This window comes from Bos taurus, chromosome 11 (assembly GCF_002263795.3).
Source record: "Bos taurus isolate L1 Dominette 01449 registration number 42190680 breed Hereford chromosome 11, ARS-UCD2.0, whole genome shotgun sequence".
NCBI lineage: Eukaryota > Metazoa > Chordata > Mammalia > Artiodactyla > Bovidae > Bos > Bos taurus.
Window position 1 is genome coordinate 73,663,785 of NC_037338.1, and position 576,716 is coordinate 74,240,500.

Sequence of the window (576,716 nt, forward strand, 5' to 3'; positions counted from 1 at the left end):
CTCCCTCTGTCCAGATGGGAGACAGAGAACAAGGGGAGGCCCTCAGCGAACCATGCGGCCTGACAGTCAGCTGTGTGCTCCATTGATAACTGATTTTGCAAAGCTCTTCTTGTTCTTCCATCTAACCAACCCTTACATGCTGGGTTCAAGATATGTGGAAAGTGAAAGTCACTCAGTTGTGTCTGATTCTTTGCAACCTCATGGGCTATACAGTCCATGCAATTCTCTAGGCCAGAATACTGGAGTGGGTAGCCTTTCCCTTCTCCAGGGGATCTTCCCAACCCAGGGGTCTAACTCAGGTCTCTGGCATTGCAGGTGGATTCTTTACCAGTTGAGCCACAAGAGAAGCCCAAGTATACTGGAGTGGGTAGCCTATCTCTTCTTCAGCGGATCTTCCAGACCCAGGAATAGAACTGGGGTCTCCTGCGTTGCAGGCAGATTCTTTACCAAATAAGCTATCAGGGAAGTCTTGCAAGGTATGTGGGGTGTTTATTAAATATCATGGATAAGGAAGCCAGGAGATATGTTAACTGAATCCCTAAGAGTTGAACTGAAAACCAAAGTTAGTGAAATTCAGGAGAATGAAAGTACTTTGGTCAAGATGTGTGCTTACACCATTAAGTCCAGTTCAGTTCAGTTCAGTCGCTCAGTCGTGTCCGACTCTTTGCGACCCCACGAATCACAGCACGCCAGGCCTCCCTGTCCATTACCATCTCCCGGCGTTCACTCAAACTCACTCCATCGAGTCGGTGATGCCATCCAGCCATCTCATCCTCTGTCGTCCCCTTCTCCTCCTGCCCCCAATCCCTCCCAGCATCAGAGTCTTTTCCAACGAGTCAACTCTTTGCATGAGGTGGCCAAAGTACTGGAGTTTCAGCTTTAGCATCATTCCTTCCAAAGAACACCCAGGACTGATTTCCTTTAGGATGGACTGGTTGGATCTCCTTGCAGCCCAAGGGACTCTCAAGAGTCTTCTCCAACACCACAGTTCAAAAACATCAATTCTTTGGCGCTCAGCTTTCTTCACAGTCCAACTCTCACATCCATACATGACCACAGGAAAAACCATAGCCTTGACTAGACGGACCTTTGTTGGCAAAGTAATATCTCTGCTTTTCAAGATGCTATCTAGGTTGGTCATAACTTTTCTTCCAAGGAGTAAGCGTCTTTTAATTTCATGGCTGCAATCACCATCTGCAGTGATTTTGGAGCCCCCAAAAAAGTCAGACACTGTTTCCACTGTTTACCCATCTATTTCCCATGAAGTGATGGGACCAGATGCCATGATCTTCGTTTTCTGAATGTTGAGTATTAAGCCAACTTTTTCACTCTCCTCTTTCACTTTTCATCAAGAGGCTTTTGAGTTCCTCAAGGTTTGAGGTCAAAAAGAGTTTTATTATTGAGGGCAATATATCAGGGCAAGCAATGAAATACTGTCTCAGGGGAGCTTTTTTAAAGTCTTATTTGGTATTAGGCCAGTGCTATAGAACACATGGCAGCAGCCAGTAACAAAAATTTTAAAAATGAAGAATGAGGCTTAATAGAACACAAAATTCTGTTAAGCACCAGTATGACAAATGATTCCGGTTAAGTTACTTTCTGTTGTGGATGATTTTACGATAGAGGCATAATATCTGCGGATGGGCTCAGACCAACTGTTACATGCGAGAATCTGGACCGGCACACCTAACATTTGAAACAAGTTCCAAGTGAAACAGTGCACTGGAAAAAAATATTTTGCACATTTCAGATCAGATGTTTGCACATTTTTAAAATCAAACCTCATTTCTAAGAAAAGACATGTAGCTCATTCAGCCAATGGCAAGTGAAATACAGAATTCAAAGTGCTCACATCACAGTTAGAATCATCATTCGACCCATCCCTGAGTGGGGACATGAGTCATACATCCTGTGTCTGGTACTGACTAGTGGATATTCAAACTTCATCATCAACAACAACAGTATGTATTTACTGACAATCCGCTCTGATAAGGGGGAATGAGCCTGAGAAATTAGTTTTGAATTTCATGAACACATCCTCTTCAGATCTGCTTCAACACAGAATTCTGCTTCAGAACCCAGGAATGAAACAGGAGCTCCCACCTCTACCCAGAAGCTGGAGGAGAGAGAAGTAGGCTAGGATCCAATGCTGGGCTTCTGGAAAGCAGTATAGAAGGCAAAGAAATAAACAGAGTTGGGGAGCCAGGGCTCTTAAAGCCAGGAAATTTAAGACTGGTTGTTTTCCTTCTTTGTGTGCTTGTTCGCTCCTGTGAACCCCTCCTCCTTTGGTTCTTCTCTCTCCCTCCCTGACTCCATCTCCTTCTGGGTTCATTTTATTTTGCCTCATTCTTGCTCATTCTCGGCTTTGTCCAAAATTTTACTGCTGAACGTATGTGAGAGAGCCATCAGATCAAAAACCAGTCACTCTGAAAGCCTAGACCATCCTAAAGACCAAATTGGATTAATTATGCCCAGACATAATTAATGTCTTGAGGGCTTTCCTGGTGGCTCAGAGGTTAAAGCATCTGCCTGCAATGCGGGAGACCTAGGTTCGATCCCTGGGTCAGGAGGATCCCCTGGAGAAGGAAATGGCAACCCACTCCAGTATTCTTGCCTGGAGAATCCCATGAATGGAGGAGCCTGGTGGGCTACAGTCCACGGGGTTGCAAAGAGTTGGACATGACTGAGCCACTTCACTTCATGCCCAGATAAGCTTTTAAAATGCTTTTAAAATAAAGAAAGAAAACCAAATGAACTGAAAAGTTGGGTTCAGTGGCCTTGAAATAATGTCGCTTCTTTGCATGTCTTGGTAGGGTTTTCAAATGGTAGAAAAGACAGTCTTTTCCAGGAGACTTTCATTTGAAAATTTACTTCTCTAAGAGACTCAGTCAAGTATATGCTCACCAAATGCAGGTATAGTGCTGGATACTCCACAGCAGACTCCCAGGTCAGTTCTCTTTGCCCTGAGAGGGCACTTCTGGAGAGAAACGTGTTTCGGATGGAGAATTTGGAAGGGTCTCCTCCCCTCTCAGGCCTCTGACACAGGCAAGTGGCCTAGAGCATAGAGCCAAGGGACAGTGCTTCTAAGACTTGTAAGGATGATGTGTTTCTCTCCCTTTGTAGCCAAAAATAACAAATTGCAGACAAAGTAGTCCCTTTTAGACCATGGTTTCTGAGTCTTGGCATTTTGATATTTGGGCCTGGATGAGATTGTGCTGGGGGCTGTTTTATGCTCTTTGGGATATTTAAGAGCATCCCTGGCCTATACGCATTAGATACCAGGAGCACGCTCCCCCACACCCCCAGATTGTGACAAAAAAAAAAAATGTCTCCAGACATTGCCAAGTATCTGCTGGGCAGCCAAGTCAACCCTGGTTAAAAATCCCTTCTTTAGAGAAGGGAATGGAATAGTCTGTTCCAAAATATAGAAAGAAGATCTTAAATGTTTTAAAATGCTTAGGGAAAGAGGATTGTTTAGGAAAAATAGGATGATAGCTTAATTTTCATACCTTCTGAGCTGCTCCAAGCTGTTATCTCTGCTAAACTATATGCTTCATAAGGGCAGGGACAACAGGTATCTTATTTACTGCCATATCCTAGGACCCAGTATAGTGTCTAGGACATAATAGGTGCTTAATAAACATTTGTGGAATACACCATTTAATAAGCAAATACTACACGTAAAGCACCAAGACACAGTCCTATATTAACCCTAATCCTTACAACAACATTAGTAGAATAGGCATTAAAAGTAAAACTCTTTGATAAAGCAAACTCAGATATCACATAATTGTTGACTCCTAATTCCTGTCCTTCTCCCAGCCTATATTCTCAAATAGGATGAGCTAAAGTTCTTACCAACCAGAGTAGAGAGGGCTGCAACCTTCTCTGGGGAGGTGGGGAGGCAGAGCGTGAGTCCCCACGTCCTCAATATGCTTCCAGCCAGATTTCCCTGAATCCAAAAGACACAATGGATGCCAGGAAGCATGGAGATTCCTGGAAATATTGCTGCGGTCCTGGAAACTTGACCAGTCACAGGATCCACATTTGTCCTATAAATATTTAAACCAGAGTAAACAATGTCCAGGTGGCACCAAACCACAGCTGAGACTCGTACCCAGAACCCGAACCTGAGTCATTTCATTAACTTCTCAAAATGGGCCCTCGCATTTTATAAGACTAATTTCTTTTGCCTACCCATCTTTTACTGTATCATCTCTAAGGTACAAATGAGGAAACTGAGGCTTTACGAGATTGCATGCCTTGTCCAGAAACACAAAGCTCCTAGGTGGTAACCCAAGATTTGAATCATGCAAGGCTGGGCTGACTCCATGTTCTTTCGACACATACTTTTCCAGATCAGAGTTGGTGATGGCCATTCCTGCATTCCGTGTGTTATGATTCCCTGAATGGTCTGGGATGGGAGGCTGTCAGATTCTTTATTGTGTGGATTTGGGAGGGGAAGATGAACAGGACCTGGTTTGGAGCCAACAGCCTCAAAGCTATGCCAAGCTGGAGTGCAGCAGGCATCCCAGGATGAAGAGCAGGCAGGACTGGACTGGCCTGGTAGGAACAGGCAGAGGCAAAAATGCAGCGTCAATTGTGGATCTGAACAAGATGAGGCAGAACCCAGACCAGTTGCCTGCTCATGGCTCCCAAGGCAGACAGGACCACTGAGTGGACCACTGCCTTTTAAAGAGGCTTGAGTTGAATGCCTGGATAAGCCAGGGGTCTGGGCAACTTGTCAAGACTCCCCTACCCCTGGGGGAAGGTGTGGTATTGGGGAGCATGCATGTTAAATTATGTTCATATACACATATTCTCAGGAAAGAAAGCTGGCCGGGTCCTGGACTGAACTGGTGTTCCTTACTCATATTATTTATTATTTTTTAGAACTCCCTCATCCTTTAAAAAGATATTATACTTTGGGCAGCTGTGTGGTCACCAGTCTTGGTGATTGTGTCTACGAGTGGTATCAGAGATTACATACAGACCAGGAGTCCAGCTGGTTACAGAAGCCAAGGACACAACTGTTTCTAGAAGAGATGGTTGAAGTTAAGACGCTTTAATTCAAGGAGGAACCACGAGGCCCAACAACTCCATCTTCCTTAACAGGGAATCCCATCACAGGGACTGGGAGGTGTAAACTGAGCCACAGGAAATAGAACAGAAACACAGTCCAAATGAGCCGGTGGTGATGAAATGAGATCCACAGGGATAGTTTCTTCCCAGACAAGAGAGCAGGTGGCAGACAGAGTAATGACATGGGATGGAGTTCACCTTTCCCCTCCTCGAAGGCAGAGCTGCTGTTTAAGATGGAGGAGGTACATAGGCTGGTGGGAGAGTGCTCTGTACTCATAACCTCACATCAAACTATGTCCCCTTAATTCTGCAGGGAAAATGGTCTATGAATAATCGTACCATAGACCAATACTTATTGCATCCTTTTCCTTCATGATGTTAACTCATGTCATATATTAGATATTATTTCCTATTATTTAATTAATCAAATTCTGTTGATGCAGAGGAACTCAAATTCTGGGTCCTCAACTCTTATTTTTTTAAGGAATGGAAATTTAGTAGTATATATTTAAAAAAATGTATGATGATACGTATTGATGTTTGCTATGTTCTAAGGTTTGTTCAAGACCCTAGGGGCATATGACACGTGAGGTTCTTGCTCCTGTGGCATTGATATTCTGATGGGAGAGTACAGTGGGAAGAAACATACATGTAAACAAATAAAGTGATTCCACATAGGGAAAATCACATCTCTGAAATTGACATGATGCTTTACAATTTCCTGAATTATTACATTTATTGTTCTGTGTAGTATTATGAAGCTCATTGTAAATTATATTCTTTCTATTCTTCCGGGTCCTTGATAAAGTGTGACCCCTAAATGCATGTATTTCTCTTTTCAGCAATGGCCCTTAGCTCTTAAGCTATTATGTTTTCAATAGGCTGGTCTTTGTCATCACTTTTTTCCCAGAAATGCTGAATTCCCAGCAAGGTTAAATTAAACACAAGATCAATGAGTCAGTTGTGTCATTGATTTGCTGCAATTGTTAAAGAGGCTAGAAATCTCAAGTAAGAGCTTTTTCGATAAGTGGGCTTTGGGGTTATGGTGAAGACTTTCACATTTAGCCTAAGGAGACACAGGAGAGTCAGGTTCGATCCCTGGCTCGGGAAGATACCCTGGAGAAGGGCATGGCAACCCACACCAGTATTCTTGCCTGGAGAATCCTGTGGACAGAGGAGCCTGGTGGGCTACAGTCCATATGGTCGCAAAGAGTCAGACACTACTGAAGTTACTTAACACACATGCACAATAGACTGAATAGTGACCCCCCCTGAGATGCCCATATCCTAATCCCTGGCACCTGTGAATGTCACCTGATATGAAAAAAGGGAAAAGGGACTTTGAGGGTTGATTAAGTCAAGGATTTTGAGCTGGAGAAATGATCTTGGATTACCCAGATAGCCCCAACATAATCTTTATAAGAGATCCCTGCGAGGACCCTATATGTAAAGGTCCTTGGAAGAGGGATTGAAGTGGGCTGAAGGTACCCCTGGGCAGGGAATGATGACAGCCTGTAGAAATTGGAAAGGCAATGAATTCTCCCCAGGAGCCTCCAGAAGTAAACAGCCCTGCAAACCTGGATCTTTCACCCTGTAAAAATCACGTCGGACATCTGACTTCAACGACTATGAAAGAATCATTTCGTGTTACATTAAACCATCCAGTTTGGGAAACTTGTGACAGCACCAACAGGAAGCCAATAAATGTGTGTTTTCATGCAGACACTCCCCACCCCCAGTAGACAAATGTACAAATCCTCCTCATTCTTATTCCAGCTCTTCTATCTGATTGCCCAGCAGCCCTTTACTCTGGAAGCCAGAAAGGATGACATCATTGTCTAGAGAAGGAAGGTCATATAAGAGAAGGGGTTTGATCTTTTTCTCCAACCAATAGCCTAATATCCTCTGCCTCCTGCTTTGTTTTAAAGTCTCCTCTCTTTCCCTCTCTCTACTTCCAGTTGAGACGTGCTGCATTGAACTGGACAGGCTAGACTGGTCTGGAAAGACCAGCCTGAACAAGTCTGGATGTCTCTTTCCTAGCAGCCAATTAAGGGCCCTGTAAGGTATTCTGGCCTGGAGAACTCCATGGACTGTATCGTTCATGGGGTCACAAAGAGTCAGACACGACTGAGTGACTTTCACTTTCACTTTTCAAGGGATAAATGAGTGAAGCAATGCACAGGGAATTCAGTCAGTCATCAAGTATTTACTGAGCACCAACTACCAGAGAGCCCAAGATAATTAAACAGATTCCCTGACCTTGAGGAAAAGACAGATGTGTACACCATAAATTACAAAAACAATATATAAAATGCCATAAAAGAAGGATCAAATATGCCATAGGAACCCTGAGCAGGGATTAATTCTGCCTAGCCTATCAGACGGAGAAGGCGATGGCACCCCACTCCAGTACTCTTGCCTGGAGGATCCCACGGATGGAGGAGCCTGGTGGGCTGCATTCCATGGGGTCGCGAAGAGTTGGACATGACTGAGCGGCTTCGCTTTCACTTTTCACTTTCATGCATTGGAGAAGGAAATGGCAACCCACTCCAGTGTTCTTGCCTGGAGAATCCCAGGGACGGGGAAGCCTGGTGGGCTGCCGTCTATGGAGTCACACAGAGTTGGACACGACTGAAGTGACTTAGCAGTAGCAGCAGCAGCCTATCAGAGGTGGCTCCTATAGGAAGTATCATCTGATCAGGGCCTTGAATGATGCATAAGAATTTCACCAAGAAGAAGGAATACATGTTCCAGGCAGAGGGAAACAGTCATGAAAATACATTGTTTAGCAGCCTGCAGTCTGCCTCACCTTCCAGGCGCCTCCATTCTTCATGTGGCTCCTCTAACAAAATAGCACTAAGCTTCACAGCCAAAGGGTGTGGGTAGGAGTAACATGTGGAAACCAGAAATTGGCAACACATGATAAGGGACAAATTCCTTCTAAATATAGAATTCCTGACCTCAAATTAGGGCCCACCCAGCCTTCTTTAATTTCTTCTGTCTATTCTAAATCCACTTTTTAAGTCTTATTGCCTATTAATATACAACCCAATGATAGATGAATTTTTCTACCTCTATACATTGGTGGAAACCACTATATAACTGTGCAGAAATGTATTTTTTAAATTATGAGCACAAGAATTTTGACAGGAAAAAAAGAGGGGATTTGATAAATGTCTGCATTATATGTACCATTTAACCTTTTCTTTGGAGAAGGCAATGGCAACCCACTCCAGTGTTCTTGCCTGGAGAATCCTAGGGATGGGGCAGCCTGGTGGGCTGCCATCTTTGGGGTCGCACAGAGTCGGACACGACTGAAGCAACTTAGCAGCAGTAGCAGCAGCAACCTTTTCTGGCTTTTGTCAGAAAACTTGTCAAAGTTAAAACTTAAAAAGTTAAATACTAACTTATCAAGGTGAGGTTCCCTCCTTCCCTCCCATAGATACTGGGAGAAGGGGCCTGTCTTCAGGTGTTGCTGGAACAAACTATAAATTCCTTTGGCAGCCTGGAGTTTTCTCAGGTAGGCACTTCTAGTGGGGCCTAGGGTCATTCGAAGGATGTGACCTTGAGCTGTTAGAAACCACATTCGTGCTTGTTCAAGTCTTTACAGACCAAGCTTGAGGACCCGAAGAGAAAAGGCTCAGAGGAGCCTGGCTGAGTTTGGTGAAGGAGAGAATTGGTGTCACTGTTCAGGGGCATTGTCTTGCCCTGATGACTTTCTAGGTCCGGGTCCCATTCCTTAGAGAAATCTGCATCTATTTTATTGCTCTTGGGAGCTCCAAGATACCTCCATATTCTCAAAATAAATTTTCCTTCATTTAAGCAAATTGTCTGGAATTCTCTCCTCAAAAGGAAGCAATCCCTCACCAAAATCAATCACATTGCCTGTATCAACACAGTCCACATACTTGTCATTTTTAATGGGTCAATGGGCATGCCTTCATATGTGTCTGATGGCCTGTTTTGCAATGACTCGAGTCATTTCCAGATTTTTATGCTTATCAGTAGACCTACAAGGAAGAGATTGTAAGAGTTACATTTTTCCTCCTTGAAAGTGAAAGTCGCATCTGACTCTTTGTGACCCCCTGGACTATACAGTCCATGGAATTATCCAGGCCTTTGCCTCCTTAAATGAGGTCAAAAGGTGGGCTGACTTGAGAGCTTTTGTTACCCCGCTGCCAGACTCCTCTCAGGACATTTCAGGGCTTTGGTTTTCCCACTGCCCCATCTAAACAGACTTTCATTTTTATTTATTTTTGTTTGTGTAATGATGCCTAGGAATTGTTTCACTGATATATTTGAATGGCTAATGTAGTCAAGTGGGCCTTAGGAAGCATCATTATGAACAAAGCTAGTGGAGGTGATGAAATTCCAGTTGAGCTATTTCAAATCCTACAAGATGATGCTGTGAAAGTGCTGCACTCAATATGCCAGCAAATTTGGAAAATTCAGCAGTCGCCGCAGGACTGGAAAAGGTCAGTTTTCATTCCAATCCCAAAGAAAGGCAAAGCCAAAGAATGTTCAAACTACCACACAATTGCACTCATCTCATACGCTAGCAAAGTAATGCTCAAAACTCCCCAAGCCAGGCTTCAACAATACATGAACCGTGAACTTTCAGGTGTTCAAGCTGGATTTAGAAAAGGCAGAAGAACCAGAGATCAAATTGCCAACATCCAATGGATCATGGAAAAAGTAAGAGAGTTCCAGAAAAACATCTATTTCTGCTTTATTGACTATGCCAAAGCCTTTGACTGTGTGGATCACAATAAACTGTGGGAAATTCTGAAAGAGATAGGAATACCAAACCACCTGACCTGCCTCTTGAGAAATCTGTATGCAGGTCAGGAAGCAACAGTTAGAACTGGACATGGAACAACAGATTGGTTCCAAATAGGAAAAGGAGTACGTCAAGGCTGTATATTGTCACCCTGCTCATTTAACTTATATGCAGAGTACATCATGAGAAACGCTGGACTGGAAGAAGCACAAGCTGGAGTCAAGATTGTTGGGAGAAATATCAATAACCTCAGATATACAGATGACACCACCCTTATGGCAGAAATTGAAGAAGAACTAAAGAGCCTCTTGATGAAAGTGAAAGAGGAGAGTGAAAAAGTTGGCTTAATACTCAACATTCAGAAAACTAAGATCATGGCATCTGGTCCCATCACTCATGGCAATAGATGAGGAAACAGTGGAAACAGTGTCAGACTTTACTTTTTTGGGCTCCAAAATCACTGCAGATGGTGACTGCAGCCATGAAATTAAAAGACGCTTACTCCTTGGAAGAAAAGTTACGACCAACCTAGACAGCATATTAAAAGCAGAGACATTACTTTGCCAACAAATGTCCATCTAGTCAAGGCTCTGGTTTTTCCAGTGGTCATGTATGGATGTGAGAGTTGGAGTGCCAGAGAATTGATGCTTTTGAACTGTGGTGTTGGAGAATACTCTTGAGAGTCCCTTAAACTGCAAGGAGATCCAGCCAGTCCATCCTAAGGGAAATCAGTCCTGAATATTCATTGGAAGGACTGATGTTGAGGCTGAAACTCCAATACTTTGGCCACCTGATATGAAGAGCTGACTCATTTGAAAAGACCCTGATGCTGGGAAAGATTGAAGGCAGGAGGAGGATGAGATGGTTGGATGGCATCACCGACTCAATGGACAGGAGTTTGAGTAAACTCCGGGAGTTGGTAATGGATGGGGAAGCCTCGCGTGCTGCAGTCCATGAAGTCACAAAGAGTTGGATATGACTGAGTGACTGAACTGAACTGAACTGAGGATTAAGTTGCACAATATGTATACATACAGACCGTAGCACAGAGCCTGGCCTAGAGTAAGCTGTTGTTATTATTGACCTGTTACATTTGTGCTTTTTCTCCTGTATTTGTGTCACGGATTTTATCCATGTGTCAGCTCCTTCTCAGTCTGTGTACTGCCCTGGGGCTCCGCCCTTGGGCCTCTTCTCTTTTCTCACTCTGATAGTGATTCCATTTAGTGTCACGTCTTTAATACTCTCTGAACGCTGGCAGCTCACATTCGTCCCTCCAGCCTGGACCTCCCCACCATACTCCCTTCATGTCTCAGTACCCATGCCACATCTCCACTGGGATGTGGCATCTCAAACTCACCCTCTGAAACTGACCTCCTGCTCCCCTTGAAAGCTGTTACTCCTGTCTCAGCGAATGGCAACCCCATCCTCCCAGGTGCTCAGATTAAACATCTTTGAGTCTTCCTTGACTCCTCTTTTTCTCTCACACTCCCCATTCAAGCCTCTAAATCCTCTGGGCACTGCCTTCAAAATATATCCAAAATCTAGCAGTTTCTCCCCGCCTCCATGAACCACCCTGGCCAAGACACCCTTGTCTCTCACCCTTGTCTCTCACCTCTCACCTAAGTGACCTTCCTACTTGTACACTTGGCCATTGTCAGGATTTTAGCTTTGACCTTGCCCTTCCTCCTGATCATGGAAGTCTGCTATTGTCCCGACTTCACAGTGAGTTATAACGATGTGCAGTGGAAGAACAGGATGTTCTAGTAAAGGTGTGAAAACCATTCGCAGAAGTCCTCCAGCAGGGCTCCCCTTACTTTGCCCGCCCCTAAACCAATCACTGGCAAGAGAAGTCGGCTCACCAGACCAACTGAGACTAATCAGAATTACCTCTAAGACCCCTGAGCAGTACTGAAGCTCTGTTTGTTGGGTAAGAAATGGGGGACAGAGTCTGTCACAATGTGGGAGGTCAGAGAGTCAGTAAAAAAGTCCAATTACTTTTCTGATCTACTCAGTATATGAAATATGCATGCCTAGGTTACAGCTTGCTATGGTGCTAACAGGGCCAAAGCTCCATTCCACTGCACACTTCTCATCAGATACTCAAATTACAGATGCTGTGCTTAAAAAGAGGAGCCTCTATAGACCTTATAATCCTAAGACTATATGTGAAATACACAGTCTTTTCATTTCAGTGCGTCACTGTTTCAAGTTTTATCTGCAAGCCGGCAACTTTTTGTTTAGTTAATTACCTCCATTTTACAGATCCATTTTTAAGATCTGTGGCAGGATTAACTCAATGATAGAGCATTTATAGCCTTAGGCTTCTTAGGGCCAAAGGTAGAAAAGGAAAGCATCACAATGAGACTGAACCTCTTACCGTTTCCCTCTGAAAAAATGCTCTCATCACCTTCTGTCAACTCTCTTCCCTCCCACGTCCAACAGGACAGTGGTACTAACGCTTCTCCAGTTCACCAGCATCGCCCTGTGCACCCACAGCGGGTGGCTTCCTCTCTCCAACAGAACCTCCAAATCTCTCCGTAAGCCTCAGGAGCTAGCATTTCCTCCAACTGCCCTCTCTCCCCAGGAGAGGATGGTTTTGTTGTCTCACTGAGTTCACTGTATGAAAACTTGACCTTCAGGCTAGTATTTCTCTGACTGCATTTCTTTGCACCCCTTGTTTCTGCAATTGCACCCTAGGGTGACCAGCCCCTAGTCTTTCCATCCTGCGGTATTTATAGGCTGTTGTTACGGCTCCCCCTCACCTCACAGGCTGTGAAAAGAAGTTGGCACTTTCAAGCTTATTTCTCCCTCGTCCACATACAGGCAGAGGCTGAAAGCTGCCATTCTGTGTGGACTCCCAGTCTCGCTCAAACGGAAGTTGTCCACATAAAAGGTCAGAGTTTGAGCTCTTCACACCTCTTAGCCCAGCGGTCCATCCCGCTTAACTGTCAGTAGAGCATCTCCCAGCCTTCTGCTTAAGCAGCTGCTAAAGGACTGATCATCTCTGCTTGCACCTGCATCAGGCCACTGGACAAGCTGCTTGAACAGGCAGCTCAGGCTCTGGCTACTGAGCCCAGGCTTGGCTTGGAGCTGCCAGCCAACCCAGTCTCTTGTGGACTTGATTGGGGATGGTTTTGACCTTTCACACTCAGCAACTACTCAGCAGTTACATATTGTTCTGTTATTGTACGTTTCAGTCCTGAGTAAGGTTTATCATCTTGTAATCCAGAGAAGAAAAGAGGCAGAAAAAAAGATGGCTTTGAGTTAACTGTAACACTATGCATGCCTGCATGCTAAGTCACTTCAGTCATGTCTGACTCTTTGTGACCCTATGGACTGTAGCCCACCATGGAGAGCCCCATGGACAGAGGAGTGGGTTGCCGTGCCCTCCTCCAGGAGATCTTCCCAACCTAAGGACGAACCTGCATCTCTATGTCTCCTGCACTGGCAGGCAAGTTCTGTATCATTAGTGCCACCTGGGAAGCCAAAAGTGGGTAGAATACAGGCTTATTTCATAGTCATAGCCTCTTGGTCCTGCCCAAGCTCCCGGCCTCATTCTGCCTTTCAAGGGAGTTAACTAGTCTTAGGTCTATGATTCTCAAATTTCACCGTAATAGGAATCACCTTGAGGAGGAGTGTGGAAGTACAGATTCTTAGTCCCCATTCCCAGAATGGTGGGGTCTGGTGTGGGGCCTAGGAATCAGTGTTTTGACAAGTCCAGTGGTTATCCCGATACTGTGGGCAACAGGATGTGAGACACACCACCCTAAGACATAGCTCAGGACTTGTCATGGCAAATGTTTTCTATGTGGAACCTACTCCTGACGCTATAGCTGGGTCCCCCCCAGTGTCGTCTCCATTCTAAGGAGAGGGAGTTCTGCTTGGCTCCTCCACCCTCCCCAGTCCTGGCTAGGCCACTCCAGTCAGGACTCAGAACAGACATGCCGGGAGCTGTTCTGAATGCTGCCTGCGGCAGTGGCTGGGTCTACTTCCAGCTCACATTTTTCAGCCTTTCTGAAAGACAGCAGGGCCACCCCACTCAGTCAACTGACTCCTTCGTGGATCACCTCCAGAGTTAAACGCTTTTCCAGGTCTCCTTGGTGCCCTTGTCTGTGCTCCTGTCTAGGACGTTATGATATCTCTGGGTTTAAGAAGTCTACTCTGCGGTCTCCATGAGCCTCTTCTCAGTCATCAGCTCTTTCACATTTATACTCAGATGAACATGAGGCTTCTGGGTGGTGCTAGTGATAAAGAACTTGCCTGCCTATGCAGGAGATGTAAGAGACGTGAGTTCAATCCCTGGGTCTGGAAGATCCCCTGGAGGAGGGCACGGCAACCCACTCCAGTATTCTTGCCTGGAGAATCCCATGGACAGAGGAGCCTGGTGGGCTACAGCCTATAGAGTTGCACAGAGTCGGACATGACTGAAGCAACTTAGCACTCATGAATATGAGGGAAAATATACAGTTAGTGTTCTCATCAATCTGCAGACCAAATGAATGTGATATAGTTAATGAGGACTTCTAATTATTCTGCTAGCTAGTAATTAAACATGAATAGTAAGCAGTAAACTCTAGTTACAGTAATATTTTGCTGATGACTCAGATATGTATTTGTAAATGAGACACAATCTCTGATAAAGTTTGAACACGTCCTTTACTGTTTGCTCATGTAATAGTCTTGTTTCACCACTAGGAGGCAAAGGTGCTGAGCTTTTGTCTTTTTCTGGGCTGCTTATAGCTAGCTTCCTGAAGGGCTTCTCTGATAGCTTAGTTGGTAAGGAATCTACCTGCAATGCAGGAGACCCAGTTCGGTCCTTGGGTTGGGAAGATCCTGGAGAAGGGAAAGGCTACCCACTCCAGCATTCTGTCCTGGGGTGTTCCATGAACTATAGTCCATGGAGTTGCAGAGTCAGACATGACTGAGCAACTTTCACTTCTTATAACTACCTGAGGAGGTGCCAGAGAGCAGGGATGGGTTCTAGATTCCCTAAGTCTAAATGGTGAGGGGCAGTGAAGGAAGCCACTGAGATGGGAAGAAGGAAACCGATGTTTACTGACAGTCTCCTGTGACGTAAATTCCACATGAAGCGGTTACACATACACATCTCATTAATTATTTTAGCTATGCAATTCACAGATGAGAAAACAGAATCAGGGAGGTAATATGACCTGCTCAAAAAGCAGAGACATCACTTTGCTGACAAAGATCTGTCTAGTCAAAGCTGTGGTTTTTTCCAGTAGTCATGTATGGATGTGATAGACCATAAAGAAGGCTGAGTGCTGAAGAACCGATGCCTCTGAACTGTGGCGCTGGAGAAGACTCTTGACAGCCCACTGCAGTCCACGGGATTGCAAAGAGTTGGGCATGACTTGACGACTGAAGAACAACACAGAGCTAAGACCAGTGGAGCACAGATCTGAACAAAAGGCCGTCTTGACTCCAAAGTACAAATAGTGCCAAAAAGGAAAGTCTAGTGTGCCTCACTAAAACTAAACTTTTTTTTCTTTTTAAACCAATGACCAGCTTGATTTTTATCATGTGGCCAAACCACAGGGGTTTGTGTACTTCATACTTCACACATCTATGCGTGCGCATTCACCTAACCAGGAACAGTATTTCAGAAGCTCAGCATGGCCCCTTTCTTCCCCCAAATTGAAATAGCCAAGCGTTCTGGAGTCAGGCCTTGAATCCTAAAAGACTGATCGACATCCCAGCCTAGGATTCCATAAATGGAGTGAGTGGCTGCCGTGTCATCATGCCATATCCTGCCCTGTCCAGGCAGGAATGTTGGCGCCTGGGTCTCTGTGACCCAAGCTCCCACAGATCTAGTGCCATGCATCTTGATCCGAATTGCATTGATCAATTTTTATTCAATTATGTATATTATTGAATAACTACATTAGGGACAACTCCACTTGTTGGTATATACCCCAAAACACTTAGAACAGAAACTGAGCATATATTTGTACACCAATATTTAATAGCAGCATTATTCATAATAATCAAAAGGTAGAAACAATGCAGTGTCCATTCACTGATGAATAAACAGCATGTGTATACATTTGATGGAATATTACTCAGTTTAAAGAGGAAGGAAATCTTGACACATGCTACCACATGGATGAACCTTAAGGACATCATGCTAAATGAAGTAAGCCAGATACAGAAACAAATATTGTATGGTTTCACTTATCTGAGATACTTAGCGTCATCAATTATGTGGAGACCGAAAGTAGTACAGTGGTTACGGGGGCTGGAGGGAGGGGAAACAGAGTGTTAGTGTTTAATGGGTATAGTTTGAGCTGGGGATGATGGGCAGGTTTCAGAGGGGGCCGGTGGTGACAGTTCCGCAGTAATGTGAGTGTACTAACACCGTGGAACTAAACACGTTAAAATGGCTGAAATGGTAAATTTTAAGTTGAGTTTACTATGATTTTTCAAAAACTAAAATATTTCCTCACTGAAAATCTCAGTTAAAAGTTAGTGATCAAGCCTTCAAAGCAGGCTTGTCTCCCACTGATAGCAGCCAAGGGAAAACATCCGTGGACACGAGAAAGAGCCCTGTTGTCTGGCTTGGCAACTAGGGGACCTCAGAAAAGGCTGTCTCTTTCGAGCACGTCCTTGCAAGCTCCTGAGAGCCCCTCCTGTCCTACCCTTCCATTATACTTGGTCAGCCCCCAGCCTGGATAATCACCGTCATATGCTGCTTCAGTGCCAGGCCGCCAAACTTGCCGGGGGAAAGCTGTGTGCCAGCTGGGTGCGCTTCTGATTCATGCTCTCCGACTCAACAGGGGCTTCTGTGCTGCTTGGAAATCCCATGTTTCCCAGCTCAAATGCAATCAGTAGCTCATTTTTCACTGTGACTTCCAAATTCTTTCTGCTTTCTTTAAGTTCACCATTTTTCAACATCTCCATTGGGCCCTCAGCAAAACATCTCCCTTTCTCCTTGCTAACTTAATTTTGTTCTTCTCCATCTGCCCTCCATATATGTATGGCTTCCCTGGTAGCTCAGTTGGTAAAAAATCCACCTGCAATGCAGGAGACCCAGGTTTGATCCCCGGGTGGGGAAGATCCCCTGGAGAAGGAAATGGCAACCCCCTACACTATTCTTGCCTGGAAAATCCCACGGACAGAGAAGCCTGGCCGGCTACAGTCCATGGGGTCACAAAAAGTTGAACACAACTTAGCAACTAAACCACCTATCTGCTCTCCATCCATCCTTTTTGTTTTGTTTGGAGCTGATGTCCCAGGGCAATGACACCTTCTAGGGACCCTCTCCATTTCCTACTGTGAACCGGCATCAGTGACTTATATGTTGCAGTTCTGAATAAAGTTTACCTGGAGACTTCCCTGTGGTCCAGTGGTTAAGACCTTACCTTCCAATGCAGGGGTGTGGGTTCAATCCCTGGTCAGGAGACTAAGATCCCACATGCCTTGCAGCCAAACAACTAAAACATAAAACAGAAGCAATATTGTAACAAATTAAATAAAGACTTAAAAATGGTCCATATAAAAAAGTCTTTTTAAAAAAATTTGCCTGAAGGAAAGTTTAAGAAAAAAATTTTAACTGCATTGCCTTGTAGGATCAAGCATGAGCTCTTGGGATGGAGCTGACTTTAGTGGTGCCCCAGAACCCTCCTCGCCAGGGGATCAATGCTTATTGTCCTTTTATCCACCATCTTCTCAAATACAAACATACTCAACGTGTACATCCCACAGCACACTTTCCCTTGACCCGATAACCATTCAGGCTGCCTTCCAGTTCTCTTCTCCCTACCACCGAACTTAACTAAAAAGTTATCAGTTTGTCCCCACCTTGTAGCTGTGCTCTCTGCTGCTTATAGTCTGGCTTCTGCTCCATCCTACGCTCTTATTTTGATACCCCCAGCTGCCCACCCCAGCTACCTTGTCCCCTGCACCTGCACATCATCACCCAAGCCCTGGGGTCCCCGTGTCTCCTCTGTTCCCTCTGGCCGGCCAGTTTCTCTGTTGTTTGGTTCTTCTCCTCTGACGCCTACACATTCTCCAAATTTCTGCCTTCCAGACTCTTCTACCTCTCCAGCTGCAGCCTTTTCCACAGATAGCTCTCAAATCTAATCCTGACTGCTCTATCAAGCTCACCCCTAACATCCACCTGCTTAGGGACATGGCCACTTGCATTTAACTCAACACATCCTGGGCTAGACCCTTCGCTTTCCCTTCCTGCTCCAGCCCATTCCTTTTGATCCCTATAGTCAGCATCGCCAGGACTCAGTATCCCAGGGTAAAGCCCTAGAGTTATCCGCAACCTCTTCCTGCCACTCAACACGCGTCAGTCACCCAGTGCCTCCAGTCCTGTAGGGTCCCTCACCCTTGTCTTTTCCTTTCCATTGAGCTGCTGAAACCCCAGCCAGGCTGCTTGCTTCCCACCTTCCCAAATCCGATTCTGTCTCTGATTCTGTCTCTGCTCCTGTCTCTGTGCATTATCCGAAAGCACAGCCAGGCAGACCATTCAAGGTGCAATCTCCCTTCATATCAGATCCCTCACGGTCTGTGCCACGTATCTTTTGTCCAGCTTAAGTGGACTACTCACTGCTACCAAGGGCCCCAGGGCTTCCCCATCTTTGCCTTTTAGCTTCCGCTGATTGCTCAGCCTGAAATGCCTTCTCAAATCATCACCTCTGACAAAATCCATCCTTCAAGACCCAGCACAAGTGATCCTTTTAGCTGGACTTGACCTCTTCCTCTTCCTGACTTTGGTAGCACAGGTTTCCTGACTTTTCAATGTTCTGCCTTATAGCATAATCCTTTCTGTCTGTCTCTCTTCCTTGGGCTCCCATGCTGGGGTACAAGTTCTTTGCAGCAACAACCCTGTCTTAGTCACCTTTATATCCTCTCCAGTGTCTTCTCTAAAGTAGATGCTCAAAAATGCTGATTGATTTGAATGGAGAAGATGACCTTACCTTCAGATGGGGGATGAGGTGATGTCTCTTCTCAGTACCTCTCTCTGATGACCAGCAACAAAAACACCTTGGCCAAGTCATAGGCAATGCACATTCCTCATTTTCAGGTCTCCTGCCAGAACTATCCCAGATACGAGGCAGGGCATGTCAGAGTTTCTCAGAATTGCCTTGGCACTCTCTTCCTGAGTCACCCTCTTTGAGGGAGGGCGGTTACAGGCAGCCTAAATTATCCTCTCCTAGTTTAGGAACTCCTGGTCAGTCCCTGGTCCCTGCTGGGTTTGCTGGATGCTGCCAGGAGATGCTCGTGTCCGTGTCAGGCCTGGACGGCTCAGGGCCACTCTCAGACTGAGTGCAGTGGGCTTTCCACACCTGCTCCCACAGGAACAAGAGTGAAGACCACAGAGAGATAATGGGGTTAAGAAAAACCTTTATTAGAAGGGCAACTTTTAAGAAATAAGAAAAACCTCCATTATCTCATTCTTATACAACTATTTTTGTATTTGCAAGTTTCTTTCTAGCCTTATCCATATGCATAGTCTATTTTTACATATAGTAATATTGTATGTGTATATATATATATTGCCTTTTTCACTAATTATGAAATCATGAACACTTTTCTATAATTCTACAACTTTTCTAATAATTCTTATAATGGCTCCACAATATTGCCCAGGCAATCATTTATTTATTCTTTTCACTAGACTTTTAGGTTATTTCTGATTTTTTTTTTTTATGTTAGAGGTGATACATATAGCTTTTATCTTATGTTTAGTTATTTCCTCAGGATAAATACCTAAGAAAGGGATTACAGTTAAAGGTAAAATATTTTTATGACTCTTAACTCTTACTTCCATATTGCTTTCCAAGAGGGATGCAGCAATTTATAGATAATAGTATTTCAGTGTTATCATAGTCCATTGGATTGCTAATGCCCACTCAGATCAACACAGAGTTGACTGCTTATTATGTGAGAGGCATTTAACGTATTTATTTACGCATTAAAATTTCATCCTAAACACAGCACTGTAAAGCAGTTATACTCCAATAAAAATTAAAAATAAACAAACAACAACCCTCATCTTAGAACCTTAGACTTTCGGAGTTGGGGGACATCTGCTCATTTTACAAATGAAGATATGACTCCCTGAGACATGATCGGCAGTGTTCATGAATGCATAGCTTGGCAATAATAGCATGTTATATATAGTAAACCTGAATCTGGGGACCTAGAGTCTGCCGAAATTTCTACCCTGCCCAGATGGTGCAGTTCGAGTGTTTGTTTATTTCCTGTTAATGCTTGGCTGAGAAGTGACAGTGCGCATTTGTGTTCTGCCCACGACCACCCTGACAGTCTCTCACACAGTATGTGTTTGGGCAATAGCAGCGTGAAAACTCAGAACCTTTAAGACCCCACGGCTAAGCTAAGACCTCCACTGAGTAATGAATCACTTAAAGGTGCTGTTTTCTAAAATGGGCGCCTTTGCTTCCTCTTGGTGTAGTTCCTGCAGACTGTGGCAGGTTAAGCATGATGTGGTCTGTGCTGCCCTGTCCCTTGCCTCCCTCCACAACTTTACTGACTCTCCTGTCATCTACACAGTGCTGGCAGGAGCCTCGCCCAGGCTCTCCATGGGCTTGCCCTCTGACCTTCAATACCAGCTCCTCCCAGAAGGGCTTTTTCACCTTCCTGTGTATCTGTTGCTGCCTAACAACATCATCCCAAAACTTTCTACTGTAACAATTATTTATAATTTCCCGTGACTCTGTGGCGTGGCCTAGTGAGTGGTTCCTCTGCTGATTTGACCTGAAATCCTTCATTAAGCACAGAGTACACAAGCCTGATGGGCCAAGACCCCCAGCAGGTGTTGGCGATCATCTGGGCGTCTGGTTTCTCCTTCACATGCCTCACCTCCTCCAGGGGTCTGGACCAGTTTTCTTTTTACGGCGGTGTTCACGAGCAAGGACTTGGCCAGCCTCTAGTTGTGGCCTATATACCTTTGTCCCAGAGCAAATCACCAGGCCAAGTTCAGAATCCCTTGGAGGTGAAGATGCACATGGTATGTATACAGGACAGTGTCAGGCTCTGGTCATCACTCTAACAACCTACTCTGGTTCTCCTATTACAAATGGGTCAATGTGTGCAAAATACCCTCGCCCCTCCCAGTGCCCTTGAGTCTCATCTATCATGACCTCAGGCCCAAAGTGTCATGATCTGAATCTGGTCCAGGTGTGTGTGAGGCTCCTTAGGTGGGGTTCCTCAGACGGTGCCTCTTAATCCAAGGACTGGTGAAATGAAAAGATAAACCATCCTCTTTTCTCTATACACCTAAGATACGACAGTGTCTTAGGGATGGAGCTGGAACAACCTCAGTAAACACCATGTCCAAATCACTCATCCAGAGTGACTCTGCGATTCCCACAGCCCACAGGCCCGCAGCCCAAGCAGGGTCCACGGCCTCAGTTCTCAGGGCCCCAACTAGCTCGATGATGGCAGGGATTGCTCTATTGACTGTTCTCTTCGGCTCTTAGCTTTGCTCTCTGGGCTCTTGGCTCCACCTTCTGAGATGCATTTCCATGTTGGTAAGAACCGGTCTGTCTGTGACCAAGGAGCTTTCTCAAGTATTGTGCCCTTTAGAAAGTTTGGAACCCAAGGTCTTTTTCATTCTGAATTCTCTACCCTGGAACTTCCTTAAAACTTTGTTGGCTTTTTAGATACAGGAAAATAGTCTACTTGATTAGCCAAAAGCCATTCCCACAATTGTTTTAGAGGTGGTCTTCCCTCCGCCTTGGGCAGTGTGTTGCTGAGTTCTGTGGGACAATGACCTTGAGATTCATAAAAGCCCCCTTTTTTCTGAGTGAAATGGTCTACTAGACATCACCTTAAGTTTTTTGAGATTTTAAGAAAGAGTCACCACCTCAAACTTAATTTATCTTTACTCTGAAACCATGTCTTATTTGAGATTCTTTCGTGCGATAAAGAGACTGGAAGTATGAAACATTTAGGTTTGGAACTCATACATTCTCAAACTTCCTTCTTCTAAATTCTGCTGCAAACTAAACAATTCCTCCTTCCCTTGCTAAAAAAAGGCAATTTATACCTTTAACATCCTGCCTGGAAATTCCCTGAGCCAAATTCGCAAGTTCATTGAGCATGTTTTCTGTGTTTCAAGTTTCTGCAGGTGACAGCTATACATGACTGCTTTCATTACTGTCCTCGTTTCACTGCATTAGGGCACAGGTGGCTATCTTTCCAGCCTCTGCTAAGGTTTCCCTGAAGCCTCCAGCCTGCACCAACAGCCTCCTTGCCACCTTGCCATCCTCCATTTGCCAGGCCATCCAAAGCCAATGCTACAGGTTTTGTATTTCTCTTAAGCACCACCTCATTGCAGCTTCTGCTTACTGTCTTTCCTCGCATAACAAATCACCCCAAATCTTTGAGTCTCAAAACAATATTAATTTATTATTTCTCTCAATTTTGCAGTTCAGCTGAGAAGCTCCTCTGCTCGGGTCGTCAGGGCCCACTCATGTGGCTGCAGTTAAACTATAAGGTCAATTGATCGGTGTGTCCAAGATCACCTCAACTCACCTGCCTGGCAGTAGGTGGTGATGAATGGCTAGGGTGCCTTGGTTTCCTCCACATGACCTCTCATCTTCCATGAGCTAGATTTGCTTTCTTACATGGTGGTTGCAGGGCAGTGTTCCCAGAGAAGTGCCCTAAGGTTCAAGGATTATCAAGCCTTTGCTTGTGTCCTGTGTGTCATTGTCCTACCGGTCAGTGTGAGTCACAAAGCCAAGTTAGAGTCAACGTGGGAGGGGAACACAAGAGAGCGTGAGTATCGTGAAGCACAACTCTTTAGGTCATGCTGTAGGGTAGACCAGTAGTCTGCCGTAGAGTAGGGACCATTGCTGTTACAGTCTGCCAAACCATGCTTCTAGAATGAATGAGTCTTTTTGGGGCTCCTTCAAAACTTTAAACACAGTCTCTTTTAAAAAACAGTTATATCTATATAATTTGCTTGCCATCTATAAGCTTCTTTTAAAAAAATTGTCTATTTATTTGGCTGCACAGGATCTTAGCTGCAGCACATGGGATTTTTTACCTCATTGCAGAGTGCAGGTTCTTAGTTGCAGCAAGTGAGATCTAGTTCCCTGACCAGGGATTGAACCCATGCCCCCTGAATTGAGAGCCTGGAGTCTAAGCCACTGGACTACAAGGAAAGTCCTTCTGTCTATAAGCTTCTTTAAGCTAAAACTGCCACATCTGTTTTCCATCCCACCTTCTATTTCCTGGCCTGGTGCAGTAGGCATCCATGCAATACTAGCTGTTAGGGGAGGAGTCCTAGCTCACAACCCAAGGCTCTGTAATTTGTAGGATTGGCAAGACCTCCCTCCTGACCTTTCTCATCAGATACCTGAAGAAACTGCATGGGTTCTGAATCCCCCCCAGTTTATGACTCTTCCAGCTTTCCATAAATCCATGAAAGGATGCTAACTGGTGGGAATGCGCTTTAATCCAAGTTGGTGCTCAGTCACTCAGTTGTGTCCGATTCTTTGCAATCCATGGACTGTACCTGTCCATGGGATTCTCCCGGCAAAGAACACTGGAGTGGGTTGCCATTTCCTCCTCCATGGGATCTTCCCAACCCAGGGGTCAAACCCATGTCTCCTTCATTGGCAGGCAGATTCTTTACCACTGAGCTATGTGGGAAGCCCTGAATCCACGTTAGTCTCTCTATAAAAAGTCTTTTCTGTCACAATCATATTCAGTACCTGCATCCCAGCCAGGTATGGAGTCTCTGAGGTCCCACCCACTGTCTGCGCAGCATTCAGGGTCATACTTCCCTGATCAGGCATCAAACCCCGTGTCCCTTGCAGTAGAAGCAAGGATTCTTAATCACTGGCCTACCAGGGAAGTCTGGTGGGCAGATATTAACAGAGGCTGTAAAAGATGAAACCAAATAGTTGACGTGCTTTGTGTCCTCAGGTGTGCCCGACTCTTTGCCAGCCAGGCTCCTCTGTCTATGGAGTTTTCCAGGCAAGAATACTGGAGTGGGTAGCCATTTCCTCCTTTAGGGGGAATTGGAGGATATTCCCGACCAAGGGATTGAACCCATGTCTCTTTCGTCTCTTGCATTGGTAGGCAGATTCTTTACCACTATGCCACCTGAGGTAGAACATTACTACTTGATGTGTGGAAGAGAGTATCCAGACTGTGGGGGTAGAAAACCAAAAGGTTGAGGAATAAGTGAGGTGATAAATGTGCCCCCATTTAAAAGCCCCCGGCTGTCCTCAGTGGATTGCCTGGGTACCAGAGATGGCCTCTGTGGACAAGGATTGTTTCTGGAGATTTCGTTACCCAAGTTGAAGTGGTTTTTTGCATTAAAATATATACCTGTGGCAGATTCATTTTGATATTTGGCAAAACTAATGCAATTTTGTAACGTTTAAAAATAAAATAAAATTGTAGTTGGAAAAAAAAAGAGATTGAAAAGCGGGTGCTGCCAATATAAGGGAGGAATAGAGAAGGTGGTGGGATGGGTGCCCCTAGGGGGAGCCCAGTAGCAGGGCTGGGAAGTTGCTAGCAGGGAGACGGCCATTGGGTTTCTCTGTGTTCCACATTGTTTGCTACATTTGTGGGTATCCCCTCTACTTCCCACTGGGTGACTCTTTCTTTTTGTAATTTGGGTTCATTGCTCTTGCATTTTTTCAAAAGATGGAGACATGTCAACGTGAGGAAAAGGAGGAATTTTCTAGGCACACAGTGGTCCCAACCTGTACTGAAAGCACCACCTTTTTTTTTTTTTAATTGAAAGATAATTGATAGTTTCAGGGATATAATATGTGGTGGTAGTTTATTTGCTGAGTCATGTCTGACTCTTGTGACCCCGTGGACTGTAGCCCGCCAGGCTCCTCTGCCCATGAGATTTCTTAGGCAAGAATACTGGAGTGGGTTGCCTTTTCTTTCTCCAGGGAATCTTCCCAACCCAGGGATTGAACCTGCATCTTCTGTTTGACAGGTAGATTCTTTACCACTTAGCCACCTGGGAAGTCCTGAATAATATGTAGGTAGAGACAGGGGAGCCTAGTGGGCTGCCGTCTATGAGGTCACACAGAGTCGGACACGACTGAAGTGACTTAGCAGCAGCAGCAGCAGAGATATATATATATATATATATATTCTTTTTCAGATTCTTTTCTACTACATGTTATTATGAGACATTGAATATAGTTCCTTGGGCTATACAGTAGGTCCTTGTTGTTTATCTATTTTACATATAGTAGTGTAATTCTGTTAATTCCAAATTCCCACTTCATTCCTCTGCTTCCCCTTTGGTAACTGTAAGTTTGTTTTCTATGTTTGTGGGTCTATTTCTGTTTTGTAAATAAGTTCTTTTTATAATTAAAAATAATATTCCACATAGTGATAGCATGTGGTATTTGTCTTGCTCTGTCTGACTTCACTTTAGTGTGATAATATCTAGGTCCATCCATGTTTCTGCAAATGACGTTATTTCATTCTCTTTTATGGCTGAGTAGTATTCCATTGTGTATATACACACCACATCTTCTTTGTCCATTCATCTGTTGATGGACATTTAGTTTGCTTCCATGTCTTGGCTGCTGTGAACTGGAACCACTTTTATTTACTATAACATGAAATGAAGGCACAGAGGTCCCTGAGGAGGCCCCGAGTTGCACTCAACGGTAGTTATGTAGGCCCTAAAAGAATTTGTTATGCGGACAAGAAAAGGCCCTGGGCCTCTCCTAAGCTCTGAAATGGTGAGATGAGAGTCGAACGTAACTAAGCAGAAGAGTTAACCCCAGGCCAAGGACATTAGTAAACGTGAAGAAGCAGAAGAAGAAGGAACAGGTCAGCATTAGCGACAAGGAAGCTATTTCCTGTTTCTGAGAGCTGTGGGCCTCCTGTGTCCTTCGCTCCAGCTCTTGGGAAGGCAGAGATTTGGGGCCTAGCAGAGAAAGTCTCCTTCCTCATGTGAACACAGAAACCCAGGAAACTGTTTTCAGTGTTCCAGGCTGTCTGGTAACTGGAAGGTAAAGCAGCTCGGCCTCCCTGACCCCCAAAACCATGTAGGCAGAGCCTGGACAGTGACCAAGCATGTGTGGGCACCGGAGAGCTGGCCGAATCACCTTTTCTCTTCCACCCTGTCTTGTTGGCCAATGCCCTTTGCACTCTTCCTAAAGCCAGAACCTCTCAAATAATTAACTTTAGCACGTGGAGAAGCTCAGTGGTTCTCCAGTTTGGTCACATATTCTATCACCTGGGGACGCTTTAAACAAACTCACTTCAGCTAGGGTGGGTCCCAGATGTAGGTGTTTTCTCAAAAGCATGCCAAGTGATTTGCAGCCAGGTTGAGAAGAGCTGAAATGACTAATCTGGAGCCAATTTAGAAAGTCAAGTAAACACAGAATTTGTTGATCTTTGGGGTGTCCGAAAAACACCATGTAAATAATTAGCCTTTGGTGAACTGAGGAAATTCTGGATATTGTATCCTCTGGGTTGCTTTCTTGAGATAATTCTTGAGGATCTTGTGGGGGGTGTCATTTAGCCTCTGGCCTCCTGAGCTTTCACAGTATGGCAGAATGGATCACGCCTGTGGTCGTCTGCACACAGAAACCACCACTGTGAACTGTGCAGTCTGATGCAATCTTCATCATGACACAGAAAGACAACTTATTGAAGAACAGTACCACTGTCCAGGATGTAAACTTAGAAAGTTTCATTCATAAAGATATTCCAGGCAATTTGTCACAGACTCCCAAAATCCACAAGATGCTATGGAGAGGAAGGACAGCCTTGTTTCAACACTGCCTCTCTTCCTGGTGATCCCATCCCCAACCAGAGCCTCTAAATCTATCTCCTGTGTCATCTTCATACCATGTGTGGACAAGACTGAAAACCAGTGATTCAGCAACTGGAGGGAAGGGGTTACTTCCTTGCTGCTCAACATGCAAAATAGCAGCTCCTCTATTTGGCTTCCGAGTCTGCCTCTTTCAATCACCACCAGCTATGCTTTACTGCTGATGTTCTAAGATTTGGTGACTGCATGTGTGTTCCAACTAGGCACCCTTTCGGCACATCACATCTAAACTCTCTTCTTCTGAAGGCCAGAGTTTGGTTTTTGCTTGCCAATATGTAAAGGACATGCTTTCTGCTTGTCATTTTAGTTACTCTCTATTGGACATTTTCCAGTTCTGTTATGTCATCTGTAAGTGCCAGAAAAGAATGACACACATTATTTTGTCAATTTACTATAATTGGATACAAGGATAGGACCGTGATATTTTGTTTCTAGTATTATTCAGATCAGATCAGATCAGTCGCTCAGTCGTGTCCGACTCTTTGCGACCCCATGAATCGCAGCACGCCAGGCCTCCCTGTCCATCACCAACTCCCGGAGTTCACCCAGACTCACGTCCATCGAGTCAGTGATGCCATCCAGCCATCTCATCCTCTGTCGTCCCCTTCTCCTCCTGCCCCCCACCCCTCCCAGCATCAGAGTCTTTTCCAATGAGTCAACTCTTCGCATGAGGTGGCCAAAGTACTGGAGTTTCAGCTTTAGCATCATTCCTTCCAAAGAAATCCCAGGGCTGATCTCCTTCAGAATGGACTGGTTGGATCTCCTTGCAGTCCAAGGGACTCTCAAGAGTCTTCTCCAATACCACAGTGCAAAAGCATCAATTCTTCGCGCTCAGCCTTCTTCACAGTCCAACTCTCACATCCATACATGACCACAGGAAAAACCATAGCCTTGACTAGACGGAACTTTGTTGGCAAAGTAATGTCTCTGCTTTTGAGTATGCTATCTAGGTTGGTCATAACTTTCCTTCCAAGGAGTAAGCATCTTTTAATTTCATGGCTGCAATCACCATCTGTAGTGATTTTGGAGCCCAGAAAAATAAAATCTGACACTGTTTCCACTGTTTCCCCATCTATTTCCCATGAAGTGATGGGACCGGATGCTATGATCTTCGTTTTCTGAATGTTGAGCTTTAAGCCAACTTTTTCACTCTCCACTTTCACTTTCACCAAGAGGCTTTTGAGTTCCTCTTCACTTTCTGCCATAAGGGTGGTGTCATCTGCATATCTGAGGTATTGATATTTCTTCCGGCAATCTTGATTCCAGTCTGTGTTTCTTCCAGCATTCTTATACTTGTTTCTTCTAGTATTCTTATCTGCATGTTATTCTTATCTGCATGCAGGTGCGGGTGTGGGATGGAGGCAGGACAGTAGATTCATGACTTCAAGGAATAGTTTCAGGTTCATGAAATTAGTTTTGTTGAGCTGTTATTCCCTTCTTGTTGCCCATGAGTGACACTCAGCTGGCAGGTGTCACCCTCCTATGCAGCTCTATACATCCTTGTTCAGCTCTATTCCTGCCACTGTCAGCTTACTGCCTGGCCCTAACTTGGTGTCACCAACAACCTTGGAGATTCCACTGTGTATCTCTTCCCTGAATCATTTATCATCAGGGAAATTAAGACTTGGGTGTTCAGACTGCAGAATAAAAATGAGATAGGTTCTTGCATTGATTTTTAAAAATATTTTTTCCTGTTTTCAAAAAAGTACATGTTCATTTAAGACATTTTGAAAATGAAAATCACTCCTGGGCTGACCATCCAGAGATCATCTCTGCTAATATCTTGGTTTACTGTCTTCCATTCTTTTACTTAGGGAGCACAATACACAAAGAGATACAAACTACTTCCCTTTATCTTTTAAAAATATGATATTTGACACACACAAAACACAAACACACCAAGAAACAAAACATCATGAGTAATTGGCAATGATGTCATTTACCTAAGCGCTCTTGGCCTATCATTTCCTCCCACAGGATAACTATTTTCTTGAAGTTTGGGATAATTTTACAAATTGTTTGGCTCTACTTGATTTTAAGCTTTATGAAAAATAGTATCATATTTAAAAAAAATTATAGAAGTATTATGGAGGAGGGCAGGGCAACCCAGTCCTGTATTCTTGCCTGGAGAATCCTACAGTCCACGGGGTGGCAAAGAGTCAGACAGGATTGAGCAACGAAGCACTCATCGAAGTATAGTTGATTTACAATGTTGTATTAAAACGGCATCATATTATAATCATAAGTCTCTGCCTTTTTTTTTCACTCAAAAAATACAGTGAGTCATTTTACCAGGTTAATTACGTGGGTATAATTCTTTCATTTTCACTGTTGTTTAATGTTTCCACTGTGAAGATATACACAATTAATTCATTCTTCTCTTACTGTACATTTAGTTTGTTCTTAGTACTTTGCTGCTATAAGCAGTGCTTGAACATGCCTCTCTTTTTTGTTTTTTAAAAAAAGACTTGACTGTGCCAAGTCTTAGTTGTAACATGTGGGCCTTCAGTTTTTGTTACAACATGTGGTATCTAGTTCCCTGACCAGGGATCAAACCCAGCCCCCTGCCTTAGGAGTGGGCCGTCTTAGCTACCGGACCACAAGGGAAGTCCCTTGTACATACCTCTTCAGGCACATGTTAAGAGTGCCTTTTGGGTGAAATTATTGAATATGAGGTATGCAAAATTTCATCATTATGAGGCATTGACAAATGGCTGCACCAATTTACATTCCCAGCATTGGTGCATAAGAATTCCCAACTGATCAACCACTTGTTCAACATTTGGAATTGTCAGAATTTAAAACTTTTGCCTTTCTAGTAGCTGTGCAACATTGAACATTAATTTGCATTTTCCTGAATCCTAATGAAATTGAGGATCTTCTCGTATGTTTACTTGCCACATGTGTTTGCTTCTCTATAAAATGTCTGCTTTATACTTTTGCCCTCTTTTCTATTGGGTTGTTTGTCTCACACATATTTTTAAGCAAAATTTTAGTCATAGTATACATACTATCTTACACTTTTCCAAGTTATGAAATATTCTTTTACATTGTGATTTTAGTGGCTGTGCTATCTTCTATCTCATGGATATCTCATAATTTAATTAATTAAAGCCCTGTTCCTTTCCCCCTCTCTCCAATTCTTATTTTTAGAATTAACTCTGGTAAGATATCTTAATGCATAAATGTAATTACACATCCACTGAAAGTTTTCATAAAATTAGTTGCAAGAATGTGAATTTCTGGCTCAAAGAATGTCAATATTTTATAAGATTTTGACATTTATTTCCAAATCATCTTCTAGAAAAGTCATATAATTTACATTTCTTAAAAAAAGCTTTAACACTGAATATTAAATTTTAAATATTTTGCTAATATAAGTAGTAAATATTAGCAATAAAGATAACCACATTATCAATTATTATTAATTAATATTAATAATTAATATTAGAATATATTTACTATCCATTGTGTTTCTTCTTTTCCTGATATTAATTTTCTCCAGTTTACTGTTTGCATTAGACTAAAACTTATATCTAAGTAGTATGTTCAAAATGCCTTGGTTTACTTCTTGACATACAGTTGGGTTCATTTTTTTCAATTTGCATTTAGTTACAGGTTTTAATTTTTCTCTACTCTTATTGATTTACTTTTATTATTTGAATGTACATAATATTAACATGGGAGAAGGCAATGGCAACCCACTCCAGTACTCTTGCCTGGAAAATCCCATGGATGGAGGAGCCTGGTAAGCTGCAGTCCATGGGGTCGCTAGGAGTCAGACACGACTGAGCGAATTCACTTTCACTTTTCACTTTCCACTTTCATACATTGGAGAAGGAAATGGCAACCCACTCCAGTGTTCTTGCTTGGAGAATCCCAGGGACGGGGGAGCCTGGTGGGCTGCCATCTATGGGGTTGTACAGAGTCGGACACGACTGAAGTGACTTAGCAGCAGCAGCAGCAGCAGCAATATTAACATAGCAATGAGAAGATGGCCATACACTATATTTGCTTTTGATCTTTGTTTTTATAACTTAATAATCTACCCTGGTAATTACTTTGTATCAATTCATAAAGGTACTCTTCATTGCTTCTCAGTAGCCAATTGTGTGTAAGTATCACAGTTTGCTCAACCCGTCTTCTGTGTTTGGGCATTTAGGTAGTTTCCAATATCCTGCAAATACCATTAATGGTGCAATGAAGAAGCTTCCATAGGTAAGAGTACCTATTATTTTGAAGATATCATTTTTAGAATAAATTCCTAGAAGTGGGAGTGCTAGTTTGAAAGGTAAATGTGCAAATGTTCCAGTAGATATTGCCGAATACCCCTCCACAGGGTTTGTACTATTTTTCATGCCCTCTGGTAATATTTGTTTCCCTGTAATTTCACCAACAGAGTGAGGCTGTGTATGTCTATCCAGTGGTCCCCACACCATTATTTAAAAATTCCTTTTCACTGCTGCCATTTAACTGGTTATCATATACTGGATTTTTATATTTTTGTTGGATTGATTTCTGTTCGCCATTCAGTTACAATGGTCTTAATATTCATATGGCAGAACCACGCTATTTGCATTTAGGAGGCTCTGTAGTATGTTTTAGTATTTGCTGGGACTAACCACCTATCATAGCTCCTCATTTTCAGTGTTTTACTAGCTATTCTTGAGTGTTTTTTTCCATACGATCTTTGGTATCAATTTGTCTAGCTGCATAAACACTTGTGTACATTTTTTGCCGAAGCATGTTAAATTCATAAATTAGCATAAGGGGAACTGTCATCTTGATGATATGAGATATTTTAACTGAAACCAAGGGATGTCTTGTTTGAGTATACTTTTGGGTCTTTCAAGATTCCTTTTTATAAAAAAATTTTTATAAAATTAATAAATTATTTTTGAAGAACTCTTTTTTTTCAAATAACTAGATTTATTGAGACGTAATTCACTTTCAATCCATCTATTTAAAGTGTGCAGTTCAGTGGGTTTTAGTATATTCATGGAGTTGTATAACTATCACCACAATCAACTTTAGAGCATTTCCATCATTTCAAAAAGTAAACCCATACCCAATACCAGTCCTTTCCCAGTACCTCAACCCCTCCAGCCTCTGGCAATCACTAATCTCCTGTCTCTATGGGCTTGCCTATTCTGGACATTTCTTGTATTCAGTTCAGTTCAGTAGCTCAGTTGTGTCTGACTCTTTGCAACCCCATTTCATACATACAGCAGCATATAATACGTGGTCTTCTGTAACTGGCTTCTTTCACTGGGCATAATGTTTTCAAGGTTCATCCATGTTATACCACATACTCCATTAATTTTTTTTATTGTTGAATAATATGCCACTGTATGGATGGATTTACTGTATTTTGTTTATCCATGTGTCAGTTGATAGACTTTTGGGGTTGTTTTCACTTTTTGGCTATTGGGAATAAGACCCAATGTATATGTATGGGTCTTTGTGTGGGCATATATATTCAAGTCTCTTGGGTATATACCTAGAAGTAGAATTGCTGGGTTAGATGATAACTTTATGTTTAACATTTTCAGGAACTGCCAAGCTGTTTTCCAGAGCAATTGCACTGTTTACATTTCTACTTACAGTGCATCAAATTTCCAATTTCTCCACACCATCACCAAACTTGTTATTGTCTGTGATTTTGGAAATGGGGTGAAGCAGCATCTCACTGTGTCTTTGGTTTATATTACACTAATAGCTAATCATGTTGAACATATGTTTTGAAGACATCCTTCCCCATTTTTCAATTGGGTTATCTGTCTTATGGTTGTTGTATTGTTCCTACATTCTGGTTATAAGCTCCTTATCATATATATTATTTAGAAATATTTACTCCCATTCTGTAGACTGCCTTTGAACTTTTTTATGGCATCCTTTGACACACAGAAGGTTTTAATTTGGGGTATATATCTGTCTTTTCTTTTGTCATTTGTGTTTGTGGCATTGTATCTAAGAAGGGTTTGCCAAACCCACGATAATAAAGATTTATATTTACGTTATCTTCTGAGTGTTTTATAGTTTTAGTTTTTATATTTAGGTTGTTGAAGTCCTAAGCAGTACCATAGAATGTGATGGTAATTGGAGATAGTCTTTTAAAAGATGATTAAGTTAAAACTAGGTCGTTAGAGTGGACCCTATTTGTATATGACAGATGTCCTTAGAAGAACAGGAGATTAGAATCAGACAGTCACAGCGCAAAGGGAAGGCCATGTGTGGACACAGGGAGAAGATGGCCATCTACACGCCGAGGAGAGAGGCCTCAGAAGAAATCAACCCTGCTGACACCTTGATCTTGGACTTCTAGCCTCCAGAACTCTGAGGAAATAAGTTGCTGTTCTTTAGGTCAGTCTGTGGTACTTTATTATGGTAATTCTTGCAAAGTAATACGAAAACCGCACTTAGTCATTTTACATTATCTTCTTAAAGCACACAGATCTTGTGCTTTTTTGAGAGAGAGAAATAACTTTCTTTCTTTTCCACTAGTATAGGAGTGGCAGCCTGCAACCTAGGGACCATATCTAGTCTGTTGCCCATTTTGGTTAATCCAGTTTATTTGGGACACAGCTGCATCCACTTATTTGCATATTACTTATGGCTGCTTTGGTGCTACAATGGCAGGGTTGAATAGTTAAGCCTGCAACTCAAAATATTTACTATCTGGGGCTTTAGAAAAAAAATTTGCTGACCCCTGCTCTAGTAGCTACTTAGGATGGGCTTATGTGGACAGTTCTTGCATTAAAAAAATTTTTTTTATAGTCTTTGATACTTTAAAAACAGCATGGATGGATGGATATAAAATCCTTAGCTGGTATTGTCTTTCCTTAAGCTTTTAGGAAATAATGAAAATACTGCATCACTATAGCCTTGCTTTGCTGTTAAGAAGTCTGATGCCAAATATTTTGGTTACCAGACTCCCTAACAAACTACCTACCTAAAAGGAAGGCATAAAGAAAGAACCATTTTGATTATAATTTCACAACCTTTGGGGTCAGGAATTCAGGTAGGATTTGACTGGGTGAATATCAGCTGATGACTGGGCTCATACAGAGAATTCATGATGACCTCACTCATCTCAGAAGGATCAGGCAAGATCTCCCTCTCCATGTAGTCTCAGAACCTCTCCTCAGGGAGTTAGATATTTTACACAGTGAGTCAAGTCATCAAGGGCAAGTGTTCCCAAAGGCCTAGGTGGCCTGTTTAAGACTTCTTATCACCTAGGCTTGGAAGTCCCATAACATCACACATTCTGTGGGTCAAGCAATTCACTAGGCCAGCCTGGTTACAGAAAATGTAGTCATCTTTAATGTACTGAAGCCTTATTTTCTTACACTTTTAAATAATTTGCACTTTTTGTATGGAAGCCACGAAGATGATTATTGTTATCTGTTTGTCTATAGTTTTAAGAGAGGAAATGGCAACCCACTCCAGCCTGGAAAATCCCATGGACGGAGGAGCCTGGTAGGCTACAGTCCATGGGGTCACAAAGAGTCGGACACGACTGAGCAACTTCACTTTCACTTCCTGATGGCTCAGTGGTGAAGATTCTGCCTGCCAATGCGGAAAACACAGATTCGACCCCTGATCGGGGAAGATTCCACATGCCATGGAGCAACTGTGTCTGTGCGACACAACTGTTGAGCTTGTGTTGTAGAGACGGCAAGCTGCGACTACGGCGCCATCGTGCCACAACTGCGGAGGCCCGTGCACCCTAGCCTGTGCTCCGCAACGAGAGAAGCCACCGCAAGGAGAAGCCCGTGCACCGGAACTGGAGAGTAGCTCCTGCTCACCGCCAACTAGAGAAAAGCCCTCACAGCAACGGAGGCCCGGTACGGCCCCAAATAAATAGATGAATAAAATGAATAGCTTTAAGAGACTAGCTCTCAGGATTAATCATTCTGTGGTCATTTCCCCAAGTACGTGTGAGCCCTTTCATTTTGTAAGTTAAGTATTTTCTTATTTCCAGAATGTTTCTTATAGTTTTATCGTATGTGGCACTTCAGTTACATATATGTTGGACATTCTTTGATTGTATTCAAAGAATATTCCAAACAGACAGAGAAACAAACACAGAGGTATGGAGATAGGGAAAGTAGAAATGTTTCAGGGCTTCCGATGGGGTGTATGTAGGAAGTGACAAGAGACTGAGTGGAAAATAAAGACAAAGGCTAGATAAATGGAAGGTATTATGTGCCAGCCATGACACCACAAGCAGCAAATTAAAAAAAATTTTTTTTTCTGACATGCAGTATGGAAAATGGATCAGAAGGAACAAGACTGCAGGAGGAGACACGATAAAATACTACTGCATTAGTCTAGGTAAGAGGGGCTAAGAGGGACAGATTCTAGATTTATGCATGAGGAGAGTCAACAGAATTGTTGAGTGTGGTGGTGTATGTGTGTGCTCACTCTTTGCCACCCTTTGCATTGTGGCCTGCCCAGCTCCTCTGTCTGTGGGGTTTTTCAGGCAAGAATACCGAGTGGGTTGCCATTTCCCCCTCCAGGGGATCTTGCTGACCCAAGGATAGAACTGGGGTCTCCTGCATTGGAGGGGAATTCTTTACTGCTGAGCCACTGGGGAAGCTGAGTGTGGTGGTGTTGGAGATAAAGATTCAAGGATGACTCCCAGGTTCTGGGCAACTGAGTGGACAGGAAGGCTAACAGTTTTATTTATTTATTTTTATTTTTTGACCATTCTGTGCAGCAAGTGGGATCTTGCTGTAAGGATCAAACCTGCAACCCTACTCCCTCCATCCCCACCACTGGATCACCAGGGAAGTCCTGACGCTAACAGTTTTTAGAAAAGTAGAGCTTGAGGTGTCTCTAGGACATTCAGGTAGAGATGTCTGGTAGACTTGTATGTGTGTAGAACTCAGGTGAGTGGTCCGAGCTAGTTAACACACTTGGGAGCTGCTGATATATGTGGCAGATGAAGATAGAGTGGACGCAATAGCTCAGGGAGAATGCACTGTACAGGGTGTGATGAAAGCTGAGAACAGGACCTTGGAGACTGAGGAGTAGTCAGAGGGATTAGATGAGTCTTGTTGCAAAGGCCAGGGGGGTGTTAAAAAGAATGGAATGCCCTGTGTTACCAAATGCCACCAGGAGCTCTAGTAATAGAGGACTCAAAAATGGCCTGGGGCGTTGAGGATGAAGTCAGTGCTTACTGACTGAGAGCAGTGCAGTGATGTGGTGGGGACAGAAGCTACACACTATAGGTTGGGGAGTAAGAGGGAGCTGAGTTAGCAGAAATGAGTGTAAACTACTTTTAAGACTTTTGTCAAGGAAAAGACAGGGAAGGAATAGTAACTGGAGTATGATCTAGAGTCACAGAGGTTTCTAACTTTAGGACAAGAAAAATTTCAACATGAATAAATGGTGAAAGCAAAGGACATGTAGGTAAAAGAGGCTGGTAATTTTGAGAGTGAGGGTGATGATTGCATATGTTTGAAAGATTGCAATATGTTTCTGAGGATGTGAGAATTGATGAAATACAGAACTGAGATGGAGAGATGCTAATATGAATATATTTGAAGTGGTTTAATTTCCAGGATGGCTATCCACATACTGAAATTATTTTGGTTTCAATAAGTATAGCAAACACAGCAAGCAACATTTTTACAGATTTATTTTACATCATTTACACATCTTTCCTCCAAAGGACAGAATCAATGTTTTATCCTTTCACTGCCTCCCACACAGTTGATGCTTAGTGAGTAGTAAGTGAATAAACAAAGTGTCTCTTAACCCTGAGTATCTTAACATATTCTGAACATGGTTAAGACCCTGCCTGCAAGTGAAAAAGTCTTCCAAGCATGCAAAACAGTCACAAAATTCATGAGTGATAGGTGATGCCAATTTTTTTTTGAGGAATGTTTACTCTCCTTAACAAAGTTGGTTACCAGCACTTCCTTCACCTTAGGGGTTTAAAAATAGGAAGATGAGAGCAGGAGGAAAAGGATGCTCTAAAGGCAGGCAGGCAGACCACAGCAGAAGGCGGCACAATCTGCTTTACTATAAGGTGCCAAAAAGCAGTGAAAAACCAGACTCAAAGCACAGGGCTGTCTTAGCTTACAGATTTACATCCGCCACCAACATATCAAAAGTCCTTAAAGGACACTGCTGTTTTCAGCCTTAAATTATGTTGACAAGAATGATCCTATGGGGAGGGAGGTAGGAAGGGAGGTTCAAGAGGGAGGGAACATATGTATACCTATGGCTGATTCATGTTAATGTTTGGCAGAAACCAACACAATTCTGTAAAGCAATTATCTTTCAATTAAAAAAGTCCTTAAAAAAAAAAAGCTTTGCTGTTCCCCGTGTGGCATCATCTCCTGTTTCACGTAGTTTGGAAAGGATTCTATCAAAAACGGATATTAAAACAAAAAGCTGATGCAGAGATGGTAAACCTCCGTTGCTCTGTTCCTTTGCGCAAGCTGTTTACCTAAACTTTGATGTCCCCCCCTTTTTTTCCTCCTAGGACTCCTCTCTTTTTCTTCCTTGCAGGCTGAACACAGATGCCACCTCTTCCAGGAACCTCTCCGCATCGTCCAAGCTGAAGTAATCTCTTCCTCCTCTGAGCTCCCACAGCATCTCATAGTGGCTCTGGCTTTGCATGGGTCACCAGACCTGGTTGTTTACACGGCTGCTTTTCCACTAAGTTATGCGCTCCTGGAGACCGGGGACCGTGACCGTGACGGTGTACCCACACAGCACCTGGTTCAGCGTTACGGAGCTAGGCACGGAGTCGGTGCTCAGTAAACAGTTTGCTGAGTTGAATTAATTTGGAAATACCACTCAGGGCAGTGTCTCCTGCCCAGGCGCGGATGATGAATGATTTATGGGGGTGGTTCTTCGCATTTTTTACCTTGTAGTCACGTCGGGCCGAACATCCAGGTGGCGGGGTACATACCTGTGGAGTTGAAACGCACCTCCGCCGCCCGCCGCCGGCTCCCAGGAAAAGCCCGCAGGGGGCAAGTTTCCCCCGCCCTCCCGGAACCGGGCCGCAGGGGGCGGGGTTCGAAGGGAACCCGGCCCGCCGGCCCGCCCCTCCTCGGCGCGGCGGAAGCCCCGCCCCCAGCCGCGCGCTCGCGCAGGCGGCGCGTGCCCGCCCCCAGCCCTGCGCCCTCGCGCCCTCGCGCCCTCGCGCCCTCGCACCGGGGGCGGGCTCGCTGCGCGTGCCAGGAGGGTAAGCGGCGCGAGCCGGGTTCCTGAGACCGTTCGCCGCGGGGGCGGCTCCGGGGCCTGAGCGGGCGCCGCCACCGCCACAGCCGCGGGGGCCGGGCCGGAGGAGGCGGAGGAGGTTGCAGTCGCCGGAGACCTTCTCGACGCCCCCAGATCCGGCCGGGAAGTGAGTACGGCGGGGGTTTGCGGCCGCTGCCCCAGGCTGCGGGAGAGGAGCGCGGTGCCGGAGCCTCGCGCCCGCAAGGAGCTGGAAGGCGCCCGCGCAGCGCCCGCACCCCGGGAGCCTGCGGAGGTTTGCAGGGCCGGGAGCGGCGGAGACGGCGCGCCGGGATCCGGGGCAGCTGCACCGCGCGCGCTGTGAACGGAGACCGCGCCGCGCTCCCGGCCCTGGAGGGGCGAGTGGAGAGGATGGAGCGGACTCCCGGGCCGGCGTTGCCGGCCTCTGAGCCGCGCGGGTCGGGTAGGGGGTTCCGGTGTTCCGATCGCGCTTTGGCCGGCGGACACGGAGCCGGGGTGCGGGCACAGGGTGATGCTGCCCGAGCCCGGCTTGGTGGAAGGAGGCTCTGCATTAGGTGTTGAAGGGGGCGAAGGAGGCAGGTCCTGGCAGAGGGCAGGTGAGGCAGGCAGGCCCTGGCAGAGGGAAGGGAATTTATTTCAGATCATCCCCAAACACTGTTTCCCGAGGCGCCTAACTGTGACCCTGTGCACCGAGGTCACCCTTTTAAGGAAAGTGTCCTGAGAGGAGGAAGGATGCAACTAACGAATGCTTGCTGTTAAATTCCTGTGCCAGGCCTTGGGATTAGGAAGACCTTCCAGCAGCCTCAGCCAACAGTTTGTTGGTTAACTACCTTGGGTAGAGAACCGTAGTCAGCACTGGGGTCACAATTGTGTAAAGCAGAACCATCATTTGCTACTTAGGTGCTGGCAGTTTGGTTGTAAAGGTTTGCGTAAGAAATACAAAGCAGCTTTGAATTTTGTCTCTTTGACTTTGTCTTCTTCCCAGTAGTATTGGGAAATTGGAGCCATAAAATTGCTTGGTTTGAGGATTAAAGCAAGGAGGGTCAAGGAAGCTTGTGGGAGGTATTTGGGAGAGCTTTATAGACACTTCTGTGTAACATTTAAAGAGAGAGAAGGAAAAAAGGAAATTGGAAAGAGGAAGTTCCCTTTCTTCCCAAGCAGCAGGCACTGAATACCTGCATACTGCATGAATGAATGGAGCAAGCAAGGTTTTGCTCTATTTTATGCGGAGCACTGTTGATCAATGTGATGTTAGGGATGCTGATGGACTTCCCTTGTCCCTCAAGTTTCCTCTCTCTGTCCTGCCCTGTAAGAGGTTCTTCGGTTTGGGCTAAGAGTTGTCGTATCTTGTGGCCGTGCTGCCACTTACACAACTTTATTCTGTGTTGACTGCCAGGAGCTTACTCCTGGGGTCATTGCTTCAAACCATCCCATCCTGGCCCTTCTCTCTTCTGTCGCTGGAGGAAGGGGAGAACGTCGGTCCAGAGAGCATGCTTTCATTTTTATCTTGGCTCTTGCATCTTAGATCTGTGGTCAGAGAATGTGACTCTGCTCTTCCATGAGGGCTGGAACTCTGCGTTTTTTCCTACCTTCATTGAATTTCTGGACTCTCAAGCTCCAGGCCGCTGTTTCAGTTGCCTGGGTTGCAGTGCCTGTTGGGTTACTTTGTCTGCCAAACTAAAACTTGACCTTTTATGAGTTCTGGGAGGATTTTTATCATACATCAGTGGAATTACCTTTGAAGGCGGTTGTGTAGTCAGAGTAGTGTTGGCAGGACTTTTGAGTGTCCACTATGAGTGAGAGAGAAAATTTCTACTTAGGAAGTCAGATTTAAAACCAATGGAATTGGTTTAAAGCACTTACTTTATATCTTTAAATCTCTTAGGACCTATGTTTCCTTGTATAAAAATAAACTATTAATTCAAATTTGGCCTTGTGTGGTAAGCCTTGAAGAACTAAGTCAATTTCTCTTTAGTTTAGGACGGTGCACTTAATTAAGAGTGCAACCATCAGGTGTCTACTAGTTCTTCTTTTGGGGTGGCTCAGTGCTGTACTTTAGGATGCCTTGTTCTCCGTTTTCTCAGTAATATTGTGTTTTATTTATTTATATACTTAGTTTACATTTAGAAGTAGAAGTGTTCGTCGCTCAGTCATGTCTGACTCTTTGCGACCCCATGGATTGTAGCCTGCCAGGCTCCTCTGTCCATGGAATTCTCCAGGCAAGATTACTGGAGTGGGTTGCCATTTATTTCTAAATCACCTTTATTGATGTTTGCACAGATGTCCTGTGCAGAGTTGGTGGAGTTTGAAAAATGTATATATACATCTTCCTCAGCTTCTGATGGGGTTATGTCTGATAAACCCACTGTAAGTTGAAAGTACAGTAGGTTAAAAATGCATTTAATACACCCCGTCTGCCAAACATCATAGCTTAAGCTAGCCTATCTTAAACATGCTCAGAACACTTACATTAACCTGCAGTTGGGCAAAATCATCTAAAACACAATGCCTGTGTTATAATAAAGTGTTGAATGTTTCATGTAGTTTACTGAAACTGTACTGAAAGTGAAAAGCAGAGTGGTTTTAAGTGTCTCAGCTGTTTATCCTGCTGATCTTGGGGCTGACCAGGAGCCTGGTGTCACGAGTATCATACTGCATATTGCTAGCCAGGGAAAGGGTCAAAATTCAGATTTGAAGTAGTTTCAATGAATGCCTATTGCTTTTGCAGCATCATGAAGTCAAAAATCATAAGTCAAATGATCATAAGTTGGGGACTGTCTACTTTGTAACCACTATGCCAACAAAGATAAAGAAGTTTACATCACTCCAGAAACTCCCTCATGCTGGTTTGCAATACCCTCATTTCCTCTTACTTTATTTATTTCTAGTTACACAAGCATCAGGGCCGTGGCATTGGTGCAGGAAGTATACTGCTGGGTTTTAGGGGTTGCCATTCACACAGGAATCCCTGTGAGTGGCAGTTCCTGGGGTTTCGTTCTGCAGCCTGGAGCTGTGTCCTGTAGCTGTGCAAATGGCTCATGAATGCACACTTTCTCATAAAAGGCTCAAACAGAACATATAGAAGAAAACCCGCCTTGACCCACTCTTTCTCCACTGAAACTGCAGTTAGCAGTTTGTTGTGATCCTTCCAGACCTTTCCCTATGTATTATCATCTACATATAGGTAATAAAAATAGGCTTCCCCCCACACCCACATTAATGACATGATACTGTACACACTGGTCTGCAACATTCTAACAGAATGCCTGAGATCTTTCCATGGTGGAACACAAAGATCTACCTGATTCTTCTTGATTCCTACACAATCCCGTATGTAGTACCTATTGTACAATAGTTTATTTAATCCTCTGCTCATTAATGGCCATTACAGCTGTTTGCCATTTTACACATTATTGTAGTGAGTGAAAAGTAGAATTGCTGGGTCAGAGGAGTATATGCTTTAAATTAGTTGATGGAGATTTAACCATGTTGCCACGTGAAGCTCTGGTTCATTTATTTTTAAATGCTGAGTAGTCTTCTGTTGTAGACTTAAGTCACTGTTTATGTGTCCTTTGCTCGCTGTGGGACAGTTAGGTTACTTTGGATACTAATTTATAGGTGTATGTGTTCCCAGTCCGTCCTTCCAGTTGGAGGCATGTTAACAATGTCTTCCGTTGTTTACAAGTTTTACATTTTAATGTGTTTATGAAAAAATTTCCATTAAATAAAAAAAAAGTTTGTTTCCCTGTCTAGTTTAAGTAATTTTCTCTGCCCCAGGGTATGAATTAGATATATCTGTATTTTCTTCTAAAATTAAAAAAGAGGTTTTGCTTTCTGTGTGGTGTTCCTATATGGAATAATGGAGTGATATGATTTTTTTTTCAATTTGGATAACCACTTTTTCAACACTTTTTCTCATTTTTATCTTTTTAAATTATTTATTTAGCTGTGCCAGGTGTTAGTTGTGACACGTGCGATCTAGTTCCCTGACCAGGGATTGAACCCAGGCCCCTTGCGTTGGGAGTGCCGAGTCTTAGCCACGGGACCACCAGGGAAGTTCCTCTCATGTTTTTTTTTTATTGTGGTAAAATATGCATAACATAAAATTTACTATTTTAATCATTGTTAATTGTACAGTTCTGTGGCCTTAAGTACATTTTTCATTGTTGTATAACCATCACTCTCCATTTGCAGAATGGATTTCCATTTCCATTTTTATCTTTCTCAACTGAAACTCTGTATCCATTAAGCACTAACTTCCCATCCTTTTCTCCCTCCAGCCCCTGGCAACCACCATTCTGCTTTTTGTCTCTGTGAACTTGACTACTAGAGGTAGAAATCATACAACATTTTTTACTATATTTGTGACAATATTTGTGACAACTGGTGGATAAATATGATACATTATTATTAACTTAAGTTCATTTTTATACTAGAGTTCTCTTTTGTGTTGTGCAGTTCTCTGCAGTTTGACAAATGCAAAATGTTATCACATGACATTTCATGAAATATCATTGTATCACACAGAATAATTTCACTGCCCCCAAATCCCCTGTATTCCACCCATTCATTCCTCCTTCCCTTCTTCTGAGCTCCTGCTAGCCACTGATCATTTTACTGTGCCTATAGTTTTCTCTTTTCCAGAATGTCACATAGTTTGGATCATATAGTATTGTAGCCTTTCAGACTGATCTCTTTCACTTAGCATTATGCTTTTAAGTTTCCTCTGTGTGCCTGATAGTGTCTTTCTTTTTATTGCTGAATAATAATTCATTGTATGAAAAGTACCACAGTTTTGTTTATCCATTCATCTGTTGAGGGACATGTTGGTTACTTCTAGCTTTTGGCAGTTATGAATAAAGCTTCTATAAATATTCATGTGCAGGTTTTTGTGTGGACATGGTTTTCAGCTTTCTTGAGTAAATGCCTAGAAGCAGGATTGCTGGATGGTCTGTTTAGCTTTGTAAGAAACTGCCTGTCTTCCAAAGTGGCTGTCCAGTTTTGCACTCCCAATAATTTAAAAAGCATATATCCTTGCACCCTAAATGTACTTAAAAAAATAAGTCTTTGTCAGACAGTTCTGTAAAATTAAACTTCATCTGGTATGGATTTATGGATTTATATTCTCATTGTTGCTTTTATGGGCTGTCTTTCTTAGCACTATATTTCTATATGTTTTGAAGTTTTTTTTTTTTTTTTTTTTAATTTTTAAACTTTACAATATTGTGTTAGTTTTGCCAAATATCGAAATGAATCTGCCACAGGTATACATGTGTTCCCCATCCTGAACCCTCCTCCTCCTCCCTCCCCATACTATCCCTCTGGGACGTCCCAGTTGTTTTGAAGTTTTGATTTGCAGACTCAAAAAAAAAAAAAAAAAAAAAGGAAGAGAACTGCTGATTTTGTTTCTCTTAGTTCTGTGGTCACCCTTCTCTGGTGATATTTCAAGTGCTTCCATTGATTGACTGGACTCTGGCCAAGAAATCAGATCTGGTAATGGTCAGAGTCCTGCTCTTTGAGGTAATTTGGGCTATTTTAGATCCACTCACAGTGTGTGTAAATGTCTTGGTTCAATTCCTGGTTGCGAGGTTGTGTTTTTATCTTCTCGCCTTTCTGGGTTCTGAAAGGTGAGAAGATAAACTATGGCCATATAAGCCATAGTTCTAGGCAGAGACCGACAGTGATATTTTTTAGCTTCCTTTGAGCTCTAGCCTCATCCTTGACTTTGAACAGTGAATCTGGCTCAAGTGTCCCCTGTTTCTGCAGCTCCTTGGCTCTGTGTCACTGTGGCTTTGCAACAAGTCTACACTTGTTCCAGACTCGAGAGTCCAGCAAACCTGTAGCTTTGGTCCGGCTCACAGTTTTGTGTATCTGTTCTGTTTCTGCTCCAGGTGGAGGCTTATCTTGTTTTTGAGCCTTTTTAGTAGCTGATATTAAAAAATATCTTTTACAGTGTATTTGGAGCAAAGGGGATACAGTCAAGTGTTTATTTACTGTGCTGCTTTGACTGGAAGGCTTAACTGATGAGGCGTCTTACTAAGCTTTATGCCACTTATCTTGTTTCTTGTGTTATTGCAATGCCTAGACCCTCCAGAGCAAAGGTTGAATAGGAAAAGTTGAATGCCCAATGATAACGGGCATTTTAGTCTTTTTCCTGAATGGAAATGCTTCCAGTGTTTCACTATTAGATATGATACTTACTAAACGTTTCTGGTAGATGTCTTTTGTCAATTTAAGGAAGTTTCCTTCTAGGTTTATATTTTTATTGGGTGTTGAGTTTTATTGAGGGCTTTTTTGGCATTTGTTGAAATTATCAGTTTTGTCTTGAGTATGTTAACGTAAGACAGACCTTTCTGAGTTGTAGATAACTGAGAGAAACAGATACATTGTATGATTTACTTGTTAATGTGTTTTTAACATTAAATGAACTTTTCAAGAAAATACATTTTGATCTTGAGTTTTTATGTATTAACAATATTGTTATTGTTTCTAAGTCCAACTCTTTTGCAACCCCATGGACTGTAGGCCACCAGGCTCCTCTGTTCATGGAATTTCCCAGGCAAGAATACTGGCATGGGTTGCCATTTCCTTTTCCAGGGGATCTTCTCAACCTAGGGATCAAGCGTGTATCTCCCGCATTGGCATTCTTTACCACTGAGCCACCTGGGAAGCCTATTAATAATATTATATATAAGCTATATTGTATGTTATATTGTAGCATTTCAGCAATAATTAGGTTTGGACTAAATATTCCTATAACTAAGTCTCACTATAATCAAATAGTGTACAGTAAAAAAAAAAAATTTTTTTGTGTGGGGGTAACTTTTGGGACTTTCTTTTAGCCCCTAACCATTCCAGCTTCTTCCTGGTTTCTTTTTGTAGACTAAGTTTTTTTTTTTTTTATCTCTGCTTGCTCTGTCTCTACTTGCTAGAGAGAGACTTTCTTCTGCAACTAATAACAACTACTGACATACAGGCTACTGTATGTCAAGAGGTTTTCAAGATAATGGCTACACTTTAAACTTTACAACTGTGGAAACATCTGCAATGTTTGAGTGGGGAAAAAGAGCTCAGAGAAGTTACAACTTGTTTAGGGCAGCACAGCTAATTAGTGATAGGGGTCATATTTGAACCAGGTCCGACTTTAAAGCCCATGTTCTTTCTACATGCTGTCTCTAAACCAGACTTGTATGTTCCAGTTTCAACTTGGGCTTTGTTTTTGACTTACCCAAATGATCCCTGAGCTTGGTGATATGACCACTTTGTGTCTCTAATGTGGTTGCCGTGAAAGACTCTTCGTTTAGCCAGATACTTTGTTGCTTTTTTACCAGTGTGATGTTTTACATGTTCTTGAGCAGCAGCTTATAGTGATTAAACCTTTTTAAACTGCGCAAACAAAAATAGGATAAATAGTATCATGGTTAAACATGTGGTCTCCTGAGTAAATTATTTTTGGACCTTGAGTTTATTTTCCTTTAACTTTTTAAATATTGTGAAATATTGGCCCTCAAAGAGGTATAGAGAATAAAAATAGTGAATACCTGTGTACACACCACTTAAGAAAATAGGCTTCTTTTGAAGTTGAACCTCCACTCCTTCCCAGTTGTATTTTCCTCCCCTTCTGAGGGAATCACTGTTCTGTGTTTGATGCTTTTCATTCCTGTACATGTTTTCATACTTTCATTATATATGTAAATAGCCCTAAAATGTATATTACTGTTTTGCAGTAAATATACAGTAAAAAAAAATATGCAGTAAAAAAACTCTCTATATTAACAGTATTAATTATATCTTTTTGTAGCTTTTTTTCTTGCAGTATTTTGAGACCCATCCCTATGGACTATATGTAGCTCTGAAAGTGAAAGTCGCTCAGTCCTGTGCAGCTCTTTGCAACCCCATAGACTGTGTCCATGGAATTCTCCAGGCCAGAATACTGGGTAGCCTTTCCCTTCTCCAGGGGATCTTCCCAACCCAGGAATTGAACCCAGGTCTCCCACATTGCAGACGAATTCTTTACCAGCTGAGCCACAAGGAAAGCCCAAGAATACTGGAGTAGGTAGCCTATCCCTTCTCCAGCAGATCGTCCTGACCCAGGAATCAAACTGGGGTCTCCTGCATTGCAGGTGGATTCTTTACCAGCTGAACCATCAGGGAAGCCCATATGTAGCTCTGGTGGATCCATTTTCTTGGCTGTACAGGATTCTGTTATTGGGCTATATCACAGTTTATTTTTATGTTTTCCTGTGGATTGAGAATTAATGTGCTCTGGTTTTTTTTCTTGCTGTTACAGAAAATGTTGTTTTGAATATTCTTGTCATGTCTGTGTGCACAGCACATGTCTTTTATAGTGTGTACTTGGAGCAACCCGCTGGTATGCGTGCCATGCGCATCTTCAACCTTTGTGGTAATTGCTAGATTCCACTCTGAAGTGGTTTCCCAATTAACATTCACACTAGTGATGTGTGACTTCTGGCCCTTCCCTGCCTTGTCAACCCTTAGTGTCTTAGACTTTATAATTTTGCAAATCTGCTGGATATACCATGCAATCTTATTTTTATATTTTTTATACTAATCTTACATGTTTTCCTGATTACTAGTGAGTGTGAACATTGCTCTGTTTTTTTAATTGGCTCTTAGTTTTCCTCCTCTGTGATTTGCTTGTTTTCGTCATTTACCTGTTCTTCTCTTGTGCTGATTGTCTTTTTCCATATTGGTTTCTAATTTTAAAATACATTTTTGATGCTAATATTTCACATAGATGGCTTCAAATTTCTTTTTCCAGTTTGTGGCTTTTCTTTAAAAAATTAAAAAATGTGTATTTGGCTGTGCTGGGTTTTAGTTTGGGCATGCAGACTCTTAGTTGCAGCATGTGGGACTTAGATCCCTGACTCAGGATCGAACCTGGGCCTCCTGCATTGGGAGCTCAGAGTTTTAGCGATTGGACCACTAGGGATGTCCCTCTTTTAAAACTTAAAAAGTACCGTTTGGTGCATTAAAGTTTTAGATTTATGGTTTTAATTTGTCGTTTATAAATCTTCCCTACAGACCATAGGCCGAAACATTATCCTAGTGTCTTCACATCCAGAAAGGTGGTATAGTCGACCAGTAGTTAGAGGTTCTGGGTTTCTATCTCTGTGTCTTTATTGTGAAGTACAAGTATGGCCTGGGACTAGACATTTTATTTATTTGGATGTGCAAAATATGAGACCTGGGTTAGGTTATTTCTCAGCCCTCACACTCTGATTCTCTGTTGCTTTGCTTGTGTTTTTTGTAGCTGATAATTAATCATTGCTACCAACATCTTTAATGTAATTAAAAATATGAGAACTTAGAAATGAAGTTAACATCCAGGATTTTGGCGTGAAGGCTGCATACTGCATTTGTGATAAAAAAGAAATACAAATAATTTGACTTAGGTTGGAACACATTTAACTGGTCTTCCTTTTTTCACTTAATTCCAAAGTCATTTGAAAAAGTAATTCTTATATATCTTTCTAAAAAACAACAACAAACAAACCCTTTTTAGGGTTTTAAACTATAGCTATAGAAATAACTAACAAGGATACTTTTTTTTGAAGTATGAATATGAATTTGACTGTGTGGATCACAGCAAACTGTGACATATTCTTAAAGAGATGGGAATACTGGACCACCTTCCCTGCCTCCTGAGAAATCTGTATGCAGGTCAAGAAGCAACAGTTAGTACTGGACATGGAACAACAGATTGGTTCCAAATCAGGAAAGTAGTATGTCAAAGCTGTATATTGTCACCCTGCTTTTTAACTTAAATGTAGAGTTCATCATGTGAAATGCTGGGCTGGATGAAGCACAGGCTGGAATCAGGATTGCCAGGAGAAATAGCAGTAACCTCAGACACGCAGATGACACCACCCTTATGGCAGGAAGCAAAGGAGAACTAAAGAGCCTCTTGATGAGGGTGAAAGAGGAGAGTGAAAAAGTTGGCTTAAAACTCAACATTCAAAAAACTAAGATCATGGCATCTGGTCCCATCACTTCATGGCAAATAGATGGGGAAGCAATGGAAACAGTGACAGACTTTATTTTTTAGGGGCTCCAAAATCACTGCAGATGGTGACTGCAGCCATGAAGTTAAAAGACGCTTACTCCTTGGAAGAAAAGCTATGATCGACCTAGTTAGCAAAGAGACATTACTTTGCCAGCAAAGGTCCATCTAGTCAAAGCTATGGTTTTTCCAGTAGTCATGCATGGATGTGAGAGTTGGACTATAAAAAAAGCTGAGCGCTGAAGAATTGATGCTTTTGAAGTGTGGTGTTGGAGAAGACTCTTGAGAGTCCTTTGGATTGCAAGGAAATCCAACCAGTCCATCCTAAAGGAAATCAGTCCTGAATATTCATTCAAGGACTGATGCTGAAGCGAAACTCCAATACTTTCGCCACCTGATGCGAAGAACTGATTCATTTGAAAAGACCCTGATGCTGGGAAAGATCGAGGGCAGGAGGAGAAGGGGATGACAGAGGATGAGATGGTTGGATGGCATCACCGACTTGATGGACTTGAGTTTGAGTAGGCTCTGGGAGTTGGTGATGAACAGGGAGGCCTGGCGTGCTGCAGTCCATGGGGTTGCAATGAGTCGGACACAACTGAGTGATTGAACTGAACTGATGAATGTGAAAACGAAAGCTTTGTATGACATTTCAAGAATGTACCCTTTATTGGTCATACGCTTTCAGTATTTCCTTACTAGGTAAGTAGTATCTTTGCTTAGAACTAAAATTTCCTATTTATGAACTAAGCAGCCTGTGGCAGATTTTAGGAAAAATTGTGAGGTTTGTGTTTAGCAGACTAAAGGTGTCTGTTTCTATTTTTTGTGCCTTACTTTTCTCCAATTTTCTTTTTTTTCCTGGCTATGTCACTCGGCTTTCAGGATCTCAGTTCCCCAACCAGTGATTGAACCCTGGGCCAGGGCAGTAAAAGCCCCGAATTCTAACCACTGGACCACTGGGGAACTCCCTTGTCCCTGTTTTCTTATATTCTATTTTCTGATGGCTTGTGCACACTGCATTTCTACCTCTTTACCTCCTTTCAGTTTTGTTAAAACCTTTTCTGTATTCCACATTTAAAATTTGCAAATGATTATGACAAAGTATGTATTCTCCTTCCAACTCTATATTTTTATATTTTTAAATAAATCAGAACTCTCAGTTAAGAAAAAGGGGTCTTATCAGTAGAATTCTAGCCTAAAGGCATCATTCAAAAGGGTAGTTACATAACATCAATAACAATCATAATGATAGTAATAGCAGCTAACATTTATTAGGCTTTTATTTTGTGCCAGGCATTGTGCTAAATGCTTTGCATTATTTATTTTAACAGTTACTGTAGGGAATTCCTGGTTAAGACCCCATACTTTCACTGGAGGGTACCAGGGTTTGGTCAGGTTGGTTCAAGTGGTAGGGAATCTGCCTGCAATGCAGGAGCCTCAGGAGACACAGATTCAAGCCCTGGTTTGGAAGATCGCCTGAAGGAAGAAATGGCAACCCATTCTAGTATTCTTGCCTGGAAAATTTTATGGACAGAAGAGCCTGGTGGGCTACAGCCCCTGGGATCACAAAGAGTCAAACAGGACTGAGTGACTGAGCACATACACAAAGCTAACTAAGATCCCACAAGCCGCTCGGCAACACCAAAAACAAACAAACAAACAGTTACCGTAGCCCTGAGAAGTTATATTTGCTATTCAGAGCTCTTTGTAGTAATGGAGTGCAGTCATTGAATATTTTTTATTGAAACTTAGAGAACTTTTTCAGATTTGTAAAATCAAACAAACAAAAAACCCCAAACCAAAACAAATCAAAAAACTGAATCTCTAGGGCTTTACAAATGTTTACTTTCCTGGCTTTTTTGGTTTTTTAAATATATATAATCTGAAAAAGAAAAGTATTTGGGGAAGAACAGTTGAGAGTTTTCCTGAAATAAGCAAGGAAGTTAATTCTCTTTTAGGGAAATTTGATTAGTTCCGGTTAAGAACTTATTAGTGACAAGCTCAGCCATCTCTGACTTCTTAGTTGAAGGAGCATCCAGGGCAAAACTGACAGGAGTTTTGCTGGGAGACATTGAACTTGCACACGAAGTTTCCATACCTAGATGCTTTGAAGTAACTGAGAACTGGAAGTTAAAACAATCCATGGAAGTGAAAGATATTTAACACTTAGGTGCAGTATAGAGACTTTCTGGAAACCTTTCTGGAGCCTGCTTTCTTTAGTTTAGTCTTTACTTGGGAGCTTATTAACTTCTGCCTGTGCACTTAGTGTAACACATTGCTTCCCTGGCCCAGACATTTTGTTGCACTGGCCTCCAGACCCTGTTTCACTGAGACCTAAGGCCTGCCCAGCCCCAGGGTTTGGGGACATGTGTTTTTTCCTCAGTCCTGGAGTCCTCATGTTTGCCCTGGAGGGGGCAATGTGACACAGTGGGAAGAGAACTAGAAAATTACTAGCTTTGCAGTGTTAGGCCAAGCTAACTAACCACTTAGGCTGTAAATTTCCTCTTCTGATTCTACCATTCACGTTCCTTATTTACTTCTCAGGCCCAGCACAGTCTCATCTTCTCACTGTTAGTTTTTTAAGAGTAATGTTCCCAAAGTAGGTGGTATGCAAACTGATCTTCTAGGCAGGGTATAACAAGAAAAAAAATGGGCAATCAATTTTACTGATATTTAAACTATAGGTTGACACCTAACTCCGTCTGTGTATCTGATAATATACATCAGGTGCGGAAAGTGAAGTAGCCAGGGGGAGGATCGTGGGGACACTACCACCTAGGGGGGCCGACAGTGTGAACCTCCGTATTTGTTTGCTAAAATCCTGTTTGGATGTGTTACAGTTACCCTCTGTCTGGTTTAGGAGTTTTTCAGAGTGTACAGTATTATCTCCTTTGCATGATATGAACCTTGCTGATTGAATAGACAAAGGGCTTAAAAAGATTCCTGCGAAGAATCTGCAGATTGAAGTTTCAGATTCAACTGAAGATTGAAGTACCAATGCAAGGACACATGAACAGCAGGAAGCAAGCAGAGCTGGTACTTCTATTTATATTATGAGCTTGTTTTCAGTCAGATGTAAAGTACAAAACAAATGATCGAAGCAGATGGAAGAGGAATTGGTGTAAAAAAAAATACAAAAACCCTTAAAATTACTAAAAATACTCTTTGGTATATAGGTTTATATGTACCACTGAGTATATTTGTGCTTTAAGGTATTTGCTTAATGGTAGTATGAGACTAATCTGGTCAGTTGAGATATTTTTTAAAAAAGCATTCGGAATATGAAGACAAACTTACTAAGCTTTTATGAGGCACGACTATAGTCATATGCTAATTAATATCAAAATTTTATTAAGTTGATATATTTTTATAAATTTCTTTTGGAGTTTCTTACGTTAAACGACAGGACTTCCCTGGTGGTCCAGTGATTAAGAATCTACCTGCCACTGCAAGAGTTGTGGGTTCAATCCCTGGTCTGGGAAGATCCTACATGCCACAGAGCAGCTGTGTTGCAACTAGTAAGCCAGTGCTCTAGAGCCCAGGAGCCAAACTACTGAAGCCTGTGCGCCTAGAGCCTGTGCTCTGCAGCAAGAGAAGCCACCTCAAGGAGAAGCCCATGCATTGCAACTAGAGAGTAGCCCCTGCTTGCTGCGACTGGAGAAAGCCCGTGTGCAGCAATCAAGACCCAGTGTGGCCAAAATTAATTAATTACTATTTATAAAAAAGAGTGAGAGGAGCTACCCCATGTCCAAGGTCGGGGCGGCGGCCGAGAGGAGTTACCCCATGTCCAAGGTAATGGTATGGACCTAACAGAAGCAGAAGATATTAAAAAGAGGTGGCTTATGATCCAGCAATCCCACTGCTGGGCATACACACTGAGGAAACCAGAAGGGAAAGAGACACGTGTACCCCAATGTTCATCGCAGCACTGTTTATAATAGCCAGGACATGGAAGCAACCTAGATGTCCATCAGCAGATGAATGGATAAGAAAGCTGTGGTACATATACACAATGGAGTATTACTCAGCCATTAAAAAGAATACATTTGAATCAGTTCTAATGAGGTGGATGAAACTGGAGCCTATTATACAGAGTGAAGTAAGCCAGAAGGAAAAACACCAATACAGTATACTAACGCATATATATGGAATTTAGAAAGATGGTAACAATAACCCTGTGTACAAGACAGCAAAAGAGACACTGATGTATAGAAGTCTTATGGACTCTGTGGGAGAGGGAGAGGGTGGGAAGATTTGGGAGAATGGCACTGAAACATGTAAAATGTCATGTATGAAATGAGATGCCAGTCCAGGTTCAATGCACGATACTAGATGCTTGGGGCTAGTGCACTGGGATGACCCAGAGGGATGGTACGGGGAGGGAGGAGGGAGGAGGGTTCAGGATGGGGAGCACATGTATATCTGTGATGGATTCATTTTGATATTTGGCAAAACTAATACAATTATGTAAAGTTTAAAAATAAAATAAAAAAAAAAGAGGTGGCAAGAATATACAGAAGATCTTCACGACCCAGATAGTCACGATGGTGTGATCACTCACGTAGAGCCAGACAGCCTGGAATGTGAAGTCAAGTTGGTCTTAGGCAGCATTACTACGAACAAAGCTAGTGGAGGTGATGGAATTCCAGTTGAGCTCTTTCAAATCCTAAAAGATAATGCTGTGAAAGTGCTGCACTCAATATGTCAGCAAACTTGGAAAACTCAGCAGTGGCCACAGGACTGGAAAAGGTCAGTTTTCGTTTCAGTCCCAAAGAAAGGCAATGCCAAAGAATGCTCAAACTACCGCACAATTGCATTCATCTCACACGCTAGTAAAGTAATGCTCAAGATTCTCCAAGTTAGGCTTCAGCAATACGTGAACTGTGAACCTTCAGATGTTCAAGCTGGTTTTAGAAAAGGAAGAGGAACCAGAGATCAAATTGCCAACATCCGCTGGATCATGGAAAAAGCAAGAGAGTTCCAGAAAAACATCTACTACTGCTTAATTGACTATGCCAAAGCTTTTGACTGTGTGGATCACAATAAACTGTGGAAAATTCTTCAAGAGATGGGAATACCAGATCACCTGACCTGCCTCTTAAGAAACCTGTACTCAGGTCAGGAAGCAACATTTAGAACTGGACATGGAACAACAGACTGGTTCCAAATCAAGAAAGGAGTACATCAAGGGTATATATTGTCACTGTGCTTATTTAACTTATATGCAGAGTACATCATGAGAAACGCTGGGCTGGATGAAGCACAAGCTGGAATCAGGATTGCTGGGAGAAATATCAATAACCTCAGATATGCAGATGACACCACCCTTATGGCAGAAAGTGAAGAAGAACTAAAGGGCCTCTTGAAAGGGCCTCTTGAAAGAGGAGAGTGAAGAAGTTGGCTTAAAGCTCCACATTCAGAAAACCAAGATCATGGCATCCGGTCCCATCACTTCATGGGAAATAGATGGGGAAACAGTGTCAGACTTTATTTTTTTGGGCTCCAAAATCACTGCAGATGGTGATTGCAGCCATGAAATTAAAAGACACTTACTCCTTGGAAGGAAAGTTATGATCAGCCTAGATAGCATATTCAAAAGCAGAGACATTGCTTTGTCAACAAAGGTCCGTCTAGTCAAGGCTATGGTTTTTCCAGTAGTCATGTATGGATGTGAGAGTTGGGCTATAAAAAAAGCTGAGTGCTGAAGAATTGATGCTTTTGAACTGTGGTGTTGGAGAAGACTCTTGAGAGTCCCTTGGACTGCAAGGAGATCCAACCAGTCTATCCTAAAGGAGATCAGTCCTGGGTGTTCATTGGAAGGACTGATGCTGAAGCTGAAACTCCAATACTTTGGCCACCTGATGCAAAGAGCTGACTCATTTGAAAAGACCCTGGCCCGGTGCTGGGAAAGATTGAAGGCAGAAGGAGAAGGGGACGACAGAGGATGAGATGAGTCGGTTGAGTCCACCGACTCAATGGACATGAGTTTGGGTGAACTCTGGGAGTTGGTGATGGACAGGGAGGCCTGGCATGCTGTGGTTCATGGGGTCACAAAGAGTTGGACGTGTCTGAGTGACTGAGCTGAACTATAAAAAACAGTTGGACATGTCTGAGTGACTGAGCTGAACTATTAAAAAAAAAAAAAATCCATGAATTTTTCTTCTTCCTGTTTTAGTAAAACTGACTGAAATAATACATAGACAAATGAACAATTCTAATTTGGTGACAAGCTGAAAATCCATCCTTTGTTAGCAAATAATGTTTAAATACTCATAGAAGAAATTGCTGAGGATTTGAAGTAATAAATATTATACCAAATTATGTAGTTTGTGAGTACTCCTGTTGGTTTGAATACAAGTTCGGAAGTTATGGTTTTTGGTAGAGTTCATTTTCATAACATATGGAGACCTGCCTTGTTAACCTTCCAAAGCACTAAGGGAAGGAACATATACCCTACTGACTTAAAATTTTATTTTGAAACAGAACTTGTAAAGCATAAAGAAAATACACTGTACCCAAATCAAAGCTAATAGAGTTGATATCCCCCCACAGTCAATGTTATTCTACTTCCATCTCCAGAGCAATTTAGTTTTTTTGAATTTCTGATGCATGTTTTATGTGCACTTGTAAAGAATTTGATTTTGTCATTATTGGATGGATTGTTTCACAAATGTCAATTAGGTCTAGTTGACTGATAGTGAAGTTTAGTCCTGCCGTATTCATCTTGGCTTTCTACTTGTATCCATCATAGAGGAGTGCTGAAATCTCCCAAGTGAAAGTGTGGATAAGTCTGTTTTTCCTTTTCAGTTCTTTCAGTTTTTGCTTAGTGTATTTTGAGGCACTGTGGTTAGATACGTAGACATTTTGGATTATTATGTCTTATTAATGAAGTCTATATGTTATAGGCCCAACAATACAATTTTATAGATGCTGTTTTACCTATATTGCATTAAAAAGCAGTTGCTTTTTAAATCAGACAAGAGAATAAAGGAAAAGAAATAATATAATTGTACTGTCTTTATTTATTTTTTTACATGATATTATACATGTTTCAATGCCATTCTCCCAAATTTCCCCACCCTCTCCCTCTCCCACAGAGTCCATAAGACTGATCTATACATCAGTGTTTCTTTTGCTGTCTCGTACACAGGGTTATTGTTACTATTTTTCTAAATTCCATATATACGCGTTAGTATACTGTATTGGTGTTTTTCTTTCTGGCTTACTTCACTCTGTATATTAGGTTCCAGTTTCATCCACCTCATTAGAACTGATTCAAATGTATTCTTTTTAATGGCTGGGTAATACTCCATTGTGTATATGTACCACAGCTTTCTTATCCATTCATCTGCTGATGGGCATCTAGGTTGCTTCCATGTCCTGGTTATTATAAACAGTGCTGTTTATAATAACAGTTATTATAAACAGAACATTGGGGTACACGTGTCTCTTTCCTTTCTGGTTTCCTCAGTGTGTGTGCCCAGCAGCGGAATTGCTGGATCATAAGGCAGTTCTATTTCCAGTTTTTTAAGGAATCTCCACACTGTTCTCCATAGTGGCTGTACTAGTTTGCATTCCCACCAACAGTGTAAGAGGGTTCCCTTTTCTCCACACCCTCTCCAGCATTTATTGCTTGTAGACTTTTGGATCGCAGCCATTCTGACTGGTGTGAAATGGTACCTCATAGTGGTTTTGATTTGCATTTCTCTGATAATGAGTGATGTTGAGCATCTTTTCATGTGTTTGTTAGCCATCTGTATGTCTTCTTTGGAGAAATGTCTATTTAGTTCTTTGGCCCATTTTTTGATTGGGTCATTTATTTTTCTGGAGTTGAGCTGTAGGAGTTGCTTGTATATTTTTGAGATTAGTTGTTTGTCTGTTGCTTCATTTGCTATTATTTTCTCCCATTCTGAAGGCTGCCTTTTCACCTTGCTAATAGTTTCCTTTGTTGTGCAGAAGCTTTTAAGTTTAATTAGGTCCCATTTGTTTATTTTTGCTTTTATTTCCAATATTCTGGGAGGTGGGTCATAGAGGATCCTGCTGTGATGTATGTCGGAGAGTGTTTTGCCTATGTTCTCCTCTAGGAGTTTTATAGTTTCTGGTCTTACATTGAGATCTTTAATCCATTTTGAGTTTATTTTTGTGTATGGTGTTAGAAAGTGCTCTAGTTTCATTCTTTTATAAGTGGTTGACCAGTTTTCCCAGCACCACTTGTTATGTACTGTCTTTAAAAATAAAACTTTTTTTTTTTTTGGCCACACTTCTTGGCTTGTGGGCTCTTAGTTCCCCCATCAGGGATTAAAGCTATGCCCTTGGCAGCAGAAGCACAGAGTCCTAACCAATGGACTGCCAGGGAAGTCCCTAAACTTTATTTTTAAGAACAGTTTTAGCTTTACTGAAAAATTGAATAATAATAGAGAGTTCCTAATGCATCCTACACCCTGTTTCCTCTGTTATTAGCATCTTACACTAGTGTGGTTCATTTGTTGCAGTTAATGAACCAATGATGGTATGTTATTTATTATTAACTAAAATCCATACTTTATTCAGATTTCCTCAGTGTTTACTTAAAGGCCTTTTTCAGTTCCAGAATCCCATCTGGGATGCCGCATTACATTTAGTTGTCATGTCTGTTTAGACTTCTCTAGGGTTGTCAGTTTCTCAGACTTTGCTGGTCAAGTTTTTGATGAAACAAGACAATTTTGAGGAGTACTGGTCAGGTATTTTGTAGATTTCCCCTCAACTGAGATTTGCCTGATGTTTTTCTCATGATTAGAAGGGGCTTATAGGTTTTGGGTAGGAAGACCATAGAGATAAAATGCCATTTTCATCACATCATGTCAAGCGTATGTATTGTCCACATGGTTTATCACTGTTGACCTTGAACTTAATCACTTGGCTGAGGTAGTGTTTCTCAGGGGTCTCCACTGTCAAATTATTTCCCTCTTCTCCATCACCTCTTTGGAAGGAATCACTGTGTGCAATTCACATTTAAGGAAGGGAGAGTTATGTTCCGCCTTCTTCAGGGCAGAGTCTCTGTGTAGGTTATTTGGAACTTTTCTGCACAGAATATTGTTGATTCTTCATTTATTAATTTATCCACTTGTTTGTGTTAGTATCAACTTAAAGATACTATTAATACTTAATTAAATTTTGTTGCTGAATTTTTCCATTGTTGGCCATTGGGAGCTGTTACAGTTGCCCTCTGTGTCCCTTTGATATACTCCTATCATATGGTTTTTTCCTCCCAGAACTTCTTTCTCTACTATCAGTACAAGACAATCCATGCTCATCTTGTATATTTCCTGCCTCAGGCATTTCTCTGAGGAGCCCTGTTTCCTTTTACTGGAGAACGGTATTATAAACAAAAATTTGGACCCTAAAGGTGCTCCTTGCTTTGTGATACTGTTTCTAGGTCCTCTCAGTTGCCAGAGCGAGGACATGTATGTGCTCAGTGCTCAGTAGCGTCCGACTCTTTGCGGCCCTGTGGACTGTAGCCCACCAGGCTCCTTTGTCCATGGGCATTCTCCAGGCAAGAATACTGGAGTGGGTTGCCATGCCCTGCTTCAGGGGATCTTCCCAACTCGGGAATTGAACCCGAATCTTCTGTGTCTCCTGCATTACAGGCAGGTTCTTTACCTAATGAGCCATCAGGGAAGGAGATATATATGTGTGTACTAATGCATATACATAAACATACCTACAAACACTTTTATTTGTTACTGTATATCTATATATCTCCAGTGTTCTTGCCTGGAGAATCCCAGGGACAGGGGAGCCTGGTGGGCTGAGTTCACCATGCACTCACCGTGATGTCTCCAATTGTGGTTCATTACATTACCACCTGGATCATTCTGGCTTCTCATCTTGCTTATCTGTAACCTCACACGTCACCATCTGCCATCTGTTTACTTAATTGTTCAATTATGCATACATGCATCACAGTATTAGAATTGTTAGCTCATAACCCTGGGAATGGGCTTCCCAGGTGGCGCTAGTGGTAAAGAACCTGCCTGCCAATGCAAGAGACATAAGAGACGTAGGTTTGATCCCTGGGTTGGGAAGGTCCTCCGGAGGAGAGCATGGCAACCCACTCCAGTATTCTTGCTTGGAGAATCCCCATGGACAGAGGAGCCTGGCAGGCTAGGTCCATAGGGTCACAAAGAGTTGAACACAACTGAAGCGAGTGAACACATAGGCATGTGTGCAACCTGTGGGAAACTAGAGGACAGTACTTACGTGTATTTTATATTGCTTTTAGTTTTACAGACTCCATTCACTTCTAGAGTTACTTAGGTCACTGTACTTTTCTCCCTGTTCAGTGAGGTTGGTTCATTTCTTTGTAATACAGTTAGATTGTTTTGTCATATTCTGCATTTCATCCAGGAATCCTCTGACCTCCTAAATGATTAAAAAAAATTTTTTTACATACATTAAATTTCACTCTGTGTTGTAAATTTCTTTTGGTTTTCACCAATGTGTAGCGTCATTGTCCGTTACATGTATACCATTACAGTATCATACAGAAGTTTTATCATCCTAAAAATTTTGCTGTGTTTTGCCTATTCATTCCTCTTCCTTTGTCCCAAATCTTTGGTAACCACTGATCATTTTATCATTTGTATAGTTTTTTTTTTTTTCCCTAGAAGATCTTATAATTGGAACCATATAATATGTAGCCTTTTCATATTGGCTTTTTTTCACTTTGCAATATATATTTAAGCTTCATGTCTTTTCTTGACTTGATAGTTTATTTATTATTGCTGAAAAATATCCCATTTATGAAGGCAGTAGTTGGTTTATCTATTTATTCCCCATTGAAGGGCATCTTGGTTCCTTTCAGTGTTCAGCAGTTGTGAATAAAACTGGTATGAACATTTGGGTACAGGTTTTGTGTGAATACACATTTTCCACTCAGTATTTATAGTATTTATTGGTTAAATACCTAGTGCAGTCGCTGAACTGGCTGGTAAGACTGTGATGAGTTTTGTAAGCGACTGTAAATTGTCTTCCAACCAGGCATTCCGACCAGCCGTGGATGCGAGTTCCTGTTGCTTTACATTCTTGTCAGTTTTTTGGATTTTAGCCATCCGTATAGGTATCTAAGGCTTCCCTGGTGGCTCAGATGGTAAAGAGTCAGCCTGCCATGTGGGAGACCCGGGTTCGAGTCCTAGGTTGGGAAGATTCCCTGGAGAATTCCATGGACAGAAGAGCCTGGTGAGCTACAGTTCATGGGGTTGCAAAGAGTCAGACATGACTGAGCTACTAATACACGCACACACACACACAATAGTGTTTAGTGGTATCTCATTGTTGTTTTACTTTGTAATTTCCTAATGACAGATGATGCTGAACATCTTTTCATATGCTTACCATCTGTATAACTTCTTTGATAAGATATCTGTTCACATCTTTTGATTATTTTTAAGTTGGGTTGTTTTCTTACTGTTGAATTTTAAGAGTTCTTTTCATAATTTGAATACAAGTTCTCCATCAGGTATATGTTTTGAAAATCTTTCACTCTGGCTCTTTTCATTCTGTTAACAGTATCTTTTGCAGAACAATTAATTTTAGTAAGATACAATTTTTCCTTTCATGGATAGTGCTTTTGGTGTTGTATCTAAAAACTGGTTCATTCAGTTTGGCCTTGGGCTTAGGTCATTAAATAACCTTTTCTAGGAATTTAACAGTTTCAACTCCTTTCAGATTGAAGAAACTTTGCTTATATCCTCACAGCTAGGCTCTAGTCTTCTCTCATTTTGTAGACTAAAGCTGTACTATGGTTCTTCTTTTGTTTTAAATTTTGCTTCAAAGATGTTTATTATTGCACTGTTCATAATAGTAGATAGTTGGAAATATTGTCAACAGTCAAGGTACAGATGAATGATTGTGATAAATTCCATTCTCTCATTCAAAATTATGGTTTGAAGAGTATTCATTGATGTGGAAAGGTGCTCAAATATATTGTTCAGGTTTTCCCCCAGCTTTATTGAGGCATAATTGACAACTAAAATTGTATATTTAAAGTGTACAACATAATTTGATAAATGTATACATTGTGCAGTGATTACCACAATGAAGTTAATTAGCTCCTTCTTTCTTGTGTGTGTATGGTGGTGCTTTGAGATATACACTCTTAGCAAATTTCAAACATGCAATAGAGCATTATCAACTGTAGTCACCAGCCTGTGCATTTGACCCCCAACTCATCTTTTAAGTGAAAGTTTGAATCCTTTGTATCTCCCCACTTTCCCAACTCCCCAGCCCCTTGGAACTACCAATCTACTCTGCTTCTATGACAAGTTTGACTCCTTGTGGATTACACATATGAGTGAGATTGTATTTATTTTTCTCTGGCTTATTTCCCTTTGTGTTCTGATTTTTTTAATTGGGTGGAATGAAGTTCCTAAGTTGAGTGATTAGGATCCGCCGAAGAGCAGGCATGTGTGCATAAATGTATCTTGTGGATTTCTCTGCGTATTCACAGGATGAACTACAGGAAGAAGGGGTTGCAGAGTCCTGAGATCATGGCGTCATCGAATTTTATTTGTGCATTCATGTGGACAAAAATTTTGGCAGTTAAAATGGGAAAAAAGGGTGGCTATGAGCATGATTATGAGGAAGGAAATGGCAGTGTTTGAAATCAAGGTTAGTATGTGAAGTGGATGATAAGGAGGTGTTGGTTACTTCTAGATTATGAGGCTCAGAAAAGGCAAAGTGCCAGGAGTCCGAGTGGAAGGAAGAAGAGAGATGTGTTTATATTCACGCAAGTGTTTATCTTTAAAGTCGTATCAGGAAGAGAAGGACACATAATCGGGTTTGGTAGTCAGATTGGGGTTCCCTGGTGGCTCAGCAGTAAAGAATCTGTCTGCTAATGCAGAAGACGTGGGTTCAATCCCTCAGTTAGGAAAATCCGCTGGAGAAGGAAATGGCAACCCACTCCAGTATTCTTGCCTGGGAAATGCCATGGACAGAGGAGCATGACTGGCTGTAGTCCATGGGATTGTGAAAGAGTGGGACATGACTTAGAGACTGAACACAGCAACAAAGTGCTGATCTTTAAAGTTGTATCAGGAGGACAAGGACATATGATCAGGCTTGGTAGGAGGATTAGATCTTTGTCAGGCGTGGACTATTAAGATTGTAATTACAAAGATAGAGATATCAGTATCCATGGAGCTCTGGAATGGAATCACCTCAAGGCTGAGGAAAGTCATTTATAGTCATCTTAATTTTTGTGTACCCCATACATTTGGATTTTATGAAATCTGAACTATAAGATTGATTGAAATGGAAAATCTTTAATATTTTAGTTTGAGTTCCACAAAAAGCTGACTCTTAGACAAGGATTTGAGTGCAATATGAGTTTTTGTTTTGCATCTTATGCTTGCAGATACTTGTAGGGGACCAGGAAGTGAATAGGGAAGGGAAATTAGCAAATAAAGGCTTTGTTATCAAACAAGTTCCTACTGTGGGTAACTGAAGCTTATTCCCACCAGCGAGCTCCAGGAGCTCATATAACATGTCCTCAGGGTTATACCCCTGAAGGGGCTTCCCTGGTGGCTCAATTGGTAAAGAATCCTCGCGCAGTGTGGGAGACCTGGGTTCGATCCCTGGGTTGGGAAGATCCCCTGGAGGAGGGCATGGACCCACACCAATATTCTTGCCTGGAGAATCCCCATGAACAGAGGAACCTGGGGGGCTATAATCCATGGGATCACAAAGAGTTGGACACGACTGAGTGACTTTCACATGCACAAGGGGCAAGGTAGGTAGAGTGTGTGTATACCAACTACATCGAGCATTAAGACTGTTTCTGCTGCTGCTGCTGCTAAGTCGCTTCAGTGATGTCTGACTCTGTGCAACCCCATAGATGGCAGCCAACCAGGCTCTGCCATCCCTGGGATTCTCCAGGCAAGAACACTGGAGTGGGTTGCCATTGCCTTCTCCTGTTTCTAGGAAAGGGTAAATTTATAGTATTTTATAGTATTTCAGGCCTGTTATGCAGAGTAGGAAATAGACTTTAGAGGTCAGAGAAAGCCTGGTTTCTCTATTAAAACAAAAACAAAGAGAAATAAAGAAAAGCAGATCCTATCAGTCAGGATAGAAGGATTCAATAAAGGTCAGGAGATATGGAAAATGAGAGCACTCTATAAACTCTTTCCTTAATACCCTGCCATGCAATTCCCACATCTTCAGCTCATTTACTTTGGGCCATCAAAACCCCCACACCGACTTACATGAGCTAGTCTACAGCGTGTTAGGACTGGTGCCAGGTGTCCTTTATAGAACATTAAATCCTGGGTCACGGGCCAAGTGTTGCCATGTCAGCAGACTTTGTCTTATCTTACACTTGGCTCAGGTTGAACACTTGTCAATTCCAGGTATGTTCTTCCAGTTCTTGTTGGTGCATATCGTCAGGTCCACAGCTGTTTGGATGAATCCTCACTTTTCTGTCCAAAGCAGGGCCAGCCCCTTCCAATTCTGTTGATGTGAATGAGGCTGGACCCTGGTTATTAGCCTGGAAACAGGGAGGAATGTAGGGACAGATTTTGAGGTGGGTCAGCATCTTTTGAGGCATGCATCTGAGATGAGGCCTTTGCGTGGGCTTTAGGCTGAGGAAACAGCCTCTGAAGCAAGAGCAGGAGAGCCACTTCTGCCCCAGAGTGTTCAGGAGAATCTTGGCTGGACTGTGAATTCAATCTTCTATAAGTTGCCTACCTTTATAATTTGAATTTGAGCCTGATTTTTAGCACCGTCTGCTCTCAAGTTGTGGGAGCTGAGGGTTCCTTAGAAAATGCTGCCATGGAGATCATCTGGCTGTCATAGCTTGCTCTGAGTTGGTTCTTGACTGATTTAAGTCTTGCTATTTTCTTTCTTCTGTGCATAAGTCCTTCTTAACAAAAGCTCAACCATTTAATTGTCTTTAAAATTCCTGGTGCTCCTGTCTCTCTCTCAAATGCGAAAGCTATTGCATAAGCCAGTCATCTTCTAAGTGTATCCCTTACTAGTTTCACCTCATCAAGAGTCTTAGTACTATCCATGCAGCAGCACACCAGGGGTTCTCCGCAAGCCACTTACTGCTAGCACTGGGATCCTTGTCATCTGCTTGGCGAGTGATCCACTTACAGACTTCATCTCAGAGGTCTGTTTTACAGGATCAAATCTGTCTTATTTTGGATTAGCCTAGAACAAAATGCTCTGTAAGGACTCAAGTGCAATTTTTTTTTAAAATTATTTTTTAGATCCTAGAAAATACTGGTGAAAGAGTGGAGAAGTGAGACAGAGAAGAGAAAGTAGTTAATAAAGTATTTCATATCAGTTGCCATGGGTGAGCAAAGTTAATTCCAAAGGGGAGCTCAGGAAGTCAGTGGAACACATGGCCTCAGTTATTCCCTCTGATAGGTAAAGAAGCTGGATTATTTATATATTAACTTCCATCAGTGGGAGGACTGCTGTCCAAGGATGTTAATCCCCTGGTACTTCTGGACTGCACTGCAAGTGTCAAAGCCTTCAATGGCCAGAAAAAGCCTCAAATAAAGAAATGCAAATGCTGGCAACCGGAAGCTGATAAGTTATGCATCAGAGTAGTAGAATGGGTAATGGAATAAAGGCAGAATATCTGCAGGTCCATTGCACCTGCTAAGTTAACAAATAAGGTCAGTATTGGGGCTTCTATTGAATAACAAGCTTTTCTTCCATGTTGGCTGGTTTTGAGAGTTTTTCTAAAAATATATTCTTCTGGATACAGGTCTTGTGTCAGACCTGTGATTTGTAGATATTTTTCTCCCAGGGTGTAGCTTTTGTTTTCTTATTGGTTTCTTTCATAGAACAGAAGTATTTAATTTGGTCATGTCCAGTTTATTATTATTATTTTCTTTTGTGCTTTGTGCTTTTAGAGTGATGTATCAAACTTGTATGCAGGTCAGGAAGCAACAGTTAGAACTGGACATGGAACAACAGACTGGTTCCAAATAGGAAAAGGAGTTCGCCAAGGCTGTATATTGTCACCCTGTTTATTTAACTTATATGCAGAGTACATCATGAGAAACGCTGGACTGGAAGAAACACAAACTGGAATCAAGATTGCTGGGAGAAATATCAATAACCTCAGATATGCAGATGACACCACCCTTATGGCAGAAAGTGAAGAGGAACTCAAAAGCCTCTTGATGAAAGTGAAAGTGGAGAGTGAAAAAGTTGGCTTAAAGCTCAACATTCAGAAAACGAAGATCATGGCATCTGGTCCCACCACTTCATGGGAAATAGATGGGGAAACAGTGGAAACAGTGTCAGACTTTATTTTTCTGGGCTCCAAAATCACTACAGATGGTGGCTGCAGCCATGAAATTAAAAGCCGCTTACTCCTTGGAAGGAAAGTTATGACCAACCTAGATAGCATATTCAAAAGCAGAGACATTACTTTGCCAACAAAGGTCCATCTAGTCAAGGCTATGGTTTTTCCTGTGTTCATGTATGGATGTGAGAGTTGGACTGTGAAGAAGGCTGAGCGCCAAAGAATTGATGCTTTTGAACTGTGGTGTTGGAGAAGACTCTTGAGAGTCCCTTGGACTGCAAGGAGATCCAACCAGTCCATTCTGAAGGAGATCAGCCCTGGGATTTCTTCGGAAGGAATGATGCTAAAGCTGAAACTCCAGTACTTTGGCCACCTCATGTGAAGAGTTGACTCATTGGAAAAGACTCTGATGCTGGGAGGGATTGAGGGCAGGAGGAGAAGGGGACGACAGAGGATGAGATGGATGGATGACATGAGTGACTCGATGGACGTGAGTCTGAGTGAACTCCGGGAGTTGGTGATGGACAGGGAGGCCTGGCGTGCTGTGATTCACGGGGTCGCAAAGAGTCGGACACGACTGAGCGACTGATCTGATCTGATCTGATCAGACCATGAAGATTTTCTCTCATGGTTTCTTCTTTTACACTTTTACATTTATGTCTGTCTTCCATTTTGAATTTTTTATTTATGGTGTGAGGTATAGGTCATTTTTTTGACATAAGCATAACCAGTTTTTCTGACACCAAGACTGTCCTTTCTTCATTGAATTTCTTTTGTATCTTAAAAAAAAAATCAAGTGGCCATATTTGTGTGCCTCTGTATCCAGACTCTGTTCTATTACGTTGATCTGTGTACTTGTCCCTTTGTCAATATCACGCTGTCTTGATTACTGTAGTTTTTTAGTAATTCTTAAAATTGAATAGTACGTGCCTCCAACGTTATTCTTCCTTTCCAAAATTTCTTATCTGGTCTGTAGCTTTAGGCTCTCCATATAAAATTTAGAACTGTCTATATTTACAAATAATTATGCTGGGGTTTTGATTAGACCATCTGATTAGATGATACATCTTTCTTCAAATTTTTGACTCCTGTAGTTTTCCAGGGTAGCTGCTTTTATTGATACTGCCACTGCTTGGCTGGAGTGGGAGAAAATGAAGAAAAAGAAGAGAGAGGAAAAAAGTGCTGGGAGAACTTGAGAATGGGAAGTCTCTCCCATTCTCTCTGGATGGGCTTTAGACTTCTTTCTTCTCTTTAAGCTGTAGCTAGAGGATTTTTCCCAGATTCCTCTGTGCTAGGTTCAGGGGTTTGTGCTTGTTGAGTTCAAGCCAGGGGTTCAAGAGGGAAAAAAGGATAAACTCACCAGCTGTTTGGTGGTATTTTGGATTCTGTTGTATTCTTTCCCAGTCCACCTGGTGATATTTACTTTCACCAACCTCAAATAACTCCAGCACACATTCCGTGCAGGTGTATAATTTGATGGGAGAGTAAGGGCTTCCCAGGTGGCTCAGTGGTTTAAAAAAAAATCACCTGCCAATGCTGGAGATACGGGTTTGATCGCTGGGTTGGGAAGATCCTCTGGAGAAGGAAATGGCAACCTGCTCCAGTATTGTTGCCTGGGACATTCCACGGACAGAGGAGCCTGGCAGGCTACAGTCCATTGGATTGCAAAGAGTCGGACATGACTGAGCACAAATGCACAAGGTCAGTTTGTGCTGACTACCTTAGTAATTTCTAAAACTTCCTGGGGGAAGATTATTAGTAAAAGTATACTGACACAGCATTTTGGAGGGCAATTTGGCATTTCTTTGGAAGGACTGATGCTAAAGCTGAAACTCCAATACTTTGGCCACCTCATGCGAAGAGTTGACTCATTGGAAAAGACTCTGATGCTGGGAGGGATTGGGGGCAGGAGGAGAAGGGGACTACAGAGGATGAGATGGCTGGATGGCATCACCTACTTGATGGACAAGAGTTTGGGTGACCTCCGGGAGTTGGTGATGGACAGGGAGGCCTGGCGTGCTGCAATTCATGGGGTCGCAAAGAGTCGGACACGACCGAGCGAACAAACTGACTGACTGATCAAAATTTTAAATGTGTACAGCAATGAAGAATGAATCTTAGAGTAATTAATAAGGCAGTTGCCAAGGATAAACTTCTAATAATGGAAGTGAAACTCAAACTCTTGTGGAATGTGGGATGATTGTTGTCATTTTGACATGGGAACATGCTAACTGAACTGAGCCAGTCATTTGTAGTAATGCAGTATTAATTACTGTTGCTTTAGGTTGGGTTGGCATACTTTTTCTTAAAGGACCAGATAGTAAAGATTTTAGACTTTGCGTGCCAGATGCTTTTTGTGGAAAACACTCAACTCAGCCTTTGTAGTATGAGAGCATCCATGCTAGTCACTTCAATCGTGTCCGACTCTGTGTGATCCCATAGACGGCAGCCCACCAGGCTCCCCCATCCCTGGGATTCTCCAGGCAAGAACACTGGAGTGGGTTGCCATTTCCTTCTCCAGTGCAGGAAAGTGAAAAGTGAAAGTGAAGTCGCTCAGTCGTGTCCGACTCTTAGCGACCCCATGGACTACAGCCTACCAGCCTCCTCCGTCCATGGGATTTTCCAGGCAAGAGTACTGGAGTGCGATGCCATTGCCTTCTCCGGAGAGCATCCATAGACAATAGATAAATGAATAGATGTGGCTGTGTTCCAGTAAAACTTTATTTGCAAAAACAGGTGACAGGTCAGATCTGGTCCAGGGTAGTATAGTTTCTCTAGTTTAATTGTCCCTGCTTTACATGACCTCTTGCTTCCGGTGCTACCGTATTCATACATGTAGATGCGGGCTCTAAAGTGGCATTGGCAGTACAACATGTTTTTATTAATTTTTTCAAGATTAATCTGGAAATAAAGACAAAATTAGAAAATTGTCCTGAAGAATTTAGGGATCTCCAGGAATTCTTAGATTCTACTTTGAGAAAGATTAATTTAAAGAACAAAGTAGAAGAAATTTAATAAGTTATATATTTTATAAAGGATATTATGATTCTGTATTTTAATTTGTGTTTAGCATTTAAACTTTGTAATACACAGTGAGAGACCAAGTTTTTGGATAGGAGGGAGGAGGTTTTTGAATACCCTTTTTCTTTATAATTACAGGTTACTGGTCCCAACTCTTGCTTTTTCTCTAGGACTTAGATTTCATTAGATTTTTTTTTTTGCTGTTTCTGGTTGCTTTTTCTTTGGCTTACTTTGCTTCTGTTTAAAACTGTTTCCTCTTGGGGGCAAATTGTTAGGTAACCATCACTTACTATTTGGTAACATTACAGTGATTTAGGAAAGGGATAGTTTTAATGATCAAAATATTAATTGCAGAATGTTAAGGAATATATTTACATTTTAAATTTTCTTTAGGCTATAACTAAACTTTCAGTAGGCACTTGCTTTAATGGATATGTAATTTGTGTAGTCATCATTTAATTTATGATTCTAACACATTTGAGAATGTTATGTAAATAACTCCATGATCTACAGTAGTTTAATGCGCTTATGGAATTATTTAGCATATGCTATTTGTAGATACTTTTTACTTCATAGAGTAAGGCAGAGTTTAGCTGAAATTGTCACAAATTTTACATCAGTAAGGTCCATGCAGTGGGCTATTGTGTTCTAAGCCTTTTAAGCATAGAGATTTGAAATGTATTTAGAAACAACAGTTGTGAAAGAAGTTTAATGAAAGGGTTGCAATTTTGCTCTATTGCTTCTGCATTCTGTGTCTTTGAGCAAGTTAGTGTTCTTTTCTAGACATCTGTTTTCTAATCTATAAAATGGGATAATAATAATGCCAACACTCAGAATTGTTGGGAGAATTAAATGAGATAATGCATGGAAAGAGTTTTATTTTTAAACAAAGTGACTGGCATAGTGTAAGTCATGTGATTAAAAACTTATGTTTAGGAGTTCTTTGAATTTGTGTATGAATTCCTCTTTCAGTACTTTTTAATATAAAAATAAAAGATTTTATTTATATCTTTTATGTATAAGCTAATTATCTTAATGTTTTTATTATTATAGCCTTTCATTATAATTATTATCTAAATTATTTTTAATAACATGTTTATCTATGTAAAACAGTAGGAATATGGGGAAATTGTCTTGACTAATCCAGGACTCTGTAGAGAAAATAAAGTTAAAAAGAAGACATGGCCCCATATTGTCAGCACAGGAAGCAAGTGTATGAGCTCATTTAAGTATTGACTTTATAATATTTAGAAGCTGTCAAATAAGGGGACAGTAGTTTGTCTTTTTCTGCCTCGGGCTTCCACTTTACTTTTATTGGTATCCTTTTAATGTGTGCATAGACGGCTTGGTTTCCTGTACCTCTCCACAACAGACTGATAAGCACTTGATGGAATTGTCAAATTACACATTTGTTTACACATTTGTTTACTGTATCCTTCTTTGTCTCTAGGATGATTGAGGAAAGTGGGAACAAGCGGAAGACCATGGCAGAGAAGAGGCAGCTGTTCATAGAAATGCGTGAGTCTTCTGGAATCCTTGTTTGTATTAATATGTGGGAATGTCTTTTTTCCCCCTGATCAAATCACAGCTTTAATCAGAAGTTTTATGTTACAAATTTTAGAAGGAGAGGAATGGGAGTTAAAGAATCATGCAGTTGGAGGACACCAAGCCAGAGCATTACTTTAATTGAATTAACTTGAGTTGCTTTCTTAAGCAAGGTCATAAATAATGACAAATATGTTAACTAGAATATCTGTGCATTTAAAGCATGCCAGTCAATTTAGACCTCTTGTAATAACTCCATTGTTACCATGAGCTTGCAGGTGATGATAAATAATATGTTACATAAATTACCTTACTGTAGATAAAGACTCTAATGTAGAGAGAACTAACTGTTAGAACAACACTTAGAGCTGTAGGAAGAAGTAAAAGTAGGAATGTGTACTTTGGTATGTAACTTTACTATATACCCTTTAAAATCTTCTGTTAAAACATTCTTACATATTGTTATTTATTCTTATATATTCCTATATTCTTCAGCAAAGAGGTCACCTTTTCATTGAATTTTATTTACTGAGAATCTGTTATATTCCAGGCACCATTATAGGTGCTAGGGTTGTGTTAGTCGTGTCCCAGTTGTGTCTGACTCTTTGTGACCCCAAGGACCATAGCCCACCAGGCTTCTCTGTCCATGGAATTCTCTAGGCAACATTACTAGAGTGGGTTGCCATTCCTTTCTTCAGGGGATCTTCCCCACCCAGGGATCGAACCAGCATCTCCTGCATTGCAGACAGACTCTTTACCATCTGAGCCATATAGGGGAGAACAAAACACAGTCCCTGACTTCACTCATACTGTTTTCATTTTAAAGGGAAACTGACAAAAATGGAAACCAAATAAATAATAATTCTTGATATTAAGAATTATCTGGCATGCACTCTCATGGGCATGTGAGAGAGCATGATCGGGGAGATATTTAAAGTAGAAATTGGGTATTCTTCAAAGAATTGGGTTGATTGCTTAGTGAACGTTATCACTGACATAAACTTCATATAAATTACCATTCTGTGTAACAAACTCAAGAATATGGATGGTCTGGGAGATGTTTGGTGGGTGTGGCTGCAAGAGTCACCTCTATTTCTCCACAGAAAGAATTGCATTGGTGGTGATGGTATCTGCTATGGGAAGCCCCACTCTTATTTCCAACTTCACCCCAAATCTCCAGCATAATTACCTTCTAAGGATGCAGAAACCACTGTTTGCCACCCTGATGACTTGGCCCTGTCATCCAGGTGTTGAGTTGACTTTAGTATGTCGATTTTGAATCTCATGATCTTTCTCTCTGCTCTTTCATTACTCTTAATGTTAGTTTATAGACTTCTACTGACGTATCTGTCAACACTCACACCAGAGTAGACCGTTCATTACAACTGATGGGCCTACATTGGCGTATTATAACAACCCAAAGCCTATGGTTTACATTCTGGTTCATTCTTGGTGGTGTACATTCTACAGAACTGTATAATTTTTAAAGAAAGGCCTTTTGACTCTTACTTTTGCAATACTTTTACCTCTTTTTCATTATCTACTGACTATACAGATACTATAGTTAAGAGTTGGGAGGATAGCAGACATTCTTGTCTCGTTTTTGACTTGAATGGGAGTGGATGTAATATTTCACTATTAAAATGATATTTGTTATAGGTTTTGTACCTTTTATCAGGTTAAGGAACTACCTTTCTGCTCTAATTTACCAAGTGTTATTACTGTTATTTTCTTTAAATCATGAATGAGTATTGAATTTTATCATTTGTCTCTGCTTCTCTTGAGAGGAATGTATTTCTCCTTTTTAAAAAATTGAGATATAGTGACATATATTTTTCCTTTACTCTGTTAACATACATAATTCTGGAGCCAACAGTCTTTTTCTTAAACAGTCAAAGAGTAAATATTCTAGGATTTGCAGGCGATATGATTTCTTTGTCATAGCTACCTTTATTATTGTGCCACTCAGTGGTATTCTTAAGCCTTTCTGTTTTTGGACAATAGCTTTAAATTTCCTATTTTAAACAGTGATGAAATTAGTTTGTTAATTCTTTGGGTGTTATTTTTTTTTTTTGACAGCACTGCATGTCATGTGGGATTTTAGTTCCCTGATCAGAGATTGAACCTGTGCCCCCTGCTTTGGGAGCATGAAGTCTCTTTACTTAATATTTTATCTTTTAGACTTGAACCCCATGAAAGTAAGAATCACATGTATTTATCATGATAGCCCCATCAACTCAATAAATATTTATTAAAGGAGAAATTATGTAGAAATTTGATAGTTTATACTTTTTATATGATATAAAATTCTAAGAAAAATGGTAAGTGATAGTTTCTCAACTCTGGTACCAAAATAAAAGCTTCCTAGTTGAGTCTACAATATACTTCATGCCAGGCCTTCATATTCAGAGATTCTGATTTTATTTTTCCTTTTCCAGAATTTTGTCACTTTTATTGTTTTTTTCCAAGAAACTTTTGGCTTTATTGGTCCTCTCCCTGAATCTTTGTTTTCTACCTCATTATTTCATGTTATCACATGGTTTATTATTTTCTTCTTTCTACTTTAGGCAGTTCTATATTTTTATAGGTAGAGGTTTATTTTCAGACTTTTTTTTCTTTCTTATGTAAGCACTGAATACTTTTTCTTGACTTTCTATTTTTGTAGGTATGTCTTCTGATATATACTATTATTATTATTATTATATTTCTGTGTTTTCTAATTTCTCTTATGAATTATTTAGAAGTATCCTTTTAAACTAGTAAGTGGATGTTTTTAATTATAAGAATATTTAGCTTGATTTATGGGTCAGGGAATGAGGAACACTCTAGAATCTTTGTGTTTCTTGATATTTTATGTTATTTGTTTTTCTGAATATTCCCTGAATGCTTGAAAATAATATTATCTCAATCAAGCTTGTTATATTTTATTAAAGTCTTTTTTCCTTACTCATTTGACTGCTTGATCTTAATTACTGGAGGTGTTGAAAATCTCTGCATTGATCATGGATTTAAAGTTTTCCCCCTGTAGTACTGTCAGTGTTTTGAAGCTTTTGTTCTTAGATGCATATATATTAAAATGTTCTGTCTACCTAGAAAATTGAATCTTTTATTATTAAATAGGTACATTTTTTCTCGTAATGTTTCTTTGCTTTGAGGTCTGATTTGTTGTATATTAATATAGCTATACCAGCTTTCTTTTGGTTAGCATGCCTAGTACAGAATATTTATTTTTATTCTTTAAATTTTTTTGTTATGAATGCTGTTATGAATACTGATATGTTTCATTTTTTTTCCATTATATTTTGTGCTTCAATTTTGTTGTTTCTCTGTTGTGTTTTGTTTTTTCCCTCTTTCCTTGGCTTTTCTTAGATGAATTGAGCTTCCTTCCTTCCCATTCTACTTTTTTCCTCTACTTAATTGTGGGTTGTATGTTCTTTTTCTGTTCTTTTTGTGGTTACTCCAGAAATTTTAACATCAATTGAAATGAAGTCCAAATCCTATCAATATTTATAACTTTGTTCAAAGTAGTATAAGAATATTAGAATGCTTTAGAGTACCTCCTTTATGAAATAGACGCTACTTTTTGTGTTTTTTGAAGCCCACAAATTAAACTTTATTTTTATTCTGTATAATCCACTTTTGTTTTATGCAGCCTATTTGGTTACCACTTTCCTTGCTTGCCATTATTTAAAAAAAAAAATTAAATCTTGGTGGAATCAGCCATGTGTCTCTACCATTTCCCTTTGTGGGATTTTAAAACTTTTCCCCCTAGTTCACCAACTGTGAGAGTCACCCTTCAGTGATCTTGATTTTATTTGTACCTTCCTGTCTTCTGGGACCTCTGGCTTCATCTTCGGTCCCTAGGGTTTCTAATTGGACTGCCAAGAAAAAAATGAGGAAGTCATTCATGTTCATATTTGTTACTTATTCAGACTATTTTTTTAAAATATTTTTTTTCTTAATCAGAAGTATTTGTAAAAGTTTTTGGACAGCTCTGAAATGTTACTATACATTTATTAGATTTATAATCTCTCCTCTTCTTTCTCCTTCCATGCTTCTTGTCTCCCCAGTTAGATTCCTTTCTCAGCAAAGTACATTTATTTCCTCATGCCTCTCATTGGTCTACTGAGCACCTCCACCACATCTTATGGCTTCCTGGAACATCTTTGGAATGCTTGGCCCTATTTGAAGAGGGCTAAAAGCATCAACATGTTTACACAGGAAGAGGAGTTGACTGCTCCACTACTTTTATTATCTCCCTCCGTCAGCCTTTCTTTGCTAGTGTCTGCAGTTGTATAACCTTTTGACTTGACTTTATATTTTTCGGAAAAGAACAGATCAGAGTCTTTTATACCAGGCATTCCAGAACTTCCTAATTTTCAGTAGTTTATTCATTCAGTAAGTATTTAGTTGTTGTTTAGTTGCTCAGTTGTATCCGACTCTTTGTGACCCCATGGACTGCAGCATGCCAGGCTTCCCTGTCCTTCACCATCTCCTGGAGACTACTCAAACTCGTGTCCATCGAGTTGGTGATGCCATCCAACCATCTCATCCTCTGGTGTCCCCTTCTCCTCCTGCCTTCAATGTTTCCCAGAATCAGGGTCTTTTCCAGTGAGTTGGCGTTTTGCATCGGGTGCCCAGAGTACTGGAGCTTCAGCATCAGTCTTTCCAATGAATGTTAAGGATTGATTTCCTTTAGGATGGACTGGTTTGATCTCCTGACCAGCAGTCACGTGCCTTACTTTGGGGCATATCGTAATGATTAATACAATGGTAACATGGTCTCTGCCTTCTTGGATCTTGTTTTCCTGGAAAAGGGAACCAAGAATGATGGGGCAGTAGGAGCCATGTTGAGGGAAGCCAGTGGTGTCCAGGAAGAAATCTGGGAGGAAGCGATGTCCTGGCTGAGTCAGCCCCATATGTGGTGAAGGAAGGGCTGGGAACATTATCACCTATGGAGGCTCAGAGGTGAGAGGCCCTGGCTTGTTTGGGTAATTACATGTAGTCCAGACTAATTGGAGTAGAGTGTGAGATAAAATTTGAGAGGTGCACGAGGCAGACCTTTAAATTGAGTTAGATAATCCTGTGTTGCTCTAAACTAACATTTTATTTGTTAGGAATGAAGATTCCAGCTTCCTCCTGTGGGGATTTTGATGTAGGCTTCTGATACAGACAAATACAATAAAACCCTTCCATTTGACTCTTTGCTTTCCTTGGGATTTGATTATACTCCAGAACATCCATATCCATTTCTCATTAATAAGTAGAGCCATAATGTGCAAAGAAGGGTTAATCCTTTCTGTTCTTTCCCTGTCTTTCTCCTCTGCCTCTTGGGTATCCAGTGTCGCATTGGTTTCCTGTCTGTCCAGGACTTTCACTGGGCTTTCTAATTGGGGCCAGAATTCTGCCTGGATATTTAGTTAAGACTCTCTGTACCATTTCTTGATGAACTTGAAACATTGTCTGATATCAGTATAATATTAAAATGACATTTTATTGTATTTCTTATAATGAAATATTCTTGAAATGAATAATAATGAAGAGTAATTCTTTCTAAGATTATGACATCTGGTCCCACCACTTCATGGCAAATAGATGGGGAAACAGTGGAAACAGTGACAGATTTTATTTTTTGGGGTTCCAAAATCACTGCAGACAGATGGTGACTGCAGCCATGAAATTAAAAGATGCTTGCTCCTTGGAAGAAAAGCTATGACTAACCTAAACAGCATGTTAAAAATCAGAGACATTACTTTGCTAACAAAGGTCCATCTAGTCAAAGCTATGGTTTTCCAGTAGTTATGTATGGATATGTATATGAAAGTTGGACTATAAAGAAAGCTGAGCACTGAAGAATTGATGCTTTTGAACTGTGGTGTTGGAGAAGACTCTTGAGAGTCCCTTGGACAGCAGGGAGATCCAACCAGTCTATCCTAAAGGAAATCAGTCCTGAATATTCATTGGAAGGACTGATGCTAAAGCTGAAACTCCAATACTTTGGCCATCTGATGCGAAGAACTAACTCATTGGAAAAGACCTGATGCTGGGAAGGATTGAGGGCGGGAGGAGAAGGGGACCACAGAGGACTCAATCACTGGACGGCATCACTGACTCGATGGGACATGAGTTTGAGCAATCTCTGGGAGTTGGTGATGGACAGGGAATCTGGTATGCTGCAGTCCATGGGATCTCAAAGAGTCAGACATGACTGAGTAACTGAACTGAATCCTTTCTAGTTCAGAATTTCCAAAGTGATATTCTCATCATTTAAATTTCTTCACTCGGGTTTTTTCTATTTTGTATTTGCCAAGCTAACGTATTTTCTGATCAGGAATTTAATTCAGGAGACCCTGGTTTGACTCCTGGGTTGGGAAGATCCACTGGAGAAGGGATGGGCTACCCACTCCAGTATTCTTGGGCTTCCCTCGTGGCTCAGCTGGTAAAGAATCTGCCTGCAATGTGGGAGACCTGGGTTCAATCCCTGGGTTGGGAAGATCCCCTGGAGAAGGGAAAGGCTACCCACTCCAGTATTCTGGTCCGGACAAGTCCATGTATAGTCCATGGGGTCGCAAAGAGTTGGACATGACTGAGCAACTTTCACTTTCACTTTACATAGGGGAAGTATTAAAAAAGCGAAGGCTATACTTAGTGGATGTGGATTCTTGTTATATAGATCAGGAAAGATTGGACTGCTCCAGAAGAAGGGAAATACATGGGAGGCTAGAGTACTTGATTTGTTGAATATTAGTATAGTGAGATTTTAGTGAAGTTCTAAGGTTATTGATAGGTTCCCTTGTGCCTATTTCCAGTTGACCCAAATGTGCCCCCTCCTAACAAGTCAGGGACAACCATTGATATGCCTTCTGACATATGGAATAGCTAGCTATCTTTCAAAGAGCATGCAGGTGGTCTCCCCAGCACACATCTCACAGTACGGCCATCCAGATGGTCCCTTCACACCCCTGAGCCTTTGTACAGCTCTGGGACACCCCTCCCCACTTTGTCTTGGCAGACAAACCCACATTCTCCTTGGCACCTAGCCTGGGTACCTATTATATCCTCATAACTACCTTCTATTTATTCTCCATAAGCACCTACCATCAATTTAATGAAATAATAGTTAATGTCTATGAACCCCTTGTAATTGTTGAGTTGTGGCTCAGACAGTAAAGAATCTGCCTGCAATGCGGGAGACCTGGGTTTGATCCCTGGGTTGAGAAGATGCCCTGGAAATGGAAATGGCAACCCACTCCAGTGTTCTTACCTGGGAAATCCCTTTTGAAATTATTTTTGGATTTGGACTGCTGTTAAATTTTAAAGAAATGATAGTCTGGCCAGAAATTCTTAAAATTTCTGAATTCTGTAATAGCCCACTGCTATCTATGAAGTGAAGTGAAAGGGTTAGTTGCTCAGTCATGTCTGACTCTTTGGGATCCTGTGGACTGTAGCCCTCCAGGCTCCTCTGTCCATGGAATTCTCCAGGCAAGAATACTGGAGTGGGTAGCCATTCCCTTCTCCAGGGGATCTTCCCAACCCAGGGATTGAACCCAAGTCTCCTACATAGGACTTCCCTGGTGGCTCAGATGGTAAAGCGTCTGTCTACAATGCGGGAGACCTGGGTTCAATCCCTGGGTCAGGAAGATTCCCTGGAGAAGGAAATGGCAACCCACTCCAGTACTCTTGCCTAGAAAATCCCATGGATGGAGGAGCCTGGTGCAGGCTACCGCCCATGAGGTTGCAAAGAGTCGGACACGACTTCACTTTCACTTTCACTCCTACATTGCAGGCAGATTCTTTACCATCTGATCCCCCAGGGAAGCCCTACTACTATTTGTACATTTTCCCCTATTGCATTTAGAGTGATGTATTTTCTTAAGGATCAGACTGGCAAAGGAAAGCAGAGTGATACTTAACTCTTGACTGGTTCCTGAAACTTTAGCATAGTGATTTCTGGCAAACTGAAGCATTTGGAGTCTTCTGTTTTCTGAAACTATTTAGCTTTGGACTTGCATGGTATCTGCTTTATTTCATCTTTTGTGGTGACTAATCTGATTCTAACTGCACTAGAGAAAGAGTTTGAAGAGAGTGAGTTATACCAGATACACTGACTTTTTTTTTTTTTTTTTACTGTAGTTACTTCTCCACTAGCAAACATGGCCTAATAAATGCCTTGCAAAAGTCTGATCAGTTAGATTAATAATCTTCTGTTTGATCAGCTGGGGATGGAACTTCCCTTTCCTAGCTGTTAACATCCTTTTTCTCAGTGTTTCTCATAAAAACATATGTTTCAGTTCAGTTCAGTCTCTCAGTTGTGTCCTACTCTTTGTGACCCCATGAACCGCAGCACGCCAGGCCTCCCTGTCCATCACCAACTCCCAGAGTCCACCCAAACCCATGTCCATTGAGTTGGTGATGCCATCCAGCCATCTCATCCTCTGTTGTCCTCTTCTCCTCCTGCCCTCAATCTTTCCCAGTATCACGGTCTTTTCAAATGAGTCAGCTCTTCGCATCAGGTGGCCAAAGTATTGGAGTTTCAGTTTCAACATCAGTCCTTCCAATGAACAAACAGGACTGATCTCCTTTAGGATGGACTGGTTGGATCTCCTTGCAGTCTAAGGGACTCTCAAGAGTCTTCTCCAACACCACAGTTCAAAAGCATCAATTCTTCAGTGCTCAGCTTTCAACTCTCACATCCATTCATGTGAGAAAAACACTGGAAAAACCATAGCCTTGACTAGATGGACCTTTGTTGACAAAGTAATGTCTCTGCTTTTTAATATGCTGTCTAGGCTGGTCATAACTTTCCTTTCAAGGAGTAAGCGTCTTTTAATTTCATGGCTGTAATCACCATCTGCAACAATCTTGGAGCCCAGAAAAATAAAGTCAGCCACTGTTTCCACTGTTCCCCCATCTATTTGCCATGAAGTGATGGGACCAGATGCCATGATCTGTTTTCTGAATATTGAGCTTTAAGCCAACTGTTTCATTCTCCTGTATCACTTTCATCAAGAGGCTCTTTAGTTCTTCACTTTCTGCCATAAGGGTGGTGTCATCTGCATATCTGAGGTTATTGATATTTCTCCCAGCAATCCTGATTCCAGCTTGTGCTTCTTCCAGCCCAGCATTTCTCATGATGTACTCTGCATAGAAGTTAAATAAGCAGCGTGACAGTATACAGCCTTAGCTACAGTGATTTAATGATGGTTTATTTCTTAAATGCCCTTGGACATTTGTCAGCATTCTTTCTTAAAATCATTGGTTTGGTTTTGAATAATTAATGTTTAATGGTTCCAACTTAAAATATTTAGACTGAGATAGTAACATAGAAGGGCTTCCCTGGTAGCTCAGCTGGTAACAAATCTGCCTGTAATGCAGGAGACCCTGGTTTGATTCCTGGGTTGGGAAGGTCCCCTGGAGAAGGGATAGTCTACTCACTCCAGGATTCCTGGACTTCCCTGGTGGCTCAGATGGTAAAGAATCTGCCTGCAATGAGGGAGACATGGATTCGATCCCTGGGTCGGGAAGGCATGGCGACCCACCTCAGTATTCTTGCCTGGAGAATCCCCACGGACAGAGGAGCTTGGTGGAGTACAGTGCATAGCGTTGCAAAGAGTCGGACACAATGAGCGGTTAAGCACGGCACAACCACAGTAACATAGAAACTAAATGAGTGAAAGAGAATCAGACTGAATAACTTCAACATAGAAGTGTAAAACTTCAATATTCCCTAAATGGATCCATGACCTCACTGTGGTTCTCATGAAAAACTGGCTTCTTTACAGAAAGGGATTCAGCTGGTCCTAAAATTCATATGGAAATTCAAGGGACCCAGAATAGCCAAAATGATTTCAAAAGAGAAGAGCACATTTTGAAGACTCACACTTCTGAATTTGAGAACTATTGTACAAAAGCCATAATAATCCAGATTGTGTGGTACTGGCATAAGGATAGATATATCATCAATGGGATAGAATTGAAAGTTCAAAATTAAACCCATACACCTGTGGTCGCTTGATTTTTCACAAGGATTCCAAGACCATTTAATGAAGAAAGAATAGTCTTTTGAACCAATAGTGGTGGGACAAGTGGGTATCTATATGTGAAAGAATGAATTTGAACTGCTGCCTCGTGCCACATAATAAATTAACTAAAAATATGTCATGTGCTTAGTCGCTCTGTCGTGTCCGATTCTTTGCAAGGGTCCGCCGGGCTCCTCTGTCCATGGGGATTCTCCAGGCAAGAATAGTGGCGTGAGTCACCATGCCCTCCTCCAGGGGATCTTCCTGACCCAGGAATTGAACTGGGGTCTTGTGCATTGCAGGTGGATTCTTTACCATCTGAGCTACCAGGGAAGTCCAGGATCCTGGAGTGGGTAGCTTATCCCTCCTCCAGGGGACCTTCCTGACCTAGGAATTGAACCGGCATCTCCTGCCCTGCAGCCGGATTCTTTACCAGCTGAGCTACCAACAAAGCCCCGAAAATATGTCATAGACCTCAATATAAGAGCTAAAACTATAAAACGGTTAGAAAAAACTTAGGTATTAATATAAATCTTCATGAACTTAGATTAGGCAACGCCTTCTCAGGTTTGACGCCAAAAGCGCGAGTGAGTAAAGAATGAGTAGATACAGTGGATTAATCAAAGTTAAAAACTTCTGTACTCTAGTGGATATGACTAAGAAAGTGAAATGACTACTCGCAGAATGGGAGGAAAAATTTGCAAATCATATGTTTCATAAGGGACTCATATCTATAACATTTAAAGGACTCTTACAACTCAGTGATGAAAGACAGACAACCCAATTAAGAAATAAGCAGAGTGACTCATAAGGGGAAGAGGTTTCTTTTTGAAATAGTGAAAAATGTCTAAAAACTGTGGTGATGGTTGTACAACTAAATTGAATACTTTAAATGGGTGAATTCTATTTCAAAAAACCTGTTATATTAAAAAAACAGGACTGAATGGTGTATGTATGCTGCTGCTGCGTCGCTTCAGTCGTGTCCAACCCTGTGCGACCCCATAGACGGCAGCCCACCAGGCTCCCCCATCCCTGGGATTCTCCAGGCAAGAACACTCGAGTGGGTTGCCATTTCCTTCTCCAATGCATGAAAGTGGAAAGTGAAAGTGAAGCCGCTCAGTCGTGTCCGACTCTCAATGACCCCATGGACTTCAGCCTACCAGGCTCCTCCGTCCATGGGATTTTCCAGGCAAGAGTACTGGAGTGGGGGTGTATGTATAGAAGGATAGAAATTTTGTGAGAGCCAGGTGATGAAGGAAATAATTTTAATCGTGACATCAAGGTAAAGGTTGATTGAAATGAGATTAAAAGAAATCTTTGCTTCAATTTTTGGTCAATAAGTATATTCACCAAAAACCTGGAAAAATCCTTCTTTTTTTTTCCTATACTGTGGAATGAGCAGAAATGAGAGATGACTGTAAATATTGGTAGAAGAAGAAAATTTATGACAGTTCCCTTTCCCTCTGTTGAGTCAAAAGTTGCTGCCAGATCTTACAAAGGCAGTATGAATGGAAAAAAAAAAAAAAAAAAAAAACCTCACATTGGAGGTCAGAGTTCCTTGAAGTGGGCTTAACGTTCAGGGAGACTTTTACAGCAAATTTTGAAATGCAAACAAAGTTTGATTCATAGCCTCATGTAATTTAGGCTTTGTTCTAGTTACTTTGGCTATATATCACTTATCCCCGAACAGTCATTTATTTTACATCTTTTTTGGGGTCTGAAAACAGAACGTCATCCAGTGCTGATGTCTTGACTTTGCTGCATGAACCTGAGGCCTCTGCTAGAGGCTCAGACTCAAGGCTGGGTCATTTGACTTGCTCACTCACGTGTTTGGCAGTTGCTGCTGACTTTGAGCTGATGGACTCGGTTCCTCTGCCTACCAGCATCTCTGTGTGGTCTCTCCACATCCAGCTACTTTGGGCTTCTTTACAGCAATGATGTCCAGCTTCCAAGCATCCTCAGAGAGTGAGAGCAGGGCCAAGCTGTCCCAGGTTTATCACCCACCTTCAGAAATCAGGCAGTGTTCCTCTGCCACACTCTCTTTGTAGAGGCAGTCACCATGACTTCACATGCAGGTGGAGGGAAATAATCTTTAGCTCTTGCTGGGGAGGGGCAGTGTACTAGAAGCACATAAAACAGTGGTCTGGAAATACTGGCATGGCCCTTTCTCGAAAAACCCAGTCTGCCTCAGACATGGAAGGGGACCTTAGAGATCAGCTGGTCCAGTTCCCTGATTTTTCAGATGGGGCCAGTGAGGCCAAGAAGAAGGGATGTAACACGGCCACGGTCATGGTCCAAGGTTGGTGGTCAGACTGGGGCTGAAATTGAGCTTTCCTGACTCTAGGCTGAGGTCTTTCCTACTCTACCACTGATTTTCACTTTGCAGAATATTTAATTCATTCACTCATATCATGAGTGGTCCTGCCCTAGAGTTTTCCTAGACTAGCAGACAGACTGATGTAGGCAAAACTGCTGACGTCGTGCTTGGCATGGAGTGGGCACACAGAAGTGTTTCTTAACCCTTCTTCTCCACCTTGTGTTTTAGCCAAAGAAGGCCTATTTGACATGTTATGTATAGCCTGTGCCAACACAATAGAATAGTCACTTCCCCAGTGTGTGGAAATTAAATGGTAAATCTAATTGAAGGTTTTTTATTTGCCCTTTTTCAGGTGCTCAGAATTTTGATGTCATACGACTATCAACTTACAGAACAGCTTGCAAATTACGATTTGTACAAAAACGATGCAACCGTAAGTCATTTCTACTCATTTCTATGATAGAGCTCTTGATAGTGTAAAGGTTTATACTGTGTTCTAGTCATATTGTAATGTTAATTAAGTTATTTTTTATCATAAGTGTTTATTAGAATGTAAGCTTCATAATGGAAAGAACTTCTTGATTTATTCTGGGTGTCCCTCAAAATATTTAAGAAACTCAGTACGGTAACCAGCTTTGAGATTACTTAATTCTTTAAATGGGAGAATTGATTTCTCCTTGTCACTGTTTTTAGTGAAAAGTTTTATATAAAATTAATGCAATTTATCAGTTTCTGGAGGGAATGAAAAGCTAATATTTTGATAAAGGTATAATAACAATGAACTTTGTAAATCAGCCTTTTCTATAAACAGTTGCTTCCACAGTTGCTACTTATGAAATAAATATATGTATGTGTATATGTATATACACAGGCATATAAAATCCTTAATTTGTGTTCAGAGAACTAATTTAGAATTATTGTACTTTTCTCATATATGTGTTTGTGTGTGTATTAAGGAAAAACTGTTTTGTGTAATCTAAAGATCATTAGCCTTAGAGTGGGAAAATCTGTTTTAGTCTAGGTTTTGTTTGCCATTTATTATAAGTCACTTTGTATCTAAATACTTCTACACTGCTTTAAGTCCTACTCAGAAATTCTAGCTTAAAATTCTCTTTGAAGAGTTTACCGTGCCATCCTAGATTAAAGTCATGTTTCTTCTCTGGATTTCCCAGAGCATTGTTTTTCAAATTATGGGTTGTGACCTGTTAATGGTTCCTGAAACCGTTTTGGTGGACTGTAGCCAGAATTTAAAGCATGTAATGGAGAGAAAGAAGAAGGGCAAAAAGCTAGAATATAACTTATATAGTAAGGCATTTTGTGGAACATGTTTTTTATATATCTAGAAGTGTGTGTGTATGTGTGTTTTGATTAAAATACATTTTTGTGGGTTGTCAAAAAGTTTGAAAACCACTGTCCTAGGGCAACTACCAGTTTTATAATTCTTCCTATAATTCTTGAAACACATTAGTCTGTGTGTGGGCTGAGCCAGGCTAATGGCATTAGTAATATAAACAAAAGATGCATGGTTTTAGAAGTTCTATGTTGTCACATATGATTCTTCAATCCACCTGAAATTTTTCTGTGGGTGGAGAGTATAAGTAGGAATCAAATTTTTTCCATATGTATGTTCAGTTGACCTTACACTGTTTATTGAAGAGACCATCCGGTTTCTACATTACTAAAAAAATCTTTCTCTCATATTCATTAGGAGAAATGCACCAGAATGTTAATAGCTGTGTCCATATATGAGAGGATCTGCTTTTGGACTCTTGTGTTCTATTGGTCTATTTGTCTATCCTTGTACCAGTCATCATTGTTACAGCTTTATAGCATGTTCTGAATATCAGGTAGAACAAGTCGCCCTACTTTGTTCTATAGAGACATATTGCTTTTTACATTTATTTTCACACAAATTTTAGAATCCGTTAATTTATACTAAAAACATAATTTAATTATAAAATTAAAAATTTAATTTACATATGGTAAAATTCATCCTTTTAATATATAGCACTTGGGATTTTCTTGGGATTGCATTGAATCTGTAGATCAAGTTGGGGAGAATTGCTATATATCCAGTGTTGAGATTTTATTCTATAAACATGGTATATCCCTCCATTTATTTAGATTTTCATTTTCTGCTAGGTATAGGTATTTTGGTAGAGATGCTACACATCCTTTATTGGACTTATTCCTAAATTCTTGATGATGTGTAATTCTGTTATACGTTTTTAAAATTTCATTACCTGTAACTGGTATGTGGAAATGCAGTGACTTTCATATCTTGATTTGTATCTAGCAGTCATTCCAGACTCACATATTAATTTTAGTGATAAATGTATAGAGTTTTTATGATTTTTAATGTATATAATTTTGTCATTTGAATGAGTTACACTTCTTTATTTCCAATGTTTGTACTGATAATTACTGCATATTTATATGGTTTAGGATCTGAAATACAATAGGAAGGATGATAGTGGGCGTTTTTATCTCATTCTCAGTATTAGAGAAACGGCTTTCAACATTTTACTGTTAAGTAATACATTTGCTGCAGTTTTTTGTAGATCTCCTTAATCAGATTAAGGAAGTTCCTAGTAGTATGGTTCTTCATTTCTAAAGATAAGGCTTATTTTAAAAGTTTTCTTTTGATAATGATATCTGACTTAATTTTGTTTTAACCAGAGGACAATGTTTATATGACTTTAATCCTTTAACATTTATTGAGATTAGCTTTATGACTCAGGGTAAGGTCAATATTTTTTTAAGGTCAATTTTTATGCGTATTCCTTTTATTCTTGAAAGTAAAGCATATTTTCTGATCATTGGGGCAGGACTTCATATGGTGTCAATTATGCCTACTTTATTGGTTGTAAACTTTGTCTATGACTGTACTTATCTTTTTATATGTTTATTCTGTCACTTGCTAAGAGGAGTATGTTACTGTCTCCCACAAAGCTTGTGACTGTCTTTTTGAAGTTCTGTTACATTTTGCATTGTGTATTTTTGAAGCAGCAAAGGGGAGGCAAAAAAGAAGTGAGTAGGACTAAGTGCTTATATACTGAGTTGAACAAAGAGTAGCAGTTGTGGAAAAATAAAATATCGAGAGACTAAAGACAAGAGTTGTTTTAGTGAAGTCAGTACAGATTTCTCTGACACTCAATTCACTGCCTCTGGTGATGAGGATGTTTCTTTCCTCCTGAAATAGGGAGGGCATTGTTCACATGGGACTTTTTATTTCTGCTTTGGGGAAGAAAGGGGGAGGTCAGAGTGTCCTTTTTGGCATCTGCTGTTTTTCAAGTGTCTTTAGCTCAAACTAATCCATAGGTCAAAGTGACATATTTTGGGGTGACATATTCTGCCATTCTCACTATTCTTTTTTAAAACTTACTTATTTATGGCAGTGTTGGGTCCTCATTGCTGCGTGGGCTTTCTCTAGTTGCAGAGAGTAGGGGCTACTCCCTCGTTGCAGTGCAAGGGCTTCTCCTTGCGGTGGCTTCTCTTGGTGCGGAGCACGGGCCCTCGGGCACGTGGGCTTCAGTAACTGTAGCATGTGGGTTCAGTAGTTGGGACTCCTGGGCTCTGGAGTGCACACTCAGAAGTTGTGGTGCACTGGTTTAGTTGCTCCACAGCATGTGGGATCCTCCAGGACCAAGGATCCCACCCGTGTCTCCCGCATTGGCACTGAGCCACCAGGGAAGCCCTACCCTTCACTCTTCTATTAAATATAAATAAATGTAAAGTTCTTATAGCTTTCTGATAAATTAAAACTGTGGAGTTGTTGACAACTTCTTTTCTTTGTGTTCTAGTCCATCTTGTTGATATCTGGAACATGATTGAAGCCTTCCGAGACAATGGCCTTAATACACTGGACCATAGCACTGAGATCAGTGTGTCCCGCCTCGAGACCGTCATCTCATCCATCTACTACCAGCTGAACAAGCGCCTTCCTTCCACTCACCAAATCAGTGTGGAGCAGTCCATCAGCCTCCTTCTCAACTTTATGATTGCTGCATATGACAGGCTAGTACCTTCCCTGCTTACTCCATCTTAAGAATATTTCTCTCCTAATCATTCTTCTTTCACACTGCCTTGCCAGGGCTTGTCAACTCAGAGTCACAGTTAATAGGGAAATGAATTAGTATAAGTCCCTTCTAAAGACTGGTTCAGTGCCAGAATGACTTACTGTCCTGTGGCATGTCACATAGTAACCTCTGTAACATTAGGGAGAGTCAGAACACTTGAGACACATTGTTTGGTAAAAGCATAGATACCTTAATATTGATGTTCTGTATCCAGTGAAATATAGCCAAGTTGTACATTTGATTATGAGGCTTTCTATCTGACATCCAGGCTAACTTTTCTTTATGATGAAATAACAATTGCCCTTGGCCTATAGTATCCTGCTTTCTCTTTATTTATGTTTAGGATTCTATTTTAATTTTTTTCCATGTAGAACATTGTGCTCTAAACCTTCAAACAATAGAAGAAAACTAAAGATACTCCAAAGTAAAACAGAAATGAGTTGTTATATTGGTATTTGTGGAGAATGAAGTTTGTATGATAAAGAATAAAAAAGAATCATAAATGATGGAAGCACTGAGGTTATTTTCTCGGAACTAAGGATTTAGTTGCTGATTCCTGCTATACTGTCAGCTATCTGGGTTGGATGGGTTCATTCTCTCTCCTTCATTTTTATCTCTGTAGAAAAGCAAGTTCAGGTATTTGTAGAATGCTGTTAGTTACACTTTATAATATTGAAGTTTCTGTGAATTAATGGTAAAGCCATTCAGATGTCAAGGCCAGGTCACACAGAGGCAGTCACCAAATTCACAACATTTTTAAAGATGTTATCACATTAGATATTCCATCCATTTAATCACAGTTTTTTAAAAAGAAATTTGAATTCTTAAAATATGAGTCCCAGAATTCTAGTGCCATTTTCTTAAAGCAGTTTAGATGAATGAATTCAGTAGCTTAGTTTTACACTGTCCAAGGAATGCTTCCTCTGATGCAAAAACCTTGGTAAAAACTGTTGTTCTGTGGTGAGTAAACAGTACCTTATCATGATACTGACTTGCTGAGGGCGTCAGTTCAGGGCCGTGCAACACAATGTAAGAAACAGTATTTTAAAGTCAGAAATAACGACCATCAGTCAGTCTGTCAGTTCAGTCGCTCAGTTGTGTCTGACTCTTTGTGACCCCATGAACCGCAGCACGCCAGGCCTCCCTGTCCATCACCAAGTCCTGGAGTCCACCCAAACCCGTGTCCATTGAGTCAGTGATGCCATCCAGCCATCTCATCCTCTTTCGTCCCCTTCTCCTCCTGCCCTCGATCTTTTCCAGCATCAGGGTCTTTTCCAATGAGTCAGCTCTTCCCATCAGGTAGCCAAAGTATTGGAATAAAAATCATCTGACAACTTAAAAATGACAAAGCGGAGATTATAAACTTTGATTCTATAATTATATCAGATAAGTTAACTACTATGACTAAAGATTAGAGGAGAAGGGAGAATGAAGATATAGCAGAGGGAGAATGGGAAGACCAAAGGGAAGGGCAGAAGGCACAGAGGCGTCCTAGGACATGGTAGGGGAAAGCTGGACACGCACAGCAAGAGACAAAGGAAAGCAACGGACGGGAATCAGACGAAGACACATCAGTAGAGGGCACGCTGAAGAGAGCCAGGAAAGATGAATGAGTTACGAAGAGTGAGGAGTAATAGTACGACAGTGCTGACTTTGGTAATTCATGTCTGATGCGTGGGCATGGGCGTCAGAGTAAATCATCAAAGCTTGACTAACCTTGAAATCTTTATATGATACGAGCTTACTGAGTTAGCACTCTGGAAATTGAAATTGGCTTTCTTGTACCAAAACAAAAAGAAAAAATCTGGTTGTCAAAATCTTATTTTTGAAAATCAGGACATTTTGTTGTTGTGAGTGAAAGTCAGTCAGTTGTGTCCAACTCTTTGCGACCCCATGGACTATACAGTTCATGGAATTCTCCAGACCAGAATACTGGAGTGGGTAGCCTTCCCCTTCCCCAGGGGATCTTCCCAACCCAGGGATCAAACCCAGGTCTCCTGCCTGGCAGGTGAATTCTTTACCAGCTGAGCCACAAGGGAAGCCCCAAATACTGGAGTGGGTACACTTGTCCAGTGGATCTTCCTGATCCAGGAATCGAACCGGGGTCTCCTGCATTGCAGGCGGATTCTTTACCAACTGAGCTATTGGGGAATCCCCTTTTATTGTTAAATAGTTCAAAAAGGAGTAGTCTCTTTATATAAGGGCCACTGTGTTACTTAGGCTGGAGAGTTCCTTTGATATGTAGAATTCATGTTATTTTAATTGATCTTTTCAGGCTTTTTTGTTGCATAAGTTCTCAGTGTTAAAATTTGCATGTACCAATTACTTAGTTATTAAATTCCCTCACCTCCAAACTCATAGTGAAAGTTTTGGTCAGGTTATTTCTGATTGTTATTATAATAGATTGTGAGACCTTAAAACAACCATATGGAGCAAACAGGATCTCAGACTTTCTCCCTTAAGTGTATACTTTCTTAGGAATTAATTTTTTGAAACTTAGAATTTAAAATACTTCACATTTGACAATTATGAACATTGTAGAATGCAAAGAATAACATTATAAACTTCTGTGTGTAGGACTTTAAGCTGTGAGGAGCTAGCCAGAACATTCTGTGAGCCTCAGTTTTTCCTCCGTCAGGCCCTTGGGACCACAGTTACAGTACTGTAGTTACATGGCCTGGTCCAAAGGTACAGAGGGTGGTGCTTTAACCAACATTGTTTTTCTCTTTGTAACACGGATATCCAAATTCCCAGCATGAGGGACAGGAAGCCTTCTCGACTCTTCTTCAGTTGAGCCGATTTAGAGTTTGTGGTTTATTAACCTTGTTTCTGTTTCCAGCGCCTGTAGTAGTTCCATGTCTTCAGCTGTAAGCAGTAAGAAGCTTACTCACATGGGCTTTTCTGGTAACCGGCGCACAGGCTCACATGGCAGAGGAGCCAGAGGCAGGCCAGCCCTGGATTGTGGTTGCCCCAGGGCCCTGGCTGCATTTCTTTATAGTGGTCTTGGCTTTGCCCACCTCTTCTATCACATTTATCCTTCTGCTTCAGAAAATGCCTGCTAGCAGCTACTAAATGTTTCTGGTCAAGCCTAGGTAGGCAGAGAGAGCCAGTTTTCTTTTAACACCAAGCAGAAGTACTGGAGTCTCCCTCCAGAAATGTGCATTGGGGCCATGTATGTGTGAGTGTTAGGTGTTTAGTTTTGTTCTGTTGTTTTTAGCTGGAACAAAGGATTTATGCCTTTAGGACCAAGGGCAGTTAAATTCTCACCCTTAACCCATGTTGCCTCATCGTGGGGACAGTTGCACTGGGTATAAAGGTACCGACTACAGTGTTCATTACTAAATTCCTTGCAGTGCATTGGAAACTTGTTGTTCCCCTTCTTGTTAAGTAGTCCTGCGCTGCATCCAGTCCTTAACCTGAAACTGAGAGTCATTATAACTCTTCCTTCCTCTGTCAGCCCCAGCGTTCAGTCAGTTACCAAGTTCTTTGATTTCTGCCTCTTGAATAGCCATCAGGTCTATGAACTCCAGTAACGCTGAAGAAGCTGAAATTGAACAGTTTTATGAAGACTTACAAGACCTTTTAGAACTAACAACCAAAAAAGATATCCTTTTCATTATAGCAGACTGGAATGCAAAAGTAGGAAGTCAAGAAACACCTGGAGTAACAGGCAAATTTGGCTTTGGAGTACAGAAAGAAGCAGGCAAAGGCTAATAGAGTTTTGCTAAGAGAACGCACTGGTCATAGCAAACACCCTCTTCCAACAACACAAGAGAAGACTCTACACATGGACATCACCAGATAGTCAACACTGATATCAGATTGATTATATTCTTTGCAGCCAAAGATGGAGAAGCTCTATACAGTCAGCAAAAACAAGACCAGGAGCTGACTGTGGCTCAGATCATGAACCTAAATTGAAGAAAGTGGGGAAAACCACTAGACCATTCAAGTATGACATAATCCCTTATGACTATACAGTGGAAGTGAGAAATAGATTTAAAGGACTAGATCTGGTAGACAGAGTGTTGGATGAACTATGGACGGAGGTTCGTGACATTGTACAGGAAACAGGGATCAGGACCATCCCCAAGAAAAAGAAATGCAAAAAAGCAAAATGGCTGTCTGAGGAGGCCTTACAAATAGCTATGAAAAGAAGACAAGTGAAAAGCAAAGGAGGAAAGGAAAGATATACCCATTTGAATGCAGAGTTACGAAGAATAGCAAGGAGAGATAAGAAAGCCTTCCTCAGCGATCAGTGCAAAGAAACAGAGGAAAACAACAGAATGGGAAAGACTAGAGATCTCTTCAAGAAAATTAGAAATACCAAGGGAACATTTCATGGAAAGATGGGCTCAATACAGGACAGAAATGGTATGGACCTAACAGAAGCAGAAGATATTAAGAAGAGGTGGCAAGAATACCCAGAAGACCTGTACAAAAAAGATCTTCATGACCCAGATAATCACAATGGTGTGATCACTCACACTCACTTAGAGCCACACATCCTGGAATGCAAACTCAAGTGGGCCTTAGGAAGCATCACTACGAACAAAGCTAGTGGAGGTGATGGTATTTCAAATCCTAAGAGATGATGCTGTGAAAATGCTGCACTCAATATGCCAGCAAATTTGGAAAACTCAGCAGTGGCCACAGGACTGGAAAAGGTCAGTTTTCATTCCAATCCCAAAGAACGGCAATGCCAAAGAATGCTCATACTACCGCACAATTGCACTCATTTCACATGTTAGTAGAGTAATGCTCAAAATTCTCTAAGTCAGGCTTCAGCAATACGTGAACCATGAACTTCCAGATGTTCAAGCTGGTTTTAGAAAAGGCAGAGGAACCAGAGATCAAATTGCCAACATTCGCTGGATCATCAAAAAAGCAAGAGACTTCCAGAAAAACATCTATTTCTGCTTAATTGACTATGCCAAAGCCTTTGACTGTGTGGATCATAATGAACTGTGGAAAATTCTGAAAGAGATGGGAATACCAGACCACCTGACCTGCCTCTTGAGAAACCTGTATGCAGGTCAGGAAGCAACAGTTAGAACTGGACATGGAACAACAGACTGGTTCCAAATAGGGAAAGGAGTACATCAAGGGTGTATATTGTCACCGTGCTTATTTAACTTATATGCAGAGTACATCATGAGAAACACTGGGCTGGATGAAGCACAGGCTGGAATCAAGATTGCTGGGAGAAATACCAATAACCTCAGATATGCAGATGACACCACCCTTATGGCAGAAAGTGAAGAAGCACTAAAGAGTCTCTTGATGAGGGTGAAAGAGGAGAGTGAAAAAGTTGGCTTAAAGCTCCACATTCAGAAAACTAAGATCATGGCATCTGGTCCCATCACTTCATGGGAAATAGATGGGGAAACAGTGGAAACAGTGTCAGACTTTATTTTTTGGGTCTCCAAAATCACTGCAGATGGTGATTGCAGCCATGAAATTAAAAGACGCTTACTCCTTGGAGGAAAGTTATTATCAACCTAGACAGCATATTAAAAAGCAGCTATGTTACTTTGTCCACAAAGGTCCATCTAGTCAAGGCTATGGTTTTTCCAGTAGTCATGTATGGATGTGAGTTGAGCTATAAAGAAAGCTGAGCATAGAAGAATTGATGCTTTTGAACTGTGGTGTTGGAGAAGACTCTTGAGAGTCCCTAGGACTACAAGGAGATCCAACCAGTCCATCCTAAAGGAGATAAGTCCTGGGTGTTCATTGGAAGGACTGATGTTGAAGCTGAAACTTCAGTACTTTAGCCACCTGATGTGAAGAGCTGACTCATTTGAAAAGACCGTGATGCTGGGAAAGATTGAGGGAAGGAGGAGAAGGGGACGACAGAGGATGAGATGGCTGGATAGCATCACTGACTCAATGGACATGGGTTTGGGTGAACTCCGGGAGTTGGTGATGGATAAGGAGCCCCGGCGTGCTGTGGTTCGTGGGGTTGCAAAGAATCGGACATGACTGAGCGACTGAACTGAACTGAACTCCCCGTCCCCATTACTACATCCTAGACCTCTGGCATCGTCTTTTGCCTGGACCACTGCTGTAGCTCCTGATTTTTTACCCCCGTATACTCTTTTTGCCCTCATCATTGAAATAACAAACACCCACCAATCCACTGTCTAACCTAAGCACTTAAACATGAACATTGACAATTATTTACGTTTATCTCTTCTAACCCATCCCACTGACCTGTACCTAACTGAGGTGAACCCTGTCCTAATTTGTGTTATCATTTCCTTGTTTCTTAAAAAAACATTGTTTTCACATATATGGACATAAAGTATTATCTAAGTTGAAATATTTTTACAATTATAAAAAGAGTGCCATGCTGATGTACTATTGTATTATTTATTTTTCATCCACTAATACGTTTTAAAGATTCATTCATGTTGCGTTTATCTATAGTTCAGTTATTTTAACTAGCATAAAATGTTCTGCTGTATTTCTACACTACCATGGTGTTTTCTAGATATTTGCTCTAGGAAACAACACTGCTTGGAATATTCTTATACATGTTTCATGGTACATTGTCCAAATGTTTTGCTTGGTTCTAAACTGAGGCATAGTATTGCTGAGCTGTAGGGTATTTGAAAGTTCAGCTTTAAATGGAATTGATATTTATTTATTTTAAATATTTATTTATTCATTTATTTGGGCACACTGGGTCTTAGTTGTAGCATGTAAACTCTTAGTTGTGGCATGTGGGATCTAGTTTCCTGACCAAGGATCAGACCCCGGCCCCCTGCATTGGGAGCTTGGAGTCTCAGCCACTGGACCATCAGGGAACTGATTTTTAGAAAGTATCATATGATTCTTCCAAACTGTACTAGTAAATAGGAGATCCCTTTGATTCACATTTTGTAAGCCTTAGAGTGCTCAGACTTCTTAGTTTGTTAGTTTTGTTGTTTTTCACACTCCTACATTTTCAAGCTTCTATCAGAAATTATTTTATTTCTGCCTGAAGAATACCCTTTGGTATTTCCTTTCTGCAAGTCAGATTGTGACACATTGTCTTAATTTTTGTTTGAAATTTCCATGTTCATACTTGAAGAACATTTTCATCTGGTATACGAGTTTTGGTTGACATTTTTTTCTTTCAACATTTTAAGAATATTGTTCTAATATTTTTGTAGCTTCTGTTATTTCTGATGAGAAATTGACAGTGAATGTAATTTTAGTTGCTTTGATGGTAATCTGTCAATTTCCTTTGCAACTCTTAAGATTTTTTTTTTTCTTTTTCTTTTTTCTTTTGGTCTTCGGCAATATTACCATGATGCCAAATGAATCATTCTTATATTTCTTAAATACAATAAGCAGAGCTTTTTGGTAAGATCTGGGCTTTTAATCCAATATCTAGATTCCCTATGGTTCTTTTTATACTGTTTGCTGTTTCTGGTATTCATTCTTGTTATCTTATTTCCTTTTTGCCTTATTATTTTATATTATGTGAGAAACATATTCCAAAATTTTAAAATTTGTATTATGTATCAGAGATTATATTTTAAAACATTTTGCAGAATACTTTGAGGCCTAGGAGAATGTTTTCCTACAGAGAGGGTTTCTGTTTGCTCTTGCCAGGTGCCTGGAGACCTCAGCAGTCCGGAGGCACCTGAGTTCAGTTTCCAGCCCAGCCTGTGTGAGGCCCTGTGTCACTTCTGCACACTAGCGGTCCAGGTGCAGCCTTTGGCTTTCAACCCAGAGTGAGGGGAGGAGGAGCAGGCAGTTTCATCAGGATTCAGTCTTTCACGTGTCTCTTCCAGCTCCTTAATACTTTCAGAGTTACTACTCTGTGATTCAGCCTTTCTGAGCTCTCCTCTGAGATCAGAAAATTGCTTGCATGGAAAAAGTGGTTTCAGCCATTGCCCTCAGCTCTCTGGTCATCCAGCTCCTTTACATTAGGTGACTCACTTATTAGTCCTCATTTGCATTCAGAAAGATTAAAATTTTTTTTCCCCCATCTTTTCTACTTTTACTCAGAGAAAGAGGTGATCAGAATAAACTGGTCTGTCATTGCCAAATATTTCCTCCGTTTTTATTTATTTTTTTTGGAATATTGTCATATTTACTTCTTCTGTCTCCTATTGTTTCTCATCTATGCTTCAATTCTTTGACTTTCTCTGCCTCCTTTTGGAAGAGTTTTATCAGTCTGCACTTCTCCTCATTAATTTGTTCTTTGTTTAGAGCTGTTTTACTGTTTGTCACACTTATTATGTTATTTTTCAGTTAACTGTATTTTTCAAACCTAGTATGTCTGATTCATTCTTTATATGATTTGTAGTTCTTATTTCATTATCATTAGTTTCAGGTATACAACGTAATGATTCAATATTTGTATATTGTAAAATGATCACCACAATAGGTCTATGCTGTGCTATGCTAAGTCACTTCAGAGAGTTAACATCTATCCCCATACATAGTTACACAAATTTTTTTCTTCTGATGAAAACTTTTAAGATCTCTCTTAGAAGTTTTCAGATATCCAATACAATGTTTTAAACTGTGGTTACCCTGCTGTACGCTACCTCCCCATGACTTACGTATTTTATAACTGAAAGTTTGTATCTTTGACCCCGTGTCCCATTTTGCCCACCCTCCACCCCTTGCTTCTGGCAACCTCCAGCCTATTCTCTGTATCTCTCAACTGGAAATTTCTTTTTTTTTAATCAACAGATTACACATAAAAGTGAGATCATATGATATTTGTCTTTACCCATTTCACTTAGCATACTGCCCTCAACGTCCATCCATATTGCAAATGCAAGATTACCTTTTTTTATGACTAATATTTCATTGTGTATGTATGTATGTGTATATGTATGTCTTTGTATATATATTTATATACATACATATACACCGTATTTTCTTTATTCTGTTCATATACTGATTGACTCCTAGATTGCTTCCATGTCTTGGCTGTTGTAAATAATGGTTCAGTGAACAGATAGGTGCATATATCTTTTTGAGTTAGTGTTTTTATTTTCTTCCAATAAACTCCCAGAAGTAGAATTTCTGGATCATGTGGTAGTTCTATGTCTAAATTTTTGAGGAACTTCCATACTGTTTTCCATAGTGGCTGTACCTGTTCACATTCCCACCAGCAGCATACAAGAGTTTCATTTTCTCTGCATCCTCATCAGCACTTCTTATTTACTATTTTTGACAATAGCCATTCCAACAGATGAGAGATGATATCCCATTATGATTTTTATTTGCATTTCCCTGAAAATATATTTTCATATGTCTCTTTAACATATTTATTAGGTTTATTTAAAAATTCCCAGTCCATTTGCTCTAATACTTATACTTTTGAAACTGATGTAAGTTGTCTTGTTGATTTTTTTTTTTTTTAAGATAGTTGTACCCTTGAATCCAAGGAATCGTCTTGGGTTGGATATTTGCAGTAGATGTGGGCAAATTGTGGACATGTAGGCTGGAGTGTCCACATGCATATATGGTTTTTCAAAGTATGGGGTGTGCTGGAGGTGGCAGGAAAAGGGGACCAGATTCTCCCAATGTGGGAGCATCAAGTGTCTGAATCCCAGATGGTGAATTTGACTTTCCAGGTCATTTTGAAGGTATATTAGTCATTGTACAGAGATATAGCATATTTTAATGAGTAATCTATTGGTTTGATTGATAGTTTTAGTATTTAGATATATGTTTATGGGCCTCTTTTTGTAATCATGCTGCTTTAGGGGGAGGCCTGGTACCAGCTATTGATTGAACCATAATGGTTTCTTTTCTTTTTTTTTTAAAGATTTTTTTAATATGGACCATTTTTGAAGTCTTTATTGAATTTGTTACAATATTGCTTCTATTTTATGTTTTGGGTGTTTTCTTTTTTTTTGATTATGAGGCATGTGGGATCTTAGCTTACTGACCAGTGATCAAACTCACAGTCCCTGCAGTAGAACGCGAAGTCTTAACCACTAGACTGCCAGGGAAGTTCAGAGTCATTGTGATTTCTGATAGATTATTTTCTAGAAGACTTACCTCATTTTGAATTGATGGTCTAAACTTTTATAGTTTAAACCTGATAGGAGATTCTTCTTGGATAATTATTGTATTCTATGTTTTCCTCTGTAAGAAGGAAAAATGTTTTATAATGACTTCCTAAGAAATTCCTTTACACTTTACCTATTGAACCTTATCTTCCCTCCTATTTTTTTAAATCAAGATTTGTTTTGTAAATGAGTCGGTGACCTTCACCAAAACGAGATATAGTGAAATTCCACCTTTAATGGAACAAACCTGTTAAAAAAATCATATATCTAATGAAACTAGGCTTGGATAAAATCTTCAAAGCATATCTACTAAACATATCAGTGAAAGGCCCAGGGTTATTGTTTACCATCTAACATAACTATAGAAAATACTCTTTTAAATTTGAGCAATCTGAAGATTCCTTTAGGCTAAAGACTTTGATACATCTAATTTATGATGAATTTTATAGGAAAAACATTTCTGTGTAGTTTGGAAATATGGCTGAAAATCATTTTAAAATCTTGTTTTAGCAGTTTAATTTGGATACATTAAAAGTCTCCAAAGTTTCCTTTTAATACTGGATGCAAGAAAATGAAGCAATATAAAATTTAAAAAAAGCAAAACCGAACTAGTTCACTTTAAATAAAAACAAATGTATTCCTTAAGTTCTGAATGTGCCTAGCATGTTTATGGAATGGACATTGCTGAAAAAGGATATTATTAGGTTATGGTCTTCCCCATTAGTGATTTTTAAACAAAGGTACAGTTTCCTGGGAGACACAAACATTTCATTTATTTATGTACAGTATTTACTGATACCTCTGCCTGTTCTTTGATGGATTCAGGATGACAGGGAAAAGCCAAGTAAAAATAAAGAATTAGTGCTGGATGGGAAGCTTTTTATGCCCTCGATAGTAGCCTATTTAGCTCCTAGAAAAGCTAAGGTTAGTTAATTCTTCTAATTCTTAGAAGATCTGACCATAGCTTTTTCAGGAAATTTCCAGGGGATGGTGAAGAACGAGCTGGGCTTTTGAATGTTTTATAAAGGTGAAATCCTAAGGGACAACCTGTTGCAAAATGGAGAACAGTCGCTTTGGTGGCAGAGGAGGAGTGGAGCCCGTGTGTCCACACAGCACTCTCTGCCCTGTAGGATATTGCTGTGGATGGTTTGCATTGTGTGATGTGATGGGTAGTGTGACCCCTGAAGCCAGTTCACTGAGCCCTAGTCTAAGTGCTTGGTGACAGAATTGCTTTGAAGTTCATTTGTTTCTCTACCCATCACTTCCTTGCTCTTTAAATTTTAAAGCTTTTGTTGTCTCCCAAGAGAATACAAGTATTTGTGCAAATTTTCAGACAGTACTCTGATTTCAGGATATGCAGACCTGCAAAAGGCTTGACCATTAGCTAAAAAAAAAAATTCAGATAAAAAAATTGTGAGGGGAGAAGTTGTTATTTTGGTCTTTATTTTATTTTTTCCTTTTCATCTTTTTTTTTTTTTTTTTTAAGAAAAGGCAAGAGGAATACTTTTTCCGAGGGTTGCTTTTTCCTTGCCTTTGTTTTACCTCTGAAAGTAAGGAGAGCGGAAATAACAGAGGAACTTCTCCAGTCCATTCAAAACTCACCTCTAAAGTAATCTGATGAAGACACTATTTTCATCATGTAACCTCCCACCTTGGAAACACTCAAAGATTCATCTGGTTTTTCAATGAAGTTTGTACTCCTCAGGTCTGATGCCGTATGTGTATGTGCTCAGCCGTTCAGTCATGTCTGACTCTTTGCGCCCCATGAACTATAGCCCACCAGGTTCCTCTGTCCATGGCACTTTCCAAGCAAGAATACTGGCATGGGTTGCCATTTCTTTCTCCAGGGGATCTTCCTGACCCAGGGATCGAACCCGCATCTCTTGTGTCTCCTGCATTGGCAGGCAGATTCCTTACCACCATGCCACCTGGCAAGCCCTACACTATCAGTCCTTAATTCCGTACTCACACCAACCTCTAATTAAGCTCCTTGAGGCACTATTCAGTTTTCTGATATGGCATTCTCATTTCTTCTCTCTATGCATTTTGGTTGGTCTTCTGCCCACCACCCCCTCCCCACCCCTGGTTTTTCCCACCCTATAGTCTTCCCTGTTATCAGCAATTCCATTTTCATCCCTATGAGGACTTGTCATGCTTGTCTAGATCATTATTTTGAGTTTCAACTGTATAATGCTGTCAACTGCTTTGTAATTATACAAATACGATTAAAAGTCCTTGAGAGCAGAGATTCTACCTTTTATTTCTGCAATGCTGGATTCTTAATAAATATTTGTAGGATTGAAATGAAAATTAACAGGCATTCTGATTGTGATAAATTTGAATAATACTCTGTGTTGATTTTACTTGATTAAGCTCTTTGACATTTGCAAATAGATTCTTGATTTGCTGTTGATTATTGCATAATACATTCACAGTGAAGTTTTGTAAATGAAGATTAATTGGAAAAATATGAGTTTTTGAAAATCCAGGAGAAATGCTATTATTACTCTTAGTTAGCTACATGTGATAATTGGACGGGTAATAGTGTTTCTGAAGTAGAAGTCTATTTTTATGCAAGAATACTAATTTATGGTTGGCAGCATTTACAGTTGTTTGCCAAAGATGTAAAAACAGCTTGTTTTCTTAAGTAAAAAGTGCTCCCCATAGTCCTGTTCTTGAAAGTATTAATTTGAATAACAAACTCTTATTAGATAGTGCAAAGCTATCGACAACCATTCAACTTGGGTTAGTTTAAGTATCCAAAAATTTGAGACTTTACTAAACTGAAATGAGCAAATTCCCATGCAAAAGGCACAGGTGAGGAGTGCAGAGACTTCTCAAGGTACCTGCATGTTAAAACGTAAGTGTTTATTCAGTGACTCACTGTCTGCTTAGCTTGGCGCAGAGCTCATCGCGGTGTTGTCTCAGTGTCGGATAAGAACTCTTTTTAGAAGTCACGTGCATGGTTTATTGTCAGACTGTAAAAATGATTGGTCTGTGGAGCTGAATCATCCAGGGAAGTCTGAGAACGAGAGTCATCATGTTCCTTATTGGTGGGGGCTGTTCCCCAGAGGGATTCTCTGTGGGTGGGGTTAAAATAACACGTTTCCTCTCTCCTGTCATCCTTAACACATATTACCTGTTCCACCTTTCATTTTAGCATCTTTCTATAGGGGTTCATATTCAGTATGAATTGTGTTATACCTTAAGTATTGACCTATTAATCAACTTTCCAGCTAGGCCAGATATTAAATGAGTCACATTTTTTGGGTGATGAAACCAGGTTAAAAATCTTTCCAGATCTTGTCTGAAGAGAACTGATCCTAGTATGAACTTGGACTTGACTTTGGAAGTACTGAAAACGTGGATGTTGGTGAGGTTATATGCTAAGGGCAGGGGACTGTTCAGTTTTAAATGTAACTTGACTGGGGTGTATGGATTAAATTCAGATGTCTGGTGGGAAGGATCAAGAATGAGATTTTTCCAAGAAGAAGGAATCAGTCAGATAGAGGACAGAGTCGTAAGGGATTAGGCTGCTAAGTGAGTGCGACTTCTCTCCACTGCCTCTAATTGCAGAGGAAAAATGCAGAGCTCTAACCAAATATTGCACAAGTAAAAGCGACACCTTCCCTTTGCTGGGTTTGGGGGCAGTTACAGGAAGTTGTTAGGCTTAAAGTAGGCCAAGAGATTTCAATGCCAAGAAAAGCATTCAGAGCAAAGGAGTAAATGCTAAAGTTTGGCCACAAAGCAAATAGTTGAGAGGAGGGAGCTTTTTTTCTTTTTGAGAAAAGTAAAAATAACGTGATTTGAGGAAGAATTGTGAGACTACCCCTGCATTTATTTTATTGGATAAGTATTTCTTCATGCTTTTATGCTTAGATTTTTATATGTCTCTTTATTAAGTATTTATAAAGTATATTTAAATATATCATTTATTAACTTGCTTATAGTAATACTTCCTTTTGAAGAGTGAATAAATCTTTTGGTAGTTCAAACTGTGAACCTAAAGTTGTAAGTGATGGTAAGCATTATAAGTGGGGGAGATTCATAATTTGACCCCACCCCTACCATTCCCAGGATACACAGTTACGTGCTTATAAACAGGTTCTTAAACATAAAGGCTGTGAAAAGAAGATATGCAAAAAGCAAAGGAGAACAGGAAAGATATACCCATTCGAATGCAGAGTTCTAAAGAATACAGCCTGCTTGATCTGAAGCGAGCTGTTGAGACCAGTAATAACCAGAGTGGAAAAGAATACAGGTCAGTTGAGAAGTATAGCTGCTATTCTGTATTTGAATACAAGACTTTCTGAATCCAGGACTATTATTTGCAACAGAGTTGAGTTAAAGAATATTTGAATAAGGGATGCAAATTATTGTGAAAATAAATATTTCTAAAGCATTTTGAAGATTAGGAAAAAGTGCTGTTTAAGTTCTGTTGCAATAATTTTTAGAAGTAAAAATGTCATAGACCCACTAAAACCTGTTTTATGGCATTTACTGATGAGTACTTTCTTCACTAAGAGTTGATTTTGACCCAGGTCTCTTTTCAGTATGCTGGGCTCTGCCACACTCTCCTGTCTGTCTGCATAGATGGCATTATTTTCGTTTTTGTGGCAAGGAATAGATATTATTTTGTCACTTTGAAGGAAGAACATGAGATTTGGAGCCAGAAAAAGTTATACATAAACAATATGATTAATTCTCTTTCGTCTTTCATTATGTCCTTTGATTTATCATTGCCTGTGAAATACAAGCTGAAGTCTTTGTATTGCATCACAAGCTCTGTGTTGGTAGTTCTTAGCTTTCAGTTCAGTTCAATTGTTCAGTCATGTCCAACTCTTTGTGAAACCATGGACTACAGCACACTAGGGCTCCCTGTCCATCAACAACTCCGGGAGCTTGCTCAAGTCATGCCCATCAGGTCAGTGATGCCATCCAACCATCTCATCCTCTGTCATCCCCTTCTCCTCCTGCTTTCAATCATTCCCAGCATCAGGGTCTTTTCAAATGAGGCAGCTCTTCGCATCAGATGGCCAAAGTATTGGAGTTTCAGCTTCAGCATCAGTCCCTCCAATGAACATCCAGGACTGATCTCCTTTAGGATGGACTGGTTGGATCTCCTCACAGTCCAAGGGATTCTCAAGAGTCTTCTCCAACACCATAGTTCAAAACCATCAATTCTTTGGCGCTCAGCTTTCTTTATAGTCCAACTCTCACATCCTTACATGACCACTGGAAAAACCGTAGCTTTGACTAGATGGACCTTTGTTGGGAATGTAATGTCTCTGCTTTTTAATATGCTGTCTAGGTTAGTCATAACTTTCCTTCCAAGGAGCAAGCGTCTTTAAATTTCATGGCTGCAGTCACCATGTGCAGTGATTTTGGAGCCCCCAAAATAAAGTCTCTCACTGTTTCCATTGTTTCCCCATCTATTTGCCATGAAGTGATGGGACCAGATGCCATGATCTTAGTTTTCTGAATGTTAAGTTTTAGTCAAATTTTTCACTCTCCTGTTTCACTTTCATCAAAAGGCTCTTTAGTTCTTTTTCACTTTCTGCCGTAAGTGTGGTGTCATCTGCACATCTGAGGTCATTGATATTTCTCCTGGCAATCTTGATTCCACAGTTCATGCTTCATCCAGTCCAACATTTATCATTGTGTACTGTGCATATAAGTTAAATAAGCACAGTGACAATATACAGCCATGACGTACTCCTTCCTAATTTGGAACCAGTCTGTTGTTCCATGTCCAGTTTTAACTGTTGCTTCCTGACACACAAACATACATTCTCAGGAGGCAGGTCAGGTGGTTGAGTGTTCCCATCTCTTTAAGAATTGTCCACAGTTTGTTGTGATCCACACAGTCAAAGGCTTTGGCATAGTCAATAAAGCAGAAGTAGATGTTTTTCTGGAACTTTCTTGCTTTTTCCATGATCCAGTGGATGTTGGCATTTTCATCTCTGGTCTCTGCCTTTTCTAAATCCAGCTTGAACATCTGGAAGTTCATGGTTCACATACTGTTGAAGCCTGGCTTGGGGAATTTTGAGCGTTACTTTGCTAGTGTATGAGGTGCGTGCAACTGTGTGGTAGTTTGAGCATTCTTTGGCATTGCCTTTCTTTGGGATTGGAATGAAAACTGACCTTTTCCAGTCCTGTGGCCACTGCTGAGTTTTCCAAATTTGCTGGCATATTGAGTTCAACACTTTCACAGCGTCATCTTTTAGGATTTGAAATAGCTCAACTGGAATTCCATCACCTCTACTAGCTTTGTTCGTAGTGATGCTTCCTAAGGCCCACTTGAGTTTGCATTCCAGAATGTCTGGCTGTAGGTAAGTGATCACACCATTGTGATTATCTGGGTCATGAAGCTCTTTTTTGTACAGTTCTTCTGTGTATTCTTGCCACCTCTTCTTAATATCTTCTGCTTCTGTTAGGTCCATACTGGTTGGATGCATATTAAAATAACATGAGAACCTTTTGAAAGTACCAAGAACATGGTGGGTTTTAGGCATCTGAATAGTATCTTTATTCTCATGCCTTATTGGGATTTGTATAGGTTTAGATAAACTGTGGAAAGTTTTGAAAGAGATGGGAATACCAGACCACCTGACCTGCCTCTTGAGAAACTATATGCACGTCAGGAAGCAACAGTTAGAACTGAACATGGAGCAACAGACTGGTTCCAAATAGGAAAAGGAGTACGTCAAGGCTGTATATTGTCACCCTGCTTATTTAACTTATATGCAGAGTACATCATGAGAAATGCTGGGCTGGAAGAAGCACAAGCTGGAATCAAGATTGTTGGGAGAAATATCAATAACCTCAGATATGCAGATGACACCACCCTTATGGCAGAAAGTGAAGAGGAACTCAAAAGCCTCTTGAAGAAAGGGAAAGTGAAAAAGTTGGCTTAAAGCTCAACATTGAGAAAACGAAGATCATGGCAACTGGTCCCATCGCTTCATGGGAAATAGGTGGGGAAACAGTGTCAGACTTTATTTTGGGGGGCTCCAAAATCACTACAGATGGTGATTGCAGCCATGAAATTAAAAGATGCTTACTCCTTGGAAGGAAAGTTATGACCAACCTAGATAGCATATTGAAAAGCAGAAACATTACTTTGCCAACAAAGGTCCATCTAGTCAAGGCTATGGTTTTTCCTGTGGTCATGTATGGATGTGAGAGTTGGACTGTGAAGAAAGCTGAGCACCGAAGAATTGATGCTTTTGAAGTGTGGTGATGGAGAAGACTCTTGAGAGTCCTTTGGACTGCAAGGTGATCCAACCAGTCCATTCTGAAGGAGATCAGCCCTGGGTGTTCTTTTGAAGAAATGATGCTAAAGCTGAAACTCCAGTAGTTTGCCACCTCATACGAAGAGTTGACTTATTGGAAAAGACTCTGATGCTGGGAGGGATTCGGGGCAGGAGGAGAAGGGGACGACAGAGGATGAGATGGCTGGATGGCATCACTAACTCGATGGATGTGAATCTGGGTGAACTCCGGGAGTTGGTGATGGACAGGGAGGCCTGGCATGCTGTGATTTATGGAGTTGCAAAGATTCGGACACGACTGAGCGACTGAACTGAACTGACTGAGAAAGCTAAGGAAATATGAAGAAGTAGCCTGTTGATTTTTAAAAAAATATCTCTATGGTGAATTTGGAATTACATTGAATCACAATAGTATTCTGATCCGTTTATGGAGAATTAACATTTTAAAATAAGCAATGAGTCTTTTGTTTCATGAATGTGGTGTAACTGTTTACATTTTCTTTTATTTCTTTCATCAGTATTTATAGTTTTCAGCATACAAATCTTGAACATGTATTTTTTAAACATTATCTGCATTTTCATATTTTCTTGCTATTTTATTTCCAGTTATCTTTTGCTAATTTATAGAAATTTGAATTTTCTATGTTGGCCTTGTATACTGCAATCTTGCTAAAAGTCCTTTATTATAGTATTTTGGTATGTTCTATACATTTTTTTGGCGGGTTCTTTGGGAGTTTTTACACAGAAGGTCATACTGTCTGGAGAAGATGCAGTTGTATTTTTGAACTTTCAATCTCTGTGCATTTATATTTTTTCTTGCTTTATTTCAGCACCTGGGTTCTCTAATGTGGTATTGCATTCTAACAGTGAAAGCAGTCATCCTTGACTTGTCTTTGATCTGAGGGAAAAAACACTTAATCTTTCATCATTAAGTATGATGTTACTAGCAGTGTTTATTTTTTGAAGATGCCCACTGAGAAAGTGCTTTTTTCCCCCTGGTTTTCTGAGAGTATTTATCAGGAATGGATGTTGAATATTATTATCTGTACCTATTTGGATGATCATAGGGCTTTTCTCTTTACATTGATTGATTTTCAAATGTCAAACTAGTGTTACATCACGGGGATAAGGCCCCCTGGATTGTGATTTTTAATTCATTTTTATTTATTGCTGAATTAAATTTGCTCACATTTTGTTGAAAGTTTTGCATTTGTGGTCACAAGAGATACTGACTTGATATTTTCTTTTGTCATGATGTATTTAAGCGTTTTTGTTATCAGAAGAATGCTGGCCTCATAAAAGAATTGGGATGTGTTCTGTCCTTTTTTACTCTCTGGAAGAGAGTAGAAATACAATTATTTCTTCTTTAAATGTTTAGAATTTGCCAGCTCTCTGAATAAAGAGCTTTATTTTTTTGAAGGCTTAAAAATACAGATTCGATTTCTATAATGGATATGGGTCTATTCAGGCCACTTATTTATTCTTGAGTAAGCTTTAATAGTTTGCGTTTTTCAAGGAGTGGCTTGTATTGTCCAGTTCATCTAAGTTGTTGAATTTATGGACATAAAGTTTTTGTAATATTTCCTTATTATTTCTGTAATAGCTAGAGAGTCTCTACTAATACCCCTTCTTTCATTTTTGATATTGGTAATGTGTGTGTTCTCTCTTTTTCTTAGTCAGTCTGGCTAGAGGTTTATCAGTGTTACTGGTTTATTCAGAGAACCACCTTTTGGTTTCATTGATTTTCTTTATTGGTTTTCAGTTTTCAATTTCACTGATTTTTGCTCTTACTCATTATTTTTTTCCTTTTGCTTGTTTTGGGTTTAATTTGCTGTTCTTTTCCTAGTGTCATTTGTTGGAAGCTTAGTTTATTGGCTTAAGAACCTCCTCTTCTAGAACAAACATGTATTATTTATAAAGTGAAAAGTGCCCACTCTTTCATTGCTTTTCTTTGGCTGCTTGCTTTTGACCCTAGAAGCAACTGTAATTTTTCAGTATCCTTTCAGACAATTTATATGTATACAGGTAGATGAGAATATTGTTTCTACTCTCTCCTTTTTAACACAATTGCTAGATTTTGTTCTAGCAATTATTTTGTTCAAAGCCTTGCTTTGCTTTTTCACTTAGTAATCTATCTTGGATATAATTCTCTATCTTTCATATGTTTTTTCATTCTTTTATAGCCTAATAGCCAGTCTTCTATTAATAGACATTTGAAGATTGGACCAGAACCTTGGGGTTTTTACTATTTTTTACATTTTGTTATGGAAATTCTCATTATGGAAAATTTTATGCATTGCAGATTAAACGTTTTAAATGTTTTTTAGCCTGTATATTTCCTTTTCATCTTTCTCTCTCTTAAACCATTAGTTTTGTCCAATAATGGTAACCCTCACTTTCCCAGGATTCATTTTTTTAAAGTTTTTATTCAGAAATTGAAAACACCTATGGAAAAATAGCCAAAACAAAGTACAGTTTAATGAATTGGTCTAAAGCAAATATCCATATAAACACTACAGAGGCCAAGAAATAGGATGTTGTCAGCACCCTGGAAGAACCCCTTGTTTCTCCTTTCTGTGTTACAATTCCTCTCTCTCCCCAGAGGTAATCAGAATCCTGATTTCTGTGGAAATCTCTTCTGAGATTCATTTTTACTTTCCCTTATGGAATTTCCTGGGTATTCTTACATCATGCAATCTGTGTCTGCAAAAAATGTTTTGAGCACATTTACCTTAAAAATGTCATCAGCTGTGCAGTAAAGCTCGACTTTTCTGTGGGGAAGCGCTTGCTTTCCATCCTTGTTCTGCGGGCCATCAGGCTTGCTTACTCTCGCTTTGAGCTTCTGGAATGTTTTGTTTCAGTCATCTTTCTGAGCCCCTTCACGATGGAGGCTAGGTTCATCAGAGTTCTTAGTTGTAACCAGTAGGAATCATCTCTGGCTAATTCATTAAAAGAATATGGGTGAGCCCTCAGCTTTCTAAGGTTGGGAAAGTAGGCTTGAAGACCACACTGCCACGAACAGAGCTCAAATCATACCACATAAGTGGTCTCAGGAAGCACCTCTGCCACCAAGCTGGGCATGGATATTGCTGCTTGTGCTCCAGACACCACAGATGATGGACTGTGGGTGCCAATATGACAGCCCCTCTCTGCTCTCAGACGCTGCGTGTGACTGCTCCTCCTGTCGCCATCCTCGCTGGGTGGATTCTTGGGTTCTTTCTTCTGCAGGTTGTTTTCTATTTGACGTCTGGAGCAGATGCATCGTATTAGTGGAGCTTGTGTTATGTGCCCCTGTCTTAGTTTCAAAGAAAGATGGGAAAACATGCTTTTGTTTTTTTCTTTCTTTCTTCGTACTTTGGTAGTGGGAAGTATGCATGTTGCATAAGGTAGGGTGTACGTTGATGTAGACTCAGCATTTGGATGGTCAGGAACCAAAAAGAGATGTCTACTCTAGAAGTTCTGTATCAGAAATCTATCACTTTTAAGCCAGTTTATGTTCTTTCTAGCCACTTATGTTGCTTGTATAATGCAATGAATGTTTGACATGGGAATGTTCCTTATTTCCAGATGATAATATTGCCAAGTACAGTGTAAGGCATGGACCACAATCTGTATTCTGATGAACTATATATTTAAAAAACCCGTCTGCCTACAATGTTGGAGACCCAGGTTCGATCCCTGGGTCCAGAATATTCCCTGGAGAAGGAAACGGCAACCCCCTCCAGAATTCTTGCCTGGAAAATCCCATGGATGGAGGAGCCTGGTAGGCTACGGTCCATGGGGTTGCAAAGAGTCAGACACGACTGAGCGACTTCACTTTCATTCTAATTTTAGCTGGTTTTAGAGAATTCCTGTTTTATCTTATTAGATGTAATAGTTAAAATCAGACGGTAACAAGCATTTGTGTCCTGGAAGTATTTTCACTGAGAATTTTCTGGCTTATCACAACCCTTTACCTTTTTTCCAGGTATGATCTTATTGTATACAAAAAGTTTTGGAAAATAGGAGACAGTATATTAGAATTGGTAAATATGATAGGCGGACATATGATTTTCAAAACCAAGATGATACAGTTCTCATTATTGCAAAGGTATTTTACTCTAAGTTACTATGACACTTTGTAAGCACAAGCTTCATAAAATTAACACAAAAATGGGACTTCCCTGGTGGCCCAGTGGCTAAGACTACATCCCCCAGGGCAGGAAGCATAGGTTTTATTCCTGGTTGCAGAACTAAAATCCCACATGTTTTATGGTGTGGCCAAAAAAGAAGAAGAAGATGCTGTTCTTAAGTAAACTTTAAAAAAAATTAATGCAAAAGCCCATTATATTTGTCATTTTATATATATGACCTAAAAATCGAGATAGTGAAGTTTTTATCTTCTCTGAAACCAGGGCGTAATTGAATGGTTGAAGCAGTGGCCGCAGGGGTTGGGGCCTTGCTGATATTGTCCTGGTCGCGCAGGTGGTGTACAGCCTTACTTAGAGTAGATCACTCACGTTCTACATTTCATCTTTCTAGTTCCTGCAGAAGAGTTCATGTCACTCTCCCTTCTCCTTCACTTTTCTCACATTGGTGATAGGAGAAGACGAGACACAAACGTCTCAGATGAGCTTCTTAGAATAAATACGTGGTAACGTAAAGGCTGTTCCAGAAAAACAAATAGAGATAAATGTACTGTATAAAATCTTTATAGCAATATGCATCCTGTTTCCTTAGTACAGAGAAATAAATTGTTGTTATAATATCCTGGTGGGAGGACACATTTTTGAATCACTGTTCAAACCAGGTGGGGCCTCAGGTTTGAATACTCGAACACTTCAGCTGGGATTTAATAGATTAAGGTGGCGGGATATTCATTTCAAGTTCCATCCATTTGGCTTTTGCCTACAAATCCAATAGAAGTTGTTTTACAGGGTGTTTCTGAACTCATTTCTAAATAAACTAGTTTGAACAATTTTCACATAGCATATGTGAAGCCTTAATTCTATAAAGGAAAAACAAGAATACAAGGTTTCTAAATGTGGTAATATTGTAGCATAAGTGCAGGAATCAATTTACTGGTTGCTTGATATTTAGTGATACATTTGATTGCTTTTGTGATTCCAGATAGCAATTATTTCTAATATAATTTATTTTGCAGTGAGGGCCGAGGCAAGTTGACGGTATTTTCAGTTAAAGCTATGTTAGCAACCATGTGTGGTGGAAAAATGCTGGACAAATTGAGATGTAAGTATTTTTATATTATTTGAAAGATTGTATTTTCAAATGAGGACTTTTAAATGAATGTTTTTAGAATTTTGGATGATTATCTATTGAACGTTTTTGTTTTTTCTTACTACCATATCATTTTCTTTGCAGCTACTGGCTCAGAATATTCAAATTATGCCACCTACTGGTCAGATGAAAAAGTTGGTTGAATTGATTTGTTAGGGTTTTTTTTTTTTTTTTTTTTTAGTTTAAAGCAAGAAAACTGAAAAGGTTCAGAATAGTAACGTTCACATTTAAAAAATTCTTTTTGAAGCTGTATGCTTTAAAAATGTTTTCTATGTTATTAAAAATTATGCTTGAATTTAATTATGTTGGTCAGTTTTAGTTAGAAAGTAAATTTCATTACTTTTACTAGGTTTGGTCAAGTTTAGCCCTTAATCACTCCATGCTTTATCAGGTGGTATTCCTTGTGATTAAACTGTTTTTTAGTACCTTAGAGTCAAGTGTAGTTATGTAGAAATTAATAACCTGCTTATTCAGCTATCGTTCCTTTTTTTTCTTATTGTTTTCAATTTTGGCATTGTACTGTTCAGTGGATACTATTAGAAGGTGATAAAATGTAGTGGAAGAAGGTAAAATCCACAATTACTTAATTTTTCTGCTTGTCCCTTTCATTTATTCACTCTTCAGATGGTCCCTGACTGCCTCAGATACGCCAAGCATTGTGCTGGGTGCCTTACATATATTTTCTTACTGAATCTTTAACATGCCTTTGAGCAGCACATGATACTTTCTCTTTCACAGCTGAGTTAACTGAGGGGGTGAAACTGGGATTTCAACTCAGGCTGTAGATTCAGAGCCTGCTGTGAGCTGCTTTGTTGTACTCCAGCCTGCTTGTCCTGTAAGGGGAGACACGTGTGATCCAGGCGCCCTAATACAAGTACCTAGTATTTGTATTTCTTATTTGTATTTCTTACCTGGAGTAAGAAACTGGCAGGTTTCAGGGAGGTGGGATTGAAGCTGTGGGTTTTCACAAAGTGTTGAGATACCTTGTGAATTGGTTTGTTGCAACTGGGTCATCTGTCCTGTAGCATTTCTCATGGACTAGATTTCGTGTGATGTTCCTCTATGGCCAGTGTTTTTTTGCTTTAATTGAAAGATACGGAGGCTTCATCTGATTCAAGTACAAGCTTTTTGGCAAGATCTCTTCATAGGTACATTTGTTTTCTGTGCTTTTTCTTACATGTTACCATGACATTAAAAGTTGGAAAGTTAGGTGGCTCATTAGATCTAGATTTAGATGCCTAAAGAAAGATCTTAGATAATATATTTGGTCAGTGTTATCTGGTTATCTCTTTTCAAAATCAGCTGCAATAAAACAAAGTTTTGGTGGAAAAAATTATAGTTTTATTTAAATACTCTTGAGTTTTTTTCACATGGTATCTCAAGGTATTACCCTTTGGAGCTGAAATTTCTTAGTATTTTCTAAATTCTAGTGTGGTTTTTCTTAGGAAGATAATACAATATGGATGAAATTATGTTTCATTGAAACACAGACAGAAAGAAAGTTGGGCTTTTTTCTGCCTTTTAATGACGATGATACCAGATAAAGAAGTACTGGAGAAGCTGGTTGAAAATATGAAATTGATTAACTGCACATTCTAGGTGACTCTGGATTCTTAGTATCTGTGATTAAATTTGCTATATTTATATGCAGATTTTATGCTAGGTACCAGCAGCTAGGTACTTGCCTGAAAAATCCCATGGACAGAGAGCCTGGCAGGCTACAGTCCAGAAGGTTGCAGAGTTCAACACAGCTGAGCAGCATAGCACAGCGGCACAAGAAGTTCAAAAGCCACATTAAAACGAAACATAAACAAAAACCCGCTGTCACCTGGATCCCTTCCATACTTCACAGAGAATTAGAATTTGCACTTTTTCACTAGTAGTTACAACAGAGGACTGCAATAATTTTAGTTCTCAATCAGTAATTTACATTTGGTAAAATTTTAGCCTATCTCCACTTTTTTGTTTTAATCACCCAGGGTGGAAACTGCTTTGTATAGTCTGTGCCTCCTGTTTTAAACAGAGCTTACTGATCATAATTTAAACACTTCTCATCTCTTAGGGTTGTCATTCTGTGATACATGTAGGGCTGATGGTGAAATCTTGGGTGGTTTGTTCCTTCTCGTGTTTTCAGACTGCTGTGCTTTTTCAGCTCTTGAATTTCTGGCTATCGGTGGTGGCGGTGTCTGTTTGTGTCCTTTATCGCTGGTAAACATGATGGTATTATCAGTGCTCCAGTCTCTACAAGTCTCTCTTTGCTTCTGGTCCACTTTTCATATGCTACCGATGGAGGAAACATAACCAGCCTTCTTTGTATTCTTTTGAAGTGCAAAAGAAGTGATTGCTCATATTGAGAGAAGCACTCACTTTCGTAGTATGATTGTCAGTTTTGACTGTTGTGAGAATCCATTTTTCTTTTGCTTTCTAGTCACAGCTATGTCCTACTTAGTTGAGGTGGCTGAATAATAGTGTAGCAGAAATTAGCTGTAAGACTGTATTGTAACATCAATTGATATTTGACCATTTATTCACTTTTTCTGCCTCCTTATTCCCTGTCTTTGTTCTTAGTTCCTGCAGCCTCCTCCCACTGACTGTACTTTTGTTGTTACCTCTGTTAATGTTCCCATTAAGTTAGATTTTTCTAATTTATGGAATATGCCTTAGCATTTCTACTTTTATTTTGATCTTTCTGCATTTTACCTGTTTTAGGATTTTTTTTTTTCTTGAATTTTCTCCCCTCCCATTTTGGGCTTCCCTGGTGGCTCAGATGGTAAAGAATCTGCCTGCAATGCAGGAGACGCGGGTTGGATCCCTGTGTTGGGAAGATCCCCTGGAGAAGGGAATGGCTACTCACTCCAGTATTCTTGCCTGGAGAATTCCATGGACAGAGAGGAGCCTGGCAGGCTACATTCCACGGGGTCACAGAGAGTTGGTCATGACTGAACGATGAACACTTTTACTTTCCCTCCACTTTACTTGATCTGTTTTTGTTTGCTTGTTTGTTTTATTGTAAAGACAGCATTTAAAATGACTTAACCAATATTTGTGTTTTTAGTTTGAGACATTTCTTAATTAGACTTCTCAGGTCTCTCTTAAGTAAGTTTCTTTTCCCAGGTATCCTTCATTTATAGATAAATGGTTAACTCTTATGGCCATTAGGGACTGTATCCAAGATTCAAAGGCAACTTGACAGGATTCTAAATACCAGTGATTTATAATCAAAGAATACAGACTTTAATTATCAGCATGATGAAGACTCAATAATGTCAGGAATCCTCAGAGAAGCAAAATTTACAGACTGTAAGGCCATTATTGATTAGACCGTACTTATCAATTAATTTAACTGTGTGATTTGCTTTATCTAATTCTGCTGTTTTCTAAGAAACTTAATCTCTTATTCAAACCCCATCTGTCTTGCACTAAAAGATAAGAACAGATGATTCATGCAATTTATTTTTAAGTCTTTGAGAAAACTGGTTGCCATCATTTTGAAGGGCAGTCTGACAGTGTATATCAGAAAAGCTGTAAGAATATTTGTATCCCCTAACTCAGCCTGCTTCCTGTTTATCATGAGGAATTAAAAATCCCAGGTTTTGTATATATTTGTTGCAGCATTTTTCATAATATTCGAAGACTTGAAACAGCTTTAATGACCAAAAGTGAGAGCTCAGTTACACTTTGGGATACTGACAGGATTGAATGTACTGCCTTTTAAATTATGCTTCAGATCAAAATGCATAAGTGTAATACAGTTTTAAACAAAAATTATGTGCATAAAAAAGAAATATCCCAAAATGATAACACCCTGTTAGGCATTTTCTCTGAGTTGTGGCATAAAATGGTTTTTTAATAATAATTTCTATTACTTATTGCTTTTGTGGGTTTTGGATAGACCACATTTTGAGTAGCCGGGGGAAAGATGACCTGAGGTGGTGTTTTTGCTTAGAACTGGCAGTTCTAACATTTCAGTTGATTTGCTTCCTGGGTGTTTCATTAACAAACTATAGGGAGTCAACCTTTGACGTTATAATTAAGCAGTTTCACCTGTTCAAAATTTAGCATCCTGTGCTATAGTCTTTAACCACCTGTCACCGCTTATTTATCATGGCTGGTACTCTTAATCATTCCTTCCCTTCATTAGCAGGAAGTGACTCTTTAATCCGAGTAATTTGTTCACATTCATATTTCTCATGTAACCAAAATGTTTTAAAACTGAAAACAAGAAATGACTGCCTCATCTGCATTTTATGAAAAAGAAGAAGATAAACCAAAAGCAAGGGAGGCCTGGAGAGTTGCCTAGGGTGGTTCCTGACTGAGTCAATACTAGAAGCCCAAGGCATGGCTCTATCCCATCCTCCTGCCTCACTTCGACTTAGTGAATGATGTAGGAATATTCATGAGTTTGAGAATAAAATATGCACTTGGATTTAGTTACATACAGATATTTATAAATATGCAGATGTGTATACATTTTGTGTGTGTGTGTGTGTGTGTGTGTGTGTGTGTGTGGTTTAGGTTGCTCAGTTGGTAGAAAGATGGCAAGAGAAGATGAGAGTCATTTGCCAGCAAAGCTAACATAGAAAAGAAAGTGGCTTTCTTTTCAATAGACTTGAGTCCTTTTGTAAACAGTCCTGTCCCCTTGCAGAAGTGTATGGTTGGTCATGCAGGGCCAAGAAGGGAATGGTTAGATGCAATGAAGAAAGCCAGGGTCATTATCTCCAGGAAAAAAAAAAATCAATACATATGTGAGGATGGTAGAATAGTAGCATTATTTTGCCACTACACAAAGGACAGAGTATTTTTGAAAGTTTGTACCCGTGTGTGTGTAAGGGTTTGATTGTGGGTTCTTCACAAGGGAGAAAGCCTATATTTTTATCTGGAGACAACTAATGGGAAATCAGCATACCTTCTTTCAGAGGTGTATAAATAGAATTACTGGGGAATTAACCAGTGATCTGGGAAGCAGTTTTTTCCTTTAATGCCAGAAGGGTTTAGGGCTTTAATTAGAGGGCTAGCTGAATTCTGGGGATATTTTTTATTACATTTAATTAGCTCTTATTTATTTCTTTGCTAAGATATTTTTATAGGTATATAGTAAATCATATTTGCTGTTATAGATTCATTGTTATATTTCATTTTGTTACAGATATGAGATGCACTTGGATTCATTGTTATATTTATTTATGATAAAAAAAATATAGCAATTATTTTCACTGTTTTTCTTTACAGATATGAGAAGCCTAGCTTAAAAGAAAAGAAAAGGAAAAACTGTTTTAAACCGCTAACTCTAGAAATAATGACTTCTAAGTAATTACTTAACTGTACGTTCAGTTTTCGTCTAGCAGTATCTCTTAAAACCAACCACCCAAAGAACTTGTTTCTGCTTGTTCTCTTACTAGTGTAATATAAACCTACTAAGTTTCTTTTTTCATGGACTAAAAAGTTTTTTTTGTTTCTTTGTTTTTTATTTAACTACTGCTTTGTATATATTATATGACCTAGTAACTAAGTATAACTGAAAATAATACTTTTTTTTTGAGGGGAGAAGTTAGCCATTTCACTATCTAATCAGTACTGCTATGATTGAGTTAGGTATAAATTTGGTGGTATGGATGTATGCAGGTATGTTTTTATGATTCGAAGCTACGTACATATGTGTATGTAGGTACTTTATAGCTGAAGTCTCTGGTCTTCACTATTTCTACCATTAGTGACTACACATTAATAATTGCTAGTGTATCAGTTATGAATACATGGAGTGGCATCAGAAAACTTGACTAGGAGTGGCATTAAAACCATCGGGATTTGTTTTTCTCATGTAAAAATAAGTCCAAAGCCTGGCAATTTCACGGTTGGTACCGTGGCTCAGGGTATCTCATCAGCATTTGGGTTCCTCCTGTTTTCCTGCTCTGCCATATGACTTGCCTTTTAGGATTGTGAAGCTGGAAACTTAAAATAATCCTAATTTTAGAAATTCCTTTATTCTCTAACCCAGTTTGCCATCAACTTCAGTTGCCTCCAATGTGATGTCTTGGAGTTGACTACCCCTCCCCCATCTGCCACTCACTTCCTTACTTTTGCATTGCTTACAAAGTTTACAAAGTTTTCTAGCTGATGTCTCCAATCTCACTCTTCCTCTTTTATTCTGCCAATCATTAACAGTCTGATTTCTTGAAACCTAACTTTTTAAATATTTCTTCCCTACTTTTAAACCAAATCCAAATTGTTTCCTCTTTGAGTTTTCATTCATAATGTGATTACTTTTCTTACTGAATCTTTATTTATCTTTCCTTCTCAATATAAATTATCACAGAACATTCTCTTCAGTGCACTGTTTCCTGTCTGCCATCACTAACAGACACACTATAAACTCCTGCCATGGAGATTTTTATCCTACTCTTTTTTTTTCTCAATTGAAATATGGTTGATTTACAATATTATATTAGTTTCAAGTGTGCAACAGAGTGATTCAGTAATTTTAGAGATTATGCTCCACTTAAAGTCATTATAAAATGTTGGCTATATTTCTTTGTTGTACAATATATCCTTGTAGCTTATTTATTTTATATGTATTAGGTTATACCTTTTCATCCCTTAATCCCCATTCTCCCCTTCCCTCTCCCCATTGACAGCCACTAGTTTATTCTCTGTTTCTGCTTTGTTATATTCATTCATTTGTTTTATTTATCTCTGTTCTTCTCTAGTTGTGTCCCAAAGCCCCTACTCCTCCTGTTTTTACTTCGTTTCAAATCCTGGTTTTCAAGGCCAACTTTCTAAATTTCTTTCTTTACAGCCCCTGCCTATGTATTTTTCTATCTATTCTACACTATATTTTGAAGAAGTGTAGTGTGGACCCACTCCAGTGTTCTTGCCTGGAGAATCCCAGGGATGGGGGAGCCTGGTGGGCTGCCATCTATGGGGTCACACAGAGTCGGACACGACTGAAGTGACTTAGCAGCAGCAGCATAGTGTAGTGGAATGTCTTTGGAATCGGTGTGAGTTTAAATCTTGATCTAGATGTAACTTTTTGACCTTAAGAAGTTTAACTTTTCTAAGCTAGTTTCCTTAGCTATGAAATTTAAACAATTATGTGCATACACATGTGTGCGTGCGCGCACGCACACACACACACACACACACACACACACTGTCTTTTTGTGACAGTAAAATGGGGTAATGTTTAGTAAAGTTTAGTGGTACTTAATATTAGTCCCTTAATATTAGGGATTGCAAAATCCCAGGATAATAGTGTTAAACAAAGTTGAAGTTTATTTTTCTCTTATATTAAGGAAGTCCAGGGGTATGTAGTCCAGGATTGATATGGTAACTTTGTGTTCATCTGACACCCAGGCTTTCTATATCCTTCTTTTCTATCATTCTGATATATGATTTCTACATAAAGTTTGAGATTACCATATCGTCCAGGGCTTCCCTGTTGGCTGAGACAGTAAAGAATCTGCCCGCAATGCAGGAGACCCAGGTTGGATCCCTGGGTTGGGAAGATCCCCTGGAGGGGGGCATGGCAATCCACTCCAGTGTTCTTGCCTGGAGAATTCCATGGACAGAGGAGCCTGGCGGGCTATAGTCCATGGGGTTGCAAAAAATGGACACTACTGAGTGACTGACGCTTTCACTTTCACTTTTCATAGTCTACTTTTCATGGCTGCATTCCAGATAGCAAGAGGAGGAAGGAAAAAGGGATCTATTTCCAGTGCAGTCAACTTTCTTTAACCAGCCTTCCAGGAAATCTCTCACAACCTTTCTGCTTATAGTCTCCAAACACCTAGTCACATGACTGAAACGTATTAAAAGAAGGCTGCAAAGTGTGATCTCTTAGCTGGGTACATTGCTCCACAAATAAAATTAGTGTTCTATTACTGATGAAGGAGGTAAGAATATTGGGTGTCTGCAGGCACAGCTGAAGCAACTTAGCATGCCACACACACAAGCAGACTCAGCCATAGCAAATGGTGAGGTTAAACTAATATCATATGCCTCCTTTTTTTCTGTTCTATTTAAGTTAGCTTAGTGTTTCATTCTTCTTTGCTTCATATGTATCTTATTTTTCCCAGTTACTTTGGAAGTGTCTTAGGGATAAGGACCATGTATCATACTTCCCTGTTGTGTTTCAAAATACACAGCAGAATGCTTGGCACTTGGACCACTCAGTGAGAACTTAGTATGTATTTGTTAATTAATTGATTTTACTTTCCACTAGGACTGTGTTTCTTTTAGCCTCTTGTTGGATTTTCCCCTCCTAATGGGTATTTAATGCTATTCCCTCAACTGCAAACTAGCAGCTATCACGAAAGGAATGTGCCAGAGATTTTCCTTTGATAATTTTCTGTTTTCTGATGCCTTAATAGTTACCCTGTGGTGCTGATGATCTAAATTTTATCTTCCTTTGATTAACATATTTTAAATGTTTCTTTTTTTTTTACCTAGTGGTTTTCGATAAAATCCCCAGATTGAACCTAAAGAGTAATGTAAAAATGTACATTGTATGTATCTATTACATACATATTTCTAATATACCTTTTTATTATGAATATATAGACTATTATTTTTCAAAATACCATGGTTGAAAAGGCCTCAGGACATTTTTTTTCTCCGCATATTTAACTCACTGATTTGTTTGTAAGAAAGCTGAATAATTTGAAAAGAAAGCGTAGGTTATAGTTGTCAAGTTGTTTTGAGCTCCAGGTTCTTTTTCTTTTTCTCCTCAACTATGGGTGAGAAGAGGAGAATTACTAACCAGAGATAGGAAGCTCTCTCTAAGAAGATAAAGAAATAGTAATACTACTGGAAACCTCTTTCTCAGCTGCTTGGGTCAGACATTATGTAAAAACAGAATCTTATAGTATCAAAGGATCTTATGATAGAAAAGATAATGTGAGTTCTTTTTTATTCTACTTTGGAACTTATTAAATGGAATGTTTTAAATGAACATGCTACATAAGAATACATTACATCATTAGTATATGAATACACATGTATAATACAGTTTCTTTCATACCCTTCACCAATATTCAACTATATTCATACACTCAAATATGTATATGTCATATAAGTACATACATAAATGTAAGAGATAAAGATGTGCTGCTACAAATTCTTCTTGGAATAAGGAAGGTGAGGTGTGAATAGGTAAAATAAAAAGTGATATATTATCCAGTTATGTACGCTCAAAAAGAGTAGGTAGATGGATGTATGTGAATGGTTGTGTGATCTTTTGGTAGAGTATTCAATGATTGGGAAAGAGGAGCCTTCTTAGCAAAGTAACCACATAGTGTGAAAGAGATTGAGAGTACATGTTAACTAAAAGTCATAGTAACTTTATGATACTTTTTAATGATGTTTTTGGACGGATATACAAATGACATACAGCTGTTTATAAAAAGTTGGTGTTTCTTTATAGTTTGACTTTATTTGGTTTTATTCTCATAGATGTTTTCTCCCAGATGTCAGATTCCAATGGCTTAATGATATTTAGCAAGTTTGACCAGTTTCTGAAGGAAGTTCTGAAGCTCCCAACAGCTGTCTTTGAAGGGCCATCTTTTGGTTACACAGAGCACTCGGTCCGCACCTGTTTTCCACAGCAGGTAAGGACGGTTTAATAGAATGTAGGTACTTGAAGAGCTCTCATCTGCCCCTCTACCTTTAGTCAAATTTTGCCAGATTGCTTCACTCTACGGATATAGGTCTTGAATATGGGAGGAAAAAGAGCTTTAAATCAGAGATGGGGGTATAAAAAAGAGGGAGGATCAAAAGTTCACCTGAGAACTCTTTTTGGGAGAGGGGAGGGAAGTCTTTTCTGAAAAAAAAATGATAGGATTTGAAATATCTCAAATTACTAAGAGTTTCCAGGAAAATATTTGAGATGAAGTATTTGTATTATTGCTACTAGACATGTATTACTCTCCCTAGTGAGTTATTAACTGTGAAATATAGGAATTTTGATATAAAACTCTATACAATTCAGATCATTGTTTCCTGAGCACCAGAGACAAGCAATGCTGTACAACTCTCAACTGTCAGCTCACAGTCTCTCAAGAGTATAATGCCATTTTCATATAAAAGAAAGATAGATTTGATTTCTTCTTTATTCATGAGTGTCCTTGTGTGGTCTTGCTCCAGAGGTTAGTGTGAGTATATTCCTGAGATCTTAAGTGTGCCTCAAAGAACTCAGAGCAGAGTGGATACTTGCTGTAGCAGCCATTTTTTTTTTTCCAGGTAGAGATGAGATAACAGAGCTTCATGCTACATTTAAAAAGTTCTAGAAAGCAGAGAACTTTTTGAAATCTATGTTAAAGCTTCCCAGATGGTGCTAGTGGTAAAGAACCCTCCTGACAATGCCGAAGACGTATGAGATGCCGGTTCAGTCCCTGGTTATGGTTCGATCCCTGGGTCGGGAAGATCCCCTGGAGAAGGGCATGGCAACTGACTCCAGTATTCTTGCCTGGAGAATTTCATGAACAGAGAAGTCTGGTGGGCTATAGTCCATAGGGTTGCACAGAGTCAGACATGGTTGAAGTGACTTAGCACACATGTTAAAATTAATGGGTAAAAGATACGGAAATAGGATACTGACATAGTTTGAAGGTGTCTCACCACAGAATATTTATTAATTATAAGGGAAACATAGTAACTTGGCAGTAGAGAAACCTGTCAGATACCACTTTAAGCAAGTGATCAAATCCACGTCTTCAGCAGAGGGAGAGGCTGACAATCCTGTTCCCTAGTAGGATGCCCTAAGAAGTAGCCAGTATGATTGCTGTGGTTCTCTTTAGAGAAAAGTACAACCAGAGTCTCATTGAGGAAACATTCAATAATGCCAAATGCAGGATTTCTGCAACATAACTGGCCCACACACTTTAAAAGGGCAATGTCATGAAAGACAAAAAAAGATTGAGGAGCTGTTCCAGATTTTAGGAGTCTAAAGAGACATGAAAACTGAAACACAACCATGATCCGGATTTTTGTTGTTGTAGTTGTTATAAAGGACGTCATTGGGACAATAGAGAAAATCTGAATTGAAGCTTGTAGACTAGATAATAGTATTCTGTCAATAACATTGATTTCCTGATTTTGATACTTGCATGTAATCAAGAGAATGTCCTGATTTTGCAGAAATAAAAAGCTGTTTACTTTTAACTATATCTCTTCTGCAGTGTTAACATTTGAGGAGTCTGAGTTAATGGCAAATGGGAATTTTTAAATAATCTTCTTATAGGCTTTCCATAAATCTGAAATTATTTAGAAGTAAAAGGTTAAAATGGCTTCCCTGATAGCTCCATTGGTAAAGAATCCGCCTGCAATGCAGGATACCCCAGTTCAATTCCTGGGTCGGGAATATCTGCTGGAGAAGGGGAAGGCTACCCACTCCAGTATTCTTGGGCTTCCCTTGTGGCTCAGCTGGTAAAGAATCCACCTGCAATGTGGGAGGCCTGGGTTCAATCCCTGGGTTAGGAAGATCCCCTGGAGAAGGGAAAGGCTACCCACTTCAGTATTCTAGCCTACAGAATTCCATGGATTGTATAGTCCATGGGATCACAAAGAGTCGGACACAACTGAGCAACTTTCACTTTCACTTTCAAAAGATTAAAATATGGGATATTTAGCCAGGCCATAGAATAACATATATCCATACATATATTCACCAAAAATTATATTACAGAACTTCCTGGAAGTTCTGACTTTGTTTTCCTGGATATTGACTAAAGTTTGGCAGGAGTTGACTGGCATATGAATATGTGTGTGTGTGTTTCATAGGTATCCTAACTAAGCAACATTTATTGTCTGTGTTAGCAAGCCTCTCATTACCGTTATAATCTCGTGTGCATTATTACCATTTTCACTTATTTGAAGACCCTTTCCACGCCTAACGTCTCTCAAAATCTCTCGTATAGCCCATGGCATCTGACCATTGCTTTTGGCGGGTGGTGGTTATGATGGGTTGTCATTTCCTGCGCATATGTAATAACTTGATCATAGTTGTTGCTGTCGGAGGCACTTCAGCTGAGTTATGTCCGCCTTTTGGTACTGCATGTGCTGTCATTTCAGATGTCCTCAGGGAGAGTATACTCTGATTCAGTATTAAAAAGTTGTTGTAAACACAGAAGATGGTGGACATAACAGAAATAAATTTTGCATTAGTGACATAAATACTCATCATTGGAAAAACTACATATTTTCTTACAAAGCAACATCAGGTGCTTTACAGAAGATTTTCTTTCTTTCTTTTTTTTTAAAGGAAGATATCCACAAATAGATGAAGCTGTGTTTTTATCATTGAGATACGACCAAAATCATTTCTTGTCAGTTGAAGCAGTGCCACTGAACCTTGCAAAATTGCCAAATCCTTCTGAATAGATGAAAGGAATTTCAAGTCATCAGGAGGCTGGTGGGACCGATTCACATGTCATGAAGGATTATAGTTAATTAAGTCATTGAGTTAGTTTAATTGGCTGAGTGTTTTTCTTTCTTAGTGGCAGGAAAAAAAAAATAATGGTGCATCTTACAAATGATGGTGTCTTAGATTGGATGAAATACAGTGTATAACATGGATTTTGATATGAACAGGTCTCTGGTAATGAGGCCTATATCGCTGGCTGTCATTAGATTGAACAAAATTGCAGAGAGTTGAAACTGAGATTTTGCCCTAGTTGGGCCTGTGGAGGAGAATGTCTTGCTAAATTATTTCTTAGGTAGAAATGACGATGGCTCCAAGATTGTTTTCTTTTTTTAAGGTTAATTTTTAATGGAGTATAGTTGACTTATGTTTTCATTTTTTAAGAGATTTTTGTTAGTTAATAGTGCTTACTGTGAACATTGCTGTAGAAAAGGCCCTGCCCTCTGCTATTACTCATGAGCTGAGAACAGGGTCTGATGGTTCCCTGGCCAGTAGGCAGGGCTGGAGGTTGCTGGGCATGCAGTGTTGGGGGCTCTTGGCTCAGCTTCTCTGCGACACAGTCTACATGTACTCCCTCCTCTGGAGTCTGTGGTTCACTAGTCTTCAGGGTAAGCAGGAAAATTCTTTGCCAAGAAAGCTCTGAGAATCGTGGACTCCTAGTCACTTTACTTCCTGCCCTAATGGCAGCCTAAAAGATGAGGACATACCTGCTCAGATGCTGCTTCTGATTCATTATTCCTTTTAAGCATAAGCAAATCTGAGTTTAAGTCATCATTTTAAAAAACATCCCTGTTGATGTCCCTATTTTGCTTTAAACAAAAACAAACCTTGCAAACTCCTCACTGTCTACTGGATTGTCAGCCACACAGGCGGTGCTATCAGTCCACCCGCAGCCTGTCTTTTCTCCTTCACTCCGGATCTCTCCTACCCCTTTGCCTCAGGATGCCCTTAGATATTGCCCCAGTGCCCTTTACATTCCCACCAGCAATGGGTAAGGCCATCTTTTTATTTGCAGCCTTGCCAACAGCACATATTCTTTCATTTAGGATTTTTTTGCCAGTCTGAGAGATGAGAAATGTTATCTTAGCATAGTTTTGATTTGCATTTCACTTGTTTTGCATAAGCGAAAGTGATGTTCTTCTCTTCTTTATGTTCTTAGCCCTCACTGAAATGCAGCAGCCTCTGACCTTTTCTGTCTCCTCCAACAAAGGCCTCATATTTCATATCACAGCTAAATATCTCCTGGTCTTTGATGCTCTGAATCTTTCAATGTAGGATTAATTGCTTCCTGTTCTGCAATCTCTGGCCAGTTATATGTAGCTCACTAATATCCTGAAGGGATGCACCTTGGTCTTCAAATTTACATCCTCATGACTAACAGTCTAGAAAATCATCAGTGCTTACTAGTTATTTGTTGGATTAATTGAGTAGTGGTTTTAAATCAAATATGGCATGAGAAAGTATCTGGGTTTGAATTCTAATCATAAGCTTAAAGCTCATGGATATACTTACTTGCAACCTAATTGTTTTCATTGATACTTTTATTCCATCATTATCTACAATGAGATAATCTTTACAATGAGGAAAATACAGAATTTCAGATTTTTTAAAGACTTTCCATTTTTTAAAAGCTGTAATAAATAAAAGTCGCTCTGACAAAAAGCACAGCGACTTTACATTGTTGTGTCATTGCAAAGTATCCTAATTTTCAAAGTCCAAAATAAATCTGTGATATGGACAAATTCAGAGTCTTTTAATAATTGAAGGCCAATCCATAACACTGGTCCCATAACCAGTTAATGTGTGCTTGCCCTTGTCAGACAAAATATTTTTATAACTCTACACAAAAGTTTGTATAAAAACATTTTAATCTGAAAGATTTTTAAAATGATATTTTTAAGGCTTTTAGCTAAATGCTGTACATTGTTTAACTGATGACCAAGTAAGTCATAGGACAATGGATAAAAATTATTTACCTATTGCCTATAAGAAAATAAGAGTTTTTAATAAAAATGATGACATTGGAAATTGCAATTATGATGATCTAATGCTACATTATTTTACTTGTTTTCTCATATTATTTTAGTGATACTGGATTTCCCAGTTTTAAGAGATAATTTGTCCCCTCTTTTAATGCAGGAAAGTTGTAGCTCAAAGTAGAGGGAGGGACTTGAGAATGGATGGCATCTAGACTAGTAATTGTCAGTATTGAGGATTAGAATAACAAAGGGCAGGGAGGTAGGTGACAAACTGAAACACCGGATTAAAAGAAAAATATGAAAGTACGTACGAAGATAAAAACAGCCTTAGTGTTTTATTGGGGAAGGCATAAATAAATCATGGTGTTTTTGCTCAGTGGATAAGGTAGCTGTTAAAATGATTAGAAAAGAAGACGTTGTAGCAAAACAATAAAGTATTTAATAAAACAACTTAAAAAACAGATCGTATATTTTTATCTACCCTGTGTACGTAACTCTATAGAAACATGCATTTGGAGGGACATACAGAAAAGTGAGAATTGTAATAGGAATGTGCATTATATGCAGTTTTATTACAGCTTTTATTATAAATATTGTGCTGTAAAAAATAAAGAGAAATGCAAAGCATGCATTCAAGAGCAAAACCAAAATAAAACAAAAAGGTAGAGAAAGAGGCAGTCTCTTTTTCACACAGTTATTTTCTGAGACATGAAATTTTAGAGCTAGGAGTTCTGTCCCATGAGTTCTCAAACTTTCTGGTATCAGGACCATTTTACACCCCAAAAAACATTTGAGAACCCCAGAGAGCTTTTGTCTATGTGGGTTATATCTATCACTATTTCCATGTTAGAAATTAAAATTGATAAATTAAAAATATTAAATCATTTAAAAAGAATAATGGCAGCCTATTATATATTAACACAAATAATATACTTTATGAAAAATATATTCCAAAACAAAAAAATTTAATGAGAAGAATGCCATTGTTTTATATTTTTGGCAAATTTCCTTAATACTTGGCTCAGTTGAAGGCAGCTGGATTCTCATATCTGCTTATCCATTCAATCTGTTGTGATATGTTGTTTTGGAGTAAGTATGGAAAAAATAATCTGGTCTCACACAGCTGTGTAGTTGGAAAAGGGAGGAACATTTTAAAAGCTTTTGCAGATAATTATGGATATGCCATGTTGGAACACTCCACCATACCCTCTTGAGAGAGTGAACTGGAAAAGGCAGATAATATCTTAGTGTTGTTATGGAAGTAGTTTTGGCCTCATGAACTCCCTAGAAATGATTTAGGAACCTCCCAGGGGGATCTCTGGCCATCCTTGGAGAACCACTGCTCTAGCCCTTGAGAGATAAGAAAACTGAAACCAGATTATTAGGTGATTTTCCCCCAAATCACGTAGTTTATGGAAGATAGAGTCCTGGGACATGGTTCTTCTGGCTTCACTCCTCATGCTTTCAGTGGACCTCCAATTATAGTATGATTTAGGACAACTTAGGACAAGAACCGACTCATTGGAAAAGACCCTGATTCTGGGAAGGATTGAGGGTGGAAGAAGGGGACGACAGAGGATGAGATGGTTGGATGGCATCACCAACGCGATGGACATGAGTTTGAGTAGACTCTGGGAGTTGGTGATGGACAGGGAAGCCTGGTGTGCTGCAGTCCATGGGGTCACAAAGAGTTGGACAAGACTGAGTGACTGAACTGAATTGAACTGAGGACAGCTTTTGGAAACTGATCCTGAGTGTATTTATAAGGGAATTCTGAGATATCAGATATATCCATTCCTCTACCTATGGACTTTTAGGTTGCTTTCATGTCCTGCAATGAGCATTGGGGTACATGTAGCCTTTCAGACCATGTTTTCCTCTGGATATATACCCATGAGTGGGATTGCAGGGTCATATGGTAGCTCTATTTTTAGTTTTTTAAGGAACTTTTTCATCTTGAACATTTTTTAAAAACCTGTAAAACTCCATGATAGGTGAGCCAAGACTTTTTAGGGAAAGTAACATTAGGATTATAAGTGGGCTTGTAAAAATGTAATTTTTAACAAATATAAGAAGATACAGATAATATTAATTTAAACATTATCATGAATGATATGTTTAATGTTTGTTAACTACCTCTGACTAGTTTAAAAAAACTCCCTAGCATCTTCTTTCTCAATTTGAAGTGGATGCTTTTAATTTTATTTTGGTTTATTGCAGTTATTTACATATCCACTATATTTTCCATGTCCGAACCTCCATTCAAATGTTGGGTGACTTACTGGTTTTATTTTTTTGTTGTTCACCCATTCCTCCCAATTTCCATTGAAATCTCAGAAACAGGAGTAGCTTGGATGCCTGAGATGGAAAACACTTTGGAAAAATTTAGCCTATTTGAGTAGGCATTTCTCAAACCACACCATCAGTGCACAGCTGTGTATAAAGGGCCTTTGGGTGGTGACTTCCTACTGTTATCACTCTCAGCCCTCTTGCATATATGTGAGACCCTTTCCCTCTCTCCATTCACTGCTGGCCTGTACTCTGTCTTGGATCTGAGACTTTGCTTCAGATTTCTTCAGAAGTAGTCTTTTGAAGGATACCTGAGTTGTTCTGATTCGGTTAAGACTTTTACAAGTCATGTAAATGTGTTTTTCCTTTCTTGTCTCATCTGTAAAATGAAGATAGTAATGCCGATTTATCTTTTTTCATTTCGTATCTTTATTGAAATACAGTTGACTTACAATATTTATTCCAGGTGTGTGTGTGTTAGTCCCTCAGTCCTATCTGCCTCTTTGTGACCCAATGGGCTGTGTAGCCTGCCAGACTCCTCTGTCCATGGAATTCTTTAGGCAAGAATACTGGAGTGGGCTGCCATTCCCTGCTCCAAGCTTCAGGTGTACAGCACACTAATTCCATCCTAGCCTATTTGTCTTATACAGATGTTTTAAGACTCAAATAAAATAATATAAGTAGAAATGCATTTGAATATAGAAATAGTATTTAGGGTAGTGTGTTACAATGTCTGTAGTAATGCAAAATATTATTTATTTTGCTATAAAATTTCCCATGTAATTCATTCCACCTTGGTTGTGAGAATCCTAAGTTAGCCTAACGTTAGAGTTCAGAGAAAAATAATTTTTTTTTTCTCTTCACAGAAAAAGATAATGCTAAATATGTTTTTAGACACAATGATGGCCGATCCTCCTCCCCAGTGCCTTGTCTGGCTACCTCTCATGCATAGGCTTGCCCACGTGGAGAATGGTAAGCAGAACTTTCATCATTCAGTCCCCTGTGCTGTAGGAAGTATGTGAACTGATAATATATGTAATGTCTTAGCTATTGTCACTGAAAATTGTAATTGATATTTGTTGGCACTCCATCATTTGAATTTGTAGTTTCAGCTTTCAAAAAAGAAAATTTATTTCTCAAAAATAAAAAAAGAGGAAAGGGGACATATTACATAGGATACCAATGTAGTAATATCAGGTCAGAAAACTTTGTGTTTCAAACTCTAGGCTTTTCTCCCCAAATTCCAGATGATTGTTTTCCGTTTGATCCCACCCGACTTAGCCGTGACTTCCTTTTTTTCCCCTGTAGTTTATAAAAAGCTTAGCTCCAAAAAATTGAATATATTAAATAGCCACCATTAAAATTATAATTATTTTGGAATAGTTTAAAGGAAAGTAGCTAAGATAGAATTTGCTACTTGGTTTCACCAGTACTCAGTTTTTTTCTTTACTACTGAATTACTCTCAGTATTCTCCCCAAGTGCATGCATGCTAAGTCACTTTAGTCATGTCCAATTCATGTGACCTCACGGACTATGTAGCCTGCCAGGCTCCACTGTCCATGGAATTCTCCAGGCAAGAATACTGGAGTGGGTTTCTTCCCGACCCAGGGATCAAACCTGTGTCTCTTGCATATCCCACTTTGGGAGGCGGGTTCTTTTGGAATTGAAATGGTATTTACCTCTGAGTAACTTCTTAGGTTTTTCTAGTATTGTTACCAGCTTAACTCCTTGATTAGGCTGTTTCAGTTCATTAAAGGAAAGGCCCTGTTTTCTCTGGACCTTCCCTTCTCTCATGGCTCTTGCCTGTCTCTCCTTATTCCACAGAAGAGAAAGAATGAAAGGTGACAGGCACTAAAAGTTAGAGTCCTCTTCTTCATTTTGTAAGAATGAGAGAACATAACCATACTCTCTTATATTCTCTGCCTCCTATTCATATCTTTTATTTTTTTTAATTTCTCAGCCTTTTGCCCAATTATGACTTTAGTTCACAAGTCCTTAGATGCAAGATTATTTTCCTAAAGTTCTGGAATTTCTTGAGTAGACTAAAACAGCTAAATTTTAAACAGGATTTTTGGAAAGAGCTTTGTGCTATTAAATTATAACAATATTGCTTCCTTGGGGGAGCAATACTTTTATAGTCCTAAATGTTTTAGTAGTTTCATATCCAGCTCATTTTCGTAAAATCGTTTTATGCCTAGTCTACCAAGTAGAGGGAATCTCATTTGTCAAGATGTATTATCATTATCCATGTGAACATTTTGTTGTGACTTTCTATGTAGTATTTATTGATTACATTCTTATGTGATTAACACTTTGATTACTCTTTAGAAATATCTTGGTGACAAAAATTTAAATTTCTTAGAGGAAGTTTCAGAGAAGGCAATGGCACCCCACTCCAGTACTCTTGCCTGGAAAATCCCATGGATGGAGGAGCGTGGTGGGCTGCAGTCCATGGGGTCGCTAAGAGTCGGACACGACTGAGCGACTTCACTTTCACTTTTCACTTTCATGCATTGGAGGAGGAAATGGCAACCCACTCCAGGGTTCTTGCCTGGAGAATCCCAGGGACCGGGGAGCCTGGTGGGCTGCCGTCTCTGGGGTCGCACAGAGTCGGACACGACTGAATCGACTTAGCAGCTGCAGAGGAAGTTTATACTTTCAACTTCTCATTCCAGATTTTACTCTTTCTGTTATTCTTTAGTGATCCTGTTGCATTATTTTTTTCACCAAGTGCTCAGGTTTTGTCCTTGTTTGTTTTGAGTCTTGATTCTCTAGTTAACCTACATTTTTGGAAGCAGGACTAGAAGTCCTTATAATTGAGATAAGATTGCCTTTGTATCCATAGAGCCATAAAGAGCTATTCAAATGATGATTTGACTATTACACCCCTCTTTCCTTTGACTTTGACTTCTTGTGTTCAGAATTGAATTGGCAAAGGGAACAATGTTGCTTTCAACATTTAAAAGTATAAATAACAATCTGAAATACACAGTTGTGCATTTATTGCCCACTTTCCACTCAATGAATTGGACTTTCAGGCTCCAGTAACCCTTATAAATCCTAATTGCCAGCTGGCGGTTGTCCACCAGGTAAGATGCTGTGTGAGGTGGAGAAAAGAGTGGCAGGTCACTGAGTTTCCCTTCCTCCAAATCACTGACCCTTCATTGGTTAGATTAGAGTACTTTATTTTATGTCAGTACTTAGAGCTCTTACCTAAAACTAGTACTTTTTTTTTTTTAATTAAAAAAAATTTTTTTTTAAATTGAAGGATGATTGCTTTACAGAATTGTGTTGGTTTCTGCCAAACCTCAACATGAATCAGCCATAGGCATACATATGTCCCCTCCCTCTAGAGCCTCCCTCCCACCTCCCTCCCCATCCCTACCCCTCTAGGTTGTTACAGAGCCCAGGTTTGAGTTCTCAGAGTCATACAGCAAATTCCCATTGGCTATTAAAACTAGTATTTTGATGTGGCTTGCCTTACTTTTTTTTTTTTGTTTACCAGTTCCCATTTGCTCCCCAGTATGTAATACTATTTAATTCAGCAAACATTTCAAGACCATCAGTCCAAGGGACTGTGTGAAATACCACTCGCAGGTAATAGAGACACATAGCGTGTCGTCCTGGCCCTCTCAGATTTTATGTTAGTGAAGGAGACGTGTCCACAGCCAACAATAACATCTCTTTAAAAGATATAGGATTGGAAGAGAAATTTGGAGTGAAGGTGTCTCTCCTTACTTATGCTGCTGCTACTGCTGCTAAGTCGCTTCAGTCGTGTCTGACTCTGTGCGGCCCCATAGACAGCAGCCCACCAGGCCCCGCTGTCCCTGGGATTCTCCAGGCAAGAACACTGGAGTGGGTTGCCATTTCCTCCTCCAATGCATGAAAGTGAAAAGTGAAAGTGAAGTCGCTCAGTCGTGTCCGACTCTTATTGACCCCATGGACTTCAGCCTACCAGGCTCCTCCGTCCATGGGATTTTCCAGGCAAGAGTACTGGAGTGGGGTGCCATTGCCTTCTCCATGTATGCAAACTTTGAGACATGAGTGATGTTTTAAAGACGGAAATTGATTGGTTTCTAAGGTGAATTGTAATCGATTCTCAATGGGACATTTTGGTATTGTCTTTTTATTTCAGTGAATGGCTGGTTCAGTTCAGTTCAGTCACTCAGCCGTGTCCAACTCTTTGCGACCCTATGAACCGCAGCACGCCAGGCCTCCCTGTCCATCACCAACTCCCGGAGTTTACCCAAACTCATGTCCATTGAGTCAGTGATGCTATCTAACCATCTCATCCTCTGTCGTCCCCTACTCCTCCTGCCCTCAATCTTTCCCAACATCAGGGTCTTTTCCAATGAGTCAGCTCTTCGCATCAGGTGGCCAAAGTATTGGAGTTTCAGCTTCAACATCAGTCCTTCCAATGAACACCCAGGACTGATTTCTTTTAGGATGGAATGGCTGGTTAGATGAACTAAATAGAAGACAGTTGCAATTCTTCAGTTCTAGCTGTGTTTTCACCTTGGCTTTTATGTTACATTTGGTCTTCCACTGCACTGACCTTCTTCTCCAAATGACAATGACTTCTCTCTCTCTCTGGCCCTCTCCTCCCGCCCTAAAGTCTTCCACCCTGTGGAGTGCTCCTATTGCCGCTGCGAGAGCATGATGGGTTTCCGGTACCGGTGCCAGCAGTGCCACAACTACCAACTCTGCCAAAACTGCTTTTGGCGAGGCCATGCCAGTGGCCCTCACAGCAACCAACACCAGATGAAGGAGCATTCCTCTTGGGTAACTGCTCTGTGTCTCAGTCTGTATCCCCAGCGCTTATCTGTTTCATCGGTAACAGCACTAAGGGCTTCTTTCCTGATAGATGCCTATCAGATGAGGATGTGGCGTCATCAAATATTAACCCTGACTTTTATGATGGGGTTTGCAGATACGCTGTGCTTCATCACTTGATTTGACAAGCAGAGTTGTTGTTGTTTGTTTGTTTTTTAACATTTGGCAACTTTGTATTCACATTAAATAAAATATCACCAGCATCTTCCCTTGACAAGACATTTGCTTTCACAAAATGGAGCTTTGTTTTTACATCTGTGTTGTACGTATTAAAGATGTTCCAGAGTGTATTTTGTGCTTTTCTTGAGCATTTAGGGTTAATGCTGCAGTGCACATGCTTTTGATGAAATCTTTGTGCACATTCTAAATTATCTCATTAACATAAGTTCCTACAAGAAGCTAGCTGCGTTATGTGGAAGATTTAAATTTCTTTTTTGCAAGCAAATTTTATTCATGCTCATAGGATTTAAATGTTGCAAAGAAAGCTGCATAAGATGAAGTTAGATTTTTGCCTCTTGAAAATTGGGGAAATACTGTATTTTACAGTTGCCACATTGATGTCTACTTTCAAAAGTAGTCTTTTAAATAACAATATTTAGGTGGAGGTCAGTGTTTAACTTTTCTGTGTAGTGTTTATAAATCATGTAACAAGTTTAGCATCAGTCATTTTTTTTCTTCCCTCCTTCCAGTTTATTTCTAGAGTTTTAAAAAATGCCATATTTTTATTTCCTAACAGTTGCTATAGCCTTGTTTTAAAACTTTTTCCTCTAGTTCTTGTTTGTTGATTGGTTGGTTGGTTTGCTAAAAGGTAGAAAAATATTTAGGGTCATAATTGTGGACCTAGGTTCTTTAGCCTGGGCATCGTACTAAACTTTAAGTATTAGAAAGCTTCATTTATTAGGGGCTGGGAGCAGGTCTTTTTTCTTTTAGTTAACCTTCTTAAAAATCAACCAAGAAAAAAGCAAATAAGGGATTAGTTAAAAACCAAGAGCAAACTTTAATCAAGTGTGTACTTCATTTCCTACATCTTTGATAATGTGTTAGAGATAATTTTTTTATTAGATGGCTTTTCAGTTACAATTAAACCATAAAACTTTGTTAAACTGAACCTCCTATCCTGAGTCTTGTTGTATTGTAAATTCCAATTTATTTTTTTGGTTGAGGAGACATTATTTTAAATTTTTTAAAAAGGCAAAGGGGGAAAAAAAAAACCCAATAGTTTATTCTCTTTCATTGGCTAGAAAGAATTTAAAGATTTTAAAATTGTTACTTTTTCTTCAGGTTTAAGTATCCCATGCTGTTAATTGACTTTTTAGTATTTTTTGGCTGTTTCTTGTTTAGAGTCTTACTCTTTACACTGAGATAGCTCTTTGCTATCTCAGAATGATTGGATTCTCTGAGTGTATCTACTGAAAATTCTCCTTCTAGATGTCAGGACTAGGAGGATGAGGATCTTCTTTTTCACCTTGGTTTAAACTTGCTCATTTAGCTAATTTCTAACCCTTGTAGAAATGGGAATTTTACATTTACTTAAACATCAGTGACTGTTTGAATATTGCTTTATGATTTACAAAGCAGTTTTTCATACCCAGTTGATCTATAGCATACCTAAAGTACAGAAATCACATGTGAAGTTTTAAATTTCTGTTTGATCCTCACAACACTCTTGTGAAGTAAGTCTTATACCCATTTTTTTAAAATTTCAGTTTTGTTATTTTTTTTCTAGTTTATTCATTCATTTTTGTGGTGGTGACTTAAGATTTCAAGAAAATCAAGTGTTATCAGCATACATAATTTTGATGCTGGTGTCATAAATGTATCAGTTCTGAATTTTGATGAGTATGTGCGTTACGATGGTAAATGCATCCTGGGAGGATCTTTTGGCAGTGTGTGTGTGTGTGTGTGTGTGACTTGTTTTTAAGATTAGGGCTCTGTGTGCGATGTTCTTGTTCTTTGAGGAAGATATGGGTGAATTTTGAGGCTAATTGGGTAAAGAAGTTTCCACCTAAGAAAAAATATATAATCAGTTTAGTGGTAATTTTTTTGAAGTTTGTCCACTATATTTGTATTAATATTTTGAATGAATGTTTCTCTGTATGTTTATAACAGATGAATTTAGTGTGCATGAATTCCGTTGTAGATTTGATATGTATATTGTTGGTGCTTGGAATTTTTATTTTTCCAAAAGTTCTGTTTAATGTTTTATGTAAGTAACTATGCAGTATACTTCATTATTCTTTTAGTCATCAATCCATTCTTTTACCTTTATTATAGAAAAGAAGCCATATGGTACCATACCTGTGATTCATTCTGTCCGTTTATTATTTATTCAAAAGATATTTTTTGAGCATCTGCTATGTTCCAGGCAGTGTAAAAGGCTTATGAGATCTATCTATGAACAAACCAGACAAAGACTCCTACCCTCAGTTCAGTTCAGTTGCTCAGTCGTGTCCGACTTTTTGTGACCCCCCATAGACTACAGCATGCCAGGCTTTCCTGTCCATCACTGACTCCCAAAGCTTGCTCAAACTCGTCCATTGAGTCGGTGATGCCATCTGTCTCCCCCTTCTCCTCCTGCTTCAATCTTTCCCAGCATCAGGGTCTTTTCAAATGAGTCAGTTCTTTGCATTAGGTGGCCAAAGTATTAGAGTTTCAGCTTCAGCATCAATCCTTCCAATGAATATTCAGGACTGATTTCCTTTAGGATTGACTGGTTTGTTCTTTTTGCTGTCCAAGGGACTCTTAAGAGTCTCCAACACCACAGTTCAAAAGCATCAATTCTTCGGTGCTCAGCTTTCTTTATAGTCCAGCTCTCACATCCATACATGACTACTAGAAAAACCATAGCTTTGACTAGATGAACCTTTGTTGGCAAAGTCATGTCTCTGCTTTTTAATATGCTGTCTAGGTTGGTCATAACTTTTCTTCCAAGGAGCAAGCATCTTTTCATTTCATGGCTGCAATCACCATCTGCAGTGATTTTGGAGCCCCCCAAAATAGTCTGTCACTGTTTCCATTGTTTCCCTATCTATTTGCCATGAAGTGATGGGACCAGATGCCATGATCTTCGTTTTTTGACTGTTGGGTTTGAAGCCAGCTTTTTCACTCTCCCCTCCCTACCCTGATGGAGCTTAAATTTTAAGGGGTGTTAAAGACACCACTAGGGCTTGCCAACATCACTGTTTTCCTGTTCTTGCTGGGCACACATCTAGACTACATTTTTCAGCCCCTCTGTATCTAAAAGGACCATGTAAATAACTCTTACCAGGAGAATGTGATTAGAGTGATACATGTCTTTCCAGAACAAGGCAGTTGATAGCTGGATGCCTTTTCTATTTTCTTTATCAGCTTAATGGAGAGAATTTCTTTAGGATCCAGAGAGGGTGAAACTATAAAATTTCTTAAGGACCCAGAGAGGGTAAAACTATAAAGAGAATTTCTTTAGGACCCAGAGAGGGTGAAAATATAAAATGAAAGGAAACTGGGTCTTTGAACAATGGGTGAGAAGAATCCTGCCAGCCTGTGTGACTCTCGTGGGAGCAAGAAAGAAACCTTGTATTAAGCCACTGAGGTTTTAGTTTTTGCTACAGTGGTTGATACTAGAAGTGGAGTTCTGTTAAAGCAAAACCTTTAAATCTGTTTCACTGACTTAGCAGTCAGGTAGCACTCTGATGAGGACGCTGCCTTTGGGGATGGGAAGGACTTGCAGGTTCCGCAGAGGTGACCAGTTTGGTAAATTTGTCATCCATGGTAACTTGGGAAACCTACCTCATGCCAGGTTAACTCTTGGTCAAACATTGGAAAAGGTCACAGTGTGTGTTGACTTATTGTTAAGGAATTATGTGAAAGAGAGGAGTTAAGGAAAGAATTGGCTAGTTTTCAACCAAAAAAACGAAAGGGAATAGAGAAAGTTCTGAGAGTTGGGGCAGAGAAAGGAAAAGCAGACTGTTTTAGAGAGCAGGAGATAAGAGTTGAGAGAGGCTTCGAGCATCAAAGACCTAGTAAACATTCTCAGTTGAAAAAAAGTAACCCAGTCCTGTGGCCAAGCTCAGATGAAGGGTGAAAGTCCATCAGAACTGCTGCTCTCACCAGAATTATCTTGCTCCCACCTGCATAGCTTCTGATTTACTGGCTCCGGGATACACAGAACCTGGACACAGGCTGCTTTTGAAAGTTTCCCCAAGTGATTCTGTTTTGCAGCCAAAGTCGGAAACCGCTGACCTATTGTTTCATCTGGCCTCCAGGTGGCTGCTGTTAGTTGAAAGCAAGAGTCATGGAGGCAAACACATAAATCAGGATTGAGAATTATGTCTGGAAAAGAACTTTGTGTGTGGTTTCTGGCACATGGAACTGACTAGAAACAAATAGATCAAAGGCCTGCTAAGTTTTTGAGGGAATTATATTGGCAACGGAACCATGAGCCTGACTATTTGAGCTGTAAATGTAAAACTATTTAAGGACCCAGAACTTGCTCTGGAAAGAGGTGGGTTGTGAAGGTTTTACAGCCCCTTAGGAGGGCATGCCAGAGCCTACTTGAACCAAGGAGGATATTGGATGAAGAAGAACCTTCTGCTCTTACCCTGCTATTTATTGTATGTTGGGACTAGGGAAGGCGGGTGCAGATAACACGCTTGTTCAGTTCATAGGATGCAGCCTCAGGAACTGCACCTGGTCTTGATGAAGAAGAGTGTGCAAGAGTCAGAGGTCCTGCACTTGTAGTTAAATGCCCTGACTGAATGGGACTTTAGGTTTGCTTTTGGGTAGTGGGGGAGGTTTGAGTGTGTTCTCTGTGTAGCAGAAGAAAGATTAGAAGTACTTACCAGTATCCATGCTTTCCTTTTCTTCCTGGATCAATTCAGTTTAGTCACTCAGTTGTGTCCGATTCTTTGCAACCCCATGCACTGCAGCACGCCAGGCCTCCCTGTCCATCACCAACTCCTGGAGTCCACCCAAATCCATGTCCATTGAGTTGGTGATGCCATCCAACCATCTCATCCTCTGTCATCCCCTTCTCCTCCTGCCTTCAATCTTTCCCAGCATCAGGGTCTTTTCCAATGAGTCACTTCTTCACATCAGGTGGCCAAAGTATTGGAGTTTCAGCTTCAGCATCAGTCCTTCCAGTGAATATTCAGGACTGATTTCCTTTAGGATTGACTGACTGGGTCTCCTTGCAATCTAAAGGACTCTCCAAAAGTCTTCTCCAACACCACAGTTCAAAAGCATTAATTCTTCTGCGCTCAGCTTTTTTTATAGTCCAACTTTCACATCCATACATGAATAGACTACTGGAAAAACCATAGCTTTGGCTAGATGGACCTTTGTTGGCAAAGTGATGTCTCCTGGATATATAACTAGATTATATAACCCATCCTCCTTGTAGCCAGATGGGCTGTGGGACTAGTTCTTACCAATGGAATTTGTTTGGAAGTGATCTATATTAGGGTCAAGGTTCAGTTCAGTTCAGTTGCTCATTTGTGTCCGACTCTTTGCGACCCCATGAACCCCAGCACGCCAGGCCTCCCTGTCCATCACCAACTCCCGGAATCCACCCAAACCCATGTCTATTGAGTCGGTGATACCACCCAACCATCTCATCCTCTGTCATCCCCTTCTCCTCCCACCTTCAATCTTTCCCAGCATCAGGGTCTTTTCAAACGAGTCAGCTCCTTGCATCAGGTGACCAAAGTATTGGAGTTGCAGCTTCAGCATCAGTCCTTCCAGTGAACACCCAGGACTGATCTTTAAGATGGACTGGTTGGATCTCCTTGCAATCCAAGGGACTCTCAAGAGTCTTCTCCAACACCACAGTTCAAAAGCATCAATTCTTCTGTGCTCAGCTTTCTTTATAGTCCAACTCTCACATCCATACATGACCACAGGGTCAAGGTAGTTAGCAGCAATTGTGTCTTCTCCAGTCTCTCTCTCTTTACCCTTCCCACTCCCTCTGTACATTTGCCCAAATGAAAGGATCTCTGTTAGTTCCCAGAGGCAGAGTCCTTAGATGAAAGGAAGCTGGGTGCCTGGATCAGAATCCGTCTGCCAGTTTACACTCTCACATGAGCAAGAAATCAGAAAAAAGAATGAAGGGTAGGAGTGGGGAGAGTCTTAGAGGCCTTGTTGACAAAATGAGATTTGAGCGGTCTTAGATGTTTGCCTGCAGACACCTGGGAAGAGCAGGAGTTTTCAGTGTCATGGCTGTAGAGCAAGACTGTGCCTGAATTCAGGGAACAACAACAAAAAAAAGAGTAGACAGAATGGACAGAGCAAGGGGAGGGTTGTAGGAGAGGAGGTCAAAGAGGTAGCAAGGGCCTTGGTGGCCATCATAAAGACTTCGACTTTTACTACAAGTGAAAGAAGAAATCTTTAGAGTTTTGAGTAGAAAAATAGCTTGCATTGATTTATATTTTTAAATGATCAGTCTGGATGCCATGTAAAAAGTGCACAGTGAAAGGAAAAGATAGAAGCAGGCCACTTTGGGGAGGTAATTGCAGTAATTAAACAAGACATGATAGGATATTAGCAATAGAGATAAAAAGAATTAGTAGCAGTAAAAAGAATTGAATTAAGATATATTTTATAAATCTGTCTCATGGGTTGAATGTGGCTTGTGAGAGGAAAGGAGTCCAAGGAAATGCTAAGATTTTGTCCTTAACAGTTATAAGGATGGAATTGCCATCAGCTGAGGCAATGGCAGCCCACTCCAGTACTTTTGCCTAGAAAATCCCATGGATGGAGGAGCCTGGTAGGCTGCAGTCCATGGGGTCGCTAAGAGTCGGACACAACTGAGCGACTTCACTTTCACTTTGCACTTTCCTGCATTGGAGAAGGAAATGGCAACCCACTCCAGTATTCTTGCCTGGAGAATCCCAGGGATGGGGGAGCCTGGTGGGCTGCCGTCTATGGGGTCGCACAGAGTTGGACATGAAGAAGTGACTTAGCAGCAGCAGCAGCAGAGATGGGGAAGGTTTGGGCTAAAGATCATTTAACAGTGATAAAAAAAAAACCCAAAAACCTACAACACTACATCTAGAATACTTTAAAAGAATCTTCCTCCAAATCTGAATCATTTAAATATGGCAATAAAAATTCTACTAATATGATGAGTAGTTAATTGAATAAAGTTTTCCTTGTAAAAGTATGATTTAATAGAAAATATGATAGTCTCTGTGACTGAGTTAACCATTTAAATCCTCATTCAGATCATAAGGCTGGGATGATTGACAGGAGCCATCTCTGTGGGCCTCTGAGTGTGGCTTCATGGTGTGGATACTGTGTTTTAAGAGAGAACATCCCTGCAGGAAGCAACTGGAGTACCAGCGTGCCTGGAGCTCTGGGGAAAGCCGCAAGGCCTTGTCTGACCTGGCTGTGAAGTTATATTATAATACTCCACCATATTCTGCTAGTCACAGTTGCTAAGGCTGGAGAGAAGGGACTTCATCTCTGATGATGGTGGGGTGGTGATAAAATTCATCACAGTGGAGCCTGGGTGGCAGGAGAGATCACTGCAGTTATGTTTGGAAAATACAGTCTGCCACCCAGAGGATAAAGCCTTACAGTCTGAACAAGGATTTCCATTCAGCCAAGGAGACTATCAAGTTTTTCTACTAAATTAGTACAGTTTGGCGGCATTAAGTTTATTCATATTGTTGTGCAGCCATCACTGCCATCCATCTCTGGGACTTCTTCATCTTCCCAAACTGAAACTCTAAATCCTTTCCTGATATGCAAGGAGGATGGAGATAAACAAGCCTGCTCCCACTCCTTGCCTTCCCCTGCCCCGCCTTACATTCTGATCTCTGTGCATTCTGGTCTTCACTTTACCAGGAGAAATTTGACCAATTTCCATGTGGTCGTGACCAATTCCCATGTGCTCATCAGTTCACGGTAGGGAGTATGTGTTTGTGTACAAAGTATACTTATACCGCAGTACAGTTTCTTGGTAGAATGTCTTGGTAGAGGTAGTTATGTATGGATATGGAAATTTCACCTTTCTTCCCACCAGATGGCAGACTCCACCTCAGAACAAAGTTATCCTATACTTGAAAACCTATAAATGACAAAGTATTGGATTTAACAACCTCTATTACTATGATTGCTTTTTTTTTTTTGAGTAAATGTTAATGGGCAACTCATATATGTCCAGTGTAGTTGTTTGGGCAGTGATGATATTAAACCATTTACTTGAAGCGGTCAGAGAAGCTTATGTTGTTATAGACTTGAAACAATTAAGACTATTGACTTTTGTCAGAAGCAGATTTCATTTTCATGTGGTCAGTATACCCCGCCTCCCATCTCTAAAATTCTAAAAGATAGTATGTCTTCATGGAGGAGGAGGTATGTTTCTTGGCCATGCCCCTGTTTAGTTCTAAATAGTTACATGTCATAGTTCAACAGCTACTTTGTACATAGTACAAAACTAGGCAGGAAGACTATTTTTTACTTTTTTTTTGATCTTTATTATTTATTTTTTTGGTTGTACCACTTGACGTGTGGGATCCTAGATCCCTGACCAGAGATCAGACCCATGCTCTTTGCAGCGGAAGAGTAGAGCCTTAATCACTGGCCCACAGGGGACATCCCAGGAGGAGTATTTTTTAAAGGCATAAAGCAGTATCCTCACTTATAGCAAGTTATAGAAAGAGGTGAGATACACAGGTGAAGAAAACTGGTACAAAATCTAGTCCCTTCGGCCAATGCCCCCTGCTTCTCAGAGAAACTGCTGAGACTTGCACACTGTGGCTTCACTCCGTGTTGACTGCAAGGAGAGCAAACCAGTCCATCCTAAAGGAAATCAACCCTGAATATTCATCGGAAGGACTGGTACTGAAGCTCCAATCCTTTGGCCACCTGATGCGAAGAGCCGACTCATTGGAAAAGACTCTGATGCTGGGGAAGATTGAGGACAAGAGGAGAAGTGGGTGACAGAGGATGAGATGGTTGGATGGCATCACGGACTCAATGGACATGAGTTTGAGGAAACTCAGGGAGATAGTGATGGACAGGGAGGCCTGGTGCGCTGCAGTCCATGGGGTCGCAAAGAGTTGGACATGACTTAGTGACTGAACAACAACAAAATGTTAAATAGTTGCCATTGAGCTGACAATTGCACTCCTAGGTGAAACTTGAGAATTCTCTTTTGAGAATTGGAGATACTCTGTCCACACAAAAGCTTGTACATGAATGTTCATAGAGACAGCATTCAAAATACCTAAAAAGTGGAAATAGACCCAAATGTCTGCCAACTGATGAACAGATAATCAAAATGTGTTATGGCAACATAGTGGAATATTACTAGGCAACAAAAAGTAATGAAGTGCTGATGCATGCTTTCAAGGGAAGAACCCTTGAAAATATGTAAGTGGAATCAGCCAAACATAAGATGGCACACAGGGTATGATTCCATTTATATGAAATGTCCATGATAGGCAAATGTGTAGAGACAAGGTAGGTTAGTGGAGTGGGGGAAAAGAGTACTGAGTTTCATTTAAGGGTGAAAAAAAGATCTAAAATGAGATATTAGTTTTGGTTAATAACTTTTTAATATAGTTTAAAAACCACTGAATTGTGACTTTAAAAAGGTGAGTTTTATGATATGTGAAGTATGTATCTCAATAAAGCTGTTAAAAATTGGTCAGGGAAAGTTTTTCTTAAGAAGTGACATTTGAGCTGAGATTGGAATGACTAACTTGAGGTTGGTGGTTATGAATTCAAAGTCAGACCAGTTGGTGTAGTTGTGTATTTTACTTCCGCCCCCTCCAGTGTGTGAGAAGCAGAGTAGGTAGAGTTGGTGTTTTAAAAAAAGAGTATGACAAAGGAAGAGAGCTGGTGAGAGAGGTTGGAGAGTATGCAAAGAAGTTACTGTAATAATGGGCAGTGGTGTGCAGGTTGGCTAAAGAGAGAAATGAGACCGTGAGGAAGATGAGGGACGGGGTGAAGGTGGTAGGTTCAATGACGTTTAGGTCCCACTGGTGTTGAAGTTTTGCTGGAGGCAGAACACTGGAAGGAGTGAGCTAGAAAGATAGAAGTTGGCGTGAGAGCAGGGTGCTTGACTCAAGGTTTTAGATAATATATGACAATTGGTAATACAGTGTTCTAGAACAAGACTTGAAACTGGTGGCTGATGCAGAGTGGAGGACAGGTTGTTGTAGGAGAGTTCAGGGAAGACCAGTGTATAGGTTTCTTAAAGTTGCTGTAACAAATTACCACAGACACGGTGGCTTAAAACAGAAATTTATTCTGTCACAATTCTGGACACCACGATCTTTTATTTTATTTTAAAGTTTATTTTATTGAAGTGTAGTGGATTTACAATGCTGTGTTAATTTCCACTGTACATCAAAGTGATTCAGTTTTATATATATATATATATATATACACACACACACACATACACATGTACATTCTTTTTCATGATCTTTTTCACTGTGGTTTATCAGTGAATAATTGACTGATATAGAATATCAGTCAATATAGAATATTGACTATAATTAGAGCTTCCCTGGTGACATAGCATTAAAGAATCTGCCTGCCAATGCAGGAGATGTGTGTTCAATCCTTGGGTTGAGAAGGAAATAACAGAATGGAGATGGAAATGGCCACCCGCTCCAATATTCTTGCCTGGGAAATCCCCTGTCCGTGGTGGGCTACAGTCCATGGGGTCACAAGAGTCAGAAACGACTTAGTGACTAAATGACAACAACAAATTGAATATAGTTCTCTATGCCATACAGTAGGACCTTGTTGTTTATCCCTTCTGTATGTAATAGTTTGCATCTACTAACCCCAAACTCACAGTCCATCCCTCCCTCACCTCCTCCTTGGCAACCATAAGTCTGTTCTCTGTCCATTGACACCACAATTTGAAATCAAGATGTGAGCAGGGCGACACTCCCTGTGGAGGCTCCAGGGAAGAATTCATTTGTGTTAGGGTTCTCCAGAGAAATAGAATCAATCGGGTTTACATTTATATAAGAAGTGATTTATTATAAGGAATTGGCTCATGCAACAATAGAAGCTGACAAGCCCCCAAATCTGTGGGAAGAGGCAGAAAGCCAAGAACCCAGGAGAGCCAAGGATGTAGTTCCAGCTTGGGTCTGAAGATGTGAGAACCAGAACTGATAATGTAGATCTGTGTCTGAAAGGCCTGCAGGCATGAGACCCAGGAAGAACAGATGTTTCCATTCAAGTCCAAAAGCCAGAAAACCAGTGTCCCAGTTCAAAAGAATTCTCTCTTACTTGAAGGAGGGTCAGACATTTTATTCTGTTCAGGTCTTCAACCGATTGGATGAGGCCCACCCACATTAGAGAAATCTGCTTTACTCAGTATACCAATCTGTGTGTTAATCTCATCCAAAAACACCCTTTATAGGAGCACTCAAAATACTGTTTGTTTGCATGTCTTGGCACACTGTAGCATAGATGAGCTGGCACACAGAATTAACCATCATGCCATTCTTTGTCTCTTCCACTTTTGTGGCTGTTGTCATTCCTTGACTTGTAGCTGCCTCACTCCTTGGTCACATGACTGCTTCCTCTTCTCTTTCTTCTCTGTTTGTCTATCTTATAAAGATACATGTAATTGCATTTAGGGCCCACCCAGATAATCCAGGACAAATACTTCCTTCCCAGATCTTTAACTCAGTTACCTATTTTCCGTAGAAGGTAATATTTGCTCTTCTGACATATAGGGTGCTTATTCTCAGGTTCCAGAGTTTAGGATTTGGGCATATCTTTTGAGGGGTTCACCATTCAATCAACCACAGTAGTGTTTGGAAAAGGTCAACTATGTGGATGTTGAAATGAGTAAGAATTATGGCAGTAATATTGAACTCCACTAGAGAGGGATATTTAGGGTTTTGGTGACATGAAATTCATGTCATGATCACATGAAATTCAAAAGTAGGGTTTTAAGGGAAAGGGGAGAAAATCTGAGAATAGCTATCAGGTTCTAGGAGGACATCTCCCCCACACCCCCGCTGGAGATCCAGCTGTTTGAGGGATGTGAGAGAAAAAGCGGCTGCCACTTGAATAGCTGGAGAGGAAGCCAAGCCTTCAGGGAAAGCCAGATTTCCTAGTAGAGCAAGAAGGTGAATGTAAGACTCAGAGGATAGGATCCTCAGACAGAGAAGGGGTTTTGCTGATGGTAGACTTGCAGACAAGTTGAAGGATTTGAGAGTGGAGGGTTAGTAGGAGATGGGGTCTTGTGAGGCTGTGCAGAACCTTACGAAATCAAAGTCCAAGTGGGAAACTCGAGTCTCTTATGAAACAGGTGTAACCTGTGATAAAAGTTGTACTGAAATTAGCCCATCTCCTAGGCAGATCATGGTGCTGCTGATGAGAGTATTGTTGGGAGAGGGTCTTGCCAGGAGCACATAGACCTCTGGGTTCCCATCTTTTTTTTTTTTTCTTATGCAGTTTAAAAGATTTTATTTATTTTTAATTGAGGGATAATTGTTTTACAGTATTGTGTTGGTTTCTGCCAAACATCAATATGATCAGTCATAGGTACATATTGGTCCCCTCCCTTTTGAACCTTCCTTCCCCCCATCTCCCTCCCCATTCTACCTCTGCCAGTTGTTACAGAGCCCCACTTTGAGTTTCCTGAGTCATACAGCAAATTCCCATTGGCTCTCTATTTTACATATGGTTATGCGTGTTGCCGTGTTACTGTCTCCATGCATCCCACCCTGTCCTTCCTCCCCGCCATTCATAAGTCTGTTCTCTGTGTCTGTGTCTCCATTGCTGCCCTGCAAATAATTTCATCAGTACCATCTTTCTAGATTCCGTATATGTGCATTAGTATACAATATTTGGTTTTCTCTTTCTGACTTACTTCACTCTGTATAATAGGCTCAGATTCATCCACCTCATTAGAACTGATTCAAATGCATTCCTTTTATGGCTGAGTAATATTCCACTGTGTATATGTACCACAGCTTCTTTATCCATTCATCTGTTGATGTACATTTAGATTGCTTCCATGTTCTAGCTATTGCAGATAGTGCTGCAGTGAACACTGGGGTGCATGTGTCTTTTTCAATTTTGGTTTCCTCAGGGTATATGCCTAGTAGTGGAATTGCTGGGTCACATGGCCCAGCAAAAGCAGTTCCGAGAGGCAGGTTTATAGCAATTCAATCCTACATCAAGAAACAGGAAAAACACTGAATAGACAACCTAACTTTACATCTCAGACAACTGGGAAAAGAAGAACAAAAAAACCCCAGAGTTCGCAGAAAGAAGGAAATTAAAAAGATCAGAGTGGAAATAAATGAAAAAGAAATGAAAGAAACAATAGTAAAAATGAATAAAACTGAAAGCTGGTTCTTTGAGAAGGTAAACAAAAGTGACAGACCTTTAGCCAGACTTGTCAAGTAAAAAAGAGAAGAATCAAAGCAACAAAATTAGAACTGAAGAAGGAGCGGTTACAACAGACGATGCAGAAATACAAAGGATCAGAAGAGACTGTTATGGGTTTCTGGCTTTATTCCCTTTCATGGTGGTGTGAAGACCTGGGGAAATGTGACCTGAAGTTCTCCTGATGGCAGCTACACTGGCTGCTTCATTGACCATGGGCTTCCTTCTGAAATTATGAATTTCTTGGGCCCTCCAAGAGGTAAAAGGAATAGGCTAGAGGTATCCTGACAGCATGTATCAGCAATTTCAGTGGGTTGAGTGGGATGTTTTACATATTGCTCTTCGTAGCATCTGAACGTTGCCCCAATCTACTCTGATATTTGGATGCACTGTGTATCCTTAAACCCACTTACAGCTGCAGAAGTGCTGAGTTTGAACGCAGAACACGAAATGGACCCACGTGTTTAGAAAGATGGATACTTATTCAAGAAAGTATTGGTGTGTAGTTTATGAAATAATAAGGGTTTTTTTCAACTAGCCTGATTATTTTTAGAACAGAAATGACAGGGAGGTTTTCCATTGCAAAGAAATGTATGACTTAACCGAAACCAAGCAGTTCTTCAAGTGAGCAGTTTCCTCTGGCAGTCATCTCACCCGCCGCCCTTTCTCCAGCGTTAGATCTCTCTTGATTCTTACAAGTGGCTACCAGAGCCGAACTGAAGAATGTGTATCCTGCTTCCATGTGTAGAGAGAATTAGAGGAATCTGTAGGACACAACAGTGTGAATTGTTGCTCTGTTTCTGCATTAACTCAGATCAACTTAGCAGCAGCAGCAGCATCAGTGATGATTGCCAGTGTGTCTAATACATTCTGAGATCTGTAGATACAGATTTATGGTAGAACTGTTTCTCTAAATACACTTAATACATGTGTATTGTATATTTATCACCTTTTATCTCTGCTTAATGACTACAAAATGTCCAATTATGAAACTTGGACTATCTACAATAAACTCATATTTTCATGGGTTGCACCATGAAAAGGAACCCATATTCTGTGCAGCATTCTCTCCTGAGCTGCTTTTCTTTTTTTTTTTAATTGAAGTATCGTTGATTTACAGTATTATATTTGTTTCAGTTGCACAACACAGTGATTCAGTGAGCTGTCTTTTCTTCTCTTGCTGCGACCTCTGAGTGTTTTCACATAGTTCGGGGTTTTAGATGACCCTCCGCACCCACCCTCCAGCACTTACAGATTTTTGCAGTTCTGAATTCCAGCCCAGGCTTCTGGTCCAGGTTAAGACTCCTGTATTCAGTGGTCCTATAGACATTTCTGTCTTGAAGTCTCACTAGCTTTTCTGTCAACACATGATCCTAATAATTTTTTCAGTCAATTTTCTTTTTTAAAAAATTTTACGTATTTATTTTTGGCTGTGCTGGGTTTTCGTTCCTGCCCGGGCTTTTCTCTAGTTGCGGTGAGCAGGGGCTGCTCTCTCGTTGCAATAGCTTCTCTTGTTGCAGAGCATGGGCCCTTGGGTGTGCGGGCTTCAGGAGTTGCTGCGTGTGGGCTCTAGAGCACAGGCTCAGTAGTTGTAGCACACGGGCTTAGTTGCTCTGCAGCATGTGGGATCTTCCCTGACCAGGGATCAAACTCTTGTCTCTTGTATTAGCAGGCAAATTCTCTACCACTGAGCCACGAGGGAAGCCACAATTTTCTTAGACTTCTAAGTAGCTAACTATATTGCCTATGGGAAACAGTAACGTAATCATTTCCCAATAGTTATACCTTTATTTTTTTAACCTTTGTTTTGGCAAGAATTTCTGGATCGGCACTTCCCAAAATTGCCTGAAAAAGAATCAGCTGGGCAACTTGTTTTAAATATACAGAGTACTATGTCTCTGCCCTTGGGAATTTTAACTTAGTAGGTCTGGGTTGAGGCAGAGGAATCTGTTTTATTTTTAAATAAATACCATAGGAATTTTTAAATCTTCAGATAATGTTGGGAAACACCGTTTCAGAGCTAATATTTTAATAGTGGTGATAGTCCTTGGTTCTCGGCTATGGAGCATCTGTATCACGTATGATGTTAATTGACTTCTGGTTCTGTTCCTGCCTTCACCTATGGCATTGTCTGTGACACCCGTTGGAGATATTGTGTGCCCAGGTGTCAGGGGGCTGTCTCAGTCAGGCAAAGAACTTTCTGCCCTGATAATCATTCCATAAGCATTTCTAGTACCTGTTCCGCTTCAGGTTGCAGAAAGTGCTGCCATACGAAGAAGCACACAGTGGGTCTTACTGGTTTTCTGACCTTCATGCCTTCTCTAACCTCCACCCTCCCTTTCCCAGGACTCCGGATGCCTATGAAACTTTTCCTATAGTACACTTGTGTGCTGCCCCTTTTTTGTCTTAGCTGACTAGACCTTTTGTTTGCCCAAACCTGAAGTATTGGTCATAGTTCTCCTTCCTCATCCTACCCAGACATGCAGTCTATTACTGCACGCGAGTCAGAGAGCTGTCGGTTCTGTATATGCTAGAAGCAGCATCTAAATCAGACATGATTTATAGCACACTGGGGTTTTGTCTTTTGTTAATGGAGTAATGTTCTGAAAGCTTCTTTAGTTGTGTCTTTGGACTGGGACTTTCAGCTGTAGCTCACAGATAGCACTGTGACAGTGTTGAACTATTTCCAATTCTTATTCTACCATATTTTCTTACTTTTATATCTTTGAATCTGTTGTTCTAGCTACGTTTGTCTCCTCTCTTCCTCATCCTCCCCAATTTCCCTTGCCGACTTCTGTTCAGCCTCTGAGATTCCGCTCAGCCATTGCCTCTTTTCCTGAACCCCAAGTTGATTTATGTGTCTTTTCTTGCTCTGCTGTGACATACTGAATAGAAGGCACTTATGCGATTGTAATTATCTGTTCACTTGTCTGTAGATTCTATTAGCTTGTAAGTCCTTAGTATGTTGCTAGCCTGCATACCCCAAGCGTTTGTTAAAGAACTTTATAAAGTTGGCATCTCCCACTTGTTCCAGTTTTTAAACTACTTTTGATCATGAGAATGTTCATTTTGTCTTCCTTGACTTGCAGAAGGTGTGAGAGATTGATAATGTCCAATTTTGGCAAGAATGTGGAGGAGAGGACTTGGTAGAAGTATGAACTGATGGAACATGTGAAAGATAAAATTTTAAATGCATATAACCTTTGACCCAGCAATTCTCCATATAGGAATTCTCCCACGAAGACCCTTGCACCAGGTATATCAGGGTTTAGGGATGAAGAGATGACCAAAATATCCAACAGTAGTGAAATGGTGAAATTTATTATGGTGTATATATGTGTACATGTGTGTGTGTGATTATATATATATATAATTATAGCTGTGGAATTCTGTGTAGCAGTCAAAATAACTGAGCTAGATCTGTATGTTCAGATATGGAAAGAGGTCCATAATATATATTCATCTTCATCCTTCCTCAGAAATATCCTCTGCTTTGAATTTAGTGCTTAACACTTCCATTCATATTTTTGTATTTTTATTACACATGTGTGTGACCATTAAAACATATAGCATTATTTCTCATTTTTTATTTTTTATTGAAGGATAATTGCTTTAGAGAATTTTGTTGTTTTCTGTCAAACCTGAACATGAATCCGCTATAGGTATACATATATCCCCTCCCTTTTGAACCTCCCTCCCATCTCCCTCCCCATCCCATCCCTCTAGATTGATACAGAGCCCCTGTTTGAGTTTCCTGAGTCATACAGCAAATTCCCATTGGCTATCTATTTCACATATGGTAATGTAAGTTTCCATGCTACTCTTTCCATACATCTCAGCCTCTCCTCCCCTCTCCCCATGTCCGTAAGTCTATTCTCTATGCCTGTTTCTCCACTGCTGCCCTGTAAATAAATTCTCCAGTACCATTTTTCTAGATTCTGTATATTGACTTTGTCAGAATAGCATCATCCTGTACCTTCTTTTGTTCACCTACATTGTTTATAAAATGATCTCCATACTGATATGGTTATTTTCAATGCCATATAAAATTCAGTTCTCTTAATATTACCACATTTAATTTATTCTCTTATTGCCTGACATTCAACTTGTTTCTACTTTTCCAAACAAAGCTTTAGTAGGTTTTCTGGTACACAGGTCATCTCATGCAGCCCAGAGAGTTTTTCTATGGTATAGTTTTAATAGTGGGATTCCTGAGTCCAGAAGAGTGTTATAACTTATTTATGCGTAACATAGCAATTGTTGGTACTTCAAGGGTACCCCTCCCAGCCCCAGGGTTGATGTGTATGGAACCATAAATACTATATTGGCTGTTGTGGTGCACATAGGAATGTCAGTCTGTTGATGTTGAATGCCAGCAAATCTGTATAATTTTTTTTTCCTGAAAAGGAAACTGTTTGCTACTCAAGCCAAGTTCTCCTTTTCATTACACAACTCCAACCTCAGCTCTTATTGAGCCAGTTGAAATAGCAGTGGTTCCTTTTTTATGGGTCAAGAGGTTATAATTTATCAGCATGTTTCAGGAGCCGTATGTGAACTAATTACTTTTTATTCTACCTAGATATAGTCTCATAAGTGAGAAACAAGGTCAGGAAAGTATTGCTCCTCAGGATAGGAATAGCATTTAGGGTGTTCTTGCTTGGAAATAGTTGATATGGGCAGCTGAGAGGGGCTCAGAGCAAGTGACAGAGTGACTCTGGTAGTATAGCCTGGTGATACAGGTGTCTCAGGCAAATGTAGTGTACATAGGACCTGGGGTTGGACGGGCAGAGGTGCTTGGTGACCTCTTGGAGAATAGGGATCCTGTGTTCATAAGACTAGCTACAGAGCTTTTCCACGAGGTTGGCACCTTCTGTCCCTTCCTTCACTCTCACTGAAAACAAGTCCTGCTTCTCCCTTTCAAGTAAGCATGAGCACAGATAGGATAGATGGTCTCAACAAGGAGCCTTGACTACAAAGATGAGCACTTCATTAAAAATCACCAGAAACAGCTATGCAAAGGAGATCACAGAAGCGTTTATTTTGGACATAGAATTCATAGAACAAGTGGAACTAGATTTTAAAATTGTGTAGTTGAACTCTTGGAGAGATGTGAACAGTTTTTTAAAAATTAACTATTTTTGAATGTATTGGGTCTTTGTTGCTGGAGCAGGTTTTTTCTAGTTGTGGTGAGCAGGGGCTATTCCTCACTGTGGTACTTGGGCTTCTCAGAGTGGTGGCTTCTCTCGTTAAGGAGCGTGGGCTCTACATGTGTAGGCTTTAGTAGCTGTGGCATATGGTCTCTAGCTGCAGGCTGGAGGCTCTCAGGCTCAGTTGCTCTGTGACATGTCGGATCTTCCTAGACCAGGGATTGAACCTGTGTCCCCTGCCTCAACCACTGGGCCACCAGAGAAGTTCCAAGCTATTTTATCTACCAAAAATAACTAAGTTTTGATTCTGGAATTTAAAAGTTTGATTGTCAAAATAAGAAATTCATTAAGTGGGCTGATCATCAGTGCCTGTAATGTAAGAGAAGATTTGTGAGCTGGATACTAGAGCAGAAAATTGTTCTTAAATACATGACGGAAGGACACAGTAATAGGAGAAAAAAAAAAAAAAGACATGGAAGATAGATTGAGGAGTGCCATCTAATAACGGTTCCAGAAGGAGGCTAAAGAGAATGCATAGAAGTTATATGTAAAGAAGTAAGAAACCCAATTTCAAGGTGGTGACCAAACACATTTTCCCACTTACCCTCTGTACCAAGCCCATAGAAATGATAAAAAATTAAGTTTAATAAATTATCTTTGAAGATTGAAAAGAAATGTTCCTGACCTGAAGCCATAAAACATTTTTAAGTGAAGGAGTGTATGTAAAGGAGAAGTTGCAGAAAGGAACTGCTTAACAGTGCCTGTTTGAGGTCATCACTACTACTGAGACCCTGAAGCTCTCTGCTGATTTTGTCAGAAAAGATTCAACATGAGGCCCCCAGCAAGGAGGCCACTATTGGCTAAGATGGCAAGTGAACAGTCCCATGGGAGATGTTTACATGGTCGTGAAAACCCAGAGGGAGCTTAGCACAGTGAAATATAAACAGCAGACCTACACCCTGTGGGTTAGAACAGTCAGAAAGAAACTTTAAAAATAGGTCAGTCTAATTTCCTTTGAGGACCAAGGATAGACTTTCATGCTTAATACAAGAAGTAGAAGTTATGAAACTATAAATAATAACGAAAATGAAGAATACAGTTGTTGAACAAACTCACTAGATGGGCTGCAGAGCAAACTGGATATAGCTAAAGAACAGATTATTGAACTGAAAGATCAGGGCAAGAAATTTTCCTGGAACCCAGCATCAAGAGATAAGTGTCTATAGACAGCATATATGTTTTTGTTTGTTTTTATATCCATTCAGCCAGTCAGTCTTTTAGTAGGAGAGTTTAATCCATTTATATTTAAAGTAATTATTGATATATATGTTCCTGTTGGGATTTTCTTAATTGTTTTTGGTTTGTTTTTATAGGTCTTTTCCTTTTCTTATGTTTCCAGCCTATAGAAGTCATTTTAGCATTTGTTGTAAAGCTCGTTTGGTGATGCTAAATTTTCTTAACTTTTCTTTGTTTGTACAGTTTTTGATGTCTCCATCAATTTTGAGACTCTGCTGGGCAGAGTAATCTTGGCTGTAGATTTTTCCCCTTTCTTTACTTTAAATACATCCTGCCATTCCCTCTGGTCTGCAGAGTTTCTGTTGAAATGTCTGCTGTTAACTGTATGGGGTTTCCCTTGTATGTTACTTGTTTTTCCTTTGCTGCTCTCAGTATTTTTTTCTTTGTGTTTAATTTTTGTCAGTTTGATTAATATGTGTCTCAGTGTGGTTCTCCTTGAGTTTATTCTATATAGGACTCTCTGCATTTCTTGGACTTGATTGACTATTTCCTTTCCCATATTAGGGAAGTTTTCAACTATAATCTCTTCAAAAATTTTCTGATTCTCTTTTGCTTTTTCTGGGACCCCTATAATTCAAATGCTGGTGCATTTAATATTGTCCCAGAGGTCTCTGAGACTATCCTCAATTCTTTTCATTCTTTTTTCTTTATTCTGCTGTTTAGCAATTATTTCCACCATTGTATCTTCCAGTTCACGTATCTGTTCTTCTACCTCAGTTATTCTGCTACTGATTCCTTCTAGAGTATTTTAAATTTCAGTAATTGCATTATTTGGCATTGTTTGTTTATTTGTTATTTCTTCTAGGTCCTTCTTAAATATGTTAAAATGGTTCTTGCATTTTCTTCATTCTATTTTCAAGATTTTGGTCATCTTTATTATCATTACTCTAAATTCTTTTGAAGGTCATTTGCCTATTTCCTCTTCATTTATTTGGTCTTGTGGGTTTTTACCTTGTTCCTTCATGTATACAATATTTCTCTGTCTTTCCATTTTATCTTACTGTGTTTGAGGTCATCCTTCCCCAGGCTGTGGGGTCTTAGTCCCTTTTGTTCTTGGTCTCTGCCCTCTGTTGGTGATGTTAGTCCAGTGGTTTGTGTAGGCTTTGTGTGGGGAGGGACTTGTGCCTGCATTCTGGTGGGAGGAGGTGAGCTTTCCTCCCCGCTGATGGGCAGGATTGTGTGAGGTGGTAGGTATTAGGGTGTCTGTGGGAAATCTGTCATTGATGGTTGGGTTTGTATTCTTGTCTTGCTTGTTGTTTGGGTGAGGCGTCCTGCGCTGGGTGCTGCTGACCATTGGGTGATGTTGGGTCTTGGATGCAGGTAGAGGCCTTCGAGGGAGTTCTCACTAATTACTACTCTAGGATCAGGGGTTCTCTGGCAGTCTAGTGTCCTGGACTCAGTGCTTCCTCAGATTCTCAGGCCTGATCTACAATCAGGGAACCAAGATCCCACAAGCCATTTATCAAGGGGATAAAGAGGATTAAAACTAACAAATAAAAAACAAAAAACTAGGAAAAAAAAAAAGAACCCTACACAAATGGCAAATGCAATAGCAGTTGAATAGTAACAAAAGCAAAGAAATATATACACACACACAAACAAAACCAAAACAGTCCAAAGAAGAGTACAGAGAGTGACCTGGTGAACAAAGGAAATAAAAAATAATGCCAACCAATGAAAAACAACACTAACTGAAACATGAAACAGAAAACAAGACCAAAGCAGAGAGCCAGCTGAGGAATAAAGCAAAGAAAGAAAACACACCAACATGGTGGGGGAAAAAAAGAAAAAAAACAGAAATGCAGAGTTAAATAGAAGTATTTTAAAAGATTTAGATATAGTAAAGAATAACTACGCCAAGAAAAGAACAATAAGAAAAACAATACAAAAAAAGGAAAGGGGAAAAAAAAAACCAAATCCCACAAAATTGCAAAAAGCCAATGTAGAGGTAGACGTATATAGAGAAAATACTAATAAAAAGTGTGATTAAGAAAAAAGTTCTCAAAATCTTAAAGTGCATGCTCCTCAACAAGAGAAGCCATGCCACAACTACATAAAGACCACACGCAGCAACGAAGACTCAACACAACCAAAAATAAAGAAGGAAAGAAAATTTAAAAAGAAAATGTAAAGAATCCAGGGACTTCCCTGACAGTCCAGTGGTAAGACTCTGCACTTCCAATGCAAGGGGCCTGGAAGGACTGATGCTGAAGCTGAAACTCCAATACTTTGACACCTGATGCGAAGAACTGACTCATTTGAAAAGATCCTGATGCTGGGAAAGATTGAAGGCGGGAGGAGATGGGGACAACAGAGGATGAGATCATTGGATGGTATCACTGGCTCAGTGGACATGTGTTTAAGTAAACTCCAGGAGTTGGTGATGGACAAGAAGGTGTGGCGTGCTGCAGTCCATGGGGTCGCAAAGAGTCAGACACGACTGAGCAACTGAACTGAACTGAACTGAACTGAACTGGATTTCATCCCTAGTTGGGGAACTAAAAGTCCACATAGTGCATGAAGTGGGGGGAAAAGAAATCCAAATGATACTAGATTAATCACTGGTTTTAAGAAATAACAGCAGAATGTCTTCAAGTGGCTGAGGAAAATAAATTTGAAATTAAAATTGTATTCTCATCCAAACTGTCCTTCAACAGCATGGATGCTATAATAACGTTTTCAGAATTTAAGGACTTTGAAAGCCCTTTGCTAAAAGAACTATTTAAAGATGCATTGCAGAAAGAAAATAAATGAACAAAGAAGGGAGTAATGGGATTTAAGAGAAAAAAAAAAAGCAGAGAAATCAGAAAAACAATGCTGAATGTAGATAAATATTGGTTGTAAGATATATGATGATTTTTAGTAAGTTGTGACTTAAATCAACAAAAATAGCAACTTGGAATTTGTGGTTAAGGAGAGCAAAGAGGGAATTAGAAGCTAACTATAGCCTTCCATCCCCAGTGAAAAATATGCATGCAGGATGAAAAATAATAACAAAACTGAAATGCAGAATTCAACTTGAAGAAAAGTCAGAGAAATTCTTGGCTATCAAAAATTAAATCCCAAATTGTGATATCCCCAGGATTTATTAGATTGGATAGTGAGGCTAGTGGTTGGGGTTATTAGTGCCTCTGAGGTACAGAAAATCTACCTGGGTCTACTCAAGGTGAGTAGAACTGGTGCTTTTGTAAAGTTTAAAATTTTAGAAGGGCTTCCTCCTTGTGAAAGAGGGGCTCAAATTACTCCTCTGGCCCAGAGAGAGTACAAGTAAGATTCCCCTACAAAAAAACAGTCCCCACTAAAGGTGAGCTCATTTTCAAATATTGCAAACTCTGTTATAAAGCGATCTGCTGTGAAGGAGAATCAGCGAGGACAACATATCGTACCTTAAGTGTGCCAAGGACTTTAGAAAATTGTACATCTTAAAAATTAAGGAAAAAAGTTTACAAATAGTGACATTTGAAAAAGGAATAAGTCTATGACAAAGGAACAAACTGAACTTCTAGAAATAAAAAATAATAAGGTTAGACTCAGTGGAGGGGTTAAATAGCTTAGCAGCAGCAACAGCAAAAATTAGGAAATGGAAAATAAGTCTGAGCAAATTAACCAGGATAGAGAATACTGAACACAGATACTGGAAAATGGAAAATGTGAAAGTCCATTGAAGAATTTGAAGGATAGAGTGAAAGATCAACCTAGAATTCCATACCTAGCAAGTCTGTTTAAGAGCAAAGAAAGAATATATATTTTCAGAAAAGTTCTCAGTGGGTTTGCCACCAATAGACTGTTGCTAAGGGAACTAACAAAAGATGTGCTTTGGGGGAAATATAAATTGAACCAATAAGAAAGAAATGGTACACAGCAGAGTTAGTAAATGTGAGTAAATTTAAATAAGCACTGTGTGTAAAATAATAATGACTAATAATTTTATTGGTCTGAAAATAAGATGCAGCTGAAGTACTAATCAATGCTATGAATATAGTTGAAGCATGGTTAGAATTAAAGGATTTTAAGTTACAAGATGAGAGTACAGATACTGACTAAGGTTGTGTAAAATGTTCATGTTAAATTGCTTAGAGGAGGTCTCTGACTTCTCTGAGGAGGCTTATGTTTCTGCCTGAATCCCCACCAGTGGTGGCTCAGGATGATGTATTCAGAGTAATTTGAAGTGAACGGACAGGAATGGCCTCCAAGACATCAATCCTGAACTTTTTCATTAGGCTGAAGTGCTCCCAAGTGTCAGGGTCTGTAGTCAAGTACCCTGAGATGAAGACTGTGCTGTGCAAGAAATTAGCTTGAGGCTGGTTGAGAATATAGTCATCTGAGCTCAAAAAATTTCAGAATATCTTAGTGCCTGGTCCACAGTTATCTATGTCCTTGCAGCTGCCCTCAGTTGGAGGTGTCCCCACCTCTACTCAGCCAAGTGCCCTCTTCCCGGTCCCCAGCGTAGTACTTGCGTCCCCAGTCTGCTTCTGACTTTTTGCAAGGAAGTCCCACTGCCCCTGGGGACCTCTCTGATCCTTTGTATGTTCTCTAAGTTTACTTGGCTGTGTTGTACTGTGAAAATAGTAAGACAGGCCGATTTATATGAACTATAGTTTCTGTACCTATGATATTGAGACTGTTAATATCTAATTCATAAAACATAGGGAGGGTTAAATGAGCCTCTGAATGTGTGCAAAGCCCCTCTTAGATAACGTGACACTAAATTCTCAGTAAACATTACTTCGTTTCAGACAAAGGAAAAAAAGCAACCACCAGAAGAGTCTGCTCAAAAAGTATATAATTGCCCAAATAAGGAAAACAAAATGAGAAAGATAAAACCTAAAAAGTAATTAAGGACAAAAATAAAAGGAAGAAACTAAAATAATAACAAGCTATAGAAACAAATCCAAATATATTAGTAGTCTGTGAACTAACTAAAATTTTCAGATAAAAGGCAACGATTGTCAAGTGGATATTTTTTAAAAATTTGGCTGTATGCTATTTACAAGAAACAGCAAAAATATAAAAAACATATACACGAAGTTGAAAGTTAAGGATAAAAAAAGCAGAAAATTAACACTGCTGCTGCTGCTAAGTCACTTAAGTCGTGTCCGACTCTGTGCAACCCCATAGATGGCAGCCCACTAGGCTCCTCTGTCCCTGGGATTCTCCAGGCAAGAATACTGGAGTGGGTTGCCATTTCCTTCTCCAAAAAATTAGCACTGCTTATGTTATATATGAAAGTTGTTAAGAGAGTAAATGCTGTACATTCACATTACAAGGAAAAAACATTTTCTTTTATTTTGTATCTATATGAGGTGATAAATGTTCACTAAACTTATTGTGATAATCAATTAATGATGTATGTAAGTCAAATCATTATGCTCTACATCTTAAACTTACACAGTGCTGTATGTCTATATATCTCAGTAAGAAAGAAGAAAAAAAAAAGACACACCAAGCTAAGAACTCACCAAAAAAAATGGCGAAACTTTATTAACCTCAGAAAATAGATTTCAGGGCAAAATAGATCTCATAGATTTCATTTTATGAGAGATTAAAGTGATGTATTTTATGTTATGTATATTTTATTACAGTAAAAAAATCTTCACCAGAGGTAAAATTTACAAAAGATAAAAAGATGAAATCAACAGCTATATATATACAACAGCATGAATATGCAACTACTAAACAACCTTGCTTTCTAAAACGGATTCAAGATAGAATAAAAACTGTAAATATTAGTATAATCATCAAATAATTTGAATTAGTAGCTTAAAATATTTATACAAAGGAAACAACCAGGCCTGAACAACTTTACCTAAGTTTCAACTTTCAAAGAAAAGAATTCAGTGTTACAAAAATTTCCCAAAGTCTAGAAAAAAAATAATGAGCATTCTGATTTCATTTTTAAGGCTAGAATTACCTTGGTACCAAAACGTTATGAGGACAAGAAAGGAAAATTACAGGCTATCCTAATGAACACAAATGAAAGCCTAAACAAAATATGAAACTTATCTCTTTAGTGTATCCAAGAGTCATGACCACTCTTGTTTTATTACAACATTTAAAGATAGGCTTCCCAGGTGGCTCAGTGGCAAAGAATCTGCCTGCCAAGAAAGAGATGGGGGTTCGATCCCTACGTTGGGAAGATCCCCTGGAGCAGGAAATGGCAGGAAATGGCAACTCACTACAGAGGAGACTGGCAGGCTACAGCCCATAGGGTCTCAAAAGATATGACTGAGCGATTAAACAACAACAAGAGATAGATTATTATAATTTAATCATTTCATAGATTGATGGATTAAATCTGTATAATCAATAAATAGTTATTAAGATCCCATATTCATTAATAATTTAAACATTTACACACATTATACCTTAGTAATCTAGGGGTAGGAGAATTCCCTTAACCTAATATAGTATATTTATAAAAACATAGTATCCATTATATTGGAGAAGGCAATGGCACCCCACTCCAGTACTCTTGCCTGGAAAAATCCCATGGATGGAGGAGCGTGGTGGGCTGCAGTCCATGGGGTCGCTAAGAGTCGGACACGACTGATCGACTTCACTTTCAGTCTTCACTTTCATGCATTGGAGAAGGAAATGGCAACCCACTCCAGTGTTCTTGCCTGGAGAATCCCAGGGACGGGGGAGCCTGGTGGGCTGCGGTCTACGGGGTCGCACAGAGTCGGACACGACTGAAGCGACTTAGCAGCAGCAGCAGCATCCATTATATTTACTGATGAAATACCAAGAGTATTTGTTTTAAGATTGAAAACAAAACAAGTAAGCTTACTATCACTTCTATTCAACATTTTCTTGGAGGTCCTAAGCAGCATAGAAAACAAGGAAAACAGATAAAAGACATTTTAATTGAAAGGAAACAAGTTACTGTTATTTAATGGTGACTGTCAATACAGAAGGACTGGAAGAATCTCCAAATAAATCATTAGAATAGAACAGGGACAATAAAAGTGAAAATAGATAAATTAGACTACATCAAAATTAAAAACTCCTGTGTATCAGAGGACACATCAACATAGTGAAAAGGCAAACTGTAGAAAGGGAGGAGATATTTATATATGATATATTTGATAAGGGGCTCATATCCAGATTGTATAAAGAACTCCTGTAACTTAAGAACAAAAAATAAAGCAAACAACCCATTAAAAAATGGGTAAAGGAATTGAATAGATAATTCTCCAAAGATGATTTATAAACGACCAGTATACTTAACACTGTTTAACCGTATATTTAAAAATGGTCAAGACGGTAAATTTTATGTATGTTTTACCAAAATTTTTAAAAATAGAGCTAGATGTGTAAAATATGCAAAATAGATATGCAAAAATCTTTCTGTAACTGGAAATAAATAACAGATACATACATCCTTTGTGAGCAAAAATCTATAACTTTATTTGAAGAAATTTAAAAAGGCTTATGGAAGTTTGCTGGCAATCCAGTGATTAGGACTCTGTGTTCTCATTGCTGAGGGCCCAAGTTCAATCCCTGGTTGGGGAACTAAGATACCACAAGCGGTTCACAGAAAGGAATGTTCAGTATGTGAGGATGTCAGTTCTCCCCAGAAATGTCTATATATTCAATCGGTTTCCATCAGAATCCCAGCAGGGTTTCGTGTGTGTGTGTGTGTGTGTGTGTGTGTGTGTGTGTGTGATAAATGACTGATGGTAAAATTTAAGTGGAAGTGTGAAGGGTCAAGAAAAATGAAGACTCTCCTAATGAGGAAGCAAAGTTTGAGGCGCTGGTACTTCATGAAAAGAGAAGTGGAAGTGTAACTGCTAAATTATCTTGAGACTGGTATAAGTTCAGAAATAGAGTATCTGTCTTGTAGGAGAAGAATGGGTTGTTTATTAAATGATCCTGAGGCAATTGATTATCCATATTGGATTATTTCCTTATACATATAAAAAAATCAGTTCTAAGAAGATTCAAATCTAAAAATGAAAGATAATAACTATAAAATAATGAAGACAATCTGGCAGGATACCTTTATGACCTCAGGGAGGGGCATATTTCATAAAATACAAAAGGCACAAAATATGAAAGAAAGATTAATAAATTGGGGCTGCTGTATATTTTAAGATGACCAATCATCAAGAACAACAGAATGAAAAAGAAACCTTACATGAAAGTTGTTTGTAAGATATACCTTCTGTAAGGTTAAAATACAAAACATATAAAAAAAACTCTTAGAAATCAGTAAGAGAAAGACTCTTAGAAATCATTAAGAGAAAGACTCTTACAAATCAGTAAGTGAAACACTATTGCAGAGACAGGAACAAGCATTTCACAGAAGAACCACAGTGGCTCATAAACATGGGAAAAGATGCTCAGTCTTTCTAGTAAGAAGGAATTGCAAATTAAAACCACAATAACATTTATCACCTACCAGATTGGTGAATGTTAGAATGTCTAACTGTAACAAGGGTTGACATTAATGTAGAGAGAATCTCTTACACAGCTGATGAGAGAGGAAATTAGCGTAACCACTTTATAAAAGCAAGTTGGCAGTGCCAAGTAAAATTGAATGTGTATAACTTATGACCCAATAATTCTTTGGAATAACTCTTAGGAAATTCTTTCACATGGTCACCAGGAGACATGGACAAGAAAGTTTTACAGCAGCATTGTGACGGAGAGGGAAAAAAATGGAAAAACCCAAATGTTCATCAACACTGGAATGGCTATATAGATTATGATGTAATTGAGCAACGTATAATCAAACAGTTAAAAAAAAGAATGAATTACAGATCAATTGTAACATAATTTTGAGTAAAAGAAGTTGCATAAAAATATATATGTAAGCCTATATAGGTTTTTAAGCATGTATTAAATCATGCATTTTTTATAATACATAATTGCTGAAATAGTAAAATCAAGCAAACAGTACAGAATCCAGGATACTGATAACCAAGAAAGGAGCAGGTGTGGTGGGAATGGGCTGTCTTAGATGAGGGCTCACAGCCAGGCTCCCAAGTGATGGTAATGGTCTGTTTTCAGACTGTAAGATAGGGGGTAGATGGGTATTTCACATTTTAGAGCATACACAGCCATTTTATATGGTTTTGATGTATTTTAAAAAAATGTAACCGGTAATATTTTTAAGAGATGATGGGAAATGTTTTGAAATTAGGTAAAGTGGATTAAAGTATTGAAAATGCACGAAGATTGAAAATCATCACCTAAGAGTGTTTGGAGGAGATTTAATTTTCTAGGTTAAGGCCTCCCCCTGTATCAGTGTTAGGGTTCAACTGAGGGAAAAGGTATAAAAAACTGTCAGAACTTCCCGGGCCTGGAGCTTAAATGAAGTGTGGGGGTCACCAGTCCCTACACCTGGATTGCTTTTCTTCCTCCCTCACCCCCTGTACTTCTATAAATATTTAGTGACTGACTGCCAAGTCCTGGACATTGTACTAGGGGCCAAGTAGTCAGAAGAGGTAATGTCTCTGTCTTGGCAATTATAGTAATGGTAGTTTTCAAACTTTTTTTTTTTTTTTTCCAGTTTTCAAAGTTTTGCTCACAGGCTTTGTTAATCTTAGTTTCCTAATCAGACTCCACAGGGAAATCACTTCATGGCCATATTATAATTCACTCTTTAAGATATTCTTAAGGAAGTCGTTTATTTACCTTAATTTACAATTTAATTCAAAGTGTTGGCCTTCCCAGGTAGTGTAGTGGTAGAGAGCCCACCTGCCAATGCAGGAGTCACCTGAGACATGAGTTCGATCCCTGTGTCAGGAAGATCCCCTGGAGTAGGAAATGGCAACCTACTCCAGGATTCTTGCCTGGAGAATACTCATGGACAGAGGAGCCTGGCAGGCTGCAGTCCATGGGGTCGCAAAGAGGCGAACACGACTGAGCGACTGAGAACACACACCCACCATCTCCCGGAGTTTGCTCAAATTCACGTCCATTGAATTGGTGATGCCATCCAACCATATCATCCTCTGTCTCCCCCTTCTCCTCCTGCCCTCAATCTTTGCCAGCATCAGGGTCTTTTCTGATGAGTCGGCTCTTCACATCAGGTGACCAAAGTATCGGAGTTTCAGCTTCAGCATCAGTCTTTCCAATGAATATCCAGGGTTGATTTCCTTTAGGATTGACTGATTTGATCTCCATGCTGTCCAAGGGACTCTTAAAAGTCTTCTCCAGCACCACAGTTTGAAAGCATTTGGTGCTTAGCCTTCTTTATGGTCCAGCTCTCACATCCATACATGACTATTGGAAAAACCATAGCTTTGACTATACAGACCTTTGTTGACAGAGTGATATCTTTGCTTTTTAATATATACATATATATGTTTATTTCCAGTCTTTATCTCCTTCCCATACACATCAAGCATCTCTTGATGTACTCTGTTTGGAATTGGCTTTGCTGTATTGATTTAATCTTCTATCTATATTTTTGAAACTTGAACTGGTATCTAACCTTAAACCTTGACTTGGAGCAGTGTTTTTGAAAGTACAACAAGCACGCTGCTAGAGAATATTAAGTGGTGGGAAGGGAAACATTTTTCATTTTAGCAGTCTTATTTTAATGTTTATTGTAAAATATGCACATGAAACCTGTGGTTTCATGGCTGTTATTACTCAGGATGCAACTAACATAGGCTATGTGATATCCCATCTCACATAGAGTGCATGAATTACTGGCCCAGGGGGTTCTCAGATGTAGCAAAAAAAAATCACAGAATAAATCCATGGATTACAGGCATAGTGTTTAGTTGTAAAGGTGAGTTAAGATATCTCTGGTGTCCTCTGATGGTCCCCTACTCATATCATAACTCTAAAAAAAAATTAAGCTTCTGTGGTTTAGTCAGGAAAAAGCAATCTAGAAAATTCATCTAAGCAAACAATTTCAGATAACATCTTCTCTTGTAGGTCGGGTTCTGGAAATACACAGATAAATAAAATGTAGATCCTATCCTTCAAAAGCACTAGCCTAACAGATAGGCAAGTGCAGTGTAGTATTGGAACAGTGCAACAGTGGACATGTGTACTTGTCAAATGGGTAACTTGGAAGAGTGGGCGCCGACTTAGTGAGCGGTGAGGGAGGTCTTCAGAGAGAAAGGGATACTTGCAAACAAGCAGTCTTGAGAAATGAGCTGAAAATTTACAACGAAGTAGATTGGGAAAGGGAGATCTTAGAAAGACGCGGGCCAAGGTACAGATTAACTGAACAGCTTGTTCATGCTGATGTGGGGTGAAAGGTGAGGACAGAGAGTGGAGCCAGATATGAAAGTGCCTGTGTGGGAATAGGATGGCATGTCTTTATATCTTAGTCTATAAATGACTGTTAGCCTTCGAAAGGTTTCAAGCAGAAGACTGCATGATGTCTAGGGCAGCGTAACAGATGGAGCAGAGAAGGGGGAGTCAGGATACGTATAGCTACTCATTGGGCAGAGAGAGCAGTTGTGGGGAAGTTCAGAATTTCTGCTTTGTTTAACTTCATATAATTTTCAGGAAATTTGATTGCATATAGATATTTTTCCCCAGAATTTAATGTGTTCAAGGAGGCTCAAGGAGTCTGTTATAAACAAGGTATTAAGTAACTTTCCCTATATATTCTTAAAGGTAAATAGATTTTGGCTTATTTTATGTAAATAGATTGTGGCTTATTTTATGTTAAAATACCGGCTCCCAAGGTGACTCAGCAGAAAAGAATCAGGAAGATCCCCTGGAGGAGGGCATGGCAACCCACTCTAGTATTCTTGCCTGGAGAATCGCATGGACAGAGCCTGGCGGGCTACAGTCCATGGGGTTGCAAAGAGTCAGACACGACTGAAGCAACATAGCACACATGTATGCATGTTAAAATACATTCAGGCTGGGAATTCCTTGGTAGTCTATGGATCAGGACTCTTGCACTTTCACTACCAAGGGCAGTTTGATCCTTGTTCAGGAAACTAAGATCCCGCAGGCTGTACAGTGTGGCTAAATAAATAAATAAAAATAATGCAGGCAGGATATTAAATTAAGTGGAGATGTGCTACTGATGAGACACAGCTGCAAACAAATTCTGTTTTCCAGTTAAAGTGGTACATATGGTAACACACTGCAGAGGCAGAAGAATTAAATATTTAAACTTTTTTTGCAACTAGTATCCTGCCAGGAAAATCTCAGACAACAGTATTATTTAAAGGGAATTGAGTGGACAATAAAGTAAGTTTATAAAGAACTTCCTTTAAATATGGGTTTCATATTCTACATACCTTAGTCGTGGCATACTGTTTACTCTTGTTCGTATTTACTATCACACTTAGGCCTGCTCGTCTTCGGATTTGCTGTGTATTGCTCTGCCTTCCCAAGAAATGTATTAGTATGCCAACTTACTTCTGTACCTTCGGCATGTCATGATTTAGAGTCACGGATCTGATGCTGATTGCACTCGCTTGTGTCTGTGTCCACGGCCAGCCCCTTAACACCAAGTGTTCTGTTTCACATTCATTTGGAGGATAGTCTCTTAATATCTCTGGGGATATGGGTTGGTCAGCTAATTTGCTAACATTCAAGGGTTATGAGCTCAGCATTCCCATAACCTTTTAGTATTTTAGTCCAGAAAAATTTCTGACTCTGACCAGGGAATTAACTAGAGCATCTTACCAGAATAATCCAGAAGCAATAAAAGAAGCAGTTCCCACAAAGGGCACATAGACATGTTCAAAAGGAACGTTAACACTAGCGGGGTAGTGTGACTGCATAGTGGGAATGCGGGAGGCAGAAACGAAGGGCCACAAACGGGCTTGGAACAGCTGTAGATTCCTTTCTGCAAGGCTCAGGAGTGTTCACCATAATGCAGATTAGCATGTATTTGAAAAGATATTTTCAACAGCTCTTGTCATTAAGTTAACATTCTTTTTCGTTCTTTTGAAAATTCAATTCCTATTTCCTTATTTTCTGCTTTGACACAGAAATCCCCTGCAAAGAAGCTGAGCCATGCAATTAGTAAATCCTTGGGGTGTGTACCCACCAGAGAACCCCCGCATCCTGTTTTTCCTGAGCAACCAGAGAAACCACTTGACCTTGCAAATATAGTGTAAGTATATACCTGGAGTCAGATGTGCATTATACTGAAATGGATACCTTACTGAATTCTTTTGGGTCAGAACTGGATCAGCTAACATGAATGTTTAACCTTGTGTTTTTTACTTTACTTTTGGGGATCTTAATACTTCAGGCTTTCAGCACCTTAAATCACCATAATATCTACATGGAAACCTAGCTCCTGAGCCCTGAAGCCTAAGTAATACAGGAGTCTCCATCAGAAAATTAACACATTACGTGTAATTATTATACTGGGTTTAACAAGGGTACCTTTGTTATTTGTGTTCTTTTCAGCAGTAAGGATCTTTTCTCTGCAACAATTAATGACCACTGAGATTTTAAAGTTAATTTAGACAACATGAAAATGAAAATCAACCTCATTTGTTCTTTTCCTATTGAGAGAAAATTGGAAAACACAGACTGTACAGGGACCAGTTTCATGGAAGACCATTTTTCCACGGGACGAGGTGGAGGGTGGAGTGGGCATGGTTTTGAAATGATTCATGTGCATTATATTTATTGTGAACTTTATTATTACTGCATTGTGATACATAATGGAATAATTACACAGCTCCCCATCATTCGGAGTCAGTGGGAGCCCTGATCTTACTTTCCTGCACTCAGATCCCTCACACGCACAGTTCACAGAGGGTTTGTGCTCCTATGAGAATCTAATACTGCTGCTGACCTGGCAGGAGGGAGCTCAGGATGTAAGGCAAGTGATGGGGAGAGGCTGTAAATACAGATGAAGCTTTGTTGGCTCACCTGCCACGCAGCCCGGTTCCTCACAGGCCACGGACCAGAACGAGTCCTAATGGATACCTCCATAGCGCTAAATAATGTATTCAGAGCACCATTTCTTGGCTTATCCCTTTTGGACATGTTGAATTCCTTCCGTGGTATAGAGGACCAACCTCATTTATAGCTCTGCACATCAACCCGTCCCAGCTTTTCATTATTCTATCACCATTTAAAAAATTATTTACCTCTGTAATCTTGAATGTAGTTCTTAAACTTCTATTTCTTATAACTTCTTTTGACTTCCCCTATGTAACTTCTGTCCCCTTCTCCCTTCTTTTGCCTCCTAACTTCTGTCATCTCTGCCATTACTTTTAATTGTCAAAGCTGGTAATGGTTCTGTTCTCCTGTGATCATGACTGAGTCTTCTGAGATTTATTAAGGGCTCAGTCTAAAAGTTGAAAACCTAATAACAGCATTTTTAGTTAATTCCATTCGTGACCGAGTGGAGCTGTGTGCTGTCACCCTGGGTACCGTTGTGTTTAGTCCAATGTCAGGGTCCCTGTGCCATTGCTGTCGTTGGAGCTCAGTGGGATCCTCTTTCTTACCACGGATTGCTCAAAAGTGTGCCTGTTGGCTTTATAGCTGGACTGACTTTCTTGTACTGTTTTTGCAGTGGTTTTTCCTTCAGTGTTCCATTGTTTTCTTCTTCCTGGGGAAAATAAATACACTTTTCTCCCACTGTGTTTCATAGTGGATTTTACCTATTGTGTGTAACCCATTGTTTGATTAAATTTCTTAGCCTTTTCTCTTTTAGGTTAGTGTTTTTTATTTGAATTAAAAAAAGAATCTTGCCTGCTCCAACACTGTAGTGATTTTTTTTCTCTGTTTTTAAGTTTTAAAGATGTCCCTTTTATATATATCTTTAATTCATCTGGAACAGATTTTTAGTGTGTAGTGTGATGTAGAATATCCAATTCTCTTTCTCTCTTTGCATTTGAATAACTTGTCTCAAGGCCATTTGTTGGATAATCTATCATTTCCCCACGTAACTACAAGGCCATCATTGTCATAAATGAAGTTTCCAAATACGTACGTCTGATTTCTGGGCTCTTTATTCTGTTCCTTTGGTCGAAATGTCTATCACTATGCCAATATCATGCTATCTTAATTACTGTAAGGGATTAAGTCATCTTCTTTTTTAGGGATGTCTTGTCTATTCTTTGCCCTTTGCTCTTTCATATAAATTTGAGAATCAGCTTATTGAGTCCCTCATAAAATTTTGATCAGAGATTTATTGACTCTAAAGATCAAATTTGGGAGAACAGACATCTTTACAATATTGTCTTCCCATTCCATGAATGCATTATGTCTTCCCACTTATTTGAATATTCTTTTGTGCCATTTAGTAAAGCTGTATAATTTTTCCTCAGAAGGTCTTGTATATGTTTAATTCTCGGGTACTTTGCATTTGTTGTTGCTGTTGCAAATGGTGCCTTTTTTTCCTACAGTTATTTTGAGATATAATTTAGATGCAATAAAATGCTCCCACTTTAAGTGTACAATTCAATGGTTTTTGGCAAATGTGTACAGTCGTGCACATGGTATCTTTTTTGAATTATGTTTCTTAACAGTCTGTTGCTGGTATCTGGCAACGTACATTGCTTTTGTATTTTAATCCACTAGAGAGTCATCTTGCATAACTTGCTTGTAATTCTAGCAATTTGTACTCAGATTCTTTTGGATTTTTCTATAAATAATTATATCACCTGCAAATAATGATTGCTTTTTTTCTTCCCTCTCATTCTTTATACTTTCAAATATAAACATACTTTTTTCTTTTCGTTTTATTGCGCTGGCTAGTTCCTCCAGTGCAATGTTGTATAGAAGTGGTTTGATAGGCATTCTTGCATTATTAGTAATACCAAAGCTAGTGCTTTCAGCATTCACTTTAGTATGTTCTTTGATGTAGGTTTTTTGTAGAGCTGTTTATCAGATAAAAGAGGTTCCCTTTTATTCCTGTTTTGCTAAGAGTGCTTTCTTTTTGTCATGAATGATGTCAAATTTTATCAAAGACTTTCTGCATTAATATGATAGCCTGAGTTTCTTTATTCTATTAATATAGTGAATTACATTAATTTTTTTTTGAATTGCATGAATTTTTTGAAAGAACCCTACGTTCCTGGATTAAACATAAGTTGACCCTCCTTTTAATACTCTGCTAGATTTCACTTACTAATATTTTGTTTAGATTTTTTTTCTATGTTTATGAGTTAAGTTGTCCTGTTATTTCTCTTGATTTTTTTGGTTTTGTTTTTAGGATAAAATTTGGTCAGTTTGTTATCTTAGAAAGTCGAGGAGCATTCTCTTTTTTTATTTTTTTGGAAGAGCTTGTTTAAGATTGGAATTATTTGCTCCTGGTTTTTGGTAAAACTTACCAGTGAAGCTTTCTGGGCTTAAACCCTTCTTTGTGGAAAGATTTTTTAACTGTTAATTCCACTTTAAAAAGCAGTTATAAGACTATTTTCATTTTGTATTCCTTTACAAGTCATTTTGGAACATTTTATAGCTGTAGGGATTTGTCAATTCCATCTAAATTTTTAAAGTTATTGTCACAAAGCTTATAATATTTTATCAGTGATATTTGTGCTAATATCTTTTTCATCCCTACTCTCACATTTTTTTTTTTTCTTGAAAAATCTTGCCATAGGTTTGTCCAATCTGGTAGGCTTCCAGAAGACCACCTTTTGGTTTTTATTATTCTTTTGTTATATGTATTACATTTAATTTTTTCATTTATTTCTTATCTTTATTATTTCTTTTGTTAAAGCTTGTTTGGGTTTATTTTGCTTCTCTTTTCCTAACTTATTTTAAGATATAGTTCGCTTACTCCTGGGCTTCCCTGGTGGCTCAGATGGTAAAGAATCTGCCTGCAGTGCAGGAGACCCAGGTTCCATCCCTCTTTCAGGAAGATCCCCTGGAGACAGGAATGGCTACCCACTCCAGTTTTCTTGCCTGGAGAATTCCAAGGACAGAGAAGCCTGGTAGGCTACAGGTCATAGGGTCGTAATGAGTCGGATACGACTGAGTGACTAACACACTAGCTTACTCATTTCAAGTCCCCCCCCTCCCGCAATGTAAGCATTTAAGACTATACATTTCTCTGAACACTCCCTGAGTAATGTCCAAATTTTGTTATGTAATTTTTTATTATTTAGTTATAAATATTTTCTAAGTTGTTAGGATTTCTTCTTTGAGAAGTATAATGAATGTCTTAATTTCCAAATATATGAGGGTTTTCTAGTTGCCTTTTTGTTATTAATTTCTAATTTAATTTCATTTTGGTCTGAAAAATCTTTATTATTCAGTTCTGTCAAATTGTTGAGACATGCTTATTTAGTATAAGATCAAATTTTTATTATGTTCCAAGTTATATGTATGTATATGTCCCCTCTTTCTCAGATTTCCCTCCCTGCAGGTCACTGCAGAGCTCAAATCATCCCATCCCCTGTGAATAGCAATTCTTGCTGCTTGCTGAAATTTAAATTTTCCATTCATTTAGCAGATTTATTGAGGACCTTCCAGGTACTATGCAAGGTGCAAGCGGTAGTCACACAGTACTTTCCTTATATACAAATCAGTTTGAATGACAGTGAGGAAACCAGTTTTATAACATGCAGTGTTTCTAGCTGGCTTCCTGAGGAAAGAGTTACAAGTATACATAACTCAAAAGATGAGAAAGCTGTGAGGGGTGGGCTGCTATACATTTAGAATTGTGATCAGGAAAAGGAAAAGGTTGCTGTTTTGCATGAAGGCAAGCCACTCCGGTATTCTTGCCTGGAGAATCCCATGGACGGAGGAGCCTGGGGGGGCTACAGTCCACGGGGTCGCAAAGAGTCAGACACAACTGAGCGACTTCACTCGAGGATGAGGGTAGCTCCTGCATTTAAAAGCTTAAAGTCAGTAAAATATTTATTTGGATAAGATCATGATTATTTTAATCATTGTTTTACTGTATTAATTTAGAAGAGTCCTGTTTTGGACGAAGAATAAGATCATTGTCTTGCACTTCAGGAGTCTTTACACATTGTAGGTATTATTTTCAGTTAGATTGTTTATATATGTTTTACTCCTAATCAGTCATCCTGGTTTGAATGAATGCTGCCTTCCAAGGGGGTTGAGAGTTGGGAATAGGATCTAAGGGACTGGATGACCAGTATACTCCAAGTAGATTCACACTTTATAGTTATTGCTTACATAGCATGCTTATTTGCTCATAATTTTTGAAAGAGAGGGGGCATGTTAGAATGCATGTATCTCTATTTCTCCTTCTCAGAGTAGAAAATAAAGTGTCTTACTGAAGTTTTAGTTTAATGGTCAGATTTTTTTCTGTATGTTTTCTGGCTTTCATTTTATATTTAAAATTAATGTTCTCACTTCAAAATTTTAAAAATACCTGTTAATAAATTTCTTATTTCTGTATTTTTTTCCTTCTTTGATGTTGCTGCCATGAGATATTTTGCTAGGAATTTAAGTTTATTTTTTTCAAAACAGAGAGCCATTTGTTCCACCCCTATTATTTTCCTGTTGACTCTGTTGCAATTTTAATTGTGCCTTCCTTTTGACAATTGATACTCACCTTGAAATCTCTGAGAAATAAAATTTGTATAAATCACACATTAGTCCTAATATATACAGTAATTCTCTAACAGGATGTCTTTCCCTTATGGCCTGTCTTCATCTTGTTGGTAGGTTAAGAAAGGGTTTTGTGAAGAGTAACATTTCCAGTGAAGCCTGAAAGATAAATAGAGATTAGGTACATGGAAGGCAAAGGGAGGAGCATTTCCAGCAGAGGGGGGGCAGGAGAACAGCAAGCAAGAGGAAGGCTACAGAGGCAGGCAAAGGCCCCCTGAGACTTGGGACGTTACCCCAGATTGAAGGGTTTTGTTTTTTCATGGACCAGCTGAGAGATGATGCTGGTTTGGATAGTCATGGTGGTAATGGAGATGCAGAAAAGTTTGTAAACATTAAAAAAAAAACAACTTAGGTTTTACCATTAAATGCCGAGAAATAAAATGAAAACTCCAGTGGAAATTTGGAACAGAAATTGAGATTAAGTTTATTTTAATGTTAATTGCATATGTTTCATTGTTGGCATAGGAGAGAGATTCTCAGAAGATCACAAATTTGAGATTCAAGATTGGATATTTATTGAGCACCCACTGTTCTGAGCTCTTTGTTCACCTCTTTCACGTACTTTTCTTCATTTAACCCTCATAGCAGCCTTTGCACTGCATATGGCATTAACCTGTTACATATAAGTAAACAGAATCAAGGAGGTTGTGTGACCTGCCCGAGATCACACAACGGCAAAGTGCTGGAGTTGGGACCAAAGTCTGGGGCTCTCAAACTCCTTGCCTACTCTTCTTTCCTAGTTTTCTAACATGCTGACCCAGTAAGAAATTGTTACTGTAGAAACATGGTAATCCAACCAGTGTTTGAACCCCGTGGTTAGGTTTAGAATCAAGAAAGAACATTGAGTAGCTGTAACTTGGTTGCTTGGAAAATAGGAGGGAGGCAGTGTAATGAAGGAAAACTAGACTAAAACTCAAGAGACATCAATTTACTTTTCTGTAAAGTGGTGATAATACAACTCATCTTAATTATCTCAGGATATTGTTTAAGGATAATGTGTCTGAAAGTGCTTCTAAGAGGTTAGGATGCTGTAAATACTATATTCTAAACTTTCAGAATAAAGTAGGTCCTGTCATAAAAATGTACATTCCACAAAGACTGGAGCAGTCTTCTTTGTTCTTCACTGAGTTCTCAGTGCCTAAAATAGTGCCTGGAACATGGTAGGTGTTTAAAATGCATTGAATTATTGAGTGACACTAAACATCTACACCTTGCCCCTTATGTTTTTCCTTCAGTAAATAGCATAGGTCACATACCTGCAGTTCCCAAGACTTCCACTAGATGTCAGGCTTATTTCCTCAGTGGGGCCATTGTATTTCTTTTCTGGCGAGTTGAGAATATTAAGTAAACAAGATTTTTCAAATAAATCTCAAACAATTTATTTATCATTAGCGCGGTAGCAAGTTTCCTTCTAAGTCTTTGAGAGAAATTAGTTGTTTCTTTTGGTCAGAACATTTTTGTGAAACTTCTAGTCCTTGATGTCTCTGATAAACTTCGTGCTAGCCTAATTCAAGCAGTTGGCTGATGCTTAGCATCTAATTATCTAACCACATAATTCTTATATCTAATTTCTTTAATTAGTAGTTCATCACCATTACATTTGAGTTTGTGGTTATTTGTTTCTGAGAGAAAGCAAAACTTCTGATGTTGGCTTGGTAGGTTTGTTCCTCTAAATTCCAGCAGGGAAGGGCAGGACTGGTGTCCCACTGGATAACCTGTGACTAATCTATTGTCTTAAACCAGCAGTCGGCAGACTACAGCCCACAGGCTAAATCTAGCCTGTCATCTGTTTTTGTATGGCCCATGTTTTTTTAAGAATTAAAAAAAATTTTTTTTGAATGAATAGTTGAAGAGAAATAAAAAGAAGAATATTTTGTGAAAGTTATATGAAATTCAAATTTCAGAGTCCATAAATAAACTTTTATTGGGACACAGCCATGCTAATTAATTTTGTTGTTGTTGTTTAGTTGTTAAATCATGTCCAACTCTTTTCAACCCCATGAACTGTATGTAGCCTGCCAGCCTGCTCTGTCCATACGTTTCCCAAGCAAGAATACTGGAGTGGGTTGCCATTTCCTTCTCCAAGGGATCCTCCTGACCCAGGGGTCGAACCCACGTCTCCTGCGCCTTCTGGATTGGCAGGCGGATTCTTTACCACTGAGCCACCAGGGAAGCCCACTGATTCATTTACGAATTGTCTATGGCTGCTTCCAGCCTACAGTGGCAAAATCGAGTCTCTGTGACTGAAATCGTATGACCCTCAAAGCCTAAAAATACCTTTTATCTGGCTCTGCACAGAAAAAATTGCCAACTGCTACTCTTAAAGAAGTTGATAAAAACTGCAAATTCAGGGCAGTTTGTGCTTCTCGTTTTTCTTTTTTTCTGCAGGCTCATTATATTCTTTGGTTTGATGGTCCAGGTTTTTTTTCCCACCCAAGTGTAAAGGTTAATTTGGTAACGTCTTCTGTTAAAGCATTTGGATAGTTTGTTACCTAGAAACCAGTCTACCTTTTTACTGTTTCTTGCTATCTATATATATAAATATGTAGCATGTTTGAACAGCTAAACCAACCAGTTTTCTCCACACCCTTTATCAAAACAGAATTAACCTAGACAATTAAAAAAACTGCTAGATTTTAATTAAAATAACACTTTAATATGGCTCTTAATTGTCCTATTTTAACCCCTCTTCTGTTTAATACTGACTTAATCTATATATATGAGCATTCAGTTCAGTTCAGTCCAGTCGCTCAGTCATGTCCAACTCTTTGCAACCCCATGAATCACAGCACACCAGGCCTCCCTGTCCATCACCAACTCCCAGAGTTCACTCAGACTCACGTCCATCGAGTCAGTGATGCCATCCAGCCATCTCATCCTCTGTTGTCCCCTTCTCCTCCTGCCCCCAATCCCTCCCAGCATCAGAGTCTTTTCCAATGAGTCAACTCTTCGCATGAGGTGGCCAAAGTACTGGAGTTTCAGCTTTAGCATCATTCCTTCCAAAGAAATCCCAGGGCTAATCTCCTTCAGAATGGACTGGTTGGATCTCCTTCAGAATGGACTGGTTGGATCTCCTTGCAGTCCAAGGGACTCTCAAGAGTCTTCTCCAACACCACAGTTCAAAAGCATCAATTCTTCGGCGCTCAGCCTTCTTCACAGTCCAACTCTCACATCCATACATGACCTTGATTTAATCAAGCCTGTCCCCTCTGTTGTTTTTCTATACATAGTTTATTCTTATATTGAATCTATACTTGTATTCATATACAGGTCATAGCTTATTTTTTTGTTGTCATTTTTTTTTTCTTTGAAGTTTAGACAATTATGCATCAAACATCTGGTGCTTTCAGTGTTTGCAAACTTTTTAGTATAATGTGAAAGTTCTGCCAGTTTTGTTCTTATTCATAATGACTTTAAGTAGATTAGTAGAAATTCACCAGACCAGGGATAATGTAAGACTATCTGTAACCCTATGAAAAAAACAGGTCTAACTTCTTATTTATGTTGTTTAGTTTTAAGCACATATTTCTGACACTTCTTTTACAATGATGGATGAATTTGGAATTGAAATGACTTATGTGACAGGAGTGCTTCTGGCTAACTGTCCTGTGCCGAACCAAATGCTTCAGTCTTTGCAACTTTTTTTATGAGCCAAATTTCGTTTTTTTCAATGAGAGTTATTAACTGCCTTTGCTATATTCCAAAATAAGTTATAGAATTTATGATATTGATAAGTGATCTGGATTGAAATCACTTTCTTCCACAAGTATTTGCTGAATGTGAATTATGAGTGGGGCTCTGTGCTTGGTGCTGGGGAGAGTCTTATTTGGAGAAACTGGCAAGAGGTTGCTTTATAGATTCTTAGGTGAATCTGATGTTCTGGTCACTTGAAAGGAATATCATCAGATCATTCTGGGTATCTTGGTCTCCTGAGGCTGAACCTATTTGGAAGGTTTTAATTTTGAGCTGTTTCCAACATGCAAGTCTTATACTTTGGCTCTTAGATCATAGTTCATCTGGTATTAATTCTATCTTGCATTTTGCTGTAATGATTTGGAAAAAAATCTAGGCATGGTGATGTAATCTGCTCATAAGTGGGCCATCAGACACCTAAAATTTCAGGTCTATCTAATTTGACCTTTTCAGAAAAGAAAAAGCTGGTTTTTATTCTATTTAGATAGCCTAGAATGTGAAGGCTCTTATGGTTCTCAGGTCACAGCTCATCTGACACTAATTCTGTCTTGCATTTTGCTGGGATGAATTTGAAAGCCACGCAGCTGAGGAACACCAGATTCTCAGCCCCTTGAGCTTCGCTCAGTTCTGGTTTTGGCGTTGTCTGTTTGGCTCCATTTCAGGCTAAACGTCCCAGAGTATCCTTCTCTTCTGGGCTTTGGGTCGCTGGCCCTGGAAGTGTCTCTCTCCAGAGAAGAAAGAGGGAGCACAGAGAGCACTGGTACCGAGGGTCACGTGTCATGTAAGATAGTCCCGGAAATAAGATAAAGTGTTTGCCTGAGCCTCAGTGTGTGTGTGTTTTGGGGATGGAAGGTCTTGCATATACTCACAAACCCACACATGTGAGTATATATATGTGTACTTCCTGTGTGTGTGTGATAGACAGGGATGGTCACATGAACAGCAAATGTGGTGATTGATTATGATGCAGTAAGGAGAAATAGCTTTATTTAATACAGCAATACTCAAGGTTTAATCCTACGAGAATAATCACTTATAAGTGGTTGGGACTTTGACCTGCTCAGTGTCACCCATCCCTTGGGATTTTTCTCACTCTGTTTACCACTGTACTGCCATAAAATCCTCTGTTTTTAAACTCTAACATTGCCCAAGCACAATCCATCAGTTTTCTTTTTTTCATTATGGTAAAATATAGGTAACATAAAATTTACCATCTTAACCGCTTTTCAATGCACAGCTCAGTAGTGTTAACTATATTTATATTATTGTGAAGCAGATCTCCAGAACTTTCTCAACTTGCAAATCTGAAACAACATATCCATTAAACATCAACTCCTCTTTTATCAAGAGCCTCTGGATTCTGTGAATTTGAGTACCTTAGATATCTGGATACCTCATAGAATTAGAATCTTATTTGCCTTGGTGTGACTGTCTTATTTCACATAGCATGATGTCCTCATGGTTCATCCATGTTGTAACATGTGTCAGGATTTCCTTCCTTTTTAAGGCTGAATAATGTCCCATTGTGTGTAAATATCAAATTTTGTTTGTTCATTCCTTTGCCAACAGATATTTGGGTTTCTTCTACCTTTTGGCTGTTCTGATTAATGCTGTGAAGATGGGTGTATAAATATGTCTTTGAGACCGTGCTTTCAGTTCTTTGGGTTATATATCCAGAGGTGGGATTGCCAGATGATGTGGTAATTCTGTGTTTAATTTTTGAGGAACCTCTTCATACTATTTTCCACAGTAGTTGTACCATTTTACAATCCCATGAACAAAGTATGAGGGTTCCAATTTCTCCACATCCTTATCCATACTTCTTATTTTTTGGGTAGTTTTTTTTTTTTTTTTTAAAGTTAGCCTATGGATGGAGGAGCCTGGTAGGCTGCAGTCCATGGGGTCGCTAAGAGTCAGACACGACTGAGCGACTTCACTTTAACTTTTCACTTTCATGCATTGGAGAAGGCAATGGCAACCCACTACAGTGTTCTTGCCTGGAGAATCCCAGGGACGGGGGAGCCTGGTGGGTTGCCGTCTATGGGGTTGCACAGAGTTGGACACGACTGAAGCGACTTAGCAGCAGCAGCAGCAGCAGCAGCAGCAGCAGCAATGGGTATGAGGTAATAGAATATTGTGGTTTTGAATTGTTTTTTTTTTTAACAATTTTATTGAGGTATAATTTACATGTCATGAAAGTCACCCACTGTGACAGTTAAATGATTTTCAGTAAATGGATATAGTTTTGCACCCATCACCACCATCCAGTTTTAGAACATTTTCATGATCTGAAAAAGTTTCCTTACACTTGTTTGTAGTCAATCCCAGCTGCCACCTGTAGCCCCAAGGTAGCCACTGATATACTTCCTGTTTATACAGTTTTGCCTTTTCTAGAAATTTTATATGAACAGAATCATATGTGATTTTCTGTCTCTTGTTTCTTTCACTTAACATAATATTTTTGAGGCTTATCAATATTGTAGCAAGTATCAGTGTGTATACATTTTCAGTATAAACTGAAATATTCCATTATATTATGAATGTACCATGTTCATTTATCCTTTCACCTGCTGATGGATGCTTGGCTCATTTACAGTTTTTGACTCTCATGAATAATCCTGCTCTGAACATCTGTGTCTTTGTGTGGACATGTTTTCATATGTCTCTTGGGTAGGTACCTAGGAGTAGAATTGCTGGGTCATACAGGGTAAGCATATGTTTAACATTTTAAGAAACTGCTGAACTGTTTTTGAAAGTGACTGTACCTGTTACAGTCCCACCAGCATATCTGAGAGCTCCAGTGTCTCCACAGTCTTACCAGTGCACTGGGTAGATTGTCAATCTTTTGAATTTATAGCCATCCTAGGCAGTGAGTTGTGGTACCTTATTGTGGTTTTAATTTGCATTTCCCCAATGACTAAAGATGTTGAACACCTTTTCATATACTAATAAACCGTTCATATATTTTCTTTCTATAATTATCTATTTATATCTTTCACCATTTAAAAAGATGATTTAAATAATCTTTTTTTAGGGTAGTTTTAGATTTACAGAAGTGTAGCTAAGATAGGACAAGTTCGCATATACCCTGGGCACAGTTCCTGTTAGCATTTTACAAATGAACCAATATTGATATTATTATTATTAATTGAATTCCATGCTTTATTGGGATTTCATTAGTTTTTTTTTTCCTAATGACCTTTTTCTGTTCCAGGTTTCCATCCAGGGTACCATTACATTTATTCCCCATGCCTCCTTAGGCTCCTCTGGTCTGTGACAGTTTCTCTCACTCATTTAATAACTGGTTGGTTGTTATCTTCTTAGGAGTTTCAGAGTTCCTTGGAGAAGGAAATGGCAACCCACTCCAGTACTCTTGCCAGGAAAATTCCATGGATGGAGGAGCCTGGGAGGCTACAGTCCATGGGATCGCAAAGAGTCGCACACGACTGAGCAACTTTACTGGCACTGCTGCTGCTGCTAAGTCGCTTCAGTTGTGTCCGACTCTGTGCAGCCCCATAGATGGCAGCCCACCAGGCTCCCCCGTCCCTGGGATTCTCCAGGCAAGAATTCACTGTCCCCAGCAAATAAGTGTATCTTGAATTAAAATAAATAAATAAATAACCAGAGTTCCTTATATATACTGGACACAAGTTCTCTGTCAGATATATAATCTGCAGGTAATTTTTTCCAGTCTGTCTTATCTTTTCATTTCCTTAACAATCTTTAGAAAAGCAAACATTTTCATTTTAAGGGAAGCCACTTTATCAATTTTTTTCTTTATGGATTATTCTTCTGTCATATCTAAGAAACCTTTGCCTAACCCAGGAACACAATGATTTTCTCATATGTTTTCATCTAGAAGTTTTGTAGTTTCAGTTCAGTTCAGTTTAGTCACTCAGTCGTGTCCAACTCCTTGCGACCCCATGAATCGCAGCACGCCAGGCCTCCCTGTCCATCACCAACTCCCAGAGTCCACTCAAACTCATGTCCATCGAGTCGGTGATGCCATCTCATCCTCTGTCGTCCCCTTCTCCTCCTGACCCCAATCCCTCCCAGCATCAGGGTCTTTTCCAATGAGTCAACTCTTCGCATGAGGTGCCAAAGTATTGGAGTTTCAGCTTTAGCATCAGTCCTTCCAGTGAACACCCAGGACTGATCTCCTTTAGGATGGACTGGTTGGATCTCCTTGCAGTCCAAGGGACTGTCAAGAGTCTTCTCCAACACCACAGTTCAAAAGCATCAGTTCTTTGGCGCTCAGCTTTCTTCACCGTCCAACTCTCACATCCATACATGACCACTGGAAAAACCATAGTCTTGACCAGACGGACCTTTGTTGGCAAAGTTATGTCTTTGCTTTTTAATATGCTACCTAGGTTGGTCATAACTTTCCTTCCAAGGAGTAAGCATCTTTTAATTTCATGGCTGCAGTCCCCATCTGCAGTGATTTTGGAGCCCCCAAAAATAAAGTCAGCCACTGTTTCCACTGTTTCCCCATCTATTTCCCATGAAGTGATGGGACCAGATGCCATATCTTAGTTTTCTGAATGTTGAGCTTTAAGCCAACAACCCTACATTTCAGTCTTTAATCCATTTTTGTGTTAATTTTGAAATAATTTTTGTGTATGATTTAAGGTAAATCCCGTTTTTGCATGTGAACTTAATTATCATTTAATTAGGTAATTATATGAGTGCTATTTGTGGAAAGGCTGTCCTTTGCATCTTTGTCAAAATCAGTTCATTCTAAATTTAAGGATTTATTTCTAGACCCTCAGTTCTATTTCATTATATCTGTTTTTATGCCAGTACTACTTGATCTTGAATGCTATAACTTAATAGTGAGTTTTGATTTAGGATAGTGTAAATTGTCCTCTTTTTCAAAATTATTTTGGCAATTGTTCAGTTCAGTCGCTCAGTCATGTCCGACTCTTTGCGACCCTGTGAATCACAGCACACCAGGCCTCCCTGTCCATCACCAACTCCCAGAGTTCACTCAGACTCACGTCCATCGAGTCAGTGATGCCATCCAGCCATCTCATCCTCTGTCGTCCCCTTCTCCTCCTGCCCCCAATCCCTCCCAGCATCAGGGTCTTTTCCAGTGAGTCAACTCTTCGCATGAGGTGGCCAAAGTATTGGAGTTTCAGCTTTAGCATCAGTCCTTCCAGTGAACACACAGGACTGATCGCCTTTAGGATGTACTGGTTGGACCTTCTTGAAGTCCAAGGGGCTCTCAAGAGTCTTCTCCAACACTACAGTGCAAAAGCATCAATTCTTCGGCGCTCAGCTTTCTTCACAGTCCAACTCTCACATCGGTACATGACCGCTGGAAAAACCATAGCCTTGACTAGACGGACCTTTGTTGGCAAAATAATGTCTCTGCAATTGTAGATCCTTTTAAATTTCAGGGTACAACTGTCATTTTTAACCAAAAATCCTGCTGAGATTTTGTTAAGGAGTCCATTAAATCTGTAGATCAGTTTTCTTCCTCTGTTTCCCTTCTCCCCATACTTACCCCTCTTCTCCCTGGTCCTTTATTTGTTGGTTGGTAGGTTTTTTGGGGGTTTTTTTTGTTGTCTTCTGTGTTTGCTTTTGAGTGGCTAATCTTGTCTAGAACACACTCACTTTATATGTTTAACAAATCCTTAACGGTGCCCACAACCATAGGTATAGTCCCTTCGGTTCAATTCACTTTTACCTCCTGATTTAATGCTAATGTTAATGAAAAATCCTTTTGAGATTGTTTTTTTAGATATGAGTTTTTTGTGTAAATGTTTAGTGCAAATCACCTATTTCTGAAAGGGTGTTAGGTGTTTGTAAAGGAAATTCAGAACTCTAAGTATCTATGAATTGGTTTCTTATTATACCTGTTCTATAATGTGGGCTTCCCTTGTGGCTCAGCTGGTAAAGAATCCACCTGCAATGCAGGAGACCTGGGTTTGATCCCAGGGTTGGAAAGATCCCCTGGAGAAGGGAAAGGCTACGCACTCCTGTATTGTGGCCTGGAGAATCCCATAGACTATATGTGTATCGTCCATGGGGTCACAAAGAGTTGGACATGACTGAGTGGCTTTCACTTTCACTTTGCATAGTGTAACCCAGTTCTTGTTTGTTTGTCCTTGTCTCTTCAGTGACTCCCATGACACTTAAAAGCCAAAGTCTGTCCAGTGGTCTACAAGGTCCAATAAGCTCTGGCTCCTGGCAGCCTCCTTGACTTCATTTCCAACCACTTTCCCGTTGGGCTCAGTACTTTTTTCTTACTCTGGTTTTGTTGTTGCTTGAAAATGACATGTATGTTCCTGACATACTTTGCAGCTGCTGTTTTGTTTGCTCAGAATGCTTCTCGTCCTGATGTTCACATGTCTCATTCCTTTACTTCATTCAGATCTCTCCTCAAGTGTGAGCTCCTCAGAGAGACTCATCCTGACTGTCTCTACAATAGCACCGCCATCACTCTCTCCCGTTGCCTCGTTCTAGTTTCCTCGTGGCACGGTTATGTGATATTATACGTTTTGGTACGGTTATGTGATATACGTTTTGGTATCTGTTTATAATCTGTACTCCACTAGATGGTAAGCGCTTTGAAAACAAAAGCTTTATTTTGTTTCCTGCCGTATCTCCAGGGTATAGAATGGGCCTGGCAAATAGCAGACCTTAAATAGCTATTTGTGGAATGAACAAATGCATGTGTATATGCTCACAACTTCCTAATAGCAGTGATCTTCATGAAACATTCAGGCTATACAAGAGATTATATCAGTGTGTGAGGATGAGGCAGGTCTTTTTCTTGTGTTTTTACAGAGCTAGAGCTAATAATATCAATATTTTGGGGTTGGAAGCCATGATCCTCCAATTCATTATGATTACTAAGAAATCCTTGAAAAGTAATCATTCTTATTAATACTGGGGAAATCTGCTTTTCTTTGAGATTCATCTCTCCCCTAGCTAAACCTGGAGTACACTTGTAGCATAATTTCTTGCAGATTTTGAGCCTCAGAAGTTTATTTCCCTGAGTTGAATTTCTTAATAGAATGTATATACTGTGATCTGGTTGCAGTTTAGGATAATTTGAATGTTTCTTAGGTCCTTTATAGGTCTTGTCCACTTTTGACTACTGCCTGTGTTTAGCACCTATTAAATTAGCCCTTTACCATTCTCCTTAAACCTCAATTCTGTGTACAGAGTTGATAAATCAATCTTCTTGAATATGCCTTTGTCATATTACTTCCGTATTTTAAAATCTACAAAACTCCACTGCCTATAGATTTAAGGCGGCACTCCTCAAGCTGGAATTTAAGGCCCTGTGTAATCGGGACCCACCTTACTTTTGAATCTTATCTTCTACTGTGGAATTATGCAGGATAAAACCTCCACTTTGGCCAGGCCTCCTTCCCAAGCCACAAGGGAAGTAGGCCTCCTTCCTGCTCTTTAAAACTTTTATCTCTTCCCGTATCTCTGAGCTGGCTGAGGATGTCCTAGCCCAGTAACCCCTTTTCCTGAATGCCCTTCTTGCCCCTTCCAAACTGTCCACACTTTGTATATCCATGGGCCAAACTTGAATTCTGCTCCATTCATGAAACCTTTGAACCACAGAGGCAGCTAACTCATGTGAATCTCTTTCCTTACTTAGATTCTTTTTCTTTTAACATGATATTTTATTGAGGTATAGTTGATTTACAATATTAGTGTCAGGTGTATGACATGGTAACGGTTTAGTCACTGAGTCGTGTCTGCCTCTTTGTGACCCTCTGGACGGTGGCCCACCAGCCTCCTCTGTCCATGGGATTTCCCAGGCAAGAATACTGGAGTGGGTTGCCATTTCCTTCTCCAGGCTTATTTAGGGTCTTTAAGCTCTTGTTTTTGTGTGTGTGTGTAATTTTGTTTTGCTTTTTTGTTTTCTATCTTTTGGGCTATCTTAGTTTCCCAACCAAGTGTTGAACCCGTGCATTGGAAGCACGGAGTCTTAACCACTGGACCTCCAGGAAATTTCCAGCTTTTGTCATTTTATTAGTCATTTGGGCACACAGTAAAGTGCTCTCTCCTATAAGGATTTCTTGAGTATGTATTGAACCTGGATTTCTTGAAGATCATAAACACCTCCTTTACACCATCAACTTCTTAAGGTCTAGGATTGTATACCCTTAGTACCCAGCATACTCCAGTGTTGGGGGGACTAACTCTACTGATATGTTGTGCTTCTGGAGTACAGGGCCCAGTTGTGAATTAAAATTAAATTAGGTTAAATTTGAGAAGTTTCTTGTCTCTCTCTGATTCAGGGTCACATTGTCAGACCTTCCTTGTTTATCTGACATGACTTTGATATGATCTTACTGAAACTTTGGAAGGCAATTAAAGTTTACTCAGATTGTAAAAATCTGTAATTTTTTATTAGCTTTTGGAGAGAGGTTTTTATTTTACCACTTAAAATAATCTTAGAGATCAAGATAAGGTTAAAGTAAGACATGATCTCTTTGGTTAAAAGGACCTTTCTTTTAACCCTCATCAAAATGTCTACAAACAATAAATGCTGGAGAGGGTGTGGAGAAAAGGAACGTGCTTGCACTGTTGGTGGGAATGTAAATTGATACAGCCACTATGGAAGACAGTATGGCGATTCCTTAAAAAACTAGGAATAAAACCACCATATGACCCAGCAATCCCACTCCTAGGCATACACCTTGAGGAAACCAAAATTGAAAGAGAAACATGTATCCCATTGTTCATTGCAGCACTATTTACAATAGCTAGAACATAGAAGCAACCTAGATGTCCATCAACAGATGAATGGATAAAGAAGTTGTGGTACATATACACAATGGAATATTATTGAGCCATAAAAAGGAATGCATTTGAGTTAGTTCTAATGAGGTGGATGAGCCTAGAACCTATTATAGAGAGTGAAGTGAGTCAGAAAGAGAAAGACAAATACCATATTCTATACACATATATACGGAATCTAAAAAAATGGTACTGAAGAATTAATTTACGGGGCAGCAATGGAGAAACAGACATAGAGAATAGACTTATGGACATGGGGAGAGGGGAGGAGAGGGTGAGATGTATGGAAAGAGTAACATGGAAACTTACGTTACCATATGTAAAATAGATAGCCATCGGGAATTTGCTGTATGTCTCAGGGAACTCAAACAGGGCCTCTGTATCAACCTAGAGGGGTGGGATGGGGAGGGAGATGGGAGGGAGTTTCAAAAGGGAGGGGATATATGTATACCTATGGCTGATTCATATTCAAAAGGGGGGGAATATATGTATACCTATGGCTGAGTCACAGAGAAGGCAATGGCAACCCACTCCAGTACTCTTGCCTGGAAAATCCCATGGATGGAGGAGCCTGGTGGGCTGTAGTCCATGGGGTCGCTAAGAGTCGGACACGACTGAGCGACTTCACTTTCACTCTTCACTTTCTTGCCTGGAGAATCCCAGGGACGGGGGAGCCTGGTGGGCTGCTGTCTATGGGGTCGCACAGAGTAGGACACAACTGAAGCGACTTAGCAGCAGCAGCAGCATGGCTGATTCATGTTGAGGTTTGACAGAGAACAGCAAAATTCTGTAAAGGAATTATCCTTCAATAAAAAATAAATAAACTTGAAAAAAAGAATGAGAGAAGTGACCTCATTACAGATGCTACATAATTAAAAAGATATCCATAATATTTCCTTCATCACTATATAAAGAAATTCAACAGCTTAGATGAAATGGAAAAATTTTCTGAGAGACAAAAACTACCAAATTTCATTCAACCTTCATAACCCTGTATCTTTTATAGAATTGATCATTAAGAAACCATCCTTCAAAGAAAACTCCAGGCCTATATCATTTCACTGGTGAATTATACCAAAGTTTTAAGAAGAAACACCAGCTCTACACAAATTCTTAGAAATGAAAAGGAGAGACTACTTCTCAACTCATTGAGATCATCGCTACCTGATTCTATAACTAGACAAAAATATTACAGGAAAAGGAAACCACAGTCTATATGTCATTATTACATATTTAAATCCTGAGCACAATTTTAATGAAGCAAATGCAACCATACATCATGATCAAGTGGAGTTTATCCTAGGACTACCAGCTGATTTAATCTTCAAATAGCAATCAATATAATTCAGATTAATATCATTTAAAATTATATAATCATTTCAGTAATCGAAGAAAAATCACTGGAGAAAATCCATCATTCATTCCTGATAAGAATTTTCTGAAAATGAGGAATAAAAGAAAACATCTTCACCATGAATGACTTCTAGGAAAGACCTACGATAACATTGTCCTTAACGGCAAATGTCTGAATGCTTTGCTCATTTATATAAGAAATAAGACAGATGTGTCTACATTTACCACTTAAACATTGTACTCAATGTTCTTGCTTCCAGGACAGTACAGCAAAATATAAAGCAAGAAAAAGTAAAAAAGAAAAAAAAAAAAGAGACGTTTCTTTTTTCGTCTCACTTATTTTTTCCCTTTTGGATAATTTAATGGGATCATTTTAAGGGTAAAATTGAATCCATTGTCTCCAAACCTGAATTTAAGAAAATATTCTGTTAATTTGTATTGAAGATACTTTGTCATTGGTTTTTCGCTTTTTTAGTAGAATTCTTTTTGGAATGTAAGTGACTTCTTTATTCTCTTTAGCCATTTCTTCCAAGCTGTCACCACCTCATGTTTAATTCTGTATAAGCCCAGCTGTTATTTTTCACTCATTTCCTGTGTCCAGTTTATTACAAGAAAAACATTCTTGTTAAGAGCTTCTCCATAGGTTATTTTGAAATGAATATTTAGTGTCTTCATTTTGAGAAATTGATTGAACTACCATTGATGTTATCTGTCTTTAAATCTAGAACTGATATAACATGTAGGGATACAATTGTTGCTGGCACATTGGATGTGGGGTGTGAGAGGAAGAGAGGAGTCAATTTGGCCTGAATGGTTGGAGGGCTGGACATGGGGATACCTATAGGTGAACAAGTTTGAATAGAATGAGAGCTCCATTTGGACATGTTGAGGTTTCTGTGACACCAAATAGGGATGTCAAATTGGCAGTTTATCTAAATCTTGAGGACATTCATGAGTTTGTTGGTTGTTTTTTTTGTTGTTGTTTTTTAATATCTTTTCCTTCCCTCCCTCCCTCCTTCCCACCCTCCCTTCTTTCCAATAGAGAAGAAAAAACATGTAAGGGTCAAACCCTGTTACTAGTTTCTTACTTCTTTAGATGATTCAGTTAATTGATTTTTTAAAAATTCTTTAAAAAACATCTCCAAGTACATGAGACTTTGGGGAATATATTTTGATGCTTTCTGATATTATTGAGTTTTGGTCAGAGGTAGTATCCTATATGATATTGATCCTCAGGGAGAGTTATTTCATGTAGACATCTGAACAATTTTTCTAAACATCCTCTGTGTGCTTAAAAAAGATTCTCAGGTTAGTACTGAGTGCAGTGCTCCCCCATATTCCCATTAGATCAAGCTTATTAATTATGTGTGTAGAAAAGATTAAATTTAATTTAAAAGTAAAAATGTACTAAGTGGTGATTATAGATGAAATGCCAGCTGGCTTAATATTATGGGAGAAGCTTGTGGTGCATTTTCCATTGAGAACATTAGACAGAGGAGTTATTTATAAACACTTGGGACAGAATGACCATGATGTATTCTGGAGTATTGTGTGATGACTCAGAGAACCTTTAGTGATGATGAAAACACTGATGTCAGAGATGTATTTAAAGAGTTTGGATTAAATTGAGTCATCAAAATGAAGCAAAGTTATATTTGTAATTTATTGTGATCTTAAAATGTTAAGAGTGGCAGTGGAAGAGGGCGAGAAATAGGAAAGTAGGAGAAGTGGCAGTAAGCTTTTGATATTTTTCTCTTTTAAAAACAGGAAAAGCAATCCCATATGTAAGGTGATCTTTTTCCAAGGAGGATCTCCAAAACTAGCTTAACATGCAAACCTTTAAATGGATCAAGTCAGATGTCTTGTTGCTCTGGGTGCCCTGCAGTAAGTTACAAGTGAAAAAGTACTGGTGGGTCCAACATCTTTGAAATGAAAAATACTCTCAACCCCTTATAACACATCATCAAAGTTACTTTCAGCTCCCTGTCTACAACAGCATCCTTTAGCTTCCTGTGACTACATATATTCGTCATTTTCCCGAACATTTGTATGGGAATAGAGGAGAAAGGCTTCCCTGGTGGCTCAGATGGCAAAGCGTCTGTCTGCAATGCAGAAGACCCAGGTTCGATCCCTGGGTTGGGAAGATCCCCTGAAGAAGAAAATGGCAGCCCACTCTGGTACTTTTGCCTGGAAAATCCCATGGATGGAGGAGCCTGGTAGGCTACAGGCCATGGAGTCGCAAAGAGTCGGACATGACTGAGCATGTCCGAAAGTCACTTTGACTTTCAGAGGAGAAACAGTGAGGACCTTGAGTGGAGAAACTGTAAGAGTACCATTATCAACTGTACTTCTCCTTTGGGGATTCCAGCAAACCATGCACACAGAGGTGTGGGATGTGAAGTGGAGCTCATGGTGTTGACAGAGACACCAGTTAGAAAGCTACCTAAGAAACCTTCATGGTCTGTTGTTTAATCCTTACACAGTGTTTAAACCTAGAAACTTTTTCAAAACCAGTAATATCAGATATTAATTAGGGATTTCTGTGTAATTGGAGAGAGTAACGGATAATTTATCCATATCTCTGAACCTTCAAACATAAAGCAAACTAATCTACTTTGAAAAAGGTTTATAGTAAGTTTGAAATCAGGAAATTTGTATCCTGTTTGTTCATCCAAAAGTATGTTCTTTTGGAAGGTTATTTTGGCTATTCTTTCTTGTATTTCCGTATGAACCCTGTGCACACGCATGCACTCAGTTATGTTCGACTCTTTGCGACCCATGGACTGTAGCCCGCCAGGCACCTCTGTTCTTGCCTTTTCTCAGGCGAGAACACTGGAGCGAGTTGCCATTTCCTTCTGCGAGGGATCTTCTTGACCTAGAGATCAAACCTGCATCTCTTGCATCTTCTGCATTGGCAGGCGGGTTCTTTACCAGCTGAGCCACAACTTGTCCATTTCTACAAAAAAGAGAGGTGTGGTTTTGATTTGGGGAAAATTACTATCTTCACAGTGTTAAGTCTTCCAGCCTATGAACTTGGAATGTTTTTCCATCTTCTTTAATTTCTTTCAATGATGTTTTATAGTTTTCAGTGTATAGGTTTTGCATTTCTTTGATTAAATTTATTCCTGAGTATTTTATTCTTTTGCATGCTATTATTAGTGAAATTATTTTCTTGATTTCATTTTCAGATTGTTCACTGCTAGTATATAGAAATAGAATTGACTTTTTATATTGACTTTCCTTAGAGCTGGTTTGTTAGCTCTAATAATTGTTTTAGAGAGAGAGAGCTAGTAAACCATCATATCAGCTAAGTCCCATCATCACTTCATGGCAAATAGATGGGGAAACAGTGGAAACAGTGGCTGACTTTATTTTTTGGGCTCCAAAATCACTGCAGATGGTGATTGCAGCCATGATATTAAAAGATGCTTACACTTTAGAAGGAAGTTATGACCAACCTAGACAGCATATTAAAAAGCAGAGACATTACTTTGTCCACAAAGGTCTTTCTAATCAAGGCTATGGTTTTCCCAGTGGTCATGTATGGATGTGAGAGTAGGACTATAAAGAAAGCTGAGCACAGAAGAATTGATGCTTTTGAACTGTGGTGTTGGAGAAGACTCTTGACAGTCCCTTGGACTGGAAGGAGATCCAACCAGTCCATCCTAAAGGAGATCAGTCCTGTGTGTTCATTGGAAGGACTGATGTTGAAGCTGAAACTCCAATACTTTGGCCACCTGATGTGAAGAGCCGACTCATTTGAAAAGACCCTGATGCTGGGAAAGATTGAGGGCAGGAGGAGAAGGGAAGGACAGAGGATGAGACTGTTGGATGACATCACCGACTCAGTGAACATGAGTTTGGGTAAACTCCAGGAGTTGGTCATGGACAGGGAGGCCTGGCGTGCTGCAGTTCATGGGGTCGCAAAGAGTTGGACACGACTGAGCGACTGAACTGAACTAAACTGAATAGTTTTTGGGGGGGTAAATTCTTTAAGGTTTTCTATATATGAGATCATGTCATCTGCAAATAGAGATAGTTTTACTTCTTTTACAGTTCAGATCTTTTCATTTCTTTTTCTCTAGTTGTTGTGGCACACCTTCACTATTGAATGATAATTTGAGTTTAAAATCTAGCCGAGGAATGTTTTCCCTTCATCCTTTGAAGATATCATTCCTCTATTGTCTTGTAACCAGTTTTGACCTCAATCTGACTCTCCTTCCTTTTTATTGAAACTCTCATATTTCTCTAGTCACTTATACAGTTTTTTTTAAATAACATGGGTAATCTGACGTTCCACTCTAATTTGCCTGGATTAAAAACTTTTTTAAGAAGTTTATTTCTATTTGTTTTACTACGCAGAGAATTCTTACTCTCTAGAGGCTCATGTCTTTCTTTGAGTCTGAAAAATTCTCAGCCATTTTCTGTGTTAGAGATTGTTGCCTCTCCTCCATTCCCTCTGATCTCTCTGGAACTCAAGAGTACAGACTTTAAAACTGGATTTAGCTCTCATGTTTCTTTCTTCTTTTTTTTTTAGTGCATTTGTTTGTGGCTGCACTGGGTCTTCGCTGCTGTGCATGGCTTTCTCTAGTTGCAGTGAGCGGGGTCTACTCCCTAGTTGAGGTCTGTGGCTTCTCTTGTTGCGGGCCATGGACTCTAGGGCACCACGGGCTCAGTAGTTGTAGCACACAGGCTTAGTTGCCTCACAGCACGTGGAATCTTCCCAGACCAGGAATCAAACCCGTGTCCTGTACATTGGCAAGCAGATTCTTTACCACTGCACCACCAGGAAAGTTCAGCTCTCATCTTTCTTGACTTGAAAAAAAAAAAGGTACTGTCAGCCTTTAGCTGTATTCAGGCTTATGTTCAGCCTATCTGTGCATTTTTTTTTAATCTCAGTAATTATGATTTTCATTTTTTAAAATGAGGATATTAAACGTACTCATTTTAAAGACCTTTTTGAGATGCTCTGTTTTGTCTGTTTTTTGGGGGGGTGCAGTGTGGGAGCAGGTTTTGATTGAGTTCTTCCAGCCTCCTCAGAGGTGGCCTGCAGTCCTGTGTGTGGCTGGTGGCAGTTTAGCACAGCCTTGCTCACCACAGTGGCTTCTTGTTTATTTTCTTCCTTGGGTGATGTGTCTTCATTTTTTTTTTTTAGATTTAAGGAAAATTTCCCTTTTTAAAAAAATTTTGATTCTAGCTATGCATGCATCAATTAACTTTTATATCTTTAAATCATTTTTCTTTGGTACAGAAGGGTGAGCTCCCAACATGTGCTCAGTCTACCAATTTGAACCAGAAATCCCTATACTACACCTTCAGCTGCTTTATAATTCACTGTCATAGCACTGTCTCCAAAGGTCTCTGTATGGCCTTTTCAGCAGAGACTTTGATACACATTTAATGAGTGGCGTGTGATTCTTTATTCCCCTGGCAAACTCCCTAATGTATTAGGGCATTTAAAATTACCTTCAGATTCTCTTGGCCCAGAAATTAAATACCAAGGCTGATTTAACAGGCAGAGTTGATCTGATGCATTTAGTACATATGAGAAAGACTCCTGTTTTCCTATACCCAGGTAAATGCCTGAGAACATTATTTACTCATCATTACTCCTCCCACTCAAGAATTTTTACCATCCCAAATGGCCTGTTAGCTATCCTTCTTTGACTTCCTTAGCTGGACATCTTTTCCATTTGAATTCAGTTCAGGTGAGCCTTTCACCAATTTGTACTTCTGGATTTAGCTAACACATTGTTTCAAGTAGATTGGAATGAAAAATAGAATCATAAAATCATAAAAATAAGTTCATTATTGACAAATGTTGGTTGTTCACCCACTATGACTTCCCTCGTGGCTCAGACGGTAAAGCGTCTGCCTACAATGCAGGAGACCTAGGTTCAATCCCTGGATTGGGAAGATCTCCTGGAGGAGGAAATGGCAACCCACTCCACTACTCTTGCCTGGAAAATCCCATGGACGGAGGAGCCTGGTAGGCTACAGTCCATGGGGTCGCAAAGAGTCAGACACGACTGCACAACTTCACTTTCACTTTCTTTTTTTCATCCACTATGTGCCAGTCATATGTGAGGTGCGCAGTGTGAACAAAGAGATGGAATAAACCCTATGAGCCCAGCTCTCAGGAAGTTTACAGCCTCTTGAGTGAGGCCAGACAAAAAATGCTGAAGAGTAATTGCGAATCGCGACAGGGACTCTACAAGAAAAGAACAGGATACTATGAGTGAGTACAAAAGAGGCTTCTCTTTTAAATTTTGTAATCAGAAAAGGGGTTTTCAATTTTTTTAGAACAACATTGAAGGCTTCCCTGGTGGCTCAGCAGTAAAGAATCCACCTGCCAATGCATTAGACCCGGGTTTGACTCCTGATCTGGGAAGATCCCACATGCCACAGAGCCTGTGCTCTAGAGCCCAGGAGCCGCGCCTACTGAGCACATCTGCCGCAGCTACTGAAAGCTTTGCATGCTAGAGCCGGTGCTCCACGGCAAGAGAAGCCACTGCAATGAGAAGCCTTCACACCGCAACTAGAGAGCAGCCCCAGCTTCCCACAGCTAGAGGAAAGCCCTCGCAGGAGTGAAGACCCAACACAGCCCAAAATACATACATAAGTAAATTTCCTAAAATTATTCTTTAAAAAAGGAAAGTCACATGAAGAGAAAATTAAAAGGAAAAAAAAATCAACATTGGGACATTTTGTTTATATGAACTCCCATGGAGAACAGAAGTGGACCCGCTGATGTTGAAATGAGTGAGTGAGTGGAAAGTCACTCAGTCATGTCCGACTTTTTGTGACCCCATGGACTGTATAGTCCATGGAATTCTCTAGGCCAGAATACTGGAGTGGTAGACTTTCCCTTCTCCAGGGGATCTTCCCAACCCAGGGATTGAACCTGGGTCTCCCACATTGCAGGCAGATTCTTTACCAGCTGAACCACAAGGGAACCCAAAGAATCCTGGAGTGGGTAGCCTATCCCTTCTCCAGTGAATCTTCCCGATGCAGGAATTGAACTGGTGTCTCCAGCATTGCAGGAGGATTCTTTACCAACTGAGGTGTCAGGGATGAGGTTGACACCTAATCCCCGTGCTCTCCTCATTGGTTTACTGAAGCACCTCATGGAATCCTTTGATGCCCAGGGAACACATGTGAAAACTACTGTTGTAGAACCAGCCTCCTTCATTTCACAGACTGATTAGCTGAGGCCCAAAGGGCTGCATAGTCCAGAGTCAGAGGGGTCACTTCATCTGCTTAGTACCAGAACTGGATGCTGAACCCGGTTCTCCCACATTTGTGTTCTTTCCACTGTCTGCTGCCTCTTCCCCTTTGTTGTGTTTTTATTATAAAACGAAGGCATTTCCGTCTCTGGTATTCTGTAATCCCTTTTCTCCCTCCAGAAATTAATTTTATCCATTGTTGTTCACACTGCCCTTCACTTTCTGTGCTCTCATGCCCCTTGTTTGTCCTCACAACTCACAGCTTTGAAAGGTGTTTTCCATTGCTGTTTTGTTTTTATTATATTTCTGTGCCAAGCATTTGAACACTTGGATTTATTTTTTTCTTTAGAATTTTATTATTGATATCAAAACGTTGATGTCAACCGGCTCATGGTCTGATTTGTTGGGTTGCCTTTTCTCGCCTCTTCATTCATCTCAAATGATAGAGTTCTTTCCGAGGCACCTAGGTTGTTAGTCTGGCTTTCATTCTGACTTACTCTGTTTTTAGTGTAAATCCTTGAGTATCTTTTACAGTTTTGTCTTACTTTTGTTTTACTGTGGCAGAAAAGTTCAGGCCCTGTGTTTGAATGAAGTAGCATATTTGTCCAGAACACCTAGGAAGTTTAGGGAAGTCATGAAAATGAAGATGGGTTAGGAGACTTAGGCTGTAGTGTCTGGGTAGTGAGTGTAGAGAGGAAGGTATTTGTCCTAACTTGGGAGACTAGTAGAGGCTTGATGATCTGTGGCCGAATGGTATGAGAGCTATGCTTGGGGAAGTAATTTTAACCATGAGAAATCCAATGAGCAACAGCTTAGAAGTTCTCTGGACACTGGTGAACTAATAGGAAAACCTTTACAGTATTTGAGTTACACTAACCAAATGCATGCTGAAAGGTGATAATGCCAGTGGAGATGGAGACCAGGAACAGATAGATTTATGAGCTGTTGAGTAGATGAAGTAGAAAAAGAGGCCGCAGGATGACCGTGAGTGTCAGGGACATGCTCATCACGTGAGCGCCCTGCTGGAGGTGTGCCTGACAGCCCACTGCTCAGCCCTTCTCTTTCAGCTGCCCTCTGATGATACGCCCTTATGAAGTAAAGAGCTCTTTGGATCTCAGGGGTAGGTAGACACCATGGTTCTGCTTTTTTTTTTTCTCTTTCTGCTTATGTTTCCATGAACTCCTCTTCAACAAAACAAAACAAAATTAAGCCTTGCTAGTTCTTCCTACCTCCCAATTGCTACCTACCTAGATGGCTTGGCAGACACACTACTGCCAGCTGCTTTCTTATCAAGCAGTTGGCAATTAGGAGAGGCCTTAAGAAAAGAGGTAAGGGGGTGCTCCTTAATATCCCCATCAGAATGGAATCGTCGACTGCGTTAATTAGGTCACTGGTTTGCAGCAGAACTTGGATGCTGTTGCAGGGGAGTGTATTTCATGTTGAAGCATCTAAGGAGTGGTGCCTGCTCTTGCACTGCATCTGCCTTCCTGTAACAGGCTGCATTCAACTGCTTGATGGACTTGCTGACAGAGTGCAGACGTGTGCTCGCCTTCTAATGAATTGTTCTCTTGTACCTGTTTTTTCCCAAAATGCTCTGTGGGATAAACTACCTTGTAGAGAAGATTCTTCGTCATGTGATTGTTCTGTTTCCTTAGAGACAACAGCAGTGCAATGCATTAGATGCCAGATCCATAGAGAAAGAAGAAGCGTTTGCTACAGAACGTAAAGGTTTGATAGCTTTTCCTTGCCTTTATGTTTTTGCTGCTTGAGCTGCTGGGCTGATGATGATTTTGTTTATTTTAGGCAGGATGCTAAAGCCTCTGGAACTTCCCAACCAGTTATTTTAAAGAAGGGAAACCCATTGTATCTTTTCTCACCTGGTTAATTGCAAAAATATAATTAAGAGTCAGCCTTTCTTCCATAATATGTATGTTTCCATTTTTAAAAACAGGTTTCAGTAATGAGCATATGAATGGGTCAGGAAATGAGATTGCATCATGCATTTCATTGACCTCTCTGTGAACAGTAACTTGTTAAAGTATTTAAGTTGTCTTCTTTTCTCATCTTTCTAGAAATACATGAGTTGACATCTAAAAAGTACAGCCAACTTCCTAAGTTTAGTGAACAAGGAGAATAAAGAAGGAAAGATTCAGAGATTCATTGTGGAAAGGTTTTTAAATAAAATAGTATTTTTCTGAGGCTTCTCTAGTGGCTCAGATGGTAAAGAATCTGCCTGCAATGCAGGAGACCTGGGTTCGATCCCTGGGTTAGGAAGATCCCCTGAAGAAGGGAATGGCAACCCACTCCAGTATTCTTGCCTGGAGAATTCCATATACAGAGGAGCCCAGTGGGCTACAGTCTCGATGATTTAATTATCTCATTTCTAAGACCTTTTGCCTACTTTTTCAGTATAAGCATATTAAGCTAAGCAATAGTTTGCTAATTATTGCTTCATTTTATAATTCTATCCTTTCCCAGAACTAGAACAAGATACTTGGCTTCCTCTGGGTATCTCTGAAGATACCTAGCATGCTGTCTAGTGGTGAAAATTCTGTATAAGAATGTGTTTGTGGTGAACCTTTCCTTCCTGAGAAATACTTCATTCTAAGTCTTATACCACAAATGGCTGTGTTGAGCTGCCAGAAATAGGAATGGAGGCATGTGTGTCTATTGCTAGGTCTTTTTGACATTAATGGATTAGTTGCAGTGTGTTTAGATTAGAAGTTGATTTTGGAAATTTTAAGTCTTTTCTTTTGGTTAATTAATTGTCAATAACCAATAAAGTAAAATGTTCTTCCCTAGAAGTCAGAGAAACCTCACTGTAAATATGTAACATAATATCTATACTATGCTTATAGTATCATATGGTTATTTTCTAATAGTTTTCCCAAAGGTAGTTCCATTGGCTTTTTTAACCTCTTTGCTTTGGCGGATAACCTTGGGACCTAGTGGAGTAAAGGAGACGGTTGGTCTGGTGTATGTATGCTCAGTCCAAGTGTCTGACTTTGTGAACCTTTGGACAGTAGCCCGCCAAGCTCCTCTGTCCATGGGATTTTTTTCAGGCAAGAATACCCAAAGGAAGCCAAGAATCTTGTTCTAGCTCTGCCATTTCCTCTTCCAGGGGATCTTCCCGACCCAGGGATTGAACCCACATCTCCTGTGTTGTAGGTGGATTCTTTACTGCTGAACCATCAGAGAAGCCCAGTTGGTCTGGTACATAGGCATAAATAAAGACCAAAATATCACACCCTTTAAGGAGGTTAAAAATGATCTGCACTTGTCATAAACGTTGTCTCAAGGCAGGATGCTTTTAGAGAGAGTAACAGAGGGGATTTATTCTTCCCTGAGAACTCTAATCTGAAAAATTCATGTGGGCAGTAGAGAGATGCCTGGGTTAGGATGGTGAATCTGTGGATTTGATCTGGTTGGTGGCATTCAGTTCAGTCCAGTCGCTCAGTCGTGTCCAACTCTTTGCGGTGGCATTAGAACCAGGTAAAACTGGGTTCCAGGGCTGGTACTCTCATTTCATAGGTTTGTGACCTTAAGCATGTTAATTATCCTTGTTAACCTTTCTCTTTTTATTTTTAAAATAAGAATCCATCATGAATAGTAGCATGAATTCCAATAGTGTATCTGAGGACCTAGCTCACTGCTAATGCTCGTACTTAGTAAATGTTCATAGTGCATCACCCCTTCCCTCCCAACTCTCTGTGGTGTTCTGAAAGGAAATATATGCAAAATATACAGCAAATCTTGCAACTGTTAACTTCATGGTATTTTTTAAAAATAAGTGTATTCAATAACCTTTTCTGAATTATTAATTTTTTTGCTATTTTTTTGTCCGTGCCACACAGCTTCCAGGATCTTAGTTCCCCAAGCAGGAATTGAATTGCCCATCCTCAGCAGTGAGAGTGCAGAGTCCTAAACACTGGACTGACTGGACTGCCAGGGAATCCCCCTTTGTGGGATTTTTAATATTCTTTTGCTGTCCTGATCTGTGGTGAATTATTTAAAATAATTACATTGAAGTCTTGTTATGAATTATTTTACACATTTTTTTATTGCGAATGATTATCAAATTAGATTTGACCTAAAAATTGTAATATGTTAAACTAAAATATAAATGTCTATTATTGTGAAGACTAGTATGAAGACTTTCCTGGTGGCTCAGAGGGTAAAGCGTCTGCCTGCAATGCAGGAGACCTGGGTTCAATCCGTGGGTCAGGAAGATCCCCTGGAGAAGGAAATGGCAACCACTCCAGTATTCTTGCCTGGAAAATCCCATGGACAAAGAAGCCTGGAAGACTACAGTCCATGGGATCACAAAGAGTTGGACACGACTGAGCGACTTCACTTAGCATGAAGACTAATTGGAATATAAACTTCTTGTGGGCAGGGACAGTGTTCACTTGCTTTTGTTTTTTTCTCAAAGCCCCTAATATTGCTATGGATTTTTGTTTGTGTACTGATGTGACCTTTGTTTATTTAAATGGAGTTTGTAGTAATCAGAAGGGCTTTATGGAGATACTAAAATTTCAGGAGCCATTTCTCTCATTAAAAAAGTGAGAAAGAGGACTTCCTCCGTGGTCCAGAGGCAGAGACAGCACAGTCCGAATGCAGGGAGTCTGGGTTCAAACCCTGCTCAGGGGACGAGATCCCACATGCCGCAACTGAGACCTGGGAACGAGATCCCACATGCCACAGCTGAGACCTGGGAACGAGATCCCACATGCCACAACTGAGACCTGGGAACGAGGTCCCACATGCCACAACTGAGACCTGGCACAGCCAAATCAATTCATTAAATTAAAAAAAAAATTTTTTTTTTAAGTGTGATTTTGGCAAGTCTGTGAAGAAAGACATTCCAGGGTAGGTACCTAGAGAAAATTTGAAAGCGGGGGCTTAGAAGAAGCAAACAGACAACTTGCTTGAAAGATGTAGAGGGAAGTGTAATTTGATGGAGAAAAGAATGAAGTAGTTTACAGTGTGGATTTTGAATTTGTCTTAATGTATGGTGGAATCTGCTGTATAAACTTAAAGATGAGAAGAGTATGATTACAGTGAGTAAGAAAGATAATTTCAAAAACAACACAAGTGTCCAGGGTTGAGGGCAAAATAGCTGGCTACAAAAATTATAATAAGTGATTAAATGTACTGAACTAAAAATGGTTGAGTTCCTATGTAAAGCATTGTTGTGGGAGATACCAAAAAAGTAATCAAGTAAATGAAAACATTTTATTTATAGCACAATAAAATGCAGTAACAGTAATGAACAGACCAAAAAATCTGGTAAAAAGTCCCCACATGCATGGTTGGCAGTTGACTGTCAAGACAAAGGGAATTGCGGGACCTCTACAATTAAAAATATTCTGGGAGGAACAGCAAGATAATGAGCAAATGCTTTTAAAAGGATAGTGCAGGGATAAGTATCTGTCTGGGTGACTTCCTAAAGAAGAGGTACACAGAGGGCCTACAGAAAATGACAAGTACCCAAGGTGTCACTCGTCCTCGCAGGCTTCAGACTTTCTTCATGTACCGCTTCGCGTGTGCACGTTAAGTCACTTCAGTCCTATCCAACTCTTTGCAACCCCATAGACTATAGCCCGCCAGGCTCCACTGTCCTTGGGATTCTCCAAGGACTGGAGTGGGTTGCCATGTCCTCCTCCAGGGGATCTTCCTGACCCAGAGATGAAGCTGCAGTCTCTTACATCTCCTGCATTGGCAGGTGGGTTCTTTACCAGTAATGCCACTTGGGAAACCCACATACCCCTTGACTCACTCACAATTTTTAAGTAGAAATTGTGCTTAAGCAACAGTATTGTGTTTTCACATCCTTGATTAGAGAGTATTATCTGGAAATTGTTTACCCCTGAATCTCAGTCAACTTAGAAAATAAAAGCAAGTAATCACACTCAGTTTTGGTCTGAAGCCAGGTATTAGTTTTTTGGTTTTTTTTTTTAAGTCAGTAGTCTGGCTGATATAATAAGTAATTTCTTCACTAAATGCATTTATTTTGTTAGGCTGAGACAAAGATTCCAAAAGATCTTTGAAATTAAGGTTAGATTTGAAAGTCATTTTAATAAATTAGAGATGTTTTTGAAGGAAACCGTTCATATGAGCTTACCTAGTCTTCCTTGGAACAGCCTGCTGCTGCTGCTGCTAAGTCGCTTCAGTCGTGTCCGACCCTGTGCGACCCCATAGACGGCAGCCCACCAGGCTCCCCTGTCCCTGGGATTCTCAAAGCAAGAACACTGAAACAGCCTAGAGGTGGCTAAAACTGCAACCAAATAGTTTGAGAAGCATTTGTAATGTAGAGTTCTAAGGGGAAAGAATAAATCACCCAAAACCATACCCTAGGACTATTATCATTTTATGTTTCCTATAGAAGCGACTTAACAAGAGCTATGATCTAACATCATGCTATTGGTTTTATTTTATATATATATATTTACTTTTATTTATTTGATTCTTTGACTGCACTGGGTCTTAACAGCAACACGTGGCGTCTTTGATCTTTGTTGCAGCACTTGAGATCTTTTTAGCTGGGTATGCACTCCAGTTGCAGCGTGTAGGATCTAGTTCTCCAACCAGGGATTGAACTCGGGCCCCCTGCACGGAGCGCACAGAGTCTTAACCACTGGACCACAGGAAGTCCCCATGCAGTTGGTTTTAATTTGTAGACCAAACAGTTGTAAGTTTTTCTAAAACTAGAGCAAGGGTAGTAGAGCCACTGCACCGTAATGATTAAGAACACAGACCCAAGAGCCATGCCGCCTTGGTTTAAGACCCTGCTTCTGCCGCCTGATTTGGCTGTGACCTCAGGTGCATTACTTCTCTCTGTGCCTTCCTGTCTCCATCCGTAAAATAAAAGTAATAATAGGATCTGCCTCCTTGGTGGTTGTGAGGTTTCTATGAGCGAATCCACGGGGAATGTTAGAACTGAATCTGGCATGTATGAAGCACTCAGTATTACTATTGTTATGAAAGGCATTCTCCACTGTGTTGATTCCATTACGAAATCACAGATGAAAGCGTGCTATAGCTACAAGCATACCTACCGAATATAACAGCTAAAAATGTCGTTATTCCATTCTCAGAGAAGAGTCTCACCGCAGCTAAATATAACAGAAAGGTTACTTCTTACACATTCTGCACACGACGTCATGCTGACTCATGATCAAATATTTCCTGAAAGCCTAATCTGTGTATCACGGTATGCCAGGTGCTTGTAATACAGTGATAAAAATCCACGTACATTTCCTGCAGTTTAGTAGAGGAGATAATGTAGACGGATCTAAAATGTTTTATTTCCTTTCTTTTTTGGGAATGTGGTGGTAGGAATCTTGGGGGGTTGTGGAAGTTTGGATCAACTCAAACGGTTTAACAGGTCTTTTTTCTACTAACAGTCTCAAAGTTCTGTCTAGGTTTGTAAAAGACTTTCCTTTGCAGTTTGCTTTCTTAGTGATAACAGAAACAGTACAACCTCACTTTAGAAAAGTTGACTTTGGTATAGTAAGTTTTCTTTCTATTTTTTTTAATATATGTATTTAAAATATTAAGCATGTTTTTCTCTGAAAATCAGAAAAAAATTAAACTTGAAAAACTGGAGGAGGACAGGAAAGTATAAATAGGCAAGAAAAATAATGCCCATAATTCTACTTTCCTTAACATTTTGACGTATTTCCTACAAATATTTTGCTTTACACATCATATTACTTAGCTAAGACCAGGTGTATATATGTATAAATAATTTTATCTTATTTTATAGGATTATTGTAAAGATAAAATAATATTTTAAAGTCCTAACCACTGTCTAATAGATGCATATCAAACATTCAATAATTGTTAGCTAGTATAATAGTTATGTTACCCTTCTTTTTACCTCTTACATGTTAAGCTATTTCTCTTTTAACTGGAAGGCTCTTCATAAGGATTATTTTTTAATGCTAGCATAATATACTATGTTTATTGATATACCGTAGTTTACTTTTCCTTTCCCTCATATTTGAATACTTTAGATTTCTTCCAGAATTATTCTGTTATAAATATTTTACTAAATATTTTTAAATGTAAAATTATCTTTACATTTCTGATTAATTCCTTGGAATATATTCCTAGAAAGGGAATTAGGAGTCAAAATGTTTGAACTTTTTAAAAGATCTTTGATGGGCATATTGTCAAATTACTTTATAGAACTTTTGCTTAATTTTGTACTTTTACTTTTGCCTGAAATAGTCAGTTAAGGGCCTTGTTATAAAATCCTCTCTAGCTTTAAGATTACCTTCAATTTTAAAAATATTGTTATTTTTTACAAGGGAAAATGGTCTGTGATGTTAGCAAATTTCTTTGCTTTTCGTAAAGTATTATATTGTTATTGTGTTTCTTCTTTTTAATGGTGTGTTTTCACTTTGACCATTTGTCTGATTGAAGTCTTAATAGTTTTGTCAGTTTGTATGAATCCCTTGTATGTTAAGGCTGTTAATTCTTGCTCTGTCACATTTGTTGAAATAGTTCCCCAAATGACTTTTTCAGTTCAGTTCAGTCACTCAGTCGTGTCCGACTCTTTGCGACCCCATGAATTGCAGCACACCAGGCCTCCCTGTCCATCACCAACTCCCGGAGTCCACTCAGACTCATGTCCATCGAGTCAGTGATGCCATCCAGCCATTTCATCCTCTGTTGTCCCCTTCTCCTCCTGCCCCCAATCCCTTCCAGCATCAGAGTCTTTTCCAATAAGTCAACTCTTCACATGAGGTGGCCAAAGTACTGGAGTTTCAGCTTTAGTGTCATTCCTTCCAAAGAAATCCCAGGGCTGATCTCCTTTAGAATGGACTGGTTGGATCTCCTTGCAGTCCAAGGGACTCTCAAGAGTCTTCTCCAACACCACAGTTCAAAAGCATCAATTCTTCGGCGCTCAGCCTTCTTCACAGTGCAACTCTCACATCGATACATGGCCACAGGAAAAACCATAGCCTTGACTAGATGAACCTTTGTTGGCAAAGTAATGTCTCTGCTTTTGAATATGCTATCTAGGTTGGTCATAACTTTCCTTCCAAGGAGTAAGCGTCTTTTAATTTCATGGCTGCAGTCACCATCTGCAGTGATTTTGGAGCCCCAAAAAATAAAGTCTGACACTGTTTCCACTGTTTCCATGATCTTCGTTTTCTGAATGTTGAGCTTTAAGCCAACTTTTTCACTCTCCACTTTCACTTTCATCAAGAGGCTTTTTAGTTCCTCTTTATTTTCTGCCATAAGGGTGGTGTCATCATCTGCATATCTGAGGTTATTGATATTTCTCCCGGCAATCTTGATTCCAGCTTGTGTTTCTTCCAGCCCAGCATTTCTCATGATGTACTCTGCATATAAGTTAAATAAACAGGGTGACAATATACAGCCTTGATGTACTCCTTTTCCTATTTGGAACCAGTCTAGTCATTAGAATTCATCCGTCTTTTTCTTCCTAATTTTTCCATTGCTTTTAACTTAGAAAATCCTCTCTATCCATAGACCTGTATGTTTGCCTCTGATTTATGTAAACTTTAGTACACTGAAATTTTATTTATGAGGTGAAGTGATCTCAGTATTTCCCCGTAGCATGTTGCAGTTTTTCTTACTTTTATTAAATACTTATTGCATTATATTGTAATTATTTTTTCTGTATTTTTATTCTTTGTAAGACTTAAGTTTTTGTCCTTTTAATTTTTATCCCCACAGTTGGCACAGTACCTACCACTTTGTAGAGACACAACAAATATTTGATAAAGAAAGAAATACACAGTTATGTATAATTTGTCCTGGAAGATTTTAAAGGCACGATGAGCTATTCTTCATCTATTCCTGGCTTTAAAAATCTTACAAGAGATTCTATAGTAATTTTAATTTCAAGCTAGTCAACATTCCACAGTATCCACCAGAATGAACTGGAGTGGTCTGGTCATAGGAGAAGTAACATAAAAAACGGACTTATACAGTAAGTTAAATTTTTACTTTCTAGTAGGAGTTTTGTCTAACCAGTAACCAGAAGCTCTATACTTGTTATCCAAGCCCCCCTATTACTGGATATTTCCCCAAACTTAGCCTATTCCACCTAAAAGAATAAAATGTACCTTTATAATGATCAGAGTACTCAAATGAACAGCTACAGTTTAAATGATGATACTCAAATGTTTTCAAACTTGACATTTTCACATGGGTTCCATTCTCCTATTTCTGACTGCTTGTAAGATATCATTTACCTATACTTAACAATGCCACTTCAGATTCAACAACTTCACCACTGAAATCTATTCATCTTTAGCTTCCTGCTCATTCTCTCTACCCCCACCAGTCCAATACCAAATCCTGTTTCCTACTCTTGTGATCCCTAGTTTGGATACCACTATCCACCCAGTAGTCAAGGTAAAAATCTCAGTTATTCCTTATTCACTGACCACATGCACTTAATCTGTCACCACATCTTATCTATATTACCTCCGCAATGTTTTCTCTCTGTCTCTTCCCCATCTTAACTACCAGTGTCCACCCTTGTAATCACTGATCTGGACAGTTGCCATAACCTCTTCTTTGAGGTCCCAGCTTCCATTCCTTCACCTTTCAAACCTCTTCACATAACTGATTTTTTAATGGGGGTGTGCATTAGAAAGAATGCTCTTGCCCCTGAAGATTCAGATTCACCAAACTGAAGGTACAGCTTGAGTATCTCAGCACAAAAAGCTTCCCTGATGATTCCTGTGTTCACCCAGATTAAAACCAGTATTTTACAAGCTTCTGGAATTACCATTTCAAAACCTTACTATAGCCATGTCATCCTTGGCTTAAAAACTTTTAGTGCCTCCCCCACTGCCTACAGTATAAAGTCCAAACTTCTTAGCTTGTGATAGAACAGATATCATTGAACTCTGACCCTAATCTCCCTGTCAGATGCATCTTTGGCTACTCTCCTCCCAGAGCCTTTGAGTCTAGCCAAATAAATCAGAGACCCAAGTATGCCTTGTACTTTTGGAATTTTGTACCTTTTTCCCTACCATTTCCTCTGCCTTGGTTACCCATCTTTCTATATCTGGAAAACTCTCGCCTCAATGTAACTTTACCTGAAAACTGTTAACCCATTATTCTTCCAGGCAGGAATAACAGCTCTTCATCGGTTGAATTCTCAACACTTGAGAATGCCTGAATTGCTGCTCCCAATAGTTTGCATTTGTGATGATGATGTGTGTGATGACACACACATACATACATATACATATAGTTAGGTCATTAAGATAAAGATAGTCTTACTCATGTTATATGAGTAGGTACCCAGTAGGTATGCCCCTTTCCTTTTGATTAAGAATTAACAAATTATATTGGGAATGCCCTGGTGGTCCAGTGGTTAGGACTGCGTGCTTTTCACTGCCAAGGGCCTAAGTTCAATCCTTAATCAAGGAACTAAGATCCCACAAGCCTTGTCTCATGGCCAAAAATAATAATAATAATAGTACTTAACAAATTCTCAAAAACTATACATTAAGAAAAAAGAATTAAATTCTGAGTCTTCTTGTCATATCCACCTCTTCTGACTAGCAAATTACCTTTTATCTAGATCATTTATCTATTTCTATCTCCTCATCCAAAAAATTGGCCTGTCTTGTTAACAAAGCCGGAACCCCTGAAATCACAGTACTGATAGTTGATGGTCACTTGGATATCACAGAATTTGTTAGTGTCTAAAAATCCGTGCTGATATCTTCACCAAAGGAAGATATAGAGCATCTGGTGGTCTTTGCTTCAAGGTATTCAGTAAGTTTTGAAGGAAAAGATCAACGCAACTGATCTGGTGAGTTGCGTCAATTCTCTTACTTTGTAAGTAAGTTTCTATAACCGGCACCATTAATGTCTAACACCTAAAAGAAGCATTCTTTTCAGTTTTGTCTTGCAAGGACTATGACAATTTTTTTCTTTGAAACTGGGAGTAATTTTTGATTTATTACATCTCGTGAGACCACATCTAAGCTGTTGGCTTTCTCAGTGGGTCTAGTGGTAGATTCTACAGTCAAGACCCCCTTTAAGTTTTCAGATGCCTCTTTGATCTTGGGTTACAAACACATACCTATTTCCCTAGCAAAACATGTTAGGAGTTCAGAAAGGGTATGAAATTTGTGGGCAGTTCTGATTAATTTACAACTTACAATCTAATCCGTACTGTCTGGTTTTGAATATTAGAGAAGCTTTGCTGTGTGTGCTGTAAGATAATAATCGATCATGGTATCTACCAAGAGATAAAGATAATTATTAAAAACTTCTGTGGTATCAGACCAAACAGAATGCTACAAATCATGAATTGTATCATGTGGATCCATGTTTGGGGAATTAAAACAAACTTGGTTTTTTTTCCTATTGTCATTTTTCCTCAAAGAATGTCAGAAAGGAAATTGAATGCAGTAGTATCTTCAATATTGAAATATACTGGGTAACTGCATAAGTTCTGAAAGCAACATGAACATGTCCTTATCTATATTGGGAATGGGTTGCCAATAATAGTGTATTAAAGAGGCAAAGCACATTGTGTTTGCAGGACCAGAATATTTCTGATGCCTTAAGAATGAAAAGCTATCATGCTGGAGTTGTTTCTGTCACAGGAATTGTCTCCTTATCCCCTTTGGACAATGGATTTAAAAGAATCGCAAGAATATAAGTTTAGGGTAAAATGAAGCTAATTTTCGTCTTCACTTCCATTAATAACCAGCCTAAAACAATGGATTATAACTCAACACAGCACTACCATTAATAGGCTTGAAATTTGGGGGCAAAACTGGATATCTGCCTGGAAAGTAGGTAGTGAGATAAATAATGTGGAATCGAACTGCAGCCTCAAAAGGCATATTTCAGTTCTGAATGTCTTACTTTGTCACGCAAAGGAAGAAATGTGTGACAATAAGCATAGTGTTGTGGCTTAAAAATCAAGAGACCTAAATCTGTGCCCTGCAAATTACTTTCCATCTTTGACCCTCTCCAGTAAATGAGAAATCATTAAAAATATTTCCCTATCCAGAAGTGAAGTTGGTTTTTAAAAAAGAAGTGCAGAGGTAGACCCACCCATCTTTCAGTACTTTGGATCTACCTGAAACTTTTCCCTTGAGCCTGTGTTTGAATGTACTATGAAACCTGCAAAAATAATAAAGGCTCTGGTCCTTTAATACTCACTAGGATAGGGGCTTTCCTGGCAGTCTGATGGTTACGACTCCGCACTTCCAATGCAGGGGACGCAGGTTCCATACCTGGTCGAGGAACTGAGATCCCACATACAACATGGTGTGGCCAAAATATACGGGGTTTCCTAGGGTGCTAATGCTAAAGAACCTGCCTGCCAATGTAATGTAGGAGATGTAAGAGACACAGGTTCGATCCCTAAGTCGGGAAGATCCCCTGGAGAAGGAAATGGCAACCCACTCCAGTATTCTTGCCTGGAAAATTCCATAGACAGAGGAGCCTGGTGGGCTACAGTCCATAAGGTCGCAAAGAGTCAAACACGACTGAAGCTTCTTAACATGCATGCATGCATATATGTATTCACTAGGACTTGCTAAATATAACCTGTAAAAAACAATTTCATAATTAACTCAGCTATTAAGAGATAAGAAGGAGCCAGGAGGTCATTCTCAAACACCTAAATATGAGAGAAGGACTTCTCTGCCTCACAGTTCTGCTGTTGATGGACAAATTTCTCTGAAAAATACTTCTTTCAGTTTAGGAGAGGAAGTGAGTGATTTCCCAGGAGGAATATTTAGCAATAGTCATGTGGTTCCAAGTGTAAGACAGAAGCCCTTTGTAACTGAACTTTGTGGGTAAGGAGAGGGGCTGAAGAATGGCTGAAAGGCAGAATCACAGATTCTTTTTGGTAAGTTTGGAATCATTCATTCAAGACTCACAGGAGGAAGAAAGAAACCTTGAGTCCAGAAAACTGACCAATAAAGACAAGTTATCAAAAATGCTTACCTTCAAATTTAAATTTGGATTACAGATATGGCCTCATTGTTAACGCTCTAGTAAAGGATTGATAAAAGAACTTAATATTTAACAATTTAATTGTTTCAGTAAATTGTATACAAACTAAATCTGAGGGAAGACCGTGAACTTGAACCAAATCTCAGGAAAAGCAGGCATGTTGCTGCTGTAACCTTTGTAATTAATACACCACGGATGCCACACACCTAGTGTTCCTGTAAACACCTGGAATGCAGAATTCAGATTCTTGTGTGCTAAAACTGTAAAACAAGAGCCACCAGAGTTACATCCCTGATGGCTCAGATGGTAAAGAATCTGCCTACAGTGGAGAAGACCCAGGGTTTGACCCCTGGGTCAGGAAGATCCCCTGGAGAAGGGAATGGCTACCCACTCTAGTATTCTTGCCTGGGAAATCCCATGGACAGAGAAACCTGGTGGGCTACAGTCCTTGGGGTCTCAAAGAGTCAGACACGACTGAGCAACTAGCACTTTAACTTTCAGCCATGTGGGTACAATTTGCTGTTCCTATTGGGTGGCTCTAGGGTCCTTTGGCTTTGACCTTCTTGCTGAGTTTACTTAGGCTGAAAGTACTGATTTCAGGCCCCATTCCTCATGGATCCCTCTGTGCATATCAGGAGCGATATTAGTAGTTGGTCCTTTGCCCTTATCACTTTTCCATTTGTTTCCCCTCATTTCACTGGTAATTATTAATATAATGTCAATGTCTTTTCTTCCAGTCCTCCTCGCCCTCCGACAAACCTGAATGACACCATGGTGAGCCACATGTCCTCTGGGGCGCCCACGCCCACCAAGAGGTATGTCATGCTTGTGCCTCGGTCCCCGCTGGGAGTTGGCTTCTGACCTCTGCCCTGAGAAGCAGAGCATTCCACAGGGCAGAAAGGACTGGCTTTCCTTCTCTTCCTCTGACTGTCTTTTTATATTATTTTCTATGTTTTACCCTCCTGTTTTGTTCCCTACTAACTTATAAATATAGCAGCTGAAGGAGCCTGCTTTTGAGTGGTGCCTGAGGTGGATACTGTCCCTTTATGACAACCAGTGAACATGGTGTCAAAGCGGATTAGGCTTGTTTGAGATCTCTTTATTTTTTTAACATTAAACAATATTTGATGAGCATGAATTTCAACAGTTTTGCATTAGAGTTCTTGGAAAGTCAAAGATCATTTCTGCTTTCTGATTGGACTGCATAAATTGAGCTGATTCCTTATGTTCTCCTACATCATTCTGTATAGAATTTATAAGCATCTAAGTTGAAAAGCCTGAGTTTCTCTCTTAATTACACAAGGACTTTCCTTAGGGTCCTTCAAGGCACTAGAACAGTATACTCCTTTCTCCTCTTTATTTCATTACTCTTCTGCAAAATTCTCTTAGGCAGGACTTGAAAGAGCTGTATGAAATGGTTGACTTCCCATCTGATTTAAGCTGTTCCCTCACCAGAGCAATGCAGAAAATTTCTCAAGGGCACACCAATAAAGAATTCTTTCTAGGAGTCATCGCTCAAAAAAAAATACAAAAAAACTCAAAGATATTCCCACCTACTCCCCAAGTCCTTCCTGAAGAAGAGCGCTTTGTACTGTAAACCTGAAGAAAACTATGTGTACTGATCGCTTTGGATTAATTTAACCAAAGAAATGTCATCTATGTAATAATACTTTGACTTTATATATATAATACTTAAGATATTAATACTTAAGAGCAATTATGTTTGTTCACATTAGGTAAAACTCCGTGAGCAGTGTTTCCCAGCCTGGAGTGATGAGAAGCATCAGCTGGGTCACTTGCTAAACATACGCATTTCTGGGATCACACATTTTTCAGACCGAGTGGACCCTGAGATCCTGGGAAGCCACATGGTTAGCAAGTATTCCAGGTGATTCTTATCATCAAGCAGTTTGGGAAATAGCCTTAGAAAGAAATGAAGGAGTAAACCGTAGGAATCTGCCACCCTGCAGTAGAGGATTTAGGGACTTAACAAACCAGAGTGACTTGCTAATGCAGTGTTACCCACATGGACACTCAGCACCCTGACCAGATGACAGTGCTTGTCTGCAGCCTTGTTGGGACGCTCCAGCAGGACAGCAGCTACACTGCTTCTTTGGGGCAAAATTGAGTGGTACGAGCAGTCTCAACTCTGCACAGACTTCTGAGCCCTTTGACTTTGTGTTTGAATCCTGGCTCTCACCTGACCTTGCACAAGATTCTTATCTTGGTTGATTTATCTGTAGAATGAGGACAATAATAGTATCTACATTATGGGGTGTGTGTGCGAGGATGTAAGCTACTGTCCTTGGTATTTAGGAAGTGAACTAATGAGAGAACAGGTGGGGAGGAGGGGCTGATTTACAGAGGATGTCCTTTCTCAGAGGAACAGGAGGCTTATGAAAGAATACACGGCAGTAGAAGCTCTCCCACCTGCCTCGATTTTACAGTCACCCTTGCTGGCCTTAGCTTTTTATGGTAAACACTCGTAACATTCAGAGCCAGACCCAGAATCTAAGTATCAACTCAGGAATGTTTCTGCTTCAGAACTCAGAAGACAAGGTAGATTATTGAAAGAAGTCAGCTTGTGGGTTTTATGTTTTGTTAGTCGCTCAGTCGTATCTGGCTCTTTGCAACCCCATGAACTGTACGCCAGGCTCCTCTGTCCGTGGAATTTTCCAGACAAGAATTCTGGAGTGGGTTGCCATTCCCTACTCCAGGGAATCTTCCCCCCCCAGGGATCAAACCCAGGTCTCCTATATTACAGGCAGATCCTTTACGATCTTAGCTAGCAGGAAAGTCCAGGTTTTATGTTTTAGCAACGCCATTTATAAGGACTTCACTTCACCTGAGTTCTCCTCACTTACTAGTTTTGTCATCTGACTCCCTGAGGGCCCTAAGTATGGTGACCAAGGGCACTGTGCATTTAGGGACCCACAGCTGAATGCAGTTGCTAGAGTCTGTTGGAGGGAGTACATTTTTCTGGATGATATTTCATTGCTTGAGCAGGCTGAAAGAAGGGAGTTGGAGTAATAATCATCACAGCTCCTCTCTAGAAGGACTGCTACCCTTAAGCTTGATGTTGCTGCATAAAGCCCCAGCTCAGTAGTCAACGGCCAGCTGCCATTGTCAGTCACAAAATATCTACGATTTCTGAAAGTTGTTTCAGATGATACTGTATAACCTGGGTGAATATTTTAAAGTCAGCAGTTCAGCTAGCATCTCTTTCTGGATAGGCTTCGTCAGTGCTAGCGGTGGTAGTCACAGACTTTCCAGGGGCTGACCAGCAGACCAAGCGAGGCCAAAGCCCTAAGAGACTGGAGCAAAGGCAGAGCTCTGTGACTTAGCATGAAGAGTAGTTGTTAGAGAGGCTGCGTGGGAACAAGATGCCCCTGTCCAGCAATATTGTCCTTAGAACTTTAGGAGATTTCATTTCTATTCAGAATGAAATGATGATATAACATCCAGACATTAATTGCATAACTCATAGATCTGGCTCTTCCTGGCCCCAGTTACTAACCCGTATAAATTTCAGATAGTACCCTATTTACTTCCTCGAGGACTCATCCGTGTTTGTTTTCTCCTCTGAATGTCGTCAGACCTGTGTCTCCAGAGTCTGAGAAAAGCCAGGAGCCTGACACGTCATCCCAGTCATAGATCCTTCCTCTGCCAGGGCAAAGAATCCTCGGGGGGCGTAAGGCTACTCTCCAGAATGAGGTTTTCTTTAGAACTCAGCATAAGACGTAAGTCACTGAGTCAAATAAGAATACACACAGTATCAAAAACACCCCAGGAAAAAATTAAGAGTTCCAATTTCTACCTTTCTGATAGGCCATGCATATAAAAATAGTCACAGCCCCAGTGGTGAAAAAATATTTGATTAGCTCAGGAAAAGATGGTCTCAAATGTAATGGTTACTTTTTACAAAAGAAAACCTTATAAAGGGCTGAGATGCTGACAATCATGTGAGAAACTGTAAATTATGTACCTGAAAGGTTCCCCTCTAGGGATTTGCCCTCCAAATATTCTTCTAATATTCTCATATTGACATGTTTATAGTTGAAAAGAAATTTCGTCTTTGTCTGAGACTGAGTAGTTTCTAGAAATGTGCTTCTGTTAAAGAATCAGAACAGTATACTTAAAAACAAACAAACTTCCAGAACTTTAAAACAGACTTAAATTGCCCCTCTGCTAGTTAATTTCCTCTGAGGCTTGCTTCTACCCGTCTATTTCCCCAAGGTTCAGAATGTGATTACATTATTACGGTCTGCACTATTGTACTATTTTAAGTCATACCTTATATTCAAACCAATATGAAAAATGATGCTGATATTTTTAATGTATTCTAAAGCTTTGCCTTTAATTATTTATACACATAAAAATGTTTACAATTCTGTGGGCACTTCATATAACTTTGACATCAACAAAAACCTCCAGGATGAAACTTTTGACTTTGTGCATTTGTTTGGTACAGTAGTTTTAACTCTTTTAACTTCAAGTATTAAAATCTAAAAAAGCACAAACCCAGTTAAGCCAGATGAAAACATTGTAAAAGTCTTGTGTACAACCTTGTACGGACTTCCCTGGTGGTCCGGGGATTGAGGGTCCATCTTCTAATGCAGGGGATGCAGATTTGACCTCTGATCGGGGAACTAAGATCCCACATGCCGTGGGGCATCTGAGCCTGCATACAGCAAACAGAGTAGCCCTCATACTGCAGCTGGAGAAGCCCCTGGAATGCGCTGCAACAAAGACCAGCACAGCCCAACAAAAAGAAGAAAGGGAAGAGCAGAAGCTGAACTGCCACCGAGACGTCCACCTTTGGCTTCTCCATCTCTTGGCTCCTCTCAGAGGGCAGTCTTCATTCCCTCCTCCTATAGAACAGCCACTGCTCAAGGTGCCAGTGGCTTCCAACTCACATCCTCAGCCTTGTCACTCAAGAGGTTGTGCCTTTCTTCTTTCAGATTAGGAGACTCCAGGAAAGGATTCTTGTTGTCCTGGATGGCATTACTGCCTATCCTCGTGTGTGTGTGTGTGTGAGAGAGAGGGAGCCAAACTCTCAGACCTGTATCAGGAGAATTGAGGGAGGAGCATTTCCCCTAAAGAAGGTTGTACTGTCAAGAGCAGCAGAGATCCTGTAAATAGAAAAATACCAGAGGTTGTTGGCAGAGTGCTGTTTTGCTGCCCAGCACAGAGAGGTGTGCAGAGGTGTGCACATGTGCACGCGCGCACACACACACACACACTTCCCTCCCCACGAGCTTTTCTTCCTGACACAGTGCAGCAATATGACTATGAGTGCACACTCACCTTTCCTGGAGGTCTTATCCACCTCCTGCAGACAGCATGGGGTCCCAGATATCTGGGTAACGTCCATTCATCAGGATCAGCTCTTTTGTGATTCATTAACCTAGTCTACCGTGACCGAATGAGAAGTTTTAAGAACGCTCACATCTTTACAACTCACAGCTACAACTGCAACTCACAAGTCTGTAACAGCAGATATCTGAAAATAGGATAATTGTAATTTAGAGAAGCGGGGGAGGGGGGGAGGGGGGAGGAAAGTCACAGGAAATAGGACATATTAAGCCATATCTGCCCATTTCCTCCTGAAACACCATGAAAATGACAGTCAAGAGATTTTTTTTTTTTTAGTAGAAGCCCACAACAACAGAGAAAAATGGGCGAGGAAACAATAGCAAGAACATTTTGGAAGCAGCAAAGCAGATGGCTGAATGGTAACTGATTTTTCCAGACTGGAGAGAACTAAAACCTAAGCCAACTGAGAAACCCAGAGGAAAGCCCACCCGGGAATGGGAAGGCTCTGTGGGGGGAAATACAGAATGATGGCTCATAGTCTGTGTAAGAAGCACTTACAGCCTCAGAATGTCTACATAACTGGGCACCTGCCCCTGCCCTACCCTGCCAGAGCTGAGATTTATGCCTGTGGTTTCTGGAACAATACAACCCCCATAAAAACCCAACTTGTCCTGATCATCTCACCTTGGTGGGCTGAGGCTACTGGCTTCCAGACAACGTGTCTCTGTCTCTTGGAACATCATATTAAAGACTTCAGGAAAGCCCCACTGTGTCCTGTTACTCCTCTCAAAGTGCTTAGGGCTCCAGCCAGAGGGGCACAAGATCCAAGTCCTAGGATCCCAGAGATTACAGTTTAACCAGTGGCTTTGCTCTGTAGCCATGTAGCAAAGATTGACGTATTCCCTCCCTGGATGGAGAGTTTTGCTACCATTGACACTTCTTGACTCAGCTAGTTCCAATCAGCGTTACACCCCACTCCCAGTATTAGTTTCTATTTTAGTCATAATTCTTGGCTACAAATAATAGAAGGTCAGTTTGAATTGGCTTAGGGAAAACAAGAAGATTTTTTTGTTTTTGTAACCAGGCTGTGGGCAGAGCAGGGGGTAGTGGCTGGGCCCCTGGGCGGACAGAGCAAGGGGAACTCTAACTGCTGTAGGTGTTTCCCCCACCCATCACCTCCTCGCTCCTCTCTACTGCACATCTGCTCCTTCTTCCCTAATGTAACTATCATTCCACGCAGCAGGGAACAAAGCCAGGAGACCCATGTGTTCACATTTCGTAACCTCATTGCTCTAGGTGGATCCAGTTTGAAAACTTTCAGTGGAAGTTACATTGGATCCATCTTGGGTCGTGTTACCCACCCCGGTGTTTTCTGTTCAGTGGCCCCACCTAGAATAACATGGTTGAATGGGTAGGGGTCAATTCACAAACAAGGGTGAGTCTACTTCCCTGGAGAAGGTGGGGCTGTTGAGGAGACATGTCACTATAAACTTCTTTCTCAGGTGGTTTCTGAAAGAAGTACACGTGAAAGCATATTACATCACACCTCCACGTGCATGGATTTCTTTCAGGAGACCTTTGTTCCCTTACCCCCTTAATTTTTCTCAAGGGTTAAATAATTCTTGCTATTCTGTTCAGTTTATGGAGATGATTGCGTGGGACATAACACCCCCTTTGAGTGGTGAACAGGTAAATACAAGAGCCACAGATCCTGAGTAAGTCACCAGTTGCAAGGGACCTTAAATAAGGGCAAGATTTTATCGGAGCCTTTTTACTTTAATCCATACTTCACAAGAAGGAGAAGCAGTTTTTAAAGGCCAGGAGGTGCCACAGTTTAAGTACTACTTCTGAGCTATAGAAACGTGACCAAGTTAAGAGGTGAGTTGTCCTATATGGGTTTTAAAATGGCTTTCTGACTGGGCGGCAAGATAAAGAGCTTATCTTGTTATCTACAGAAGGCAGTGGAGTGACAGAAGCCACAGAACGCTGCCTTTTCAGACTGAAAACAAAAGAGATGTGGGGAAACTGAGAAGAGAGACAAAATGAAATTGGTCAAGGCAGATACTGTGCATGTGTGGACTCGGGCCACTGATTCTCTCTTTCTGTGAAATGAGAAAAATAGAGTTTGGTGGAAAGCAAAAACTAATGAGGTTTTCAGCAGCGCCCTGAAACAGCTACCTTGTATGAATTCTTTGTGACAACCTCTCCAAGGCAACTCAGCAATTATTTTTTCTCCAATTTTTTTTTTTTCCTTGAAAGACAGAAAAGCAGAGTAATTGAAAATTAACACATAATCTTATGGAACTGCAGAGTTGGCACATTTCCAGAGTCTGTCTGATGGCCTGGGCAGCCTGCCAGTTTTCAGTGGCTTCTGGGTTGGGATTAAATTCCATTTCCATTCAAGCATTTAAGGTAAACCCTTCAGCAGTTCTAACTCAGGTTAGTACAGATTAAAAGCTTGAGTATTTCCAACTCCATACTTCCAAACTTTGATATGAATAGTTTCCTCCTCTCGTTGGACTGAGGCTTGAGATCCAGAATGTGAGCAAGAATTGCATCCATGATGGACTGTCAGCAGAGCAGAGGGGAAGAAGGAGCAGGTCTGGGGGAGAAATCGTGAGTTGAGTGTCCCCACATTTCGATTGAGATGCTTGAGGGATCTTGGGCTTGAAGACGGGCTTGCTACATTTTGAATGTGGGGGTGCTGAGGAAGGGAGTGGTTGGTTTTCTTTCTGGTTTGAGCTAGGTACCTTTGGTCAAAACACAGAAGGAAGATTTTGGGAGGAAGTTAGCAAGGTTATGTGAGTTAGAGGAGCCTGGGGGACGTCAGGGAACCACACCATTGCATGAATTCTTGAGATCTGACAAATGGCCAGTAGAACATATACACAGTCAGTCTCTCTCTCTCTCACACACACACACATTTTTACATATGCTTTGGAGGCTGTTGCCTTGGATACCTCATGACTGTCCCTGCTGCTAAGAAGCTGACTAGGTGCAGCACATTGCTTTCTAATAAGATGCTATTAAGATGCTCCATGAGCTTGCACACACGACGGAAACTCCTATAGTGATGCTCAAATTCCTGTGCTGGTCTGGCTTAGACGGACTTGGTTTTTCATCCCCATCAAACTATTAAAATGTTTCAATTTCTTTTAATAAGCAGACACTTAAAACAAATCAGTGCTGTAGTATAAGGTCTTAACCTTTTTCCTGGATCTCATTAGGAAAACTCTAGTCTCCTCCCCACCAATCCAATCTCGTTTTTGCGACCAAAGGGATTTTTCTGAAGTACAGGTCTGAGTATGTTATGCTCCTGGATAAAAATCTTTAGTGGCTCTTCCCTTCTGCAGTGCTGTCCAAAAGCATGGAAATGTTCTGTGCTAACCCGTCTGGTAGCCATTAGTCATGTGTGGGTACTGTACACTTGAAATATGACTGATGCAACACAGTGAATTTTTAATTTTACTTAAATTAATTTGAATTTAAACAGCCACAGGTGGCTAGTGGCAGTGCAGTTCTGCAAGATGCAAGACACATTCTTCATTTCTGAGCTGACCCTCGCCATCCTCTGCAGCCATACCTATTCCATGGTTTCTACTTGGCATTTACTCTCAGAGTTACTTAATCACTCACAGTTCCCCAAGCAGGTCGGCGCATATGCTGCTCTGCCTTGGTGCCTCCCATCCTTTTTCCTGTTATTTCCTTCTCTTTGTCATCTAATTCTGCCTTCTCAACTTAGCTTCACCACCTCCAGGAAGCCTTCCCTAGTACCCTAAAGCTAGATGAAGTGTTCGTCTTCTATGATCTGTAGCATCTTGTACATATCATAGAATTGTTATTAGCCATTTGTTTCATGCTTTTCAAGACCCTTAGCTCCTTGAAGGCAAAAATCCACCAGGCTTGATCCAGAAACTTACTCCTTTTCTCAAATCTTGCTGCTGCTTGCCCCTTGATCAGCATTTCTGCTAGGAAAGGGGTTTTCTTCATCAGTTATTTCAAGCACGTAGCATCGTATAGCAATGCCTGCTTGTTTCACTGAGGGCTGAGAGATAAAGGACAGGGATTATACTGGAATATCCGGTTCTGATGCAGTACACTCCTGCTGGCCCCTCTTAGTTAGCTGTAACTTCCACTCTTTATCAGTGAGAAACCTGGCTCCCGTCAGTCACCATCCGTTTACATATTTGGTCGGTGGCTGATAGTGTGCATAGCAGTTTCAGAATTGCTGATTTATTTTTTAAACAGATGATTGTTAAGTCATATATTATACAACTCATCCATTTAACACATACCATTTAGTGGTTTTTAGTATATTCACAGAGTTGTAAAACCATTACCACGATAGATTTGAGAACATTTTCATCACCTCCCCAAACTGATTTGTTACTAAAAAAAATCTCTGCAGTGTGGAGACTCGACTGTAGAGAACTAGAGTGGAAGAAAAGAAAACAGTCACGAGGCTCTTGGAGTAGACCAAGTGGCCCTGGGGGAGGACTTCCAGACGAGAGTATGGCAGCAGTAGGCATGGCAGGAGTGGCTTGTTTGGGGATCTGTTCTGAAAGTAGAGCCAGCAGGACCTGGTTAAGAGATTAGATGGGCAACAGGAGGAAAAGAGAAATCAAGAAGACTTCTCAGCTTTGGGGCTTGTTGACTGGGTGAATGAGAATGCCGTTTATTAAACCAGCCAGTTGCGGGGAGTGGCAGGTGAACAAGGAACGTGTGGAGAATTGAGCTGTATTTTGAACATGTTGGGCTTGAGATGCCTGTTAGGCAGGCAAGGGCAGATGCTGAACGGGCATCAAAGTTACATGATTCTGGAGCTCTGGGGAGAGGTCAGGGCTGGAGTACGAAGCTGAGAAGATTACAGGTAATGCCTTTTATGGAAGATTGTTCTAAGAACAAACAGAAGATCTGTAAAAGTCTCTGATGGGTCACAGTACTTTGTTGGTAGTAACTGCTATGTTATGGTATTTAATCCTCCCAACACTCTCTAAAGTAAATATTTCATGAGGTAGATTTTGTATTATTGTGATTTTACAAATGAGAAGACTAAGACATAGAGAGGTTAATGTCCAAGCTCACATGGCTAACAAGTGTCAGAGTTTGGATTAAACCCAGGACTGCCTGACTCCTGTGCCCGAGTTCTCGGTTGCTATGCTCTGCTGCCTTTTACTTAGTAAATAATTCTGCTACCAGGGGTGCACACTGGCTCTAGCATGCTTGCTTGTAGTGTCTCTGACCTTGTCCCACCCCTGCTTACCCTTCATCCCAGCCACCCACCCCCTCACCACCCCCACCCACCATCAGATCCCTTCCCCATGCTACCTTGCCCATGGGTGTGTTCTTAACCTGGGCCAAAGGCGCCCTCTCTTGCTAACACTGGAGATTCTGCTGGAGCTATGAGACTGTCACCTAGGATCCCAAGCCTCTGTTGTTTTGGAGAGCCATTCTCGTACTGCAGTGTGCAGCTGGAGCCCTGGAAGCTTGTTTCAAATGCATATTCCCAGGCCTCGTTCCCAGGTAATTTGATTCAGTAGAAGCTTGAGGGTTCTAAAGGAAGAAGTCTGGGGAAATGTGTTTTTAGAAATGCTGCCTTTGACCCTGCAGTCCCATCAGGACCTTCTGTCCCCAACTATGCTCATTATTACCATTGGTTTAGAGCTGGGAGATGCCTTATGAGGGAAAGAACTCTCTTTAGGTACCTGGGGAGAAATGTATTCATCTCATGGTCACTTCTCTTTTTAACTTTGGTTCATTTTAATCACCCTTGTCTTTGCTGGTCTCCCTAATTGGGTAAAAGTCTACTATTACTTCCTCTCATAGGAGAACAGTGTCCTTATCGTCATAACACTCATTACACTTGGAGTTTTCCTTATTTGTGTGATCATCTCTTTTCTACTTGACTATTGCTCTCTTGATGTTAACAGTCAAGGAGAAAAATCCACGTCTGGGTTTTGCTCATGTCCTCCTGTCCTGGCACAGTGCTGACTCTAGTCAGTGCTCCAAACATTGACTCACATGCCCAATCTCCATCAGAAGTGCCATTCAAACTATTGTGTACTCAGGCGTGCAAATCACCTACTTTTATGGATTGAATTAACTTTTGATAGCTTAGAAATAGAACAGTTATTTTCATTATTTTATTTGTTATAGGATTCCAAAATATTCCAAAGGATTGACTTTGTTTTAGAAAAACAGAGTTCTAAAGCAAAATCTGTTTGTAAGTTGGGATTGTATATATGTTGCATATACACATTGCAGCACATTCAATGCATGTATGCATAATCAAAAAAGAAAGGGTTTATCAAAAAGTAAATCTGAAAAACAGGTACATTTTTGAATGTGAGTAGAATGACATAACACCCATTGTTGTTCAGTTGCTAAGTCCTGTCTGACTCTTTGCAGCCCTATTGATTGCAGCACGCCAGGCTCCTCTGTTCTCCACTATCTCCTGGAGTTTGCTCAAATTCATGTCTATTGAGTCGGTGATGCCATCTCACCATCTCAAACTCTGTCGTTCCCTTCTCCTTCTGCCTTCAGTCTTTCCCAGCATCAGGGTCTTTTCCAATGAGTTGGCTCTTCATATCAAGTGGCCTAAGTATTGGAGCTTCAGCTTTAGCATCAGTCCTTCCAATAAATATTCAAGGTTGATTTCCTTTAGGATTGACTGTTTTGATCTCCTTGCAGTCCAAGAGACTCTCAAGAGTCTGCCCCAAACAAAATTGTCCAAAGATTCATGGGCATTTAAGTTCCTCATTTGCCATAAGCAGCTACTGTTAATGCTTTTCGTTTTGGCCTAGATCCCTAATCATCTGGCAAACAACACTAGTTCTGAATAGCAGTCTTCGTATCATCCTAAAATGGAGTTTAATGGACTGTTGCTTCTAGAGTAAACGTCTCCAGTTTCTGTTCTGCCATTTCCTTTGGAACACATCATGGTCAGATTTTCATGCCCGTTACTCTGCCAAAACTACTTTTGTCAAGGAGACCAGAGACTTCCCACATGCTAAATCCAGTGGTGAATTCTCAGGACTTCCGGGCTTGACCTGTCAGTGGCATTTGATGTAGATGATTGCTGCCTTGTACTTGAAACACTTTCTGTGCTTGCCTGTAGATACTATGCTTTCTGGCTTTTCTCCTATTCCTTCTCTGCCTCCTTTGCTGATTTTTCCATACCTCTTTGACCTATAAATGTTAGCATACCAGAGGGACCACTTCTCTTTTCTGTCTGTACTCAACTCACTGTAGGTGATCCCATCCATACTCATGACTTTCGATAAAATCTGCATACTAGTTACTGTAAAACTTCTTTTTCTGACTGAGACTTTTTCCTTGAACTTTCACCTTTTCCCTCACACATCTTCCTCCTAATCAATACCTTCACTTGGGTATTTAATATATATTTCATAACTAGCATGTTTTAAACTCAGTTCTATATCTTCTCCCACCAAATCTGCTTCTCCCATATTCTTCCCCATCTCTGTGAATGGCAGTCCCATTTTCTTAGTTGCTTGGTCAGAATCGTTAATTTTTCTCCCATCTAAACTGTCAGGTTATTAAATCTATCCAAAATCACTGTCAAAGTCTATCTAATATCTTGTTATTTATTATCACTTCTACAGCTACTATTTCCTAGCCACTCTTGTCTCTCATCTGGAATGTCAAGATGCCTTCTAATTGACTGCTTATTCCCCCTGCTCTCTAGCACTTTATCCTTCCTGTAGCAAATGATCCTATTAAAATACAAGTTACACCTCACTTCTGCTCAAAACTTTCCAGTAAATTCTAATTTCAGAGTAAAAACTAAAGCTTTTGTCCTGGTATGCAGGATTATATAACCTGCTTCTTAATCTGTCTGCCATAAAGACCCAGCTTTGTTTTGAATTCTAGTTTGAAGTGAACTGATACTTTACAAAGATATGATAAAAATAAGTTACTACAGAAAGAACCTCCACTCTGGTCATGGTGGACTAACTGGTATCAAATTAGCTCTCTCACTATAAACCACTGGAAAACTGGTCTGAATGTAAAAACAACAGTTTTCAGGAATTAGACAGTAAGTAGCGTAGGACTGATTCCTGAGATGGAAAACAAGTGAGATAGCCCCATGATTGCCCAGACTTTCTGCAGGAATGCATTTGCCAAACACCAGTGCAGGATATAAGCAGAGCAAGGTGGTCTTGCTGAGAATGAGAAAGTAGAGATTGGAGTCAGGGAGCAAAATTTGCTGAGCAAAACACCAGAGAGGAATACATGTGCAGAGAAAGAGCTCCATAAATCTGAAGAGAGATCCCTTGAGTCTTCAGCTAAAAACTAAGCTGTATTTGCATGTAATGAGATTTCACATGATCTGAGAGAGAACAACCCCTGGGGATTTGAAAGTGGAACAACTACCTGAGCTCACACTGTTGAGTTCTAACCAACATATATAGTTTGAGTTCTAACCAACCAGAGTAAAGAGACAAGATTGAATGCTTGAGGCACTCAGTGAAGACCCCAGAAGGACCACATCTTAGGAGTGGGTCAAATTAGCCCTAAATAAAGTTACTCTAGATCTGCACTAATGAAGCTTCAACACAAGCCTCAAAAGGATCAAGCTGTTCACAAGGAAATTGACTGCCATTCTTAAGAGGAAGACAACAAAATCCAGACATTCAGCAACATAATACTGTGCATTTGCACCATTCAGTGGAAAATTAGAAGACATAGGAAGAGGCAGGAAAGTATGACATGTAACCAGGAGACAATTAGTCAACATAACAGAGCCAGAAATAACCCATGTGATGCAGCTAACACACATGGACTTTGAAGCATCCATGATAAGTATCGAAAGTATAAACGAGGAACTTCCGTGGTTGTGCAGTGGTTAAGACTCCGTGCTCCCAGTGCAGGGTGCCAGGGTTCCATCCCTGGTCAAGGAACCAGATCCCACATGCCACAACTGAGAAAAAAAAAAAAGATCCTCCGTGCTGCGTCTAAAGGTCCCACATGCTATAGTGAAGAGTAAAGATCCTGAGTGCCAGAACTAAGACCTGGTGCAGCCAAGTAGTAAATATTTAAAAAATATATTTATAAAAGAAAATATCAACATAATGTGGAGAAAATGTGAGAAATAAAAAAGAACCTAGTATAAATGTGATTGGAATTTTTTGCATGTATAGTCTACTTCCATTAAAACCTTTAAAATAAAAAAATTAGAGCTTACAGGGTTGAAAGCGATTATACTGAAAAATTCAGTGAATGGACTTAACAGTAGGTCAGAAATTACAAAATGAAAGTTCACTGAACTTAAAGACAAAGCAATACAAACTATCTAAAATGAAGCAGAGAGAAAAACATTTGAAAAACAGAGCCTCAGTGACCTTTGGGACAATGTCAAACAGTGTAACAGAAGGGGAGGAAAATAATTATTCATGGAAATAATTTTTTCCAAATTTCTGAATAAATTTTTACATATTTAATGAAAACTACAAACACACAGATACAAGATGATCAACAAACTAAGCAGAATGAACACAGAAAAACATAGCAACACACATCACAATCAAATTGCAAAAAAAGAAAAAAAACGCAGTGATAAAGAGAAGACATTAAAAGCAGCTAGAGAAAAAAAGACATGTTACATATGGGAACAAGGGTAAAATTTTCCAATGAGTTCTCAATGAAAATAATGCAAGTTAGAAAATAGAATGATATCTGAAAGTGGTGAAAGAACTGAGTTTTATTCTAAAATATAGAAATTTCCTAGCTTTATCCACTGAAAAACCTAGAAGTGGTGACAACCCAAGAACAGTGAGCACTCTAGTAACCTGACTGTGGCTTCTGAATGCTCTTTCTCAGTAAAAGGGACCTGAGACCCTTGGAAGAAAGGTTGATTCTAAGTGTGGAGCAGGACATATACAAGATGAGACTGAGGCATCTTACTGTACAAACAGGGAAGCTAATAAGCTCTAGTGAAGCCTGCTTCCTGGGGTTCCCACTGGCCAAAGTTAGGACGATTTGAATACCATTGTAACGGATTGAAGCACATCAGATACACAAAAGTCTGTGAGTTTATAATGATATTAAGACAAACAAAAACCCTCCTAAGGCACTAGCTCATTTTTCTGTTGCTGTTAAATAAGAAATATTAACCATTGGTTTTACCTGTCCTGAATGAGCAGTATTTTACAGTAAGCAAATAGAAGAAATGAATAAACGTGCAAAAGATGATAAAACTAGAAAGTCAACCTTTTGTAACCCCTCATGAAATACTGTATCTAGGCAGGGATCATTTTAAATGCTAAAATTATTAGGTGAAAAGTTGATGGGCATGTTTGTAATAGAGAGATGTAACCAGTAGTATCTGAATCCACTGATTGGTATTTCCATTCCATTCCATTCCATTACGTACCTTCTGTTTGATTTATAAGTACATCATATTATATATGATGGAGTCTAGCCCTGTCTCAATAACAAAACAAAAGCAAAAACTTTAGTCCAGCATCTAGATCTGACCCACAGAGGCTAGAGAAACAAGTTTAATGATGCCTCCAAAATGTAGGATATGCAGCAAGGTAACCTGTTTTCTTCATAAGTAGATGATGGGGAAGAAACAGGGAAAAGGAAGAACTGTTACAGATTAAGAACAGAAACATATAATCAAATCCCAACATAAACAAAAACAAAAAACATATCAACCAAATGCAAAGTGTGGACCATGTTTAAATCTTGACTTTAACTGTAAAAGGATATTTTTTAGGAAATGGACTAAGATATTCAAGAATTTTTGTTAATTTTTTCAGATGTGATAATGGTGTCGAGGTTGTATAAATTTTTTCTCTGATGTACAGACTCAAGTATTTGCAGGCGAAATAATAAATTGGTGTTACTCTAGCCATGCCCTCCTGCACAAAATGTTGGAAAAAGGAAGAATAAATGAAATAAGTTGACGGTGTTGATCTTTGTTGAACTTTAGTGACGGGTCCATGAAGTGTGCGTGCTCAGTCACTTAGTTGAGTCCAACTCTGCAACCCTGTGGACTGTAGCCCGCCAGGCTCCCCCGTCCACGGATTTTCCAGGCAAGAATACTGGAGTGAGTTGCCATGTCAAATGGTAGTCATTAAATAACTTTTTCTACTTTGTGCATATTTTAATACTTCTCTAGTGAAAAGTTAAAAAAAAAGAGAAAATCATGTGCTTAAGGACTTTCCAAATATCTGTAAGAGAAAGCCTCACTCAGATTGTATGCAACATTGTCCATTAAATACAATTCTAACAAGTTTTATATAAGTATCAGTTATGGGAGAAAATAGAATGATGCTAAAGGCAGTATCCTTGTAGAAATAAAAAGGTTTAATTGGTAACATGAAGTAACTGAAAACTCTGACAGGTAGACAGAAGCCACAGGAGAATTAAGGGGCCACTCAGTGATTAAATGGACCCACTCTGCCTCAGTTTTCCTGCCAGAGGGCATTCCCTACAAGATGTATCCATCACAGAGCCCAGAACCTGGGCAAGCCTGGTGGGTAAGGCTCCTCGGTGGCCCCCACACTGGTTTCTCCTTCTCACGGGCTGTAGTAGCAGCCCGCCTACCAAAGCGGTTTTCAAAGGGGTTGCTTTTGTTGAAGGGATTAATGAGATGTATTCCCTATGGTCTAACACCATATTCCGTTATGCCTTGTGGTTTTTCATTGTTTTCCTTATCATGATTTTTTTTGTTCTATTTTTCTTTGACGTTTGCCCATTTTAATCCATGTTCTTTTCTCGCTCTGTTTGTGTTTGTGTCACGCTTGCTGTCTTTGCCTCCGTTGTTCCTAGGTTACAGTATAGCCAGGATATACCCAGTCACTTGGCTGACGAGCATGCGCTGATAGCCTCCTATGTGGCCCGTCTGCAGCACTGTGCACGGTCAGTGGGAGAGCAGCAGCAGGCGGGTGGCCAGGGGCTGATCGGAGGGAGGGAGAGCTCTGTTACCCGGGGCTGCCAGCTGGAAAATACTCTGCATGTGGGGTTTTTCTTGAGAAGCTACCAGCTATGTTTGGCAGGGTTTAAATAATTGCTAAAGCATTAGCTTCTAAAAGAGAAGGAGCCTTGCCAAGCCTGGGCACTTACCTAAACACAGAGTCAGAAATTCTTCCTTAAAGTGAAGTGCCCTTCCTTCCTTCCTTCAGACTACACTTAAAAGGGTGTAAACCTCAGAGATGTGCAGTCCCAAAGCTGTGTATTCACAGAGGTATTTGATACAACCTCTTCCTGTTTATTCTTGCCTAAATAATGGAATCTTTCAATCCATGTTCAAAGTCTAGGGTTGATCAGCACACCTTGTCTAACGTTGGAGGCTTTGACACCATCACCTTGTTACATCTTTATGTGTTGCATCATCATCCATTCCCCCAAAATCTTATCATTGTTGATGATTTAAACCAGTGATTTTCAACAGTGGTATTGAGTCATTGTCACCTGAGAGACTTTTACCAAACCATATATACCTCCTCATATTATAATAATTATAGGTATTATAATTAACTAGAAACTACTGTTGATATGGGAATATGTCTGATCCCTCAGAGGGTTATGGTGGAAAAACATCTGATAACCACTAACTCTAGCAAAGTTAACCCTTTAAAAGAGTTACTAGCAGACAAAATGCCATTGCATTCAGGTAGACCCAAAGTCACCTATCCATTCCATGCCCACCCCTGCCACCATTCTGCAAGGAGAATGGCAGGTAAAGTTTAAATGATCTAAAGCCATCCCTCCCCTTTATATAGCAGCAGAGAAGAGTCTCTGTGCCAAATAGCCTGAGATTCTTACTCTGAGAGAGAAAACTAATTTATAAACTTAAACACATGGGAGAGGCTAGAGACTTAAATTTTGATCATAGCTTTGCCCTTAACATGCCTTGGCTCCACAGGAAGCGCTTATTCCCTGTGATAGCAGAAAAATAAATTAATAGTCAATTTTAAAATATGTATAATTGAAAAGGACTGTTTTAAGTATTATACTTTACAGCACTTTGCGTAGTTTTCCCAGTATGACCAAATGGTGTTTATTACTTTCAAGCATTTACCTGTCTCTAAAGCATTAGATTATAGGGTTCTCCTATCTCCCAGCTATAATTAATAAGCTTATTCTGTGGAGGGGAAGGCCTACAAATTGTGCATTGTATCATAGAGAGATGATTTCTGAGCACTCTGTCCCAGTCCCTTGATCTCTGGGAAGAGACTTGTCTCACCCTGGCAGGACAACTTATTTAGTATCAGTAAGGGCAGTTGTCCAAGTGATTAAAAGTTTCCATGGTGAATACAGCAGCAGAATATTTGACAGACACTGCTGCCTGATATTTCAGCCCAGGAAGATGTATGCTAGGTTTAGCTGAGACCCTCAAGTCTCATGGCTTAGAGATGAGGCTCCCTGAGTGAGAATTGATGGCCAGGAGCCCTGGAAGAACATGAGGATTGGGTGAGTACTGCATCTCTTCTTGATTCATAGTTGAAGGAACTGAGCTTTGTACAGAAATTTCCAGGCTAACTATTGATAATTCTGAATATTGAGATTTAAAATCAGCTGAAGTAGAAGAATAAGGAACCTTTTTAATTTCCTTTGTAGTTTTCATTGACCTTAAAACCTATCATCAACAGAAAGTTCTAGTTTCTGGCTGGAAAGCATGGCCAGTTAAAGCGACCATGTCTTCCACACTCAGGTAGGAATGACAGGTCAAATCAACCCTCCTAGGAGAGGGAATGTGATGGAGAAGGAGGACCTCTTTTGCAAAGAGGAACCTATTGTGTCACAGAGGACAGCCTCTGTAAGTCCCACTTCTTAGGCTGCTGTTCCCTCCATAACAGTATCTACTTGTTTGGGTAAATGTTTATTTTGTTGTTATTTAAAAGATAAACAGAGTCCTCTTGTTTCAGACAAACATAGGCATAAGTACTATAATTCAGCCCTGACCTTGGGGCCCTAACCCTAAAGTATTAAAGGCAACCATTGGTAGCATGTTGTTATTGCAAGATCATCTTTTGAGAAATGATTATATTAATATATGCTAGAGACTGACACTTGCACACCTAAAATTATATAGTGTTGAGAAGTGTCCTTGGCAGAAGACCATGACATTGACAGTGGCAGCACCTTAAAAAAAAAAATTCATCCTAGAGGAAAGACCAAGTGAAGCTTAGAGAGTTAGTCACAGAGATAGAAATACAGGATGGTAAAAAAAAAAAATCTAAGAAAAATATAGTTGACTTTGTATATGAAAAGTCCAGATCTCTATTGATTTACCTCCATCCTTCCCAGATTCTCTGCAGTAATTATAAAAAGGTCTTTAAATTTTTTTCATATTTCATATTTTGTCATACTGTTAAATTGCAATCAGGGGTTTGGAACTCCAGGAACCTGGAGCCAAAGTAGAAACAAGCCATGACAGTCATCTCTCGTCAGATAGTCATCATCATTATTGTTGTCTTAAAGCTTCTGTCAGAACTGAAACAAAGTAGAATTATATAGCCACAGTGCTGGTTAATCTAGAAGTGCCTTATATGGATAAGTAGCAGTTGACATCACACCCTAAATTAAAGATGTCAACCATAATCAGCAGAAGATTCTATATGAGCAGAACATATACACAGAACTAGCCTCCTGCTCAAGAATCCTTTTATCCAAGGTAGTGGAGAAGGCAATGGCAAGCCACTCCAGTATTCTTGCCTAGAAAATCCCATGGATGGCGGAGCCTGGTGGGCTACAGTCCATGGGGTCACCACGAGTCGGTCGCGACTGAGCGACTTCATTTTCACTTTTCACTTTAACGCAATGGAGAAGGAAATGGCAACCCACTCCAGTGTTCTTGCCTGGAGAATCCCAGGGATGGCAGAGCCTGGTGAGCTGCTGTCTATGGGGTCACACAGAGTCGGACACGACTGCAGCGACTTAGCAGCAGCAGCAGCAGCAGTGGCACTAAGGTAGTGGCGGAAAATGAGAGTGAAAGTCTCTCGGTCGTGTCCGACTCTTTGCGACCCTGTGGACTATACAGTCCATGGAATTCTCCAGGCCAGAATACTGGAATAGGTAGCCTTTCCCTTCTCCAGGGGATCTTTCCAACCCAGGGATCGAACCCAGGTTTCCTACATTACAGGCAGATTCTCTACCAGCTGAGCCACAAGGGAAGTCCCAAGAATACAGGCGTGGGTAGCCTACCTTAATGGAGTTTAAAATTTTTAGAATGCTGGAACTCTTGTTAAGAGTAACAGACTAAATTAATTCACTCAAGTTGGGGCTACAGTTATAGAACAAGCATGGTAAAAGAAGAGAAAGAACATTGGAGGGGAATGTTTGATACCATGGAATCTTCCCCCACTTTATCATATTGTGAGCCTGCCCTAGCTTAGGTTCCTCAGTTTTGCTCAGCCAATGTTAAGAGTACTTCCCCAGCCCTCTGTTTTTCGTGATGTTTTAGTTTTCTCTTGGTCTTTTTGAATTCAAGACCTATATCTAAATGTCATGAGGTTTTCTTAAAACAATCGATTGGAAATAGCTCCCTAGGCTTTATAGATGCCCTTTTTTCAGCCTTTGCATTCAAACAGAAGTGTCCCCTCTGAAGCTGTAGGAGCAACAGGGATATACTGCCCAAAAGAGATGTTATACATGGCCTTGTCATTTCTCTAAATCCCTTTGGTCTCAGAAGACCATTAGTATCTATGATTCAGGTCCCCATTTCTTTTGTTACCATTCTTTTTCCATCTGTTCTTTCTGAGAGAGAAGCAAGAGTAGGGGTTGTTTAATAGATACCTGTTGAATTTTTATCTCCTTGGCAGTGTCCTGGACAGTCCTAGCCGACTGGACGAGGAGCACCGGCTTATAGCCCGCTATGCTGCCCGGCTGGCTGCAGAGGCAGGAAACATGGTAAGTAAATAGAGGATTACAGGAGAGTAGCAGAAATTTACATTATTTTAATATATAGATGGAAGGGGAATGGTAACCATGAAACTCTGGAGAGTAGATACCTCAGAGACAGGAGGCGGGAAACAGGTTTAAGGAAGGGATTGCAGTGGTCTTTAATTTTATCTATAATAACCACTTTTAAAAATCAATCAGTAAAAGAAAATCAAAGAACCAAAATTTGGTTCTTTAAAAAGATTGATAAAATTAATAAAGCCCCTAGAAATCCTGATCAAACAGAAAGGGAAAAGGATGTGGAAAAAAGAGAACCTTTATACACTGTTGGTGGGAATGTAAATTGGTGAAGACTGTGAAAAACAGTATGGAGGTTCCTTAAAAACTAAAAATAGAACTACCATGTGATCCAGCAATTCCACTCCTGGGTGTATATCTGGAAAATAACGAAAACACTAATTCAAAAAGATACATGTACCCCAGTGTTCATAGCAGCACTATCTACAATTGGCAAGGCATGAAAGCAAACCGAGTACCCATCAACAGATTATTGAATTAAGATGTGGTTCACACACACAAGCTGGAGTATTACTCAGCCATACAAAAGAATGAAATATTGCCATTTGCAGCAACATGGGCGGACCTAGAGAATATTATGCTTAGTGAAATGTCAGAGAAAAGCAGATTCTAGACAATATCACTTAAATGTGGAATCTAAAAAATAATACAATAAGTATATATGCAAAACAGAATCAGACTTGGGACTTCCCTGGTGATCCAATGGCTAAGACTCCATGCTCCCAGTGCAGAGGGCCTGGGTTCGATTCCCGGTCAGGGAACTAGATCTTCTATGCTGCAGCTAAAGATCCCACATGCCCACCACTGACTTGGTGCAGCCCAATAAATAGATAGTTAAAAAACAAAATGGGGACAGACTCACAGACATAGAAAACAAACTTGTGGTTACCAAAGGGTAGGAGGGACAAGTTTTGGATATGGAATTAGCAAACTACTATACATAAAATAAATAAGCAACAAAGATTTACCATATAACACAAAGAATTATACCTATTATCTTGTAATAACCTTAATGGAATATAACCTGCAAAACCCTGAATCATTATACTATATACTTGAGACTAACACAATATTATAAATCAACAATACTTCAGTTTAAAAAATATATAAAAAGGGAAGAAAGAAAATGCAAATTACCAATATTAGGAGTGAAAGAAAGGACATCACTACAGAGCCTATAAACATTATAAGGATGGCAAGAATATTATGAATATCTTTGATATTATGAATAAACTTGATGACTAGGTGACAAATTTCTTGAAAGATACAAATTTACATAATTGACATAATAAATAGAAAATCTAAATAGTCATGCATCTGTTAAATTGAATTCATAGTTGACTTCAAAAACTCCAAGCCCAAATTCTTAACTGTTGAATACTATCATATGTTTAAGGAAGAAATAATAACAATCTGGCACAAACTTTCAGAAAATAGAAAAAGAAGGAACACTTTCCAAGTCATTTTATCAGGTCACCATAACTTGAATCTAAAACAATACAAGGCCATTACAAGCCAAGTTCTGTCATATGCATAGATGCAAAAATCCTTAAGAAAATATTAGCAAATTGAATCCAGCAATAAATAGAAAGGATAATATTCCATGATCAAGTGAGATTTATCCTAGGAATGCAAATTTATTTAACACATGAAAATCAGCCAGTGTCATTCACCATATTAGTGATTTAAAGAAGAAAATTATAATACTTCAATAGATGCAGAAAAGGCATTTTAACAGTCAGCAAGACTATCTAAAATTCTTAGAGGGGTTACAGGAATCACAAACCATTGGGTCCAATATTGTCCTGGAGTTCTGGAGTGAGATTAGACTGGACAGGCAGGCCAAGATCTTACAGGACAGTACTCCACAGTGTATTGTATACTAATTTATGTTTACTGCTTCCTAGGGAAATAGTTATGAAAGCTGCCAATAGAGAGTTTTGCTTCATTTCTCTCTCAAAATGTAATTTATTCCTTTGGGTTTGTTTAGACTTCAGAATCTTTTCCTTGAGAATCTAATAAGTCATACATCTGACTCTAACATTCCAACTCTAAAGGTTAGGGAAATGGAACAGAATGGGGGGTAAAAGTCTTGGAAAAAGACTAGTTTTATTTGATTAGTCAAACCAGTCAGTCACAAATATTTATTATTTTAGAAATTAAAATTTACAAATAATTTTTTTGAGATGGAGTAGTGTTGTGGTTGGAGTTTTAAAATTAAATATACTTAATACCATTATACAGTCTTACTGACTTTAGTACTTTTTAAATTTTGTAAATAAAAGCTCCAAAGCCATTTGACCCTGAAAAGGAGATCCTAGTACTCCTTTACTGCAAACAAGATAAATCTGTTTACACCTGATAGTTTCTGATGCCAATTCTCTAATTCATGTGAAAATGATCCTTGTTAGAATGGTCTTGAGACTAAATTCTGATATGGCCCCTTTCATCTTCAGTTTATTTTCCTAAGTGTAGTTATCTTATAAATATTGGGTCTCTCAGGGTGGAGTCTTCTTAACTAGATTTCTATTAAACAGACGACTTCTAATCTGCTAATCTCTCACTGATACAAGTGCTTTGCATAAAGTGGGTGTAGTGCTCAAAAGAATTTATTTATAGCCTGCCAGATAGGCTTTGTATTGATTTTTTTTTTTTCAAAACACTTCACAAAGAAAGACCATTAAATCACTTTAGCAGCCGGCATTACACCCTATGAAGTGCTCCAACATCAGACCCTCACATCTCCCCAGGTGGCAGACATGGCCACCGAAACCTCTTCCAAACAGAGACTGATCCCAAACCGAGAATTTGTAGATTGCTTAGATGAACCCAGAGAGCAAATTTGTTTTCCTGAAGCGCCTAAACTCCTTTTTAAAGCAGAAATACAATGTCTGGAAAATCTTAAAATTTCATCACAAACATCACTAGCATTTGATGTAGTCAGATGGTTTTTTGTTTATTTGTAAAGTTTCTTTATGAGAAAATTAAAAACTCACTATGGACAACTTGGAAGAAAAGTGAAAGGAAAAGGAAACCATTATCCATTGTCATGCTATCTAACATTTACACATTTTTGAGACTTTTTTTCCACAGAGCCAAGTCCCAGACTTCACAGCCTCATCATCATGTCAGCTGCTCCACCCATACACTATTCCAGATATATCCTATGGCTTCTTAGAATTAAAGATAATGGTATTTTCATGTGTGTTTGGCACACATGTGATGGCTTTAAACCCCTACAAAATCATCATTGTCAAACCTAGCTACATATTATAATCTTGTGTGCAGCACTTAAAAAATACAGAGATTCTTGGCCTGGCCTCAGATCACTGAATGCAGAATCAATGGGTTTAGCAGGGTCTATTGATTTTCATTTAAAAAGCAAAAAGAAAACTTTCAGTCTTTTGATTTACAGTTACCTTAGGAACCACTGCCCTAAAAAACATTACTGGATTTTTGAGAGAGGGAAATACTAATAATCCATAGCCCTCCATAGTCTAGGCAAGGCTGAGGTGATGGGAGGGCTGCCCTGGGATGCAGTGAAGTCTAACTGATATCAGGCATATCTCTGTAAAACTCATTCTGCCAAGTTCATCCAGACAGGAAACTTCCAGTCTCTTTTTAGGAGGCTCCAGAAGTGCATCCCAGCAGATGACAGTTTGCTGACTATGTTGGCTTTCCTTGGTTTAATGGTTTTTGTTGTTCAGTTGCTCAGTCGTGTTTGACTCTTTGCAACCCCATGGGCTGCAGCATGCCATCCTTCCCTATCCTTCTCTATCTCCAGGAGTTCGCTCAAACTCTTTGAGTTGGTGATGCCATCCAACCATCTCATCCTCTCCCACCCTCTTCTCCTTTTGCCTCCAGTCTTTCCCAGCATCAGGGTCTTTTCCAGTTTGCCCAGTTTTGCTCAGTGAGGTTTTGTTCCTTATCCTGTATTTTTCAACTGTGTCTCCATCTCATTAAAGATGATGGAGCTCTGTAAGATTACCTAAACCTGAGAGAATACTGGAGTGAGTAGCCATTCCCTTCTCCAGAGGATCTTCCTGACCCAGGGATCAAACCCAGGTCTCCCGCATTGCAGGCTGATTCTTTATGGTCTGAGCCACCAGGGAAGTCTAAGAGAATACTAGGGTAACAGGAAGGGATCTTTTCCCATAAATATTCTAATTTTACAGACAAAAGAATAAAGGTATATAGGAAAATAAAGTAGCTCAAAGTTTACATGGCGAGTAAGTAACTGACCCTAGGATTCCTAACATTGCACAAAGTAAATCTTCCAGTTGGTAGCCAAAGTACGGTTTGTTTGTTTGTAATAAACTTCATTACAGAACAGTTTCAGATTTATAGAAAATTTCTGAAGCTAGTTCAAAGAGTTTCCATATAACCCATGTTTCTTTTCCCATATTAGTAACATCTTACTTTAGTACAGCACGTTTGCTGCAACATGTTAGTATATGATTATTAACTAAAGTCCATGCCGCCTGCAGTGCAGGAGACCTGGGTTCTCTCCCTGGGCCGGGAAGATTTCCTGGAGAAGGAAATGGCAACCCACTTAGTATTCTTACCTGGGAAATCCCATGGACAGAGGAGCTTGGCAGGCTCCAGACACTGAGGTCGCAAAAGAATCAAACTTGAGTTAGCAACCAAACAACAACAATGTGCTTTATTCAGATTTTGTTAGTTTTTGCCTAATGTCTTTTTTCTTTTCTGGGGCTCCATCCAAGGTACCACATTTCATTTAGCTGTCATCTCTCCTTAGGCTCCTCTGATCTGACGCTTTCTCTGACTTTTCTTATTGTTTTTTGTTTGTTTTATTGGAACATAGTTGATTTGCCATATTGTATTAGTTTCAGGTATAGAGCAAAGTGATTCAACTATACTTATATGTGATATATAGGATTATTTTCCATTATAGCTTATTACTGACTTTCCTTGTTTTTGATGACCTGGACAATTTTGGGGAAATGCCCTTTAACTGCGACTTGTCTATTTTTCTCATGATTAGACTGGGATTGTGGGTTTTGGGGACGAAGACGTAAGTGCCAGTTTCCTCACTTCACATCTTACTTGTATAGTATCCGCGTCACTTATCTCTGTTGATGTTAACCTTGATCACTTGGCTGAGGAAGCGTTTGTCAGGTTTCTCTGACATAAAGTTCCTCTTTTTTCCCCTTTCCACACTGTCCTCTTTGGAAGGAAGTCACTGTGGACAGGCCACACTTAAGGAACAGGGAGTTAGATTCCACCTCCTTAAGAGCAGAGTATGTACCTATGTTATTTGGAATTAATTCAGTGTTTCCCTGTTCAAAATCCTGCAGTGGCTTCATGCCACATGTGGAATGGGATGGAAACTCCACCCCCTGATGAAAAGGCCCTTTGTGATCTGGCTCTCCCAGTTTATCTCCCACCCTTGCTTCACGGCTAACTCCCCTCCATCGGTACTGACTGAACACACCCATCTGGAGCACTGTGGGCCTTCACCCTTCTCTCTGCCCAGCAAGCCCGAGCCACCAACCCCCACACCTTCAGCTGGCTGGCTTCCTCGGTTCACTGAGTCTTTTAAAACTACCTAATTTAAAAAGTCTTCTATTTTAGTTTATTCTGTTTCATCACCCTGTATTTCTTCATCAAATTTATCGCTACTGATGTCCTACGTATATATATTTCTTACCTTTCTTTCCCAGTGTAATGTAAGCTACATGAGGGTAGAAGCTGTATTCAGGCATCCCCAACCTACGAGCCATGGACCAGTACCTCCTGTCAGATCAGCAGTGGCATTAAAGTGTACAATAAATATAATGCACTTGAATCATCTTGAAACCATCCCCCCCGCCTCCCCATTCCATGGAAAAATTGTCTTCCATGTAATGGTTCCTTCCGCCCGAAAAAGTTGGGGACCACTGCCTTATTCACTAATGCATCCCTAGTTTCTGGAACAGTATCTAACACATAGTAAGTGCTCAGGAAATATTTGTTGAATAAATGAATGAAATATTTAATTTTTCAAAGAAACCATCTGTAGGTCTCTTCTGGCTAAAGTATTCCATGTTTTTTAAAACTAATTTTCCATCATTTTCTCTGGAGGCATTTTAGGAAGGGATACCTGGCTTCGTTTTGTTTTTTTAAGGAATACTGTGGTGTCTAAGATGGTCAATAAATAAAATCCCTACGTTTCTCTATGATTTAATGTACCTTGACTAGGTTTGATATTTGTCTGAATGAAATAAGCCATCATTCAACTCTCTCCACTGGGGACTCTCCCCGTTGTTACATCCAGGTGAAGGAGCTAGGGTGCAAGTTGCTCCAGGTGGAACAACTAAGGGTTTGAATCTTCTTCCACCTCTACTTTTTTGTGTGTGTTTTATAAATTTTTATTTATTTAGTTATTTTTGGCCATTCTGAGTTTTCGTTGCTGTGCATAGGCTCTCTCTAGTTGCAGAGATCAGAGGCTACTCTGCATTGTGGTGCACGGGCTTTGCGTTGCAGTGGCTTCTCTTGTTTTGCAGCACAGGCTCTAGGCACTCAGGCTTCAGTAGTTGTGGCACACAGGCTTAGTTGCCCCATGGCATGTCGGATCTTCCCAGACCAGGGATCGAACCAGTGTCCCCAGCAGTTAAGGCGGACTCTTGACCATTTCACCACCAGGGAAGCCCCCACCCCTACTTCTTTATGTTTGAGTAACAGTGCTTCTTGGTGCCAAAGAATATTGACTGGTTAGGAATCACTATTTTTTTAAGTTAATTTTTGTTGGCATATATATAGTTGCTTTACAGTGTTGTGTTAGTTTCTACTGTACAGCAAAGTGAATCAGCCACACATATACATATCCCCTCCCTTGTGGACTTCATTCCCATTCAGGTCACCACACTGCATTAAGTAGAGCTCCCTGTGCTGTATGGTATGTTCTCATTAGGAATCACTGTTGATAATCATTCTTGATTTGTGCATTAACTTCCTCTCTGACAGATGCTTCAGCATTGCAGTCAGACACTCAAAACTAAAAAGATTCTTTAGAAATGTCCAGTGAAATACTTTGGGGGTTTTGATTGCTTGTCATTATATGAAACCAGTTCCTTTCAGAGTTCATTTCCTCATCCATAATTTTCCTTGGTCCCACTCTGATAAGGAACCATTCATCTTAACTCCAGTCTTCAGGATTTGTAAATCTATTATTCATAACAGGTTTAGTCTCAGGCTTGCCATTTTTCTGAGGTTCAGCTCAGGCTCTCACAAGACTATGCATAGACAATAGAGAGAACTTGCTCAGTTGGCCACTGGTCCACTCTTCCTGTAGGAAGAAAGATCACTTTTTTCCTTTTTAAAAAAGAGAAGTATCTGGTAATTTGATTTTTAAAAAAAGCCTCCTATTCAGATTTGCTATGCTGTTTTACCTGTGTTTATTTAGGAAGTTTCACATGAAAAGAATTACTGATTGCATCTTTAATCCCTAGATAGGAGACAAGGTTTCTGCTTCATCATATATCATGTGTATACATGAAGTGTAACCATACCAGAGCCTTCATTAGAGCTTCCACTGTGGCTAATCAATAAAAGGGAAATGTCACCTAGTCATCCCATTTTCATATTTTGGGTTGATTGACTTCCATATTCTTAAAGGAGGTAATCAGAGTCAAAAATGTCAGTGGATTTGAAAATCAACCGTAATGATTTCTCCAAAGATATTTAGATGGCCAGTAAGCTCATGAAAGTATGCTGAACATATTACTCATTAGGAAAATAAAAATTGAATTCACAGTGTATGTGTGTGCTCAGTAGCTAAGTTGTATCCAACTGTTTGTGACCCTATGGACTGTAGCCTGCCAGGCTCCTCTGTCCATGGAATTTTCCAGGCAAGAATACTGGTGTGGGTTGCCATTTCCTTCTCCAGGGGATATTCCAACCCAGGGATCAAACCTGTGTCTCCTGCATTGGCAGGTGGATTCTTTACCACTGAACCACGTAGGAAGCCCGAATTCACAAGGAGATAGATTTTATACTCTCTAGGATGACTATGGTCAAAAAAAATGGACAGTAACAACTGTTGGCAAGAAAGTAGAAAAATGGATCTCTCATATATTGCTAGTGAGAATATAAATTATTTGTATATCGTTAAAAGTGCAGCCATGTAGGAAACAGCCTTGGCAGTTCCTCAAAAGACAGTTACTATATAACCCTGTAGTTTCACTCTTATATACCCACCAAAATGAAAGCATGTCTCTATACAGAAACTTGTCCACAAATGCTCATAACAGCATTATTCAAAATAGCCCACTGAAATGGAAACAACCCCAAATGCCCATCAGTTGTTGAATGGATGGACAAAATACTAGCTATCCATATGGTGGAATATTATTCAACCATAAAAAGGAATAAAATACTGATACATGCTACAACATGGATGAACCCTGAAATCATTTGCTAAGTGAAAGAAGCTATACTTAAAAGATCACATATTGCATGAATCCATTTGTATGAACTGTCTAGAATAGGCAAACCCATAGATACAGAAAGTAGATTAGCAGTTGTCACGAGATAGTGGAGAGGGATGTGGGAAGTGACTGTGGGTTTCTTTTGGGGGTGGTAAAAATGTCCTGAAAGTAGATGCTGGTGATGGGCTCACAGTCTTATGAATATAGTTTCAAACCACTGAAATGTAGACTTTAAAAGGGTAAGTTTTAAAGCATGTAAATTATATCCTCATTTTTAAAAAACCCACAGTTTAGATACTTCATGTTCACTCGGATGGTTAAAACCAAAAAGACAATGACAGGTATTGGCAAAGATATGACGAAGTTGGAACCCTCCTTCACTGTTGCTGGGATTGTAAAATGGTTCAGCCACTTTGGGAAACAGTTTGACACTTTGTCAATATGTTAAATACAGAGTTACCATGTAACTTAGGAGTTCCACTCTTAGGTATTTAATCAAAGGGGATGAAAACACACATCAACACAAAGATTTGTAAGTGAGAGTTCAGAGCAGCTTCATTTGTAATAACCAAAAGCTGAAAACAGTGGAATACTATTCAGCAGTTAAAAAAAAAAAAAAAAAAAAGGAAGGAACCCTGATTCATAGAGCAACGTGGATGAACCTCAGAAACATACTAAGTGGAAGCCAGAAACCAAAGAGTACATGTTGTATCATTCCATGTATATGTTTATAGAAAAGGCAAAACTGTAGACAGAAAGCAGATCAGTGTTTGCCTGCTGTTGGGGGTTGGAGTCGTAGTTTACTACAAACTGGCATGAGGGAACTTTCCGTGGTGATGAAAAATGTTCTAAGATTGGACTGTGGTGCTTGGTTTGCATACCTTTAAATATACCAAGACTCATTGAATTGTACACTTAAAATGGGTGGATTTTATGGTATGTGGATTATACCTCAAAAATCTGTTTAAAAAAAAAAATCAGTCCATCTGGGGCTCTGGATATATTTGAATCAAAAACCAAAAACCTTTCTTCCTCACTCTAGACCCGTCCTCCCACTGACTTGAGCTTTAACTTTGATGCCAACAAACAACAAAGACAGCTTATTGCAGAACTGGAAAATAAAAACAGGTAAGAATGCAGAGAGAGGTCAAGCCAGTCTATAAGCCCAAGATTATCATGTAAGTATCTGATTCTTGTTTTCCTTGCAGTCTAGATGGGTTTTGACCACAAAGGAAGATTCCACCTCGGTTAAGATAGGCCAGCCCAAGTCTTGCCCTGGACACTAATTTGTGCTTGAACTCTGCATGCAGTTCATTCTGGCCGTCCACAACCCTGCTCACATGCCCTCGGGGAAATTCTTTTCCCCACCCAGTGTTCCCCTCTCACCATTCCTTTCTCCGCTCTACTCCGGGAGCCTCTGCTCTGTCTCGCCATCTCGTCCTGGCCCGTGATGCTGCATGCGACTGTTTGGTCTCTCACAGAAAAGCCATTTACAGGCTTGGAGCCCAAACAACACAACATCACGCACTGAAAAGACAGGAACCAGGATGGGGAGGTTGGACAGAACAGAACAGGCATCATGGAGGAAGGGGCCACCATCAGCTCTCGGGGTAGGGGTTGGGGGTCAGAAGAGGAAGCGAGACGGAGGAAGACTTGAGGGAAATATGCACTAGACCTGCGTTAAGAGGCTACAAGTTTCCCCCAGAGAGGAACTGAGTATTCTAGTTGTCATTTTTCTTCTGTGGAGATTTTTCGAGTTTTTGAGGAGAAGATTTATATGACTTTTTCTACCACAAAGGGTTGTTTCATTGAGGAACTATCAAGTGTGGGTATTTTAAGATGACATCCATTTCACGTCTTGGTTGTTCAGAAGCACTCAGAACAAGATAGAGGCAGCACTAGTGGAATAAAAACTTGTAACAGGAAAGAGAGAGAAAGAGACCGCTGTGAAGCATCACGTAGCCATCTCTTTCACCCACCCTGTCTATCTAGAGAGATCCTGCAGGAGATTCAGCGCCTCCGTCTGGAGCACGAGCAGGCGTCCCAGCCCACCCCGGAGAAAGCCCAGCAGAACCCCACGCTGCTGGCCGAGCTGCGGCTCCTGAGGTAAGTGAGCATCCTGCACCGCCATCCCCGTCATAACCTGCTCTGATAGGAGTTCATGTCTCAGGAAACCAAACTAGTGGGATAGGATCCGTTCATCCTTACATCTAGTCATGTTAAAACGAATAGCTGAAGCATTCCACTCATTCTGTTACTGCTTCAGATGTTTGAGTTCCTTTATTAATCATTCTGCGATCTCCTGCCTTCATTCCAGAACTAGGTAAACACCAGCCTCCAGCTCCACCCCAAGCAGAGCAGTGTTTATACTTCTGTGATTGTTTTAAGAAGCCCAGTGTGCTGCACTCCATCTTCTTATCTTGAAACTAGTCTGACTTTAGAGACCCTTGGCAAGGAATAATGCTCTCCCCGTCCTTCGAGTATGTTCTCTAGCACTTCATAGATCAGGAGTCCGTGGCGGGAAATCCCCTGAGATGTGAAACCAAGTGGGAATCCCTTACACTGTGGCTGTGGTACCTTCCAGTTCAGTTCAGTCACTCAGTTGTGTCCAACTCTTTGCGACCCCATGGACTGCAGCATGCCAGGCTTCCCTGTCCATCACCAATTCCCGGAGCTTGCTCAGAGTCATGTCCATCAAGTCGGTGACACCATCCAACCATCTCATCCTCTGTCGTCCCCTTCTCCTCCTGCCTTCAATCTTTCCCAGCAACAGAGAAAAGGGTACCTTCCACTTCAACATAAACTCTTTCAAGGAGCGAGAGACCAAGGATGTGGGATCAGGATGGGGGTAGAGAGCAGCTTCAGCTCACACTTGGTGCTGTTTTCAGGGGAATGAAGGCATCTTCCAGAAGAGTATGACATGAGCACGATCAAGCAGCGTTGTGTGTGTGTATTAGTCGCTCCATCGTGTCTGGCTGTTTGCGACTCCATGGTCTGTCCATGGAATTCTCTAGGCAAGAGTACTGGAGTGGGTTGCCCTTCTCCTGGGGATCAACATTCATAGGGTCTTATTTCCTATCAGTCCTAGAAAGATGTGTGCACCTTCTTCCGTAAGTGAAGCCATTATGGAAACTAAATGAATGACTTGATTCTCACCAGACCTGTGGATTCCCAAACAGTGGATTCTTTCTTGCATAGGTTGTAACCTTTGGCATCCCACGGTCGATTTCTAATGTGCCATCACCTGGATTTCTACAGAGTTGAAAGTCTTTCCTTAGTTCTTCCTTTGATTTAGATCATTTAGCTTCCCAGCCATGATTTTGTCTCTTAAAGAATAGAGATGATTGTTTTTTTCTAATTATCCTTCTGTTTAGATTTATGTCATTAATAGATAAGTCATCAAGAATTTAAGCTGTGAAGAAGAAAATCTGTAGAGATACAGAGATTCCCATTCTCCAAAAAAGAAATTCAGTTGAGTTTCTGAATTTAGTCGGGCTGAGATCTTGGTGGCTCTGGGTCCGCTGTCGCACATTTGGGAAATCAACACAGTTGGTGTCGTATCAGGAAGGACGGGAAAACAGAAGCTGCTGACTCGGAGCACAGCTCCGATAAGATACAGCTAGCTGCTTTCTTTCTCCACCTCAGCTCAGACACAGGTGACTATCTTGTATCTAGAAAAGCAAAAAACTGTCATACTTTAGTTTCACTGTTGCTGGGACTGGGAGTGCTGAAAGGGCTTCTTTATGCTAGAGAGATCTGAAAAAATCGTAGACCTAGAAGAATAGACAAAGGGCAGAATCCAGCGATGTGACATCAGGCAGTAAGAAGCAGGAATTCAATCTAAGTCCAAGGAAGGTCTAAATTCTGAGAAATCAGAAAGTATTTAATCTCAAAAGCAGCTTCTGTATCACTGAAAAAAAGGGACAGTTTAATAAAGTGTGCTAGAGCGATTGCTCATGCATAAGGACACACATATTGGCTTTCTTTCTCACACTTATATACAAAAAACACCGGCAGATGGATGAAACGTGGAGACAAAAATGTTAAAACTTCTAGAAGAAAACGTAGAAGAGTTTCTTTAGAATTTTGGAATAGAAACTAATTTCTCAGAATTACTAGCCATGAAAGAAGTTGGTAAATTCATCTAGATTAATATTACAAACTTTTGTTTATCACACGACGCATAAAGGTCAAGATTCATTTGTAGGTTCTGACATCCTTCTGGTTTTGATCTATGTATATGAATACAGGAACTGCCAATACCCAGTTAGTATAATAAAACAAGATAGAGAATTTTATCCTTAGGGTTAGTGGTTATGAATCCTGACTGCCAAAATTGTCTTTTCCCCCTTTATTATTTTTAGTGGTATATTTGTTATTATAATAATATATGAGACAAATGAGTAAGATATGAAACATAACGCTAAAATGAACACCCAGAAACCCACACCCTACTTGAGAATTCACATATTGCTAAAGCCATGTCATCTGTGTAAGTGCCCCCATCTTGTCTCACTTCCTTCTGCCTTCCCCACCAGAGCTAACCTCTATCCAGAATTTGCTTTATCATTCCCTTGCTTTTTAAACAGTATTTTCAGATATGTCTGTATGTTCACACAATAGAGTGTCTAGTTTTGCTTTCTGTTTTTTGAGCTTTATTGAAATGAAATTAATATACAGTCTTCTGGGCCATTTTTCCTACTTAATATTGTTCTTTAGGATCCTTCCATGTAGTTGTAAGAATTAATAGCTGTAGTTCATTCATTTTTGCCATTTTTTATTGTAATTATTTGATGCTGCATAGCACAGAGAAAGAATACTGCATCCAGTCTTGGGGGTTCAGGGAAGAAAGACTTTCTAGAAAATTGAATGAGTCAACTCTTTATTGAGTTTATACCTGTACTGGAAATTTAGGGAGTATGAATACAAGAAGACAATGATTCTATCTTAAAAATTTATAATCTTGTTTTGGAAACAAAACATAAAATAATTTCTAATCAACTAAGTAATACTGTACAATGTTAATGATAAGTAGTGTGGATATTAGAAGAAATTTGGAAGCAATTTGTCCCCCAAAGGTGGTGGAATTTGGGCTGAACCATGAAAGGTAGGTATGGTTTGAATGAAGTGTGGGACAAAACATTTAAGATTAGATACAGAGTTGGGCTTCAGCAAGATTCCCCAATAAATATAACACATTTCAGAGAGAGGAAAGAATCTTGAAGCTAAGAATTTGTTTTCAGCCACCCAGTGAATTAATCTTTAGAGTGCCAGTGATGGGAGATAAAATTAGTTGGATAATTGAGACCAGATTCTGAGAGCCTTAAGTGATAGGTCATTGGAAATCCTTCGAGAGCTTCAAATAATGATTTCATTAAGTTCACGATGTTAATTGAGTCCACACTGGATGCATGATATTCTCTTAATCATTCAGTTTATGCAAAGATGAGTAAGGCTCATCCCCTGACCTCAAAGATTTTGCATCATGGTATGAATGACAGCAGTACAAGGTAAAATAAATTAAGTGCCCCAGAGAAGCACCGGTTGCTATAGTGATTAAATAAGCAGGATCCGATATCCACTGAAGTAATCAGGAATAGTTTCCTGAAAAGAGTGACGTTTAGGATGGACACTAAGGAATAAATAGTATTTGGAAGAGAGCAGGGGAGTACTGAGTTGTAAAGTGATGCCATCTGCTTAGGAAAAAGTGAACCATGGCTGGACGTCCAGACACAGAAGAGAAAGGGCAGTAAGGAAGTGAGGATAAAATGTAGGTAGAGTTTGTAGCAGTATTCTCTCTGATAGAAGTATAGTGTGAGCCATCTGTGTACTAAACTTTTTCTAACCATGTTGAAAAACTAAAAGGAAATAGGTGTCATTAAAACTTCTTTTATTTAACCTGCCTAATCTAAAATATTATCTTTTCAACATTTAATCAACATTAAAAATTATTGTGATATTTTACTTTAATTCACACTAAGTTTTTAAATCCAGTGTGTAAGTTACACTTACAGTACATCTCAGTTCAGACTAGTGGCCAATGGCTATGCAGGGCAGTCAGTGATGCTAGAAATTCTACTGTTCAGATTATTACATGAGATGATGAAAGGAGTACAGCTTTCCTTTGAGTAGCATTGTAAAGGCCACAGAATGCTTTCATGTCCATCATCTTACTTGATCTTCAAGATAGTGCTGCTGTAGGGACTTCCTGGTGGTCCAGTGATTAAGACTTCAGCTTCTAATGCAGGGAGTGTGGGTGCAATCCCTGGTTGGGGAGATCAGATCCCGCAAGCCTCACCACCCAAAAATTAAAACATAAAACAGCAGCAATATTGTAACAAATTCAATAAAAACTTTAAAAATGATCCACATCAAAAAAGCTTTTTAAAATTTTACTGTTAGTAATTTATTAGTTCCATTTTAGAGAAGAGAAAACTGAGACTCAGACAGGTTAAGTGACTTGTCTAAGGTTGCATAGTGAGTAAAATGGTGGGCCTCAATCTCTTGATTTATATTCCAGTGCTTTTTCCCAGTCATCATAGATGAAATTAGGATTAATCAAGCTAGGAGACCATTGCATGTGTGAGATGAAGCATACTTGGATAAAGTCCGAGAAGCAGGAATAGAAAGATAGACACGTGATATTCAGGAATCATCTGAATTGGGTGCCTGATGAAATCTAGGAAATGAACGGGAAAGTATCAAAGAGGATCAAGTTTTTCAGCCATAAAAGCTTAGAAGAAAAAGTAGGAGAGATGGGGAAATTGAGAAAGAGAACCATTTAAGAAGGAAAGTCTTAAGTTTGGGTTTGGACAGGTCGACCTAGACTTGATGGCATGAAATCTGTCCTCAGGGAAACCAGGTTCTCTGAGACAGAGTCATCCTCAACTCTGTCACACTTTCTGAGCCTGATGGATGGTTCTGGGAGCACTAACAACTGAATCCCATCTTATCTGAGCAGTTTTCACATATTTTTCTCCACTGTTAATTTAAATTTGAACTAATTTGTATAAAGTATTTGACTTCCTGAAGAATTTTAAAAATGACTTTAATAATATTAACAATACTCTTTTGCTCTACAGCAATGTATACTTTCAAAGGCAGTTTTACATGCTATTCTCATAGCAGTAAAGTGGGCAAAACAGATATATCACCATTTTATATGTCCAGTATCAGAGCTTCATCTCTTCATTTCTCATGAACGTTTCCTTTCTGACAGGCAGAGGAAAGATGAACTGGAGCAGAGGATGTCAGCATTGCAGGAGAGCAGGAGGGAGCTGATGGTCCAGCTGGAAGGGCTGATGAAGCTACTGAAGGTAAGACCAGCGGCTGGGCTCCTCCTCCCACCTCAGTTCTTCTTGTCCATCTTCACCCCCAGCTCAGCTTCTGCCTTCCCTGTGATGTCAGAACAGGATGAGGCTAAAGGGTTAACTATTTAAAGCCCAATTACAAAAAATCAGTAACCAGAACCAGAATGATGTGCTTTTATGAATAAATAAGAATGTTTATAAATAAGATATTAGCTATATATAAATGAGTATTTCTCAATTATATAAAGTTTCTTTTAAGACAAAGCTTCAAATAGTGTACTTGCTTACTTACCAAATATTGTGTGCTATTTTAATAAGCTATTAAAATAGCTTATTAAGAGGCTAATATAGAGGCTGCTGCTACTGGTAAGTCATTTCAGTTATGTCCAACTCTGTGTGACCCCAGAGACCGCAGCCCACCAGGCTCCCCCGTCCCTGGGATTCTCCAGGCAAGAACACTGGCGTGGGTTGCCATTTCCTTCCCCAATGCATGAAAGTGAAAAGTGAAAGGGAAGTCACTCAGTCGTGTCCAACTCTTCGTGACCCCTTGGACTGCAGCCCACCAGGCTCCTCCAACCATGGGATTTTCCAGGCAAGAGTCCTGGAGTGGGGTGCCATTGCCTTCTACATGTTTGCTGCTGCTACTGGTAAGTCATTTCAGTTATGTCCAACTCTATGTGACCCCATGACGGCAGCCCACCAGGCTCCGCCGTCCCAGGGAGTCTCCAGGCAAGAACACTAGAGTGGGTTGCCATTTCCTTCTCCAATGCATGAAAGTGAAAAGTGAAAGTAAAATCGCTCAGTCGTGTCCGACCCTTTAGCGACCCCATGGACTGCAGCCTACCAGGCTCCTCCGTCCATGGGAGTCAAACCAACCTAATCAAACCAACTCTAATTGATAATTTTGCTCTATTAGGAGCAATAAAATAGCAGATAGCTCTAGGTTTGGTATATTGGGGCTTGACAAAATATAGAATAATTTCAGTCCTCACTACTTTTTATTGAAAAAGATATTACAGCACCCATACCCTAGAGCAAAGGCATGCTTGGCATTTAAATGTCCTCACCTGGACAGCTTGCCTGGCACTGAGTGGAAATATTTACCAGCCCTGTAGCAGCAATACCAGGATACATTTGTTTATGCTGTAAATTCCTACTGTGTTTCTGTCTATACTCTGAAACCATTGTATTTCATGGTATGTCACAGTTAGAAGCCAGAATGGAAATCCCAGTGTGTAGTACCTCAGAAGCCAGGCTAACGGGGTGGATTTAATCCTGTGATAAGGTGAAGTCATTAAAGGCTTTGAAAACAATACTTTAGGAAAATGTACACAGCAGGTCAGTAAGAGGAGAAACTAAAGGATAATAGGAGGCTAGTGAAATCATTGGCTTCCCTGGTGGCTCAGACAGTAAAGCATCTGTCTACAATGTGGGAGACCCAGGTTCAATCCCTGGGTTGGGAAGATCCCATCCCCTGGAGAAGGAAATGGCAATCCACTCTAGGACTATTGCCTGGAAAATCCCATGGACAGAGGACCCTGGTAGGCTACAGGCCATGGGGTCACAAAGTGAAATCATTCAGGCCTGGAGTGACAAGGGTCTGGACTTGGAGGGGAAATCCAGGAACAGGTCAGCTGAAAGACTTTTCTTCAACTTCATCATCAGCCTGTCCTTTAATAATAAAGCTCGTGGTATTAGCAGCTTGGGTAAATGGAGTGTTTGTGTTTTGAACTGACTTTTGGCTTGCTTGAGAATCATTTCTTTTAGTCTTGAGCTAAGTTTTTTCTAGCTTTGGTCCTGGGTATTAGGGTATTTGGAGACATGTTTCTACATTAACCCTGTTAGCAGGATTTCTCCTGAGAAATTGTCTAAATGGGTCTTGTTCAAAGAAAACCTTATGCCTACAACCTGGCCCAGATCCATCAAATAGCTGTCAAGTACCCAACTAAGCAACCCAGTCACCCACTCAAGAGAGCAGGGGCGAACTTAAACACATTGGGCCGGTGCAACATCTGGAGCTACACAGGGCTGTGAAAGCTCTACCGTTGTGGGGTTAGTCCACCCAAAGGACAGGAGATTATGGGGGATTTACCTCCCTTTCAGAAAAATGTTCTCAGATATTACCCAGAACATAAATGGGAAGGTATCCCAGGGTGATTTTTGTAAAAGGCAAAAATGTTTATGCAAACTGAAGGGAAGTCAGAATGCATTTCCCCTAAGTATCACAGAAAGCTTTCCCGTCAGCTGATGGGCCTTCGTGTTCCTCAGAGTTCCTGGCCCTGGTCCCGTGTACATTACCCTGACCTTGCTATGTACCCCTAAGCAGAGGGAGCTGATACCTGCAACTCTGTTCCCAAACCCTCCGTTTCTTTGTATTTCCAGCTGTTGTCTTTTAATTACAATTTCAGTAAAATAAGCAGGACCTCACTGCTCTGTTTTGTAGGATCCCCTCCCAGGTTCTTAAATGTCTTATCATTATCCATCTGACGGGCTGTGGTCATTCAAAAAGGGAGAAAGGATTTGAAAACATAAACCAGGAATGTCATCTTTTTTAATCCGTCGATTAAAATTCACAGTTGAAAATCTCAGACCTTGTGTGTCCAGCTTCCTAAAAGGGTTATAGCATAATCTTAATTTGTGTATTATATGCACTCCTAAAAGGTTATGCATAGGAATCATTGACTTCTATTAAAATCTCAAAGATGTTTTCCTACTATGAAAACCACATTTACCAACAAATAGTAAAAGTACCCTTCAGAATTCTAATTTTAGTTTCAAGGGACTGTCTTGCTTTCATTGATGTTCAGTCCGCCCGCATTTAGTGCCCTCATAAAACAGCTGTAGGTAGTTAGTCAGATGGACAGTTGAGCCATATGATCTGGGATACTCATGAATTAAAATATACCACACAGTAAGTTTCTATTTCACATGGAATTCTTTAATTTTATTGTTCCAGGGAAATACTATATCTGTGTCTGTTTATCTGAAAATTGATAATTTGAAGAAGTGTACATGTGAAGTGTCACCATTGTTTGTTAATTCATTCAGCAAAAATCGTAAATTTGGGGGAGGGGGGATAAGGCAGGGTAAAAACCATTTATTTAGCAGAAACGTATTGAGTTCCTAAGAGTCCTGTTCAGCTATGTGGTATATAATGGTGACTAAGACTCAGTCCCTGTCTCCAGGGAGTATCAGGCACCTCCTTATTGTTGTTTTTTTTCCAAATGAGGTAATACAGACTGACACTCAAGTACCCATGTTTCAGAATGTATCTTTTCTTTACGTTTTTTCCCTCGATGAATGAGTCTATATGGAGAACCTCTACCTCAAACTTCCTATTTGATCCAGAAATAGTTGGATGTTGGTGTTTGTTTCTAAATCATGTTCCCAATATTTTTCTGCCCCTTTTTCCATTTTTCCAATATTGCTTTTGAAATACATTTACCAAATGAATTCTGTAGTTTAAAATTTTAACCTCATTTGCAAATGAGATTTGGAATATGAATTTTTAAAATATAGATGGCAATGACTACAATGGCTGTGGCATTCCTCTGGCCACTGAGCCAGATATCCCCCACATGGATGGGTCTCCCATATTTTCAGGTAACTGGAGCAATCCTAGATTTGTACTTTATAATTAAGGCATTGTTACTCCCCTTTAAATCAACTTGGCTACTATGCCTGACTTGTCATCAGTCAATCTTTACGGACCCCAACTAATTGATAACAAGAAGGTTCTAAGACTTTATATCTGACCTGTTTATTATGTTGACAGAGCCTTTATCTGATTAACTTTGGTGAATTTGGATTAAACAGCATCCTAAGTAACACTTAACCAAAGTCTCTGCCAATCCCAATGCACATGGGGGCTCTCTGAGTCCTAGAAACACTGCCCTGTCTACTCAGCCCATCCTAACCTGGCATACATCTACTGCAAATTATCACGATCTTATGTCGTTAGATAAATTTTATAGAGCAGAGTCACAAATGTGCAAACATGAAACTTTGCTTTCTGAACTTCCCTATTTTGTTGAGCCACAGTGATGTTGTCTTCAATACCCAGCCTGGAGAAAGCAGTGAGAATAAAGTATCTTAGAAGCAGTTCTAAGACATTATATACTGGTCTTTTGATCTCAGATGCAATTCCAACTTGTCAGGATTGCTCTGTCCCTCCCCTGCAAATTTCCATTTCAACATTTAATGCCAGCAGTAAACACATTTTGAATTGTTTAATAACTCTTCTGTGGCTGTTTGCCTTGCCGGATGAATGGGAGAAAAGTGTGCTGCCTCACAGGGAAGCCTGACTAGGCAGGAAGGACGTTACCCAACTGTAAAACTCTAACCCCTTCTAACTGGAGCCATGCATACCAGATGCAAAAGCTGGAAGATGCTAACTTCTTCAGGTGAACTCAGCTAACACTCAGGCCCCTCTTTGCCTGGGTGCTTGTGGTTCTAGGTTTGGCCAGGCATCTAGCAGCTGGGGCTTTGATAACGAAGAATATCTTCCGGTGCTGAACTGGAGTTTCCTCAAGAGATTGTTGGTGCTCATATAATTTCCAGTGCATGTCTCTCCCTTGCAGGAATAAAATGACTCTCTCCAGATTCTTACTGTTCCTCTCCCTTTTATAATCCCTTGTCTTTACTGAAATCATTCTCACCATTGCTCCCAGATCTGCAGACTGAGAATCACTTATCTATTCCCAAGACTTCCTACACACATATTTAGTAAAGACAGTCTGCACGGATGGATCCAATTTAAATGGAACTATTGCAACAGCTTTTAGATTTGTGTATTTGAGCAAAGAGCAGAGGTGTCATGACCACAGTTACCCATCATGAGGCACAGAAAAAGGAAGCGAAGAGACCCATTAAAAGACAGAGTAACTTAGAAGCACAAGACTGAAGAGAGAGGAACTCAGAAGTGTTTATCTCCTCCTCGCTGTGCTTCGTTCTTCAGTGTCTACAGCGGCCTTCTGAGAGCTAAGGGTTAGGAAAGGCCTTCTCTGAGTACCATCACTGTAAGGCTCTAAGAGACAGAGACCATACCTTACCTTCATGTTTCTAGTACTTCATGCATAGGGAGGAGTAAACGAACCTGTGTTGGAGTAATGAGACAGCCAGGTCAAGAACTCTCTTTGAAAAGCCTCTTAGCACCTTGAAGCAGTTTCCAGTTTAGAGGGGAGGGGAAGGGGATGCATGTGCATCCTTGAGAAGGACCACAAAGTGACCAAAAGCTCCACACGTGGAAGAGAGGAGACCAAATAAAAGAGTCTGTGGTCAGATGGAATCTCTAGTGTCTGGGAAGTTCTTAAGAGCACTAGTTCTCAAACTAGCAGGATTCAGAATCCGCTGAAGGGCTCATGAAACAGTGCTGCCCTCGCCCCCAAGGATTTTGATTCTATTGGTCTAGGGGGATACGGGGCAAAGCACGCATCTCTGACAAGTTTCCAGGTGATGCCGCTGCTGCTTGGTCTGTATTCTGCACTTTGAGAACCACTGGCATAGAGATGTGTATCTAAACACATGTGAATATTGTGAATGGTGAAACAGAATGATCATTGAGCTTTTGAGTCATGGTTGAGCTGCTTCTTTCAGTTCACCTCAAATAGTGATGTAACCCTGGGCAAGTCAGGTCTTTTTTGTGTATAAAAGGGGAAGTTGGACTAGAGGCTTTATGCGGTTCTTTCCTTCTAACTCTAGAAGTTAGCATTTAAAGAACTGGATGTGGCATAAACTTGCCATTTGCACTGTCCACCTGATGACGCTCTGATGGTGGTCAGGCTCTTGGGTCTCTGAACCCAGGGGTCTGACCTGGTTTGCCCTGTTCTGTCACTTTTTTCCAGATGTTTGTGGTGATGGGCATTAATTTCTCTCCTTTTTTCCCTCTACTGTTTTTTTCATCTTCACCACCTCTAGGAGGAAGAGCAAAAACAGGCAGTAAGTGAACTTCAGAATTCTCCATCTCTTGCTTCCTTTGCATGTTCTTCTTTTTCTCATGTAACTGTTGCATACTTTCTCCTCTCCTCCCTGCATCCAGATCATTTCTGCAGTTGGTCTTGTGTACAGCCCTCATCAGTTCTCTCCCTGGTGTTGTCAAATGGCCTGAAAGCCCTCGTCATGTTTACCTAATAGTGCATGTTCTTATTTGAAACCAGAGCTTGTTGAATTTGTCTTCAGAGTACACATCTATTGTGTTTATTTAAATATGCATGATTAGCCAGGCTATAATTGCACTTATGTTCTCTGCCGCTTCATGATTAGGGTGACTTTAATTGCTTGAAAAAACTTTCAGGATGGTGGGGGTGACCTCGGGGCTGAATACTATGTTGTGAATGACTGTGCATGAAGATGTGCATTGAAGTTCCTTTGATAACTTTAGATGTTCTTTAGTCTTAAATAGTCTTCTCGGTGTTCCAGCTCCAGCAGCCTTCTTAACAAAGTTACCAATGAAAGCTAAGTGGTTGATCATGCTGTAAGTGATTTCCTGTTCAGAACTACTCCAGCGGGATCTCTGGTTTTTCTGAGCTGCTTGGTGTTTAGGGAAGGTTTATGTTTGTTTTTATTTTTCCTGATAGCCACTAACCCACATTGGAATCAACCGAGGGTATATCAACAATGGTAACACCATATGTTTATATAATATAGTCAGGTTTTCAAAGCATACATTTTTTTATACAAGCTAAACCTGATTTTTAATTTAACCTCAAGGCTTTTTTTTTTAAGTGAAATATGTCATTCAGTGTACTCATTTCTTATTCAAAAAGCAAATTTATCCATGTTTTAAATTAAGAATAGGAATATAAAACATTATATTTACTATTATTTCCAGTTAAGAGAGCAATGGAATCATAGGGAAAGGATGTAAGAGGTGAGTAATGAGGGGAGGAGGCAAGAAAAGAGAAAAGGAGACTGTCAAAAAGAGGGAAAGAAGACAAAGATGAAGTCAGAGTAGGCAACAAGCCCATACATCTCAATAGCTTTAAAGTAACAAAATCTTGTTTTTGTCTTTGCTTTATTTGTTTTGTGTTTTCCTCACTTACACATCATGCATTACTTTCATCCTATGGCACCTTTGTATCACTGGGAACATTCACATGGGCAAAGCAGTAAATGATCAGGATGGAAGGTCAAGCCCAGCCCTTAAATGCTTTTCCCAAGAAGTGACACATATCACTTCCACTCTGTTCCATTGGTCAAAGCAAGACATATGACCACACTTAATTTCAGGGAAGTATGATCCTACAATAACAAACAATAGAATGGGAAAGATTAGAGATCTCTTTAAGAAAATTAGAGATACCAAGGGAACAGTTCATGCAAAGATGGGCACAATAAACGACAGAAATGATATGGTGATATGGACCTAATAGAAACTGAAGATATTAAGAAGAGGTGGCAAGAATACATAAAAGAACTACACAAAAAAGATCTTCATGACCCAGATAATCATGATGGTGTGATCACTCACCTATAGCCAGACATCCTGGAATGCGAAGTCAAGGCTTTAGGAAGCATCTATGAACAAAGCTAGTGGAGGTGATGGAATTCCAGTTGAGTAATTTCAAATCCTAAAAGATGATGCTGTGTAAGTGCTGCACTCAATATGCCAGCAAATTTGGAAAACTCAGCAGTGGCCACAGGAATGGAAAAGATCAGTTTTCATTCCAATCCCTAAGAAAGGCAATGCCAAAGAATGCTCCAACTACCGCACAGTTGCACTCATCTCACACACTAGCAAAGTAATGCTCAAAATTCTCCAAGCCAGGCTTCAACAGTACGTGAACTATGAACTTCCAGATGTTCAAGCTGGATTTAGAAAAGGCAGAGGAACCAGAGATCAAATTGCCAACATCCGCTGGATCATCGAAAAAGCAAGAGAGTTCCAGAAAAACATCTACTTCTGCTTTATTGACTATGCCAAAGCCTTTGCTTGTGTGGATCAAAACAAACTGGAAAATCCTTAAAGAGTTTGCAATACCAGACCACCTGACCTGCCTCCTGAGAAATCTGTATGCATGTGAGGAAGCAATAGTTAGAACTGGACATTGAACAACAGACTGGTTTCAAATCAGGAAGGGAGTACATCAAGGCTGTATATTGTCACCCTGCTTATTTAACTTCTATGCAGAGTACATCATGAGAAATGCTGGGCTGGATGAAGCACAAGCTGGAATCAAGATTGCTGGGAGAAATATCAGTAACCTCAGATATGCAGATGACACCACCCTTATGGCAGAAAATGAAGAACTAAAGAGCCTCTTGATGAAAGTGAAAGAAGAGAGTGAAAAAGTTGGCTTAATACTCAACATTCAAATAATGGCATCCAGTCCCATCACTTCATGGCAAATAGATGGGGAAACAATGGAAACAGTGAGAGATGTTTTTTTTCTTGGTCTCCAAAATCAGTGCAGATGGTGACTGCAGCCATGAAATTTAAAGATGCTCCTTGGAAGGAAAGTTATGACCAACCTAGACAGCGTATTAAAAAGCAGAGACATTACATTGCCAACAAAGGTCCATTTAGTCAAAGCAATGGTTTTCCCAGTAGTCATGTATGGATGTGAGAGTTGGACTATAAAGAAAGCTGAGCTCCGAAGAATTGATGCTTTTGAACTGTGGCGTTGGAGAAGACTCTTAGGAGTCCCTTGGACAGCAAGGAGATCCAACCAGTCCATCTTAAAGGAAATCAGTCCTGAATATTCATCAAAAGGACTGATGCTGAAGCTGAAACTCCAATATTTTGGCCACCTGATGGGAAGAGCTGACTCATTGAAAAAGACCCTGATGTTGGAAAAGACTGAAGACAAGAGGAGAAGGGGATGACAGAGGATGAGATGTTTGGATGGCATCACCAACTCAATGGACATGAGTTTGAGTAAACTCTGGGAGTTGGTGATGGACAGGGAGGCCTGGCATACTGCAGTCCATGGCATCTCAAAGAGTCAGACACAACTGAGTAACTGAATTGAACTGAACTGATGATCCTCCAGTTTGTTTAGAAGAATTAGAAAAGCAGGTGCTGGTAATGCCCAGGGATGTGCTTTATAGCTGAAACTGTTTGCTGGGAACTTCTTCCAACCGTCCACCCAGACTAGCATCTCCTGAGCCCACTCTGAATGTGCCAGCAAAGTATGTGATCAAGAACACCCCATAACTTACTGAGAACACCATTCAGAGGAGGACAAACATGGTGGATATTTATTTTAATGGCAGCAGTAAGGGCTTCCAAGAGACACTTCATTTTTAAAAAATTTTATGGATTACTGTGTAGTCCAAGAATCAGAAATGATCACTTCTGGCATATTACTTCTCAGGTCAATTTAAAGCTGACCTTGAGCCGACAGGGGATTAAATAACAACGTGTTCATTCCAGTGACCTTTGATCGTGTGTGAGATCATACTCTCCTTGAGACTGGCAAAATGAGAAGCTAGACCCAGATCTCTGGAGCCTGCCGTGAACAAGCCACTTGGGTACGTGTGTTGGGAGTTCTTGGTCGCTGAGGTCCTGAGCTCACAGTGTAGTCCTCACTGTCCCAGGGGACTGTCCAGAGCATGAATTGGTACAAATTGTTTTTCCCTCATCCTTCTCCACTGTGATGTGAGATAAGACATCCTGCTTTGTGCATACAGGTAGAAATTTCCTCTGTCTGCATCACAGGTTTAAACTGGACCCACCTAAGACTTAGCTACTGCTGCTGCTAAGTCGCTTCAGTCGTGTCCGACTCTGTGCAACCCCATAGACAGCAGCCTACCAGGCTCCTCCGTCCATGGGATTTTCCAGGCAAGGGTACTGGAGTGGGTTGCCATTGCCTTCTCAGTGAGGTACAAATTTGAATGGACTGGCTTTTCCTAGTTCACCAATATTTGTAACATGTACAGCTGGGAAGACCATACAGCTTTAGAACTCAGGCATCTGCTTTAATCTGTATCATTATTGATCAAAGCACCAAAAGGTATTTACCACAGAACTAAGTCGTCAACCTTTCTTCCTCCCGGGTTCAGACTGGTAGAGCTTAATTTCTTCTCTATCAAAATGCATTACCCTGTATGGGTTGTAAAATAATTATAAGATTTTTTAAATGAAGAATTTACTAGACATCCTTCCCCACACTGGCTCTGTAAATCCATTATAGAGAACTCTTTATACTATTTACCTTCTTCCCTTTCAGGGATTATTTTAGTTTTTGGGGAATTTGAGGGAAATGGATGATAACTGACCTTAACTGTGATTTGGGGGCTGTGGTTCTACCTTCAGCCTCCTCCACTTTTCCAGTACTTTTGTGACATTAGTACCTCAGCTGATAATTCTTCTGTCTTTCCTCTCCCCCTTCCTTCCTCCTCCCCCTTCTTTTTTCTCAGATCTTAGGTTTGTAATTAAGGGTAGAACTGCCTGGCTGTTTTAGATAAGACTTCACTGAGTGACTGTTCGACCCATGATATACCCTACAGTTTAACAGACCCAGGAATTAGATTATATCGGTTGAGTCAGGGTTAATCAGGCCGATGATAATCGTCAGACCATAATTAAAGGGCCTTGTCTGCCTTTTTCACTACCGCATCCCCTAGCCACTAGCCCAGCGCCTGTCCCATGGCAGGTACTCAATAAATAGTTGCTGAATGAAAGCTTGTATTAACCAAATGTATAAGATATTGACTTAAAAACTGTGTAAATTTATAGGTTTTTTTGTAAGGGACATAACTGGTTCAAGAACCTAAGCAGTAATTTTGCTCAAGGTACTTCCGTATAATAGGTAGATCTATCCAAGGGACTAAATGATGGTTCAGAAATGTCCTTTATAAAAAGAATCAGAAAAACAATTTTCAGCATTACCAAAAGAATAGGAAGAACAAGCCAATACATTAGTATTTTTATTAACTCTCTTACTATTTCTCTCTAAAGAACAGATAGATTATGTGGAGTAAGAGCATCGTCTCTTTTTTAAGCACAAATAATCTTTAAAATTCAGGATACCTGTAGTTGTTTGTATCCATTGAAAATACTTTGAGCATTGCTTAGTAAGAACCCAGTGCCCATAACCAGAAGTGTGGTACAGAGGGGTACACTAAAGTAGTAGCAGACTGGTGAAAACCCTGCTTTGATAGTGGCCTTGAACTGTGGACTACTCCCTCAAGGTCAAACAGTCTCCCAGTCATACTCTGGAGGGATTTCAGTGTACAGATTTATTCTAGGGACACCTTAAGGGTCCATTTTTCTCAGCATTCCATAAAATTTCACTGCTGCATTGCTAATGCCAGATAAAATGAGCTATCCAAGGCAACAGTTCACTTTACTCATGTAGCGTGTATTCCTTTAAACATTTCTCCAGCTCCTTCTATTAGAAGATCATTACTTTTTATATACAGATCAGCATCAGAGTTAAAGACTGTAGACAGTAATGCATAAGGATAGGGGACAAGGGTGACCTTGATCCCAATTCGAAGAGTAGTGATCAGGAGAGTTATATAGGTGGTAATCTGAAAATTATGTAATTAGAGGATCTTGGGGATTTCACTAAGAGAACATGCCTCTATTTCAGACAGTTGGGATATCAATTGGATCTTGCCCCAGGCCCTTTCTGATTTCCAGAACCAGACAACCACCCCCACATAACTAAACCAGAGAAAGCATGGTGTGGGCTAGCTCTCAGAAGCCCCCTTCTCTGACCATGGCTTCACCAAATACAGCCATGGTTGACCTGTGATTCTGCCAGGACAAACCTCATGAATGTTAACTTTGTAAGTTTAAGAGAAAGTACTTACCAAAAAAAGGCTAAACAGCAACAAATAAAACCCTCCTCATTGTCCATTAAAGAGATTATTGGTGAACCCCTTGATGTGTTCGTGGGTCGGTTTCCCTCTTGGTTCACTTCATCTTTGAACGCAGTTTCACTGAAAAGTCATTCACATGCCTCTTAAAAAATTTGCTGGAATTCCTTGGCCCCACTATATTCTGCAGCAGAAGTCCGAGTCTTCTGCTTCCTGACAGGCAAAGGATTGCCATTTATTTATTTAATCTTCAAGCAATGTCTTATTACATATGTTCATTTGAGCAGTGGGTGAGCTTGGCCTTTTGGAGGATCAAAAGAGAAATCCTACGCAAATACCACCCTCAAATAGTATGAACATTATTTCAGGGTTGGCATGATGCCCTATATTCAGAAACACAAGCCAGGTCAGTGATAACCAGAGCCTTAGGCACCATTGCTGCCCTCCCTTCCAAGTTGGCCAGCTGCACTAATGGATTTTGGTAAACAAAGACCAAGGTGCTGAACTCTGACCATGCCCCAAACCCTTAGCCTGGTTCCCAGTCCCACTCTTTGTACATCTTCCCATAGATGGCCTCATGAAAGTCTTCAAACATGGTCACATTCACCAGTCTTGGCTCCTGTACTTACTTTAGGCACCTGGTAGCTTGTTGGGGTTTTTTGTTTGTTTTCTCCAAAAGAAAATGTCATAGCAATATTGAAAAATAGGTACTTAAATTTCATTTCCCCCAAACTCCTTAAACAGAGAGAGCTTATAGCCTGAAAATATTAGGGTAATAGCTTTGGCTCTTTGCAGCACCCCCAATATTTTTCATCACTGGCATCAATCACAAGCTGAAAGGTTGCCTTACCTACTTGGTTTATTTTCCTCCTATACTATATTTATATCTTTTGTTCTCATGATCAGAATGCATACAATATATGAAAAATATATACCAGAGCCTCTGGAAAAGGTTTCTGCACACCAAGCTGGAGACGTTCGCCCTCCAGTAGCCTAGGACATAATATCTACCCCCCAGAATACTACAGTCTGGGTCTCATCAACAGAAAAGAAGGTAACTTCTAGGTTTTGAGCCCAAGAGCCTGGGAAATTGACTTAGAAAAAATTGAACCGGGAAGATGATGTGAGATACAGGAAAGGGACTTGGATCTGATGGTGTACATACCGAGCTGCAAAAAGTAGGCAGACAGTCAAGCTTTTCGTTTGGTCTATTAGATACTTGGGGTTACGCTGCTGGAAATTTAGTGGAGAAACAGGGCTAGCAACATAAAATTAGAGTTTAACCCATAAACACAGCAAAATCCATTGTAGACAAAAAGAATAAAGAGGAGGTAGGATTGTGGGTTCTCATGAAAAACCAGAAAGTTTCAAGGAGAAAATTAATAAGGCAATTAAGACAAGGATTTGACAATAAGGTAGCAACCTTGTCAAGGAAAATTTCAGTACGGCAGAGTGTAGACAGCTCTGAAAGATGGACTTTTGTCTTCTTGTCCAACCTGCTGAACCCCACCCCCACTGGTGTCACCTCAACAAAGGAAGGAGTTAAATAAGGAGTTTACCTTACAGAGTTGCATGTGAATAGATTGTTACAAAACCTCATGTCTTTTCTGTCTCACCATGTATGTAACCTTTACAAACCTCAATTTTCTCATCTATAGATTTCCAGTCCACAATTCTTTGATCCTTTCATCACTGATACCAATCGGTGTATTTGGAGAAAGGCTATGAACCAAGAAGGGTCTATGGAAATCCTCTTGGGTTCATTTGACTGATGTTTCCTTTTGTGACTTTGAAACCCTCTGACTTTCCATTCATTTCCTGGGCCCTCTAACCAACTCCTTCCCCAGGGTTTATCATACCAACCTTCTCCCTTCCACTTCTCTAGACAAAATAAAGCATCCTAAGAAAACAACATCAACTTCTTCCATGATCCTTCTCTTTTGGCTTAGCTCTGGGATTCTGGGATGCCTCCCGCAGAAAAAAGGTTCCCTACACTCTTATTTCCGTGAGACCTCACTCGGCATCCTCACTTGGCATGCGATTGAATCCATGACCCTCCACTTGGAGAGCATCTGTCAGCGTTTCCATGCATCCTGATGCCATACCAATCTCTAGGGTTTTATAGCTGACTTCAGGCTGGTTCTGATGTTCCAAATTAACAGCAGTGCCAAGGTAGGGAGCTTCCTGGCTTGGCATCCTTAACTGAAATGAATATCTGTTTAATTTCAGCCAAAGAATCATATTATAAAGAGTATGGGAGACTCCTTTGCACTCTTCTCCATTTGCTGCTAATCATAATTTGGCAAGTAGAATTACTCCCATTTGGCGGTGCAGTGTAGATTGCCCAATGCTTAAAAAAAGAGAAGAAAGAAATATAGAAGCATTCTTTATAAAATTATAGACAATGCAGAAAGACAGTTACCTGCAGCTAAAGTGGTACTTTTAATTCAGCCACTATGGAGAACAGTATGGAGGTTCCTTAAAAAGCTAAAAATAGAACTACTGTATGACCCTGCAGTCCCACTCCTGGGCATATATCCAGAGAAAAACATGATCCGAAAGGGTAAATGCACCCCAGTGTTCACTGCAGCACTGTTTACAATAGCCAAGACATGAAGCAAACTAAATGTCCTTTGACAGAGGAATGGGTAAAGAAGATGTGGTATATGTATACAATGGAATATTACTCAGCCATTAAAGTGGTATCTTTAATAAGAACCCATGCCAACTCATTATTGCTCTTCAAAGCTGGCTAACTCTAAATCCTTCCATGCTTTTATTACTATATATTTCATATTAACTTATATATAATATTCAATATTTATCCACTGCTTTCGTATTTCAAATTTCAGCTCCTATATTTAACCAGCTCAGATCTCAGGAAACCAAGCGAGAATCCAGGAGACTCTCAGGCCTATAGCTGCCCCCGGACAGTTCCCAAATGTGCAGAAGAGTCTCAGAGTTTATTCTTGGCCCCTTGAAGTTTCTAACCTGATCTGAAGCTAGTGGTGGCCCCCACTTCCTTCCATAGCAGCTCACCATTTGGGAAGAGAGGCCCTGGGCAGGCCACTCTCTTTAGGACCTCATAATGCTCTCACCCTCAACCACATTTTCATCCTCAGCACTATGGACATTTGGGGCAGATTACTTGTGTGTGTATATATGTGTGTGTGTGTGTGTGTGTGTGTGTGTGTGTGTGTGTGTGTGTGTGTGTGTGTGTGTGTGTAGTAGGTGGGGTGGGGGCGGTGAGGAGTGTTCTGTATATTATAGAATGTCTAGCAGCATCCTTGATCTCCACCTACTAAATCCCAGTGATATGCCCCCACCAGGTTCCTATCAGGTACAGTTATCCCCAGTGAAAAAGCACTGCTTGGGACCTCCCTGGCTGTCCAGTGGTTAGGGCTCTGAGTTTCCACTGCAAGGGGCCCAGATTACATCCCCGGTAGGTGAACTAGGATCCGAGAACCTTTCTGTCTGATACTAGTCTGAGCCTTTGCAGCATTCTTGGCATCCCTTATTCTCAGGTTTAGATATGGGATGGATGGTGAAAGATTTCTAGTCACCTTTCCCCACGAATCACCCCTTTGTCCACATGCCCTGCTTCTGTTAATGTCATTGCCAGCAATCCCCACATGCATGCTCTCTTCCAGTCCCCTGCTTTCCCCACTCAGTTACCAAAGTCTAGTCAAGTTTTTCTCCAAAAGCTTGCTTATGTCCCTCTCCTCCCAGTTCCTGTCACCATTCTTCATTCCAGCCTCCATCATCTGTCACCTGAATCCTTGTCTGCTGCTTCTCAATCCAATCTCCACTTTGCCTCAGAGCCAGACTCCTAAATCCAGCCAGACTCCTAAATCTGACCAGACTGACCACACCAACCCCTCCTCGGAAGCCTTCACAGACTCCCTCTGCCATTGCTTATAGCAGGGGCACCCAGCTTTTTCTTAAAGAGTTAGGTAGTAAACATTTTAGGCTTTGTGAACCAAATCAAAGGCATTATGTAAGGACTTATATAACCATTTAAAATAAAACCACTTAAAAATGTGAAAACCATTCTTAGCTCACAGACTAAAAAAGCAGGTGGCGAGCTGGACTTGGCCATGGGCTGTAGTTTGCCCATCCATGGCCTAGTAAATAAACCTGATGACCATTTATTTAAGGTTCTAGACAATTGTGGCCCACACGTGTCTTTCCCACCGTGTATTTTCTGTGCTCCCTGCATGCTAGTGTCCCCACATGCTCCCTACCCCCCCGCCGCCCCACCCAGCCTCCTCTCTTCGGGGAGCTCCTGTGCCCTTTCCTCACCTGGATTGCCCTTCCTCAGCCACTTCCGCCTATTGAAATTTTACCATCCAAGACGCTCTCAGATGCCACCTTGCCTGTGAAACCTTTCCCTGTTCTGGAAGGTCAGAGTTAAACCCTCTTGCCTCTATGTTCCTTTTCCTTTGTACCTCCGCTATTTCATCCTCCTTTGTAGGCCAGCTGCTTACATGCCAAATTGCCCAGGAGGCTGTGAACCTGTGGAGAGTGGAGACCTTGCCCCTTTATACCACTACTTTGTACCTGTCGAAATGGAATCGTGGCAGGTCGTACCCCATGTGCCAGCATGTGAAGCATCTTATGTACATCCTCACTAACCTGTGAAGATGCACTTAATCTCCACTTTACATGTGAAGAATCTTAGCCCAGAGAGGTTAAGGAAGTTGCCCAAGTTACACAGCTAGTCAGTGGCAGAGCTGGAATCCAAACTAGGTCCACCTGACTGCTAAGCCTGGATTTTAACCACCTTCTCATATAGAACAGGGACTCAACAAAGAGTGGAAGTGCTGGATCAGGTACCCCACCTCATCATACAAGTTTTACTTACTTACCCAGAAGCAGCATTTGAATTTGACTCACTGAACTTTAAAATATCTTTGATAGGTTCTGCCTGACCCATCATTGAATTCATGTCTGCATTAAGGACTCTGCTCTCTTGGAATCCTGTCGTCTTTTGGTTTCTAATACACAATCTCAGTGTTTGGTATTCATTTATAAGGATTTTTCCCTCAGTGAGGTCCCGGATCGTTTTGCTGAGAACTAGCTTTGAAATCCTATGATGAGAACTAATGGGACACCATTTTCAAATAGACCTGGGCAAACTAGGAGAAACAAACAGAAAGAGGGTAATTCTAGTCTTGGAATTTATGAGCTTCCCTATCTAAAAGTTTAAATTTCAACTCGCTTTTGATCTTTGGGTTTATGGTGAGTTTTAAGAGGTTGTTCGTCTTAGACAGTCTCAGGAACTTAATATGCTTTCTTCCTTCCACCCAGAAAGATACCTAGACACCTTGCCTCCACCCTTTTCAGCCTCGGGTAAACTTTGTCTTCTATGTAATTTAGTTCGAATTGAATAGGGGCAGAATCATGAAAACCGAGAACCATAACCTTCTCCCTGTTGCCAGCAGCGTGATCACAGAACCTACCAATCCTGCCATTGCTGTTTCCCATCCAAAGCAGTTAACCCCACAGGGGGTGACAGGTCGTGGGTAAGCCCCGAGTTTCCTGAGTGAAGTGGGAATAGACCGGTGTCTGCCCTCTGCGGAGGGACCTCAGGACAGGTGTTTTGGTGGCCCCATCCTTCCAGCAGACACACACCATAAATGTATACTAAGACACATCATCAAACTCTCTGGCCCTTCTCTCGGGAGTTTAGAAGCCAAGTTCATCCTTAAAAGCTGCACTGCCCTGACACTCAGAGGTAGACACTCTGGGGAGGGAGGAAGGTTTCCAGGTATGTTCTTTACCTGTTTCTAATTCACCCCAGAGGGAACTCTGCTTTGCTTACTGCCACGTGACTGTCTTTCTTCTCTCCTCAAACCTGTTCTCCTGTGTGCTCACCTCCATCGCTGGGCCTGACTCCCCAGAGTCTTAGCTCTTGTCATATTAGGCAATTATTTTCAAATCTTGCAGCAGGACAGACATTGCAGCATCAGATAATCCCTCTCCTTTTACTTCCACATTCGATGAGACAGCTGCATTTTCCCAGCAGAGCCACCATCAGCACCAACTCAAAATAGTCTTGGGTTGTTTTTTTGTTTGTTTGTCTTTAACTTTTTGTTAAAGAAAAAAACATACAAAGTCCATTCTCTACACATCCCATCTCTGTATGTTCACGGTTGCCTCATCTAAATTTCAGGCTTGTATTTCCTTTCTCCCAATGTTGTTTCCTTGGGGTTTTGTTGTTGTTGTTGTTGTTGTTTTTCTGAGTGGGCCTCTGAAAATCGGCAGCAAAGAGGCCAGTTTGTTTATTTTGAATACACTGCAGCAAAATGAAGGTAATTGTCCACACAGGCCATCTGCTACCTGGCAGGTGTCCATGAGTCAGAGAGAGAAAAATGGAGACTCAAGTGTCTCCTTCTGTTACCATGATAACCGCTTAGCTCAGAGTTGTCACTGGGCGTGTGTGTGGAGGGGATGCTGTTAATAGTTGCTCTGGCGAGGGCATGAACTCTCAAGATCAGGCTTTTTGCCATGAGCCTCCCTGGGTTTGATTACTTGGTGATAACGTGTATCAGGAAGATTAAAAAAAAAATTCGTACCTATTCCATCAGGAAAAAGAAGGGAAGGAAATAGTATTTATGGAGCCCCTACTGTGTGCCAGGCACCCTGCCAGAGATGGCCAAGCGTGGCCAGGACAACACATACATCGTTTTCCTGCTGCAAAGAGAGCCTCACCCCTGTGCGGCCCCGCTCTCTGCCACAGCGTGAGTCCCTGTCTCACTCACAGTGTCCTCAAGTCACCTTCTCTGGCATTCTCTGCACCTGTTTTGGCTCCACTATTAGATTTGCACTCAAACAGAAGACTAAGTCAGAATCACCGTGTTCTCCTTTCTCACATTTTTCGGTTGTGGCGGAAATTAATTTCTGTTGCATGGCCTCTGCAGTGGGATGTCTCATCTGATGCATGTTCCATCTGAACTCAGAAACTTGGTGTTGGGATCGCAGTGTGCTTAGGAGTCTCCCTGCAGTGTAGGACAATTAGAACACCCAGGCGGGATTTCCCCGGTGGTCCAAGAGAGACTCTACCTTCCAGTGCAGGGGGTGCGGGCTCATGGGTTCCATCCCTGGTCAGGGAACTAAGATCCCACATGTCACAGGGTGCAGCCAAAATTCTTTTTTAGTAAATAAAACTTCTTAAAAAAAAAAAAAGATGGCGACCCAGGTATCTGTCTGAATCTTGTTACTAATTTATTTGTGACCTCGTGACCTCTCAAGGCATCTCTCTCCTCAGATATAGATAAATGCTGAACTGCAACAGAGCCTATTTTCCTGGGATCATGAACCCTCTGACATGATGTGTGTAACTTCCAAGCTCTTTTCTTGGAACACGATATGTAGCTTTCTCAGGGTCTCAGAGTCTTTGCTGATTGAGAAGAAGCAAAGAGCCAGCAGAGGAGAGAGCCTCTCCGATTGTAACGTTTCTCTAGCTCTGTCTTTCCAACAGAATTGTTCTCAACTACAAGGGACCTCTGTACTCAGAGAACCTGAGTTACAGGGCGTTTCTTGTATTTAGTTCTTGGTTGGGCACGTGACTGGCCTGTGCTGTGTTCAGGCCTTTGTAATAGGTTGTATTTCAACAAGGTCCCACTGTCCTTGCCTCAGGAAACCTTAAAACCGGGGAGCGTGTCATGAAGCCTCCCCAGGCTGACCTCCGCTCTCCCAGCAACTGAAACCAGAGGCATGCAGTGGTTTTGCACCTTCGTTGGACAGCTTATTCCCACCCCTTAAGAGACATCTGAGCAGTCCCTCCACCTTCGCTGATTTCTATGAGAGTGTCAGGTTCCATGTAATCTCTAGGTTCCAACAGTGATGCTCCCCGCAACCCCCAATCATGCCGCTGCTTCTAGATCTGTTTATTCTGTGTGGAGGGAGCACTCGGCAGTCTCCGTGGGGAGGGCCTGCCTCTTGGGACCCCTCTGGGCCTTTGAGACAGGGCGCTGTCACTCACATCAGTGCTCCCGTCTGCAGTGACTTCAGTGTGTCTGTCTGGCACAAACCTGTCTCTGCGGAGGGCAGAGAATGAGCCGTCTCTACCCGGGCTGCAGGTGCCTGTCAGCGAGCTGGAGCGCTGCCATGAGCCCTGTGACTCTGCCTCCAGCTGCAAGTGCTCCAGACACTCCACTCTACTTATGGAGTTAGAAGGACCTTGTTTTGAACTGTCTCCTCGAGACAGCCCCTCCTCTGCCCCCAGCAGCCTGCTCCCTGTCCTCCCCATGGGCTTTGCATGCAGGGGTCTTGAGGGCGGCATCTCTGTTGTGGACTCTGCTCATGAGAAAGGAAAATTAGAAGCAGAACAGCCTCTGTGACCCTGAGGTGGCAGCCACGCAGCCCCAAAGGACGAGCCTTCACTGACAGGGTGGTTGTAGCCAAGGCAAAGCCTTGGTGACTCGGCATTTCTGAGATGAGGTAAACTTGGTGAAGGTCATAGCATCATTGAATTTTACATCTGAAAAATGCTTCACAGGTCACCAGTGAAGCCACTCAGTTTGCAGATTAGAAGACTGAACCCCAGAAACACTGAAATGCATATGCTGTACTATCGATAGAAAAGCCCAGGTCTCCGGGCTTCAAAGCCATTCCCTTCCCACCAAGCCTCAGTGCTTCCTTGGCGTTCACCCGGGGTGAGAGTCAGATTCCATGTTGGTGCCTGTGGCAGCTCCTCCTCTACGAATTGGTGGATTCGCAGCCAAGAATTGTCTCCAGGTCCTGTCGTCATCGACAAAGTAGAGAGGTCGAAACTTTCAGCCTGAGGACAGGCTCATACGCTGAGGGATTTACACACATTCTCAGATCAGGAAAAATTTTTCTTAAACCCTTATCCTCGCCTGTCTTCTCATCCATGGTCCTTGTTCCAGGGTCTTTGGCATTTCATGAGGGCCTGTGGGCCTGGTCGCATCCCCAGATTTTCCCTCCTATTCCCTCTCTGTCAAGTGCTCTTCAGATGTGGCTGATCTAATAATAAATAAAGAAAAAAAATCAGGCTTAGCACCTAAGTTATCTATGGCTGCACATACACTGAAAATTAATGACTTAGAAGAACAAACTTAACTCACAGCTTCTGTGGGTCCAGGGTCCAGGCGCTGTTTAGCTGGGTTCTCACAAGCTGAGGTTCAGGGTTTCTCACAAGGTTGCAAGCACCTCAGGGCTCAGCAGATCACATCATTGTTGCCAGGACCCCTTGTGGGCTGTAGGATTGAGGGTCACAGTTCAACGCCGGCCTGATGGCTGGAAGCCGGCCTCAGCTACTTGCCAGGTGAGCCTCTCCACGGGGCAGTTCACGAGATGGCAGCTGGCTTCCTCAGTGTGAGTGGGGTGAGAGGAAGAGAGAGCACATGTGGACAAGACAGAAGTCATGTCTTTCATCAACCAGTCTCAGAAATGATCTCATTGGCCTGCTTCAGTTAGAGGCAGTCACTACAGCCAGCCCATGTTCAAGAGGAGGGAATTACCTCAGACAGTGACTGCAGGGAGGGAGGGTGTCACTGGAGGCCCCCTCACGGGTCTGCCCACCACAGTCAGTTACCTAGTTAAAGCATTTCACATAAAGCTTTATTGATGGTGATAGATTTAGTCCTCCCTGGAGCTTATTGCCCGCCCTGGCTCCATTCCCGCTTTCCATTACAGAAGGAAAAGGGTCAGAAACTTGATACACCTCCTTGTCGTTTAACAAATATTTATTAAGCCTTTACATGTGGTAAGCACAATGGTAAGGAAGATAAATTTGAGAGGTGAGATTAATGCCGTGCAGGGGTCCGAGGGAGGTGACAGTGAAGCAGTCAGGCGGGAAGCCAGTGGGAGCTAGTCAGACACATGGAGGGGGGCGGTGCTCCTGGAAGAGAGAACAGCAAGTACAGAGGCCTGAAGGCAGGAGAGAGGGCTGTGCTTCCAGTATTTCAATAGATTGTTGTTCTCGAATCCGTGCAGGAGCAGAGTCAGTTGACCTCCCTTGCACCGACATGTACCTCATCCCAAATCAACCCTATTCCTGATCCCCTGCCTCGGGCCTGGCTGAAGTCCATGCATATTGGCTGCCTGTGACTTGTGCCTCTGCTGGGGCCTTGGGGATGTACTGGCCCACAAGGATGCCAAACCAGCATTGTTCTGCTGGACCCAGAATCCACAGAGGGTTCCTGACAGCTCTATCCTAGCTGTCTTTTAATCCAGCATGATCCTAAAGCCAGGAACTGAAGCTTGAGATCCATGAAGAAAATTGTGCCTTCCCAAGGGTCTGAGAAGAACTTTTCTCTTTCCACTGCTCTGAACAAAGACAACATCAGGAGTCTGGTTTCTATCTTCCTCAGAAGGCATGTCCTGGGCAGTGATCCCAGGAAGGGGGACTGATTATTTTCAAGCTGATGGTGGGCAGTAGGATTCATTTCCTGATCCTAGAGTTTTAGCCGCATGTGGCTGTCTACTCCGTCCATTCCTCTTACCTCATTCCCCATCATCATTTTCCTATTAAACTGTTTGCAGAGGTTCCGTTTCATGTTCTTAAAAAGCAACCTATTTGTTCATCTCCAGTCTTAGGGCTCTGACATTCAGTCCTCAGGCAGTGATGCTGGCTCCACTCTCCCCGAGTGAGGTTTATTGAGTCCTTGCCACATGGTTAATGCTGGATTGGCCCTTCATACGGTGAAGTTAATTTGAATTTCACAGGCCACATACTTAGGGGGAAAAATTATTTGAGTGGCTTTAGTTTCCCTCTTGAGTTCTCACTTTTTGAGCTGAGCACTTAGTCTGGGCATTTCAGGCAAACTCTGAAGTCAGTCACTTCAGAGTTTTTTCGTTTTTTTTTTTTTTCTGGCTGAGCTGGGTTATGATGCCCAGGTTTTTCTCTAGTTGTGGTGTGCAGGCTTCTCTTATTGCGGAGCACAGACTCTAGAGCTTGGGCTTAGTATTTGTAGCATGCAGGTTTAGTTGCCCTGTGGCATGTGGAATCTTAGTTCCTCAACCAGGGAACCCACGTTCCCTACATTGGAAGGTAAAGTCCTAACCACTAGACCGCCAAGGAAGTCCCAACTTCAGAGATTCTTAACCCTCTTCCTGCACCCAAATGAGTGCTGCATCCTGGAGACTTATACAGGGTGCTGTAGCATCGGTGGAGGAGTATCCACAGCTCCGAGGCGATATGTTGCTGGGGCCATCATGTCCTTTGCTTGTGTCCCGGCCAGGTTCTCTCAGGCAGCAGCCCCCATTCTGTGGCTAAGGCATCTGAGTTCAGAGAGTCCCCCAGCATTCAGGCTCCACACCTGACCTCACTGATGCTCTGACTCCTCTGTGACTGAGGGACAGCTTTGGGGTCATTGCTTCTCACAGTATCAGCCTACTGACTGCATGGGATCCTTCCTTGAGGCTGCTCAGGCAACCCAGGAAACAACTTTTATTCTGTTTCCTTCCACCCTGGGAAGGCCCAGGAAAGGCCCAGGCATTGCCAGGATCCACCACTTCTGTGATCTCCTGCGTCCTCCACTGTGCCAGCTTAGGACTTTCCTATAAAGCCAGGCCTCTGCATCAGACTTTCCTGCCTTCTCTGCAGATTCTCTCATCTTTTCCTCAGTTTCCTTATCTTGTTTGGATTGAGACTAAAACTGTTAGGTCTGGTGTTCATAAGTACCTTCAAACTAGGTTGAATCTTATGCTCTATTATTTGCCCCCCTGGCTTCCCTGGCGGTTCAGTGGTAAAGAACCCACCTACCAATGCAGGAGATGCAGGTTTGATCCCTGGGTTGGGAAGATCCCCTGGAAGAGGGCATGCAACCCACACCAGTATTCTTGCCTGGAGAATCCCATGGACAGAGGAAACTGGTGGCTACAGCCCATGGGGTTGCAAAGGGTCAGACATGACTTAGTGACTGAGCACACACACATATGCCCTCTCTCCCATAAAAATATCCAAAAAGGCAGAGGCTGATAATAGTTATAGGGTGAAAGGTGATTGTTTCCCAAAATGCAGTGATTAATAAGTGAAAATGTAATCTAGCTAAAATGGGACTCCTATGGTGTTTATAAACTAGTTAGAAAGAAAAGATATATACCCTGAAAGAATAATAATAAATGTTTTATAGCCATAGACAAAAATAGAATATTTCACAAGATAGAACATTTGAATTGTCAATGGAAGATTATTATAAAAGTTAAACGGTGGTAAAGACATCAAAAAAAGATTTTTATAGTGTTCCATTATATGAATAAGCCTCATTTTGTGAAGTCATTTGCTAGTCAGTGGACTTTGGAGTTATTTCCACTTTTGGCCTATTAAACTGTTGCTCATAAACATGTGTGGACAAGCTTTAGATGAGCATATGTCTTTATTTCTCTTGGGTACATACTCAGGAGTGAAATTGCTAGGTCTTATGGTAAGTTTGCCTTTAACATTTTAAGAAACTGCCAAACTGTCTTCCTAAGTGGTTGTACCATTTTACGATTCTGTCAGCAATGCACGAGGGCTTCCATTTCCCCACATCCTTGTTGGTCTTTTTGATTGTAGCTATTTCAGGGGGGTAAGTGGAATCTCTTTGTGATTTCATTTTTCATTTCCCTAATGAGTACTCATATTGAACATTTCTCATGTAATTTTTAGCTCATTTTATATCTTACTCCATGAAATGTATATTCAAGTCTTTGCCTGTTTTGTAATTGGGTTGTCTGTCTTCTTATTCACTTACAAGTATTCTTTATATGTTCTAGACACAAGTTCTTTCTTATAGTTTATTCTGTATTTATTTCAGCTTTAAGTAAGTAAGTTCAGTCACTCAGTCGTGTCCGACTCGTCACGACCCCATGAATCACAGCACGCCAGGCCTCCCTGTCCATCACCAACTCCCGGAGTTCACTCAGACTCATGTCCATTGAGTCAGTGATGCCATCCAGCCATCTCATCCTCTGTCGTCCCCTTCTCCTCCTGCCCCCAATCCCTCCCAGCATCAGAGTCTTTTCCAATGAGTCAACTCTTCGCATGAGGTGGCCATTGATATATAATTGACATATAAAATTATAAGATATTTAAAATAGATACATTGAAGTGACTTCAATGTATACAGGGTGGAAGGATTTCTCCATCTAGTTTATTAACACATTCATCACCTCACGTATTTATCTTTTGTGTGTGTTAGAGCCGTCAAGTTGTTCTCACTTAGCAAATTTCAGCTATACGATAGATAGTATGTTATCAACTGTAGTCACCATGTGACATTAGATCTTCAGACCTTATATTTCAGCCAAAAGTTTACACCCTTTCACCAGCCTCTCCCTATTCCTCCGGCACTCAGCCCCTGGCAGCTAGTTTGCTACTCTCAGTTTCTGAGTGTGGGGTTTTTTTGGTTTTTTTTAGGTTCCGCATAGAGAGGATACCTTGCAGTATTTGTCTTTCTCTGTCTGGTGTTTTTCACTTACCATAAATAACACAGCAGGATTTCCTTCTTTCTCGTGACTAAATAATATTCCATTGAACATACATAATACATCTTTTTTATCCATTCATCTGCTGATGGACGCTTATTGTCTGCATATCCTAGCTATCATGAGTATTGCTGCAGTGAACAAGTGTGCATGGAATTTCAGATATCCCATCAAAATCCTGTTTTCATTTTCTTTGGATATATACCCAGAAGTGGGATTATTGGATCATATGATAGTTCTGTTTTTCATTTTTTTAAATTATGGATATTTTATGTGTTTGTTGTTGCTGCTCTCGGGCTTTCCTTCTAGTTGCTGCTGGTGGGGCCTACTCTTCTTTGCAGCGTATGGACTTCTCACTCTGTTGGCTTATTCCAGGGGCTTCTCTTGTTAGGAAGCACAGGCTGTACAGCACACGGGCTTCCATAATTATGATGCATGGGCTTAGTTGCTTTGCAGCATGTGAGATCTTCCTGTCCCCTGCATTGGCAGATGGATTCTTAACCACTAGACCACCAGGAAAGTCCCCTGTTTTCATCTTTTGAGGAACCTCAATACTATGACTGCACCAGTTTACATTCTCACCACTAGCGCACAAGTGTTCCCTTCTCTGCACACCCTCACCAACACTTGTTATCTCTTGTCTTTTTGATGATGACCATCCTAACAGATATGAGGTAATATCTCATTATAGTTCTGTTTTGTGTTCCCCTGATGATTTGTGATGTTGCGTACCCTTTCATACATACCTGTTGGCCATTTCTGTGTCTCCTTTGGGAAAATGACTGTTCGGTTTCTGTGCACATTTTTAAATCAGATTGTTTTTTCAGGATTGTATGAGTTCTTCCTATATTTCAGATATTTACTCCTTATCACACATAGGACTTGCACATATTTTCTCCTGTTCAGTAGACTGCCTTTTCATTTTGTTGATGGTTCCCATTGCTTTGTGGAAGCTTTTTAGTTTGATTTAGTTTCGCTTGTTATTTTGCTTTTGTTGCTTTTGTTTTTGGTATCAAATCCAAAAAATCATTGTGAAGATCCACAATTCCTTTATCAGAAATAATTTACAAATATTTTCCCAGTCTGTGGCTTAGCTTTTTTATTTTTGTTAGTGTGTCTTTTTGATAGTTTTATTGAGCTATTGTACACTTCATCCTTTTAAATGGTTTTTAATATAGTCACAGAATTGTGCAGCCATGATCCATTTTAGAACATTTCCCCTCCTCCAAAAAGAACCCCAAACCCATTAGCATTCATTCCTCATTCCTCCCAGGCACCCAGTCCCAGACAACCACTAATCTACTTTCCGTCTCTATGGATTTGCTTATGCTAGACACTTCATATAATGGAATCAAACAATATGTAGTCTTTTATAACTGGGTTCTTTCACTTAGCATATTTTCAAGGTTCATGCATGTTGTAGCGTGTATCAGTACTTCATTCCTTTTTATTGCCTAATCATATTCCATTGAAAGAATGTATTACATTTTATTTAAATCATTCATCAGTTGATGGACATTTGGATTTGTTTTCACTTTTTGGCTATTATGTGTAATACTGTTATGAACACTTGTGTACAAATTTTTGTGTATACATAGATTTTCATTTATGGTCAGTATATACATGTAAGAGTGGACTTATCACAGTTTTTAAACTTTTGAGGAACTGCCAGACCATTTTCTAAAGCAGCTGCACCAGTTTTACATTCCTTCCAGCAGCTTATGAGAGTTCTGAGTTTGCCACATCCTAGCCAACACTTGTTATTATCGGTCCTTTTATTATAGCCATCTTAAGAGTAGGATTGTGAAGTTGTGTCTCATTGTGGTTTTGATTTGCATTTCCCTAATGGCTAATAATATTGAGCATATTTTCATATGCTTATTCTGTATTGGTGTATTTTCTTTAGAGAATTGTCTGTTCAGATCCTTTTCATATTTTTAAATTACCTGTCCTTTTTTTTTGTTGTTTTAATTTTTTAAGTTACTTGTCCTTTTATTATTGAGTGTAGGAGTTCTTTACATATTCTTTTTTAAAAATTAGTTGTGTTATTGAAATATAGTTGATTTACAGTGTTGTGTATGTATTCTTAATATAAATCCTTTATGGGATATGATTTGAAAAAATTTTTCCCCATCCTATGAATTCTTTTTTCACTTTCATAAAGGTGTCCTTTGAAAATAGTTTTTAATTTTAATGAAGTCCAGTTTATCAGTTTTTTCTTTTGTAATGTATACTTTTGGTGTCAAGCCTGAAAAGTCATTGTCTAATCTTTTCTTCTAAGAGTTTTACAGTTTTAGTTCTTATATTTGGTATGGTGCCTTTTGAGTTAGTTTTTGTATATAATGTGAAGTAAGGGCCTAATAAGTTCATATTTATGTGTATCATGGAAAGATCTCAAAAAGTATGCTAATTTTTCTGTATCAGTTCAATTTAGTCACTCAGTCATGTCCGACTCTTTGCGACCCCATGAACCGCAGCACGCCAGGTCTCCCTGTCCATCACCAACTGCCGGAGTCTACCCAGACCCATGTCCATTGAGTCGGTGATGCCATCCAGCCATCTCATACTCCGTCGTCCCCTTCTCCTCCTGCCCTCAATCTTTCCCAGCATCAGGGTCTTTTCCAGTGAGTCAGCTCTTTGCATCAGGTGGCCAAAGCGTTGGAGTTTCAACTTTAGCATCAGTCTTTCCAATGAACACCCAGGACTGATCTCCTTCAGAATGGACTGGTTGGATCTCCTTGCAGTCCAAGGGACTCTCAAGAGTCTTCTCCCACACCACAGTTCAAAAGCATCAATTCTTTGGCACTCAGCTTTCTTTATAGTCCAACTCTCACATCCATACATGACTACTGGAAAAACCATAGCCTTGACTAGACGGCTTTGTTGACATTACTTTGTTGACAAAGTAACGTCTCTGCTTTTTAGCAGAAGTTAAACACAACATTGTAAATCAACTGCTGCTGCTGCTGCTGCTAAGTCTCTTCAATCGTGTCCGACTCTGTGCGACCCCATAGACGGCAGCCCACCAGGCCCCGCCGTCCCTGGGATTCTCTAGGCAAGAACACTGGAGTGGGTTGCCATTTCCTTCTCCAATGCATGAAAGTGAAAAGTGAAAGTGAAGTCGCTCAGTTGTGTCCGACTCTTAGCGACCCCATGGACTGCAGCCCACCAGGCTCCTCCGTGCATGGGATTTTCCAGGCAAGAGTACTGGAATGGGGTGCCATTGCCTTCTCCGGTAAATCAACTATGCTTCAATAAAAAAATTTTTAAAGCATACTAGATGATACAAGCAGATTGCCAAATGATATGTGCAGTATGATACCCCTTCATGCAAAATTTAAAGGCATGAAATATCATATATTATTCATAACTGTTAACATATGTACACATAGGTAAAAAGTTTCACGCAAAATCTATGATAATGGCCGCCTCTGAAGGGAAGAAAAGAAGGGACTGAAAAGAATTCGTAGTCAAGGGGTCTTCAGATTTATCTGCAGTGTTAGAATAAATTTCACACAATATTAAATATCAATTTGAATGGTCTGTTACTTTGTACTTTTAAGCTTGCCTTGTATTTTTCAAGTTTCTCAGATTAAAATACACAGGTATGATTCAGAGCAAGAATGATGGAAAACAGACCGCTTCCGCTTGGTCCAGCGCTCACATTGGGTGAAGCTGAGCTGAGGCCCCCTGTCAGCCTGTTCGGGGCGGCCGATTCTACCTGTATGTGGGGTTTCTGAGCCAGCTCCCCAAAGATAATTATCTTCCTTTGAACATATTTGCACACTTTGGCTTATATTTCCCCAGTCTTGCTTCCAAAGAGAACTCTAGTCTTTATGCCACTGTCAGTTGCCCTTCCTCTAAAGAGCCGTAGAGCCCAAATCTCAGCGGACTCCCTTTAACTGGAGTTTTTAAGGTTTTATCCCATGGCTCTAAGCTTTCTCCAGAACTGCACCAGAGCCTTCCCACAGAAGGCTCGGTTTCCCAGTAAACGTGTGTCCCCACAAAATGGTTCACAGAAGACCACACTGTGTGCTTGACGAGGGCAGCATGACAGGCCAGATGACTCAGCTCCTGAGAACTGCCTGCGGCTGGGCTCCTGACCCGCGAACTCATCAGGCACATTCCCCGCAGCCCAGCAGCTGCACAGGTGCAAAGCGCATGTCATTGCCCTGGGAGTAGAAGGCCTTGTTCCAGCATCTCCCGCTGACAAGCTAGCTGTGCAGCCCTGACACAGAGCTCTTACTCTCTTCATCCTTGTCTTTCTTCTCTAAAATGGATACTACTCGAGTCATTATGAGGCTCAAATGAGATGATGCACATGAATGTGTTTGCAAACAGAAATGAAAGATGTTTGCATATTATTTCCCAGCTGTGACCCCAGCCCCTCCCAAATCCTCCACCAGCTACCCCGCTCCATCTGTCCACCTGGAAGGCCCTTCTACCCTCCCTCCCTGAGCACGCCTCCACTTTCCCTGCTTTTAGTTTATTCTTCAGTGTTCTCGCTGCCTCTTCTCCTCCTCCCCCTTGTTCTCTCCCCTTCTCCCTTTTTGTTTCCCCGCTCCTTTTCTTCCTCTCTCCAGTCCTGGAGGCAGCCTGACTCTTTTCTTTCAAATCTGATCATGCAGTGCATTGCACCACTGAACTGAAGTCCTAAGTTGGCTCAGGTTGACTGAGAAAAAGCACTTGCCCCTTCCTCAAAGAGGTAAGGTGCAGGAGATGACAGGCTTTCTCTCTTTGATTCTCCCAGGCTCAGGCCACAGGATCACCGCATACATCACCCACTCACGGAGGCGGACGCCCCATACCCATGCCCGTGCGCTCCACCTCCGCTGGCTCCACCCCCACCCACTGCCCGCAGGACCCGCTGAGTGGAGTCGGCGGGGACATGCAGGAGGCCTTCGCCCAAGGTGAGTTCGGGAGCAGAGGAAAATGAAGCGTTAAAGGGGTTTCGAAAAGTGGATAAGACTCCTGCTGTGGTTCTCCCTGTTTTCTTTTGTCCGCTTAGCTTTCAATGATCAGATTTTCATGTACAGTAAAAACAAGTCTCGTGCTGGCCCCTTCTTATTCGATGGGCTGGTCTGCAGCGGGAGGTCTGCAGGCTTGTATGTGTGCGAGGGCCAGGCCTCCTGGGTTTCTGTGCTCTTTTTGAGGAGGGTTGTGGGAAGTGCCTTGTCCTTTGGGCTTTGCCTCCTCCAGAGGAGTTAGATGGAATCATTCCCAAAGTCGAGTGCTCGGCCTGCAAAGTGTTTAGAGCAAGCAGGAGAAGGAGGCTAGAACTCTGAATCCAACCTTGCTGAAGGCACCTTGTCCGTGGAGTTAATGGCCTGCCGTGTTCTGTAGTGGGCAGAAGATGAGGCTGCTCAGGAAGTCTTGTCTTGTCTCGGGGCAGAGAGGAGAGCAGGGAGGTGGAGCTGAGAGTAAGTTCTGCCCAAGGGTTTGTTCTGCAGTCCACCTCTTTGACTATGGCTGAGAAGCGTGGAGGTGGCAGGGTCCTGCCTTCGCAAAGAGAAGAGGGAGGAGAACCACGGCCTTGGGCACCAGTGCCTGGGAGCAGGCGGAGCTGCTCGGCCCATCTTCCCTTAGGAGTCCAAACTAAGTCCCGGGGCTGGCCGACTGAAGCATCTGCTCAGCTCTGTCTCCCCGACCCCCATCACTACCATCCACCTACCCACCAGGCATCGCCATCTGCTCTGCCTCTCCTCAGGTACGAGGAGAAACCTCCGCAATGACCTGCTGGTGGCTGCCGACTCCATCACCAACACCATGTCGTCCCTGGTGAAGGAGCTCCACTCAGGTGACGCCCAGAGCTCCCACCCAGCCTCCCGCCTCCCCTCCTTGTCCCTGCCTTCCTTGCCACCCACCCCCCGCGTGGTAAAGCGCCTCCCTCATTTCACCACGTGGCCTCCTTGCTTTCCAGGAACTCTCTGGATGCCTTCCCCTGTGAGCCTGTCTCCCACACGTGGTCACACACTTAAAGTTTCTCTTAAGAGCACACCTTGTGGACCAGACACAGTTCTGACTTTAAAGGAATTTGGCTCCGAGGGCCCCTTCCTCACTGTGTCTTCCACCTGTACTTCCTCCACAGCTGCTCTCTCCCTAGGCCTGCTCGGCTGTCTCGCTTGGAGCTTTCCTGGACGACGGGGAACCAAATCAGCCTCAAAAGCTTCTGGACTTCCTCCCACTGCCTTTCTGCTTCTCCTGTTTGATTTGGTTTTGAAACCGTATTCTCTCCTTTTGTCCGTGACGAGGCTCTGGTTTCCCTGGAAGTTCATGACCTGAGTCTGGTGCTTCCTTCACTCCACATGTTCAGTCTTATCTCTGACTTCTTTCTCAGTCTGTCTCGCAGCTATTTCCCATGATTTTCCCGAGACCCTTACCTCATGGCATATTTCCCCCTACATGAAACCCAAGAAGGGGAGAAAAAAAAAATAGGCCATTCCCATATCATCATATCTACAAGAATCCCCATGATTGAATCAGTGTTGAAACTGCCAGATATTTTACTAATTTTTTTTATGGTGGTCAGATTCCCATATTTTATATTAAACAAACTTCCTTCCTAAGTGCTGTGGGTCACTCATACAGGTGGCCCTCTTTTGTTTCCTTTCACCTAATATCGTGCTTTTGGATACCTTGAAATAGCTTAACAAGGTTGTTCAATAAAGATATAAAGCAGTTTTTCCGTGGGCTATTCAGACGCACGTACTTACTCTAACATAATACATTGAAATTATCCATCCATGCACTTAGGGAATGCAAGCCTTGAGTAGTCCTTGAGACCTTTGTAGGCGAAACCATACACTTTTAGAGTTGTCATGAGACAGGCTGAGGTCTGGCCAATGGCTTTGCTCTCAGATCTGCTGTTTTTGTTTAGAAGAGAGTAAGGTTGGTATGTCCAGTACAGTTGATAAGATGTCAGTTCTCCTGTTGAGGGAGCATGATGGTAACACTGTCTGCATTCTGGTACCATTTCTCAATCCCTTTTAGAAGCACTTTCCCCCTCCACACACACACATAAACAGAAGAGGAGACTGCCTTTGAGATGACCTCATGGGTGATCAGAAAGTCCCTTCCCTTATATAGCTCCCCACCAATGCCAGAAATCCCACTTTTGGAGGGAATTTCTTAGGGGATTTCAGGCCATGGAAATTAACCACAGTTGTGCCTCATGGCTGCTTGTTAGGGTTTGTGCAAAATACGTGGTTCATGAGCTCATCACATGAGTTTGAGGGGTAACTGGACATCATTAAACACAAAGCACATAGAGACCACACAGCTTCATGAAAAAGTAAGTGTATGGGAATACCCAGCCATCTCTCCTGGTAGGAAAGGATGGTTTTAATAAAGCTATGTAATGTATTTGGAAGGTACCTCAGAGATCACATTGTCCCCTCCCCTTACTTTAATTTTTTAATGTGGAATCTTAGTTCCCTGAGCAGGGATCAAATCCACACCCCCTGCACTGGAAGCACGGAGTCTTAACCACTGGACTCCAGGGAGGTCCCCCACTCCCCTTACTTTAGAAGTGCAATGAGTGATTATCAATAAAGAGATTTGCCTAAAGTTATTCAGCTGGAAGGGGCCAAGCTGGTCCTAGAGCTTAGGTGTGAACGTTAAGCTGATGGTCTTAAACTGCACTGCCCTCATCCCCATGCAGGACAAGGGGTCAAATCTGCAATCCCACCAAGACCTCTTTCATGGATGCTTCATTCTCCAACGCCCTGAAGTCCATAGTAGACGTGGACTGGGTCCACATCTGGCACAGTATCTCTATCGGACACAGAAGCAAACTCCTTTATGTGCAAGGCTGCCAACTTCTCAATGAGTGCAGGAGCCTTGCCCAACACCAGCACATTTTTACTGTCACTGTTGAGGTTCTCATGAGGACAAGACTAGTTGCTCAGATTATCTTTATGTGTATCATGGACATACTGTTTATATCCATAGCTTACGCTCCTCATCTTTTTTGAAATTTTTGCACGAGTAATGGACTCTTAAAGTTGAAAGGATCTCAGAAGCTGCTTAATCCAGCTTGCTGCCCAGTGTAAAAGTCCTCTGTTTGAATATTTCCAGTGAGCTCATTCATGACCAGTTCTCCTCCTTAAAGAGTTCTTGCTTATCAGAGAGCCAGAATCTGCCTTTCTATAACGAATTTATTCTCATTCCACAACCCCCGCAGAAGCTGCCAGAGGGAGCTCAGTCCTTCCCTCATATTAGCCTTTCCAGTATTTGAAGGCAGACAGCGGGGCTCTCCCACGGCCTCTCCTCTTTAGGCAGCTGTTCATCGTTCCCTCAGCCATTCCTCACGTGACACAGGTTTCCCTTGACCATCCTGCATGTCCACACCAGGGTGTGGCCAAGTGTTTTAAGGCCCCATTTCAAAGTGAGTTCCTGGGACTGAGCACATCTCCAGATCACAAGGGGTCTTCCACCAGTGCCCCCTCCCCCTCCCCAGAACAGTGAGCCGCCACCTCCCCTGTCAGGCCTCTTCGGAAAGCAGCCTCAGATGGCATTAACTTTTTGTCCACATTGCCACTTGGCACTGTTCAGTCATTTTAAGTTTGTTGTCTGCTAAAACCTTTAGTTTTTGTTTTGTTTAAACAGAAGCCAGTGTTCATCTAGTTATTCCCTGCTGTGCATTTTTATGGTGCTTTTCTTGAACCTGAGTGCAAGGTATTCACCATATTCCTAGTAGGTGTCATCCCTTAGAGAAACTAGCAACAGAGCCAGAAGCTGGGTGGGGGTGACGTCAGACTGTACTACTCCTCTGAGCCCAGGGCTTATGGGGACCTGATGCTGCAGCATGTGCCACGCGGGACACAGACCAGGTGACCGCAGCACCCTTGGAGGCCCGCAGCCATGACCCTCTAGCAAGGGTTTCATCCCTAGCCTGCTAAGCGCCTTCCTTCTCCCTCTGCCTATGCTTCTACTGGCTGAAGGGTCACTGGCCTCCTTGGACTTGTTTTCACAGCAGGGGAAGGTGCAGAGGAAGAAGAAGAGAAGATGCAGAATGGGAAGGACAGAGGTAAAGGCAGCTCCACAGGACCCCTAGTCTGATGGGGGCCAGAGCCCTAGCCCCCTCTCCCTTTTGTTCCTTCCTGCCTGCCACCACCCTTCCCCAAAGCTTTCAGACCCCTGCGGATCCTTCTCCCAGCCTTTCCCAACTGGCCACCAGGTTTTTCCCTAGAGGTGTTCTTGTCAGTGGATCAACAAAAAAAGCTTCCTGGTTTCCTGACACTATGAAAGATGGATGGGATGCAGGAAGTGGATACGAGTAAAATGCCAAACATGACCCCTTGCCTCAACTTAGGATAGAGTTAGTAGAGCAAAATTAAGATACGCAAAATAGGAGGTAAAAGGAAGTGGCAGGGAAAGTTAGTCATCAAACTTCAAGTGTAGGATTATTAGTACAGGAAGGTTTCTTAAAAGGCAGAGATTATTGTGGACAGAATAGCCAAATGGTTTTGTGGCTTCTCCGAGTAATTAAAAGCAATAGAGAAAAGGTATCAACCCAGGACAGTAAGGCTTCCTCATTTTATTGTATATAAAACCTTCTTAATAACTTGTTATGTTCAGAGAGCTGTGCTAAATGATGTCCATGTATAATCTCATTCATCCCTCAACAACTCGGTGAGATCTGTAGTATAATGATATCTCCCATTTTACCAGTGGGTAAATAGGCTCAGAGAAATTTAGATCAAACAGCTTGCATGCGTGCCAAGTCGCTTCAGTCGTGTCCAACTCTTTGTGACCCTATGGACTATAACCCGCCAGGCTCCTCTGTCCATAGGACTCTCCAGGCAAGAATACTGGAGTGGGTTGCCATGTCCTCCTCCAGGGGACCTTCCTGACCCAGGGATTGAACCCACATCTCTTACGTCTCCTGCCATCAGCAGGCAGGTTCTTTAAAACTGGCACCACATGTGGGAAGGGTTGGATTTGAACTGAGTTTTCCTAACTCTAGACTTCATGCTCTTCATGTTTCTACATTATCCTAAACAGATAATACAATTCTCTTTGGACATTTGAGAGTCAGCTGTTATTTCTGTGATTGTATTTAATACATCTATTGCTGGCTTCCTTCAAGATGTGAGCTCCCCAGGACAGAGACTTCCATTTGTTTTGCTCAGTTGTATCCCCAGCACCTAGAACAGTGGCCAGCATGTTGTAGGATGTCCGTAGATTCACAAACATAAGGAAATAGGGTGGCATGCAGGAGAGCACTGTGTCAGAGAGAGAGGCAGGTGGCTACCCTGAGGATGCTGAAAGTGGAGCCTGAGAGGGAGCTGGCCCAGCTCGCTCAGGTCCCTGTTGGAGGCTGAGCACTTAATACACTCCTCCTGTCTAATTCCATGGCTCCATGAGGAAAGGATTCCAAAGACAAGGCTAAGGGCGGTTAAACAATGTGTCCAGGTAGTAATCGCCTGAGCCTGGACTCAGTCCAGGTGTCTCTAACGCCAGCACCCATCTTTAGTCTGAACGGACTGGGAGACCAAGTGCAGTGAAAGAAGTCTTAAGGAAGAGTGGAGAGAAGTGGATACAGAAAAGGAGGCTGTGATGAGAACAAGGGAGCACCTTAGAAGGGGAAGGTCCAGAGTGCTTCCCCATAGCGGCTCGTGTGGATGAGAGAGAGGGGTCTTTGGAGTTTGTCAGCAAGGACACTGGAATCACCAAGGATGAGTCGGGGGAAGAAAAACATACTCCAGGTGCTGTTATCATCAAGTGAGTCTGAGCGAGGCCTGGGAGAAAGTGGACAACAGCTATGATGAATTAATGAGAATGATGTATTTGACATAAAGCTGTCAAAAGGTCAGCAGCAGAGGGCAGTGGTATTTGAAACGTCTAGAAATGCTGCAGAGAAAACTGACTTTTGCATGCCGATGAGGGACTAGGAAGGAGGCAGGAGGGCTGTACTGCAAGAGGTGAAGAGAAGAGGAGACACACAGAGATAGATTTACGCTTATGTAAACACACCCTGCAAACACATGCATGCGCACACACACAATCCAGGCAGATCCCGGCTTTCATGTGGAATGTTCTTGGCTGAAGACATAACAGCTGCTTCTTTGGCCTCTCTCCCCTTATACCCTCCCTTCCCCAATAGTTTTTCCCAGGGCCTCTCCTCAGTCTCCCTTGTTCCCCCAAAGCACACAGAAGACTGCCCTGATCCCTTGGGCCTTGCCCTGCCCACAGACTCTAGCCTTAGGCCTGATTTCAGTCTGGACAGAGGCTGTGTCTCACACACGGACTGGGCATGGTTTCCCTTGTCTGGTACCTGCTGGCCTCAGGGACCCTCTGTCTTTGCACCTGTGTAGCCCAGTCAACATCTCTTCTTTCTGTCTCTCTTGCTATGTGTGTCTATGTGAAATCTTGTTGTGAGAATGCCTGAATTTCCATTTCTGTGGGTTTTTTAGGTGTCATCCCCGGGGGCAGAGTGTTAAGAGTTGGGGTGAGAGATGGGTAGGGTTTAAAAAGGATGTTTGGCTGTCAACACTGTATGGGTCCCAGGATAGGCCCCTGTTGCTAACATGTGGCTGTTATGTAGGTGTAGTTGTAAAACCAGGTGTTTTTTATGGATGAAGCTTTTGTTTCTCCACCATGATCTAGGCATGAGATTTTATTAATACTGTAGACCGAGGTGGCAGCAACTACTGTCACCCAGACATTAGAGAGCAATAACTATCAACCAGAAAGAGAGAAAGATTGGCTTCTTCGGGGTCGAAATCATGCTGACATAATATAAACACAACCAGGTCAGCACCCCATGAGGCATAGTCTGCTCAGTGGAAACCATGAGCCAAATGGACACTTCTGAAGAACCCATGACCCAGCCCGACTTCCCAGCCACATTCACCCTGGCCTCTCCCTGCCCACCCTGGCTCCCTGTCCGGGTGCATCCTGGGAGACGATTCTGCTCCACTGAAGGAGTGCCTTCCCCTCACTTTGGGTGGTCAGTCCTTGTAACCAAGACTGTACAGATGAAACATAGGCTAACATAACTTCCCCATGTTACTTCAGAGCCCTCAGCTGCTACTCCACAGCCTCATCTTATGCCCCTGTGTCCTTCAGAATCACCTCTCCTAGCACCTGCCATCATGGTATTGAGAGCTATAAATCCAGTTTGCATGCTTAATGCTGGTACGTGTCTGGGAGACTGACAGCAGTGGTCCTTGGTAAGAATAGATACAGGCTTTTGACAGTCCAGATGATGGTTCAAGATTTCAGGGTGAGCAGAAGTCTGATTTAGAGTCCCCAGCAGATGTGTCTGCAGGAAGGAAATAATGAATGCTCTTTTCAAAGTGTAAGCCATTTTCACCTTGTTCATTTTCAGAACCACGTGGGCTGTGCCCTCTGATGTAACTGCTCCCTAGGTTGAAGGTGGATTCCTTTCCATTTTCATATGATTTATCTTCCTCCTGAGAGGCATGTGTATCCATGGCTGCGTTAGGTCAGTCATAGTTGCTGGTTGTAGGTCATGTGACTTCCCCCTTGTTTTCAAACCTGGTTGGGAAAAGTTGACCTAAGAAGAGACAAAGAACAAGTCCAGGAGCCCATGGGTTGGGGAGGCCCCAGGAGAACCCCCGGTGGCAAGGAGACCCCGACTGTGACTTCCGACTGTCGTTTGTGTCTGTGCTGCACAGGTTAGCGGAGGAGCCGGGCCAGAGAGGAAGCATGGGTGAGTACAGTGCTCCTTGCCCTCCCCCACGGCCCACTCCCTCCTCTCTCTCCTCCATCACAGTTCCCAAGCCAGAGCTGCCCCGGCACACGAGATGCAAGTTGAACTTTCCTTTACAAGCCCCGCTGCACCTCCTCTCTTTGTGCAGCTACACCAGTACACCTGCTCGGCCCCATTTGCAGACACTGGCCCATCCAGCACTGCTCTGAGCCTGGGCTTCAGGCAGGTGTCACCTGTGTTGGGATGCAGGTGGCAAAACTCACTTCCCCGGGCTGCCTCTCTTTCCTCCTTGCTTCTGATTTCCCTGCAGCCTCTGTCATTTTCTCCAGATGTCCAAACCACCGCCAGTGCAGGGTCACACTAATAACTCCGTAAAGTCGTTTCCCATGGTGCCTGGCCAAGCTGCACCTTCTCACTTCCTAAAAAAAAAAAAAAAGGAAAAAAAATTAATAGAAGTTCAGATTTCCTCACAGGCAAATGCCCATTGCCTTGAGAGTTCGCCTTTCACGGTTTTCCATCTTAGGACCTTAACTCTTATCTAGCTCCAGTTCCAAGGTATTGCGGCTTCTAGGTCTGCACTGAGCTAAAAGGAAGGAACAAAAATACTTGGACAACCAATCTGTTCAAGAGAAGAGTTCTTTCAAGGATAGATGCCTTTGGTGCAGCCTTGAGATGCCTCTTTGTTTTTTTAGTCTTTGCTTTCCTCCCCTCCCCCCACCTCATGTGTTTAAAAGTTAGACCATCTTCCTTGGTTACAGATCTTCCAGACAGAAAAGCCAGAGCTGCAGCCCACGGTCCAGAAAAGGACCTTCCCCAGGCCCTCCTGAGTGTTCTTGTCCTGGAGCAGCTTCCAGGCTTTTCCCTGACAGCCCCACTTTTCCCCATCTGCACCAGGCCCTGGGTTCTGTCCTGCTTGCCCTCCTGGACCTGCTTTCTCTGAGTCTCCCCGGCTCAGGGATCGTGCAAGCCGAAGGCGGGCAGTGCCTGAGCTGTGGAAATTCTCTGGCCGCCCTGGAAATCACAGAGCCTCCCAGGCTGGGCAGGCTTGTCCCTGAGCTCACTGCGCATGCGGGCAAGGCCCTTCCTGAAGCAGGCTGTGGCTGCTGCAGCTAAGAGACAGTCAGGAGCTGACTTGCCCTTGGGGAGCCTGCCAGGGCCCCTCTCCCCAGGGCACACAGGAACTGGGGGACGAGGACAGGCTTGTCCACCAGCTGGCCCACCCCTCTTTGCACACAGGAGGAAACTAAGGCCCACTACCCAGGAGCCTGGTGCCAGCCCTGACTCCTCTGCTACTAGTGCTGTCCTCTGACCCTGGGAGGGGTGTGTTGTGAGAAACTCTGGAAGCGGGGAGAGTTTCGGAAAGTTAAGGAAAAGCCTAAATGCTCAGGTGGACTCTTAAGTTCTGCTCACTTTATGTGTGAGGCTGAGGCTTTCTCCCCTTCCATTCAGGGCTTCTCAGCACATCACCAGCCTCTTTGCCCTTCCCTTCAGTCACAATTCTTCACCCCATGAAACCACCACTTTCCAAGCCTTGCACTGCAAACACAGTTCTTTCTTTCCTGTAAACATTTCCTGACCCTGTGACCTAAGCAAGACTCCAAAGACCCAAGATACCCCCAGAAAGAGAACACTCGCTTCCCTAAAAGGAGGGTGTGAGTCCTGTCCCTCTTATAGTGTCCTGAGTTGACAAGGTCAGCAGCCGGACAGCACCATCCCCGTGCATTGTCCGGTCCCGGCAGATGTTAGACGCTTTTGCCTTGAGACCCTGCACCAGTGCCCGGGAATCACCGTGCATCTGTCCTGCACAGGCACAGGGGACGTGGAGCGAGCTGGCACCGACCGACTCGAAGAAGGCGAGGTGTTCTCCCAGAGGCACATTCCTGTCCATCTTTCTGCTGCACACCTGGACCAGGCTTGCAGGCTGCCAGACGTTGCCACCTGCCAGGGAGAGGGGAGCCCAGGCCGGTGGGAAGTGGGAGGGACCGCCGGTGCCGCCTCAGGCGCACCCCCCACACCCTCGCACAGTCCTGCATGAACTAGCATCTTCATCACTCTCCTCCGGGCATGGTCTCATCTCTGCAACGGGAATTTACTGGAGGTTGAAAAGAGAAAAGAAACAGCACGAATCTCGTTGTGTGTGTGTGTGTGTGTGTGTGAGAGAGAGAGAGAGAGCTGATGGAGTTCTTGCTAGAATTTACTGGAGGTTGAAAAGAGAAATAGCACCAATTTCGTGTGTGTGTGTGTGTGTGTGTGTGTGTGTGCGCGCGCGCGCGCGTGTGCTGATGGAGTTCTTACTGGCATCTCGCCAGCACGCGGGCTGCTTCCCGGGATGGGGGCACGAGTTTCCTGCCAACCTTTGACCTTTAAAAACCAACAGGTTTTCTTCCCTCTGTCGTGCAGAGACAGCTTCAGGCTCTGCTCGGTTCTACAGACATTCACACCCTGGCCACAGGGCTAAAAATAGCCTCCTTCCTTTCTCTCTCGCTGCTTACACTTCCGCCCGATTCGACGCCGCTGCGCTGCAGCCCAGGCGGTAAGCAGGAGCAGAGAGCGAGCGAGCTTTGCCCCTGCAACCCCGACGAGTCCTCCTCCTCTTTCTCCACCTCGTCCTCTTTCTCCTCGTTCTCTACCTCCTCCGGCCGCTGCAGGAGAGCAGGCGAGCGGGTGTCGCGGAGCCGGGGCGGCCAGGCGGGACGCGCTGACCGGTGACCGCCAGAGGGAGCGCCGTCCGGGGCGGGGGCCTCGCTCGCGCAGCCTCTCCCCTCTCCCGGTGCCATCCGGCTCCCTCACCCAGGCTAATCAATCCCGATTCCCGGTGATTTTCATTTATTCCCACCCCCCCACCCCCCACCCCCGGGCTCCAGGATGTTATTTTTAGTAGCAGAACTGCTATAAATATTTATAAAGGGCAGTGACTGGAATGAAGCGAGAGGCCTCAGTGCCGACTCTCGCCTCTCCCCACCCCCAACACGCACTCCCGCTGTAGACCCCGGCCCGCTGTCGGAGGAGGGAGGGCTGCACCGAGCCTGTCGTGGGCTCGCCCACGGCCATGATCGGAGTCACCTGGGAGCCTCGTGAGGTAGCAGTCGGGGTGAAGGAGCAGGGGTGGGGCGCTCTGCAGGACTCCCTTCGCACCCCCTTCTCCCTCCGTGGCTCCCACTCCTGAAGGAGGTCGAGGCTCGCGTGGGAACACCTTGCCCAGCAGCTAAGTGTGATAAGACCAGACGTGAGGGGCAGGAGCAGCTGGGAAGACTCCAGATGTGCCAGAGCAGCAGGGAAAACCGGAGCCAGAGCTGGTGTGAAAAAAACGCACTCCTCTGGGAGCCTCGGGAGAAACCCTGGTGCCTGGGGGAGAGCATGCGGCCGCCCGTCCCCACCCCCCAGCAGCTCCCATGCACTACAGAGCCCAGTGTGTGACCTGCAATGAGCTGAGGCCCCAGGGATGCCAAGGCAGCTTCCCTGAAAGAACATCTGTGTCAAGGTGCTCCAATGGGGGTAGGGGACGGGGGTCCCAGCCTGCCTGGAGGACCAGAGAGATGAGAGGAACCAAATGGAATGTCCTGGGGGACAGTCAGTGCCAACCAGTGGTGAGATTAGGTGTGGAAGGTCTAGGTAGGCCGGGCCTCACAGAGAACACCGATGGGTGATTCGGTGCTGCCTCTGCAATCCTGACTTCCCACACCCTGCCCCTGAGGACAGATAAGATCCCACCTCCTGATTCATGTGCATTGCTTGCTTCTTCCAAAGAGTGCAAATACTCAAAGGAACAGATTTGAAGCACTAGTGGCTTCAAATCAGCCAAGGGCTTGGGCCAGCTGAGGTGCAGGTGTGAACAGCAGTGTCTCCTGGGCCCCCGCAGGCCTGACCACCTTCCAGCTGTCTCTCTGCTTGGCCTTTGCCGAAGAGTATAGTCAGAGTCTTCAAACACAGGAAAGGCTCCAAACTTCCAGCCTCCCACTTTACCAGCACCCAGAAGATCCTAAGCAGACAGGAGAGAGCCACAGGGACTACTCACATGTCTGGGTGGTCCATTTTCATATAAATTCTCAACAGTTGATTTCTTTTCCAGCTGGAATATCTACCATTATCTAAGGCCCCTGCTGTGCCTCCTGGCTGCTTGGCATCTGCTTTTGAATACAGACCCCTACCAGAAGCTTGAAGCTGGGTCCCTGTCCTTAACCCTGACCTGTAACAGGATACATCCTGTAGTGGGCATTTCCTTCTTAATTGCTTCATGACCATTTAGGAGCTAGCCTACTTTAACCTGCCTCCCTGGTGGCTCAGATGGTAAAGAATCTGCTTGCAATGCAGGAGACCCAGGTTTGATCCCTGGGTCAGGAAGATCCCCTGGAGAAAGGAAATGGCTACCTACTCCACTATTCTTGCCTGGAGAACCCCAAGGACAGAGGAGCCTGGCGAGCTATAGTCCATGGAGTTGCAAAGAGTCAGACACGACTGAGTGACTAAGTACACATAAAAATGACCTTTTGAGAGAACTGGCATATTCTGTCAGCATTGTGGGCCCCCTGGGCTGGTGCTGATGTGTAGCTAGGAAGACCCCTGGAGAGGTCCCAGAGGCATCCTGGGTCTCAAGGAAGTCAAGATCCCACCAGGTTCAGGTTCATAAATCCCAGCCGTGCTGAGGTTCCATTTATTGTCACAGCCCTCTCCACTGCTGGGTGTGCTTCTTCCACCAGCAGACTCCCCCTCTTCTGCATTGCTTACGCCCTGCTCCTGTAGTCCATGACAGCTTTGGAAAGGTACAGTTGCTATGGTAATGCCCAGAGCCATCTGAATTCCTGCTGCACCTTCTGGAAGACGAGGGTTTGTGAGGAGCTGTGCAGTAGATTCCAAACCTAGCCTTTCCTGAACACCTCTGTCAGGGGTCAGGTGACTGCTGGAGGTGGTGCGGGACATGGGTAGCCCACCTTCCTTGGGCAGACATTCCATCACTGCAAGCTGCATGCAACTGGACAGGTCCTCCACACGTGGATCAGAAAACCAAGTAAGTCTCTTCCTGGGGGATTTTAGGTGTAAGAGACAATGCCGGTGGCTCTCAAACTTAGTATCCCCCATGGGCTTATTAAAATAGGGAGAGCTGGGTCCCACCCCCAGAGTACCTGGGGCAGAGCCAGAGAATCTGCATTTCTAACAAGCTCCTGAGTGATGGTGGTGGTGATGGTGGTGTAGATCCAACCACAATGTGAGGAACACCATTCTAGGAGGAGAAAAGCATATCAGTGCAAGAAACCATGGCCAGTCAGGTGGAAAAGGGACAGCATCAGTTGTCTATTGTAGAGAAAGAGAGACTTCCCTTCTGGGAAGGCTCTGCTGTCCTCCCAGAAGGGAAGTCTGGGACTCTGCTGTCCTCCCACATTTCTTGGCCAGGATACCAGAAGGACTGGTGATCCTAGGCTGTTTCTTTTTGGTTCCCCACCACTCGATAAACAAAGACCTTCCCCTATGAGTGAGGGTGGGGCAGCTGTCATAGGTGAAGCCTTGAACTTGGAGAAGACCAACCTCACAGATGCCTCGTGACTGAGTGAGTCCTACATGGTCTACCATCTCAGTGTCCGGGAGACCAATGACCTGCCTGGCTCAGGAGGGAGGGAGAAGAGGGGAGAAAGGCTGTTGCTGGCACTGAGCCCCCACCATTGGAGTTTTTACAGCAAGATGCCTTCCCCAGAATGTTGTTTGGTCGTCGTGTCCTACTCTTCACAACCCCATGGGCTGAAGCACACCAGGTTTCCCTGTCCTTCGCCATCTCCCAGAGTTTGCTCAAGTTCATGTCCATCGCATCAGTGATGCTCTCCAACCATCTCATCCTCTGTCATCCTCTTCTGCCTTCAGTCTTTCCCAGCATCAGGGTCTTTTCCACTGAGTCAGCTCTTTGCATCAGGTGGCCAAAATATTGGAGCTTTAGCATCAGTCCTTCCAAAGAGTATTCAGGGTTGATTTCCTTTAAGATTGACTGGTTTGATCTCCTTGCTGTCCAGGAACTCTCAAGAGTCTTCTCCAGCACCACAGTTCAAAAGCATCAATTCTTTGGTGCTCTGCCTTTTTTATGGTCCAGCTCTCACAACCGTACGTAACTACCGTAGCCTTGACTGTATGGACCTGTGTTGGAAAAGTGATGTCTTTGTGTTTTAACACACTGTCTAGGTTTGTCATAACTTTCCTGGCAAGGAGCAGTCACCTTCTCATTCCTTTCCCTAGAATGTAAATACTGTATTCTCCACTAAATGATGTTCAGGCCCCAGCTGGGCTGCTTACCTTCAGCCTATGTGAAACTCCTATTCCCATGGCTACTGTTGTAAGAGAGAGAATGATGAGTAGAGAACCTGATTGGGCTTCCCAGGTGACGAATTGGGAAAGAATCTACCTGCCAATGCAGGAGATGCAGGGTTCAATCCCTGGGTCGGGAAGATGCCCTGGTATAGGAAATGGCAACCCGCTCCAGTATTCTTGCATGGGATATCACATGAACAGAGGAGCCTGGTGGGCTACAGCCCATAGGGTTGCAAAGAGTCGGACACAACTGAACAAGATCAGGAGAGAACCTGATTGACATTGCAGACCCTCTTCCCAGTTACAAATAGTACTAATAAGTGCCAAGGATTCTGACATCTTCTCTGCATACTTAGCCTTGCCTGGGAAGCGAGGTCTGTAGGTGGTGGGCTTGGTGACTCTCCCACTGACCGTGTTGGCAAACAGGTGGAGGGTACTCTGGCGTCATCTCCCCCACCATGGCAGGACAGTTTTGGTAGAGCCTGGTGTGAGAAAATGGACATCAAATCAGTTTCCCAATTTTAGAAAGCACTGTTAATTTCCCTGAATGTTCACTGGAAGGACTGATGCTGAAGCTCCAATATTTTTGGAAGCTCCAATATACATTGGATGTAAAGAGCTGACTCATTGGAGAAAACCCTGATGCTGGGAAAGATTGAAGGCAGGAGGAGAAGGGGATGACAAAGGATGAGTTGGTTGGACGGCATCACCAACTCAATGAACATAAGTTTCAGTAAACTACAGGAGATGGTGAAGGATAGGGAAGCCTGGCATGGTGCAGTCCATGGGGTCGCAGAGTCAAACATGACCAAGCAACTAACAACAGTTAGTGTCCCAGCTCTGTGAAGGTTTGGGTGGGTGTGACTGCTTACATTTATAACATGTAGAATCCCTAAGGAAGACCATGAGGAAAACTGGGACTTACTGGGGTGGGGGTGGGCGTCCTTTGAAGAGGCAGAGTCCAGAGAGCCACTCTTGAATGTCTGAGACCACGCTCTAAGCAGAGCCTAGCACTGATAAAGGTAGAGATTAAGAAAGAACATGTAGCCTAGCATGGGACTGTCATTCATTCTAGAAGGTACTTGATGAGCAGTCTGTGCTGGGTACCAGATGCCCTCCTCAGGTCTTCAGGCCTCACTGAATGCAGGACCTTAGAGGTTAAGGTTGAAGCCTGGTCTGAGGTCATAACTAGGGTGAGTAGGGGAGTGAGCTTAGAGGGATTACATTGCCCTCTGAAGCCCGTCAGCTTTGGGATGGTGGGTGCTGCCTGAGGCCACTGCCAGGAGGAAGGGAAATGGTCACCTAGCAGTGTGCATCTCTGGGGAGAGGAAATTGGAAAAAGATTCAGAAGCTAAGGGTCATGACTAATATGTATTTTATAGCACCAGGGGCCCAGGCGTACTACCAAGGAATAAGGAGATCATTCACAAGCAGTTATAACCTGAATCCTCTGCAGCCCCAGCAAGTGTCCTCAGACACACTTCACCCAGCTTTAGTGGAAGTGCACAGAAACCTCAGGACATGGGCACACACTCCTTCACCCTTGCAACCTGACTTGCAGAGTTTAGGTGTCAAGGGCTACTGTTTTCTCTGAAAGTAGAGCCTTAGACTTGGCACCTGACTTGGGCCTGGGAGAGCATCTACCCACCAGGCCTCAAGATCACTTGTGTACCTTGGGCTTTTCATTCAGGTCCCAGCTCAGGGGTAATGCCTTCAGCACCATGCCTGATCCGAAGGCCTTAATCACTTTAGTCTCTTTCCCTCCCCACAGAGTTGGCATCCTTGCCCACCAGGCACTCAGCCCCTCACTGAAGAAGAATTGTCTGTGTCCTGAATCTAAAAACCTCTAGAAATCCTCCCTGGGAATCCCAAGCCGGGCGGTCCAGGCCCCTCCAGGCTCTTCCCTCCTCTACAGAGCCTGACCGCCACTGGGGGGCGATAGGCAGTGTGGCTTTGGTTCACCTCATCAACCCCATGGAAATGGACTTCCCTGGTGACTCAGTGGTAAGGAATCTGCCTGTAATGCAGAAGACGTGAGTTTGATCCCTGAGTCGGAAAGATCCCCTGGAGAAGGAAATGGCAACCCACTCCTGTATTCTTGCTCGGAAAATTCCATGGACACAGGAGCCTGGCGGGCTATGGTCAACAACTTAGTGAATAAACAACAACAATCAACCACCTGAGGAGCTCTGCCCTCCTAGGCATCCCCTTAAGGGGTAGGTCTTCTGGAAGAAACATCTCAGGGCTAGGGAGGCCAGGATGGAAGAGCAGCTCTGGGAAGGGCAGCAGGTGGGCACAGATGCTGCTTGGGAGGGAGTCTGGTGCGGGGTCAGCCAGCCAGCCTAAGGTTCCCCCTGGATCAGGGCCCCTAAACGGGAGTCAGGCTGAGGGTGAGAAGGAGGACTCCAGGCTTGGGATCCTCCAAGGTCCCCCTCTTCCCTGACTGTGGGCGCTGTTTGTCCTGCTCTCCTCGTTGCCTTGGCAACCACCCTGGGGTCATCCTTTGCAGCCAGCCTGTCCTGGGAGCCCAGGGCCAGGCTCTTGCCATCAGAGGAGGGGAAGGGAGAATGGGATGTACAGGCACAGCAGGGTGACCTGGGAGAGGAAAGTGCAAGAGGAAGACAGTCCAAGAGGATGGGGAGAGAGGCAGAGCCTGAGGTGAGGGGGATCAGCCAAGGAGAGGCTGGGAGGAGGTGGGGCGGCGTGATTCACCTGCTCTGAGTCATAGGCAAAGGTCAGCTCATTCCTTTGCCCTGCTGTTGCCACAGCCCACCAGACCCCTCTGTCCTTGGAACTTTCCAGGCAAGAATACTGGAGTGGGTTGCCATTTCTTACTCTAGGGGATCTTCCTGGAGTAAGGGGATCTTCCTGACCCAGGGATTTAACCCACGTCTCTTCTGTCTCCTGCATTGGCAGGGCAGATTCTTTCCTACTGCTCTACCTGGGAAGCCTCACTAGCCCCCACATTTTGCCCTAATTATCCTTACTGGCTTTCCACCCCATCTTGGGCTGGGAAAGGGACTGCCCATGCCTTTCTTGGGACCTCTACCCCTAGGGTGGCCCCTGCCGCAGGGCAGGCCTTGGCCCTGGAAGGCAGAGGCCTTATCTCCCCACCCCTCCCTCCTCCTCACATCCCAGCCCTGACCCCAGCCACTGCAGCCTCAGGAGGGGGCTATGGAATTTCCCTAGGGGTTGTCTGGTTCAAGGAGTCACTTATCTCCCTGCCTTCAGCCATCACTGAAGAGTGGAGGGAAGTTAGACTGGGGTCAGTGGGAGGCCTCTAGAGCCAAACATTACCAACCTGTGGGGTTTAATGCCAGGGTGGAGCTGGGAGAGGCCCTTGTTTAACATTTCTGTTTGCTGACCCTGACCTGCCCATGGCCCATCTCACCTAGCTGCTAACTGGTCTCTTCCTGCCCCCATTTTATGATGGAGATTGGGTCTTTCTTCCCCTGCATATTCTTTCCAGGGAGACAACTCCCTGGACAAGGTCACTGTCTAGATGTATTGTGTACACACAGAGCTACCCTCACAAAGGCCTTTTGGCTCTGCACACACAGGCACAACCTGGAGGAACTCAGAGCCCGCCAGCCCCAGGCCCCATGTCTGGAGAGCACTGTCCAGGTCTGTGAAGCGGTTCAAACTAAGGAAATGGAATGCTTCCTTGAGAAACCAACAAACAGAGCAACTTAAAGGCATCTGGGAGGGAATAAGCGAAGAAAAACACTAGAACAGAAAACAAGACAGTTACACACATGATCAGCTGTACCTATTGTGTTAGATGCATGAATGTCCAGCTTACTGATGCTGCTGGGTGATGAACCAGGTGGGCTTCTTCAAGAGGGCTTTGCTCTAAAAGGAAGGGAAGAATCATACAGTAAGCTCTTGCTGTATGCCAGGTGTGTTCACACATGTGATCTTTAGTGTCCTAACCCAACAAAGCTGCAATGTAAGTTCATCCGTTCAGAGGAGGATGGCTCTGAGAGGCCAAGTAACATCCCAGATCACACAGGTGGGAAGTGACAAGTCCAGCCTTCTGCTTGACTGTGATGTAACTGCACTTCCCATACTATCACACTGCTGACATGGCAGAATTTCAGCAAAATTTCAAGGAAAAGGAAGAATATCCCAAGTGTGGGAGAGGAGAAAGAGGGAGATAGCCCTAGGAAGGGGCATGGTGAGTCAATTGCCTTAAGGAGAGCCTGACTTGCCTGCTTCAAAAGTCACAGTTGAGATATAATTGCCCAGATTTGCTGATATTTAAGACAAAAATTCTTAACCAAGATAGTATCTCTAATTCCTACTGCTACCTCCACCTCTGGGCATAACCCTTCCCCTAGGCTTCTCAGTTCAATCGCTCAGTTGTGTCCGACTCTTTGTGACCCCATGAATCACAGCATGCCAGGCCTCCCTGTCCATCACCAACTCCTGGAGTTCACTCAAACTCATGTCCATTGAGTCGGTGATGCCATCCAGCCATCTCATCCTCTGTCAATGCAAATAGAACCTATACGTGCCATGGACAGCTGGGTTTGTTTTCCCCAAAAAACAGGCTCTGTGAGACGAAATCCGGCACAAAGAGAATGGTAGATGCCTTTCTGGGCACACTGACCTAACTGATGACTTTCCCTAAAAGGTACGGCAGCTCCACTATCCCCTGTCCACAGATGAGACAGCTGGAACAAGAGAGGCATTCTGCCACGGACACGGGACGTGGCAGGGACTAGATCTCAGGCAGGCTGTCTCCAGAGGCACCTCCTAAGCCCCATGTTCTGCCTCTCTGGCTAACAGACACTGATTGAGCCAGAGTTCTGGGCCTAGTGCCGGGCTGCGCACTTTCCACGTGTCATCTCATGCAGGCAGGGAAGGAAGAGGCGGAGTCTTGGCCTCCGGTTCAGCTGGATGGCCTTTCATCAGGCCCACTCTGCAGTTTGCAAGTAATATTTAGGGCTCCTCCATTTCCACCCTGATCTTGCAGGACAGGATTGGAAGGTCCCCGTCCACCTATCAGATTCAGCTCTGACCAGACCTCACACTGAGGGGCTTACTGGGGGCTTCAGCAAGAGCCCTGAGTGGCATAACCCCACCCCATCTATGGAGAGGGACCTCAACAGGAACTTTTTTTTTTTGGCCAAACTGCGTGGCATGGAGGATCTTAGTTCCCTGACCTGGGATCAAATCCACGCCCTCTGCACTGGAAGCACAGAACCTTGACCACTGGACCGCCAGGAAGTCCCACCAACAGGAACTCAATTGTTAGCCCCACAGAGACACTGTGATGTTGCCACTGCTATTCACAGTCAGAGCAAGTCAGAGGGTTGAAGAGCGTGAACAAATTGTCTTGACCCAGGAAACTGACGTCAAGGAAATTGAACGGTTCAGGACCACATAGGGAGGTGATGGAGAAACTCTTGGAGGAAGTGCTGGTCCTTCCAGGCCTTTAAAAAAAAAAAACTTTATGCTTAATTTTTAAAAAAATTCTGGTGAAGAACATTATCATTGTGTAACCTTCATTCCAGAAAGTAATTCAGAGAGATGATGTCAGGAACCATATTCCCAAGGCCAACCCTGTCATGCGGTAACCTGTGAGCCATACCACCCCTGGAGCTTTAAATATATCTCCCAAAAGGTGTCTGTGAGTGCATTTCTCACTACGCAGGCTTCCTTCTGTTAACATGCACCAAGGGAACTTGGTCCCGCTCTTCAGATCATCCTGGATGTTAGGATGGGGCGTTTAAGGATGCCCTCCATGAGAGCATACCAATCATTCCACACTTAACTTTATATCCTGTTCTTAGGTGAATCCTTGAGCATTCACCCTTCCTATCTAAGCCATGTCACAAAGCACCCTCATTAGCAGACAATGAGGTTTCTATCTAATCATCAGACTTTCCCAACCATAAGAGATAGAATCCCATATGGAGGGCAAATGACATTCACCCTCCCAGAGGAAAGTCTGCCTGGAGCCCTGTCTCCCACTGATTGACCTGAACTAACCTGGCAAAATAGAGTGGATTCCAACCCCTCACCCCTCCACCCCGCCCCCAACTTGGGCTTCCGTGGTGGCTCAGTGGTAAAGAATCTGCCTGTAATGCAGGAGATGTGGGTTTGATCCCTGGGTGGGGAAGATCCCCTAGAGAAGGAAATGGCAACCCTCTCCAACATTCTTGCCTGGAAAGTCCCACGGACAGAGGAGCCTGGCATGGACAGAGGAGCCAATGCAAGGGGCAGGGGTCCATGGGGCTGCAAAAGAGTCAGACACGACTTAGCGAATAATCAGCAACCCTCCTCTCTGCTTCTTTTAAGAATCTCCCAAGGTTAGAGGGGTAAATAGGTATATCTTACATTAAAATAGAGTTCCTAGGAATTCCCTGGCTATCCAGGCGTTAGGACTCTGCACTTCCATGGGTTCCATCCCTGGTTGGGGAACTAAGATCCTGCGTGCCACACACACTATGTGGCAAAAAAAAAAAAAAAAGTTCAGTTCCTAATTTGTCATCTACACTTGGTCATATATGTAAAATGTTGTCTCTGCCCTCAAAAGGCTACAGCTGAGGGGACTTCCCTGGCAGTCCAGGGGTTAAGACTCTGCACTTCCAATGCAAGGGTGCAGGTTCTATACCTGGTCGGGGAACTAAGATCTCAAATGCTACGCAAAGTGGGGCCAAAAAAAAAAAAAAGACTGTTTAAAAAAAAAGGTTACATCCGAAGATGGGAGGGTATACATGGGGAAAAGGCAATCATACAGAGTGATGCTGATTAATTACCAGACACCATACAGAAAAGTCTTAAGGGAACCAGAGAAGGAAGAAGAGTTCAACCATAGGTAAATAAAATGATACCCAAATATGAAATAACAGAAATAACATATTGTCTCTCATTACACGAACTCATCCCTTCACTGGCTCACACATGGCCTGGCCAAGGCTGCTTTTAGATAGAGTTCTTTTACGGTGAGTTCTTTTACTGTTTCCTACACTTGTAAGATCTTACATGTGCCTAGTCTGCTCTGTTTGCATCTTTGTTTTAAAAAAAAAACACGTACTAAAAACTACTTTTGAAGCAAAACCTTCCTCCTGGGATACAACTTTTCCTTCGCTGGCCCTTGCTTTTGAAGTGGCGCGTACCCTCCTCTGGGCCAGCGTGCCTCTTTGGAGGTCTCTTTCAGGCTGGAGGCCTGTGGGGTGTCAGCGTGCCTCTCCTGTTTTCAATTAAACCCCTCAAGTCGAAGTGGAGTCAATGGCTTTAGCAAGGTGATTTTCCAAAGGGGTGATCTTATTTTGAACCAACATGTCAAAACAAAACCAACTCAACCTGCGACACACACAAAACAAATACATACACACATAAATACATCTGTTAGCAGATTTACCTGAAAAAATCACAAGGGCAAAGCAAGATGCAGAGGGCCCACAGGGCTTCCAGGGAGGGAGGGGGATCTCTTTCAGTTTCCCCCATGATGTGGGGGTGGGGGTTGGGGAGTGGTGAAGAAAGGGCAGCACGAACCTGTGTCCTGGCCTCAGGGTGCTCAAGACAAGACTCAAACCCGGGATGGTTTCTGCCTCTTCGGGCTGGGGATTGGGATGGGCTAATGAGAAGACATCCACTTCACCTGGTTCCTCATCCTCGCCCACTACAGATGCTGGCCGGCCGGGAAGGGTGTCTGGCGCCAATGGACACGGGCATTAGAGGCTGGGAAGGTGACACTCACTCCTCAACCCCACAGCAGGCTGACACCTCATGGGGTGGGGGTTAGCAGGTGACCCACATGGACCCCAGCACTTGCTCCCGCCCCAGTCTCCTCTGCTAGCTTTGTCCTCTGGGGAAGGAGAGCTCTAAGGAACACAGCACCCCAGGGGCCGAGTCCTTATCATTTGGACTCTGACAACAGAGAGACACTCTGTGGACTGAATTGGAGGGTTTAACAGAGGATGGCTTAAAGTCATTTTCTTTGGCCCCCAAGGTATTTTTAAAACAATTTAGTGGGTTGCAAATGGTGAAACAGCTGAAGATTTCATAGAAAAATCCAGATTTACAGCTTCTCTTCTCTGGAAAAGTTAGAATATCTGGCTGTACTGGACCCACCATTCCCCCATGGCAACAAGCCTGCTCAAAACCGTCTGAAGACTTAGATACCCTCCTCTCTCATGGCCACACCTGTGTGTCCTGGGGCGCTGCTCTGGGCCAGGCACAGTTCTGCTTGCCCGAGGGCGGGTTCCCACATCCTCTGTAGCCCCAGCCAGACAACTCCCTCCCCACCCCTCTGCCCACCCCTCCACCCCGCAGCAATTCCCAAGCAGCAGCCCACAGGGGGCCTTTCTCTAACTCTGAGGATTTATAAGGAAAAACTGCAGTAATGCAAAGAGATGCTTGCATGCATGCATGCGAATTCACTTCAGTTGTGTCTGACTCTTTGCAACCTTGTGGACTGTACCCTGCCAGGCTCCTCTGTCCATGGGATTCTCCAGGCAAGAATATTGGAGTGGGTTGCCATGCCCTCCTCCAGGGGATGTTCCCAACCCAGGGGTTGAACCCACATCTCTTATGTCTCCTGCATTGGCAGATAGGTTCTTTACCACTAGCACTATCTGGAAAGCCCAGTGTGATGTTTATTAACTATCAAACACAAGGCAAAAAAAAAGTGTTAAGGGAATCAGAGAAGGAAGAAGAGTTCAACCATAGGTAAATAAAATCATACCTAAAAATAAAATAACAGAAACAACACACCCTCTCTTATTACATGAACTCAATCCTTAAACTGACTCACACACGGCCTGTCGAAGGCTGCTTTTAGATGGACTTCCAGTGAGTTCTCTTACTGTTTCCTATGCTTGTAAGATCTTAAATATGCCTGGTCCACTCCATTTGCATCTTTGTTTTTAAAAAGCACATACTACAAACTATTTTTGAAGCAAAACCTAAAATCATTTGTACTTTGCTGCTCCTTTCTAGCATGTGACCTCAGGTCACATCTTATTCTCTGAATCTACAAAATGAGAAGATACTATTAACCCGTGTGGTTGCTTATAAGGATTACATTGAAATGGGAGACCATTGGAGGAGTGTTGGCACACAGCAAACAGTCAATAGCAGTTACTCTCCTTCCTTCCTCTGACACTGCAGGTGCTGCCCCTTCAGGTCCTTCAGCCTCAGGGAAAAGTTCTTGAACAACCCCCCACACCCCCACCGCCAACCAGGTCCCTCCTGGACTCACAAGTGAGAGGCTGCAGTGATGGAGATGCAGGAACCAAGTGCTGCCAGGGCCTGAGCCCCACACCTGTGGCTCAGAGTCACCCCAGGGAGTCTCCCTGGGGCTGGTGAGAGCTGTTTAGGCTTGGGGCGCTGATTCATCTCCCCTGCACAGACACGGGAAGGGCCACCTTCAGAGGTCAGAGGAGGGGTCCAGAATGCTGAGCCAAACTTCTACCCCCACTGTAGCCTTCACATCACAGAAAAACAACACTTTCAGGGGTGGAGGGCTAATATGGGAGTGCCAAGGTAGGACCAAGACAGGCTGGGGAGGGCCACCTCACCCCCTCCACCAAGTGCATCCCTCCCCGGGAACTAACTGTCGTTCCATGGGTGATGCAGTGTTTTCAAGCCTTTGAAACACCAAGTTCTTCCCCAGCCCCTTCTCTCAGGGCCAGAGGCTGGTTTGCCCTGGACGACAGAGCGCTCTTGGAAAAACTTACCCTTCGCCGGAGGTGTCAGGCTCTCACCGCTACACTGAGACTGAGGGAGGGTTCTCTGCAGACCAAGAAGAGTCTGCTTCTTTTACTCACTTAACAGATATCTGTTGAGCAACTACTGCCTGCCAGACATATTCCAGGCCCTGGGGATACAGTAAAGAAAGAGACAGGGTGCCTGCCCTCGGGAAGTTCACATTTTAGGGCAGGAGACAGACAGTGAACAATTGTGGGAGGACGGGAGATGGTAAATGCTCAAGGGGAAAAGTGTGGTGAACATTTACAGAGTGAGTCATGGGGGGAGGTCATGCATGAGCTCTTCTGGGTGTAGGTCTCTGCCCCTCCTTTTTAGGTGAACAAAGAGAAAACACACACACTACCCTTGGCAGGAAATTCCCCTGGTAGGTCTAGTTGAGAACAGACTCTCTTGTCTTCACCGCTTATGATTTTCTGGGTTATGTCCCACCATGGCCAGCCCCCTGAACCAGACTCTCCCAGCAGCTAATCCAGCCTCAGACTAACATCTTCCTGCCAACTTCCCCTCCCCCTACTCTTGCCTCTTCAGGCCACCCCTGGGTCCTGGACTCCAGGCCTTTGTTTTACTCCCTGGTGGTTTTTTATCCATTTGTTCTGCCAGTCCTTCTCTGACCATCTTCTCCAGTAACAGAGTTTCCCCATCACATCCAGTCCCAGAAGATGACTTTCTATTTTGCAGCAAGAAAAGAATATTCTGGAAATTACACACTTTCAGTGTTTTCCTCCACCTTGACCAACCACAAGGCCAGATAGCCCATCTTGGCTGCCCCTGGATATCCGCCAAACCACCTCCGAACGCCTTCTCCTCCCCAGCTTCCCCACCTTCACAAGAGAGCCCAGTGGGTCTTCTGAAATGAGACCAATTTAGCTTCAGTCTGTGGAGTGGCTCTGCAGCCGCTACACTCAGTACTACACTTCCTCAAAACTCCTGCTCCTCTCCCAAGCACCAGCCACTTCTCATTTATTGCCACAAAGGAGTTCTTCAATTTGACATGTATGTGTAATCACTGATTGGTGTCTGTGAGCTGCTTGAGCGAGGGCCCAGGTCTGTTTTGTTCACCAGTGACTGCAAAAACCCTGCTCAACATCAGACAGAAAGTGGAAGCTTAACAAACAGTTGTCAGATGTGCAAATAAAATATACCCACAGGTACAATTAAACTGGTAATATACATACAACAGTCAAAGATTAAAGAAACAAAAAAGAAGTGGGTTTTGGCTGAGTGGCAGACCCTAACCTTAGTTCGCCTATAACGATATATTTATTACAAGTGGGTCTGACCAAGAATTTTTCCTCGTGTGTCAACTTATGGGGCAACATATTAAGGGATGAAAAATTGAAACTCAGATAATCGTAAAGAAAAAATAACATTACGCACCCTCAGGTAACTGTAAAACCAAACATATCACACATACACACTTCCTCCTGCCTAGTTCAGGGGCTTTGACTGGGTGCTGTCCCTAAGACCTGCTCGGGACACGAAAAGAAAGCGAGAGCAAGACCAACCAATCAGAAGTCAGCACCTATAGAGCCCCGCCCCTTCACATGGGTGACAGACAGCAGGCTCCGCCCCAGTCCAGCGCCACCTGGAGGTCGAGGGGGATAAATGCGGCGCCTGCCGGGAGGCGGATCTATCTGTCAGGCGAAGTGCGCTGAGCTGGCCAGGGTCTTCGTGGTCTGCAGAGATAAGGCCTCCGCCCAACTCTAGTCAGGCCGCTCACGGGGCAGCTGTGGGGGGTCATTGAGGGCGGAGCCGCTGAGGCGCGGTCGACAGCTGTTAACGTGTTCACTCAAGAGACTTTTCCCACAACTTTCCGCTACTTCCTGTTGTAAATTATCCCTACTTGATCGGAAGAATGGGTGTGATGAGGAAAAGTGGCTCAGAAAAGGGACACAACAGCGGTTGTAAATGCTTCAATAACATCTCTTTTGGGCCCAATCTCCATTAAGTAGAGTGGACCCGGAGAAGGGGTGGTGCCCTCTCGCTGGTACCCAGTCAGTGGGTCAGGGGTGTGGAGGCTGTCCTTCTCCAGCTGGTTGCCTAGATGTCCCCAGAGGAGCCCAGGCTGCAGCGTTACACTCAGACCTCAAGGTCGGACAGCCAGTGTGTCTTCAGCTGCCCGGGCCTGACTAGGTGGCCATCCAGAGAAGGCGATGGCACCCCACTCCAGTACTCTTGCCTGGAAAATCCCATGGATGGAGGAGCCTGGTAGGCTGCAGTCCATGGGGTTACGAAGGGGACACGACTGAGCGACTTCACTTTCACTTTTCACTTTCATGCATTGGAGAAGGAAATGGCAACCCACTCCAGTACTCTTGCCTGGAGAATCCCAGGGACGGGGGAGCCTGATGGGCTGCCGTCTATGGGGTCGCACAGAGTCGGACACAACTGAAGCGACTTAGCAGCAGCAGCAGGTGGCCATCAGCCCTGCTCTCTCCCTCAGGGTCAGGACACAGAACTAAAATAATCGTCATTCACTTCATTTTCCTTGTTCCTAATTTGAAAGGAGGTCTGAGGTCACAGTAGAGTAGCCTGTGTTGGGGTGAACTAGGCCAAACAGTGCTGGCGCCCTTGAGAAATATTCTTTCCCTTTCCCATGTGGCCTAACACCCAATGCCTCTTATTTCCCCTCATTGTTCCAGTTTCCTCCTAATTCCCTTGTCCCCAGAAACATGCAAACCCCAGTGTTGGTCACAAAAACTGGCTCCCGTGACCCAGTTTCTCCCCCACCAACACCAAGCCTTTTTGCCTCTTCTTGCTCTTCTGCCTTGTTCATGGACTCCAGTATCCCCAGGGCTACAGGTCATGTTCGGCTCCCGAGAATTCATTAGTTGTAGAATAAAAGGCTTGATCTCCAGTAAAGAGATTTCAAGACATCTGGGGGCAGGTGGGTTTTCTGAATACTCTGGATGCAAGAACTTGGGATGCTATTGGGGGAGGCTACTGCAAGGGGAGAGAAGGGTAAGACTAACAAGGACAGAGCTGTGAGCTCTAAGTCCCACACTCAGCAGGTGAGGACCCTGTGTCCATTGTTTCGGCCATCCTCATGACTTGGAGAAGCCGTGGCTCCCCTGGGAAGCTCCATGTGGACGCAGAGTGGAGCTGGGAGTCCGGGTCTGGTGCCACTTGGTCACTGAGTTGCCAAGATGCCTCTCAGGGTCTCAGTGGTCTCCTCCTTAAAAGTGGCATAACAATCACCGGCTTGAGTGCCTCTGGAATTGTAATTAGGATCCAATGAGAGCTGGTTCCAAATAGGAAAAGGAGTACGTCAACGCTGTATATTGTCACCCTGTTTATTTAACTTATATGCAGAGTACATCATGAGAAACACTGGACTGGAAGAAACACAAGCTGGAATCAAGATTGCCGGGAGAAATATCAATAACCTCAGATATGCAGATGACACCACCCTTATGGCAGAAAGTGAAGAGGAACTAAAAAGCTTCTTGATGAAAGTGAAAGAGGAGAGTGAAAAAGTTGGCTTAAAGCTCAACATTCAGAAAATGAAGATCATGCATCCAGTCCCATCACTTCATGGCAAATAGATGGGGAAACAGTGGAAACAGTGTCAGACTTTATTTTTCGGGGCTCCAAAATCACTACAGATGGTGACTGCAGCCATGAAATTAAAAGACGCTTATTCCTTGGAAGGAAAGTTATGATCAACCTAGATAGCATATTCAAAAGCAGAGACATTACTTTGCCAACAAAGGTTCTTCTAGTCAAGGCTATGGTTTTTCCTGTGGTCGTGTATGGATGTGAGAGTTGGACTGTGAAGAAGGCTGAGCACCGAAGAATTGATGCTTTTGAACTGTGGTGTTGGAGAAGACTCTTGAGAGTCCCTTGGACTGCAAGGAGATCCAACCAGTCCATTCTGAAGGAGATCAGCCCTGGGATTTCTTTGGAAGGAATGACGCTAAAGCTGAAACTCCAGTACTTTGGCCACCTCATGCAAAGAGTTGACTCATTGGAAAAGACTCTGATGCTGGGAGGGATTGGGGGCAAGAGGAGAAGGGGACGACAGAGGATGAGATGGCTGGATGGCATCACTGACTCGATGGATGTGAGTCTCAGTGAACTCCGGGAGTTGGTGATGGACAGCGTGCTGCGATTCATGGGGTCGCAAAGAGTTGGACGCGACTGAGCGACTGATCTGATCTGATCTGATCTGAGAGCTTGATCTAAAAGCCCATCTGAAACATTATGTCCTATTGAGGGTATTTTCTTCATTCTTCTTTCCCCTTAGGTGACAAGAAACAGAGAACTGGGGAGGCAACTAATAAAAGTATGCTGAGCTGTTTTTTTGGAGTGCAGGGGATCTCCCAGCTCCCCGCTGGATCCTTGTGGGGAGGGGGAGGGGTGGCCATTTCTATTGTCCCTGGCCCTGATCCATGTTGGGCTAGAACAGGAATTCAAGTGGGAAAGAGAGGCAGTTTTGGGGAGTTGAAGGGCTCTGGAGTTGGGTACTGTCCTTCCTCACCGCGAAGATGCTCCACTGCCTCCATGGTGAGGGCCGCTTGGTGGGATACAGATGATGAGCCAGGCTTCTGCTTCCCTTGCTCTGCTATGGGTGGGGCAAGGGATGGGAGGAGGAAACAGACCCACGCAAAGAACCAAGCTTGGACCTTCTGTACCACACTGCAGAAAAGAGGGGTGGGACTCCTTAGTCTCCCCATGTCTCCCTGAAGTGCTGGGAACAGCTGGAATTTGGGCATCACCACCTGTCTTGCTCCATTCTGTCATCTGGCTCTCACACCCTTCTAATACTGTCCTGTTAGAGCCCTCCGGGGGAGGTTCAGGTTTGTCTTTGCTCCTCTAGTAAGCTGCCTCTCAGCTGGCTTCCTGGTACGGTGGTTTAATCGCTAAGTCATGTCCAACTCTTTGCGATCCCATGGATGATAGCCCGCCAGGCTCCTCTGTCCATGGGATTCTCCAGGCAAGAATACTGGAGTGGGTTGCCTTTCCCTTCTCCAGGGGATCTTCCTGACCCAGGGATCGAACCGGGTCTCCTGCATTGCAGGCAGACTCTTTACTGACTGTGCTACTAGGGAAGCCGGCTTCCTGGTATGTAGACCCTTATATAATCCTCTCCTCTGGAGTATGGGCTGGTCCTAATGAAGAAAGAAAGTGAAAGTCCCTCAGTCGCTCAGTCGCTCTTTGCCAACCCATGGACTATACAGTCCATGGAATTCTCCAGGCCAGAATACTGGAGTGGGTAGCCTTTCCCTTCTCCAGGGGATCTTCCCAACCCAGGGATCAAATCCAGGTCTCCCACATTGCAGACGGATTCTTTACCAACTGAGCCATGGGAAGCCATGAATAGAACAGGGCAAAAGCATCTAAGAGTCAGTTATAGAAGTCTGTGATGGGACTTGCCTGGTGGTCCAGTGATTAAGATTCCAAGCTTCCAATGTAGAAGGGACAGGTTCAATCCCTGGTTGAGGAACTAAGATCCTGCATGCTGCACAGTGTGGACAAATAAAAATAATAATCATAAAATAAACATCTGTGTCCTCCATCTTGCCTGCAGACTGTAGCACTCTCCTCTCCACTCTAAGAGCGAAGCCATGGGCCATCTTGTGAGCTGCCCTCTGGGAGGACCACAAAGCAAAGAACTAAGGGCATTCTCTAGCCAACAGCCCATGTTGAACTGAATCTGAGTCCAGCAGCGTGTGAGAAACTGAATCCCATCAGCAACCACAGGAGTAAGCTTGGAAATGGACTCTTCCCTATTAAAACTTGGAATGATTGCAGTCAGACACCGTGACTGCAGCCTGTGAGTGACCCTGAGCCCAAGGACCCCACCAAGCTACCTACAGATTCCTGACACACAGAACTGTGAAATAATATAATGTTGTTTAAGCCACTAAGATTTGGGTTAATTTGTTATGCAGCATAGATAACAAATACACTCCTTTCCCTTCAACCCTGTTGCTTCGTCAGTGCTAAGTCTCTTTGTCCTTGGCCTTCATTCACTCCTCTGGTTCACTCCACCCTACCCCATTTACTCCACCCTCACCCCGCTGCCCCTGCCTCTCCGAGGCTCCTCCCTTTTGTCGTCACTTCTCTTACCCCCTAATTGTGGTCTCCCCCAGCATCTCTGTCTGTGTACTCCCGGAGAGCCCCTTGCTCATGGCTTCAGTAATGAGTAAGCTCTGTGTCTATGGAGATATTCTTCCAGTCATTTCCCCCATTCCTCCCGCTCATCTGCGTTCAGTTCCATTTCTCTTCTGGCCCCTGAATATATGTTTTATCTAGATGTTACTATAACAACTCAAATCAGTTAATATGTCCCTCCTCGTCATGTCTGTTTTCAGTCAGCAATACATGTTCCCTTCAGAAGGTGGCTCAGCGCTCTTCCCTGGATCCCCCGCCACAGCTGAGCACGAATCTCCTCTCTTTCCGTCTGTCTCTCTTCAGTTGAGACTCACTTTCTTTACATGTGACTGCCTGTATTCCCTGGTGCGACTCGGTTACTCCCCTGGCCCCAGTTTTTTAACCTGTAGCTAAAAACTAGAAATACCCCCAGATGTTTTTCAACAGGTGATACATCTCCATGCCATGGACTACTACTCAGCAATAAAAATGAAAGCATTATTGATACATTTAACAACTGGGATGGATCTCCACAGAATTATGTTGAATGAAAAAAAGCCAACCCCCAAAGGTTATATACTGTACAACTCCAATTTATTTAACACTATTTACAGGTGAAAACTATGGAAATGGAGAACAGATGAGTAGCTGCCCAGGTGAGTAATTGGGGCAGAGGGGGAGGCAGGGAAGAAGTGAGCATGATTGTAAGAGAGCAACGTGCGGGGGCGGGGGGGAGAAGCAACGTGGGGAATCATGGGCTGATGGAAATGTTCTGTACCTTGACCACGTCAGTGTCAATAACCTGCTTGTGATATTACACTTAAGTTTTGAGAGATGTTATCATTGGGAAAAACTGATAGAGGGTATAGGGGATTTCTCTGTAGTAGTTCTTGTAATTGCATGTGAATCCAAATTGGCATCAAAAGAAAAAGTTTAATTAAGAAAAAACACCGCCTTGAGTTACATGGAACTCAACTTATAACCTAGAAAGTACATTACCTAGAAAGTACATTCATTCCTAGAAGGTATGAATGAAAAAAAAAAAAAACAACACTGCTTTAAAAAAATAATTTGATCATCTATAATTCTTTATTTTTATTTTTAAATTAAAAAATTAAAAAAATTTTTTGGCCACACCCCATGGCATATGGGATCTTAGTTCCCCATCAGGGATCAAACCCATGCCCCCTGCATTGGAGGTGCAGAGTCTTAACCACTGGGCCACCTAGAAAGTCCCCATAATTCCTTTTTCCTTTTTTAAAATTGAAGTATAGTTGATGTGAGATATTATAAAAGTTACAGGTGTACGATATAATGATTCACAATTTTTAAAGGTTATACTCCATTTGTAGTTATTATAAAATGTTGGCTATGTTCCCTGTGTTGTACAATATATCCTTGCAACTTAAAAAAAAAAAATCACTGCTTTTAACCCGCTAAAATGTTTGTGTTTGAAAAGTAGTAACAGAACCCCAAGTTTCTAATCTTTCGCCTTGCCCTTGAGTCAAGAAAACTAGATGGACTGTGGCACTGCCCACCGTGCTCCCCTGAGACCGTAAGATCAGGTCCAGTATATCTGCTCTTCTCACTGATCTGCCGCTCCTGCCCTCTTCTTCTGGAGGAGCAGTGAAAAGCAGGAAGAACTTAGGGGAGCTCTTTTAGGCAGGGGAACTGAGTCTGAGGTTGGGGCAGAAAGAGAGGGATTAGGGCAAGTCACCACAGGCAGGTCAGATTCTCACCCTTACAGTGCCTTCTTTCCTCTAAGCTCAGGATGCCCTTGTTGACTGAAACCCCACCATCCTTCAGACCCCGCTCAGATCCCATTTGCTCAGGGACTCCTGCACTCCAGCCCCCATCCCTTCTTGTCTGAGCTTCACAATTTAACTCCTGATTAACTGATGAAAGTTAGTCTGGATTGTGTTGTGTGTAAACTCCTCACAGGCAGAGACCATCTGTCTCACCAGGCTCTTCTGCACAATCAGTTCAGGCACTCAGTCGTGTCCGACTCTTTGTGACCCCCATGGACTGCAGCATGCCAGGCTTCCCTGTCCATCACCAACTCCCGAGGCTTACTCAAACTCATGTCCATTGAGTCAGTGATGCCATCAACCATCTCTTCCTCTGTTGTCCCCTTCTCCTCCTGCCTTCAATCTTTCCCAGCATCAGAGTCTTTGCCAATGAGTCAGTTCTCTGATTCTGTACAATGCCAGGCACCAAATACACAGTATAGAAATATTAGTAAGTATTGGCTTGTAACTCAGTCAAAGGGATCACCTCCTCAATTCATGAGGTCATTTTGATAGAAAAGTGGCCAAAAGATAAATTGACGGTTCTCAGTTTATAAATGCAAACACCCTTCAACACATGAAACAAGTTCAACCTCCTCGTGGTCAAAGAAACGTACAGCAAGAGATCACTGCTCACCCAACCAGTGGGCGGAAGTCCAAGAGTCTGATGACATACTCAGTTGGCAATATTCTCTTTCAGATGTATTCCTGGTGAGAAGGGAAAAGGGTACAATTCCTGGGGGTAGTTTTTTTAAACTTTTTATTTTAAAACTATCTCACAGGAACTACAGAAAACTACAGAAAAAATGCAAATGTCGCAAAATTATTTTTTTCTAAACTATTTGTGACAAAGTGTCAACATGGTGCCCAGTCACCCCCCCAAAAAACACCTTACTATAGGATATATTTCTTTTTATCCTATACTAGAAATATATTCTTGTAAATAAGGATGCTGTCTTCCATAACTGCAGTACAAACATCAAAATCAGGAAAGTAACACTGATCCATTACTATCGTCCATTACTATCCTCAGACCCAAGTTACAATTTTCTAATTTTTCCAATAATGCCCTTTGTACCAGAAATATCTAATCCAGAATCACACATTTACTTGTCTCTTTAGTTTCTTTCCTTCTATCTGGAATATTTCCTCAATCTTTCCCTGACTTTCATGGCCTTGACACTCTTGAAAAACACAAGTCAGATATTTTGTAGGATATCCCTTTGCAATGGTGTGATGTTTGTGTCCTTTCAAAGGTCATATATCGAAACCTACCCTGCAAGGTGATGGTATTAGGAGGTGGAGCCTTTGGGAGAAGATTAAGTCATTAGGGCAGAGCTCTTATGACTGGGATTAGTGCTCTTGTAAGAGAGACCCTAAAGAGCTAGCTTGTAGCTACCACCATGGACACAGAGAAAAGATGGCTGTCTATGCAGAAGGAAGCATCACCAGTCATCAAATCTACTGGCATCTTCAACTTGAACTTTCCAGCCCCTACTGTGAGACATAACTTTTCATTGTTTATAAACCACCCAGTCTATAGAACTTTGTTACAGCAGCCCAAATGGACTAGGAGAGGGTTTGTCTGATGTCTCCTTGAGATTAGATTCAGGCGATGCGTCTTTGGCTGGAGTATGTATGACAGAAATGATGCTGTGTCGTTCTCACTGCATCCTGTTAGGTGGTGTATCATTTCAATTTGGTCCACTACTGATGAAGTTAACTTTGATCACTTGATTAAAGGGCTTTTTCATTGTAAAGTTATTCTTTTCCTCTTTGTAATTAGTAAGTGTCTTGCTGGGAAGTACTTTGAGGCTGTGTAAATATCCCATTCCCCACTAAACTTGCAATTTGTTTATTTCTAGCACTGTGGACTCATGGATTCCTATTTTATGCAGTGGATTTATAATCTGTTGGTATCATTATTTTGGTGCTCAAACTTTCCCATATTTTCCCAGTAGAAGCCCTTTCTGTACCTCATCCTTCTTTGAATACTTCTTTAACTTTAAAGTATAGCATGTTCTGGGCTCATCTTGTTCCTTGCTTGACCCAGCTCTGGAAGCTGCCATTTCTCCAAAGAAAGTCCAGTTCTGTCTGGTAAAGAATGGTATTTAGAAACCAAGATCTGGGCATGAAGTATTCTCATCCCTGTTGAGGTTTCATTGCTTGTACGTGCTCTCAGCGGACAGAAGAGGGGAATGTGTGTATGTATATACACAAGATGTAAATATACACACATACATTTTACATCTATATTTATCTCTGGTTCTATCAATATACAGAAGTGAGGCTCAGAGTGAAGTGAGAGGCAGAGGCTAAGGTGTTTTCTGGAGGAAAAGGCTGAATCAGCATCTAGAAATAGGGGAGGGAAGTTGATGACAGTTGCTGTGGGAAATCCAATAAGAAGGTAAAAAGAACTGAATAAAAGCACTGTGTACTGGCACATGTAAAACCATACAGAACGAATTTGTGTCTTTATGATTTTCTTGGTGAATTAGGATAATGACCTCATTTATGGGTTACAAAGCATTTTTTCCCTCTTTGTCATAATGCTCACAACCTCTGTGGTGGCCATGCACTGGAGTCACTCATCAGCTTTGGGATTTTAGGGGGCGAGTTACTAGTCAGTCCATGGAGTTCCTAGGAAATGAGCTGACTGGCAGCCAGTTGAGGTTTAAAGGAAGTGATTCTGCAATCGTCAGACCTAGGGATTGCCCAGGCTCTGAAGGAATCCCTAGGAAGCCAGGACCATGCCAACAGAGTTGGCCTTCCGCAAAGGGGACTTCTTCCCTGCAGGCCCTCAGGTTGAGCCTTTGAAGACAATGAGCCTCCAGACCAGGACTACGCTCCCTTAGGGAGAAGTGAGTCCGGGCTGCCCCGCTGGCAGGGTGGACCCCTGTGTGCTTTTTCCCTTCCCCTCTCTTCCAAAGTCAGTCTTCATTGAGAATAATCTATTTTATCTCCACCATCATAGGCTTGGTGTTTTGAGGGTGGTTAAATTTATAACGTAGCCACTGTTACAGATAACGAGAAGCCACGTGTAGACCATTGAGAGGAATGCACCTTACCTGGATCCTCTTTATCCTCCTTTGGGAAGGAGAGTAAGTGGATTTTTAGTTGTAGATGGTGAGGTTCTTTATTTTAGTAGGAGCATTTAAAACTATCTTTTTATTGAGGTGAAATTCATATACTATTAAATTAACCTTTGGAAAATGTACAGTTCAGGGCATTTAGTACATTCACAACATTCACAACATTCACAACATCACCGCCTCTATTAACGTTTTTTAAAAAATATTTATTTGGCTGTGCTGTGTCTTAGTTGTGGTACGTGAGATCTTTAACCTTCACTGGGGCATGCGGAATCTTTGGTTGTGCCATTTGAACTCTTAGTGGCTACCTGTGGGATCTAGTTCCCTGACCAGGGATTGAACACAAGCTCCCTGCATTGGGAGCACGGAATCTTAGCCATTGCCCACCAGGGAAGTCCTGGCAAGAGCATTTTTGATGCTTGCATGGGGAAAAGTCGGTGTACATGGGTGCTGGGCGGCCACTGCTTGAAGTGCAGTGTGTCTGCCCAGCACCCTTGCTTTGGAGAACAGCTCTGCCCCTTCTCCACCGGGTGCTGCTGGGTCTGTCAGTCTCCAACCTCCTGCACCCACTTAAGGGGGTGGATATGTGATCCACCCCACCCCCAGGTGGTAGGACATGTTCAGAGTGGGCTTTGACCAAAGTCAGAACAACTGAAGTAACCCTCGGGACATCTCTGCTAGGGATGGCGCTGAGAGCGAGGGTGCCACTGAAATACAAAGCAGGACAATTGTGTCTCATATTCGAGGCTCAGGGGTTTGGAGGGTGTTATTTTTTATTAATTTATTTTTTATTGGGAGAGTGTTATTAAAGATATGGAGGAACTTCCCTGGTGGTCCAGTAGTTAAGACTCTGCACTTCCAGTGCAGGGAGCACAGGTTTGATCCCTGGTCAGGGAAGATTCTGTGTGTTGTGGCCAAAAATACATACATAAGTAAATAAATAAAATAAAAGACATGGAACCTCCTGCCCTGGAAGCAGGTGACTGATACTGCCCCTCACCCCAGAGGATCTAGGGTTGACCCAGATACTGGCTGGGCCACAGTGGAGCACACACAAGTGATGGGGCCGTAGGAGCCTGAAGGCTAAATCAATCAGAGCTGGACCCCATGTGATGTATGGTGAGGAGGGCCCAGTAGGGTTAGCCAGCATTGATGCGTCTCTTCTTGGCACAGCCTGGACGGCCTTCCTCATGCCAAAGACATCAGGACCAGGCGCCGGAACCAGCCCTGCAGCCACACGTTTGCTTCTTACTAGACATAAGCAAACCCCCTAACATGGTCACCTTGGGCCTTTTGACACCAGCAACACAGACATCCAAGGTCACACTTATCATGGGCTCCCAATGATTTCATCACAGATAATTCTACTGAATAGAAAGCTGCTTCTTTTCTTTTTTGGCTGAGCCACATGGCTTGCAGGGTCTTAGTACCCCGATCAGAGACTGAACTCGGCAGTGAAAGTGCCGAGTCCTAACCATGGAACCGCCAACGAATTCCCTATTGAAGAGAGACACAACTGCCCACTTGACCCAGAGAGTTTCAGTTTATTAAGAATAACTGTAAGGTTTTAAGGTAACTATCATGATTTCAGAGTCAGATGGACCATGCTTTGAACCCTGGCTCTGCTGCTTCCCAACTGTGTAGCTTTGACTGAGCCTCAGTTTCTTCATCTGTAGAGTGAGGATGACACAAATCACCAAAGAGTGTTGCTTAAGAACTACGAGAAAAGTGCCAACCTGGTGCCTGGCACACAGGAGACACTCAGTAAACTGTCACTGCTATTTGGGGTATCATTATATAAGCCCTAGGGTTTCCCTGGTGGCTCAGATGGTAAAGAATTCGCCTGCAGTGCAGGAGACCCAGGTTCGTTCCCTGGGTCAGGGAGATCCCCTGGAAAAGGGAATGATTACGTACTTGTTTTCTTGCCTGGAGAATTCCACGGACAGAGGAGCCTGGTGGGCTACAGTCCATGGGTTGCAAAGAGTCGGACACGAGTCAACAACTAACACTTTCACACTTTAAGGAACTAGAAGGTATGGCAACTATCTTTCTAAACATGGTCTTCCCTTTAGCCAAGCTTTAGCATGTCTATGGATGTCCACCTTGATGCTGAAAGCAAAGTGGCAAGGAGTCTACAATGTGCATATTCATTCAGCCAAAGCTTGTGCCAAGCTTTGTCACCAAGAGGTGACAGAGGTGGTCTCTGTCTTCAGAGACCACTTAAGATGGAAGGAACATCTTAAGTCTCTGGAACTGTCCAGGTAGAGCCCACAGATAGCAGGACCTCTCACCAGTGGCATGGGGTGACCCCTTGAATGAGGGTGACACTGAAAACTGTGTAGGGAGCGGTCTCTGACCTTGAGGCGAGGGGAGTTGGCAGACTGAAGGACTTGGATGCATTAGAGGACTTCTGGAAGGGAATCTCTTGGATGAAAGGTCAGCTCTATGTCCCAATGAGTTAGGTAACTGTTGCTGTGACCCTTGAAGGGCTGAAGCTAGTTGGGGCAGAGGGAAAAGAAGGACTGGTTTCAGCAGGGAGGGTGATGGATGCCTGGACAAGGGGGCACACTACGTCCTGGGCCAGGGAGCTCAGAGCGTTGTAATAAAGATGAAGCGCTGGGTGGAATGGGAGTACACTGTGGGAGATGACTGGTGTGGGTACAGGCAGAAGAGGCGAGGCGAGTGAGGGGGCCAAGCCTAGTGGTGGCAGTTGGGAGAGTAAGGGTTGGGAGAGTGGGAGTTGTGGTGCTGATGTAAGTAGACAGAGATGCCCCAAGTCAGAAACCTGGAGCCCTGGGAACTCTATGGGAAATGAGACCAACCCTCCTGGCAACGGGGTGAGTAAGCACGAGGGTGGAGTGTAGGTGTGTGCACGGAATCTTAGAGCTGGAAGGGATCTTCAATGTCATTTAGTTCCACCTCCCAGCCAAGGAATCTCTCAGTCTTCCACTGACCAACTGAGGGCACTCAACTCTACTTGGACACCTCAAGGTACGGGGAGCTCACTTCCTTCAAGGGAGGCTCAACCAATAGAGGTGCTCGAGCCTCCAAGACGGCCTGGATAGGCCCGGCGCCCCGACCTTGGCCCTGTTGAATGGACTGGCCTCCACTCGGCGGCGGCACCTGGCGGGGGTGGCGGGTGGCGTGGGGGTTGCGACGCGGATGGGCCGGCGCTGCTGTCCCCAGCCCCAGTGCTGAGGCAGGCAGAGTGCAGTGGGCTCTGGTGGAGGTCGGGAGAACTGCAGGGCGAAGGCCGCCGGGGGCTCCGTGGGCTGCCGGGGGGAGGCACTTGACACCGGCCGCGGGAGAGGAGGGGCCGCTGTCCCTGCGGCCAGTGCTGGATGCGGGGACCCAGCGCAGAGGCAGCGCCAGGTAGCGGGGCGCCCCGCGCAGAGTCGGGGTGGTGGTGGTGAGGGCTACCGCAGGCCCCCGGCGGAGTGGCCGGGAGAGCGGCCGAGGCGGGGTGCCCGGGCCCTGCGCAGGGTCGGGGCGCTGCGGGGTCCGGCTCTCCGAACTGCAGCGTGCGGGGACCCCCAGCGGGGACGTAGGGGCCGGGAAGTCGGGCCGAGGGCGCTAGGACCGGCCGCGCGCCCAGGCCGCTCCCGCCGCGGCGCCCCGGGGCCCCCAAGTCGGCGCTTCCTCGCGGGCCGGCTCCGCAGCGCCGGGGCCCGGGCCAGCGCGGCCGCGGGGGGCGAGCAGCGGGCGGAGGCCTGGGCCCGCGGGCGGCCGGAGGGAGGGAAGGAGGAAGGCGGAGAGAAGGGGTGGGAGGGGGGGACCCGGCGGAGGAGGCGGAGAGAGGGAGCGCGACAGCGAGCGGAGGGAGGGAGCGAGCGAGCGAGGCAGGCAGGCGGGCCGGGAGGGAGGGAGGGAGGGCGCGCGGGCGGCGGCGGCGGCGGCGGCGAGAGCAGAGGACGAGCCGGGACGCGGCGCCGCGGCACTAGGGCGCGCAGCCGGGCCGGCCCGACCCCACCGGCCACACGGTAATGAGCGCCGCTGCTGGCGGCCCGGGAGGCCGGCCCGGAGGCGGGCGGGGAGGAGGGTAGCCGGGCGGGGGGCACGGTGGCGGGCAGTGCCCGGCTCGGGGCACGCTCCCGGACCCCCGCAACTCGGCGCCGGGCGCTCGCGGGGCTAGGGCTGCGGGCGGCGACGGCGGGCCGGGCTGGCCAGGGCGGCGCGGGGGATTGGAGGGTTTGTTTATGTCCCCGCGGGCGCGCCAGGCGCCCCCTCCCGTCCCGCCCGCTCCCGGCGCGGAGCCCCCTCCGCGCCCCCGCCCGGCTCCGGGCTCAAGTTCAAGTCTATACAATGCCGCCGGGGGCCCCCCTCCGCCGCCGGCCTCAGCCTCGGTGCCCGGCTAGGCGCTGCCGCAGGGGCCCCGGCCTGGCCGCCCCCGCCTTCCGGGCCGTGCCTGCCCCCGCCCCGGGGCCCAGCCTGGGGCCTGCGGCCGGGGCGCTGGAGGGCGCGGACCCCGACCCGGAATAATCGGCTCCCGCCGCGGCCCGCAGGGAGCGGGGGAGGGGGGCGGGGGCCGGGCCCCGCGCAGGCTCCGCGGCGGCGGCAGAAAATGGCAGCCTGGCACGACCCGGCCCCCCGCCCCTCCCCCCCGGCTCCCGGCCCTCCTCGGCCCGGCGGGGCGGGGGGACCCGGGAGGCCCCCGGGGGGCGGGCCGAGGGGTGATCGGGGGGCCGGGCCGGGGAGCGCTGCGCAGCGATCTTCCTCCGGCCACCTGTGGCTGGGGGTGCGGGGTGCCAGCGGATCTGGGAGGGGCGGCGGGGTGGGGAGAGTGCCAGTTGGGGGGCACACCTCTCCGCTGAGAGTCGAGCGGCGCGCGCGCGGGGCGGGGGGGCGGACGTCGTGCCTGGCTCCTCCCTGCCCCCGCCGCGGGCCGTGGGAGCCGGGGCGGCGGCGGCGGTGGCGGTGGCGGTGGCGGTGGCGGTGGCGGCGCCGCAGTGTGGGGGCGGGGCGGGGGCGGGCGAAGATCCCGGACCCGGGCCGCGGGGACCGGAAAACGCAGGGGGGTGGTAGCCTCGGGGCCGGGGCCCGGGGCGTTGCGGGCGGGGGCGCCCAGGGTCGCCCCCTGCAGCAGCACCCACCCGCCTGCACACACTCACACGCACGCGGACACACTCACGCACACGCACCCCCGCTGGGCCGGTGCAGACGTGTCCTTGAAAGCTTCGCATCTGCACGGTGAAGGACGAGGCCTCGCCGAAGCTGCGGCTCGGGGTCTTCGGCCCCTACGTCCCAGTGCCCCGGGAGACCCCAAGCTTCGGAGCCGCAGGCGGCTTCGGGCCGTGTCCCGCCCTCACCCCAGCTCCCCTCCCCCAGGCCGCCCTGCCCTCCCTCCCCCTCGGCTCCGAAGGGGCTGGCCGGAGTCCAGGGCCCGCCCCCGGCCTCCCCCAGCCCCCCATCGCTGGGGCCCGCGGCCCTCGGGCTGCCAAACTGCATTTCGCTTTCCTGGAGCCTCCCTTCTTGGGGCACCCACTCCCTTCCCTCTCCCCCCACCCCCCAGCCCCTGTTATTTCCCCCTTTTCTCTCCATCCCTTCCGTCCTTCCTTCTCTATACTGCAAAGCCAGTTGAGTAGGTGTTGGCGCCTTGGGTGGGGAGTGAGGGGCTCGCTGGTTCTCAGGGGCTCTCTTCCCCCTCGGGCTCGCGAAGGGGAGCCCCCTGTGGCTGCACCTTGACCCAAGATGGCGTCCTGCACCCAGCTGGGCAGCTCTGGCCTGCGTCAGGCAGGGAGGAAGGGCCCGGAGCCCCGAAGCTACACAACTCGCCCCCTCCCAAACCAGCAGGGACAGGACGCTGCCGGAGAGGAGCCCGCCGCCCTGTGACCCAGCTTGCCCCTCGCTGCCGTGCCCAGAGACTGCCATCAGCATCCCTGGGGGACTGTTCCGTCTTCATGTTTCAGCCCGGGCTGCCAGCGGCTGAACCAGGCCTCCTGGGCTGGCGGGCTGTGAAGGGATCCTGGGATCAGGTGCTGCTACGCTGTGCCTGCTCCCTCCCGGCAGATGTGACAGCTGCAGCCGAGGGAGCTTTTCTCCTTGGGCGATGCTTGGAGTGCTAGGACTGGCCTGTGGGATTTGAGGAGCCCAGCTGTCAGGCGGACCCTCCTTGGGCCATCCCCTGTGCTGGCAGGGCCCGGTCTCCTGGTTGGTTTCCTGAGCTGCCTGGGTTAGGAGGTTTGGGTTGTTAGGAGTTCTTGTTAGGTTTCTGGGACAAGGTGGTCCCCTTCTGCCTCCAGGTCCCAGTGAGGCCCTGGTTGGGCTGTTTGACAGGCAACTCTGTGAAAAGTGTGAGTCTTGTGTGCATGTGTGTGCATGTGTGCACATGTGCCGCACGCAGGCAGGGGCCCAGGCAAACCTGTGCAGCGGGTCTGGCACCTGCCCGCCTCCCTTCCCCGGGCCCCACTCCTCTGGGCCCTGGCTTCCTTTCCAGCCTCTTGTCCAGGTCCTTGGGCCTGTCTTCAGCTCCTCATCAAATGCACAGTTCCTGGCCCGGATGGACCGAGGCTCTCCTTGTCCTCCTTCCCAGGCTCATGGACCCGCAATAGGAAACCAGCCTTCAAAAAGGTGAATTCCTTCTCGAATTCAAGGAGTGTCAGTTTCACTGTGCAAGGGCTCCTCCCCTCCTCCCCCCACCCCCTAAGCACTGGAGAAGCAGAGGACAACCACAGCCATGTGTCAGGGTGTCTGTGGACAAGATTCTTCTGTAGGGTGGGGGTTGGACTGCAGCTTGAAGGCCCATTCCAGCTTTTAAATTCTATGGCTCTGATTCCAGTGGTGTAGTTTCAGACCCAGGAAGAGGGGTGGGATGGTCTTATTTCTACCACACAGGGATAATCAGGAAGGACTTCTCAGGAGAGGAGATCTGAGTGAGAGTGGGGCCTCCTGAAGGGTGGGCCTTTGAAGGGAGCTGGTGATGTGAAGGGTGGGCCTTCAGGAAACAGGTCGGTCACATCTGACTCCACAAAGGATGTAAAAGTTTAGCCTCTGGTTAAGCCTTCACATGTGTGTGTCCTTTTGTAGGTTTACTTGGGCATTTATGTGTGTGTGCACAATTTCTGAGATTTCCTCCGAGTCCAGTTTGCAGTGAGCGTCTGAGTTCGTTGTAGATCTTCTTCAGGCTGAAACTCCAAACCTTCTCATCCTTTCTTGGTTTCTCTGGGGACCAGCCCCCATCCCAGAGCCCACCCAGAGTCACCTCATTAGAACAAGAGATGCTCCTAGTTTCATGCCAGTGGTCCTCTGAAAAAGCCTGCAAGGAAGACAGGAGAAGCTATAAAATCCTGGCCCGGGATGACCTGGCTGGGAAGAAGCAGGGCCAGAGCTGCCCTCTGGGGAGCTTAGACTGCCTCCTGCTCCAGGTCTCCTGGTCTCCTACACTCCGTGTCAGTGTCGCCTCTTGGTTCATAGTCTCCACGGGACAGGACTCTTGCCCTGGCCACCTCTGGGTCCCCTTGGTCATTTTGTGGGGCTTCCAAGGTGTCTCCTGGATAGTGAGGAAACTTGCTGCACATCTGTGTTTACATCCTCGGCCTCTCCCTAGCTGCACGGTTGGTGGCCGGGCTGTCTTCATCTTGCTTCTGCTCCGCCTTCCCCAAACAGTCACTGCCTACTTAGGCTCCTTAGGCTCAAGCCCCCCTGAAAAACAGATTCTTTTTCAGCATGAGCCAGGACTCCATCAAGGCTCCTGTTTTTTTGGGAGCCAGATAGAAAGGGGACTCTGAGAGCAGTGTTGCCAGCTCTCTAATGGGTGAGTTAAAAATAGACCACCCTCTCCCCATCCTCTGCCTGAAATGTTACCATTAGAATCCAAGCCCTAGAATTTAGGGTTGAAAGACAACTTGAAGCTCTGGGAGCACTTGGGCTGGGTTGGGGGCTATTTGGGTGTGGAGCCAGGCCCGGCCTCTTCCAGGGTTGGCAGCACTATCCAGAGCCTGAGGCCAGAAGGGCCAACTGCCTGCCCATCACATGCTCCCCTCCCTCAGCACTTCCTGCCACCTTCTGCTCTCTTGATCCTGGGGTCCCTGTCTTGGTGCCTGGGTCCCCTTGCCCGGTCCCATGCCCCACTGATAGTTAAGTGTCTCTGGCCTTCCGCTTGGAAAGAGGCAACAGTCAGGACCGAGGAATGGCCTGTAGAAATTTTTTCCATTTCCCTTTTGGTGTTTTGTGGAGAGTAGTGTGCTTGGGGGACGGGGAAGCCTGGTGGGCTACCGTCTATGGGGTTGCACAGAGTTGGACACGACTGAAGCGACTTAGCAGCAGCAGCAGTAGCAGCAGTGTGCTTGGAAGCCGGGCATCTCTGTGGGCCTGTGTGCTTTGCTGCTGCTGAGCAGGGCTTTAATAGTAAACCAAAGCTGCCAGATTCCTTTCCACTCAAATCTTAAAGGCTCATTTTCAGGCATTTCTCTCTTTGATTCTTTTCCCTTAAAAAACAAACAAACAAACAAACAACCTACTAGATCTGAGATCCATGCAGTGTCAGAGATTTGCATGTGTGTCCCTTGGCTAAGTGTGTGGGCAAGACAGGGTGTGGTGCACGTGTGTCTCTGCATATTTCTGTGTACGCGGTGTGCAGCTGCGTGGGGACAGAGACTTGCTTTGACATGAGCCTGTCTGAGGCAGCCCAAGTGAGGGCCCTGGAGTCGGAGGGAGCTGCATTCAGCTTCCAGCTGTGGGATCTGGGACAAGCGCAATTTCTTCGACCCTCCGTTTCCTCACCTGTGACGTGGAAATGAGACCAGGCTCTATGCACATGTTGTTGGAAGGATAAAACGAGTTAATGCCCATCGCCCTTGGCAGAGTGCAGGCGCTCAGCATGAGTATCGTCATCATCAGGTAGTTCGAGTGGCTTGGTGCTGCAGGAAGTGCTCTGGAAGTTTTGACTGCTTTCCCCCCTCTGTGTGCAAAATCTTGGACAGATGAGGAAAGTGCTGATTCTGATTGAAATGTCTTCAGAGGAGGGAGGCTCCGCAGCGCCATTTGGCAATCCTTCCAGAGTTTAGCAGATCACAGTCAACAGGTTGTCTTTGTGTCCACCTACAATCCCTCACGCCAGTTTCAGCTCTTTATTCGGATTCTATACCAAGTGCAGCCTGTTTACTTCCGTATACCAGAGACTCGCTGAGCATATCCTGTGGACCAGACCCTGTGCTGAGCTTTGAGAGGGTACATGGTGAGTTTAGGGTGTGCCCAGGTAATTAATGGCCACAGATCAAGGTCGAGGGAGAGGGAGACACAAAATGCTCGAAGGACAGTGAGGTGACAACCAACTGGAGAGATCAGGGAAGACTTCTTAGAGAAGGTGGCACCTGTGGTGAGCCTGAGAGCACAGAGATGGGGCTTCCTGACCAAGGAGAGGAAGCCAGGCTGCATGGGATAAGGTGGCTGGAGTGTGGCGGAGACTCTGGGGCAGTGAGTGGGGCCTCCGTGTGCTGGAAGCCAGCCTGAGGCCCCATGCAGTTTTGAGAGGAGTGGGCCTCTGTGCCCTGTAGCTCCGGTGTGCCCCTTGGGGACTCACTTTGAATTTCCCTGCTTGTGGTGGCTCTTGGGGGTGGTAGGGGAGAAGAGAGGGAGGGAGAAGAAAGGGAGGGAGGGGAAGGGGCCAGCTGGGCTCATTTGGTGTAGGATCTTGATGATTCCTTTATGTTCTGTAGACTGAAGCTTAAGAGCTCAGACTCAGGGAAACAGAGCAGGGTTTAAATTACAGCAACCCCGGGGTGTCGCGGCAATTAAGGGGAACACCAGCGGGGCTGTGTCTCTGTCAGTGGTGGGAGCGTGATGAGAATGGGCGGCAGGAGGGTCCCTGACCTGGCCTTCCAGAGGCATCCCCTGCCCCAGGCTGAGGCATTGCAGCACCCACATCATTCTTGTCAGGGGCCGAGAGCACAGGGAAGGGGAAGGGGGTGCCGCAGACCCTGACTGCCCTGCCATCTCGCCTCCCTCCTCCACATGCAGCAGAACTGAGCCCCCACCTGGAGGAGAGATGCCCCCAGGTGTGACTGGCAGCCCCAGCAAGGACAGCCAGGGCCCACCAGGCCACATCTCCCTTGCTGATCACATCGCAGCCCTGCTTGTCTGGAGGACAGAGACAGGGGGAGGAGGTGTGGGCGCCCGGGGCTTTCCTAGCCAAATCCCAGCAGGGAATGCAAATTTTTTTTTTCAAATGCAGCTCCGCATTGCCCATTCCCATCCTGCTCTGGTCCCCCCTGATCTCCAGGATTTCCCAGCCTTATTTACATCTATAAGCAGGTTCCTATTTTCTCTTTCCTGAGGTCATGGCCCTGCTCACTGTCATCCTTATTGATCTTCCCTCTCTGTTTCTGTTTCAAATGTCAAGGTCATCTTTAATTCTGAGCCAGTTGTTGGATGCTCCTTCTGGGTGCACAGAGGGCATGGAGGACCATCTCTAACAGCTCGTAATGGGACGGCTGGAACTTGGGTGTCCTGGCCACTAATCAGGTGCTCTTCCTGCTGTGCTGCTAGGTAGATGGCTCCTGGGGTCAGTGCAGAAGGTGTTCTAGACCTAATAGATCAGCTTGATCCTGGTGTGCCTGGTGCTTCTTACTTCAGAAGGTTAAAAGATGCTCAGAAGGGTGTTACGGGGTCAGATCTGTGGTTGACTGAGCTGTGAGTTGGATGTGGGCTCTGTCATGGTGAATGCCCAGGAACACCTGAGCTGGGAGGCTGGGAGCTTGCCTTCCCTCAGAGTTTCCCCAGAGGACCCAGGGAGGGGCAGGCAAGGGTGCTTGGACCCATGCCAGGCAACTGAGATCCTCCAGCAAAGCAGAACCTGTTGGCAAAGGGCTTCTTGAAAGCATGGTCCTGTGTGATTTATTTTGTAGACTCTGAAAGGGTACCTAAGTTAATGGATAAAAGGGAATCTAGTCAGATTCTCCCAAAGCCTTTGAAATGGGATACTCAGTGTGTCTATTGTGACATGTTGGATCTCCATGATACGGTGTAAGGTCACCCCCGCAAGCAGTGTGCAGAGTCTGATCTCATTTTTGTCAAGTTCCTTTAAAACGTATACCACTATGCACATGTATAGGCTAGCGCATGCTTAGAAAAAAGTCATTCTAGAAGGATCACCCAGCAAGCGTGTCAGCATTTTGGTTATACACTTTATACACTTTTGTAACCTTTGTGACAACGTAAAGGCACATGCATTCCTTTCTTAATGACCACAGCAAAAATAAAACCACACTTCTGAAGCTTCTGGATAAGAAGTTGAAAAAAATTTGAGTCACCCTTAGGCCTGAAGGGTGGGCCCTTTTATAATGGATGTGAAACTGGCTTGGAGAGTGACAGCAAAGGGTGGAGCTACTCAGGTACTTGTATTTTCTGGAAAGGTTGCAGGGAGATTTATTGCAGACCCTGAGGTCTCCAAGCGAAGGCCTGGACTGGCTGGGGTTGGGTGAGAGCAGGAAAACAGGTAGCTGGCAGCACCCCAGTTCACGTTGGGGCTGCAGACCAAGTTCACATTAGAGGGTAGGGATGGGAAGCTCTCAGATCTGACCAGGATGACAAGTTAATCATCGAGGATCTTCAGTCTGGTTGCTCTTGTGACCCAAATGGTCCCGGTGTGGACCTCAGGTGACCCAGCCCTGGCGTAGCCTGGGGAGCCACATGCAGGGAGGACAAGATGGCGCTTCAGGAGGCCCTGCCAGGGGCAGAGGGGAGGCCTGGGAAACTCATCTGGCATGTGGGCTCAAGCTGTGTCCGACTCTGATCTGGAGGCCCAGGAGCAGGTGGCAGTGACCCAGGTGACAGGGTGGAGAGGTGAGGAGGGGCGGATACAAATTCCTCTGCTGGTTGCTTGGCAACAGCGCCCACCTCCCCCTTCCACAATCGGATCGCCTAGCCCCGGGCCATGGGTGCCAACTTGGAGCATGCTTTGCCCCCTGAGACTGGAGAAAGGGTATGTGGACTTCTCCAGCCCCGCCCCACCCCATCTCTGGAGTGAGGCTGGAAGATAAATAAAAGGACCATTAGCATCAGCATGGAAGCAAACCGGTCCCTCTGTGGACCGCCCCTTGTCCCAGGTTGCCAGGAGACAGATGTGCAGGGCACAGAAGTGACCAGAGGGTGGGCAGACCTTGATTTGCATCTCACCCTGCTACTCCTATGGTAACTGAGAGACCTAGAGGTCTCTGAGCTGGGTGCTTCATCTGTGAATCAGGGATAAGAGGAGCATCTGCCTCTTACTGGTATTGCTCGAATCTAATGAAATATTGATGATGACATCAACACTGCGCCTGGCGCATAGTAGGTACTCAGGTGGTGTGCATTCCTTTTCTGTTAGTTGGGTCATGACAGGGGTACATCTGGGGACTGGGCGAGATGACCCCTTCGAAGGCCCCCTTGTCTTCCAAGACCCCACACGTGTTGTCTGTCATCTTCATCACCCCTGCGGGGTTGCAGGGCCTCTGTCTCCTCCTCTGTAAAGCCCAGATTTAGCTGGTTGATCTCCAGCCCTGGGCATCTCATCTCTGGGCCTTTAATTTTGATGTACTTTGGTCAGTTTCTTGAGACTCTGTGCCCACCAGGAACCAAGCAGGTTCCTCAAGCCCTGGGCCCTCTCCCTTCCTGCCCTCTGCTCTCTTTGGGTCCAGAGCAGGGACTGGCCTCTGCTCTGGTTGCTGGGCCCGCTGGCAGGGCCAGCTCTGCCCCCTGGCCCACAGGCATGGGAGGGTCTAGACCTCAGCCGGGCCTGGCAGCTGGCGCACAGCACTGCTTCCTAATGGTTTTATTAGCAGCAACAATGTGGTGCTTGTTGCCATCCTTCCCAGGCCTGTGGTTCCCAGCCCAACTAGCGGTGGCCTGAGGGCCTGCCTGGTACTGGCAGCTCAGCTGGGAAGCCCAGTGGGGCAGGGCAGTTGCCTCTGCGTTTTCTTTGGTCAACACCCTCTGTGTAGCCTGGACTCTGAGATGGCATGGTGAGAGACTGGGGCCCCGACTCGACAGGCCTGGCAGCTCTTAAGTTTTCTCTCCAGAGGCTCCTTGTTTCAGATCCACAAATAACGTTTATTTATTAATTTACTAAAGACCTACTATGTGTCAGGCACTGGCTACAAAAATATAAAGAGGACTAAGCCGGTCCTCAGGGTGTCTGCAGTGGAGGCGAGAGTCTGGCAAGGTGACCATTACGTCATAGGTGGGTGGAGAGAGCTCTGCGGCATGTGCCCAGGGCATTCCATGAGCTCAGAGAAGGGACATCTCAGGCAAGTGGGGAGGGAAGATCCGAGAAAGGTTTCTTAAGGAGATGAGGCTGGAGCTCAGTCTTGAAGAGTGGGCAGCAGTTAGCCGAGTGGTTCAGGGCATTTTCTCCCCTGGTGCGGCAAGAGTGAAGGGTGATGGGAACCATGGGATGTGAGGCTGGGAGGGCTGAACAGAGCTGGACAGAAGGCTGGGATGTTACCCATCAATAAGCATTGGGCTTGGAGTACCATGCCCGTGTTTGTGTATCAGAAAGATGGTCCAGGGGCATCAGGGAGGAGAAATTGGGCAGCTGAGGCTGGGGACAGATTGCCCAGGCAGAAGGCTGGTGCAGGAGTCCAGGGGAGCAGCAGCGCAGGCGCAGAGGAGGAGGAGGGCTGTTCTGTGAGGCATTTAGGTGGGAGTGGCTGGATGATGGAGAGGGTGAGGGAGCTGGCTCAGCCAGCCTGGTGGGCGGGGCGGGGGTGCCATCCATTGAGAGGGTGCAGGTGGAGGGAGTCTAGGAGAGATCTAGGAGTGCTTCCCATGGGAGGCGGGGCTGGAGTTGGGACTTGAGGGCGGTGCTTAGGATTTTTACGCTGCTGGAGCCTGGGCTGAGCCAGGAAGGTGAGAGAGGCCTGGGTGTGGGGGGGCCCAGGGAGGTGCAGTGTCCAGCGGATGGATTAGAAAGGCAGGTGCGTTTTTCTCCGTAACTGGTAGCCATCCTTCTAGATTTTTGAGGATGGAAGAGACTTAACCAGGAGTTTGTACCACATGCACTGGGGATCCTGACGTTGGGGCCCTTGATCAGGGACTTTTGCTTCTCAGGAGCTCCCCCAAACGATGAGCCGCAAGGCCTAGACCCTGTTCTTCAACTCCCACTGCAGGACCTGGAGGGAGTTGTCATCACCCCCTGGAGTTGCAAAGTTGACATCCACCCTCCATTCAGAGGCAGGTCTGCCAAGGTAGGAGCGCAGAAGATGGTGTCTGCAGTGCTTCTAGTGTTTGCAGTGTCGGTAAGCAAACAGAAAAGAAACAAAAACTGTTTCTCTAAAATAGGAATACGAGTCTTTTGTGTATCCTAGGAAGAAGCTGTTTCTAAAGAGTGTGTAGAAAACGGCATGAGCCAGGTCAGCATCCCTGAACCTGGGCAGAGGCGAGAGGCGGCATGGCGTTGCGCCAGGGCCACCAGGGTTGGTGCTGGACAGGCAGGGGTTTCACCTCAGCCTTGCCACCTCCTAGCCGCGTGCCCCTCAGGTAGATCACTTAACTTCCCTTAGCCTCAGTTTTGCCGTCTGCAAAGTGGAAACCACCTTCCAGGCTTGTGGTGTTTGTTTCAAAAGCCCTGCTTCTTGCACTCAACTTGCATGCTTTGTTTCATGTATCTTTTAAAAGAATGCTCCTACAGTTGGCCTCACAGGTGCATAAGGATTGCAGTTCAGCCGTGCCTGGCCCCTGTCTGGCGCTCAGGAGGCACAACCCCTCGTCGCCTGTCTCACAGGCTGAGCCTCCTCTTGCTGTTCACCTCCCAAGAGGCCCAACCCCCAGTGGGTTTTGAGTTCCAGGTTCCTGGGAAGTTCCACTTAATCATGTTCCATTGACTCCCTTGTTCTGCAAACCTGGGTCACCCCAGTATATCTGAAGAGCGTCTCTTGAGCTCAGTGGGAATTAGTGGAGGGGAGGTGGAGGTCTGTGCAGAGTGGCTCCTGGCTGTGTGGAGAATAGAAGGCGAGGGTGGGAGAGGCTCTCATCCACTTGGGTCCTGGGTGGACTGTAGGGTGGGACCTTGCCCAGGACCTGGCTTCCTGTGCCTGGAAAAGGGCTGCAGGGCCTTGGGAGATGAGTTCGGGGTGACCTTGGCCTGGACAGTGAGGCCAGCTTCCCAGGAAGCAGGCACACGTGGTGGCCATTGGGCACACGTGGTGGCCTGTAACATGCAGCCACGCCCACGGGGAGAGTTTTGAAGCATCTGTGCCTTGCAGAGGAGGCTCTGGCGGGGGTGGGGGAAGGTGAGTTCTCAGCGGGGGCTCCTGTGGTGGTGATGTTGGCAAGAAGGCCAATCAGGCTGTCTCTGGCTGGGGATGGGGTGGGTGGGGACCACTGTCAATTCGAGGGTGGAAACCAGTGTTTCTCTGGTTAGTACAGACCTGCTCTTGCTTCCTTGTCACAGGGGGAGCGGGGCTTGTGTGGACCGAGGGTGTGGTGGTGTCATCACATGAAACGTACAGCATAATTAATCTAGCATACCCTTAATGGTATGCATAATTGTGCTGCCTGGTAATTAGGTGTAAATGGTAAGCAGTTCACATAAATGTTTTTGTAATTGGTATTAATTTTGCAGAGGCAAACTAAGTTTATGTGGTTTCCGTCTTCTTGCTCTGTTAGTTTTCTAGCACAGGCAATTCCTAGCTCTTGGAGGAATTCTATTGCAAATGTTTGTTTATAGGGCCGTGTTTTGTATTTTCTCTCAGAACAATGTTATGAATGGTTATGAGGTTCCCAAGCTGGTTTCCAAATGCCTCTTTGGCCCGCACTTTAGGTGAAATGTGTGCTGCATGTGTGGGGAGGCCTCGCTGGGAATCCTCCTGCTCCAGGTTCCCGGAGCCTGTGTGTGTGTGTGTGTGTGTGTGTGTGTGTGTGTGTGTGTTGTGTGCGCGCGCTCACGAGCGCGCATACGTGTCTTTCTGCATGTGTCTGTGTGTGAGTGTGTGTCTCAGTGTGTGCCTGTGACGCCTCAGGTGATGGTGGCAGGTTAAGGGTGCTGGTAAAAATGTTATTTATTCTGGTTGCAAAGGCCTTTGCACTGGGGGATTAGGGGAAGCCTTGCAGCATGAGACAGGAGAGAGGACTCTGGGTCAGGCCACAGCAGCTGTGCAGGAGCCATTCTTGGGTGTGGTGTAAAGTAGGAGTCTAGGTTTCCTAAGGACACTTCACTGGCCTTACTCCCTAATTAATAACATTTTTTTTTAATGAATGTTTATTAAGTGCCTACCATGCTCCAGGTATCATGTTGAACATTCGATTCAGATTCTCTCGTATCTTAAAACAGACTTAGGAGGCAGGGACTCTTATTCACCCAACTCTGCAGGTTAGTAAAGTGAGGCCCGTGTCTGCGCGGCAGAGGTTTGAGGTGGGTTCTGGCTGAGCCCTCTTAGGGCTGAGCTGCACCAGGGGTGGCTGTGCCACCCGGAATCCTGGGCTCTTCGTCCTCCCCCTGGCTCCCCACCCCGGCCCCTCTACAATTGGTTTGGTTTGGGTTGGGGCAGAAGGTAGGAGAAAGGAAACAAGGGAGCAGTGGGTGGTTCTGACAGCCGCAGACTCTCTTTCCCCCCTGCCCTGGGTGGGAAGGGGCCGTGCCCCAGCAGAGGCTCCCAGACCCTGAAGGCCCTCTGGGGGACCTCCTGGTTGGGGCCTGGAAGGAGTGTGACAAAGTGCAGGCGGGCAGGCATCCATCACATGGGTGGTGTGGGGAGAGAGTGGTCACAGGCAAGCTGGGGACCAGCCTCCAAGGGCCTGAGTACAGGGAGGCCAGCTCTCCCTACTTCCCATGGTTCACAGACACACTGACCCAGTTGCCTCCCGACCCCAGGTGCCCTGGACATCTGGGGCCTGTGGGGCCCATAAACCCCACAGCAGGCGTATGCCCTGGCCTAGGACAGGTAGAGCAGGGGCCTTCTCGGCACAGTGCCTTGGGGAGCTCTGCCAAGCGACCCCTAGAGTGGGGGTTGTGGGGGGTCACTCTAGGCCCCGCAGCACTGTGCTGGATGTTGCAGCTGCCTAGGAGTGATTTCACACAGTCCTCTCGGCCTCAAGGGTCGCCCAGACCCGGGAGGATGGGAGGGGTGGGTGGCGGAAGCGCAAGGTGCAGGGCAGGACTCTGACCTCTTGTGCTTAGGAAAACACGCACATCCGTCTGCATGTGAGACACTAAATGACCACACAACAAACTGATTAAAGACCCCTGGGTGGATGGTTGAGGAGACGCGATAGTGGGTGGGGGTGCTGAGGGATGGAGGAAAAGGGGCCTGAGGGGGCTCTCTGGGAGGAGCCCGCCCCACCGCTCCCCTTGGAGGAGAGAACTATGTGAGTGTTGACACAAGTGTGTGGGAGCAGCGGATGTGAACCCGGGGCCTGGAATGATGGAGTCCACTAGGCAAGGTGGGGGTCAGGTCAGAGTGATAGGCTGAGGTCAGACTTGGTGAGCCAGCAGTGTGGACCAGACCCGAGTTTAGATTTTACGGTATATGAAAATCACTGGCATCAGAGAGTTTTTTAAAAATAACAGCTTTGTCAGGATATAATTCACAAATCATGTAGTTCACCTGTTTAAAGTGTGCAATTTGATGGTTTTTAGTACATTCACAGAGTTGGGCAACCATCACCACAATCAATTTCAGAACATTTTCATCAGGCATCATAGGTTTTGATTGAGGAAGCCATGTGTGGAGAATCTTTGCTGAGAGGCTGTGGTGGGAAGGAGAGACATCGCAGGTGGCGTTCCAAGATAACTGTCAAGGTCTAGACCTGTGGTTCCTAGGGGCCGGGAGGGCAGGGATGGGAATAGGCGCCTGAGGGTCAGGCACCTGAGGGTCAGGCGCCTGGTGCAGTGCGGGGATGGAAGGAGGAGGCAGGACCTCAGTTCTCCCTGGGGCGGGTTTTGGGTTTTGACAGCTGAGGGTAAGGTGCTGCCACTTCCACACAGAGAGCAGAGCCAGAGGAAACATGAAGCCTCTGGTTCTAGAAGAGTAGGATCTTAGGTAACTGCAAGTCATCTGGGTGGGGGTGTCCAGAGAATAAAGATGGAGTCCTTGCAGTAGGTCTGCGCTCACTGAAGGCCAGGGATCTCAGCAGAGGAGAATTTCAAGCACAGCTGGAGCTGAGTGTGACCTGAGGGGGTGCCCACTGTGCAGTAGTGGGAGCAAGACCCCAGCCAGCTCAGGAGACAGAGTGGAGGGGCCTGAGGGCCAAGAGCATAGAGCCAAGTTGGGAGAGAGAGCCAGAGAATCCCCTTGCTTATGAACTTGCAGAAGCAGAGGTATCCTGTTCACCCAGGGCCCAGCCTGGCAATGACACTCAATAAATGATTGCTGAGTGAGTGCTTGAAGCCGAGAATGACTAGCTGGCAAGGAGGCTGAATTGAGCTCAAAGATGCCAAGGACGGAAAAAAGGCCCTTTGAGGCCGTGGGTGACTATATCTGTCAGGGTCAATTCAGGAGACAGAAACCACATAGTGATTTGAACAGGAAAGTTTTAATATAAAAACTTATTAACCATAACGGGATTGGAATATCAAAAGATTGACCAATAAGAAGTAAAGAGAACTGCAAAGGATACAGAAGTAGCATTTATGAGAACAGCCACTACACCTAAGGTGGCCACAGAGTGCCCAAGGTAGAGGCCTCCAGGGTTGAGAGCCTGACCGTGATGGAAAGGGCATGGCCCTGGCTCCCCAGATGACAGAAAAGTCACTGTGGTGCCATGTTGGCACTATTCGCTAGAAATTTGTGCTGCCTGTACCACCACCCCCACCCCCGCCCACTTCCCCACCCCACCCCCACCCCCCATTCCCAGAACTCAATGGAAATCCATCCTTTTGGGTCCCAAGGAAAGTTGTTCATGAGGAATTATCTTGCTGGAGGTACAGTGCTGCTAAACTACCCCAGAGGAGAACTGAGTGAAGCTGCTGGCTGTTCTTGACTGTGAAACACTGCTACAGCCAAAGTGCTGGAGCAGTGCCTTGGCTGCTGGAGCCGGGCACCGGAGAAGCTGTGATGGGACAGGACTGGGCACTAGGGAAGGCCCGGGGCAATAGTATCTGGCTGCTGGAGAAGTTGTATACAGTGCAGGAGTCCTCCACGAGAGCACTCTGGCTCTGGGAGAGAAAGCACCTCCTCCTCCAGTGTTTCTGCAGTGCCCTCTGCTGTTGGGGTTTGATGTCAGGCCAGCTAGCAGAGGGGACTTATTTAAAGGGCCTTGCTGCATCTTCACAGAGCAGGCAATGAAGGGTGAATCAAGTCGCTGGCACAGTCTGCTGCTTCAGCTGCACAGCTTCCAGTGGCTTCCTTTTTACACCCATGTGACTCCCCTACAACAACAGAATAGTTGTATCTCTACTTATCAAAGCAGCTCTCCTGCTTCCTGTTCTCACCCTGTCTTCCAAACAGGGAGTCCCAGCACTAATTGTCTCAATCACTGTCCGCATGAATAATGCCTCATATTCAATCACAGTCTCCCTGAATATTCTGTTACCTAAAGACTAGACTGTAATTCGCAACTGAATTAACTAAATAAACTAAATTAACTTCCAACAACTTGTTTATAAAATAATGAAAAGATGGCTGGAAAAAAAAGAAAAATAGTTACCATGTACAAACAAACACACGTCTCTATCAAGTAAATAGAAAATATGCAAAACTGCCAGAGTTCTCATTTTTGTATTTGTTCACAAGACCACGTTTGCTATCCAGCTTCCTTCTCCCGTTTCTCATCTTCAAGTTCTCTGCACTCTGCTGGGACTTCAGCAGGGCCAGCTTTTACCTGGTGGAGTGACCCAAAACCCTTGATTCTTGAAGGAATCTGAATCCTTGGTCCTCAGTCTTCCTTGGCCCCCCACCCCCCTGCCCTTTTTTTTGGTTGGTTTTTGGTTCCTACAGTTTTTCATTAACCCTTACTTTTGGTTATGGAAGTTCTAAGAGGTACCTGAGAGAATCCGCTAGTTCCAGAGATTATCTTCCTGGCTTCTATTGTGTCCAGCAACCCAATTTCTCCTTGGTAACTGGGATTAGTCACTCCAGCCCATGAAATAACTCCTTTTTGTCTGTTGATTCAGCAATATAAGGGGCTCCCCCAAAAGTCAATGACTTGTGTTCCAGTGCAATTATTGCAGTATCCTCTTGGGGGGCAACGCTCAGAGCCCCTGGACCCTTTCAGAGATATGGGGGTGAAGTGGGGGCCAGATGCAGGGATCATGGGGAGAGTAAGTGAAGAGCCTCTGGAGCTGGCAGTTGTGAACTCTTCTATAGAGAAGGCTGGAAAAGCGGAAATCACACAGGTGTGGACTGTGGGGCACTTCGGGGTGGGGAGGGGTGGGGACAGAATCAGATCCAGGCTTGTGGCTTTCCAGACAGCAGGCCCCACCAGGGCCTCATGGGAGCTTTCAGCCTGGACCCTGTGGCCTGCCTCCCAGACGTGGGACGCCCATCGACTCCCATGTGGCCCATCGCTGCACACACATCCCCAACCCCCTAAGACAGGACTCCTCCTGAGTCACTGTGTTCGGAAATGCGTGCTCCTGTATGGAACTCTGTATCGGCTCATTTTGGCTCCTAAGAACAACTTCAGCTCCTTACCAGTGTCTATTTTGAGTAAAAACCATTTTCCCCCCCTCTGCTTTTGGGGCTGTGTCATGGTAACCATAAAGTATGAGCAGAGGACTCTGATTCAACTCATCTCTGCCCATGTGGCCACCATAATGGCAGCACTGGGTGTGATTATAAACGCTCATGCTGGTGGTGCCCCAGCCTCGAGGGTGGTGTGACAGCCACAGGTCATCTTGCTGTGACTCCAGAGCTGGCAGATGGGCTTTGAAGTGGGGGACAGCATGGCAGGATTTTTGGCCTGTTGCCAGTGGCTTTTGGTGTTCTATGGGCAGCTGGTGGTTTGGGTGGGAATGACGTTTCTGGAAGTCAGAATGATGGTATGATGACAATCCTCTCCCTCGTGTTGAGAGAGAATAAGCAATCAGAAAGTGGCACTGGGGCCTCCCCCGCCCCCTTATCCAGCCCCAGTCTTGTGACCAAGAGAGGCTGTGGCGGGGAGGGGGAAGACGTGGCAGATAAACATCTCCCTCTGGGAGGCCATGCCGCCTCCCTTTAGCTTTCTGCTGCCCCCAGCCTACCAAGTTTATCACCACCCTGGCGGATGATTGGGTGGTGTGGGGCACACGATACTCTCCTGTCTTCTGTCACCCACAGGACGCGTTTGCACCTCCTCCTGAGCTCAAGTGGGAAATTCAGCCTTGAGCCTGTTATCAGCAGGCTCAAGGGGCATAGACAGCTCAGCTGGGGGCCGTGCTACTCACGTTCATTGCCATGTTTGCAAGGACTCCTGAGTTAGATGAACCTGAATTCAGAATCCTGCCCAGGGACTTTCCCCCTGAAGTACTCTGGACAGGTAATTAACCTCTCCAGGCCTCAGCTTATCCTTCTGTGAAATGGGAATAGTAGTAGAAACAACTTCATAGACTTTATAGGATGGTTCTGAGGATGAGATGGAGGCAGTGCATGTCCCTTAGCACAATGCCCGACACAGTAGGTGCTCAGCAAATAGAGGGATGACTACATGAGCGAATGGCTCCCGCACTGGGCAGGGCACTGAGTGCCACGATTAGAAGGTTGCATTGCCTGTTACCACCCCTCCCCCTGCCCTCACTGCCGACCAACCTCACCAGGAAAGAGAGACGACCTGGAAACTTTGTTTTCTAATGAGTTCCTGCCCAAAGTTAATATGTGGCTCAGTGGTAAAGAATCCACCTGCCAATGCAGGAGACCAGGGTTCGATCCCTGGGTTGGGAAGATCCCCTGGAGAAGGGAAAGGCTACCCACTCCAGTATTCTGACCTGGACTGTATAGCCTGTGGGGTTGCAAAGAGTCAGACACGACTGAGCGACTTTCACTTTCACTAAGTTAAAACATGGCTCAGTGGTAAAGAATCCACCTGCCAAGGCAGGACTCCAGGGTTCAATCCCTGGGTCAGGAAGATCCCCTGGAAGAGGAAATGGCAACCCACTCCAGTATTCTTGCCTGGAAAATCCCTGGACAGAGGAGCCTGGTGGGCTACCTGCAGTCCGTGCATGGGGTTGCAAAAGAGTCAGACCTGACTGAGTTACTAAGCAACAAAAGTTAACAGTGCAGTTAAAAGCTTACAGTGGTCACTTGCTAATTGTAAGAGATCCTGATGGAGTGAAAAACCGGGAGCCCCAGTGGGTGACAAGCCTGGATCTGTATTGATAGCTGGCTCCCCCTACCACCCACGTGCTGTGTGACCTCGGGCAGCTTTGCTAACCTCTCCTACCTCATTCTTCTCATCTAGGAAATGGGGATAAAAATAGTCTGCACTTCAGAGGGTTGGAGTGAGGTATAAAGATGAACAGGATGTTGAAACTGTAAAGCTGTTTCCACAGGGCCTGGCGCGTTGTTAAGAATCCTAATCAGTGTGAGCTCCTGTCTAAGTGAAGTACACTCACAGGCACTCCAGGGATGTCAACAAAGGATAGAGAAAGCTGTGGGTTTGGTTAGTCAGGGACCAATAATTGTTAAAATTTATTGAGTATTTTCTTTGTATCAGGCACTCTAGTTAGCATTTTTTTTTAAGTAATAATTTTAATGTTATTTCGTCCATTCTCTTTCGGTTTTTTTTTTTTTTTGGCCATACCATCCAGCTTGCTGGATCTTAGTTCCCCCACTAGGGAATGGAACCTGGGCCCCCTGTAGTGGCAATACAGAGTCCTAACCACTGGATATCAGGGAATTCCCTGTTAACCATTTTTAATGCATCTCATTTTAAATCTCACAAGAGGCCTGTGAAGTGGCAAGTGTCATTTCCCCCATTTTACAGCTGAGAAAACTGAGGCACAGGTATGCCTCAAGTTGCAAAGTTGTTGCTAGTTAAGCCAGAATTTGAACCCACGCAGTCAGGCCTTCCAGGTAAGACTTAAGGAGGTTGAGATTAGCGTATGAGTCAGCGTATGGCCGTCAGCCACAAGGCACAGACTCACTCACACCAAAGCAGGGAAAGTCTCACATTACTTGGGGGAGGTTCAGAGATGACCAGCCTTCAGGTACAGCTGGATCCAGGGGCCCTCAGACAGTGACTTCAGTTTCCAGCCCTCTATCTCCATCCCTCAGGCAGGCTTTCCCCAACACAGCCAGCAGCCCCTGACTCACATCCTATCATTGTTAGTATCTTTCCACTGCACCAAAACGCTCCTGGGGGGCCTCTGGTTGGCCCCGCCTGGTCACATGCTCACTCTGTGACTAGGGTAGGGGGTGGGGTCAGTGCAAACACCACAAAACCCCCTGGGAAGGGGAGGAAAGAACCAGATAAGTCCACTACAAGAAGAGAAGGCTACCAGCTTGAGGGGTGAAGAAGGAACCTGGTGCCAAGATGGTTAGATATTTGTCCACAATTCAAATACAGGATTCGAGGTGGAGCAGGATGGTCTATCCTTATGGTGATCACGTTAGGATCATTTTTGATGGAGAATTTGGGTTTGTGGGCTGTTATGGTTTTGTTTCTGGAAGAGGATAATTCTGTGCTGGCCCTTGTTGAGGTGAGACTTGGGTGACGGTCTAGTTGGTGCTGGTTGGAGAAGGCGTGGAGGCGAGGCCTTCGGGTGAATGGCCCGGGGGTGCTGATGGCGTTGGGGTTGGTGAAGAGGGTAGGGATGGCACTGGGGACAGTGTGGTGGCGGAGGTGGGAGCTGAACAGCAGGATGGTGTGGGCAGGAGACGGTTGAGTTGTGGGTCTTGGGTCTGAGATGGACTGATGAGCAAGCGGCATCATGGTTAGGAATGTGGGCAGCCATGGCACATGGAGATGCAGTTTGGGAGGAATGTAAGGGAGGTGAACTGTGCCACGCATGGGCAGGACTTGGTGGAAATGATGTGCTGGGAGAATTAAACATTTCGTGAGGGGCGTGGTTGGGGGGGCGAGGAGGGAGGTACCACTTTTAGAGCTGATGATGGAACTCTGTGTGGGTGTGAGGAGCTGATGATGGTTATTCCGTGGGACGTGATGGTTTCATAGAGTAATAGAGGTGGAAGGACTTAGCTGCACTCTTATGGAGGAGGATGGAGGCCAAGCCCACCCGATGGCTGCAGCTGGGATGTAAGTCCTCGTTCCCAAACCCATTCTCTCTTTTCAAAAATTACTCTGTATTTTCTTCACAGTGGTACATGCGTATAATTTAAGAAGTCAGACAGGACTAACATCTCTTCACAAAAATGCACTTGTTCCTCGCCTACTTCCACCTTCTTCTTCTCAGAGGCAACCACTTTTAGCTGTTTCTTCTAGCAATTTTACAGCTCGTGGATCTGAGTAATGTGCGTATTTTTGACTCTTCCGTTGTAGACATTTTCCATTGATTTCCTATGTAGTAAATAAGAACTTAACTCTCTTATATGGCCAGCCATGGCTTTCTACTGTGCCATCCTCCTAAACAGCTCTCATGGTAGGCATACTATTAATAGTACCTTACCAGTGTTCTTTCAAAAATGTCTTATGCTTAAAATAATATATGTATGTGTGTAGCTGGCAGGTAATGGCCCCACAGAAATTCAGGAGATTAGGACGTGGCCGCATCCACATCTGAACCTCGTGTACATGCGTCACCTTGTGTGGCAAAGAGCCTTTGCAGAAGTGATTAAGCGAAGGATCTTGAGTTGGGGAGATTCATCCTGGATCACCTGCACGGGCCCAGTGTCACCATCGGGTCTTTGAACATGAGAGGCAGAGGCAGGCGGGTCAGAGTCGTGCGATGGGAGAAAGACCGGCCATCACTGACTTTGAGGATGGAAAGGGGCCAGGAGCCAAGGAATGTGAGCTGCCTCCCAAAGCTGAAAAAGTCAAGAAAATGGATTCTCCCCAGGGCCTCCAGGAAAGAATACTGCCTGCCAACACCTTGATTTCAGCCCAGTGACAAGAACCATTTTGGACTTTGTTTAAACTTCTGACTTCCAGAACAAATTTGTTTTTTTTTAAGCCATTGACTTTCTGGTAATTTGTAACAGGAGCAATAGGAAATTAATACACCATGTAATATGTATACATCCACATGCATACATGCAAACATGCATTCATTTGTATGTTTTATGTATATATATACACATACACACACACACACACACACGTTAAATCAACTAATACAACTATTCACAGCTGAGCTTTATACTGTACTACCATAGTTTCCTTTTTTCCTCCTGAAGTGACTAATTACCTTGCTTCTTTATGTGCCTTATTTTCTTTATACCTTTAGCCCATACCTGCCGCACCTGCTAATAGCTATCTGTATGGCTTTCCACAAGGGCAGTCACAGCAAGTATTATGTTTCAGTTCCATTTTTTGAGTTATCTGCTCTAGAGCATACGGTACAGCGTAGCTGCTATTCAGTGACTTCTTCCTGTGGTCTTGGCATTCCCTTCACCTTCCTTCTGGTTAGAATTCCTGTCTTCTGGAGCTCATGTCTTCTTGCTCGGTTTACTCCCCTGTTTGGAGCACATTGCCCATGACAGATCTCCATTTTAATCCAAATCCATTCAGCTCCTGAATCCAGATCACAGAGTAAGAGCAGCCAGTCACACCTGTAGTTCTGTCGGGTTAAAAAGACGGCCCGGGGGTTGGGAGCACTGTGGTGACAGCACTCCAAGTTAGGAGGCTTCCGGTGGATATCTAGTGGTCCTTGGTTGTCCTTGCATGATTAATAACAGGGGACTGAAATGCAGATTAGAAGCTGGTTCACTTGCAGATCCACACTGGCTGATGTAAACAAGCCACTTGGAAACCATTTGGGTTCTGGTTGCCGGTATCTGTATTCTTAGACCTTTCTTCTAGCACCGATAAGATTCTGCTGAAAAGAAGGTAGGAATCTGGCTGCTGGTATTCTAGGAACCCAGTGAGCGACTAGCCTGAGGTATTCAACATCAGCATTGAAAATAAGCTTCATCTCCTTGGGTTTGTGATTTTGCATTTATTTGACAGCGCCAGGCCTGAGTTGCAGCACTTGGGAGGTTTGCTCTTTGTTGCTGCATGCAGGACCTTTAGTTGTAGCTTGTGAACTCTTAGCTTCAGCTTGTGGGATCTACTTCCCTGACCAGAGATAGAACCCAGGCCCCCTGCATTGGGAGTCTTAGCCACTGGACCACCAGGGAAGTCGCCGTCTCCTTGGTTTTGATTTATTATTCTTGCTCTCAGCTGTGCTGGACGACTCTGTGCAAAGACCCTCTGTTTGGTGCTCTCCAGAGAGAAAACCTTCAGACTTTATGGTGGAAGTGTATCTAGATTTTAGCTTCTTTCATTTGATCTTTTTCACACATACCTTCTCTTCGCCCCTGGTCCCACAGATGATCCGTTGTGCTGTCATCCCAAGTGTCTTTAAAGGACTCTGTCATAAATCACTTGTCATGTGCTGTCTGAAATTTGCCTGCCACAAGTCTGCTTTCCAGACCCCCACATTCTGTTGGTGGTGTTTCCTCTCTGTTCAGCCCAATCTTGTGAATTTGTGTCTTAAACAGTCTTTCTCCCACATTGGATTTAGAAGGTCACGCATTTGGACAGTTGGGTGTGTATATTCAGAATCCCAATCTTTCTCCATAACAGTTTTGTAACTGGAGCACTGATGACGGTGACCACGTCAGTTGTGATACCAAGATACTTTCCTGTAGGATTCCTCAAAACAATTGTTTAAAAGCTCTTGTAAACATTATTCATGGCCACTGTGGACTTTAGCAGTATAAAGGAGAAAATAAAAGCTGCCTATCATGGTAGTGGGCCTTCCCTGGTGGCTCAGTGATGAAGAATCTGCCTGCCAATGCAGGAGACGCCGGTTCGATCCCTGGATTGGGAGGATCCCCTGGAGAAGGAAATGGCAACCGACTCCAGGATTCTTGCCTGGGAAATCGCATGGACAGAGGAGCCTGTCAGGCCACAGTCCGTGGGGTCCCAAAAGAGTCAGACACCACTCAGTGATTAAGCAACAACAACGAATCTTGGTGGGAGGGTTCTTGGCAAGGGTCTCTGTTTGGTGGTGGTTTGGTGGTGCAGCCTTGGCACGGGTGAGGAGGATGCTTTGGAGCCAGGAGCAGCAGGGCTGTCGTGTCATGGTGGACACATGCTGCTGTGTTGGGACCGTGGGCTCAGGAGCAGGTGTCTCCCCTCAGCAGCGCTGCTTGGGAGAAGAAGGAAGCTTCTAAGGACCGGTGGGTAGCGCTGTGTCCAGGCCTGGACCTTGGCTGCCCCAGTGGGCCCCACAGCTCTGCAGCGCCTGGCCTGCCCGGCCCTGTGCTGGGTGATTTTCAATGATGCTGGCTGACTTGGAGGGACACTTACCGACAAGGCTGTTCCATTGAGTTACACAAAGGAGCCAAAAGGCTGACCCAGGTCAGCTGTGTTTGCTGTGTGGACAGAGTGTGCAGCTCAGGCGGGTGAGCAGGGGAGGGCGAGGGGGACGAGCATTTCCTTTCCGGGGTGTCCGCCCTCGGGGTCAACACCCTGTGATGTTCTGCTTTTCCCCTCCTGCTTCCTTCCTCTTGTCACCAGTGCTTTTTCTTACAGAAACCCCTGGACATTTCTAGCCCTCAGGGCAGCATTGAAACAAATTTCAGGGTTCTCTGTCCCTAATGTACTTGGTGCCCAGCTCTGCATGGAGTTCATGCTAGACCCTCGGGGCTCACGGAGACACCCAGACCCCCCCTCCCTCAGTCTGCTCCCACTCTTTGCCCTCGGGGCCTCTAGCAGCTTGGCAGGGCAGGGCTGGAAGACCTGGTTCTTGAAGATCAGCCCAATGCTTCCATTTTACAGATGAGGAAACTGAGGGCAAGAGGAGCCCGAGTCAGGATTAGAGCCACCTCTGCTGACTCTGGGATCAGTGTTCTCCCAACCAGACTCTGCCTCTCTCGGCTTCCACCTCCTTTTTGAAGCTTTTGATGTGATGGATGATTGGGGGATGTTTGTGCTAACAAACAAGGAGTGGGTTTGAGGGGGACTTGCTGGCTAATGATGGATGGAAGCCCTGTGGAGTCTGATGGGTTCCTGGGGTTGTCTCTGAGGGGTGGTATGAGCTGGGGGGATGGAGCTTTATAGAGATGCCCTGAGAGTTCTGGAGTTGGTGATCTGGGTTCAAGCCTCTGCTCTGACTCTGGAACACAGATAAGCCCTAGCCTTCTGCAACCTTAGATTCTACAGTAGACGGTAGTGATACTCCTATAGACGGTAGTAACCACTCATGGAGATGGTAATAATACTCGTGGCTGCCCAAAGAGGAAGGCCCATTCTGGGCTTCACACAGCATGGGACACACGGACCTGCTCTTGCTTCTGCACCCACTGTGCCACCAGCTAACGGCACACATATTCTTCAGCCCAGGTGTCTGTGGTCCACCTTGGGTCGGTGGGGGGGTGGGGGGCAGGGGGCGGGGGTGGGTGGGAGCACCTTCAGCCCATCCAGGCTCTAACTTACAGAGGCCCCTCCTGTCCTGGCCCTAAGGAGGCCCCTCCTAGCGCCAGCTTCCCCTCCATACCACCTGGCCCCCCAACGCCCATCCCTGGGGAGGGGCTGCACCCGTGGGAGACCCAAGCCTGGGCCTTCTCCGGTTCCTGGTTTTCCAGGGAGCCCTGGCTGGAGGGGGATGGGAGAAGAAGCCCTGGAGGGAGGGGGAGTGGGGGAAGCAGAACCGGGAACTGGAAGGGGAAGGGTGTGGGTGGGCCTCGATCCAGCCTGCCTCCCACTTTCCTCCTCCTGCCAGTCCCCTCCCCGTCCTGGCTGGCTGGCGCACTGGAGGCAGGGGCTTGGCCCAGGAGAACTCAGTGTCTCCTCCGAGTGAAGAGGGGGTGGTGAAGCCACAGCACCACCACCCCCAGCTGAGGCCTGTGGTGGGGGTGGGGCCCAGGCTTTGTTAGTTTGCTGGCTTGAGGCCCACACCTGAAGCAGGGAGACTGAAAAGCCCCTAAAATTCAGCCGTGTGCCTTCGCAGGGCCCCTTGGAGCCCACCAGTTTCTGAGGGCAGATGGGGCCAGTTCACGGGGTGGGGGGCAGAGCAGCCTGGCCTCTTCTCTTGGCGTGGCTGCGGCCACAGCCTCTCCCGCCCACAGGGCGTCCCCACGACAGCTCTGCAGACCTAGGCCTTCAGCCCGGCCGCAGCCCCCGAGTTCAACCTCAGCTTTCTCCGGGCCCAGGCGCCCGTCCCGAAGTGAGGTGACATTCATTTCACTACATCCTGTGACTGCCGCTCACTTCCTCCACGTGGTGGGAGCAGTGTGGGGGTGGGGGTGCGGGGAGGACAGATCAGAGGAAAATGTAGCCGGGCTGGGGACCTCTGGGATTTCCCAGGGGGTGGTTGGGGGTGGGAGGGAGGCTGCGGGAAGCTTTCAAAGGAAAGAACAGACGTGAATGAAGACACGGGAGGAGGCGGGAGGCAGCTGTGAGTCCCACTGTGCCATAGCCGTGCGGAGGCCCTGGGGAGACTGTCGTCCCGTCGCCACCTCAGAGGCAGGTGGCGGGCCCCCCAAGGAAAGCCAGGCAGGGCCCCGCTGCCAACTTGGCTGCCTCGATTTCCCCTGGTCCCTAGGGTGCCGGGTCCAGCCAGCACCTGTGAAGAAGAGTCAGGTTGGAGGGGCAGGCCTCACAGGCTGGGGGGTGGGGGGTGCCCTGAAGCTGAGGGGCTGGCTCCAGGAGGGACTAGGGGTCAGGTGGGAGGGCCTGGGTGGGGGGCGGTGCCTGCCCTGCTGACCCCTCTTCTCTTCTCTTCTTCCACAGGTGGAGTCACTGGAAGCCCAACCCCACCGGCAGCCTGAGGCCGCGGTTCCCCAGGGTTTCCGCTCCACACCTGGATCTATGTCTAAGTTGTAACTCTTGCTTACCAAGACCACGATAATTCCTTCCCCAAAGCCCAGCAGCCCCCCAGCCCCGTGCAGCCCCAGCCTGCCTCCCACCGCCCAGCTGCCCGCGATGCCCGCCAGCGGCCCCGGGGACACCAGCGGCTCCGCTCTGGAGCGGGAGGAGGAGCGCAAGGTGAGCAGCTGGCTGTGTGGGGATGCAGGGAAGTGCTGGGCACTGGACTGCATTGCTCTTCTCCATATGGGGCTGTAGGGAGGAAGGAGTCTCCTTTTTTTGTGATAAGCAAACTGAGGCGTGAAGAGGTTAAATACTGCAGGCCAGGCTCCAGGAGCTGGTCTCTAAGCCCCCACCCCCGCCCCTCCGTTGTGTTTGAGCCAAACTTCAGACCCCAGGTCTGTGCGATTGTTAGGGGTTGGCCTGGCAGGGGCCCCAAACCTGGCTTCCTTTCTGAATCAGCCTCTTAATTATCTGTGTGTCCTTATGTCTAAGTCATTTTACCTGGTTTAGCGGCCTCTGTTTGCCCAAGGGGTTAGTAGCTTTGGGGAGGCCAAAGACAAGTTCAAGGAGCTCTGTAGATGGGAGGCCTGGTGAGGACTCACCCTGCTACACAGACAGCTGGCTTACCGCGGGGCATGGGGTGCGGTGAGCTCAGTGTGGCACCAGCCACGGTGGAGACACTGGTTTCCCGCCCCCACCCCACCTTGGCTCTGAGCAAGTGTCACTTCTGGCCCTAGAGCCAGTGACATGCTTGTTTTTAGGGCCCCAAGATGGGTGACCTGTTCGCCCTTCTGCTGAACTCTAGGATGGGCCCAAGTCAGTTAGAGGAGATCCCTGCAGACTAGTGGGAGTCCCGGCTAGGTCCTGACTGGCTACCTGAGGACCTCACCAAGCCATGTCCACCTGTTGGCAGAGCCACTCAAATCCCCAGGGATGGCAGGCCCCACCTCCACCCTGGCAGGGAAGCTGTGCCAGCCACGGCCTTCCTGGGGCGTCCCAGCTGGCAGGCCCGGGCCGGTCCCCGCAGTGTCCTCTGCCTGCTCTCCTTTTCCTGAGCGGGAGTGAGGGGTGGTGGTGCTAGGTGGTAGCTGGGAGTAGCAGGGTGTGCTCACGGGGCACAGTTGGTCTTTCTGGAACCAGGGGGACACCTGACACCAGGCATGGGGCCCCTGAGCCCTCTGAGGAGCAGCAGCTCTGGGGACCGCAATCAGCCACAGTTCCGAGACCCGCTCCCTGCCTACTCTCCCCACCATGTGTGCTTGGCTCCTTCTGAGGCTTGCTCATTCTTAGAGCCAGTTTCTGTTTTCTGGGTAATTTCCACCCATTTGGTCCTTGAGGACAGCCCTTGAAACAAGTGGGGCAAGGACAGATGGCCCTGGTTTGTAGACGAGGAAGCTGGGCCTAGCTAATCAGTGGTGAGTCCAGATGAGAGCCTGGTCTCCTGCCCCACCTGTGTGGGTCCTGGTATGGACACACACACACATGCATGAAGCCCAGAAACTTGCCTTCCCAGCCCAGAATCCAGTAGAGTGCCTTAGGATGAGGGGCCATGTATGCCTCCAAGCTGGGGACAAAATGCATGCTGCGGCCAACCTGCTGGGGCTCCTAGGGGCTGCAGGTCAGTCCCTTTCTTTCTGATCCCATGGGCTTTCTGGGCTCCTCCTACCCAGGACTCAGACCATAGGAGACCCACACCCTGCTGTCAAAGAGCCAAGGCCACCTGCGGCCACCTGTGCTGTTGACCCACAGCTGTGGCCATGACTAATTCCCTTCCCTCCTTGGGCCTGGCTTTGCTTCTCCATTGACCCTGACCCCCTCCCCTGGCCTGGTGTCCTGGCTGGTGCTGACACTGCTTTGTGTCCACGTACCTGCAGTTGGTGGTCAGCTGCCCCCCACAGATGAAGGAGATGGGGCAGATGGGCCACATTCCTCTCATTACTGGCCAGGGCTTCCCCGGGCAGCAGAGCCCCCAGAGAGAGCAGCAGATGGGCTCGCTATCATGACAGTTCAGGACAGAGAAAAAGCACTGGCCAGAGAGTCCCAAGTCCCAGGCCCCAGGCCTGCGGATGTCATTTCCTGGAGATGTGACTTTCAGGCTCTCTGGGCTTGCATTTGCTCAGCTGTAAAATGGGGATAGTAACTCTTACTGTGCCTGTTTTATAGGGTGGTAGTGGAAGTCAGATGAGGTCACGGGCATGGAGTACCCTGCAAACAGCAAAGTCTGGTCCAATTACGAGGGATTATGATTGCTATTATTATCTACCCATAGTAACTGCTCTGGCTCAAGAGGCAACAAACACACACACAGGCCCAGCGCCTGGTGCTGATAGAAGGAGCTGATAGACAGGGGCTGGGGCATGGCGGGCGCTCCTCCCCGGTGTGCGTGCTGGCTCACCTGGCACATCTCCCTGGCACCTCCGGGCTGGCTCTCATGGCTCCAGGAGCCGCCCTGGGAGGGCGGGCAGAGATGCTGACAGACACTCACGGCAGCCCATGAAAGCCAGGCCTGGGGCAGGGGTGCCGCGTGGCTGCAGAGGGGAAGATGGGTTTGGGCCAGAGCCCAAGGAACCTGGCAGAGTTTCCAGGGGCGCCTGGCACAAAGGAGCTGTTTGGTGAGCCAGAGGGCAGGGGTGTGGCTGCCCACTGGCCCCTTCACCGCCTGGCCCCACGTGCCCTTCCCGCCTCCCCCTCCCTCCCCGGCCACGCCCCCCTATACCTTTCACTCCAATACTTCCTGGAGCTACCAGGCCTTTGTTTATGCTGCTTCCTCTGCCTGGTGTGCCCTTTCCCTAAGCTTCTCTCCTCCTTTCTGATCAAAGCCCTGGCTTCAGTCCGCCTTGAATTACAGAGAGAATCAGTGGTTCTTAAACTGTGGTCTATAAACCAGCAATACCAGCAATACCTGGAAGAGTTAGATATGCAAATATTCAGGCCCCACCCCAGACCTGCTGAATCAGAAACTCTGGGGAGAACCCAGCGATCCTTGTTTTAACCAGCCCTCTAGGGGACTTGAGAAGTACCGGTGTGGATCATATCCAGCCCTGCCGCTGTCCCTGGAGGGCAGGACCCCAATACTGTCATTGGGGTGGATCCTCAAGGCCTGACTAGCTCAGAGCAGATGCTCAGAAAATACCTTATGGATAGGACAGAGAGGAGAATGAGAGTGGATGAGACTCCTTCACTGGAGAGCAATCCCAGAGCCCAGATCAAGCAGTCAGGGTGCAGTGCTGTGGACAGTAGGCTGAGAGAGCAGAGAGGTGTGCGTTATTTGGTGTCCTTCTGGCTCCTGCCCAGTGTCCCTTCTCCCTGCAGCCTCCCTCACCTTATCATCCGTGTGCTGGGCAGGGACGGGGCTGCTTGGGGAGACTGGGAGGAGGCAGGCTTGGAAGGGGTGCTGAGCTCTCGGGCTCTGGCCAGGAAGGGTCAGCTGGGTAAATGTGGCCACAGAGAAGGGAGGAGGAGGTGAACTGTAGGAAGGCCAGGAACCTGGGTCCTGGCTCAGAGGGAATCATGGAGATGGGTTCTAGGTCCTGCGTGGAGGGGAGACGTGGGGCAGAGGAACAGGGCAGGGGACCAAGAGCGTTCCGAGCCTTGGGGCTGGAAGGGCCTCCTCGGATCCCCAAGTGTGAATCAGTGTCTCACGAGGAGTCCAGGCCTCAGGCTGGGCCCCTCATCTTCCTGCTCCCCTTCTCCTCTGGCTTCAGAAACCTAACAGATGCATTGACTGCTGACTGTCTGCCAGGTGTTCTCTTAAGCTCTGCGCTTGCCTTCTTACAACTGCTCCCCAAAATAGGCTCTGTTATTTCCATCACTATCTTATTAAAGACTAAACTGATGCTCAGAGAGGTCAGGTCACTTGTCTAAGGCCACAGAGCTAGCAAGTGGTGGTGCTGGGATTATAACCCAGGCTTCTGAGCCTTTCAGGCTGCGACCCATGGGAAGGGGGAACAGAGTGGGTGTTGCCTCCCTGCTGTGATGTTCCATGGTCCTAGCCACGTTTCTTCTGCTGCAAGTTAAAGAATGTTTATTTAGACTAAAAGTCGGGATGGTCAGAGAACGCTTTTTTCTGCGTAGCCGTGCTCTTGCCCTGGGGTGGATGTTGGGGGCACTCACCCCTAACAGGAACTCACGTGTGCAGGCTAGTATGCATGACTGGGTACATATGCGCGCGTGTGCATGTGCATACACACACACACACACACGCACCCAATACATGCTCTTCTGTGTAAAGACACTGCTGTATACATGTTGCTTCTTTCCCTTCTGCCTTCACTCTTTTCTTTCTCTTCAAACTTAGGTTTTTTTTCCCAGTACCTGGCACATAGTAGGGCTCCCCGAGTCTGTTGGGTGAACTGAATAGTCCTCCCTGGAGGACCTAGCAAAGGGAAGGGGATAGGAGGACACAAGGATGGGTAAGCCATGCCTGCCCTCGGAGGAGGGAGGCTCCTCCTTGGACAGTTCGCCCTCTCCTGCTGGGTAGGAGAAGCGCCAGTGGTGGTGGTGGGGAGATATGTGTTTGTGCTGGGGAGCACAGCAGGTGTGCCTGTGTATGCATGTATGTGTGTGTTTACATACATGTGTATATATACACACATATGGCCAGCTCCATGAAGGGGGCTTCTCCCTCCTCACCTAAGTCTAACCCAGAGGCCTGGCAAGCACTGACTTCCTGAGCTCTGGCTTGTGAGCTTCAGGGGCATCCTTGGGGGGGTTTCTCCTGGCTCCAGGCTCAGCTGTTCTTGCTGGTCCACAGGTCCAGTGCCTACCCCCAGGCATGCCTTCCCTTTAGTGCACTTAAATTGCACATGGTCACTCAGGGCCGGCTCTTTGCTTTATAATTGTCACCATAGGGGTAGCTGAAATAGCCTTCCCTCTTACACATTTAAACAGTTCCAGAAAAGGCAGAAATACCCTTATCTCTTTAGGAACACAGCTAATAATAACGGTCCACAGACAATAAAAAATGTCCATTTTTAGCTCAGTGGAGTTGATTAGATGCTCAAGCATGGAGAGCAGACGAGTGATGTAAATAATGCCCACCCCTCACAACCGCCCCAGAGCTGACCAAGACCTCCATTGTGGGGTTCAGGCTCTCTCAACTTCTCGAAGTTAGCTGCTACAACTTGTCGTGTTTAGCTTTGCAGTCAGTTCAGTCTTGAGCAGGGATCAGCTGGACTCTGGAGACAGGCATGTGTTTGAATGTGGACTCAGCTACATGACTGCTGAGCATCAAAATGAGAGTTTTCCAAGAGATAGTGTGTGTGAGCAGTTAACACAGGGCCGTGGCACAGATTGAGTCTTATCATTTATTTTGGACAGTTAACTAGCTGTCTGTCTATCTACCTTCTTACCTTTCTCCCCATTTGCCTGTCTCTCTGCCTACCGCCCTATCTGCACATTGGTGCCCAAGATCTACTGTAGCCTCAAGGACTGAGGGCCTGGGAGAAGAATGAGGATGGTGCAGTTGAGGGTGTGAGTGGTGTGGGTTTAAGCACCTAAGAGCCCCTGGGCCCTTCTCCTGTCACCCACTGAGCAGAAGCAAAACCGAGGCAAGTTTCAGGATGAACCCAAGTCCTATGGCAGTGGCTCTGCTATCTTTGGAGGCTCCATGAGGGGCCACGGGCTGGGTGGGGAAGCCGAGCTCAGTTCTGTGGAGCGAAAAGGGCCGGCAGGGAGCTGAGCAGGAGAGGGTGTCCCAGGGAGAGTGTAAAGTGGGGTGAAGCCCTTCCTTTCTGGCACCTGGGCTGGGCACAAGGACTGGACCTGGCCTGCAGCTGCCCTTACGGAGAGCCACAGAGCAACGAGGGCTCTCACTTACAATCACCCTACTTAGCACATGCACAGCATGGAAAGGCAGAGTCTAGAGGAGTTACCTGTGCCTGGCAATTTCCTCACTTGATCCTCACGGTAACTGGAAGTGCCCACTGTCATTATCCCCATTTTTACGGGTGAGAAGTTGAGGCTGAGAGAGGCTGAGAAACTTGGTAAGGGTCACATGATGGTTTACCTGATTCTTTCTGTCCACGAAGTGAGGGTGGCTGGTGGGGCAGGGATGAGACGGTGGGCTGCGCAGTCCTGGGTGGGCTGCTGAAGGGGTGAGGGCAGAGGCGCTTGGGGGCTGCCGGGGTGGCAGCTAGCAGAGTGGCCGTGCTCCATCCGGCCTTCGGCACAGTGCAGGCCCTTGTGTGTTTAGGTGGTGTCTCTCCCTCTGAACTGAGTTCCCTATTTGCTTATCTTTCCAGTACACAGTAGGTGTGCAATAAATGTTTCTGAGCTCATCCACGGGCCTGGCCTCATGGAAGCTCCAGGACCACAAGGGTGGGCACGGCTGGGTTGCGGTGGGCTGGGTGCATGTTGGGGGAGTTTCTCTTCTGAAGGGCAGTGAGGCCCCAGCATGGCGCACGGGGTGTGAAGGACCTGGGAGAAGCCATGGTGTGCAAGTGCCCAGGAGCTCTGAGGGTGGGAGGGCCCACAGGACATGGCCGCTGCCTGCCCAGGAACGGGGCCTTTTGGGAGCCGTGGAAGACCTTCGTCAATAATTATTACACGAAGCCCACCGAGCAGTCGGTGAATGCTTGTTGAATATTGTTGGATAGTTGGAACAGAGGACTGCTGAGCTCTGGGAGGTGACTGAGAGCAGGAGAGGAGAGGGCCCAGGAGGGCCGTGTGGAAGTGTGAGCACCAACAGTAGTGTCTGGTGTCTCTGCCTTCCCGCCCAGCCTCCTGCAGCTCGCCCTGAGGCCACCTCTCCATGGTCTGGCCTGGGCCTGCTGGGTGTGTGCGTGTGCATGAGCGTGTGTGGGGTGGCCCAGGGGTTGGGGTGGGGGGTCCTGTGCCTGTAGCTCTGCAGGCTGGGGACTCAGGTGCCTAGAACGGGCTCTGCCTGCCAGAGAAGCCAATTCGTTTCACTGAATTCCACGACCACAGACAGGTCCTGGGAGGCTGGCCAGCCAGCTGGCGAAGGCTGGTACGTACTTCTTGTCCCGGGGGGCCCGGGCAAGTGGCTGGCTAGATCCGGCAAGTTCATCCCCTCAACTCAAACACCAACTTGAGACATCTGCTCAGTGGATGCCGTGTCGGTAGCATCCGGTGTGCGTTCCAAAGGGAGCACATGTGTCTGGCTGGCTATCTCTGGGCGAGGGCCTTGTGGGATGTGCTCTCTCTTAGGGGGAGGGGTCTCTGTCTAGGCATGAGGCCCCTGAGACAACCGTGTGTGGGTGTGTGTATGTGTAAATGCTAGCACATACCTTTACCTTGGCTTGCCTGCCTGCTCATGTCACACATATGTACACGTGCCAGGGGCACACGGCAGAGGAGGGTATCGTGCCATGTTGCTGTGGAAAGATCCAGGGGCTGGGAATGAAAAGATTTAAATTTTGGTTCTTAAGGCCTCCCTTGCTGGCTCTCTGATCTCTGAAAGAACCACTCTGAGCTTCAGATTTCCCGCCTGCGTAATGGAAAAAAAAAAAAAAGAACCAGCTCTACTTTCTGTAAGGCATAAGAATAAAATGAAATAACGTATGTGAAAATGCTTTGTTAATTACCACGTACTGTACAAATGCGAGAGATTATTATCGTCATGGCCCAGCTCCTCAGAATGAGAAGTTGTATGTGGCTTAAAATAATCCATCCAGTGAGCTGTGTTAAAATGTAGGTCAAATCCTAGCCTCAGAAGTTGAGAGAGCCTGATGATAACTGCCTCATCTAACAGGCCTCCAAATGCGAAGGGGCTTTGAAACCTGTAAAGGGTTATATAGATCGAAGTGACAGGATCATGTTTAAGATGAGAAGGTACATTTTAGTCACCCTGTTGCCTGATTTGCAGTTGTAATGATCAAGCAGCACTGGAGCCTCCTGCTTGGTTGTATTGGTGCAGGTTTGTGGATTTGCACACATGTGTCTCTCTCTCTGTGTATGCTGACTTGTTCATTGAGCATCTACTATGTGAGAGTTACTCATCAAGTATTTTGAGTCCCTGCCCTGTGCCAGGTGCAGGGAATGGAGGCACTGGGGACAGAGGCCAAGGTGAATAAGAGAGTTCCTTCCCTGGAGGGGCTCATGGCCTGGCCAGGAGGAGAGCCAGCAGTCCGTTGCAGTGTTGGAGAAGGAAAGGAGAAGGAAGGGAATCTAGGAGGTGAGGTTAGAAAAGTCAGGGTTTTCTGGTCAACCTGAGAGGAAGGTAGTTGTGGCAGAAGCCAGGGTCTATGTCAAAGTCCCAGGGAGGAAGCAGCCCACATTTGCACCTGGTGTGGTGGTTTTGCAATGGCTGGAGCTGCCAGCCGGAATCCTAGGTCCTGCCTTTACCCGGGCTAAGGAGCTTGGGCTGATCCCGCAGAACCCTGGGAGCCCCCTCTGCAAGGGCTTAAGCTCTGTGGAGTGACATAATCAGTTTTGCATTTTGGAAAGATCATGGAGCCCCAGTGTTCCTGAGGATTGCACTGCGGCGGGTACCAGCCAGATGTTGGGGTTTGTCTGAGCAGTGAGTGATGGCTGCATATGCAGGCCGTGAGCTGGGATTTGCATGGGGGCAGGGAGGAGGCACTTCTGGGAATAGTTCTGGTCTGTACGTGCAGAGCAAAGGAAGTTAGCAATTCTTGAGTGCCTTGCACATGTCAGCTTTCCATATATTACCTCAGTTAATTGTTCTACCATTGCTGCAAAGGAGGTATTAGTATTCCCATTTTGTAGGTGCAGAATGGTAGGCTGGAGAGGTTAACTAGCTGGAAGGGCCTAGTGAGGAAAGAGCAGAGCAGAAAGTCCAGCCTGCCCCTCCCCTGCCCACTCCCCACAAAGCCCACCTCCCTAGAATTTCTGCCCATTCCCACTGGAAGGATTGACTAATCCAGTCCCTTCACTTGACAGATGAGGAAACCAACCTGGGCTCAAAGCTTGTTCTGCTCAATTTGTTACTGTTTTCCAGCTGCTCCAAGTCACTGTGGATCAGATTCTTCCCTTTCAGAGTATTAGTGACGCCTCCTAACTCAATGCTACTTGCAGATTTGATAAGCATATTTTACATTCCTTCGCTCAACCCATCAGTAGGGATACTGAATGAAACAGGCCCCCTGACAGATGCGGGAATGAACCACTTGATACGCCTCCTTGAGGGGCACGGCCCCAAGCCATCTGCTCACCCTGCTCAGTGTATTATCCCCTCTCCCTCATGGGTGTGAACGAGGGCAGGCCCAGAGCAGAAGGTATCACCGCCTCCCTCTGCCCTGCTATGTCGCTACATCACGGAAGAATGACATGACCAAAAATAGTACGCTTTTCACAAAGTTGTGTGCGGGTCCAGATGGAAAGGGTATGGGCCAGAGTCACTCAGACCTGGCTGCAACTCCTGCCAAGTCTCATGGCCACTTGGTTTCCTGAGCACACCCCAGGGTACCTGAGGCTTGAGTGTTGGACTGGGCAGCGAAGGCCTACTTGGGCCCCAGGGACGGGCTCAGGACGGGGCCCCGGGGACTCCCTGTTCTCAACATGCCAGGACTGGACAGATGGCCTGGTGTCAGGGTCCTCCACCCCTTCCTCTTGGGGGTGTTGAGTTGAATAAAATTCAACAGGGGAAGATGCGCTGAGTGCCTCTGTGCATTGGGCCGAGAGTGCGTGGCTTAAGGTGAGGAATGACAGCAAGTCTCCAGATGGCAGGGGGTTGACTATCAGGGGCCCCCAGAGGCTTTCTCCATATGCTGATGTGGGGGTGGGCCTGGCGGTCCTTAAAAGTCAGGTGTCTTTGTTTTTAGTCTGTGCAGGCGGCCTGGTGACTGTGGTTCCTGAGTGCTGTTCTGAGCCTCTGACCGGCTTTCACACCTCCGATTAATTCAGAGCAAAAGTTAGAAAATCAGATGAATCCTCCTGTAAGAAATGCAATGTGTTAAAGAAACAGTTCAGAGGCCAGAATTTCTGGGTGGTGGGAGGACCCTTTGGCTGCCCACACCGATCCCGACCCACCTCGGTACCCCACCCTGGCTGCTGCCTGTGCCTTCCAGGCCCGTCAACCCGGACACAAGGAACAGTCAGAGGCTCAGCCAGGTCTGGCCTGTATTCTGTAGGCAAGTCCAGGGGCTTGGTGGGCCCTCTTTTTTCCAGGGAAGATGTCATTCCTCTCATCTGAGGGGCATGTGGAAAACCCACCAAGGGCTGAGTCTGTTCTAGGCTCTGGGAATTGAACAAGGGGATAAACCATTTTATTCATCTGCCTTCTTAAGAACCCAAGAATCAGGCAGAATGGGCACCAGACACCTTTATGCCCCCACATTATGGATGCAGCAACTGAGGTTCAGAGAGAATGGTCCTGAAAGCAGCATACAAACAAGCCAGGCACATATTAATTTAGGTTTGCTCTAAGCGCTGCCTTTCTACGACCACCTGTTCTGGGGATGCTGAGTTACCTGGTCAGTGCAGTCAAGACGGTGCCATTTTAGCCATTGTGGAATCTGACCAAAACCACCATCTCAGATTAAGTTCACTGCATTTGGTTAGATTCAGTTGGAACCTTCACAAACGTTCAGTAGTGCTGGGAATCCTTGCTCTCTGCGTGATCCAGGTGATTGTTTCTTAAACAGGGGTGTCTGTGGGGTCTCGGAAGATCGCTCAGAACCAGCAGGTCTGGCCCACTCCCCCTAGGCACCCCCCAGAGGCCTCTCCTCCACCTGGGTGTGTCCCACCTCAGCCTTTCTGCCCTCACAGTCTCTCTGCCAGTTTTTCCTGAACAGAGCCTTTCAAGGGTCTCTGGTCCCCAAGGTAGCCTTTTCTGTCTGCCCTGGACCCTCCCCTCCTGTCCACAGCCAGCACCGTGCTCCCTGTCCTTGGCTTCTCTTCCAGACTTCTCTCAGCTGGGTTCCTCAAACGGTCTCATTGGCCCCTCTCCGGGCCCTCAGTCCTCACTGCTGTGTCATTCTGCACAGCTTCTCCAAAGGCTGGCCATTCCCATCCCTAACCAGATTGCGCTGCCCTCAACTTCTCTGTGTCTGTCAATTTTTGCCTCTTGAGTTGGCAGCTCCCTTTTTTTTTCCTGGACCCACAGTACACTGGTGTCCACTTTCTGCTCCTCTAAACACTCTCTCCACGTCTTCCAACTCTACCATAGCTTTCCCTTTGGTGCCGAGGCCTGGCGCCTCTGTCATCATCTCTTTGCATTTCTTCCGAGAACTCCCAGAACCTCAACTGTGATGCCCTCAAATCTCCTTCCTGGTTGGTCTGTCCCAGATGGGCCTTGAATGGATAGATGGACAGAGGGGCCAGGGTTGCTCTTTCCACGGGTCTAAGGTCTACGACTGGTCACAGTAGGTTTCCGTCCGCATGTCTCGCCATCACCTGAAAATTAATGTGGCAAACCACAAGCTATTTTGAAATCACAAAAAATGAAAGTTGAGTGGGACATCGAGAGCCACCTCGATGAAATCCCCTGGGAATCTGTGTGCCTCCCCTTCTCTGTGGCCTCAGCACGGTTCTGGGCCAGCGCCCTCCCCTGGGAGGACCACGAGGCCGCCCAAAGCTGCTGGTATCATCACACAGGGGCATGAAGGGCAGCCGGTGGGCCCCCCGCTGGGTCGGGGTCCCTTTCTCTCTCCTGCCCCAACACAGTCTGTGCTCGTGATTAGTCATGCTGGAGCCGCTGAGTCAGAAGCGACTTGTGGGTGGTTTGTGGCCAGGCTGGAGCAGTGAGGCAGGAGGACTTTCTAGGTTTATGCGTCTGCCCCATGAGACAAGCCCTGCAGGGCCTGGCCCTGGCACAGGTGAAGGGTGGTAACAAAACCAAGCTTCTGGTCCAACCTAATCACCGAAAGAGGGGCATCACAATGAACCAAGACACAGTCCCCGAGACACTCGTGTGGGGTGACAGTGCAATGTGGCAGGTTTTTTCAGGGCAGGCGTGTGTAGAGCGGCTGTGACAAGCCTGCTTCCAAGGGTCTAGTGCACTTCCAATAGACGTCGCTCAGTTTCGTGTGTCTCTTCAGGGGATTCTCTTCAATAAAGGTGATTCACTCAATATTGAGCTCATTTCATTTTTGCACTTGTGTTAGATTTTTTTTTTCCATATAAATAAACTCATGTCCAGAAACAACTTTTTTGTCAGAGCCTGTGTGATGAGTCTGTGGTTCAGAAAACGTGTCCACCCGAGGGAGAGCTGTGTTCTGCCGGGGCAGCGGGGCGGCCCACAGGTCCCCCCGAGGATATACTGAAATCGGCCCGCGAGAGTGGCTCAGCTCTGCCAGGCAGGAGGCGGGTGAAGACCATCCCTACCAGGGTGCCAGCGTGACACCGCCCTGGGAGTGTGGCTACCCTGTGAGTGGGATGCTGGGGAGGGCTCTGGGGGTCCAGCCCTGGCTTTACAGGCTGTGTCTGTGCCCACAGGAGGGAGAGGAGCAGGAGGAGGCTCGTGCCAAGGAGGAGCGGCAGGAGCCCAGCACAACTGCCCGGAAGGTGGGGCGGCCTGGCAGGAAGCGCAAGCACCCCCCGGTGAGTGAAGTGGCGTCCACCCCAGCCCTGTGCGCACACACACACACACGTACCCGTACGTGTAGGCTCTAAACGTCCGTGATGTGTGGCCTGCAGGGACCTTGGCACACTAAGACTGCGGGATGGGGTGCACCCCTCCAGCTGTTAAGAGCCCAATTCCATTCCCCATTCTCTGGACCCAAAAACCACTCCCACAACTTTCCTATTTTCTACATTGAACTGGATGCCCCCAGAGGCCAGGGGACTTGCATTATGGATCTTGTGGGACTTGAAGCAGGCCCCTGACTCCCACCTTCTTTCTAGAAGGGCAGCAAGAGGGTAGGACTTGTTTTTCCCTGGCCTGCCAGCATGGGCCCCTCCCTCCCCATCCAGACACCCACCTTGGGCCTCCGTCCCACCTGGAGAACTTGGATGAAGGGGACTAAAGTCTGGAAGTCTGATCAAAGTGAGTAGGGAAGACATGCAGGCTCTTGAGTCCTTTTGTCAGAGAGAAGGAGGGCTGGGCACTGTTTTAAGTCTAGTCGAAGTAGAGAACCCCAGCTTCTGGGTGCCATTGCCTCGGATTCCAGGGCGAGGCTCCTGGGTTGCCCAAGATGAGAAGTGCTCTGTGGGGCAGGGCCCAGGGGCTGCAGGAGCCTGCCTTCCTTATGCCTTAAACTCAGAGGCAGAACAGTAGTTATTTGCCAGCACCAACGACAGCTGGTTCCTTTCTTTTCGTCCCTTCCAGCTGAGAATGGGAAACTTGGAGCAAGAAGGTAAGGAGGAGCCAGGAGCCCCACGTTAATTGTAACTCAGCCCTTCAAGGACATGTTCTCAGAGGAGCAGGATTTTCTTCCGTGGGGCAGAGAGTAGAGTGAACGGTGGCTGCAATGAGGGAGGGAGGGCTACACCTACTGCAGGTGACGGGGTTTTCGGAGTCAGGAGGTTTGGGAACCTGTGGGGCATTGAAGTGCACCGCTGCCAATGCTGCTCGGAGATTTGGAGCGGAAGAGGGCAGAAGTTAAGTCATTTAACTGGTAAGTAATTTGAACACTTTTAATATTCAAGCAAACATGGATATTTTATGGCCTGGAATGAAAAATGCACAGGCAGTTGAAAGATAAAACTGGGGACTTCAAAGGGATTTCCAGCTTGCAGCAGACTCCAGGCTGCACTTCCAGATTCCTGGGTGCCCCTCCACTCCACCCCCCAGATAGACTATCTTGTCGGGGAAAGTGGAGGGGCACAGTGCCGATGGAGTCAGTACCCATCGGTCATTCCGTATCTGAGCCATGCATGTACCTGTGATCTGCAGAGCATGCTCCACCCTTACTTTCCGGCGCTAGGGGTGGGAGCCGCCACCTGTAGCAAATGGAACTGGCAGCCCTCTGACTCATCTTTGTGAGTCCCTGAACCAGAGGGAGGGCACATCACTGAGAGGTGGGGGAGGTCCTTGAACCAGCGGGTACAGGGAAGTCAGGCCCAAGTGTGTGTCCAGAGTTGGATGAAGAAAGGGAAGGGGGGTGCACAGCCCAGTGGATGAAGGGTCAGTGGGTCACACACCTTGGCCTGGAAAAGGGGCCCAGCAGGGAAGGAAAAGCACTGTCTTTAAAATCCAGCAGACCTGGGTTTGAATCTCAGCTCCACCACTGACCACCTGTGTGACCTTGAACAAGTCACCGCCTGAACCTTGGGTTCCTCTTCTGAAAAATAGAGATGATAAGGATGCATTCCCCCTAGACCCCTGGGAAAATTAAATGGGTTAAAATACCAAAGAGCCAATGGTCAGCCAAAGTCGGTCCTGTCCTTACGTGGAACGGAAGCAGCAGTGCTGGATTTATTGCTCGCCAGCTGTGTGACCTTAGCAAGTTACTGAACCTCTCTGAGCTTTTTCTTCCTTGTTGGAAAAAATATGGCTGCCAGCCCTACCTGCCCTGTCCACCTCCACGGATGCTGTGCAAACAGCAAGGTGGGCTCCAAATGCACAGTGTCACAAGCCTGCCCCTCTGGCCCCCACAGGGGCCAGTGGGCCAGGGTCTAGAAGGCCTTTCGTGTGGGAGCCTGGCATCAGCCTCTCAGAACTCCCTGGGAGGTGCACACATCCTGTGCAGGCCAGTGTTGCTGTGGTCCAGTCCTCACTGACATCTGAAGCCACCTGGACTCCCAAGAGAGGCCCTGGGAAGGGGGATGGAGCACGGGGAGGCAATGTTGGTTGGGGAGGCAGGGGATCCAAAGCAGCGTTGTGACAGGGACCCTTGCACATTGCAGGGCACAGAGAACAGCCAGCCGGTCTTTCCTGGCAGCAGCCCCATTGACCCCGAAGGGAGCCTGCATAAGGGAAGTCTGTGGTGCAGCCCAGGGCCAGTCCACGGTCTCCCGGGCCTCTTGCAGAGCCGATGCTTGCCCAGGCCTCCTCCCCTCCCCAGCCAAGGAGCACAGCAGGGTGGGTTTCTGGGGACCTGGTAAAGCTGTGATCCTGGGAACGGGTTGACGAGGGTGCTTTAAGGCAGCTGAGTGTGTGTCATCCAGCTAAGCCTGGGAACTGGGCAGGGAGTGGTGGGCTCGGCTCAAACCCTGGCAGGTGGAACAGAGCAGGCAGTGCTGGGAAGCACGAGAGGAAAACCTGGCTGCAGGCGGGCTCTTGATTTGTGCCAATGTTGCACACCCACTGCTGGACAGGAAGGGATCAGGTATATCCAGTGGTGTCCTCGCCATTCCCCACCCAGGGTCTCTAGGTTTTGCCCCCAAGACCTACCTGTCTCTGGGTACCTTCCACTTTCTCCTGCATCAGCCTCCTGGCTGTGTCCTTTCCAGACCGGGCCCCACCTGCCTGCAGCATCTCTCTAAACACCCCCAGCCCTCTCTTTTTTGGCCACAAACACATTACACCAACTGAGCACCTGCCAAATAAATAAGACTTATTTTAACCTAATGTGTTTGAGAGGAGGCCACATATAATTACAGTAAATACAGCTTGGGGCACGTTGCTGTTCAAGAATCTGCAGGGGGACTTCCCTGGTGGTCCAATGGTTAAGAATCCACCTGCCAATGCAGGGGACATGGATTTGATCCCTGGTCCAGGAAGATTCCACATGCTGTGGAGCAATTAAGCCTGAATGCTGCTACTACTGAAGCCCGTGTACCTAGAGCCCGTGCTCCGCAACAGAAGCCACTGCAGTGAGAAGCCTGAGCACCACAGTGAAGAGCAGCCCCTGTTTGCCACAAATAGAGAAAGCCTGTGTGCAGCAATGAAGACCCAGTGCAGCTAAAACTTAAATATTAAAAAAAAAAAAAAATCTCCAGGGGCTCCATTTCTCATGGGATGAGACCTGGAACAATTCGTTTGGCTCCTCACCACGTGACTTCTCCTGCTTCTGCATGGGTGCTCAGCGTCCATCTCTTGCCAAAGAAACCCCGTCAGCTTGCTGCTCCCTGAGCACCCTGGGCACATTTGTTCTGATGTTCTTGGCAGCCTTACCTGCTCTCTGCCCACCCAGTGTCACAGCCCACCGAAGCCTGTCTTGCAAATGAAGCCCAGGGCAGCCATCGTGAGCCACGCTGGCCCTCCCTTTTAAACCAATTGTTAAATTAAAATGAACACAAAGAACTAAAACAAGATAACAGCCCTGCGATCCCGGACCTGGGTCCACACACCTGACGGAGAAGCACCAGTCTGAGAGCTGTTTGTTCCCTGGTCTGTACAGAAGTTGAGAATCAGTTTAGAAACCTTTATATCAACTTGATACTGTCACCACATCCACAGGCACGATTTTGTGTTTTACAGAAGTATCATTCCCTGATGGATTGGGAATCTAAGATACCTAAACCAAAGCCTGGGTTTTCGCACAGAAAAGCTGGTGGTGAGAGTGTGTCGCTTCCACCAGATCTTCCATTCAGAGGTGTACCACCCCTTCCCGTTGCACTGGGTACCTGCTCACTGAGACTGGCAACCCTGAAGAAAGGCTAAGAGCGGCACAGGGCTCGACTGCCTATGAAGGCCTTCTACCCCCATGGACCTCATTTGATGCTGACAGCAAACCTGTATGGGGAGGTGGGGGCTGCTGTCGTGACTGTCCCCACAGTCAGAGGAAGAGACCGAGATTCAGAGAGGACGACCTAGACTTGGCCTCCAGCGTCCCAGCTGCAAAGCCCGGGGTGCTCATCCTCTCTCACCACTCCAGTCTCACCACCTGGGAGACTGGGTACCCTAAATTCACTTTAAGGTAATATACGAAGGCCGGGCTGTTTGAAAACATGTGTAGACCTGGTCTAAAAAGCATCCAGATGAAACAGAACTGAGCAGGGCGACTGACCCACATACTAGTAAGCCTGTGGCTAAGCGGAAGGGTGGTCTGAGGAGTAAGAGGTGGGCCCGTTTCAACCAGGCGGCGGCGTCGGTCTGTGGCACTGGCCTAGGAGCCAGGATGCTCAGGGCCCCCGCGGCAACAGGAAACAGGAAGCCAGCCACAGGGCTGGGCGGGGCCTCGGAGGGGAGCTGGCACCTGCGTGCAGGGCCTGCTAGCTGGCCAGTTCTCAAGACCCGCGGAGGGGACAGCACCATGCGGGGCTGGTCGCCCCTGGCCGGAGAGCGGAGGCCCGCATGTGGGTGCGAGTGTCGGGCTGGGAGGAAGAGGTATCTTCTTGTTCTCCAGCTCCGAGGACATTGAGAGTAACAAGTTAGGGTGTCTGAAGCTGGTTCCTGCCTGATCGCAGGCCCAGACGGCCCTGCGACCAACTTTGTCCCTCGGGTTGGTTACACATGGGACTCTAGGAGGGACAGTATCTGCCCTTGCCCACCAGACCCTGGTGGGGGACTGGTCCTTTGGGGCTCCCTGCCCTGTTTACTAGGTAGATACACTTATTCATTGAAGATTTATACCCATCAACTTCCTCCAAGGTTATTTTTGCTCAGTGGGAGCACTCTGAGGTCACTTCTTGCTAAGAATAACCCAGAAAGGGAGGGAGGGGGAGGGGAGGAGGGGGCTGGGAGCAGGCGCTGAGCTCAGCCAGACCAGCCCAAAGCCAGTGTTACTCACTCCTCTTTGCAGGCGGAACCTCCAACACAGTGCCCCAGTGAGTGAGCTCACAAGGGCCACACTGCCCCACTTCAGAGTGAAGGATTTGAGGGTGTAAGCTGTGTGAAGCTGGGAGTCTGTCCCATGGCAGCTTAAGCCAGCTGTTGTGTAAGTTGCTCAGTAGTGTCTGACTCTTTGCAACCCCATGGACTGTAGCCCACCACACTCCTCTGTCCATGGGATTCTCCAGGCAAGAATAGTGGAGTGGGTAGCCAGAGGATTTGCTTCTCCAGGGGATCTTCTGACCCAGAGATCGAACCTGGGTCTCCTGCATTACAAGTCAAATCTTAACAGTCTAAGCCAACAGGGAAGCTAGCTGAGAACCTTTTAACTTGGTTATTGAGAGTTTGCAGTATTGGCTCATTTTCCCACCTAATAGATCCCTTTGCTTCTGAAGACAGCGCTTTTTGTGTCCAGGTTCGAAGGGCTCCTTTACTTACCTCTGGAACCTTGACTCAGTGACTTGGCGCCCCTTGTTTTTATGCACAAAACTTTCTGAAAGGGTGTCTCCCATTCCTGGGCCCTAGCCCCTCAGGGGGTGTCCCTGCCTGTGAGCCTGCATCAGGCACACGGCTGCCCACTCCCGTCTCCTCATGCTTTTGAAGGGGTGGGGAAAACAGGGCTGGCAGGCCTCTCAGGAGGGCAGAGACTTTTCTGGGAACTGTGCCCTGCAGACGCCTCTGCTGTTCCCACAGCTGGTCCGTCAGATCAACACTCATGGAGGCATCCGGTACCCAAGAGCCTGGTCCGAGGTCTGCGCCTGAAGTGCCAAAGAGATGTTGTGGGGAGGGGCTGGACTTTCGAAGGGAGGTGATCCCTGGAAGGGGAAAGTAGATTTTCCCACTTGGGACCCTCCTGAGCAGCATGTTCAGAGAGAGGACCCATGTGGCAGGGAGAGGATGGACTGTGAGCAGACTGGCTGGGCTGAGTGGATGGAGGTTTCATTTAAGAACACCTATCTTGGTTGGAGAGGTAGTTTGCAGGCAGCCTGAGGGTTTACATTTTATCCTCTTGAAAATACGTTGTGTTTATCTAGAGAAGTTTTGAGACGGCGTGGGGTGTGAAGTGATGGGAGTCAAGTTTTGGGAAGGTCACTCTGGCATTTGTGAGCATGACAGTTTGAGTGCACAAGAATGCAGGGAGATAGGGTGATGAGGCCAGAAAATATGTCCAGAGTCTACTGGGTTGGGGGCAGCCGTGATGGGACAGAATGGGTAGGGCCTGCACTGCTGGGCTGCAGACGAGGGAGAGAAGGGAAGGTGCTGCTGGCCTCCAGGGATGGCAACAGTGTTATTGCCAGAGACAGAGACTTCTGGAAGGTCTGGCAGGGCCCCTTTCAGAGGCCACTCTAGATAGCTGGTCTTACCGGGGAAGCATCTGAGTGAAATCCCAGAATCTCCATTTTGCTTTCCCGAAAACCCCTGCTTATTTTCATCCCTCCCTTGCCCCTTCCCTGGAGCCACACGTCCCAGGCCACCTCCAGCAAGAGGCATTCATTCCCTCGGGTCCCGAGCCCTGAGGGCTTCCTAGGACCCCGTGGGCTTCTTGGGAGCCTGAGCTACACCTGCCGCACTCCCGCAGTGGCAGGGACCTTCCGTGAACGCTTTGGGGCAGAGTTGTTGACGTCGGTCTTCTTTCATCATCTTCACCTAGAGAATTCTGTGCATTTCAGTTCTGCCACCTCAAGAAAGATGTAACGAAGCTGGAAGATCTCCAGAGAAGGGCAGCTAAAGCGATCCAGGGGAAGGCAGGGCTGCCAAGTGAGGACAGACAAGAGAGATTACGGCCCTCCAGTCTGGAGAGACAAAGGCTGAGTCGGGATGTGATTAAAGCTATGAAGTCACGGCATCGGGTGGGGCAGGATGAGCAAACCCCAGCGGGGGTGGGTGGGGGTGGGCGGGGAGACACCCAAAGAAACTTTAGAAAGGTAGGTGAAGCGGAGAAAAGAAAGCCCCATTTTCCATGGTGAGTTCCCTTCTCACCGAACCTGTCACCCAAGGCCTGACTGTAGAGGCTGAAAAACAGAAGAAACTTCAAAAGAGGTTGACTTAAATACTACGTGGGATCTTCTCCACATAATGGCTTTTTCAAGGCAGCCTCCAACTCACCCTAAAATCCTTTGAGTATGACTTCAAAGAGCCACAGCCAGGCCCTCTTCCAGGTGGACAGGTGTCGCTGGCTGAGAGCAGAACCCCGGGTGGGCCAGCACTCACCAGGTCCATGCTTACTCTCACAGCCGTGTGTCACAGCCAGCAGGGGCCCCGGCTGAGTGACCTCTGAGATGTCCGCACCCTGAAGTTCTCTCCTCCGTCCTGAGTTGCAAGTGTGCGTGCACACACACACGCACACACACTGAAGAGATCTCGGGGGGTGGGTGGGAAGGCAGCTCCCGGCCTCTGGTGAGAGGAACGGTAGGACCTAGAAGTCGCATGCAGCCTGGGGGATCAGACTTGCCAGAGTTGGCCCTCTTTGGCCTCTGGTCCTCCTGTCCCTTGACCCCACCGGTGGCCCTTTTAGCTACTCCACTGGCTAAAAGGAAATTGGAAGGGTCAAGGTCCTGCTTCCAAAGTCTTGGGGCCCAACTCCAATCACCCCAGGAAGGCTGGGCAGGGAGGCATGTAGAGCCTCTCTCGGGAGTGGGCACGGGGGACCTCTCTGGCTCTCTCTGCCTCAAGGCCACTTCCGGCCAATCAGAGCAGACAGTGGCCAGGGGAAGGGGCTGCAGGAAGGCCTGGAACAGAGGAGACTGGGGAGCCTGGGCCCAGTGCCAGCGCTTAGGGGACAGGGCCGCCCTGCTTACGTGGACAGTTCGGCTGTTTCCTGAAATTAGAGTCAAGCTGGGAAAATCCAGGGCTTGGTGGGGACCCGATGGGCCTGCAGCAGCTGAAGGACTGGATGAACAGTGGGTGTGGGTGGAGAGGGGATGCTGGTGTGTGTTTGTTGACATCGTTCTGGGGCATCTGAGCACAGCTCTGTCCTATGGCCGGTGAGCAGATGTCTCTGGGCCATGGGTGCACTCCTTGTGTGTCTGCACATATGATTGTGTGTCTGTGTGTCTTTAATCAAGAAGACGTAACTGGCGGGACGCCAGGGTTCCTGGCTGGCACAGAGCTGACTGCTGCCAAGGGCCTTAAAGGCACAATGGCCATTTGGGGGTGGGGGTAGGAGGGCAGGAAGATGGGAGGGTGAGGTGAGGCCGCCCAACATCTGCTAGCCTCAGGGCCTCCCTCCTCCGGGAGTGAAGGCCTTTTTCAGCAGCGGCTCCTGGCATGGGAAGAGAGGGTGAGTCAGGTGCCCAGAGCCAGGCCAGGACCTGGCTCCGACTTTCAGGGCCTTGCAGTGGGAGAGGCAGGATCCCTGGGTCTCCCCCCTCCACACCTGAGCTCAGGTAAGACTGCATGCCAAGGCTGTGCTGGAGAGCTGGGCCCTGGGCCCTATCTCCCGTGTATTACTTCCATCACCTCTTAACTTGCCAGTGTGTGTGAGTCGTGTGTGTGTGTGTGTGTGTGAGTATTATAACTGTAAAAAGCCTCAAAAATCACTTCCCTATCTGGAGCCTCAGCGCTCTGCCCCACCTTGGGAGACAAGGCCTCACCTTCTGAAACCGGGTGGGCGTTCTGGGGTCTGGTCCAGACTTCCAGCAGAGAGGGAGGGGAGCAGGGCGTGGGGGGCGGGGCTGGGGAATTGGCTTTGGCCTGAACAGGTTCACTGCAGAAGGTTCCTTCTTGCTTCGCCTCTGGCCTTTCGTTGTGGTGGCTGCTGCCAAGGAAACAGCCGGCAGCCTTTCCCTGGCCCTGCTCAGGCACATCAAAGCCTCCTTTTCCTCCTTGCAGCCCTTGGGATTTGAGGTTGGCTTTTCCGGAGACTCAACCCAGGTGGGGAGGCCAGCTTTCGAATGCCTCTCCTGTACCTGGGTCATTCTGGAAGCTTTAGCACTTAGAAGGTGTGTGACTGGAGGGCAAACTGTGGCGCCTTTTTCTTTGGAAAAGTGAGAGCAACATAACCCATCGGGATAACTGTAATAATTACATTTATTAATTGTCTAAGCATCTTTATGCCAAGCCCTCTGCTTAGTACTGGGGAGCTGTCAGTGGAGTGGTTGGAAGGAAGAGAAATAAAAAGATAAATAAGGCAAAGCTCACAGCCTAGGAGGGAGACACACGGTAAACAAATAATTAGGTACCATGTGAGGAGTGCTTTAATGAGATAGGGTGTGAAAGTGCTTTGTAAACAAATGTGGTGTGTGGTGGACTGGGAGATGTGAGTGAATGCTGGAGTGGACTGCAGGGCCAGCCTCCACGGGGGCTCTTGGGGGGCAGAGGTTGGGAAAAGGGTGAGGCTGAGGGCCTTAAAAAGCAAGCGGGGCCTGACACAAATGCCTTCCAGGGGTGTATGTTTGTGTGTGAGAGAGAGACAGACAGACTTAAAATATTCCTTAGAAGACAGAAAGTAGAATAGTGGTTGCCAGGGGCTAGGAGGGGAAATGGGGAGATTTTTGTTTAAAGGGTATAGACTTTTAGTTTGGGATGATGAAAATGTTTTCAAGATGGATGGTGGTAATGGTTGTACGACAGTGTGAATGTACTTAATGTCACTGAATTGTACACTTGAAAATGGGTAAAATGGTAGATTCTCTGTTACATATATTTTACAACTTTTTAAAAAGTTTTGAAAAAAGGGTCCTTAGATGAGGTCCCTGTGTCCGTGCCCCTGTCCTCAGCCCAGGGCTTTTCAATAACAGCACCCGCCCCCTTTGGGGCTGCATAATTTCTGTGTTGGGGGCTGTCGTGTAGGGTATTTAGCAGCACCCCAGGCCCCTACCCACCAGAAGCCACAGTCCGTGCCTCCCCCCAACCCCCGCCACCCCCACGGTGTGGTGACCAAAAATGTCTCAGACATATTGCCACATGTCCCCTGGGGGGCAAAATCCACCCCAGCTGAGAACCACTGCCTTCACTGCTTGGAATAAGCTGCTCACAGGAGAGGTCCAAGGAGCAGATAGGCAGCAGAGAAGCAGGAGGCATTATCTTGGGATGGAGGGGTCTTGCTTGGAAGGAAGGCAAAGGCCAGCAAACTCTGAGGGGGCCTCAGGAGGTGGTAGGCCGGGCTTGAAGACCCAGAGTGAGGCATGTGGCAGGGGGTGGGGGGGCAGGTAGGTGCACAGTGGGTGCTGGAGTCTAGCTTTACTCCACTCTGTTGTGCCCACCCACCCAAAGGAAGAGAAGTGAGGGGGCCCATGGCTCCCATTCCCCTCCTGCCACCACTCCTGACCCCCTCTCCCCGCCTCCGTGGGTGAGAAGCAGAGGAAGGAGAAATTGTCACCTACAGCTGCTGGTGGCGCCTTTGAAAAGGGCCGGGCTGCTACCCCTCCCCCCACAGAAGAAATGAGTGTCTCAGAGTGTGTTGTGTCTCCTCCACTCAAGGCAGTAGTAAAGAGAAAAAGCAAACAAAACCAGACCTTTAACCAATTACGTTTGACATGCAACAAAGTTGAGACTCCCTCTAGACGTGTGGACTGGATGCTCTCACTGTAACCTGGTCTTTGGCATTAAGGAATTCATTGTGAATACTAAAGAGCTGCCAGGTGCCCTACTCCAACGCCCAGTCTAACCCAGTAAAGCGATCCCGTGCCTCCTCTGCGGCTAGTGGCCACAGAGGAGAGGAGGGGGCTGAGAGGAGGTAGAAGCAGAGGAGACGGAATCAGGAGGGCGCAGGCCGGGCTGGGGTGGCCGCTCCAGGCGGCTTCCAGGTCTGTTCTTCTCACCTGAGATGGGACATCCAGCTCCCCACTGTGGACCTCCTTCCTTCCTTCCTCTCAGTGGTTTCTTCTGGGTGGATCTGACCTGCCCAGTTTCCACGCCTCAGAGAGAGGGAGAGTGAGGGCCCACTAGTAGCTGGGGGTGAGGGGGTAGTTCTTCATGGGTTAGATGGATCTCAAGTTGACGGTGGTAGGAGTAAGCAGCTCCCCTAAGCCCAGAACTCCAGCTGACTCAGGCTGGTGGGGAAGGGGGGTGAGGGGGAATGGTGAGATCAGGGCAGATTTCAGCCCACCTGAACCCATCCTCCCGGGGCTGGAGCTGTGCAGAGCTTCCCCTGACGCCTCCTCCACCCACCTCTGGAAGGATGGCGTGTCTCACCCTCTTGCAGACTGGGGGTCCCTCCGGGGCAGGCCTGAGAGGGGTCTCCAGTCAGGGTGGCTCGGGCCCCAGGGCTGGGTCGGGTCTCAGAGCAGGTAGTCCTGGGTCTCTATGCTCTGGAGCTGGCAGTCAACAGGAAGTTGAGTCCCAGGGTGAGAAGAGGCGGTGTGGCCCCCGGGCAGGAAGTAAGTGACAGCGGCATTGTCTGAGCAGTCTGCGGGGCTGGGAGCCTACCCTGACTCGAGGTGTGTGTGGTGAAGCGAGTGGGTAGAGGAAAGGAGGACACGGCTATGGTAAGAGATTGGTGCCGCTGACCCAAACTTCTCAGCCCGGCCAGCGGGACCCCGCAACTCCCTCCTCCTGGGAGCGCCATTTCTGGGGCTCCAGCGGTGGCACAGCAGGACCTGGGGGGCAGAGCCCCCCCGCAGGCTCCCCACTCCAGGCGTGCCCGGCACTCCAGTTGCCTGGGCCACGCGACTGTGTCACACACAGGAGGCTTGAGGACTGAGAGGATTCATCCGAAGAGGGGAGTTCCAGGCCAGAGAGCCCACTGGTTTGAATAGGGAGGTGGAAAAGACCTCCTGAGTCCTGGAGAGAGTGTGTGTGTGAGACATATGGGGCTGCCACCGAGGAGAGGGACAGGGCCTGCTTGCTGTCCGTGTTTGGCCTTCTAGCTCTGCTGGCTTCGGCCTCCAGTGCCCAAGCCTGGTGGAGGACTTCTGCCTTCCCCACCCCACCCCGAGGCCTACCTCTTCCTCCAGCACCGCCCCCCGACCCCACCCCACCCCACCCCCACTGCTGAGGCGCACACACATGTGTAGCCTTCCGTGGTAGGGTTTCTTCCTGGAAGCAGGCCTGCCCAAGCCGGTCCACATGCTCCCCTCCCCCGGAGAAAGCAGCCTGGCCAGGCCTCGAGGTCCCTCTGTATGCCCTCAGGCTGCTCTGTGTAGGGAACCTCCTCCAGGGCAGACTCTGGCTTTTATTTCTGTTGTTTTCTCCAAGGCCCTTGTCCCTCTTTGCTGCCTCTGGGGTTTCCTCGCCATACAGCAGTGGGCTCACTGGTGAGAGTGTGGATCCCTGGGGCAGAAGCCGCCTTGGAAACTGCGGGGCCTGCCAGGGAGGGGCTGGGGAACCCAGCGCTCTGTCAGGCTTTGGAGTACGTTCTTCAGGGGTATAGCTATCTGGAGGGAGTTTGGCAGGATCTCTTTCCTAACACTTGGATGGGCAGACCCTCTTCCCCAGCCAGGCCACTTCTAGGACTCTGGCCTATGGAAATTCACAGGTGCAGAGAGCCGTAAGTGCAAGAGGTTCTCTGCAACAGAAAGCCCGTCAGCCCAAAGCTCACCACTAGGAGACGGTTTGAATAAATTAAGGACCATCCTTTCAATAGAATGTTGAGCAGCCAAGGCAGAGTGAGCCAGATCCATACGCGCTGGTATGGAGAGGTGCCCGCTGTGCTTGCGAAGTGAAAAAGCAAGTTGCAGAACAGGATAAGTCATATGATCCCTTCTTAGGGGGGAAAAAAATTCTGGATCTGGATGTGTGTGTAAATACGTGTGTATAAACACGCAACTTATGTATGACTGTAGATGCACAGGGAAAAAAGTCGAGAAAAGATACTCGCCAAACTGTTAATGATGGTTCACCTGTGGGGAGTGATTCTGGAGGCAGGGAATTGAAATAGGGGCTTTAACCTTTCAATGCTATTCATTTTTGTGTGGTTAGAATTTTTGTATGTGACTGGCTTTTATAAACAGAAAACAGGTGGGGAAACTGAGGCACACTCTTGAGCAGCACCTTCCTGAGGCTTTTGCTGAGCTTGTGCCGCGCCTGCCCTCCACCAATTCTGCAGGGGAGCCGGCAGACAGGGCTGCGGCGGGTGGTCCGGTGCCTGTGGGTGTGGCAGAGCGCCAAGCACAGGGGGACTCGTGTCTCTCCTGCCCTGAGAGGACACCTCTGTCCCTTCTGAGATGTCCTGGCCTACCTGCCCCCGGATGGCCAAGGGCCAGATGCTCGCCAGGCTCTGTCCTCACAAGGTGTGTGACCTCGAGCTAATCACAAAAGTCTCTGGGAGCCTCCCCAGGAGGCCGGGTGCTCTGAGGGGTAACGGGTGAGAGGGAGCTTCGCCCACCGTGCAGTGACACTTAGGAGGGACGGTTATGACAACTCTCAGTGTGTTTCCTGTAGCAAGCTCAGTTCTGAGACTCCTGGGGACAAAGCACGACACTTCCTCTTGGAGGGGAACATGGCACCATGTACTCCAGACTTGCTGCAGGCCACTGTGTGCTCTGGCAGGGGGGACTTGGCTCTCCTGGGGTCTGAGCACCCTCGAGAGGCTGTGGGGCCAAAGCTGAGGGAAGGAACAGTGCTCAGGTTGGGGGAGAGGAGGCCCCCCTTTCACCCTCGCACTCCACATGCCAGGCAGCAGCTCAAGAGGACAGCCAGAGGGGCGTTGACACAGGAGTCAAATCAGCCCGGGGTTACTTGGAATCCTCTGGGGAAGTGTCCTGGTTTGAAGTGGGGATAAAATGAGGAGCATTCCTTTTCAGTGGGGGCCACAGGGAAGACTTGGGGACCTCCCCATCACTTCAGTGAGTGGGGGTGCTGTGAGATGGGGTAAAGAGCTGTAAACATGTTAGTAATGAAGACAACTAGCACTTGTCAGGGCTTCACAGTTTACAAAGCACTTTCTCATACATTTTCCTGTTTTCTTCACTGGAGTCCACAGACCTTTTGACTTCAGAGGGTGAAGCCCTTGAATCTGAGAGAAAAAATTGTGAGTGTGTTTGACTGCATACACATTTATGTGAACACCATTTTCTGGACAGACGTAATTTTCACCAGAATCTCCAATGGGTCAATGAGGGGCTGAAACCACTGGTCTGACGCTCCCTTCATGTTTATCTTTGCAGGTGGAAAGCAGTGACACACCGAAGGACCCCGCCGTGACCTCCAAGTCCCTGTCCATGGCCCAAGACTCAGGCCCCTCAGAGCTGTTACCCAACGGGGACTTGGAGAAGCGGAGTGAGCCCCAGCCAGAGGAGGGGAGCCCCGCTGGAGGGCAGAAGGGCGGGGCCCCAGCAGAGGGAGAGGGTGCCACTGAGACCCCGCCCGAAGCCTCCAGAGCTGTAGAAAATGGCTGCTGCACCCCCAAGGATGGCCGGGGAGCCCCTGCAGAAGAGGGTAAGTCCCGGGCACAAGGGGGGAAGCCTCTGCAGGGCTGGCTGGGATCCCCCTGAGGGTTAGAACTCAGGGCCTGGAAGGTCCCAGGAGGCACCTGCTGGGTGGTGGCTGAAGGTCTACTTGCTAAGGCTGTGTGCCCTGGAGGCTACTGGCTGGATATAGCCCACGCACGTTTTATTTGACCCAGGCAGTATTTTAAACATTAAAAAGAAAATTAATTGCCAATATTTCAAAATCAAGAAATTTCACATAAAAATCTGGAGTTTTGGCTTCTCATGGAAAAAAAAACCAAACTAGATTTGGTACGACAGTGAGTTTGCAGAATGCTAGTGGTTGCTGAACTGGGGTGATGGCTGTCTCCCCACAGGCCGGTTGTTCTCTTTGCTTTCCATCAGCCTTGGCCGCGCCTGCTCACTCTTCTACAAGACGTGCGGCTCTTAGGGATCCACACATTGGAAGCCCCTGGCCTGGGCGCTCGAGGGCAGCAGGTGCCCTTGTGGGTGTTATAATCGCCGTCAGCCTTTCCCAGTGCAGATGTCCTAAGCCCACCACAGTTCAGCAGACGGGACTGAAGTTCAGTGGTGACAGAGTCGGGGAGGGGTAGGGCAGGTGGGGGTGGGGTGTGCACTGCCCAGCTCAGACCTCTTCCTCTAGGGACTTTTTGGCCTAGCCCTGGAGCCCGGGAGCCCTGGAAAGTTGCCCACTTTTTTCTTTCAGGTTAAGCCAGCGATTTCAGGGCCAACAGAACTGTAAACATGTTAGTAATGAGGACAACTAGCATTTGTACAGGGCTTCACAGTTTACCAAGCGCTTTCTCATACATTATCACGTTTGATCCTCCCAGGGCCCTGCCAGGTTGTTTTGCATATGTGCATTTTAATTTCAGAATGCCTTCCTTCCAAGAGTACATGATGGGGAGTGAATCAATCGATTAATTGGCGTGACTTAATTTCGCATGCTTCCAAACCTCATATTCATGCAGGGTAGAGAGCATCTCCAGAAGAGATTTCCCAATTTATTAAAAAAAAAAAAATCTTTCATTCATTTACTATTCAACTAATATTTACGATGCCCCCACCACTTGCAAAGGGCTTTCTGAGGTACTCATTCTGCATCTGTGGTTTTATTTACTCTCTCAGTCTTCTTCAAGAGGTATTATGAGCCTCATCTTAAGGTGGGAAAAAATCAAGGCTTAATGAGATGTAGTGACTTGCTCAGGGACCCCAAGCCTGTTGGCAGATTCGGAATTCATTCGTCTTGGTCTCTAGCTTCAGAGTCTGTGTGCCCTTCCCATGCCCCCTGCTGTTCTGGGGGGTGGGATTGATGTGGCGGCTGGTCCTGAACTCAGCACCTCTGGGGATGTGTCCTGACACGCAGAGGAGTGGCCATGCGGCCTGATTTGAAACAGGAAGAAAGGGAGAAAACGCCATCTCCCTTTACAAAGGCCAGATATACAAGAGCAGAACTGGGAACCCACCGGCCCTGCCCACCAAACAGGCAGCTCCTGGGACCCCACCATAGCTTGCACCCAGCTGAGGCCCAGGGCTGGGGCAGGCCTTCCTGCCTGTTGGGATGGAGCCAGCACTGTGAGGCTGCTCTTAACTCGTGAGAGTTTGCTTTCGGTTTGGGATTTCCCTGTCCTCCGTTCTCAGGAGCAACTCCTCTAGTTGGTCAATAGGGGTTTATTAAACACTTACTTGACGTGTGCCGGGATTTGGGGAAGCTATCATGAACAAAAACCTGGTTCTTGCCCTGGAGGACCTCAACAATCCACTGAAGAGATGGACATTAATGAGAAATGCACACTTACAAGTGTGTGTTTATACACAGAGATAAGTTCTCGAAGAGAAAATAAACATGATTCTCAGGAACTGTAACAGAGGAGCCCCAGACAAGCTGGGCTGTTACACCTAAGCAGAAGGATGAGCTGGGGTTTACCAGGGGAGGGGAAGCGCAGGGAGGGGGTGAGAACAGGTGGGAGGGAGCAGGGTATCCAGGGACGTGACAGAAACCCACACGTGTGTGGAATGGGGGGAGGGAGGGAGAAGGGTGTTTGACAGGGGGACAGCAGATACAGCTAGCGCAGCTTCAAGGCTGCCCTCTCGAGGGGTGACATGATCCGCTTTACGTTTTGAAAAGATCCCTTTGCCATCTGGATCCTGGGATGGAACAGAGGGGCCGGGAAGCAGGATGAGCAATTAGGCGCCGAGGGGAGGATGGCAGATCTGGAGAGCTGTGGATAAGCGCCAGGGACAGGAGGGGGCCGGGCAGAGATGATGTCAGGGTGACTCCTGGGTTTGGGACTTTTGCACATTGAGTGGATCCTTCTCAGACTCTTAGTACAAAGTGCAGTGGGTGAGAACGTCCCGTGTGTCCTTGATCTCCAAAATTTGGCCTTGGAGCACTCCTGTGTGGCCTCAGCTATTGAGGCTGTGGAGATGCTGGCAGGGATCAGAGCTGGGATCCCTGAAGGTCACGGTGAATTGCCTGGATGCGGAGACTGGTGAGCTGGTACCTAGAGGGGTGGGCAGTGGCCTACTGGAGGCTTGGCCACCGGTCCAGCAGTCAGCCCCATAGAATGCATACGCAGCTGCTTGGTTCCAAGAAGGAAGGAGACTGAGGCCCCAGGGAGAGAGTGACTTGGCCATGGTCTTTTCAGGGGCCCCATCTGTCTCTCCCGGAATCCCTCTCATTATTTCCTACACAGGAAACATGGAGGACTTTAAAGCAGTCTTGGCCTGGGCACCCTCCTGTGTGCACGTAGGAGCCCCAAATCCTGATAGTACAGCCAGGAGAAAGGAGGAACAGGGGAGATGATGAGTAATAAGGACAAGAGCCACCTGGACAGGCAGGTGGTGGCCTTGGAACTGCTCCTGCACTCCGAGCATTAAGGCCATCATGGTGATAGTAGTAATGATGGTAATGTAGCTCTCTTTTTTACTGAATATTAACCATGTGTTGAGTGTTCTATGTTCTTGCTACTCAAAATGGTCCATGGACCAGCAGCGTCTCCTGGCATCACCTGGCAGGTTACAAATACAGAGTCTCCAGCCCCACCGTAGACCTACTGAATCAGAATCTACATTTGAAAGAGATCCTCATGATTCTGAGGCATATTAAACTTTGAGAAGCCCTTCTCTTTATGTAATTCATTTAATCCTTGCCAGCATCTAAGGAAGACTTTTATTATCCCCATATTTCAGATGGGGAGACTGAGGGTTCAGACAGGTTAAGTTAGTTACTGAGATTATACAGCTTGGTGAAGGGCCAGATGAGGGTCAGCACAGAGCTTCTCTCTGCTTAGACTGACACACTAGTACTCGGCTAGTAACTACCCTCTGAGGCCAGCCTGACCTCAGTCCTGTCATTGGGATTTTGGTTCATTTTAAAGGGAATTTGGAGGTGACCCCCTGGCAGAGTATAGCCTCAGACCAGCAGGTAAGTGTTAGAAGCACTCTGGCCTCCCCTGCCCCCAGGACCTGAGATGCCCCAGGGTTATGTCCAAGCCTGCCAGGGCCATCCTGGAAGACGCACAGCCACCTGGCCCAGCCTGCGACCCTGGGTCTGGGCCGGGAGCAGATGGACGGCAGAGGGACTGTCCAGAGAGCTGCTGACCACCCCCTGACTCAGGACAAGCGCTGCATTCTGAAGCAGCCCAGTTGGTTGTTTTGCTGGGCCGGGCTGGAAAGTGTGTGTGCGATATCACTCAAGTGGGCATGCGCGGAATCTGTCAGGGAGAACATTCCAGAAAGAAGCCAGTTGGAAACCGCATGAGGAAAAGTAGTTCTGTTTCGGGGAGCTTGGGGGCTGGGGAAGGAGGAAGAGGGGAGCCTCAGGGTGGTGCGATGTAAAAAGGAGACAGCCGGCTTGGGAGTCAGGAGCCCTGAAATCTCAGCTCTGGCAGTAAGTCCCTCGGCTCCCCGGCCCCCCGCCCCCCCCCCCCGCCGCGCCTCAGTTTCCCCCTCGAAGGGCAAGACAAGTACCCCATCATCTCGACAATTCCTTTCAGCCCCGATTCTCGGTAATTCTAGTGAACAGAGGATTCTCCACAAAGCCAAAAGCCACGGAGGGTCCCCCGGAAGAAAGGTCCCAGGCGCCGCGTGATACGAGGGTGGGCGCCCCCTCCTGGCCGGCCCAAAGCCTGGCCGGGTGGAACGCCGGGGGTCTGAGAGAAGTTGGGGGGCGGGGACCCCGGGGAAGGAGGGAGGCCCGGAGAAGGCGGGCGGGAGGGGCAGCCCTGCCCCAGAAGGCACGAGAAACAGTTGAGGGGCGTGGGGGGCGGCTGGCAGTTGTGAGGCTAGAGGGCCTAAAGGAAGCACGAGGAAGCGACAGGGAAAGTCCGGTGAGACGTACCTTAAAAGGCCGGCTGTGTACACAGCGCTGGCGAGTTAACACGCGCCCCCGCTTCCTCCCGGCGCCCTGGGCATCTGGCACCGCGGGGTCCACACCTCCCAGCAATCCCGCAGGTGCAGCCCTGCCTGCCCTGTCCCCAGGCTCCAGGTCATCGAAGCCCAGAGTGGAGCCGCAGGTCTCCCTCGGTGAGTGAGAGAGGGGGAAAGAAACAGCCTCTTCAGGGGCCTGGGGATTCAGAGACCTTCAGTGCTGTGGCTGGTTTCCGCCTCACAGCCAGGAGATGCAAGAAGGGCTGTTTTTTCCGTTTTGGGCTCTTTGTCTCCCCTTCACACCGCCCACAAACCCCCTACCCCCAGCCTCCCAAGTGACCTTGAGCCAGCCGTAGTGACCTTCCTGCTTTGGGGCCAAGCTCAGTAATCTTGGCTTCAGACAAAGGAGTTCTGGGGCCCAGGTGAGAGGAGGCTCACCGCCCCCCCACACACACACCCCAGCCTCCCTGCCTCAGCACCCCCAGTCTCCAGCAGGAAGCTGGAAGGCATAATTAACCCAACCCACAGCCAGGCAGGGCTGCAGACTCTGGAGTGTGCTAGTGAGGAACCTGAGAGGGACAGGACCAGCGTAGGAGCTCCAGGACCTTCTGGAGCTTGGAACCTGGAGAAGGACAGGAGAGGATAAGGCCTCCCTGCCCCAACCTTTAAAGGCTGTACTGCTGGGGCTTCAGCCCCCAGGGGAGCCTTCCCTTCCAGGAACTGGAGTCCGGGCCAACTGAGGAACCGTGGGGAAGAGGAGCAGGGAAATGCTGTCTGAAGCATTAGCAGGGTTATGTACCTATCCTCAACGAGGAAAAAGCTGGGAGAGATTACAGAACGACTGTGGAGAGTGGGAATCCAAGGCTTCTAGAATAAAGACAGAACTCAGGGACCTGAGAATGGGGTACAGAGGCAGATATTCATGGTAGAAGCATGGTGTTGAGAGCTGCAGGAGCACCTTAGAAACCATTTCCAGCATCTTTATTTTCCACATGAGGAAACTGAGTCTCAAAGAGACAAAGTTGCTTCAGTAGTCTTGCTCCAGTCCCCATGCGCCCCCATCCTCCCACCCCCAGAGCATCTTTGCCACACCCCACACCACGCAGTCTGGCCTCCCCTCCAGTAATTGAGCTCTCTTGACTGGGAGTAGCCAAAGGGGCTCTTTCCAGACCCTCCTGTGTGCCTGACTCACTCCATGGGCCAGAAACCACAGCCCTGGCTTTTCTGTTGTTCCTTTGGGTTTGGGCCTCCAACCCTGCCCAGGTCCTTTTTCTGCCCTGGCTGTGCTCTGAGTCCTGGGGCCAGCATGATATAATGCCTGGCACACAGTAGGCCATCAGGTTTGACATAGGCGCGACCAAATGGTTGGAGAAGCCCTATCCCCGAGGCAGGGACCCCAGGCACAAGGTGAGGCCTCTGAGCCACTCCTGTAACTCTGCCGACAGTCCCTTTGTTCTTCCCTCTCCACAGGCAAAGAACAGAAGGAGACCAACATCGAATCCATGAAAATGGAGGCAAGTGTTTTCCTCAACCCCCAGGGGCTCTATGGATCCTGATTCTAGGAGAAGAAAGCCACCGCTCTGACCGACTGTGGCGAGTGTGTGTGAGGGGAGCCCGAGGTGGCCCCTGGCCCCTTCTGTACTTGTCCCTCCGTGAGGAGCAGAGGAAGTGGGTGTGGAGGTTGGAAGGCCCCCAGCGAGGCAGCCAGCTGGTCCCCACTCGAGACCAAGCACCTCCCCTTCTGTTTTATGTCCTGCCCCACATCCCGCCCCCATCCCTCACTCCTTCCACCCAGGCAGGGGCTTGTCCCTCACTCCAGGGCCGGCATCTCTGGCCAGGAGTCAGAGCTCCTGTGTTCTGTATGAGGTGAGTGCCTCCTTGGTTTCCCCTCCAGGAGGAACGACCCTGCAGCAGGGCTGTCCACGCCCACCTTAATGCCGGTCTGTCTGTCGTCTCTCTGTCCTAGGGCTCCCGGGGCCGGCTGCGGGGTGGCCTGGGCTGGGAGTCCAGCCTCCGCCAGCGGCCCATGCCGCGGCTCACCTTCCAGGCGGGGGACCCCTACTACATCAGCAAGCGCAAGCGGGACGAGTGGCTGGCACGCTGGAAAAGGGAGGTGAGGTGCCTTCTCTGGCCTGGGCCCCAGCCTGTCCCACAGAACCGGGAAACTGGAAGTTAGCTTCAGCCACCGTCTGTGGCTGTTGTCAGGCCCTGGCTGAGCCTCAGTTTCCCCTTCCCCTTCAGGTTAACCTCTCACTCTTACAGGGAACTGCTGGCTCCCTAGGCAGTGACTGCGCGTCCTTTGTTATTTCCACAAATGTTACTGGACTCTCAGCGTGTAAGCAGGCAGTGTCTAGGCCTCATGCACGTATAATTCCTACCCTCATGGAGCTGACATTGTGATGGGGGACATGGACAGAAAACAAGTTAGAGCTCTTATTAGAGTTGAAATAGAGAGTAACAAAGGCCTGCTTTAGGTGGGGTGGTGTGGAGAGGCTTCTTGGAGAAGGCGGTATTGAAGTTGAGACCGGAAGGAATAAAAGAGCTGGCTCTGTGAGTTGTGGGGTGGGGGAGAATATTCTAGGCAGAGGAAACAGCACAAGCGAGGCCCTGACTTGTTTGGTTGTGTAAAAGACCGGTCTTCTCAGAGTGAACCAAGCAGGGGAGAGAGTGGGGCCAGACGAGAGGTGGCGAGGGGAGGTAAGCAGAGGCCGATCCTACAGAGCCTTGAGATCTGGGCCGGAAGCTGGTTTAACGCTGAGTATCCTGAGAAGCCCCTGAAGGTTTCTATGCAGAGGAGTGATTTGATGTAGATTAAAGGAGCAGCAAAGGTGAAGGAGAGGGACAGATCTGGGCTTGCTAACCAATGGGAAGGATGTGGAAGGGGGGAGGATGGACACGGCCCACAGGGGTAATGCGTGTGCTGCTGCCTCAGGTGGGAAGACTAGAGGAGGAATGGGTTTGGGGTGGGAGGGAAGCAAGTGTTTAGTCTGAGATACTAAGGTGCCCGGATCCCAGAGCAGAGGGAGGTCCAGGCTGTAGATGCAAAGGTGGGAAGGCATAGAGCCACAAACACTGATGAGCTCACCTAGGAGACTGGAGAGAACCGAGATGCATCCCGGGCTCGGTCCACAGAAACCCTGCAGTTATGGCCACATGAGGTAGGGGCAGTGGCAGCAGCGGTATTGAGAAGGGGCCTGGGAGGAAGAGCCTGGGAGAAAGGAGAGAAACTTTTCCAGAGGCAGGGGCCACCCTGCCCCATGGAGGCTGAATTGAAACAGGCTGTTTGCACCTGCCCACCTGGAGGCAGCCGGTGACTTTTCTAAGAGAGGCTTCCGTGCAGATCAGGAGGGAGGAAGCCAGGCCAGGGCTTCAGCAGTGAGAGGCGATGAGGCGGTGGAGACCAAGGGGCGAAAGCAGTCCCCCTGAGCAACCACTGGGGGACTGCCCTCCTGTGTGTCTGATGAGCAGAGAGAAAGCGTGTTGACCAGGAAGGGAAGGGACGCGCCATGAATTGCCACCACCTGGGGCCTTTCACCTTCACTCTCACTGGTCTTTACCCCAGGCCTACAAAGGAGGGTGTTATCCCTTGTACATTGTGTGAGAGCTTGCTCTAGAGAAAGTTCCAAGCCAGGTGGGAAAGAGAGAGGCTGGTGGCTACTTGATTGTTTCCATTTCCTCTGGGATCCAGGAAGGCAGAAATTTCTCTCCTGGAAGAGCTTGGAAAAGGGACAGGACAGCCTCTGCAAGGTCTCTGAGCTTTAAGTGTGGTCTTTGGGATGGAAATTTCGTTCAGGACTTGGGGCTATTCCTCTGTGGTCGGTGGGAGGGGCTTTGCTTTTTAACTACTTGTTATGTGGGAGTCTGTGCTTTTGCTCTCCTTTAGCCCTGGGGCCAGAAGCTAGATATAATGCCTTTTACACTTGAAGGGCTTCCAGAAATTTGGTGATCCTTAAACTGTACTTAAAGAACATTTATGGAGGCCTGCCCTCAGTTGCAATTAAAAAAAAAAAGGCAGTCTTTTCTTAACTCACAGGGAAAAGTAAGATAATAGATACATTTTCTCAATCTTAAAATTGCCACTAAAATTTATTAAAAAAATTTTTTTTTGGCTGCACCACGTGGCATGTGTGATCTTAGTTCCCGACCAGGGATTGAAACCGTGTCCCCTGTGGTGGAAGCACAGAGTCGTAACCCCTGGACCACCAGGGAAGTCCCCCCAACTAAAACTCAGGGTGAGGGATCCGGCACCTCAGGCAGAGCATCGCCAAGAAACATAGACTAATTCTGCCTGGGGTCACCTTTGCATCAGCAAGAGGTGGCTTTTGGCTTTTAAAGGATGAACTTGAATTTAGGGAAAGGGGAGGAAAGGCGAGGTAGAAAGAGACTTACAGTATGTGCAGAAGTTCAGAGGAACAAGACTGTGTGGTCTTTTCGGGAATGGAGGTCCATGGTGGTGGATGAAGAAGCACAGGATGCAGGCTCAGAGCAGCAGGAGGGTGGCTGGGGAGCTGGGCTTGTGTGAAGGCTGTGGGGCTTCACCTGACCCCACTCTGCCCCTGGTCCACATGCCTCACCTGTAGAGCCTTCTACCCTCAAAATATCCCCCTCGGCTTAATTTCCTTTTCCCATGACCTCCCTGATCACTCCACACTGTGAGGTCTGCTCTTTACCATCTGAGTTTACCTGCCACCTTAAGCTTTAAAAAAAAAAACAACTAAGAAGACTTAGAATATCTCAAAATAAATGAAATTTAAAATAATTGGATGAGAAAAATGGGGCATTTCCAACCCCTCTGCCGAGGCAGAAGTGGGGGTTCCTGCCTGAGCTGGGATGCTCGTGTCTGTCTGTCCCATCTCCTATTCTCTGCACCTCTGTACTCATCCTTGTAAGGATTAAATTCTGCCTTAATCGTGACCAGGCCCTGCAACAGAGCCAGCAACAACTCTCCGTTGTCTCCCTATCATGTCAGAAATCCTCTGGCTGTTTCTCAAGACTTTGACCCTCACTGTGACCTCCACAATGGCTCCACCCCCCGAACCCTGCCACTACCATTCTCTAATAGAACAGTCCCTGTGAGAGACCGGGTCTCCCCTTTCTACTTCCTTCCTGCTTTTGTTTCTGCTATACTTTCCCCTCTTCATTCTTCAGGGTTGAGTCCGAGAGCTGTTGCCTCCTCCAAGAAGATCTCTGGATTCTCTCTAGTCCACACTGCCCTCTTCCCTTCTCTGCACTCCTGTAGTCCTTACCGTTAATATTGTGGGGTTTAGCAGTCAGTTATATTTCATAGAGTATTTTTCACTAACTCTTACATGTCTTCACCAGTTATGCCAAACCTGATAATTGGGCAGGGAGAACAGGCTCTGTGAATAGCTGTTGGTTGGCTAAGCAGTTGGGAGGTGGGTAAATATGAGACAACTTCTTGGGGAGCTCGGGCCCAGGCCATTGGTTTCTGGGGGTGCTGACAAGTGTACCTGGAGAATAGTGTGGGGCTGGGGGACTGAGGGCAGGCTCCCATGGGTAAGGCGGTGCCTGAGTCTTCTCCATCCCACATTCCTGCTGTCCCCACTGGGTCGCCACTGTTCTTGAGCCAAGGAGAACTTACCTTGGCCTGGCAGAACTAGCCCAGGGCGGGGTGTGGGGAGGAGAGACGAGAGGCACCTTCCCCCAGAGGAGGGCAGTTCCAGACTCTTCTTTCTGTTTTCAGAACAGCGTGGCCCTGAAGGAGCACTTTAGGCTTAGGAAGGGCTTTTCACAGGTGTTACCTCATTAACCCTCACGAGTGCGAGGCAGAGGCCTGGCCAAGCGGCTGGAACTGTCATCAAGCCAGAAGGCCTGAGGGCTCCCTGTGTGTGTCAGTGCTGTGGTTTTAGGACGCGGTTATAGCCGGTGATGTTATGACTCTCTTTAATGTCTTCACCCCAACCGATTCTAAATTGCTTCGGGGTCAGGAAACCATGTCCTGCTCTTCTAGAATCTTGCCTCTTTCCTGGCTTCCAACCCAAATGGAGGGACTCCTGCATCCTCAGACTTACTAGATGTTTAATACGTATTAAATACTGATAGCAAGTAATTGGGGGCTTCCCAGGTGGCGCTAGTGGTAAAGAGCCTGCCTGCCAATTCAGGAGATGTAAGAGATTTGGGTTAGATCCCTGGATCAGGAAGATCCCCTGCAGGAGGAAACGGCAGCCCACTCCAGTAGTCTTGCCTGGAGAATTCCATGGACAGAGGAGCCTGGTGGGCTGCAGTCCATGGGGTCAAAGAAGAGTCAGACACAACTAAAGCGACTTAGCGTGCACACAGGCAACAGTAATCTTCTGTCCACATACTCCAGTCTGTCCTCTCCTCCCTTCTCTCTCCTGCACTCAGAGCCCCCTTCTCTCCCCACAGGCAACACAGCCTTCGCTTTCCTGGAAGTGAGTCCAGGTGCCGACTTGTCCACTCACTGGACCTGGGACCTTCTGCATCACTTGACCACCCCATCCCCGCCCCGCTCCCCCGCCACTGCTTCTGCCCCTCAAGCTTAGGCCCCAGCACTGTTTGTAGACTTTGGTTGTACTCTGCTGTCCTGTGTGCGTCTCATCTTCATGGAACCCCACTCACCAGTTTGTTTTCTGCTTTTGCCCAACCCAAGCTTGTTCAGCACAGGCCCTCTGGGCACCTCTGCCCCCAGGGCTTGCCGTTCAGGAGGTACTCTGTAAAAGTTTGCTGAATGAATGAATGACTACTTCTAATCTCAGAGTTGTGTGGGTTAATAAGGTGTATAGAACATGTACAGCACAGGGCTAGAATATAATAGGACATGCATAATTCTTTAAAACTGATTTATATAAGTATTACACAAATACATTCTTTAAAAACAAAAAACAAAAAACAACCATCCCTCCCAGTGACTTTAATTCCCCTACCAGAGGTATCTGGTGCTGTCTTTATCCATCTATGTGTGTGTGTAAATTTATAAGTTTGCTTCACAGTTGCTTTTTTTCGCTTTTCCTTTTTTATATAAATAGAACCACACTATAGTTTCGTTTTACAGCTTGGTTTTTCACTTATGATAAGTCTGGGCAATCAAGCCACGTAATTACTGTTCTCTTCCACCGTATGGATTACCATGATTTTATTTAACCATTCTCTTATTGGTGGACATTTGTGTGGTTTACAGTATTTTACTGCATAAGCACCACAGCAGTGAACATCCTTGGTCATGTCTCTTTGTGCATCTGTTTCTCTCAGATAGATACCTAGAAAGAGAAATGCTGGGTTGAAAGGAATGTGTATTTTGCATTTTATACAGTGTGCCAAATTGTCCTCCAAAAAGGGCAGTGCCAACTTAGGCTCCCGTAAACAGGGTATGAGAAGATTTTCACCTGTGCCAACATCAATATTTTGCTAATCTAATGGGTGGGAAAAACACTATCTTGCTATGATTTTAATTGGCATTTCCCAGATAAGTGAGGTTGGACATCTTTTCATATGTTTATTGGCCATTTGTACTGCTGCTCCTGTGAGCTGAGCAAATGTTGCTTCCTTTTGCTTTATAACCCTGCAGTCTCAACAGACTTGCTTCCTGTCGGCCCTGGGAAGAACAGCCTGAGTGTCCAGCGGGTCATCTCCTGCTGTGCTATATTCCATTTAATAAGCTATCCCCAAGCACCTTCGGTGTTGGGGGGTTGAGGGTATTGTGCCGGGCACTTTGAGAAGAAGGAGATGAATTAAGTGTGATCTCCTGGGCTTTAGTACAGGAGATGTGAGAAATGGCAATGTAAAGTAGACCTTTAAGCACTAAAACCAAACTATTAGCCAAGTATGTGGGTAGCAGTTTTAGGGGATTCCAACTGGCAGACGTTCCTAGCTTATTCACCATATAGTATATAAACTAATGAAAACCCGAACCCTTACAGGATGGCCTCAGAAATAACATTGCCCTTAAAGGAGATGATGCTTTTTAGAGCCGATGTGACACGTGTACTTTACCAAAAGGCTGAACGAACACCTTTTAAAGGCACTGTTGTGACAGCCTATAATCAGTAGTGAGTTCCAGGGCTGGCCCTTAGGACAGGCTGTGAAACTGTCATCACAGAGGACCCGTTGTCTCTTCCGTGGACCAGCTGTTCGCCCACTGGAATGTTCACTCCATCTGGTGGGGCGGGTGTGAGGTGGGCACAGAGAGAAGAGCGCTGAGAACAACCCCCACTTTTTAGTGGTGAGAAAACAGTAACGAGGTACTGGGTTCAGCAGTGCCACAGCCAAACCTGAAATAGGCCAGAGGGGTAGCTTTGTGAGCATCTCCTTCATCTCAGGTGGCTCAGCTGGTAAAGAATCCACCTGCAATGTGGGAGACCTGGGTTTGATCCCTGGGTTCCATGGACTGTACAGTCCACGTAGTCGCAGAGTCAGACGTGACTGAGCGACTTTCACTTTTCACCTCATCTCAGGGACAGTGCTGGGAGCGTTAACTTCTGCCACAATCCTAATGATAAAGTAACTTTGTATTTCAGGTTTCACAAAATAGAGACCACCGCTGTGGCCCGGCCCAGATCAGAAATCTAAACCTAGGTCAGTGGGCTAGGCCGTCCATGTGTGGTGTGTGCTCAGTCATGTCTGACTCTTTGCGACCCATGTACTGTGCCAGGCTCCTCTGTCCATGGGATTCTCCAGGCAAGAACAGTGGAGTGGGTAGCCAGGGGATTTGCTTCTCCAGGGGATCTTTCGACCCAGGGATTGAACCCCCATGTTTTGCCTCTCCTGTATTGGCAGGCAGATTCTTTACCGCTGTGCCACCTGGGAAACCCTAGGTGGTCCATGAGCTAGTCCAGCGGTTAGGAATCCATGCTTCCATAATAGGGGGCTGAGGTTTGATCCCCAGTTGGAGAACTAAGATCCCATATGCCATGCCTCAGCCAAAAAAAATTTTTTTAAATAATAAATGAAGCTAGGTCAGTGCAGGTACAGGAAACTCCTGCTAATCCTTCAGCTCGGTTTAGTGGGTTCACCTTCCCCTAGGAAACAAGACTCGCTACCTTGTAAGGAAATCCCATCCTTGCTGGCCAATCATGCCCTGTTCCTGTTCCTGATGCCTCTTCTGTCAGTGGGTGGAACTTATGCTGGTCCAGCATCCTTGGGAAGGCGCTCTTGCAGCTCTGAGCCACTGTACTCCCCCAGTCTGTGGACTGTTTTCCCTTAAATAAAGGACATCAGACTTGTTACTAAATTGTATTATTTTTGTCATTTCACAGGTATACTATTCACAATTACTATAAGAGTTAATTTTCATCCCTATTTTACCACTAGGAAGCTAAGACTCCAGTAGGTGAGGAGGTAAGAGCCATGTGGACATCCTTGTGGACAGGCCTGTGGGCTAAACCAGACTCCAGATCGCAGGCTGCTTCTGTTTCACAAACAACTCCACTAGAACTGGGTCTTCCTGGTTTTCAGTCTTGGCTTCCCCTGAAACTATAGGACGGGGTTGGAGGGAGCTCACTGGCTCAGCCCTCTGTCCCTGCCGCCTTGCCCCACCTCGGCCGCAGGTCTTCAGGCCGCAGGGTCTTGCCAGGTTTGGGTCCCTTTCACCCTGGGGACCCCTTCCCCACTTCCTTCTCTACTCCTTTGGTCCTGAGCCTTTGCCCTTGAACTGCTGTTTTTCTCATGATTGGTTTTGATGTTGTGAAATCGGATTAAGTAAATGGAATGAGATTCAGGAGGCCTGGTTTCTGAGTATAGCCTCTGCTGCTGCTGCTGCTAAGTCACTTCAGTCTTGTCCGACTCTGTGCGACCCCATAGATGGCAGCCCACCAGGCTCCCCCGTCCCTGGGATTCTCCAGGCAAGAGCACTGGAGTGGGTTGCCATTTCCTTCTCCAATACATGAAAGTGAAAGTGAAGTCGCTCAGTTGTGTCCGACTCTTAGCGACCCCATGGACTGCAGCCTACGAGGCTCCTCCATCCATGGGATTTTCCAGGCAAGAGTACTAGAGTGGGGTGCTATCGCCTTCTCCGGAGTACATCCTCTACTCAGGATCAATTTGAGAAGGTTGTTCTCCTCTCTGTACTTTAGTTTCCTCGTTTGTAGCAGGGCACAAATAGACCAGATGACCCCTGAGATTCGGAAATAGCATAATTTAAGGGGAGGCGGACTGAAGTCATGAGCTGTAGCTCCCTTTGTCTCCTTGTATGGACGTCCTAAATTAAATGTTTGAGTGAATTCTCATACCTCACATACATGCTTCTTTTAGAGGCACATACATAAAGCATCTTAATAAAGATGCTTAGAAAAAACTTTCACAAAATTCATGTTTTGTGCTAGAATCTAGCTTTCCTCTTCATGGTGGACCGCTTTTATTGTGTTTGCTGCCAGGATCAGAAATGGCAGGGCTTGCTACTCACCTGGGCGAGGGAGAGTCTTGAAGCCACCACTAAAAAGGTGATGTTGCAAACACACCCCTAACAGGCACATGTTCCTGGGGCATTTCCTCAGCTCAGAAACTGCACATCCCTGTTCTGGCTTTGGTCACCATGTGCCTAGCTAGGTCTGCCCCTTACTGCTCATTTTCTCTTCTTTAGTCACACGATCACCCTCTATCATTTTGAGAGTTACAGACCTTGACTGAGCAAATACTTTGTGCTCAGGCTTTCAGAAAACTCCATATGCATCTGGGTCTCCGCCACTTTCCCACATTTTCTAGACACTAAAGAGACACGTTTAAAGGAAGGTCAGAATCCCACCCTGGCAGCGGTAGGCAGTTAAGTGCTGCAACCCAGTAAGGGTTGGGATAGAAATAGGAGGAAAGGAGCCATGGGAGCAGCTAACTAGCCCTGCCCAAGGAGGCTGGGAAGGCCTGCGTAGAAGAGACATCTTGCAGGCTTGCTACTGGGATAGGAGTTTTCCTGATGGGGACAGTGGGGGAAGGGCACTGAGTGGGATCTAAAAAAAACCCTCTAGGAGTTTGGGATCTAGAGCACCTCAAGATTTCTTGCATTTTTATTTCAGCTTTCAGAAACAACCTCATAGCCCTCGCTGTGAGGCAAACAGGAGAAGATCCAGTGGTGCTATTCTCTCTTTGCTTTCATGATCAGAGCATTCGTTAAGGAGGTCCCTAGGATGCTCGAGCACGGGGGGTTCAGCTGGACTGTGTGACTCTGTTAAGGAGTAGTCTAGATGTCGTAAATGGACTTGAGTCTGTATTTACTAAATACACGCAGTACCATGCTGGCACTGGAGGAGACAGTGGACACGGTCCCTGTCCCAGGGCACACATGGTCTAGAGGAGGAGGTGGGAGTGCCCACCGTGAGCCACAACATCAGATGGAGCATGGGCCTCGGCCTGTGCTTCTGCCACCAGGAGTCTGGTGAGCATAGAGGAGGGCAAGAGAACTTCTGGGGGAACTCCTGGAAGGTTCCCTGGAGGAGGTGTCCTTTGAGAATTCCAATAAGGATAAATAAGGAAGGCGTTTCAGGAAAAAGAAACACTGAGGGCAAAGACAAAGAGGCATGAAGCTTCTGGGTTGGTCAGGGAACAGCGTGAGAGCTGGTAACTAGGTGTGGGAATTGGCAAGGAAGTGTAAGAAGAGATAAAACTGCAAAGGGAGATGGTCAGATTGTTACAGCCTCCCTGTCATAGTGAGAAACGTGGGCTTCACTGTGCAGGAGGGAGCTGGAATCTTAGAGAACCGGATGTGTATTTTGGGAAGGTAACCCTCCCTGGCTGCAATGCAAAGGGACCCAAGGAAGGTTAGAAGAAGGACCAGTTAGGAGGGCGTTTCATCTGATTTTGACGAAGGGGCCAGGCAGTGGGAGGCAGACTTGATAGAACTGATACAGTTTGCCTCTGGTTGGAGGGAAGGGAGAAACTGGGCTGGTATTTGGGGGCTGGGGTGAGTGGTCATTATATGAGCTAGGAAATCCTGAGCTAGGGAGGAAGAGCAGGTTTGGAGCAAGAAGGTGGTATGGACTTTCCATTTTCTTAAGGATTTATTTTGATGGTCAGAAGCTTTTCATTTGAACAAAATCCAGTTAACCAAATTCTTCTTTTATTGGAGTGTGTGTGTGATCTCTGAGTTCTCTGCCTACCCTAAAGTCATGAAGATAGTCTCTTAGGAGGAGTAAATTTTATTTATTTGTCTGGCTGTGTCAGATCTTAGTTGCGGCATGTGGGATCTTTCGCTGCAGCGTGCAGGCTCAGTAGTTGTGGTGGGCAGGCCTTGTTGCCACGTGCCACAGGGCTCAGACCCACATCCCCTGCATTGGAAGGCGGATTCTTAACTGCTGGACCACCAGAAAGTTCCAGGAGTGGACTTTTAAGTTAGGTTTTGGACAAGCTGCTTTTGAGAAGCCAGCAGAGTGGCTGACAATGGGGAGGGGTTTAGCAGGCACTCAGGAGTCATCCTCTAGGAGGGTAAGTGCAGGCTGGCGAGCAGGGAGAGAGGACCAGGGTAGGGAGGGTCAGCTCACCTACCTGGGGCTTCTGGGAGCAACCAGCTGGCAGGAGTGCCAGAACAACTGAAGGACCACTAAAGACCCTCTTTTCACCTGTCTGTGGAGCCTTTTAAAAGAGTTGCCTTTTAAACAGTACCTAGATTCGCATAAACAGGAGACTGCACTTTTTTATTCCTACTTTTGCTTAATCTGAGTTGAAAGTGAAAAATTAAAAATACACTGCCCATTATTCCTTAACTAAAGAGTCATATAGCGTCTGTGAAGAGTTCTTATTAAGGGACGGCAAGTCAGAAAAACAGTAAAACTTGCTCACAGTGTGCAGTTGGCATGGGAGAGGGGGAGGACCCGGATGGCCAGAGACCTGACGGGTTAGAACTGAGTGACTAACACACATACATTCTGGAGCTATGAGGCGGAGACCCTGGTGTGATTCCTGGGAAATCTGATTCTCTAGTCAGGTGCCATGGTTCTGGGGCTTGTGCAAGTTTGAGAACCACCCAGCTTCAGGTAATCGGAAGTAAACCAAACCCGACACAGAAGTGTAGTGAATAGTGTTACTTGCTCCGCCATGTCCAACTCTTTGCGACCTCATGGACTGTAGCCTGCGAGACTTCTCTGTGCATGGAATTCTCCAGGCAAGAACACTGGAGTAGGTTGCCACGTCCTTCTCCAGGGGATCTTCCCAAGCTGGGATCGAATCCAGGTCTCCTGCATTGCAGGCAGATTCGTTACCACTTGAGTAAACCGGGAAGCCACCTGACACAGAAGAGATTCCTCCAAAGATGCATTTATTGTGTCACCCACCACCTGATAGTGAAAGACAGGGAAACCTGGCATGTTGCAGTCCATAGAGTTGCAAAGAGTCGGGCACGACTTAGCAACCGAACCACCACCCCCGCCCCAGTCACCCTCACGGGGTCTTCCTGCACATTCGCATTACCTGGGAGTCTGTTTTAACCATTGCTCTCTGGGCCACCCACCCTGGATTCAGTACACTTGGACTTTAGTTCTGGGCCCAGGCCCAGATCACTCCGAAAGGTGTCCAGGTGATTGTAAGGGCTTGAAACTCAGGCCGTGAACACTGAGCTGTGGAAGAAGTATGGGCTCTAACGCCGGCACAGCTAGAGAACTGTTTCCCAATAGAGGTGGGGGGAGAAGACCGGAAAGGACTTGGTGCAGGAATTCAAATGTTTCCTTTGGGATGGAGATGGTAGGCGGTCCTAGTGTTTTCAGCAACGGGTTTACCCCAAGGCTTGTCTGCTGGGCTCCTCCTGGGTCTTCTCTTTGGACCCTGAAACTTGAGAGGGTCTGCATGCCTGAATCTGAATGGTGGTCCCTGGGGTCCCTCCCTTTGACCCCTGGAGCCTGGGGTGGGGGAGGGGAGGAGAAAGCAACCCTGGCAGTTCAGGTTTACCTGGTTCCTTTGGACCCACACCCCCCAGGTATAAAATTAACAAGTCTCCCCAGAGTCTAGTTTGTAAAGCAAAGTGACTGTACATGGTCAAGCTAACTTGTCGAAAGGTTCTTTCCAAACCTCTTACACGATATGCCCTCCTGACTTCCTTTGACCTTACCTGTAATACTCAGCAGATATCTGTCCCATCAGACTGATTAAGAAACTAAGATCCAAAGAAGCTAGGCACTTACTGAAAGCTTTGTCATCAGCTGTGATCCTCTGCTCCCATCCTGCCCCTTCTATTCTTTTTCCTGGCAAGGGGCAGGTGAGACCTGGGGACCTGCAGCACCACTGCCTCCACCCTTGCTCCCTGCCCACAGCCTGCACTCGGCTCACAGGCAGGGCCGTGCTCACCCCGCAGCTCCCAGTTAGGGGCTGGAAGTGATGGGGCGGGAGAGTCGGGTTTGTGGAGAGGCCTTTGTCTTAAGGAGCAGACCTGGAGCTGTCGGGAAAGAGGGGGCAGATGGGCGAGGGCAGAAAGGAGGCTGCAGCTGAGGCTTCAGGAGCTGCTGGCAGGTCTGGCAAGTTGAGACTTCCAAGCATGTAGTGACTGGGAAGGGACGGGGGAGCCAGGAAGGAAGGGATGGGAGAACCAGGGAGAGAGGCAGAAGAGATGGAGACGTCAGGGGTCAGCGAGGAGGTGGCTCCCAGATCCTGCATTTTACTCTGGATCAGAATGTTTGTCAGCAGTGGAATGTAGAACAGGCAGGAGGCCCTCGGCGGCTCGCCTCCCTAACGTGTGCATACAGCTGTGCTTGTGCATCTCGCTGGGAAGCTAACGCAATTGCAGATGCCCCCAAAGATCTGCTGTCTGAGAAACCTGGGAGGCTGGGCCCTGTCCTGGCTCACCGTCTCCCATCCTCCCTTGAGTCCTCCTGCCTTGACTGGTTCCGGCCGCCTCAGATTTCCTTCAGCACACAGAGAAAGCATCTCTACCACATAATTTACCATCTAATTGCATGCTGTGTTGAATGAGCGCTGTGGCTTCATGTGCGGTGGGTCCTGGGCACACAATTAGGCTGTGAGGAGTAACAGGAGGGAGGTCAGCTCTTGCACTGGCTCTGCCCTCTCCCTCCCCAACCTCCAACCCCCCTCCCCCACGCCCCCCCCCGCACCCTCCCCCACCCCCCCATCGACCCACCCTGCCCTAGCTGGTGTGGGTGCTGCTGCTGGATCCTAGGGTTTTGGTGTCATTCAGGCAGGCTCAGAGGTTGGCTCCTGGATAAAGCACAGCCTCCTTATAGTTCTAAAAGTAGACTAGACCGGCAGGGGTGAGGGGTTTTGAGGGGGTGGGCTGCCCCTGCCCCATGGCCTTTGCCTAAAGATGAGCCTCTCTTGGGTCCAGGTTTGGGGATGGCACCAAGCCCAACCAGGCCAGCACACTGCAGTTTCCATGGTGACCCTTTTGGTTTCCTTCCTAAGGAGGATAGATTTCCTCTTTCAGTCCAGGTTGTGTGCCTGGGCCGCCACCACTCTGAACACTCTGGGGACCAGGCTGCCCAGCTCCGCTCCCCTCCACTTTCTGCCAGACAGGACAGTTTGTGGAGAGGCTCAGTTTTAAGTCACAGTCCAATATCAGACATCAGCATGTTCTGGTTTGAAGGGGGAGCAAGAGAGACAGGCCCAGGAGAGGGGGCGACTCCCCTCCTTCTACCTCTCCCTCCTCAGTTTTGACCCTTTGGGTGGGCTTGGTCCCCTGCAGGCCTGTTTCCTCATTTGTAACAGCCAGGGCCCTTGGTGATCTCCATACCTGGTTGGAAGCAGAATCACTTAGGGGGAGGGGGTTTTAATAGATTCCTGGGCTCTACCCCAAGCCAGCTCATCGCCATAGGTGGGCCTAGGAATCTGTATTTTTAAAAACCTCCTTGGGTGATCCTGATACAAATGAGTTTGAGATTCTCCTGCCAAGGTGACCTCTGAGGCCCCCAGAGGAAGGAAAGGAAGCTCTGCCTTGTGCTGAGGACTGCCTGGCCTTTCTGGGGTCCCCGGAGCTTCCAAAGAGCCCATCGTAGGTCACTCTTGTCAGGAAGCCGGTGTTTCCTAGTCACGCTGGCTAAGCCAAGACTAGGCCCCCACCTTTTCCCCACAGGAGAAGCCAGGAGAGAGAGGATTGGGGGGTGGGGGGGAGGTTGCCATAACAACCAGCTCCAGGCAGAGGCCTCCCTTCCAGGGCTGGTACTTCACCCCAGCAATGGTGGTTTCCATGGAGATGGGTTACTGAGGGACAGGGGGAACATTTGCCCCACTTAGTATATTAGTCAGGAGCTGCCAGAAGGCAGAACCATCTCTAGGTGGGAGCCTTGGACCCCTGTCAACTTTGAGTCCCCCTCCCCACACCCAGCTGTGGCCTCTGCTCTCTGGGTGCAGGTCTGACGCTTTCTCCCCGCTTGGTTGCTCTCTCTGTGACTGGTCTCCCTAGCAACAAGTCCTGCTAACTCCTTGCTGTTGGCTCTGTGGCTATTTTTAGCTTCCCTGCCAGCAGCCCAGTCCTGGTCATTTGCTTGCAACCTCCATGTGGATGGCAGGGGAGCAGGAAAACAAAGATTCCCGGCCTTTTTCGGGAGCCGTGGACCCAGACCTCTTAAGCACCTATGGGAACTTTGCTGTGGAAAGTATTTGCCCTCATTTGGGAACTTGGTCAGTAGACTCCAGATGAGGCTCTGGAGACAGTGTTGGATTCAGTTCAGCAGACACTGCTTTAATCCTCTACAGTGTGCAAGAGGCTGTGGTCCACACTGCTTCCACGTGAACCTGAGTGAGAGCCAGGCCCTGCCCTCTAGGGATTTTTAATCTTGTGAAGAGGAAAGAGGAGTACACCTTAGTCCAAGCAAAGATCGGCACGTGCTAGGAGAGGATTACACGGTGCTCTGGGAGTATGGGGGAGGAGGCGAGACAAGGGAACCTTCAGGTGGGGAAGGATAAGGCTGAGGGGCCAGAGCAGCACTGTCCAGGAGAATGTTCTGCAGTGACAGAAATGTTCTAAAATCTATGCCCTCGCTACAGTAGCCTCCCTCAGCCACATGGGCTCTTGGACACTTGGGATGTGGTTAGTGCAATGAAGAACTGAATTTTCATTTTAATCTAATTTCAATGAATTTAAATGGCTTTGTGCAGCCACTGGCTCTCTCACTGGCCAATTCAGGTCTAGAGAAACCTTCATGGTGGAGGTAACTGGTGAATTGGGCTGAGAAGGATAGGTAGGCTTTTGACTGGTGGAAGGTGAAGGGGAGGAGCAAGGAACGGCATGAGCAAAGGCACGGAGGCAGGGAAAGGGCATATTTGGGAAACAGCAAGTGGGTGGGCTGAGTGTAGGCTGTGTGAGGTAAGGGCTGCAGATGGTGGGGGCCTTAAGTGCCATGCAAGGAGCGCAGGCTGTAATCAGCAGGTGGTCAGAGGTCTACTGTGTAGCATGGAAGCTTCTGAACTATGGGTGGAACGGCAGGATTGGAAGAGACATCCATCTTGACCTTGTGGTTCTTGTCTAGATAAGTTCTCATTTGTCATGGGGGCAGTGGGAATGTTTGTGTGTCAAGAAATGCACAGTGTCTCCCAATATGTGGCTTTGCAGATGGCTTCCCAGGGATCCTGGCTCCTCCGATTTTGAGTTCAGGGACTCAGGTGCTAAGTCCTGTTCAGTGGACGCCACATAACCTCCCCACCTCCCACTAGCACTGGATTTTATGACAAAGCATGCCTCAGAATGCTGAACTTAAGAGTTAAAATCAGCCAGGCAGTCCCACTTGCGCCCGTGGGAGCTGCTGCTCCTGGGGGGAGGATCACGACTTAGCATCTCATCTCCACTCCCCAAGCTGGAAAGTCAGCTTCACAGTGCTCCCCACACTCATGCTCCCAGAGACACCCGGATGCTCAGTTTACAGATTTATAATAGGACTTGTCCTTCCAACACAGATCCATCCAAGTGGTTGTCCCCATTTTATCTGGCAACTTACCGGTATCAGAGTCACTGGAAAATGTAATTAAAGTTAGAAGTTTGCTTGATGAACACAGGATCAGTGCTGAGTCAGGTGTCCCTAAGAGGTATTTTCATCAGGCCTGTTGGAGCACTGCAATCTGCCTGCCAAACAGGAAATACGCCCTCTCTTTCAGGTTGCCCTCTCTTCCATGCTGGGTACTTCCTCTCCAACGCTTCTTTTAGCCTCTTGACATCCACCAGATCTTCTTTTCATCCAGGGGTTCCTTCTTTCAACATACTTTTAGAACACGTCCAAGAACCTGGCTCATTTTACATGGCTCTGCTATTTTAGGTTGACTATCTTTATCTTGATCAAAAGACCTATCCCAATAACCACCCTGGGCGGGTTACTTTGGAAGGTCGAGAACATATATGACCTGAGGATCCTAGAAGGCTGCCCTGGTTTTTTCCTGACCTTGGGCTAAAGTCACTTCTTAGCCTAGATCTTGGGATCTCTTCTGCTTTGAGGTCTCTGTGCCCACCAAGTACAGGGTAGACAGATCTCAGTCTGAGTGACTCACTGTGTAGGAAAGGGGAACCTTTCCCCTGGGTATAGCTACAGGAGAGGGGTGGTGCTGTAAGTAATAAGAGGACACCTTTGAGTTGAGCTTCCTTTTTGCTTAAGTTGGGAGCTATGTGGAAGAGGTAAGATTTGGGCTTAATTTTACTAAGCCCAATTTTTTATTGAGGTATAGTTGATTTACAATATTATGTTTCAGGGGAACAACATAGTGATTCACAATTTTTAAAGATTATACTCCATTTATAGTTATTATGGGGTTCCCTGGTAGCTCAGCTGGTAAAGAATCCGCCTGCAATGCAGGAGACCCTGGCTCGATTCCTGGGTCGGGAAGATCCCCTGGAGAAGGGATAGGTTACCCACTCTAGTATTCTTGGGCTTCCCTGGTGGCTCAGACAGTAAAGAATCCGCCTGCAATGCAGGAGACCTGATTTAATCACTGGGTTAGGAAGATTCCCCTGGACGAAGGGACTGGCTACTACCCACTCCAGTATTCTTGCCTGGAGAATTCCATGGACAGAGGAACCTGGCAGGCTATAGTCCATGGGGTCGCAGAGTTGCACATGACTGAGTGACATACACACACACACAGTTATTATAAAATATTAATTATATTCCTTGTGCTGTATATTCTTATAGTTTATGTTAAACAATAGTTTGTACCTCTTAATTCCCTACTTTTATCTTGCCCCTCCCCCCCCCCCCATTCGAGCTTAATTTTAGAGAATGAGAATAAGGAAGTTTGGCAGCTGGAGGGAGAAGCCACTTTTTGAGTGGGCCAAGGGAAAGCGAAACTGATGGTCCTGATCCGTTCTGACACTTTTGAGTCCTGGCTGCATACACAGGTGTCATTACTTACTGAAGACCAAGACCCCGGAGTGTAGAGTCTAAATGTTTACCCACATAACAATGGAAAGAGAGATGTCATAGGTGAGATAGTGTTTTTAAAGAGCTGGCCAAGCCAGATCAGAAACTTCATTTTGAGAGGATGCCTGGGGTGAGGTCTAAAGTGGCCTGTTAACAGGGCCTGGATGCCGGGGAGGCATGAGTGAGAGAAGCCAAGCAAGTCCTATTACATTCCTCAAAGTGTGAGAGCAGGCAAGAAGTATAAACTCATGGAAACTGTACCAAGCAGGTACCTTGATTGGGTTGAAAGATAGCTAAGAGCAGACTAGGGCCTTTGTTGTGTGGAAGGGTTCCTCTTTGCTGTAGAGGTTCTGGGTCTTAGGGCTGGGAGGAGGTTTGTACTGCCTGGGTGTTCTGTGGAGAAGGCTCTCTGATGTGGGGTCCTCTTCCCTTTTCAGAGCCTCCTTGTTCTCTGATGGCCCCCAGGAGGGTGCTGAGCCCTGGCAAGGATGGTGGGTTCTCCTCACAGCACATCTTTTGACCTCATTATACCAGCACCTGTTCCAGCTGGTTTGTTCTCACTGTCTGTGGCTGAAAGCCAGGCACCTGGGGGCATTATCTCCTTGAGATGCTGGTATCCCCGGCCTGGGAGGGCAGATGTCATCACTCCTGTTTTGCAAGTGAAAAAAGACTTCTTGGAGTTAAGTGGCTTGTTCAAGGTCACAGGGACAGAACCAGAACTCCAGTCCTGATCTGTCGAGCAGTGCAGCCGGCCACACAGCCATTTCCTGCTGGGGCATTTACCCTTGGTTCCCCTGCTCTGCCTTTTAATTCATCTTGCAAACTGAAACCATGCTAATCTTTTTCCAAAATACCCATTCACCTCATGTCAGAAAACCTGCGGTTATTCTTCACTGCAGTAGGATATATCCATTGACATCTCTTCTCTGCACTTTCGCTTTAGTTGTATTGAGGGGATGGGAGGTGGAGGTGGGCAAGGGTTTTCCTCCCTTTCCAGCCTAACATCTCTTATTTCCTATCTGGCCAGCCTCAATCCAGATCTGATTCATCCTCCAGGTTCAGTCTCTGCTCCACATTGATCTCATTAACCTTATTTATCACTCATACTACTTGTTTTTGGTTGGCTTCCAAGCCATCCTAGCCCATTGGACTTGGTATTGGTGGTATAGTTCTCTTTAGAGATGCTTTTCAATGACCTTTTCCAACTCCTCCAAGTCTAGTTGAATTTGTTAGCTCCTTGAAGGCAGGGCCAACAGTGTCTGCTTCTGGGTTGCTGGGGAGGGGGGGTGGTGGGCAGGGTGTGGAGGGAGAGAGAGAGAGTGTGTGTGTGTACATACATATATATGTATTTATTTTCTTTGTGGGGAGGCACCTCTGCTCAGGAGGAGGGAGCATGAAATGGCTGAAAGTGCACCTGGAGGCTCCAGAGGAGGAATGGAGTCTTGACCTGCAGATGTTAGTGCTGGGAATGGAGGTGCTGCTGTACTTTTACACTCCTCCTCCCCACCCCAACCCCAACCTTGCACCTTGCAAACAGGAAAAATGAGACATCGAAGGCAGACCTAGAATGACCCAGGGGACCCAAGTACTTGGCCAGGAAGTGATTTTCTAAGCCTGAACTCCTCACACCACACTAAGGCACCACTCTATCCACTGGCAGTGTGAAGAGGAGACGCCCCCTCTTCTCGCCCCCCCACCCCAAGTTCTATTCTGGAGCGCTCCCGGTTTTGTGCGGGCGCTTTCTGTCCCTCTGTGTGCTTTGAATTTTCCTACAGCTTCCTGGACCCCTCCGCTCATTTGTAAGCTTTTCCTTTTTTCTTTTTGGTTGCGCTGCGGACTCACTTTTAACAACTTTCTCCTGGCTGTCCCAGACGGTCCGAAAGCTCCTCTCTCCTTTCGTCTGCGCTCCCGGTTCTCGGGGCGCTTGCAGCTTACCTCCGCAGCTGGAGCGCAGCCCCTTCCCTCCCGACCCCCGTCCTTCCCTCCCCGCGCGGTTCGCGGGCTCCGCGCCGGGTTCGGGCCGAGTTCGGGGTGGGGGCAGGGGCAAGGAAGGCCGAGCGGTGGGATGGGGCCGGCGCCGCCTCCAGCCTGGCTTGGGCGGGGCCCCAGGAATGGGCGGAGGCCCAGCCGCGCCCCCAGGCCCCAGCGCCGGCCCGCGCCCCTCGGACCGGAGGAGAGGGGCTGGCCCACTGCCAGCGTCTGAGAGCCGGCCCCCTCCCCCGGCCCGCTCGCAGCCAACCAGGCACTCCAGCGGGGCCCACGTGACCTGGAGTTCTAGACAAAGAAAATGTTCAATCCCTCCCCCCCACCTCCCCCCTCCCCCTCTCTCTGGCCCCCTCCGCCCCCCAGCCCCATCGCCCCCTTCCCCTCCCCCCAGACGGGCAGCTACTTACAGAGCTTGAGGGCCGGGGCTCACACCTGAGCTGGACCACCGAGGGGCTGCACCTGTCCTTATGGGTAGGTTCCTGGACGGAGCCCTGGGGAAACTGGGGGCGGGGAGGCGGCAGGGGCCGGTGGGAGGATCTCTGGGCCTGCAGCCCTCTGGGTTGAGAAGAGTCAAGTCTGTCTCCCCGGCCCGCGGGAGCTGGCTGCCCTGCCTGGCCTGAGTTCTGGAGATGCTGAGTTACTGTCGTCCCACCCACTCTCTGCTCAGGAGCCCCAAGCCCCACTCCTCCCTGCTCTCAGGTGGGATCTGGTGGCTCCGGGGCCAGGAAGAGCAGCCCTGGCCTGAGCCTGGGGCAGTGGTCAGCGAAGGCTGGGGGGCAGACTCCGGCCCGTGGAGTTGGGCTGAAGGCAGCGGTTTTGCTGAACTGGCTGGCAGATGGGTTGTTGGGGTTTCCTGGCTGACCTGTGTTCCTGGATAATGGACCACGCTGTCCTCAGGCCGTGCCAACCTTGTGGACTCCCAAGAGGGATGGTCTCCTCTCCTGTGTGTTCCTTGGAGCCACCGTTAGGCCACCAGAAAGAAGTGGTGTTGGAGTGGGAGGGAGCAGTGCGACCCTGACACGAGGCTGTGGGGTGGCCTTATGCCGGCTTGGGATGGCAGAGGCACCAGGAACAGCCCCGGGTCTGCTGCCCCAGCGGGCGTCCGCCTGAGTCTCTGGACCTCTGACCTTTGGCATGGGAAGCAGCCTGAGTCCAGAGGGAGGTGGAGGCGGGACAGCTGCCCGAAGACATGGGACTGGACAGGAAGGCCTTGCCTCCACCAGAGTGGAGTTGCCAGTGGCTCTCCAGGCTGAACAAACTCCAGGCCAAGTGGCCTCCCGGGCAGCCCGTAGTGGCGCTGCAGTGGTGTCTTCATCCTGCCCAGTCTCTTGGCTACTCTGGCCTGGGACCTTCTGAACTGAGGTGGCGGGGAGGTGTGTAGGAGTTGTTAGCCCCAGAGCCCAAGCCCAGAGTTAATTAACCCTTATTTCTCCTATTGTCTGCCCGAGGAGGAGGGTTGGCACAAACGTGGAAGCCCGGCCCTCTCTCACTGCCCTAGGCAAGTCTATTCTAATGAGCCCCTCCCCCACTCAGCCACCCTCTCGCCCCTTCTTCCCCTTTCCTCTTGCCTCCTGCTGCTAACCCACCCCCCCCCCTTCTTCCTTCCCCCACTCCTGCTGGCCGGGTCCTGTTGGAGGCCCCTTCCTCCTCCTCTGCTTGCCAGACCATGCTGGATGCGTGTTCTCCTGCACCTACTGGGTTGGGGGCGCTTAACAGCCATCAGCAGCATCCTCTGACAAGCTGGGGGAAGTTGTGGGGGAAGAAGAATGTTCAGGAACTTGCTTTGGAGGGGGTGAGAAGAGAGACAAAGGGGCTGAGGGGGAGTCAGGAGGGTGGTGGCAGGCACGACTCCCTTCTAGACAAGGGGATGCGGAGGGGGGTGCCCGGCGAGCCCCCCTCAATGCTGCTGGCTGTAGATCCTCTGCCATCTGCACACCTTGTTCTGGCTGAGGGGGCCGTCACCCCTGGAAACTGGGGCTTTGGGTCATCCAAGGCAGCACCCTGGTGCTGTAGATCAGCATCCGTGCCTGAAGTTCACAGAGGCGTGCGTGGTGGAGGGAAGGGAGCAGAGATGGCGAGGCACACTTGTATCTGAGCACATCTGGTACTGGGATAGTGCTGCTGCAGCTGACAATTCTAGAGAAGCCTTCTCCCCCCAGAACTTGAGTGCACACCTAGACACACCTTCCTGTAGGGGAGGAGGAGGTAGAAATTGATTTAGGTTGGAGTGGGGCTGGGGAGGGAGGGGCAGTAACCCTGCATTCTCCTGGCCCCTGGTCTCCAAGGGCTCATTCTTCCAGCTGTTCCTGCTTTGGGGGCAAAGGATGCTTTATCCTACTGTAGAATTAGAGTTAGAGAAAGAACTAGGACTTCCACCCTCAGGTTTTAGGAATTGCTGCAAGAAGCAGGTTTGGTTTGCGGCTGGGAGGCAAAGACTTGAAGATAGAACAAAATAAAATCAATCTAAGAGACAGTAGACCCTTGAGCTGTTCTTAACCTGGGACCTGGGGATCCATGGACAGGCTTCAGAGAGTCCTTAGAATTCCTGGTACATGCATAAATCATATTTTTAAACCAGTCAGAAAAGGTTAACAGCAATCCTTGAGTTCAAACTCCTTTTTTAGGTGGAGCAACTCAAGGGACTGCTCCAAAGTCAGCTATTAATTAGTAGCAAGGCTAAGACAGGAATGTAAATGCTGTGACTTCCAGCTTGGAGGTCTTGTACTCCAGGTAATCTTGAGGATGGGTTTGTATTCACAGCTCTGAACTCTCGGGGAAAGTGTTATTTTGATGATGGGATTTTTTCCCCCCTTGAATCTGGTTTGCTGAAAATGGGGGCAGAGCCTTGAAGTTTGAGGGCCACGTGTCCTAGATTCGATAGTTGGGCTGAGGTTAGGTGGAATGCCCCTCAGAGCTAACTGTCAGGTATTTCATCCTCTGTAGGGTGATGGGAGGGCTTCCCTGGTGGCTCAGTTTTAAAGAACCCTCCTGCCAATGCAGGAGATGCAAGAGATGTGGGTTTGATCCCTGGGTTGGGAACATCCCCATGGAGAAGGAAATGGCACCCCCACGCCATCATTCTTGCCTGGGAAATCCCATGGAGAGAGGATTCTGGTGGGCTACAGTCCATGAGGTCGCAAAGAGTCAGACACCACTTAGCGACTAAACAACAAGGGCAATGGGAATCCTGGAGCAGGTTTTGAAAAGGAATGGGCCTGCGGGTCACAGCTTGAGAGAGGAGCATGAAGCAGTGAAAGGATCGAGGCTGTTCAGATTGGGCGAATCCCTGGGTTTGTCAGTGGGATGGCAGAGAGGATGCCTGGCTGTACTGTGGACTCCCTAAATAACTGTTGAAAGAATGAATATATTGATGGATCGGAAAGGTGCACATAGAAAGAAGGCGTAGAATCTGGTGACCAAGTATGTTAGATATAATCCAGAGAACTCCAGGATGGCGTGTGAGCAGGAGAGCAGGCAAGCTCTTCTGGGTCTTGTGGTGGTGGTTGAGCAGATGGGAAAAGAACGGAGCACTCTGAACACAAAATAGTGATTTCATTGTTAGGCATCACAGCAAAACTAGAACTGTGTGGAAGCCAAGACCAGGAATAGAAGGGGTCGACTGCCCAGGAAAACTGTGGAGAAAAGGACAAGAGGATCTTTTTCTAGACTGGGGAGTAAGAGAAGAAAGGATGGAGCCAAGGTCTGTGCCTAATCTTAGGTGCATGGTTGGTATCTAAACAGAATACTCTCTGAATATAATTGATGCATATCAGAGGGTGGGCAACTGATGATGCTGACCATTGAGGAAGATTAGTTGAGGGCGGAAGATTTCCTAAGAGGCAGAAGAGAAGGCTGGAATCGAGCCAAGTGATTGAGTTCACCTCTCAACTGCAAATCATTCTGTTTTCCACGGTGAGCCCGTTGAGTTGATGAAGGAACTCCTGTCTCTAGCCCCTGACCTTCTGTCATGATCTCCAGACCATGGAGAGATAGAGAAGTGCCCCTTGAGTATCAGATCAAGGTAACTTCCGTTCCTTATTTCCCCAGGCTGAGAAGAAAGCCAAGGTGATCGCAGTAATGAATGCTGTTGAAGAAAACCAGGGGTCCACCGAGTCTCAGAAGGTGGAGGAGGCCAGTCCTCCCGCTGTGCAGCAGCCCACCGACCCTGCGTCCCCCACAGTGGCCACCACGCCTGAGCCCGTGGGCGCCGATGCCGGGGACAAGAATGCCACCAAAGCAGCTGACGATGAACCGGAGTACGAGGTGAGCCGCTGGCTTCTTCACCCACCTCGTCCGGCTCCTCCTGTCCTGCTCTCTCTACCTGACCCCACGTCTCTTGGTCTCTCCAGTCTTGCTCTGTCCATTCCGATGGAGCGCCCTCCCGGCTGTCGTGACCCTCAGACGTCCAGGGCTGGGGTGCTGTGGGGGGAAGCAGGGTGGCAGGGCCTTGTGACCACCCTGTAATGACTTCTGCTCCTTGGGGCTCCAGGACGGCCGGGGCTTTGGCATTGGGGAGCTGGTGTGGGGGAAACTGCGGGGCTTCTCCTGGTGGCCAGGCCGCATTGTGTCTTGGTGGATGACGGGCCGGAGCCGAGCAGCGGAAGGCACTCGTTGGGTCATGTGGTTCGGAGACGGCAAGTTCTCAGTGGTGAGTCCGGGGTTCAGTGGTGGCCTGGGAGGTGGGGATGGGAAGGGGTCTTGGTCCCAGGGTCTCTGGTTTCAGCTGGGGGCATGGTTGGAGTGGGATCATAGGAGAGGGAGCTGTGTTCATCCCCACTCTGCGAATGTGTGGTTGGAAAAGTCCCCAGAGGTAATTAGGTTGCACTTGGAGAGCTCGGCTGCCTTCCAGGACCCTTAACCCAGCATGCCCTTCCACCTGCATCAGGTCCTCCCCGCATCTGGGGCTGGACTCTTCCTTTGCATTCTGTGATTACTTACTGGTGCATCCGGTCCTCTCGAGGGCAGAGGCGGGTCTTACTGTCCCCCACCCCCACCATGCCAGGCATGTGGTGGGTGCTCGATGAGCTTGGGAAGAGGTGCAAACGAGGCGGGTTGTGCCTCCAGGTGTGTGTGGAGAAGCTGATGCCGCTGAGCTCCTTCTGCAGTGCTTTCCACCAGGCCACCTACAACAAGCAGCCCATGTACCGCAAGGCTATCTACGAGGTCCTGCAGGTGAGTGCTCTTCCAAGGGGCTCAGCGGCGGGCGGGGGCGGGGGCGGGCTCCATCTAGGGGTTAGAGCCCAGGGTTAGGCTTGGGCAGAGGGTCCACTTGCGAGGCCCTTTGGCCTCCTCTCCTCACTCGCCCCCTTTCTGCACCTTCTCCCGCCTCTTGCCTGAGCCCACCTTCGCTACTCTCCTGACAGCCTACCCCACACGTGTTGCCCCCAGGTGGCCAGCAGTCGAGCGGGGAAGCTGTTTCCAATGTGCCATGACAGCGACGAGAGCGACACTGCCAAGGCCGTGGAGGTGCAGAACAAACAAATGATCGAGTGGGCCCTGGGAGGGTTCCAGCCCTCTGGCCCCAAGGGCCTGGAGCCCCCAGAAGGTACATGCAGGTGCACCAGCAACTCTGCGCCTGGGCTGGGGGAGCCATGCTTGGAGGGAGGGGGGCCTACAAGGTCTCTCTCCCATCACAGTGGCTCATGGGAATGCTACCGTCCCCGTCTCCCTGGGGTCAGGGTAGGGACAGGGCTGCTCTGGGACTCCAAATGACCTGTTCCCCATTGGCTTGCGGGCCCCAGAGAGTTGGGAGTAGGAACAAGTTAGGGACCAGGCTGTACCCCCTTGTTGTTGTAGGCAGATGTACAGGGGAGGGAGCTGGGGTTCCTTGTCAGCGGTAACCGTGGTCTCCTCACCTGCTTCCCTGATCCAGAGGAGAAGAACCCCTACAAAGAAGTTTACACAGACATGTGGGTTGAACCCGAGGCAGCTGCCTATGCGCCGCCCCCACCAGCCAAAAAGCCCCGAAAGAGCACAACGGAGAAGCCTAAGGTCAAGGAGATCATTGATGAACGCACAAGAGGTAGTGGGCCTGCCTGTGGAGGGAGTGGCCCCTGGAGGGCGTGGTGGGGTGAGGCCGGCATTCAGAGGGGCGGGCGTGGCCCTTGAGGGCCCCTCTAATGCTGCGCTCTCCTCCCCTCCCAGAGCGGCTGGTGTACGAGGTACGGCAGAAGTGCCGGAACATCGAGGGTGAGTCCTGAGGGGCTGCCGGGTGTTGACTCTGGGAAGTCAGTTATCTGTTGTCCACGGGCCAGGCATGAGGGGCCGTGGGGTGGACATGAGGCCCACAGGGGGTGGCTGGCACAGAGCAGTAAGGTACCAGGGAACGTCCGCTGTCGTGGGCCAGGGGTACTTAGAGATGGCTCTGTCCTGTACCTCCCACCGCCTCCAGCCTGCTCGGCACACACCTGCCTTCCCAGTGCTACAATCTTCCCTGTCAGTGTTAGGGGCTAGTCATTAGGGTTGTTGGTCAGAGAAAGCGGCCTCTCTTGGATTTGCATGCGTGCTCAGTCGCTTTAGTCCTGTCCAACTCTTTGCAACCCCCTGGACTGTAGTCTGCCAAGGTCCTCTGTCCATGGGATTCTCCAGGCAAGAATACTGGAGTGGTTGCTGTGATCTCCTCCAGAGGATCTTCCCGACCCAAGAATTGAAGCCACATCTCCTGCATTGCAGGCGGATTCTTTACATGGGGCTTCCCTGGTGGCTCAGAGGGTAAAGCGTCTGCCTGCAACGCGGGAGACCCGGGTTCGATCCCTGAGTCAGGAAGATCCCCTGGAGAAGAAAATGGCAACCCACTCTAGTACTCTTGCCTGGAAAATCCCATGGACAGAGGAGCCTGGTAGGCTACAGTCCATGGGGTCACAAAGAGTTGGACACGACTGAGTGACTTCATTTACTTAAGTACTTCCGCTTTACACCTAAGCCACCAGGGAAGCCTGGATTTGAGCTTGGCCCTTTTACCTTTTCTCCACCTTCTCTCATCTGATGGTCATTAGTGCCTCCCATGTCTGTCTCCCTTTGCCAAGTGATGGTGTGTCCAGCTCGGGGCCCTCAGGGCTGGGAAGGATGGGATCAGGGTCCCAGGCCCTAAGGACTGGCTGCTCAGGGACATCTCCAGAGTGACCCGGGGTCGGGCCTGTTCTCGCAGGCAGGCGTTTGTCCTCATAGCATGCCTTTCCTGGAAGGCAGCATCGCTGCTCTGGGAGATGAGTAGGCTCCTGGGGTGGGGCCACATGCCTCCCTGTTCCACGGGGCCCCTCCCGGACGCCTTCCTGCCTTCTTTTCTGGAGCCAGGCTTTGGCCCCAGGTGGGAGGGGGCCCCTTCAATGACACTCTGCTTCCGCTCTTCCCCAGACATCTGCATCTCTTGTGGGAGCCTCAACGTCACCTTGGAACACCCTCTCTTCATCGGAGGAATGTGCCAAAACTGCAAGGTAGGGCACGCCCAGCAGAGACGAGGCCCTGGGCTGACCACACCTGGTCTCTGGGCTATAGCACGTGTGGTAGCTGTAAGGGTGACTTTGAGGTTTGCTCTTGATGCAGAGTCCTGATAAAATGGACCCTGGGGGTTCAAGTGTCTGACCTGCTGTTGCTTTTCCTCTGAGAGATCTTGCCCCACCTTCTAAGGCCTGGTTCTCGTCCCCAGATGTGTGCTCACAATGTCACAGTCACTAGTGTGAAGTGGGGGCAGGACAAGTCGTTGAGTTAGGGTTAGGGTGCCTCTCCCCGCTGCGTCCACTGCAGTGGGTGGGGAGACATGGCGTCCCCTTCCCAGCTCTGTGGTCTGGGCGGAACCCTGACTGGATGGGTGGCAGGGTCGTGTCTCCAGGGCTGTGTGGAGGTTCCAAGGCGAGAGCCCAGAGGCTGGGTTCACCGCCTGCCTTTGCACTGGCTGGCCTGGGTGCTGCCCATTGGTCTCTGAGCCTCCACGCTGCTCCCTAGAACTGCTTCCTGGAATGCGCGTACCAGTACGATGACGATGGCTATCAGTCCTACTGCACCATCTGCTGCGGGGGGCGCGAGGTGCTCATGTGTGGGAACAACAATTGCTGCAGGTGAGGCCCTGCCCCGAATGCGGTGCACTCCTTGCCTGGCACCCAGGCTTTCACTGCCTGTCCTGCCCAGGGCTGCAGCCACAGCCACGCTCCATCCTGACCTGGGGGTGAGCGTCCCCTCTGCTCCACTGTGCTTCCTTCCAGGTGCTTTTGCGTGGAATGTGTGGATCTCTTGGTGGGGCCAGGGGCCGCGCAGGCAGCCATCAAAGAAGACCCCTGGAACTGCTACATGTGCGGGCACAAGGGCACCTACGGGCTGCTGCGGCGGCGGGACGACTGGCCGTCTCGGCTCCAGATGTTCTTCGCCAACAACCATGACCAGGAATTCGTGAGTGCTGGGTGCTGGGTGGAGGGCGGCTCTTTTCACCCCCAACCTGCCAGAGCCAGAGGGCAGACTCTGCCAAAGCGAGAGCACTGGATTGAGGTCCTGAGCACTGTGTAGCCACGCCTGCGCTGCCAGCCAGGGGTGTGGGGGTCCGGAGGGCCCAAGTGCTCACAGTTGGCAGAGGCCTGCCCCAGGTGTGGGTCTGCAGTACATTCCTGGATGCTCACCTGGCCTGTTGTGCTGGCTGCTAGGATCCTCCGAAGGTTTACCCACCTGTCCCAGCTGAGAAGAGGAAGCCCATCCGGGTGCTGTCTCTATTCGATGGAATTGCTACAGGTGAGAGTGGTTGGCATCTTGGTCCTAGGACATGGGAGCTGAGCTCAGAGGACTGTGGATATGTCACTCTGGCAAAACAGGGTGACAGTTAATATTACAGCTGTTAAAATGTTAGCCTAAGGAGGAAACTCTTGTGTTCAGTGAGAAGTTGAAAATGAGTGGTAAACCAGCATGTTCAGTGGGCATTCCCTTAAATGGGCAGGGCTAGGGGGCTCTTCAGCAGAAAATGGAGCAGTTGTTGGTCAGAGATTATTGAAGATTTTCACAAAACCTCAAAGGACAGACTTGGCCACCAAAGTAAAAACATAGACAGTCCTGTTGTGCTTTGATTATAAGTCACAGTGAAAAACAAACTGTAAACAAAAGAGTCTAAAGAATATTTAAATTGCCCATAATCATATAATTAGTGTTTTGGTATATGTCATTTTACATTTTTAGATTTTAGATTTTTTTTTGGGCTTGTATGTTTATATAATATGTAGATATTAAAATGCATAGTGTTATAACTTGCCATTTCATTTATAGTGTTATGAGTTGTTTTTCACATAACCAATATAGGACTCTGTTATTTGTAAATGCTACATAGGATTCCTTGGAGTGGAAGTACCATAATTTAATAAACCCCTATTGGGTGGTTTACTTTTTTCCTGATTCTTCTGGGCAGTGCCGTAACAAGCATTCTCATACGTGCGTCTTTATATACTTAACCCATTAACTGTGTAGCCAGTTTTTAATTTCATGTGGTTCTTAACCTGAGTCCTGACATCCACCCCTCTGCCTTGCCCCCAGGCTGAGGCTTTTCAGTCTTTAGGAAAGAACAGTCCTCCTCAGAACTTGTCCTAGGACCAGAGGGAGATGGGAAGGCTGGGCCCAGAGACCTTGGCCAGAGGGTGGGGCTGGTCCCCCGGACGGATGTGTGTCTTCTGTACCTAGCTCAGTGCTGTTTGTGTGAACCTAGAGGAGTTCGTGTACAGCTTTGGTTTCCCAGGCTAGAATCTGGAAGCCTCCTTAAGCAGCGTTACATTGCAAGAGGCTGGGCAGGCTCCTTGTAGGGAGGTCTGCTGGGAGCAGATCTGTTGGGAGCAGTGGGGGATCACAGGGTCTCCTGAAGCTCTCAGGGTCTGTTCTGAATGGTGGTCTGTTCCAGCCAGCATTTGTGGAAGGGTCCTGGTCAGGAAGTGTGAATACTGGTTAGCTCAGGAGGAAGCACATTTAATGAGACCACCCACTCTGCCTTGAAGACCCAAGAGAAGGGCTGGATCAGGCATGCGTGGTGTTCTGAGGTGGAGAGGGTGCCCGAGTGCTGGGGGCTCACAGAGGCGGGAAGGCCATCCTGGGGGCCATGGAATGGGGTGGGCATCAGTGAAACCATTTAAGAGCAGGGGGCGTTTATGTTGAGTGTTGTTGGATGGCTGAATTGCAGCCTGATGTTAAGGGCCAGGGAAGGACACGTGTATAGAAATAGCAAAGGAAAGCCCACTCCAGAGTCAGCTGTTGTTCTCCCCTGGTTCCAGAAAGCCCTGGAATGTCCTGTCTGGAATGTTTTCTGAATAGATCCAATTAGGCATGAGACAGCCTCAACGGTAACAGCCTCAGTGTCTTTGTTACTGATAAGTCCAATTGACCCGGAAGTTTCTGGGCAGCCTTCTGGGCAGGGTGGGGCTTGGGCTTGACTCTGACTCACGTGTCTGGCTTGCCGCAGGGACCCCCTGTGAAGACCAGGGTGCCGGGCAGGTGACCCAGTGACTGCTTTTTGCTGGCTGGTACAGGGCTTCTGGTGCTGAAGGACTTGGGCATTCAGGTGGACCGCTACATCGCCTCCGAGGTGTGTGAGGACTCCATCACGGTGGGCATGGTGCGGCACCAGGGAAAGATCATGTACGTCGGGGACGTCCGCAGCGTTACACAGAAGCATGTACGTCAGCGTCGCAGTCCGCCCCTTTCTCCACGTCACTCAGCTCCTGGGCCCGCCCCTTCACGGCACTCAGCTCCTGGACCCGCCCCTTTACCTCACTCAGCCCCTGGGCTTGCCCCCTTTTCCAGTCACTCAGCTCCTGGGCCGGCGCCCACTGCTCTCATCTTCCTCTCCCCGCTTGAACTCTCCCTCCTTCTCTTCCATCTCCCTCTTTTGTCTCAAGAGGCTGGGCAGGTTCTGCTGGGACTTGGGGGGCCAGGCCTTTAGGGCTTGGGCTCCTCCCTGGCTGGTTTCTGGGCCCCTTTGAGTGAAGCGTTGTGGGTTACAGTAGGTTCCCGTCCTCCGGGTACTGTTAGCCACAGCTTCACCAGCCTGCATTTTGTCGCGGTAGTGGGGTCTGGTGGGGTCCTCTGTGAGTGGCCCCTTGCCTTTCCAGGTAAACATGTAGACCTTGAATCCCAGACCCTGAAGGGCATTGGAAGGGTTCAGAGGGCACAGGGCCCTTTTCATCTGGTACAGCCCGAACTACTGTCCCTGCGTGGCTGTTTTCCTTGCTGGCCTCCTAGATGTCAAGTTCAATCCCTTCACTTTACTATCTGGAAAACTGGGCCCAGAGAGCCTCGGTAACTTGCCCATGGGTGGAAAGAGAGAGATTGTGTATGTGTGTGTAGACAGCATACAAGCATCTGGGTCTCTTCTCTCCCAAGCGAAGTACTTTTTTTTTGCCAACTTCACAGATCATTTCTCTCTTCCTTTCCGCCTCTGTCCCCGGACATCAGGCCCATCACATTACCTTTATCCTCCCAGATCCAGGAATGGGGCCCGTTCGATCTGGTGATTGGGGGCAGTCCCTGCAATGATCTCTCCATCGTCAACCCTGCCCGCAAGGGACTCTACGGTAGGTGCATCGTCGCCCCTCTGCCTCCTGAGCTGGCGCTTCCGCACATCGGTTTCCTCTTTGGATATTTCTGCCCTGGGACGGCTACTCCCAACGACCCTGCCCTCCCCGTGCCCGAGCCACACCACTGTCTCCTGCAGACAGCCCCAGCTGATGGCTTTCTCTTCCGACCTCTCAGAGGGCACTGGCCGGCTCTTCTTTGAGTTCTACCGCCTCCTGCATGATGCGCGGCCCAAGGAGGGAGATGACCGCCCCTTCTTCTGGCTCTTTGAGAATGTGGTGGCCATGGGCGTTAGTGACAAGAGGGACATCTCGCGATTTCTCGAGGTATAGCCAGCACCCTTGGTTTGGCCAGCTCACTAATGGCTTCTACCTTGGACTGCTGCTTTATCCCTATCTCATCTGCATTGTGGAGCTGGGGACTGGGAACTTCTGCTTTGCAAGGGGCCCGTTGGGAAGCTCTGGGCTTCCCAAGTAGGCGAGGAGGAAGCCCACCCCAGTAGAAGCCGTGGTCTCACTCTTAAGAGGTGGTATATCAGCGTGGGCTCAGTGCTTGGAGGACCTGACTGTCATAAACAAGGTGGAGTGCCAGACTCCTTGGCTTGGAGGTCTATGTGGTGTTTCCCTGGGGAAACCTTTTGAGATGCCAGAATCAATTTTCCCAACTAGGATGGTTTGTCCTCACTCCCAGGCACCATGATGGGTGCTTTATGCCACCTGGGAAGAAAACATGGTTTATCTCAGTTTTTACTTAACGTAATGTGGGTCCCAACTTGGCTGAGCCCAGTTTGGGCCTGTGCAGAGGGTTTCTGGGCCAGAGCCCTTCTCTGGCTGAGCGGTCTGTGTGCCCAAGTCTTGGGGTCAGACCCCTCAAGCTGGTGTTGACTGTGTTGGAGCAGGCGTCTGTTTGGCTCACTATCTGGACATGCAGTAAAGACTTCCAAACTTGTTGGAAGGTACTTTCCCAAAGCCTCCAGGTTAGCTGGAGCTGTGTGGTCCAACGAGGTGGACATCTGCCACAAGTGGCGATTAAACTGACTTTAAGATTCCTCAGTCGCACCAGCCTCCTCAAATACCCAACCATCAGCACCTGGTGGGCCAGTGGCTACTACATGGAACAGTGCAGGTAGAACATCTCCATCTTGGCAGTGTGGACCATGTGTGGGTCTAGAATGTTCCCATGGGAGCATGTGGAATGTAGCTGAGTTTGATTCTGGCTTTTCCAGGGAGCTTCAGGCTGTCAGTGTGGCCTCCTGAGAAAGAAGTGAGAGCCTTTGAGGCTTTAAACTAACAAGTTTCCTGGCACACTATAATATTTGTCTCTCTCCTGTTTTATAGTCCAACCCTGTGATGATTGATGCCAAAGAAGTGTCAGCTGCGCACAGGGCCCGCTACTTCTGGGGGAACCTTCCTGGTATGAACAGGTTGGTGAGAGCTCTGTGCCCGGGTGGCCATGGGTGGGTGTCTGCAGGCAGGATGATGGCACGAGGGGTGGCCAGCCTCCCCTGCAGACCAGCTTGCTGCTCTGCCAAGTTCTTCGTATTTCCTTTTCCTTGAGGAAGAAGGGGAGTCAGGGTGTAGAAAATAACTTGGCTAAGAATCGAAAAACTAGTGGTCCCAGATAGGACCCTTAAAAAGCACACTCTTGACACAGAAGACCATATATCGTGCTGCTGAGTTACAGGGTTGGTTCTCCTGTACTGGTGATGAGTCAGCTGGTCCTTAGTTTCCTGAGGTAAAGCCATGGAGGATGTGTTTGGGAATGGGGAAGAGTGGTGCCCGCCGCTGGGCCATACTGGCTCCAGAGACAGCGTCTTGAAACAGCAGCCACCACACAGCTTAGAGCATCCTGCTCCACTTACTGTTCACACACATTGTTGGCATCAAGTCCTTTTTTTGGGAAGATGCTCTTTGTGTAGGTTGCACAGAGATGTTAATGTCCAGGAATGAAGAAAACTTATTTCTTCAGTGTAATAGTCATATTATAAAAAGACCTATGAGAAGAAACCACCAGGTTTCTCCCCCGGTGGCTCAGAAGGTAAAGCATCTACCTCCAACGCAGGAGACCCAGGTTCAGTCTCTGGGTCGGGAAGATCCTCTGGAGAAGGAAATGGCAACCCACTCCAGTACTCTTGCCTGGAAAATCCATGAACGGAGGATCCTGGCAGGCTACAGTCCATGGGGTTGCAAAGAGTCGGACACGACTGAGCCAACTTCACTCACTTTATGAGGAGAAAATAATTCTGGTTGAGAGTCAGCAGTTCAGAAGCAGAGGGAGACTCCCCCAGTCATGATAATATATTACAAAGAGAAGTATTTTCCAGACTGTTTTAAGTTTGGTTTTTTAAAAATGATTTTAATTGGAGGATAATCACACTATTGTGATTTTTGCCATGTATCAGCATGAATCGGCCATAGGCTTACATGTGTCCCCTCCCTCCCGAACTGCCTCCCACCCCTACCCCAAGTGTGGATTTTAAATCTCCATGGTTTCCTTATAAATTAAGATGAACCATTTAACCTGACCTCAGTCATCTACTATGCTTCTCTGCCAATAGCGGGAGGTTTTAGGAACTTCCCAGTCTCAGACCCATTTGGCAAAGCTCCTGTCTTTCTTGAGGGCTTGTGGCTCGGAAGGAGGTGGGTCAGTGGGAGCTGACCTAAAAACTGTCTTGTTGTCCCCCTCACCTTCCCAGGATGTCTGCATGTTGGATAAAGTGGATTGGCTTGTGTAGTCTAGTATTTTTATAGAGTCACTAAGTCGTCGTCTCCTGACAGACCTTGGGCCTGTGGGGTTTTTCTTACCTGCTTCTTCCAAGCCTAAAATTTTAGAACTCTGAGCTTCCAGGAGGAGCGGAGGTACTGCAGGGGACAGAGTACAAGCACAAAGGGACAAAGTACAGAGTGTGTGTGTGTGTGTGTGTCGGTGGGTGTGCATGCACATGTGCACATAAACAGAGCGGAGTTTGGAGGTGCAGTTTGACTGTGGGTCCTGGCTGGTGGACCACTGTGTAAAACCTCTAGTAAGTAATCCTAAATGTCAGAAAAGGCCATCACCTAAAGTGATACTTAGTGATCTGGTCTGCCTTCTGAGACGTGACACGTTGAGTGTCACGGAATTTTAGTCTTCTGGGGACTGTGCAGAATTTAAATTCTTGTTAACTGTACATGCAAGTACAGTTTGATGAGTGTCATCCACTGTACACACCTGTAACCATCACCATAGTCGAAATACAGAACATTCTGTCATACCAAAGCTTGCTTTGTGATGAGTACTTTTCAGATGCAGTCTATTTTTAGGGAACAGGTTTAAAAATAATTGGGTGTTTTCCTTTCTTGGCAGGCAGGCGTTACCTGTTTATTTGTAGTTTGGGACCACTTTTGAGTTTACCTTAAAGGATTTGGTGCTTGATGGCCCTGTGTCCGTGAGTGGCCACAGTGTCTGTGCCTGTGTTTGGGGGAGTTTGATGGGGGTTCTTTACTTTTCCATGTGAATCAGATGGCTGCTGGGTCAGTGCCGAGAGTGCATCCCTGCCATTCTCCTGGTTTCGGTCGTTACCCTCTCTCTCCTGCCTCCTAGGCCATTGGCATCCACTGTGAATGATAAGCTGGAGCTGCAGGAGTGTCTGGAGCACGGCCGAATAGCCAAGGTTAGCCCCAGCATCAAAGCCCTCTGCTAGGGGTAAGGAGAAGGGCAGGATGCGCTGGAGCAGCACCAGGGCTGTGTGCTGCCTGCGGAGGATGCAACTCAGGGGGTTGCAGTTGGTCAGAGGGGGAGGGTCCGGGGAAAAGCCTGAAGGGCAGGGGAAGAGGTTGGAATCCTTGCTGCTTGCAACCGTTCCTTGCTGAGCGTCACCCTGCTGGTCCTGTGGGAGGCAGACGCTAAGGAGTCTTGGCCAAGATTCCTGGGCTTTTGAATTACCAGGCCAGGATCATCATTGCATGAGCCTTCAGAGCAGATTCTCCTATGATGTGGCAGTTCCATTTCTCTGGAGAAATCTCCTGGGACTGCTGGCACCTCAGGGGTGTCTTTGCACCCCTGGGTAATTTGACATCCTTTTGCCTGCAAATCATTACTCCTGGGAAGAAAAACAGTTCTTAGAAGACTTGGGAAGGATGGTGACTCAAGCTGCTGTCTCTCTAGTCCTTGGTCAGCAGGACTGGAGTGAGGACGGCCCGGTGCCCTCTGTGTAGGAGGAAGAGCAGGGCAACCCTGGCCCCTGGATGGAGCAGGCCGTGTAGGCTTTGGACGTGGCAGTTGCTGTCAGCTGCAGATGAGTGCTCATCTCCCGTTTCCTCTCCCATCTTCTAGTTCAGCAAAGTGAGGACCATTACTACTAGGTCGAACTCCATAAAGCAGGGCAAAGACCAGCATTTCCCCGTCTTCATGAATGAGAAAGAGGACATCTTATGGTGCACTGAAATGGAAAGGTACCCACTCTTTGTGCTGGTGGGGGGGTGGGATCCCGGCCTCTGTGCCAGGCTCAGATCCCCTGCAGACATCGTGTGAGCAGTGGGTTTGTTTTCCCAGGCATTTCCCAACATGGCTGATGCCTGGGGAGGACTCTGCATTGTGAGGCTGGGCTAAAGTGGGGGGCATCTAGGAATCTGTCCCTGGAGCCTTGGCTCCCAGCAGTCCTGCTCAACTCCAAGGAGACACTGCAGCTGCAGAAGCTTTCCTGCTTCACACTGCTCATGTTAGGTTCTTTGTAGACCAAGACAGCATGGGAGCAGATGGGCCTTAGAGCCTCAGTGCCCTCATTTGTGCAGACTGGACTCAAGTCCTCATTCTTGGGGTAACTGCGATTTAGCCAAACAGAGACGTTTAACACACAAGCAGAGCAAGCCGGAACTCCTGACATCAGGCATGAGTTGGGAGTCCTTGCAGAGTTTTCTGTCCTCTAGGGGTGGGCGTGGGAAGATACAGGGATGTATATTTATTACAGACTTGAGATGCCCATTGTGGATCTCAGTCTCAGGTTAAGCGTGTCCTGGGTATGTTTTTCACAAACACTGACTTTGTGTCTGGACTTCCTGTGTGGGTCAGTGGTAAAGAATCCACCTGCCAATGCAGGAAACGTGGGTGATGCAGGTTTGATCCCTGAGTTGGGGTGATCCCCTGAAGGAGGAAATGGCCACCCACTCAGCCTGTGAAATCTTGCCTGTGAAAGATTCTTGCCTGTGAAATCCCATAGACAGAGGAGTCTGGTGAGCTATATACAGTCCATGGGGTTTGCAGAGTCAGACACAACTGAGTACACACACAAGTTTGTTTCTGCTGTGTGGTAAATCTCTCAGCAGTCATCATCTTAACCTGCCTTCAGACCCATAGAAAGTAGCCAGGCGCCTGAGACTTGAATTGGTTATCACAGACACAGGATCGCCCCAGGCCGGCGCTGACCCCTGCCCCTCTCTGCCTTTTCTCCCCAGGGTGTTTGGCTTCCCTGTCCACTATACCGACGTCTCCAACATGAGCCGCTTGGCGAGGCAGAGACTGCTGGGCCGGTCGTGGAGCGTGCCGGTCATCCGCCACCTCTTCGCTCCGCTGAAGGAATATTTTGCTTGTGTGTAAGGGACGTGAGGGCAAACCGAGGTAGTGACACAAGGTTAAACAAACAAACAAAAAACACAAAACACAACAAAACACCAACAACGTGAGGATGGAGAGAAGTATCAGCACCCAGAAGAGAAAAAGGAATTTAAAACAAAACAAACAAACCCCACAGAGGCGGAAATTCCGGAGGGCTTTGCCTTGCAAAAAGGGTTGGACATCATCTCCTGATTTTTCAATGTTAATCTTCAGTCCTATTTAAAAACAAAACCAAGCTCCCTCCCCACCCCCACTACCCCTTTTTTTTCTGGTCAAACCTTTTGTTTTCTACTCTTTTCAGAGGGGTTTTCTGTTTGTTTGGGTTTTTGTTTCTTGCTGTGACTGAAACAAGAGGGTTTATTGCAGCAAAAAAAAAAAAAAAGTAACAAAAAATAGTAACCATACCTTGCAGAGGAAAGATGGGAGAGAAGGAAAAAAGGAAATTCTATAGAAATCTATATATTGGGTTTTGTTTTTTTTTTTTACTATATATCTTTTTTTTTGTTGTCTCTAGCCTGATCAGATAGGAGCACAAGCAGGGGACAGAAAACAGACACTCAGGTGGCAGAGTCCCCTTCCAGCCACTGAGCTGTCTTGCCAGCACCATTCCTGGTCATGCAGATCACAACCCAGCTAGCAGCAGAGAGACGAGAACACCACACAAGACCCTTTTATACAGTATTCAGGTGCCTACCACACAGGAAACCTTGAAGAAAATCAGTTTCTAGAAGCCGCTGTTACCTCTTGTTTACAGTTTATATATATATGATAGAAATGAGATATATATATAAAAGGTACTGTTAACTACTGTACAACCCGAATTCATAATGGTGCTTTACAACAGCGAGATGAGTAAAAACATCAGCTTCCACGTTGCCTTATGTGCAAAGGGTTTTAACCAAGGATGGAGAAAGGGAGACAGCTTGGAGGTGAACCGTTTCCGTGGTGGGGTTTTTGATTTCCCCTTGGTGTTTAACAAGGTGTGAAGGAGCATTTGGGAACAGCGTTCTCCCGCTTCTCCCTGCCAAAAAAAGGGGGTGAGATTCGGTGGTCGGGACCGTGGAAAGCTGAGAGTGGGATCCATCCAGGCTCACGCAATAACCTTTTGATTTTTTTCAAAAAGGAGACTCCCTCAGCAAGATGGCAGAATGAGGGGTCTTCATTCCCAATTTCTCACATTAGCCGAATTGAGGGCTTCTTGCGGTGGGATCAGAAAAAAATCCAGGGTGCGGGCAGGTGACAGTTCACACCCCACCTGGAGCAAATAAAAAAACATACAAAACGTACTGGTGCTCTCCTGTCTAAGTCGCTTTTTGTGTGTTCTTTTATGAGGCCCCCGCCATCCACCCTCTGTGCACAAGGCGGCTTCCGGCCCCTGGAATGTGATGTTTTTGGTCATCTCCAAAGGCTGCAGTTTTATACTGGGAGGCTGATGACACCTTTTGTTATAATTATTCTTATGGTTCTGGTTATAATTACGTTTGTTTTCAGATTTTCTTTTAAGAAAACAAAAACCCAACCCCCCCTCCCTTTAGGTTTCAAACCAAGGTGCGGGGAGCAGGGTGCTTTGAAGTTAGTGGTGGCCCTGGTGCCCTGGCTCCCCACCCCTCGGGCCAGGTGGGCCACCAGGCGTGGCGGGCAACAGCTGATCGGCCGGGGGGTGTCCCTGAGGCCGGCCTTCCGGGCGTATCCCTCTTCTCTTCTGCTTCCCTCCTCTCAAGTCACGTGTGTCAGGGCTGGAGGGAGGACCAGGCCCCTCTCTCCTCGCGTGTGTGATCGGAGTGGTGTGTATTTTTTTTCTAGTACTTGGTCTGATGAAAGCTGTGCTCTTACCTCGAGTCGGCAGCACCTGGAGCCCCAAGTGCACGACACTTGGTTCCGCTTCCCACCGAGGCAGGCGGCCTGGCGTTGGCGGTAGGCAGGGATGGCGTGGGTGGCTCCAGGGTGAGGGCCCAACGGGCAGACGCCTGCCTGAATAGATGGGGTGTAGATATGTGGCATATAGAGATATATATTTTATAATGGGAGGGGGGAATGGCACCTCCTGGGACTGGCAGGGCTGGGAGGTGTGCTTTCAAGCACATGGTCCCATGTTCGCATCCCTAGAAAGATAGGGCCTATGGTGATAGGCGCTATATAAATACATAGATAGGGTCATGTATAAGAAATATTATGTCGTGGGGAGTGGGGGAAGGAGGCTCAGAAGGCTGAGTCTCGGGCCCCACTGCAGATAAGCCCCACACCAATCAATCAGTCCCACACGCACACACAGGAACATGTTTCTATACCGATGCATAACAAATGCACGTGCACACACACACACACACACACACACACACACACACAGCCAGGGAGCTCCCAGTGCTCTTCTCCCCAGGATTCAGGACTTTGCGGAGTCGGCCCTGCAGCTCTTTACCTCTGTTGCCCTGTTTGCAGGTAGACTGTCAATCCCAGAAGTTGCTAGGTGCTGAAGACAGGAAAAGGAGGAGGTTTTCTTTTAGCAGGTGCTCTCCTCTAGCAGGTAGCGTTCTATCTCTTTTGCCCCTGGTGATGTCAAAAGATTCTTCTGTTAGCAACCTGTGACACTGACCTGCAACCCTAGGCACCAGTCAAGTCAGCCCTCAGCTCCCCCTACTTATTCTCCCCCGTCCAAAGTGAATCTGACGTCCAGGGCTGTCTTGGCCAGGGGGCTTCCATTGGAAAGAAATGGGACAGCGAACCTCATCATTGGAATAAAGCAAATTAGTAATTGGTTAAAAAAAAAAAATTAACCAAGCTTTGAATCCTTTGCTCATTGCTCAGGAGTAAGCTCACAGCTGGTGGCCATGGTCTCCCACTCCTTTTAGGGGGTGCTTAGTCCCACACCCCAGGCTACTCATTTCCTTGTCAGATTGGTTTTTACAGCTCTGTGCGGTGATGGCAGGTGGTGATGGTGGGCTCCCCCGGGGCTGGAGCAGCTGGTGGCGGGGTGGGGGGTTCCCTCTGCCCCTCCCTCATTGGAGTCTGTACCCAACTGTGGTGCTCACCCTGCTCCCCTCCATCTCCAGCCAGGCTCCATCTTCCCGCCCGGAGCCCACCAGCACGACTCTGGAGGGCGGGGGAGGAGGGCTGCACAGACAGTCCAAGGTGCTCCCTCCCCTGGCGGCCGATACTAAGGTCTTCCCAGCATGTGTCCGGACTGTCTCTTCCTCTGCGGACCTTCGGGCTCTCCTAGGCCATGTGTCTGCTGCTGTGTGCAGGAGTTTGCTTTTCCCAGTGGCCCAAGTTCCATCCAGGGAGCTTGCATGGGGAAGAAACTTGGTAGCCAAGGATGTGGCAAGCCTTGAGGGGTCAGCATAGGCGAGCCAGCTTGCTTGTTGTAGCTGATCGTTGTTCCTCCTGGTCTGGCAACCTGACTTGGCTAGAGGCCCCGTTGCAGGGATGAGCATTAACAATCGCCAGCTTTTTTTCCAGCCACACCCGGGGGCTTGGTGCCACAGTAGAACTTGGCAGGTCCCAAGGGGACCTTGGGAATGTGCCAACTTGGCCAGGCTGGGGTGCTCTTCACAATCTCCTTCCAACCCCTGGGGTGCTTCTGGGGATACGTTCTAAAGGAGAGCTGTGCTTGGACAGACCTAGTCAAGGTTGTGCGTGGATTAAGGTGGGGGATCATTGGTAGACGCAGTGCAGTGGGAGAAACCAGGAAGGCCTTTGGAAAATTCTGGAGCATGTTCTTGGTGGAGTTTTGTTTCTCTTGAGCAGGCTCATTTACAAATTCTTGGAAAGGAGGGTTTCCAGGGACTTAGGGTGGTACCCCCTACTTATTGCAGGTGCCAAGGAGAGTGTGGTGCCAAAGAGATCTGTGGCTCTGGGCTGGGGGAACTGGCTGGGGTCACAGAGCTGGGGATTGCCTGCCCAAGGAGGAAGCTGGTCCTCGGCCATAAGCTGCTGTACTCGGGGGGCCTCGAGCTAGTTGGTGCTGACCCCCTTCCCTGGGGACCAGCCAAAGTGTGTAGGCTGGGCAGCTGGGGGTGAAGGCTGGTGGGGTCTTGGAGTCAGTGTACAGCCACCTGGGTGTGCCACTGTCCGTTTGTCTTTCTAGACCCCAGAACCTTCCTGCTGTTGAACTTTCTAGAAAGACTTCCCAAAAGAGTACAGGGGGCCACTTTGCATTTGAGATGGGCCTGGGAGAGGTTGGCTGGCGAAGGTGCCTGTGTGGGTTTTTGATGAGTTTGTAGGACACGGATGGGGACAGGCCGACCCAGCAGGAAGGAAGGCTAGTGGACATTGAACTAGTCTCCCCCTACTTCCCGAGCAACTGGCAATTCTGGGGAAACCCCGATGGAAATAGCCCAGCATCTCCAGCACAGGATGGTGTACGACAGGAGCAAGGAAAGGATTCTTTCAGCAGAGCCATCCAGGGAGTAGTCTTAGTCTTCATCTCACTGATGACGTAAGTTATATAAAAAGTGGGTCTCGGAGGCGGTTTTGAATTCCTGTTGTCCTGCCTGGTGCAGAGATGCTGTGGCAGTGGTGTCTTTAAGAGGTGTCATTTTCAGGGAACTTGCAGGGTTAGGGCCATGGGACCTGCCTGGCACCGCGATCTGATCTGACGAGAGCTGGTTGTTACTTGTGGTCAGCAGAGCCCACATGCTGGTGAGAACTGGGTTTCTAGCTAGGCCCTGTTTTGATCCTGGGAGATGAGGAATCTGAATTTGTCATCGGGCAGGGTCTAGTCTGGATGCTTCCAGCACTTGTGGTCAGAGATGACACTGGAGTTTTCCTGCTCTCTCTTCCTCCACCTCTGGAGGGATGGTGTGGAGCTGGAATGGCTCCCCCTCCCCGGCTGTCCCCTGCTGGGGCAAGGATTAACCATAAGTGTTTGGAGGATCTAAGAGGAAAGAGGATAGGTTTATATCAAGAATGGACTCCACTGTTCTAGCAGAAGCTCTTGGATCTTTACGTTTTGGTAAAGGAAGGCTGGGGTCTTTAGGATGTGAGGTCAGCCCCTCTTGCACTGTGTGTTCCAGAGACCCGGCTGAGCAGGCCTTTGGTTGGCCACCTCCTGTTTACTGCTGGCCCTCGATAGTGGAGTCCAGGGGAGAGGGACAGACAAGCAGGTCAGAAGCAGTGAGGACAAGGATGGAAGGTCCTTGGCTGGTCGTGACTGGCTAAATTGCCCTGGCGGAAGCCCCCAGACTCCTGTAACCCCCCTAACTGGAAAACTCCCCTGAGGGGCATGGGAGGGTGGCTTTCTCAACCTCCAGTCTCATGGCCTCCAGCCCTGGGCCCGAGAACATGAGCAGGGATCCGAAAGCATCACCTGAGTCCCATTTCACTTCACAGACTGATTTGGTAGCACAGCCCTAGAATCCAACGAACCACAAAAATACCGAAATTCCTTAGAATACGCAGAGGGAGGAGGTGACTCAACAAGGTGCTAAAACATTTTATTAAAAATATATATTGTTAAATTAAGTCTGCTGTCTGGACAATGACTGTTTGTTTTGTTTTCTTGTAGTGGAGTTTAAAAGAGACTATTATTTTACTCTGATATATTATTATTAAAAAGGCATTTTAACTTTGTACTTGAAAACTAAATGAACGATTTCATGTGTTTTAGCTGAGGCATTGAAGTAGCGGGTGCTTACTTATTTGTGGGAAATCATGTATTCATACTGAAGAATAAACTCCGTAGCTGATTTGGTAATAACTTTTACTGTTACAGACGATTTCGCTTTGACCCCGGCGGGAGAACACTTTGACTGCACATTCCACGCAGCTAAATGCAGGACTTACTCCCCGACCCTTCCCTTCCCGGTCCTCTTTCCTTTTTCTTCAGTTCTTCTTCTGACTCTCTGTTGTTGTTGTTGTTGTTTTTCTTCCTGGTTCCAGCATCCTTTCACCACTGTATTTTTTTTTTTTTTTTTTTTTAGGGTTGCTTCTCTATTTATTGACAATAATAATGTACATTTCACAGTCTGGTTCTGGGACATCGGGGAGGGGGTGTGATAAGGCCCCGCGTGGGTCCCCACCGCCACGCCCCCGTGTCCTGTTGTATCTCTGTGTAAGTGATGCTCGTGACATAGCTGTTATGAAATAATTATAAAGAGGTCAGTGCGTACAGCAGATGTAGAAAGTCTGTCAATTCCGCCTTCATCACATTTTTTTTTTTGTGCCCAGAAGAATATAATAAAGCTCCTTTCTAATGTACTTGTGCTGGAGAACACTTGAATAAATGGACTGTTTTTGTGCAAAAAGAAAAACGGAAAAAGCACCGTAATAATGTCCTTTTGTCTTGCGTCTCCTTCCCCCTGACATGACTGTTCTCAGCCTTCCCCAGAGAGGTTTAAGTGCCCCAATCGGGAGGTCCTAGCTTTGGGTTTCGACAGTGCAGTTCCTCCCTTTAAGACATCACCTGCATGAACATTCGATAAGGATTGTAAACCAGATGCAAAAAAGGGTGGTTTGATTGACTGGAAGGTCAAAGATCAGTTAGTGAGGCGCAGTTGCTAGAAAAGCAAATTCTGTCCAAGGCTGAGCGGGGAAGACAATCATCAGAGGGGTCACAGGGCTTTGGTCATGGGCACTGTTCCCCTCTCTTTGGGTTTTTGCCCCCAAACACAGGGGCATCCAGAAGAGAGCAGCGGTGTGGCGGACAGTTTGGACTGGGCAATGGACCCTGCGAGACACAGGCGTTTGGCCTGAAAAAGGGAGAATTGAGGGATGAGTGCAGACAGTGACAGGGCGAGCCCCGGGGGTGGGGTGATGCGGGGTCGGTCTATGTGGCAGGTGGAAGAGGGGCCTGTAGGCAGAGGTTTGAGCTCAGCGTAGGGAGATCCTGTCTCACGCCTGGCCAGCAGTACTAGGGCTGCTGTGAGTGCAGCAAACCTGGTTGATGAAGAGGTGCTGAACAGCCACTGGGGCTCGTGCTGGGCTTCCCCAAGACCCCGAGTCTGGGTTCTTCTGGCTGACCCGTCTCTCCTCAGCACTGTCTTGCTAGAAGACAGTGCCTTGTGGTTGGAAGAGCCTGTCCACACACGACATCCCTTTGTCCTCATGATTCTTTGCCTGACGGCCACTAGTTCCCTATCCTCCCATCTAAGAGACTGATCTGAACACACAGAAGAATCGGGCTTTTCCCATCACATCTCCTCCCTAAGACCCCCATTTCATGCTGCACTTCCATCCTAAGCGCCAAGCAGATCCAGCCAACGGTTTCTTCTCTTAAGGGAGGGCTATTCAAGGTTTCTTTCCTACATTAGATTTTGGGGGAGGTTTAGGACGGCACCACTTTGCTGGTAGCTTTGAAAGAAATTATAAGGGGAAATTTAGAGAAAAAGAAAATAACAGGCTTCCCCCCAACCCCATGGGCACTTTTTATTTTCTTTACAAAATTGTAAATGTGTATTTAACTTCTACTTTTCTCTCATACTTTTCAGTGTTGATGTAGAATTCTTTTTTTAAAAATGGCTGCATGGCATTTTCTTGTTGGATGTTTGTTTATATATATATATATACATATGCATTTTATTTTAGCTATAAATAGAGCTGCAATAAATATCTTTATATGTTGGCTTTTCCCCCCTATATTTTGTATTTTTTTCTTTTAAGATACATTCCCAGAAATGAAATTTACTGGGGCAAAGTAGATGAATGTGGTGGTTGGATCCTGACATGTTTGCCTGAGTGTCCGCCCAATCCTCAGCTCTGAGACTCGGAGTTCAGAAGGAAACAAATGTAGTCTTTTGTTGGACAAACTCCGAAATGTGTTCATCTCAGTGAGAAAGACTCAAGATTCTGTGTGAGAGAGAAGCTGGAGATCTACAGCTACAAGCCAGAGATGGTAGCAATACTATTTGGTCACTAAATTTTGAAAGTGAGCTCATTTGGAGTGCGGGCCTGGAGGAAGCCTGGTAGGGGGTGGAATTCACAGAGAGTCTAGCCCCAAAGCTAAGGAGATGGGAGGTGTTTTTGGTGTCTTCCTGCTCTGAAAGCCAAGGCTGAGCACCCCAGTGTCATCCGCTGAGGGGTCTGGCCAGAGTTTATGGGAGGGAGATGCTGGGGCCATTTCATTACTAGAAACCATCCTGTGAAGTTCCTGGATTTAAATAAGATGTTATTTGATGATAGAGGGGTTGGGAGAGAGAGGGAAAGGTCAGGGCTAGGCAGGAATCAAGTAAATGGGGGTTGACTGCTCGGGGGAGGGCAGGCTGCCCTGGGTGGGGAGAAGGTGCCACATACCACCAGGTCCAGGCTTGTTGGTTGAAGAGATCCTTCCCTGGGTGTAAAAAGGCTAACTTGGGTCTGGAGTGGAATTAGAGGAGGGAGGAGGGAAGATGCTGGCTGGGGGCTGGCTGGCTGGGGGAGCCAAAGCCGTACACAGCAGGGCCAGAGGGGCAGGCGTGGCAGCGGGTGTCATTCCTGGGGGGTGCCGGTTTTGGGGGTGAGGCTGCAGCGGGGGGAAGAAAGTGTATGTTACAGGTGGGGGCACAGGGAAGTCACATCCAAGGAGGATGAGGCTCCCTTTGGACAGTCCCCTGGTATCACCCCAAAGCTCCCTTTCTCTTTAGTTCCAACACACTTTAAAATGGGCTTTCCTGGTAGCTCAGATGTTAAAGAATGTGCCTGCAGTGCAGGGAGACTCTGGTTCCATCCCTAGGTCAGAAAGGTCCTCTGGAGAAGGGAATGGCAACCCACTCTAGTATTCTTGCCCAGAGAATTCCATGGATAGATCATGGGGTCTCAAAGAGTCAGACATGACTGAGCGACTTTCACTTTTCACAGTTTAAAAGGCCATGGCCCACTGACCTCAGTGATACCTTTCCCGCCTCTCAGCTGGGATCCTAGGAGGGGCTGCGGCTAGGCTGGAAGGCTGGAGGCTTGGGGACGACAGGCTCTGAAGGGTAAACAACTCAAACAGCAATTTCCAGAGTTGGGTTCAAATGTCAAAAAGCAGCCCTGTTAAGCTCTCCCTGTTCAACCCCAAAGTCCCAGGTGCACTGAACTGTGTCAGAAGAAAGACCATCATTTAGATTGTGCTTGTCTGGATCCTGTGTGGCCTCGGGCAGGTCAGCCAGCTTTCTTGAGCCTGGGTCCTTCTCACTGGAAACTTGAGTTTTGATTTGTGGTCAAGCATGTGGCCTCTGGTGGTACCCTTGTGTAAAGGCAGGAGACTCGGAGCCTTTGGCCTTGAGGCCCTGATGGGTCACAAACCCTGCAGCCCCCCTCCCCACTGCTTCACTGGAGGAAGGAAAAATACCAGCATAGAGAAATATACCCACCTCTCCCAAGGCGTCCATCCCTTGTCTGACCCTGACTTGGCTTGTGTAACAGCGACATGAGCTTACTCTATCACCGAGGTCCTGCCTGGCCCAGTGTGAGGACTTCCGTTACCTCCCTGTCCTTCCTCCCCTAACCCACCCCTCTCGCCTGTCTTGAGAGGAGGCTGTGCTGATCCCCACTCAGATACTCTGTTTCTCTCCTCCGCTTTACAGCAAAACTTGAAGGCACTCCCAGCCCTCACTGGCTCTGCTTGCTCACTTCCTGTTTCCCTCCTCCCTCCCCCAGCAGGGCCATCACCCCCATCCCATGACCTCTCAAGAGCTGGACCGGGGGACTCCCCTCCTCCCTGGGTTGCTGACATCACACCCTGCATCTTCCTACACCCCTGGGTCCCTTCCTCTTCCTGTCCTCAGTATGTGGGAGGGTCTGGGACTCCCACATCCTCCTCCACCCCAGCTTCCCTTGGAGGCCCAGGTTCATGTATCCAGCTGTGATCGTATATCCAGCTGGCCCCCACACCTGGAGGTTACACAGGCACCTTAAATGTGACCTGAAAATCCGAATTCTTGGTCTCCTCTCAACCGGCTCCTAGTCTTCATGTCTCAGTAACTGGCGCTTGTGTGTGTGTGCTAAGTCACTCAGTTGTATCTGACTCTTTCTGACCCCCATGGACAGTAGCCTGCCAGGCTTCTCTCTCCATGGAATTTTCCAGGCAAGAATACTGGACTGGGTTGCCATTTCCTCCTCCAGGGAATCCTCCTAACACCCAGGGATCAAACCAGAGTCTCCTGCATTGGCAGGCAGGTTCTTTACCACTGAGCCACCAGGGAAGCCCTCCTGTCACCCTACAGAGAGTGAAATATCTGATAGTATGTAGCTACCTGGGAAGCCCCTTCACTGGCATCAGAACCCTGGGGCTCATCCTTGACTCCTCCCGTTCTGTCATTTCCTGTATCTGGTTCACCAGCTCGTTCTAACAGTCCTCACCTCTAAATGTATCCTTCATTCAGCCTTCCTTGCCTACCCTGCTTCTGCTGCTTTGGCCCAAGTCCCCATCATCTGTCCCCTAACTGGTCTCTCTCCCCATCTTTTTGTCTTCCTGTCCCTTCTAGCGCATTCAGTACACAGAATACTTTCATTAAAAATCAAACTCTCAAAAAAGCCCCATCAGTTGTGTGCCTGGTGGCTCAGATGGTAAAGAATCCGCCTGCGATGTGGGAGACCTGGGTTTGGAAGATCCCCTGGAGAAGGAAATGCCAATCCACTCCAGTATTCTTGCCTGGGAAACCCCATGGACAGAGGAGCCTGGCGGGCTACAGTCCATGGGGTCGCAGAGAGTCGACTGAGCGACTAAGCACAGCACAGCATATACAGCAACAAGAATAAACTTCACCTTGGACTCCGAAGTTCCACCAGCCTCAGATGACACCCAGGCAGTGCTGATCTTCTTTCCTATAACCATAGCAAGCTCTTTCCGGTCACAGGGTCTTTGCACAAGCTGCACCCTCTACCTGGAAAGCTTATTCACCCCCCTCCTCTGCCTGTTTCCCCTCATTTGGGTCTCAGGGCAGAGAGACACTCCCTGACCACCTCCTATCTCAAGAAGTCTTGTTTCTACTCCTTCCTATTTTATTCCTTATCTTTGTAGCTATCACTCTGAAATTCTGACTCATCATTTTGGCTTACCTGTTGATTAACCATCTTCCCTGCAAGAGCAAAGCCTTTTCTCTGTTTTGGCAGGATCCCCACAGAAGGCAATGGCACCCCACTCCAGTACTCTTGCCTAGAAAATTCCATGGATGGAGGAGCCTGGTGGGCTGCAGTCCATGGGGTCACTAAGAGTCGGACACGACTGAGCGACTTCACTTTGACTTTTCACTTTCATGCATTGGAGAAGGAAATGGCAACCCACTCCAGTGTTCTTGCCTAGAGAATCCTAGGGATGGGGGAGCCTGGTGGGCTGCCGTCTATGGGGTCGCACAGAGTCAGACACGACTGAAGTGACTTAGCAGTAGCAGCAGCCACAGCCCAGACCAGGTCTGGCACATAATCTCTTTCTAGTTATTATAATCATTGTTATTACTAACACGTAATGAGTGCTTAGTATGTACCAGAAATCATTGTGTTAACATCTTCACAACCTCTGTGCCACGTACTATTATCCCATTTTGCAGATGGGATACATACTTGGTCGTGATCACTGTGTACACAGTGGCAGTGTCTGAATTTCAAAAACTGTCTGCATACTTCTAGGCTGCAGGTGGCAGCCCAAGGCATTACCTGTCCCCACTTAACCTCTCATGTGTGTTGGACTGGTCCCCTAGGGTCTCTGTGGCAACTCCCTGCTCCCTCTTCAAGGGTCTGGGTGTGCAGCCCCTCACCCTTCTCTACTTAGTCCTGGCTCCTTCTGCACCCACCACCCCAGGGGGCTCTCTTTGGAATGAGGGAAATCCAGGAGTTGGAAGCCTGGGCACAGGGGGACCTCGGTGGGAGATTTTCTATTTTATAGCTCCTAGTCTGTGCAGACAGGCTTCCCAGGTGGCACTAGTGGTAAAGAACCCACCAGCCAATGCAGGAGACAAAAGAGATGTGGATTTGATTCCTGGGTTGGGAAGATCCCCTGGGGAAGGGCGTGGCAACCCACTCCAGTGTTCTTGCCTGGAGAATCTCCATGGACAGCGTGGCGGGCTACAGTCCATGGGGTTGCAGAGTCGGACACGACTGAAGTGACTTAGCATGCACGCATTCCCCATATTAATCCTCAAGACTTGGGTTTCTAGGGGGCCTTGATGACTCCTGGGTGTGCAGCCCAAGGGGCCTCGGCTATGGTGGGGCCTCGGCTGTGGTGGGACCTTGGCTATGGTGGGACCTCTCCCTGGATGTGCGTTGGGGAGGGAGCAGGGGCCTAGGGGGTACCGCTCTCACGGTCTACCTGCCTGGGGACCAGGGCAGGAGGTGTGGGCCCTGCTGGCAGGGTGCTCACCCTTTCTGAGTGAGGATGAGGTATCGCTAGGTTCCCAGAGGAGCAGGTCTCCTGATATGGGTCAGCTTTCACCACCTCCCACCCGAATCACGTTGGTAACTAATGCAGCGGGGCATGGGCTGTTGTCCTTGAGGGCTGGGCTTTGAGGCTGCTGTGTCTGGACAGGCCTCTGGTCTCATTCCCTGCTGCTCTGAGGAGGCAGGGACCCCTGAATGCTCCTGGAGAAGGTCCAATCGGGCTCCCCGCAACTAGTTGAGTGAAGCCTATGGAGAGAGGTTCAAGACCATCCCTTATTGGTTCTGGCCCTCCACGTAGTGGACAGTGTCAGCAACCTCTCTGAACTGTGGTTTATTCACCCTCAAAATGGGTTCATGTTCTGCTTTAAATAGGTCCTCCAAGAGTAGCTGTGGGGAGTCCTCGAAAGCCAGGTCAACCTGCCCCATCTCAGGGCTGGCTTCCGCTGGAATGCAGGGCCAGAGACCTGGGGCCTCTCTCCCTCTCTCTCTTTCTTCCTCTCTGGAAATGCTTTTATCCAATTACTTAAGTCATACTTGGCCAATGAATTAAAAACATTAGAAATTTTAAAAAGGCACAAAGGAGAAAATATTATGTGGTAGTTACATGGGTGTATATTTTGTGAAAACTCATTTAACTGTGCTCTTAAATACACTGAAGTTTATTGTATGTAAATTATACCTCAATAAAGTTTTTATTTTTAAGACTTCCACATTATTGACATTTTAGTATGTTTACTTCTAGACTCTTATTGGTATATAGTGTATATTCTATTATATATACATATGTAAATGTTTTTGTCTATGTATAAATCTACGTACACAAACTCTAAACAAGTCTTGAATTCTAAATATATGTGTGAACATATACATATTTGTCTTTTAAATAAAGATGGACCACGATGTGTGTGCCCTTTGTGAAGAGAGGTTTTCCACTGAGGCAGCTGGCACTCTCCACCTTCAGGAGGTCTTACCCACCCTCATGGGACTGGGCTGTGCACACCGGGTCCCTGTCCAGTGCTGTGTGAACTAGCCTCTTGGGGCTGGGAGCCTGAGAGTAGCACTTCCTGGACTGGCTAGGCCTCTCTCATCTGAATTTCTGGAAAGGCCTCTTAGGCCCTGTGAAAAAGGAGAAAAGGAGAAAAGAGGAAAGAGGAGGTATCAAGCCTGTGGATGAACCTAGGGAGGAGGCAACCCTGACGGAGGGACGTGGAATTGAGAATGTTCAGGAACTTAAGGACGGCCTGGGCAGGGAGGGAGGCCCACGCAAGGGGTCAGGAACGGCCAGTGGCCATAGGGTGGGCTCGGTCACGAGAAGGAACACAGTCCTGCCTGACTGAGGGAAGGAGGCTTGGCAGAGCTTGGAATAGGTGTGAAGGGTTGGGAGTGGGGGGAAATGCGTGGATGGATACGGGGTCTATGAGAGAGGCAGGGCCCCAAGAACTGCCACCCAGCTTTCTGTATAGCTGGAGCCCACACTGGGAAGGTCTAATAGGTGTTCCAGTCTCTGGGTCTGGCTGTGTAGGACGTACCGTCTAGTCCAAAGGGCAGAGAATGGACAGATGGAACCATGGGGTGGTGCTACAGGGGCTGTCCTTATTTCCAGCAGGACGATACGGCAAGCTGTCACCATGACAGACACTTTCTGATCAGCTCATCCTCCACCCCTTGAACCCTACCTGATGAATCACGCTGTCTCCATCCTGGCGACATATTACAGAACCATGTGTTTAACAAAAAGGAAACAGACCCTTTCAGTTAGGAAGGATGCAGTGTTGATTCACAGAATTGAACGGATCTCAGGACCTGCCTCCAAGTACTGGTCCTCTCTCTCTCGCTCTTTCCTTATCTCTCAACCTCGCTCCACTTCTGCCTTTTGTTTTGGCTCCCTCTGGCCTCCTTCTATAAACAGGCTGATTCTATATTGGGGGAAGAAGGCCAATGAGAGCACTGTATTTACATGCTCTCAGCTGACGGTCCCAGTGGAGCTCTCCTGATAGCCTTATATCTAGCTCAGGGAAGTATTCTGATTGGCCCTGCTTAATCCTGTACCAACTCACTACTGGGTCCAATCACTTTGTCCAAGGAAGCTAGGTACCCTGTTTGGCCAGATCAGAGTGATATGGGGGAGGGGAGGCAGCCCCTGCTTCCAGAAGGGCATGGAGTTGAAAGGGGCTGGTCAAACCTAAACAGTAGTAACCAGATGCCATCACATATGGTTTCAAGGATGAAGAAGGCAGAGGGCCTATGTTACAGAGCACACCATCTGCTCAGGGAGATGGGACTGCAAGAGAGGTTCATTAAAAATACTCATAGGTGGTTGTCTTCAGACCATGGAGAGACTGCCCAGCTTTTGGAAAAAGTAAAATAGAAATGGGGATAACCCCATCCTGCAACTGATTGGTTCACATTTCCAAGGCCATAGCAGCTTGAGGAATCGAGTCTAAAAATATGGACTTAGTAATGGTAGGAAGGCAGTGCAGCAAAGCAGAAAAGGCATACTGGCCAGAGTTTGAATCCCAGCTCTTTACTAGCTGCGTGACAATCAGCTTGACCTCTTCAACGACTCCACTTCCTCATCTGTAACACAGAATAACTGATGGCCTCCTTCCCCGGGCTGTGGTGAGGATTAAGATATGAAAGTCAGACAGACAGTTCAACAGAGCATGTGTACGCGTACTCAGTCAATGAGTTCTAACATTATGGTATGAGTCTTTGACCTAAGCTGCCACCAGTGAAACTGCCGGTATCCCAGCTCCCTCCCTTTTTTCTTGGGGAGCCTTGCTTCTCAGAAGTTGCTCCAGGGGCTTCCCTGGTGGCTCAGTGGTAAAGACTCTGCCTGCCAGTGCAGGAGACACAGATTTGGTCCCTGATTCAGGAAGATCTCACATGCCACAGAGCAACTAAGCCTGTGTGCCACAACTGTTGAGCCTGTGCTCTGGAGCCCAAGAGCTGCAACTGCTGAAGCCTGTGTGCCCCAGAGCCCTTGCTCCACAACAAGAGAAGCCATTGCAATGAGAAACCCACACACCACAGCTAAAGAGTAGCCCCGTTTCGCCACAACTAGAGAAAAGCCTGAGGAGCAACAAAGACCCAGCACTGTCGGTTCAGTTCAATCGCTTAGTTGTGTCTGACTCTTTGCGACCCATGGACTGCAGCACACCAGGCTCCCCTGTCCATCACCATCTCCCAGAGCTTGCTCAAACTCATGTCCATTGAGTCGGTGATGCCATCCAACCAACTCATCCTCTGTCGTCCCGTCCCCTTCTCCTCCTGCCTTCAATATTTCCCAGCATCAAGGTCTTTTCCAATGAGTCAGTTCTTTGCATCAGGTAGCCAAAGGATTGGAGCTTCAGCATCAGTCCTTCCAATGAATATTCAGGACAAATAAAAATTAAAAAAACAAAACCAAAAACAACCAAGTCGCCCCAGATGCCTTCATTGGGCAGAGGTAAGGCATCCCAGCCCGAGAAGGCAGGTGGGACTCCTTCAGATGGAGAAAGGTGCTCTGAGGACCTGCTTTGGGCTGGTCTGTTCTGCCTTCCCTGTAAGCCTACTGCACGAAGGTTTGGCTTTAAACCCCCTAATCTACTTAACATCAAGAGGGGCTTGGAATCAGCAGGCAAGAGGCAGAGTAAGGTGGGACACCTGGACAGCAGCCCTCTCCAGGACTCCTTCTCTGGGGCCATGTGCACGCTGCCTGTGGCCCTTCCTGCTTCTGTTTCCTTCCCTTGCCCTGCCATGGACCCGCTAAAGGGCCAGTGTCCCAGTCCCCCTAATCTTCCACCTGGGCACCAGCCCTGGCTGACTCCATCTCTCACTCCACACCAGGTTTCTGGGACAGAGTCTGACTGCCCGGCTTGGAATGGAGCTCACTGCTAATCCAATAAGCTGGGAGGGGTGAAGCCTCTTGTGATGTTGAAGCCTTTGCTTTGGGATGGGTTATAGCCCGCTCCCTTAGGGGTCCTGGTGAAAGGCCAGGGAGCCCTCACCCCAGGTCCTCAGCTGCCTACTTGCATCCATGCCACATCCCAAGGCTGCCTTGTGTCCTAGCTTCTTCTCTACACCTAGAGAAGAAGTATTCAGTGACATGAGATTCAAATTTCAGCATTGTGTGAGTTTCCTAGGGCGGCTGTAAGAAAGTGCCACAAACTGGATAGTTTAAAACAATAGAAACGTACTGTCTCACAGCTCTGGAGGTGTAGAAGCCCCAAATCAAGGTGTTGGCAGTGCCAGGTACTCTTTCAAGCCTGCAGGAGGATCCTTCCTGGCCCCTTGAGCTTCTGGTAGCCCCGGGTGTTCCTTAGCTTGTGACAGCATCACTCCATCTTCACATGGCCATCTTTTCTCTGTCTCCAAATGGTCTTCTCTGTGTGTGCCTGTATCCAAATGTCCCTCTTTTTTTTTCTAAAAAAATATTTATTTATTTGGCTGCATTGGGTCTTCATTGTGGCACGCAGCATCTCTGTTGCGGCACATGGACTCTCCAGTTGCGGCGCATGGACTCTCTAGTTGTGTGTGCAGGCTTAATTGCCTGGCAACATGCGGGATCTTAGCTCCCTAACCAGGAATCCAACCCAAGTCCCTTGCATTGCAAGGTGGATTCTTAACCACCGGACCACCAGATTCTTAACCGCTGGACCACCAAAAGTTCCTGTCCCTCTTCTTATAAGGACGTCTAGTCATACCGTAGGATTAAGTGAAGTGAAGTCGCTCAGTCATGTCCGACTCTTTGCGACCCCATGGACTATATAGCCTATCAGGCTCCTCCGTCCATGGGATTTTCCAGGCAAGAGTGCTGGAGTGGATTGCCATTTCCTTCAGGGGATCTTCCCGACCCAGGAATAGAACCCAGGACTCCCACATTGCAGGCAGACACTTTACCGTCTGAGCCACCAGGGAAGCCACCCTAGGATTAGGGCCTACCTTAATAACCTCATCATAATTTGATATCTGCAAAGACCCTATTTCTAAAGAAGGTCATAGTCTCAGGTACTGGGGAGTTAAGACTTCAGCTTATCTTTTTGGGGATACAATTCAACCCATAACAAATGTTCCTAAATAAAATGTAATGGGATCACCACCCTGCTCATTCTGTGGCTAGCTGTGACAGAGACCATGTGCGAATTGTGAAATACTTAACTATCTGGTCCTTTACAGAAAATATTTGCTGACCCCTCCTTAAAGGATTGGGTGGCGGTGGGAGGAGTTCCAGAAGGAGAAGGCTGGGGGTGTGGGGCATCCTGGGCTGAAGGGACAGCAAGGCTAACCACAGTGAAATCCAGGATGTGTCTGAGGTACCATGAGCCTGGAGCTGTCACAGACCAGGCGTTTCAGGAGCTGGAGTTAAAACACAAAGATCTCCGGTTGAAACATCTTCAGAAACGTTCCCAGGTGGAGTGGGTGTGGGAGCCCTTTGGCACAAGCAGCACGGGGCACACCTGGAAGGAGATGCCTGGGAGGAGCCGTGGCGGTCCCGCTGCAGTCGCCCCGGTCAGGCAACTTTCTCAGGTACATCATTGGGGGAGGCCAGTGGGCGCTATATCACAAGCTCCTCTCCCATCAGGCCCCATCTTTTTGCAGCTGCTCCACGAGAGTTTGCTTTTGAGGCTGACGGTCTGATTCTCGATTCTTGAGTCAGGCCCTCTTCAGCTTCAGATGTCCTGGAAGCTCTTGGGCACGTCACCTGCCAGGTGGCGAGATGGCAGGTGGTGAGATGGCAGGTGGCGAGATCTCTCATTGTTTCTGTAGCAGCTGGGCCATGGGAGCTGCCCATCTCCCACGCCCCAACCCGAGGCTCATCTGGCTGGGCTGGTGGACTGACTGCACTCGGGGCCCGGATGATATAACCTGAGTCCGGCAAAAACGACCCCACAGCAGCCCTGTTAGAGAGTGAGTGCTGGGGCACTGCGCCCCGCTTGACTGCTAGTAACTACATTCCTCGACTTGCCCAGGATCACAGGGCTCGGCCGGGCCTGGCTGGGCAGGCACCTCAGCCTCCTGCAGCCCTGGTCCAGGTCTCCCTCCTCTTTTCATTGATAACATAGCAACACTGAAAGAGAAACAGTGAAAGGAAAATCTCTCAGATCCCACCACCTTCACACACTTCTACACATGACTGTGTGCTAAGTCGCTTCAGTCCTGTCCAACTTTTTGCAACTCTATGGACTGTTGCCTGCCAGGCTCCTCTGTCCATGGGATTCTCCAGGCAAGAATACTGGAGTGGGTTCCTATGCCCTCCTCCAGGGGATCTTCCTGACCCAGGGATCAAACTCGAGTCTCTTATGTCTCCTGAATTGGCAGGTGGGTTCTTTACTGCTAGAACCACCTGGGAAGCCCTACACCACGCACATGTTCTTTAAAAAAACATTCTGATGTGTGAAAATTGTAGGAACACACACACACAAGTATAATAAAACTGGGGAAATCTGAATGAGGTCAGTGGATCATATCACTGTCAATATCCCCACTTTGCAAAATGTTACCATTGGGGGAGACTGTAAAAGTGGCAGCTCTCTGTATTATTTCTTACAACTGCATGTGAATCTGTAATTACCCAAATAAAATGTCAGTTAAAAGAAAAGCAATTGTATGAAGCTGAAATCCATGAGTAGGCAGCATTTCATGTTAAACCGTTTTACACTAAGATGATATTGTAAACATTTCTGCAACCCCGGCAATAACCATCTCCTGGCTGCACAGCATTTCGTTGTGAAGGTGTAAAATCCTTTATTTAACCATTCTTCTTACTACATCTTATTTCTTTTTTTTCTTTTTTGACTGTGCCTTGAAGCATGTGAGATCTTAGTCCCCTGACCAGCGATGGAACACGTGCCCCCTGCACCAGAAGTTCGGAGTCCTAACTCCCGGACCACCAGCGTCCTGTTTCTAAATTTTAGGCACTGTCATTAATGCAGTAATGACCATTACTATGCATATAGCACTTCTAATTCTTTTGAACTACTTCATTAGAATAAATTCCCAGGGAGTGGGAGTACTGGGCTTAAAGAAGGCTGGAGCTCTGTGGTTGTATTGTATTTTATTAATGTTTTGATACCTTTATTATTGCCTTTTCCAACCTACAGACTGGCTTTTTCCCAAGCAAGTGGAAATTCTCTGCTGTGCCTTTCAGCATTCAGATTGTAGGAAAGAACCAAGGCCAGCCCCACCTGTTCCTACCCACACAATGTCACCTGGGATTTGAGTGGCAGAATGCAGGGGCAGCAAAGTTCAGCGAGAGGAGCTGTCACCGCCCACGGGGGCCTTGGCAGGCATCCCGGGACCTCGCCGATCCGGGTGGGGTGACACCCAAGACTTCCTCCCCGGCAAGACAAAGCGGCAGAGACTTGGCGGGGCCTGCGACTTCCCCCCAAACAGAGCGGGCACTTGCTCGGTCTTCGGGGCGCTCCTTTCCTTTCTAGAACTCTGGGATTCGGCTAGGGGCACCAGGTGGGGAGGACAACAGGCCCACACTTGGGGCAGCAGGACGAGCCCTGGGCAGCGGCCCTTCTCCAGCTTTCTGCGGGCCTGGGCCCTGCCCCACCCTCTGGGGTGAGCCGCTGCTGCTCGGGGCGCAGGTGTGCACAAGTGTGGGGGCCACTAGCCACACAGCCTGCTGGGAGGCAGGGCCAGCCTTCGCCTGCTGGGGCTGTAGTATTTCATATTATTTTATCTTAATGAATTTGTTTTATTATTCAAAAGTTTGTTTACTTTACACTTTACTTAAAATGTTAATATTTTATTTTATATTATTAAAAATAATTTTATAATTTCACTTTATTTTCATAGTGTTTTATTATTATATTTTTTATTTTTTATTTAATATAAGGTTTTATTAATCTAATTCAATTTGAGGGGGCAGTTAAGATGGCCAGATTAAAAACAGTTGAATTTGAATTTCAGATAAGCAGCAGATATTTTTTTCTTGTTTAGTATACCTTATTTAGTATATGTGTGCTCCAAATATTCTGTCTTGTATTTTTATTTAAATCTGGCAACCCTATGAGTGGCAGAAAGTCTTTCTTTGTAGGGATCGGACTGAGAGCCTCAATACCTGACACAGAGAAACTGAGGCAATTCATGTGAACTGGGGGTGGGCAGGAGGCAGGACTCTGTGTCCCCTAGCTCCTCCCCCGGCTGGCCTGAAGAGCCCCACTGGACTGAACCGACTGCCAGCATCTCTACAGGGGCCAGAGAACAAGATGGCAGGAGTCTGTCCCCCCAGATGTTAGAAGGGGACCAAGTGGCGCTGAAGAGGGAGCACATTGGATTTTCCCAACCATCACCAGCCCACAGCCTCTGAAAGTGTCCCTTGTATCCATCTCCTGTGAGCCTCAATCTCTGAGTGTGGGTCCGGGGTTGTTGGCAACTGTGGAATCCGGGCAAGAGATAGATACTTCAGTTTCTCCATCTGTGAAATGGGGCTATCGTCAGGGTTACACAAAGTGAGTGGTAGGAAAGTGCTTGGTAAACTGCAAAGCACAGATACTCTGCGGTTCGAATATGTTGTACTTTCTCCATCAGTTTTCGGTTAGTCGATAGGTTGTGTCTGACTCTTGGACTGTAGCCCACCAGGCTCCTCTGTCCTTGGGATTTCCCAGGCAAGAATACTGGATTGAGTTGCCATTTCCTTCTCCAGGGAATCTTCCCAACCCAGGAATTGAACCATATACCATCTCTCCTGCATTGGCAGGCAGATTCTTTACCACTGAGCCATCAGGGAAGCCCTGTCAGCTTTACTGTGGTATAACTCACAAACAGCAGCATTCACCAGTTTTAGGTCTTGACCTATGTGCATGCTTATGGTAGAAATTCAAATAGTGAAGGAGGATACAAGGTAAAATGTCCAAGACAGAACCCTCTCTCCCTCATCTGCAACCTCCAGACCTGCTTCTCAGAGGCAACCAGTTTCTTCTATGTACTTCTGGTTTTTTTAAAGCATGTAGCTGCTTTTCAGTGCATGCGCATTTGTAAGGGCATATAGGCATATATGTGTATATGTGCGCAACCTTATACAGCACACGGCGCAGACTTCTGCACCGTGTGTTCTTCACTTGCGAGTGCATGCGGGGGCTCTTTGCCTGCAGCTGTATCCAAAGACAGCTGTCCTGTTGTTCCCAGCGATTTGCTCTTATAAATAATGCTGCAGTGCAATCAATTCCTACAAGTGGAATTGCTGGCTTAATGGAGACATGCGATTCAGAGTTGATAGCTGTTGTCCAGAGCCTCTCAGAATGGCCTCCCATTTCCTTTTCCACAGTCTGCGATTTTGCCTCACCCTCACCAACATCCCCATATTTTTGTCACTCTGATAGGTAAAAATTGGCAACTTATTTTCATTTGCATTTTAAAAATTATGAGTTAGGCTGAGCTTTTCACATATGTTACCCACACGAATCTCCTTTTCTGTTGAGTCACCTTGCCTGTTCTTTCTGCTGGGTTCTTTATCTTTATCTTTTAAGTTCCAAGCATTCTTTGGAGTTAAGGAAATTGGAACATTGTCTTTTGTATTGTAGTAAATATTTCTCCCAATTTTTCAATGGTCTGACTTTCTGTATTTTTGCCAGGAAAGAGTTTTATGCTTTTTAGAATCAAATTAATTAATCATTTCCTTCTCGGTTTATGGAATTAATACCATGCTTTTCTGCTCTGACATTACAATAGAAATATATTCATGCTTTCTTCTTATGCTTTCATGGTTCAATTTTTACATTTAAGTCTTTGACCCACCTGCAATTTATTCGATGTGAAGGAGAAAGGTATGGATCCGCATTTAATTGTTTTCCAAATGGCCAGCCATTTCCCCAGTACTATTTACTGAATAATCCATTCCCCTAATCAGGTAATGCCAGCTGTATCATATTCTAAATTCCTACCTATAGGTGAGTCTACTTCTGGACTCTATTTTGTTCTATTGATCTTTCTACCTATTCTTATATGTGTGCCAAATTGTTTTATTTACCCCAGGTTTATCGTGTATTTTTTTCCTACTTAGGTTTTCTTTTAGAAATTTGCTGGCCATTCTTCACTCATATTTTTTCCCAGATGAATTTTAGTCTTATTTTATCAATATAGTGGGTAGGCAGCCTGAAATATGTATTACACAATGGTTTAATCGCATCGTGGTATGTGATTTAGGGGAAAGGTCATAGGAATTGGGTGAGTGTAATATACTGGCCCTATAATTCAGAACATTATATTATAGGCATGTGGCAAACATACAGATAAGCCTAGGGAAACTTCATATTTTCACAATACTGTCTTTTGTTCAAGACCAAACATGTCTTTCCATTTATTTGAGTCTTCCCTTTTGTGCCTCAGTAAAGCTTTTCATTAGATTCATGTTACCTACTTCTGCTTCCCTGGTGGCTCAGACGGTAAAGAACCTACCTGCATCGCAAAAGCAAAAGACCTGGGTTTGATCCCTGGGTAGAGAAGACCCCTTGGAGAAGGCATGGCAACCCACTCCAGTATTCTCGCCTGGAGAATCCCATGGACAGAGGAGCCAGGTGGGCTACAGTCCATGTGGTCGCAAAGAGCTGGATGCGACTGAGCGGCAACATAAGTGACCGTGGAAGTGATGGTATCAGGATAAAAGGTACAGATTGATTACAGCCGGAATGTAAGTGGGACAAATACAGTAACTGGTTTCTTTTACTTGCTTGTTCACAGCCATTGCCTGGAACAGTACCTGGGTCATGGTGGGCACTCTGCAGATGCTTGATTGAATGAATGAAATGGGCATAAAATTGGCATAAGATTGGAGGTTCCAGCAGCATCAAAGGTATTAAGGTGATGTGATTAATTTTTATTCCCTTATTTTATGTCTTCCCCATTGTCTATAATAGAGTTAGGCAACTCCTGGAATGAAATTTTTTTCCCTACGTTTTTGGTCAGAGAGTTTCTGAGGTGGCATTGCACTAGGTGGCCACCAGAGGGCAGGGCTGCCCTACTGTCGAGGACAGTAACCACCAAACCAAGTTTCTTCTAAAGCCTGGAAGTCACGTGGAAGTTTAGTTACACCCTGGGGACCTTCCTGGTGACAGGAATCAATCCCACTTCTCCCTCACTCAGATCTCAGCTTCCCAGATTGGAGGCAAAAGTTTTTGTGTGAGGAATACATCCTGTCCCATTGGGTCCTGCACCTTCTCTGAACCAGCTTTTAATTTATTGAGTGCCAAGCCCCTTCTGAGTATCTTCTCTGGGATCAGCAGTCAGTGGGACTTGGTTACCCTCACGAAGCTTGTCCCTTCTGATTATAACCTTCAGATTCACACGGGGAAACTCAGGCTTGGAAAGATGCCAAGCTTGGCAAAAAAAAAAAAAAGCTTGATTTAGGAACCCATCTTATTTATTTGTGTGTCTATTCCAAAAGCAAGTTGTACTGGTCTGGAAGTTAGGACTTGTGAGAGGATTCATTCATTCTCCACAAATAGGCATCAGGTTCCTTTTCTGCCCAGGCACTGCTCAAGGCCCCGGGGAAGCAGCAGACCCTACCCTCATGAAGCTCACCGTTTGGTGGTGGTGGTGATGGGGGAACAGACAAGGAAACAGAGTGTGAAAGTGGTGATGAGTCCTGTGAAGAAACACAGGTTGGATAAGCGCACTGAGAGTAATGGGCTGGTGGTGCTGTCAGGGAACTCTCCCATGAGGTTAATTTTGAGCAGAGACCTCGGTAAAGTGAAGGGGCAGAATGAGCAGCCTTCTGGGAGAAAGCAGCCAGGGACAAGATGTGCAAAGGCCCTGAGGCAGGAGTGTGCTCAGGTGGGAGTGTGTGTGCGGGTGGGGAGCACAGGTCCTGGAGAGGCACACGACCCCACAGACCCTGCAGGCCATCGTAGACTTTCCCTTCCTCTCTCAGCAGTTGCATTGAGGATAGTCTGTGGAGGCGCAAGGTGGCGGCAGGGGGATTGGTTATCCGGGTGAATTGATGGTGGCTTTACACCCGGAACCCTCAGTAAACGCTTGTTGGACTAAGCTATTTTGGTCTGATTTGGCTTGAAATCATGACTTCCTGGCTCTCTGCAGGAATAGAAAAAGCATCACAGGAACAAAACCTCTAAAGGAAAAACTGCCCCAATTTTGGTGGTTGGGATAATAAAAAGGGAAAAAAAATTTTTTCCCCACTATTCTCCATCAGGAACCAGAATTCTAATAGGGCAAGGCTCCTGGCTAGAAATGCCCAACCAGACCTTGAATTTGGCAGAGGAGCTGTCTGAGTCCAGGGCAGTGAGGTGACTCACCCAGCATCACCGTGGCCACCTGGGACTCGGGATGAGGACTCTTGCCCCGAACTGTGTATCTCTCACTGCTTCCTTCCTTTTCCCAGGCTCCCAGATGGGCTCTTCTCTGTTCCCACAGTATGAGTCGCCCCTGGCCTGGGATCTTGCCGAGGTCTGGCTACTCGCCAGCTTGGCCAAGTTGCTCCCAGCCTCCCCAACCTTGCCCTGTTCTTCCCAGGACCCCCAGCTGGCTCTGGTCCTCTTTCCACTTGGCTGACTCCCTGGTTCTCTCACTCCTGATTCAGAGCAGAAATAGATTTGATCCATGGCTGATGCTGTCATGCAGTGCTGATGAGAGAGAGTACTTGCAGTGTCTGTCAAAATTATAAGTGCCATGTCCTTAGACCTAGAATCCCCCTGCAGGATTTATCCTGTGGGGACACATGGAGACTCTTGCCCAGGGATTGCCATAGAGGGCCCTGCATTGTGAAATAGCCCTCTCTGAAGTGACCCCTCTTGAAAGTCCCTTGGACTGCAAGGACATCCAACTAGTCCATCCTAAAGGAAATCAGTCCTGAATATTCATTGAAAGGACTGATGTTGAAGCTGAAGCTCCAATACTTTGGCCACCTGATGCAAAGAACTGACTCACTGGAAAAGACCCTGATGCTGGGAAAGATTGAAGACGGGAGGAAAAGGGGACAACAGAGGATGAGATGGTTGGATGGCATCACTGACGCGATGGACATGAGTTTGAGTGAGCTCTGGGAGTTGGCAATGGATAGGGAGGCCTGGCGTGCTGCAGTCCATGGGGTCACAAAAAGTCACACATGACTGAGTGACTGTACTGACTAACTGAAGTGACCCCTGCATCCTGTGGCTCTGCCACCCAAGCCCTGAATGTGGCTGTTGCTCTGGGCACAAGGTCTCCTCCCTCTCTCCCTTTCTGGGTGGGTCTCATTCAACCAACTGCCTTTCTTGTTGTTGCTGGCTCTGCTGGGTCTTTGTTGCTGTGTGTGGGCTTTCTCTAGTTGCGGTGAGTGGGGACTGCTCTTTGTTGAGCTGTGCGGGCTTCTCTTTTTGCAGAACACAGACTCTAGGCACACAGGCTTAGTTGCTCCTTGGCATGTGGGATCTTCTCAGACCAGGGATCCATCCCATGTCCCCTGTGTGGGTGTGCTCAGTTGCTCAATCATGTCCCGCTCTTTGTCACCCAATGGACTGTAGCCCGACAGATTCCTCACCAAGTTCCTCTGTCCATGGGATTTCCCAGGCAAGAACACTGGAGTGGGTTGCCATTTCTTCCTGCAGGGGATCTTCCCAACACAGAGGTCAAACCCATGTCTCCTGCATTGGCAGGCAGATGCTTTACCACTGAGCCACCTGGGAAGCCCCTTCCCTGCATGGGCACTGATGCACTTATGCACTGATAAGAATCAGGGAATTTCCACCCAACTGTCCTTTTATTTTTTATTTTTCAGATGTAACTCACATACCATAACATTTGCCATTCTGAAGTGTGTGTTTCAGTGGTTTTCAGTGTATTCGCCAGGTTGTGTGGCTGTCACCACTGTATCATTCCAGGACGTTTTCGTTACCTGCAAAAGGAGCCCTGCACCCATGAACGGTCAGCCACCCCTGTTACCCTCTCCCCTCAGCCTTGGGCAGCTGCTAATCTGTTTTCTGTCTCCGTGAATATGCCTGTTGTGTACATTTCCTGTAAACGGAATCTTATGACAGAGGGCCTCTGTGTCTGACTCCGTTCACGTAGCGTATCGTTTTTGAGGTTCACCCGTGTTGTAGCGTGTGTACTTCATTCTTTTTTTGTGTCCAAATAAAGTGTCCTTGTATACCATAAATGTAAATCATGTTTTGTTTAACCATTCATGGGTGGATGGGTATTTGGATTCTTCATTTTTTTAGCTATCAACGTTATCATGAATAACATTGCTGTGAACGTTTGTGTACAAGTGTTTGTTTGAATATGTTTTCAGTTCTCCTGGGTCTATACTTAGGGATGGATTGAATGGGTCATTTGATAACTCCCTGTTTCACTTTAAAAAAAAATATTTGGCTGCACAGGGTCTTAGCTGTGGCATGTGGGATCTATTAATAGTTCCCTGACCAGAGCTGGAACCCGGGCCCCCTACCTTGAGAGCATGAATTCTTAGTCACTGGACCACCAAGGAAGTCCCTCTGCTTCACTTCTTGAGGAACTGATGAACTGTTTTCCAACCAGCCACACCGTTTTACATCCCCACCCACAGTGCGTGAGGCTTTCAACCCCCGGCCTCTTAAAGGTCCCCACCGGGATGAGTGACAAGCAACTGTGCAAGCCAGACGCTTGGGAACCATTCTTCAAACCGCCTGCATTCTTGACCCCTTCAGCCAATAAGTTCTCTCAATTCTACCTCAGCAAATAAGCCTCAAGCCTGTCAGTCCCTCCATCTCCAGGCACACACCCTGTCCACCAACATGACTCACTCTCCACCAACATGACTCACTCAAACAGCCTATGTCATCTCCTCTTGGGATCCTCACCTCCAGCTTGCTCCCTCCAATCTATTCTCTAGCAGAGTCACTTCTTTTTTTTTTTTTTAGAGTCACTTCTTTAAAATAAAATTTTGCATATTTCGTCTTTAACTGTAGGATAATTACTTTACAATATTGTGATGTTTTTTGCCATACATCAACATGAAACGGCCACAGGTATACATAAGTCCTTTCCATCTTATATCTGCTGCCACCTCCCTCTGCCTCTTATACACCCCTCACACCTCTGCCTCCCACCACTAAAGTAAATTTTTAAACGTTTAAGTAAGAGAATCCCCTGGCAGTTTAGTGATTAGGACTTTGCACTTTTACTGTCGAGACAGCATTCAACCCCTGGTTGGGGAACTAAGATTCCACAAGCTTCAAGGTGAGGTCAAACATAAAAAAATAAAAATAAATTTTAAAAATAGAAGATTTAAGTAAAATACACCGTGCTTCTGCTCTGTCACATCTGACACTTTTCGACCTTATAGACTGTAGCCCACCAGGCTCTTCTGTCCATGGGAATTTTCCCAGCAAGAATATGGGAGTAGGTTGCCATTTCCTCCTCCAGGGGATCTTCCCGACCCAGGAATCAAACCTATGTCTCCTGCGTCTCCTGCATTGGCAGGCAGATTCTTTACCACCGAGCCACCTGGGAATCCCAAAAGGTATACATACACATGGTAAAAAGAATCAACTATTATCAGATAATACAATGGCCCACAAGGCCCTCTCTGCTCTGACTGCCAGTTACCTGCCTGGCCTTAACTCCTTCTTTTCTCCCTGGCTCACTACAGTTCAGCCTCCCAAGTCTCCTCACTGTCCCTTAAACCCATCAGGAGTGCTCCTACTGCAGGGCCTTTCCACGTGTGGTTCCCTTTGCTTGGTATGGTACACTCTCTCTGCCTCCTTCACCTCTTTATTTAAACGTCACTAAGCGATACCATCTCTGGCCCACCTTCTAAAACTGTAACCCTCCTTCTCTTATTTCATCTTTCTGTCCTGTTTTTTTGTTTGTTTTTTTTTTTACCCCCCATAGCGCTTACCACCCTGTATCCTACATTTTTTGGTGGGGGTGTTCGTGCGCCTGCTAAGTCACTTCAATTGTGTCCTACTCTTTGTGACCTTATGGACTGTACCCCAACCAGGCTCCTCTGTCCATGGGATTCTCTGGGCAGGAATACTGGAGTGTGTTGCCATGCCCTTCTCCAGGGGGTCTTCCCCACCCAGGGACTGAACCCATATCTCTTAGTCTCCTGCATTGGGAGGCGAGTTCTTTACCACTGGTGTCGGGGTGCTGCTCCTTAACTTCTTGTAGGATCTTAGTTCGCTGACCAGGGATGAAACCCATGTCTTTGGCAGGGGAAGTGCAGAGTCCAAACCACTGAAGAACCAGGGAATTCCCCTGTATCCTACTCTGGATTTTTCTTATTTATTATCTCTGTTTCTAGAAGATAAACTCCATTTTTTGGCTGTTTTGTTTACTTCCGTATCCCTAGTGCCTTGAACAAGACCTGTCAGCCAAGTAGCTCAGTAGATACCTGTTGAATGAATAAATGAATGACGGAAACTCAACTGTTCTGCCTCTTATCTCTTTCCCCTCTTCCAGTTCTCTACCTCAGGGGTAACCATTCTCCATTGTTCACCTGTTTCTCTAAATAACGTGCAGCTGCTGCTATTTCTGACTTACCGATTTTAAACATCTATCAACTTCCTCTGACCCTGCTACCTCTTTCCATGATCCCCAAACTGATATTTTACATTTAGTTAAATCATTAGGACTATGGAAATATCGTTCACTGCAAAGACTAATTTGCCCCCTTGTTATGTTTCCTTAGTCCTCTTGCCTGGAAAATCCCATGGACGGATGAGCCTGGTGGGCTGAAGTCCATGGGGTCGCTAAGAGTCAGACACAACTGAGAGACTTCACTTTCACTTTTCACTTTCATGCATTGGAGAAGGAAATGGCAACCCACTCCAGTGTTCTTGCCTGGAGAATCCCAGGGATGGAGGAGCCTGGTGGGTTGCCGTCTATGGGGTCGCACAGAGTCTGACATGACTGAAGTGACTTAGCAGCAGCAGCGGTATGTTTCCTTCCTTAAACAGCTTTTTCTTTTCCTAGAGCTTCTATTTGCCTGTGTCATTCCCTGCGATGTTTATTATTATCACCATTCTAATCCTGATCATTTTTGAGTGTGGCACTGTATTAGAGATTCTAAGTTTTTATTCCCCCCTCCATGATGTTTATCACAATTTGTAATTATGTATTTACTTGATTCCAAATAGGAAAAGGAGTTCGTCAAGGCTGTATATTGTCACCCTGTTTATTTAACTTACATGCAGAGTACATCATGAGAAACGCTGGACTGGAAGAAACACAAGCTGGAATCAAGATTGCCGGGAGAAATATCAATAACCTCAGATATGCAGATGACACCATCCTTATGGCAGAATGTGAAGAGGAACTAAAAAGCCTCTTGATGAAAGTCAAAGAGGAGAGTGAAAAAGTTGACTTAAAGCTCAACATTCAGAAAATGAAGATCATGGCATCCGGTCCCACCACTTCATGGGAAATAGATGGGGAAACAGTGGAAACAGTGTCAGACTTTATTTTTCGGGGCTCCAAAATCACTACAGATGGTGACTGCAGCCATGAAATTAAAAGACGCTTACTCCTTGGAAGGAAAGTTATGACCAAACTAGATAGCATATTAAAAAGCAGAGACATTACTTTGCCAACAAAGGTCCGTCTAGTCAAGGCTATGGTTTTTCCTGTGGTCATGTATGGATGTGAGAGTTGGACTGTGAAGAAGGCTGAGCACTGAAGAATTGATGCTTTTGAACTGTGGTGTTGGAGAAGACTCTTGAGAGTCCCTTGGACTGCAAGGAGATCCAACCAGTCCATTCTGAAGGAGATCAGCCCTGGGATTTCTTTGGAAGGAATGATGCTGAAGCTGAAACTCCAGTACTTTGGCCACCTCATGCGAAGAGTTGACTCATTGGAAAAGACTCTGATGCTGGGAGGGATTGGGAGCAGGAGAAGGGGACGACAGAGGATGAGATGGCTGGATGGCATCACTGACTCGATGGACGTGAGTCTCAGTGAACTCTGGGAGTTGGTGATGGACAGGAAGGCCTGGCGTGCTGCGATTCACAGGGTCGCAAAGAGTCAGACACACCTGAGCGACTGATCTGATCTGATCTGATCTGATTTACTTGATTGTTTACTTTCTTAAATATCTGTCTCTGTTTGGAACATAAGCTTCTAGAACAAAGCCTGTTTTGTTTACTAGGGTATTCCCCGCACCCAGTACTAATAGATCCTCAGTATGTATTTACTGAGTAAACGAACAGCAAAAACTGGCAACATATATGGCCACCAGTGACTGGTTGGTTAGGCAAATTGTAGCATCTATCTCTAATGGATGGTATTCAGTATTTAGAAACAAGGAACTATGAAGGCTGCATATTCTTTCAGATCATCACTGTTTTGGTTCTAATCGCTGCTAAATCTCCTAAATTTTGCAGCTTCAAAGTAACTACTTTATTACCCTCAAGGATTCTGCGTGTCAGGAACCGACCTCTGCATTGCTTTCAAAACGTAACCTAACTGTGTTTTGTCTTATAAGACTGAAATATGGTTATTGCAGAAAAGCCAGAAAATGTAAACAAAAGATCAAATAGAAAAGACTTGATCGTCTCCCTCCTCTAGCAATGAGCGCTGTTAGTGTCTCCAGTGTGTCTGCTCCGGCCTCTCTGTGTTTGTTTTCTCGTAATTCCTCCAGGCTTAAACAAACGTATATACAAATCCATGGTGCTGGGTTGTGATCCGTATTTTCTACTCAGTAACACACTGTGGCTGTCTTTTTGTATCAGTAGAACCAACCCCAGCTTCTTTCCTCTAAAACACTTCAAAACATCATTTTATGTTTGTTCATTTGTTCTTGCTTTTTGGCTGTGCCAAGTCTTAGTTGCAGCATATGGGATCTAGTTCCCTGACGGAGGTTTGAACCCAGGCCCTCTGCATTAAGAGTGTGGAGTCCTAGCCACCGGACCACCAGGGAAGCCCCTGTCCTTTTCTTCATTGAACAAATGCCTGCTGTGTGCCAGACCCAGTTCTATGTGTTCAGTGTATTGTGTTGATGGAGCGGATGTCTGCTCTGTCCTTGTGGGGCTTACAGTCCATCCAACATGTGGAAGCACCGTGGCTTATCAAGCCAGTCCCCAGTTGATGAGTATTTAGGTGGTTTTTATTTTTTCCTCTTACAAACACAAAAGCCCTCCTTTTTATATCTTCATGTACATTTTCATGCCTTTTCTTTTTTAAAATGTAAAAAAATTATTTTATTTTTAATTGAAGGATGATTGCTTGACAATGATGTGTTTGTTTCTGCCATGCAACAGCTTGAATCAGTCTTAAGCATTTTTGTATCCTGCTTCCCATGAGCCTTCCTCCCCACCCCCTCCCCATCCCACTCATCTGACTTGTCGCTGGGCTGGACTCCCTGTGCTATAAAGCCACTTCCCACTAGCTGTCTATTTCACACATGGTGGTGTGTATATGTCGATGCCACTCTCTGAATTTATCCCACTCTTTCCTTCCCTCACTGTGTCCACAAGCCCATTCTCTACATCTGCATCTCTATTCCTGCCCTGCAAAGAGGTTCATTGTACCATTTTTCTAGATTCCATATATCTGCATTAATATATGATATTTGTTTTTCTCTCTCTGACTTTCTTCACTATGTGTAACAGGTTCTATGTTCCTCCACCTCACTACAACTGACTCACATTCATTCCTCTGTATGGCCGAGCAATATTCCATTGTGTATATGTACCACAACTTCTTTACCCATTCATCTGTCGATGGACATCTAGGTTGCTTCCATGTCCTGGCTATTTCCTTAGCATAGAATCCTAGAAGTGAGACCTCTATGGTAAGGGGCAGGCACATTGGCAATATGGACATGCAAAACCAGGTTGATGTTCAGCCAAGTTGCTTCAATTTACTGACTCCCCCACCCATGCCCAGTCATGAATGCAGTTGTTATTCAGTCACTAAGTTGTGTCATGAACGGGAGTCCACTTTTTGCCTCTCCCCTAGCCCCGGGTATCAGCACACGTGGACATTTCCGTGGATCTGAAAAGCGGGAAATAACTGTCGCTGACTTACCTTCCCGTTGTGTCCTGTGTGGACGCTGTGGCTGGGACTCCGGAGGCATCTTGGATATGGTGGCTGCACCTTGATCTGTTTTGTGTTTCTGGTGACCTTCTTCTTCACACCCACTGGTGCTTTGGTCTCTCTGAACATACTGTCAGCCCTCTTAGGGAACAGGCTGTCTTTCTGACCCCCTTCCTGGTCTTTACAGAGAGCCCAGCTGCGTTAAACACACAGCTCCTGCTTTGCTTTAGACTCCCCCAACCCCTCCATCCTCCTTGCTCTGCATTTGTCCCCAGCGGCTCAGAACCTCACTCTCCTGTCACCTGTAGCCTTGAAAGACTGCTGTCAGTTGAAGCCCTCTCTTCAAGGTCATGGATGAGAGTATTTCCAGAGACCAAACAGACTTTGCCCAGACCCCCTGAGCCCCACCGTTGAGGCTGGGCCCTTCTTACTGTCACACCAGGGTCCGGCTTGTGACTACACGCTCCCTCCCAGATGGTGTCACATCTTTACTGAGGCGCCCTTGGGGGAGAAGACACATGACAGAGGCCTCACATGTGATGAGATGGGACTCAGCTGCACCAACACCGACCCTTCAAGGCCCTGTCCTTCACTCCTTAAGACGAGGCCTTGAACTGAAGGATCATTATGGGGTGGGGGGGCTTCAGACGCTGCAGCAGGAGGTGAAAGAGAGAGCATTGCATTCGTTTTGTGTGTCCTTCATTTAAAATTTATTATTGATAAAATTGCTTTCTTACAAAAGGACTATATGCTTCTTTTAGAGAATTTGGAAAATTTAGAGACAAGTGAAAGGAAGAAAACAAAATTTCCCAGTAGTCCCTGAGTAAGCACCGTTAGCCTGGGGTGCATGTCCTCTGGAGCATCTAGTTCTCTTCTGTACACTATCGAAACGGTGAAAATGGAGTCAAAACACCATAGATACTGATTTATCACTTGCTGTTTATTACTTAATAACAGCTTGAATGTCTTGCCACGTCATTACAGGGTTTTCTATTGTGGGAGGGACTTCTGGACCCTCAGGCCTGCAGCAACCTTCTCATCCACTTAGATTGCTGGCCCTGCCCTCTGGCCCCAGGTTCCCCCCGCCCCCCCCCAATCCTCTGGTCCGTACATATGGCCAGTCTCAGGACTGGGGGAGGGTGCATGTTCCTTGCCCTCCCCTCAAAACCTCGAGGTTGAGTCTGTCCTTCCAGGTGGCCAAGCAGACTCCCAAGTCGGGGGAGCAGGGGAGGTGGGTTGCAGAGGAGAGACCCCAGGGTCTCTGAGAACTTCTGAGAGGCACCCCCATCCCAGCCTCCGCCTCCCTTCCTTTACCCCCACCTGCAGCCCTCTGCTCTTCACATCCCATTACCCTGGTCTGGCCATCATTAACGTCTAAAACATTCACAGGGCCATGAGTCACCGGGCTCCCAGGCCTTTGTCATCCATCCACTTGAGTGGAGCGCAGTGGGCTGAAGGCCGCGGACACAATGGCAAATGGCTCCCCGCCTGTGCTGATGCAGCCCCTGAAAGCCTCTCCCCTCCTCGAACTCACCGCCCCTCCAGCTCCATCTGGGAAACCTGCCTCTTTAACTCAGGGCCCAGCACACCACTTCCCCTCTCAGCTCCTGAGCTTTTTAAAAGCAGCAGAAGACAATGTACCCCTTTTGTGCCCCCCCCACCCCCAACGCCCTACTGCTGCTGCCCTCCCTCCACCCCCTCCCCATTTAGACCTGTGGAACGGAGGCAGCAGTCGCCCAACGAGAGGCCACGTCTTTGTCAGGGGGAGGAGGCAGGGCCTGGTGGATGCTCTCTCTCCCTCTGGCTTCAACTGAGAAGCCAGGGCCCTTTGATGACATTTGTTTCCTCTCAGTGATGGTCCCAGGGCCAGGGTCTTCAAGGCCTGGATGGCAAATGGTCCCCAGAAAGACCAAGTCGTGATGAGAGCTTGGAATTTTCAACCCCACTCTTCACCCTTGAGAGAAGGGAGAGGGGCTGGAAATGAAGTTTCCTGCCTACATGAGGAAACCTCCATAAAATCCCAACAGTGCAAGGTTTGGGAAGCTTCTAAGTGGATGAACCATCCACACTGGGAGTGGGCTGCACCCCGACTCCACAGGGACAGAAGCACCTGTGCTTGGGACCCTCCCAGACTTCACCGTGTGTATCCCTTCATCTGGTTGTTCATCTGTGTCCTTTACCATACCCTTTAATCAGCTGGTAAATGTGTTTCCCTGAGTTCCGTGAGTGGCTCTAGCAAATGAATCAAACCTGAAGAGGGAGTCACCAGAATTTTCGTTTTTTAGCCAAACTGGACAGAAGTTGTGGGGAACTTGGGGACCGACTACTTATAATCAGCATCTGAAGTCGGGTGGCAGCAGGCCTGTGGGTGGGACTGAGCCTTTAGCCTGTGGGATCTGACACTATCTCCAGGTGTTGAATTGAGTGAAATTGTAGGATGCTCTGCTGTTGTAGAGAACAACACCAGCCACGTGTGGGGAAAACCCCCCCCCCCACGTATTTGGTGACCGGAAGTGTTAGCAGTGAAGTGTTCAGTGTGAGTAATAAAGGAAACACACAGGAAAGAGCAACAGGAGGGGAAAACTGGGTGGTTTTTCTTGCACAAAGGGGTGAAAGGTCCCATCTTTGTATCTGGAGGATTCCCTCCTCTTTAGCTATGTTGAAAGATAATACATGGCTTTCTCTGTAGTCACTTCTCTGTCTTTCAAAAAATCACCCCTCTTTTAGGAACAGTTTACACTGGGATATAATTCACATCCCATACAATTCATACACTTAACGTGTACAATAAAGTGACATTTATAATATTCAGAGCTGTGCAACCATTACCACAATCAATTTTAGAACATCTTCATCACTTTACAAAGAAATCTCATACCCATTAGTAAACACTCCTTATTTTTCCCAGCATCCCCAACCCCTGGCAACTATGAATCTACTTTCTGTCTCTACGGATTTGCCTCTTCTGGGCATTTCATATAAATGGGATCTCACAGTATGTAGCTTTTACTATCGTGTCTCTTCCAATTAGCATAATGTTTTAAAATATTCATCCATGTTGTAACATCTATTTTTACTTCATTTCTTTCTGTTGCTAAATAATATTCCATTGTGTGGATATACCACATTTTGCTTATTCACCAACTGATGGACTTTTGGGTTGTTTCCACTTTTAGATACTATGAATAACACAGCTATGGATATTCATGTATAAGTTTGGGGGTATATATCTGGGGGTGGATTTGCTGGGACATATGGTAACTCTATATTGTTAAAAGATAAACCAAGGCATGTTAAAAATTTTAAGAGTGTACTTAAGCAAAAATTGATTCAATTAGGCACATCCAAATCTAGCAGCTAAAGAGGACGTCTGAGGAACTGTCCCAAATAAAAGACATTCAGACTTCCTTGGTGGTCCAGTGGTTAAGAATCCAATTGCCACTGCAGGGGACGTGGGTTCGATTCCTGATCGGGGAAGATTCTACTTGCCGTGCAGCAACCAAGCTGTGTAGCAAGAAAGCTGTGTACTGTAACTACTGAGCCTGTGCTCTAGAGCCCATGTTCTGCAACAAGAGAAGCCACCACAAGGAGAAGCCTGCAAATGGCAAAGAAGACTCAACGCAGCCATAAATAAATAAATAAGCAAAATATAAGGCTTTTATGTCAGAAGGGATTGGGAACAAAGAGATTACACTAGCAAAAAGCAGGTTGGTTACTGCAAAGTTACTTCCCTTTAGGGGATGGCCAGGGTCCATCAGGCAAATGACCTAATTAGTGCTGGTCAGGTGATTTCTGAATTCTTGATTGACTGGTTTAAGATCCCATTTCCGGGAAAGCTGAAACTAATTCAGTCTTGGTTTGGTGACATGGAGCTTAGCATAAGCAACTCCATCTTGGGCCTATTGTCTTGTTTTTAACAAATGTTTAACTTTTGGAAGAACTGCAAACTATTTTCCAAAGCAGCTACATTATTTTGGTATGGTATGGACCTAACAGATGCAGAAGATATTAAGAAGAGGTGGCAAGAATATATAGAAGAACTGTACAAAAAAAGATCTTCATGACCCAGATTATGACGATGGTGTGATCATTCACCTAGAGCCAGACATCCTGGAATGTGAAGTCAAGTGGGCTTTAGGAAGCATCACTACGAACAAAGCTAGTAGAGGTGATGGAATTCCAGTTGAGCTATTTCAGATCTTAAAAGATGATGCTGTGAAACTGCTGCACTCAATATGAATACGCCAACAAATTTGGAAAATGCAGCAGTGGCCACAGGACTGGAAAAGGTCACTTTTCATTCCAATCCCAAAGAAAGGCAATGCCAAAGAATGCTCAAACTACCGCACAATTGCACTCATCTCACACGCTAGTAAAATGATGCTCAAAACTCTCCAAGCCAGGCTTCAACAGTACGTGCACTGTGAATTTCCAGATGTTCAAGCTGGATTTAGAAAAGGCAGAGGAATCAGAGATCAAATTGCCAACTTCCGCTGGATCATTGAAAAAGCAAGAGGGTTCCAGAAAAACATCTACTTCTGCTTTATTGACTATGCCAAAGCCTTTGACTGGGTGGATCACCACAAACTGTGGAAAATTCTTAAAGAGATGGGAATGCAGACCACCTGACCTGCCTCTTGAGAAATCTATATGCAGGTCAGGAAGCAACAATTAGAACTGGACATGGAACAACAGACTGGTTCCAAATAGGAAAAGGAGTATGTCAAGGCTGTATACTGTCACCCTGCTTATTTAACTTATATGCAGAGTATATCATGAGAAACGCTGGGCTGGATGAAGTGCAATCTGGAATTCAGATTGCCAGGAGAAATATCAATAACCTCAGATATGCAGATGACACCACCCTTTTGGTAGAAAATGAAGAAGAACTAAAGAGCCTCTTGATGAAAGTGAAAGAGGAGAGTGAAAAAGTTGGCTTAAAGCTCAACATTCAGAAAACTAAGATCATGGCTTCTGGTCCCATCACTTCATGGGAAATAGATGGGGAAACAGTGGAAACAGTGGCTGGCTTTATTTTTTGGGGCTCCAAAATCACTGCAGATGGTGATTGCAGCCATGAAATTAAAAGATACCTACTCCTTGGAAGAAAAGTTATGACAAACCTAGACAGCATATTAAAAAGCAGAGACATTACTTTGCCAACAAAGGTCTGTCTAGTCAAGGCTATGGTTTTCCCAGTAGTCATGTATGGATGTGAGAGTTGGACTATAAAGAAAGCTGAGAGCCTAAGAATTGATGCTTTTAAACTGTGGTGTTGGAGAAGACTCTTGAGAGTCCCTTGGACTGCAAGGAGATCCAACCAGTCCATCCTAGAGGAAAGTATTCCTGAATATTCATTGGAAGGACTGATGCTAAAGCTGAAACTCCAATCGTTTGGCCACCTGATGTGAAGAACTGACTCACTGGAAAAGACCCTGATGCTGGGAAAGATTGAAGGCAGGAGGAGAAGGGGACAACAGAGGATGAGATGCTTGGATGGCATCACTGACTCAATGGACATGAATTTGAGTAAACTTTGGGAGTTGGTGATGGATAGGGATGCCTGGTATGCTGCAGTCCATGGGGTTGCAAAGAGTTGGACATGACTGAGTGACTGAACTGATACTGATACATTATTTTACATTCCAACCAGTCACAAAACTCCCATTTAAGAGTAAATCTACTATAAGATCTTATTTACTATCTTGAAATTTATACATAAAATAACCTTCCCACACCCATCATGAATAGAAAATATTTCAATATAAAGACCCAACTACAGTGTAAAGGAGAAATAAAAGGAACATAATAGATACATTAAAGAAATGTGATCCTGGACTCAAAGACAGGCTTTCTTGGGTGACTTAGAAACTGGCCTTGGAGGTGGCTCCCCCAGAGGGTTTGCTGAAAGCTGAAACCCCAGCCCCATATCTCTGGCATCAAAGACACTGGCCCAAGGGATGTTTTGAAGGAAACTACTTTCGTCTGATGTAAAGGTTTTGGCCAATTTGTTAAAAAAAAAAAAAAAACCGCCTTTCAGACATCCTTGCACGACTCAGATCACATGCTCACACGCGTGTGCAGGCGCAGATGCAGAGTCACGGACTTGTGGCCATGGCAGGGCAGGTCACGATGCACCAGCTCTGTGTGGGCCTGGCGTCACTCCCCCAGGGCAACCAGACATGGGGGCTCTCTGGGGCTCAGGCTGGCTGCTTGAGGATTTGCTGTCCAGGTTGCTTTGAGGAGAGCGTGGAAATGGAAGTCAGGCCCCCAGTAGGCAGGGCTCAGAGATGGCACTGAGCTGAGTGCCTGTTAAAAAGGCCACTTCAGCCCCTTCCATGCAGCCTTTGTTGGCTCGAGAGGAAGGAGGATGGTTCCGGGGGCTCTGAATGCACTAATGGATGTGCATTATCAGCATCCTTCCTGGCCACGCGGCACTCTCCCCACCTCCACCCCTGGCTGGAGAACTCTGCATTCTTCTGGAAAAGTGGCTGTCATTCTGGAGGCCCTAACAAAGGCATTTCCCCACAAAAGGACCATTACGACCACCACTGCATCAGGCGGTGGCTGCTGGTGCCTGGGTTCTGGAGTCTGTTGTGTTCTCAATGTCCACGACATCTTCAGCCAAGACCCCACCTTCAGGAAGTCTGCTCTGATTGCAGAGGAACAACTCCTCCGTTTGAAAAAAAGGAATGAGGGTAGGGAGCAGTTCTTTTTTTTAAAAAAATTAGTTTATTTTTCGCTGTGCTGGATCTTCATTGCTGCACACAGGCTTTCTCAAGTTGCGGTGAGCAGAGGCTACTCTCTAATTGCAGTGCGTGGACTTCTCATCGTGGTGTTTTCTCTTGTGGAACACAGGCTCTAGAAGTTTGGACTCAGTAGTTGTGATCCATAGGCTTACTTGCTCCGCGGAATGTGGAATCTTCCCAGACCAGGGATGGAGCCCGTGTTCCCTGCATTGGCAGGTGGATTCTTATCCAGTGGACCACCAGGGAAGTCCCAGGGAGCTGTTCTAAAGGAACACACACATGGTTCCATGTGGCCATACACTCATGGATAGTGCCGGGAGGAGAGCCTGACGTTTCTAACCCAGGACTGTGAATCCAAACTCACAGGCCCCTCTCCTGGAGGTGTTACAGGGTATAGAGAAGCAATTGCAGGGTGCTCTTTGCCTGGGGCTGGCCACCTGCAGGCTGCTGGACCCCCAAGGTAGCTCTGACCAGGAAAAGAGTGGATAATCAGTCAAGGGACTCCAGGGGCTTCTTTTGGAATTTGGAGAGGAGAGAACAGAGAATTGACTGGCCCCTGCAAGGGGATTCTAGTAGAAATTTAGAGAAAAATAAGGCATAAGGGAGACCCAAGGGACTGATGAACAGAAAGGGCTCAGCTCCTTGGCCCGGGGGGCTCTGCTGTCTCCAATCTAGGCCATGTTCTGTGAGACTAATTATCATCCACTACAGAGTTTGGCTCTAGATCTGAGCTTAAAACCATAGAACATCAGGGACTTCCCTGGTGGTCCAGTGGTTAAGACTCCCTGCTCCCAGTGCAGGAGGCCCTGGATCAATCCCTGGTCATGGAACTAGATCCCACATGCCTCAGCTATGAGTTCTTAGGCCACAACTAAGACCCGGTGCAGTCAAACAAATAAATAAGTGTAAATATTAAAACAAACAAACATAGACCGTCAGGCCTGGAAGGGATTGAGGGGCCCTCTTGTCCATATCCCTAGTCCCGGGCTCTGTTCAGATAAAGAGCCTGAAACCCAGAGGGGAGGCATCGTCCAGCGACAGGGCTGGGGCTGGAACCCGGGTGGGCTGCCCTCCTGCTGCCCCTGCTTGCACCCTTGACTCCACTTTGGGCCTGAAGGGAGCTGCAGACCAGTTCCCTGGAGGGTCAGGGACACCCGTTTCCCAGCGCCTCTGACCCTGCCCCCCTGCCCCCAGCAACCAGGGCATCTAGACAGAGGCCCAGGAGGTTGCAAGGGTGCAGGCATTAGCAGATAAAAGCAGTCTCAAGAGTCTCTTCATGAGGCTCCTTTGGCTGTAATAAAGCAAATTAAAACCCCATTCAAAGGTCAATTGAAATCGCTTCCATTCCCATTCTTTGCACAAATTGATTCCTCTTTGCCCCCTTGGGGTCAGACTGAAAGCTGTTGAAATGGTCCAGCCACAGTGCTGAATGGGGGCGTGCAGTGAGTGAAAGGGCCTCTGAGTGGGAGTGTGTTGCTGGGGATAAAGGGGGCTGGTGGGACCCTCCCCCAGTCCCTGGGCCATCTGGGGCCCGGGAGACCTTCTCCTCCATGGTGCTCCAGACTTCAGGGTCCTTTGTTGGAGACTAGCCCTACCTCTGCTCCCTGACTCCCATCAGGCTCCCCTCGGAAGAATTCATAATTAGTGTTTCTAGTGACAAGAATCTAATGGTATTATAATAATAGTTTTAATTTCTTGCATTTGCTTATGAGTCTATTTACTTATAGCTGTGTCAGGTCTTAGTTGCGGCATGCAGGATATTTAACTGTGGCATGCGGGCTCTCTAGTTGAGGCACACTGGCTCAGCAGTTGTGGCAGGCAGGCTTAGATGCCTTGTGGCAAATGGGATCTTAGTTCCCCAACCAGGAATTGAACTTTCGTCCCCCGCATTGGATGATAGATTCTTAACCACCTGACCACCAGGAAAGTCCCTGCTCATGAGTCTTAAGCACTGTGGGCTGAAGCTTTGGAGGTGCCCATGACTGAGCGACTTCACTTTCACTTTTCACTTTCCTGCATTGGAGAAGGAAATAGCAACCCAGTCCAGTGTTCTTGCTGGAGAATCCCAGGGACGGCGGAGCCTGGTGGGCTGCCATCTATGGGGTCGTACAGAGTCGGACACGACTGAAGCAACTTAGCAGCAGCAGCAGCAGAGAAACTCAAAGAATTTGAATAACTTGCCCAAGGTCACAGAGCTCATGGTTTCTCCCTCCAAACCAAACTGCCCCTTTAGGCTTCTCCAGATCACTGAATGGCCCCACACCTCATCTAGCTGCTCAAGCCAGAAATCTTTGAACCATGTTTAACCCCACCCCCTCCTTTGCTTCATTTCCACATCTGCTCCAAGTACTATTGATTCTGACCGCCCCCCCCCAAAGACGCCATTGGTTGCTTGCTCTCTGATTGGTTCTCGATCCCTAAAAGCTGTCTTTTCAAGAAATTGTACTGGATCCTGTCATTCCGTTGTTTAAAACCCAGAAATGGTTGTCCTCTGTGCTTGGCATAAAATCTAAGTTGTCATCTGACCACCTTCACAGCCTCCAAGGCCTCGCCCCTTGTGTCCCTCATTCCAGGGATTGCTCCCTTTCCCTGCTTCCTCTCCAGCAGTACCAGGAACCCCTTCTCTTCTCTGCCGCAGGGCCTTTGCACAGGCTTCCTTCTGCTACGAAGGCTTTCCCCTCCCCTTCCTTCATAGTCTTTATCATTGTTGTTGTTGTTTAGTTACTAAGTCATGTCCCACTCTTTTGTGACCCCATGGACTGTAGCCTGCCAGGCTTATTTGTCTATGGGTTTCCAGACAAGAATATGTATTTATCACAACTTGAAATTATTTGTGGACTACTTCATTACTGACTTCCCTTTAGAACTGAAGTCTTCTTGGGAACATAAGCCGGATCTCTCCTGGTACACAGAGGGGTCCATAAACATTCCTTAAATGAATGAGGCCCCCAGCTTGACTCTCCAAGCCCCACCTCCCGGGAAACCCCGTGTGAGCGCCCACTGGGGGCCTGGCACTGGGCAGAGGGCATGTTGAACAGCAGCTGCTTCACAGTCATGGTGTCTCAGCCATTCCCCACCTGACCCCACCCTCTTCTGGTCCTCCTGGTCCACTCCCCCAGCGCCATGCCTAAATCCTGCCTGACTTCCTCCTCTCATCCTCTGCCCAGCATCCAGTCAGATCCAAGGCCCGGGCTTGGCCCTTTTCTGACCCTTCCTCCCTGGGGCCCTTCAGCTTGTCTCTTCCTCTCCAGGCTCTCTCCGCAGTGTGTCCTCCCTTCCCTCCTCCACAGCTGGAGGGCAGAGAGCCCCTGCCCAAAGCCTGCTCACCACCACTCCCCACCCCCACCCCCACCCTACTGTGTGCTTCCCATGGGCCCTCCTCTCTGCAGGGCCGGGTTGGGCCGGATCCTGTTTCCTGCCCCCATTCATCACCTCTCCCATCCCTGTTTCCCTCACTGAGGATCCAGCTCTGCTTTGCTGTCTCACTAGGAGGCCCCCCTCCCTGGCACCCATAACACACTTGGTGTCCTCTCTTCTTAGCTCTGAAAGAGGAGTCATGGGGCACCAGAGTCACTCCAAAGCGGTCCGTGTGCCCTGAGCTGCTATAGCCAGGGAGGGTTGAGCTTCTTCCTGCTGTCCCCACCAGACATGTCCATGAAGGGGCAGGTGCGGGGCTATTTCTAATCCAGACACATTGTGAGGAGGGAGACCACCTCTCAGGTTCAGGTTCGCGTAGCCTACAGAAGAGGTCTGGAGAGTGCTTTAGAGGATTGTGAGCTTCTGCAAACTTAGGCTTCAGAGGGACTCCCTTCCTCAGGCACTGCTTCCAGCCTTCTCTCTGCAAATAACTCTTGAGCACCAGTTCTGACCAGGCACACTTGCCAGGAACTTCTCATACACTGGTTTGGGAACTGTCTCCTTGCAGGCCAGAGGCACTAGCTGAGTGGTCCTGAGGCCCACCCCCACCCCCACCCCGTGACCCAGACTATAGCAGGAATGAAGTGCTCCCTCCGGCAGAGACCCCAGATGGGCCCAAGGAGCCCTGAGAAGGCAGAGTGGTTCTGACTCGAGATGGGACTGGCAGCCTCCTTGGCTTGCCCACTGCAACTTGGAGCATAGACTTGGAGTGAAAGTGAAGAAGGGCAGCCAGGATGGAGGTGGGAGTCACTCTGACCCTCCAGGCTTGAGTTGGTGCTTGCCCCAGAGTTTTCGAAATGCAAGCCTTGTCCCAGAGTCTTCTTTTCCCCAGTGAAATGGTCCCTATTGCCTGGCCCCGGGGGCCTGGAGGCTGGGGGGACCAGGCCACCCTCCTCGTGCCCCCTCCCATGACGGGCTCTTGGCACCCGGAGCTTGCTGCCTTCCGTCCAGCCCTTCCTCTCCCCGCGGAGGCTGCCTCCACACCTGTCTCTGTTACGCACTCACACCCTGGTGACATCGCTTTTCCAATTAAACCCTCAGAGGTGAGAAGCTGGGGTGACGAGAGGAGCCCTGGCCCTATGCCCACAGCCAGGTGTAGACGCATCATCCCACCCCAGGAATCCTCACCGCAAGCCCTCTGAACAACACATCTGCTCTCCACCAAAGACTCATGTCGGCTCCGGTCTCCTTCCATCTTTCGCTCCTTCCCTTCTTCCTTCCCTCTTCCCCTCTCTCCCTCCCTCCCGCCTCCTCCCTCCTTCCTCCCACCCAGGCAGTTTCTCTTGTCACCAGCGCTTCCATGATAATAAGGATAAGGGCTAACTAATGCCAGGCCCTGCTCTATCATCTTTACATGTATCACCTCTTTTCAGCCACATGACAGCCACATGGGCGGAAGCAGTCATTTCTCTCATTTTGCAGATAGGACACCTAATATAGAGAAGCTGGGAATTTGCTCTGAGCCACCCACAGCTAGGCAGTGGGTGAACAGAATTAGGACCAGTCGTTCTGGCTTCAGAGCTGTGCTCTTTTTTTTTTTTTTTTTCTTTTTTGGCACCACACACACACACACAAATCTATATTTTTATATTTGTTGGGGGAGTAGAAAAGAAAGTAGCCCCTATACTGGGTCCTATTCAGTGGCAGCTTCTTGTTCCATAGGGTTAAGGAAGACTTTCAGGAAATAAAAGTTGTTTGGAAAAATCCAGGTGGAGTTGCTCTGTATGTTGTGATGGGTAGAAGGGATGAAGTGAAGTGTGAAGGCCCCTCACACCCTCCCATCTTGCCTCAGACTATGTCCTGGAACCCTGGGGGCAGAGAAAGCGCCACTTTCATTCCTGCTTCTTGGGATTGTTGACGGCCACGTGGTGATAGAGAACGACAAGCAGGAAGAGCGACACACCCAGCATTTGGCGAAGATGGCGAGCTGCACATCTGTGATCAAGTTGATCAGCTGGGCTCAGCTCTCCAGAGCTGTGTTCTTAACCTTGACACCACATTGTGCCATCCATGTGACCTCAGATGGGGAGAGTGTCCATGACTTCTCACCTGACACTGATGCCACCTCTTAAGTATTTCATGAAGCTGCCTCTGTTGATTCTTCTGCCCCACTGCTCCCACTGCCGGCTGGACTGGTCCCCAGGCCCTGGAGCAGAGCACTGGACTCTGGATCACCCCCTGCTGGCTCCAGGCTCCCACTCCTCTGATCATCCTCCTCACTGCCACAGAAAGCTGGTCCTGCAGCTCCTTTGACCCAGTCGCTGAATGGTCCCCAGCTCCTTGCCTCTGGCCTCTGTTTCCAGTCTTTTCCCTCTCTCCCTCTACCACCTGTACCAGCATTCTGTGAACATGAGGCTTTTCCTGCCTTGAGGCCTTTGCACATGCTGTTCCTTCTGCCTGGAATGACTTTCCTGTCTTCATCCCGGTGACAGACTGTATCAAGACTCAACCCACCTCAGCATCCCCTTCTTGGGGAAGCCCTTGCTAACTCCCTCTAGCCAGCAGAGCAAGTCACCTCCTGATGCATGCTTGGGAGCTTGAGGCTCTGTGGAAGCAGTCTAGCTCCCCTAAGGCATGCTGAAGAGGTCACATGGCCAGACTGCATGGAGATAGAAATGTCTGAGGATCCCCAGCTCTCCTTGCCCCGAGCTGAGTCTTCCCAGTCAGGAACCAGTTATGTGAGTGAGTGGCTTCAGATGATTTATAGAAGCCAGGCTTTGAGCTGCCCAAGCTGATGCCAAGTAGAGCAGGGATGTGTTGGCCCTGCCAAACCTTGGCCATAGTGCAGATTTGTGAGCAAAATAAATGTTGTTTAAAGCCATCACATTGGACTTCCTTGGAGGTTCAGTCATTAAGACTCTGCACTTCCAATGCAGGGCATGAGGGTTCAAACCCTGGTCAGGGAAGGTCCCACGTGCCATGTGGCCAAAATGTTAAAACCAAATAAATAAATAAAATTGGGCCTTAGCAAAAACAAACAAACAAACAAACAAACAAACAAAAACCATCAAGTTTTGGGGGTAGGTTGTGATCTAGTATTAAATAACCAGAACAATCATTATTAACACTCTGGTATCTTTTAATTTTTTTCTCTATTTCTATGTCTCTGTATTTACAATCATTCCCTCCATTTCCCTGGACAATTGGTTCCAGGACCCACTCAGATACCAAAATCCACAGATGTTCAAGTTCCACAGTTAGCTACCCCTATCTGCTGTCCCACTGCCATGGTCTAACCATGATCATGTAGGACAGTAGTACATATTTACTTAAAAAAATAGGAGTATAAGGGGACCTGTGCAGCAAAGGGTCAACTGTATATTTATGCTTTATCATGTTTCCTCCCCTCAACATACAGTAGTTATTTTTTTGTCTAAACATCTACTTTGTTTTGAATAACTGCAAAGTACTCCATTGCATAGCTTTACTATAATTTTTATAAGTATATGCTACTGTTTTTATAATTACACCCTAGATGTTTAGTGTATTTCATTTCATTGCTATTATGAACGTTGTGTGAATAGTCTTAGACAGCATTTAGGACAACTGTCAGATACTTCCTCATGAAATTCTGGGTTAAAAGGTAAAGTCTTTGGTACAGAATCACTCATCTTCCCATGGCTTTTCTTACAAGTCTCCTGTGTCTATATTCTATTTTGGAAGAGGAAAGCATTCCACTGTTGGGAGGCCAGGTTCTTCCTCTGAAACTCACTCTACTTAAGACTTGGATCACTTGGTTTTTCTGACTCTCATCTGCAGCATCAGTTTTCCCTTCTCTACTATTATTCCCATCGGCATGCAACCATGTTCTAGTAACTCTCTGCCATCTCTACCCTAGGTCCTATATTACCCTCCACCACTGCTCCTATTCACCATTACATTTCTGGAAAGAGTTTTTTTTTAAAGCCAGGATCAAAAGTAGAAGTAGTTAAATTCACAAGATTAATGGGGAGACTTAAAAAACATATATCTATTAGTAACTAATGAATTAAGATGATAAATAATCAGAAAGAATATAGGTATAGAAAGGATATAGAATATTTGAGCCATCATATAATACATATTCTTTTGAAGTTTACACAAAGCATTAATCAAAACGGACCATATGTTCATCCATTAAGCAGCTCCCTGAATTTCAAGGGACTAGAAGCAAAGTATGTTCTTTGACCACAGAGGAATTATGCTAAAATGTAGTTTCAAAACAGATCTAAAAAACCCCCAATGTTTGAAAGTTAAACAGAGCACTTCTCAATAATCTACAGGTCAATTAAGATATTTCAATGAAAACAAAATATTTTAAACTAAATGGTAATAAAAATATGATATATCAAAACTTGTGAGATGCAACTGGAGCTATACTTAGAAATTTATAGCCATGAATACACATGTCAAAAAGAATAGGAAGGTTGAATATCAATTATCTAAGTAAAAACATTTATTTATAATATCCAACTCAAGAGAATAGAAAGAGTAGTTAATTAGAAATTAGAAGGTAAGAAATTATAATAAAGTAGAAATTTTGAAAATAGAAAAAAGTAAATGTAACAGAATATCATCAACATTGAAATTCATTCTTTAAAAATACTAATAAAATTGTAAGCCTTAATAAAATAAATATAAAAGAGAGAAGACATATTAATAAATTACCAGTATTAGAGATAAAAGAGGACCTAGAGATTCCATAGATACTAAGATGATAATAAGAAGATATAATAAAAATTTCAAGCCAACATATTTTAAAAATTTAAGTGAAATGGACAAATACCTAGAAGTACTAAACTTACACAAAGAGAAATAGACAATTGGAATAGTGTTATTTAAATAATTGAATCTGTAGTTTAAAACCATTCAACAAACAAGCAACCTTAAAGACCTAGATGGGACCACTAACAAAACAAATGTTTGGGAAAACATTTAAGGAAGAGATAAACACCATTGTATACAAAGTCTTCTATTAAATTAGAAAAAATGGGAGTCAGTGGAGGGATTTCCAACTTGTTTTAGAAAGACAGCATAATTTTGACACCAAAATCTAACAGGAATCTTACAAGAAAGGAAAATTACAGGTTGATCTCATAAACATAGATGCAAAAATATTAGATAAAATATTAGTAAACTGAACCCAATGCTACATAATGATAGCACATCATAATCAAATTGGGCTCATAGAACAGGAATGCATGGTAGGTACAACACTAAAAATCAACAATGTGATTTACCACCTTATCGGGAAAGAGAGGGGTAAATCATATTATCATCTCAGATAATCAGAAGCACCTGCTCCAGGCTTTCAAAGAGGAGCTAGTGATACAATGAAGCAAGGGCGGTGACATCCTTTCTGGTGACATCAGTCAAAATGGGAATAGCAATGGCACCCCACTCTAGTACTCTTGCCTGGAAAATCCCACGGACGGAGGAGCCTGGTAGGCCGCAGTCCATGGGGTCTCTAAGAGTCGAACATGACTGAGCGACTTCCCTTTCACTTTTCACTTTCATGCATTGAAGAAGGAAATGGCAACCCACTCCAGTGTTCTTGCCTGGAGAATCCCAGGGATGGCGGAGCCTGGTGGGCTGCAATCTATGGGGTCGCACAGAATCGGAAACGACTGAAGCGACTTAGCAGCAGCAGCAGCAGCAGCAACCGGGTGGCTCAGACAGTAAAGCGTCTGTCTACAATGTGAGAGACCTGGGTTTGATCCCTGGGTTGGGAAGATTCCCTGGAGAAGGAAATGGCAACCCACTCCAGTACTCTTGCCTTGAAAATCCCATGGATGGAAGAGCTTGGTGCAGGCTACTATCCATGGGGTCACAAAGAGTCGGGCACGACTGAGCGACTTCACATTACATCACATCACATCAACCTGGACATAGAAGTGACATCTGTATCCAATGCCTGACTTGTGCCCTCTTGTTCCCAGTAGTGGTCTGTTTGTCTTTCTCATTGGATCCGACCAGTGGCCATGATTCCAGCCACCCTTTTTCTCTGCCCATTTTTGGATCCTGGTTGCCCAGCCTTCCCAGTGATTCTAAATGTGATTCAATGGTCTGTCAGTTTACATCCCCTGAAGTTGGTTCTGCTGCATGTAATTAAGAACCCAACTGACAGAGCAGGACAGAAGCTGGGTCAATCTGAACTTTTCCCGGTCTGGCTCTTTTTCTACCATCAGCTGCCTCTTAAAGTTATAAAAATAGTACAGAGAAAAATGAGAATCTCTAATTGAGAGGGCTCATAAGCCTGGCAGTGGCAGGGGTGGGGCAGGAGTGGCTGGAAGAGGAAAGATGGAAAACAGAGTGGAATTTGTTCCAGCTGTGCAAGCTACATACACAGATGAGATGAGTGTGGGCTTCTCTGGAAAACAGACATGATCATGTTTCATGCCTTGGAGGGACAACTGACCAAGGAGACCTTTAGGGAACTGGTGATGATGGATAAGCTAAATCTTAATGCAAGAGTCTAATTTTCCCAGGTGGTTGGAAGGAGAAAGGGTGTTTTAGGAGGGAATACCATAGATAAAGAGGTGATGGCTTGAGAAAATAGTGTTTATGGGAATGGGAATGTTGTGAATGGTCAAAGTGCCAGGATACAAGAGGTAAGAGATGACCCTGGAAAGAGGCCAAGGCCAGGTAATAATACCTTATTTAACTGTTAAGGAGCGTGAATCTCTCTTGTGACCCCAAAGAAAAGGATTCCTAGTATAAAGCCAATGTTGCCAACCAGAAATTCTCAAGGGTGTCCTGGAGTCCAAAAGAGCATCTGGGAATAAAGAAATGTCCTGCAAATGACACATTAAGCAAGAACCTTTCTGAAGTTCAGTTTAGTTCCAGCACTCCTGCTCACCCCCACTGCTTCCCACAATTTGCTTTTGGTTCTTTACTCCAGGTTAAGGTAGAGACTCTTCCATTGCAGGTTTGAGTGCCATTCTTTCCTCCTTGGCTTGACATTGGGGCCCTCCAACCTGTAACAGAGGGATTGTGACGGCTCCTGACATTTTCTCATCACAGTTTCCAAACGTTGGGGAAATCAGAGGCATCACAGACGCACTCCCTGGGTGGTGATATTTACCTCCAAATGCGAAAGAGGCAGATGCCAGCCCAAGCAGGCACACAGGTAACTTTGCCCTCTCGTTAATGATCTCAGCCAGCCCGGCCAGGCCAGCCCCACACCGGGGTGCTAAGCCTCCCGCTCACCCTAACTGGAGACCCAAAACCATCCTTAATTAAGTTCTTTCCTGACGGCTGCCAGGTGTGTCCTTCAGCAAGAGAGTGTTAATTCCAGCCTCCAGGGGACAGAGATCCAGACCCCTTTCCGGGCACGTCTGCTCTCCAGCCCAGCCCCTACCTGGAAACCCCCTCCCGCGCCCCCACGGCTCCCCGCTTCCTATGGACGGGGGAGTTGCCTGTTACGTTGCAGCTGCCGGGAAGTCCACTCAACGTCTAGCGCCCACCCGGGCGGGCCCCGCAAGTATATAAAGACGGCGGAGAGCGAGTGGGACAAGACGGCGCGACGGAAGAGAACGAAGGGAAGAAAAGTGACCGAGAGGCCGCTGAACATCCTCGCCCCGGCGCAGCGGGAGCCGCCCGAGGCAGCTTCCCCGTGACAGGTAAGGGCGCAGCGGCGGGGAACCTCAATCTTATCCCCGGATCCCCTGCTCCGGGGGCCTCGGGATGCTGTCGCCCAGCTCCGATCTCAAAGGCATCTTTTGTCTTGCCGCCGTCCTGAATTCTTTGAAAACTTTCTGTGCTGGGCGCGGCGTGGGAAGCCGCTGGCAGCGGAGCGGCGAGGACCGGCCTCTCTGGACGGCCGGAGAGCCGCAGCGACGCTGAAAGTGGTGCCTTTCAGGAGCTGGCGGCCGCGTCTGTCCCGGGGAGAGGGACTCCTGAGGAGTCCTACCCGTATTCTGGGGAGATTCCAGGAGACCCAGTCTTTTGGGACTTCTGATTTGCCGGGTAGGTGTCACTTCTTAAAAGATACCATATACTCTAGCGTAAATTGATGTTGGAAACGGGGGCAGAAGAGAAGAGGCTAAAAGTGACAACAAACTCCCTGCGTTCCAGACTTCTTTGAATTCAGATTTCTGAAACATCGTTTCCCTGCCCACCTTAGCGCCCCCGACGTGGCTGCGCTTAAGAGAATGACACCGTCTGCTCTACATGAGCTGCTGGTGTTAAAAAGAGGTGGCCCGGATGGGAACTGTCCACGGTCCTGAACCACCCTGCTCTCAATAGGACCGCAGAACGGACCTCCAATCCCGCAGACCTTAGAGCGCAGGGCAGCAGCAGCAGCCGTAGGAGGCGATGGAAGCTCAGACAAGACGCAGGCTCAGGCAAGGTGGGTTCCCAGTGAGGGAGGGAGAGTCTGCAGAGCATTTGGATCCCCCAAATTCTTCGTGTATAAAGGGGAGCTGATGGTTCTCACAGAAGTGCTGGAAGAAGCACTTGTCTTGTGTTAAGATCTATAGATCATGGCTTATTTAATGATGTAATATTCCTTTGACATTGTTTTAGGACTTGATGGGTGTGTATCATGGTGCCAGGACAAAACTCTGCATCTCTGTTCCTCTAATCTTTACAGACTGGCATGGCCAGTGTGCAATTTTAGAGGGGGGTGGGGGACAGAAGGACTGGGAGTGTGGGATTAGCAGAGGCAAACTATTATATATAGGATGGATTAAACAACAAGGTCCTACTGTATTCAATATCATGTGATAAACCATAATGGAAAAGAATATTAAAAATGAAATTAAATAAAACAAAATGTTTTGTTTAGCTCATAGAGAATTCATCAACACATACGAATTCCTAATGAGTGTAATTCTATTATAAAGTTAATGTCAAGATTAGCAAATTACAAGTTTATATTTATTTTTCCAAGCTTTCAATTATTCGACACTCCTTACTTACAAAAAGCACATTTGACATCTACCTATTACTTTATTGCTTTAAAAACATGACAATGTAATATTTGTTTATTGTAGAAAAATACAAAATATACATGAGCAGAAAGAAGATAAGTTGCTTTCAGGAAGCTACCTAATTTTTTAGCAGAAGATTGCAGCTCTGAGAGGTGGGGAGTGAGGATGTTATCGTGTTGTATTATATAGCCCATGGGGCAAGAGAGGAAACACTGTCTGAGACTTTTCAGGAAGGTCTGATATCATGAGGTAGGTTTTTAGAAAATCGAAGTCATCCCAGAATGGCCAATTTTGAGAAGAATTGAAACATAGTTGAGGGGATTGTCAGACCTGTATGACTTTACTTTCTTTTCTGCTGCTGCTGCTAAGTTGCTTCAGTCATGTCTGACTCTGTGCGACCCCATAGATGGCAGCCCACCAGGCTCCCCCGTCCCTGGGATTTTCCAGGCAAGAGTAATGGAGTGGGGCGCCATTGCCTTCTCCTTACTTTCTTCTCTACTAAGATGCTATTTTACACTTGTCCATAGTATATAAGGCTTCCTAGATGGCTGCTGCTGCTGCTGCTAAGTCACTTCAGTCGTGTCCAACTCGGTGCGACCCCATAGACGGCAGCCCACCAGGCTCCCCCATCCCTGGGATTCTCCAGCCAAGAATACTGGAGTGGGTTGCCATTTCCTTCTCCAATGCATGAAAGTGAAAAGCGAAAGTGAAGTCGCTCAGTCGTGTCTGACTCTTAGCGACCCCATGGACTGCAGCCTACCAGGCTCCTCTGTCCATGGGATTTGCCAGGCAAGAGTACTGGAGTGGGTTGCCATTGCCTTGGTTTAAAAAAAAAAAAACAACCCCAATTGCCAATGCAGGAGATGCAGGAGACTTGGGTTGGATCCCTGGATTGGGAAGATTCCCTGGAGGAGGGCATGGCAACCCACTTTAGTTATTCTTGCCTGGAGAATTCTATAGACAGAGGAGCCTGAGGGGCTATAGTCCATGAGTTTGCAAGAGTTGGACACAACTTAGTGACTAAACAATAACAACAACAACAACATAGTAATATAAAACTACCACTTTTCTGCTTCTCTTTTAAACTTGGGCATTTTTTTCTGACCAAAATGTGCTGTGTGGTCTCAGAGATTTAACATAAATTACCTTGTCCATCAAATTCAGGCTTTGTACTTGAACTGGAGCACCAAAAGTCTACAACAGGAGCATCCTGTCCTCGGTCACAACAGGACACCAGGTTGACCAATGTTCTCCTAGTTACCCTGTGATGCAGATAGGCCAGCTCACTGGCTACCAGCACCATCTAATGGCTGCTCTGAAAACACTCGGGCTGTGCTTGGCAACCATTCAGAAGGGAGCCCTTTCAGCTCAGCTTTTGGGAAAAGGAGTGGGGTGGGACAGAGAGAAGGAAGTGGCTTCCTGAAGCAGACAATGAGAGCCAGGGGGAAATTTCACTTCCAAAGCTGTCCCTATTAAAAAAGATTTGGCCCATGCCTTCACAGATAGGAGATTCCTTTGGGCAAATATTTTTAAATCAGGAGAGACAATTAGTCATCTACACCTTAATATAAATTTCTTTTCTTATCTAATTAGATTTCTTCCATAACTGCTGGGTTGAAAAGATCTGCATTTGACTGTGGAGTGCATGGTAACAGAGCTTAGGGGCATTTTGGAGGGGAGACCTTGTGAGGGGTGGCAGGGCAGTATGAAAGCTAGAGGGATGGGGAAAATGTTGGGCACAGCGGGAAAAAGGCAGCATTGATTCTCCCTTTTACTGCATCTGGACCTCTTTAATTAAGCATCTGCCCAGTGGTGTTTTCTGATTTCTCTGAGAAAGTGTCTTTGGCAGGAGTTCATGATGTGATGTAGTTCCCTTCTGCTCTGTGTGATCATGTCCTTCCTTTCCACACCAACAGCATCTTCAAGTCCAGCTATTTCAGGCTACATGTGAGAGACTCAGAGAACAAGACGAGGTCTGACATATACCACACTCAGGAGATGAACTAGTTTTAAATGGGGGTCTACTTTAAAAATAAATCTCCAAAGTCACAGGGGTCTGGGAAATAGTGATTCCCTGAGTGATTTATGTACAGGACATCAAACTGGGTTGGCTGAAGTTTTGGCTCAGTTGGACAGAGGTTTCATTTGCCATTATGCAAACCTACTATTCATAGGAAGTAGAGTTTCTGAGGAATAATAGAATCCTGGTGGACAGGAGTAGACCATCTTGAGCAGGAGTTTCACAGTCCTTTGTCTTTCCCAAGTTACTCCTTGCATCTGGAGTGTTAGAACTTTAGTTTCCTGAAGATGGGGAAATAGAAAAGCTCAGAACTTGGCCATACCCCATTGTGAAAAACCCAAGTCATTGTCTCTCTCTGTCTCAGTTTCCTCATCTCTCAAATAAGGGGTCATACCAAATGATCCCTAAAATATCTTCCAGCCCTAACATCCTTTGGGGTTTAATTTTTAATAGGAGATAAAGGGAAAATTGTGCAGTTTACCCAGGTCCCACTGCCCTCCTCTCTATTACAACTCACACGACCACCCTGCACACCAACCTGCTCCTTGAGCTGCTCTTGTCCTCAAAAAGCCTTGAGCTCCACAAATAAGAGTATTGTTAATGTTGGCTCATGGTCCTTCCTGATGAGTGGCCAACATTGTTCTGCTCCTTGCAGGGGTCCCACTCATCTTGTTTGCCTCTGCAGAGCCTCAGCCTGCCTGGAAGATGCCGAGACTGTGCAGCAGTCGTTCGGGCGCCCTGCTGCTGGCCTTGCTGCTTCAGGCCTCCATGGAAGTGCGTGGTTGGTGCCTGGAGAGCAGCCAGTGTCAGGACCTCACCACGGAAAGTAACCTGCTGGTACGTGGGCTGTGGCCGCCATCTTGATTTGGGTATCAGATGGTACTGGGGTGGGGACAGCACAAAGAAAGGAGCATGCAAAAGGGGAGATTCATTTTCAGAGATATGGCTAACTCAATCAAGCACAGGAATAGACCTCTAGGGTGAAGTAAGAATTGGGCCAAGGAAGGGAGGAAGCAGCTTCAGGGAGATGGGTCTGGTCCATAATGTCTTCTTGATTTTCTTTACTTCCTGCCCTGTCTTCTTGTATAGAGATCCACTCCTTTTAAACTATTTAGAGATAGTGCTATTAAAATAAACAATACTAATCATAGTAATAACCATAATTGCTCCCTTGACTGACCTTACCTATTCTTTCAATCTTTTAGCCTTGAAATTATTCCTTTTTAGATAACTTCATATCACTTTCCATTTCCATTCCATTTTTCTTTCCTTATATCTGCTACCAGTTACAAAGTCAGGAAGATACCACAAACCGGCTCTAGAAGGAAAAACTCAGGTGCTATTTTCCACTAACTGGTGCCAAATACCTCCTGCTTCTCGAGGACTGACCTTCTGCAGCCTTTCCATAGCATCTCAAAGCCCTTTGTGCCAGGCTGGAACTCCCTCTAGGTCATCATAGCTTGCGTGTGTATTTGTTATTATTTATTTGTATTGGGAAGTATAAATGAGGAACAATACCAACTCAAGGCTACAAGAAACACTTCTGGTGGCCATGACTGAGTTCCAGCCTACTGCCTGTACCTGCCTGGTGAGGGTGGAATGCACATCACTGCATTCTGTGTGTTTTGTCAGTAGAGAAGCTGAGTTAACATGGAGAAAGACTTTCTCAAAAACAGAGCAGGTTACATGTAGAATATAAAATAGAAGTAAAGAGCCTAGGAATCCTGTGAGCTCTGTTTCAGAGAGACCCAAGACACTCTTGTTTGGAGACACCCACTGCACAGTCTTGCCTGTTGAGAGCTCACCAGGGAAGAAGCACTGGCTGTGGTCAGAGTCTGTGGGTTCTAGTCCCAGTCCCAGTTCTGTCAATGGGCTGTGGAACCTTACCAACTTCCTTTCTCCTCTCTGAGAAATTGTGTATCATTATGTGTCCAGCGGAGAGAAGTATGAGATAATTTTTGTTTTCCACTGTTACTATTCTGCAGTGTTATAATTCTAAATTCCTGGAGTATGAAGTTCCCAACTCAACAGAGTGGGTGGGATCCTTCTTTTTCCTCTTTTGTTGTCCCGAATAACTGAAAACTCAAGGCTGCAGCCTCAAGGTCGTTTTCCTAAGCAAATGTGTGCCACAGTTGTCTAGTCACAGAAAGAAGACAGGGCTCCATGTACAGGACTCCATGACCTCTGTGATAGAAATAATCCTGACTTCCTATCCTTCCATTCAGTTAGAAAGTCACAGGGAAGTGAATCGCCTCCTCCCTAAGCTCATTGAGGAAAAGACAGGATCAGCTCGCAAGACCTGAAAGAACAAGGGAAAATTCCAGATGGGTGTGGGCAAGTTTGGAGGGAGATGGCTAGCGGAGGGCATGAGGTAAGTTTGCAGACCACTGGGGTACAGCTGACGCATTATTGAAACTACAAGCCCTGGAAGCCAGACTTCTCCCAAATTTCAACCCAATGCCCTTCCCAGACTCAAACTGAACCATATTTATTTACTCACTATTCATTAAGTGCTGACAACTCCCACCCACCTGTCATTTATTGACGAATTCCTATATATCTGGCTTATAAAGTTTAGGGTGGTTACCCTACCCACAAAGTGAAGTTACTCAGTCGTGTCCGACTCTTTGCGACCCCGTGAACCGTCCATGGGATTTTCCAGGCAAGAATACTGGAGTGGGTTGCCATTTCCTTCCCCAGGGGATCTTCCCGACCCAGGGATCGGACCCAGGTCTCCCGCGTTGTAGGCATATGCTTTACCGTCTGAGCCATGTCACTCCAAAGCAGAGATGGGGACTTCCCTGGTGATCCAGTGGTTAAGAATCCGCCTGCCAATTCAGGGAACAGGGCCTCCATCCCTGGTCTGGGAAGATCCCACATGCTGACAAGCGACTAAGCCCATGAGCCACGACTACTGAATAGACTACCCACAAAGCTACAACGCAAGTACACCATCGAGTGGGACGGGGATTTTGTTATAGCTGCCGGGCAGGGGTACCAGGAGCCCAGCGGACAAAAAAGGCGCTGTCCGAGCTGAGTCTTCAGACGTCTGGGTATCCTCAGCGGTGGGAGTGGGCAGATATCCTCCGCAGTTAGCCCAGTGGGCCACCCCGCACGTGCGGAGGGAGTGGAAGGCTCAGGCGGCGCGCTTGAGGGGCGGGTGAACGCCGCGGCCTGGAGTGGGCGGGGCCTGACGCGCTCGCCGCTCTCCCGCAGGCGTGCATCCGGGCCTGCAAGCCCGACCTCTCCGCCGAGACGCCGGTGTTCCCCGGCAACGGCGATGAGCAGCCGCTGACTGAGAACCCCCGGAAGTACGTCATGGGCCATTTCCGCTGGGACCGCTTCGGCCGTCGGAATGGTAGCAGCAGCAGCGGAGTTGGGGGCGCGGCCCAGAAGCGCGAGGAGGAAGTGGCGGTGGGCGAAGGCCCCGGGCCCCGCGGCGATGACGCCGAGACGGGTCCGCGCGAGGACAAGCGTTCTTACTCCATGGAACACTTCCGCTGGGGCAAGCCGGTGGGCAAGAAGCGGCGCCCGGTGAAGGTGTACCCCAACGGCGCCGAGGACGAGTCGGCCCAGGCCTTTCCCCTCGAATTCAAGAGGGAGCTGACCGGGGAGAGGCTCGAGCAGGCGCGCGGCCCCGAGGCCCAGGCTGAGAGTGCGGCCGCCCGGGCTGAGCTGGAGTATGGCCTGGTGGCGGAGGCGGAGGCTGAGGCGGCCGAGAAGAAGGACTCGGGGCCCTATAAGATGGAACACTTCCGCTGGGGCAGCCCGCCCAAGGACAAGCGCTACGGCGGGTTCATGACCTCCGAGAAGAGCCAAACGCCCCTTGTCACGCTGTTCAAAAACGCCATCATCAAGAACGCCCACAAGAAGGGCCAGTGAGGGCGCAGCGGGCAGGGGCCTCTCTCCGCGGAAAGTTGACCCTGAAGGCCTCTCTTCTGCCCTCCTACCGCCTCGCAGCCTGGGTGAGGATTCGCCCAGGCAGTGATGGCGCCAGGTATCCCGACTCTTAAAGCTGTCTGTAGTTAAGAAATAAAACCTTTCAAGTTTCACGAATATTGACTGGGTGAATTAAAAACGCATTTCCATCAAGTAAAGGGCAGTACATATTGGAGGGGCGATAGTGGTTTCCATGTGACTACGTGTTGGTATGTTTAACAGGATATACTGAGAATCAAAGGAAAGGGTACTTCCTCCCCGCCCCTAGCAAATGGGTCTTCTAGAGGTCAAATAAGGTGATGGCTCAGTGTGCTGCATTTCCCACTCTCCATTGAGTGCGAAAAGACTGATCAGCCAGCTGATGATTCCTCCAAAAGACAGGATTCCTCCTATTACCCTGGTTCCCACTGAAGTCCAAGAGCCAGTGGGACACAGATGAGCCCCCACGGGAACTGGGAGGTGTCTGGGCTCCGAGGTAGGACGCTGTGGTTAATGCCTACGTGGATCTAGCAGTCTGTGAGAACTTAGGCAAGTCTCTGAACGTCTCCAAAGTTTAGTTCTCTCATTCCTTCCTGTTATGAGTACTGTGTGAGGGTTAATGAGAAACTGGAGAGGTCATCTTTTCATCACTGAGAGGCTGAATATGAGACCTGAGGGTTGGTATGGTTCAGATTTGACTGCTCTCCCAGGCTACCCTCAGATACTCTCAAACTTACAGGGTCTCACCCACATAGACATATACCCATGGAAACACATCTGTAGAAATACAGTATGCACAGATGCTTCTTCCAGCCTCTGGGGCTCAAGACTGAAGTCTGTCTTGACCTGCTTGTCATGCCCAAGCTCTCTCCTCCCTAGGTTGCCCAGCGTCAGCCTTCTCTTCATGCTCAGTGCTCTCACTCAGGCCTCAACTAGCCTAATAGCTTCCTAACCAACTGGTATCCTGGTCTCCAGTTGCTTTTTCCCCAATCCATTGTACACATTCTTCATATTAATGTATATATACAAAATCTTGCTTTTTCCACAGTAGTTGGCTCAAGATACAATCACCCCACCCCCACTCTTCCATCAATTCCAAACAACTGGGCATGACACATACAAGAGCTCTTCTCTTGTATGAGTTTCACTCTCCTTACCAAACTCCACTTCCCTGGTTTTATCACTTCTTCCATCCTCCTCCATCCTCTGCCTGGAATTCTCCACCATTCCCCTCTATTTTGAATGTTACACTGTTTTCAACATGAATCCAGGCTCAAGTCCACTTCTACTGGGAAAGATGGGGTGTTTTGCAGCCAAGCCTGTTCATTTTCAGGGTTTCTGCAGTCGGCCCCTCTGCACTGGAGAGCGTGCCGTCCAGCTCGGATGGCAAGTTTCTTACTGCACACACATATTGTGCTCTTTTCTTTCAAGGAAACTAAGCTCCATGAGGGCAGAGGCCAGGGGTTGTGTTTCTTATGTCCCCAAGATGTTTTCACAAAGTTGGGGCCACTGGTTTGTAGTCACACGTTCACAGAGTGCATACACAGAGATGAACGTCGCCGTGTCAACTGCATCAATGGATGATACAGATCAAAACCGGCTGGGCAATATTTCTGTATGGCACTTCCATATTTACCTCCATATTTTGATATGGACATTCACAATTAAAACTGGATTGCACCTGGGAAGTCCTGATATAAAGGGAACAAGAAAGCCAGACTCAAGATAAAGTCTCCCTCAATGTGGGTTCTATGAAATGGGGTTGTATCCTAGTCGCTGTAATGAAGCAATGTCCCAGGCCTTCCCATCTGAGGATGCTCCCATGCTGGGAATCCTGGGCCTCCTGTTTACATCTTGGTAGCATGCTTTCACTTACTCCCCTTCTGTTCAAGGCAAGTAAAGTAATGGTAGGTGGGGGTGGCTAAATGTCAGTGGTTAATGCTGGTGGTATTTTCAGATCCTGTTTGCATCTCAAAAAACCATTTACTTTAAAGAAATCAAACACACATCTGTGCAGTGACAACATTAACATTTATTTGAAAAGGTCACTGGGAATTCACAACTAATAGTCCTAAAGAATAATCTTGCTAGGAGTCCTTCTTCCTACATACCGAACGCCCCCCACCCCAATCCTCCTTCCCCTTCCTTCAAATTTGATTCAATGAGTTCAAAATACAGAAAACTTCCACAGGCACTAATTCTGCACTCACATATAAATACATCAGCAATTATATACAAACATTGTCAACTATGAACTACATTATACACACATGCACACGCATGGGCACACACACACTCAACCAGGTCATGAAGGTCTTAAGTGGACACAGACATGTTATAATGTAAGAGTAACGCTGCAGCATTTGTGGATTTACAGCTCTGCACTCCATACGCCAGAATCAACAGCCATGGAGGAAGAGCTCAAAAGGGGACGGTGTTGGGCTGGGGCCCCAAGGTCCCCTGAAGGAGAAAAGACTTGGTCAACCTGGTGGTGATAAAAGACAGAATGGAAAATAGACCTCAGAGCCCTCTCACAGGCCTGTGTCCCCTTCCCCGCTCCCCCAGCTGGCAGGCCACACCACCACCGTTCTTCTGCAGACTTCCGTCCTAGGCCAGATTTGGGATAAAGGGCATTTTAACTAGAAGATTTCTAGGGTCATGAGATGAAGAAGTAACACGCTGCCCTAAGCCTTCTCCCCAGACATAAGGCAGATATCTTGTTTCACCACAAGCTGTCTTCCAGGGTCTGTGCGTCCAGAGAATTGGATGTGGCCTGCCTTGAGGAGCCTCCCTCCCTCTCTACCATCAAACTTAATATTCAGCCTAACAGCTCAGGTCTAGTCTTTTCCCATAAGCCCCAACTGGCCAGCTGCCACTTCATGGTCATGAAAAGGAATTGGGAGAATTAGCCTCACTTCTCAATGAGACACTTTCTACCCAGGGACAATGGAATAGTATCTGGAAGGTTTCCTGACCCAGGGGCCCAAGGTGAAGCCAAGAGGTCTGGCCTTTTAGGCATCAAAGCAACTGCAAGGCTGTCCTGATCCTTAAGCCAGTTGAAACATACCCTTTGGGACTGAGAACACCAGGGCAAAGGGCAGCGCCTCCATGACCCCTGCACTTCAGGCGCTGTAGATGGTCCCAGCCCTGCCATTTCACTGCTCATTCGTCTATACTGATGCTTGAGGTGGAGGGCTGGACAGAGGAGAATGTCTGAGGACTCTTCTATTTCTTCTTCTGATCCACCCAGGCTCCTCCTCTGGGGAGGAGGCGTTCAGAAGTCAAGAAATCACTTATTTCTACTTTTCAGAAAGAGAAAATGGGAACAGGCACAGGCCATGGTGGATCCCTTTGCAAGGAAAACCAGAAGGAGCCTCCAGGGTCACACTGGGGCTCTCCTCCCAGCTGCTTCTGACACACTCATGTGACTCAACCAAGTTCAGTGAACTTCCAAATCCCCAGTATATCCGTGCTACTGGGTTCTGTCAGTATTCGAGCCAATGGGCCCTACTCCTTGCCCATGAAGATGAGTCTTCAGTGGTTTGGGGGGGCAACTGGTTTGGATGGCTTTGTTAACTCAAAATCGTAACACAGAAGGGTAGCAAAGAGGGCTGGTCACTTGACACAGTGTCACTAGATCCCATAGGGTTTGGAAGGCAGGAAGAGTGGCCTGGCCTGAAGGCCTGGCTACCCACCATTCTCTGCTTGGCTTCTCTTCCTGGGCTTGGGAGGGCCAGGAGAAGGTGAAGGAGACTGCTTAATTTATCATTGAATTGTTTGAATTAATGTTCATCTTAAACTTTCTGATTCCGAGGCATCTTTGGCCAGAAGCCAGATTCTACAGCACGTCAGCAGGCAAGACAGTATTTCACTGAGTGTGACTAAATTGAAACTGAGAAGAGGGCTGCTCAAGATGCAGCCAGGTCTCCAAAAGCAGCACATCTCTGCTAGGCAGCGATGGCATAAAGAGAAAGCTGTTTCAGACAGGAAACAGCAGTGGAGTGTATGAAGACGGACATCCTGCACCTTTTCCTTCACTCTGTTCCCAGGGTGGGGATGAGGGAGAGACAGTAGACGGACCTGGAGGTCTCTGGTTCTGGGGCTGGTACTAGAAGGAGGCTCTAAGAATGACTCCCAAGTCCCAGAGCCAGGACCCCCAGGCGGGGCTCAGAGTACAGACGGCATGGGGTGGACCCCACAGTCAGAGAATCATGAAAGAGAAATAGGGCCTCATGTCAAAGCTGAGCAGGGGAAGAGCCAGTGAAGACATGATTGTGTTTCAAGATTTAGATTTTCTCCAACATGTCTTCCAAAGGTTACTTATCTTCAGGTTTGTTTCTAGTTATTTTAATCTTGGTTTCTTAATAAAGAGATATTAAAGTAAAGAGAGATCTCAGTCCATGCTTGTAAAGTTGGGTTGAGCATTAGCCAAAAGCCATATCGCAGAGCCAAAGGCCATGGTGGGAGCAGGGGCCAGCCCCCCTTGGCCCCAGAGTTGTGTAGACCCTCTGGAAGTTGCAGGCTTGCAGCACAGAGGCAGCGATCAAGGCAGAAAACTACAGGAATGAGGGTCAGACAGCCCCCCTATCCAACAAGTTTACTGCACATGCAGTGAGAAAGTACCTAGGTTCAGAGTCTCCTGGTTTGGGCAAATACACCTCTCTGTTCTGATAACCAGGCTCTCACAGTGCACCTGTGCTGGGCCACACACAGGGGTGTGATCCGAGGGGGTCTCGAGAAGACTGCCCTCTCCTTAGCAGAAATGGCCTGCTTCTGACCCCACCCCATGCTGTCTAAAGCTGTCAAAAGGGGTTCCTTTGGGTTAAGAAATCTACTCACTCTCCCTCTTTTCAAAAGCAGTTTCTCCAGGGAGGAATCATTTGACCATTCTCCCCTTCCTATGAGTCATATCAGCTCAAAAGTTATAGGAGGGTAGACTGGAAAAGAAGCAAAGTGCTCCCCTGGGCCAGAGGGTGCTTCCCCAGGAAGAGGCCCAGGGGAGGTTCCGCCAGAGGTGGCTCACATTGGGATCTTCAGGAAGAAAGGCATCAAAGAGAGAGAATCAACTCGGGAGAACATCCCTCTGGACGAAGGAGGGGAGACGCTACAGAGGGGGACAGACTTGCCCACTTCTGCCTGCTGCTCCCCTACAGGAGGCCAGCAGTTGGGGAGCAGGAGCCCCCTCTATCAGCAGCTTCATCCTCTGCTGCCCCCCACCCCCGCCATGGGGTATCTACCCCAGCTCCTGTTATAAGGGCTCAATATTAACCAACGTTAGAAAGAACCAAGGAGAGGTGCAGGGTGAGCCAGGGAGTGGAAGAGACATTAAAGATTTGGAGGCCTTTGGTCCCTCAAATGGGGGAGGAGGAGGGGATGCTCTGGAGGAGATCAGTGCCCTGTTTTCCAGCTCCCACATGCCACTGCTTTGCAGGAGGAGCCGGCCTCGCTTCCTCCTTATCACATCTTCAGCTTCCTGTGTCTCCATCTAGTTTCCTCCTGGAGAAATGGGAACTGTGCTGCTCCCTGCCCAGGACCACTCCCTCACCTCACCCCCCCAAACTCCGCGTGAAAGCCATCAGTCGCTACGTTAAGCACAGCTTCCTAGGACCTCAGCCTCTCTCTGGAGAACCTCCCCTCCGCCCCCTCACTTTTGGCCCCAGGCTGACACAGAGGAGACAAAGGGCACAGGTGGTATGCTTATTGGCCCCAGAGGGGCAGGTGGCCGGATCTCCCTCAGGGAAGACAAGGAGGAAGCAGGGAGGGGAGGGGCCCGTAGGAGATGAGGGGGCCCGGGGCTCCACCTTGCTTCACTCGGGAGGTGCTGCTGTCCAAGGTGCTTATTCTCTGAGATCCCAGTTAGATTTCCATGTCATAGGGATGGGCGTGAAGGCAAGCTCCTCCCTCAGACCCTGCCCCTCGGAGAAGCTGTGTCTTGAATTCAGTATACGCAGAGATCGGGAAACTTCATCTCATAGACAGGGATCGAGTGGTTCTGAGGCTGGCCATAGGCTGCCGTGATGGTTCCTGATGGGCTTGGAGGGGGCCTGGGGCAGAAACACATGGAAGAGAAAGACATGAGGAAGGGGTCCAAGGGTCCCACCTTGTGCCACAGAGCAGCTGATTGATTTCTCTTTGAATAGGGACCAGAGATTTTGTCACTCTGTGGGTTCCAAGGTTTCAAGCTGTTCTAGAATCTTCAGCTTGAAGTCAAGCTTCATTGCTGGTTCTATAGTGACTGTTGCTTTAGAAAGTAAAAGTACTAGCTTGGGACACTAAGACCCCTGGCTCTTTTCCAGGGTTCACTGAGCTGTCTCTTTCTCCCTTCAGTCTCTGTTTCCTTACCTGGGGAGAGCTGGTGGCCGAGCCCTGGAGACAGAGGCTGGGGGCAGGGAGGGCTAAAGACAGGTGTGAAAGGAGGACTTGGGGGGAGGGGTACCTACAACTGGGCCACAGAGGTGGGCACCCCCTGCCCAGGGATGCCACTTACCGGATAGTGATTTCAAAGATCTGATTGAGTTTGCTCTGCAGCAGTGATGCCTAGAAACAAACAGAGAAGAAAGTGAACTGGGGGCTCCCCACACCTTGACTCCCAAGCCTACCGGTCCAGCATGCACTGTAGGTACGGGGCAGCTGCAATCTTAGGAAAGAAACTGCTGTGAGCTTGTTTCCAGCGCTTATCAGTGGACCCTAACAGTGAGTTCAGATCAGACAGAGGGGCCCAGCAAAGGCCTGCCGGGGACAGCACAGGGGCCAGGCAACCCCAGAAAGGACTTCAGCAGCAGTTCTGGAAGGGCCCTTAGCTCCTCCAGGTGAGGCAACAGGGCCTGTTGGGCAGAGTCTGGAGGTTCGGAGCTGGTTCCAGCTCTTTCCTTAACTCCCAAGGAGCAGCTGTGCAAAGCTGGTGTGTTAGGGAAGACACTCTCTCTGGTCCCCTCTGGCTCCAACTAAGCCCATAGACACAAAGAGTGAGACTGCACTCAACTCTGAGCTTACAAAATAGGCACCTCTTGAGATAGGACAAGAACTTAGTATAATATAGACCCAGAAAAATCTGTATTATACTTACTTATATTTGTATATACCATAATGCATATTACTATAACTATTAAAACATATGAGAGGTTTGAATATATGGATATATATTAGAAATACATATATTAGAAAGTTACATGTATTTTTATGGGGAGGAAAATGTACAATAAAGTATGTTATCTGTAGACTTCAGATATTTACACTTATGTTTCATTGTTACTAAGATGGATCCTGGGTCTAACAAATCCTGGTCTATCATTGCCAAGAAATGTTTGCACTCCTCCCTTACCCAGAGACATCAGACTGTCCTTTTACTTGTCTGGTGCCCTCTCATTTAAATTTCTTTTCCATGGCCAGGCTGTTCCTTTCTACCCACCAGTGTCCCCCAGTTGGAAGTGGCCCAGTAGCTAATGCTGGCCTTCTTTCCTGTGCCACAGCCCCTCCTGTCATCACTCCATAATGTGACAGTCCTAATGGCAACCTCACAGAGTTATCATGAGAAGGAGATAAGCTGATCAATGGAAGAAGCTCTGGTGAAGAGTGAGTGCTATTTATGTTCTTCCTCTGATGATGATTATTATTATAATCTGTTCAGTACAGGAGGCGCTGAGGTCAGGATTTCTCCCTTATATGAAAATTGTGACGTCTGAAGGGGTGTATGACTGATAGGCTTTTGGTTCGCGGGGAATCAATGCAGTGTTAGGCTCTAAACCCTAGTGTCTGGTGATCTCCTAGAAACTCAGTCCTGCCCTGGACACACATCCTGTGTCCAGTTGGTCCTGGGATGGGCCCTGTTCCACCTCACTTACCCGGGCCCCGCAGTGCGCTGCGATCTCCTCAAAGGGCGCCTTCTGGAACTTCTCCACCACCTGTCGCCGCCGTTCCCGCTCCTGCTCCTCAACGGCCACGCTGTCCACTGTGGTGGAGAGTCGGGTCAGCATGCGGGTCCTGCCCGCTGTTGCGGCCCCAGATGGCCACCAGCTTTCCCCTCTGCTGACAAGGGGCAGGGTGGCACAGAGGGTGCGGTGCCATCACTTGGCCCCAGGAGGGCTGGACCCTTTCCTGATTCTGCCCGAGTGCTCAGCCCCCTTCCCTAAGAGTCTGAGCACTAGTTAAGTAGACCCTTAATCGGGGTTAAAGCTCCATGTAGCTGCACTTGCTACGGGGACTTTTTCTCTCTCTCTCCTTTTTTTTTTGGTTTGTCCTATTCAGAATTTTATTTTTCAAAATGATGATTCACTTCCCCACTCATGTAAATGTATTGTACATTCCCCCTCCTTTGAGACTTTAAATAAAATGTTTCCATCTTTGTCAAGAGTTAACTGATATATAGCATGGTATAATTTAAAGCACCAGACGTTATGATTTGATACAGATATGTATTGTGAAATTATTACAATAACATTAACTAACATATCTGCCACTGGGACTCTTAAACTAGGCTTCTGGAGCAGGAAGTATTTTAGGGGTAGCATGAAAAGGGACATCAACAATGGAAAAGCCAGTGAAAAACCCCTGTGGCAGAGCAGTCTGAGGCCATTTAGTTTAAGGCTTCTACGTATTCCTCGTGGCCTCAAAAATGAAAAAAGAGAGAGAGAGAAAGGTATGAAATATGTTCATCATGCCCAGCTTAAAAAGACAGAGCAGTGAAACATTCAGAAAGAATACCATGAATGATGAGAAAATAAACATTTGTTATCAGCAGAAAAATTCTCTAATTCAGGATACTTCGCGATCCAATAATTCAGATGAGGTAATAATACTGCATTTTAAAATCCACTGCCATTATTAAATATTAATAGGATTTGGTCTTAATAGCTTTCATTGATCAACTTGCTCTTTTGTATCATACGCCACCAAAAAAATTCTCAAAGTATTTATACTTTGACATTAAAATTCCTTTTTCACCTGTCTGATTGGCCATAACCCTCAACCAGCTACTTTTAATGGCAACCGTCAGTAGAAAAAGGGTTCCTGGCATAGGACACTGACCCCTGTTAAGAGACAGGGACTTTTAATTGCAGCTTCGGTAGCTGTGAAGAGTTTAGAGGAAACTGCCAGCCTCTTCCCTGACATCCGTGTGAACCATGCTTGGGAGGGCAGCAGACAGGTCCAAGCACACCCACACACACCTCAGAACCCAGCCCCACATGCCTCTCCCTGGGGGCCTCCCACTCACCAATGGCCTTCTTCAGTGTCTCGTAGGTGATCTCCTCGGCAGGCACTCGCTGGGGGAGAAGGGACAGAAGTGCACAGAACGCTCAGGAAGGTGGAGGGGGGGAGGAAGGAGGCAGTGAAGGTAGCCCCTTCACTTCTCAGAAGACTGTCCCAACGGGCAGAAACTCCCTTAGGACACCCGCATTCTTACCAGGGTCTCTGGAAGCTCTGTGCCTCTGAGCATGCACAGACCTGCTAACTAAAGGGGAGCAGTGAGCGATGGAGGCTAGTTCCTCAAGAGCCACAAGTCTTACCTGAAAGAACTCACTGTCCCTTCCCTCTCCCCTCCCTCCTCCCAGAGGGTCTGCTTAAGTCCCCTGGGAAGAAAACTGTAATTCAAACAAGTCTTCAGAAAAACGTCACAGAAAATATTCGATACAAGAGAAAGCGGTTAGCAAATATAATCTCATATGAAAATTTCAAAAACTAACATTTTTGTTCCCTTGTGGCTCAGCTGGTAAAGAATCATCTGCAATGCAGGAGACCTGGGTTCAATTCCTGGATTGGGAAGATGCCCTGGAGTAGGGAAAGGCTACCCACGCCAGTATTCTGGCCTGGAGAATTCCATGGACTGTATAGTCCACGGGGTCGCAAAGTCGGACACGACTGAGTGACTTTCACAACGACATATGTGTAGGATTCTCGGCGAGTCACTCAATTGCAACTGCAAAATATGTTATCATAGAGAGCAATCGTTTTACTTTGAAGACTCATTCACTCTGAAGGTTTATTCTTTGTATGTACATTCATCCATCCATTCACCCATCCATCCACTGTCAGTGCTGACCAACATCAGGTGGTGACAGGGAACCATGCGGTAGTGGGAGAGAAAATGAAGACAGATCACAGGGTAAGGGCGGGTAGAGAGAAGCTGATGGAGGAGGTGGACCACAAGCTGGTACTGAAGAAAGGGAGATTCATGACTGTGGAGGTGGAGAGGAAGGGTGATTGCAACATGGGATTCCATACTAGCGAAGACATGGAGATGAGTGAGATAGCATGGGGGAGACTGAATATAGACCAGCCAGACGGGAGGGGAGACGAAACGGCCAGGCACTCCTGACTCCAAATGGCTCTGAATGCCAGGCACTGGGTTGGGAATTTGACCAAACCAGCATCTGTTGATCACCTCCTATGAGCCTGGTATTTAAGGGTTACAGAAAGTCACTGAGGGACTCTGGAGGCATGGGGAAGGGGCATGGTGGGCTGGCTTGTAGACCTGGCTTGTGGCCCACCTCCTCCATCAGCTTCTCTCTACCTGTCCTTACCCAGTGATCAGTCTTCCTTTACTCTCTCACTACCGCATGGTTCCCTACCACCTCACCTGTGAATATCTGATGTTGGTCAGTACTGGCAGCGGATGGATGGGTGGATGGAGAGACAAAGAATAAACCTTCAGAGTGAATGAGTCTTCAGAGTAAAAATGGAAAAGGAAGTGGAAAAGCATGGCAGAGGGTGGGGGCCCCCACACCCCTGCTCTAGCTACTTAGCCATCTCTGGACTGAGCTGACTCTCAAAGAGGGGGAGGAACCCGTGTCAATGACAAGGAGGCCAGCAGGGAGCAGGTGGCTGTGTACCCAGGGGAGCATTTCTCTTCATTCTGCTGATTTACTTTATTTATCCATTTCTAAGGGTCTCTTGACTCTCAGGAAGGAAGAATTATAACTACGGAGGGGACAGCAGCCAACTACACTGTGGTCCTAACATGTGTGAGGCTTCCCGCCCTGCAGAACCGGAAGGGCCTTGGAGGACACCTGGCTCAACCTCATTCCGCTTCTTCAATTAGCCTGAGTCAGAGCTTGCTTCCTTCCAGGGGAAGCTTCCAGACAAGCCTCGAAAAGCCCAGTCCTGGAGGTCTGCCCTGGTAACTGAGGAGTTGAAGGAATGGCTGAGGGCATGGTTGGGGGAGGCTTGATCTTGACCCCATTGATTTGTCTTTGCCCCAAGCCCACTGGGGAGAGGCTGGGTGTCCAAGCTGCCCTCCATGGCTCTGCCAGGCTGTTCATGCTGAAGGACCCTGTGCATCTTCTGGTCCCAATTCCATCCAGATGTGTGTCCTCCTCACTTCTTGCTAAGTTCCCTCATCTCTATTAATTCCCTTAATTGGCAGTGAAGTGTGAGAGCCACTCAGTCGTGTCCAATTCTTTGCCGCCCCATGATTATACAGTCCATGGAATTCTCCAGGCCAGAATACTGGAGTGGGTAACCTTTCCCTTCTCCAGGAGATCTTCCCAACTCAGGGATTGAACCCAGGTCTCCTGCATTGCAGGTGGATTCTTTACCAGCTGAGCCACAGGGGAGCCCTTAATTGACAGAGTCGCCATTAAGAGCATCTGTACTGTGGGGAGGGGATAAATTGGGAGATTGGAACTGACATATACACACCACTATATATGAAATAGAAAATAGTGTAGCATGGGAACTACACTCAATTCTCTGTAAAGGCCTGTATGGGAAAAGAATCTAAAAAAGAGTGGATGTATGCATATGCACAACTGATGAACTTTGCTGTACAGCAGAAACAAATACAACATTGTAAATCAACTACACCCCAACAAAAAAACTATAAGAAAAACAAGTATACTGTGTCCTGCAGCTTCTGCTCCCTTGAGAGGCCTTTCTCCCTCCTCTCTGCCCTGCCCCTGTTTCTTTCTCATTTGAGGGAATAAATTTGGTATTTCCACTATGACTCCTTATTCTTTCTTACTTGTGGGTACATCTGCTTTATTTTATGAGGCAGAAGTAATAATGGCAGAAGAGATGCATGTTAATTTAAACAGAAATTAGATATTCACAGCCCTTAAGAGATGATAGAAGAAAGAGCGATCTTTAAGCTACATCTTTCTCTTCAAAAGCACTTTTCTTGACATATCTGGAAGAGACATTGTGAAAGCTATTTTTGCCTTCATCCTCTCCGTGAGGCCTTCCAATTTCCAACACAGATCAGGTTCACCTCCATCGTGAATGCGGGATGACAACCAGCAAACCTTTCAAGACTGGTTTTTAGAACGTCCTCATGGGAGTGTATGGAGGTTCAATTACTTTTTCCAGATGGATGGAAATGTCTAGGACATATATGATGAGAGTCAGAAAGAAAACAGGGCTTACTTGAGAAATTTACCTTCCCTTAAATACGTAGTGCAGTTAAGGGTGCCTGGATCATGGAGTGTCTGACCACCTGCCAAAGAGGCAGAACCGGTCCCCTCCCCCAGGGATGCTGAGCTTCTCCAGGACAGCAGATCAAGAAGGGGATACTCACCTCCTCCTTCTCTGGGCTGTTCCTCGATTCCACCTCCACCTGCAGGGAAATGGTCTCTCCAATGCTCTTCCTCTTGGATAAGCGATCCTCATCTGGGAAAAGAGAAGCCTGGAAGCTAGAGTCCCCCAGCCCTGGAGAGGGAGCCAGAAGCACGCCTCCAGCACCATCTCCCACCGTGCCGCCCTCCTCCAAACCCTCCTGGCTTGGCCGGGTCCTTGGAGGGCTCAAAGGGATTTATACCCTGGGGGCTACAGCTGGAGTTTATAGAGGGCTGCGAGACTTCTCTGCCCCTCTTACGCTGGTGAGTTTTGCTCTTTAGGGCTAAGATTTTGCAATCATTGATGAGCACAAAGAAGCTGCTTATGACCAGAAAGCATGGGCATCGCCTGCTAACAGCTCCAGCAACTGTCATTTGTGTAGCATTTGCTCCTATGGACATTTGCCTCTTCCCTCTAAGGCAGGTATTGTTAACATTCCTATTTTACAGCCAAGGCAACTGAGACTCAGAGATGCCAAGGGACTCAGTTAAGAATTTTCAGGAGGGAAGTTGCAGAGAACTGGGTCTCTGACTCTGTAGTCCATGGGCGCTCTTTACAGCACAGTGGGGCCGTCTCCCACGCACAAGCCAGGCTATCTCGTGGGCCAGTTATTCTCAAGGACTCTGCACTGAGGGGCAGAGGTGGGGATGATGAGGATCTCACCATGGATTCCCAGTGTGACATCCAAGTCGCCGTGGAAGGTGACAGAAGGGCTCACAGTCCCCTTCCATTCCGGCCCTTACCTGAGCAAGAAAAGCTAGAGGCAGGCTTGGAAGTGCTCGAGCAGAGCTCCTACCTGTCAGCTGAGGGATGTAGGGCACACAGAGCCTGTCGGCATTGTAACCGCTGCCGCCCAGGACTTCACTGATCTTGCTCTGGCGGAAGAGCAGCTCAATCACCACTCCGTCAAGGTTGTGAGTCAGCCTGGGAGACAGAGAGCGGGGAGAGGCACCTGAGAGCCCTGGGCGACCAGGCCGACTTCCGGGGCCCTTCCTTATTATAAATGTAATGCTCAAGGGAGTGCCCTTGGGGCCCAGTGGCTGGGATTCCAGGCTTTCACTGCTGTGGCCTGGGTTCAATCCCTGGTCAGGGAACTGAGATCCTGCAAGCTGTAGCAAGGTAACACTTATTATACAAAATGACAGAGGAGAGAAAGGAAAAAAAAAAACCACCTGCAGTCCCACTTCCCAGAGAGAACCATATCCACATTTTGTGTAGGTTCCCTCAGTCATACACATTTATGCACACATGCAAACATTTCCCTACCCTCCACAGTCCTGTTCCAGGACTTATTTTACTCACCTATTATGCAGTGACTATTTCACATGAACTACTCTTCCAAAACATTGTGGGTGGGCTACCAGTTGTCTAATGGTATGGACAGGCCATAATTTATAAAGCCATCCTCTATTGTGGGATATTTTGCTTTTTCAGAATATCTTTTCCTTGAGTTCCCCTGATATTGAAGTGACACTGGCCCACAGACTACAGTCTGAGAAGGCCGCTTGGATTGGTGGAGCGGCTTCTCCAGGATGTGTTCCCCTGGGCTTGGCCAAAGTACCCAGAGGCTCTATCCCATACTCGATCGTACAGCACGCTGAGATTGCGCAAGGCAGGGATCACGGTCACGTGAAGGGGATTAAATTTGACCCAGGACTTCTGCGTCACAGGCAGGGTCCATTTTCTGCCTGTGAGCCCACAGAAGCCCAAGTCCCTGGCCTCAGATCACCCACTTTCTTCCTCAGATGCCCTGGGTGTTTCCTTGACCATGTCCCCGCTGTGATCCTTACCTGGGCCTCTCCACAAACACGTCCTCCGGAAGCATGTATGGGGCCTCTTTCTTCCTGGTCTCTATCACCTGAGGTTTGGGAGGAATGAAGAAAAGAGCTGAGTTCAGTGGGGAGAGGGAGATGCAAATGGGCCAAGGAAAGAGCTCCCGCCCCAACAGAGCACTTCCTTCCTCCCACGCAGTCCCTGGCAGAGCACCCAGAGCTGAGGGAGAAACTCAGACCAACCAGGACCTCGGGGCAGCTCAGGAAGCCCAGGAGGACTGCTCAAGCTGTCTCCAGTGACACACACGCACTAAATGTCCGCCAAAGGCAGGGGACTTTGCTCCCAGGAGAGTCCAGTGTCTTGCTCCCATGACCTATTCCTGTTTTCTGTTTACACACGAGAGAGGAAGTACAGATCGCACTGTTCCCCAAACCTAGAGGCACCGCAAAGCATCCTGATGGAAAGTGACACAGTGAGTTTCCCTCATCATCCTTTGCAAATTTTTGACAAGAAAAGTGACAGCTATTAAGATGGTGAGAAGTGGGAGGACAGTTGGCATCAAAGTACACGCAGGAGGTGAGGAAGCCATGAGGCGACTGTTTGTACTGAAGAGGACGTCAGCGTTGCTCTTCCAGTCCTCCTGGATCAGCCCACGGCTGGCAAGGTCCTGCTTCGTTCAGGCTGGTCTTTGGCTCAGCAAAGCTGCTGTAGCACCTTCCTCCATGCCCCCCAGCCGGTCAGGTTAGCCGAGACCTAGGCTTTCTTGTTTACTTTTGTTTTGCTGGTGTATTTTAAAGTTAATCCTACATATGATATCATTCTACCTATACACAGTTCAGTATGTTTTTAAATGTCTTTTTGCAATAACTGAGCACATTGGATTGTAGACTGGCTATAAGATAATACCAAGGCATAATCAGTCATTTAATTAATACTTTCATTATGTAAATAGCATAGCAATTGAGCAAGAAGGTGTCCATATTTTTTTAGATATGAATACTGATATATTTAGAGGTGAAATGACGTGATAACCAAGGTCTGTTTAAGCATATTTCAGCAAAGGAAAAGAAAAAGAGACAGATGAAGCAAATGTGGAAAAACCTTCATAAGTGTTTAATCTGTGTGATAGCTGTGTGGATGTACACTGGCTACTCACACTGCTTTTTTGATATTTGAAAACTTTCACAACAAAAACGTTTCTTAAAAGTAGTTTCAGTACCAGATGACCTGAGAGGTGTGTACATGTGTGCTTCTGGGAGTGAGGGGGGCATAGAGGGGCAGGAAGTACAGGGGGCGCAGGTAGCAGGCTGCGAAGAGGTATAGGACACTGACTATGTCTGATCCCACCCTGCTATGTCATGTCCTGCAGCAGGAGATGCTCTGCTGGGAATTTCTCATCATTAGTTCTCATGCCTGGACTAAGCACAGAGCTCATACAATTCAGCAAAAGGTTTTCTGGGGAAACCCCAAGTCAAGGGCTTCCTGAGCTCTTGGGGTCATAAGGACACCAACCTCATGGATGTGCTGGCAGAAGGCAGGCACTGTCGTGAGTTGGCTGATAAGGTTCAGGTAGGCGGCACCCAGTGCGTAGAGGGCACAGCGGTTGTAAATAGGCAGGTTCTCTTCATTGACCTGGGCCACATCCTGGGACAAGACAGGGAACAACCCATATAGGTGCCCACTCTCCACCAACCTCTCCCAACCTCCCTTAGAGATGACCCACCACTCTAGATGAAGTCTCTCCCTGCATTTGTCCCTTAACCTTCTGGGGGACAGAAGTCACTGAAGCAAACGGTCCCTAGAACAATCCATGAGCTGGATGCCCATAAATACTCGAGTGGAGAGGCGATAACCTCAATGCCCGACTTTGCAGTTCCAGCTGTAGCAATCTTGACTGTCCAAACCCTCATGAATCTCCACCTCAAGGATGCTGTTTCCTTCACTACAGACCTCTGATAATTCTTGGAGGACTGGATTGGTTTGCTATCCTGGATTCACACGTTAAATTGACAAAGCTATGAGAATTACTAGGGGCTGGGACACAGAGGAATCTCACATTCTAGAATGAAGACTATCATAGCATCTGGGTTGGTCTTGCAGGATTTAGCACATCAAGCAGGTAGCTAAGAAGTCTCCCTGACAGAATTCCCAGGTTCACCACCATTCAGAATATGATGCCCACTTAGCTCAGGACCCTGCAGACCCTGGCCTTTGAGGTCTTAAGAATCTACTCCCGTTCTTAGCATCCTGGGGAGTGTACTTTTACCTGGGCAGACCTTGGAAGTCTAAACCCTATCTGGTGCCACAATGGCTGCCTGAGAGTCATGACGGGGGCTTGTTGAATCTCTAGGTCCCCAAGCTTGGGTACAGTACGGGGATTATATATTTTTAATAAGTGTTTAAGGCAATTCTGAAAGCACAGCCAGTTTTGGGAACCAGGTGACATTTAGACAAACAAGTTTGTTTGGGGATCACTGCTTCCCTGGTAGCTCAGCTGGTAAAGAATCCACTGGCAATGCAGGAGACCCCAGTTCAATTCCTGGGTTGGGAAGATCCTCTGGAAAAGGGATAGGCTACCCACTCCAGTATTCTTGGGCTTCCCTGGTGACTAAGATGGTAAAGAATCTGCCTACAATGAGGGAGACCTGGGTTTGATCCCTGGGTTGGGAAGATCGCCTGGAGGAGAGCATGGCAACCCACTCCAGTATTCTTGCCTAGAGAATCTCCATGGACAGAGGAGTCTGGCGGGCTACAGTCCATAGCATCACGAGAGTTGGACTGAGCGACTAAGCACAGCACCAGGCTGTCTTGGTAATCCATGAAGTCTCATTCAGACCTTGCAAGAGAACTGAAATACTAGGGGTGAGTGATGTTTTTGAAAGATCCTGTTCCCTGGATCTCCTTTAGTCTGAGGATGGGTCAAAGCCATGAATTCAGCATTCTTTGGTGGTTACCCTGGCAGGACCATGGTTTGTGGTCTTCAGAGGAATGGCCAACTAAGGGCGCAACATACCTGGGCTCCAAAACACAGTAGTTACAACAGCGGCCACTCGGCACTCTCATTAGAGCTTGGCCCAGACAGGTCCCCTCCCCTGAACCTAACCTCTGTGTCCTGCCCACACCAGGCCCCACCTGGACGGCCAGCACCAGGCGGATGAGGTCCACCACCACCTCCTCGTTGGCCAGCTCGATGCTGATGAGTGCCAGCAGGCCGTAGAGCGCCTCGTAGTGCTTATGTATGTTCGTTTCCTCCTTACAGCTCAGGTAGATGTGTCTGTAGAGCTGCTGGGAGTGCTGGAGAAGTGGGTGAGGGTGGGAGCAAGGCCATGGTGGATGGCCACAGGAGAGGCCAGGGGCATGGAAGAGCAGTCTGAAGTGGGTGATGTAGCTCCACCTCCTTCCTCCTGTACCCCTCTCTCTGCCCTCAGGGACAGGATACCTTTAAAGCAGACCCCAGTGGAATGGAGTACAGGCAGGAATATGTGCTTAGGGAAGGTGGGGCCAGTGAAACTAACGACAAAAGCTGCTGCCCAAACACAGGGGAAGACGGTCAAGCGATGGTCCTCCTCTGGCTTGGGATGAGTATCACCTGGGGGCTTGATCCCCTAGAGGGGTCGGCTGGTCATCCTGACTAATCATAGTCAGAGAGCAGGAAGTGGGCTTTTTAGGCATGGCCAGTGGTGACTTGGGGGCTGGAAGGCTGGGGTCCACAGGGCCTGACCCACCCAGGTTTCATTGTGTCTTGAGGTCATGCTTGCTAACCTTCTTCATGAAGATGGTGTCCTGCCGGGAGCACTTGTCCACTTTCAGCTTCAGGACAGAGATGTCACTGAGGGTGCTGCGAGGGGAAGTGAGGGGTCACCTGAGCCCTGGTGTGAGGCCAGCAGGGCTCGCGTGGTATCACTGGGCCCTGCCCCCGTCCTTAGTTGTATCAATGTCTCCCTGTGTCCTCCCACCCTGGTTCTTAGCCTGATCGCCACTTTCTCTCAAGTTCTCAAGCTCCTGTCTCATTTTTTCTTAAATACTGATCCAGATTACCTTCTTCCTCACTTTCTTTCCTCCCTTTCAGCCCCCACTCTACTGATAACCCTGCATCCTCTTCTTCCCTTCCTACCAAAGAGCTCCTGTGAGTACCTGCTCTTTAACTCCCAAATCTCCACTCCCTCCCTTGCTCCCTTAGACATAAGCCCCCTTTCAGTCTCCTTCCCTCGAAAGAACCCTGGGTCCATGTCCATGGTCAACTCCCTGGTGAGGGGTCCCCACTGAAGATCTGCATTGTCCTCCCACCTGAGGGTGAGACCCTAATGGGAGCCTTCTCCCCCATCACATATCAAATTGCGGGGGTGGGGAGACCCTAAGTTCACCTGATGGTAGAGAACTTGTGACGGTTGCCATGACGATCAATGAAACTGATGAGAATCTCTAGAACGAAGAGACGGATCTCTGCGTCCTCCATGAGGGCGGTAGAGAGAAGGCGGTCAAGGAAGTTGCTGGGCAAAGCTGACATCATGTTGTTGCTCTGGAAGCCAGTGGATACCTGCAAGGGAGCCTGGGATCGCATGCCTAGGAACACCGGTCCTCCTGGCAGCAGTGAGGAGATGGAGAAGCAGACAGCAGGAGCTGGGTCCCGAGCATCCATCTTTAAACATCTCCTAGTCCAGCTCCCCCCTGTCCTTCACCGTAGGCAGCTTTGGGGAACCCTTCAACATCTACTGAGGCGACCTGCTCAGATCAGTGTAGCTGAGCAGATGGGGACAGTATCCAGGGACATTAAGCTGCTAAAGCAAGCCAGAGGATGAGCACTGGAGGGGAGCAAGAAGCCAGAGAGTATCTGAACCTAAAGTTCCAACCCATTAAGGCATACACGGTGAACGTTCACCATAAACGCACTTCATCAGGAGCATGGACAGCCACAAAGAAAAGGAGAGATAGTGGAAGAACTTACAGCTGGGCTGACAAATTAGAACCCACAGACATAGTCACAGTCAGAGAACACACATAGAGTTTGTTTACACCTCTTCTAGCTAGGCCATGATGGTGGTCTTTGGATTAAAGCCTGTTGGCATACTGAGATATCTCATCCCTGATGTTGTCAAAAAGCAGCCAAACAGATTTATTGTTAAGTCCATATTGCAAAACAATGCCTTTGATGATTCAGCAGGCCCTTGAGGCTCTGGTAAAGCCTGGTGGCATCAGTGTTCACTGAAGGGGGATGTATTTAAGGTGTGTCCCCAACCATCACCTTGGTAAGATGCTGGGTACAAATTAACGAGGGTAAACTCAGCAAAGAAATGGCAGGAATACATAGACCAAGGAGGTAGCCAGATGTGGGTGTCAGTAGGAAAAGCCTTTATAATAAGGGGTGACATGAAAGGTGTGGGCTGGGAAGGGGGCATGGAAGCGAGGGGATCAGGAGCAAGGGGGCTGTGCCGGCTAGCATGGTTAGCACAGAGACAGGTTGAGGGGTGACATGGAGGTTCTAGGGAGGGAATAGGTATGGAGGGCCTTCCAATTTCAATCTGAGAAGTTTGACATCTGGATGTACATCAGTTGGAAACTGAGATCGACTCTTTAACAAGGAGCAATCCATGAGGAACAACATTTCTAGAAAATTCTTCTTGGTTGAGTTTAAGATAGGTAAGGAGGGAGGGGGAGAAGGCAATGGCAACCCGCTCCAGTACTCTTGCCTGGCAAATGCCATGGATGGAGGAGCCTGGTAGGCTGCAGTCCATGGGGTCACTAGGAGTCGGACACGACTGAGTGACTTCACTTTCATTTTTCACTTTCATGCTTTGGAGAAGGAAATGGCAACCCACTCCAGTGTTCTTGCCTGGAGAATCTCAGGGATGGGGAAGCCTGGTGGGCTGCTGTCTATGGGGTCGCACAGAGTTGGACACGACTGAAGCGACTTAGCAGCAGCAGCAGCAGCAGCAAGGAGGGAGGGAGAAACCAAGAGAGTAATCTAGTTGTGAAATGTCCAGAATTTAGGCCAGGGCTGTTCACAAAAATACCTGAGGCACTTGTTAACAAATACACATTCTAGGACCTCACTCAAACTGATGGTTCAAAGTCTCTAGGGACTCTCTATATTAAACAAGTTGGTCACGGGAATGGCATTTGAGAACAATAAATCTAGGCTCCAGTGATGGCTGCAAAGATGGAAAGAAGACAAATGCAAAAATATTGCTAAGTGGAGGGTGGGGGTGGAGATTCCCTGGCGGTCCAGTGGTTAGTTAGCACTTGGCACTTTCACTTTTGGGTCCCGGGTTCAATCCCTGGTGAGGGAACTAAAATCTTGCAAGCCACATTGCATGGCCAAAAAAATTTTTTTAAATAATTTTAAAATTAAATTACCTAAAATAATTATAGTTATTATTTTTAAAAAACTGATAAAGGGAAAGATGGTGACTGGGAGACTGAGGTGGGCATAAATGCCAAGGGAGAAACAGGTGGAGGGGACCTGGTGAGTTACTTGGAAGGAGAAAGGGCAGGGACCAGTAGATTCCATCTCAATACAGAGATAAGGCTTGAGTGACAAGACCATCAGTAGCTGAGAAGGTACCTTTGTGAAAGTTAGAAACAGGTGTCCTGCCTGCTCTGGATAACCCCGTCTTGTGGGTTCCCAGCCTGCCTAGTGAGTGGTACACAGGTTAGATTCAGTCCCCCACTCACCCCTTTGGCTGGGCATGTTTGTGCAGTGTGCAACCTGCACAACAGAAAGTGGTAGCCTTCTCTTGGTCCCTTGGAAGGAGCTGCCTCCTGCAGAGGCAGAGCAGGAACAGGGACAAGAGAGGCTTACCTGAAGGAGGGATTTCAGCAGCATAATCTGGGTCAGTCGGTTCCTGTTCTCCCTATAGATCAGAGATACAGATGATCACCAGGATGGTGGTACAGATACAGAAAACCCCACACTTGTGTGCCCAGTTCTTTCTTGTGATTAGATTCTCCATGAGGCTAAACTTGTTGGGCTACCCAGGACAGTGACTTCCAGAGGAAGGACGCTGACCAGCTAGTGGTAAAGAACCAGCCTGTCAGCGCAGGAGACATAAAGAGATGCAGGTTCAATCCCTGGGTCGGGAAGATCCCCTGGAGAAGAGCATGGCAACCCACTCCAGTATTCTTGCCTGGAGAATCTCCATGGACAGAGAAGCCTGGTGGGCTACAGTCCATGGGGTCACAAAGAGTAGCACATGACGGAAGCGACTTAGCGCACACACACCCCTCAAGGTGGGCGATTGTTACTGATGGGACAGTCAGTGGAGTTACTTAGGATCCAAAGGCCCACGAGAGGCTGTGGAGGGATCTGAGAGCAGAATGAGAGAATATATGTAAGGGCAGAACTAGGAAAGTTGAGGTGGAGAAGGGAGAGAGCCCAGAAACGTGGGAAGGGGAGTCGGTGGAATCCAAGAAGGGAGAAGAAGGCAGGGTAGACTCACCCAGTCCTCCCCGTCTCCATGGGGTGGTGCAGGGAAGGCAGCGGAACCTTGCTCATGATGAAGAGGATCACCTCGGAGCGCTGGTAAGTAGGCAATGTGCTGGCAAAGGAGCCTGCGGGGAAATGACAGAGGAGAGGGTTGGCTCTGGTAAGGCCGGCAGCCTCGGGGGGTCCCTGCTCAGCCTTTCAGCCTAACAGACAACTGTGAGGAGTGCCAGCTGACTCTTCCAGGCTCCTATCCCTTGACCTGTTATTCCCGTGGCTGTGGTGAAGGTGTGGGACCTAGAGGGGACGCTCCAGTGGCACTGGAACAGGGAGACTCTGAGCCCTTACAATCACGTGTGGACTTCAGAGTATCCATGTGCATACCCATAGCTTTCTCCCTGTCCTCTTTCCTTCCTTTTGTCTTTCTTTCTGTCACCTCCCCTCCAATACTTTGGCCACCTCATGCGAAGAGCTGACTCATTTGAAAAGACCCTGATGCTGGGGAAGATTGAGAGCAGGAGGAGAAGGGGACAACAGAAGATGAGATGGTTGGATGGTATCACCGACTCAATGGACACGAGTCTGGGTGAACTCCAGGAGTTGGTGATGGACAGCGAGGCCTGGTGTGCTGTGGTTCATGGGGTCACAAAGAGTCGGACACGACTGAGGAACTGAACTGAACTGAACTGAACCCCTCCAATCGCTCAAACGTGGAAGGATCAGGCAGGCCTAATGGGGACTGGAGTGCAAGAAGAGTTCGCCTCTCTTAGCCTCTGATCTGAACTCCAGACTGAGAAACCCAGGGACATTGTTCTGTGATCTAACTCAGGCCTGGCCCCAGGGACGCTGTGAGCTGCGTGCACTGTGGGCTAACTCCACTTCTTCCAGTGTCCGCGCATTAACACGAAGTGTGAGCATGCGTGCTTAGTCGCTCAGCTGTGTCCGACTCTTTTCGACCCCGTGGACGGCAGCCCTCCAGGCTCCTCTGTCCATGGAGATTCTCCAGGCAAGAATACTGGAATGGGCTGCCATGACCTTCTCCAGGGGAATCTTCCCCAACCCAGGGATCGAACCCAGGTCTCCTGCACTGTAGGCGGATTCTTTACCAGCTGAGCTACCAGGGAAGCCGTAACGCGACGTTGAGTGGATGACAAACCTACAACGCCAGGGACTAACATCCTTGGGGGAATGGGGACCGCCCATCTGCCCCTCCTTCAGCAGGTCTGGCCCGGGAGCCCTCCCGGGCCCCACCTCTCCCGGGGCCCACCTATGGTCTTGATGACTGCCTCCTGGAACATGCGCTCTTCGTGTTCCTTGATGATCTTGGTGCCGAGGCTGATGGCCCCGTCGTAGCTCCCGGTCAGAACGTAGTCGATACTGAGCCGCAGCTGCCTCAGCAGAGTGTTGAACATCTCCAGCACCGTGGGCCCTGAGCGCAGCAGGTGGGAGACCTGACATCTGGGGCTGGCACTCCTGGCTCATTGTCCCCTGCCCAGGCTTACCGGGCAAGCCCAGGCCCACTTCCAGCCAGGGGCTTCCTCTGCCCCCCCACCTTCCCCGGCTGATTTCTCCTCCTGAGGATAACCGCTCTGACACCTCTCTACCCTTGCCCTTTTCTGGAAGGAGGGACAGCTCACCGCTAAGGGCAGTTCTTCGTCCTTGAGGGGGTTTCCAGTCCCCATTCCGCTCAAGATCCCGCCTTACCCACAGAGCCGGTGGCGGCGATGACGGCAGCTTCTGACAGGACCTCCACGATGCCCGCTCGCACCGTGGCCGCGCTGCGGCTGTTGGCATCCAGGTGGCTCAGGAGCTGCTGGATAACCAGGTGGGAGTGCTGCGGCTGGGGGGGAGGAAGACGTGCTGGTCCCCAAACAGCAACCCCCCACGTGGCCTCTGAGCCCTCCAGGAGGACCCAAAGTTGTGTGGACAAAAAGTGAGGTCCCAAAGCTAGCGGGCACTAGAGGTGGCGCCCAGATACCCTGGCTCCTCTTCCTGAATCTCTCCCCACTTCTTGGTCCAAGAAGGAGCTGAGTCAAATCCCAATGAAGACTTGGATTTCCACGTATTTCCTGGGCCCTTGCACTTCAAGTGGGTCAAAAGTCAGTTTAAAAATACTGTCTTCCTTTTCATTTCCCCCAGGTGCCAGATCTTAAAGTAAGTGCCACAAGCAGTCACATGGTTTAGTCCAGTGCTGCTCAGAGTGTGGCCCATGGTCTGGTGCCAATTCAAGATCTGTCTGATGCCCATTTACATTGAGCTAAGGACAGAAATTGAAAGTAAGTGTTGAGTAAGCAATCTGACAAAGCCATGGCAGCCAGTTACGGTCTGTGGGCTTGTATTTAGCATGAGGTTTTCACTTACTTTTTCTAGGAATTCTTTTTGTGTTTTATAAAGTATAAGTCTGTGACATATTAGAAATAAAATGTTTTAAACCAGTCCTTCTCCACGACTAGGTCAAGCAGCACCAGTTCAGACGACTAGGGGCTGGTTTTCTCCAGGTGTGCACCATCCTGCTCCCAGGGATACCCTTGGCCAAGGGGACAAGATGAACCTGGAGAACCATCATACCTGAATTGAGTACATGATGATTTTAAAGCAACGGATGGCGAACACCTTGGGTTCCCAAAGAGAATGGTTATCCAGATGGCTGTGAGGGAAAAAACGTGGAGAGTAACTATGAAATGCAGGTGATGCAAAGGAGGAGGAGAAGCGTGGTGGGAACATAACCCGTCCTGAGAGACCCAGTCCCTCTCGAAGCTTCCAGGTAAGTAGCAAGGGCTTTCAGGTGCCGGTGAGAGAAGCACGAGAAGCTGAGAACAGGGGCTGTGGCTGTGGACTCAGGAATGAAGCCGAGCGCCTTCCTTTAGCCTTGGGACTCCTCCTGCCAACTCGTCTCCCCAAAACTGTGCTTGGCCACTACGTGGTAGCTTTCGATGCCACAGTGCAGAAGAACGTGGGCACAGAGAAGGGACCAACTTGGCCGCAGCCCCTCAACTGCGACAGGCCCCTCCTCCCGAGTTGGTAAGGAGGTGCTGGACCTGAAACGGTTCAAAGCTGGAGGCCGGGGGGCGAGGAAGGGGAACACTCACATGAGAACAGGCTTGATGGCGTTTTTGATGTTGCCAAAGGCAGCCCGGCCCAGCAGTTCCCGGAGGCACCTCTCAGCTAGCTCTGCCGGGTTCTCTTTCTCCTTCTCTGGTGCTTGGAGAGGGGAGGGGGACCGGCTGCGGAAACACACAGCCCGTGGGTGAAGAAGGATGGAATGCACAGTCTGAGAGTCAGCTTTGTGCAGGCTTTCTGTGCTTCCCTCATGTAAACAGACCCAGGAGGACAAGTAGGAACTTGATGTAGGCTGTGCGAGGTCACAGGGAGGTGGCTAGGCTCTCAGAAGTTAAATGGGGTAAGGAAGCCCAGAGTGGAGGAAGATGGTGGGAAGACGGATAAAGTTCTTTTTCTGGACACCCTAGGGACAGGCCTGATGGGTCTCTGTGGGAAGGAAGGTGCTTTGAGCACCATGGACCTGGGGAGGTGCAGACCACACGTATCTCCACGCCCCCAAGGCTTTGGAAGGGACAAGAGATGAGATAAGAAGAGAGGGATGCAAGCAGAGTTGGACAAAGCAAAAGCAAAGGGGAGAGAGGAGCGTGGGCAAAAAGCAGGAGGGAAAAAAACAAAGGCTCAGGAGGGAAAAACAGGTGCTGGCTTGGGTGTGACTCGTGGTACCCGAGTCACAGGGAGTGGGCTCAGATCTGGACAGGAGTCCCAGGATTCCTCATCCTGAGACCACCAAGGAGCTTGTCAGAGATAATGCTATTCCAGGAACCACCACCAGAGGGCATACTAAATTTCCCAACCAGCTCTATTTACGCAGTATCAATGGAAAGAAAGTGGGGAACTCAGATCATCTTCACTTGGTGTCATGCACAGCGGAGGTGGACAGCACCAGGAACCTTTCTCTCTATCCCATTTCACAGAGGGGAAGAGCAAGTGGCATGAGCAGGATGAATTCATGTCTGGGGGTTCCCAGATTAAAATCTAATATCTGGAGTTCATGTCAAGTGGCTGCTGGCTGGTGGGCATTTTTTAAGGACCTGAAACACCATTAGGAAGTGAGGGAGAAGAAGGGCCCTCCTCAGCAAATTGAATCATGTTGTTCAGTTGCTAAGCCCAGTCTGACTCTTTGCAACCCCATCAACTGCAGCACACTAGGCTCCTCTGTCCTTCACTGTCTCCCGGACTTTGCTCAAACTCACGTCCATTGAGTCAGTGATGCTATCTAACCATCTCATCCTCGGCCACCTGCTTCTTCTCTTGCCCTAACTCCCACCATCGGGTTCTTTTGGCATTTAAAAACCTCCTTGTTCTGCTGCTTCTTGAAAGACTGAGGAAACCCGACTCTTGGTTCTTTGTGTTCAGCACACACTCACCCCAGGGAGCCCAGCACCATCCCTGCTTTTCCTTCAGGAACGCAGACTTTAAGGGGTACAGAGGGCTGGCAGAAGGCCAGAGCCAACGTTCCCAAGGAACCAGCTTTGGATGCGCTGCGGAACAGGCCACAAACGCCAAGATCCCTGGCCTTGGAGCTGGGTTTTACCAACCGGCCCCAGGTGTATGGTTGCCGAGCACCCTGAGAGGGCTGCAGAGTGGCCATGCAAGCCGCTCCCTCGCCTGCTCACCTCTCTGCCTCCTCCACGTGTTGCAGGTTGAAAAGCAGCGACGGCACGATCTTGTCCATGTGCTGTGGGTCCCAGATATTGGCCTGCAGCTCGTCATTCACCGTCTTCCTCACCACCCCTTGTAGACCTTTGATGCCCGACATTCGGATTCTGTAAAGAAAAGGGAGACAGGAGCCATGACATCTGCAAACCTTGGTAAGTCCAGCTTCTGTGACAAGGAGGGGAGCACAGCGAGGGGTTTACAGATGCCCATAAAGGCAGAGGGGAGCCCACCTTCTACTCTTTGTGTGACTGGGCCTCCTGGCTGGCTGCCTGAAAGCCATGTCTTCCAGCTTGTCTTGGAGATTCCTAGACTGCCCTTGCCCTGTACCACCCAGGTTTCATGTCTAGGGTGCCAGTTTTCTCCAGGCTTCTTAGTACCCAGCTGGGTTTTCTCCACCTTGAGACTGAGATATAAGAGCCCAAAGGGCTGCCAAGAACTGACAAGGCAGAAAATAGGGCTGAGGGCAACTTACAGGGGGAAGGGATCTGGAGGAGGAGGCACAGACCTGTCAGGCTCTCGGGCACAAGGGGGTCTTGGCTGGGACTAAGCTGGCTGAGAAATCAGAGGACACATGAGTAACAGCATACAGGGGACCCCTTTTGCACAGATCCAGTCTCCGATGAAAGTGAAAGTCACTCAGTCAAGTCCCACTCTTTGTGACCCCATGGAATTCTCCAGGCCAGAATACTGAAGTGAGTAGCCTTTCCCTTCTTCAGGGGATCTTCCCAACCTAGGGATCGAACCCAGGTCTCCATTGTAGGCGAATTCCTTACGAGCTGAGCCACAAGGGAAGCAATGGAGTAGCCATCATAGTCAATAAAAGAGTCCGAAATTCAGTACTTGGATGCAATCTCAAAAACAACAGAATGATCTCTGTTCGTTTCCAAGGCAAACCACTCAATATCACAGTAATCCAAGTTTATGCCCCGACCAGTAATGCTGAAGAAACTGAAGTTGAACAGTTCTATGAAGACCTACAAGACTAGAACTAACACCAAAAAAAGATATCCTTTTCATTATAGGGGACTGGAATGCAAAAGTTATAAAAAGATATCCTTTTCATTATAGGGGACTGGCATGCAAAAGTTATAAAAAGATATCCTTTTCATTATAGGGGACTGGAATGCAAAAAACTGAAAGAGATGGGAATACCAGACCACCTGATCTGCCTCTTGAGAAATTTGTATGCAGGTCAGGAAGCAACAGTTAGAACTGGACATGGAACAACAGACTGGTTCCAAATAGGAAAAGGAGTACATCAAGGCTGTATATTGTCACCCTGTTTATTTAACTTATATGCAGAGTACATCATGAGAAATGCTGGACTGGAAGAAACACAAGCTGGAATCAAGATTGCCGGGAGAAATATCAATCACCTCAGATATGCAGATGACACCACCCTTATGGCAGAAATTGAAGAGGAACTAAAAAGCCTCTTGATGAAAGTGAAAGTGGAGAGTGAAAAAGTTGGCTTAAAGCTCAACATTCAGAAAACGAAGATCATGGCATCCAGTCCCATCACTTCATGGGAAATAGATGGGGAAACAGTGGAAACAGTGTCAGACTTTATTTTTTGGGGCTCCAAAGTCACTGCAGGTGGTGATTGCAGCCATGAAATTAAAACACACTCCTTGGAAGGAAAGTTATGACCAACCTAGATAGCATATTAAAAAGCAGAGACATTACTTTGTTAGATGAACAAAAGTTCGTCTAGTCAAGGCTATGGTTTTTCCTGTGGTCATGTATGGATGTGAGAGTTGGACTGTGAAGAAGGCTGAGCCCACAGAAGAATTGATGCTTTTAAACTGTGGTGTTGGAGAAGATTCTTGAGAGTCCCTTGGACTGCAAGGAGATCCAACCAGTCCATTCTGAAGGAGATCAGCCCTGGGATTTCTTTGGAAGGAATGATGCTGAAGCTGAAACTCCAGTACTTTGGCCACCTCATGCGAAGAGTTGACTCATTGGAAAAGACTCTGATGCTGGGAGCGATTGGGGGCAAGAGGAGAAGGGGACGACAGAGGATGAGATGGCTGGATGGCATCACCGACTCCATGGACATGAGTTTGAGTGAACTCTGGGAGTTGGTGATGGACAGGGAGGCCTGGTGTGCTGTGATTCATGGGGTCACAAAGAGTCAAACACAACTGAGCAACTGAACTGAACTGAACTGGAATGCAAAAGTAGGAAATCAAGAGATACCTGGAGTCACAGGCAAATTTGGCCTTGGAGTACAAAATGAAGCAGGGCAATATTAAGAGGTGGTAATAATACACAGAAGAACTATACAAAAAAGATCTTCATGACCCAGATAACCACAATGGTGTGATCACTCACCTAGAGCCAGACATACTGGAATGTGAAGTCAAGTGGGCCTTAGGAAACATCACTATAAACAAAGCTAGTGGAGGTGATGGAATTCCAGTTCAGCTATTTCAAATCCTAAAAGATGATGCTGTGAAAGTGCTGCACTCAACATACCAGCAAATTTAGAAAACTCAGCAGTGGTCACAGGACCGAAAAAGGTCAGTTTTCATTCCAATGCCAAAGAAGGGCAATGCTAAAAAATGTTCAAACTACCACACAATTGCACTCATCTCACACACTAGCAAAGTAATGCTCAAATTCCCCAAGCCAGGATTCAACAGTACGTGAACTGTGAAATTCCAGATGTTCAAGCTGGATTTAGAAAAGGCAGAGGAACCAGAGATCAAATTGCCAACATCTGCTGGATCATGGAAAAAGTAAGAGAGTTCCAGAAAAACATCTATTTCTGCTTTATTGACTGTGCCAAAGCCTTTGACTGTTTGGATCACAACAAACTGTGGAAAATTCTTCAAGAGATGGGAATACCAGACCACCTTACCTGCCTCCTGAGAAATCTGTGTGCAGGTCAAGAAGCAACAGTTAGAACCAGATATGGAACAATGGACTGGTTCCAAATTGAGAAAGGAGTACATCAAGGCTGTATATTGTCACCCTTCTTATTTAACTTATATTCAGAGTACATCATGTGAAATGCTGGGCTGCATGAAGCACAAGCTGGATCAAGACTGCTGGGAGACATATCAATAACCTCAGACATGCAGATGACACCACCCTTATGGCAAAAAGTGAAAAAGAACTAAAGAGCCTCTTGATGAAAGTGAAAGAGGAGAGTGAAAAAGTTGGCTTAAAACCCAACGTTCAGAAGAGTAAGATCATGGCATCCAGTCCCATCACTTCATGGCAAATAGATGGGGAAAGAGTGGAAACAGTGAAGGACTATTTTTTTTTGGCTCCAAATTCACTGCAGATGGTGACTGAAGCCATGAAATTAAAAGATGCTTGCTTCTTGGGAGAAAAGCTATGACCAACCTAGGCAACATATTAAAAAGCAGAGATATTACTTTGCTGACAAAGGTCCATCTAGTCAAAGCTATGGTTTTCCCAGTAGTCATGTATGGATGTGAAGAGTTGGACTATAAAGAAAGCCGAGAGCCAAAGAATTGATGCTTTTGAACTGTGGCGTTGGAGAAAACTCTTGAGAGTCCCTTGGACTGCAAGGAGATCAAACTGGTCAATCCTAAAGGATATCAGTCCTGAATATTCACTGGAAGGACTGATGCTAAAGCTGAAACTCCAATACTTTGGTCACCTGATTCGAAGAACTGACTCACTGGAAAAGACCCTGATGCTGGGAAAGATTGAAGGCAGGAGGAGAAGGGGATGACAGAGGATAGATGGTTGGATGGCATCACTGACTCAATGGACATGAGTTTGAGCAAGCTCCGGGAGGTGGTGATGAACAGGGAAGCCTGGTGTGCTGCAGTCCATGGGATCGCTAAGAGTTGGACATGACTGAGCAACTGAACTGCACTGAACTGAGTATCCACTGTGCTGACCCAGGTGACAGGACGGCTCTGCAAGGGGGGCCCTTTTTCCTGGCTGTTTATTTCATCCTGAGGTTCCTTTTTTTAACCAAACCTTTTTCTGATTATAACATGCTGCTGCTGCTGCTGCTAAGTCACTTCAGTCATGTCCGACTCTGTGCGACCCCATAGACGGCAGCCAACCAGGCTCTCCCATCCCTGGGATTCTCCAGGCAAGAACACTGGAGTGGGTTGCCATTTCCTTCTCCAAAGCATGAAAGTGAAAAGTGAAAGTCAAGTTGCTCAGTCGTGTCTGACTCTTTGCGACCCCATGGACTGCAGCCTACCAGGCTCCTCCGTCCATGGGATTTTCCAGGCAAGAGTACTGGAGTGGGGTGCCATGGACTTCTCCAGATTATAACATAATACATGCTAATTATAGAAAAGTGCAAAGATGATTTATCCCCCGCCATCACCACTTAAAGATAATTATCACTGGCATTTTGGTGTCCTGCTTTTCTTCTGTGTATAATATGTAATAGAATAAAGAACCTGCTGCATATCTAATTTGTATTGGCTTTTTTCACCCATAGCATTCTATTACAAGCATTTTCCTATATCATAAACTCACAAACATGTTGAATGGTTACTTGATACACTGTTATAAGAACTTTCTAAACTAGTCTCCTATTGGTCATTGGTTGTTTGTAAATTTGCTTCTGTAATAATGCTACAGTGGACATCCTTGTATAAAGTACTTTGTTGTTGTTGAATTGCACAGTTGGAGTTGCTAAGCCAAGTCTGACTTTACTACATTCCAAATCATCGCTGTGAATGGAATTACTGAGTCGAAAGATAAGAAATAAAAGGCTCCCAGTTTTGCCAGATTCCTCCCCCACCCCCATCGCACAAGCTGCAGGAGATGGCTGTCCTCACCGTTTCTGCCTCAGCACTGGGGATTTCATTTTAAACAACTGCTCTAACTTTGTAGCTCAGAAAAATCCTCACATCTTGTAGCCATTTCAACTCCTGTTCCCCTTATTGGACTTGAGCCGTTTTTCTAAACATTTACTTGCCATTTGTAACTTCAACTTCGGTTTTAAGTGCTGTTGCCAAGGTTCAATCCCTGGGTCGGGAAGATGCCCTGGAGAAGGGAATGGCTACCCACTCCAGTATTCTTGCCTGGAGAATCCCACGGACAGAGGAGCCTGGCGGGCTATAGTCCATGGGGTTGCAAAGAGTCGGACACAACTGAGAGGCTGAGCACATGCGCACCAGGGTGCTATGCTGAGCTTTTTAACCCAGAGAACATAAATGGGTAGTGGGATTTGCCTAATGCACCAAGATGCCTTGGCCCAGGACCAGTTAGGCTGCTGGCAATGGACACAGATTCCCTGGGCAAACACTCAGCTACTCTCATCCTGACCCCCAGTCAGCACTCTGAGCTGAGGCTTTCAGGAGAAAAAATTAACTGGAATACAGTTCTGTTAAACTATTGTTGGCTTCAGGTTAAAGGTTCTCCCTCGTGCAGTACAGAAATAAATCCCAGACATGCTGGACTCCTGTCCCACCCAAGAGAGTCTGGCTGGCAGGGAAACCAGGCCTGGGGGGTGGAAAATTTTCTACTCAGGGTTTCGTTCTTCATGACTATGAATTAATTTTTATTCACTCTTTCAATTTCCCCAGAATCCCTTCCACACATGAACACATTTCATTCCATGGCACCCGGTGCTGACTGACTGGGCCTGAAGGAGAAGCAGCTTCTTAACTTCTCTTTGTAATGGGCTCAGTGGAGGTCTGCCAAGGGGATTACACACACACACATACACACACCCCCCACACCCCTATTTACAAGACCCAAGGATAGTTCTTAGAAGGGAGCTCTGCGCTCTGCAAAGGCTGCAAAGGACCAGGAGTGAGCTCCTGGAGAAGGGATGCAGGGAGGTTATGGATGGGAGACAAGAGGAAGGGAGAATCACTTCTCACCCCTCAGCCTCCCTTCCATGGGTGGCAGGGTGCCAGGCTGTGGGTGCTGAGGGCACTACCCAGCTGTCAGGAGCAAACCTCAGCGCCCTTCTCCCAGTGTTCCTTTGCTGTCCACGCCATCAGGACATGGTGTGACTGCGCCTTCTCCCCTCCTCCTGTGGATTGTGTATATGTGCACGGTTGTACGTGTGTGGGTGTGTGATTGTGTGTGGGCTTCCCTGGTGGCTCACACAGTAAAGAATCTGCCTGCCATGCAGGAGACCCAGGTTCAATCCCTGGGTCAGGAAGATCCCCTAGAGATGGGCATGGAAACCCACCTCAGTATTCTTGCCTGGAGAATTCCATGGACAGAGGAGCCTGGAGGGCTACAGTCCATGGGGTCGCAAAGAGTCCAACATGACTGCGTGACTAACACAAAATGACTCGTGGGTTTGTGTTGTGTGTGTGGATGTCATTGTATGTATGTGTGTGGTTGTATATGCAATTGTGTATAGTGTGATGGTGTGCATGTATGTGATTGTGTGTGTGTGTGTGTGTGTGTGTAGAGCGGCATGAGAAGTGTCCCCTCCCCTCCCTTTCCCAAAGCAGGGCTCTGCCTGTGTGATCAGCATCCCTTACAGTCACACCTGGTTACCGCTCTGCCTCTTCCTCACCTGCTTCTGTCTCTTCACAGCCATCTGGAGTGAGCTGGCTGCTGTGGGAACAGGGGGACTCCTTCCTCCCCTGACCCCCACCGGCCTCACAGAGGCACTGCAGCAGCACAGCCCCAGGGACTCCCTGGCTGGTTCCAGAGAGGGGAGACTGGGCAGCCGGGATATTGCCAGCCAGTCACACGGGTCCTGCCCCAGAGCAGTCCTGAGGCTCAGAAGCTTTGGGAACTGGCAGCCTGGGGGATGGAGGGGTTTGCGTCCTGATGTTCCTCCATCCCAGAACATCAGCCATGGTTTGCAAGCTGTCATTAAGGGCACACGGGGCTCCCTGACCCTGCCATCACACATCATCTGGCACTCCGGGTCCCTTGGGGTGCTGACATGATGCAGGAAGGAGCCAGCAGCTGAGTTCCGGAAAAAAGCCATGGAGAACTGGTCTCCTGTGGGCGTGTTGGCCACCCAGCCTCAGCCTCCCAGCCCCTGCCTCCTCCGACTCCTGAAGCTTTGTCAGATGAATGGCTCAGCCCTTTTCCTTCCTCCCTCTTCCTTTTCCTTGGTTTCATATCACCTCCCAGACGTGATACGTACTCTTCATAGGCAGGGGTTTACTTTTCATCCTTTGCACCTCTCAGTTCCAAGGACGATGCTTGGCACAAAGCACCAATGTACTGCTTCATCGGCCTGATGCTGTGTCGTGATTTGTCTATCTGTGTCAGCCTATATTTGTGTGAATTTCTCTGTGATGTTATTTAAGGGATTTAATTTCTATGTCAACGAGTCTATTTCTGTGAGTTAAGTATTTTTGTGTGAGTGTGTGTGCGTGTGTGTGTGTAAAAGTGTGCTCTGTCATTTAAGATGTTCATCTGAGAAGCACTTACTCCTTCATTCACTTACTCAACAAGTATTTCTTGAGTGCCTTCTGCTCTCCGGGCACTTGGCATGCTTCAGTGAATGAAACTGATTCCTGACCTCACAGAGCTGACATTCTAGTGGGGAGAGATAGACAATGAATGAGAGACATATGCAAATGATGAAACATGTTTGAAGGGAAAATAAAAACAGAGCAGGATGAGGGAGAAAGGGATGGGGTACGTGGGAATTTTCAGGGGAAGGCGTTGTTGACAAGGGGATATTTGAGCAAAGCCTGGAAGAGGTGAAGGAGTGAGCTGTACAGATCCACACAAGAAGCATTTCAGGCAGAAGAACAGACAGTGCAAAGGCCCTGTGGCAGGAATGTCCCTGGTGTGTTTCCAAGGCAGCAGGGAAGCCTGTGTGGCTGAAGGGGAATGTGCAGTAGGAGAGGGGATGAGATGAAGTCAGGAGGGCAGCAGGGATCGGCCAATGTGAGGACTTTGGCTTTTTATTTTTGGGTGTATATTTGTGGGCTTCCCTAGTGGCTCAGACAGTAAAGAATCCGCCTGCATTGCAGGAGACCCAGATTCAATCCCTGGGTCAGGAAGATCCCCTGAAAAAAGGAATGGCAACCCATTTCAGTATTCTTGCTTGGAGAATCCAATGGACAGAGGAACCTGGCAGGTTACAATCCATAGGGTTGCAAAGAGTCAGACACTACTGAGTGACTAACACTAACACACTATTTTGATGGAGAGTGGTAAGTGGGAATATTTCTGGGGTGTGTAAGTGCATGCACTTCTGAACAAAAGAGAGCATGGGTGTTTGTGTGTGTGTGTGTGTGTGTGAGTGGCTGGCTCTCAGATTGGGCTCAGAGGACCATGACCTTACACCTCACTCTGTATTCTGTCCCTTGAGGCTATTCCTTTAGAAAGCAGGTACTGGGAGCACAACTCTGCCCATGCACTCGCCTAAGTCCCACTGGGAACCTTTTCCCTGCCAACAACACCAGAGCTGTGGTAAATGCAGTAAAATTAGACACGCAGTCCGGGCTGGGAGCTCTGGGGACCCACTGATGCTCCTGCCTCATACTCACTTAGTCTTGATCTCCAAGTCCTCGTGGCTAGAGTGGCACATCTCACTGAAGCGAGACACGAAGAAATCGTAGCTCCGATGGTAGGACGGGGTGTCCTCCTCAATGTTGGCGAACTTCACAAACTGTGTGTGGGAGGGGAGAGGGAGAAATGACAGGAAGGTGACCAGCCATGCTCCCCACCTTTGGGCTCTGGCACTTGGTGTCCCCAAACCCTTTGCCATAGGAAAGCCACAGGATAACACATCTCGGGAAACACACACACCCCTGGATCCAGCTCTAGTCTGCTTCCCAGAGCACACTGTGAGATTTGAGAACCAGATTCTGGAGATCTGAGTGCCAAATTCTGCTCCCCTTTCTTGTCTACATGAGACAGGAATCCCTGGCCCTTCCCTGCTAGGTGAGCAGGGAATGGAAGAGAAAAGGGGAGCTCCGTCACTTAAACTCCTGTTCCCATTAACGTCCAGAGCTGCCCGAAACACACAGGCTGAGAGGCTTTGTGGAGCAAAGCTGCAACTGAGCAAAAGCCAATCCTAAAGCTTATAGAGCACCACTCTAGAAGACATTCTGGGAAACCAGGGCAAATCTGAACTTTGATTAGAAACCGTAACTACATTTTATTATGAAAATTTTGAGTGCGTGTTGAAGGTGTGCCATTTCAGTTCATTAAATCTTGCTCAGCATTCTCAGCTGCTAGATCCCTTCTGCCATCGCCGTGCTGTGAATTTGCAGTTCTAAATAGGGACTTGATTTCTACTGAGCCCCGGAGAGAAGCGAGAGTCACAGACTGAGTGGAGTTAAATTACCCAAAATGAAATATAATTCTTACAGCTTATTTTGCTAAGTACCACAAACAACTCTAAACAGATTTGATTTAGACTATATTCTCCATTATTCTGCCTTGTACTATTATTCAATTTTTACAAACCTTTGTTGGTTCAAAAAGGACATACTGTTATTACTAAAATTATCTAGTTAGTACATTCTCACAATATTCAGTATCGTCAACCTGTTTTCCCCATTTAAATACTTAAAAGTTGTTAATAACTTTTTTGGGGATGAAAATTAGCAACACACAAGCATTCTTAATTATTATGGTGTTTTGTTCTTGCAATAATAAATACGCATTTATTTTCTGCTGACTCAAATATCTCAACATGCAAAGCAAATAAGGAAATCTTTCCTTCAAAGATACATCTAAAATGTATATATGTATTTGGAAGTGATTATTCTGCTATTAGCAATAAATCCAAATGACATTGCTTGATTTATTGATGTGGTAATGCAGAAGAAGTGTAGTGGTAATCCATGTGATCACAAGATCATCGATTCAACATAAGTTTGGGAGTTCCAGAAACAACGATAAAGCTGCTGTTTGGCTAAGTGATCTTCCTAAACCCTGCAGGCTAGAACACAAAGTCAGGCTGATACAGAGTGAGGGAAAGTCGCTCAGTTATGTCTGACTTTTTGTGACTGTATGGTCCACGGCATTCTCCAGGCCAGAATACTGGAGTGGGTAGCCAATTCCTTCTCCAGGGGATCTTCCCAACCCAGGGATGCAACCCAGGTCTCCGACATTGTGGGCAGATTCTTTACCAGCTGAGCTACCAGGGAAGCACAAGAATACTGGAGTGGGTAGCCTATCCCTTCTCTAGTGGATCTTCCTGACCCAGGAATTGAACCGGGTCCTGGTGGCTCAGAGGGTAAACTGTCTGCCTGTAATGCGGGAGACCTGGGTTCAGTCCCTGGGTTGAGAAGATCCCCTAGAGAAGGAAATGGCAACCCACTCCAGTATTCTTGCCTGGAGAATCCTATGGACGGAGGAGTCTGGTAGGCTACAGTCCATGGAGTCGCAAAGAGTCGGACACGACTGAGCCACTTTACTTTCTTTCTTTCTCCTGCATTGCAGGCAGATTCTTTGCCAGCTGAGCTACCAGAGTTGATACAGAGGTTGGAGCTAAATACGAGTGCATCGCTGCTCTTAACCACCATGGAGATGGTCCCAGGCTTCACTCCCCAAATCAGAAGCCTGGCTTGGTCCATCAAGTGAGAGGAGGCATGCAGCTATGTGGTTCTAATTACAGATCTGCCTCTAACTGGTAGGAGGACCTCTGAGTGAGACATTTGTCTCCTCTTATGTCTTGGTCTTTCCATGTGAGGAATAAGCAGTCCAGTCTTCATTTATTATGGTTCTTTCTTTTACTGATCCTCCATCTACTTCAAATATGATAAGGCAGTTTAAGATAAGACTGTGTATGCAAGAGTGTGTGCCTTTGAAAATAATTAAGACTGAAGAAGAAAAGAGGCCAGTAATAAAGAAGGAGAAATTGTTAAAGGAAGACTAGGTCCCTGAGACTTCCCTGGTGGTCCAGTGGTTAAGAATTCGGCTTCCAGTGCAGGGGACACTGGTTTGCTCCCTGGTTGGGGAACTAAGATCCCACATGCCCTGGAGCAACTAGCCCACCTGCAAGCAACCACTGAGCCTGTGCACTTCAGAGCCCGAGCTCCGCAACAGGAAAACCCTGAGCAGCGCAATGAAGACCCAGCACAGCCAAAATTTAAAAAAATAATAATAACTTAAAAAAAAAAGACCTGGTCCTAAATATATATTGATTGTGTAGATCCAAATATATATCAGGAGAATGAATAACCAGACTTCATGGTCACTGGTGTGGGAGTCGGTGCGCTAATAGCAATGATGTTTAGAACATACATGTATCAGGTACTACCCTAAGCATTTTATATGCATCAGCTATTTCATTTCGTAAAATGACTCTAATTTAGAGAGAGATTATTATTCTCACTTTGAAGACAAAGAGACCGAGACCCACAAATGTTACATAACTGCCCAGGGTCCTGCAGGAAAAACCCGGGTATCAACACAGAGGCCTCACTGCAGGTCTCTCCAGCAGAGCTCTGCCCAGAAAACCTCCAGCTTTGCTCTTGATCCTGGCTTCCTCTAGTGCCTCAGACCAAATGACCCAGGAGTGTTGCTTTGGGGATGGGGGCAGCTGTCAGGGGGAACGGGCAGAGAATGAAGACACCGCTGGAGAGGACCTTGTGTAAACCAAGTCACTTCAGTCGTGTCCAACTCTGCGACCCCATGGGCTGTAGTACACCAGGCTCCTCTGTCCACAGGGATTCTCCAGGCAAGAATACTGGAGCGGGTTGTCACTACCTTCTCCAGGGGATCCTCCCAACCCAGGTATCAGGCTCCCATTTCTTGTGTCTCCTGCGTTGGCAGCCAGGTTCTTCACCACTAGCACCACCTGGGAAGCCCAGGTGGGGGACCTTTGTTGTTCAGTTGCTCAGTCGTGTCTGACTCTCTGCGACCCTGTGGACTGCAGCACGCCAGGCTTCCCTGTCCTTCACTATGTCCTGGAGTTTGCTCAAACTCATGTCCACTGAGTCGGTGATGCCATCCAACATTCTCATCTGCTGTCGTCCCCTTCTCCTCATGCTCTCAATCTTTCCCAGCATCAGGGTCTTTTCTAATGAGTCGGTTCTTTGCATCAGGTGGCCAAAGTATTGGAGCCTCAGCTTCAGCATCAGTCCTCTCAATGAATATTCAGGGTTGATTTCCTTTAGGATAGACTGGTTGGATCTCCTTACAGTCCAAGGGACTCTCAAGAATCTTCTCCAGCATCACAGTTCAAAAGCATCAATTCTTTGGTGCTCAGCTTTCTTTATGGTCCAACTCTCACATCCGTACATGACTACTGGGAAAACTTTGACTATATGGACCTTTGTTGACAAAGTGATGTCTCTGCTCTTTAATACACTGTCTAGGTTTGTCATAGCTTTTCTTCCAAGGAGCAAGTGTCTCTGCCTCTGAGGCCCAGAACTTCCCAGGAGGCTATAGCCTCCCAGCTCAGGCTGATTATTCCATTGCCTCAGTCTCTAAGATTCTTGCTCTGTTACAAGATCTGGGGACGAGACTGTACTTGATGCCATCCACAGGGTGTGAGCCCCATTTATTATATTTTGAGTGGCATGAGGGCTAATAAAACAGCCACTTTTTGGTACCAGGATCTCTGAGCATCCTTGGGAACCTTTGGTTTGGTAGCCTGATAGGAGGAGCTTCCCTTACCTGAGTCTGAAAGTTGGACAACAGAGATAACGTGGTCAGGGAATGCTGGCCTGAGTATCCCCATGGGTACTGCTCCAAGAGAGCCCACCTTAAGCTGCTCCTGAGTCCTCCAGGGCTGATGAGAGGAGGCCAAAATGGAAACTTTGGTAATCGTGGTTCACCGGGCCCCTGTACTTGTGTGACCCACTAATGTTTTTAAATGCCTGAAACAGCCGAAACTTCCTGTCTACTTCACGCTGATCACCGCTAGTTCATACCTTAAGAATGGCTTACATTAAAATGCTACTTATCTAATGCATAAGATTGTGAAATAATAATGTAGGGTTTTTTGTTTTATTTTTTAAAGACATTGTCATGATGAGGAAGGTCTCCATAGCAACAAACTGGAGACTGTGAAGATGTGACACTTTAAAGGCCATGGGCACTGCTAGAGCCACCCTTTCATGATCAAAGTTTCAGCTCTTCATACACAACAAAGGGTGCTATGCTTGCAGGAGTTGCTCACCCACCCTCTGGCACAGGCAGGAAAGAGCCACAGTTGAATGAAAACTGAGAGTTACTAAGGGGTTGGGTCAATAGAGAGAAAGCAAACTCCAAATATTGACATTGCAAAACCAGCCCTCCCTGGGACTGTAAAATGGAAGCTGAGCTAGCTGCTGGTTGGCCTTACTTTGGCGCTAGCCAAGTCTCTCCAAGCACAAGCCAGTCTCCTCTCTTCTGTAGTTGGCTATTCTGAGCCACACAATTTCCTGCTGTCAACAACAGAACCATGGTTTAAAATACTGGGTATAGAGAAACCCCAACTCTTTGGTGGATCTAGGACTGCAGGCCTTTTCCTCTGTTCACCTTCATAAGAAGAAAGTTGTTCTGCTGCACTAAGATGAACCCTAGTTGGAAAAGATCGCATAAACCTCACTTTCCTTTTTTTAAATTAGAGGCTAATTACTTTACAATATTGTGATGGTTTCAGCCATACGTCAATATGAACTGGCCATAGGTATATATATGTCCCATCCCTCTTGAACCCCCTACCAATCTCCCCCTGCATCCCACCCCTCTAGGTTGTCAGAGAGCACCAGCTTTGGGTTCCCTGCGTCATATAGCGAACTCCCACTGGCTATCTATTTTACACATGGTGATGCGTATGTTTCAGTGCTATTTTCTCAAATCATCCCACACTCTTCTCCCACTGTGTCCAAAAGTCTGTTCTTTATGTCTGTGTTTCCTTTGCTGCCCTGTGAGTAGGATCATCAGTACTATCTTTCTAGATTCCATATATATATATATACATATTAATATATAATATTTGTCTTTCTCTTTCTGACTTCCTTCACTCTGTAGAATAGGCTCCAGGTTCATCCCCCTCATTAGAACTGACTCAAATGCATTCCTTTTTATAGCTGAGTAATATTCCACTGTGTATATGTACCACAACTTCCTTATCCGTTCATCTGTCAATGGACATCTAGGTTGCTTCCATGTCCTAGCTATTGCAAATGGTGCTTCATTGAACATTGAGGTAGATGGGTCTTTTTCAATTATGGTTTCCTCAGGGTATATACCCAGTAGAACCACACAGTTTGATTTTAACATCCCCTATCCATTCTCCCATTTGCTTTTGTTTATAGCTAGTCCTGGGAGAAGTTTTCCTTAAAGCCAAAGGAACAGTCCTACTGTGAAATGTTGGTGCCCTGCAAATTGCCTGACTGCCGGCCAAGGTGAGTCCCTCCACCTAGGACACCCTCTCCTGTGTGCATGTGTGCTAAGTCACTGCATTCGTGTCTGACTCTTTGTGACCCTGTGGACTGTCCCACCAGGCTCCTCTGTTCATGGGATTCTTCAGGCAAGAATACTGGAGTGGGTAGCCATTTCCTTCTCCAGGGGATCTTCCCGACCCAGGGATTGAACTCATGTCTCTTACATCTCCTGAATTGGCAGGTAGGTTCTTTACCACTAACACCACTTGGGAAGCCCTAGGACACCCTCCCCTGTCTACCCATAGTACAGCTTTCCTCCTTCAAGATTCTTTGCAAAACTGACGGTGGTTTTAAAAACTCCTGGGAAAGCCCAGTGTTGCTGCCCAAAAAGGTGACCTCTCTGGTCCCAAGTTGCCCCATGTGCTAGCCAGCCTCCAAGGCCTACACTCGGGAAGTACAGACCCAGGGAAGCCCAGGCTGCTTCTGCTCTGAAACCCCCATCATTTGCTTGAGCTGACCCCTGTGACCTGAGCCGTTCCCCCAGCATCACAGTTCTGCCCCCACCTCCCTTCATGGAACCCACTTCTAGCCTGTTGGTTTTTAGCAGTGCTGATTTCTACCCTGGTGTGGGAGACAAGAGAATTTCTAGTCTATAGGTGACAGTTAAAACCACAAGAATTGATTACATTGTCCAGAGGGAGCACACAGAGAAGAGGATATAGCAGTAACCTTGGAGACCACAGACATTTCAGGACGACGTGGAAGAAAAGAATCACTGAAGGAAACTGTATTAGTTTCCTATTGCTGCCGTAATAATTTAGTGCTGTAATAAATACCACAATTTAGTGGCCTAATGCAACACAAATTTATTACTTTACAGTTCTGGAGGTCAGAAGTCTAAAATGGGGGCTTCCCTAGTGGTCCAGTGTTTAAGAATCCACCTTAACCCAGGTTAGATCCCTGCCAGGAAGATCCCACATGCCACAGGGCAACTACGCCAGTGTGCAATGACTACTGAGCCAGTGCGCCTTAGAGCCTGTGCTCTGCAACCAGGGGAGCCGACACAGTGAGAAGCCCGAGCACAGCAACTAGAGAGTAGGCCCCACTTGCCGCAACTAGAGAGAGCCTGCACGCAGCACTGAAGACCCAATACAGCCAAAAATAAAAATAAATTAAAAAAAAAAGTCTCAAATGGGTCTGCAGGGTTTCATTCCTTCTGGACGCTTCCAGGAGAGCATCTGTTTCCTTGACTTTCCTGGCTTCCAGAAGCCACCCACATTCTTTGGCTCATAGTCCCCTTCCACCATCTTCATGGGCAGCAGAGGAGCATCTTCAAATTTCTTTCTCTCTATTCCTGATCTACTGTCTGACTCTGATCCTCCTGCCTCCCTCTTAGAAAGATGGGAGCACATGGAGAATCTCCTTATCACAAGATCCTTAACTTGATCAAACCTGCCAAGTCCCTTCTGTCATCTAAGGTACATTCGTGGGTGTCAGTGATTAGGATGTGGATACAGGTAGGGGACCATTATTCAGCCAACCATAGAAACTAAGAAAGATGGGCCAGGTGGGAAGAGCTGGGGTGACAGGGCCAGGAAGTCAAGGGAGTTTGAAGAAGGTGCAATCAACGGGGAGAAATGCCACCGGAGATAGAAACATCAGCTGGAAGTTGAGTGAAGAATGGGTTGTTTGCATGGTTTCCAGAGATTTCTAAGTGCAAAGACACACACACACACAAACTTTTACAACTGGGAGAGCTGGCTGTAACCACCCTAACTTGGGATGGCACTTCGCATCCATAAAAGTGGGCTCCCGGACACTCCTGCCTCTTTTAGATGCTCAGTGCCCAGCACTCTCCATGAAGCGTTATGCCCCAAAGTATTTAACTGCATCCAATCAAGCATTCAGACCAAATTCTAGTCTGTGGGAAGTATAGGAGACAAGAGAGCAAAAGGAAGAACACCACAAGGAGATAATCAGACAAATCCAGAATGTGGGACGTTCTACAAAGTGATGACCTGGCCAATACCATGAAAAATGAAGAGGGACGGGAGAGGGGTTGGGACAGGTTGAGAGACATAAGAGACACAGAAAACAAAATAAACACGTGATCTATACTGAATCCTGATCTGACAGACAGCAATACAAGACAATGTGGGGACTATAAGGGAAATTTTAATTTGAACCAAAGAATTTTTTAAAATCAGGGAATGATGGCAAGTTTTGTCAGGTGAGCTAAAGGTACTCTGTGGTTATGCAGAATGTGAATTGTTTCAGTTTTCTTTCCCGTGTTTGTTTTGTTTCTTTCATTTTATAATGGAAGAGACTTGAACTTATATTTAGACTAAGGGAAGGAATGAGAAAAAGGGGAAGAGTGGAGACATGGAGAGAAAAATAATGGATGTAGGGAGATTCCTGAGGAGAAGGGAGCCTTTGGGGAAGAAAAAGATGGATACAAGTTGAGGGACCCCCAGCAGATAGTTTTCTCAGTGAACAGAAGAAGGCAAGACCATCTCTGAGACTGAGGAAGCAGATTCAGTGGTGCTTGAGGAGACAACAGAAGGTCTCTAGTGACCACTGAGAAGATGAGAGAAGGCGGTGGTCAAAGAATGGATAAGGAGCTGCCCTGAAAGCCAAGTCAAAATTTAAAGCATGCTTCTGTAGATGCCCCAATCCTCACATCAGGTGGTTTTCTGAGGGCGGTTCTCTGAGTGGGGCATTTGGGTGCAGAAGGCAGAGCATGGCTGCAGCAGGTGGACAGGAGCCTGGTTCCTGCTGGGTCTGGCGGGGAGGCCAAGAAAGGGAGCCTCAGAAGGAGCTGACCCTCGGTAGAGGGAAGGGAAGGCGTCTGAGAGGTGAGGTCTTGAAGCAGGGAGGGTGGTATCTTAGTGGCTCAGATGGTAAAGAATCTGCCTGCGATGCAGGAGACCCGGGTTCAATCCCTGAGTTGGGAAGATACCCTGGAGAAGGGAATGGCAACCCACTCTAGTCTTCTTGCCTGGAGAATTCCATGGACAGAGAAGCCTGGTGGGCTACAGTCCATGGGGTTGCAAAGAGTCGGACATGACTGAGCGACTTTCACATTCACAGAGCCTCCAGGCAAGTCACAGCCCCTCTGCTTTACCGGAAAGAGAGACTCCCCCGCCCCCCACCGCAACCGGCTCCCACATCACCCCGACATGCTTCAAGAGCTTCCCTCCCCTCCCAAGGGACTCGCTTCTGTGCTGCCTCTGAGTGTGCTTGCCTTCAGGCTGGGGTGCAGTGTGAACACAAAGGGCTGTATGCCACAATCTGAGATGAAAGCACAATTTTTAAAAATTTGGGTAAAATTCACAAAACAAAAAGTGAACCCTTTTAAAGTGCAAAATTCAGTAGCACTCAATACATTCACAATGTTTTGCAACTAAAGCAGAACCCCAAAGGAAACCCACATCCTGGTCATCAATCAGTCACTTTCTATTCCTGTCCCCCCACCCACCCCAGCCCCCGGCAAACACTAATCTGCTTTCTGTCTCTATGGAGTCACCTATTCTGGTATCTCATTGAAATGGAAATACAATATGTGACCTTCTGGTTGTGTCCACCCTCTGGCTACTATGAACTGTGCTGCCAGAAACATTGGTAATCAAGTATTTGTTTGAGTGTCTGTTTTCTGTTCTCTTTGGTACATATCTAGGGAGAAATGCTGAGTCAGATGGTAATCCTATATGTTTAACTTTTGGAGGAACCACTAAACTGTTTTCCACAGGGTCTACACTGTTTTACAGCTCGGCCAGCAAGGTACAAGGGTTCCGATTTCTACATATCCTCACCAACACGGCTTTTTATAGGATTTTAAAAATATATAAACAACCTAGTGGGTGTGAAGAAGTATCTCTCTATGATTTCTGACTTGCATTTCTGTCATAATTAGTGATGCTGAGCATCAGTTCATGTGCTTTCTGGACATTTGTATATCTTCTTTGGAGAAATGTCTATTCAAGTCCTTTGCCCAATTTTTAATTGGGTTTTCTTTTTGTTGTTGAGTTGTAAGAGTTTTTCATATATTCTGGTTACTGAGCCCTTATTGTATATGAGAATCACAAACATTTTCTCTCATTCTGTAGTTGTCTTTTGTTCTGTAGTGTCCTTTGATGCACAAAAGTTTTTAATTTTGAAGAAGTCAAATTCATTTATTTTTTCTTTTGTTGCTTTTGTTTTTACTATCATATCTAAGAATCCATTGCAAAATTCAAGACCATAAAGATAGACCCATATATTTCTTCTAAGAGTTCTATAAGTTTAACTCTTATATTTAGGTCTTTGATCTATTTTGAGTTAATTTTTAAAAAAAAATTTTATTTGTTTATTTGGCTGCATTGGGTCTTAGTTGTGACCAGAGGGCATTTGGAATCTTCCCGGACCCAGGACTGAACCTACATCTCCTGCATTGCAAGGCGGACTCCCCACCACTGGGCCACCAGGGAAGTTCTTGAGTTAATTTTTATATATGCTGTGAGGTAGGGATGAAAGTACAAACTTTAAATCCATGATCCTTCATCAGTTCAGTTCAGTTCAGTTCAGTTCAGTCGCTCAGTCGTGTTTGACTCTTTGTGACCCAATGAATCACAGCACGTCAGGCCTCCCTGTCCATCACCAACTCCCGGAGTTCACTCAAACTCATGTTCATCGAGTCGGTGATGCCATCCAGCCATCTCATCCTCTGTCGTCCCCTTCTCCTCCTGCCCCCAATCCCTCCCAGCAACAGAGTCTTTTCCAATGAGTCAACTCTTTGCATGAGGTGGCCAAAGTATTGGAGTTTCAGCTTCAGCATCAGTCCTTCCAATGAACACCCAGGACTGATCTCCTTTAGAATGGACTGGTTGGATCTCCTTGCAGTCCAAGGGACTCTCAAGACCCGTGGCAGATTCATGTTGATGTATGGCAAAACCAATACAATATTGTAAAGTAATTAGCCTCTAATTAAAATAAATAAATTTAAATTAAAAAAAATACAAAAAAAAAAAGAGTCTTCTCCAACACCACAGTTCAAAAGCATCAATTCTTTGGCGCTCAGCTTTCTTCACAGTCCAACTTTCACATCCATACATGACTACTGGAAAAACCATAGCCTTGACTAGATGGACCTTTGTGATCCTTCATAGTATTTTGTTATTTATACGAGGTTCATATATTAGATCGTTTATGTAAATAACCTCGGCATTTTCATATTTAATATTTTCAGTTTATCCTTAGAGTGACCTCAAAAGTCAGGGCACATGATCAGTGCACTGTTCCCAGAACTTACATTTGGACCCACCAGGCAATAAGGCAGGTGCACAGAAGTAAATCTCTAAGCAAATAGTTGAGCTTAGTTGGCTCCATCATCTCCTGTCACCTGTCCCTCAACATCACCTCAAGTTCAGATATTCTCATTAAAGACTTAAAGGTATCAAATAAACTTAAAAAACTATACTGCGTATGATATGCAGGAATAGTATTAGCAAAATCAGATTTTTTTTGGTGACTAATGTCAGCACAGCTTCAACCCTTGGGGTAGTCAAGCACAGGCTGGATAAATATCCATTAAGAAAGAAGGAAGAAACAGAGAAGTCTCAGGCTTGGAAAGCTGGAAAGAGCATCTTTCTGCTAGCAAAGGCTGCCTCTGAAGCTGAACTCTGAACCTCCTGCAATTATCTGACTTACTTATAATCATCTGTCCTTATATAATCTCCACTGTCTGCAGTACACTAATCATTAGTCAACTGCTCTCTTGCTAATGCAGTGATTCACTGTGATGAGGAATCGAGGAATTTGCAGGACCTGGAATTTTCAAGGCTGTTGCTAATAAAATGCCTACCAGGGGCCAGGATGTGCTTCAGGGAACTCTGGGGCTGGCAGCCACCTGCTTCTATATCTCCCCCTGGGGAGATGCCCTGTGGACGCATCGATGACTGGTTTATCTTCCATTTAGATGTTCTTTTCCAGACTATAGTTATCTTAAACAGGGCAAGTGAAACGGTATCTGAAGCTGTTGCCAGGGTAACGTGACAAAAGACTTTACCCTTGCTGCTGTATATGTAATTTGTCAAAGGCAGCTGGTTCACAGAGAGAGGAAAGAGGGGAATAGGTGATTAGTTTTGGTCTTTGAAAGAAGAGTTGAAAGACTATCTTCTGGTTAAATCAATTTTAGAAGAGGAAAGCAGTTGTGACCTGTGCAATAAAAACTCAGAAAAGTCAGGTTGGGAAGGCTAAGACCACAAACCTTAAACTTTCCTTTTTTTTCCTGGTGATATCTGTAAAATAGTTGCATGTTAGGGCTTTCAACACCAAGCTGCTTGAAGGCTTAGAGCTGAAAGTATTCCCTGAAGGGAGAGGAACTGAGAGAGAGAGCAAGAAGTTGAAGAAAGCAACTGGGATATTCAAGGAGGACAGATGCTTAGGAAGTTGGGAGCTCTTTTTGGTTGTTGTTTTAAACTTTTAATTTTGTATCAGGGTATAGCTGATTAACAGTGTTTCAGGTGAACAGCAAAGGGACTCAGCCATACGTATACCTGTATCCATTCTCTCCCAAATTCCCCTCCCATCCAGGCTGCCACATAACATCAAGCAGAGTTCCACATGCCATATAGTAGGTCCTTCTTGGTTACCTATTTTAAACACAGCAGTGTGTACATGCCCATTCCAAACTCTCAAACTATCCCTTCAAAGTTAGGAATTCTTGACACAACTGATAGTTCTTCTCTCCACACGCCAGAAGCAGATAGCAGCCACTTGTTTAGGGATAAGTTATGTTACAAAGCTTGGACTGAGTTCAATCCGCTCATGGTATCAGTGAAAAGCCAGGCTCATGAAAGATAACCTTCTCGAGGTTACCCAGCTAGGAAAGGGCAGAACTAAGCCAGAAGCCCTGCTTCCTGCTTCCCCGTGATCTTTCCACTTATCTGATGCCTCTGTCCTGTGAACATCAATTTATTTTATCTTTGAAAGAAGCACAACCTGGACAGCTTTCAAAGTATGCCCTGTACAGTCAGGGGCCAAGCTTCGAGGGCGCTGGCCACCGCCTGCTCTCAAAGGAATACCCCTCCTTTCTACTTTAATATCTATTGGGGCCCCACCTATAATTATTTAAGGGAAAAATCATTTTTAAAAATCAGAAAACAAATAGGAATGGATCATAACAAAGCTGACCCAGAAGTTCTGCCCCGCTCTCCCCACCATGCCCACTCTCCAGGGCCCCTCGGACCTCCTTACCGAGTTGGTGCCGAGGATCTGCAGATTGGGTTTCTCCGACTCAAGCAGCTTGGCCACCATCTTGAGGAAACTCTCCACGAAGAGGTTGATGCTCTGGCAGTGACAGGCCATGAGCAGTTGGTCCAGCGCCTCCATGGCGATGCACACGTATCTGGGGAAAGCAGCACCACCGCCATTGCTCAGCCTCATGCTGAGTACTCAGTACTCATCACAAAGTACTCAGCCTCGTCACTCAATCACCCGCACCACATGTCTGGGACAACCTCGATGGCAGTGCAGTGACCACCTGGGCAGCATCCAGCTAATAGAGCTCTTCCCAGGTTGCCATGTCTGGACGGCTGTTCCATCAAGCGCCCACTCCAGCCCAGCACTGAGAAGCAGAATGAAGCAGAGCTGCAAGGGAGCCTAGAGATGGATTCATCAAGCCCCTTATTTTACACACAAAGAATATGAGAGACAAGGCATACCATTTCACGAGGAAATTTGAGCAGAAAGAAAAGCAAGCAAGCCCTAATAACCTCCATCCTTTATTTACAATTCTACTTTCAGAAGCAGCAAAAAAGAGGACTGAACCTTCTGCTACCTGCCAGCCCTTTAACCACTTGATAACAACAATCTATTTTACCATGTTCTTCTCTTCTCTGTGCTAAAAATACCCAGTCCTGGGAATTCCCTGGCAGTCCAGGGGTTAGGACTCTGCACTTTCACTTCTCAGGGCCTAGGTTCAATCTCTGGTCAGGGAACTAAGATTCCCACAAGCAGCATGGCATGACCAAAAAAAAAATAATAATAATAATTAAATTACATTGAAAAAGTAAAAATACCCAATCCTTTCCAGGCTAGCCTTTGTAGGACAACCCCTAATTGTTATCTTCTTCAATGCCTCTCTTAAATCCCAAGAAAAATGCCACAAATCAAATTCCTATTGAGAATGAGGGATGCATGCCTAAACTCAAACCCAGCATTTATTCCATGATAGTGACATAACGAGCATACGGTCAGGTAAGGCACGTCAGGAAAGATACATCCCCCACTTACAAAGCATTTGCATTCTAAAGAAAGCAAGGCAGACATACACAGAAAAAGGTTATTTTTAACTTCTAATAAGGGAGCCTCAGCAAAACTAACCTGGTTAAAAATGTTATAGTTTTCATTAAGGACTTAGGTGTCTGGGGCAGAAGGCTAGATGTCTCCCCTGGAAACTATTTTTGCCCTTCTCACTGGTTATTTAGAAGTGTATCTGAACTGCGGCTGCTCACTGGGAACATTTCCCAGCCTCTCCTGCTGCTAGGTGAGGCCACATGACTTAAACATTGCCCTTATAATGAGGGGGAGTGATGCAAGCAGTGTCGAGCATCACTTGCTTGAAAAACAGGCTTGCCCTGTCCTCTGAGTCCTCTCTTCTCTCTTCCTGCTGGTTGTGAAGTGGGAGCAACTGGATGGCAAGAGGTGAAAGCCCCAGATGACCTTGTGGAGCACAGCCCACTGGCCCAGACTGGATTATTGCTTGAGAGAGAGAAAAAAATACTTCTTTACTGCTGGTTGTTTTTCAGTCGCTCTGTCGTGTCCGATTCTTTGCAATCCCATGGACTGCAGCACGCCAGGCATCTCTGTCCTTCACCATCTCCTGGAGCTTGCTCATACTCATGTCCATTGAGTTGATGATGCCTTCCAACCATCTCATCTTCTGTCACCCCCTTCTCCTCCTGCCCTTAATCTTTCCTAGCATCAGGGTCTTTTCTGAGTCAGCTGTTCGCATCAGGTGGCCAAAGTATTGGGGCTTCAGCTTCAGCATCAGTCCTTCCAATGAATATTCAGGGTTGATTTCTTCTACTGCTGGAGCCAGTATATTTAAGTCTCTTTATATCTAAATAACACAAGTATCTGATAATCAGATTTAGGAGTGCTTTAGAAACCTGAGGGCACAAATAAAAGCGAATCCTGAGCAATCCAAAGCAACTCACAGGCAAGAGAAGTAAGGGCTGAACCTGACCCCATCCTGCAGGAGGGGGAGTCACTTGAGACTCCATGGATGAGGAGCGTGGCTCACGTGCCTATTACAGGGCGGTGATCCCTCTACCCACAGAGCCAAACCACATGGAACAGAAAAGTACTTCCTGATATAAACAAAATGCAGGCCAGACAGGGAGAGTGGACAACTCCAAACCTACCGGGGTGCTGAGGAGTCAGGCTGAGGCCTGTAAGTTAAAGCAAGTAGGAAAAGGCCTCTCTTCAAGAAGCTGCCCAGCGTCAAGTTTATAGGCCGTGTGTATAATAGGGAACGAATTAAAAGATTTATTCTGAGGCCCTCCCTGGCAGCCCAGTGGTTAAGACTCCAGAGTTCACTGCAGGGGGCGCAGGCTCAATCCCTGGTGGGAGAACTAAGATCCTACCCATGCCAAAATAAACACATAAGTAAAAGTTGAAAAGAGCTTAAGATACTAGTATCTTAAGTTATTAAAATCTTAAGATCTTGCAGACCCAAGCCTGGCACACGCTGGGTCCACTGTGTAGGTCATGAAGCAGGCTGACTCTTGCAGGGTTGAGGCAGCAGCCTGGGGTGGGGCCCTTCCAAAGAGCTGGCAGGGAAACATGGACACATTCTGGCAGTGAAACACGGCAGCTGGGAAATGGGAGCAGGCAGCAGCATGGAATTCTCTTCTTCTATGAATCATCCCAGAACATGCCAGGTGACACAGTGGTAAAGAATCCGCCTGCCAATGCAGGAGATGCAAGAGGTGCAGGTTCAATTCCTGGGTTGGGAGGATTCCCTGGAGTAGGAAATGGCAACCCACTCCAGTATTCTTGCTTAAAAATTCCAGAAGAGCCTGGCGGGCTATGGTCCATGGGAGTCACAAAGAGTCAGACATAACATGAATCATCCCAGCGTCCTTCAATATGAAGGGTTTCGCCATTATTTTACAGAGTTTAAATGAGTGAAAGGAAGGGATGGGGTGGGGTTTGGCAAGAGAAGAAACTAGAAGGCCTCCCAAACCCCAAAGCTTAGATTGCTGCTTTTCCTTTTCCTGTAAAAAATTCCCAGAAAATCCTGATAAGGAAGACGGTCCTTTGCTAGCCAGGAAAAAGAAAAAAAAAAAATTGTCTAATTACCAGGAGTGGAAATTTTGATGGAAAGTGAAAATTATGGTAGAAGTGAAACTGAAAAGTAAATGAAGTTTAAGGCCCCTTCTTTTTCTTGAAGATTTTTGTTTTCTTTTGACGTGGATCATTTTTGAAGTCTTTATTGAATTTGTTACAATATTGCTTCTGTTTCATGTTTTGGCTTTTTGGCCAAGAGGTATGTGGGATCTTAGCTCCCCGACCAGGGGTTAAACTTGAACTCTTTGCTTTGGAAGACAGAGCCTTAATCACTGGACCACTAGGGAAGTTCTAAAGCCTTGTTATTTGAATATGTACATGCTGTGTGCTAAGTCACTTCAGTTGTGTCTGACTCTGTGTGACCCCATGGATTGTAGCCCACCAGGCTCCTCTGTCCATGGAATTCTCCAGGCAAGAATATTGGAGCAGGTTGCCATTTCTTTCTCCAGGGGTCTTCCCAACCCAGGGATTGAACCAGAGAAGTTCTCCTGGGTCTCCTGCATTGGCAGGCAGGTTCTTCACCACTAGCACCACCTGGGAAGCCCAGGTGGGGGACCTCTGTTGTTCAGTTGCTCAGTCGTGTCTGACTCTCTGCGACCCCGTGGACTGCAGCACGCCAGGCTTCCCTGTCCTTCACTATGTCCTGGAGTTTGCTCAAACTCATGTCCACTGAGTCGGTGATGCCATCCAACATTCTCATCCACTGTCGTCCCCTTCTCCTCATGCTCTCAATCTTTCCCAGCATCAGGGTCTTTTCTAATGAGTCGGTTCTTTGCATCAGGTGGCCAAAGTATTGGAGCCTCAGCTTCAGCATCAGTCCTCTCAATGAATATTCAGGGTTGATTTCCTTTAGGATAGACTGGTTGGATCTCCTTACAGTCCAAGGGACTCTCAAGAGTCTTCTCCAGCATCACAGTTCAAAAGCATCAATTCTTCGGTGCTCAGCTTTCTTTATGGTCCAACTCTCACATTCGTACATGACTACTGGGAAAACTTTGACTATATGGACCTTTGTTGGCAAAGTGATGTCTCTGCTCTTTAATACACTGTCTAGGTTTGTCATAGCTTTTCTTCCAAGGAGCAAGTGTCTCTGCCTCTGAGGCCCAGAACTTCCCAGGAGGCTATAGCCTCCCAGCTCAGGCTGATTATTCCATTGCCTCAGTCTCTAAGATTCTTGCTCTGTTACAAGATCTGGGGACGAGACTGTACTTGATGCCATCCACGGGGTGTGAGCCCCATTTATTATATTTTGAGTGGCATGAGGGCTAATAAAAGCGATTTAGCATGCAGGGATGGAAGGACTGTAATTGAGAACTTAAACTTTTCAAAGTATCTTAGAAGACTAGAAGTTAGTGGGATCTTGGAACCTCCTAGTCTAATGCTCACTGCTTTGGTCCTATCTGACAGTAACCTTCCTGGGTACATCCTATGCTTTAAATCCATATTCTCAAAGGGAGAGAGCACAGTCTTCTCAGGGTGATGTTCACTGAGCAGGACAGTCTTAGCAGAGATCTAATCTGAACTTGGGATCCTGAAAGGGGTCTGAGAAATGGACCTGACTGGGTTGTTGGAGCAGGGTGGGGAAGGTCGAAGGTGGTGAAGACTAATCTACTGCAGGGGCCTAGGGGCGAAGGCAAGAACAGGGCACAGACCACAGCAGCAGGGCATGACCAAGGGTCTTGGATCCACTAGTAGGGCTTCCCAGCAGAAATCAAGGAATCTGGGATGGACTGGAGTTCATGGGCAGTAACCGAGGTCAGGAGTGGCCAGTTAGTAGGTTACAACAACAGGAACTCAGGGTCATGGGCCAACCAAAGCAGAAGGTGAGTTATAACAACTGAGAAAAAGACGCAGGGGGCCTGGTGCTTGGGGAGAGGCAGGAAATTCCTTGAATTGAGTTCTAGAATAGGCAGCTGCTTCTGCTTCTCTGGTGGCTGGGATGGCAAAGAATCTGCCTGCAATGCAGGAGCCCCAGGTTCACTCCCTGGGGGAGGATCCCTGGGAGCAGAAAATGGCAACCCACTCCAGTATTCTTTCCTGGAGAATTCCATGGAAAAGGAGCCTGGTGGGCTACAGTCCATGGGGTTGAAAAGAGTCGGATACAACTGAGCTACTAACACTCTCACACTTGCTGCTTGAACACCTCTTTTCAGCAAGGAGTGGCCTTAGGACTCTCTGGGAAAGGAGGAGCCAGCATGCAAGGTCTGGGAACCAGACTTGGTTGGAAAGGAGTGCAGATCCAGGGTCAGAGATGGGGACCAGCCAGCAGAGAGAGGGGGCAACTTTAGCTGGGCCAGTCGTCAACTGAGAATTACTCAGAGGGTGGCAGCCTTGACAAAGAACCTCTCATTCTCGGCAGTCTGAATGTATGCAGTCAAGTTCTCCCTACCGAACAGAAACTTCCTGGTTTTAGGAGCCCAGAAGCAGGGGTTGACATCAGACAAGGGAGGGAAGGATGAACCTTCCTGTCTGGTAGGAATCTGCAAAATCTCTGTCTGCAGGGTCAGCTCCACTCTCTAACAGGGTTCAGAGTCCCTCTGGGGACTGTGTATCTCTTGGGAGCCCCACTAAGTCAGTACCAGGCCCAGGCTCCTGGGGAAGTAGCCCAACTCTTTTGGCATAGGGGTCTCCATCCTCCAGTCACTGGGGAACCTGATGATTCATTTTTTAAAATAATTTTTAAAAAATTGATTTATTTGGCTGCACCAGGTCTGAGTTGTAGCACACAGGATCTTGGATCCTCACTGTGACATTTGGGATTTTTTTTTAGTTATGGTGCTCAAACTCTTAGTTGCAGCATGTGGGATGTAGTTCCCTGACCAGGGATCAAACCCTGGGCCCCCTGCACTGGGAGCTTGGAGTCTTAGCCACTGGACCACCAGGGAAGTCCCAACCCGACAGATTCTAATGTGGCCTTCTACACATGGTCATTGCTCTGGGGACACTGTCAGTCAATCCCGAGTCTTACCCACAACTGCTGTTACCTCCCTTGCTCTTCAGTTTCTAGGGGTGTTCTAGCAATTGGGCTGAACTGAAAGGAGGAAAATAGGAGGAATTCTTGCTTTTAGTTGCTCTGCATCTCACTGTTCATTGTAGACCCCACCAAGGAGAAATACCTTGAAATTCTTATCTTATTCTCTCTCCGCCCACATTGAGTTATCACCCCTGACGCTAAACACATGCCTGTCGAGGAGGGTGTTTCTACCACTCGGTCCAACACCCAAAGTTCTCATGTATATGAGAACACAAACACCTGGATGATGGTAGGGAGACAGCTCCTCACACCATCTCACCTGTCTGTAGGTGAATATTTTGCTACTCCAAAGCTGCCATCAGTGGTTAGGACAATGGTGATGAGTGTGGAGCTGGGTAAGGAAACTCGGGGAAGAGGCAGAAAGAGACCCAGAGAACAGATCTAACAGATTTCTATTCTCCCAGTGTTTATGATTAAAGCCCCCAGTGAGGCCATCAAGGCTTTAAATACTTAGACGCTGCAATGGCTATTTTTAACAGAATGATGCCAATTTTGAGTGATAGTTCTGAGGGCAGTGGAATGCTTCTAAGTGGCTCTGCTGGCTACAGGACATTTTTTACTGAGAGAACCATCAGTGCAGAGAGGGCAGGCAAAATTAGTATTAAATGTTTAATGTCAGCGCTTGCATATTAGTTTCAGGTTCAATCTAGGATAAAGATATTTTTATTGTACTTGCTTGAGACTGCTTTATAATATGTCAAGGCGATTTATATAATCAGCATGTTCAGTATATTCATGCCCTTTTTATTGAGCATGTTAACCTAATTTTATTATATTAATAGAAAGGGATCATAGAAATGAATTGTTTTCAGTCTTGTTTTTCTATCAGGGATAGCTTGATGTAAGGGTGGCTGGTGGGTCCTGTGGAGGGTGGACCTCTATACACTGTCAGCACAGTGCAGACTTTCACCCTCTGGTTCTCACTCCACCTTCCTCATCAGGAGGAAGGGGCCTTGGAGGGTGGTGGGGGTGACAGGTGTAGCTGGGGGGCAGGACAGAGAGGGTCCAGGGAGGTGATCGCTGCAAAAGCACAGAGGCCAGAGAGTGAGGTGGGGGGGTCATGAGCTAGTCCATCTGGAGTAGGTGTAGAGCAGCTATGGCAGTTGCGGTGGGTTTGGCTGGGGTTAAAGGCAGTTTGGGGCTTCCTTGGTGGCTCAGTGGTAAAAAATATCCACCTGCAATTCAGGAAACATAGGAGATGCAGGTTCGATCCCTGGGTCAGGAAGATCCCCTGGAGGAGGGTGTGGCAATGCACTGTAGTATTCTTGCCTGGAGAATCCCATGGACAGAGGAGCCTGGCGTGCTGTCGTCCATAGGGTCGCAAACAGTCGGACATGACTGAAGTGACTGAGGATGCATGCAAAGGCAATATGGGGGCAGGTAGAGGAAGGCCTTAGAAGTCAGGCTGAGGAGCTTGGATTGGAAGCTAAAGGAGCCAGGAAAGTATAGCTTTGGGTCTGTGTTTTAAAGATCATAGCTAGCAGTATTGATCTGAAGGGCCAGAACAGGAAAGATGGGAAGCAGGGAGACTATTTCCAAGGCCACTGCAGTAACCCGGAGTCTGCACCAGGAAAAAGGTAGGAGCAGAGGAAAGTAGAGGATGGATATAAAAGGCTTCGTGGAGAATAGAACCAATGGGACGCATGAACAACTGCCCTGGATCTGCTTTTCCCTCTGTCCCACCAACAGTGTCACCAGAAACATCTTAGTGTTCCCTTTACATCCACCCCACTCCAGATCATGACATTAGGTAACAGACATGTCTCTCCTGCAGTTGACTTTTTTCATTCAGTTCAGTTCAGTTCAGTCACTCAGTTGTGTCCGACTCTTTGCGACCCCATGAATTGCAGCACGCCAGGCCTCCCTGTCCATCACCAACTCCCGGAGTTCACTCAAACTCATGTCCATGAGGACCCCAAGTATTGCCCTAAAAATATAATATTATATAATTTCTGAAAATCTCTCTCCCCCTCTCATACTACTTACCCATATCGATGACGACCCACGTCACGGATGAGCCTCTCGGAGAGGTAGGCGCCAATGCGATCAAGCTTTTCAGGAGCTGAGAGGGCATAGAAGGTCAGCTTCTCCATGTTGGTCTTCACCAGGCCATCCTGTAAAAGACAGGTCATCCTCACTGTGGCCATGTGATGGCTAGAAGAGTTCAAGTCCAAAGGTATGTGATCATTCAATTTAATCAATGTTTAACAGAGTGCCCATCATGTATGTGACAGGTACCATGTGGATTTTGGGGATACAAAAATGATTAAAACATAGACCCCGCTCTCTAGGAGCTCACAACTTAGCCCAAAGTGTGCTAGCTATAAATAAAAATAGTAAGTGATAGAAATGTACATATATGTGTGCATGTGTATATGATATGGGTTTACATACTTATATGTATATGTTCATGAATGTATATATATGTATGTGAATGCATGTGTATATGAATGGATGACAAGCTTCAATGAAAGCAACCCAGAATTAAAACGTTTTGGATCTCCAAAATCAAGAAGTGAACAGAAAGAAGGCAGCTCTATAGCTTTCAGGGAATTGTCCGGAGGATGCTAGAAATGTGACCACCCCCCCACCCCTGCCCATCAAGAAAAGGCCATCGATTTCCAGAGAGCAAGTCAAGTACATCAAACCTTGACATTTCTGAAACCACATGACCCACATTGCAGTCTGACAGTTGAGTGGCGGCTGGGGAAACCAAGAAACCAGGCATCTTGTGTGCCCACCTGACACCTGACAGATACCAGAGGTAGCACACAGAAGACCATGAGCTCCAGAGCCAAAACCCAGGAAAGGAAATGCTCACACCTGATGTCAGGGAAATAGTACCCTCCAGAGAGTTAGTGGCTCCAGGAACTATCACCCAGAGAGAGACGAGTGAGCAAGATGCTCAGCAGCAGCCGGAAGCACCAAGACAAACTTCCGAGCCCTCTGCAGATCTTGCCTTCAGAGGGGTCCGAAGATCCTCAGCTTTCAGGTTTCCAACTGCCTCTGGTCACTGACAGGGCTGTGGCTGTGGTTTCAGAGTGTCTGAGTGATCTTGGGGGGCTCGCCTCTCCTTGTGGCAGCCCCTAGGGCCCTGGATCGGGTGAGACGGTGAGAGGCACACTGGTGGCAGGAGATGCGACCCACCTCGGGATCCTCAGGGAAGATGTTGTCCACCAGCCTTTTGTACCTGGGGCGCAGGGCACCGCAGCAGCCGCACACACCTGGAACAGCAACGAGAATGCCCTGTGAGCTAAGCCTCCCGGGGCCAGGCTGGGTGGCTTCTGAGAAACCAAATCCAGGCTGGAAACAGAAGGGTCCCTCCCTTAGAGCGCCAGAGCCTGGGTCCTTCCTGCTGTTTCCCCACCCCGCCCCCACTCTAAGACATTGCCTTCCTTGTTAGGTGTCTTTCGCTTGGGGATCAGGCATAAGTGCCAGCAGATCAGAATTTGTTCAGGAAGCCAGGCCATTGAGCACACATGTGTGCGTGCATGTGCACATGCGTGTGCACTCACACACACACACACACACACACACTGTGTGCCAAGACTATATAAAACTGCCTCCTGCAGCCCAAGACTCTTCTCCAGGTCCTGGGAGATCATCCAGCTGGGAAGAGCAGTTACTCCACCTACCCTACCCTCTCGCTTTCTGTCCACTTCTTCTCCACTCTGGTCCTCAATCTCCTTTACCATCCTCTCTCCTGGGGCCATTTCTATTATAGAATGTTATGTGAAACTATGATAAATTAACATTGCCATTAATTATTAACCTTTGAAAATGCATCTTTAATACAGCGAGACCACGGTGTTTGAAAGCCGTGGTCTTTGAGAGCTGGAGGGTTTCCGGGGGCCACCTGGTCGATGGTTCCCAATACCAGCCCTCTCCCACCACAGGAGATTCTCACCAGTCTGGGGCAAAACAAAAACCTAAGATAACGTGGCCTTCCCTGGTGGCTCAGTGGTAAAGATTCCTGCTGTGCAGGAGCCAAAGGAGACTCAGGTTTGATTCCTGGGTTGGGAAGATCCGCTGAAAAAGGAAATGGCAACCCACTCCAGTATTCTTGCTTAGGAAATCCCATAGACAGAGGAGCCTGGTGGACTGCAGTCCACGGGGTCACAAAGAATTGGGCACGACCGAAGTGACTGAGCGAAAGAATAATGTACGTTGTCAGAAAGCTACAGACTGACGTGAGCTCCTTTGTGAGACAGTGTTAAGAAATCAGTGATAATAGAACAAACCTTGGGAAAATAAAAAGTTGATGATTCTAGAGGTCCCACCGTAAAAAGTTTTCAATTAGAACCACTGCTCTTTTCCTCCCTTTCATCCTCAGCAGACACCTCCCTTGGCATATCCCAACTGCACCCTCCCAGAATTGGGAAGGAAGGCAGTGACCCCTGAGGGAGTGGAGGGGACGGCGGGGAAGGGCCTAGGAAAGTCCACCCCCTTCCAAAATAATTGCCTTCTCACTCTACCAATTAACGCTTAATTTTGTTTGTACAAATGCTCTACTTGAAATGCAAAGGTGCCCTGGAATAATCAAGCCTACGGGTCATTCAGAGAAGAATGAATTACTTTAGTGGGAATTACTTTAATCACACAGAGAGCCACAAAGAGCTTTACAGTGGAGAGAAAAGCGGTTGGGGGGCGGAGTTGGGGGACCTGGACTGGGAGGGGATGGGGGTGGGCAGCACCACCAGGAGGAGGAAGGAACGGGGCAATCTGGGCTCCCAGATTGTTAGGGGATGGGCGTGTCCCTGGGGAAACGGGGCACTCCAAAGGCAGGATATCAGATTTCTGATACCAAAGGACCACCAGGGTCCCAGTGTGTCCCCCAGTCCCTCACCCACCCCAGGCACAGGGAGGATGGTAGAACCAGTCCACAGCTGCACACTGGCCTCTGGGTTCCATCTTTCTGTGCTGAACCGGCACTGGCGTCGCCTCATCTCCTCCCTGCCCACCGAGGAGAAGGTGTGAGGGCTCCAGCTGGCTGGCATCCAGGGCTATCCCTTGGGATGGGGCAGCTCCCTGGGGGGACCCTGACCCCGGGGCTCAGGATTGAAACCTGCCCTTGGGCCCTCTGCCCAGTGCGGCCATCAGTGCACTTCTTCTAGGATGCCCCGGAGCACGGGCCCTGCGTGCTAAAACAGCAACATGGATCTGTGTGCATCTTCAAGGGAGTCAGAACTAGAGACAAGGAGAAATTAGAGCCCCCAAGCCCTCCAATGTCAGTCCATTTTCAAACTTTTCTCACTGAGGCCAAGCTCACGGTTGTTAGAAACCCAGACTTGTCTGAGAAAGCACAAGCCTATTTTGGGTACTCAGGGTATAAACCTCCGTGCAGGGGTCCCTCTTCCAGCACAGAGGCCCCCAGAAGCCATAAGGCAGGGGAAATCCATCACATGGAGGCCCGGGCATTTCCCTCCTTGGGGGAGAGATGAGAAGACTGTAGAACAAGAGAGGCGAGCAGGTGCCTGGTCAGCAGAGCTGCTCTGCTTCTGGTGCTTCCGGACCTACAGGCTTCCGCAGTGGCTCAGACGGTAAACAATCCGCCTGTAGTGCAGGAGACCGGAGTTCAATCCCTGGGTCAGGAAGATCTCCTGGAGAAGGAAATGACAACCCAATCCAGTATTCTTGCCTGGAGAATCCCATCGACAGAGGCTACAGTCCATGGGATTGCAGAGTCGGACACGACTGAGCAACTAACTGGACCTACGCCCTAGTTATTTCTTCTTGTACACTCTTTCATTCCAGCCTCTGACTCCTGGAGGGCAGGGGCTAGTTGAGGCCAAGTGGGCAACAGCATAAGTTTCAAATCAAATCCTGGCACTGCCACTTCCTAGATGTGATGTTGCACAAGGAGTGGCATTCTGTGGGTACGGGTGTCCTGGTTTAGCGCTTGGGGCTGCTGTGAGACCGAAGCGAGTTTATGCTGCAAAGCACTCAGGGCAGATCACCACCAGCCGCCCTTCCCTCCGCGTTCCCCAGCCCTGGGCGGCAGAGCCCTTCCCAGACTGCCAGCTGGTCCATGCTGGCTGGTACATCTTAGTGCAGCTTCCCCACCATTCACTTACTCAGTAATGGTGACCAAGGCCAAGGGACAACTGGAGGCCTAAGAAGTGAGAGTCCCAGAACATTGCTTCAGAAGACCTAACCTCACTGGCCTATGGGTCTGCAGTGATAACTTGATCTGAACCTCCAGTCACTGCCCGCCAGCTTCTCAAAGTCAGCATTCCCGAATTTTCCTACCTCAGCATCAGCTCCACAAACCTCAACGCAAATATGACATATTTCCAGCGTACACAACAGACCAGAGTCAAATGCTGTTGAAAGATAAAGCAAGAGGCTCACTGGAGAGAGCCCATGGGACTGGCTGGCTGTTGGAGGGTCACGAGGAGAGCAGCTGTGGTGGGAAACTAACAAGCACTCTTCAGAAAAAGGGTCTGAGGACAAATAAATCTATGAAACCATGCACACCAAATCCCCCATTTTAGATTCGCAGGCAAATAAGCTTACTAAAGCCTCTGAAAAATCATAAGGCAAAGAAATCTATTTAAAATTTCAAATCAACATCTCCCCATTTTTCACTGTTATAAATAGCAACATGATGAATACTTTTAATATTCTTTTTTCAAGGCATATGTATTGCCTCCTATGTGGGAGGGCTTCCCAAGTGGCGCTAGTGGTAAAGAACCCGCTTGCCAATGCAGGAGATGCAAGGGACACGGGTTCGACCCCCTGCGTCAGGAAGATCCCCCAGTAGAGGGCACGGCAACCCACTCCAGTATTCTTGCCTGGGAAATCCCATGGACATAGGAGCCTGGCAGGCTACAGTCCAAGGGTTGCAAAGAGTCAGACACAAGCAACTTCACATGCATGCACTAGATGGAAACAGAAAGCTATACGCTACTGTAAATAGAGTACATTGGAAACAGTGCTTTTTTTTTTTAAGGTCTTATATAGGATTTTATTTTAGAATATAAAAAATAATTAAAATAAGTGGATTAAGTTTGAAACGTAACAAAATGAAAAGAGAAACTCAGAGTTAAAATATGAGCAGATGTTAAGGAAACAGAAAACAAATAGCAAAATAATCACAAAATACAACCTCATTATTTGAAAATACTCATAGGCAAACACCAAAAGATACACATTGTCAGTTATCAAAGAAAAAGAGATACACCAAATAATAAGTTTAGGAACAAAAATGGAACATACAAGGGGAGAAAGATGTTGAAAAAGGAACACCTTACTATCAGATGAAATGCACGCTTTTTTAAAAGTGTAAAATCAGTGAAATTGGCCCAGTAGTATACTTGAATAGACCAAGACCAGAAAAGAAATCCAAATGGTATTACTAATCTGTCTCTACAGAAGGTACCAAGGTGACTGTTGTCAACTCTTCAAAAAACAGGGGTTATTGGTGGCAGTTATGCTCCACAGAGTCACTATTAACAGGAACAGTGCTAATTTTGGAGTTTAAAAGGTTCTGCCATTTGATCTTTGAGACTCAGTTTTCTCATTAATATAATAAGAGAAGATTTTCCCCTAAGGTACAATCCTATGACTGAAGTCCCAGACCATTTGCAATAGAATCTAGAAAGGGAGAAAACACCTTGAGCTCTGCTGGTTGGAGAAGGCTTCTCAGGAGAGGACAGGCGATGAGGGGCGGGAGTCACAGGGCAGTGGCTGCTTTACTTCTTATGTGTCAGTTCAGTTCAGTTCAGTCGCTCAGTCGTGCCTGACTCTTTGTGACCCCATGGACTTCAGCATGCCAGGCTTCCCCCTCCATCACCAACTCCCAGAGCTTGCTCAAACTCATGTCCATTGACTCAGGGATGCTATCCAACCATCTCATCCTCTGTCGTCCCCTTCTCCTCCTGCCTTCAATCTTTCCCAGCATCAGGGTCTTTTCCAATGAGTCAGTTCTTTGCATCAGGTGGCCAAAATATTGGAGCTTCAGCTTCAGCATCAGTCTTTCCAATTAATATTTAGGACTGATTTCCTTCAGGATACTGGTTGGATCTCCTTGCAGTCCAAGGGACTCTCAAGAGTCTTCTCCAACACCATAGTTCAAAAGCATCAATTCTTTGGTGCTCAGCTTTCTTTATGGTCAAACTCTCACATCCATACATGATACTGGAAAAACCATCGCTTTGACTAGATGGACCTTTATTGGCACACTAGATGGACCTATGCGTCAGACACAGTGCTGAAATACTTTACAAGCATCAACTCATTAAGCCTACAACCCCATGGGGTAGGTATTGTTTTTATTCCCATTTTTACAGATGTGGAAGTTGAGGCACCAAAAGGTTAAGTTACCTGCCTAGAGCCTCACAGTTAATAAGTGGCAGGATTTGAAACCCCAAAATCTACCTCTAGAGACACTGATGTTCTTAGGCACTATTTCAGGGAAGGGATGCATTAGCTAGGGAGCTAGACCAGGCTTGTACAGAAAGGCAAGGACCACTTGGGCAGTGCATCTTGAAGGAAACCAGAGGATGTCATCCCAAATATGCCTCTTCGACATAAAAAACTGTCTTGAGCTGAAAGCGATTAAGTGGCAGCAAACGGCAGAAAAAGCTCCCCTCTTTTTGCCTAAAGACAGGAAATAAGTGTTTCTCTTACTTTAGCGACTAAACAACAACGACAAACTGGAGGCAGATTCATAAGAAGTCACCAGAGAAATCTGCAAACAAACCTTGTTAAACTAACCCTATCCTCCCACTTATCTCTTCACCCTTCACTACCCACAGGTCAGTTCTTTACAAATGCATTGTTTCTTTGCCTAAAAGGTATAAAATCTCTTCGCTCCGGTCACTTTTTTGGGTTTTCATTCTCTTGCGAAGGCTTCCATGTACATGTGAAAATTCAATCACATTTGTCTGTGTCTCTCCTGTTAATCTATCTCTCTGTCAGCTTCCTTCTCAGACCCAGCCAGGGACCCTAAGAGGGTCAAAGAAAACTTTTTCCTCCTCTACAGCTGCAAACTGTAAAGAGCAGACTCATCATCTGGGGTTCTTATTAAAATGCAGATTCTGCTTCAGCAGACCAGGGCTGGGGCCTGAGGCTCTGCACTCCCACCAGGCTCCAGGTGATGCTGATGGCCCTGGTCCAGGGACCACACTTTGAGATTGCAAGGCACCAGAGCACAGTGGCTAAGAATTTGGGCTCTGGAGTCAGGCAGGCTCAGGTTGAAACCTCAGCTCTCTTAACTTCTTACTTGTTTCATCTTGAGTAAGTTACTTAACCTAAATCCAAGTTTCCTCATATGAAAAATGAAGATGATGTGGTTCCTTCTTAGAGGCAAGTGAAAGAAAGTGAAAGTGAAGTCACTCAGTTCTGTCCAGCTCTTTGCGACCCCATGGACTGTAGCCTATCAGGCTCCTCCATCCATGGGATTTTCCAGGCAAGAGTACTGGAATGGGTTGCCATTTTCTTCTCCCACCTTCTTAGAGGGCTGGAGATTAAATGATAACATCTTCCTGGCTTCTCTCTTTTTCTTTTTTTCCTCTAAATTTCTAGAAGGAAAAATACAGAAGACCAGACTGGGGCCAGACTGAGCACAGCCTTGAACAACAGGATGAAGCGGTTAGATTTTGCCTAGATGAACCGTGAGCTCTGGGAACTTCATGAATCGCCCCAGGTGAGGGGCAGATACCTGAACTGGGTGATATCAGAGGAATCAGCAAGACGTGAGGGGTTCTGCGGGAAAGAAGAAGAGGAAGGTACGAAACATGACTGCGGGCTTTCTGTTCCAGTGACTGGAGATCACAACCCCCTTAACTGAAATGGAGGAGACGGAGGTGGCTGGGACTAGGCGAGCGGCGTCAACTAGTTCGGATCATCCAGTTAGTCGTGGGGAGCGCTGAGACTCATGGGAGAGACCAGACTGAAGATCTGAGGGTCACTGGCGCTCAGTGAGCACTGGCGCATCAGACAGAACCTGATTGCTCAGGGGAGGAGGAGCAGGATGGAGGAGCAGATCCCCAAGGATGGCTGCCTTGTCCACTTCATCTGTCAGTTCCTTCCTGTTTTCCCCACCCACTACTTTCCTATAAAGCCTTTCACCTTTCTTTTGCTCATTTCTCTGCCTGTTCCCCAAGGTCCTCCAAGCTAAGGCATTTGGGGACTTCAAGCTGCTCACACTGACCCCAGATTACTCCCTTATTAGCCCCCACTCCATCAAAATCCCTGTCTGATTATCTAATTCAAGAGATGCTGGTAGCTGATCAATAGTCTTTCAGAGGGTTTATGCATTTTTCCTCATATGCATTTATGAAGGCTTGAAGCCAAGTAAAATAACGTCTAATAGTTGAACTTTGTAAAATGTAGGTAGTGGAGAGCATTTACATGAGGAAATCAGCATACAAGTGTCTGAAAACTGTTCTGCTATGTTGGGCTCTAAAGTTTGTTTTTTAACCATTTACATACCCAGTTTTAAGAAAAGTAAGAAGCAAAGTTAATAGCATTGTTTTGGCCAGGGGTTGGGGTGGGGGGAGTATGGAAAATGTTGATCACTTTTTGTTTGTTTTTAAGTAATCACAGTAACTTTCAAAAGAGTATGGGGTAGACAACTATGAAGCCATCAGATCAGATCAGTTGCTCAGTCGTGTCCGACTCTTTGCGACCCCACGAATTGCAGCACGCCAGGCCTCCCTGTCCATCACCAACTCCCGGAGTTCACTCAAACTCACGTCCATCGAGTCGGTGATGCCATCCAGCCATCTCATCCTCTGTCGTCCCCTTCTCCTCTTGCCCTCAATCCCTCCCAGCATCAGAGTCTTTTCCAATGAGTCAACTCTTTGCATGAGGTGGCCAAAGTACTGGAGTTTCAGCTTTAGCATCATTCCTTCCAAAGAAATCCCAGGGCTGATCTCCTTCAGAATGGACTGGTTGGATCTCCTTGCAGTCCAAGGTACTCTCAAGAATCTTCTCCAACACCACAGTTCAAAAGCATCAATTCTTCAGTGCTCAGCCTTCTGCACAGTCCAATTCTCACATCCATACATAACCATAGGAAAAACCATGGCCTTGACTAGACGAAACTTTGTTGGCAAAGTAATGTCTCTGCTTTTGAATATGCTATCTAGGTTGGTCATAACTTTCCTTGCTGACCATATCCTAATTCAAGGAAAGAAACACAAGAAAGGATCATTGAGGGAAATAAACCCAAAGCTATTTACAATTTAAATCTGCTCTACTTAGAAAGTAGATGATCAGTCATATAAGAAAAGAGATTTGGAATCTCAGTCAGAAGGCAGAAAACCCTGAGTGGCACCGAAAGCTTCCTGGGTAGGTAATCAAAGCAGCAGATAGAGATCTCCTCTCTGATAAGGCAAAGAGACAGAGGGCTCGGTCAGGAACCCCTGGCCTCTGCATGCCACAGCAGCTCAGGAGGTGACCGGAACCCACAGGCACCCCTCGAAAGCTTCCCACCAGGAGAAAGTCATTTCAAAGTAGCCACAACCAGGCCAAGGGGAAAAAAGCCCAAAGAATAGAAGATATTTTAAAAGAAATTGAAAACAGTTCTTTGTTATGAGAGATTGTGATACATATTTCTTTAGTCCGGCTTCTAATGGTATTTATTCTTCATGTTCATACATAGAAGTATATGGAGTTCAACTCACAGCCAAGTGCCTATTAAAAGAATCTTTTAGGTTCTGAGCCATTTTATTTCTAAGGGAGAAGCACTCTCTACTAGGGCCTTCTCCCCCTTTCTGGGGATCAGGTCTGGCAGATTAAACCATGGAGGCCAAAGGTAAATTTAATAAGGATGCTTTTCTGTCACTAGGACTTATCTTACCTAATATTTTTATACTTACTTTTTAAGAAAGAGAGGGAAACATGATGTGGCCAGTTCCACTAGTAAATATACAGCTGGTTGTACTGAAAAATCAAATCAGTGAGATTAACAGAGTGTCTAATGACACTCAGTGGCTTCATTTCAGTGGCTTCCTCCAACTTTGCAAACTCTAAGAATCTTTAGACCTGCCCCAGTCATCTCCCTATAGTTCATCCTGCCCCACCTCAGGGGCCTCCTTGCACACCATCCTGCTTCAGGGCCCTTGACTTACTATTACCTACCTGGAGGGTTTCTCTGTATTTCCTCCAGGCTCCCACGCTCATTTCCCTCAAGGGTTTGCCCTAGTGTCACCTAACTAGAGAATTTCCCATTCTCCTTTAATTTTCTATCCCTATTTCCCTTCATAGCATTTTTTACCAATCAACATCCTTTGTTTGTGTCCACACTCTGTCCACCCCGCTTCGAAGGTAAGTTCCTGGAGAGCAGGAGACATGCCTATTTGACCCTGTGCATCCCAGAGTCTGAACAGGGAGTAACCTGTGGCGGGGAGGTGGTGGGGAATGGTCACATACGTCTGTTGAATGAAGAAAAGAGTGTGTGATTGGGAGAAAAGCAATCATGGATTTCAAAGTCAGTAAGGGAAAGGAATGGCAATCTACTCCAGTATTCTTGCCTGGGAAATCCAATGGAGGGGGGAGCCCGGTGGGCTATAGTCCAGGGGGTTGCAAAGTCAGACATGACTGAGCGACTAACACTTTCACTCACTTTAAGGGAACGACAGGGCATTTAGCAAAAGATCCCCGGGTGCTCACAAGACCTTGTCCTGGGAGGGCTAGGGGAATGTTTCTATTGAGACCTGTTGGCCTCAACTCCTGAATCCTGCCCAGCTTGTCTTCTGGGGTTAGCACCTGAGGCTCAGAGCCAGGCTCGCTGGGGCCAAACTCCCTCCAGGTGTGTGAGTGGGGGAAGGGAGTCTTTGGGTTCCATTACTCTGCCCCTACCTCCCGCTGGCCCTCTGCCTGCCGGCCCCCAAGCCCCCCAGCCCTGCTTGCTGGCTCCAGTCCAGCCTGCTATCAGAATCTCCTCCTGTCTCCGAGGAGGGGCCCGAGGTGATCCTCTGTGACTCTGGCGCATGGCCAGAGCAAGAAGCCCTGGCCCAGCTCTCTGCCTGACAGCATGCGACGGCAGATCTCACGGTTGCTGGCAGCGTCTGTGGACTCTGACCTCTCACTGGCAGCAGCTGTGTGCTCACACCTCCCGCATGCCATTGCCCTGGCCTCCTTTGCTCTGCTTGCCTGATTCTGTTTTTTTGACTCAACTGACCCCTTGATCAGAGCTTACTCACTACCTAGGGTGACGGGAGGCATGAAACAAGCAAACGCTCTCAAAACACCAAGCACATCATGCTTCTAAACATCCAGGCCACTTTCCCTCCAATTCCCTATTTCTAACCCAGCATTGTCTGCCAGGCCCCCTGAGATATAATATTAGATTCTTTAGATTGATTCATCGCCAATCCAGCCTCTGTCATGCTGATCTTTAATACCTAAAAAATACCACGGTTTACCACCTCTGTGCAAAGCACTAGGCCAAACACTGCACAAACATTTTCGTATGTATAATACTCATAACAAAGCACTAAGGTATGTACTATTATTCTCATTTTATCAAAAAAGAAGCAGGATCAGAGAGGTCAGATGCCCTGCTCAAAGTCACACAGCATGTGCTCTTCTGCAATGTGTGTGTGTGTGTGTGTGCACTCATGTGTATGTGTGCACTCCATCATGCCTGACTCTTTGCAAACCCGTGGACTGTCCCATGGACCCCCACCAGGGTCCTCTGTCCATGGGATTTCCCAAGCAAGAATACTGCAGTGGGTTGCCATTTCCTTCTCCATTTCTGCAACAAGGCTCCCCTAATTTTTTTTTTTTCCCATCACTTTCCCTCAAAATAAATCCTCAACAGTTTCTCAGTTCCACCGTGCGCTCTCCTTTGCCCCAGCTGCCGTGCTAGGTCAGCTCCTTGACACCTGATATCCAGTCCTTGTGAATGCCACTGGGCCCATTTCCTTGCTTCCATTCATTCTCTGGGTAGTTTTGAGGTAAATCTTCACTTGATTTAGTTTGCTGCACAGCCAAGCCGTGAACGTGACTCACCATTCCATTATAGTCAACCCTGCCACTTAGCATTCAACAAGGGATGCCCTGCAAAGGTGGGGGTTGTTCCGCCTTCACGTCCTTCCTCTTGGCACAGCTCTTGTCCAGCAGCCAGAAGTCATGGCAGAGTCCAGCTGTGAGAAGGACGGGGTAGTTTGCGGAGCAGACAGAGGGGGGCCATGCAACCATGGTGAGGCCCACAACTGTGGAGGAGAGGATGTTCAGGTGATAGGGACCAGGCAAAAACTGGAGAGTCAGAGCCCCAAGAGTGTCCTGGGGGCCTAGAAGTCATCACACTGGGTGGGGCTGAGGGGCTGGCAGACCCCAGCTCCTGCTTAGTCCTCCTTAGAAGACCTTCATTAATAACATCCCCAACTCTAGGCTTTATTTCCCCTCTGCCAGCTAACTTCTGAATGCCCCTTGTACCATATTATCTTTCTTTAGAAATTAATTAATTAATTATTTTTGGCTGTGCTGGATCTTCACTTCTCAGCATGGCTTTCTCTAGTTGTGGAAAGTGGGAGCTACTCTTCGTGTGGTGTGCCAGCTTCTCACTGCGGTGGCTTCTCTTGCTGCAGAGCATGGGCTCTAGAGCAGGGCTCTGCAGTTGTGGCACATAGGACTTGTTGCTTCCCAGCATGCAGAATCTTCCCAGACCAGGAATCAAACATGTGTCGCCTGCAATGGCAGGAGGATTGATTCTTAATCACCATGCCACCAGGGAAGTCCAGTTCCATGTTATACTACACAATCTTCTACTTGCTTCCTGCTTGCTCAAGCTGTTTTTCAGTGAATCGTATTTTCTACCCCGAGATAAACTGTAAATTCCTCAGGTCTCATTTCCTCCCAACCTCAGTACAGTATGTGGAGCCCAGCAGGACTTGAGGAAAGCTGGCATGACGCGTGGTGCCTTTGATCAGCGTGAGATCCAGGGAAGTCACCTCCTCTCCTAGACCTTGGTTTCCTTTTTATAAACATCAATGCCATTATCCCCATTCACCAAGAAAAATGCCTTTTTGCTCAAAATAGTTCATATTTATTTTCTTAGCTTCACAATCCCCTTGTAAAGGCAAGGGCTGGACTTGCTCGTCCTTACCAAAGAAAACTGAATTCTTTTTAAACAATTTACAATAAAACTTAACCCACGGCTAATGGCACAGACACTCCTTTGAAATGAATTGGAGGAAACAGAACAAAGTTCAGACAGAAAGGGGTGTTAGATTCAAGTACCTCCCATGAGGACCAGGTCTTGTGTCCAGCTGATGTGAACTGAACTTTAGCACTTTGTACAGTATTCTTGCTGGGTGGGGTGGGGAAGAGGAAAAAGTTTGAAATAGATAGGTTCTGCCATCAAAGAACTTAAGCTCTAGTTTGGGACATAAAACCCACTCACATTTAAAGTCGATGATATTTCACAATGAGACTAAGAAGCCCCAAAACTGAAGAAATCTCTGGGAGTTTGATGAGTCCAGGAAGGCTTCCTGAAAGAGGCAAGATCTGAGGCAGAGAGAGCTGGTAAGTACTGGTGAACCCATGAAAGGAAAAGTCAACAGGTCTTCAAAGGGAAAAACTTTAAGAAAATAATAAAGGTTCTCTTTTCTCTTTTCCCCTTTTCCCTTATTTCAGATTTTCAAATGAATACATGCTCATGCATATAAAAGTGTAAAATAGGAAAAAAAATTAAAGTGAATGCAAACATCACTTATAATTGCACTGTTTGTGATTATTAACATTTTAATGTATTTGTTCTAGTTTCTGTGTTTATGCATATTTTGAAAATATGCACATAAAATTGGGATCATACAGTATAGCATTAAAACCTATGTTCTTATACTGTACCTGTCATCTCACTAAATTTTTTCAGAACCTCATTTTAGAGGTTACTTATTATTCCATCTTTTGACCAGATCCTCATGGCTGTTTCCAATTTTTCATTATTCTGAATGATACAGTGATTTGCCTTCAATAATTAAAGCCAGAAATTGTACAGGGAGAGCCTGATCTGGTTTTATTGGTGATAAGGAACTCAAGCGGCGCCAGGTGGCTGAGAGGCCAGCAGTGCCGTGGAGGGGACATCTCTAGGCACCAGGACCTGGTTGTCTTGCCCAAGGATGATTCAGGATCGAAAGACCAAGAGGAGGTGCTGACGCAAACGTGTTTGGGGAATGAGGCAGAGTCCGAGTTTCCAGACAGATTTTATTGGAAGTGGAATTAAACAGCAGCTGAATTCTCCCTGGGGAGACAGTTTGGACCAGGCTGTGTCTGAATTCACAGACAACCAGTAGCTGTCCATAGCCTGACTTTTTCGAACTCCATCACTTCCAATACGCTCACTGCTTTCTGGCCAATCTTGGCTAATCTGATTGCCATCTTAATTGAGGATGGGCATTTAAAAACAGAGAAATATGTCCAGCTGGGCTTCTATTCTTTACTAAATGTAAGCTTCCCTGGGCTTGGGTATCACACTTCAAGCAAATAATAGATAAAAATAAACAGAATGTTTTTCCATTCCTTGTCTCTTGGAAACACTAACAGCAGGAAAAATGTATCCCAACTATTTTCAGGAACCAAGCAGCCTAATTTATAACCATAGTTTTGGCTCTCACAAGCTGTGCAAATTTAGGCAGGGTTTCAAGCTTTCTGTGCCTCAGGCTACTCATCTGCAAAATGGGAACAATAGAACCTACTTCATAGGTTTGTGGTGAAGCCTAGATAAGGTGCTGGAGAAAGGATAGGCTACCTACTCCAGTGTTCTTGGGCTTCCCTGGTGGCTCAGCTGGTAAAGAATCTGCCTTCAATGCAGGAGACCTAGGTTCTATCCCTGGGTTGGGAAGATCTCCTGGAGAAAGAAATGGCTACCCACTCCAGTATTCTGGCCTGGTGAATTCCATAGACTGTATGGTCCATGGGGTCACAAAGAGTTGGACACTACTGAGCGACTTGCACTCACTCAACTCTCACTAGATAAGGTAACACAAGTGAAGTTATTAGAACTGTTCCTGGCATATAATAAGCATTAAAAAAAATAGTAGCTGTTATCATCATCAATACCAATATGGTAATTATTATTAAAATCTTTTCCCTAACTTAGGAGAGAGAAGGTGTGCTAAGTCGCTTCTGACTCTTTGTGACCCTATGGACTGTAGCCCACCAGGGTCCTCTGTCCATGGGATTCTCCAGGAAATAATACTAGAGCGGGTTGCCATTTCCTCCTCCAGGGGATCTTCCTGACCCAAGGATCGAACCCTGGTCTTCTGTGTCTCCTGCATTGGTAGGTGGGTTCTTTACCACTAGCGCCACCTACTTAGGAGAGAGAAGGCAGGATAGAATAAAATGGAATTTTAGGGCAAGAACGGCCCTTAAAACCTTTTGTTTTCATTTTATACTTGGAGTGCACAAACAGCTATTAAGAAATCTAAATCCAAATCCACATAGACAAACATGACCTCTGGGATGCCCAGGGACAAATCTCTGAGCAGAAGAACAACTGATTGGGGGTTATTCTGACCAACGGCAGCAGCTACTGTGTTTTCAGATGGTCTGTGCCAGGTACCACCCTACTTGTCTCGCTTGCTTCCATTCATTTACTCTTTACAAAAGTCTATGCAGTTGATACAAGTATCCTTGTTCTGTAGATGGTACCAAACCAAGGCTCTTTCAATGTATTGACTTGTAGAAAATAAAGCACCGAGGTCTTAGGCCTCAAATACCATATACTGTTGATAGGTAAAAACAGAAATGAAAATACAATCAACAGAAATGCGGGCCAAACAATCAGGATCACTCTAATTAAGTGTTACACATCCACAGAGTAGGATTGCTAAGAAATGGAATTGGAACATGTCAGAGGAGGCTAATTTTGAACATTATTTATAAGAGAAGGATCCCATTTAATTGTGACAAAAAGAGGGCTTTCCATGAAGCAAGAGGGTAGAAAGAAAACACTGACAGTTCCTGAGTGCTTATTATATTATGCGCCTAACTTAAACACTTTCCAGTTGTTTTTTTTAAATCCCATGAAGTATTATCATTTTTCAGGGGAGAAAAAGCAGAGCTCAGAGAGGTTAATTAATTTGCCCAAGATCACTCAGGGAGCAACGAACAGGGCCAGGAACAGAACAAGGAAGGCCCTTTGATTTCAGAGCAATACAATTTGAAGGGAGAGTGAATATGTTAGGCATGGATATGAAGAAAAAGTACTTGAGCAGAAAATGATAAAATTTATGTATAACTGATGATGGGGGAAATCTTAGCCAGCTCTGTGGACTGTACCCACACCAGTTTCCTCGTATTGATACTGAACTATCCTTGTGCAAGATGCTAACATTGGAGGAGGCTGGGTAGAAGGTATGGGGGCCCTTCCTGTACATTTCTTTGCAATTACTTAGGAATCTATATTTCAAAATAATAAGTTTTTTTAAACTTATTTATGGCTGAGCTGGGTCTTCGTTGGGGTCTTTGTTGCCATGCTCTGGCTTTCTCTAGTTGCAGGGCGTGGGCTTCTCACTGCGGTGGCTTCTCTTGTGGGGAGCATGGGCTCTAGGGTGTGCAGGATTCAGTAGTTGTGGCCCGGGGACTCAGTTGCCCTGCAGCATGTGGGATCTTAGTTCTTGGATCAGGGATTGAACCCGTGCAAGGCAGATTCTTAACCACTGGACCACCAGGGAAGCCCTCAAAATAAGAAGTTTTTTTTTTAGAGGGTGGCATATAGGACTTCCCTGGTAGTGCAGTGGGTAAGAATCCACCTGCCAATGCAGGGCACACCAATTTGATCCCTGGTCGGGGAAGATTCCACATACTGCAAAGCAGCTAAGCCCATTGCCACAAATACTGAGCCTGCCCACCTAGATCCTGTGTGCTACAACAGGAGAAGCCCAGGTACTACAATCAAGAATAGCCCCCGCTTACTGCAACTACAGAAAGTCTGTCAAAAAAAAAAAAAAAGGCTGGCACATAAAAAAGGCAGAGTTCACCTCCTTTGAGTGGAGACAGTAACTAGTAGAGGGACTTGACACAGGACTGATCTGCTCGTGGGGTGGGGAGCACGGTGTCACACCGTGAGACAAGGCAAGAGCCTCTCTCACAAGTCCTTTGGGTGGCCAGCCAGCCTCACACTCAGTTGCCTACAATGGAGGGAGAATTAAGGTTTGCCAACACATATACAGAGCACCTATCACAGGCACCTGTTGTGCCAAAGGCTTCCTGGGGATGTGAAGTGTTCCCAAGACACAAGTCTGGCTTTCGGGGCTCTTACAGTCTAGCTGGAGAGAAAAGGAGCAGTCAGTCAATAAAATCTAAGCCAGCCTGGGTGTACTTTTCTTGACGTTTCTCAAGGAAAGTTTCATGTGTTACAGCAGTGACTCAAAGGTAAAGGCATGCTCCCTAGGCTGGGTTGGTTAAGGAAGACTTCTCAGGGATGGTAGAATTTCAACAGAGTCTTAAAGGAAGTGCAGGGGAGGGGCAGCCCAGGCAAGAGAAAGTGTTAAGTAAAGGATTACATGGGGCTTTTCAGGTGGTTCCAGTGGTAAAGAATCCACCTGCCAATGCAGGAGACATAAGAGACGTGGGTTTGATATCTGGGGCCCCTGGAGGAGGGCATGGTAACCCACTCCAGTATTCTTGCCTGGAGAATCCAGTGGACAGAGGAGCCTGGTGGGCTGCAGTGCACAGGGTCACACAGAGTCAGACACGACTGAAGTGACTTAGCACGGGACTATGAGCTGTGTGACCTCAGACAGGTCATCCAAGCTCTCTGCTGATTTCTTCATCTGTGGGAGATGAGCAAGGCACCTAGCATGAGCTGGTACACAGTGGAAAGTGGAAAGTGAAGTCGCTCGGTCGTGTCCGACTCTTTGCGATGCTATGGACTGTAGCCTACCAGGCTCCTCCGTCCATGGGATTTTTCAGAGTATTGGAATGGGTTGCCATTTCCTTTTCCAGGGGATCTTCCCGACCTAGGGATCGAACCTGGGTCTCCCGCATTACAGGCAGACACTTTATCCGCTAAGCCACCAGGGAAGCCATCCCACAGTAGGCACTCCATAAAGGTGAGCTCTCTGGTCCCTTCATCCTATTTCATAAGCATTTTTCCTGTTGCTAAATTGTCATCAGAACTATCATTGTTAGTGTGGCTTAAATTTCCAGGGAGAAGATCTATAACCATTTACTGAACTGTTTCCATATTATTTGACATTTATCTCATTTATATTTTCATGCTATTAAAAAATAAGGTTGACTATGACTGATTCATGTTGATGTTTGGCAAAAATCAACAGGATTCTGTAAAGCAATTATCTTTCAATTAAAAAATAAATAAACTTAAAATTAAAAAAATAAAAATATAAGGTTGAAATGAGGGTGTGTACCTTACAGATTGTTTCACTTTCTGGATTATGTTCAGAATTTGAGTCAAGAGATATGGATATTTTTAAGACTTGAGACTTTGAACTGCCTCTTCAGGGACAGAAAATGGCCAAGACTAGATCGAGAGGTTTCAAGCAGAAGCCTCTCAAGTCCTTAGTATACAAGAAGCTCTGACTGCCCAGGTAAGGACTCCAGATTTGATCTTCTAGGTAAGGGGGAATTATTTGAAGGTTTGTTGAAAAGGAGGCGTAAGAGGATGAGACTAGTGTACTCTAGGAAGACCAATCAAGAGTAATATGACCACTGGAGTTTGAGTTTAGAGACAGCAGAAGAAGGAAGGCCATCAAGAGAAGAAGCTGGAACCAAGACATAGCGAAATACAGGTGGTGCGGAAAAGAAAGAGAAAGAGCCAGATGATGCCGAATCTGGGACTTCCCTGGTGGTCCAGTGGCTAAGACTCTGTGCTCCCAATGCAGGGGGCCCGGGTTTGATCCTTGGTCAGGAACTAGATCCTTCAAGCCACAACTAAGACCCAGGGCAGCCACATAAATAATTCTTCTTTTAAAGGAGCTGGAATGAAGACATAGGGAAATATGGGTAGTGGCAAAAGAGAAAGGAAGAGCCAGATGGGCCAAACCTGAGTGAGAACAACCCACAGCCGTAACTGACAGCACAAAGGTGGGGGGAGGGGTCCGGAACTTGGAATTAATGATAGAAATGGGGATGTCTCACCCCCAGCGGTGGCTTCCTGCCCACACTGGTCTTGGAAATGGGCTTAGAAACTCTTCCTGCCACTGTGGAATGACAATGTCAGTAATATCACATCACCACAGTGACATGAGAGGTTGGGGACCAACCATAAGAAAGAAGGTAGATTAGGGCCAGAACACCACCCAGTAAAATCAACGCACCGAAAGCCAATTACAAATCTGGAAGGCAAACAACAGAGAGAAGCCTGTAGCACTGCACTCTGTTTTCTGATGTCTATTAATCATAGGCATACACTACCATCATGATGTTTGCAAATGAAGGAACCCAGTGTAACTTAGCCAGCTGGCTGCAACGCATTTGAATAAATAATTTAAGTGCAAACCTTATTGGCATACTTTGGAAGACCAGGTGACAGCATGGAAAAATGCCTAGAGTGGAGTGTTGGATGAGAAAGGTGTATATGCACAAAACTATATCCACAGTATGGGCCAACCTATGAAAATTAAGGGCTTCCCTGATAGCTCAGCTGGTAAAGAATCCACCCACAATGCAGGAGACCTGGGTTCCATCCCTGGGTTGGGAAGATCCCCTGGAGAGGGGAAAGGCTACCCACTCCAGTATTCTGGCCTGGAGAATTCCATGCACTGTATGGTCCATGGGGTCGCAAAGAGTCGGACATGACTGAGAGACTCACTTTCATATACTTCATATACTTTCACATGAAAACTATGATTAAATTAGGACAGGGGATTTGGAGAAAAGAAAAACAGCTTGACCTGCTGGTGTATCAAACCACAGGGAATTTTCTCCTTGATTTTCATTTCCATGAACACTGTATGGATATTTGCAATTCCCTCTTGCCTCAATTTTGCTTGTCTATAAGCCTGGAGAAGGAAACGGCAACCCACTCCAGTATTGCTGCCTGGGAAATCCCATGGACAGAGGAGCCTGGCAGGCTACAGTCCATGGGGTCACAAAGAGTCGGACACGACTGAGTGACTGACAACAACAACAGAGTCTGGTGAGCAGGGTCTGCTTTCTCTGAGCCTCTGCTCCCTTTTCTGGGCTCACTTCACTCCTCTCTCCTTTCCCCAGCTCTTTGTTGCACAGGGAATCACTCCCACTCCTGGCTGTGATGGGACATTTCTAATTTAAAGGATGCTATGGGCTGCTCACCCTTTTCCTCCTCCATTTTTCATTTCAGCTCAGCCATCACTAACCCCTCCAGGGTTGAATTTTAAATCACTACTGGGAGAGGAAAAACTTGCTGTGGAATCTTTAATAACTTTTATTTCAGCACACTTTGAAAAGGGGGGTGGGGTGGGGGGAAGTATGGCATGAGATAAACGGTGGCCGCCACAAGTGTGCGATGGCTTCTCTTCTCACTTTAATGTCACTGACTCCCAGCCATCCCTAGGGCCTGGACCTCCTTTCCCTCATTTAGAAAGTGACTCTGGTACAGATCAGACAATGAGTCTTTGTTTTACCCATTGCTCAACACCCAGTATCAAATGCTAGCAAATACACAGATCTTTAAACCAAGTTATCTTATCAGTATATTTGTGTCCCAAGATGGGTCTAGCGAACACGGTTCAGGAAATCTAACTGAATATGAGGCACTCAACATTCCAGATTGTCCAAGTCTGCACCGAACTCACTTGTAGATGGATGCTGTCTGTGCCTGTCATCTTCAAACTGTTATTAATATCTCAGTATTTTCAGAGCTCATCACAGCCTGTTTGATAAAATCTAGGTTTCAGCTTCTCAGCATGGGGAGTGAAAACAAAGATCAGACTAGAACACAGCTGCCAGCTTCCTACAAAAAAGTAATAATAATAACAAGGGCTCCCCAACACAGTCTCAGATATGGGGGTTGGTAGGTCATATCAACCCTGACCCTGTACGATCAGCCCAGGAGAACCAGCGCTAGGAGGTTCACAGATGGAATATCAGCACTTTTCCTCTCCTTGGCTCAGAAATCCCATTCTTAGTACTGGCACCCGCTCATATGTACAAGGAAGCAGATATGAATGAATTGGTGGCTTTGTTTGGAATAACCTCAATGTACCTCAATAGGGAAATGACTAAATAGACCAAGGAGCATTCATGCAATGGACACTGCGCAGCAGTTGAGATGAATAGAGCAGAGCTGAGAGCGCCACTATGATAGATCTCCCTGATGTCATGTGCAAAACCCTCACTGGCCAAACCCTCACTGGTGCATGTGTAAATATGTGCGTGAAATATGCTGTGGATACACAAAGAAAGACCTGTAAGGTCACACAGAGCAGGGTCATCAGGTTACCTCCAGCGTGGAATGAGGAGATGAGGGAGACACCAGTCACTCGTGGTTATTTAAATCAAACAAAACTTAAAATTCAGTTCCTCAGACACACTAGCCACACTGTATGTGTCCAATAGCCACAGCTGGCTAGTGGCTACCTCATTGGACAGTGTAGATAAAGAACATTTGCATCATCGCACAAAGGTCCTTGAGAAGCTCTGATTTCAAGCTTTACTTTTTATTTGAATTTCCTTCCCCAACAAAAAGATTTTATATTACTCCTCACCTAATTTAAAATAAATATAAAAATAAAATAAATATAATTTTTAATGTTTCTCCCATTTTTTTCTTTGAGATGAAACTCCTCACAAAATCTGATTGGAATCACTTTCTGTTCAAAGATATGGAATCCAAGAGTTCAAAACACACATACACACACACACGGACCGTTTTCTGTACTTGCTCAGCTTGGTTCTCACTGCAGCTGACTAAAGACCTGGCGTCATCTCATTTATTCATGCACACACCAGGCAAACAACACAAATGAACCAAGTCCATTAGACATAGATGGGAAAAAAAAAAAGACAAAACAGGATGCACAAGTCCTCATCCCCTTGGGCATGCTCTCAAGCAGCCATAACAAAAGGACAAGTATCACTTGAGTCAGAGAGCCAGTGTGCTGGGACATCAGAGGATGGAAGTGTCATTTCAGCTTAGGTGCTGCCCAACAGAAATGAGGAACAGATAAGGTGGTGACAAAGAGAAGGGAGGGCCTTCCAGATAGGGGGAACAGCATCTGCAAAAGCTCAGAGGAGCCAGGTCCAAGTCCAGGAGAGCCTTTGAGAGAAGTCAGTCTGTCCAGGGCTGTGTGATGGAAGCTGGGGTGTGAGGCAAGGGTCAGGTGGTGAGATGCCCCTGGATGCAGGGAAGCTGGGGTGTCAGGGAAGGGCCAGGTGGTAAGATTACCGCGGATGCCAGGCCAAGGGGGAGGACTGTCATTACACTAAATAACAACCAGGTCACCTTTTATTGTGCTTTACAATGCATAAGGAATCTACTTCCAGTGTCTAGATGGTTGGGGCATGGCCAGAAGTCACGAAGATTGTGACGGCCCTGGCAGAGGATTAAGACAAGACCCTGAACTAGGTATGTAGGGGAGTCACACAGGGTGAGCCTGCAGTGCAGGCGGGCGGCACATATTCAGTCTCTGGCCTGTGGTGAAGCAGAAATAAGTGGAAAGGGGAATCAGGAGGAAGCAGAGGCTTCTGATGGGGGTCTCACCAGCCCCAGAGCCGAGGGACGACATTTGGGAGCAGGACCAGAGATGGGGTGGGCGGAACGCAGGCTAACCTCAGCCTCTCTCCCTTCCTTTACACAAGAGGGCCACCAAACAGAGCTGACAGCTGAAGCGGGAGTGGAGGGGCTTCCTAGGAGCCACGTTAGAGACAGAAATGGCCGGGCCTCTTGGCTTTGGCACAGCATCCGCCATCACAGAGGGAGGTGGGGAACCCGGAGGGCACCGGGCCACTGCAGTTTGGGGCAGGGAGTGAGTTTCGAAAAGTGAAAAAAGTCCAGAGAGGAAACAAAACAGTGGGAACTGAGAAGGCAAAGGCAAAGGACCCAGCAATCAGGCCTCAACTGGTGATCTTCCAGACAGGTTTTCAGTAGAGTTGACCTCAGAATCTCAAATAAAATGAGCCAAGTGGGGAATGACTTTTCTTTTTAATATTTGTTTGTTTGGTTGTTCTGGGTCTTAGTTGAGGCATGCAGGATCTAATTTCCTGACCGGGGATCGAACCCAGGCTCTGTTGCATTGAGAGCCCGGAGTCTAAGCCATTGGACCACCAAGGAATTCCCTAAATGACTATTAAGGGAAGAGAAGAGGTAATCTCAGCTTCCATGACTGCTGGTTTAGAAGCATCGGGAAATATTACATGAAACATTGATTTAAAAACACCACCACCGACAGTGCTTGGTCTGCCTCTATGTGGTTCGTGGGAACACAGGGCTTTGGAGGCTCAGCCCTTACCAGGTGTGAATAATTGAAGAAGTCCAGGCTGCCTCCAAGATCAGCAGCAGCACAGGCCCCGGGGCTGAGGGTGAACTTCTGAGGTGGCTTTGAGACCTGCTTCCACTGTGGCCTTAGGACCCTGGAGCTATTTTTATAGCTTTGATGATAGAATTACCGCTAACAGAGCATTGTTGGCATTTTATAATTTAATTGGTACTTACTTTATAAACTTCATCAGTATAAGCAGTGTATTGGTTACATATATGGAAGGAAGTACTTTGTGGGCCTTTAAAACTGAGTGAATCCAAATAAATGAGATCAAGGCGGGTGGGGTGGGGTGGAGGTTAATAACGCTTTTGTACATAGCTGTCTGTAAGGTGTTCTGAGCTCACGATAAGAATTTGTTCATCTGAAATTTATCCATCTGGATATCTACAACTCAGCACATTGAGGCATTCATTTTTTTTTTTTTTTTCCTAAGAACACAGAAACTATGGGGTTAAGAAGCCTTCTGATGGATAACTCGTGCCCTCAAAGGGTCTACAGCTCAGGGAGTAGAATCCATTACATGAAAACAATACAGTGTTAGAAATTTCACTGCTAATTTAGTTTAAGTTTGGAGCTAAGAACCATACACCAGGACTTGGGATTTACCATTTATGCTTTCCCCATTCCCATGATATTTATATGTCCAGTTTCCTACTATGGTCACCAGGCAGCCTATAAAAAGTAAGGTTACTCACCTCTATCTTTCCAACTGAACACACCGTATCAAATATAGAAACCGGAGGAAGCTTCATTGTTACGGAGCCAAAATGATTGAGAGCAAGAGTGAATGCCTTAAATATACAGATGAACTAACAGATTTAAGACGCAGACTCTTAAAGGCTAAGATTCCAAGATCAATCATTCAAAGGTCCAAATATATAATCAGAGAGTCTGTCACAGCATGAGCAGTGGTGCTGGAACACAAAACAGGCACTGTGCCTGGAGCTGCTAAAAGATAAAGCCGGACCACGGGGTGACCCTGGCGCCAGAGGGGAGTTTCAGAAGCAACACTTCTGAAATGCAAAACAGAATTAGGAGCAAGCACCAGAATTCTGCAAAAACCAAACCAAACCCAAACAAGTGCCAGGTTGAGCCACACTAAAACTGCCATGTAAGCAGCAGTCCAATCACAGCCAAGACCCATTTTTAATGACGCAGTTTGAGTGCACACGGGCTTACTGGGTATATACCTGCATGAAGAAGAGTGTCCCTCCAGCAGGGCCTGCCCACATTGCAAGAAGCAAAAAGCAGACAGTGTGAAAAAGCAGCTGAGCAGGCTGGGTCCTGAAAGCAGAAACCCAGCTGGCCAGGGACAGCTTCTTAAAAAGTTCTAAATGAGGGGTGGCGATTACATTCTCTAAATCAGACCCTCAGCCTCTGGAGGGGTGGCTCTGTTACTGCTATGTTGTCATTAAAAAGGATCTGTTGATAGTAAAATATGTATTATGACCTCTCCTATTAACATCTACATCAGCTAACATTAAGCTCGCTCTTTGCATCTGTAACTGTTAAGAGGGTTGAATGAATTATTTTATTCAATCCTCCCAACAACACTGAGGTGGGATCTATGTCCCCATTTTACAGATGAGCAAAACAAATCGTAGCATAGTTGAAAAACTTACCCAAAATCACACAACTGTTATCTGAGATAGTGGGATTCAAATCCAGGCCTATCTGACTATAGTGTTTTCACACTTCACCCCAGGGCTATAAAGGAGATACTGAGTTTTATCCACTTTCATGTGCCATTAGAAAAAAAAAATCCAATTTTAGCTAGGGAGATGTAGATCTTTGTGCAAAGACGTCACAAGCCAGCACATTATTAAGAAACAGGTGAATAATAAGGCTATTAAAAGGCTATGCATTTTTAGGAGAATGACATCCCTGGGAGGTCACAGAAGCCTCAAGGAAGAAATGGAAAAATCAGTCCTGCACAAACACCCAGCCCTGCTTAGCCATTGGCCGTGTCTGTGCTGATGCTGAGACAGGGCTGCAGGCCTGGTCAAGCTGGCCTGTGTTCTGTCTTTAAGGTCCAGTGAGATTCAGTGATGCCATTGGCAATGCTCAAAAGGCCTTGCACCAGATGGCTCTTTTTTATAGGCTCTCTGCCCACTGCCCAGCCGGCTCCATCAGCCTCCCAGCTGCCAACGCCAGGCTGGACTTCCTGGGTCAGCTTCTTCTACTCTCTACTCAGTATGTGAGTTTTCCAGCAGTGTGAGCCCTGACTAGCAGCTCTCAATGAGCACTTTCACTGGGGTGCTGGGGACCCTGCTGGGCTTCGGGTAAGAGCTCGGTGCTGGCTGGCACAGATCCCTGGCTGTCTTCTGGCACACCAACTGCCAGCGATGCAAAACAGACCCGCGATTGTTTGCATGTCTGTTTTCTTCCTTCCCCGGCTTTCCTGCTGTCTTATTGCAACATAATTCACATGCAGTAGATGCACAGATCTTCCCAGTTCAGTGCTGAGAGTCTCCACAACTGTTTGTACACTTGTGTAACCACCGCCCAAATAAGAGACAAAACTTTGGGATGTCCCCAGAGAGTTCTCTTTTTCAGCCAACCCCTGCACCCAACCACTATCTAATTTCTAACTTCTATCAGCATTGATTTGTTTTTGCATGTATTCTTGCCTAATCAGAGATCCAACTGCCAACATCCATTGGATCGTAGGAAAGGCAAGAGAACTCCAGAAAAACATCTACTTCTGCTTCATTGACTACCCTAAATCCTTTGACTATGTGGATCACAACAAACTGTGGAAAATTCTTAAAGAGACGGGAATACCAGACCACTTTACCTGCCTCCTGAGAAATCTGTATGCAGGTCAAGAAGAAATAGTTAGAACTGGACATGGAACAATGGACTGGTTCCAAATTGGGAAAGGAGTACATCAAGTCTGTATATTGTCACCTTGCTTATTTAACTTATGTAAAGAGTACATCACACGAAATGCTGGAATGGATGAAGCACAAGCTGGAATGAAGATTGTGGGGAGAAATATCAATAACCTCAGACATACAGATGACACCACACTTACGGCAGAAAGCGAAGAACTGAAGAGCCTCTTGATGAAAGTGAAAGAGGAGAGTGAAAGAGTTGGTTTAAAACTCAACATTCAAAAACTAAGATCATGGCATCTGGTCCCATCACTTCATGGCAAATAGATGGGGAAACAATGAAAATAGTGACAGACTTTATTTTCTTGGGCTCCAAAATCAGTGCAGATGGTGACTGCAGCCATGAAATTAAAAGATGCTTGCTCCTTGGAAGAAAAGCTATGACCAACCTAGGCAGTGTATTAAAAAGCACAGACATCACTTGCTGACAAAGGACTGTCTAGTCACAGCTATGGTTTATCCAGTAGTCATGTATGGATGTGCAAGTTGGACTATAAAGAAATCTGAGTGCCGAAGAATTGATGCTTTGAACTGTGGTTTTGGAGAAGATTCTTGAGAGTCCCTTGGACAGTGAGGAGATCCAACCAGTCCATCCTAAAGGAAATCAGTCCTGAATATTCACTAGAAGGACTGATGCTGAAGCTCCAATCCTTTGGCCACCTGATGCGAAAAACTGACACATTGGAAAAGACCCTGATGCTGGGAAAGATTGAAGGCAGGAGGAGAAAGGGATGACAGAGGATGAGATGGTTGGATGGTATCACTGACTCGATGGATATGAGTGTGAGTAAGCTCTGGGAGATGGTGATGGACAGGGAAGCCTGGCATGCTGCAGTCCATGGGGTTGCAAAGAGTCAGACATGACTGAGTGACTGAATTGAACTTGCCTAATTATATCTAAAACATAATTAGAAGATGTTCGATAACCATCCACAGGCCTTTGATGATGAAAAACACTTTGGATCATATCTATGTTCTGCCATTAAAAGACATGCTTACTATACAACATGTGAAAAATATGAAATAAGGGGGTTTGTATGTGTATGTGTTATTTTATTTAAAAAAAATTTTAATGGAGCATAGTTGACTTACAATTTTGTATTAGCTTCAGGTATACAGGAAAGTGAATCAGTTACACATTTACATATATCCACTCTTTTTTTAGATTCTTTTCCCATATGGACCATTACAAAGTATTGAGCAGAGTTCCCTGTGCTCTACAGTAGGTCCTTATTAGGTATCTATTTTAAATAGTTTGCATATGTCAATCCCAATCTCTCAATTTATTCCTCCCCCCCATTTATTCCCTGGTAGCCTAAGTTTGCTTTCTATATCTGTGACTCTTTTAAAAACTCTTATAAACTCTTTTAAAAACTTTCAAAAAATTAAAAACAGAGCTACCATATGATCCAGTAATTCCATCCCTAGATATATACCAAAAGTTTTTAAAAGAGTTTAAAAATCACCTGGGATCCTATCACCCAGAAATAACCACTATTAGTATTCTAGTGGGTTTCTTTCAGGGCTAGTACACATGCATGGATGACAGGTTCTCTAGCATGGCATTAGCTTTTTTTTGTAAATAAATAAAGCTTGTTGCTGCTGACCTCAGAGCAGGTCATTTGGTGTTGCCTGTGTAAGAGACAGCTCCACCAAATATCAATCTGCAATTTCAAGCACCAACTTTTGTGGTTCATTTGGGGCCAATATCTGAATTCACTGCTTGTTTTCTTTGGTGGGATATGTCTGACACTCTTTTTTCCACTGGCAGTCATATGACCTCTCCTGGTACCTCAGTTTTACTTCTCAAAAGACAGTGGCTAGCTCCTTGAGACATACCTTGAGCTATACCTCCACAATGTGGATAACACATTTGCCATTAAATCAGACCATCTGTGGGCTTCCCAGGTGGCACTGTTGGTAAAGAACTCACCTGCCAATGCAGGAGACAGAGGAGATGCAGGTTCGATCCCTAGGTCGGGAAGATCCCCTAGAGGAGGAAATGGCAACCCACTCCAGTATTCTTGCCTGGAGAATCCCATGGATAGAGCAGCCTGGTGGGCTACAGTCCATAGGGTCACACTGACTCGGATACGACTGAAGCGACATAGCACACACACAGATCATCTGCAACAAAATCTCCAAACTGGACAATCATTTCTCTAGCTACTTTCATAAGAATGCAGCCATAGACATGCCCTTGATATTATATAGATTTTCTTTGAAAGATGGCACTTTAATAACATCCTTAAGTTGGAGGAGTTTTTTCTAAGGATCCCAAGAATATGATGGTGTTAGTTGCTGAGTCTTCTTTTATATACATCCCAAGCAACAAGGTAACCAATGCTAGGTCATCTTCCCAGCATGAATTGTGCTCCAGAACTCTTTTCAGCTTGCAAAACTCTGTACCCATTAAACAACTCTCCACACCCCATCCCCTCAGCCCCTAGTGACCTCTGTCCTACCTCCTGTCCATGAAGCTGACTGCTGTAGGTATCTCACATGAATGAAATCACGCAGAGTGTGTCATTTTGTGACTGGTTTACTTCACTTAGCACAACATCCTTGGGGTTCATCCCTTTCATGGCACGTGTCAGGATTCCCTTCCTTTTCAAGGCTAAATAATATTCCACTGAATGTGCATACTACATTTTGTTTATCCATTCATCTGTCTAGATATATTTAGCTAGTTTCCACTTTTGGCTGTTTCTCCTGATGCTGCTGTGGGCATGGGTGTACTGTATCTTTTTGAGGCCCTGCTTTTGCTTTTTTTGATACATATCTAGGGATGGAATTACTGGATCATATGGTAGCTCTGTTTTTTATTTTTTTCAAAAACTGCCATACCATTTTCCATTGTGGAAATTATTTTCATTTTACATTCCCACTGGCAGTGAACAGGGTTCCAATTTCTGTACACACTCATCAACACTTGTTATTTCCCGCTTTTTAAAAATATATATAATAGCCATCTTAATCAGTGTGGAGTGGCATCTCATTGTGGTTTTGATTTGCATTTCCCTAATAATTAGTGATATGGAGCATCTTTTCATGTATTTGTTGGCCATTTATATATTGTCTTTGAAGAAATGTCTGCTGCTGCTGCTGCTAAGTTGCTTCAGTCGTGTCTGACTCTGTGCGACCCCAGAGATGGCAGCCCACCAGGCTCCTCTGTCCCTGGGATTCTCCAGGCAAGAATACTGGAGTGGGTTGCCATTTCCTTCTCCAATGCATGAAAGTGAAGTCGCTCAGTTGTGTCCGGCTTGTCTATTCAAGTCCTATTCCCATTTTTAACCAAGTTGTTTTTCTGTTGCTGAGTTGTAGGCAGTCTTTATATATTCTGGATAGAATTCCCTTATCAGATACAGGATTTGCAAATATTTTCTGGGTTGCCATTCCATGGGCTTCCTTATCACTCTGTTGATGGTGTCCTTTGGTACATCAAAGTTTTAAATTTTTATGTAGTCCAATTAATAATGGTGTTTTAAATAAGAATACATTTGGACTAGAAGTAAAAAGTGTTGGAAAAAAATCCAGCCTTGGGTTTTTTCTTAGTTATGCTACTCAATGAGCTGGATGACCCTGGACAAGGTATTTAATTTCTCTGAACTTCATTATCCTTATTTGAAGATTGAATGTGTTAGTCGTTCAGTCATGTCCGACTCTTTGTGACCCCATGGACTGTAGCCTGCCAGGCTCCTCTGTCCATGGGATTTTCCAGGCAAGAATACTGGAGTGGATTGCCATTTCCTTCTCTAAGGAATCTTCCCAACCCAGAGACTGAACCTGGTCTCCTGCATTGCAGGCAAACTCTACCGTCTGAGCCACCAGGGAAGCCCTATATGAAGATGGGAGAGGGGAAAAGAATATCTACCACGTAAGGCTTTTGTGAAATGTGAATGCACACAGAGCAAGAATCAGAGTGCCCAGCACTTGGAAGACACACGCCTCTTCTCCACGCCTACCCCAGCATACTTGTCAGCAAGTATCAGTTCATTCAACAGGACCCCAGGACAGGCACTGTTTGAATTAACAAAGGGATCATTATCCTGGTCTTATCAATGAGGAAACGGGTGCATGGCCAGGTTACATAAAGAACCCAAGACCACAGCGCCTACACAGTTACCACTTAGATCTTCTGCTATGGGTGTGCCCCTCACCCCCGGTCCCTGCTGTCTCACTCATAGGACAGACCAGTCGCCTCAACCCCAGTGCAGACATAAGAACTGGGAAACCCTTAAAGACCATCCAGTCCAGCTCTCCCAACTTACAGATGAGAGAATATGAGGGAGGTTGAGAATTTTGCCCAGATTCACACAGCAACATTGCCTGAGTCACCCTGCCGGCCAACCCTCCCTCCCAATGCGGCAACGAATGCCCTTGAGAGAGCAGAAGGGAGGCCTTGTTCCAGGTCCAGCACCACCCACTCCTCCCCGGAACGCTCAGGCCTGTTCTCCTCTGACAGTGTTGTCTGGGGGAGAATAGGACATTCTCAGCAGTGCTGGGGAACAGTATAGCTTTGGGGGTGAAATTTCTCAAGACAGACAGACAACTGGACATGTTTATTTAGCAGCCCCTGGGTCCAGGCCTGCTAGAAGGGCCAGGCCTCTCACGGGGGTTGAGGAAAACAGTGGGATGATGCTGGTATTTTTTCCCCTTCCTACCCTGCTGTATAAGCCTCCCAGCCAAGGTCAGCATACCAATTATTGCAGGTGCCCTTGCGCTCCAGCCCTGAGACGGAAGGAGCACAAGGGAGCAGAGTGCTTTATCTGGGAACGTTCTGGCCAGTGCTTCCAAGCAATGAGAAACAGACATTTCATTGCTTTTGCTTCAAAAGGCCTTTTCATCTTTCATGTTTTGTGAAGGAATAATGCACAGATGATATGAATGGAAATCAAAATAAAGATTTGCCCATAATTATGCCACTAAGTAACCTTGCTTTTTGAAGAAAATGATTGTACCATTTATTCTGAGATCCACAAACCAAGAAAGAAATGTGTAGGAATGACACTCTAACTGCCTTAACCATCTCATCAGTAGGCCAAGTGGCTATTTCTCATGACTAACACCATTAAAATCTGGAGGAAAAGCCAAGTGGTTATATTCTGGCATATTCTTTATTCTATAAAGAATATTTTATTCTATACAAAATTATAATATATGCAGGAAGGCAAAGTGAGATGATAAAATATTATTGTCTCCGACCTTGGGGAGATTCCTCAGCCCACCAGCACTGGTTTCTTAGAAACCTGGATTGCCACATGTGTATGTATAGTTGGATGAATGATACATATAACTATTTTATAGTTTAATGCAAATATCTGAGCTCTTACTATATACCAGAGATTTCCCCTAGGTGCCAGGAAAAACAAAGATTAAGATAGAGGTTGTGTCCTCAAGAGGTTCACAGATCTACTGTGTAAAGAAATAAATGACATTTAGTGTGACAAATACATGATAAAAATAACAGCAAAGTATAAGATACAGTTGGGGACACAAAGAGGGCTTGGCGGAGGCTGCAGAGCTCTGAATTTTTTCAGCATCCATCCTGTATGATTCAGCTCCAGGAGCACCTCCCGCACAAATAGTGAGAGGCTAGGAGTGAGGCTAGGAATGCATCACTTTATTACAAGCAGGGCCTTTCTACAGATCTTCACTCAAGATCTTTATAAATGTGCTTGTACCTTAGAGGTTCTAATTTATAAATGCTATTTCACATACCATTCACCTAAAAACAAAGTTGGGACATGGAGAGAAGTCTTTCTGAATAGTTATGATAAAGCTTGGAGTCCTACCAAGCTACGAATCTCCTGGTTCCAGGTGCTTGAATTTACCTGAGTCGTTCTGTAGGGTAAGGAAAAAGTTGGCATTTGAGCCCAGAAATCTTAATTCTCAGATTTATAGGCAGATTCAGGATGTGCATTAGGGCACTGAGCTTCCAAGTCCTCACCAGGCACCCGTATTCCTAGATGTAAAGGCACAGCTAAACTACATACAAGCTACTGAAATATTCTGTTTGGAATTCTCTTGTGGGAAAATGTACTGTTTGGCATAAGACACTCGTCAACGCCATCAGGTACAAAAGCAGTGTTTTAATCTCGCATGCAGTTCTGTGAACACTTGCTCAGGAGACAGTGGAGAGAATGAACTTCACCCAGCTGCGTGACCTTGGCCAGATGATTGGTCTTCCGAATTTCTGTGTCCCCAGCTTAGCCACCGATGTAACGACGTCCATCACCATACCGGTTGTTCTGAGTGCATATACTGCACAAAATGACTAAACATCGCTACAGTTTTGTAACGCATAAGGATTTAGCATATTCTAAGGACTTAGATGAAGATGTCATTCCTGTCCTCTTTGTGGTCTAAGAGATTTTCTCATCTTTCTGGTACAGAGATGAGAGGGACACAGTCATGGCCCACCAATCTGCAGATGGTCCTCTAGGAGACAAACAAGTGCTCAACAGAATAGGTGTTATGTCCCCTCTCAGGGCTCCCATCTGGCAAGCAGACTTCCCAGAGTCAGGGGCTCAGCTTGCCAATTCTGCAGCAGCTCTCAGGTTTGTATTCTTATTACCCAAAACTTCTGTCTAAGGGTTTTAACAAATACAGTCGAAGTACGACATAAGTATCCTCGTAAGCAGGGATTATCACTGTTTCTGGAGAGGGCATGGCCATGCCCCAGAAGCATCCACAAGAATTACTCAGATGGTGATAATATCCCCCTTCATAGGTATCATGTTTTGTAAAGTAAATACAATACAGCGACATTTTCTCATTTGACCCCTCTCTCAGGTGTTGCTACTGGTAAAGAACCTGCCTGTCAATGCAGGAGACGTAAGAGATGAGGGTTCCACTCCTGGGTCAGGAAGATCCCCTGGAGGAGGGCATGGCAACCCACTCCAGAATTCTTGCCTGGAGAATCCCATGGACAGAGGCACCTGGTGGGCTACAGTCAATGGGGCCGCAAAGGGTTGGACATGGACATGACTGAAGTGACTGAGCATGCAGCATGCACATACAAAGCAAATTAATTATCCCCATTGTTATCAGGGAGGAATATGCTCAGAGGAACTAGGGACCTATGGCTTGCAGGTGGCCACTGGGGACTTGGACCACCATCCCTCTCTCACACACACAGCCAAGTTCCAACCCCGCCTCTCAGAGGCAACAATCGCTGGTTCTAGACTGGATGGACCTGAAGATGTAGGGAAGGAGTTCTAAATTCAAGGTCAAACTATCAGAAAAGCAGAAGCTCCTCCCATGAACGAATGTCTCAATCTCCAGAGTCTTTCTCAGTTCTCCAAGCCCTGACCATGGACCATGTTGTTAAGAACACTGCAAAGCAGGCATATGTGTGACTCAGTGCTGGCTGACAGCCCCACCCTGTCTGCCCATCTCTCTCTCTTTCTTTTTTTTTCGTATCATTAATTTTATTTTTTTAATTGAAGGATAATTGCTTTACAGAATTTTGTTGTTTTCTGTCAAACCTCAATGTGAATAAGACTGCAAGGAGATCCAACCAGTCCATTCTGAAGATCAGCCCTGGGATTTCTTTGGAAGGAATGACGGTAAAGCTGAAACTCCAGTACTTTGGCCACCTCATGCGAAGAGTTGACTCACTGGAAAAGACTGATGCTGGGAGAGACTGGGGGCAGGAGGAGAAGGGGACGACAGAGGATGAGATGGTTGGATGGCATCACTGACTCGATGGACATGAGTCTGAGTGAACTCCGGGAGTTGGTGATGGACAGGGAGGCCTGGCGTGCTGTGATTCATGGGGTCGAAAAGAGTTGGACACGACTGAGCGACTGATCTGATCTGATCTGATCTGATACATGTATCCCCTTCTCTCTCTCTTTCGAGAGGCAGCCCATGCTCCCGTTTTTCATGACGTCCCTGGCACCTGCCTTCTGTCTTCCACTCTCACCAACCTACTCTCCTGACTCCTCTCTTACTTGCCCTTTCCTCATCCAGGTCCCCAGACTCTTCCTGGGGCCCTTTCTCTCTCCAACAAAGTAAACAGTCATAAAGCAGGTGGGCAGGCTGCCAAGAAGCAGAGGCTCCAACCAGAAGCGACAGCTCCCAGCTTCTCTGCTGACTGGCCTGTAACCAACCAGAAGGCATATCCCCTCAGGAGTTCATGTCTGTTATGTGCACTCTCCTCGCTCCCCAGATTAACATGTACCACTCTCTGTGGTACAGGGAGCTCTGCAAAGGAAAGACCCATATTCTCTAAAACATTTGGAATATTCGAGGGACAGCAGTGTAGGAGTTGGGGCGGGGGTGAGCCCACAGTCTGGAGTTGGAATGCCGAGGTTCCAATCCCAGTGCAGTCTCCTAAGTGTGCAGCCACAGGTGGGTCACTAAAACTCTCAGCATCTCAATTTTCTCATTTCTAAAATGAGAATAATAATTCCCAATCCCCAGAATTTGGGGAGGATTACTCTGATGCTCGGAGGGATTGGGGGCAGGAGGAGAAGGGGATGACAGAGGATGAGATGGCTGGATGGCATCACCACCTCGACGGACATGAGTTTGAGTGAACTCCGGGAGTTGGTGATGGACAGGGAGGCCTGGCGTGCTGCAATTCATGGGGTCGCAAAGAGTTGGACACGACTGAGCGACTGAATTGAACTGAACTAAAAATCAATAAGTGCTTTCAAATTCTGATGCTAGAGAAGATTACTGAAAGTCCTTCAGATTGCAAGGAGATCAAACCAGTCAATCCTAAAGGAAATCAACTCTGAATATCTGGAAATCAACCCTGGAAGGACTTATGCTGAAGCTGAAGCTCCAATACTTTGGCCATCTGGTGAGAAGAGCTGACTCATTGGAAAAGACCCTGATTCTGGGAAAGACTGAAGGAAAAGGAGAAGGGTACAGCAGAGGATGAGGTGGTTAGATAACATCACCAACTCAATGGACATGTATTTGAGCAAACTCCGGGAGATAGTGGAGTACAGAGGAGCCTGGCGTGCTGCAGTCCACGGGGTCAGAAAAAGTCGGAAATGACTTATCCACTGAACAACAAAAAAAAATCAGTAAATACTCAAAAAGTGCTTAGACTACTGCTTGGCACATAGTGGTGCCCAATGAATGGAAACAAAGTTATAAAGAGATAAATTTTAGAAAAGACCTCTAGCTCAGGGTTCATTCATTCAACAAGGATGAAAGAGTAGGTTTTTGAGCATCTGCTCTTTACCAGGCAGTGCTCTGTGCCCTAAAGATGCAGTAGAGAACAAGAGAAGTGGACTGTGGGAAACACAGACAAGAGGAATATTAGATTGTGCTCAATGGCTGTGCAGTGAATTAAAATACAGTAAGTCCCCTACATACAAGTGAGTTTGGTTCGAAGAGCAAGTTCATAAGTCCTACAAAGTTAGCCTGGGCACCCAACTAACACAATTGGCTATGTAATACTGTATTGTAATAGGTTTCTAATAATTCTCACATAAATAATACATACATAAAAAACAAACACAAAAAATAAATATTTTAAATCTTAGAGTATAGAACCTTGAAAAGTACAGTAGTATAGTACAACGGCTGGCATCCAGGAGCTGGCTTCAAGTGAACAGGCAAGAAGAGTTACTGACTGGAGGAGGGAGACAAGGTGGGAGATGCTACTAGAGCTGAAGGATCTTCAGCAAAAGGAGATGGAGGGAAAGCTGCAATTTAACTCATGCCATGATGGCACAGGTTCAGGTTCCTTGCTGGAACCAGATACATGTTTGCATCTTTGAAAGTTTGCAACTTGAAGGTTCGTATGTAGGGGACTTACTGTAAGGCAAGCGAATGAGAGGGATAGACAGCTTCCATGGACTCTAGAGGCAAGAATAGCTTCTCCAGGGAGCAAATTCTCAAAAGACACGTGGAGTGACATTCATCCATGGAGGGAGAAAATAATATCCACCGCTTCCAAGGTGGGCAAGAGCCTCGGCAAGTCCTGGCTTATCGGAACTAGGAAGGAAGCCATGAGCAGAGTCTGCGGCTATTTCTGAGGGAGGAGTCAGAACCCACAACTCCAATTTGGACCAGTCTTCATACTCTACAAAGGGCTCCCCTTGTGGCTCAGCAGGTAAAGAATCTGCCTGCAATATGGGAGACCTGGGTTCAACCCTTGGGTTGGGAAGAGCCCCTGGAGAAGGGAAAGGCTACCCACTCCAGTATTCTGGCCTGGAGAATTCCATGGACTGTATAGTCTATGGAGTTGCAAAGACTGAGTGACTTTCTTTTTCTTTCTTTTCTTTCATATTTTACGAACTGGGATACAGCCAATGAGGGGAACTATATTTTCAAAAGAATTTAGGCCAATACTTTTGAAATATCTCCTCTTAAGGAGGAACTCGGGGAGGAATTTATCTTAGCATCTCAAAAAGCTGTATTTGTCCTAGGCAACTGCATTTTAAAAAGTTTTATAGATGCCATGAGTTTTGCAAATGACTTTTCTCTTGTGAGCTACAGGAAGCTCAAAACTGAATTTGCAACAGGGCTAGGTGGTAGGTACTTTTTCCCTGATATGACTTTATTTCTGGCTTTTTCCCCTCTGTTTTACTCTTAGATTTTCTTTGAGTTGATCTCTTTATTTATCGTAGCACAGGTGTGTGTGTGTGTGCGCATGTGTAAAATATATGCTCCAAATCCTCTTTAGTACTAGCTAGATTATAATAAATGTACTGTTTGAGGTAATTTAGCACCTATTTCAAAATAAACTATTTTTTATATCTTCGTATATAACCCACATTTTATGTACCATGGGAATTTTTTAAGTTTCAGTTCACCTTATCCCTACCTGCGTCCACTCCCACCCACCCACTCCCATCACTACTTTTTTTAAGGGGCAAACATCTTCTATTACATATGCACAGTTTTAACTGGTCCAAAACTTTCTCACTCCTGCAGCTGTAGCATCTATCTCCCTCTTTTCTTCATCTTCCCATCATCACCCCCCTCCCCGCCCACATACATTCTGCACAGTGCCCCCTAGTTTTCATTTCTTTAAAGCATCAGTTGAGCAAAATCAGCCATTTGACAGTTTCAAACTCTTCCCTGGCTCCTACTGCTCATAGGGATAAGTGAAAACTCCTTATCCTGACAAAATCTCCTTCTCATCACACACTTTATCACCTAAACTCTGCCCAATCCCAGGTAGCTCCCCTAACTGTCCCTGGATATGTCTTTTCTTTCCCCGGCTCTGTGCACTGACACTGCTGTGTCTGCCTGGCACGCCTGCCCCACCCCCGGGGACCCATCCTCACAGCCCTCAAAACCTCACACAAATGCTTGCTGTCCTCTGAAGCTCTCCTAATGGCTCCACCTCCCAGGGGTCTCTTCCAAATCAAAATATTGCTGGCTGACTATTTGAAGAGTAACTCCATTCCACCTTGCAAAACTGTGTAATTTTACTGAAACTGTCTCTGTATTGTTCAATATTTTGCAGATCTTTACAACTCATTTGCCCACTGGAATTGGCATCTTTTTGATGCTCTGTGTAGTATCATATAAAGTTGATACTCCACAAATACTTGACAGTTCATGTCTCTTTCCCTTCAAAATACAAAGCATAAAGCAAATGACAGACAAAAGGTTAAATCCTCAATAAATAAACTAGTCATACTCATACGATAATTCACTAAAACGCAAAAGGTTAGAAAACATAGGAAGTGTTTAACTTCACTAGTAATAAAGAATACAAGTTAAAATGTTGTCTGCTATCAAATTAACAAAGATAAGGAAAAAATCTCAATCTTTAAAGCTTTTGAGAGTGAAAGGAGATAGGTACTCTCATAACTGCTGGTGTAATCAATACAAATTGAAAACAATTTGACAATATATAAAAGCTTTAAAATTCCTATACACATCGGTGTGTGTGTTCATGCATGCATGCTAAGTCGCTTCAGCCGTGTCTGACTCTTTGCGACCCCATGGACTATAGCCTGCCAGGCTCCTCTGTCCATGGGATTCTCCAGGCAAGGATACTGGAATGGGTTGCCATGCCCTCCTCCAGGGGATCTTCTCAGCCCAGGGATCTAACTCACATCTCCTGCAGTTTTTGCATTGCAGGCAGATTCTTTACTGCTGAACCAGGCGGGAAGCCCCAACTCACTGGAGTGTTAGGGACATATTCCAAAGTCCAGAGAAAGCCCTGGGCACCAGGGACTCCTCCCAGGGTTATAATACTGAATCTTTATGAATAACTTAAATGTACAATAAGAAATTATATGTCCATTAAGTGGACTATTACAGGACATTAAAAATGGCAGCCAATGATTCTGTGTTAACTTGGGGCTGGGGGAATGCTTATATGTAAAGTTAAGTAGAAAAAAATAAAATACAAGATTATAGGAAATGAATAATTCTAGCCACATAAACAAATGCATGAAAGAAAATATATCAAAACAGTAAAAGCAGTTATACTTGCTTATAGTTTATTGTGCATTCCAGGTTTTCTAGAAATATTGGATGACTACCGGAGGAGGGTGCAGAAAAGATGCTTTTCTTTCTTTTTTGGCAGTGTGCCGTGGCTTGCAGGATCTTAGTTTACTGATCAGGGATCAAATCTGTCCCTACCCCCACCCCCACATCCTCCAGTGAAGTGCAGAGTCCAAACCACTGGATTACCAGGGAATTCCCAAAAGATGCTTTTCAAGTAGATTTTTTCCTTTTCTTTATACCAGGAACAGCACCGTTATTGAGCTTTGAGACATAAGTTTTCATTTATTTTATTTTTGCACCTGTTTCAAAACTAAGAAACAGAGAGACAAGAGAAAGCTGAAGAAAGGGAAGGAGAGAGAGAGTGAGGGCAGCTCTCTGACCCTGATTAATCCCTACCATGAAACAAGCATTGTCACTTTGTAGAGCCAGGAGACAGGCTCAGAAAGTCAAGTTCAAGGTTACCTGAGGGGCAGAGGCGCCATCACAACCAGGCTACTATGCCAGGATCAGGCAGAGAAAGAGAAAAGAAAGGGCATGGCAGGTGAGCACAAAATCTCAGGGGTAATTTATAGAACAGTATAAACGGGTGGTTCTAGTGGGTAAGATTGCGGGTGGTTTTTTCCCCTCCTCACTTTTCCAGGTTTTCCATAATGTGATGTGAACTTTTTGTTTTTATTTATGTGCAAGAAGAAAACTGCAACCATTTGAAATCACTGAACTGTGAGCAACAAGAGAGAAAATAGGCTCTACTCATCCTGAATCCATTCCTAAGGGGAATACAGGGGTCGGAGGGAAAGGGGGGAGCAGTCTCACAACCCCGACTTGAACCATATGCTGCATCATGGGGCCACCTCAGGATTCAGGGGACGAGAGTGGAGCATGTGTGCCTGTGTGCATGTTGTGGGAGTCTCCTGTGATGAGGAGCAGCAGGATCCATGGAGCTGTCTGCAAAGGTGAGCCGTTGTGCTGCAGGTGGAGTCAGCCCCTCTTTGCAGGTCTCCCCACCATCCACAAGTCACACACAAGTGCTCTGTAAGGCACATTTACAGGAAACTGTGTGTCATGGCTGTTTTCCCCACAGTCAGCTTTCTGGATCACAAAGCTTGAAGAAAGGCATGTGTTGGGGATGGGGCAGCACCTAAAGGTGAGGAGAGGTTCGTTAGGGCAGATTTAGTTTTAGAGGGATGGGGCCACCCAGACAGGGGTTCTGGGAAAAGCCATCCCAATCGTCTTCATATCCAGCTGCCCTGATTCCGAGGGCAGTATTTCTTAGAGAGCTTGGACTCACCTCGGGGGGTCAGTGGGGGGGCTTCCAGGTAAGACCACTGTGGCTTCATCCCCGGGGAAAGGGTTAGTGAAACTTTTAATTACATAATTCTAACATATAACACACACACAGAAAAAGCTAATGGGAATCCATTTTTTGCAGAGAATTTGCCCACAGTCTTCCCACCCAAGTATAAAGTGCTTTTTATTTACACAGGTCCCTTGTCAATCTATGTTCATAGGTATAAACAAGATTGTGGGGAGTCACCTGTGACCTCTTGGAGAGCCATTTCCAAAAAGTGACTGGGGTTTAGGAATGAGTGATGGTTCAGAGCGGCATGGGTAAGTCTGGTGAAGGGAAGCAGAAGCGGTTCAGTGGCTTGAGTGGTTAGCTAGGTCAAGGTGACTTGTGTGCTAAAGTGGGAGGTGGGGGAGATGCTGCAAACACGCATCTTCAGGAGCCTCAAAGAGGAAGAGAGACGGGCAAAGGCCCAGGAGGACCTGAAGGGCACAGGCTCTTGAGTGATTTGCCTTGTGAGTGCAGAACCTCCTATAATGCACTGTCACATCCAGGTGCCAGCCCTGAGGTTTGCACAGAACTGGGAGATACATGAGTATCTTGTCATTTAATACAGAGATGTGATTCCAAGAGACAAACCCACCTGTCTAAGGTGAAATGGCCATGATCTGACTGTGGGTTGAGATGGGCTGATGCCAGGTCTAGGATCCTTTCTGTCCCAGATGATACCGTGTCCTTTAGCAAAGACAAGGGACCCTTATTCTCCCATAGATGGGAGGAAGAAGATGGGAGAAACTGAGGACCCAGAGAGACTGAGATGTCGAGGACAGAGGGAAGTGAGGAGGAGACAAGAGGGGAGATGAAGATCTCCAGCATCACCATGCAGCTGAAAGGCGGCAATGGGAGTGAGGTTATGCACGTTGATAATGGATCCCGTAACCAGGTGCATGGTCAAGGGACACCTTTACCTAAAGCTATTAGGTGACTGTTGGCTCCACACGGGGGCCTCACTGCCCATCAGTTAATGAAATCCCTGGTGGCATTTTCCTAACGAGCACTTACCTAGGGCATTAGGGGAGGGAAGGGGTACTGGGCTTGGAAGCCCCCATTTTCATTTTGCCCCTTTCTATATAACTGTGTCACCCTGGATAAATCACTAGAAAAATAAGAACCAAATATAAGAAGTCTATTATTCTACACCTTCCCAATCTCCCTATTCACTTCTTATTTCATCATTCGACTGCCTCTGAGGACAGAATGATTGAAAGTATGACGTGGACCTTTTCTTTTCATAAGCATCAAGAAAATACTAAAATCCAGGCCAACAAGCCCTCCCCTTGGAGACTGGGTGCCTCTCACAACTCCTGAGACAAGGCTTTGCCCTAAAACTCAGTAATCATCTCCCTACCAGCGCTGGCAAGACTGCTGCAGGCAACTGCCCAGAGGATTCCTTCATTATAATCTTTCTATGAATGATTCAGGGGTGAGGACCATCGCTGTTTGTGTCTGGAGGAATAAGAACATATTATAAAAGAGACCTGAAAATCCGTGATATATCCAAAAATAGCACCCAGATAAGCCAGCTTCCCAGCTCACCTTTCTGTACCATCCAACTCTTCCTTGACTTGCTTCACGCAACAGGGGTAAATTGGGACCCCCACCGCTCAGGTATCCTGGGATCAGTCATCAAACAGTCTTGGACTGAATGCTGCCAGGCGACCCAGCAGAACTAGCATTCCTAATTCTTACTCACTCTGTTGGGCCTTGTCCTAACTCCTTCCCCACTGCAGGTGCCCCTGCAGTCACATGCTTTTGTCAAGTGATCTGCAGCCTTAGGCTGCTCACTCTGCAGAAAAGAATGGGGAGGGGGGGGAACAGAGAGTAAGAAAATATAGCTCTCTCCTGGGAACCTCACAAGCTTCTAGCTTATAAAACATAACTGCCTTGCTACCATTTCTGCAGAGTCCCCACTGGCCAGCAGCACACGCTCTGAAGTCAATCCCCTCCCACTCTACTCCCCAACCTCGGCCCATTGGGAGAGAAAGGATACTTGCTGATGTTCCCCAAGGTTCAGAAATGCACGTGTGACCAAAGTGGGCAGGAGAGGAGGCTGATCATAAGGTGAAGTATCTCTAAATAACGAGGCTGCTGAGCATCTCTGCACTCCACTCTCAGCTTCCTGTGCCTCCAACAAACTTTGTGACTCAGTGTTTGCACAGTGAGGCAGCCAAGCAGACTCGGTGATGGATTAAATTCAGAATGTGCTTTTCTTCCAACTCACCCCTCAGGTGCCACCTGAGCCCCTACCTGGCTGCGGGGGTGGGAGCTGAGCATAGCTGCAGCTCTTCTGCTGGCCCTAAATAGCTACCAGAGCCTGAGTTCTGACGACTTTGGTCCACGGGTATCCTTTCTCTCTTCTCTGTCTCTGTCTGTCTGTCTCTGACACATACACAGCAGCTGGAGGCTCTATAACGCAGTTGATTTCTAAACTGGTCTGGGTCTCCCGTGCTCCATTCCTCCAGGCTGCAATTTGGACCCCGTGTGCTCTTTTCTTCACCCACACTGCCGCCAAACCCAGAGGAATTCCTGGAAAATTTTAAGGCAGAACAGGGCATCATGAGGGTCTGGCTAACTGTTGCACGTCAGTTGAGGGGATGGCCGTGGAAGGGGGCAAGAGAGATCGGGTGACAGACAGAGGTGGCCAGCCAGAGCTGCTTGGCACCCTCGGCAGCGTTTCTCCCCTTCAGCACTGCCGAGGGCATACCCGGAAGTTCGGGAGCTTGGGTCCCACGGGCGGCAGGGGCGGGCAGAGGCCAGGTCCATCCAGGGGCGGCGAGACCTGTCTCCCAGAACTGGCTCTCTGGCCAGCTCTCTGCACCGCGGGCGCCGCCTCCCACATCCTTGAAGCCGGCACAAGGCAGCCAGTGAGCGTCTCCCCGCAATTCCGTACCGGCTTCCCACATAAAACTCCCCAGTACAACCTGCTTTTGTTAATTCTGCAAATGCTGTCACACGACCACCTCCACCAACACCTCCTGTCTCCTCGGCACCAAGGGAGACTCGCTTTCCCCAAAACCCAGCTGCTTCGGATCCCCGGAGCCCCGCCGCACCCCGACGGACCACCGCCCACTCGCCCCAGAGCCCTCAAACAAGCGGCCCGAAGGACCATAAAGACCCCTGGGTCTCCGGTCCTGAGCATCTTTGTCCTCCCAACGCAGGCGCGCGCACACGGAGCGACAGAAAGAGCCCAGCCGGGCACCGGGTCCGCACACTCTGGCCTCGCTGGGGCCCCGCAGAGGGACAATGGTCCGCGTCCTGCAAGTTTGCCAGCCCGGAGGCAGAGAGCCCTCCTTACCGTACATCTTGGCGGGGCGAGCGCCTCCCCGGAGGCCGCGTCGCTTGCAGCCAGCCCCCGGCGGCGCCGGCCTTTCATTCACAGCCGGGTTGGCGGATGTCGGCGGGCGGCGGAGGCCCGGGCGGGGCGAGAGCCGGACCGGGTTCGGGAGCGAGAGCAGGGGCCCGACGCGCGAGGGCAGGGGACTGGAGCCGCGCGCCCATTCAGCAGCCCGGGCTGAGCGCGGCCGGCCTCCGCTCGGGTTTCTGGGCTGGGCTGCGCCGAGAGGGGCGGGGGCTATGCTAATATTGCCCCTCCCCCCCGGGCTCAGTCACTGCCTGGCTGCCCCGCCCACACCCCACCCCGCCCCGCCCCCTGCAATTCCCACCCTCCTAGAAACCCAGATCCCTAGAAGCACCTTTCCTAGGCTGTCGCCCCCAGGTGCTGGGTGGAGCGTTTTCCAGCGGCAGCGTCCCCTACGGGAAGTGACCCGCCCTGCTCCGGTTGGAATGCTTAGGCCGAAAGCTAAGATCTGTCGTAACGTGCGGGGGCCCCGAGGGTCAGTAGGGGTGCTGGAAACTGCAGATGTAGCCCCTCCCCCAAATTTATCCAGAATGCATTGGCTAAGCCAGGGGGCGCCAGGAAGAGGAATTAGGGGGGAGTATCACCCCCTCCCTTGGCCCCCTTAATAAACCCCCGTTCCCTAATCAAGCCCTTAGCTATTACCCTCCCAGCCACTCTCTGGTCAAGTGCTCACTACCAAATCGCGTCCTTCCTGGGCCAGGAATGCAAGAAATGCACCCCGTCCTACCCCTCAAGCGCTGCAGGAAGTCACTTGCTCTTCCTCTCCCGGATTCACACGGTTAATTCACATGCTCCGTGTCCAGGATACTCTCTACCTGTGCCCCAGGGATCACTCTCTGGACTCAGACACAGAGGGGCAGAAGGCTCATGCCAATAGCCTGAAGACAAATTCTAGCCTAACTCAGGGCTTCCCTAAGGCTTCTCACCCAGCCTCCATTTCACATCTACCGCATGGTTGAAGGGGCTTGTCCTCAAAATTCTGCTAGTAGAAGTTCCCCTGATGCTGGGAAAGATTGAAGGCAGGAGGAGAAGGGGATGATGGAGATGGCCTCACCGACTCAATGGACATGAATTTGAGGAAGCTCAGGCAGTTGGTGAAGGACAGGGAAGTCTGGTGTGCTGCTGTTCATGGGGTCCCAAAGAATCGGACACTACTGAGCGACTGAACAGTAACAACAGAAGTTAAGGAGGAGAGACCCTTAAAGATCCGTTGGATCATTGAAAGAGCAAGAGAGTTCCAGAAAAACATCTACTTCTGCTTTATTGACTATGCCAAAGCCTTTGACTGTGTGGATCACAACAAACCGTGGAAAATTCTTAAAGAGATGGGAATACCAGACCACCTCATCTGCCTCCTGAAAAATCTGTATGCAAGTCAAGAACCAATAGTTAGAACTGGACATGAAACGACAGACTGATTCCAAATCAGGAAAGGAGTATGTCAAGGCTGTATATTGTCACCGGCTTATTTAGCTTATATGCAGAGTACATCATGCAAAATGCCAGCCTGGATGAAGCACAAACTGGAATCAAGATTGCCAGGAGAGATATCAATAACCTCAGATACACAGATGACACCACCCTTATAACAGAGAATGAAGAAGAACTAAAGAGCCTCTTGATGAAAGTGAAAGAGAAGAGTGAAAAAGTTGGCTTAAAACTCAATATTCAGAAAACTAAGATCATGGCATCCAGTCCCATCTCTTCATGGCAAATAGATAGGAAAACAATGGAAACAGTGACAGACTTTCTTTTTTTGGGCTCTAAAATCACTGCGGATGGTGACCACAGCCATGAAATTAAAAGACGCTTACTCCTTGGAAGAAAAGTTTCGATCAACCTAGACAGCATATTAAAAAGCAGAGACATTACTTTGCCAGCAAAGGTCCATCTAGTCAAGGCTATGGTTGTTTCAGTAGTCATGTATGGATGTGAGAGTTGAACTACAAAGAAAGCTGAGCACTGAAGAATTGATGCTTTTGAACTGTGGTGCTGCAAGATTCTTGAGAGTCCCTTGGACTGCAAGGAGATCCAACCAGTTCACCCTAAAGGAAATCAGTCCTGAATATTCATTGGAAGGACTGATGTTGAAGCTGAAAGTCCAATACTTTGGCCACCTGATGTGAAGAACTTACTCATTTGAAAAGCCCCTGATGCTGGGAGATTGAAGGAAGGAGGAGAAGGGGACAACAGAGGATGAAATGGTTGGATGGCATCACTTACTCAATGGACATGAGTTTAAGTAAACTTTGGGAGTTGGTGATGGACAGGGAGGCCTGGTGTACTGCGGCTCACGGAGTTGCAAAGAGTCAGACACGACTGAGTGACTGAACTGAACTGAACTGAGATAGCATGTTGAAAAGCAGAGACATTACTTTGCTGACAAATGTCTGTGTAGTCAAAGCTATGGTTTTTCCAGTAGTCATGTATGGATGTGAGAGTTGGATTCTAAAGAAAGCTGAGCACCAAAGAATTGATGCTTTTGAATTGTGGTGGAGAAGACTCTTGAGAGCCCCTTGGACTGCAAGGAGATCAAACCACTCCATCCTAAAGGAAATCAGTCCTGAGTATTCATTGGAAGGACTGATGCTGAAGCTGAAACTCCAATATTTCGGCCATCTGATGCGAAGAACTGACTCATTGGAAAAGACCCTGATGCTGGGAAAGATTGAAGGCAGGAGGTGAAGGGGATGACAGAGGATGAGATGGTTGGATGGCATCACCGACTTGATGGACATGAGTTTGAGTAGGCTCGCTGGTGATGGACAGGGAAGCCTGGCATGTGCCATCCATGGGGTCGCAAAGAGTTGGACATGACTGAGTGACTGAACTGAACTGACCCTTAAAGATGATAGCATGTCTCTAATTTTAGTGAAGAGGAACCTGAGGCTGTGAGAGGTTAATTGTGTTCTTTTCCTTGGTACACTGAGCTATGTGTCCATAGGCCAGTTATCTCCCTCTCTGAGCCTCAGCTTCCTACAGGGCTGTTAGAAATTTAATATAAAACCTACATAAGTACACACTGGCACTCATGTATACCTTTTCTTTCCTTTTTCACCCAAGGCAGAGACAGAGCCAGGGAGAGAATCCAGGTCACTGGACTCTTGGAACAGTGCTCTCTGTTGTATCCCAAACCCATGCTTCCCATTCCTCTATGGCCTCACCACCCTCTCCCACTCCCTTGATATTTCCAAGTTTTGTACCTGTCCCTTTGTCTCTTTACCTCTCTTAGCAGCACATGCAAGTTTTAGGGGCCCCATGGGAAATTCTGAGAAGGTTCCTGGAGCTCACATTTAACGGAGACCCTCAGGTGGCTCAAAGAAGCTCATCTTCTGTTGTTCAGTTCTAGGATCAGGTCAGGTGACTTTGAGATTTACTGAGAGTCACTTATGCCCTTGAACCAGGGCAGAAGCAAGAGAATGGAGTCTAGCTTGGTCTGAACACACAGAGAGACTCCTGCCCCTGCAATCTGTGCAGCACAAAATATATTCATTAAACACTGGTGTCCGCATCACAGTGGGAAACGCAGTGTCTGCCTTTAGAGTGAAATCTCTAGCAGAGATGACAAGACAAATGCTGATACAATATTACATGACAAGGAAGAACATGGTAAATTGTGCATAAGAAGCACAGATCTCATTTAGACATATAGCACAGACCTTATTTAGACTTTACAATATAGACCCTATTTAGGCCTTCAGGCTAATTCATTCTTTTAATCAAATATTTACTGATAACTCTGTTTTATCTGTTTTATACAGTGGAAAGTGCTTAGGAGAGGGGAGACATGCAAAAATAATAACAAAATGTAATAATTACTATGGTGAAGATCCATAGAGGAAGCAGAGTAGAGCTTCAGGAAGGAAAAAACATTCACGATGGGCTTTGAGGAATGGGTAGGATATTAGATGTGGAGATAATGTAAACATTAATAATTTCAGCCAGAGGGACAACAGTTTGCAAAGGTCAAGATGGTAGAGGGGAGAGAGAATGTGAGACACAGCCTGGAGTTTCATCTGATTGGAACAGAGTTAAGGATGAGGAACAGAAGTAGGAAAGGAGGGGAATTCCCTAGCTGTCTAGTGGTTAGGGCTCTGCACTCTCACTGCTCTCACTGTTCAAGTTCAATCCCTGGTCTGAGAACTAAATACCCACAAGCTGCTAAGTAGGAAGGGAGGCAAGAAAGGTGGTCTGGGGCCTTAAGCACCCAATCCAAAGGTTTCCCTGTTAGATCGAAGGCTGGCAGACTTAGCAATTAAATTTGAATATTGAATAAATAAGGAATAATTTTTAGTGTATGTCTCATGAAATATGGGAGACATGTTATATTAAAAAAATTTTTTATCTGAAATTTAGATTCAACCTATAATTTATCTGGCAACTTTAGTTGGTACCATCCTTTGCAAAAGTGATTCTGGATTCTTATAACTGAACCAGGCCTGGAGTGGTCCTCACCCTCCCCTCAACCTGTATTCCCAATTAGATCCCATTGGTATGTGGCCCCTAAGGGCCCAGGGATAGAGTCACTCTGGCCAGCCTGCACCCTTTGCCGGGGTGCTTTGGCCTGAGCACTCAGGTCCCTCTGGGTCCATACATTCAGTGGTGAAGGAATCTGGCCCATACCCAGCTTCTCTGAAGTATAATCAAGATGTTTAGATAAAATATGTGCAAAAGATGGTGGTGTAGAAGGCTAGGGTAGTGATGTTACATCCAAGGAAGCTGGAACGCAATCTTCCAGCTCACAGGTCAAAACAGAAGAGCAAGGACTTCCCTGGCGGTCCAGTGGTTAAGAATCCACCTTCCATTGCAGGGGATGCAGGTTCAATCCTGTGCCCCCTCTCCTCCATTTAACTGGCATTTGCTCCTCCTCTTCATCTGTATTTCCCTCCCTCATTACTTGCCTTTGGACTGGAGAAGGTCTTGGGCTGAACAGACCAAAGCAGTTGCTCTACTTTCCACCCCATTCCTGGGCCAACAGCAGTGCACCTGCTGTGGCAGCCACTGCCTTCAGAGCCCAGGGCCCTCCTGGGACTGGTTGGGTCAGGCCAGAGGAACTTGCCTTAGAAAAGCTTATTATTCTTTGGTCAAACTTGCCCTGATTAGCACAGTCACTCTGAACAATGTCCTTTGTTGCAGCAGCTCAAAGGATCCCCTCTGCCGTGAGCAAGCACCACAATTCCCAGTTTCCTTTTGAACCAGAGACTAAATTGCCCTGCGTAACAGAGAAAGGCAGGCTTAGAAGCAGGAAGCAGTCTCCCACCATCACACAAAACACAGGTCCCTCACTTGTACCCAGGATTCCATGCCAACAGGCCGATTCTTTAGTCCAAGCTTCAGCTTCCTGAATCTCCAGCCTCCCTCCCCACCCCCACTCCTCAACTCATCCAAGTCTGCGCAGAAGCTTCTCATCTCCCCATCAGTCACACAACTGCAGCAGATCTTGCTCGGGTACCAGCCTTGAGCGGCCAACAGCTTTAAAGGGCCTTCCAGAGGGATGCAAGAGGGAAGAAAGTGACAGCTCCAGGGAATTCATCTTCAGGGAAAATATGTCAGGAGACCCAGTGAAGGGCTGAAGGAGAACCGGAGGGGAGAATGGGTCCCTGAGACACCAGGTAGCTGATTTGCTATGAGGCTTGAAATAGTCAGGATTCCTGACTCCAGGCCTGGTGACTTGAACCCCTGGCACCTCTCCCTTAAAGCGGGTACCTTGACCTACTTCTCAGAAGCCGCTGGGAAAGAGCAGCCTATAAAAACTATAGCCAAATACAGTAGCAGATAAGTATCCGAGGGCTGAGACGGCATCTCCACAACATAGGACATCTCAGGAGCTGGTTCAGGGGAACATGTTCTTGGCCAGATCCCTGAGAGCTGCTTTGGCTTGAAGAGGGGTCTAGAGGGGGCACAGAGCTGCCTGCTGCTGGGAGAGCAAGTAAAGACACCTGCTACTGGGTGTCTAGGGTGGAGAAGGCTACTGCAGACAGATTTTTACCTCCTCTAAACCAGAGTTCACCAGAGAGTTTGTGAAGTTTGAGATATTGATTATTGACAAGCTGAGGTTTAAAAGTACTGAGTCAGATCTCCGGCCACCATCCTCCTCTCTGCCTTTTGTTTACCCTGTGTTTACTCTCCAGACAGGTCAGGCTCCCTTCATTGGCTGCGACTCCCTATGGTCCCTGGAGAAGAGTTTCCTCTTCTACTTGAAGCTCAAATCCATGTCCATGTTGCTTCCAGTTAAGAAGTTCAAGCTTTATCACGCCCTTAGCCTGACTCTTCATCCTTGCACTCTCTCCTTGGTCCCAGCTGTCGGGAGGCACCTACTCCCCACTAATTACCTCCCATCTCCAAGTGTGATCCTTGCCCTCAAAGGGAGACCCAAGCCCACCCACACTCTGAATGACTTGAAAGCCCATTTTGTGTCATTTTCATTTATTGATAGATGTGACTTAGAAAAGAAAACACAGGAAAATGCACAGCTGGGGAAAGGAAAAAACATATAGTTGGCCAGATAGATGATCTCAGAAGATCAAATCTGGCTTTCCAGGCCATGGCTAAGGAGAACTGCATCAAACAAACCACAGCCAGAAGGAACAGGCTTGACCAGAGGCTGGCCAACCTGAGATATTGAGCTGGCTAAAGAGTGGTTTAAATGAAATTGGGTGAGAGGAAGAAAAACACCTCCAGAAAGTTACAAACCTGGCTACTGGGGAAGAAAATAGAAGATGATGCTGAACTCTAAGACCTGAAAAGTGGCACTGGGGGAGGAAGAGCCCTAGGACCTCAATGGAGCCAGATGCCAACACTCCGAGGAAGTTACCCTGGCCAGTCTGAGCCAAACCCTGGCTCCTTGGCCGTGTCTTTTCACTGCCTCGCAGTGGCTGTGGACCTTGAAACCACCCCTCATTCTCCCCCAAATGATGCTGGTTTACTTGCTTAGCTTTTGCCAGCCCTGAAGTTAGAAATCCCTGGCTCCTTTTCCACTCCCTGGACTCGAGGCCACAAGACTCCTCTGATAATCAGTCCAATTATCAGCTTCTAAATCTCTAGCCCAGTTTTCTCTTTGCTGGCTCAGGGATGACAGCTCATTTTAGTCTCATGATAGGATGCTTAGCAATTCTCAGGCGAAAATAATGGAGAAGCTCAGATATCTATTAATATATACCAACACGCATGTAACCAAAAAAGTCGATTTGATTTTGAACCTGTTAATATCTGATGCCTGTTAGGTCAGGATGACTTGTGTTCTAATTTACAGAACATACATTTATCGAGAGCCTATTACATGCAAGAGATTCTGTAAGATGCGGTGAGGAGAGAGAACTAAGAACATCCTTGCCATCCAGAAAAGTGACAGTCTAGGAGAGTAGGTAAGTGAAGACAGAAAAATGACATGTCAGAGGAGAGATAAAAATAGTCCTAGGATGTAGACTCTGAAAACTACGGAATGCAGCTTTAAAAAATTAAAGAAAACACAAATAAATAGACATCCATATTCATGGATTGGAAGATTGAATATTGTTAAGATGTCCAGGGACTTCCTTGGTGGTGCAGTGGCTAAGACTCTGCACTCCCAATGCAGGGGGTCTGGGTTCAATTCATGGTCAGGGAACTGGATCCCACAGGCTACAACTAATAGTTTGCATGCGGCAACCCAAGATCCCACATGTAGGATCCCAAGATCCTACAATGAAGATAGAAGAACCAGTGTGCCACAACTAAGACCCAGTACAGTTAAATAAGTTTAAAAACAGAAAAAATGTCCATAGTATCTAAAATGACCTTCAGATGCAATGCAATCCCTATTAAAATTCCAATGGCATTTTTCTCAGAGGGAAAAAAAAACCCTAAAATTCTTGAGATGTGTGTGCTAAGTCGCATTCAGTCATGTCTAACTCTTTGCAACCTCATGGACTGTAGCCCGCCAAGCTCCTCTGTCCATGGGACTCTCCAGACAAAAATACTGGAGTGTGTAGCCTTGCCCTTCTCCAGGGGATCTTCCTGACCTAGGGATCAAACTCAAATCTACCTGAATTGCAGGCACATTCTTTATTGTCTGAGCCACCTGGGAAGCTCAAATAAATATTACAAAAAAAAAAAAAATATATATATATATATATATATATATATATATATAGAGTGAAAAGCTGGATCCACCACCTGAAGGCTGCGGAGGCTGCAAAACCCAGGAGCTATTCCTCCTGCTGAGGTTGATGCCCTTGAAGGTGGTGGTAGAGGTCATGGCACTGAGAAGCAATGCAGGCTGGCATGGGAGCCAGCCACTGGAAGGGTCTGATCGAAGGGTAGAGAACAGTTTCATACCCCAGAGCCAGTGACCACTGCAGGAGCCTCTGCCTGAATCAAATGTTTTCGACTCGAGTCTGGTTTTTAAATTTTTGAATTTTATTTTTAAAAATATATTTTAAGTCAAATGAGATCCCACTAGTTAATTATTTATTTTGGTACTGAGGACCCATGGTTAAAAACAAAACAAAACAAAACCATGAAGGTGTGAAACTTCTGATTATCATGCTGACCTTGCTGCCCTAGATGGAAATTATGTCCCGTATCACTAGCAATTAAGCATCAACATACATCCTCTGCTGAGCCAGGATCTGTCCATTGTAATTGAAATAAGGGGGGAGGGAGCTTTGCCATAGATATCACAGGCATTCCTGGCTTACGTAGAATAGCCACTAAAGCACTCTCTAAGGCTTCCTTCATGAGCATTCTCTGGGCTACCTTAGAGACACAGAAAGAGGACATGATAAATGCACTCTGATATTTCTGTCTTTCAAGGTCTTTGAATTTCGTTCTCAACTTTATACCCTACTGCACCTCAGCTTTGTTTAGTGTTTTCTACTGTGACTAGGTTTTAGGCAACCCACCAAGAAAATATTTAGAAACACTTCCAACTACTCAAGCCAACAAGTTAAATTCAAATTTCTAGCAAATACATTCTTGTCGATAAATTCAGCCTGAATCTAAAATTTTGGGTTTTTTCCTCTTTAGAAAATCCATCCCCATGTGTGTTTCCCCTGTTTTCTTGTAAATTAGCACGTCTCGGTGTGTGGATGCTTGTGTGTGTGTGCACCTTGTCTACAGTATGTGCTGATCAGTAATCCCAGGTTATCCTTTATAATTGGCCTCCCTGAGCGTGCTGGTACCTAATTTTAGTCAAATGTTTGGAGTTAATGAGGAGGGAAGGGAGTAGAGAATAAGGATAATCGGCTTCCTTCTGCTCAATAACTCCCTTTGGTGACGCTTCACATAAAGCAATAATAGCCTCATTAAAAAAGGGGCAGATTGTGCTTGGACTGGTGATGTGCCCAGTGAGGTTTAGGGGCACAAGGGTCCATGAGTTCTTCAAACATTCACATGGATCCCCACTGTAGTTCTTGAGGGGCAGCACTTTCTTGATCAGTGCCCATTCACATAAGTGACCTGATGAGGCTGTGGACTCAGTGGACTTGGTCATTTGACAACTCATGGAGTTTGGCTTTCAGTTACCTCTGTTCTGTGAGAAATGAGTTTCTTTTTTGGCACAGTCTTAGAAAATGTTACCATTTCTATTATGATCTGAAAATCTAAGAATTTGAGCTTGTCATTTATTTTTATTTAAGTAAACTAGATCCAACAGAAAAAGTGACACCATCCACGATCCTTTAATTCTTTCTGACTTTCCTGTAGTTTGGCAGGAGCAAATAGTTGCTTCTAAATGAGCAACAATCAAAGACTTTATTTATCTTTTAATTTTTCTACCACGGTATGTCATGGACATATCATCTCTATGCTGTATACTAACATAACGTTTATTGCTCTCGGTCTTAAGTAACCAGCCAGCATAGTCCCTTTCCCACCCATTTCCCCAAGGTCCTGTTGCCTACAACCGTCTTCCAGCACCAATTTCTCTGTGTTAGTCAAGGCTCTTGGTCCAAATAGCATATACTAACTCTGGCTAATTAGGCAGAAAAGAAATTCATTGGAATGGTATAGGATCACAGAGTCAATGGGAAGCTCAAGATAAAAATCTAGCCAGGAACCAAGAGAGATGGAGCGTCCAAATACAGTCAAGGTTATGCCACCAGAATAAGGCCACCGTCATTGGCACCACCACCGCTGGCTGCTGTCACTGTTGGTGTCACAAAGGATGCCCCCTCCCCATATTAATACTCTACACTTCTCTACTATTGCAACAATAGAAGTCTCTCCTTTCCTGTCTTCACATCCCTCCCTCAATATTAAAAATCCTGTGCAGTAGCATCTGACTCATCAAACTGAGATCACATGCTAATACCTTTGGTAGAGAACAAGAGCTGTCCCCTTTGGTTTCTACAGTGGGAGGTGGAGTTCTGTCTCCCACATCTTTTGGTTTTTTTTTCAGCTGTATCGTGAAGCATGTAGAATTTTATTCCCTAACTAGGGATTGAACTTGTGCCCCCTGCACTGCGAGCATTGTGTCCTAACCACTGGACCACCAGGGAAGCCCTCTCACATCTTTTGGATTCCTTTAAATGAGAAAGGTGTTTGAATGCTAGTGGTCCCACTGCATTCATCCCAGAAAAAGTCTACTGTAATCCTTAAACAGAAAGGATTTAGAACAAACATTGCAAAGAAAGAATTAAAGCAACATAATTGATTAAAGCTATTTATTTTAATATATTTAATTTTTTTAAATTTATTCAAAACTGATAATTAAAACTTCCCATGTCTAGACAAATTTCTTCCTAAGATGTTAAGAAGACAGACTTGGAAAGTGGATTGCAGAGTAACTATTGATAAACCTTAAAAATTCATGAGAAACTAGAGAGGACTTGAAACAGGGTTGACCTTGTATGAAAGGAAAGAGTAAGTTCTGCTAATTACCAGCTTGGTGGTGAATATTGACAATTAATAGAATCCCCTGGTTAAACAGAGTTGCTTGCTGTGAACACCTAGAAAGTAATTAAATGAACAGTTGGAGCCAGTATGAGTTTGTTAAGGACAAATCAGAGTAAATGTTTTTCTTTCCTTTTTGAATCAATTAACAGATTTGTAGACCATTGGTGGAAATAGGAGGTTGTTATAAAGATTGTTAACTTTAGAGTTAAAAATACCTTTAATTTGCTTTTAGTATAGAAGTAAAATATGAACATTATAGAAAAGGTAGATAGAGTTTTCTAGTTTAATAACCCCAACTATTATGTGCTTCCTTCCCACTGAAAAACACTAAAATTACAATAAAGGAACAAGAAAGATGAAAATTCATAAAGATAAAGTGATTAGGAGAGAAGATAAAAAGAGCAGTAATGACAACAAATGCTTGGAAGGTGAAAAATAAATGGATGAGTGGTAACTGATTTGGCAGAGAAAAAAAAAAGCTGAAAGCAGGTGCATACTGAAGGTGCCAAAGGAAGAAAGACGATTTGGGCAGCAGAACCCCAGAAAGGCTCAGGAAAAGGCAATATGAACCTCAGACGTAAGTAGTAGAGTTAAAAACAGAAGAACCAGCTATAAGCCCCGCCTGTTTACATTTCTAATAATCATCTTAGTGAGTTGCTTTTAAATATAAACTAAACAGTCAATCAGACCTTTAAGAAAAGCATCTAACATGAAGGACAGAGAACAAAACACAAAGCAAATAAACAGTAAAAAGGACTTGTAGGATATAGAGACAGAAGAAAACTTTACATTTTGTATCACCAAAGAGAGAAGATTCTATATCCATGAAAGATGACTTATTTTACACGGCATTTGTAGAACCATATGAATTTACTATACAGGCAAGAAGCAGCCAACTGGGAAGCTCCCACATGTAAGAGCACTGTTGTTTTATTTTGTTTTACGTATTGGCATTTTTAAAGTGTCTTTAACTTTTTTAAGGATTTTAGAGTTAGATTATTTTTTAATTACAAGCAACAGAAACTAACCCTGGATAACATAAGCAAAAACGCAGTTCATTAGAAGGTAACAGGTAGTTCACGACATCAAAAGCGTAGGTGACAAATCAGAATCAGAAAGGGCAGAAGCCAAGGGTGCTCTGGGCTCCTGGCAGCAGAAATTAAGAGCCGTTTGGATCAGGGCATGCCTGCTATGATGCATCTGTTCCAACTTTTCTTTGGTGCTAGAAGACAGAGCCAGCTCCCCTGTCCTAAGTTAGGCCAGGTATACACCCTCTGGCTAGGGAAGCAAAAGATACTGTATTAGATAGTTTCACCAAAGGTACCCCAGTGAGAAAGGGAAATTTCCCCCTAAGAAAGTCAGTGATATAATCAGAAGAGGGAATAAAAATCAGAGTGAAAACCACGCCAGACTTCTACAATATCTATGGCTAAAAATAAGTTTGGAAACTATGAATCTGCAGAATTCTATTTTTTTGTTTTGCAATAGTAAAGAGTAGTCCATCGAAAGTATGTACAAAAAAAAAATGTATTTATCAATGACCTCTTATTGGACTTTAAGGTTGTTTTCTATTTTTTGCTTTATAAACAGTGCCTCAGCAAACTTCCTTAGAGCCCAATTTTTGCAGACATCTTTATTAAGGAGTGGTCATTTTGGTCATCTTTATAGAACATTTATAGACAAGTTGGGAACTTGTAGGCTGAGTGGATTACATATGAAAAATGCTGCTGTTCATTGATACTGATTCACAGAGACTTTACTAAAGTTCTGTTGATTTTGCCTTGGCCTTTTTCTATTCAATAACTTATAAAAATAATTTTAAAGAGGAGAAGTATTAATATTTATTTATTTATCTGATTGCATTGGGTCTGAGTTGCAGCACATGGGAACTTTGCTGTGTCATGCCAGATCTTTCGTTACAGTGCTTGGGGTCAATGGTTGTGACATTCAGCAGTTGTGGCACACTGGCTTAGTTGCTCTGTGGCATAGTGGGGATCTTAGTTCCCCTACCAGGGATCAAACTCACATCCTCTGCATTGCAAGGTGGATTCTTAACTACTGGACCACCAGGAAAGTCTCTTCTGTTCAACAGCTTTCTGGATGATTTAAATATAACATTAAAAGACATACTTAACTTACAGACGAGGTAGATCTAAGAATAATAACAAATATAGTAGAATGTTATCAAACTTCAAAATTATCTGTATGAGCTAAAACACTTGGTCCAAACAAACAAAATTAAAACTTACAGGAACAATTTAAAAGTTCTGTATTTGCTTAAAAGAAAATCAACTGTCCAGAGACAGAAAGGGTAAGTGCTATTTGGACAGAAATTCACACAGAAAGGTCTGAAGGTTTTGTCAAATGCAAAGTCAATATAACTCAACAGTATGGTATAGCTGCTAAAAAACAAAAACTATCCAAGTGTAATCTTAGATTATATTGAAATTAGTAAAAATCTATATCTTGTATGGTATTAGCCCCTTGTAACTTTTGCCATGTCAGACTAAATAGAGTTTGGGGTTTAATTTTGACTGGTTGCATCTCAGAAGACTGCATTGACTGGTTTGATACAAGATCAAACCAGTCAATCCTAAAGGAAATCAATCCTGAATATTCATTGGAGGGACTGAGGCTAAGGCTGAAGCTCCAGTACTTTGGCCACCTGATGCAAAGAGCTGACTCACTGGGAAAAAACCCTGATGCTGGAAAAGATTGAAGGCAGGAGGAGACGAGGATGACAGAGAATGAGATGGTTGGATGACATTGCCGACTCAATGGATGTGAGTTTGAGCAAGCTCCAGGAGATGGTGAAGGACAGAGAAGCTTGGTGTGCTGCAGTCCATGAGGTCACAAAGAGTCTGGCATGACTGAGCAACTGAAAAGAACACACCTCAGAAGAGATATTAACAAAATGGAGTGCATTCAGAGAAAGGCATCTGAAAACTATAACTTGCTGGGTGTTTACTATGTACTAGGTGCCACGCTGAAAACATTTAAAAACTTATGAAACAGGCGTAAATGTATACCTATTTTACAGATGGGAAAACTGAGTCATAGGAAGTTAAATATCTTCCTCAAGTTTACACAACTGAAAACTGGGACTGAAACCCAGTAGTACAACCCTAGAGACATCTGTCAACCACCCCACTCACTTCTCTATTTTGTAAAGCAAAATAAACACCCCCACCATGTAAGTGTGATTTGAGAGACTCTGGGCTGATCCTCTGCAGAGAAACATTTCACTGGTTAGTTGGACAGTACAAACAGACTGATGCACTTGACTTTTATAGTTCTTTTACGTCTAAATTTAAATATCTAAATATTTCACAAATTGAAAGTCAGCTGAGAAAAGATTTTGATAAAAGGGAGAATTGCCCATGGGTGCTAGACAGAATTGATTCATTCAACAACTGTTTATTGAGTACTGCAATGTACTTGACAACGTGGTAGGCCCTGGTAACAGAATGTTGAAAAAGGCTATTATTTCTTTGCCCTGGAAGAGGTAACCTCCAATAAACGACTGAAAAATAGAATAAGTGATATTAACAAGTGTAGCTGATGAATAAGGAAAGAAGAGGAACTATGGGATCATATAGTAGGGAAACCTTCCCCAGTCTAGTGGGGTCGAAGTTTGGGGGTGGGTGTGTATTTCCTTGGGAAGTGAAGGCCAAGTTGAAACTTGAAGAATTAATCAAGATTTTTCCCAGCGAAAGGGATGGAAAATGAAAGAATTTTCCAGCAAGCAGAGCTGTTCAGATAATTCCAGTAAGAGACAATGATGGCTGCAGGGTGAAAAGAGAATGGATTTTCTAAAGAATGTCATGCATACCATCGATCAATACTTGAGATTATTTCAAGTGCTTCAGAGATATATACATCCCTTTTACTAGTTGTGTGTTTATTTTAATATATATTATAAAAATATATACGGGCTTCTCAGGTGGGGCTAGTGGTAAAGAACCCGCCTGCCAATGACTGGAGAATATGCATGGACAGAGGAGCCTGGAGGGCTACAGTTCACGGGGTCTCAAAGACTTGAACACCACTGAATTGACTTAGCACACACGCACAGAAAAATATATAAGTAGCATATCAAGCCTGTGATTACCCAGATAGGATTGTTTAAGATGAAACTTAGGATGGTTAAGACACTTGAATTTTAAAAAGAAAGTGAATTAAAATTATTAAACAAGGAGTGGTACTTGTGGCATTGTATTTAGAGAGCACTTGGTGGGGAGCTAGGCGGCAGAGTTAGCTGGGTGTACCACATGGCCCGGGGTCAGCCCCGCCAGTAACAGCCCTGTCCTGCCTCCCCTTCCCCCACCTCCTGGACTCTCTCTTCGCAATGTTTGCCCCAGGTCTTGCCCTCCTTTGTCTTGTTCCTGCTATTTCTCTCTCTGCTCCTGTGTGAAGAGCTTTCTCTCACCATCTCCTTATCATTGGGTTTTACAACCCTCTAATTCAGACTGTTAATATGAGTTTCTCCTTTTTTATATAAAAAATTTTACCCCTTTATCTTAAAGTTTTATAGATGTGTTTATATAAATACAGCGGTAAACAATTGTCTGGTAGTTTCCACACTCCTCCCACCACCCCCGACTCCTGTTCTCAAGCCCACCTGTACCTCCCAGTCCTTCCAGCATCATTGTGAATTCTCATCCCAGGATGTGCTATCGACACCTTAGCAGAATTAGACCTCAGTTCCAGCAGTGATAACCTACTGCATTCAGATGGAGCACAGCTGAGCAGGATGACTGGGTCTGTGAATAAGGTTCAGTGTTTGAACACACTCTTTGCCCACTGCTGCTGGGACAAAGCATTCATCCAAATGCCACAACTCCATACTCCAACAAGGATGTAGAAGAGGGGCTGTGACACAAGCATGATATGCAACAGGGAATACTTAACATGCAAGAGACAGGCGACACACACAGAGTCACACTCCAGTGACCACAAAGATAACCTTCTGTGTGGAACCAGGATCTATCTCACGGCTCTAGCCTCAAGCCCGGGGAAATGTGCAATGCCTGGTTCAGGTTCAACATCAGGCAAGGGAGACAAGTGTGTCATTGCCATGGTCTGGAGCAAGCAGGTCTGAGTCCCAGAAACACGCTTCCCTTTCTCCTTTCTCCCTTCTCCCTGTGACCCACAGGCAGCTCTGGGAATAACCAGTTGTGGCCCCTAGGCACATGGTTTAAAGGACAGCCAGAGATTTATTTGGAGATATCATGGTGACTATTTTGGAACAAAGAAGGAAATGGGAAAGCAGAGGGCTGGTAGCAATATCCCTGGACACTGACCACCCACTCT

General features: G+C 45.3%; 5 protein-coding genes, 2 long non-coding RNA genes, 1 other non-coding gene and 1 pseudogene across 49 annotated transcripts; 4 read left to right on the top strand and 5 right to left on the bottom strand.

Moving 5' to 3' along the window:
* The first annotated feature begins 37,879 nt into the window (after nucleotides 1–37,879).
* DTNB (dystrobrevin beta) lies at nucleotides 37,880–279,632 on the top strand. 14 transcript variants are annotated; one of them, NM_001192800.1, is made up of 20 exons: nucleotides 68,698–68,764; nucleotides 81,480–81,560; nucleotides 84,931–85,144; nucleotides 107,652–107,737; nucleotides 117,233–117,387; nucleotides 125,332–125,437; nucleotides 129,082–129,248; nucleotides 162,019–162,143; nucleotides 203,349–203,426; nucleotides 219,730–219,819; nucleotides 223,725–223,812; nucleotides 233,353–233,438; nucleotides 234,303–234,416; nucleotides 239,530–239,626; nucleotides 245,537–245,557; nucleotides 269,574–269,733; nucleotides 270,531–270,620; nucleotides 273,798–273,851; nucleotides 277,468–277,502; nucleotides 279,311–279,632. In NM_001192800.1, the coding sequence occupies exons 1-19, from the start codon at nucleotides 68,698–68,700 to the stop codon at nucleotides 277,470–277,472; spliced, it is 1,884 nt and encodes a 627-aa protein (NP_001179729.1). In that variant the 3' UTR covers nucleotides 277,473–277,502; nucleotides 279,311–279,632. The 14 variants fall into 14 exon arrangements, with proteins under 14 accessions (XP_005213063.1, XP_059747318.1, XP_024854604.1 ...); XM_005213006.5 differs by lacking the exons at nucleotides 273,798–273,851; nucleotides 277,468–277,502; nucleotides 279,311–279,632 and adding exons at nucleotides 37,880–38,052; nucleotides 270,912–271,503 and having other exon boundaries at nucleotides 68,697–68,764; XM_059891335.1 differs by lacking the exon at nucleotides 273,798–273,851 and having other exon boundaries at nucleotides 68,697–68,764; nucleotides 279,311–279,556.
* LOC100847382 (uncharacterized) lies at nucleotides 206,930–208,732 on the bottom strand. Its single transcript, XR_139414.6, has 3 exons — nucleotides 208,612–208,732; nucleotides 207,919–208,114; nucleotides 206,930–207,743 (listed from the first exon to the last, which is right to left on the bottom strand). It is a non-coding gene; the product is annotated as an uncharacterized lncRNA (long non-coding RNA).
* On the bottom strand, nucleotides 276,429–293,882 carry LOC104973427 (uncharacterized). Of its 8 annotated transcripts, none has more exons than XR_009496504.1 (4): nucleotides 293,483–293,882; nucleotides 287,560–287,642; nucleotides 277,766–284,272; nucleotides 276,429–277,327 (listed from the first exon to the last, which is right to left on the bottom strand). It is a non-coding gene; the product is annotated as an uncharacterized lncRNA (long non-coding RNA). The 8 variants fall into 8 exon arrangements; XR_009496501.1 differs by having other exon boundaries at nucleotides 276,429–277,346; XR_009496502.1 differs by having other exon boundaries at nucleotides 276,429–282,519; nucleotides 282,623–284,272; nucleotides 293,483–293,879.
* Nucleotides 293,883–307,461: 13,579 nt separating this feature from the next.
* LOC112448893 (basic proline-rich protein-like) lies at nucleotides 307,462–309,933 on the bottom strand. Its single transcript, XM_024999763.1, has 5 exons — nucleotides 309,627–309,933; nucleotides 308,828–309,562; nucleotides 308,427–308,647; nucleotides 308,080–308,198; nucleotides 307,462–308,002 (listed from the first exon to the last, which is right to left on the bottom strand). The coding sequence occupies exons 1-5, from the start codon at nucleotides 309,931–309,933 to the stop codon at nucleotides 307,462–307,464; spliced, it is 1,923 nt and encodes a 640-aa protein (XP_024855531.1).
* DNMT3A (DNA methyltransferase 3 alpha) lies at nucleotides 307,733–411,109 on the top strand. 18 transcript variants are annotated; one of them, XM_059891039.1, is made up of 27 exons: nucleotides 308,389–308,468; nucleotides 334,210–334,464; nucleotides 346,367–346,575; nucleotides 346,645–346,749; nucleotides 347,477–347,504; nucleotides 360,853–361,123; nucleotides 366,976–367,019; nucleotides 367,472–367,618; nucleotides 390,783–390,998; nucleotides 391,225–391,383; nucleotides 391,800–391,907; nucleotides 392,124–392,280; nucleotides 392,608–392,757; nucleotides 392,880–392,924; nucleotides 394,089–394,168; nucleotides 394,677–394,789; nucleotides 394,934–395,117; nucleotides 395,366–395,450; nucleotides 397,220–397,365; nucleotides 398,173–398,263; nucleotides 398,442–398,590; nucleotides 399,602–399,687; nucleotides 401,844–401,913; nucleotides 402,576–402,694; nucleotides 403,694–403,831; nucleotides 405,657–405,767; nucleotides 409,561–410,106. In XM_059891039.1, the coding sequence occupies exons 6-27, from the start codon at nucleotides 360,907–360,909 to the stop codon at nucleotides 409,595–409,597; spliced, it is 2,652 nt and encodes an 883-aa protein (XP_059747022.1). In that variant the 5' UTR covers nucleotides 308,389–308,468; nucleotides 334,210–334,464; nucleotides 346,367–346,575; nucleotides 346,645–346,749; nucleotides 347,477–347,504; nucleotides 360,853–360,906; the 3' UTR covers nucleotides 409,598–410,106. The 18 variants fall into 18 exon arrangements, 17 of the variants coding, with proteins under 17 accessions (XP_059747015.1, NP_001193431.2, XP_059747022.1 ...); XM_059891034.1 differs by lacking the exons at nucleotides 346,367–346,575; nucleotides 347,477–347,504 and adding an exon at nucleotides 318,570–318,698; XM_059891038.1 differs by lacking the exon at nucleotides 347,477–347,504.
* MIR1301 (microRNA mir-1301) lies at nucleotides 321,405–321,484 on the top strand. The gene has a single exon (NR_030823.1). It is a non-coding gene; the product is annotated as a microRNA mir-1301 (primary transcript).
* Nucleotides 411,110–447,822: 36,713 nt separating the features above from the next.
* On the bottom strand, nucleotides 447,823–448,999 carry LOC100297515 (dolichyl-diphosphooligosaccharide--protein glycosyltransferase subunit 4-like; annotated as a pseudogene).
* A 4,585-nt stretch (nucleotides 449,000–453,584) lies between these two features.
* POMC (proopiomelanocortin) lies at nucleotides 453,585–461,206 on the top strand. 3 transcript variants are annotated; one of them, XM_010810166.3, is made up of 4 exons: nucleotides 453,585–453,819; nucleotides 454,445–454,547; nucleotides 457,836–457,987; nucleotides 460,367–461,206. In XM_010810166.3, the coding sequence occupies exons 2-4, from the start codon at nucleotides 454,514–454,516 to the stop codon at nucleotides 461,030–461,032; spliced, it is 852 nt and encodes a 283-aa protein (XP_010808468.1). In that variant the 5' UTR covers nucleotides 453,585–453,819; nucleotides 454,445–454,513; the 3' UTR covers nucleotides 461,033–461,206.
* Nucleotides 461,207–463,080: 1,874 nt separating this feature from the next.
* Nucleotides 463,081–560,717, bottom strand: EFR3B (EFR3 homolog B). 3 transcript variants are annotated; one of them, XM_024999503.2, is made up of 23 exons: nucleotides 560,466–560,717; nucleotides 518,256–518,332; nucleotides 517,095–517,222; nucleotides 508,976–509,126; nucleotides 495,959–496,080; nucleotides 487,484–487,633; nucleotides 485,897–486,031; nucleotides 485,376–485,454; nucleotides 484,512–484,617; nucleotides 484,075–484,236; nucleotides 482,824–482,935; nucleotides 482,187–482,238; nucleotides 479,752–479,924; nucleotides 479,150–479,225; nucleotides 478,520–478,681; nucleotides 476,900–477,031; nucleotides 475,405–475,472; nucleotides 474,411–474,538; nucleotides 473,577–473,668; nucleotides 470,280–470,328; nucleotides 468,910–469,016; nucleotides 467,556–467,605; nucleotides 463,081–467,112 (listed from the first exon to the last, which is right to left on the bottom strand). In XM_024999503.2, exons 1-23 carry the CDS (start codon nucleotides 560,470–560,472, stop codon nucleotides 467,007–467,009), a joined length of 2,424 nt encoding a protein of 807 aa, XP_024855271.1. In that variant the 5' UTR covers nucleotides 560,473–560,717; the 3' UTR covers nucleotides 463,081–467,006. The 3 variants fall into 3 exon arrangements, with proteins under 3 accessions (XP_024855271.1, XP_024855270.1, XP_002691551.2); XM_024999502.2 differs by having other exon boundaries at nucleotides 484,512–484,620; XM_002691505.6 differs by having other exon boundaries at nucleotides 484,512–484,647.
* Between the last annotated feature and the right edge of the window lie 15,999 nt (nucleotides 560,718–576,716).

Coding starts and splice junctions, on each gene's coding strand:
- LOC112448893 (XM_024999763.1), bottom strand. CDS start 309,933: ATGCAGTTTGGCAGCCCGAGGGCCGCGGGCCCCAGCGATGGGGGGCTG. Junction 309,563..309,626: donor TCTGCACCGGCCCAGCGGGG/GTGCGTGTGCGT, acceptor GTGCTGCTGCAG/GGGGCGACCCTGGGCGCCCC. Junction 308,199..308,426: donor CGGCCCGGCTGCGCGCCCTA/GTGCCGCGGCGC, acceptor CCGCGGGCCCAG/GCCTCCGCCCGCTGCTCGCC.
- EFR3B (XM_002691505.6), bottom strand. Junction 486,032..487,483: donor CACGTGGAGGAGGCAGAGAG/GTGAGCAGGCGA, acceptor GTGTTTCCGCAG/CCGGTCCCCCTCCCCTCTCC. Junction 474,539..475,404: donor GTGTTTGTGGAGAGGCCCAG/GTAAGGATCACA, acceptor TCTGTCTCCCAG/GCTGACTCACAACCTTGACG.
- DNMT3A (XM_059891032.1), top strand. CDS start 334,402: ATGCCCGCCAGCGGCCCCGGGGACACCAGCGGCTCCGCTCTGGAGCGG. Junction 390,999..391,224: donor ACGATGAACCGGAGTACGAG/GTGAGCCGCTGG, acceptor TTGGGGCTCCAG/GACGGCCGGGGCTTTGGCAT. Junction 405,768..409,560: donor CAGGCGGCCTGGCGTTGGCG/GTAGGCAGGGAT, acceptor TTACTGTTACAG/ACGATTTCGCTTTGACCCCG.
- POMC (XM_010810166.3), top strand. CDS start 454,514: ATGGAAGCTCAGACAAGACGCAGGCTCAGGCAAG. Junction 454,548..457,835: donor AAGACGCAGGCTCAGGCAAG/GTGGGTTCCCAG, acceptor TTGCCTCTGCAG/AGCCTCAGCCTGCCTGGAAG. Junction 457,988..460,366: donor CCACGGAAAGTAACCTGCTG/GTACGTGGGCTG, acceptor GCTCTCCCGCAG/GCGTGCATCCGGGCCTGCAA.
- DTNB (XM_005213006.5), top strand. CDS start 68,698: ATGATTGAGGAAAGTGGGAACAAGCGGAAGACCATGGCAGAGAAGAGG. Junction 81,561..84,930: donor TGTACAAAAACGATGCAACC/GTAAGTCATTTC, acceptor TTTGTGTTCTAG/TCCATCTTGTTGATATCTGG. Junction 270,621..270,911: donor GGTGAAGGAGCTCCACTCAG/GTGACGCCCAGA, acceptor CTTCCTCCACAG/CTGCTCTCTCCCTAGGCCTG.